Raw genomic sequence first — 576,716 nt, 5'->3', positions numbered from 1 at the left:
CTGCAACCTCACTGATCACAGCAGGATGGTTTGTTGGGGTCTGTTTCAGACTTTTACCTTGCAACACAGAAGTTTCCTTAAGTCCAGTCATGTCCAGAACTGTATTGGACCAACTGGGAAAAAAGTTGTAATTAAAACCAGATTTATCTAGATCACAAAGAAGAAGCACTGAATTGACAAGGTAAGTGTAAAACTGCTTTCAGTAATTTGTGTCTTACTGCCTTCAGTAATTTGTGCATTTATTTATTTCAAACTATGATAGATAACACACGTGGTTGTTGTGGAAGAAGAAAAAGCCTCTCATTTCCCATATTAACTTGACTTGACTTTTACTTTCTTAGATATAAAAGTGGGTTTGTTGACAATACTTAATTAGGAGGAGCTGTTGACTCTCTCAAAGGCAGAGAGATCCTGCAGAGAGACCTCAACAAATTAGAGAGATGGGCAATCACCAGATGTGTGAAATTTAACAAAGACAAGGGCTGGATTCTGCACCTGGGACAGGAAAACCCAGGATACAAAGACAGGTAGGGAATGGGAGCACTGGAAAGCAGTGCGACGGAAAGAGGGTTCTGATGGCAGTGCTGAACAAGTGTCAGCAGGGCCCTTGAGGGCCAAAGGAATAGCATCACAGCTGGGCAAGGGGGGAATTGTCCTGCTCTGCTCTGAGCTGGGGCAGCCTCACCTCGAGTGCTGGGGGCATTTGGGGTGCCAAGGAGGAAAGATATGAAGCGATTAGAGAGTGTCCAAGGGGAAACAAGGATGGTGAAGCTCCTGAGGAGCAGCCATATGAGGAATAGCTGAGGTCACTTGGTCTGTTCACCCTGGAGGAGACTGAGGGGAGACCTCACTGCAGTTACAGCTTCCTTGTGGGGGGAACAGGAGGGGCAGGCACTGATCTCTTATCTCTGGTGACTGTGACAGGACTTCTACTCCCCCCACTCCCCTGTACCACAGACAGCTGGTGCATAACCGAGACATAACCGAGGGGCTGAAAGGCCCAGCGAGAGGTCATCTCTGGCACCAGAAGGGCTCAGGCTTCAGCTGAGAATCAACATCTTAGTCTGAAGAGCAGATGTGGGAACATATAAAGGAAATATTCTCAACTAAGAGACACTGTGTTACAGACTACAAAAGCACACACAATTATCACAAAGGCAGAAGCCTCTACATGTACACCCTGAAGGTGTGAGGAACTTCTCCCTGGCATTTGGTTACTTTCCTGGGAACTGAGGGGAAAGGATTTCGATGTGCTGTACCAACAATTGGAAGGTAACACACATTGAATCCTAAGCTTACACTATTTCTTCACTAGCTGTAACTGAAAAGGATACCTTAACCCACTAGTAGTCCTTTTTTATTTTGTCCTTATTCCTGTGTAGTATATAGTCTGTGTTAAATCTTATGTCTGTTAGTTTTGTGCTTATTAATTAAATAATTCATTCTATAATAGACTGGATCAGCCATTATTAAAGAACTTGGGAAAGAGAGTGGGTACTGAGGTGCTGGCCACCTCAATAAAGTTACTGCCTGCTTCCACAGGCCTGGGCAAAAGGCAAGGACTTATCTAAACCCTCACATCCATTTGTAGCAGTGACCAGGGACAGGACCTGAAAAAATGGCCTGGAGTTGCAGCAGGGGTGGCTTAAGTTGAATATTAGAAAGAGATTCTTCACCCAGAGAGTGGCTGGGCACTGGGACAGCTCCCCAGGGAAGTGGTCACAGCACAGCCTGACAGAGCTCAAGAAGCATTCAATGCTCTCAGGCACATGGTGTGTCCTGTGCAGGACCAGGAGCTGGATTTCGATGATCCTTATGGGTCCCTTCCATAGTCTATGTCTGTGCTGGGAGTTTCAGCATTCAGATGCTTTCATCTACCTACAAATGTAGTAGTGAGAGTGCTTTTGCCATACCAACTGGAGTAGTCATTGTAGCAAGGGTTCCTAAGGGCAAGCTGCAGAATGTTTGTATCTCCTGAGCCAACCCATATTTAATTTGCTGAGAAATTTCTTGATTCACCTGCTGAGCAGAAGAAAAGAAGAAAAAAAAACCCAAAAATTTATAGGAAGCATTTTGTTTTCTTTTCGTGCTTCTTTTCATACCAGAGAGAAAATATGAGATAAATTCTTTTAGAAACTCTGTCTCACAATCAGATTTCATTTCAAGAGTTGAGACCCCAATAGGAAAATATTTGCAACAAATAGACAAGATAAAGCAGTGAAAGACCCTGAAAGCAAAGGAATAAAAAGTGATACGGTATATTTTCTTAGCAGGTGTTAGACAGAGATAAGAGTAGAAGGAATAAAACTGAAATTAAATAGTTCCTGTATCTGTGATGGGAAATGGCCAAGAAATTAGGCAATTTGTAAATCATTTTCAGTCTGTCATATGTGAAATACCACATGGAGGTAATTTCAGTGGCAGGAAGACCAAAATATTAGCCTCACAGTTGTGGAGGCCTGGCTTCATTTCAGACATTAGAGTGTTTCTGCCAGATGTTGAACTGGCCTGAGATCTCTGAAGGGCAGAAGAGTGAAGCTGTCCCTTCACCTGGTCTATCTGCACTGCAGGCAGAGTTACCTCACTGCAGCTGCACTGATTTAGAGCATCTAAGAATCTGGCATTCTGTGGGAATGATTTGTCCTAATTGAAAACTTTTCTGAAAATACCAGTTAAGACTAAGGCAGAAAAAGAGTGACAGGAAAAGAAGGAGCTCTCCTTCCTCTATGAGGAAGGAAAACCATAGTACCTAGACTGTATCTTTACCAAAACAAAAAGAAAAAAAGTGAAAAAAAATGTGTTTTGCACAGCTTGAAAGCTTAAGTGTTTCTTATCTCTGTCAATTGCCCCAGGGATAACTACAAGGGCTCACTGTGCTTCTGCCTGCTAGAATGCATTACAATAGTTAGAGGATGGAGAAGCATCTGAGCTTGAACCTACACTTAATTAGCTGGTCTGGAAGTAAGGGTGTGAAAGAGGAAGCTGCTCCTGAACAAGCAGAGTGAAGTGCCTGAAGCCTGGGTAAGTATCCAATTCTTGCTCTAATTTTTGAAATATTTTCCCCCATGGCTGATTAAAATTAAACAGCTCATTTAGAAAATTCAAACATTCATGTGGTTCCTTATTATGAAGCACTGAATGCAGTTCTGTGCTAGGGAAATCCTACTAGTTTTGTTCCTTCAGGTCAGCTTTATCTGACACTGATTATGTTGAACAATCATTTATCTAAGAAAAGATTTAGTTTAGTTGCTATCTCTCCAATAATGCAGTTACCTCTTATTTTATGTCTTGCAGAAATTATGCAGCTGGATGATGAATATAGCTTATTTAGAACTACAAACATATAGGTTACTGCTAAAATTAATTTCATTTAAAATGCCATTAGTCATCCTCACCTGATTCAAAACCTACTTCAAATTGTACCCTTTACATGGACTCTGTTGAAAACTGGGGAACTCCCTCAAATTTAATAATATTATTTTAACATTTAGGAACAATTGCCTTGTAGGAGACTCCTAGACAACTGAGCTCTTTGGAGCTCTCCAAAGAAATAAGAAGAAATAAGAAACAAGTTCCTTTCCAACTAAAGAATGGATGTATTTGCTGCTCACTAAAAGCCCAGATTTACTGCTTATGAGGCTTCAGGCCATCTTAATGAAATACTAATGCAATTAATGTGATATTCACAGATTTCTATTTTTGTTTGCTCAACTAAGACTCTGTAGATTAGGTAAAAACTTGTAAATTAAACTCTTTATTAAACAACTTATTTTTATGTCAGGTAGTTAGCCAAATAGAGTATTCTCTCTCAGAAATAATTTAAACGCTTTTCACAAAGCCCTTTGGAATGGAACTTCTGTTTGATCACATTCAGCCTTGCTGCAGTTGTAGCTTTAAGCATACATGACTCAGACAAAAAAGAGATTCTAAGTAATTTATGTCTCTTTCCCTACTCAGTGTGTGCTAATCACATTGCCACCCACTTTTTGTGGTAAATGATTTACAGTCCTAGAGAATATAATCACCTGCAGTATCTGAGTCACAGAGAATGTTTTTGAACTCTAAACCTCTGCAGGCATGGAAAGGAACTGAGCACCTCCTGCTCCTCATGAGGTCTGGCAGACTCATAGTTTTGCACATATTCGTGCTCTAATTACATCTCACAGCAGGTGTTTTCTAAATCATTCTTCTCAGGTGAGGCAAACTATTTATACAGGAAAATATTAACCTGAAGGCATTTTCATATTTTCAGAGAACAGGTGGTCCCTCCCACGTGTCCCTCAGTAGCTTTAGCAAAACACAGACCTTATTGAACTTGTCCTTTATAAAAAATGAAGAAGCAAACTCATGATCCTGATGTTAAATCCTCTTGGACTAACCTAACTGCAAATGGAAGATCTGGGATTGTATTTTATATTTTAGCTTACAGATCTACTGAGCCTGTATAATATTACCAGAAGCAGGGACTTGTGCCTCCCATCTGCCCAGCCCAGCTCTCAATGCTCTTAGTTGTCAGATGTAAAGTTCTTTGATTTCAGTGTTTCCTTGTTCTGGGAGAGCATCTTTTGGGGCATGTGAAGAGAACAACAAAACTAGAGCATCTTCTGAAAAGGTCAACCCAGCAGCATGCTTGAAGGATTCTACAAGTTTTATCTTCTGCACCCACCTCTGCAGGGAAGGGATTTTGCTTTTTTTTTAATTTTCTTTCTATTCGTTGGAGCAAAAGTCTCTGTACAGACAAAAATGCTAGTATTCCCCACCCAAACATGAAAGAATTCATCAGTGTGGGGGGTTTTCACTACAAAGGGGTGGCAGCCTGTTCAGTACAATGTCATGGTCACTGTTGTAATGTCCTTTAAATAGTTTAGTCCTTGGTATTTCAAGCTGAAGCTTCACAAGGATAATTTCAACTTATAGATATTCCTTTTTCTTTTCCTTTTAGCAAGACAAAACTCTGACATTCTTCTTAAATTATAGTAAAGATTTTAATATTAATTTTTATGACATTACATGTGCTAGAAGTTTTATGACCCTTTAAGGTCTGAAGCAGATTCTTTGCAGAAAGTACAACCCTAATACAAGGGCAAGATTGAAAATTAAGCTTTTCCCTCAGGTTTCCAACAGTTGTAGCCCCACTTAAGGGTGATTTTCCGAGCACATGGTCAATGTTAGCATACAGCAAATGTGCACCATTTTTTAAGATTGCTGTTTTAACATTACTATGAGCAGTGAAGTGCTTATGGTCATAAGGCAGAAAAAGATGAACTCTGGAGCAACTAAGTTGAATTCTATAAATTTAGTTACTTATTTTTAGAAGATTATATTGAAGCAGAGGAAAGAAGGAATAAGGTGTTAAACAAGTGATGGCACATGGGAGCTAGGGCATTAATGTAAATCTCACCTTCCAGGCAGATCAAGGATTAATTGAAGCCATCAACAATGTCATTTTCTTTCTGGCAGTTCCCTGAGAAGCCCTCTATATCAGGAAGAAAAGATCTGTGGTGTCCCAGTGCCTTCCCAAACCTTGCACTGCTCTCCTTTGGTACTTGGTGAAACCTCCATAAATGGTGAAAACGGAAGCTACTTTTCAATTGTTTTGTTGCATTGCTATGCTGTGTTTCTACCACCCACTCTTTTCATCTACACCCCTACTAGTTATGACATTCTCTCTTAAATCAGTTTTGCTTTGTTTTTTTCCAAAGCTTTCTGCCTATTTTCATTTGTCAAGCTGTAATTTTGAGCAGTTGCATAGGTTTTGTGTAGATTTTGTATGCTTCCACAGGGTTGTAAACAACTACATACAATAACACTGAGCTCAGTTTGTGTTATGATGGCCAACTGAGGGCACAACAAGTGCAGAGAGTGTAGTCAGAATTAAAATATCTTTGTGTTCCTCCAGTTTTAAAACAGCTCCAGAGTGCTCCCTTCCAAGCATTCAGGGCTCATGGAAACAGGAATGTCCAGGCTATGGACCAGACAGTGAGCTGGGATGGGACCACATAATGTCCAGACATGAATGATTTTTAACATGACATGATTCCTTTGAGACATGAGAGACTCCCAAATGGCCCCTGAAACAACTTTTTTATTGGTTCTATGCCATTTTGGGCAATAATGCCGAGGCACTGCCTCCCCAGGGTGCACAGATTGTGTTCAGCAGGGGTCACAGCAAGAGCTAAGTGTCTGCTACCAGGTTAGACTTCCTTGAGCCTCAGAGCTGAGAAGCTCATTTGGAGACCAGATGAGGCAAAAAAAAAAAAAAAAAAAAAAAAAAAAAAAAATTAAAAAAAAAAACAAATCAAGAGAAGTTTTCAGTAAGTGAATTACACTTTTAATATGCTGTTCTCTGCCGGTGGCTCTGTGGATGAAATAATTTTGTACCATAGAGAACTGCTGCCTACCATCATGCCCAGAAGCATGGGTAGAGTTCATTAAAAATGATGTTAAAAGACTGCTGTTAAGAATGCCAAATCAAGCAGTTAAAAGGTAAGAAATGCCAGCAATAAGGTTGTCTCACCAACAGCTTTCCTGAGCACTATATTGTAGCCTTTCAATTTGTTATAATAACTGCCCCACAGCCCTATTTTTTTCATTTGATCAGTACCTCTTTTTCATATCTTGATCTGACTAATTTTGAATTATTTGAAACACTCTCGCTGCTTTAAATGTTGCAGTCCTTAAATTATATATTTCTTGGCTTTTAGTTTTTGTTTCATTACAAAAAGTGAAGCTGTTCCCACAATTCCTCAGCATTTCTAAGTGAATATTATATTTAATACTGACTTTCTGAGCACCTTTTTTACATAATACCTGAATCGTCAGCCTGGTTAAGTGAGCTGAAAAACAGCTGACTACCTCTTCCAATCACAATAAAGAATTGGTCATAATTCATATGCAGAAATAGGAAGATTTAAAATTTCATTCATTTTCTTTTCATACTTTATGAGTACTTGGCTTTTTAACATAATAAAATGTTTTCAACTTAAAAAAAAAAACAACAAAAGTCACCCTCCCCCAAAAGAAAAAAAAGCAAGCCCCACCAGATTGTATTACGGACCATTTTCATGGTATGTCTTCTGCTGGATGAGCACCTTGCCAAATTCTTAGTTCTTTCTTTAGATGCCAAGTACACTTGGGAACAGTTCCACTTTTCCTTATGCACTTATTTCCATATTCTGAATTCCCAAGGCTGCCTGCCCTGCTATCACCTATTGGTTCACCACTAGTGCAACAATCATTCTTTTGAAGGAGGCAGACTCCTACCGAATTTGACACACTTAAAATCTGACTACAACAAAACAGAGTATCCAACAGTCTACTGTGAGCCGATTTATCCCTTGTTGTAACTGTTGCTGTGGCACAGCAGCTAATATAAAAATTCTATAAACTGCAATCTTATGATGTATTATCAGGTACGTGGTAAACATTCAATTTGTTTATGCTTTATTTTTATGGTTTATTGCATTACCCATACCACTTATTTCCTATGGTACATAACTTCTAAGTATCCTATCTGAATCCGAAAAAATGTGCTCAATTTAAAGCACTTCCTAGTTTTGAGAAGAAATTTATTCATAAAACCCTCTTTGTAATCAATCCCACAAAAAAAAAACTTTCACATTTTTATAGGTATTTTATGAAGACAGATGTGTAGCAAAGTTATTAGCAGGTTGTCTTACATCATATCCTTCTAGACGATGTTATAAATTGAAAAATATGATAATGAGGGAAATGCAATAAGGATTAGTTAATGTACTGATGGCTGCATAATTCTCAGGGAAACAGCTTTCACCTACTTTCATAGAAAATGTCCTCATGATGTCCTCACCTGCTTTCCAGTACAGCAAATCGACTGTGCTGGAAACTTGAAACATTGAAATGCAAATGCCTCAAGCACAACTACTTCAGTGATTTCCAAACTATTTATCACTGTTGAATTCTATGCAAGAGGAATTTATCGCCTCCAGGCCTTCAACTGACCAAACAGTGAATAAAATAAAAAAGAAAATCTGCTGAATATGCATTTCTGCACAAGTTTCTTCTTGTGTGTTAATTCTTTGAATAGTGTTCTCTTTAAAAGCCTTGTAGGACACCAGCCATTTGTTGTATCTTCTTCTATTTTTATTTGCTTTACATGTTTGCTAACATTTTTCTCCACCCTTTTATGAGAAAAACAATTTTATATTGCCAACAATGTCCACTCACTTTCTACCTTTTTTTAATATTCCAGGTTGAAATGTTTTTTGCATAATTATAAGGCTTTTAAGAGTCAGCCTCCCAAACTTTATGATTTCTATTAAAATCTTCTCCTGTAAATGTCCTGTTTTACTTCCCCTTAAGTTTGTTATTATTTGTGTCACAACAATGCCTGTAGATCCTAGACAAGACTGGGAACAAGCACATCATATTACTTTCTCTCTAAGCACCTAACAAGAGCCTGGATCTTTTCAAAGTGGTGTAATTGTACTAATAAGAAAGGCAGAAATGGTAAAAAACCCCAGTATTATCAACAATTTTGCTTTATAATTGAAGAATGGAAGATATGGAAGAGGTCTGGATATCTAGGTGCTAAATTATGTATTTAAGCACCTTTAAAAATCAGTCTGTGGAGGAGCTGCAAAATGAAAGGACAACTGTTGAGAATCACTTCATAGCTTTAGCCACAAAATATTTAAAACATGAGAACCAGATCCACTCTCACTTTTTCATGCATGGTGTGGCAGGAGGATCCTTTCTCTTTTCTCTTGCTGTCTGTGGCTGATGTTAGGGCAGACAGCTCAGCTTCCCTCTCTCCATTCTGCCTGCTGTGCAGTGGCTGGAAGAGAGACAGGTTGCACTATTCACCACCTCCTCACCAGCCCCTGCTCAGGAACACAGGCACAAGGCAGTAAAGTTTTCCACCACAGCTTTTGTCACAACTGCAGCTGAAACCTGAAGTACTGTTTTGTTGACACCCACTGCACAGCAAGTACATCTCCTTGTGCTGGCTGCCAGTCACCTTCTTGTGCTCACCCATGTATTTAATTTCTTTCTTCACATGTTCCAAGGCATCTAGTCCCTTGGGAAAGACCTTGGGAAACATACTGTAATTAGCTCCACTGTTTACAGGACAGTTGCATTGTCAGATCCAATCATTGTTGGTTGGAAACACTGATAAACATCAGTATTTATCATTCTCTCCAGTCTCTCAGTTACTATTGTTTGTTTTTCTTGAGTCATATTTGAGTTCTGCTCTGGCTTTCAGTTATGAGTATATATTCTTTGTATGTGCAGTAATACAAATATTTACTGTGAAGTATCATTGATATGATTCAGAAAGTATGCCTTATGAATTCTCAGAGGGAAGGGTTTCAATAATTTAGCATATTCTGCACAATTTTTGAATTCATCAAAAATGAGAGAGTAACCCAGTACATTTTATATGGATATTAAGGCAGAGTGAAGCTGATCCATTCATTACCAAGTCCATGCAAATGTGTTTTGAATACAGACTCAAAATATCTTTGAGTTTGGTAGTTAAAAATTTCTGCAAGTTAATTGGTCTCCAGTTACAGCCATACTGTCATGGTTGCAGCTCCACAGATGACTCCAGGGTCCCCAGTCAGTTGCACATCTTCAGATGATTCCCATTCTGACTAGTTTGGAGTGAACCAGCTGGTTTTCCAAGGAGACAAACACAAAAGCTGTGTGGTAGCTTTTAGTCCAGCTTGATTCCTACAGGCAATACCGTCACAACTGGCTCTGGGTAAATTGATATTTCAGTCTAAATAGGTATGAACCTGCCAAAACTTTTCTAGCTATACCCTCTGTGGATGTGCTCATCTATAAAATGGCTATAACAATTCTTTTTCTGCACAGCATTTCCCATCTTGATTTTGAAAACTATTTCCTGCTGTATCTGTAAATTAATTAGTGTTACGAGACTCTTGTCTTGAGGGCATGGAAATAATTATGTTCACTGGAATTGCTGTAAAACATAACAGTTTATAAATTTTTGTATAACTTTAGTCAAAGGGTTTTGTTTGCCTTTGCCCAGGAAAAAGAATTTTAAGTTTCTTTCCAGAACATTGTTCCACTAGCAGAGGCCTGATGGGCTTACCATTTCAACAGACTGGGAATAGCCCAAAAGAAAAAGGGCATCAGTGGCCATCTATGAACATCTGCCCCAGACTCTGGCAGAGTTGGAGACATCTCCTCCAGAAAAGACTGAAAAGAACATCAAGGAATGAAGATCTAATTAACATCAGAAGCAAAGAAATCCGGATCCAATAGGAGATCAAATACTAAGAACTATGCAACTTGGGAACAATGAACACTGACCCTATTCATTTCGATGTGTTTTAACTGTATAAAGGATCTGAAAATCTAGTAAAAACTATGTGTCATGGAATGATTCCCTCTGCACACCCAGGCTGTGTGTGGATATGATTTTTGTGGTACATCCTGACCAGCTAATAAAGTAATGCCTTGACTCTCTAACAATAAAATGTTGTTGGAGGCGTTTTGTTCTTCCTGTAGTTTTGGTGGCAGAATAATCTTGCAATGATAGCAAAACTGGGGGAGTGGGACAGGTGGAATAATAAATATATTTGGTTATAGGTAAGTAGTGTACAGGAGCTAGTGTTAATGAATGACAAGCATTGCCAGCAGAAAAATAAACAAAAAAAAACTTGCAAACACATACAAAAAAAGTACATTACATATTTAAAAAATGCTTGTACAATCCAGAGGCGAATTCCCAAGTGTTCACTGACATGACCTTGCTGTACAGAAGAGAAAGCAGAGAATTTGTATGGAAAATAGGAGAGACAAAATCTGACTCAATGAAATACTCAGGACAGCTGTTCTCCACAGGAAACAGGGGAGCTTAACTCTTCAGCTCTGTGGCTGTGCAGGAACACCATGCATGTAAACCCAGCTGGGAATAAACAGATTTCCCTGAAGACTGTTGTTTCTCCAAGTAGTCATTTATCTTCCAAGAGCAACTGTGCTGCTGAATCCAAACTCTGGTTTCTGCCTAACTTGGTACACTGAGGCAAAACCCATGAGAGGGTAGTAATGCAGGTTTTTCTTGAAGGGCTCTCCAGAAAAGTTGATTTTATTCATGAATATTGCTTCAAAATTGCAAAGTTTTCAAATTAATTCCATAGTGGATGTAAATATTTATGGTAGGTAGAAAACCATCAGCATTCTCAGGTATCACTTGAATTTCTGGCCTTTGGTTTAGTATGGTTGGGCTTCAGTCTCTGCTGGTTGGTTTAAGACACAGAGATGGTTGTATTTAGGCTCTCCAAAATTAACATATAGAAAACAACCTGTGGACCACACCTTTTTCTTTTTTATGCACGAACAGTGGTTTATGTTTCTGACTCCATGATTTCTGACTAATATTGAACCTAACTCGTCAATGTAAAAAGTTTTCAATCCTTATTTCCTTGATATTTCCTTAATTCTTTGGTATGAATTCCACACTTATTTACACCAAACCAATCCAGCTTCCAGTGAAGATACTGGTGTAACCAAGTCACTTCAAACATGCCAGGTTTCTGATCGACAGAATAATTTACAACAGGAATCTGGTTGTACTAAAATACTGACTCCTGAGTTAATGTAATCCCTTTTGCAGCAGAAGGGGAGTAAGAGTGGGTTACCCCACTCAGCTGTTTCCTCAGCTGTGGAGGAATTGAACAGGAATATTTTCAACTGAGCAGCCCAACAGCTGGTGCAGGGAGATGTTGTGGGTGTTAGTCTCCCAAGACACCTTAGTTTCATCAGGACTCTGACATTCTCCCTACAAGTGCATCCCCTGGGGAAGACTCCGGTCATACAACCCTGCCATGGTCACACTTTCCTAGGGAACTGGAAAGGTCTTATCTGTCTAACATGGTCCATTCTTGTAAATGGCTTCAGTGAATCTATGTTTTTACTATGAAAAATGGTTTGCCAGGAACCCCACATCTTGTCCTAACAAGACTCAGCAGCAAAAATTGATTCCAGAGTAATGATCCCATGTTCAGTGGGCACAAAGTGTGTCTAATGATTTTTTCTAATGTAGGAAAAAGTACATTCTTGAGAAAAATTAGGCTATTGGTCTCTTTCACTCTCTTGACTACCTTTCAAAACAGTGTAATTTGAGAGTTCCCTGCTCTGTGTGTGTGTACAGCATGGTTGAAAGAGTAGGGCACTGAATGGCACTTTGCTGTTTTAAAATGCACTGTTCAATCTGTGGCAAACCAGTATTTCTTTGGTGAATTGTGTAGAGTAAGCAGACTGTTCATGACAGGTCTATGAATAATAATGGTAAATTCATCGTGATGCTTTTGCTCCTGCTGGATTTTATTATGCAAGGCTGTTCCACAGTAACTATTATTGAGCTGCAACTCATAGAGAAGCTCAAAGGTTGCAAGTTCAGTAGAGAAAAACTGTATTCTCATTTTTCTAATTTATTTCTGCATTTACAACAACTCTCAGTTTAACATCTCATACAGACCTAATAGTTTACCCTCTTCCCATGTGAAGGATGAAGATTCAGGAGAAAAATAGGCAGAGTTCTTAAAAGTCTTCCCTTGGACTGTTTTTCCTCTCCTCTTCATTTTCTCTTTCACCAGACTCCACTTTTTCCAGACACTTGTTAACCCAATGATCTTCCAACCTAAACATCTGTATAAGTGTTCCCACTTACCATTTTCTCTGTGGAACCTCATTTGTTTGTCTCCTCATTCTTGCTAGAAGCTTGTGGCAGCCCAGAAGAGCTAATAAAATGTACAGGAGAAGGACAGAGAGACCTAGAACATGTAAGAAGGGAAAGTTAGAATTTCAAATCATGAGTTCTTGATCTCCCAGGAGCTGCTGCTGTGTAGCATTACCCCTTTCCAGAGTGATGACAGGCAAAGGAGAGGTTCATTTCATACCCATCCCCTTTGCTGGTTGGTAGCTACCACAGGTTACCAGGGCTGAAGGGTTAAGGTCAAGGTCATTCAGAATCAGCCCATCCTTTGGGTGCACTGGAAGTACCTCCGGAATCCCTGAATGCTTCAGGGCTCTGAAAATAAATGTGGGAGCTTTCTGTGCAAGAAGGTATTTCAAAGGCAGCTAGTGCAGCAGAGGTGAGGTCATACCGTGGATCAGATGGATATTAATGTCCTTCCCCAGACAAAACTTTGCAGTGTGGTGATTTTCTGCCTTTTCTGAATTTGTTAAGAGTAATCAGCCTTGAAAGTTATGATGCTGTCAGGAATAATTTTTTTCATTTGTCACAAAAGAGCTGTAGTGGTTGTGTAAGCAAAACTTAGAGAAGTCTATGTGGAGAATACATGAGGTATAGACTGGGTTACTGATTCAAAGAGAAATGTGTTCAATACACTCTACCATAAAGGAGAGTAACTCTAGTACTTTTTTTCTTTTCACCACTGTTAGCGCTTTTTGAAGCAACAGTAACCTACTGCTATTTCTTTCGGGAAATCATTACCTGGGAAGCCATTCTGCTTTTGTCCAGTGTGCAAAAGGCAGCAGATGGGGTGCCAGCTAATTGCCATTGCTGTTTTCAGCTGTTTCTTATTCTTGCCTACTTTTTCCTTCTCTGAATTGACTGCAGCTACTGAACTGGAGCACAGGAAAATGCCCATCACAAGTCTCAGCTTGCAGGCTGACCACAGAGGGAAGCCATGTCCCTGGGATCCCAGAAGCTACTCTTTGTACTGCAGCTCTGAAAATGCTCCCACACTGTCCTTATCTCCTGCAAGAATGTTTGGGACGATTATGTCAATGCCATACCATTCCAAATTTCATGAGAGATTACATCTAATTTTCTGTCTACATATGCTAGAAAAGTAGAAGGCAAGAAGTAAAATTGAGAATTATGACAGAAGATTAAAAACTACTTCTTGCTTTTTCCCTATTGTTATCTAGAGAGCTGAATGTATCTGCAGATTAATCTCTTTTTTTTTCTTTTTTTTTTCATTTCTTAGACTAGATCTAATTTTTAAGAGACTGGGGCTGTACTAACACATAATACAGTCATAAGTATAACCTTCAATATATGCAATATCATTATTTAATTTTTTTAACGTTCCATTTTTTTCCCAATGTCTTGTACAGTTATGAGATTGTTATTTTCTTTCAGTTTACCTCTTTTGAACTAAATTTTTGCTCTTCTACTTGTTAAATGCTGTTTTTTCTTAATGCAAACACAAAACAATAAATTATTTCTCTTTGAACAAAGCACTCCTCAGATATATTGGGTCTTTCAGTGTATGTCTCTGAAGTCTTTAATACAAATATGTCTCCAGCTTGGGAAAATCTATGAAAACACATTTCAGGATCTTTGAGCAATTTCCATCCATCCATCCATTTCTTTTCCTTCTGTCTCCAGTGTATCCATACAGATTTCTTGAAGAGGTTAAACTGTAACAAAACTTAAAGCAAATTACAACCACAAAAAACAACTGACCAAAAAAGCAATCCCAAACTCCTGTCATTCATTCAAATAAAAGGGAGTTTTCCTTAGAACAGGGCTGTATGGTATCAGTTAACCTAGGTGGCATATTTCAATACCCATGTGTCACTGCTGGTTTTTGGTAAATTATGCTATAGTTGTCACATTTTTCCTGGCAGCATCTCTCAGCTGCTGTACTTTGGGGAAATAGGTTGCAGCAATGAAAACATGATGCGTCTGGTGCTGTGGCATGCCAAGGGAAATGAGATCATAGTGCAGCTGATTAATTTCTCCATGGGAATTCAGTGGGCACCTTTTGGAAACAAAAATTCATAAAGTGTGGGTAACCACAGGCAAAAACAGTGTGTGAGTGTTGACAAGAGGGAAAGTCACCATGAACTAAATTCTCATTCAAAAAAGGCACTAATGATATTGATGCTGAGGACTGCTCTTTAAATATCCAGTGATTTATTTGCACCCAGCTGTTTGAAGGAAGACTCTTCACTTTGCCTTCCACTGCTGCAAATGCAAGCCAAAATTGTCTGAGAAGCATTTGTCTTGAAAGTCTTTTAGGTACTTCAAAGTAAAATTTGGGTGGCTGTTGAGGTCTGAATCTAGGCTAAAACCTGGCCAGCAGAGCAGAGAGACATCCTTATTTTGTATGATTATCAGTTAAAGTTGTCTGGCCCAAAAGGGTCACAGTAAATTCCTCAGCAGAAGATTCTTTTGGAGACTTTATTCCTCCATGATAATTCTTCATCTGATGAGAGCAGAGGGGATTTAGGAAATTTCTTTGTAGAAGGAAATACAACAAGTGGCATTCTGTGATGCAAGGCCAACCTGTGAGAGATATTAGTAAGACATCCAGCTCAACACTTCTGATGGGGCAAAGGGCACAGAAAAATGGAATCTCTTGTTACAAAGGATGACAAAAACCAGAAACTGATTTGAGCTGCCAAGTCTGTGTCACTATGGTCATTGATCAACTTGTTCATCAGCTGGCAGGGAACAACCCTGAGCAACCCTGAAGAGAAATCATAAGAGACTATCAGAGACATGCTTTTGAGAACTATAGATACTTGAAGAGCATCATTCAGATAAGAAAATTTTGCTGCATCAGTGGCCAAAGTATGGATCTTGGAGTAAAATGCAGGATAGGCCCTTTAAAAGATGGAAGGGGAAAAGATAATATTTAGAGCTTTGCCTAAACATCTGTGGCTGTTTAGGCACAGATTCCCACAGGTCTTGCAGCAAGTTAGCCACGATCATCTAAACACATGGGAACGTGCAAGAGAATGACAAAACCGATCCTGAGTTTGAGAGCTGAAGGGGAACGGTGAAGTTGTCAACAGCAATGAGCAGAGGAGGAAGAGTGGCAGGTTCAAAGTGAGGACTTACCTGTGATCTTTTTTTGCTTCAACTGACAGGGAATCATCCTGAATACATTAAACTGTCAATTCAACTGGTGAATGGAACAGAAACAGACAGGACAGGGAGGTTAAAATGTTCAGCCTGGGAGTTACAGCAGAAAACAAGAGAAAAAGGTATACAATGAGAAAACAGCGTCTATCGTGGCTTTGAGAGAGTCCCATGAAGAAGGGAGAAGGAGCTGCTGTAAAAGATGCTGAAAGAGCAATAAAGAAGGTTGATGGAAAGCCACAAGGGGGGCACTGCCACAAAAGCCAGGCCAGGAAAAAAGTGATCAAGGGTATCAGATTAGACAGGAAGGTCAAAGAGGACACAGAGATTCCCGTGTTAGCCAGAAAGAGGTCATTTGAGACCTTGGTGAATTAGTTTGAATGGGGAGGGCTGGAGCCAGATTGCAATGAGTCAGAGGAAAGGAAATCAATGCAGTGGTCGTAAACAGGCCTTTCAAGTCACTCAGAAGTGAAAGGGAGAAGGGAGTGCTGGGAGAGAAAGAAAAGCTGACCTGTTTACACCGGAACTCCACAAACAAGGTAGTGCTTATTTCTTTCCCTTTCTCAATGTATGAATTACCTTTTTTGTTTGTTTTGTTTTGTTTTCTGATCAATTTTGTTGTTGTTTTTATTTTGAAGATCAGAAAAGTTTCCAGACTCCCTGATTCTAGCACTTGCCCATTAATATATCTCAGGCACCTACCCAAGGAAATGCATATAAATAGCAGTCTGTACGAATTTATGTCCCTTAAATTTATTATTCAATCTTGATTTAAGCATAGAGCTTCATTTGTTTTCATGATTACTACTTGTATGATGTCTGGTACTGGAGTTCACTGGTGCCAAGCTAAAATTAAATTTGGGTTTAAATCCCTGGAACTCCTACAGAAACATGAAGTGAGCAATTGTACTACAGAACACACTGTAGAGAAGTCTGACTTACCATACTGTTTCTCCAAAAATATGTTTAGTCTTTTCAAAGCATTTGCTTGTCCCACCAATCACAGATTTTGCCAACCTGGCAACATTTAAAAGATATGAAAACATCGTGATAGAAATGCAACAGCTCAGGATTTAGTCATCTAATTTTCACTGAAATGAAAAGGTAGTTCACAATGGGAAACATTTGGCAATTACATGGGAATATGGACTTGTGATTTCTGGCATGCCTTTGGGGTCAGTAAGTACCTGTGCCTGGAAGAAAAACAGAGTAGCAGGACTGAGAATTTCCACAACTGGCTGGAAGCAATTCCTTCTGTCTGATTTTAAGATTTTAAGGTTTTCACATGCTACCCTTTGCTCACAGTGTCTCAATTTCTACAGAGCAAACACTTAAAAAACAGAAAAGTTGCTTTGAAATTCAGTGGGATAATAAAAATATGACTGAAGTAATAGATGTGCTGGATAGCAGGCAGCCATGCAGTCATGTCACTGGTGACCCACAGTGCCTTCCCATGTGACCTGTAAAAGATTTTAGTCAGGGTGTTACTTACAGAGATTGATGCTGGATAAGGAGAGAGGTGCAGAGACCTTTCTAGACATGTGCCTTCTCTGTGGGCTTTAGCCTGGGACCCCCAAATCTTCCCATGCCAGATGCAGGCTGCTCCCTAGCTCAGATACATTTTATTTCACAGCTTATCATCTGCTGTCCCACCTGTAAAGTAAATATCCACAAACAAAAGTAACAGAGCACCTAGTGAAGATTACAGCACATCTTTAAAAAGAAAATCACCTTCCTCTCATCCAGAGCAGCAAAGCAGTTTATCTGACTTGATTATTTTTTTCCTTGATATTTAAATCAATAATTTCATCCATGTTAAATGAATACCATCTACAGCAGACTTAATTCCAAGTTTCGAATAAATAATCTTAGAGATTTAGCTCGTTTTTCAAATAGTGAATTACTCTCACTTCAGATTTTGCAAATGTGTTTTTGATTTGCAGACGTGGCTGGAATATTCTGCACAATTACATCTCCAGCTATGCCGTGCTCTGAAGGTGTCCCCAAAGACCATTAATGTGATTGGTTGCTTAGTTCTTACAGAAATCACACCCATGGTTTGATGAATCCTACAATTTAAAAAGTAAGAAAATATTATTTTTAATAAGCTGTGAATAATCTTGATTGCACACATATGCATGGGCGTGCACACACACTCACACACATACACACACAGTTAGGTCATTTACATTTGAATACACAGTATCTGGACTGAAGTTATCTGCTGAATTTCTTGCAGGGAAAGCCTACAGAAAGAGCCAGAGTTTAAACCTCTGAACCAGAACAATGATTCTGGGCTACATTCCCCATGTGACTGGGGAATTACTACCCCAATGGAATGTTGCAGTGGGCAAGGTGAATATGGGAATGCTTCAGCCCAAGAGCACAGCTCTACCAGTGCCCAGCTGGGTGCACCAACCCACTCCACGTGACTGCCACACAAGAGCCAACTCGCCTGGCAGTGTTTCCAGCATCCTTCCAGAAACACAAATGTGTTGGAGAAGTCACTATCACCTCTAACAAGCTCCCTTTGGTCACACATGGCGCTGCACAGGGGTGAACTGGCTGTTAGACCCACACAGAGGAATTGCTGCTCACCATCCCCTTGGGTTGGAGCTGTTTGGTGTCACACTGCTTTCTCAAGGTCCTGTGACATGGCTACATCAGATACAGACATTTGTATGCTGTGGGAATTTCTTCTAGCAAGGATTCACCATGTAGAATATCCCCCTTACCTTCTTTGTCTTTACTATATCCTCAGGAATAAAACCTACCAGCAGTGAGTACATCACATGCAAACACATGAAGATTCCAAGGATTACTTATGAAGTACCCGACAGTCACACCTTGTGCTCAGTATTTCTCTCTGGCATATGTTATAAGCAAAAAGCAGAATTTCTGTCTCAGATAAGTTTTGTTTAGGTGGGGTTTTTCCATATTATCCAAGCCATGCAAAATTTTGCAAATTCACTAAGAGCAATAAATCATTTATCTTGAAAAAGATAAATTATTTATGATCGTTAAGTCCAACCCATACTACAGGTATTGAAAGAAGTCTAATTAATCCTATGTCATCTGAAAAAAAAACTTCATAATTTTTCCAAGCATTCTTATATAGTTCCTACGGGATAGGCACTATTGACCAAATATTCTCCAGGGAGTAAACCCACAGCTGTGTAAGATTTTCACATTACTATACACATCAGAAGGTCACTGGAAATATTGCAAACAGTATCTATTTTTATTTTTGTAATATGCCTTGGATTTCTGACAGCACTGTATAATGCACTCTCAACTTCTGAACTACATCAAGCAGAACAAAGGCCTTTCCACATTTCAGTGCTAAGAGGCTGGAAAGTGTTGACTTTCAATGAAGTCACCTTTTCTTTCAAAGTGAAGAAATACACAAAAAAGGGGCACAGTTGAAATGACTCTGTGCTTTAAAAGGATGGAGAGGGAATCTTTGCAATTCTAATAATTTATATAACAGTAATCACTAAACTACAGAAGTCTTGTCCTCATCCTTCCATTAAAAAAATGAATGATTTGGGCCAATTCTGACAATTTGTTGTCATTCTATAAAGAGTCCAATGGTATGTGTTCCCTTAGCAATTATTCTGCTAAAAGTGTTTTAGGATGCTGCAGCTCTGAGTCATGACCTCAAATTCTTTGTATACACAAAAAGTGCCAGTTGGAGTCAGTGGGATTTGATGAGCAAGTATTGAAGAACACTTTTAATAAGCTTGAGGGCCAAGGAACAACAAGGCAATGTGTCTGGGGGGGAGGCTGTTTTGTTATTGTGAACAGCAGCTGGAGCAGGTTGGATAGGAGAGCGTGCTTGAATCTGCCCTCAATACCGCAAGTTGAATAGCACTAACAACATCTGTTGAATTGCAGATTGGAAATTTTGAATAAATTCAGAAGACAGGAATAAAACAGGAACTTGGTTCCTATAAAAGCAAAATTTTATCCCTTAGTCTAATACAAATGCATACAATCACATGTGATTTTTATTTTATTACTGATAAACACTTACCAGTTATACAGTCAAAATAGTGTTATGCCCAAGAGGAAAACATGCACAACACTTTTAAGGAATGAAAATAAAGCATTCCCAAATAGTAGGCAAACTATTTCAGATTGGCTCCTGTTTGGGTTTTTTTCCATGAAGAACTACACATTGCATTATGTAAGTTAATACAATGCACTTTCATTAAAATGCAAAATAATAATGTGACAAATTAAGGAGCAAACAGAATTGGACACTTAGCCTGAGGAACTGAGCTCAAAAAGTGTTTATCAGTTTTATTCATACATTTCCTGTCCTCTCTAATTTTAGACTAGTCAGAGTTCAATTTGCCTCATTCTGTAGAAGGTTGTGCTAGCAACCTATGGTTTTTGTGGCCAAAGGCTGTGGAAATTGGGTCACCTGAAAAGGCAGAATGGCCACATCTTTTCCAAAGTCATGTCTTTTGACCAGTTTCATATGCTTTAATTGGAAAGCTTGATCTCTGCTAGGTATATCAACAAGACTCATTTGTATCCTTCAAAAATGTCTCAATTAATTTAGCATTAATTAATAATCTTGTATGTTTCTATTTTATATAACTTTCATAAGTCCCATATCCCTAATTACTCTACTAATTAGAGGAAAGCCTCATGCTTGTCATAGTTGCACCTGCCTCTGGAATTTTTGTGGAGAGCAAATTTTAAAAACGTTGTTTTAAGGCATCCCGATTTTCAAACTCCCTCTAAATTGTCTAATGACAATGAGATGACCTAAGGGTTGTGCATATTTTCAAACACTCTATTTGAACTGTGATTTCAGGAATGATCTGAAATCCCATGTTCAGCAGCACCGCACTCTACTTTCCTCTCCCTGTCCTGGTCCCTAAGGTGAGGGGCTGGGGAAGCCCAGACAGGCAGGTGGGACAGAGCTTCTGCACCTCACACCCACTTGAAAAGCACCACCTAGACATGACCCTCTGTAAGGCAGGAATGAGTAAAGGACTGACTGATGAAAAGTGATGGATGCCTGCAGCTCCCCAGCCTTGCAGACAAAAGCTTGTAGATGCAGACTTTTCCAACAGCCGCCTGCAGGCAAACTTGTGTAACTCTGACCTGGACCGAGGAATGCTGCGAGGCAGGCAGGCAAGCCAGGGCTTGTGCAGACACCTCAGCCATGGCCCTGCCCATGCAATGGGATACAAGAGGAAGATGGCATCCCCTGGAGAGGCACAAAACTTCTGAGATATTTTTGTCCGCAGAAGCAGTCAAATAATGGGAAACAGCCATGGGGAGGGTGAGCACTGGCATGACCTCCCAGCTGTGCAGCCACTGTCAGTGAGCTAGTGTGTGAGCATGGCCAGGAAACATGGAAAGTCTAAAGAAATAACAAAGTCCTGCATAAGAGGCCCAGGCTCTCCTGGTCTCACAGAAAATGTAAGGGATGGGATCTCTCTCCCTGCCAAATTTGAAACATGCTTCATTGAATGCAAAGAGGAGTAACATTCATGTTTAGCCAATCAAAGCAAATCACAAGCTCTTTTATCACTGGGGCACCTTCATTCTCTTTCCATTGCTTGTCCTCAGTAGGCTCCAGCAATTTTGGCAAGATCTGGGAGAGGTGCCAAAGCCTTGGGCAGGTCACACTTCTATCATCCACACTTCATATCCATCCCCATGAGGGGACTCTGGGGACACTTCAGGACTTGGTGACAGCTGGAGCCCCCTGGTTGTATGTGGCTACTCCCACTGTGTTATTTCTGCCCATGCTGGCAGGGCCTGGAGTCTCAGGTCTAACAGGGGTGAGCTATGGGAAGAATATGATGAGAACATGGCTTTGGAAATTGGGACAAAGCTAGGAAAACTGCACCTGAAGTGCTGAAAGCATGAATAGAGAAGAAAGAAACCTATAGGGAACCATAGCTGGTAGTTAGGTTGGCCGTTGTAGCAGAGAGATTAATACCTTCCTGTTTTTCATATCTTCAGAAAAAAGTACTGAAGCATGCTGAATAATAGAAATGGGTTAGTATAAGGGAGAGAAATAAAAAAATGTAAATTAATAACTATTTGCATTTGAGTTTTTACCCTAAAGATCTCCCCCTTTCAAGAGAATATGGAATTTCTGTTTTAATTTCTTAATGTGAAGCTCACTGTGAAATACCATTCCTATGCACTGAATTCCAAACTGAGACAGGTGGTTAGAGAGACAGTTACAGACAGCTACATAGATCTGTGTGATCTTCACCTACTATTCTTCCATTGCAGTTTGAGAACCTAACATTTGATAAACTCTTCATCATGTCACACCTAATTAAGAACAAAATATGGTAATCATAGCTGAATGAAAAATTGGTTTCCCACTGGAGGAGGGAAGAAGACAGGAAAGAACAAGACAGATTTAGAAAGCTGTCTCCCTCCAACATCAAGATAAATCCAAGTCCCAGAAAATCAGTTAGAGGCAAAAATCTTTGTAGACTGAGGTTTTATTTTCACGTTAGTTTAAACAAACAAAAAAAAGACATTTCAATTCAAGCTGATTATTTTAATCTAGAAAAATATTAGATTTATCAATTCATTCTTCTTAGGCAAAAATGAAGTGAAATAATCTTTTGACGTCAACTACTATTATATCAATGAATCAACATCTTCAGGAAAAAAAGGCATAGCCAGAAAATTCCTACCTCATCTTGTAGATGCCCTAAAGCTCATCTTTCCCAGACTAAGAGCCACTGATTTTCTGAAACAGAAAATTGAACTGTGCTTTTCTGGAACGTATATTTATCCTGGCATGTATTTACATATTTTTAATGCCAAAAGGAGCATACTTCAGTATGATTAAAAAACCCAGCTCAGGCTTTCCTGTGGAAGGTATCTAAATAGCACGACAATGTGCAAGATCTCCTTTTAGCCTGAGGGTAAAAACTGATGCAGAGATCAGCAGATGGAGTGATAAATATGAAGAATACAACTGTATCTGGCAGGTAATATCACCTTCAGGATCACTTGGCACATCTTATGGTATCCTTTGCTGTAAACTGCTGCAGTTTAAGAGGTTAACAAATTTATACATGCCTCTCAGTCTCATTTCTAGCATGGACCTTTCCAAACGTGTCACATGTACTCATCCTCATTGAAGGTTAACTGCTCAACAACTTTGAGGTGTCAAAACAAGAAGTGTTAGAATTCTGGGAAAGCAAACCTCGTCCACAATACTTTCAACAAAGCAAAAGTAGTTTGTTCATAGCACAAGGAAACTGTCTGATTTTTAGCAGCTTTCCTGGAAACTTTCACCTTTATTCTGTGACCTGGTATTAAATATGTTACATCAATGAAACCCTAATGGAAACAGATTATGGGATGAAAAAACTTAACTAAATCCTACAGAAGCTGCCTCATTTTAATCATGTAACTGAGACTTCAGCAGCCTAAGTATTAGCGCTGTCTGCTGTACCTCTTTCAGTGTTTTAGTTTGCATTGCTCACATACTTCCAGCAGAGAATAAAGACACTGCCTTCTAAATGTTGTTTTCAATTTTCAGTAATTGCACAGTTCTAAAAACAAACCCCCACATTCAGGTATTATGTCTATAAAGCCATCACTTGCTGACGAGTCTAGTTACTTTGATAACAACTTTATGAAATTCACTTCCACAGAAGTATTTTCAATAGTTACCTGGCTAGAAATGACTGAAGTGTTTTTGGAGGTAACTGAATACTTGCTTTTCTCTCATGCTTGTTTAAAGTATTTTGTTGTAATGTATTCCTTTTGTCTGTGTACTCCATAACAAGAGATGCTGTATTCCTCAAACAATAAAGACAATCCTTCAGGTGCTGCCAATTCAGTTATTGCCTTTACAGGTGGGGAAGTAGCTGCTGGGACTTGATTTGTTCCACTAAATTGCTTTTATGTCTTCTAACAGCAGCACACTTAAGGATGCTCTTGCTTTCCTTCTGGTATTTAGTGGAAGCTGTACTTTTTATTAGAGTAATTTGCTAAACCTGTATTTAGCCTTACTTTGTTTACCTTTGCCTTTCCTTTAGAACTATACACTGTCTCTCTTAGTGAAGTCTGACTTCTGACTGGGAAAATGGGACAGAAAGTGAGGAGGGCAGGAGGAGAATCTCTGCCAAACACTGAACATGCTCCTGTGTGGCTGGCAGAGCAGGCATCTTTGCCATGCAGGCAGGAATTGGCAGGGCTGCTCCCTGGGGAATGAGGGACAAAAGCCCTCCACCTCTGGCACCCAGGGGCAGCCAGTTGTGATGGGCAGCAAGGGCAATATCCCAGCTGACTATGGGCACTGCTCACTAGTGAATTAATATTGCTTTTCGGAGGGGAGAGACTAGAGAGGGAATTTGCATCACAGGTTTGTCCTTCTCAGGGCAGATTTCATACAGAGCCTGGCTTGGTAGCCTGCTGAGATCTGAAATTTAGCTCCAAAGCTGTAGTTTTTCCTCCCTAGGCAAATCAAACTTTCCTTAAGGAAACGTAAAAGAGAAGATGAAAAATATTTTCTTTTCTGGGGGATGTTTCCAAAGGGGGGAAAAATGTAGTAACTTTTGTAGCTGGCTTTAAAGTTTGATTTTCAAGCTCTGATTGGTCCATTCATAAATCCTCCCACCAGCCAAATAGAAAGTCATGTAGCTTTACCTAAATATAATTTATTCTTTATTTCACTTATTTTTCAGCCTGTCTTCCTCTTCTACCTCATTCCCTTGGAAATTACTACCCTTCCTCCCATTTATCCTTTCAGCCTCCAGGCTGAATGTAATTTGGTTTCTGTTAGTAATACCCATGCTTTAAAACATGAGGAAAACATGCTTTTCCAAGGAAAGAATACATAGCAAGATGTCACCAGGAAGACTTGAAAAAAGAATGAAATAAGCAAGACAAGCACAGTAAGGCATATTAAAAAAAAAATCAAACCAACAAACAACGAATCCAAATCAGGACACGTAATGCAAATCTATACTGGAAAAAAGGCAAAGTAAAAAAAGTAATTCCAGTACTAGGAGAACTTTAAACATCTTCATTTTTCAAAATGATTCCTTCATTCCTTGTCCCCTCCCCGCTTCTTCTTCAGAGCACAATAAAGGACAAGCATCATTCACCCTTAGTACCACCTTACTAGAGAAGATAGCTCATGAAACCACATTTCTCTGCTTAGGAAGAAGTGGCGATTGATAGTTCATGACCAATTATGCTAATTAGTGCATCATATTCATGCACCTTTCTTAGCCATCCAGCTGGACTTGGGTAGGTTGCAGATAAGACTGATGATTTTGTCCTGGAGAAGAAAGTAAACCCAGTTAATTGCCTTTGGATGTAAATTCCTTTGAGGAAGACACTTTCATTTCTTTCCCCACCTCTAGATGTGTGGCTGATTTTTCCTCTCCTGCCAGAGTAATAGTGGTATATTCTCCTCTTAACCACTCTGCACAGAAATGATTGAGCTATTATAATTAAAATAGATACCGAGTTGTTCAGTAGCACGCTATAGTCACTCCCGTCTGTTAAGGGAGGAACAATACCCACTAACAAGGTGGTAGGCCAGTTTCAACAGGGCATAAAAAGCCAAATGAAGATTAGCTAAGAGGGGAATTTCACCAAACACAGCAAGTGCCATATTTTCTGCCAATAGGACCTTCTGTTTGCAAACAAGGCCAACACAGAGCCAAAAGTTTCATTATGCAGGACTGTAAGACCTGTGGATGCAACCTAATGAATCAGTTCCTGTCCTTTGCCTCTTGTTTCCTTGTCAAGATGATTGGGCAAAATTCCACCTTCAATAGCATGATACCACTATTTATCCACACTCTTTGGTTATGATTGCAGCAGTATTTCCTCAATGCTAAGCACTCTTCAGTTTAATTTAACACAGCTACTTTCCTCACGGTCTCCCCTGAAGAATTCTTGTGCATTGACATAGAAAGTTCAGGTTTGAATCACTACTCTTCAGAAATTGTATTATTTCCTGGGCATCTTACACATCTCAAGGGAGAGATTGAGAAAAGGAAGGCAGGAAGCTAATTTAGTCTTATATAGCACCTTTCAGGCTAAGTGTACTCACCAACACCTGGCAGCAGTGTGAACTGGATGTTCCCAGATGTACTCAGTCAATATGTTAAAGGCATGTGGCTTAGCTTTAGGAGAAGATCCTGAGTAGTCAGAGGCACTTTCCTCTAAACTTGAGAAAGAAAATTTCAACATAAAATGCACCTAAACTTCAGAGATGTCTGGCTCCTTTTCCAGTACCACAACTTGGTACCCACTTGAGGAAAACCTTTTCTGAAAGGCTCACCCATACTGCAATCAGACAATGAAAGGGTGCTGCTCTTGCATTGGGGGCTTCTTAAAAAGTCAAGAACATGTAAGGATGTTTCTGCTGGAATATGTTCAAATGCCACAACTGGTAACCTTGGCCTTAGAGCAGTAGGTGGTGTGCTCTCACACAAGAAATGAATGCAAACTCATACTAACTTACATGATAACGTGCAAAAAAAAAAAAAAAAGCCTTTAAAATGGCACTATATTATGCCTTCCAGCCTTCTCCAGCTAGATTTGGCCAAAGGACTTCTGCCATAACAACCTGGCTGTATATTTGAGTCAATCTAATAAATAATTAAAGGAACCACCTACCTTAATGAACTTCTTAGAAATTTAATATTTTATTATGAGAATTTCTTGTTCAGTTTTCCAAACAGATCATGAGAGACAGGCACTCAAGGACTGGGTTTACCCCCATTCCTTAAAGTGGTCAAAGCCCCACAAGGAGTTGAGGGAGGGAATCAACCATAACGTGAAACAATGAGAGAAAAAAGAAGAGCGTGGGGTTCAGCATTTACACAGCTATTATTCTACTTTGTGACCCGTGGCACACAGGGAAGTGGCAATGGAAAGCTAAATCCCTTATTACCCTTCCGTCTGGCTCTCCCCTGAGGCAAAATCTGCTCCTAGAATGCTTTTTATTTCTCTAATGACCATTTTTTAGTGTGCATAAAGCACCCTCTATTTATATCACTCGAGTTAGTATTTGTAGTAAAAGAAAGCTTAATTGGGACCTCCAATGCAATTAATGCATAGATATAATTCCAGTGAGAAAGGACTATAAGGCAGGACTGACAGGGAGTCCTGTGTGGCTGTGACTGATGAAAGAAGAATGCTACTTGTAATATGCTGACACTGTACAGAATCAGGCTTTGTGTTCCCCAGTCATAAAATGTCTTTTGGGATGAAAGGCAGACATTTTGGGTTAGTTAGCTCCTATTTAATTATGTGGCTTCCAATGTAAAAGGGTTTATTGAAAGTATTCAAAAAGGGAGAAGAATGGAAAGGACTCACGCATATTTTTAGTTTACTCTGAAGTTTTTCATTATGCAAGTACTCAGGCATCTCACCAAGATAAATTCTGAGTGAAAACTAGAACAGCTTTCAAATTTAAACAGTATTAGACAACATTAGGGAGTCCACAACATCACTCAGAAATCTCTGCTGCTTGATTTTTCTTGTACTATCTGGATGAAGTCAGAAGAAACCATTATATGTTATTCAGGATTTAGCCTCCATTTTTTCTTATTGCTTTAAACATAAAGTTTTCCTTTTTGCATTTACCCTCTCTTTTGCTATTGTCGAGGGGTTTTTATTTTGTTTTCTTTTTGTTCGGATTGTTATTTCCTATGTGAGCTTATTTGCCAGTATCCTTAATGAATAGTTTAATTGATTTCAGGCCATTTCTCCAATTTATGTTGACTAAGTTATTTTATTCTCATTCTCCCATGAATTTGCTATCCCTTCCTGCTTTGTGTCATCTGAAAATATTATTTGCGCCCTTTTGTATTTCCTCCTTTATTTTATATACAGCACATGGGATGCCCTGAAGTGAAGAAAAATGGACAATGAGATGCAGACACACTGGGACAGAATTTGTCAGCAAGATATAAAATGAGAAAGCCACAAAATTGGTCTGATTTCTCAAGCATTTCCCTGAAGCCCTGGGTGGGATTTGTTAGGGGTATAACAGGAGAGTCATGGTAACTTCTTGTTTATAACTCATTTTGTTTTTATTATAAGAAGTTACATCCTTGGGAAGAGTTGCATCATCAGAATCTGGATCCAAGCTTCATATTGGGTTGATATCAGATTACACATATATTATGGTAATTTGGCATAATAGAGAAGGACAGATGAAAACAGTGTTAACAATACAATAAACAAAATAATGCACACAGGGCTTCGGTTACCTGGGCATCAGTGAAGAACTGCCTGAAACCATAATAGCAGTACACCTGCCAATTTTAAAATATGTCAGAAAATAAGAAAAAAATCTATAAAAGTTAAAATAAATAGGTTGAACCCTTTTCTCTGGATAACTCTGGTTTTCAGATAAACAGTTGCATGCAGATAAAAGTTACTGTTTTTTAAAATGCCATCAAATTGTCCAGTGATTGCTATGGTTACACATAATCAGTCATAAATACTGAACAGTTAAAAAAAGATTAAAAAGGAAATTTATTCTTTTGTTCTGAGCTCATAACTAACTTAGTAGAATAAAAAACAAGTACCTCAAAGCGTTCTTTTTTCATTAAATACTTCTCTATTGAATCACAGCCTCTTAGGGATTAGTACTGTGGTATTTGGTAGCTGTTGGCTGAGACTTAAGTGCAGTGAGACTTAACACAGTGCAGCCTGGATCTACCACAGTCATCACTCATTTGCTAAGCACAAGTTTAGATGTGTGTTGTTAGATATAAACACATGGGCAGCAAGGGGACATAGCTAATCCAAGGTCAAGGAAACATATATTTACTTGTTTTGTAATTGACTTCCAGCAAGGAAATATTGAATTATATGGATTGTGCTGTCACTGTTGAGCAAGGAAAAGAAGATAATAGGGTGTTGTTCATTCCTTAGGGCTGCTGAAGAAGAGCTTCTCCTACAGGAGCATACTGCTATTTTGTCCAATCTCAAAATTATTCAGCCATTCTCTTTTTAGATATAAGCAGAAGATTGAAACTACAACTATAAAATACTTTGTTTCACTGAATTTCTCTAAAGCCTGGCACTGTTATGGTTGACTGTCGCTAACAAGAGATAAAAGAGCTGGTTAGAGGATGTCTACATAAATCTTTAGGTCAGTCTGTTAATTTCTCTGGTTTGAGTTAATTGCCCAGCTCAAGATTCACCAGATCCAGCTTCAGAATCTTATCTTAATATATTGGGATGGAGCAAGGACAGGACTATTTTACAGTCAGAATTTGCCTTGCTTTTGACATATTTAAAACACTTATGCACAATTTCTGAAAGTTTAAAGAGAAATGCAGCAAAGTTTCGACATAAAATTGCTGGATTCATCATTTCCCATAAAGATGAATGAAGGCTCACTCTGAATGTTTTAAGGCACCGGGAAAGAAAGCACTGAAGTCTGCCACAAAATCTGTCATGATGGGCACTGTAGCAAGAAGAATTTATCTTGCACTGACAATAGCTGTGAATGACAATGGGAATAACAAACAGGGCCAATCAGGCGGCGCAGTGGGGCCCGCAGTCCCAATGGCCCCTCGGATATGGACTAACACTAATCCGATGTTTATGGCTCATGCTCCAGCGCTGTGCACATGACCCAGCTGCTTCCTGCGCAGACACTCCGCAGCAATGACAGCTCCAGCCTCCAAGTGCTCCTGCCTGCTCTGTGGAGTTGTTTGAGGATCACTACAGAACGTGGGTTGAGCTTGGTGGGACGAAGGTGCCCAGCAGCTCATCAGCTCCTCTCCAACACACACCAGCAGCCGTGGCCTGGGAAAGAGTGTAAGAGCAGAGCAAGCATGGTGGTACTTCCCATTGGGGACCACACAGCTCCTTGTCTGCAGTTTCCCTACATTCTGCCTGGGTAGGAAAATTATCTCCACTCTTTTCAGGATTCATATAAATGACAGTCCTCCACTTGTAGATGCAGTCCCGTGAGAATTCCCTTTGGTTTCTTCAGCTTTGAATAGCTTCTGACAACTGATAGGAACTCTTGTGGGCCCAGTTGTTTAAATGACAGCAACCTTTATCAGTTAAATTTTACAAATTAATTTATAAACATATGGCTTTTTAAGAACACGGAGGTTTAAATTCTATGCCCTGTCTCAAGATAAGTCATACTGTGTTTTGGAGGCTAGCATGGACATATGTTTCTGAAGCAGCCATGTAATTCTTGCCTGCCAAACTGGATTTTTCCATCTTTTATAAGCTGTGACAATTCACTTTTATGTAAGGCTCTATGCTGAGTCCATGTGTATTAATAGCTGAATAATATTTTTATAAAAACACAAAGCCCAATCCCCAAGTGCTATCAAAGGCCTGGTTCCCTCAGTATGATGTACAGTTCACTGTACTGGCTGCACAGTAAGCTGCTAGATATTCCAGAATGTACATTGTCACAGACAAACTGATGTATAATTGAGACCAAATCATTCCAGTTTTATGAGCCTAGTTTAGATTGAACTGTTTTTTTAAACTTGACCAGGATACTCTAGGTTTTTCGAGCTTACCTGTGTATTTCGATGGAGCAGAGTGACTCTATTATGGCCTCAAATTTAACGAATTTTGAAAACAAAATTTTTAACAATATTCTGGTTTTTTCCTCAAAGAATCCCCACAGAGAGACTGTGTGATATTTTGAAGAGATTCAATGAGCCAGGCTTTTGTGCTTTTATTCTCTTTCTGTTGTAAGCCTGGACTATGAATTCCAATGTTTTGAAAAGTGTCCTGTGAGATACAATTCTTAGATGGCTGCTTTTTACCAGTAGGAATTCCAAAGATCCTATATAACTTTGAAGACAAAAAAATTAGTTTGATAAATGTACTGCAGTGTTCAAAATCCAATTGATTTTATGCATCATTTCAAATTTTCTGCTGCAGGGTGTACAAATATCATTTCCATAATGAAAAGAAAAGACAGTTGAGTGAGCAGTGTTTCACACAAAGTAACGAAGTCACAAATAAAAAAAACAAGTAAGGAAAGGGGAATAATCTGTAAAACCAAACAGTCTGCATACCTAAACCATCTCATACCATCTTCATCCTGTGAAACAGAAGGGATGCAGAATGGACACGAGAGGATTGACAAGCAATTTAGAAGGCATATATGAATAACTCATCAGGCAAGATTAACAAGAACATTTCAGAAAATGCAAATTTTGAAAACCTATTGTGCTTGTATAGGACCACTGTAATTAAATAAATCAACGTTAAAAAACTAGGTCACAAAAGGTATAACTTAGGGCATACTGAAATTTCTTCCATCTAAAGGGTAGCATTCAAATTCCATTTCAAAGAGTAGCATATTCCTCTAATGCTAAAACATACAGTCAACATGTCTATTTTAATGGGAAAAATCTTAATTATTTAAAATATTTAATTAATTTTTACTCCAGGATCTTTCCTGGAATTACACTTTTTGAAACCTCATTTAAAATGTGTGATTCATGTACAGAAAAATGCTAATAGAAAAGTCACTAAGTTAACTATTATCTGGTCACAAAACCTATGGAAAACATTTTGAGACCAAGAATAAAGATTTAATTTTATTATATCTTCTTAAATTTTTCAGCCAGCTGAACTGTAAAATATTGTGTTTAACTCTGCATAAAAACATGATGAGTTAACACACAATACTGTTGTGGTGTGTTGCAATATCCTGTTTTACCTTCTCCCTTCCCCCTCGCCCCTCACTGAGTGTGCCCTGTCAATCAGGCTAACATACCAGCAAGGCGTCGTGTGATAGGTGTCCCTAGTACCTTGAGACCCTGCCCCTTCACCTGGTTGGTGACTCACCTGTCCCCTCCCCTTCCCCTGTCCTGAGCTTAAAATGTGAATGAGACCATGCGGCTTCATTCTGTTACCAGCAGTGGCCCAGTGCAGACGTATCTGTACTCATGGAATAAACATCTGGCTACCTTCTAGCAGAATCCATTCCCTTTCTCTCCACCATCGCCAGAAGCTCTCTCCTGAGGAGAACGGAGTCCTGTCTGGTGCCCCGCTGCACTTTGCCGCCAGCCAAGGTACCTCTGGGGTTAAACACCACAGTGCTGCCTCTGGCCAAGCAGCGAAGGTCAGAACTGGCCTAGGCACCATCTAACTGGTTATATTGGGATAATTATTCCAATATATTGGCGTCCCTGTGGGTGGCTCGACTCTGCAGCCTGAAAACGGACTCGCAGTACCTCAGAGAAGCTTCTGCCAGCCGTGCATCCAGCTGAAAGGAGCCTGGCTTCAAGACTCCCAGCTAGAGACTTTGGGAATATTCCCAGAAAAAGTTTCGTGGACTGTTCGGTGCCTTTTGGAAAGCCCTGCTTCATTGTGGTGAACAGATTTTCCAGAGGGAGAAAAGGGCAGCCTCTCTTGCACCCAGAGAGAGGTCCTTTTCCGGTGGAGACCTGCCTGCCTGTACCCAGCCTACAGCTTCCATTTCACGTGAGTATCTCTGCTTTCGGTAGAGCAGAAGCTCAAAAACAGACTCTGCCGCGAGTTCTGTTCCTTTTTGCCTTTGCATTTTGGCTGCGCAGCCCCACAGACGAGAATTCATAGCGTTCTAGTGTTAGCTTTCCTGCTGCGTGTTTCACTGTTTTTTAGAATTCGCGCCGGAGCGGGATCGCTCTCTGCCCTTCCCCCCCGGCTCAGCAGCGTGTTCAGACACGTGTTAGGAGATTTTCTTTCTCTTTCTCTTTGCGGGAGAGGGGGGGGCTCTCTTTCCACGTGGCCGGGGGACCTGCGGGGTCGGGCGTGCTCTGCACACGCGGCGGCGGGGGGGGGGGGGGGCGTCCCGGTTTCGGCTGCCACGTGGAGTGGCTGCTCTCTCTGCTCCGCGGGGGTGCTGCATTCCACCGCGGGGGAGGCTTTGTTTCTGCCTCTGTTCGGCAGGGCGTGCCCTGCCGCTGCTGCCCGGGAATTTTAAAGGCAGTATATACAGCTGCATTGTGAAGCTTTTGTCTGCTCGTTATCGCTTTCTATCTGTGGTTTTTTTTAGAAATTGGTAGCTGATTTTAGCTTTGTTTTTGGTCAGGCGGGATTAAGTACTCTGCTTTTTTACATCTATCATGGGTTCCAAACTTAGCATTGTACAAAGGGGAGTGTATTATCATATTGTTAGCATTTTAGTCAAGAGTAATGTGAAATTCTCTAAAGGAAAATTGAAACAGTTTATAAGATGGCTTTTTCTGCAGTTCCCAAATATTTCCCCTGAAGAAATTCACAATATTCAATTCTGGGATAAAGTTGGGAATGAATTGATAACCTTAGGACAATCTGGCAAATCACCCTCAGCTAAATTTGTGTTCTGGAGTTTACAAATTCGAACAGCATTGCTCAAACAAAAGGAAATGGAGAAAAAGCCAAATGTAAAGCCATGTGCCTCTGCTCTCCCTGTTCCTCCCTCTCCCTCTAAAACCCCTAAACCTCTTTCCCCAAAAAAATCCCGAGCACGTGTTAGCTTTTCGGAGAGCAGTGATGTCCAAAATGGCCCCAGTCCCTAGGGGGTGCACAAGATGGTGGGTGCCACGTGGCATCTTCCCAAACCTGGTCTTCTTCTTCCCAAAATCCTCTTAAGCATCCCAAAATTCCTGCCCCATCCCCCTCTCTCCTGTTCCTCGTGACACCTTCCCCCCTCCCCCCGCCTTTCCTGCAGTACCCTCAGCTCCGCTCCTCTACTCCTGCCAGGGGGCGGCTGCTGACGTGATGTCACCAGGTGACCCCGCCCCCTGTTCCCACGGTATCCCCGCCCTCTGCCAGCCCCTTGACCCCGCCCCTTGTTCCCACGGTTGCCCCGCCCCTTGCCGGCTCCCTTTCCCCGCCCCCTCCCCGGGTTCCCACGGTGGGGACACACCCACTGCCTGTCCCCAAACCTGTAGCTGTGATCCCAATGCTTCTGATTCAAGGGATACAAAGCAGGGGACAGCAGACCCAATGCATGGTGCCATGTTGTCACTGGCTCCTGTTACGTTTCAGCCTGCAGCTCAAGCTGGAGCAGCCCCAGCTGCTAATTGGAGTTCTTTTGGACGACAATTGATTAAAGAGATCTGTAAATCTCATAAAGAATATGGTCCACACAGTCCATATTTCCGTGGCCTTTTAAATTCTGAATTAAGTAGGACTATTGTAGTTCCACATGATTTAAAACAACTGTTTTCATGTCTCATGACATCCACGGAATTCAAATTATGGGAATCAGCATTGAAACAACTGCTAAAAGATGCTCTCCCAAGCTTACAGGCTGATCCAAACACAGCAAAAGACAACAATGGTAACCCCATTACTATTGACCACCTCTGTGGTGAGGGTCAATGGTCTTCTCCCTCAGTCCAAGCTGCTGCAATTCCTGCAGAAACACTTGAGAAAGTAAAGGAAGCAGCTGAAAAGGCATTCTTTTCCCTCCAACCTGAGGGGCCTTTTGAGCCCTATAGTAAAATCAACCAACTACCATCAGAGCCTTTTGTGAAATTTGTAGAAAGGCTAACTAGAGCCATTGAAATACAAGTTAAAAAGGAAAATGCAAGGGAAGCAATTTTAGAAGAAATAGCGTTTACAAATGCAAATGAACAGTGTCGAGCGGCAATCCTGAGCCTTCCTATGGAACCTTCCCCTACATTAAAAGATATGCTTCTAGTCTGTAACAGGAAAGTGCCTCTGATGAGTGTTGCTGAAGACACCAGACCAAGGCTGCTGCCAAGACCACCTCAGCGTGTTGCTGTTGCCAGCCCTGCACCTTCTCTTTCAGCACAGCAGTACCCTGGGCAGCAGCGGAGACCGGCAATGGTTGAGCCCACTAAACCATGCCTGCTTTGTAATAAGCTAGGGCACTGGAGTAACCAGTGCCCCCTGAAAAGGGAATTTGATGAATTTAAAAATAGCAGGGGAGGAGAACTGCAAGCCCTCCCTGGGGGTCAACAACAAAAAAACGAAGAATAAAGCGCCAGCCTGCCAGGCGTGCAGACATAAAAGGAGCAGGCCAAGAGAATAAGGGTAGCAAAACAAATCAAGCGCGCGATAATATTAACATTTGTGTAAGTAAAGCAGGTGCTTCAAAGACCAAGTCTGCTAGTCCACTGTTGAAAGTGAAACAAAATAAGCTTTGTTATGATTTAAGTAATTCTGTATTAACCGCATCTTCTGTCAATGAGCCTTACAGGTTGCAGCTGACAGAGTCACTCCACCTGAAGGACACTGACTGGCATATTGTCTCTGTAAATCCTGAACAGAAAGGTACTTGGAACCAAATTCGTTGTAAGTACATCATCACTGGGACAAAAACACACCACAAGAGATCGAAATTGCTCCGGGACTGACAACATCAGATCCTAAGCAATTTGTTCTCAGCCTGCACTGTTTCCACCCACCCCTGTTTCTTCCCAAGGGACAAATTGTTGCTCAAGCTATCCCTGTGCCATCTTTACCTGAAAATGTCGATAAACAAGGGCCCACAGTCGCCCGGGTCCAAGTTATTGGGACAGATAAACCCAAATTGTGGTGCAATGTCAGTGGGAGTGGGGAGTCTAAACGCATTGAGATGCTTGTAGACACAGGTGCAGACTGCACAGTGATTCCAGTACAAGACTGGCCAGCTCACTGGCCTTTACAAAATGTTGCTGGTCACCTTCGAGGTGTAGGAGGTCTGCAATTGGCAAGGCAATCCAAAAGCATTATTCAATTCGAGGGTCCAAACGGACAATTGGCAAATATCCGTCCATTTGTGTTAGATTATTCAGAACCTTTGTTAGGGAGAGATTTAATGGCCCAGTGGGGTGTCACAATTAATATTCCAGACTCTCCACAGCATTTTTGTGCAGCAGTCATTAAACAACAGCGCCCCACCCAAAAACTTAAGTGGAAAACAGACGAACCAGTTGATGTGAAACAGTGGCCACTCAGTAAACAAAAAATAAAAGTGCTTGAGGAACTAGTACAAGAGCAACTAAGAAAGGGCCACATTGTAGAGACCATGTCCCCATGGAACTCTCCGGTGTTTGTCATCCAAAAAGCTGACAAAAAGAGGTGGCGACTTCTCTGTGACCTCCGACAAATTAATAATGTAATTGAAGATATGGGTTCTCCCCAGCCTGGTATGCCATCCCCAACAATGCTTCCTCAAGATTGGAAATTAGCTGTTATTGATATTAAAGATTGTTTTTTCCAAATCCCATTGCACCCTGACGATGCACCGCGTTTGGCATTCTCTGTCCCTTCTATCAATTCAGAAGCTCCTATGAAAAGGTACCATTGGACCGTTCTTCCTCAGGGCCTAAAGGTATCTCCAGCTATCTGCCAGTGGTATGTCTCTTCCCTGCTTTCCCCAGTTCGTGCAGCCGCAGAGAAGGCCATCATCTACCATTATATGGATGATATCCTTGTGTGTGCCCCCAATGATGATTTACTAACACATGCGCTTGACCTAACGATCGATGCATTGATTGTTGCAGGGTTCGAACTCCAGGAACAGAAAATTCAAAAGATGCCACCTTGGAAGTATTTGGGCTTACAAATTGGAAATAGGACCATTGTTCCTCAAAAACTAGAAATCAATCCAAGGATCAAGACCCTTGCGGATGTCCACAAGTTGTGTGGGTCTTTGAATTGGGTAAGACCATGGCTTGGTCTGACTAATGAAGACCTTGCCCCTCTTTTCAATTTACTGAAAGGGGGAGAGGACCCAGGTGCTCCTAGGTCTATTACCCCAGAGGCACGGAAAGCTCTAGAAAAGGTTCAGATTGCAATGTCCACAAGACAGGCCCACCGATGCCGGCCTGACCTGCCATTCAAATTTATCATCCTAGGTAAGTTGCCACACCTCCATGGAATTATTTTCCAGTGGGAGGAAAAACAAACACCTAAGGCAAAGGACACACCAAAAAAGGACCGGGACCAGAGGGACTCTCTCTTGATCATAGAATGGGTTTTCCTCAGTCACAAAAGGTCCAAGAGGCTGACAAAGCCTCAAGAGCTGATAGCAGAACTGATCCGGAAAGCAAGGACCCGGATCAGGGAGTTAGCAGGATGTGATTTTAAGTGCATTCACATTCCAGTTGAGTTAAAATCAGGTCAAAATACTATGAAAATACTGGAACAATTGTTTCAAGAAAATGAAGTGTTGCAGTTTGCTCTGGATTCCTACTCAGGACAATTTTCGGTAGCACGGCCCGCTTGCAAATTGTTTGAACAAGATGTTCAATTTACTTTAAAATTAAGAACTGCTCTAAGTAGGAGACCTTTAAAAAGGGCTCTGACTGTCTTTACAGATGCGTCCGGGAGGTCCCACAAGTCTGTTATGACTTGGAAAGATCCTCAAACCCAGCAGTGGGAGACGGACATTGCTGAGGTGGAAGGTTCACCTCAGGTTGCTGAATTGGCTGCAGTTGTTAGGGCTTTTGAAAGGTTCTCAGAACCATTTAATCTGATTACAGACTCTGCATACGTGGCAGGAGTAGTATCCAGAGCAGATCAAGCAATACTGCAAGATGTATCTAACATTGCACTTTTTGAATTGCTTTCCAAACTGGTAAAGTTAGTCACTCACCGAGAGCAACCCTTTTATGTGATGCATGTCAGGTCACACACTGACTTGCCAGGGTTTATTGCTGAAGGCAACAGAAGGGCAGATGCTCTTGCTGCGCCTGCAGTGATGGCCACTCTCCCAAATGTTTTTGAACAGGCAAAAATCAGCCACCAGCTTTTCCACCAAAATGCACCTGGCCTGGTTTGTCAGTTTAACATCACTCGAGAACAGGCCAAAGAGATGGTGGCCACGTGCCCAAATTGCCAACAACATGCACTCCCTACAGTGAGTACGGGAGCAAACCCAAGGGGACTGAACAGTTGTGAACTGTGGCAAACAGATGTAACACACATACAGTCTTTTGGACGGCAGAAATATGTTCATGTTAGTGTAGATACCTTTTCTGGAGCGGTCTATGCTTCTGCCCACACAGGAGAATCATCTATTGATGCTATTAAGCACCTCTTACCGGCCTTTTATTTCATGGGCATCCCCACAGAGCTAAAAACTGATAATGGGCCTGCTTATAAATCCAAGGAATTCGGGAGCTTCCTGCAGCAATGGGGAGTAGAGCAGAAAACTGGCATCCCCTACTCCCCTACAGGTCAAGCCATTGTAGAAAGAACTCACTGTGATATTAAAAGGGTCCTGGACCAGCAACAACAAGTTCTGAAGGTAGAACCTCCCCACATCCGGTTATCCAGGGCACCATTCACAATCAATTTTCTGAATTGTTCTTTTGACAGCCTGAACCCACCCATCCTACGCCACTTTGGGGGAAGCAGTCACAGGTTGATGAAAGAAAAACTTCCAGTTTTAGTAAAAGACCCTGAGACTTGGAAAATGGTGGGACCTTACAAATTGGTTACTTGGGGACGTGGATACGCCTGTGTGTCCACCCCCTCTGGTTTAAGGTGGGTTCCTTCCAAATGGGTAAAGCCCTCTGTTCCCAAAGTCTCAGAGAAATCTGCAGAAGCACCCCAGGTGGCTCACGCTGCCTGGAGAAGAAAACGCCGCACGCGTTCTCTGGAGGAAATTCCATTTAAGCCTCCTATCTGGAATAGTTTGTAATATATGTTTGTCTCAAGTTTTTGTACCAGTTTAGATCCCACTGTTCGTGTGTAGCCTCGAGACGTCATGAGACCGAGCCTGCTTCTGGTCCTACTCGTGATCATCCCACCTGCAATCTCCTACATAGTACCGCAGCCCAAACCACCTATGGACTACCTTGACAAAGGCTCTCAGACATCAACAGAGAAACTGACAACGAGCTGAATGGACTTTTCAATGGCTGGGGACTCTCGGGCTGGTTGGGATCTATTCTGAAAACTGTAATTTTAGTGCTGTTTATTTTAGTTGTAGTTATTGTAGTTTTTAGCATTGTTTTTGGAGTAATCAGACGCATGGTTCTCAAGTTAATCTCAAACTCATCTCCCCCTCCTGAAGTCTACCATTTGGAAGCCCTCAGTGCTCCAGTGGATGACCTGGAAGCCTCAGTAGAATCATTCTGCACCATAAACACAGCCCTCTTCTTTTTAAACAAAACTAGGGGGAGATGTTGTGGTGTGTTGCAATATCCTGTTTTACCTTCTCCCTTCCCCCTCGCCCCTCGCTGAGTGTGCCCTGTCAATCAGGCTAACATACCAGCAAGGCGTCGTGTGATAGGTGTCCCTAGTACCTTGAGACCCTGCCCCTTCACCTGGTTGGTGACTCACCTGTCCCCTCCCCTTCCCCTGTCCTGAGCTTAAAATGTGAATGAGACCATGCGGCTTCATTCTGTTACCAGCAGTGGCCCAGTGCAGACGTATCTGTACTCATGGAATAAACATCTGGCTACCTTCTAGCAGAATCCATTCCCTTTCTCTCCACCATCGCCAGAAGCTTTCTCCTGAGGAGAACGGAGTCCTGTCTTGTGCCCCGCTGCACTTTGCCGCCAGCCAAGGTACCTCTGGGGTTAAACACCACAGTGCTGCCTCTGGCCAAGCAGCGAAGGTCAGAACTGGCCTAGGCACCATCTAACTGGTTATATTGGGATACATATTCCAATACAATACTATGGAATTCATAATCTTATTGAAAGAGATTTTAATTTAATGCAAGTGTGGGCTATAATTTTCAAATTTGCATTTTTTACTTTTATATATATTCTGTAATGTCAAAATAGCAATCACACACAATGTCCAAATTTGTTTAAAGTGTCAGGATTTGCATTCCTATTGAAATAAAAGGCCTTTCAAAAAAACCAAACTGCATTCCATGCAAATTACTGCAAAAATCAAAACTTCATTTTAAAAGCATCTGAAATTATCATATTATACATGATAATATGTATGATGGAAAACAGGAACTTTTTTTGAGAAACTCATTGGTTCAATGAGTTTGCACTACAGATAAAGAGCTCTGTGTCTATATGTGTACATGGGTGCAGATGTGTGTCTAAGTAGCTTGTAGCTTAAACTTTTACAATAGAAAGGGCTGCATTTTTTAGGAGGTAACAACATCACAAAGAAGGTGAGATGGTTTGTGGGTCTCATTATGGAGAAATAAGGGGAAAGTTACTGAAAAGTATGCATCAATATGTAAAGAGTTAGGTGCCTCTCAGGAAACACACCAAAAAGGGAAGATTCCTTTTAAGGTGGCTAATATCTGTAGTACTTCATTAACAGAACAGGAAAAAAAATTCTCAAAAAAATTATTGAAAAAGGTCTGTTTCTATGTCCTCACTGGAAAAGGGAAAATAATGTAATTACATGAAAACACACCTGTTCCTTGCTGACATGGGACCTCTCATTCAGAACTTATGCAACAGAGGTTCAAGTCAGAGAATCTATTTCTTATTTTCTAAATCTTCTGCTACATACATCTAAAACTGTCTTAGCAGACACAAAATCATGGAGTAACCAGAAATTTTCAAGACTGATTAAAAAACCAAATGCAGCAAAGAAATTTATATTTGGAGTAGATTCATATTCTCTTTTGTGGTGTGACATACAGACAACACAGATGGCTCAATTCCTTTAATTTAGCACTTTAGGTTTTCCATTGCAGTTTCCCCTAGAGTTACTCAGTTAAAATGAGATGTAATTATATTTTGCACTGGGGGCACAGATCACCCTCAATTTAAACTATCTTAAAATGAACATGAAGAAATCATGACTGGTGGAACTGGCTCCAAACTTAGGACCATACTATTCTACCTTGCAAAGCAATGAGTTATTTTATCAATTAATGTTGTGACTTTGGCTACAGGGAGGATACCATCTGCAGTTAGCCTGTCTTGTTCACAAAAAGGATCTGGAGCTGGCTGGCCCACAGACAGCACAGTGGTGCATGGTGGCAGCCACCCTGCTGCATCCCTCTCGATAATGAAAATTTGTTTGGACACTAACAGTGCTATAGGAAAATGATGATGGAATACAAGAATATTAAAACTGTGTGAAGACAGTTTCATTTCCTTAACATTTAATTTTTATATCTCTCCCCCATTAATTTCAAAGAATCTCACCTCTAAATGTTTCAGCTCTCATTTGAGGGGCACAAAACAAAACAAAACAAAGCAAAACAAAGCTCACACTGATATACTTGCCTGGGAGCAGAACACGAAGAAACAAATTCGAGATTAATGTGGGCTGAAAATGTGAATTTTCATGGAAGTGCTGGTACAGCTTTTTCAGTGGCTGCAAGACTGTATGAACTTGCACGTCTCACAGGGAAAATTTGGTTTAATACCACTGTTCTCTTCCCATGTTCTTCAGAATCACACATTTCAGCATAGCCATATGTTACCTAACCACAATAAATCCTCCTCACTCAGGGGTTTATGTGTGCTGGGTACTTTAGGCTCCTCAGTCACTTTGAAAGCCAAGGCGCCCACACCAAAGATTGAAGAAAAGGGAGCTTTAAATTGCCCTGTACAGCCCAGATCTATCATAAAGCTTTCACAGTCTCCAGGCCATTAATTTAGTGTGGACAAGTGGGATATTAATATACTAAACTTTCTCCATTTAACTATAAAATCATTTAGCTGAGTCCTGGTGTCCTAACAAGCTAATAAAAATAAAATGTTTGTAGTCTACCAGTAAAAGACAAGGTCAGTTGTATGTGCCTCCTTTCCAGAATTTTACAGAAGATTCTGATACTAAATAAACTAATTATCCTTCATACATATCCATACAAGCACCTTATGAGGAGTTCAACTATCCAATATCAATTGCATCTGTATTTTGCTCTTTGTCTGTTGATTCAGGTTATTTCAAAGAAAAAATATTTATACAATTGCTGCTGAATATTTGTGCATTATTTCTCCCAAATAGTGTAATCTTACATGATTTGTGGAGACGTTATCAGCAATCAAAACTGTAGGAAAAAAACTCAAACAATAAAGAACATTTTCAGCCTATGAAACACTGCCTGAATATATTTTTTAGTAGAAAAAATGAAAAAACTGTGTTATAAGAACAGGAGGGTGCCTGATAACATTTAAAAGCAGTGGCTTGAGGCACAGTTCAGACTCAGGCAGGAAATCTGCTCATGCCTGATTCCTAGACCTTTGGCAGAAGTGATTCAGTGATAGAAAAACATCAACACTTTAGAAATTTAACTAATCAGTAGCATTATAAACTATCAAGGTCACAACACTAGTGACTGTAGGTTCTGTTAGATTCCCCATAGGTAAGCTGTCCTTTCATCATGGAGACCTTGTTAATCCATTCTGGAACATCTGATACTGGTCAATGTCAGAGATTAGGGAGAACAACCTGGGCCCCTCTGACATGAACCTGTGTCCCAGTGCTGATAGTGGCTCCCTAAAAGATGTCCTGGTATTGCTCTACAGCTGTTGTGGCCCCACAACCATTTTGTGCTGACTGGATCCACACTTAGAAACCTCACCCATGAGCACAAGAGTACTCCAGCTCCTCAATACCACTGCTGATGTGTGAAATATTCACATTCCATACACTGAAGGGCAAAAAGAAAAAAGAATAACAAGAAAGAGGGAAAAAATTGAGGAAACCAGCAAGGTGTCAAACTGCAGAACAACAAAATATTAATAAATTAATCCTCCTTGAATTATTTATTTTTTTCTCCTCCCTCCAGCTCACTAGACCACATCACCACAATAACTACTATGTTGTGTCCTATTCATGCATTTTGATGCAGTGCCCATGTATATTAGTTCTTTCCAAGCCTTCAAAAGCTTTCACCTGTGCTTAACTTTACAGTGAGTGAAGAGTCCTAGTCCCTTCAGTGATACAGGCCCAAGGAAAATCCACCAGGTGGATCACCATTCATATCTTTCATTGTGAAAACACTCTTAACATGAAGTAAGCATGCTTTTTCCTTCCCAATAATGAATAAGTGTAAATGCATTATTATTTTCTTTTATTTTTTTGCTTTTTACAAATGCATTGTGAAGAAAAATTTAGGCTGTGATTTGTTCTTAAAGCAGCCAAAGTGGCTATTTGTTATTCATAATTAAAAAATGATAATTAGATATTTCTGCTTCTGTCTTGGAGGTCTGAATCATAATAACTGGAGGCAAATCTGGTTTTGGATACAAGTAATTTCCACACAGGAATGCTTAGTGGTACAAGGTCTATTTTGTGTTAGCAGTAAAATGAGTGTTTTCTGCCCTATCCATGAGTGCACCTCACAGCATTATCCGCGTCAGCACTCAGCCTGTTTGTTCACAGTAAGCTGCCCTGTGACTAAAGAACTCCTGCAAAAAGAAACTGTAAACATTGGAGAAGCAACTTTGCGGCTCACTGGCAAAATATTTGCTCTCATTAGGTAAGCAGTGCTTTCACACAAGAAGCTGGGAGCAAGGAACAGATTTACCTTCAGGAGAGCCGGCACAATCCACCTAACCGATTCCCGAGCCCCCAAGTGAGGCCAGACATGGTGCTAATTGTGCACATGGACTGGGATGGGCCGCAGTGGGTGACAGGGAACAGAGCCTGGGGAATCACCCCAAACAACCTTTCCTCCTCTTCCCTGACCAGGCACAGCTTCTGGATCTGCTAGATCAACCCCCAGGACTCCTGGCAGAATTTCTATCACTGAAACCATTTTGTTCAAGCTGTAGGACCATAAACACAGTCACAGCCCAGTCAGCTTGTGCAAGCCCTTTAAACATTATTGCTGCATCTTTTTCAGTGGTGCCAGGGCACCTACATGCCTCACCAGCACTCACAGCCTCTCCCCACCTGCCCTTGGCCCAGGACTCTATCTCTCCCCCTCCCAACAATGTCACAGCATGGCCAGCCTTGACTTCCCCACAGCCCTGCCCTGCCCAGCCATGGCCCCACTGAGCCAGACCCACCCAGGGCCCCACATCCCTGATGATTCTAATCCCAGAGAGGATCCTGGTGCTCAGGGCTGGGGCTGCCCCTGGTGCTCCCTGGCTGGGCAGTGGGATAGACACGGGCTCCATCACTGTGGCTGGTCCCAGGTGCCTGCACAACACCATGACAGGAGGGAGAGGACATTAAGGGTGTGAAGGCAGTTGTTTGTTGTTAAGGCCACAGAAAACAGAAAAAGAGTCATCCAGGAGCAGAGCGCAGATTTTGCTGGCATTGTTTCATATTTAGACAAGCTTAAAGGCCAAATCTGACAGAAAAAAAAATAAGGCAGAGGAATAAACCTCAAAGAAATATGAAAGAACTAACATGCACACCAATGAGATCAGAAGCACTGTGAAACACATGCTGATTCCCAGATGAAGGTAGCAAAATGTCATCCAAGTCAGTGACTTCCAGAAGCAAAGGAGGATCTGGAAGTTCTCCTTCCCCTCCAGCTGCCCTTGAACTGCTTCCCTCTGCACTGTTTGGGGGTCTACCCACAGCCATTCACATCTGAATGGACATGTGGTCTGAAATTGTTTAGAACCATGTAACCAAAAGGCAAATTTCACTGCTTCAACTGAAAAGGTATTTCTGTTTCTCTTTTTGTTTTCCCCTCCTCTCTGTGGAATGCAATTTAGTGGGAAAATAACCAAATCTTCTGTCTACATTCTCCCTTAAGAACAGAAAATAGAAGTATTTCTGTTTCTGAGACAGAGAGAATAAAAATAACTCGAAAAATGTGAGATGAAGCTAATGTTCTGTACAGACATGCATGACAAATGACCACAAACTCATCTGAGACTCGACCTGATTTTGAGACAGTTTGTTGGTAACCTGTGGGTGGATAAAAAACAATTGCACTATTTCTTTATAGTTCATACTGAATCTGCAAAAAATACACTGTCATCTTTTGCTTTTCTGAACAGAGCCCATCATTAAGACAGTAGCTCAAAACTTGTATGACAATGGGAAAGACTCCTCACAAATCAATCCTGAAACTAGTTGCTCTCACACTTGAAATGGCAGCTTCTTGCAATGACTAATGCATATCTATAGTCTAAGGACACATATAAAATATGACAGCTGGCCTGTCCTGACATTTAGAAGCAGATGCTTAAACAGCCCACAACAGAGAAACTTCCAGTGCTCAGTGAATCATTAACTTCCTCAGGAAGCCCTATAAGATAAAGACCACTCAGGATCATTTCGTTCTATTACCACAACTTCTGTAAAAGCATTATTAGGAACTCAGTACTCCATTCTTAATACTTCACCCACATCATGCAATTGTCTCTTGTACAAAGCAACGCACAGAAAATTTCCTTCCATCCTATTCCTTTTGCTATTTGCATTATTAACCCTCAAACTATGATATGTCACTGTGATAGCTCACTCTGTAATCATGAAGGGGATGGTGTTTCATTGTAGATGAAACTTCTGAGGTTTTTCTGGCCTATTAAAAACCCTGATATAGCCAAAAAATATGACCCATGCCCACCAGGAGTTGTACCTCATGCTGAACAAAATGTTGACACAGTCCTCTGAGCAAGTTCTCTTCATACAGTGACCTATCCCAAAAGCTGGTTTATATTCACCTCTGTATGTCCACTATATATACACCCCTTAACAGGAAAATATGGTTAATTTTTATTTTCACTTGCCTTCATTTAATTTTCTATATAAGGAAAATAATGAGGGAAAAAGCATTAATAAAATAAATTGGAATTGAAAATACTATAGCAGATCAGGGTATGGCACAGGGAGCAGCCTTATCCTGATTTCAGGAGATACATTATATTGTGAGAGAAAACTGTACATAAGCAAGATAAATTCCCTTTAAAAATTTCATGACACCAACTGAACTGAGATTTGTTCCCTGAGTCACCAGTCTTCAACACTGCAAACTCTTCGGCTGTGAAACACATCTCCCAGAACTTCCTGAACTACTTGAGCAACAGTCTGCCAAAGATCCTCTTGGGTTTCAGTGTTGCCCTGACCTTCAGCCAGGACAGAGCTAGTTTTTTCCTCAGCAGCCATGGTGGGGTGGAGCCTGAAGCCATGTGGGCATGCCTCGGTTGCTGTTCTGTAACCCATACATCATGGCTGCGAGGCAGAAGGGAAGGGTTCTCACTTCTGAGAGAGAAGCAGGCATGGATTGCCATGGGGAAGAAAAATGTGGGCATGGACAGTCCAAGTGCCATGTGGTTCAGTGTCTCTGGGGTCACACGCCGAGGTTCAGCTCAGTGAGCGTTCTGTCTATAGAAGAGGTAAAACACCACCTCTTCTACACCCTGTTGTTCTTAGCATTGTTGCTGTTACTGCTCATTTTATTATTGCTTTGCTGTTTCCAGTAAATTGTTTTAATCTCAATTTGTAATTTCTGCCTTTTGTATCTCCTGCCAGAAGGCGGAGGGGAAACGAGTTTGTGTGTGAAGGCACTGAAGTAGGGAGTGCTGCTCCTAAGATACAACAAGTGTCAGTGTCAAGAACTAGGCCAGAGGAAGGAGGAAAACTTCAAGAGCACTGATAGAAAGGAAAATCAAATCCAGAAAAACCAGAGGGACGTGAAAACAGAGCAGAAGCCAGCAACAGCACCGAGACTTGATATAGCTACTGAAGTAAATAGCTGCAAGGATAGAGTAAGCTAGGAATAAAGACTTCACACTGTTTTGTTTCTTCTATTAAAAAAAAAAAAAACAACATGGCAAATCTTTGAGTACACATACTTTCAAAACATACATTTCTCATTCTTTAAGGAGACTAGTAACAAGCAAAGCTGAACTTCCTTGACTTTCTAAGGCCACCCCCATTTGGGCCGTCTTTCATGAGATAAGCTAAGAAAAGATAAAATGAAAATTAATTAAATCAAATACAGTAACTGAAAAACCCTTTTTACTCTGTCAGATTTCTTTCCCTCACATTGTTGGGCAACACAGAAACACAAGAAAGGTAGAAAGAAGTTTCAGACCTTTCTGTGATCACCTAAACTAAAATTCTGATTTGAGGAAGCAAGACAAGCTGGAATTAGTCTTGGAGCTGAAAACTCCCTATCTGCTTTCACCTATTTACTCTCATGCTTTCAGAGTGTCCATCAATAGAAATGGAGTTAATAAGAAAATGCAATCTTTGCAGACATACTCTGGTGTGGAAACTGGTGTGCTTCTTTTCAGGTGTATCCCGATATCACTATTACAATGTCTTAGTTGTTCACAGTATGGTGCCTTGCTATATATTTTTTCATTAACATCCCCATGATTCCTGTGAAAGAGTCAGGCAAGGGCAGTAAATACTATTAACCACATTTTACAGAGGGGGAATAAAGTCCAAGGGGTAAAATAATTTGTTCTCAGCTGTATACTGAGTTGATGCTAAACCCAGGATTTAGAACTCAGTCTTACAATACCCCAAGATCCCCTCTCCAGCCCCATTTCTTCCTAGGGCCTCTCCTGAAGGTGCAAGAACTGCAGCAACAAGAGGGCATGCAGAATATTTCCCTCCCTCAGCTCCTTGCAACTCAGCTATCTTCTGACATGTAAAAACTACATACACCCTTTGAAGATAACATACCTTCCAAATATGACAGGAATTTGAGCTGTCTAATCACAAAATTTGAAGTTATTGGGTTATTTCTCTTAAACCAATGAAGCATGCTTTGATTAACTATGTTTGAGAATAGATCAAAAATGGCTGGGAGATTTTTGACAGAATTATCCAATTCAATTATGTCAAAGAAAGGGATGAAATTGAATCAATGTCAGATCTAAAGAGAATTACTCTGAATTATACTGAACTGAAAAATGAAGCCTGGAACAAAAATGCAGAACAATGATTCTATAATAGGGTGTTACATGATGAATATTACTGTCTTTTTAAGGATAGTATACACCAACATAGGATAAAGCAATGTACATGTGTTGTAACAATAATTTTATCACTGCAGCCATATAGATTAATGAACTTTACTGTGTGCTATGTGCCTGTCTGTCATTTCAGGAAAAAAAAGAAGAGTCATGAAGACAGAGGGTTGAACATAGGGAGATGGTGGCAAGGGAAGCTGTCGTGTGTTTCTGTAGCTGTCTGTGGGAAAGCTGGAGTCTGAGCTGCAGAAGGCCCCTTGGGGTTCAGGTCAACTTCTCCACAGTCACAAACAAGCACATCATATAACTGAGACTGCAAAAAGCAGGCACAAACATTGTTTCAGGTGCTCTTTTTCAATTCAGATTTCAGTCCTATAATAACTGCTTTTTTTAAAGTACTTTACAGTATTACATGTTAGATCTATGGTGTTTAATAATGCAATCCCATTGATGGCATTGTACTTTTAGCTCGGCCTAAATGATCACTCATCCTCCTTTATTCAGCATTGATATTCTTTTTCCTCTTTCTGTGCAGAATGAGGAATATGACTTAGTATGCAGCTTAGCATATCTTCTGTGCTGTTCAGGTGCTAGCACTGCTCTCATCAACAGAGTACTTGAACTTCTTCCAGAAGTGCCTGCTGCCCTTCTCCTGAGTCACTCAATAGTTGTTAATGTTTAATGGCCAAAGGAACGGGTGAGAGATAAAAGACAGAGAAGCATGCGCAGCAGATTTTGCTCTGCAGAGAAACCTGGTGACTCTGACTGTGTCTCTGGTTTTTTTCTCACAGTGCAACCAGGAAGCCTGCTAAATCCTACTTAATGCAAGTGATGATGACTTAGGATAAAGGAAAATAAAACCGAGAAATCATACCTAATTCCCTAGTGGCCTCTGCTCTCAAATGTATCATCACTTAGGCAATAAACTTTTCATTAAAGAAGGTTAAACTTATATGAGTTCCTTTTCAACACAATGATACAGTGTAGTATTGCAAATTGTAAGCAGATATATTTCATTACATTTTCCCAGCATGGCCAGAATAGCATGCCTTCAGGACTCTCATACTGACTTTCAGGTTGCCCTTGACTGCTAGGAAAACCTTTAAAAATTAAAGGAAAAAAAAAATCATTTGTACATTCTTCAAGCTGAGGAAAGAAATCCTACTTGGTGTGATTTGCTATAATGATAAATTTATCAGAGGCTGTTCATTTTATCTCCTGCAGAACTGCTCTTTGATGGCATTAATCTGCAGTAATGATTACAGGAAAGTAATTCAAAGCTGTTCAGAGGGAAAGGTGACATGGTGCTTTCCATCTCTCTTCTGAATGCTTCCTCAGATTGTTCAATAAATTGCAGATGTAGAAAGAAAAAGGATGGGCCATATGCAGCTGAATATTTTGAGGAATCTAGAAACATGGAGCGATAAGAACAAGACTGCATTTGCAATAAAATATGCGTTGCAGATTCCTCACAGACCTTTAAAAGCAACAGGCACTGAGTCCAAAGTTTTGGGGATTTTCAGAATTATGTGTTTTTCATTAACCGTCAGCAAAGATGAACCACAAATTAACAGTAAATTAATTAATAATATTTCAGATTAAGTGAATTAATGGTGTCTTTCTGCATGGTCTTTTCAAAATGACTGGAGATTCTAAGAATTGTAAGAGACCGCTGGAGCTCATCTAGCTGGACCTTTGAACAAAAGTTCTAGCCTGTCAAGAGCCCAAGCCACATAAGGTTTACCTAGCTGTGTGTGAAAACATCCACTGTGCAGAGCCTGTGGCTTCCCTGCTGACCTGGCTCAAAACAGGGCATTTTTTGAACTGTGATTTTCCTTCTATTCAGACCAAGTCTTCCAAGCTGCAACCTGTGTTCCTTATCTTTTCTTTACTATTTCTTCTTGTTTTACAAAATGAATTCCCAAGTTATTAGAAATCAGTGTGATAGTGCCCCCTGACTCCCAACACCACCTTCTTGAGGATTATTTCTAAATTGTGTGGGGTCATAATGTTACTCATAAGATTATTAAACATTCAATATTGTCACCATTTTATGGCTTACTTCAGGTGTAGTATTCAGAAGGAGACATGATGTCACCACTGTGAGATTTAGGATTCAAGTAAATGTTACACACATGTAAAAATCATTTTGCAAAGCTTTAGCAGAGTCAAAAAGCCAGCTGATATATTACACCACTGTTTGAGAAGAATATATTACACAAGTATTCAAGCATATTTGAAGGTCTGTGCTGAGACACTGCAATGCCCTGTTGCACTCTCACCCCAGCCCATAAAACAGCTCTAGAAGGACCTGCTCACATCCATGCTTTTTCTAGTGCTGAGGGATGCCACAAACCCACAGGCCACAAAAACAATGACCCAGAAAGGCTACAGAGAAACTTACACTCCACCAGGCTTCTATCCACTATATCTGTTCACCCACAGCAATGGTCACACTTCCTCACCTTCTGGTTCTGAGCATCCATGGTAATCTCATGGCCTGAATAGATACTGATCAGCTGCAGTCAGGGCTTTGTCCAGCTCACTGCATGTGCAGCAGTGTGGCAATGGGTTTGTGGTGAAGCCCCTGCCAGAGCCAAGAAGGGCAATGTGTATTCAGCTTGTGATCATTACTCGTGTGCCTCCATCTGTCTCAGGGGCTCCTGCAAAAGGCCAGTCACACCTGAGCAAGAGTTCTCATAGAACAACCAAAACAGAGGCGGCCATGGGAAGGTGTGTGTTTCTCTGCAGAAAAGTGTCATTTTCTGCCAGTGGGTGCTGTATCTGGCCCAACTGGGAGTCTCTCTGCTTGCAGCTGTATCTGTAAGCAGGTTCCAGTGACACTCTTGGATATTTGTGGAATGCCTTACCCTATTACAAAGTGATATAGGGATACCCTTTCAGAGGCTGCTATTGTGATACATGGAAGCTCTGTAAAAATTATTTAGGGTAGGTTGCCTTGGACATCACTCTGTGAAATATTCACTGGATATAGTATCTCCTTGGTTTTGGCATATGGTAGGAGGGTGTGCTACCAGCAATTATCTTGGCTGTCCTGAAATAAGTGCAAGTCAATGTGGCACCTTCCGGTATAGGCAAACATGGACCATCCTTGAAGGATGATTCACAAGCACACATCATCTCTTTTTGGCCATGTGCAAGCAGCGTGATGTTGTAGAATGTGACTGACATTTGTCTGTATGACACACCAAATGAAATAACCACATCCCATTCCTGAAATCATTAGTGGAGTTCAGCTTTGCAAGTAACAACTGCACTTGGTTTTGAATATACTCAGAACATCTTAATACTTAGAGATGCCAAAAATGAGAATATACTGCTTGATTATTTCATTACCAAGTGTTTTCCTTTGTTCCAGGTTATGTAGACTGAAAAGAAAAAAAATTGCAAGGTAGTAGTACTGAACAAACACATTCAAAATAAATCCAAGGGGAGGAATATTTACCTATTTTTATCAATGGTAAAAGTATTCTCTGATATAAACATTAGAGAAGGCAGACTTGAGTAAATGCCAGATGTTTTTGAAAATTGTGTCCTAAAGATTTTCTTTCAGTGCATAAGCAAATCTATCCTTTCAAGAACTGTAACACTTCATATAGGATTACACGGCAGCAAAGACTCAAGGGGGCAAAAAAAGAGAATAATTTTTCTGAATAAAACTCAAAAATCAAAAGGAAAATACATGACATGGTTTAACCCCAGCCAGCAACCAAGAACCACACTCTTTCAGTCCCCCACAAGCAGAACGGGAAAGAGAACTGGAATATTAAAAGTGAGAAAACTCATGAGATGGAATCGTTTGATAGATAAAGCAAAAGCTACACATGCAAGCAATGGGAAACAAGGAATTAATTCACTGCTTCCCATCTGCAGGCAGATGTTCACCCATCTCCAAGACAGCAGGACTCTATTGTGCATAACAGTGACTTGGGAAGACTACCACCATCACTGCAAATGTCTCCACCTTTCTCCTTCTTTCTGTAGCTTTCTACGCTGAGCATGATGTCTTATTGTCTGGGATGTCCATTTGGACAGTTGGGATCAGCTGTCCTGGCTGTGTCCCCTCCCATCTCTTGTGCACCCCCAGCCCACTCACTGCTGGCATGGTGTGAGAAGCAGGAAAGGCCTTGGCTCTGTGTAGGTGCTGCTCAGCAGTAACTAAAACATCCCTGTTATCAACACTGCCTTCAGCACAAATCCAAAACACATCCCTATACCAGATACTGTGATGAAAATTAACTCTAACCCAGCCAAAATCAACACAATACAATAGGCACATGAACTGTTTCCAGTAATGACTAGAAGGAAAAATGTGACGAGTGTGCTCGGAGATCAGAATAATTTAGCAAGGAAGATGCTTTTAAAGACAGTAACAAAAATAAAACTTTATTTCTTGGGATTTTTTCCTAACCTATTTTGAGAATTTACAATACTTGTAAAAAAGTGGGTTTTGCTACACAGCTACATACAAGCATGCCAGAAAACTGCAGAAAGAAGGAAACAGGCATTTGGGGGATGTGTGTGCTCACTGGAGCGAGTGTTTAAATTACAGACCAATTACAATCACACCATCACTGCTTGACAATGCACATTTCTTCACAGAGCTAAAACTATAATAATTTCCAGATTTTCTGAAGCATTTATCTTCAGATCTCAAAGTCACTGATAGCAGCTATTACAGCTCAGCCACAGGCATCCCTGACAGCACATCCCTGTCTGTCTATACTCCCCTGGCAGCTCTGTGCAGTTCTACATGAAGATTCTGCTCATATCCTTGACAATCCCATTCCAAAGCATCAGTGAAGGTTCTTTTCTAGAGAAGCATGAGAAAGCCAGAGAGGAGGCTGTGCACAAGGTGGTAGAGACTTCAGGAATGAAGGAGGCTGGTATATCTGCTTTGACAACAATACTAAATATAGACATAACATTTGATGCTAGTAAATGGGGCAAAAATGGAGTTATGCCTGTTACCTTCTATATTTTCCTCTTATATCTGTTATTTATAACAAAGGACACAAAATTTCCCCAAGAAGTTCTTCCACTGAGCTCAAATGATTTGGATGAACAAAATAAATTATTTTTTTGAGAAGGTATCCTATCTTGATTTAAGGGTTCTGAGTGAATTAGGTAAAATTTTTCACTTAACCATCCCTGTATTAAGCTAAATACGTAAACCTTCCTTAGCATCTAGCTGGGAGACACATCTTCCAAACCAGAAAACTAATTGTAAAGCCTTTTCTGGGTAATATCTATACATGCTCCTATTTACTAGTTTTCCAGAGGGTACAGAGTATATCACTGAGCACAGTGCTCTGATTGCTACAAGAACAGCGCCTTTTCACTCTACTCACAGTCCTGTTTGAGCATGCTCAGGCACCTTTTCTGCTCTGAGACACAATGAATCCGTGTTCGGCTCCCACCCCCTACCCCCTGTTCTTTTCTGAATCATCTTTTCCAAAACACTGCACTGCACCCTATAAGTTATTGATTACAAACAGTAGGGCTCCAGGTTAGCTCCTGTGGTTTACATAGGATTTGGTGCATCACTACAAATGTTCAGCTTGCTTTGTAGAACTGCCTTGTTATCCTCAGGTTCTCTGTTTAGACTGAGTTTTCAATCTCTCTCCCCAAGAACAAATCAGGAAATGTTCATTTGATAGATTTATTTCATATGGCTCTAGTATAAGTGAGTCAAAATTTAGTCTCCTGGAGTGAGGCATCTTCGACCAAGTTACAATACACATATCCATAAATGTATTGTGAGAATTAACTTTATCTCACTAGTTATGGCTCAGGCATTGCTATCTATATTTCAATCACACTTTTTTTTTGTTTACCCTTGTGTAAAAATAGATTTTCTTATCGATATTAATGGCTGCTCTGCTGGACATCCTCACATGACAACAGCTTTTCTTCAATTTACTTTCACAGCTAAAATCAGCACCAAACCAGACATTTATGTGTTTTCCCAGGCCCTCATTAGGCACTCTGAAATTGAGTGGGAAATAAAAGAAATTTTTTTCCTAAAGTGTTTCCATATTTTCTTTGTTATTTAAGAGTGGGCCTTTTTAAAGAATGCAAAAAACCCAAAAGAATAATGACAAGATATTCAGAGAAGCTGATCTTCACAGACAGAAATGTGTCTGGGAGGAGGTGTTAGCTCCCTGGAAGGTGTGGTGTGATCCTGGGGATGGTGCTGTGCAGGGCAGGAGCTGGGCTCCGTGATCCTTTTGGGTGCCTTCCAGCTCAGCTTATTCTGTGACTTGCCAATATGTTATAAATGAAAGAGCAATACTTGTGCTCTGTTAAAAAGCTATTGATTCTGTGGAAAAATATTGGTTCCCTGGAACTTCACCTCCTCTCAGCTATCAACCATATTTATCAGTCTTGAAAATAATTAGGAAGAAAAAATCGAAACCATTTTTCCTGAAAGTGTTTGTAGCTGGGGCATCCAGTAAAAATTAGAGTTGTCAAGGAAAAAGGATATGGACTGAGAATAAAAAAATACTGAATTCCAAAAGGCAGTGAGTGATTTAACAGTCCCACCACCTTAATGCCCCATTTATATGTTCATGAAGTAAGCAAACTGAAAATAAGTACTAATCAGGACATCTTCAACTCTTTTCATTTTGCTTTCAATCCAGAAATTGAAATTCAGAAAGTAGAGAAAATTGAAAATTTCAAATCTGCACAGGAAGTTAAGTAACAACAAGTACATTTATTTTTGCAAGAAAAATAGGGATTTTGTTTCAGCTAAGATAAGTTTGTATCTGGAAAAACAGAAGGCAGAAAGGATGACCTGCAGTGCTTATGCATCACTAGAGCTGGATAAAGAATGTATTGTGGAAAGGTGATTGAGATTTCATAAGCTGCCTTAGCACTAGAAAAAAAAAGGAAATCTTGTCTCTTTTAAAATCTCCAGCATTAAAATTTAAATGGCACTGGAGTAAATTACTCAATATTTTTATATTTTGAAAGAGTATCTGACTTCTGACTTCAACTTTCTCCATACTGCATTGAAGTTAAGAATTAAAAAAATAAAAGGGATAGTAATTTCAAAAAACCTTTTTATTGCTTTGTCATTATTTTCTTCTTTTTTTTTTTAAGATGGTGAATTTATTTTAAGTAAAAGCAATTTACCAAGAATTTAATTTTCTTCAGAATCTGTCAGACCTTGGGTTCCTGACTTTGAAACTTGTCTACCACTTTTTGAAAACTTGCCAAGTAGGAAGGTCACCAACTTTATTTTTTTCCTCTGGATAACTTTTAAAACTTGTATGCATTTTACAAAATTATTCAGAGGTTGGAAAGAGAGGTATAAACCTGATTTACATTGAGTCCCTTATTTACATTAAGAAATGAAAGAAAATACAAAATTTTAAAAAAGAAGAGGGACAGGAAAAATATAACTGCTTTCAATTTTCTACTTTATTGCAAAAGGAAAAGCTGGTGGTTTTGCAGCCTGTGCTTCAGGCTATTTTAACAAGTTTAAAATTATCTATTCATCAGCTCTGGTAATTAGCTTTTGCTTTGCTTTTCTGTGTATTATTACTAGGGATTCATGTACTTTTTTGAGTTATTATATTATCCTTCAGGTCTTCTGCTTCATACAAATGCTGTTCCACTCCAGGTTCAATAATTAAGCTGTACTGTACAGTTGCTGCTGGTCAGATTTCAGACTTTCCAGCCTGTGGATTCATGACAATTACAAGTATCAAAAAACCACATTTGAAGTGCAATTACAAGGATAATTTATGTAATGAGATTAACTTTATATATCATGCTGACAAATAATGGAATGATAAAGGAAGGAAAGGACTCCTTTTGGGGGTCAGAAGGGCAGTCAAGAGTGTGATGTGGCAGTCAAAGGGACAAAATGGAAGAACAGTATGAATGACAAATGACATGAAAGCAAGTGTGAGAGAGGAAGTGCCAAGAAGAAGAAAAGAGAGTATGTAGAGGGGAATACTGCCAAAGAGATGATGAGAGAGAAATGTACAGCGTCATGAATTTACAGGGAAGGACCCAAGGAGTCAAAAGCATAGTTTAGCAGGTAACAGAAGGAATCTTACTGATTAAATGAAATTATTAGCTAAGGAAGCAGAGTCAGCAACAGTGCCTGTTCAAAAGGAAGGGAATCAGTTACCATTTAGGTTAGCTACCTAGAGGAACAGAAAAGCAAACAGCAGTGTATGGATTCAGCAGCTAAGTCATGGATAGAGCCTATCAGTGAAAGAGTTAGCCGAGCTATTTAATCCATCAGGTACAATGGGAAGAGAGATGAGTCAGCAAAAGGACAAAGGAATAGATCAAGCAGCAGATTAGCACTGAGACATAACCCAGCTGGCGAGAATCAGCTGTCACAAGGCAGGGACCTGGAAGCAGCTTCCCAAACATGCTTGGTGGTGGCAGCCAGGCAATCAGAGATGCCTGCAGGGATGCTGATCCCTTGGCTGGGTGCCTGGCTGGTGCTGTGTGGGAACTGAGATGGGCAGTGAGACACAACACAGGCAGTGGGTATTCGCTTGCTCACACAGGACTTCTGCTGGGAGAGGGGAAAGAAAGGACCAGCAGAAGTTCCTCATCAGAGGAACAGCCCTGCATTTGGAGTGTCTTAGCCTACATGTGTACAGCTTGTGATTCCTAAAGTTTGCTTGATTCCTAAAGATGTGCAACAAGTCAGAGTCCCATGCTGGGTGAAAGGGTGACAAATGGGAAACAGATGACTCCTGTTTGCACAACCTTTTATGCTCACTACACAAAGAAGGGGCTGTTCATTTTTCAGCCTCATATCCTGTGATGTTTTATTGAGCAAAATGAAGAGCTATGGTACAAACTACACTTCCTTTTTACCAGCCAATCCTTCCTCCCCATAGGCTTAGCAGAGAGGCCAAGCTCATTGCTCAACTGTTTGTATTAGAGAGTAGATGTACAAATAGACTGAGTCAGGATGCTCTTTGGTATCTGGGGAAGTACAGAGGAGAAACAAAACTGATGTCTACAAAAAAAAGATGAAATAAATGAATATTTTAACTAATTCCATACAGAGCCACACTATATATATATATTTCTACCTTTTACAATGGTATATTCTTAATTTTAAGTTTTAAATAGTAAAAGGATTATTATCATTATTGAGAGGCTTTTCTGAAGACGGTTGTACAGTTTGATGTAGTGGATTACGTGTTGTATCCTTGCTTCTTTGCCTTGGGAAAAAAATGGAGGTTTGAAAGATGGCAGAAAGAAAGCTTTTGTGGATATATTTTTATTGGAAAAGCAGACAGACCTCATGAAGGACAGCTGCAATGTGATGCTATTTCAAAGACTGAGAAACTAGAGGAGAGAGAATGAAAGGAGCTAGCAAGGAAAACGGTACTCTGGGGTTCATTAGGAAGGGCAGTGCCAGCAGCTCAAGGGAGCTGATCCTGCCCCTCTGCCCAGCCCTGCTGAGGCACATCTGCAGTGCTGAGTCCAGTCCTGGCCCCTCAGGACAGGAGAGACATGGAGCCCCTGGAGTGGCTCCAGTGAGGGTAACAAAGATGATTGAGGCTCTGGAGCATCTCTCTAATGAGGAAAGGCTGAGGGAGCTGGGCCTGTTCAGCCTGGAGAGAGGCCCTGAGAGGGGACCTCATCAATGGCTGTGAGCACTGAAGGGAGGTGCCAGGAGGATGGAGCCAGGCTCTGCTCCGTGGTGCCAAGCAATAGCACAGGAGGCAATGGGCAGGAACTGATGCACAGGAAGCTCCACCAGAACATGAGGAAGAACTTTACTGTTTCAGGTGAGCACACACTGGAATAGACTGTCCAGAGAGGCTGTGGGATCTCCAGATATTCCAGAACCATCTGGTCTCAATCCTGTACCATGTGCTCTGGGGTGGCCCTGCTGGAGCAGGGAGGTTGGACCACATGGCCCAGTGTGGTCCCTTCCAACCTGACCCATTCTGAGTGCAACATGGTGAGTTTCTAAGAGTTCCATTCTATGTAAATATGCAAACACATAAAAGGACTCTCCTCTGATTACATTCCTTTTTTCATAAATAATTCTATACTCCTTTTGGACTAAAATATATAACAGTCCAGTCTCCCTGACATTTTAAACATTCATTTTAAAGCCTTGAAAGTCTTTTCTTCATATCTCAAAAAGGGATGAGGCAGAGGGAAGCTTTTCATGTTCTTAGAAATTAATGTCACTTCTTACTTGTTTGCTGTTTGGCCAGACTGAATCTTCAAAGACCTCCCAGACTCAGCTTCTGAGCATTTGTTAATAGAAATGGCAAGTGAAGGATGCTAGTGCTTGTTTTGCATACTTGCATGAGTGCACAAGATCTTCCAGCTTCATACACACAAGTTGCTGTGTGCTCAGAGTTTGCAGGTTTTACAAAAAAATCTTTTGCCTTTTGTGTCTCATGAATTATTTGTGATTGTTTTGATATTCAAAACAAATTAATGAATGGATAAATAGATTAATTTTTCAATGCTTCTACCTGTGAAAATTAATTTATTTTCCTTTGTCAATCCAAAACAATTTTAAACTATCTCTTTTCTTAGAATATTTTTCTACTTGCCTTTACTTTAATTATACATTATAGTCAGTAGTTCCTCAGATTTCAGTAGGGCATGTTTGAAGTGAAGCAGTAGTCTTGGTATGGAAAGCTAATACAAATAAGTTCATTATTTTGAAAACAATAAAGATGAAGTCCACTTCATTTGCTAATGCAAACCTCTCCCTTTTTATTTAAACCTGGAAGGAGACTGGTACTTTTTCATTGCATTGGAAATGTTCTGTTCATTCAAACTGCCTCCAGAGCTACAATTAGCAGTCCAGAGAGACCATTTAGCACTGTTAAGGTGATGTTTTTACTAGGCTTATAACCACATTAAAATTTAGCACATGCCTTCTTTTTTTCTTAATTTTTTTCCTTTTTTAAATAGTTTTTTAAGGTTTCTTTTTTGTTAGGGTTGGGTTTTTTATTTAAATTCTGGAATTTTAGAATTTTTCTATTCTGTCTGCAGTCAGTAGGTACTTTCTCTTCTTTCACAGAATCAAAAAAGACTGCATGAATAACAGTGCCGGGAATCTAACCATTAACAACAAGAGTCTCTGCTCCAACAAGAGTAGTTTCTGAACTAGATGATTTTGATGAGTAATTGATAAATGAAGCACAATGAGATTTAATAAAAAATCACAATAAAATAAACACAAGAGTGGAAAGTATAAAAACTATAAAATTTGAGGTTGGCTGCAATTTGCAGAATTGAGCACAAGTGAAGAGAGTTAAATATTTTAGTCGAGCTATGAGAGAGTAGCAATATTATTCATAAGCATCTCAGGACCATGATTCACACATTCTACAAGAACTAAGTTTTCATTAATTTCCATAAATGATCAGATTTTTATTGAAAAGTAAAGCTTTACAAAGATATGTTGGTAAATGTAGATATATTTTACACTTGATAGCTATATCTATAAATGTTCTCAAAGAATTAAGGAACCTCAATGTCCAGGAAATAAATAAAGATGGAAAACATGCTTCTGCAATTTATTGCAGAAATAAACTACAAAAGGGACACTGTACATTGTTCTTCTTCATGACTGCAATCACATGGAAACTGTATTCCCTTTCTAATGCATTCCTTGGATGTAAATTCTTTGTTTTCAGTATGGTTACATTCTAGTTTGCTTTCATTTGGCTTCAGAAAAGCAAAAGGAAACTAGATTTTTAAATTTATGTTCCACACTTCTACGAGGAAATGTTCTTATCAAAACACAGGAATTTATAGACACTACCTCTGTAAATTTTGAAAGGTGTGTCTATGCATACACACATACTTTAAGAATGTGAACTTTCTGAAACCCTTCTCTCTTTCACTCTCTAAGTCTTAGATCCTGGTGCTTCTCCTGTTTCAGTAAGAAAGGATAATCCAAGAGTCACAGAGTCTGGAGATCTGCAAGACCTCAGCTACATTTCTTCTCCATCTGCAGCTCCCTCATGACTGGGCAAGCTCAGTGGCCCTTCTGGCTTTGCCTATTCTGCCTGACTGTTCCAAGCCTGTTACCAAGCCTAGACTTATAGTATGCAGAGAATGATTGCCATCTGATTCCATGATTCAGAATGCTGAACAATTGCTTTATTAAAACTACATTATATTACATTATAGTATATTATATTAAAGAGATACTAGAAGATACTAAAGAATACTAAAGAAAAACCTGTGACTGTCTGCAGACAGCCAGGACACAGCTTTGACCCAATAGGCCAAATAATATAAACAACCATCGCCAGAATCCATTTAAGAACTCCCTTCAGGTAAACAGTCTTCCTAACACATTCCACGTGTGCAAAACAACAGGCGCAGAGAATGGAGGTAAGAATTGTTTTCTCTTCTTCTCTCTGTGCTTCTCCAGGAAAAACCTTTGAGAGAGAATTATGTCTCTCCCTGTTCAGAGAATGGCAATGCCACATAGATTCATCACCTACCTGTGCTACATGCACAGTCACCTTAGCAGGACATACTATCCCTCACATGCTCTGGGCAGAGAAGGCCATCTTGAAGCTGTCTCTGCCACCCACATACACTTTTGCCATCCAAAGAACAGCGTAAACACATGAAGTACAAGGAAAAGCCAGACTCCTATGAAGAAAAAGATAGGAAAATATAGAAAGCAATAGCTGTGTCTCTACACATGCCTCCTACATGTGGTTATCTGCACTTTGGCCTTCCTCAGTAACGGAGAGGAATCCCTCTTGCAGCCATGTGCGGAGTTCAGGCACTGACTCTCTCTGGGTACCTAAGCTAGATTGTAGCTCTGTCCTGAGTTTTCAAGGTTACCTGCATATAAAAAGAGTGTTGCTCCTTTCAAAATTCAGGCCTCAAAGCTATTACTCATGCTCTTATTCTCCACCAGCATGGAAAAAGTCTCTGAAAACACAAGGGATATTCCCAGTCTAAACAAGAACTGCAGTTCAGTGTGTTTCTAATGGAGGAGCAATCTCTTTGCACAATGGAGAATATGCTGAAGGTAGTCAGAGGACCAGCCATAGTTTCTGGTAAAGCAACTATCTCACCTTATAAGGAGGTTGAATTCAGCTTCCTTTATTTCAGGCTGCTCTCTTTTATCCCCCTTATTTTCATCTCTCCTATTTGTCCACTAATTTTTTCTCAAGGTCTTGACTGCCCTATGGGTTTTGTTGGTTTTTTTTCTTCCTACACCCTGCTTTTATTTTCAGCTGCAGCTGTTATACAGATTGCTGCATTTGCTTTTCAGAGATCAAGTGTAATCTCAAAAGCAATGGGAGACTCAGTAAACTATGTTCATTTTTAAAAAACCAAAAAGCCCCTTCATTGCATATACTTTTACTAACAAGGGTGAGAAATAGTGTGCCATATGTCCCTACAATAGACAAGGCTAAAAATTGAATAATATCACAATCTCAAAAAGGGCCCATAAGTGAAATGAAACACAAAGCCTTGAATGCACTGAGGGGCAGTAGAAATTCTGAATGTGCATATGAAAAATATGAAATGTTGTAAAAGCAAAGCAGTAGGAGGCCTAGCGGGCAAAATGCAAGTGGCAGGATTAATACTGAAATAGGTGCTGGAGTAACTGCAAGAAGACAAGAGCTTAAGGGACACAGACCTAAGTGGTAAATTAATATATACAAATTTGCCTTCTTAAGGGAATGAGAAATCCCTTCCCAATACTGGATGAAAATAAGCCCTTTTGACTCGGTGTTTCGTAAAGATCTTTTTTACCCTTAGAGAAATGCAAACAGAGAAATTTAAACCTAAAACATTGCTCAGCCTTAGAGAATTGAGTTCTGGGTGAATGGATGGATGGATATAGATAATATATTATTCAGAATATTATCAACTTGATTCTTTGCTAAGGAGGAAATAAATACTTTTTGTTGAGGTGGAATGCTGATGTATTTGCTGAAACTGTTTCTGACTTAGAAATAAATCAAGTGAAACAATTTGGCCACAGTAAATATGCTAATAACTGTCTGTACAAACTTGATAGTATTCTTTTATGCTGCCAGTGTTTTAATTTATTAACTTATGTGGCTAAGATGATTGGAAAATGAGTATGTGAAGTAGTTAAACAAGAGGTGTAGAAAACATGCTCAAGAAAGTGGCTCTTCAGATTACTTCCCTCAGGGATATTCCAGATGCTGCAATACCCTGCTTTTGCCAGGCTGTGCAAGAGTAAATAGCAGTTTTAACAACAAAAATATTCCCTGCACTTCTTGATTTCTTTCTAAGAACGCCTATGATTTTCAGTAATACTTAAATTTTCAATATTCCTTAGAGAATATTGGAAGTCTAGCACAAAAAGCAAGCTTTGTCTTTCACCCAGGGCCCCTTCTGGGACAGAGCACATCAGGGCATTTCATCCTTGTCGGTGGAGCTCAAATTTAGCCCAGAGTGACTTTATGTGAACTGGTGCAGACAAAGGGCACCCCTTGTTAATCTGAACTAGCCATGCCCTGGCTAGCCTGACTGCCACGGGCAAGGTAATAAAGGTAATAAAGCTCAGAAACCCTGCCCAGACCTCTCTGTGGCCACTTGGGCTGTTGGCCTTTGTTGGCATTGGCTCCATGAGAGTCACATCCACAGGAGAAGTACCTGAGCTGGTTTCAGGTAAGATGGATTACATTTAATATTTTTCACTTTAGTGAAAAGTCAAGATATAAATACTCACTAGGAAATGATTTGCAAGTACTAAAAAAAAAAGTTATCTAATACATTTTAATTCACCCCTGTTTACAGATGCCAGTTATAATCTGTAATGCTATTTTTTTACTGATACACATGGCAAGAATTATTCATAAATTCTGTTGAAATATGCTAATAGTTTCAAATGATGAGTGCTTTTTAGAATTCTCATATTTGTGTCAATTCATGGGCAGCAGAGAAAAGACTGGCAAAATTTGTTAAATAAATTACTCATTGTGGGTTATTTCCCCTGCTACTTCCAAATGTGAATAAAGAAATAAACAGGTTTTCATTAATAAACTGAAACAAATGAGGGTATCCAAATTAATTATTTCTGCTTGCAAGCATATTTCTGTGGTAAAATATCAACTCATTTAGTAGTAATATGCAAGATAATTTCAATGCTAACAAATCTTTGGAAATCTGTATCCCTGTACACAGCATAAAAATATCTTTAATAAATATCAGTAAGGCCCTAGTTGCTTTTTCACTTCAGATTTGTACAGATTTGTTTGATGACAAGCAATAGGGTAGAAAGTCTGGCTGGGTTGCAGATGGCAAAGCTTGCTTACAGATTTAACTTCAATTTCTTTCCTTCCTTTCCTTTTTTATTCTGTGTGTTGCAATTTCAGTGCTAGCCTTACTTTTAAGAACTGGCAGAATAATTATCAAAAAATATAAATGGCATTTTAGTAGGATATCTTGCTTTTATTGTGAGACAGGATTTCATAAAGAACTAATAAAGCACTTTCCCACTCCCAAAGTCATGTCTTTGATCGTGGCTGTCTACTGCTTCTGATGTATTTTCTCTGGTCTTGGCCTTCAAAATCTATTTGTCTTACTCCATCCACCAAGACGTCATTAAGGTCTTTGAATGTGGTGTCCTGCCTGCAAGTCTTCTTTATCAGTTTCCACCTTCTGTCTTTTCTGTCCATGAGTCTTTTATATGCTGAGATTTCTGGAATTTACTTTAGTAATTTCTTCGTGTTGGAAGACATTCACTTATTGAATTGCTCTTGAATGTGTGCATGTGTTTCCATGAATAACTAAATGCAGTAATCATAGAATGTGTTAGAAGGGCCCTTGAAGATCATCATCTAGTTCCACACTCCTGCCACGGACTGGGGAACCTTCCACTAGACAAGGTTGCTCAAGGACCCATGCAGCAGCACTGAAATTGCAAAGAACAAAATCAGATGGGAAGAGGTCCTCTGACTAGAGGAATAAAGAGTGTTAATGAAAGGGTGGATTGTGCTATTGCTAACAAAGAAAATGGCCATGCTAATACACACCCTTAACGAGTTTGCTGCGCTGCTTGTTTTGTTTCCTTCCCTGTATTTTGATGGGTGTGCTATCACATGGCAAATTTGCATCTACACAAGAAAGAAGCGTTGAGAATATTCAGAAGTGGGCTGAGAGAGGACTTACAAAATGGAAACATATTGTTGATTTTCTTGCTTTGAAAATACTATCAAGATAGACTGTGATGCTGCTTTGCTGGCACTTTTTGTTATTCACAGGTGTAAGATGTAAAGTTGATCGTTCTGAATTCATAGAAGGCTGCCTGCATGACACAGGCTGCAATGTCTTGGCAGTTGTCTCATTATAATTATGTCATCTAAAAACAGATAATTAAAATCTCTATTTGAAAATTATCTTAGAGATCATATAACATCCCCATAAAAGTAACTGAGGGGTAGGCAGCTAAGAAATACAATCATTAACAGGAAACCATATGTAAACATGACCAAAACCAAATAAAACAGACATAACTATAAAAGCACATACAATTAATAATATCCCCTAAATCTGTAATGTTGGAGAATTTCTAAAGTGATTTTTTTAAATCTAATTTAAACTTGTCTAGTTCCAAGGACCTTTCAAGGTCATAAGAAAAGCAGCAAAATGAAATTAATGAAACTCCTATGTGAAATTCAACATTAAAATATAAACTAGAATATGAACTTTGACTTATTTAACTTCTAATTAATGTATTTCTCCATTTCTGTTTCTTTGTGATGCTCCATTACATAACTGCCTTTCAGCATTGTTTGTTCACTCAAAGCTGTACAAACTTTATATTAAGAGAATAGAATCAATTTTCAATACTTCCTACTCTTGCTTGAAAAAGAGCAAATTCCTTGGCCACACTTAAAACTTCCCCCTAGTTCTTCAAAGAGCCTTGCCATTATTGTCTTTCAATGTATAAAACAAACAAACAAACAAACAAAGACATTTTGAATACCAAGCTAAAAGCTAAATGTTTCCTGTATTGTGTGGACCACATCACAGCTGTGAGGGTTTGCTTTTGATTTACTTGGTTGCAGTACTTGTTTTTCTCCTGTTCTTAAATACTTCATTACTATGAGGGCTTAAATAACAAGGGAGTTGCAACCCCATAGCTTTATCTATATAAAGTGATATAAATCAGTAAGATCTTGAGTTTTCTTCTCTTTTTGGAATGGAAATGACTATCCTTTGTTCTTTTCTCTGGACGTTCTCAGCACAACACTACTCTTTGATCACAGCAGGACTAGTTATGCACTGGTTTGTCTCCACAGCCAGAGCAAAACGGGAGGGAATAAGGAGCTTTCCCTGTGGCACATGGGTTGGGTGGATTCATGGCATGGGTGACTGGAAGAACACGAGCACCACACCTAATTGCTCTTCTGGGAAGCCATGGTGGTCAACCAGGGTTAGTCAGAGGCATGATGCATCAGCTTTTGTAACAGCTTCCATGTTGCTGTGCATGCCAAGTAAGAGTACATTCAATTCACACGGTGAAAACACTTCCAAACACGTGGCATGCCCTTGAGGGCATGTTCTAGCTCTATATAATTATTTCTTTATAGCTATGTTATTGACATGCAACTTTCTTTATCCCGATTGGCCACTGTAACTAAGCCCCAATGGTGATTGTGCTCTGAGTTCCAATGTGACCCTAACCCTAACCAGGAACTGCAAAATGTGCCTATAGAAAGAGCCAAAAGAAGATAAAATTAAACCCTTTTCCAAGAGCTTCCGTGAAGTGACTGGGATACAGAGAAGTATCAGAAGATATTGAGAAAGAGGAAGCACTTGCCTACTGCAATGCAGTCTCACGTCTATTGCCCCGAGCTAGCCCTAGGCTAACAACACATCTACACATACAGAAATACTGTGAACCCAAAATCAGCCTTTTCAGAGTGATGCTCAGGCTTATAAGCACAGCCAGTCTGTGGGGCTAGTTTGCCAAGACCCTGTGCTGGGGCTTGACTGCTTCTGCTACTGAGACTGGCCTGCTCAGAATGGGTCTGACTCCATGTCATGGTATAAACTCCCCCTGTAATTCACAGTTAGGTTTGATGAGGACTTAGGTTCCCTGAACACTATCCATTTTATTTCGAGTACCACCAAGACCTCTTGATGCTGACAAGAAAGCAATTAACAATCAGGGCATCTCTGTGCTAGAGGCTTCAGAGGAGTAGAGAAATTAGAAAGGAAGCTGTAAACAGTTTAGCTCAAGCATCAGAAATAGTCTTGTCAAGCACTACAGATCTCAGCACTGGCTCACTTAGAGGTCAGGCACTCTGCAGTCCATAGTGAAAGGCAAACTGGGTTTACACACATGAGCTGTTTGTCTCCCCTGCACTGCTCTGTACCCAGCAATGCTGCCTCTCCACCATGTGAACTGCACACACAAATCACAACCTAGTCTTAAAATCTCTGGCACAACTTCCAATTTTTTCCTTTTAAGAAACTGGGAAGGTAACAGAAGATGTCGAAGTGGATTAAGGAGATTGGGAATACATAACCCTGAACTCAAACCCTACTGTTTCATCCCACACTTAGTGAGACATCCATTGTTCTCAGTATTTTCTTGACATGTAAAATATAATCAGTTTTCTGTGCTGGCTCTTATGCAGTTGTGATAGAATAGGAAACACCAATCTTTGAGAGCATCAGCAGGTTATGTCCTCTTTTTAATCTTATTTTTTCCTTTTGATTGTGTTTTCTTTTTTTTTTTCTTGTACAAACTTGACCTGAAAAAAAAAAACCCAAACTTCCATAACACAGACACTTTACACCATCATCACTTTTAAAAATTTCTGCCTTGAGGAATCCTAGTTTCATTGTCGAGTCAGTGCAGTTTGTCTTTGACTTTTACATACAGACTATGTATGCATTACTTTAGGACTAAATCCACAAAGGAGCCTAAATCGAAGCTGGCTCTTCATTCTGCATATTATATTGAGCTCCTCTTTTTCCTCATGCAATATCTTGATGATTAGCAAACACATTGAGGTCTGGGTCCTCATGACTGCAGGTTGCAGTGTTAGCCTATGGCCTACAGCTCACTCTCAAGCTGCACTATGAAATGGGATCTCCGAGTACCTCTGGCTGCCTCATTCCACTCCTCATGGCAGAGTGAAATTGGTTCAAGGATAGTCTCTGAGTTCCACTCTTCACAGCTTAACTCCACTCTTCACAGCTGAGTTCCACTCTTCACAGCTGGAGAGAGGTCTCCCAGGAAAAGGAAGGCCAGTTCCTTCCTAGTCTGGGAGACACTGGCCCTTCAATAGTGTTTGCCACTCAAGGGATGCTGACACTTAGGGTGCTGCTGAACCAGCTCCAGCAAGGAAAGAGTGCAGAGATGAATGAGACAAAGGGACTACAGTTACTTCCCTAGTGGCTTCCTTCTTCTAGAGATACTGAGAGCTAAACATCAGTCTCATCCCTCCCAGACTATTGCCACAGAAAGGCTGAGCATGAGGAAAATCTAAGAAGTGATCCTGTGACTGCCTTCAGAGTGTGATGGTCATGGTCAATGGCAGCTAATCTTAGCCTGACGAACAGCTGCAATCCTTAAAAAATTCATATGGTTTTCTGCAGAATTGTATGGATTTTCCTTATAATAATTAAAATAATAATTATATTATAGAAACACTTTACAAGATAATCTCCTCTTCAATTTCCTTTTTGTAGTATTTGCTTTTAGTATTTGCTGGGGAATTACCATGCACAACATAGAAAGCAGGTAATTGAATTTCATTTCTATTACCATTTTGACAGCCTGAACTCTTTCCCAGGGTGACAGATTTAATTTCTCACACACGGCTTATATTGTTTTAAAATGGCATAATAAGTGGCATGATATTGTTTCTTGCTGTGGCATCTAAGACATTATTTAGCAGTATATCTGAAGTATTTCTTCTGAATTAATAGCCATTAAAATTTTTTAAGCAGAACCTCAGCAGGGACAGATTGATGCAGCATCACTGGAATCACTTATGCTGTGCTGATTCACACAGGCTCTGGACTTAACCTGTGATACTGCTGTCACTTTTTTTTTCCCTCTCACCAAATTTTAGCATATTTTTCTTATTGATGGTCTGGAACAAGGCATATAAAAAACTCTGTGAATTAATTATAAACCCAGCCCTGCAGCCCAGTGAGCTATGCAAGGGGTAATGTGTCATTGTCAATTTATGCTGAAGACAATGGCAGCAGAAAGTGTTCTGCCTCTCTCCAGCAGTGCCCAGCAACTCATATGATTTAGGCTGCAGCAGCAAGCTTTGTTTGCATTGCTTCCAAGGACATTTACAGCTGATTTCAGAGACACCAATGCTGGAATAAGTCAGAGCACGGAAAAGGGGATAACTCTCATGAATTCCTTTCCAACACAAATTAGAAGGCCAATAAGCGTTGCATAATACGGCTGCTTTCAGTTCAAAATCAAGTAGTTTAATTCATCTCTGAAAAAATAAGCCTGTACTAGAATCCTCAATTGTGGATATAAATACTTGCTTTCTGTACAAGTTAATAGCTTTTCTGCATGCAAGGGTAGAGGAAGTTTAAGAAGGTCATAGTTTCCTACTAGCTATATTAAGAGACGGTGACTTGGAGGTGCCACACATCCCAAAGTGGGTTGCAAAAGTTCATAGGAATCCCTTGATAATGGAATTGCCTTTTGTACTTCCATGATGGTGAATTTTAATTCTCTCTTCCAGAAAGGAAGTTTCTGTCCTATTTGTTATAAAATGGATGGGAAAATACAGGTTAACACAGAGCAGAAGGTCTGATAGGTAATCTTGAAAGGAAGAAGCCACTATAGCAGAAGACAGGCAAAGTCTAAAATAATTATATAGACTTAATAACTAAGTGTTTTCAGCCCTTAATTCTTGCTTTGCATTCTTGGTAACCATTCTACAAAAATCTTTTTGCCTCAGTTCCTGAAAAGAATTTTGTGATAAAGCAATATGCACTTAAAATGAAGCATCTATAATTTTTAACTCTTAAGTTATTTCAGGCACAGCATCTGCAGCACTGGGAACTCTATTTCTATACCCATCACTTCCTCTTGCAGCCTTCACCATACACCTCACAAAGACCCTATAGCAGTGCTCAGTGAAAACAGAAGTTAGGGCCAGCCTGTGATGTTTTGCTGAAGCTGTTGAAATATTTTCTCAATCTGGTAAAGAAGATAATAGGTAAGGTGATTATAGATGGAGAAGCAGCTATGATATACCAAATGAGAGAATAACACTCTGGGTTACTCTATACAATAGTAATAACATCTATTTTCTGTGGTTATCCATGTTGTTGAGAATGTGTGTTATGTGAGAAACTTCCTGTTCCTTCCTCAGTGGACAGAAAGAAAATGATTTAATATTTCACCAGAATTAGTGAAGCAATTTGAAAAATTTTGTATAGTTGGTGTGGAGAAGGTAGGAAACATTTTGGGGAATGCTGGCAGAAATAATGGAAGCAATTACTAAAAGATGTACAGTGTAGAAATATTCTGGAATGTAATTGCAACACTGTCCCTCTGGCATTTTAAAGACTCCTAAAGGTATTGACACACGTGCTGTGTCAATCTACTGAAAGAGAATGAAAATGTGTGTATATTATTAGTTAGCTTCCTTGGGGGGCTCAAATCAATCTCCAGCAGCATCAGTAGGTTAAACAGTGCTATTTCCCTAAAACTAAACTAGTTCTTGCCAGTAACAGATCTCTTCTGCCCTTACAGGTGTTCTACCTTGATTGCAGCAAATTGGACTGGGGGCTAATAAGGTTTTTGAGGTCACACCAGCATATTTATTTTGACCTTAGGTTGCACAAATGTCAAGCATAACCAGCCAATTCCAAAGCAAAAGAACTGCAACAGAACTTCTTGGCCACATTGGCTTGCCTCAGACAGAAGTGCTGCCTAGCTGGCCTCAGTCTACTTCTGCTGAGGTCAGGAGGATTTTAGAGGGCTTTTCTTGCAACTGGCAAAGCATGATATTTATAATTAGTGCCTAGTACTGCTACAGAGGAGTTGGCTAAAAATATTTTGAAAGAGAAGAAAAGGGATGAAACACAGAAATGCAGTATCTATGTGCTTTTGTATTTTCTGGTTTGTAGGACTGTATCTAGCCTAAACTGTTATGAGGTTCCCTGTAGTGAATCCACAGGTTTAGCCAGGGCCCCGTGGAGAATCTGAATATGAGAAATGCTGATACAGCAGCAAAGAAGCTTCCTGACCCCAGGGACATCCGCCCTATAACCTATCCCTATAGCCATGTAAGGCAATATCTTGCTAACCCTACTGTTGGTCGCTTATGGTCCCTCTAACACCTTTGCCATTGGTCAGGATTGGATCCGGGCCAAGGGTATAAAAGTAGCATACTGTACCCCTACTAACTCGGAAGAAGAAGTGCTGAGACCCTTCAAGAACCCCTCCAATAAAGCCATACTCGTGGAACAGCCAGCGTCTTCTCCTTCTCCTCTCTCTACCGTCTGCTGGAGCCTCAAGCTAGGGGCCAGCTACCCAGCAGGCAAAGCTGAAATCACAAGAGCTGGCTAATCACTAAGAGCTGAATACTCCCTGCTTGCTAGGGGCTGACCTGTGGCCTTGGTCTGAGCGAGCTGGCCTCTGGCACTCAGTCCCCTTGGGGGCTAAGCTCTGGAGCTGTAATAGCTTGCCCTAGGATAAGACCAATTAAGGCTCATTAGTTCCCCTCTGAACCATTATTAAGAAGTCCAGCATATAAAAAAGTATGCTTTTCATAAGCCAAATTTCATAAAGTAAATATAAAGTAGACAGATTTACCTTGAAGAGTCTGTAGTCAGGGATCTGAGTACTTACCAAAAATTTATGGCTTCCTTTGTTCAGAGATTTCAAACTTCAGTAACACATCCACAGGAAAGAAGAGGGAAAAATTCAAACACTCAGTGAATCAATAGGAAGTAAGGAAGCAGTGGCTGTGAAATAACTAGCAGTTAAGTGTATTAAACCTTGCAAAAAAGTTGGCAAATTTTTTCTTCTTAGCTTTACCAGTTGAAATTTGAACTGAGCATGGAGCCTCCTGTGGCCTGTTTAACCTCCTGCAATGCTATTTATCTGAGAGACTAAAATGTTCAATTTCTTCTAAAGGAAAATCAGTAGCCCAGAAGACATGCTTCCATGATTCATTAATTGTGGAGGAAATTATACCTGTTTGATAATTAACTGATTTTCTTCTTCTTCTTCTTTTTCTTCTTCTTCTTCTTCTACTACTACTACTACTACTATTATTGTTATTATTATTATTATATTAGTATTATTAGTAGTATTAGTATTAGTATTATTAAATTACCTTTTTTTTTTAAAAAAAAAGATAATTTGAACTTAGAAGTCAAAAATCTAGGAAATCTCAGAATAAAACATTTGGGTTTGTTTTTTTTTCTGTGTGTTTTGTGGTTTTGTTTTTTTTTCCCAAAAGAGAAATGAGGTAAAATCCAAGCAAAATCACAGAGGGTTACAACATCCATGAATCCATGTTTGAATGTAAACTTTTTCCCCAAATGAGAAACCACAGTAGTTATTAGAGTAAATAATGCAGTTACCACGACAGTTAAGGAGTTGTCACCACAGTTAAGAGCAAGTCTGTCTGACCAGTGTGGCTGAGGAAGTTCATGTACACCTTCCAACATGGAAGGCTGCCTCACCTTACACTTAGAATCCTTGCTGCTAAGGATTCTTGCTGCTGGTCCACCTCCTCTGATTAACTGCTTGGAGCATGGATTGCTCCTTCCTTCATCCCTTGCAGATGTCAGTATGCACTGAGGAGAAAAGCATTGTATTCTTCTGAGCAGCAATTGCCTTTTGCTGAACAGATCTTTTCTGCCTTTCAAACTCATAGGACAATAGAGCTATAAAGCACAATCTGGTTCTCTTTGTGGAAGCAATGCAAGATACAGAGGAAAGAATTTACAATAATTTTACACACAGACCTTCTTCACTTCTTTTTTTTTTTCCTTAAATTTGATGCCAAGCTCCTAGGAAATTATGTGCTTATGTTAATGAAACGTTAAGGATTATGAATCAAATTCTCAAATGTCATAAAATACAGAAGTCAGGCTGTAGGCTCAACCTTTACTCTGGCTCTGCCTCTTTCTTAAAATATAGACAGCCTTTATGCTGTTATAAATTATTACTCAGACTACATAGGAGTCAGTATAACAAACTGGAATTCTCTACAAAAGTTTATAAATAGCAAACTCATGACAGAAAATGCTGTGCAGCTGTGCTATATAAGGAAAGGAGCAATTTACTCACAAATGCTTCAGTATGTTCTGCCTTGTGTTTCAGTTTGGCAAGATCATCGCTCTGTCTTGATCATCTCCCTGTTATTATTCATGCAGGGAGATTCTGGATATCATTGGTATTGTGGAGTTCCTGCCCTTCACAGTGATACTGATATTCTTGTGCAAATGAAAGTATTCATATATGAATATAAGTATTCATTTTTCCTGCCAAGACTGCTGGCTACTAAAGATAAGCCCTCCTGGCCTAAAAGGAAAGAATGGGAACACCTTAGAAGCAAAAAAAGAGTCTTTAAAGCCTTCTGCTTCCTGGACAGCCCTTACTGAACAGCTGTCAGCAGCAGCAAGACAGGACTCTGCCCAAGGTTGGACTTGTCCAGGATCCCACTTACAGCCACGATGAACACCAACTCTGATGGCACCTGTCCTCAAGTGTGGGCAAGGAAGACAAGACTGATTGGTATTTTTTGCCCTATGGCCCATTCTTTAGTCACCAATCACCCCACATGCATCTTTTTATTCCCTCTCTGAATCAAGCTCTTTCAGATCATCACAGGAGGTATATGTTAAAGAAACTTCCCTGTCCACCCACCCAGAAGCCAATCTGACAGTCACACACCACCCGAGCTGGCACCAGAGCCCCTTTGCAGCTGCACCACCCTGGGGTCCTTGGTTTCTGCTGCATCTCTCAGTGGCAGTCACCTGGCTGTGACACAGGTCCTTGAGCCCTTTGTTGTGCAAAGAAAGGGTTGGCAGTTCCCCCCCTCTCACCTGGAGTTTCTGTCACCCAGAGCTCCATCTGCAGCTTACACTGCGGCTTGCACCTGCTCTGAATGCATTCCCTTCCCAGTGTTATAAAAGAGGTGTTTCACACTGATAGGTACTGCAGTTTCAGAAAAGGGGACATGTAGGGCTCCATCTCCTGTCAGAACTCCAGCCCAGCATCCGTGCCGTTTGAGCACCACTGTTCCTCAGGCTGGGAAAAGTACCACGATAGCTTTTCATATATGTGCAAAATATCTCTTCCATGAATGTACCAAAAACCACACTGTGCCTTGGTGGGGAACTGGCCTTATTGGCCTGAAACAGTCAGAAAGAAAAAAAGAGATCTACTTAGACGCTTGTAGCAATCAGTTCTGTTTTAAAAATGAAGTTCTTAAGAGATAAAGAGTATTTGAGATGGCTGTTATTTTATTTCCCAGCATGTGAAGGATTATAGTCTAAATGATATCCTGGATATACCACATCTAAATATGAATGCACTATGTTAGAAAGAAGTAAACTGGTCAAGGTTATTACCCTGGATAACATCTACAGAGATTTATAAGGCTCCCAACAGCAATTTTCATCACACAAGTAAGCACAGTATTATTATGTCTGTGATTGAGAACTCTTGAAATTTTGATAGCTTTCATTCAGATTCTTATCTTTGGACACAAAGAGAAATTTTACAATTGTACCACTGCACAGTTGTCCCAGTTTTAAATAAATTTTTTCAACTTTAGTCAAAGATGTAATGCATATTGCTTTACAACAATACCTGCTTCATACAGATTTTTGAGTCGTCTCTGATTTCTCTTTGTGGATTTTTTTTACATACTGTGCATAAGGATGTGTACTCTCATTGAGGATATATTCAAGGTAAAAGCTTGCTGTAAGTTACATGTTTACATTTTGCATCTGTATTGGAAACTAGGAGAGGGAAGGGCATCTCCAGGTGTTGTGAGGAGGTCACAGACCCTGTTCCAGAATGGCTGCATGGTATCCCAATGGACCAGCCAGAGTGAGACCCAGTGAAAAACTGGTAGACTTTGCCCTGCCACATCATACACTGGTGAAAGGAGTGAAAGCCTATGCATTGTGAGATGAAAGGATGCTTTACCACTGAATTGAAGTACCACAAATTACTTCCTGCTCCTACTGTGAGCAGTGAGGACAAACTGTCCTCCAAGGCTCAGTGTTTTGGGTACTTTTCAATGTAGTCTTCATTTTAGACATTACCCATGGCATGATATAGCCTCATGTCAACAGCTCCCTGGCAAACCAAATTTTTTTTTCTTTTTTTTACATAGGCCTGCTGGCATATCATAATCTTATGTTTAAGTTTCCTTCCATCAAATGCTATTCTTTGCATCTTAAATTATTTTGGACATTCTCCTTTCACATTAACTAGAACTAACGTTGACATTGTGATATATTGCAAATGACATCTGTTGGAGCAACTTTTCCCCCCAAGAACTATATTTCCTACCAGCCATAACCTCAGAATTTTTGGGAATCATTATATAATGTTGTTTCCAATCAAAATAAATGTGTTCAGTTTTCCTACATGCAGTGGCATTAAATAAAAGTTACACAGCTCGGTCAGTCCTCTTCCTGCTAAACTTGGTGGCAAAACTCCCACTGACTTCATGGGACCAGGACATAGATCATGGGTGATTAACATTCACAGAAATTATGGGTTAACCTCTAAAAATAGGAAAGGTTTGGCCACATAGGTCTCCTAAGACCTAGAAATTTTAAACATTTCTGTCACTGCTACTTATACTTCACTCTTCATACTTTGTCTCCCTTTCACATGCTCGTATTAATTGCACAGAACTATTTGTGAATACAGTTAAAAAAAATGTATAATTAATGCTTATTTTTAGGGGCAATTTAATCAACAGGAAATAGAAATTTACCAACCCTCCTTTCTTTAGAGAAAGAAACAAATCTTTTGAAGGTTTGCTGCCAAAGTGAAATCCAGAGAGGGTCTTTTGCATGTCTAACCACACGTGCACACAGATTTATAACTCCCTTATTGTCCCCCTAATTCAGAGGTGTCTAAATTCCCTAGTCTCTTCAGCAACATCCTGTATTCTTGTGCCAGAAAAAAAGTGTTTCCAGCTGTATGATATTTGGTGTGCCTTCTTTTCACAAGATTATTGCTGGTTCCGGCCATGCCCCAAACTCTCCCTGGCCAGGTTTGCCATTCCTCACTCTAAGGAATGAGCAATGTGAGAAGTTGCTTTGCACAGAGGAACCCTGCACTAAGGAAATACTTAAATCCTGACCCATGCTGAATGGTGAGGAAATTCTCAGTGCAATTACTCTAAACCCTTTTAAAGAAAGAGACTTCCCTCAGGAGAGTGCCTCCAGGCTAATCCTTCCAGGTGTCCAGAGCAGTTTGTGAAGGACAGCCTTACCAGACACAGGCAGAACATATCAAGGGATTCTATGCTTTAGGACTGCATAAACTACCTCATTTCTGCAGAAATCCCAAGAGACAACTTACCTCCAGAGCATGAGACCCTCCCTACTTTTTCAGGCTTCAAGGAAAGAGCTGGTCATTTGTTGCAGGCCCAAACAAACAGCAAATATCAATATTTCTTGCCTAACTCAGCTGCCCTATTTAGTGTATTGATCTGCCCTCATATCTCCATTCCTATTGCTGTGGAACAAGGGAGGCAAAAAAAAGAAGGTTCACAGCATTTATTTATGTCAGCTCACACCAACACCACTCCTAGGAAGAATTCCTCTTTCTTCTCTTTTCTTTGCAGGACTGCAAAATGCAAGCAGCATTTTAGCTTACTCACTCTAGCTTACATTCTGCTCAATGTTCATGAAAAAAATAAGTGAAGGTAGAAACCTGGAAATGTTACTGGAAAGGGCTCATGGGGCATAAGTTGCCTGTGGTCCCACATGTCCCAGTACCTCCTCCTGCACTGCTGGATGAGGAAGAGCCCACAATTTCTCTCCTTCATAACAGCTGCAGCCTGCCCTGGTTGGTAGCACAGACACAAAAGAAGTGCAATCTCTTAACTCACCATGCAGATCATTTAGAGGAATAATGTCAGGAAAAGCATAAAAACCAGCCAACCAACCCCCAAAACAAACCAAACAAAAAAACCCAAACAGAATTTTTTCTCTTAGATTATTAGTTAATAAGATTACCGTCTTAGAATCTGAATTATTTGTTATAATTGAAAAAACTGTAATTCATATTTTAAAATGTCAAAAATCTCTTTGCTATCCAAACCAATACAGAATGATGCTAATAATTTTCCTGTAGTAGTAGAAGAAATATCTGAGGTAATAAAATGCTTTGGAAGGATGCTTTCCTTACCAAAATTCATAGATTCATGAAGGCTTAGTGGATTCTGGTTTCTTTTTCAACAGATATTTTAAAAAATGGGGAAAAGGTTTACATTCAGGTGTGGCTTTTTTCTCAAAAGCCTAGGAATCTTACACAATACACCAGATAAGAATTCATGTCCTTAAAAAAAAGGCAGTGGCTTTGGAAGTAAATAATGTTACCCATCTGATCAAGAAAAACTCACCACAGAAATTATATTCAGTCATGAAAAGAAAAACTGGAGATAAAAATGAACAATATATTTGTACTGGTTTTGTTCCAAAATTTTTAACAGTCAACACAAGGGACAGACCATAAAATAGATATGAAATAATAACAAAACTCTATGCATTATAATTAAAATAGAATGATAGAGTGGTCTGGCTTGGAAGAGAGATGTGAGGCTGACAGGTGGGTAGTTCACAAAGTCCTCCGTTCTCCCCTTTTTAAAGATGTGTACAATATTTCCTCTTTTCCAGACACCTGGGACTTTGTCTAAATGCCATTTTTAAAATATCATGGCAAGAGGCTTGGCAACTGGGTCAGCCAATTCCCTCAGTACTGTAGGATTCCTCTCCTCAGACCCCACAGATTTATGTACATTCAGGGTCCTCGGGTGGTCATGAACGTGACCTTGCCTTTCAGTGGGAGCGACTTTGCTCTCCCAGTCTCCATCCTGCTGCCCATCCATTTGAGAGGTGTGGGAAGAGAGGCTGCCATTGAAGAGTGAAGGAAAAAAAATTAGGTATGCCAGCCTTCTCCTCTTCCAGTGTTACCAGTTTTCCAGCATTGTTTATGGCGGGGGGGAAGGTGTACACCTTCTTTGACCTTCCCTCTCTGGTTAACTTACCTGTAGGAGCCCTTCCTGTTATTCTTTGTGTCCCTTGCCAGCTTCAGTTCCAGCTTTGCCTTGGCCTCACCCTATCTGTACTCTGCTGCCCTTCATCCCTATACTCTTCCTAGGTCTTCTACTGTCCTGGCTTCAATTGCCTCTGCATTTGCTTCTTTCCCATTAGTTTGACCAGCAGGTCCCTACATATGTTGTAAGAATTCAAAACTCAGAAACAAAGAAAGTGTAGTACTACAGGAAAATAAAAAAAAAAAAAACAAAAAACAAGGCAGAATGAGACAGAACAACCCACAATATTTAAAGGGAATAGTTCTTGTTTTATTTAACTTTATAGCAAAAAAAAATCCCACCCCCAACTTATCTCATTTTTATTTACTCTTCCATAATATCCTAGTATTAGTAGAATATATCAGGACACTTAGAACAGAAATTGTTTGTACTACCATAGTAGCAAAAGACCACTTACTCATGATACCTATGTGACTATAACTGCTTTTAGACATTACATTGGATTTACCTTTGTGGTCTTCTTAATTTTAAATGTCAAGACAAAAAACATAGAGGCTTTTAAAAATGCCAGCTACTGCTACAGGTATAGAGACTTGTCATAAAGTACAAATATGCTAACTAATGGGGGGAGTGGCAGAATTAACTGTTGTGATGCAGCTAATTCTTTAAAATACATTGCTCTCTTGCAATTTAGGATGCAGAAATTCAGTTAGAAAAAAGAGGTGAAGAACCAGCATTTTCCACTTTTCCTAATTATTGAAGCATCTTGAAAGTCAGTGGATTGAAGTAGTTAAAATTGTTGAAAATTTACCATTACTTTTTCTATTATTTTTTAACCATGAAAACAATACTTCTACATTAACTAAGTTTACTTTACTGTTCCTGAATCAGAATATAATGAGAAACAGAGCTCCAAAAGAACTTTTCATTTGATCTCAACGTGGGGTACCCATTCAATCAACATTTTAACAGTATTTGTAAGACTTCAGTCAGTTTCTATGGGCAACAACCAGTTCTTCACTAATTTACTTTATCTTCTAAATTCACCATAAAAATGAAAAAAATAAATTAGAATTCAACATCTTCATATTGCAGTGGGATGTGGTAATTGATATCTCCCACCATGGGAGTTCAGTTTTACTGAGAATTATTTTATAATAAAAAATAATTCTTATCTAAAATGTGTGTAACTGGCATGCCCATTAAACTGTTTCAGAAAAGAAAGAATGCAACATTGATCCTAGATTTTCTACTTTTAGGAAACTTCTTCTCCAAAATTTACTTAGAATCTGCAGTAAGATATTTTCTTGGAGAGCCACAGATTTTGGGAGCTGTAAATAGTCAGTGTGGAAGGTGGTCCACACAGGAATGTGCACAAAACAATTTCACCTTTTGTACTTAAAATTTTTCCTAGCCCTTCCCTCCAGTCTGCATTCATTCAGATGAAACGACCAGAATGAAATCTGACCAGACAGGGAAGTCCCAAAGCCAGCATCAATCTACTAAGCTCTACTGAAGTCAATGAGCTGAGGCGTCCTGGCTGAGCTACAGGGCCCTGATCTCTAAAAGAGAATTTATCTACACATTTGGTACAATAAAACCCAACAAAGCTGTGAAATTTCCATTTCCAAGTTGGATAGGTCTGTGGAGGTTGGTGATGGATGGAAGCTGCCCTGATCTCCATGCCAGCAGCAGAAAGAAGGAAAGAAGGATTCCCTCTGGTGCTGTGGCTGGGCGTTTTCACATGAAAGGCACCATGTGATGCCCTGGGAAGTATTGATCTGGAGTGCAGTGCCACTTTTTTTCCTCTGCTGGAGTGAGGCTTCTGTGTGTGTAAACAAACAAGCTGACACAGGGCCAGGTGTCCTAAGCCTTCCACCAAATACAAACTTTCATGTATTTATTTATTTATGCAGTGTCTGCAGTGCATTTAAAGGTCAGTATGGATTACCTTGACTTCATAGCACCTGAAAAGTTCTGTTAACCACAAGTGCTTAACCTGAATGTCATGGAGTTATTGCAAAAGTTTTAGTTGAATAAAGGTGCCTCTCAAGCCACTTTCCTGTGTCCTCTGTTTAGAGGTGTGTCTTGGGAGTTCTTGTATTCCACATTCCTAACATAAGTTTTACAAGAACAGCTGATGAAAGTGCTCTTGTAATCCTGACTCAAAAAATGATACCATCAATTACAGTCCTTCCTGTATCTGTTTATATTGAGGTTTCTTCAGGTTTTGGGGTTTTATTTTGTTTTGGGGTATTTAGTTTTGGTTTGGTTATGGTGTTTTTTGGGTTTGTTGGTTTGGTTTTTTGGTTTTGGTTTTGGTTTTGGTTTTGGTTTTTTTGCTTATTGCTTGTTTTTCTCACAGATGTGACAAAGGAACAAAAAACTTGATTAAAAAGCCACAACTATTCTCCATTAGTCTGTGTGTTCATTTACACCAGGCTTAATTGGAAAGCATATATGTTTCACATTGTGCCAGCATAAAGGACTACACAGATGCAGGGCAGTACAAAATCTGCCCTAAAACCAGGAATGTTCAGCTCATCAGCAGTTTTTAAAATTTCTTTCCCAGTAAAGCCACTCTTGTATAGCTTGTGACATCAGGACAGCCTCACTGAACTGGTTAGAGTATGGCATAAACAGCTGGATCACTGGAGGTGCAAGGACTGAAAGCATCCTGGAAAGGAAATGGAAGGAATAATTAGTGGTATAATCCACTAAGTGTTTTAAAATCCAAAGGGAGAGGCCCACTGGGAGTCAAAAAATGAAGGTGGCTGCCTTTGTGTGCCTGAGAGATGCAGTGGAGGTGGTGAGCTGAGAAAAGCTTTTTGTTGGGAGGAGGTGGTCAGTGATGGCTGAGTCGGGGCCTTCATGGGGGCAGCTCTGGGTTCATGGTGTTTAGTGTGTATCCCCCACCAACATTCTTCTCTTCATCACACAGGGACATCAGAGGGATCAGGGACAGTGGCTGACAGCCAGACAGCAGTCTGGCTACTGGGGGTTGCTTGCTCCAGGCAAACCAGGACCTGTCTGGGACCACACAGGCAGGTGGCATCACGATCCTTCACCAGTTTGACCTGTTTTGCTCAGATAATTTACTGCTCTACTCCTCACTCCAAGTACAGACTAGTGAAAAAGTCCTTCCTCTTTATGTTCCAATTGAGAGGGTCTCTATTTTTTCAACTCTTTTATAGTGATGATTTCATCCTTTTGCTAATAGCTCTATTCTCAGAGCCCATCTAAAAATTCTCTAAAGAAAATCCCATTCTTTTCCTTCAATGCTTTCCCTTTGACCTATTTTGCTGTTCTCTGCTTTTATAACTATCGCCTTCTTTTTCTTTATTTAGATTGCATACTAGATCACTGCTTCAGCTCATTTTCTTTGACTTTGATATCTTTTGCTCATTCCCATAGTAAATGTCATTTGCAAGAACTGTGATTTTGGAGTCCAGAGTCTCTCTCATAATTTTTCTTCAATGTTCAGTGTTGCAATACTCTTTTTCTTTCTTTTTTCTATTTGCTTTTCATGAAATTAGATGGTTCCTTTTCTCTTATGCTTTCACTGCCCCAAAAATCCCTGATCATGTCTATCCTTTGCTCTACATCACCCTATTTTTTGCATTTGTGCTGAACTAAAACAGGGGATAAGTTCAAAGGTGCCCTTCTCCACTTCAAATCTTTCCTGATGTGCTATACTTTTGACCCCTTTTCACTCAGTTGTGCAGTCCTACTCTATGCTTCTTATTGAACATAATTATTCTTGCTTTTACAAACTTTGCTTTACCCTCTTTCACCCCCATTTTCTCATTTATGCAAAAAATATTACCTTTGTATGAGTTACCAAAATTACAAGTTCTAATACCAATTCTGAACATCTTTATTTTTGCATCACCTCTTAAAATATTTTAATCAAGTAATTATGAGATGAAAAACATTTTCTATTTAAGTATAAATAAAATTCAATTAACAGTGAACATGTGCATGAGGCAGAATAAGTTTGATATAAGGCAAAATGACATTTTGAGATATCCTTTCTATTTATTATGACAAGAGTACTTCAGTCATTCAGGTTCCCAGGATTATGATTTGACAATAGACACTGAGGAAAAGCAGATTTATTCTACTTTGGGATTTTTTTAAGCAAAGCTCTAAAGATTCCCCTGGAATTGTTAGACTTGAGGCTGAATGAAAAGTTAAATGTATTTCACTTGTCCCTCAGCCCCCACAGAAGACACGGACTCTTCATATTTGTCACTGTTTTGTTTAATTTTCTCATATTCTCAGAGAAACTTTTGCCTTGAGCCTGGCAGAAGGGATGGTCATTTCCCAGGCCCAGCCAGTGACACTGTGACCTGAAACTGAGATCCCAAGTATGGAAATTATTCCTCTTAATGCAAAGGCTCTTCTCACTCCAGCCCAAGCAGCAGTTAAACACTTTAAGCATAGCAAAAAACTTCAAAGAGGCAGCCTCACTATGGAGTATCCTGCAGCCTCGTTTTTTGGAAAACCCAGGTAAATACATCATTCCAGATACCTATAATAAATCAGATGGGATCTTCTAAACATCAGCCTAAGCAGCCACTCCCTGGGGTTTTTGCTGAAGCAGAAATGCCTGAACTTAACCTGGCCCCATTCATCCTGCCCTGTTTGTTTTCCCTCCCACCAGCTGAAATCCCACAGGCAAGCCAGGACCAGAGCAGCACAGCACAGCTCTGGGCTTTGGAGCCCCTCTCAGGGTGGGCTTGCACACCAAACCTCAGGGCCAGGGCCTCCAGGCATCTGTGGAGGTGCGCACGGGCTGAAAAAGAGCCTGATGGTGCTCAAGGGTTGTTCTTAGGAATCTAAGCTGGCATGTAGGTACAGGCATCCTGTATGTGGAATATTTCACAAAAATGGCCTGTTTTCCAGGATGCTAAAGGCTACTTGACAAAGCATGACTTAAGTATCCTCAACTTGGCCTGATATACACAACAAGACTCTAAAAGTAAAAACATTCCTGGCATGGTCATCAGCAGTTTTAAATAGGATTTGGAACAATTAACATTTTGTTGTGTTCCCAGAACACAAGCCTGCTGCTTTCTGTTTAATGAGTGCCAATTCTGATACTGTGACTGTTTTTTTCTGAGCAATTGTGAACACCCACCTAAAATATGAGAATGTTGTTGTTTTCAGAAAGCGATGCTTCTGAGGGAAATGAGATTTTATTTTTACCTCTGGTCTAACTTGCTCAAGGGAAAATAAGTGTTGAAAGTGTTTTTGTGCTATAAGTAAAGCTCTGGAAAATTGTCACTGGTACTAAACTTTTCCACCCTGTAAAAGTCTAGATTCTCAACCACAAAGAATAAAACTTGTTTTCAGGACAACAATGCATGCTGAAGATTTTTGTTGCTGGAAATTCTCTGAGGTAAATTCCCCTGAGAATGAGGCACACACTGGAAAGGAGGACTGAAAGAATAATTTTTCTGCATTTACCAAGTAATTTAGTGTTTGCTCAGTGTTTTGAAAAGTCAAGTAGTTATATGGTTGGATTTTGCTAGTCATTGACTTTGGGATTAACTGATTTCTCATATACAGTATTTCTCAGGTTCTTATGACTTACATATAGTCTGTATTGATTTCCTGTATATTTAATCAAAATTTCTCGTATCAAGTATTTTTGCTGTCCGATACTTTCAGCAAGGAGAAGACTCATTGCAAACCTACGTCTCTTAGAATACAGCCCTCCCTTCCAGTGGCAATAGTAATGTTATAAAATAACAGTGGTTAGTCTGTGTCACTGTAAAGCACTTAACCCATTTTTGCCAATCCAGCCTTGGTTTCCATGGAAACAGGAGATAGTAACGCAGAAGACAGAATTTTTTTTTTTTTTTTTTTTTTTTGTGGGTTGCTTTTGTTGAATGTCAGCTGTCTTCAAACTTCACTCACAAAGCTCTCCTTCCTCCACATTTTTTTCCCTTAAACTCATAGATTTTAAGGTTCAGGAAGATTCAGTCATCTGGTTTTCATTTTGTTGCAACCGGTTTCAAAGAAAATTTGTAGCCAGCAAAATTTAACAAGATGATAGACTTGGACATTGGAGTCCTGAGTTAATTCACAAAATTGTCTGAAGTCACTTTCTCAGAGATAAAATGAAGCCTTAGTGGAGCCTATTGCTGCTGTAATTTATCAGCAGAGATAAAAGCTATACCAAGATTACCACTTTTACCATATTGAGATACAAGTGTAGAGATGATTAGAAGGATACTCAGTCAAGTTAGATTTGGGTTCCTATCCCCTTAAGGAGGATGCAGAAACCAAATCTAACTTGACTGTGCATCTGTGTGCATGACTATCTTCTAACATAGAAGGAGAGTTTTTGCCTTTCTGAGAAAATGGAGATACTACTTTCAAGCCATTTGAAATATATGAATATCTGACCTTACTGCATTAAGGACTCTTGAAAGGATATCTTATCAATTAGATTGTCTTGACTTTAACTGAGGTTGAGAAGGCATGTGTTAAAATTTTAGGAATTAAATAGATCAAACTAGCTGTCTCCTGTGCAGACAAACACTTCTAAAGGTCACAAAGGTGAACTAGATACAAAGCATTATTTAGCTCACAGTAACGCTAAAGACAAGTACTATATTCCAAGAATAAAGAAGCTGAGCTTCTTTTCCATGCAAAGCTTCTTCATGAATAAAAATGTAATTTTTTTCATCAATTTTTTTCTTACCAGTAATTTTGTGACAAAAGCTATGGGTGACAAATGAGATACCCAAAATAAGCAATTCACAACATTTTCTGTTCAAAGGATGACTGGTCATATAAATCACTTACAGAATAGGCTGCCATGCTACACAAACAATGAGACAGGTCTCTCTAAAACAGAGGAGACTGATTGCTTCTTGTGGTTTTGTTCTTTTCTAATTTGGAAATTTATAAGAGATAGAACAGAACATGAACAGAGATGAATAGGGAACGTGAAAAAATCCACTTATAACATACTCTTTCCAGGTCCATATTTTTAAAAAGCATTGTGGCCTGTGGGAGCCAAGAAGGCTTGTAGGTTTTTTCATTACCTCTCTTATTGTCTGTGTTGTGTACTATATGGGAATGCTCCCTGTGAACTCGTGTTTCTCTGTGACAGGCATAGCTGATCCTGCCTTGAAAAGCTGATGACTTTGACTTCAGTGAACATCACCTCAGAGCTCAGGTGCTGTGATTTGTCTGTGATTGTTGTAAAGTTGTTTATTTCCATCCCTGAAAATAAAGCAACATAGGGGAAAATAAAGCAACATAGTCAATATAAATATGCATTTTTCAAAATTTTTACTTATTTTCATATTTATGCATACTCCTCCATAAACAGAACATGGTGACACTTTCTCCTTGTTTCACCACTCCTAGAGAAAAGAATCACATTAAAAGTCTGCTCAGGCTCCCAGTGTTCACTGGATGCAGCTGCTCTAGGCACAGCAGCAGAGGCAGCCCAGCACTGCAGCAATGCACAAAACAGCACAGCCTCTCTACAAGTGGCGGTTTTGAAATACCTCAAATTTTTCCTTTGTTATTCTAGGGGAGACATACAGAATGCACAGCTCTGGACTTGCCTTCCCATTCCTCCAAACACAGAGCCTTTGCACTCATCAGAGTCCCTCGAGCCACCCATTGATTTCTGCATTTAGGGAGGGTCATGGTGCTGCCCAGGTGCCAGCAGTGGAGCAAGACCCTCACCACGCCAGGATCAACGCCTGGCTCAGCACAGCCAGACCCCTTTGGCACCACCAGAGATGCCTCAGAGCCCGGGGGTGACCAGGAGCACAACTGTGAGCACTGTGACACTGGCCATTTCTCAGATGTGTGAGAAGCTCACTGGCCTCCACAGCAGGTGCCACTGCCACCAAGGTTTAAGCAGCTGTTGGCATGTAGTTATATTGTTAGCAGCATCACTTTGTCAGGACAGTCATTCTCATTGCTGATGGGATGCTGCTTCTCATACCCCTGTCCCTAACTGCTCTAGTCACTCTTCAACTGTGCATTAGAAGTGAAATAATTGTAGTTTCTGATGAACAAAATTATATTTGTCTCTGAAATTTATTTGTAGAGAGAACAACTATCTGACAAATGCTTGAAGATTTTTTTTTTGTTATGCCATTATATCTCCATGGACTTTTTACTGGGACCACCAATCAACTTCTGAGAGACATATGAGAAACAAAGATACAATTCTTTGCTGCTGTCACCATAGGACCCATTTTAGTTAACAAGGTAACAGGGAAACCTTCCAGGTCTTTTTCCCAATTCTCTCAGCTGTCTAGACCCACAAACTTGATTTTACCAGAGTAAAGACTTCATCAAATATATTTATTTTCTTCCACAACAAATAAGAATAACAGCTGTCTCAGCTAAAATGAGCCCAGAGTTTGACAGGGGTGATATCATAAAGGGAACCACCCTGGTCCATTTCCTTTTTTTCACATTTCTTGATTTACAAGAAGTAGGATGCCTTTAGAAAGTAATACCATGGTATCTTTACAAGAATTATTGTGTAGGGGCATTACAGAATGCAATTTTTGGGAGAGATTCTTATGGTCTCTCCCCCCAAGAAACACAAAAGCAATTTAGAGAAATAAAAGTCTAAAGAGGATTTGAGAAATTACTTCAGCCATTTTTGCACCACGGCAAAGTGGGATTGTATGGAACTACGTGATGGCAGGTAGTAAATATGGCACAATGATGTCCATAACAAAAATTGCTAAAGGGAAGTGAAAATCACATTACAATGCATTTTCAAGTGTTTCAGTGAAAGTTGGTATCTTAATATTATCACAGACTTGATATACTAAAACTTGTACTGTTTGGTGTAGGTTGTGTTTTGATTTAGCTAAATGTTAAAGCCAGGGAAAAATGTAGCTACAGGACTTAGTAACAAATAATATGCAGAATGTAAATTTAAAACAAAGACAGCAATACTGACTGAAAATGTATTATTTGAAGTAATTCATAATTCTATTTGTATATTGTGAGATCTATATATATTTTATGTATTTTTCTGCTGCTACTTAGATTTGAAAGAGAAATTAGGAAAACAACTTAAAATCAAAATTAATGCTAAGATTTAGGTTTTAATGCCACCTTAATATTTAGATTATAATAAATCTAAACATTTCTAATAAATCTGGAAAATAAACTTGTATTTGATTTTTTCTTATTTTGAAACCATAATTTTTTACCTGACAAGTACTCAGTACTCTGATTCCTTTTGTTTATTATTCTTGTTTAAAGTACTTACAACATGAATGGTTATAAATCTCTGATGGCTCAGAGCTTATCCTACAAGGGTTTTAACAGAGGAATTTCAGTACTGTGTGTTATGAGAACAGCCTGCTAAAAACTCATGCCAAGTTATGAACAATCCTTCCCAACAGATATCAACTTTCCATCACAATTCCCTTGTGATTTTCAGAAGTCAGTATGTGCTTTAAATTTTGGCTCTGTGAATCACTTTGTTTTCTGTTCTGGCTTGTGGGATCCATTTTTCATACTCTCCTAACCTTCTTGGGTAAACTGTGTGAAAGATAATTTCGGCTGGCAGTTTTCTAATACTCCACCCAATACATTTTGCAGGACCTGTGCTCTGTCCTTGCTCAATAATCTACCTGAAAATTTTAACAATTAAACTTGCCTCCATGATTTGAATTTAGAAAGGAGTGAATGGGTTTCCAGAAAGTAGGACATCTACCTGCACAGAGAGGACTGAAACACTAGTGCCCTCCAAGGATGCTTAATTGCTAGAAGCAACCCTAATTAGTGGGAGTAAACAGGAAAAAAAGGCAGCAGGATGGACATCTGGTGCAGTTTCCTGATCTCCACCTCTTCAAAATGTAACTTGCAGGCAAAATCTGTAAACGGAGTAGTAAACCTCCTGTGCCCTAATGGATCATGATGTGAAGAACACAACACTTTGATGATTTCCCTCTATGTGTAAACAAACTCCATCTTCTGTTCCTGTGTATGTCCAAACCAAAAAGGCACTTAGCACTTCATAAGCCAGAAAACTTGACCATTAGTTCCCTTACTGCTACAGTAAGTGTGTCTTATGTGCTATGAAATTACTTCTACAGGAGTCAAACTACAATTTATAAAGAAACTGTGTGCACATAGTGACAGCCAGCAATTATCAGAAGAGGAAAAGGAAGGTTGAAGAGTATTTGCCCTCTGAGTGTGATATCAGCCAGCTTGGAGCAAGTGTCAGAAGTGTTGACACATCACAAAGGCATTACTTTCTATCTGAGGTAGAGCAATTCTGATCTCAGTTTTTCTGCTTCCAAGTTCCCTACACTGAAGGTTGTTATGCCTTTATTTTGAAGACTGTATGTCATATTATTTTATTTCTCTCTCTACTTATTACTTAGAGGTTTGTGACCCAATCATCCTTTTAGCCTAAGATAGAATATTTTGTAAGTAATTAGGCACACTTAATCTCCCCCAACTTCTCCTACTTGTGATGCAGCAACAGCAGAAGATCTACAGCTTCTGAACTGCCCTCCCTTCTCACGGAAAATCTGCTGAAGAATACGAAGCAAATTGTAAATGAGAATTACTGTGTTCTGTTCCTGATTTCTGCTCTCTACTTTGTCCTCTTTTATGAATCCCAGGGGAAAAAAAAGCATGATAACACATAAAACAAAGTATTCCTCTTGGGAAAATAATTATAAACAAGTATGATCTTGAGGGTTAGGTTTCTTTCCTTTTGTTCCTTTTTACTTATATAATTTTTTCCCAAATGTTGCTAGGAAACACTAACAACCGGGTACTTAAGGAAAACAAAAGAAGTGGCCAAGCTTGGGGAGGAGGGCATCTGGTCGCACTTCTCTTATTTGTGAGTTTCTCTCCAAGGGGCAGAGGTACCACAAGAATTCGGCTGATAAAAGATGGGGCTGGGGCAGCTGTAGCTCTTTCTGTCTCTCTCTTGGCTTCTGAGGAGGACTGCTTAAGGAAGGGAATTCGCTGCTGCCGCCGCTGGAGCCCAGCCCAGAGCTGCTTCCTCTGCCATGGGGTGAGCCTTTGCTTGTGAGCACAGCCACTGAGCTGGGACCTTATTAACATCCACCTCACTAAAAGAGGGACCTGTCCCCATCTGCTCAGGTTCCCTGGATCCTGAGCTCGCCTCTCCCTGCCCTGCTGGGAGCCAGGCTGTCAGTGTCCCAATCCCCATCGTTTCTTCGGCACTGCTCTGAGCTTTTGCTGCACTGTAGCCCCGCACCTCCTGCCTGCCAAGGCGTCCTGCCATCCCAGCTTGCTGCTTCTGAGAGTCCTGCTGGGCACCAGGATGGGCTGCCCCACGGTTTGTGAAGCAAAGCCTCTCTTCCCTCCCTTTGCTGGCTGGGACAAAGCCACCATCACGATGTGCTCCCCCAGCCTGCGCCACAGCGCCCCCTGCAGCCGCGGAGGAATCACCGCACCCGCACTGCCCGCCGGGAGCCAGCAGCGCCCCTGCTGGCTGTGACCGGGACTGCACAAACAGGGGAAAGGGCTGTAGCTGAGCGGGCTGGGACTGGGCTCCGGGTTCTGTTTATTTTTAATGCTGTAGTTGTCTGTTTGCTTTATCATGCATACTGTTATTCCTGTCCTCATATCTTTGCCTGAGAGCCCCTTAATTTCAAAATTATAATAATCATTTGGAGGGAGGCGGTTGACATTTTCCATTCCTTAGCAGATACTTGTCTTTCAAACCAAGACAGAGCTGCAAAAAATACTGAGGGAAAAATACTGACTTCCTTACAGATACCTGTCTTTCAAACCAAGGCAGATCTGGAAAAAATACTAAGGAAATTATCAGCAGCTTTTAGATGTTTTTTAAATGTTTTGGTTGTACTACTGGAGTTTTCTTAAATCATTCTTCTTTTATTTTTTTTCAGGCCTTCCAGTCTGTAATTTATTAATGGCCCACAATCCAAAGAGCAAAAACAAGCCCAAAAAATAAAACTGAAATGAATATGTATTTCTAACTCATGATAAGAGCATCCTATAATTTTAATTTTTTAATCCTTAAATTAAATGTTTACGACTATTAATGGCTTCCATTAGTAAGTAAAAAATTACTCAAAAAACATCAACTACCTAAAAATTTACATATATTTGTACCTGATTAATTTAATTATCATGTTTTGTTAAAATTGCGCAAGTAATTAAAATATAATTCAAAGGTGAATCCTTCACCTTCACCTTAGGTAGAGCATGTTCTTCATGTTCTATTTACATTTTGCTGGGATCAAAACTCATTATGGCTACATTTGCCTACTGCCTCTGTTTCCACTGCTGTTTCCTTTTCTTTCCTTTATTTTTTTTTTAACATATCATAGTTTGATACATAAACATTCTGAAAGCAAGCTTTGGGCTATTTTGCTATAAATGTTCTATTTCTGATAAGCTTCAATGCTTTGATGTGGTTCCTTTAAACAAAAAAATTCAGAATTATGACTTTTAAAAAAAAATCTAAGAAAATATGGATTGTTAATCAACTTTCAGGAAAGAAGGAAAGCAGGAAAGAAGGAAGATGAAAACCTTAGAATTTCACCTTCAGGAAGGACCTTTTTTTCTTTTTGCTTTCAGAATATTTGATTTTTAGAAAAAAAAAATTGATATGTGTTTTATATTTCTACTTCTTGTTTAGACAGACGTCTGTTCATTGGTTTTCTTTCCAAAAAAATCACCTTCCATGCCATGAAAACATATGTAATATCAAGCATGTACTTGAAACTCCCTAAACAAGAGGCTCATTAATAGAGTTTTATAATTTAATAATTAGGTCCTGTAATTAGGCCATCTGTCACAAGAAGATGAAAAGCTATGTGAAAAGAGTCATTCATTTGTGAATTGGGAAATACTTTTTAGTCTTTTTACTGTGTGTGTCCTTATTATTTCCAAAGAATTTTTTCCTCTGGTACCTGCCACTTCCACTCAGAGGAGATATGTACCAGAAAGGCAGATGCTGTTAGAGAAATACTACAGAATGTTCTCATTTCACATTGTTTCTTGAAACAAAAATCTTCATTCTGAATCATAGAATCATATAGGTTGGAAAAGACCATTAAGGTCATTGACTCCAACTCTAAATGGACAGAGGCAGTTATTTCACTGAGAAATCAGTGACAGTCAGGTGCTCAACTACTAATTAAAGATACAAGACATGAGTCTGTTGTCCCAAATATGGGGGAAAAAAAAGAAGACAAATATTTTAACATTTTGCATTATGGACAGACTGTTAAAAAAGAGGATCAATCCTCTAGTAACTTTGTCTCCTGGCTGTGGGCTTTTAGTTACTGACCATATTAAAGTTTTGTACAAACTCCTCAATGTTTCCTTAGTCCAGGTCTGTAGATATCAGAGGGATGAAGAATTTGCTGCTTAAGTGGGAAAATGTCCCATGTTATTTTGGCAAAGAGAGAAGTGTTTCAGAGCGCAGCTGCTGGCTGGGGTACATTGCTTTTATGGACATCAGAGCTGTGACAAACATGTTCCTGTGCTGGAGGAAGCTTTAATGTTTAGGGACTAGTAGTCAAAAACCTAGAGAAAAAGATTTTCCTGAAATTTTCAGCCATGTCTGAACTTATTGTCATTCCCAAATTATCCACCTAATTTTTTGTCTTGGACTGAAGTTCTCAACTTCTCTGCCCAGGCTGTATTAAATCTTCCTGCAGTTTACACCTTGTAAAAATTATTGAGGATATAATTATTGACTTGAGGGAAATAAACATGGAGGGTGGTAACCAATCAGACATGAAACAAAGTATTTCAAGCAACAATTCACACAAGCTTTGTATTGCAAGAGCTGAGTGAAAAGCTTCCATACTTATGGCTCCTGCTCAGCACCCTGGTGCCATTTGCTGGGGTTCCTTCTACCTAACCAGTATCAGCAGATAACGCCCTAAAGATGGTGTAACAGACCATGCACAATCCATGATAAGGAGTAGTAGAACTTAGGATTTTAAATGCAAAGACCACTGACCTCCACAGTTTGATTGAAGGAAACAGGTTTCTCAGCTGGTAGCAGCTCTGAAGAACTGACATGAAGAGCTACTGGAAGGAACCTGGTGTGTCTACAATCATTTCTATAGGTTCTACAAGACTCAAGTATCATGCATCAGTTCTTCTGTTTATGCAGATCACCCACAGAGGACTGATGGCACTTCCATTGGTTGGACTGTCCAAAAAATTTAGACTTCAGTGTAAACACTGACATGGATTTTGATAACAAAACTGGCAGTTGTCATATTTGTCATACTAAATCGCCCAATACTAAGCCAATTGAAACAATAATAATCAGTATATCCTCTGCAGCAGGAGGTCTCTAGAAAAGTGCTTCTTGATAGTCATTTTCCAGCAAAACATTCGGCAATGAGATGACCTCTACAGCTTTCTGGAGCTACTAAAAAAAATAGAGTTTAAAAGACAGAAGCTGCTCCTGGAACAAAGTAAAAATGTGGCTATGTGTTCATAGGCCAAACAAATGTCTCTCTATAAACAGTACTTTGGGAAAGGCTTGGGAAAGGCAATTCAGGATTATGTAGCTTCACTGTACATTGCAAAGTATTTCAAGCAGGCCAGGGAGCTGGCTGGAAAAGAAGATGGGAATTTGGCAAGCACCATACAGGCTATCTGGAGCCAGGAGTATTTATCATGGTCACATAATTGAAGACCTAAAAAGTATCTACATGCAAATGGAATATTAAATAACAAATCAATCCCTAAAAAAGCAGTTTCCAGGAATTTTGAGAATTGTAGATGTATTGGTATTGCAGTTTTTCTTATCATTACTTGTAACAAAATAATCTTCAATCATAAGCAAAAAAATTGGGATTTTACTGAGGTTTTTTGTCGTTAATTTCAGATACCATACCTATTTTCTAAAAGAGTGTAAGAAATTTTTTACAGGAGGAAAAGGTATTAACTGTCAAAGAATTGAGGCATATATATGAACCCGCCATATGTAAAGCACTTCACTTGCTGTTGTGGTGGCCACAGTCTTGTGTGCTGGTTTCCAATACATAGATTTTTGTGGCTGACAGGTGAAGATCTAAACTGCACATTCAATTAACAACATGTGCTGGAGCAACAAGAAATGACATTACCTTAATCTCAGTTAACCCTGTCTCTTTTCCACAATCAGTACTGTTGAAAAAAGGTTAGTCCAGCTAATGGTTCTTATACTACTGTCAGCTTCCTAGGTTTGATTTAGATTTAAAATTGATAGATTTTCCATCTCTGAGCAGTTACTAAGAAAATCTGGGAAACAGAATCCTGGCAGCTTACACAAACACACACACACAAACACACACACACACACTCTAAAAAAAAAAAAAAAAGCATATAGAAAGAACCAAAAATATCCTTGCAATTGCATCTATTTCTTTTTATACCAAACTTTATGACATTTCAGATCTTGGTTAATGTGTATTTTGGGCTTTTGAAAAGTTGAAGTTTAAAACAAGATTGTTGCTGCTTCCCAAAAGGGTTACTTAGGAAGAGGCATCAGTAATGGCTGGTACCCTGTGAGGTTGCATGAGAAGAGTCTTGAAGCTTGGGATAGCAAGGAACAGAAAACACTATGGCTTGTAGTGATTCGTGGAGGTTGTTACAGACTCTGAAGACAGGGAAGTTACGAAAGTTTCAAAGGTATAAATAAATTCAAGGGAAAAAAAGGAAATAGTTCCAAACCATAGTAACTGCAGGCAAAGCCTGAAATCATTGCTTTATCAACAAACTTGCTGCTGCTACTTCTCACTCAGCATCCCTTTTTGTTGTATATTTGTTCTGACACAGTCCATGCTCAGAGTTTGCATCTTTCTTTTCCTTCCTGTCCTCGAAAAAGATAGAAGAAAGGAATGCCTAATGGCATTAATGAGATCATATAAGCCATTTATTATGCCATAAAACACTGAAAGCATCTTTGAACATTTATGATTTCTTTTTATTTGAAGATATTTTATTAGAACATCAGCAATGGGCCTGGTGGTTTTAATGTCTTTGTTATTTACCACTGATTTGGTAATGAGGTTTTTGTCTGTTTGAGTTTGGATAGGTTTTTTGATTTCTTTTCTTAATTTTTTCAGATGACCTAGAGGAGTAAGGACAAGAAACTCCTGATACAAGATAAATTACTCTGAAGCTATGATAGAAAAATTGTTTGGAAAAAAATAGAACCCATAACAAAGAACTTAAATCTGTGTAGCTATCCTATTCACTCTCTATGTTTCCTAAATTTGGTACTGAGGATAAATTACAGGGATGAATGTGAATTTTCTTATATTCTTTGCCTCGTGAATGTTCCATAAACCAATTTCTACAGAAGAAGTTGATTTATCCACCTTCTCATCATGTATTCAGCAAGTTACTTAAGCACATGCTTATGTATCTTTAATCACATTGTTTTGATGGATTTGGTTACTATATTCCAGCAGCTTCTAAAAAAATTCAAGTACTTGAGTGTTTTGTTGAATGAGGTGGTAAAAACATGCAATACAGGCTACAAATATGCAACATAAGCAGGAAGATTGCCAAGAAAGAGTTAACAGTTATCCTAAGTCCTAGATGTATAGCACCATGGGGAGGACAAAACTTGACATCTTGGGATTTAACACAGCCACAAGTCAGCCCTGAATGCTGCGATGGAACTTGAGTTTTCTATGAGCATACTGCTGATCCCGTGGTCATCTGTAATCGACCAACAACAAATACACCTTAAGCCTACTAATTGTCTAGGGATATCTTACATGGCCTGTGTCTCAGAATAATTGAAAGCATTGCAAAATTCTTTTCAGTTCAGAATGCATGGTGTTACAAAATAACGTAGTGATTATACAGTCATTAATTTCCTTCAGCTATTTCTTCCACTTTAGCAAATCTTAACTATCCTGCCTCTCCCCAAAGCATCATGCATTCCTCACTTGAAGTCAGATAGAGAAACCATTTTATAGGATAGCATGAAATTACTTAATTTGGGTTTATTACACAATTTAGTTTTAAATCCTGAAACACGCAGGTGCACTCACAATTTTATTTCCTTTAAGTCTATTCATTTTAAGAGAAACATCTTATTTTTATCTGTTCTCTTCATACTCCTGCTAATAGATAAATTAGCTATATCTCTCCACAGAATCAACTAGAGGGTTTGTCTTTGCATGTGCAGTTGTTCAAGAAAGGGAAAACACATTTTTGCAAAGAGAGGGTTCTGTTGGTTCTTTATAGATTTTTTTTTTCATATTCTTAAAATGGCATTGCTCTACTGAGTCTCCTAAGCTCCAGTGCTATACATCAATAGCATGCTAGGGCAGAGACAGACTGACAGCCATCCTGCCTCTCCCTGCCAAAACTTGAATAGATGGCTGTCTACAGACAGCCCCACTTCAAGATAAAATTATTGCATCCAGGGCAACACAAGAGGAATTTGCAAGTCTGGTTCTGGGACCGTAAGTCATAGAGCATCAACATCTTGTGTGCAATAAATAACAGCTCAGTAGAATGTGCTGTGATCTGACTCTGCTTTCTGGACCTTACAACAGGGCTATCAAGGAGGTGCTAAAGATGTCAGCACTGTGAGCCCTGAGTCTGCTGCACCAGTAAACCACAGCAATGGGAGGGATGCAGGTTCAACACCTAGAATATTTATCTGTGTTTCCCAAGCTCTGTGATTCACTGCATCATATCACAACACTTTTTGCTTTTGCATTTAGTTAGAGGACAATGATGATTTTCTTAGTGATTGCTGCTAGAAGCAGTGCACCCAGTAAATCAGCCATGTAAAAAGTGGGTGAAGTTTTGAGTCTATACAGGCACATATTATGGAATCTAAATTTTATTACAGACAAGTAAAAACAGCCATATCGTCCAGATTTACAATCACAAATTTTCTTTGTGTAATTAAAACACAATTTTCTAATTACAAGAGTAGAAAATCTGGCATATGAGCTTTTCTCCAAACACATTAACAATATAGTAACAACTGTGGTACATACTGACAGGCAGAATTTGATTACTGGAATCAGCTATTTTACCCAAAGTCTGTCTCCCTGGAACTTTATTTCAAGAATGAAGCATCATTTCACAAGTGGTATAATTTTATGGTGCAATAAACATTGGAATTGTAAATACAATTTCTGGAAAAAGCTCTTTTTAATGTTGCTTGAAACATTTACTTTTTCATACATAACTTTTTCCCAAAAATCTCATTTAAAACAAAAGTCAGTAAACTCAGCCCTTGTATGGTTATATCACTCCACTTTCTCTATGAGTAAAAATCAGGAATAAAGAAGCAAAAAAATAGCAGTGCTGTGAGAGAATATTAAGGCCTACCATTTATACATTTCAAGACCTATGAAATTTTCAAGTTTATCAGAGTTATTTTCTGTAGTAATTTAGAATAGATTTTACTAGTCCCTCAAATCTGGATCTTCAGTCAAACTGTGTTTTAATAGTGCCAATATTTCACTGAGAGTATCAGTCACTGCTCAGTAAACGATGATTACTTAAATGCCTTTGCTTTTGGATACACTTAGTTAACTTACATCATGCAGATACACCAAATCAGAGTGTGCTCCATGGTACTTTGAAAATTGTCAACATAACAGAGCTGTAATTCTAGGTAAGACTCTGGATGATACTATAATATAAACACTAAAACAGAAATTACTGTGAAAATTGAGTAGCTGTAGGAACTTAGTGTTTTCTTGCTGATTGCTTGAATTAAAAACTCCTTGACTCTAGCTGAAGACTTGACTTTCATTTTCATGCTTCTACTGGCTTTCTGTTCAAGGACTTATGGAGAGAAAATATGTCCCAGAAATCAATGTCAGCGTTTCAGTCAGTGCCTCAAAGGTGGCCTCCTGCAGCTGGGAATAAATAATGTGACCAAGATATGGAAACAGAGCAGCTTTTGCCAGCTAGGGCCACAACACCTACATATTTCCTGCACAGCTTAAGCTTCACCAGTATGTAAAGCTTTGAGCTGCCTAACCCAGCTACTTATGACCTCTTCAATTGGCCCAGCCTCCGTATGACAAGAGCCAAGTGGAGAGCAGTGGTCATGCAGAGGATATCTCCCACTTCCTGCTTTCCATGAACAAAATTCCCCACCACCTCCCTCCAGCACTTTATTCTGTGCTCAGTTTTGGAAGGTGATGGCAGCTCTTCCACCAGATAGATTTAAAAAGTGTCAGATCAATTCACTAGGTATGAAGGATTTCTGAGACACCAGCGATAAATGCGACATCTGCAATGATTCTCTGCTCAGGCAAGGTAGAAAGTGCCTGAACTTGTAGTGGAGAAGTGTCATGATTCATTTTTCTTCTTTAAAATTGACAGGGAAAAAAATAAAGTGATATAGGAAATGGCTGATACCTCAAACAGGTGGAGTACGCTACAGAAGAATTTACACTAGGCTGGTCCCAGCTACACAGAAACATGTTCATTCTAGATTCTGAAAAATGAATAGAAGCTCCCAGTAACAGCCAGACAAAAGTTTAACATGAAAGTGTGACCAAAAGCCTAACGAGATTAGAAAATAAAAATATTTTAAAGTCTACACAAAACAAATTGTGTCTACGCAAAACAAATTGTGTGTGGAATTGCTGAATGCAAACACAAAATAGACATTCAGGGAGAATGTACATGGACTTGATGCTAATGAGCAAGGTAAAATGCAGAGGCTTAATGTCCTGAGGTACATACATCACCTCTACACCTGCTATTGTCTTCTTTTTTCTGCCACTATTGAACTGTGATTGAAAATCAAGTTATGTCTTTGCAGTCTCAGAGACAGTCAAGACCAATTTTGTGATTTCAAGCTCCTTTACAATTACAGTCATCCAGTCCCTAATTTCAGAGATACATGAAAACTACTGAAACAGACAAGGTGTTCCTGCCTGTTCTACCAAGGGCAGATGATCAAGTCATAACGATGCACTTCAATTCCAGTGCTTAATGGCTATTCTGTAGAAAGCTCAAGGGAAGAGATTGCAAGATTAGAGAGAAGAGACAAAGGCAAATTCTGAAGCCTTTCACTGCGTTCTAGCTGGTGCATGTTTCAGTTTGAATAGATAGTGTTCAGTTCTGTGGTGCTTGGATGACTGTGAGCAGTCATGGTGCAATGCTGACAGCACAAACTGCACTGAGCTTCACTCAGCCAACACTAAAGGCTTAATCTTAGTTTTCGCTGTATGTCTGCTCAGACTCACCTTTGTGCTGGGTCTCTAACTGCAGACCCAGACATCTTTATTCTGCCATCAACCAAATCAGAAATCTCAGTTAAAAATCTTCTTGGACCTCAGGCTCTGAGATAAACATCCAGATCCAAACCCGGTCCATTGCAGTGGTTTTAATTTTGGCTTGGGATTGGATTTTGTTGCAGAAGATTAAAGTGCAAAATACTTCTCAGAAGAAGATTCAGGGAAAGCTTATGCTCCATCCTAATTTTATGGACATAAAAGTTCACCCCATTCAAAGTCAGCAACATCTGTCACAAAACAGACTAATACATTTTCTGACTTGGACAAACTTCCCAAAGGAAGTTTGGTGCCATAAAGTGTACATCCCCTGCCCCAATGGGCTGTGTAGCCCTAAGATTTGTACCCCACACTCCCCAGAGTTTTTTGAAGCGCAATGGTGCCATGCTTCAGCCAGAGAGCTGACTGGGAATACACCAAAGCCCTTCAGGTTCATAATGGGGACTAGAACTTGGCCCCCTGCACCACAAAGCAATATCCCATCCATCCAGCTGTCACTTCTCCAAGATGGGTCTTGCCTGATTTCGCCTTGTTGGAATTCATCTGTGGTTGAAACTCTTCTGTGGACAGGTACAACATGGCCCTCCTTTCTTTACCACCAGTGGCCCACCACCTTTGCAGTAGACTTAAACCTTTATTTGCCCTTTTCCTGTTCCTTTCTGCAGAACAGTGTAATCTTTTCAAAGGGAAATAGTCACCTTCCCCTTTCTGCCCAGGCATCTGGACTACTCCCCTTGAGGCAATAATCTCTTTCGGCTTTTGTGGGTCTTTGCTCCAAACTAGAACCATAACATGAATCAGCATGAGAGGTGAAAGCCCAGCAGGGCCGTGCAGCAGTGCTATCCCCAGCACTATCATTTTATTGCTGTTATCCCCTGTGCCACACAGACACTCTCTCAGAGGGCCTCCTGATGCTAAAGGGATGCCAACTAACAAAGGGAGTTTGTTAGGGAGCCTCTAACAAAGCTTTAAATATTAGCTAGCAATGGTGATATCAGTATCTTGGCACAGCAATCAGGAAAATGACTTCTCACAAATTCAGGTAGCTGATAAGAGAAGGGGTTTGAGATTCTCTGTGGTGCCTAAATACGGTGGTGAAAGTAGCAATTAGTTGCCCATTTGTGGCCTGAGGTCTTAGAGCACTGATTCAATCAAAGCATTTATTCTTGCAGCCTAAATTTACACAAACCCAGCACAGTGCCCTCCCCAAGCCAGATTCATCATGTGCTTAAATTTGGGTACGTGTTGTCTGTATGTTTCTAGAATTGAGATCGAGAGAAATAGCTGGAGAGGACAAAAGTGCTCAGAAGCAAGTACAAAGCCATTATTAACACTGAAAAAGAAAAACCTGCATAGAGAAAGAAAAAAAACCCACCCTTAGGGCATGTTAAAAAAAAGTGACTGGACAATAGTTTGGATAATAAATACAGAAAGTTCACTTCTTTTAATGATTAATGGAGCAGACTGATGTCTTCTTGCTGGTTTTGCTCAAGCCCAATTTCTCAGCTCAATCACCACTATATTGCGTTATAAGAATCCCAGGGGAGAGCATTTTTGTCATTTAGCAACATTTCAGCCTTTGCACATATAAGGTGTTACAGTTTCTGGTAAATCTGCTATTTTTATTTCTGTTTTGATCTAATTATGGGTTATTGGTTGACTAGGTACACAGTAAATTTGGGATTATTATTTTTCCTGCCAATGTTAGTTTTTTCAGAAACATCCCCACCCAGAGAAAAAGAAAATCCCCAAGGCAGTAAATACTGGACAGTGAGAAAATAAATTTTTGGGAGGTTTTGGGTAGGAAAAAGCAGACCTGATCCAGAGTGCACTATTCATTATCCAAACCCTCTTGCAGCCCTTTATCAGTCTTTTAAGCCTGCACCAAGCAGTGGATGTTTGATAGCTGGTTATAAAAATTCTTACTTTTCCAGATTAGCTGTAAACCACTTCTAATATATTCCTTCTGTTTGCTCATACAGCCAGTTTTCATTATTGCCACTGCAGAAAGAAATTAGTTTATCTGTGAGTACAGACATAGTCATTTGCAGAGATGGCAAACCAGAAAATAATTGCTTACCAATGCTCTTTCTTTTGTTTGCTCTCTTTCATAGAATTCCTTCTAGATTTATAGATGTGATCATGAGTCACTGTTAAAACTGCATTACAAAAATTGAGTATTGCCTCTCCTATATAATCACAGTTAGTCCCCACTGATCACTGGGTAGTTCATGGGTGTTGGATTGTTTTTTCTAAAATTTACTCTTTTCTCTTACTCATTCACAAGACCTTACTGCTCTAGCAGACAGCCCAGTGATGGATATCAGTGTTGGAAATGTGCAGCTTAGCTTTTCTCATCTTTTTTACAGGATTTTTTTCCTATTACCTTCTCCAATAAGGACAACTGCTGCAACGTAATTAAGACTCCTGCTAATCAGTTTGTTCGTCCAAGCTATCTGCTAACATCATATATAGACATGATAAACAGGCAATTACCATGGAGAACATTTTCTAAACAAAGCTGTAATTAATAATAAATGAAACTGGGTTCCCAACTACTTAAATACAGTAGTTATTAATTATCGTGTGGCCCCAAGCTATTTGTGTAGAGTGTATAATTTAAAATTCAGCATGATCTCAACTGTACTCCCTGAAGCCTTCAGAGCTATCTTCTGCATTACTTTAAATTCCAATATGTTGGCTATGAAAGTTTCTGCTGTTTTCTGTCCCTGCTCTCTGCATTATAAGGTCAAGAAATGCAATCCTGTGTTTATGTGGAAGAAATTACAACTTTTAAGCAAGAGTATGTCAAAAATGCCAGAGTATAGCACGCAACTGAATTAGACCTGGTTTTGTCACCTGTCATGCACAATCAGCCTCCAGCTGTGCAATAAGCAATTTGGAGGTAGCAAGCATTGTCCTGCATGTTTTTGACTTAAAATTATTAACAGTCCTGTTTTCATCACCACGCAGCTTTACCAACCAGTTTTCAAAATCCTACATAATTTAAACTTTTTTCACACAGTATAACTTCAGAGAATTATATATTTTATTTAATGTAAAACCAGGTATCTTTCCCACTAGAGGTGACAGCATCATCACAGCTCCATGGGCCATGCAGTGCCTTCAAGGTTTATGTGCTCACCCTGAGAGGGGGATGAAATACTGGGTTGCTGGCAATACTACCCACAGTGCATTTTTAAACAGTGCAGTCCGGAGCTCCAAGATTATCACTTGCTTCCACACCTTGATTTCTCACCATGTTTCTTTCAAATGGTTCCAGGAAGTCATAAGTATTCTTCTGGAGGCTTACCAAATTTAGAACTCAGACTACTGACAGGGTTGTGTGTTTTCAGTGACAAAGACCAGACATTTTCAGAACAGGCCTGCTCATATTTGCCTGGTGACATAAGACAGTCTATAACTCTGGTGTAGAAGGGAAAACCACAGCATCCACACAGGCCAGACCCACTGGCTTTACTCACCACTTTCTGCAAGAAAAGATCTCTCTCCATCTCTCACTTTCCTGGGCTACAGAACTCCTACTGCAGTTCCCAGCAAGTTATGTTATTTTTTAAACAGCACTTATTTTAGTTTTACATGTTCTGACTGCTCCATAAGAGAAAACACCCAGTGGGTGATCTATTCTACCTCCACCTAACTCTGATTTCTCTGTCTTTAGCAACTTAGTCCTATCAACTGGTCTTGCCTCCCTATTTCACACCTATGTCTCACTTCTCTGTCCCACTGAAAGCATTGAATCTCAATACTGAGTCAGTTAAAAAAATGGTCAGTGAAAAAAGTAATTACCTAATTTATTTTTTTAGAAGACTTGGATTCTCCACAAATGCCTAATTAAGTAATTTTAAAAGATACTGTCTCTATGGCATGTGGCATCACTGTATTATCTGGTATCCCATAATGTTTCCCAGGTAATTTTCTTTCAAGGCGATTAATTCATGAAGATGAACCAAGTAAGCATGGTAGTTGCCATAAACTTTATAAAAACTTCTCTCTGTGGCAGACTCCTGCCATTCCCCTTGCCAATTGTACAGGGGAACTAAAGGCAATTTTCAGTCCAAAGAAAATACAGGTAAGTTCAATTTTAGTCCTTGGAAAGGTATGTACTTAACTAAAAACATAACACAATCTTCAGCCTCTGTGTTACACCACAATTGGCAGACTTGAAATTATCTGGAATGTATTGGAGACAACAGTGACCAGATGGTTGTTGCAAGCATAGTCTGAGGCTGTAACTGGATGCTGGTAACTGGACAGGAGGTTTATTGCCTGCCTTATTTTGTGGGGGTATTGTGGGCTTAAGCTATATGTTGTGAGGGACTTTCCCAAGTAACAATAAACAAAGAACAAACAAATTAATGAAGGGAAAAAATAATTAAACCCCAATATTTTTGCATATTTTTATTAACTTTGACCTTTTCCAAAACTTTAATTGTAAATAACATGTAGAGGAATGAGGCGAAGGGTTTGCAAATTCCAAAATTGTAATAATGATCTCCTGTCACATCCAGAAGTCTCTGATGGGCAGAGTATTCCTGAGTCAGGAGACTCATCCTCCAAACCCCAGAAGTCTGAGGTGGAGAAGAAAATCATGATGTCTCTGCTCCCCACAGGTTCCCCTAATGTCTGATTCTCTGCCCCCACCTTGTGCTGTGTGGGGGTCAGAGCCAGTACCAGATGGCTGAGTTAAATCCCCATGCTGTGTTTTCAGGAAGGAAGGCACTGATTGCATGAGGGGGTGCCATTAAACATGAGTGACAACAACAGTACTAGTGGGAACTCGAGGTGAGGTGACACTGAACAAGGCAGCAGGTGCTTTTCCAAAAGGAGGTACACAAAGCATTGAGAAAATATTCTGGCAGTTTAAATACAAAGAGTGAACAATATCTCAGATAGTCCTGTACAGTCCAAACTCCCAAGAGAATGGAGAATTTGGGAAATATGGAATCATGCAGATGGAAAATCCATTTTATTGTGATCAGGTATACCCATCATCATGTTTCACCTGTGGCCAAGGTTTCAAGTAATACAATACATTATTAACAGATGCTGCCAGAATTTTTGGAAGCTGGGTGAAGCGGGTGGCTCCTGGACGTCTACTGGTAGTGGTGTCTAAGTTCTTCTAAGACAGTACAAGCTGACATACAGAGTTAGAGAGATCTCTCCCTTGATAAAAGGTGAAAAGTGGCTTGGACATTCAGAGCATTGTGTGCAGTCAAACTGCACAGGAGCTGCTACTCCAAACAAGGTGCACGCTCCCTCTGGATGAATAGGCTGCATATCCTGCACACTGAAGCTTTACCATTCAGCACATGGAGTAAGTGCTTTTCCCTCTCCTCCAGAACAGCTCTGTCCAAAAAAGCTATTTCTACCTTTGTGTGCACATGTGAGAAAAACTGAAGGGGCAGCCTGTGTATCTAATCTCACTTTTATGTCTTTTGAGTAGCCTCTAGGTCAGAAATATTGATTTGTGAATTGGAGAGAATGTAGAATTAACTCTGCCTGTAGCCAACTCTGTTTATCAGCGGCACATTTTTTTCTGTAGGTATGTGTAAAAAAGAATAATTTATTGGTCCTTTAAAAGAAACTTAAAATAGAAGGCCTTTCTTAAACCTCTTGAAATATCACTCAACTCTAAACTTGAGTACTTCTGCAAATATTAGCTTTAAGTATGAAATGTCTATTTTGTATGAAAAGCTTTCTGGTCACATAATTCTTATACATATTTTCCAAGCAGCTAAAATTCTTTACCACCAGTTCAATATTCTCAGGGACAAAAGTACTCAATACTTAGTTATATCAGCTGGATCATGTATTTATCATGTATGTGATTTATCATATATGTTTCTGGAAATACCGCTGTGATGCAATACCTCTGTTTTTACAATTTCACTTCCTCAAAATTTCTAATTATTTGTTTTGCTTGTATTTTTTAAGTCTTGTTCCTCATAACTAGAAAGGAAAGTTCCTCGTAACTCATGGAAGGAAAAACATTTTCCTCTGTTTACACAGGCTGAAAACAGCTTGTGTAATTCAGATGTGCAAAGACAAATCCAAACAAACCCTGTGATACAATTGCTTTCTCATAACCAGTATTATAAAATAATTCTTTTTAATCCCTTTTTTTAATGTCAAAAAAAGTTATTAGCATTTCTAGACTTTGTCCAAAATTAGCCTTTAATTTCTTTGAAAGATTTGCAAGAGAAGAACGCTCGTCCCATTAAAATCAATCAAAGTTTGCTGTGTGACAGCAGGACATTGGAGCCACCACTAGATTAATGCTATGTGGATATCAGATCCCAATCACAGACCAGAAATAGAGGAAGATTTCTATAGTAATTCACAAAAAATTAATTATTTTTGTACCTATTGTAATTGGGTTATGTTAATAGTTTGGGGTTTTTTTTGTTAATCTTGCATAAAAATAAAATAAAGGGAAAATATGCATTTTAAAATCATCCTGGTTTTTACTAATCTCTTTTATGATAAAGTAAAAAATACGGAACATGAAAATTGTAGACAGTTCAAATATTACTCTGGAAAGATCTCAAAGGATGATACGCACATCGTTATTTTGGAATGGGAGTTTTCTTAGTTTGAAACACTTTTGCTAAGTTCTGAGCTTGAAATTTATGGTTTCTGACCCACTGGATCTCACCTTCTCTCAAGATAGATTTTTGGGATGAATGGGCAGTAACATTCTTTTATTCATCTTTCATCTCATAAAAACAAAGTGCTATGCCAATGCCACTGTTCTATTTCCAGGACGTGTTGTCTCAGCAGGAGGCTACCTGTGAGATATGATCTTAAAATACCTTGGTTATTCAATTTTTCTAAATATTTTATCCTTCACATCAGTAACACAGACAGGTTTTTCTCTGTCACAGGCAATGGCAGCAGTCCAAGATGCTCTGAACAGCACAGACTGAGAAAGGGCAAACAGTTCAGTCCTCAACAGACATCTTTTATTTTTTTCACCTGTAAATCAAATGTTTATCCTTATGAATTACAAGACACAAAGTTTTCTAGGCCAACAATCAGTCCTCAGTGGGTCCAAAGATCTTGTTCCATATGAAAAAATCATGCAGAAAAGTTGAAAGAATTTGTTAATCACATTGAAGGAGCATGAAACTCATATCCATAACCCACTGTATATTGACCCTACTCTTCATTAGTAACTGGACAATATGATTTGGCTCAATAATACCAGACATTACTAAAAGTTTAGTGTTGCCTAAACTTTTTCAATATGCTGTTTTGGTGCTCAGCTTTTTTTAATGAGACCACTGCGAAAGTCAAATATTTTTGTCTGAAAGTTCTCTGAAGAGAGATACAGGATTTGTTTTCTTACAACTTCTGTATTGATCACCAGATATTCCTTGGTAAGAGATCTTAAAAAACATTAGTATATCAGAACTATAGGGAAGAGAAGTTAGGATTTTATGTTATTCCTAAAAATTGAGCTAATTAATTAAATTGCAGTAAATTCCATGTAGTAAACTGGTCTTCCACCCAGCAGTGATAAATGCCATATGGGGTTATCATTCCAGTGGTATTATGTGATATGAGAATTTTTCTCCTTGATTAGGTTGCTGTAATATCACAGAGAAATAAATCAAGCAAATAATTTAGATGTAGCTCTTCTTAGGTGCCAATATCATGTTCCATTTCTAATTCCCAATGGACCCCACTTGTCACAGGGTAACTTCATCTGTAAGTGCTTATATAAAGATTTTTAATAAATATACTGGAATGTTATTAAATTTGTCAAAATTTAGGGAGAATTTTATCAGCAGGAAAACTCATTGGGGTTTCACTTCTGCTCCAGTGTTGACGCTTGTAAGAGATTAGCTCTTCCATTAGCAAAGCCAAATGCTTAGCAGAATTCAAGAAAAGAGTTGAACTGACACTTGGCAGAGATTCTTGACATATGCGTTAATAATAGATGAATGTTTATTTTCAATTTTTCACAGTAGCATAGGATCACAGGTTCACACTTCGTCTGGGGTTGGAAGGGGCCCCTGGAGGTCATCTGATCCAAACCCCTGCTCAGTCAGGGTCATTTAGAGCAGGCTGCCCAAGACCACAACCACACAACTTTTAAATCACAGAAACACAGAATCATTAGGTTGGAATCAAGATCTCCAAGGAGGGAATAGCCACCACCTCTGTGGGCAGCCTGTACCATTGTTTTGGTGAAAAAAAAAAAAATCTGTCACAGTGGAAAGGTGTTTCCTGATGTCCTGATGTCCCTATGTTTCAGTCTGTGTCATTGCCTCTTGTAAGTGAGCACCACTGAACACAGCCTGGCTTTGTCTTCTTCACGGCTTGCTTCAGATATTTGCATACACGGATGAGTTACCCTCTTAGCCTTCCCATCTCCAGGCTGAGGAGTCCCAACTCTCTTGAACTTTCATTACAGGAGAGGTGTCTCAGTCTGTTACATATCTTAGTGGCCCTTTGGTTCTCTCACTATCTCTATTGTTCTGGACACAGTAAACGGTGATCTGTTCAGGAATAACTCCACTGAGCGTAACCTCAGGGCATTGCACTTTTGATTGAGGCACTGAATATGGGTATTAATGAAAGGTAGCATAAACAGCCCTTCTTCTCACATTACTAACAAATGAATGTCCTTTAGTGGAGTAGACTAGGAGAGGATTTTAGTTCAGGCAATCACCCAAATCGAGTTTTGAACAGATTTTGTACTGGGACAGGAATGGACAGAAGCTATTACAGCCTGGTAGCATCAGAGTTATCTGAAGGCAGGTCCCTGTTATAGAGTTTTCCCCTGAGCACAATCCAATTCATTCAGCTCTGTACAGGGAAGGCCTAAAGTTTCACCTTTACTGATGTCACAAAGAGGCTTTTGCTCTAAACCTTCTTTGCTCTGAACGTTTTATCTGTTGCTTCTGCACTAACTCTTACTATTGATCTGAGTTTACACAGAAGTAGGATAAAGTCCTTCTGTAACTTTCAAATAACTTATTCCAGTTGTTCAATAACAGCTGAACCCTTTCCAAGAGAGGAATGCACAGCAGTTTAGGAAATATGACGCACATATGACATAAATATGAAACCTACTATCACTTTTGTAAGAAATCATGGACTAGGATTTAAAAATAACTATGTGAATTTTGGCATCAACAAATAATTTTCAGAGAAGTCTGCAGTCAAGGTGAATGTCCAGTAATTTCAGCAGCATAAAAATGGTATTATTTCCTTGGCAAGGCTTTTTAGTATCTTCCAGATGCTTTTTATCTCATCTGTCTTTCAAAGACAACAGATATTTAAACCTAGCATTATCACATCAGGACCTAACTATATAATACTCATGTCTTTTTTCCAAAATACACACTCGTCTCACTCATATGAGTGAGCAGCCTGGCTCAGTTTTTTCCTACTGAACCAGCTCTGCATTGGGTAAATAAACAAGAAAATAACCAGCCCACCACGGGAGCAGAGTGTGGGAGCTGGCACTGTGCACCCTGGCACTGTGCATCCTGGCACTGCGCCTGAACTCCCCAGCTCAGGTCCTGCTCAGCCCCTCCCTGGCCTCATGAATTACTACTGCATGCAGCTAGGAAGAGCTGTGAGGGCAAGGAATAAGGGAAACCTGCACTGCAGCAGCCAGAGCCTTGGTATGCAGGCACAGTACCAAGATGTGAGTTCAGGCTCCTTAGGCAGGAGAGGGACCTGATCTGGTGTGTCCTGAATTGCAGGGGACTGTTGTGTCCCTTAGGATTTGTGTCAGCCCAAAGCAACTCACCCTTTCAGGAGAAAAGGAAAAAAGAAAAAAAAAAAGGAAAAAGGAGAGGCCTGTGCTGTTTGTGAAGCTCCCAAATGAACAGACAGCCCATTTAAAGTGAGGAAGTACTTACAACACTGTTGGCTTTGAAAGATTAGGATGCTACTTCATACTGGGAACAGGAAAAAACCCAGATCTTTCAAGCAGATAGAAAAAAATATAACTGTAAAGCAAGTGAGGGTAGGAAGATAAATTTCATAATTAATATTCACCACCTACATAGTTTTTTGGGGTTTCTTTAAAGACAATATCAATGTCATAGTTTGTTCCAACCCTTACACCAGGATCAGAAGTGCCACACACACTTGGAAATGGCTTGTAATGTGAAATCCAGCTTCTACAGCGTTTGTAGAAGTAGATATGTATTAACTACTCAAAAACTCCACCGAAAAGGTGAAAAAGAAACTTTAAGAATCTTCCATATATGCATAAAAACTGTTATTAATTTGGTGAGTTTTCAGAATGTAGCTTTTAGTAGCAGACATCATCATTACTAAAGTACAGTTAAATCAAAATTGCTGCATTATGGTGTTGCCCATAATTGAGTTACACAGCAATTGCCTTAAGGGTTCAAGCACTACAGTCAACAAATTTGCAAGATAGTCTTGCATGAAATAAAGAGGGCGGCAGGGGGATAGCATTAAAATTTTCTTCATAGTTACCTGAAACTCTAAACTTCTTGACTGAAGTGCTTTGGCTACTAAACAATTTCATGACATAGGAGTGTATATGAACATGCTTTGACAACTTTAATGCTCTGCCTAGAAAACAAAGATACTTGCTGCACACACATATATAAACATATGTAGATAATTTTCATAACATTTACATGAAGTTTAAGAGACAAAAAATATCACAATGCAGTGTGCTATCAGTCTGTCCTCATCTTCTGTTCCACACACGTGGTAAAGACACCTGCAGCTGTGAATACAGGTGACTAAAGCAAGTTTGTGTGGTTGTAGACCCTGTTGAAGTCTAGGTATATGATGAATATTACATTAAGGTGTTCAACAATAGGGAGTTCACAATATGTACTGTTAGGTGCGGTAACAATAAGGTTTCTTTAAATGGGTTAAGAATTGTCTGGTAGATCCAGAGAACTGGCTGGAGGATGGCTCTGAAGTTGTTACTGCCAAGAATCAATACTTTGTCCCACAGATATCAGACTTTGAAAATACTGTTGTTTCTTGCATGCCACTGACAGGTCACCTTTGAAAGAAAAACCCAACTGCTATTCAGCAACATCACAGCTGATATGTGGGAAGGTTACATGAAGAAGTCTGCCAAAGAGTTGGCTTTTCCCATTGCCCTTTTGCCTATGATCTCAGCTTCTCTTAACACAACCAGCTAAGCAGGGCAATATTTTAAGAATTGCTCTGTCTCTGGCAGACAACACTGCAGAAAACAGGTACCTCAATGAGATGGGACCACCTTTGGCCCTTCAATTATATTCTGGTATTACCTGTCTTGTCTGTCAGAATCCTTTTTTGTTTCTATGGTTGCATTTTTTTCCTGTTAATGAGCAACATACTTTAGTCCAGCACAGATTGGCTGCAACGAACAACAAAGTAAGAAGGTGAAATTTTAGCATCTGTGGAATACTTACTGGCTAAGCAGATCCAGCAGTTCTTTCTCTCTTACCGCTAGCTTTATAATTGTTTGATTCATCTGTATTTTGGCAAGGCCAAATAATTCACAATGTTATAGGAGTTATCAGGATGGAGAGATTACTCTTGGCATTTTAGGACATAGAAAGCATAGAAACTTATTGGACATCTAAAGTAGCTGGATTTCCCTGGTAAAATAATCACTGGTGGTATAATTATGACATTCAGATGTTCATCTTTATGTCTCAAGCTTAACAGCCCAGTGAATGGATGGAGCTGGTTATGGTTTGCAGAGTTAATGTTTCAGATTTTCTGTAGGTTTGTCAACAGAGTATTGAATTGCAAGTGCTTAGATCACAATTTCAAGGTGAACTTCCACCAAAATGACTGAAGAGAATATCTGTGAAATACCCTGGTATAGTTCCCTCTTCCCAAATGCATTGGCTGAGATAACTTGCCATTGCATCTGCTACTCCTCACTATACTCTTGTTTACACAAGTATTTAAATGCAAGGCAAATACTTTAAAGAAATGGTTCCTTTTATTTTGCCTTATGCCTGGTGAAAAAAAGACCCATGCTGCAGCTAAGAATATGTAATTGACAAACAATATTCTCATTTCTGATTTAAACTTTCAGTAATGTTATATAATTACACAGTCCCACAGCATATGGATTGGCAATATTCTCCCATATATTTACTTTACAGATGTACAGTGATCTTGGAAAGAGAAGATGGGGGATGAGACATTATACAATGCAGTCACACAGAACCCCCTAAGACTGTGAAATTATTGCTGTTGCTTTCCAGCATGTTGGAGCAATTGGTGCTAATGCTTATTTTTTGTCCTCTTAGCCAAAATGTCACTAGCCACAATTGCTCCTGACAAAATTAATCACATTTTGCCATATGTTTCCTAATGATCTGCAGATGACAGTTTTATAGCAGCTGTTGTAGACAAAAAGTATAAAAAATAAACAAAGAATGCATCACCATTAAATGCTGAAAGGTTCCTGTAATTACAGATCTCCATCAGAGTGCAAAGCCCAGAGTATGTTGACAGCAAGACCTTTCCAATGTATGGATAAAAATTATTTGTTGTGACGTTGAAAGAAGGCATGCAGGTCAGTAATTCTGCAGTAGTTTCCTTAAGGAAAGGAATATCAGTTATATAAACTCATTTATCCTAGCACTCCATAGGAAAATATCCTCTCATACCAGTCAGAGGCTATCCTTACATATCAGTCAGAAATGACTGGTGACACTATAATATTAGCATAAAATTTGAATCTTACTACCTTGACTCTGAATCACCTACACAAAGTTCACGCTGTTGTAACATTTTTTTATTTCTGATAAGTTTCTTGCAAATTGTGAAGATTAATCATGTGTAACTCAAGTTATCAATTTTCCATGAAAACACTCATGAATTTAATTGCTGATAATTGCATTTCAAAGTGAAAATTTTCCCATCAAATTGTTTACCTTAAACCTTGTTTTCAACTTTGATAGTCATAGTTTCTTCTAATTGAAGATCACCTTATGTTTTGAAATCCATTCCAGCATAAGATGAAATATAAGGGAAATGCCTGCATTGGCAAGGAAGCCCTTTAATTTAAAATAATGGCCCTTTAATTTAAAAATAATAACCCCTTAATTTAAAAATAACCCTTTAATTTAAACTTTAAAATAAAGAAACAGAAAAATAAAATTTCATTTTCTGGGGGAAAAAAGTGAATAAACAAAATAAGGTAAGATATGAAAAGGTATTTTAAGAACAATTCTTTTCAGTTTTGGAATTATCTGATCTTTAAGGTCCCTTCCAAGCAATCTAAACAATCACCAAACAATCTAAACTGAAATTTCAGTATATTCTCCAGAACACATTATGTAAGTTAATAGTACTTGTTCAACAAATTCTGAACTTTGACAGTGAAAATTTAAGCTTTACTAGGTTGGCAAACCAGATGAAGGTGTGTAGAAAAAAAATAATTATAAAAATTAATACAAAAATCTAAAGGTTATGATACCTCCTACCTCTACTTAGAGTTTCTGCATGCTCTCTTTCACTCTGAAACTCACAACTACTAGATATGACAAAGATTTGCTAAAAAATATTAAAATATATGTTCTTTTCTGTCATATGTAACCTCTTTTTTGAGTTCATGTTACTTTGTCCTGAAAGAAAGAATTTATAAGTTTTTATAGCATTGAGCAGTTTTTGTCCTCACTAGAGGCATCTAAGAGAAATGCAGGGCCCAACGTACAGCATCTTTGGCCTCAGCACGGACTGCATTTTTGGCCTCTGCAATTTTTCAGGCACAGCTGAAGCTACTTGAACATCTAACTATTTGATTTACAGATGCAATCAGATACCTGCATATGCAAGTGATTGTAACTGCAGGTGTTAGATTGGGAACTGTCATTTGAAATTCTGCCTCAAAATTTACAAAATAATTATTGTGGAAATTATTTATATAGATTCATCAAATGAGTAAGCTTTGATACTTTGTATTCTCCCCATGCCAGAAACCTCAAACTTTTAGACATGTTTAAATCCTTAGGTAGCGTTTCTGTTGGTCTCTGCTCTCATTATCTTCCCTGCTCCATTTTTTTTTGTATCTAGTGTGAAGAGAGTCACTTGCCCTGGGAAAAAGGCAACATTTACTCTATGTATCTGTGCACCTGGTTCATAGCTGAAGGATGGATGGGTCATTTCCTTTTACATACAGAACCTGGGAACAAAATTTGACGATTATGTAAAAACGGTGTGAGCCCTCTGATTCAGGCTTCATCTGCATCAATGAAATTACTCTCACTGACACTGAGGATTTATGTAAGACTTTAACAACGGAGCATGATGGCCAAAATCTGGCTCCCCATATTATTACTCTGTCTAATAAACAATCTCAAAATCAAAGCCAGTGTTTTCCCCTTCTGTCCTTTCAGCTGTCCTTTGCCTCCACTGGTAGGAAGATGATCAATACATGTGAAACAGAAAGATAATGGAAGACTTTGCTCTTCAAATGTTTTGCATGGGAGAAAGTGACATTACCAGGTCACACAGCAATTCTGTCCCACAGAGAGCTATCATAAAGTGTAATCTCACCTTACCCATATTTGTAAATATGTACATAAATAAATTAATGTACTAACAGTTTATAAATTCCTAAAAGACAAAAAGCAAATAATTTGTAATGATACTCTCTGAAATCTTATAGGAACAATAGAAATCTTCACCTGCTGTCCCTGGGCTCTGTCTTAACATTTTTGTGTTTTCCAGACTGCAGAAGGGCCATTAGGGTGACACATTGTTCAGGTAAGAACTGTATTGATGGTCACTATATTTACTCTTGCTGCACAAGACTGAGCATTCCACTGTGCCTGAGGAAAACTCTGTGGCCTGTAGAGGAAAAAATCCTACAACACTGAAGACTGCCTCTACCAAATGCTGTACATTTTAATAGTGTAAATTATTCCAAAAATTCAACCATGACAACAGTTTTAGTTTTTCATTTAATTATCTCTGGAAATAATTTTGTTCTTTTCCTTTTACATTAATTTTTTCTCCCTTCTTTAAGATAATAGATAATATCACCTTCTTCTGCTAAAGGGGTGTGGCTCTTTTGGTTTAGCCTGGCAGTTTTCCAGAATCATTAAAGATATTTTTCAGTCTTAAATATTGGTTATGACACAGTTGTGTGTCTACTCTGTCTAGATTAAAGTTAGGATTATATGTCATATGTTTTCCTTTCACTACTCCCTTACAGGGTGCATGTTGGAAAAATAGGAATTACAAAAGCTATTCTTACTTGCCTGGACTCCTGTGAGGGCAAAGCAAAGTTTTCCCCAAGCAATACTGAAAACAGCCAAAAATGTAAATAATGAAAAAAAAATTTAAAACCCCACCATTAGATTTGCCCAAGCAAAACTTCAAATTAATTAATCATGTTATCTGGAGAAGGGTAATAGGAATTAAAATCATCATCTAAATAGAAGGAGCATCTCTGGGTGGTACCAGTGCTAGGGGAACTTTAGCAGACTGTATGAACAAGGAGAGGAACAGACAAGAAAGATTTTGTTTGCTCAGGGCTTCAGAGCATCTGCCAATCTCTGCTGAGAAAAAACTTCTGCAAAGTGAAATGGCAGCCCCACACAAGGCAAAGCTCTGAGCACGCATGAGGTAACATTTAATAGCCATGGGCTGTAGCATGTCCCGATGCTCATTCCTGAATCATACCACAGGTCATCAACAGGATAATTAGAAAGATTTCTACTGACATCAGCAGGCCTTGGGCCAGGCTCCAAGCAAGGTGTGTGTGTATGACTGGTGATGGCACACAGACAAGGACTTTGCATCAAGCTAGAGATGTTATCTGGGAGGTAAATGCAGAATCTGATTCCACAGTGAAATCTGAATACATATTTCTGCTTCTCAATATCATAAGATAACCATAATTACAAAGGAAATTAGAATAGAATGACAAATGTGGCTGGGGGTTAGTAGTCATTAACATATAGATATATGCTTGGATATTGCTGTGGGGGAGAGTGATGCCAAATGAGACATTAAAAGGGCACAAATGCCAAAATTGTCTAACAACATTTTTCTTAATGATACAAAGAAAAGTTAGAGGGGGTGAAAAACACCACCCCTACATAAACTTTAGGGTGGAAATTTAATGCTTTTTGGAAGTAGAAATTCCTTACTGAAAACTTTCACTTAGCCTGTGTTTCCAGCTATAATCCCTATAAATTAGCTTGGAGAAATTGCATTGTTCTCTATAGTTATGGAAAATTCTGGAATGCAGCAAAACAAACTATGAGAACCCCCTAGAAATTAATTAGTGCCTTTCATCCTTCTTCAGAACCTGTCATGCTCTATTGGAAAGGATCATGATCCCCATGCCACCAACCACACACTTGTTGACTGCAATGTGATTTTCAGTCAATCCAATCTTCCCACTGTGTGCAGTCCTTGGTACTTCCTATGGTGGCATCCAGAGGTTTTGGAGTCTCTAATACTCTACACAATTAAATTTTGTAATTGGGTAAGAAAGAAAGAAAGCCTTTTTTGAAGGTCTTGTTGGTCATCATGACTTTGGGAACTCTTATCCCTCACTAAGGCTTAAAAAGCAAGATAAAGCACATCAGAGACAAAACAATGCTGTGGAAACTTCCTTCTTTTATTTTAACATATAACATTTTTTTTAATATTACCAAACACCTTTGATTGTCAACCCTTAAACAACACAACACACCATCTTTCCCTCTGCAGGGCATGCTCTTCCTTTTCCCTCAGGAATCAGCAAAACTGCTACCAGAGCCGCAAAAAATCAACACAATTCTCTCCGCATCTACTGCTGCATGATAGAGGCAAGCCCTTGATTATTTCTGTCTTTTGGAAACACAATGAGTACACCCCAGCCTATGAAATGGCTGCAATGAGCAACAAAAAGAAGGGCAAAAACCTTTAAAGATGTGTTGTGTTTTAACAGGCTGTGACACAGCCTTGGCATGTGCCAAGGGGGAAGGCAGTGGGAGCTGCCTGGGAAGCATGTAATGTTTACCTTCCTGACACAGAAACATTTTTCCTGGGCCTGTCATCACTTCTCTTGAATAATTGCCTGGAGGAAAGTAAATGGTTTATACTGCTTCTGTGAGAACAAACCAGTCTGCCTGCCAGCATCACTGGGGCAAGGCTGTCCCACTCTCCAGACACAGGGCTGGGTCTCAACTTGCTCAATAAACTTTGAAGCAAAATACAGAGTGGGTAAGATGTAAGATATATGATGTAAGAGACAGTAGCTGGAGTTAGGGAAAGGAAGGAAGGAGGAAAGGAGGTAGATGAGACACCTCTATGAAAAATTTTTCCTGGAAGAAAGTGTCTTCATAAGGTCTAGAAAATAACTACTCCTTTGTGAATATGGGAAAGCACAGGGAGGATGTTTCAGATGTCTGAACTGCCATGTGAAGGACATAAACCACCCCTCAAATTGTCCTAGTCAGGACAGACAGACAGTATGATGCCTGCAAGTGGGCATCTGCACTCCACTGTGTTGTCACTGTTACTGGAACTTGTGCACACATTTAAGGACTGACACAGCATAATGTTGTCAGGGCTGACCACATTTTCCATTCCAGAGGGAAAGGTGTGGCTAAGCACTGGGCTTCTTTTGAGACCAAGCATCAAACCTACCCCACTGTTAAAAGTACTGTAATATAACATCCTTCTTTCAATCTGATGGGGAGACAATTTATTTGGTAGTATGACAGATGCAGTCCCATCTTTCTCCACCAGATCCATTTCAAATCAGATCTGAAGAAACACTTCAAAATATAAAATGAAGATGAAAAAGGACCTAGGCTCTTCAGCCAGGTGTCTAGATGCTTTTCTTTTGTTCATAGTGTTTTGCAGAGAATTCAGGAAAAAAGGAAAAGAAGGTAGGATTTTTTGATGGGGAAATGTATGTGTTTCAGCTTGGAATGGCCACAGAGAATTCCTCTCTGCTTTTCAGTGAGTGACTGATTTGTCTGTAACAGGACAGGACGATTAGATGTAAGAAGCAAATGCTTGTTACGTAGTGTAAAAGCATTGTTTGAATTCCTTTTCTTTTACAACATTTTTCACCAGGAATGTATCCTTTGCATTACAGAGCAGGATAGGAACTAGCCACACTTGAGAACTACTAGAGAAGTGGTTCCTCAGTGTAAGAAAAAATGTGTGGCTATTTATTTCAAACTGAATTTAAAGAGCACCTTTTTTCAGACCAATACATGGCTGTCAGTGAAACTTACTTACGGGTCCAGAGAAGATTTTCTTTTGTCACTTATTTTATGCCTGGATCTGAGAGTTTTGATGGCACCTAAAAAAAAATAGAAAAGGAAATTGGAAAAAAATGCAGGATAGAGAAAATAGTAGAGGTAGTTATGCATTTGGTAGAGGTACAGAGAAAGATAATGGTCCCTTTGCTACCAAAAGAAAATGGGTAGGCAAGGTTAAAAGGCATTGGAAGCAACACTGATTGCAATGTAATTTCTGGAAATGAAAATGGTTATGATTTTTATTGGCCTGTAGAAGAGCTACATGGTAATAGTACTGCAGCTGGTGAATCTCAAAAGGCAGCTGAGGAATAAAAGCATGAGGTGCTGCCAAATCACCTCCTTGGCAGCCATGAGACCATCAGTTCCAGTGGGGATGCTTTTCAGACTTCCATACAGGATGCTTTGCTTGTCCCTTCAGCCCATCAGCTCTGGAAAAGGTGGTAGGCACCAAAGCATTCATTTTAGGTTTTTACCCTGTAAACAGTAATGAGGATATTTTGCTCCCTTTTCCCCTCTACTTCCCTTAGCCATTCATGGTGCCTGGCTGCGATGGAATCAGAAACAGCCAGGAATGCAGTGGCTCGTGCCCCTGGCAGTGAGGATGGTGCTCAGGGGGACAGTGCCCCATCTCTCACCAAACATCAGCTCTGGTGTGATCTGCTGGGAGCAAAGCTCCTCTTTCCTCAGTGCCTGCTGTCCTCTCTGCTGTTTCCCGCTGGTGTGTGCAGACAGATCCCTTCTACAGGCAGTGGCTCTCTTCCTCTCCATCTGTTTGCACACTGAGAAACAGGAAGAGAGCCTGATTTCAGTCTAATCTGACTTTAAAGCTTTCCATCACTTAAGATAACCTACTGAAGTGTCCTTTCCACTAAAACTGGCATCATGGGTAAAGCATGGAATTCCGTAGATTTTATCCCAGCTCATACCATTGCTATATAAGCTTGGACACAAAGGGATAGTAGGAGAGAGAAAACATTGAATATTTTCATGGTTTAGTTCACTGTTTTAACTTACTGTGAAATAAAAGACCTTTTTGTTTTAGAGATGTTTGTTCTTTGTAAAAGGCATGAAAATAGCTGATGGTAACTACTGTTAGGGAAAGATTTTCTGTTGGGAAAACAGAGGCTCTGCAAATCAATATATCTCCAGGGAAAGAACAATTTTTATGCAATTTAACAATCACAATAATATAAATTAAATACTTTATGTTTACATTAATTTCTGCTTCCAGTTAGACCAACACTCTGCCTGATAGCACTTGCAACCAGAAAATACTCTTCCTTATTCTCCCCAATGAGCCAAGATTTTTGTTTGATCTGCAGCTCCCTCATGCACCAGAGTTTTGCAATGATGATGATTTGCTCTGACGAATTCCCAGAGTTTCAACTGAACTCAGAAATGGGAATGTAAGGGAAGGAAAACCAAGAACTACATTACAAATAGGCATTAAAGAAGCTAAGGCATGGTGATAACAAATTCAAGCTGAGCTAGATGAGCTGATATTGCCAGTTCCCTTCGATTTTCAGTAATTTAATTCTGAAAAAGCTCTTACATTTTTGACTGCTTGCTCTGAATCAGGTTTGGATTTAAGTTTGTATACTTATATTTCGCTCAGACATATTTGACTGCTAAGAACCAACAAAAGAGTGAGAGGGACAATAATTTCTGTAAATGGTATGGCAAGTAGCGCAAGGAGCACAGCATGACAAAGCACTGATCAAGCACAGAAGGATCAAAAATTAAAGGGAAAACATGGAAGGACAAAACTTGGTTGATTTCAGCAGAAGTTTGCATTGATTGTCTTTGCAACTGTGTTGTGCACCACTGTCCCGCCTGATGTTGCCATGGAAGAGGGAAAGCTTCTCACACTCATATTTTTGACGCCAGCACAGTGGGATTTCCGGAAAGAATAGAGACAGCTACTGAAATCCTTTTTCACCCGCTCCTAAAGTGGCCCTTCTTAAGGGCTCACAATGGACAAGGAAGGGGACTTGGGGTGAAAAGTCACCATCCCTTTAAGGAGCTGTGATGACACCCCTTTCTGGCAGAAAAGGGACAACAAGCCATGTCTGTGAAGGTGACTGGTATATAGTGACCATCTGGTGACCTCCATGGGTCTGCACCATCTAGGTGAGCTAGCCCCTGGGGGCTGAGGCTGCCAGGGTGACGTACAGGCTTTCTGTGGTTCTCTGGCAAGGAAATTACTGCTAAGTGGGGAAACCTGGGGGTGTGGAGGGTGGTGTCCTCCTTTTTTCGTGTTACAATATAGTCACTCTGTCATATATAATCTCTCTGCCTTAATGAGTAATTCATCCCAACCCATGCTCTCTACTAAATATATTTCTCTAATATCTTGCTTGTTTAAACTCTACTTTAATGATGGTTTCTTCCTCTGTTTTAATTAGAAAGTGTGATAAAGCTATTCAGTGAAGCAGAGAACAAGGTCCTATCAAATGAAAACTTGCAAAGGCTGCTTTATGACAGAGACAGTTTGAGAAGTGATAAAATAATAATGCAAGTTCTTTCTTTTTTGACAGGCCAGATTTACTAGTACACCCCAGACACAACACTCCTCAACAGCAACACAAAACAGCTGTAAACCTGGATTAACCAGGCTGTTAAATTGAGTTTACAGCTGCTCTGCATCATCAGAATGACCCAAAGCAAGCAGCACATACCAGTAGATATGGGCCTAATTGTACACTAATGAACAATGAAGTAGTTTAGGATAGAGTATTCACTTTGGCAGAATGAAAAAGAAATCTTCATATAGAGCAGATATGTTAGAATTTATCCTGGCTTTGCTCAAAGGGAAAATTCATCCTCTTTTATTCTGAATGGATTATAATTAAGAAAAGCATCAGAGACAAATTATTCAAGGTTGGAAATTTAAAAGAGCTTTAAGAATACATCCACTCATTCCAGATATATTAATGCCTGCTTAGGCTGGAGTTACAACAATTGGAATTTATAGTTTAATTATAAAATGATGGACAAAAAAACCTGCTTAGGTAAGCATGTGTTTCCATTAGGGAAGAAAAATCATTACAGAAAACAAGATTAAAAGTTAATGTTGCAAATCTCATTGTCTGTATAACTTCATTAATGCTGGATAACTACTGTATAATTAGCATGGTGTTCATTGTAGAAATCTGTTAAAAAAGTTGAAATTAAGTCCACCTGCTTAGTCTGTAGTTACCTTAAAAAAACCCCAAAGATCAGAGTGTTTTTCAGTGCTTTAAGACACTGGTTTTTCTCTTATGGCCTTAAGGCATTCACTTTGCTGGGAAACCAACAGTCTTCAACATATTTGACAAACACAGAAAGCATAAAAACTCCAGATCCCTGGTTCTCATTCATATATGCAATGAATCATACTTAAATTGCAGGGAAAAGCTGGGACAGGGCAACTCAGAAACAGAGTAGCTCATTTTCCTCTTCTCCCTCACAAGCCTTCACCAGCAGTAGTGCAAGATGTGCTCTGGAGGCCTGGGCCCTCTGTAGTGAAGTGAAGTGAGGACTCCTGCCTCATACATCCCTCCAGGTCACTCCAGAAGCCAAGAGGGACCCGGCCTTTCAACTTGAATTACCTTGGGGGCTCTGCCTTCCAAAACCAGTTGCAAAAACAAAGTTTTCATTTAAGCAGAACTGAAGCCTATTGCCCAGGCTGGGGACAGTCTGGCTGTGGGTACATTCAAGCAGCCAGGGCCAGGCTGAGGTAAGCACAGCTTTGTGTGCTGAGTTTTAGCCCACACCCACACAGACACCCAAGGCTGTGCCTGCTGGGCAGGAGCCCATGTCCCAGCTCCCAGCTGGATGGTGGCCAGCTTAGGCCAAGGGTTGTGCTCACCATGAGTACATGGCCTCCCCTTCACAGCTGAGCAGCATCCAGCTGGCCCAGAGCACGAGCACAGAGAGATGATGCTCACCTGCTAAACACCGCGTAAAATATGCCAGTAAAATATTACAGTCACTTTGAAAACACAGTATCCCAAGAGGGATGAAATATATAGCAGTTTAAAGAAAAAGCCAGGAAAATCTGATCTTCAGGTTGTAAGATATTTAACCTTTTTCATTCTCGAGTGTTGAGCATCCCACACACTCTCAGTGACAATAATAGCAGTAACAATAATAAGAGAAAATCAAAACCTGAAACAAAAGGCAAAGCTGAACTCAAAATACTGAGATATTCTGAAAATTATGCACCTACAAGGCACAATTTAAGAAATCATACTTAAGTGGAAATGGAAAAAGGGAGGAAAACCTCAAAAAAAAAAAAAAGGAAAAACTATGCAGAAGAGTCTTTTGTTGCTGAAACTACAAAAGCAAATGGTGAACCAGATTGTGGCATGTCATTAGAAGGAAATGTGTCTTCCCAATGAAAACGGCTTTTATGCAACTCAAAAATACAATTTTCATGCTGTATTTAATGGAGATCTCACTTCTTAGGGGAAAAACATGCACAAAAAATACATTTCCAGAACCAATGTAAAGCCTTTTGGTAAAGTAACTACTTCAAACACACAAAGAGCTTGTGGACACGTTCATAACAGAAAATATTCAGACAATATTACAACAATAATCGAATATGGTTGTTTAATAGATGCACAGTACTACTGTTTCCCTTTTTTACACTGCCCAAGAGATACTTTATTATAATAAATCCAGCCAAGTCCAAATGGGAAGATACTGCTAACATACATGTGCAATTCTCTGACTGTAATCCCACAGGAAGTATATTGCTACATGTCCTTCCCAAATCAGTCTCTCGGTTAGCATAAAAATTTTTCACCACCTTGATCTCAAAAGAATGAGCCCAGATTATACACAAGGAGGATTTGGACCCTTATTTATTGTGGATATCTGTCTTTTTTAGTGCTTCATTTTTATCTGCATGGATGAACAGATTAACTGGGTATCTCTGTCTGGGAGGATAAATATACTTGTATGTGATATCTAGGAGGAAGGGTGGATGTTTTTCTGGATGCCTGCTCCAGAGACTAAATTGTTTTATGGAGGAGTCTTCTGGCTCTCATTTAGGGGACAGTTAACTTTTGGGTCGTATTGAAGGTGTTTTGGGAAGAGTTTGGCTTCTGGAAGTAAGATCTTGACATAACAGACAGGGAACGGAAGGGAAAAAAAACCAATAAGAAATAGATTAAATAGATTACAGAGTGCTAGTTCACTCCCAAATTAGGGCTAGGTATCTGGGGTTTCTAGGCAGGGGCAGCCACAATTTGAGCTGCCCACAAAAGGCCATGGCTGAGCTCTCCTTCACTGCTCACTGGGGTGAAAGGGTGACCCGAGCCTGATGTGCACTGGATGCTTGATGACTCCATCCCCAGCCACCCAGGGCATTGAAGAAAGTCAAGCACATGTCACTCTGAGTTTATCCCTGCATATGCTTTGATGGAAAAAATGTGTCCTAGGGGATAGGGGATGCTCATCCCCTGCTACAACAGCACACACTTATGTGTTTATGTCAGTGCATTGGTACCAGATGGGGCTCTCACTCCAACCATTCTCCACTTCATCCATATTCTTAAAGAATATTCAGCATTGGGTAAGGCACTGAAATATTTCAGGATCTGTGTCTCTGTTGGGGTCAAGATGGCTCCAGGTGAACCTTGCACGCACCCATCACATGTGAATGTAAATATTTACACTCATCTCTGAAATGTCTGAAAGTGGCCCTTTACAGCCGCAGATCACTGGACAACACATCTGATCTGTTATAACCATATTTCATGTGTTATAACTAACACAAAAATAATGCTGATGTCCTGCCTGTCTGTACAAAAAGAGCTAGGAAGATGCAAAATAGAAACTGAATTAGAATCCTCTATGAGGAGTGCTAGTGATCAGCCAAATAGGGACTCATTACAGGCAAACCAGAAGGCTCACATGTGACCCCAGAAATACACCAGACCTAGTGGGAAAAAATGTCCTATCGAGAACATATCCTTTCTCAAGAAGAAAAAAAAAAATCAATACCACAGTTTTAATTGAAAGCACTGATAGAAAATCTACTGTGAGAAGAAACAAATAAATATACAGCACAAAAGCCAAAGGTTGGACAAGGTAGATTACTGGTCTTCCCCTTTCCAAACTAGATTGCTTTCTACATTCCTTTAAATACGAAGCTGCAAAGTATGCAAGGTGATTTTGCCAAAATGCAGCTTTGAAAAAAGATCTCTGCTGGACACAGTTGAGTGTGTTGGGTTTGTTCACACCAATGCTATGTCTGATTTTCAGTATAACCTCGTGAAATGGTTTGTAAAATGGAAAAATAATAACAAACATTATTTTCTTATGTAAAGGAAGAATGCATTTCTTACAATATTTTGCTACAATCATTCTTGGTTAAAGATCACCTTTTGTTAAAACATTACATAGGAAGAAACTTAGGAAGAGTTTTGAGGGTTTTTGTTATTTTCATTTTAAGTTTGGATAAATGACTTTCTTTAAAAACAAGTTTTTCTGTTAGTTCAACTTCTATGGAAAAACACAGCTGTCAATCTAATCTAGTTTTTGATATAAACAAGCAAGCATCTTAACTGCACTTGCACTGAAGAGATTTCTGTCATAAATGAAACATTGTACATGTTTCAGATACAACCGTCCTCAAAAATCCCTGCATTATGAACTTTAATGCATGTCCTGAAAGTTAGGTACACTTAGGAAGGAAAGGCTTCCTGAACTGCTATGACAATATGCTAAACACCACATAACAAGACCTAAATGATTGGCATTGGGTTTTGTTGCAGAGGTAACATTAACACTCTTAATTAATAAGAATTTTTTTTTATTTTTATAAAAGAATTATTTTTAAATAATTGTTTTTATAAAGAATGATTTATTAATAGAAATAATGGAATATATATATATAAATATATATATAATTATATCCCATTATAAATATAACCCATGAAGTCTGATGTATCATATTTGTAAAAATAAAGATTTGAGACCATTACCGTTACAACCAAATGAGTTCTGAAAAAGCAATGCATCCATGTTTTCTGTATATTCTCTATAAATATGCATCTGTGTTTAGACAGGCAGATAGATATAGATATATAGATATATAGATATATAGATATATATGTGCCTACAGACATCTCTACACTAAAAAAAGGAAAGGAATCTACCAAAATAGTGAGAAATATATCTGAAAAAACAAATAGCCAGAACATATTTTTCCCACTTTTACTACCTGGAGAGCATTGGAGAAACTGGGTTTCTTGTCAGGTTTCTGCTCTGATTTGCATCCAGAGCACAGGATGGACACCTCTCTCCTCTTCCTCCACCAGGTGCTGGCAGAGATTGCACATCCCCTGTCACCAGGTCCCTTATGCTGAGGAACCATAGCAGGGTGACAGCAATCCTCTCTATATTTATCATGTCTTGGGCACATCTGTGGAGACAGAGAGCAGTGTTGAAAGCCACAAAAATAGGCCATGCTGTATAAAAGAGCTTTTTTGGTGTATATGCTTATAAACTTCAGCTTGAATATCAGTCTCACAGCCACAAAACTCTCTGTGTCAGGCCCTTCTAGGGTTAGAAGTGAATCCTGAGTGTCTTTGATACTATCCCCTTCCCCTCATAGGAAATATCTTATTCCTTTTCTTGAGACCTATAGATTATGCAACCCTTACATAAATGGAATTTGACAGTTTTCCAGGACTCTTGCTTGGTCTTCTGACACTAGGACTACTACGTCTTTAAGGAGAAATGTAGGTGTTTCTTCAGGAAAGGAAATAAATGTGTGGAAGGTTAGAATGCGACAAAGAGGGAAGAAGACATCCGTTTGAACCTGCTCAAAAGTTTGGGTGTTGAATGAAGTTTCTGGAGAAGACAGTAGCAGGCAGATAAACTTCTTGAATCCACTATATTAACATTTCTAATTGAAAAGGTCCCACCTACTTGACTTCCTAGCGACAGATGAAATCACATAGCACATATATTAGAAATGTATGTAGAAATGTGTATCAATCAAAAACAAGTGGAAATTTTCCACCCTTTTGTCTTTCTCTTTTACAGCAAGAGACAACAGAGAAATGAGGCAATCGATCATAGCTTGTACGCTCAGCATCCTAAGGCTTGCAGGATGCTCTGTAATTTGTGATTTGACCTCTTGGTACCTTTCTCTTGCTGAGGTTCTCACAGAAAAAAAATTATGTGCCAATGAAGAGTGACACAAGATTTATCTTGTTTGACTGGCTAGGTCACAACAACAGTTTGGGTTATACTATAGCCATGTGTGATGGCTGGGAAAGATATAGTGAGGCTCTGTGGAATTGCTTCCTACAAGCATCACCAGGAAAGCCACAAAACACGCCTAAGTCTATCAGATGGAGGATCAGGTGATTCATAATACAGCAACAAGCACAACAACATCAATATCTTGGATTAAAGGAAGCAAAAACCAATCTGAATTAACAGTGGGTAGCACCCTGCACTGCAAGTGTGTCCACAGCACTGTTCCAGTACATACTACAAGACTCATGCCATAATTTCCATGCCACTGCTACTTGGCTGCCAGAAAAGGAATGGTCACATTCGGCAACCAGGACAGACTGGCCTTGGGTCTGGCTAGTCCTCAGATCCTCAGTGGGTGTGCTGAGATCCCTGGCTGGTGCTGGTTTGGCCTGCAAAGTGCTGCAGTGTCCTCTGGGAGATGAACCAAGGCACTCACTGCTGGCCTAGGATCAAGAGCTGGGAATATATGTTTGTGCACCTGTTCATTCAGCATCCTCTGCACCTGCATCTCCTACTAGCTCATTACTGGTGCTTAATCAACCCTTTGTTGTCCTGGACAGCATAGGCCAGCAATCCCTTGTGTACCAACCTCTTGCCAGGGTAACTTAGACACATTCTATAGACCTGGTAGTTCTCTGATAACAATAACCTTCATGTTGTTGTGTAAGCCTGAGACGTAGATTGCAGGAGATATTTGCTTACACACTAGGAAGGCAGCAGTGGGACTCACAGAGGGATAACGTGCTCTTCTTATCTGGCACCTTTGCTCTTCCTGGCAGCCAGGTCATATATTTATTTGCTGGGTACAACTGTATATAATGAATGCTGCCACATCTAGCAGCTGATGCACTGCCCTCACGCACACAGACACTCACCTCACTCACTGCTCTGCTATTTACTTCTGATTTATGGTCCGCTGGCAATCCACATGGAATGGGATTGAAAACGTTGCACTGAGTGAATTAATTATATACCACTAGATTTATAGGCCACCTACTGTATTTAAAAATAATTGAACTGTGAAATTATTAAGTTAATTGACAATTTCTGTAAGTTGAGGGTTAGGTAATTACAAATGGCAATTATGGAAGAACAAAAGTATATTAAGCAGCACTGGCAAGAATAACAAATTTCTGGCACTTCAGAGGTCTCTTTTTAACTTCAGTATGTATGAGCTCTCATCAAACCAATGAATCCAAACAAGGTATTAATCTTCAAGAAAGAAGAATTAAAATAGCATCAAATGTATTAGAAAAATATATTAATTTCTGAGAAAGCAGGCTAATAATGAAATCAAACTAAATAAAATATTGGGGAAATAGGCGAAAGTGGGAAATTGCAAATACTAAAGAAAATTGAAAATGTTAAAAAAAACACTTGTGTTAAAATAGTTGTATGACAAATTAAAAATATGGAGACATACATGGAGAAATACTGCATCATTTTTAGAAAGAGGTTTTAATAGTACAGGATGTGGCAAATAAGATCATTTGTACCATTACATTGGCCTGTAATGAAATCCATGATTCTGTAAGAATCTGTAAGAAACTGTAAGAAGAAAAATTACAATAGCATTTTAAGCAGAAAAAAACAATTAGAAAAGCTCAGATGATCTTAAACTGTAACGAAGGACTGAGTACTGGAGTCACAAATATACTCTGCTAAAAAAGTGAATACAGAGACAATATTGCCACAGACCTAAGTGTTTTCTTCTCCTTTGTATTTCACCACATAAAACTGGTGACATTTCTGACTCTCTGACACATTTACTCTGCAGTGAAAGATATGGAAGAAGTCTCCTAAATGTCACCTCAAAAACCCCGAGGTAATTACACTTCCTTGAGGAGACAAAACCTTGGTGAGACTCATTGGTGAGACCCTCTAACATTTCAGAGGCACAGAAAAGGGAATATAAGGAAAAATCTTACCAGGACATCCTTTAGACAAAGTGTTTGTATTCAATAATGTCAACAACAGGCTTCCCATCTGCTTCAGGAGGAAGAAGAGATTAATAAAAGAAACTTTTACCAAGACAGAGTTAACCCCCAGCTCCCGCTCCTGTTGCTGTGGAGAGGCAGACTGCAACAGGGTCCATGTGGTTCTCCAGCCTCTTGTCCCAGTGCTGGTGGTGGTATCTCAGGGACATGGCAAGGTCACAGCTGTCCTTCTGACCCTGCTCTCCCACCTCTGTCTCCCAATGTCCATTCATCACTTGGCCCAGTGCTGATGGCCCCACCTCCTGATAAATCTCCTCATCTTATGCCAGTATTAAGTTGTTTTAACAGCATCTCTTGCCACTTGACAGTATCACAAAAACCTTGTTGACCAGCTTGAAAACAGAGCTAGTCAAAACTCAGAGTTTTCTATTCATATAATACTTTGCAAAAAAAAAAAAAAAAAACAAACTGAAGTGAATTACAGAAATAATACCAGTGTAGTATAGATTTCCATTTCAAATTATCTCAAGTTTCATTCATCACTTCCAAAAAATTTCTGGTTTCTTTTCATGTTTACATTGATTTTTATACAGTTTTGCAACATCAATAGTGGGTGCACACTGCATGGCATATGATAGATAACCTCTTATGTTTATTTTACAGTCAAATTATCAAAAGGCTTTTCTATAATGATATCATAATATCATGATATAATGATATAATATATATAACAATGATTTACCATCTTCCTTTCAGGCTCAAAATATCTTCTGCCTGAGATGTATTGACAGCTTGTGTGATAATCAAAGCTTTTTCCCCAAGAAAAACATTTTCAAGGATAGTTTCTTAATAGCCTGTTAAAACCTCATTTATCCTGTCAAGTAATTATTCACAGAGCTAGCACCATGAAGTCAATGTGACAAGGGGAGAAATGATGTTCACATCTGGGCCACATCTCCCTAGTAATTTGGAAAAGCCTGATATGTGGAGCTCCTTCTTTGCTTACCAGGTTCAGCAGGAGCAGAAGGTCTTCAGCAGCATTAAAGGCACTCATGTCTCCCAGGATCAGCCCTCCCAGCTCAAGGAGGAGTCAGGTATCTATTGATGTACCTGAAACAGGTTCTTTAACACTTCCTTATAACAAAATCCTAAAAGTACCGTAGAGTGTGAAAAACCCTGTCACAAAGAGTAAACCATATAGCATAGTGTAAATTGACTAGTTACGGGGGAAAAAAACCCACACCTAACAAGAGAACACTCAGAAAAATGGGTAGCTACCCTAACTTCAGAAACCTACTGTGCAGCCTGTGAATTGTCTGTACAGTTCCTTGGCATGGTGTTATTAAAAACAAAAAAAAAAAACAGGAGAAATTGTCTCATAACCATTTGCACAGTTTTTATAGTATCATTAGAATATACCTTTGGAGCAGAAATCTCACTGAAAGTACACAGCATTATTTTCTGATAATTTTTCTATTATTTTCATCTGCTGTGCATTTTTTACCATATATTATGCGTGTTTGCTTTCTCCACTGGTGCATAACAATGGTATTGGCTGATCTGTACAGTACAACCAGCAGCCCGTGCAAAATTTCATAGAAGCACTTTTTGGTGTGCATTGAAGGACGAATGGAGGCATCACAGATGTTTGAATGTGATTTATCTTCATTGTATCTCTTAAAGAAACTCAAACACCCTTTCTGTCTAGCATGATAATTTGTTTAGTGTAATGTGCATTTGGTAATGATAACAAGGGAGACATGTTTGACCTAAGGTACTGCACACTGCGCTCAAAAGAACTGACTCTTTAAAGTGTGCTTGTATAAACTGAGAATTTAAACTCTCAGTCCATGTGAACAGCTTCTCTAATACTGTGTTTGTATTAGAGGAAAACTTTTAGGACATCCCTAGGAAACTAATCCCCAAGAGGCCTGAAATTCAGAGGAGGCTAATATGTCTGTACCTTTGATCCACTCTCCACACAGCAAAGCCAGACAGGATTATGTCAAAGCCTTTAACAAAAATACTTGGGGAATTTTAAACCCAGAAGTATCTGCAATGCTAGAATCCAGGATCCTTTTCATTAGGTCGTCTTATGTAATATTTCTGACTTATACACATGCAAATCAGTTTGCAGGGATGAAAAGAGTAAATGCCACTAAAAGCCTCTGTGCAGTCTACATGCTCTGCCATGTAGCAGACACTGCTGAAGTATGTCAAAGGGTTAATTTAATGAAAAGCAACGTTTTCACTGCCTTACCTTTGTCTGTCTCCCTAAAATTACTAAATATATTGTAAGTTTAAAATTTTAACCATTGATTTGTTCAAATACTGCTTACCTTCATTTTTCAAGGCAAGAGAACTTATGTATAAAACAAGCCTTGAAAAATCTGTCTGAATTAAGTTCTTTTGCAAAAATTTGATTCACTCACACAGCACTACAATAAAATGCATAATTGCTGTTTATTGACAGCCAGCTCAGCATCTGCACAATAGTATCAAAGTCATACTTATGGAACATCAGGATACTTCACCAGAGCAACTCACCCCTGGTAAGATTAGAAACACTGCAAATTTCCAGAGCTATGTCTTGACTAGCAGCAACACAAGAAAGTTAGAGAAAAAAAATCTTGTCTTTTCAGTGAGAGAGACCACTATGTCATTTAATTGCATTTGAAAAGGTTTTAAAGGACAAGTTTTTTTCTGAGTAGGTGATGACAGTACTGCAGAATTTCTCAAGATGACTGTGGTAAATGCAGCAGCAAAGGCAAAGACTGCTTAATAGACAAGGAAGCTCAGCACCTATTATTACTATTCTTCCAAGAAGTAGGATTTCCTTAAATCAATTTCATATTTCAAGGGGTTTTAGTCAGCATTCAAAAAAATTGTATTTAGAACTTAACAGATCAAAATCTACAGACACAGCCCTGGAGATTCCGGTTAATGTAATGGAAATTGGCTGTGAATATCTAAAGAAATATGTTTGAAGATCTCGCTGTCACTATAGAAATGAAAAGTCAAGCCTACTTTGCACTTCAGCTTCATGTCATAATTATTTTTTCTTGTCCAACTTTAAGTTCCTATGATCTGTCTTTTCTGTAGGCATCAGAAATTTTTTTTTAAAAAGTCATCCCTCAAGATGGATATTTCAGGTTCTCAGAAAAACCCTCCATAGCTCCCGGAAACCATGTCATTCAGGTGGCCAAGGGAGCCAACATGATGTCCATTTCACATTTTGCTAGTGACATTCTGCTATAAGACCAGTCTCATTTGGAGCCAGCCCTAAGTGATTCTGCTTCTCTGTGCAGGTCAATGGATAACTAAATGCCTGTGAAATAGTACCATGGCAGAAAGGTAATACTCCTATATTTCCTTTAATGACAGTTTTTGTTTTTCACTGCCACTATACCCCATTAATCCCACTCTGAGAGCTGAAAAACGAGGTTCCATATATCCAGGTAATGGGTTGCATGTTTTCAAGGTCTCCTCCATATCCAAGTCTTCCTAACTCTTGAAGAACCATTACCAAAGTTCCTGCATTCTTTCTCATCTCACACAATGTTATAAAGCACTTTATACCTCAATGAATTCCTAATAAGTGTTGCTCTCCACCTTCCTGTGGCAGCCCTGAGGTCTGCTGAGCAACAGGACACAAAGTCATCTTTCTCTACACTTGCAAACTCAAAAACAGGGAAAAACACATGCACATTAGATCTTGCTCTTGTTGGAGTACAATGTAGCATTTATTCTACTGAGGTTATAGTAGACAAACATGTTTCTTCTCAGAAGGAAACAATTTCATTCTCACCACACAGCTCAGGGCCTTTTTTCTGTCTCACTGCCCATCCAACTCAGGACTGAGCACAGACTTTGAGCCAATGTTGGCCAGGGTGGATGACCTGGATGATTTGTTCTGCTCAAACTCCCTTGCAGTCTCTGTTGGGGGACCTTATTTTTAATGGCACTGCAGCCCAGCCCTACTCGGCCTTGAAGCTTCCCACAATTCCTGGGGAGCTTGAAGGAGTCCTGGGGCAATGATGCTAGAAAGCCCTTCCATCCACAGCTGATCCTTCACTTCATAAATGCCTGCAAAGTAATCTCAGAGTCTGGTGGAACAGGGGTTTGCAGCAGTCTGGACACAGATGTGGCATCCAGTGTAATGTGGGATTTGTCAGAGGCATCTTACTCTTAGATGGAACACCAGCAACTTTTCCTTCATCAGAATGGCTGCATGCTCTCTCTTGCAGTCTGCCCTGAAGTTATTCAAGGTTTTTACTTCCCCCTCATCTTGTATTTTATGTGGCTAGGAGATTTTTGGTAGCAAGTGTTTGGCCCTCATTTCTACAAGCATGCCATTCATGTTTACCTCAGAAAGCCATGCCTGGACTTGTTTAGAAGAGTAAGTAACAAATCAGATAAAACCTGTGTGACAGGGCAAAAGAGAGTAAATCACTTTAAGAGTGTAAATCAGCCTCCTGCTGCTTGTCCTTGTGGAGGTTAGAGACAAAGTGACAAGCAAAGAGGACAGAGATTAAGGAATAGAGTAGCTAAGCTGTCTTGTAAGGAGTTTATAATCTTTTGGTAATTAATCACCAATAGTGGGGTTTGATCTGCAAACACCTAAAAAAACTGCTATTCCTTTTTGCCCAAATGGAGCAAAACACAGAAGTGTATTGGAGCTGTGAAAATGGACAAGGATCTGGAAATATCCCAACATACTAGCTAGGATCATTCAGATTAAAGTTTTTACACAGATAGGTTTTAGCTTTGAATAATAGAAGATGGGAAACCTGGAGTTTCTTCTGCTCTCTTTTTTCGTTTACTTTTTTGTTTAATTATACCTATTAAAATATTATTGGACACAAGATTACTCAGCATCCATTAATGTACTTTCCTGGCATAGAAATTTGCAGAAGAAAAGTAATGCATTGTGAACAAGAAAGCACTATTTTTAGGCTCTCAAGTTGGGCAGGTTACGCAGGCATCTCCCAGCCAGGAGTAAAACCTTGCCCTTGATCCTGGCCCATGGCACAATCATTTTACACTGCTCCATCAACCTAAAACAGACTTAAAACTTAATTCATCCAGCTTCAAAGAAGCATTGCAGGCATTGCAGTGTTGCCATTTCAGGTTCCATGGGGCAAGACCCCCAGCTAATGGGAGTGTGTACAGACTCCCAGCAGGAGTCTCCAGCACACACCACCTGCTCCAGGCATGGGCTGTGCCAGTGCTCTCCAGCAGAGCCCTGGGCACGCTGGTTATCAGAAAACCAGGTACCCATGCCCTTTTTGGTCACCACTGAGGACTGGGCCCCATCATTCTCATTCTGAGTGAATTACAGGCCAGAGCAGAATGTTCTGCTCAGGGTTGCTCCTGACAGCCCTGCATATGCAGTGTGTGGTAGTCGTTGTCACACACATGTGATACACTTAGCCCTTTATAACAATAACCCACCCAACTGACCCATTCCCTACATTATTTAAGTTAGTTTCCTAAGCAAATTGTAATTTACTCCAACATTCATCAGCTTTCTAGGATTTCCAGATGTGGCCATTGCTAAAACCCACCAAAGCCACCACTTCTCCATGAAACATTTGTGTCCCCTGCTGGAAGGACCAGCAAAGCTCCATCTGTGGGGAGTGAAGGCTGCTGCTGCAGGGAAAGGACAGCAGCACACAGACAGGAAGCGAGAAGAGGGAGGATTCTTGAGCTTTGTCCACAATCATAAGACTGTACATCAGGCTTTCCCTGGAAATGTTCTAAGGGAGTTCAAGATGCAGGGTTTTGCCAGTCAAAATCAGCTTCACCTCCTGCACGTGGGTGCTCAGCTTAGCTGGTCTCCTGAAAAAGATATGATGCTCTTTCAAAACAAGCAAATTGCTTTTTAAGATCATAAAATACCTGGAGTGTTTTCTTTCTTAGCAACTTTGGTCCTGCGCCAGCCGGACCAGGGTGTCTGTGCTAAATGCAGCTCTGTGAGCCCTGGATTTCTGTATCTCTTGCTTTTCCTGTGTGTATCAAACCCCGCAGTTGCCTTGCCTACTGTGGCATTGTAGGCACACATCCATTCATGCTGCATGCTAGACAAAGAGAAGAAGGGAAGTGCTCCTTCCAAGCAGGAAGACTGTGTTGTTACAGGATCCCAGGGACAAGGTTTCATGTCAGTTAAGGACACTCCATTGCTTAATGAGCAAAACAGGGATTGTTGATAGGCCACTAAATAGAGTTAAAGGGACAATTTGCTGTAGGCCAATTAATGGTAGACATTATTCCATCTAATCAATTTTCAAGGAGGAGCTGTGGCTGGGGAAATATAAGAGTCTTTAAGTTTCTCACTTTGCAGCTAGGAATTGATTTTTAAAAAAGCAAAAATCTGAGAATAACCAGGAAACACATTACCAAGATTCAAAGCAATGGTTTTAAAACCAGCCAATCAGAAGAAGACAGATTTGACATCATGAAGACAAATTATCTGCTAAGCAAAATTAGGTTGAAGTACTATGACCAAGAAAGCAAATCCAGCCTTGCAGGCAACAAAATGACTGCTTTAAAAATAATTCAAAACTCAAGTTAAATTAAGGTATTATGAAAATAATGTGGAAAGTCTTAACATATGACTGTCAAATCTGGACAACTCTATAAGGAAGGCAGAAGTTCTGGAATTTCATTTTGATATGAACTAATAAAAAAAGGGGAAAACATGTGAACTTGTGGTGCTTTACAGCCACCAAAAATAATGTTTAACTCCTTTACAGATGCAAAAAAATCTTTTTCACTGGTTTTCCCTCTTCAAAATTCACTCTCAGTGTATCCTGAAAGTCTCAATTTCTACTTGAATAACAGTAGTGATGAAACTGAAGAAGAGAAATTTTATTGCGATAGGAAATGCACATTCCAAAATTCTTTGTTTTGGTTTTGTGGTAGGGATTTATTTTGGTTGGTTGATTGGGATTTTTTTTAATATTTGGGAAACTATAAGTTTTGCTACAAAATGTTCTTTCAACACTTTAAAAACATAAGTGCTGCACATGTCACAACTAAGTCATCCCCTGCCCTGAAAACATGGAAGATCAGACTTGACATTTCTGGCATTTCTAGAGTAACAGGTAGAACACAAACATGCTTTAAGTATATGTTTTCCTCCATGCAACATAAATGAGTGAAGAAAGGCACTATCACCCTTTCCCTGAAGACTGCACACAACATCTAACTAATAAAGCTGTAACATATTGCTCTGCACAGTCTTTCAGGCAGTTGAGCTTCACCCCTGAAGCTCAAAAGCACATGAGGGTGTTGACATGTGGGTCTTAGCCTGGATTGTCAGGCACAGCAGGGTCCCTGCTGATGCTGTGCTTCAGACCTCAGGATGTGAGAGGTGTTGGCTCTGCTCGGCACCCCAGCAGGAGAAGGCCCTGGTTTCTGAAACCTCAGAGAAATCCTCTCTGTCTCCCTGATCATTTGTATGGTGCTCACTGGCACATCCTCTGAGCCCTCAGTCATTTACCTCAGAGTAATTTAGCTCTTCCACTGAGCTCTGAGTAATTAAATAACACTTTCCTTTCTTTTCTGATTCCCCCGTGCGTCTCAAAACTTCAGTGCATCTTCCATAACACATTAAGGAAGATATCTTGGCTTCCCTACTCTCTCTGTCACACAGGAACACACATACCCACTTGGGAGATAAATACAGATAGATTTTATTTATCACTGCCTGCATTCTTCCCCAGAGCTCTTCTTCTTCTTCTCCTCCTTCTCCTCCTCCTCCTCCTTCTTCTTCTTCTTCTTCTTCTTCTTTTTCTTCTTCTTCTCCTCCTCCTTCTCCTCCTCCTCCTCCTCCTCCTTCTCCTCCTCCTCCTTCCACATCCGTACTCCAGGGTCTCCAGGGGTCTCACCCTGATCATTCCACATCACCGTGAGAGATGCCTTCACATTTATGATATTCCGCCTCCAGCTAATAGGCACATCATTCCCCAGGGTAATCTTGGCACCAACTAGAGCCACACAAGCCTATTTGTGTGTTGCAGACAAATTGTTCTTGGACACCTACTTAACAACACATCTAGCAACAAGGCACTACCCTGCCAATATATTGCTAAATTTCCTAGGGTTTGCCTTGTCATTGTGAAACTGCCTTTTTTCTTCTTTTCTTTCTTTCCTATAATCCCAAATATCTGAAGTGTTCAAAGCAGCTGAGCCTAGACAATGGTCTTTCTTGGATTTTCCAATTTTATCTCCATCCCTTCTCCAGGCTCAAGCATTAGGACTCAAGGAGTGATATGTTATAAATCCAGACAACTTTAACAGACTATCTGAGAGCTGATAAAATTAATTTTATTTTCCTGAAAAACATGATGAGACTAGAAATAACAGGTTAAAGAAAATGAAAAGCAGGGCATGCAGTTTTCAATCAAAGGAGTTTTCTTTGTAATATATGGGCAAAAATAACTAATGTGTATCAGGAATCTGAGCAAATAGATTATATCATATCATTTTTATAACTTGCAAATATGAAGTAAATAGGGTTTTCCAGTGCAAAGATAAAGTAAAATCACATTAGAGATTACTGAAGGATTTGTTGTGGTTCACTTTTTTTTACAAGAGCAATTTGGAACATGTGGGTGAATGTGACCTGATGGAGAATTTTCCTTTGCTGTCCTATAGCAGTCTGCACAGCAACATGAGGTACCTTCCAAACCAACCATCATAAACAAGCAAAGACTTTATAGTCTCTGAGGACTCAGAAATATAAAAACTCAATAGGACCTGCAGTGCTTGTGTGGAGCACAGACACTCTCATTCCCTGCTCTGGTCACTTACACAGCCTGCATATTCCTTTCCCATAAAGACTGTTAAAGTTTTCCTTGAGGAGGACCACTTAATGCCTGGGCTGTGCCAGTGACTGCAAAACAGAAACATTCCCTTCACCAGTTCCTGCGTTACAAAACAATTTGGAAATCTAAAAGTGAGGGGAGTAAGATTGTGCTTGTTCCCAAAAACACATGCACAAAAACCTCCCATCCAAACAAGAGCACGTGCAGAAATCCCTGCCTCACCCAAAATGCCAGAAGGAGATGCTACCTTGCCCTGATGTTAGCATGTGCTTTAGAAATGCAGCCAAGTCCTGAAGAATAGGAAACCCATGGAGAAAAATAACATATAATCACTGGATTAATGGCTACCATGTAACTCATATGTGCAAGGACATAGAAAAAATACAATTTTGTCACTCAGACTGGGATGCTGCTACCTAATGCTCATGTTTTCATAGAACTTCCTCAACTAGGAAAAACTTGTTACCTGACAAAATACATTTTCCTTCCCTAGAACAGATACATACAGAAGGTGTCAAACATTCTGTATAAAATTATACCGAATAAGAAGTTTCAGCACCCTTACCAGGAAAAATGAGACTTTTCCAAAATGCACTAAGGGGGAAAATCCCACTTTAAACCAGTTAAAGTTAAGAAATTACAGTTTTTCTACGGAAAACACAGAACTGTCATGACAGCATATTTTCTTTCCATCATTTTTTCATTCTTTTATTTTTTAATGGAGAGGTGTTATGTTTAGTTTTGGGATGGTTTTTCCATATAATTTGTTTGTTACTCTAGGGCTAATATAACAGTTTGGCATTATGAGCTTTTCTCGGCAGCAAATAATCTTATACGCTGCTAAAGCATTTTCTTAACATTGAGCACATATCAATATTTCCTTTTCTTGTTCATGCCAAAAACCATGACTTTGTGGTAAATGTGATTGTAATTGCAAATATATATCTATTCAAATGTTACCTGGCTGCGTCAGAGCTGATCTCATTATTGGATAATGTTTTACTAATTGATAAGGTAATGCTGTAGTAATTATCAAGCCACAGCTTAGAAAAATGAAGATACATAATATGGAAATATATTGAGACATTACTCTCATCCTTTGACATAGAAATCAAAAATGATAGCTATTATTATGGCTATGTACTAACATTTTTAGTAAGTTTATCTTATATCAAATGAAATGTGATAAAAAAGAAAGACACAAAGCTAAACTTTAACATTGAAAATGGCCTGATCAAGATAAAATTTCATCACTGGTTCATCAGTTCTGTAGTTTCAGCTCTTGAGACCTAAAACCCCCATCTCTGACTGTACTGTTTCAGATGGCTGTGAAAGCTGCTATTTCACACTCTAGAGGCTGGATTTCCCTGACTGAGATCAGTTTAACTGCATGCATTTTGTAGCATTATCTGTAAATACAAAATACACTGTAATGGCATACTCACATAAAATTATTTTTACTTTACCTGTGGCCCATCTAACACCAAGAACCTTCAAGCAACTCTTAGGAGGAGAGTGTAGCAAAGCAAAGACAAAGGTAATATTGTGATCTGGGCCAGCATTACAAAAGAGAGGTATGCAGATTTAGAGCTTGTTACAGCCTCATCTTGATTCCAGCTATAAATCCAGTTGAAATCTTTGCGCTGACTTTAATATCTGCTTAGTATTTAATTTTTTAATGAAACTCCATTTAAGCATATTTTTGTTTATATATATATAAACAAAATGCATGCATATACACACATTAATATTTATGCTTTCATACATTTATGTATATGTATATGTATATGTATATGTATATGTATATGTATATATATATATATATATATATGCATGCAGTAGAGGAATTAAAAGACAAATTTATAAATGCACTTTACAAAATAAAATTGTATTATAAACTGCAGGAAGATAATAAATAAGCCTGCCTTTTTCCTACTTGAATTCTATCAGAAAAGCACTCCACTTGTACTTCTTTTTAGATATATATGTATATGTTCAGTGCTTACAGCATGCTGTTTTCATTACAGATTGCCAGTGTGCTGGGAATTAAGGCCATGTTACACACAGACAGATGTTATTTTATAGAGTGTCATTCAGTGTAATAGTACCAGATTTTAGCACTTAGCCTGCCTCCAATTACCCATTAACAGTTTGTGTAATTGGGGAGCAGGAAAATACCTACTCTCCATTGGAAAAATTATTTCAGGATATCTGCTTCCCAAACTTTGGGAAGTCTTTCCTGTGAGCAGTAACCATTGTTTAAAACAAAATGCTTTAATCAAGAAAGAAGTGATTGAAAAGCATTTGAGTATTTCTGCTGGGCAAAGCTCCCCTTCCCACTTTCATTTCAAACCCATAATGAAGCAGAATGCTTGCCTAAAATCCTGTGCAAATGTTTCAGCTAGAAGGAAGCAATCTGATACAGAATATTCTGATGGTGCAGTTTGCTGCTTGTTTGCATTCATTTCTGGTTTCTTAGTGGGTTAAGGAAAATTTGTGTATGTAGATGAGTTTTATTCTATTGTAAAACACCCACACATCTGGAAAGCCCTTGCATTCAGCACATCCTTTGTCAGTGATGCTAAAGCAAGCATCTGCTATGTGCCTCTTCAACAGCACGCAGAATGTTATTGACTATCAGGCCATGATATGTGGTTATTGTTCTCTTGACACAGTTTTTGGACCCCAGTTTGTGATGGTACGTATAGAGATGGATGGTGTTTTCTGAGAAGTTTTAACAGATCCATAAGCAAGTTTACAAGAAAAAGCTGTATGTGTTGTGCTGTAATGGCTCATCCAATACAACTGGGAAAAGTCTAATGATGCCAAGCTTGATAGCCCAGTTTCTGACAAAGAAAAGTCCAGGCTCCCCAAATACACCTTCAACAACAGACCCTTATTTTAAGACCACATTCAGGTGCTGAAGCCATGAATATCTTCCAGAGGAGTGCTTTTCCAGTGGGTCTGAACTGAAAGCAGATCTGCCCATTTATTCCTGTTTGTTGAAATGCCCACCCCAGGACCTGGACCCAGGGATTACCTCTAGGACAGCCCAGTGCCCCAGGATCAGTTTCCTCCTGGCAGCAACCACCTGCACCACAACTGGACTCTAAACTCCCACTTACGGCTTGTGAGCAACGACTTTGTTGGGAATGGTCTTCTTCCACAGGTGGAATAGTTGTGTGTGCATGCATGTGCATATACTTGTAATCAACTCTGAACCCCTTGAGAAGAAAGACATTTGCTGGGGAATAAGTTTATTTTTCCTTTTTGGATACTCCTACAGTCTCTAAATTTTGGAAAAGTGACAAAAGTCAGTGCACAACAGGATCATCCTTCTTCATTAGACATTTTTTGGTTTTTTCCTAACTTGCTCATGTTTTTCCCTTTGTGGAGCATTTTTTTGGCACTGAAAAAACAGAATTATCGAAGTATGAGCACAGACAAATCCTGTCAAGGGTTGTACTCACCAGCTATTAGTTGAGAGTAACAATGGCATTGTGTGAAGAGTATGAGCCATGTTGGAGAGGCCCACCAGGTATCTAGCTATGCTCCACAGCATTCTTCAAGATTGAGAATCTCCTCTGAGGAGTTAAGTCCCCAGAGCAACAGGGGGAAAGGCTGAGGAAGGGCTGGTACACCAGAGGGAATAACTTGAGACACAGAGCCATAGGCAATATGAGGAGTGGATTGAGTGATCAGTGCAGCCCCTGGCATGGGCAATACCAAGGACAAAGATGGGTGTAATTATGGAAGGATCAGTTTTAAGGGAACATTGGTTTTTTTACATAACATGTCCTAATTGATTCCCAGAATAAAATAATATGACTTGCTTCAGTTAACAGCATCCAGATATCTCTGGCAATGACAGACTGCTGTCCCTACCTTTGGTTCACATGTGTTCAGTTGCCACATTCAGTGTTCCTCTCTGACATTGAATATATCCACAAACACTGGAAGGCAGCATTTGCACCCTCCTCTCCCCAGCATCTTCTCCATCTACACCACTTGACTGCTGATCCTCTCTGTATTTGATGGCTCTGGGAGGTCAATTAGGGCATCACTGATGATTTTAAGGATTTGGTGGTTTTTATGAAGGTTGAGGGCCATTGGTTGTTTCTGTATGTGGATATGGGGATGATGAGGATGGATAAGGAGTTAGCTTGGGTTAGACAGCTGTACAGCAGAACTGAGTGTACATCTGATGCTCTCTGACATAGACACCAGAGTTTCCTAAATGATAGGGAATCCTTTAGGAAAAAAAAAGAAAGAAAAAAAAACAACAAAATCATACTGGATAAAATGCACAGAGGTAAGTATTCCTATTTTTACCCTGTTTTTCCTGCTTTCCCTTCTCTGGGTTGTAAGTCAAAAGGGCAAGGTTTTATAGACCCTTGCAGTTACATTTTGAGGATCTGAGTACAGAGCCCAGGTCAGAGCAGCCTTGTGATAGTTCTAGCTGCTATGAGGAAGCCTGTTCATTCCCCCTTCAACAACAGCTAAGTGGCTGAGAGAAAGCGTGAACCTGAAGCTATAAAAAGAGCTGCACAAAACAAACAGAATCAAACACACAAGAAACACAATTTATCTAGCCAACCAGACAGTTTATGTTACAGATTCACTTATCTCAGATGCTTTTTTAAGAGAGTATTCAAAGAAAACATCTTTGTTGCAATAATATGCAGATCCATGATGTAATGTGTCAAGTTTCAATACACTCCAATAAAACATCTCTAATCTTCATCACTCAATTGTGGTCAAAAATCTCCTGATTCAGCCTTTGAGACATGTTGACATTTCTAGTGGTAACTTGACACAAGAATATTGAGTACTTTGAATTGTGATAAACATCATGTTGCATGTGTTGGGTTTTTCGACTATTTTTAGTGTCAGCCAAGCTTGTGGATAAATGTACCAAATAGCCTTGCAAGAATATGATTCAACTTTACTCATAGGCCTGGACATTTTTGACACACATTTCTCTAGTTTTTGATTTAGCTTCGTAAAATACCATAATTTCTCTCAGGAATAACCATCCTTCTTTTGGAACAAGTATTCTTGTTTTCATCAAGCTATTTTGTACAACAGCTCCTAAATCATGAGTCTCTCCAGGCCATTGCCAAATCAAGACAGCACATCAAATTCTAGTCCCAAGTACACTGGTATTAATTTGGATACTAGACACAAAGGATATGCTCCTGATTTGTGCCTGTGAAAGGCAGAGAAGTCTCTGTGATTCTCTGAAGAGGAATAACAGAAAAGTACTGCTGCATCAATGGGAAAAAATGGGTTTCCTATGAAAGAACAATTGTTTTGCCCTATCAGAAGTTTTGTCTGCAGGATGTACCAGATAAAATGACATTAAAAGTATTTTAAACCTAAATAAAACAAACAGAGGAATAACCCAGCATTTTTCTCCCTTTTGTCTTGTCCTGAAAGCCCTGGTTCATCACTGTGTTCCTCTCCCTGACTTTGGTGACCATCAAGGTGGTCAGAAGGCAGCACACACTCACTGGCAGGCTCTCCTGCCCTACTCTTTCTGAGCACACTCTTCAGGACTTGTAGCTCCCAAAAGGGCATGGGAAATGTGCACATCTTGGCATTCATTTATGCCCAGATGACTGCCAAAATGCAGTGGAATCTGATTTGCTAAATACTCTGTACCTCTGTCATGTCTTGGAAGTAAATTGTAAGGGTCCTTTGCAAATCTAATCTGCTTGTCCCACTTTTTAGGTTCTCACCAAAAGCAAAGTAACTATCTTTTTCTTCTTTGCCTCTTTTTTAAGACTCTCAAACAATTTGATTCACACATTAGGCTCATCTTTTTTGTGGATAATTTCTATTTTTATCAGTCTATTTCCTTTTTTTTTTTTTTCTGGAAACGGGCACTGCTGATTGCCAATTTAGACCTGTTGATTAAACATCTTAGGTCCTTAAAGTATTTATCATATTATGGCAATTCAAATTTCATTACCCACCTTCTTTTTGACAGTATATTATAATTTATTAAGCACCACAGGTTGACATTTATCTAACAGAGATATAGGTTAGCAGTTGTTTGGCAATACTCTTCTATGCTAGAATTTGTTCAGAGCACACATCCCTTCAATCTTCAGTTTATCTATTGCAAAGCCATTTTTTTGACACTGGAATCCCATCTTCCCTGAGCAATGGCAGGAAGGATTTAATAAATAAGGTAATTGTGACAATCACATATTTCCCTCCAGCCTCATATTTCAAAGATCTCAGCCTCATGCAAGCAGCAGAGTTCTCCATGGACTCACCCTGCAATAAGACACACACTGCACCTTTAATTCCAGTTAGATCATGTCCAGTAATTCAGTTTCAGTTTATGTTAGTACTCTGGGGCATGAAGCAGTGTGTCCAGGGAAGAGCTGTATGCCTTGCTCATCTCTCAATCCAAGGGAAGAGCACGATAAAACTCAGGCAGAAAGATGATAGTAGTTTACATTATCCAGGGTTAAAACAGCCCAGAATGATTAGCTATGTCCTCAGATAGAAAAAGGCATAGGATAAGTTTTCTGATAAAGAGCATTTTCTTCCCCTTACTAAAACCAGTATCTGAAAGTTTGGTTTCTCCTAAGGTAATAGAATAGTGTATAAAAGTATGACACACATGAAAAAGAGCACAGCACAGCAGGCTGGACACTGAGTTCTGTACAGCTCACCAGCAGGGTGTTGGGCTCTTTTTTTCTTTCATTTGTTCCCAAGCTGTATTTCAGATCAGTTGTGATGGATATAATACAGAAGTACCTTATGAGGAGCTGCTGAGGTCCTTTGGTTTGCTCAGCCTGAAGGGGATGAGACTGAGGGGAAACCTCATTGTGCTCTTCAGCATTGTCACAAGGGAAAGCAGAGGGGCAGACACTGATCTCTTCACTCTCATAACCAGCAACAAAGTTTGAGAAAGCAGCATGAAGCTGAGTCACAGTAGGTTTAGTTTGGATAGCAGGAAAAAGTTCTTCACACAGAGGGTGGTTGGGCACTGGAACAGGCTCCCCAGAGATGTGGTTGCAGCACCAAACAACATTGCAGCATATGGACAGCATTGTCAGGCACATGATAGGATTTTTGGAATGTCCTGTGCAGGACCAGGAATTGGACTCCATGATCCCTGTGGGTTCTATCTAAATCAGGATATACTGTTTCACTGCTGTACTGTGCTATGCTATGATTCAATACTATAATCCTGATGGATCCCTACCAACTCAGCTTATTTTATTCTATAAATTTGGTGGGGAGTTGATTTTATCATATAGAATTTGGTACAGGAGGTATAATTGCTCAGTTTATCCTGATGATTCAAACAACTCACAGAGAAACTGTAATTTTGTAAGTGATTTAATAAGTTTTTATTATAGAAAAGATATTAACAAAGGAAAAATTAACAGAGAGAATCAGGAAAAACTTCCAGATGGCAAGATGTATTAGTTGGTGAATAACTTCCCGAGGGATGAGGTGGAAGTTGCATTGTCTGGAAATTTAAAAATAGACTTTGACAAATATAAGCAAACCTACCATAAGCAACAATCTTGCAACAACAAGAGGAACTGCTCAGTCTTCTTCTCTAACATTTGTTCTTATTTACAGTTACTCCCCTTGTTCACAGACTCTCTGTGTGTACTCAAGGGGCTCCAAAAAATCCAGAACAGTGGCACTCCCCTTCATCACCAGATTAGGCATTCCCAGTGTTAAATCCACAACTAGCAACAGCTTAGGTGCCAAAATACTACAGCTGGAACTAAAACTATCATAACCTGTACACTTCAGCAAAGAAGGTATCTAGAATATTCTCTCTCTTTAGCCCTAAATTACATTGGAAAAAACCAAAGGCTGTATAAAAATTTTTTAGTGCAAGTATATGAACCATTGAAAGCAGCTGTCAATGAGGGTGAGGTGAGGAAACAACAATTAGCAAAAACAGAGATGTACTGTGTGTCCTATAAGGAAAAAAGGTGGTGCAAAAATATGAAGCAGTATATTTGCTTGCTTTTCATGAGTACAAAAGCATCTTGGCTCTCAAATACTGATAAAAATTGCAAGAAAAAGTGAATGGATAAGATTGTCAAACATCTTATACATACTAAAAAACAGAACACAGAACACAGTTTAGTGCTGCACATACTGTTAATATTAAATGTTTCATTTGCAATTGACCTAAAGCATGATATCTTAGACAATGATTTCTTCAATGTTAATACAGATGATACAAAAATCAAGATCAATTTTTAAAATTTCACCTAATTGGAAAGAAAAAATAAGCTAATATACTTATGGACTGACTCCCATTCAGACAAAAGAATTTGCTATATTTTTGATGCTGTAGGACCTATGAATGAATATATTTTTGAGGTATTTTAATATTACCTAACTTAATTTTTAAAAACAATAAAGACATCTAAAAGCTTGACTTTCAAATACCCCTAAATTCATCCAAACAAAGAGTTTGTGGTAGTACAGGTTCTTTCCTACAGAGGTGTCATCACTTGGATCCTTTGCATGGATTTTGCTGACAGTCTGAACAAAAATATGGAGTAACTACTTCTTAATGAGCTGGCTGGTCATTCATTTAGTGAATTGTAGTCCTTGCTGTATGAATTGGCAGTGGAAAACTGAGCTAGACAGTCATTCTAATGCAAGAGGAGAAAACTGGCCTTCACACAACATGCTTGGCTTCCAAACTAGGCTGCCTAAGCACTCCCAGAGCACCTAGGCAGTATACTAGATGAAAATTAGGCTGTTGCTAAACATACAGTGTTTAAGAAAATCAAACCAGAAATTATTTTTCTATGAACCATTTAAAATTTAAAAATGGAAAAACAGCATATGTCCACTGCTTTTTAATGCCAATTTCCAGAACTCCTATTTCCCACATTATGTCAGTGAGGTAACTGAGGCTGATCCTCTCCTGTACCTGAGAAAGAGAGAGAGGAAGAGCTGCATTAGCTGGCTCTTTTTTGCTGAATTTTTGAGTCAAACCTATCACAGCCAGAGTTAGAACCATGTTCAGCTTCTCTTGATGTCCTGCAGCCTTTAACAGAGCTTGCACAAATGCAGGGCTTCTTGGACACCTCCTCTGAGTTTGGCCTTTGAGTAGAAGCCTCCCCCTTAGGAAGACCTCTCTCCTAGCCAGCTGTGACCTCTTTGACATTAGATGTTTCAGCCTATTCTGCTCCAAGCACTATTCTGCTGCATGTTGAGCATTGCATTTGAGTTCAGATGAAGCATTTCACTTTGTTCTGCACCTTCACCCAAACCATGAGGTGTCTCCTACAGAAGGACCATCTTCAACAGCGCACATTGGTTACCAGGTCAAACATATTGGATTTAAATCACAGAATCATTTATGGCATAAGCTGGGGGTACTTCAGACACCTCCTCCCTCCTTGCAGAATGCACCAAATGGGACAGGCTGCAACTCTGAAAGAGCAGTTCCACAGCTAAGGCACTGGGTGGCTTGGTGAAAGCAAGCCCTCGTTTAAAAACCATTCATTGAAGGAAGCCAGCCTGCCTCTTCTTCCAGCAGAAACCAGATGTGCTGGCCAGCTAGGCATGCACAAAGCTTATCATCCTGCTCAGGGTGTTCCCATAGGATTCTTGTTTGGGATTGGGGATGGAAGAGAAAATGTATTATTCTAGAGAATTGCCGCAGTCTGCTTATGGGAACAAGTCTGGTGCAACTGAATTTTCATTTATTTCTTACTGTTCATGCATGGACAACTTGGAGCAACAGATTGTTATTTACATCTGCTGAAGTGCCATGAAGAGAGACAATTTTTCAGGGCCACAGTCAGTTCATATCCCACATAGCAATGAGCAGCTAAAGCTGAACATTAAATGTCATAACCTCTGTGGAAACCTCAATGAAGTAAAAAATCAATATGCCTCAGTGCTCAGCAGAAAAATTATCATGCAAAGGGAGCACCTTGTATGTTTTCCTGAATAACACTGAACAATTCCAGAAGGCTGCCGGGGTGACTAAGGGTGATCTATCAGAAATCTTTGTACACAGAAGATGGTGAATTGCACCACATTTCCTAGTCTATCTGACCCTTCTCACTGCTTTATGCAGCAAAGAAGAAATTGCTGCCCCTATGAATTGTGTGTGAATTTACTTGCTCCTTTCATACCAGCTGAAGTAGAGAGCAGGCAGTTTCACAAGGATTCAAGCTGTTAATGGCTAAAATTCTGGCAAACATTAAAGTTTCCTTAGGACTAAGCCATGTTCTTGCTGAAGTTAACACAGCCAGTTCTCACCCTTCCTGCCAGGGTCGGCAGGAAGGGCAGCTGGGATAAGCATCATGTGAAACTCTGGTTGGGAGCTGGGACACCTGGGGAGCCTATTTGGCTCTGGCCTCTGTGTGTGTAAGGAAAGGAGAGCTGGAAGAGTCTGTATTTTATGGATGTTCTCATTCACCTCTCCCACAGTCACAGGGTGAGCAGTGCTTATAGGCTTGTATGCACTAAAAGTGGAGTTTTTCAGTTTTCCTCTCACAGAAAAAATATCTGTAACTCACCTACTATTAAAGAGCATCTGAGTCTGCAGCTCCTCTGCTCTTCCATCTATAATTAACTATGGATGTAACTGCTATTGTCAATAGGTTTCTATTTGGGAGACTACTTTTGATTTAAGTGCGCACAAGAAACTTCTTCCATTGAAAAGAGTGGAGTGTTTGTTAACCAAAAAGCGTGCAGCCATTAGAAAAAGACTTAAAAATTTACATGAAAATTTAAAACACTGCACATTTCCATTACCTTTCATATATTTATTAATTCCAACTTCAGCTGCTTCACATTACCCACCCCCTAAAAAATGCCAAGCTTGGTAAGACTTATTTCATTTCTAGAAATTATATCTCCTCAAGCAGATATTTTTTTGCTTTCCCCTTTAAAATTCTTCTTCACCATATCTAGGTTTTATTTCTTTTGTGCTCCTACTCAAATTCCCTGGAGGCTATGAACCTCCAGGTGAACCTCACCAAACTGGTTTGCTCTTCTCTCAGAAGGGGAGATGAACAGTTTTTAAGAGGTTTTCTAGATTTTCTGCCTGAAAAGAAGTAACTTCAAATTTGCAGAGTTCTTTAAATAGTTAGATATGCAACATTCATGGAAACATATGTGGATGTTGCTGGGCATAGGCAAGACAGGCAGCATCCTAAGACAGAAGACTGTCAGCAATAGGAAAATGTATGGAAACAAAGCACCTCACAGCCTCTCACTCGTTTTGCCTTGGACTGGGAAGAGAATTGCAAGGGTAATAGTGAGAAAATTCATGGGCTTGATAAAGACAGTTGAATAGGTAGAGCAAAACATGCACACTCAAGCAAACAAAACAAGGAATTCACTCACTACTTCCCGTGGGCAGGCAGGTGTTCAGCCATCCCCAGGGAACCCAGGCTTTGTCATGGGAAATGGTTACTCGGGAAGGAAAATGCCGTCACTCTGAATATCCCTGCCTCCCTCCTTCTTCCCACAGCTTTATGTACTGAGCATGACATCATTGTATGGGGTATCCCTCGGGTCAGTTGGGGTCAGCTGTCCTGGCTGTGTCCCCTCCCAACTTCTTGTGCATCACCAGCTCATTCACTGGCGGCGTGGGGTGAGGAGCAGGAAAGGCCTTGGCTCTGTGCAAAGAGTGTGCAGCAATAACCAAAACATCCCTGCATTATTGACACTGTCTTCAGCAGAAATGTAAAACACAGCCCCTTACCAGCTACTCTGAAGAAATTTAACTCCACCATAGCCAAAATCAGCACAAAAAGGACTCCACTGCTCTCACCACGTGTCTGTGATCTGACGGTTTATTGCAGGGGAGCAGAAAAACAGAATAGCTGCAGACACTTTCAAGGGAGAAGTTTTGTGTTTGGGATGGCAAACTCTCCTGAGACACTGGGTATATGTCCCCTCCAGAAGCACCAGCTGCTGCCTTCACTTCACTCCCACCTTTGAAAAGGGAGATTCAGTCACTTACCCATCCCACACCACATGAAGTTCAGACATGGCCAGCCCCCATCTCCTCATCCTTCGGGCAGGAAAATTCAGTTCTGTGTCTCTTGAACAATGAACACACACAGTGATTGGCATTGGTCAGGCCTGCAGCAATAGAAAATTTGTAAATGACTCTTCCAGATAAGCACAGAGGATTTTCCTCACACCAGTTAGTCCTCAAGACATACCACTTGCTTCCAGATAACCTCAGGCTTGAACATGAGTTATTTTTCTCTGAGAGCTACTTGGAATATGGGCGTGCACTAATCTTCTAAGAGGAATCCTTAGTAATCAGAGAAAATGCTATTGTTTGTTTTGTTTTAAGTAATGAATGAAAACTCAGTTTTGCTAGACCTGTAGCCAAATGCCTAGACATGAGCATGCATTTCAAAACCCCACTAACATATTAGGGAATCACAGCCTATGTTTGTTTGAGTCTGCATATTTAAAGAGAACTTATAAACATTTAACTCACAAATTTTTGAGAGAAACCTTGTCAAGGGCATATGAAATAGAAGCACTGGTCTGATGGTGCTCAAGAATCACTGGCATCAGGCCTAACTCATTATTTTATGAAGGATCTGGCAGTCAATCAATGGGAAATTATCTGTGCTGTATTGACATAAATCATAATTGGTTTCCCTTGAATGCCATGCCAAATCCTTAACAGAATGAGTTACTGTATGCTTTATACAAGTTTTCTTTCTTTATCAGTTCAGTTGAAATCCATCTTTGAATGCAGTGGCAACCCCGGCAGAGCAATCCCTTGGGAACACAAGGACTGCCATACCTAACCCAGCATCCTGCATCTAACAACAGATAGTATCTGATATATCAGAAGCCAGGGAAGTGAGAAAGAAAATGCATCTGTTCAGTCGTGCATTGGGATTATAGGAAGCAGGGTTTTAAGAGGCTTTAGTGTTTCTTCTCTAAATGGGAAATGTGGCTGCATCTCTTTCTTCCCTAGCTGCAACTTGGTATTTGCATATATGTACCCATCGATATAATATTACATTCACATCCTCAAATTTTGCTCAAACCATGATTTCATGCTGAGAATGACTTTTTTTTTTACAACCTGGAGGATGAGCATGGCAAAGCAGCACTTTTATTTGCCCTCTGGTTCTCAGCTGACAGTTTCTTCTGCAGGTACAAGAGTTACTACAGGTCATGGTATCAGCCTGGCCTTCCAGCGCTGCTTGTCTCACTGTGCCCAGCTGATCAAGTGTCTGAAGAGACCTAGCACAAAAGGAAGGCAGCTTTGCCTTGAAGACTTGACACCTTGCTTGCAGTGATCTTAGCAGCAGAGTTTCCTCCAAGACCACTGCTAGCACAAGGGCTGCCAGACTCTCTTTGAAGTCTGTGGCATCTCTGATGATAACCAAATGAGGCTAACACCAGCCTTTCTTTCTCTGTGGCCTTGTTTCCTCCTGTTAGAGAAGACTGGAGAAGGATTGTGCTGAGGGTTAATCTCTGGAGCCCTGCTAACTCCCTGTTCTGGGACAGAAAGAAGGGGAAAATGAGAGAAAAAGAAGGAGAAAGGATGGGTATGGCAGGGTTTCGCATTCACAAATTTCTGGTGAATGGGGATTTTTCCATCATGTTACAGTCAATTAACCAAATTCCATCAAGCCAACTGGCCTCTGCCTGCCTCTGTAAAGCAGTCCCAGGGCCTGGAGCAGACCTTGCCTTGCACAGCTGCTGCTGAAAGGGTCATCTGAGCTGCTGCGGTCACATCAAAGGAAGAGCAGCTTCAGTGGGTTCATGGAAAGTGAGAGCAAACATAGAATAATGAAATACTAACACTGCAGTAAATCTCTCCTCCTGATTGCTCTTTTTCCCCCCCTGGTTGTTGTTCCTGTATTCATTATACATATTTTCCCATCACAGACCGGCAACTATTGTACTTTTAAATTCTCGGTGAGTTAATAACCCTTAAACCAGACAAACTGGCATTTAGAAACTTCTTGTCTTTTTTTCCTGTATTTTTTTTTTTTACTTTTCCTTTTTTTTTTTTTTTTCATCAAACTGTTCAAAGTTGAAAAACACATTCCAGGATGTACTTGCACCAGCCAAAATAAGCATACTTTGTATCTGTTCAGGCATGAGGCATACATCTTAGATGCACTTGTATTAACTCACTAACCAACACAGACCCAGGACTTAAAATGGCCTGTAATTTCTTGGCACCTGAACTGTGTACTTACAGTAATATCATAGGCTGACAGTTTGTTGATTAAAAGCAAGCCAAGTAAAGCACATGCAGATGTCAGTGCTTGATTTAAATGATTATTCACATACTCTCCTAGGTTAGATAGGAAAAAAACCCACATTTCTTTCTGCAGCATAACAAGGTAATGCATAACCTTAACAGGACTTTTTTTCCCCTCTTAGTAAAATTGTTCTTACTATAGGTCTGTATAATACCTACATCAAGTTTTAAGTGATCTTTTGAATATCTTTCTCCAGTATTCATTCCCTGGAGCTATTCTCAGCTTTAGAAAGACAGTCTTGTTTTAAAAGAAAATAAACAAACAAACAGAATTGGTTTTAGATTGCAGTAAGTTAAAAATTAAATAGATTATTTTTTCTTTTGTAGACCTCCAGAAAATCTTCAGGTCATATAAATGCATACTTTGTCATAATAAGACACAGTTGCCTTGAGCAAGTTAGCAAGCCTTCTGATCCAACAGCATTTCATACAACAAAACCAGAAATTTGAAAATATATTAATCATGTCAAGGTATGATAAGAATCACTTATTCTGCAATCAGATAAGATATAAGATAATAGAAAAAGGTACAGAAATACAGAAAAATATTGTATTTCATACCAAAAATGCTGAGATCTTTTCCCCATGAAGGGGAAGGTGAACCTAAAATGCAGAAAAAACCCAAAACATTTAACTTTCCTAGGTAGGTATGAAATTATGTCAGCATAGAAGACATCAAAACTGTCTCAGAAAAATTCCTAGGCACAAGGTGGGAGTGCAAAGAGCTATGAAGAGAAGAAAATGGATAAAGATGATAAAATCATGATGCATTATTGCAGAGTAAGCCTAGGGAAAAAAGCTATGTGAGCAGGTGAGTGAGTGATGTGTTGTGATGATATATGCTCGAAAGAACCGTCAGTAGTAGTTATCTCTCTCTTCCCGATATGCAATCAAACCAGGTCTTCATTCCAAGATGCTAAAACATTCCCAGGAAATATCTGATATAATAACAATGGAAGAGGTATTGTAAGCAGCAGCAGGAAGTGATACAATACAAAAACATACTTTCAGCACCATTGCCAAAACTTCCATTTTATATCAAAAGGTTAATAACATTTTCATCGGTTTTTAAATGGCAACATAGAGACATCCTCAGAATAATTTCATGCACAGCTGACTTTGTCAAGAGGGTCTCAGAAGAATGTCTGAGGAGAAAAGTGATCTGTCTCACTCCAAAGAAAAACAGCATCTTGGGACAAAAGCTTGATAGCTGGGAACAAGTGAGAGAAGTAAGTGTAAGCAGTGCTGACTTGGATGAGGGACAAGAGTAACAGAGCAGAGGAAAACAACATCATAGGAAGAACAGAAAAGGCAGAGAACAGACTGCCTTTCTGAACATCTCAGATGCCTGTGTATTAATACAAAAAGAATGAGAAGCTCCCTGGCAGAGCTGGATGTCCTCAAACAGGAACAAAATTATGAGTCAACGAGACTCATAGGACCTGGTGGGAATACTCACATGGCTGGAATACTTACCAGCTTATTCAGTCAGGGAAAGGCAGGGAAGAGGTACTGCTGAGTGGCAGAATGTGAAAAGATCTGTAGAGAAACATCTTGATAATAATGAGGGAAAAAGCAAAGATGTTATCCTGGCAAATGTCAGCCATCAAACCAAGGGGATCAAGTGGAAGACACTTCTGTGAGAAATTAGCAGAAAGCCCCCAAGGTACAGGGCTTCACAGCAAGAAGCTTGAAAGCTCTAAATATCTCTTGGGAAAGAGGAGAGCAGGCTCTCCAGAAACTTCCCCAAAAGGAATTTTGATCTTTTTTTTGATGCAGAAAACTGTGCAAGCAACCAGAAGGGAAGTAGGTCTGAATCTCAGTGTAGTCTGTAGGGAAAAGTTATTTGAAAATGTCAGAGTGGAAGGGAAAATAGGAGGAAAGCTGAGGTGAGGAAATGAGAGTTAAAGAGCCTCCACAAGTGAAAAAAAGCAAAGACAAGACATTGGACTGCAAAGAGGAACTTGAAGACTTATAATAAATAAGATCCCATGGGAAACGGGGAAAGGTAGTGCAGAATTGTTGACCCCAAAGAGATAATAAAAGCAAAATTGTGGAATATTCTCATCAGCTGGGGAGGAAATGGGTAGGAAATGTATGAGGAATGCAGTTTGATAAACCATGAGGATGTCTGAGAGAAGAAAGAGGTATACCAGAAATGGAAATAAAGTTTAACTACTCAGAATTATTTCCTACAGTCAGAGAGATCCGTGTGTGAAACGAGATATGACTCAAAACAAGTCATAGGGATGACAAAACAATCCAGGAGTCTGAAACAGCAGGTTAAACAGAGAGAAAGAGAGAGAGAAAGAGATAGAAAGTTCTGAAAAAAAGGGCAGAGGAAGCTAAATGGCTGAAATGCTTGGTATATTCCTTTGATTAAGGAATGTATGATTAAAATCCACATGAAAAGAAAAGCTATCTCACATAAAGAACAACAGTCTAGGTTACTTAAGGGAGAGACAAGCTACTGAGCACTTTAGTTTGGGGTCTGTTTTTCTATTTTTTCCAAATTGCTTGGCCTAGTAGAATTCACCTTAGCTGCTGAAATTTGGTGAGGAAGTATCAGACTCGTTAGTGATTGCCTTCATAAGGGTTTTGTCTGGAAAACTGAAAAAGATCAAACAAGCCACCTGTTTCAAAAGCTGTAGACAAGAGAGTGGAGACTTCAGTTAACATCAGCTCCCAAAAAATGCCAGAAAATTAGACAAACTATTAGTAAAAAATAAGGCTCCAAAGAAGCAAGTAGGAGGCCAGGTTGGTCTGTCAAGCACATATCAATCTGGACCTGTACAATTTCCCTCTTTGACAGGGAACAGGCTTTGTGGACAGAGGAAAACATGTCAAAAGTATTCATTTCTCAAGGTTCTTGACATTGTCTCAACTAATACAGCAAAGGAACTAGAGAAACTTGGTCCAGGTGAAACTATTAAAATATGGAGAGGAAAGGTTCTCAGATGTGAAGAGGAAGGTTTATAGTCAAAAAGGAAGGCAGTTCAATCAGAATTTCACCACAGATATATCCTGAGCTCACACTAGTCTTTATTAATGGCCTGGAAACAGTGCAGAATGTATGGTTGCTATATCTTCATATGACACAATAAATTAGAAAATAGGTAAGAATTCAAAAAGATCTTAGCAAACTGAAAAATGTTCTGTAGAAATATTCACTTGGCATCAAATCTTCAGGAAAGGAAATCTGAAACCTGTAGACAGTCAAAGGTTGAATGTAAGTTACCAATCTCATATTGTTGCAAAAAGTGAAAAACATTGTGCTGGAACATGCAAACAGAAATATTTTGTATGAGACACACAGAAAGCTTCTTCCACACAATTTTCTAAAATTATTTGTCCCAAGAAGGTATTCGTTAAGTAATACTAATTCAGTGCCATTAAAGCATATCTAAATCCTCTTTACAAGGAATAATGATACATCAAATTAATTATTCCTGTACTGAATACTGATGTGAATTCATGCTGGCAAGAATACAGAGATGCTATCAAAGTCTGTAACATGAATACTGTCTATCTCTGTCATGCACAGATTTAGCATTTGGAAGGATACACAAAACTCAGACATCAATTGATCACCAGGAGAAGGCAGCAAGATTAAAATCAATTAACAGTAAAGCAAAGGCAGCTCCTCTCTATCATCTTCTTTCCCTTCATTTTGTTACTGCTTCCTTTTACAAAGGCAATGACAACAAATTTATTGCAATTTGGATCTATATTTATAGTAATATTTTGATCATCATGCACTGTCACATTTTAAACCACAGCAGAACAGAATTTCTGGTTCTAATTTCTTGCTTTTCCTTTTTTGAAGATGAAAGCAAGAAGAATTTTGTAGAAATGTAGAGAAAATCCCTTATCACTGTATTATTAACTGGAAGCCTGTATTTTTTTTCTCCAGCCAGGCTGTGTTGGCTTCCAGGTCACCCAGCTGCCAGCTTGTAACAATGAGAAATAAATCACCTAGCTGCCTCGTTATGGTTTTCCCAGCAATGTTAGAGTCTTCTCTGCTGCATTTCAAAAACAGGAACAAGCATAAAGGTCCCCCAAAAAATCCACAGTCTTGGATGGGTTTTTTGAAGGATTCATACTCTTTGTTGGCATAAGAGACCTTGTTCAAACCTCCAGCTCTGGCAAACACCTTATAGACCCACGGGTCACACAAAGATGATTGGAACATCTTCTCCAGCCTCTGTACTGGATGTTTCTACATTAATGAGGGCTCAGCTCCTCAATATAAATGTTAAAATAATGAGATCCCATACAACAAAAACTCATAAAGACAATTATAGGTTTTTATTTTAAAGGACAAGGAAGAGAGAATAGAGGTGCCTTTGAGACAATGCCCATATACAGCTATCTCCAATTAAGCAAGGCCATAGCTAAGAGTGGTTGACAGTAGGCTGCCATCACTAATCACATGCAGTTGGCATGGTAACACCTTCTTATCTTTTTTCCTATAGAACTGCATCATTCCCCAATACTATGTAGCACGGCAATTCTGGGTTACTGATGAGAACATAGGAATTATTATATAATCTTTAAAAGCATTTGCTGAATTTATTTTAATAAACTGACCCATAGCTCTGCATATATGCAATAAGAAAAAATGTGTTGTTTTTAAGGTTACCCACTACATATTGTTATCTACAATATAGAGCTCGCTAAATCTTTTAAACATTTAGAGAAAACGAAATCCGGCAGAAATATGTTGTAAACAATGTCTATCCATATACTCAATTAATAACTCTTTATAAATATGTCATAGATAATTTTAAAAGGCCTTTTGAGACATCAAATTATTTTGTTGCGAATAATGAAATATTGGTTTGCAATAAGTATGGTTTTTAAATAAGTAATATTAATATTGGTTTTTAAATAAGTATGTGACTGATGAGCTGAATTCAAATCCTTGAAATCAGCTTACCTCACTTTTATGTCAAAATGTTTTCTAAAGCAGATAAATCTACCTTCCAACCCCTGTATTTTACTCACTCAAAATGTTCTCATTTTTAATGTTGCTTATATACGCAACAAAACTCCCTCTTTATGTTTTCATCTGTTCTGTGACAAATGGAAGCCTTCATTTTCATCAACATCCTGAAGAAGGTAAAACTACTATAAGACCACTTGGAATAAAATAATAACATCCCAGTCATCTCACAAACTAAAATAAGCTGTTATTTAAACCATCTCATGTTAGCTACAGCTGCTAAAGTAAATGTGTCAGTTTAGATATTGTATACATTGAACCCGTTTCAACAGTTTCTACTTCTCCCTCCTTCCCTTCCTATTTCTTTAGTTCTCCCCAGTTTCTCAGTGTAATTCCTAATGGCATTCCTTTGGTTGTTCCTATGGCCAGACTGAGTTAAACCTATATGGTTGTTTTAGGCATCCTCTCAGATAACACATTTTGATACCCTTTTAACAATCTGAAATCTGTATTTTTTTCACTTTTATAATGCTGAGATTTGTGATAAGGACAATATATCTCTTGAACATTTAAAAATACTGCTATATTCCCAGCTTCAAGACCCAATTTAATGGGTCCTTTTAGGCTTATTGTATACCACCCCATAGAGTTTTAGGGAGCTACCAATGCAGATCAATCACTTCCTTGGAAATTTTGCATCAAATATGTCATAATTATAAGGTCCAAGAAAGTGAAGCAAGGGATTATAAATGATCACTGAAGCAATGAGATTGTTCAGCCAAATTTATTCAGCTATTTATGTAGAATAAATACCACAGCTGTTTGCTACTGGTAAGAGCTTGACTGATAGGGGAGAAGTGCCTTGGAGGATATATCCTATATCCAGGATGGACAGAGGATAGCTAAAAGCCAATAGGCAGCTGTTGGAAAGGTACAAAGAGGCTGAAGTAATCAGGGAGAGAGGGAATGGGAGGTAGGACAGCTGTGGAAGGCAACAGCAGCTGAAGTCCCTGAAGGTGTGGAGGAACCAGATCTTGAAGCTAAGAAGTAGCTGAGATGGTAGCAGCAGAGTGATGGAGTGCTGTGATGCGACCTCCAAGTTCAAGAAAACTTGTTCCTTCAGAAATGTCCAGCAAAGCAACTTCTAATGAGACTGTCACATATCACTTCTAATGAGATCTGTAACATGCCATGTGAGTTCTCCAAACACAGATATCAATGTACTAGAGACCATGGGCTTCCTTGAGTGCAAAGTCTTTTGCTAGTGTAAACCCTAATAAATGCTACTTGTAACTTCATTATGGACACAAAAGCTTACATCATTCACTCAGTAGAGCCTATGAAAATTTTTTTTAAATTATCTTTAATGCTTCAGAAACACATCCAAGTGGAACTCTCATGGTAGCTCCTAGCCAGGGCAAGGAGGAAATTACCACTATTAAGCATCCAACTAATGTCCAATTCCAGATAGAGCCATCAGTCCTCAGAATTTGTGTATAAACCTCATGGAAGACTGTCCAAAAAAGGGTGTCACTGCAGACTCCAGATGTCTGAGGATGTTTTCTGGGGCTGGGATTGCTGCTGCAGGCAGTGGAGACCAGGACTGGCATCTGGCAGCCAGGATATACTTTGACTGGATGAAGTACACAACATAATAAGGTACCTGTTGGCTGAGTCTAAGTCAAACTGCATTTTTTTCCATTTTTACTTGGTTCCAGTCTTTCTTATCCTTAAATATTTTAGAGATATCCTTAAAGATTTTAAGACTCTGATTTAAGTGTGTCTGGCACTTGTGGAAAAGGGTGAACCAGAACAAAACTGTCCCACAGCAAGTGCTCAGGCTGTAGGGTGTCATTTAAAGCAATTAAAGCTGCATGTTTGGGCAGCCCTGAGAAGGGCCAGAGAAATAAGGGGGCAGAGCAAGGAAAAACAGCACCTGGGGATGGTTTCATAGCAGCAAAGCAGCACTGCACAGGCTGCCAGAGCCATACCTGTAGCCAGGGTGGACAAACCATTCCTCCCACAAGGAGCAGCAGACTGAGATCATTGCCGCTGTTGAGACTGACGCACTGGGAAGGTGTTCCCAAAACTGTGTTTCACACAGGTGGACATGCTTAGAATCCAAGATTTGAGGGACAGAGTTTGCAGCAACAAGGCAGAAGTCAGTTCCAGCTGACTTACGGCAAAGGAGATCCTGGCACAGAAACTGAGATGTCTGGGCCTCTGCTTGGAGACCAGCAGAGGGGAGGGAGGTAGGGAAGAGGTGGGAGGCTACATGTTCCCTCGAGGCAGGAAAGTGCAAGTGTTTTGGGTAAAAGATCAGGAACTCTGTTTCTCCTGAAGGCTGTAAAATTGAGTTTGCTAATATGATATGCTGGGGCAGAAAAAATACAGGTAATTTACTTAGAAGCTTCCCTATGGTTGATAACATTATAGATTACTATGTAAACATAATGAAAGCCCAAGGTGGACTGAGTTTTCATGGAAAATGGTCCACACAGGGCACCACAAGGTATTTGTGCCAATAATTCTGGTGACTGCATAGGTAGAGACATAAACGACTTTATGCTTTTCACCTATCCCAGAGACATGCAGTTTCAATAGTTCATGAGGACATTCAAATATATGAGTTATGAATAAATTTATTTCAACCAGTATATACACAGAATCAAAATTCATATCTATCTACAGTACATATAATTCTTCCTGCATCCCACTTTCAAATTGATATGAAATTGAACATCACTAGCCTTGGCTGGATTTCTCTTTCTACAGTTGAGATAAACTATTTCCAGTATTATCATTTCACCTATCTTCTGCCTCCTCCATTGCACAGCTGAGACCTGGTCTAGGATTTACCATTCAAAAGCCCAAACATTTGTGCTAAGGGTCACCACTGCTACTCCAGGATGAGCTTATAGTATGAATCAAAGGTTGCTTCATACTCATGTCAGTTGAAAAATGTGAACTTGCTCCTTGGAGCAAGCCAGCAATGTCTAAAAGAACCAGAATCAACAGCATCTCTGCACAGTCTCTATCTAAAAACTGTTTTAATGTTTTCCATGCTGGAGAGCTGATCAGATAAGAAAACATAACTAAAGAAAACTATTTAATTTAAAAATCCATCTCTTCCTGCCAAAAAATACTTGCTGCGCAGCCTTGAGCTCATAAGAGTACAACCTGTATTGTCTACAGGCAAACACAAAAGCCATCTTGTAAACATTCCCTACTACCTAGTATTTTTATTTTTTTTTTGCATTTTACTACATTTTTTTTATGGGCAGAGACCACTAACCTTATCTTAGAATACCCAAAGCGGAATGAAACGTGTCTTATCTAGACATTTTTAAAAGGTCATTAAGTATTTATACATTTTGCCTGGCTTCCCAAGTAGAAGAAAGTCATTTTGTGGAGCTGCTGGTCCAGCCAGTAGCAAAAGAAAATGTCACTGCATCTTTGTTTTTCCTGCCTCAGTGGTAGCAAATAAAACTTGTTTTAACATCCTGTGTTTGTTTCAGTGCAGAAGCTTTGACAAAATTACTTCTTACTCATGGAAGAGGTTCCCAGGAAGTCTGTCCAACCCCTTTATGGGAGGCACTGGGTGAATGCCCAGGACTCCAGCTTCATTTTGGAGCTCTGCAGTAGGCTGGGATGATGGGAGTTGGTCATTCTGGTTGTGTCCATCTGGTCAAGATGCCAGCAGCTGCCCACTGACTCTGTGTGGCTTCCTAAATGCAGGCTCAAAGAGCACTTACATGGAATTATTTTGGCCTTGTGTTCTGTAATGTTTCAGATCTCCATCAGCACCAGACCTTCCCCAAGTCCATCTTCTCCTTCTCTTGCCTGTTCTTAAGTTTGGGCTGGAGTACTGGGACCATCTCCTGTAGTACCTGGGCATCCCAGAAAACACAGGGGAGTACTGGCCCTCTTTGAAGAGTCAAACCCAAATGTTGCTGATTTTTTTTTTCCTTTCAGTTTTTCTTCTATGCTATCCTTTCTTTGCCATTGTGTCATGGGTTTGGTTTTTTTTTTCCCTTATGTCACCTTTGCTCTGTGTGGAAAGATGTTAAAAGCCTAGAGCAGAAATGTAAGAGCTGACTTTCAGCCATTTGAGGTTCTGGCCATGAATAGCCAGGAACTGCTGACAACACATCCACAGGTCAGGGGGATAAATACTTTTTGGTTTCTCAGAGGTCCCTTTTTCAGAGGTCTCTTTGGTCCCTGCTCAAGCTCTTGTAGAAAGTATAATGGATGGGAAAGGAAAAAACAAAACAGTTGTTCTCATCAGTCACTGATACATCAGGGAACTCCTCTTGAGACTTCTACAACTGAACACATTAATAGTTGATGTAGCTAAAGTTAGTTGAAAATTGCTTAAGTCAAAGCAACAGATGAAGTTTGGTACAAGAATTAGAAGCCAATGATCCAGAAGTTTCAAATTTGAGTGTGAATTTCTGCTGTTCATGTATTTCAGGAGAATTATCTCTGATGTCAAAAGGCCCAGCTGTAGAGCTGAAGAATGAAAGGCTGTCTCCACAACACAGCCCCTCTGTCATTTTTCTGTGTTTAGGCACACAGCAGGCTGTGCCTTAGCAAGGTCTCTAATCTGTGCTGAAAAGGAACCAGCAATATGACTGATGTTCAGTTCCAGTACCACATTTTTCCATCTGCCAGCTTGTTTTGAACTCTTTTAGAGTAATAAGCAAGATTAATACTAAGATTATTACTGGTAATAATCTATAAATATTGGTGAAGTGATAACATTTTCCACTTGGTGGCAGATATTCCTTTTAAAAATAAGCACAAAGCTCAAAGACACATTTAATGCCATTTTTTAGTGAGGAAAAACTCTGTGGTTTCTGAAGAGCACAGAACCTGTGGATGCAGGGCTGAGCTGCAGAGATGTGGGGCAAGGACTTGCCCCCAGAGCCAGGTATGTGGCAGGCAGTCCTGCATGGACACATTTCCTCATGTGCTTCTGAAACCACCCTTCCCCACAAGTGTCCTCAAAGGTAGGCAGGAGGATATTGGCTTCACCATTCCAGGAGTCCATGGCAGCCCATGAAACTCACAGGCCTTGGAGGGTGTCAAAACATGAAGGTTTTGGGTGTGTCAGCACAAGTTCAGCTTCCTGTAGGCTGTGTAATTGAGAAGAGATGCTTCTTCTGCTCCTGCTTTCTCCCACTTACTTGCAGGCAGGTTGCTGCTAAGAGAGGCAATTTTCCCCTATTCTTTTATGCAGTGCTGTGCAGAGCACCCATAAGGACATTAAATGCAAGGACATTTCTAGTTTAGGGCACCTGGAATAGAAGCTGCTGGGAGCTGGAGAGAGGTCTAGGGAAGTACTGGCCCTTGCTTCATGGTTGTCTTCGAGGCATCCACTGTCATTCCTCCAGGACACAAGGCACTGGACTAGCTTAAATGTTACCCTGTCCCAGGACAACCAACTTTTTTCCTTTCTCTCCTAAGATCCCACCACGATGGGAAGGCAGAGGACAAATTTTACCCTGACAGCTAACAATGAACATCTCAGAATCACATGAACACCATCTACCTGCAGGTAGGACCTGTGCATTCAATCAGATTGCTGACTAGAAACAAGGTCATTATACTAGCTGGCAAGCATTTAATCAATTAAGTTCTTGAATGTCAATGCATTTTTGCATGAAAACTTTTTTTAAAAAGTATCACAAAATATTTAGGGTCTCACTCTTCTTTCAATATTCAGCATGATCCTGAAAATACAGCCTTTTGTTTCCTGGTGGAAGTCAATGCTTATCTTCAAAACAAGGCCAGTGCCAACTCAGTGTTCTGAGAATACTTCTCTATTGCTGTTCTGAGAATGCTTCTTGAAGTAATACTATGTCAGCTGGGGAAAAAAAGCAAACATTGCAATGAGACCTCTCTCTCGAGCAGAAGGGCGTGGTGGAAAACAGCTCTGTTGCATAGTGCTGTGGACTGTCATGTCCTTTCTGCAGCGGGACCTCTCATTTTCAAGGCAATGCCTTCATCTAACATAGCTGCATGCTCTTTCAAGAAAGAAAAGGTATCTTGAGGCCATGGCATGCCCTTCTGTAGCTGAGATTTATTTTGAACTGTGTTTAACAAGAACACATAGCAATGCATCCTCCCTCAGCACAAAACAACACTCTCAAAGTTCCCTTCTCTCAGCACTGAATAGGAAGCTGAGTGCTTCTGTCTAATTATTCTGACCTTTCCACTCTCAGGATTTGACTAAGACTATTCAAGGAGCAGAGAAAGAGGCTCTGTTTTTGCCTGAGTAATGTGTTGCTTGGTGGGATCACAGTCATCTGACACTGTACTGTCTCTCTTCAGCATTCACTTCCTCTTGAGCCTCTTATTTGATACCAAAAAAAAAAAAAAAAAACCAAACATAAAAACAACAACAAAACAGCTGAAGAATATAAACCATTCCCATCAATCTAGCATCTCTCCTGTGTAAGTGTGGCTCTTTGCCATTGAATTTTAATGCCAGTGAATCCCATCCAGAAAGGGCATGGGGCACTGCTTAGTGATGCTAATGAAACCTCCCTCCCTCTCTATTACAGCTGTATCTGCTTCAATAACTGATGGTGGAAGGAAGGTGGCTTTCTCTCAGTGAGAGGGTCATATGTGACATGGACAAGCAATAGGTGCCACGGGATCTGTTGGGAGGACCAGGTGCCAGAAATTTCCTAGCTCTGCCTCAAAACCAAAATTACATTTATTTCCACTTTCCAGATAGTTGGCATGATGCTGCCTTTGTGCTAAATCAACCACATCATGTCTCTACACAGGAAATTTTGTGAGGGCTTGCAGTTAGAGCCTCACATTTTCTATCTCATTATTTTGTCTCTTGCTTATCCTGACCTTCTCACAGGGCTTATTTCCCCCTTCCTGTTCACTTTTCCATGTCCCTCTTTTCTGCTTATGACAGTGAAAAGGTACAAGAGTGGCTATCTAGGTTTACTTTTCTTCTTACTAATTACTTTTGCACTCCCAGAGGAAAAGCTTTAAAGGTAGGTACCATACTAATTGAACATGAAATTTCACTCAGAATTTTCCCCCTCCATTCTTTTGGTATCTTGTATTGTGTGGGACTAGGCTGGTTATTATCATATAGAAAAACAGTTACAAGTGAAAAATTACCAACATCAGAAATGTGGAAAATGACAACTAAGTAATTAGAACAGTTTAGCCCACTTATCTGGTTTTTATTATTTATCTGTTGACATTTTTGTACAGCATTGGAAAATTCCCTTTTCCAGCCAGGTGGACTAGTGAATACCCATGCCATCTGCTTAAATGTCTAATTTGCAGTATGCCATCTATATGACCTTCAGTTTTCAAATCATTTTATAACTCATCAATCTGTGCATCTGGCACAATATCCGCTCTGTACCTGATAACTGATTAGCACATTTTAACCTCACTCATTGCAAACAACAAATATTTTCTATTCTCATCACAGCTTTCTTCCTTCCCATGCCTTTGCAGGACAACATAATGAATTTGTCAGGATCAAAGTCATTTTCATCTGACTTTTTCAAGAATCCATTTGCTCTCAGCACTCAGATTTTTTTATATACTTTGGCTGGTTTTACCTGTCCTGCAGACTCTGTGAAAAAAATACCAATTCTGCATTTTCAAACTGGAAAAACTGTGCAACTCAGCACAGAAACTGAGACTACAAAGAGCATGTAAGACAAAATGCTGTAGACTGAGAGCATTATTCATGCAGGTGCTCACAACATGGCATTCTTCGTAAAAATAGTATCTGGTGCTGTCGTCACTGGAAGTGTCCAGAAGAATGAACAGAATCAAACAGCTTGCTACGTGCTCTGGATGGGGTTAAGTGAATGTCTGCCCCTTAAAGCATTTTCTGAAAAGTTTATATGTCATGTCCTTCAGCTGCCTGGCCATCAGTGATTTTTCAAATGCATTCACTGCTTCCTTCCTTGCTCCCAGCCAGCCAGATGCTGCTGATGCAGCAGTACCAGGAATGTGACTTATGTTAGAAGGGAAAATGCTCACCCAGCACATGTTCAACATGTGTTGCAGGGAACACACAAGCCCAAACAGATAGCAAGAGCCAAAATATGCCTCCTACTTCTGATCACTGTCAGAATGAAACACAGAAGCTCTCAGGAAAGCTTTTGTGATGAAGGAAATAGATCCTCAGGGCAATGCAGGGCAGTTAGATGGGAAAGGTTTGCATCAAGCAACACAATGGAGCAGAAATGGAGAGAAATGAAGTTTGCTGTCTTCTGTGAGGGGAGTAAGGAAATTGTTCATATCTTATGGCCTAAGCTAGGACACTAGGAGAAGGAGTTAATACTCCCTTTGTTTAAACTGGAAAGTATGGCTCATATTTCCAGTGGTCCTGTTAGGTTTTGGCATTAAACAGATCAAGACAGTCAGTGTGAATGTGTCTTAGAGAAGCCAAAATGATTATTGGTGGGTCAAACATAGGCATGCTTCCCTCATCAAAAGAAGGAGGACCCTGAAGACCATTTCCCTGAAAACCAAGATGACAGCTGGTAATTGGCATCAGAGCATTTCTTCTGTCACTACTGATGCCTTGCTTAAGCCTTGCTAAGTCTGCTAGGACTAAAGTAAACATGTTCTAGTCTCAGCTAAATGTTGGCAAACAGGACTTGACACTGTGAGTGGAACTGGCCAGGAATTTTCTGGCTAGTTCCTTTATAGGAAAATATGAATTTTTACAAACTGACACTTTAGTCCAAAGAACATTTCTAAGTTAAGAGACAGAGAGAGGTGTTTGCCCCCACAGTGATATGAGGACAGCAAGCAGGATATCTTATCCTTGCTTTATCTTACTCAGATCACAGTTATGGTCTGGGTCTGCTTGTTGAGAGCCTGATCCACGACTGCAGACACAGGGATCAGTCTGACATCAGCATCTCATGGGCTTCCACTTGATACTTCTACTGTGCAATGCTGATGACAACAGCTGATGTAAGAAGAGAGACAGATTTTCTATAAATCAAGGCAGGTACCCTGGATGAAAGAAAAGAGCTGAGATTTTTCCCTCCAACCTGCTGGAATTACACCTATCACTAATTCATGCTCAAAGTGTGACTTTCTAGAAGAAAATATCCCATTTCATCCAGTCGTAAGAAAGAAGGGATGCTGAAATCTGAGCAGAGCTTGAGCACAGCCCTCACCACATGTGACTCACTGTCAGTGCCAGCCAGCTGAAACCCACCACGGGTAACCTCACTCATCCCTTCTGCATTTTTCTGGTGTAACTCCCACCTTTTATGAAATATCCTCTCTGTTCTCTTAAGCCTTGAAGATTTTAGCAACCTGCTGTCATCTATGAAACCAAGATCAAAGGCAACAAAAATGCCTGTCTAATCTTGAATGTAATCCTCCTTACATGCATTTGTCCCTGAGCTGTGGGTCGGTGCCAGCAGCCTTTCTATCCCCATCTTTGAGCTCAGGGATTAAGACTGGGGTCACTCACACTGTTGCCACCATGGATCTGACTATTTTCCTGCTGTCCAGTTTAGCAACTATTCATGGTGTGTTGTACATAAAGGCATGAGCAGAGTTTGTGAGCAGTCCCACAGCACATGACAAAGCTATGAGAAACTGGCCTGGCATCACACTTGTCATATCTCTTTTCAAAATGAGAGTTCCTGTCATTAAACAGCCACTGACCCCTTGGCAGCAGAACCAGACAGGTGGGACACTGCAAACAATCTCCCCTATAAATGCCAACACACTGTCCTTATCTGACACTGTACAGCTCCAGGTGATAAAATTGGTTTGAAAAAAGTGGAAACTGGGAAGCCTGCATTGCCAGACCTGTAGGAAGCTGGAAAGATAAATAAATGCATCACTTTATTCTTTATTCTTCCAGATGGATCTTCTTTTAGCTTTCATTCATGCTGTATTTCTCACATCTGCGTGAATTTGTTAGCAGTGAGACAGCACATCCAGCACAGGCCACAGATCTTCCCTCTTGTGCATCCTTTCAAAGCCTGGCTTGGCTCTCCCCTCCTTGACAGAGGATTTAACATCACCCTTTTAATATTCCCAAGACTTTCTTGGGCTTAAGTATTCCAAATATTATGTTGTTCTAATTATTCCAGTAAGACTGCAAAATCTCAAGTGTTTTCATTCCCCTAAAAGCTGGCAAGGGATGTGTAAGTTCTCTGTGTTTTTGTTTCACTTACTACACAATTTGTTTTCTCATTCTCTCCCACTTGCCAGTGCAAAACCAAAATCTGCAAACTTCTCTCTGAACCAGCCCGTGCCAAATTTTCCAGGAAGTAAGCTGTAGTATCAAGTCCCTCAACACAAGGAGCAGTTGTTCCCACTGCAAACATCTGCACTGACAACAGCACAAGGAAAGATGATTAAAAGCTATGCAGCTCCTATATTCTTTGCATCTATGTGGCTGTAACCTATTTAGTAAGCAAATTTCAAAATTTCAGCTGTGATTTTTAATTTCATCTATGACCGCCTTTGTTGCATATAGGAATTATTTTTTCCACTGTCTTAAATAAATAATTTACCATTTTTAAGATTACATTGAATTTAACACATTGATGCTACCTAGCTACAGTGTGTTTAGGATAATAATTCTAAATTTAAATAATAATCTTTTTTTAAGCTTTTAAAGGGAAAGAGTTGACTAGCTTTAAAGTGTGTATCTCTTAGGTAAGTAACATTAGTCATTGTTCATTGTGAGAAACATAGCCACATATTTACTGTAATGCAGATTTCTCTTGATTAATTATGAAAAACAACACCAGTTTTCCTTCCCTGGAGTTAAGAGAAAGACTCCTATTTAAAAGAAGAACTCTTGAGAAAACAAATTTCATTTCAAAGGTTATTAGCAAAAAGAAGCCTTTGTTTTAATCTTAATGGAATCATTCTCTTAGGATGACACAAATATCCATAAAGCACCATGATTTCATTTGGGTTTTAAAAAAACAAAAACAACTTTATTTTCCCTTGACACAAAACAAGATTAGCTGGGGTGGTTTTTTCCTGCATTGGGTAATACAATAATGGCTAGGTTGTTTGTCTCTGGCCATCGCACGAGCATGCAGACAGCGGGGATGAAGGCATTAAGGATTTCCTCTGCGGAGCTGCTGAAGAGCAGGAGGAGCGCAGCCGTCTCCTCCTCCCACGGCTCCCGGAGCTGCTCCAGCATCCCAGAGCCTGCCGGGCACAGCTGGCTGCCAGAGCCATGCCCAGGGAAGCTGGGCTGGGCTCTCCGTTCTCCCGACCCGCCAGCAGAGCCCATCTGCTCGCAGCACTCGGGAAATGAAGCTGCTGCCGCTGCTGCTTCCTCTGCTGAGCAGGGCGCGGATTGTCCTGCGGTCTGCAGCTGTGGGGGAGGCTGTCCTTCCTCCAGCCAAGGGCTCTGTTTACATCAGTGCAGCTGTGAGGTCCCCCAAATGCAGCCCAGCTGTTAAAAGCCAAAATGAGCTCCAAACAGTGTGAACCAAACTGTCCTCCTACATCTGCGCCTCCAATCCCACCCAACAAAATGTCCACTAGTGACAAAGCAGAATGGGGCTGTAAGATGCAGAGCGCACACCATAACATTACTGCAGTGGTTGGTGGATGTATCCTACTGTGCTTCCATGGAAAAGGAGCTATCCCAGCCCCTGGCAAGGCCCTGGAGAGGACCCCTCCTTCACAGAGCAAATTGCAAAATATTTGCCTGATTTTTACCAACTCTCATTTGGGAAAAATCTCTAAAAATAATTAGGCCGAGATAAGTAACTGAGCTTACTTAATTTCTTTACAAATCCTTTCTGTTAATAATAATTTTAAAAAATTTAAAAAGATAGGGAAAAGTAATAGGGGTTTCTTCAAACAAGCACGTTGAGGTCTTTAGACTTGAAAATGTGTTCATTAATCAGGTGGCAAGCCCTTGGAAAATACTGAAAAGGTCCAAGTGCTGAAAAAATACTCTGTCCCCTGCTAATAAATTATCTATAAAAGCAAGGGGCCTAACTGAAAAACATTGCAAACCTGGAGAGGATCAAAATTTGCTCATACCCTGTAGCATTAATCTAGAATCTGGCTGTACCTAGTAAAAATCTCCCCTTACTACATATTGCCCTATGAGAGATGATTGTGATTCGTAAGTTCAGGGGGATTTTTTTTTCTTTGAAAGCATCTATAGTGAAAAAAAGACACCATAAAAAAATCTGTTAGAGCACAGAAAGAAAGAGATAAATGTGTTTGTAGCAGATATCTGCCAGAAATTCTGCTCCAGTTATCATAACCTCAATGTGTTCTCAAATTAAACTACTAAGAAAGTCCAACAAGCAAAGCAAGGTTTGTTTTCTTCACGGTTCATTGTGAGCTTAGGTACTTTCTACTTCCTCAAGGCAGAGCCAGCGTCACATTTGAAAAACATGTCATGCCCCAGATTTATTTGCATTCACAAGAGCATTTTGTAGTACAGTTTGATAAACAGTTTTTAAATAGAAAATGTTACTGATAAAAAACAAGAGGGAGGGTATTTTTTAAGACAAAGGTTTTCTTTGGGAACAACTGAAAGGAGGGCATGTAGAAAGCCTTGTACATCCTGAAGCCCTCCTGGAAGTAAGTAGCACTCTAAACAAAGGCATTATCAAAGAGTCCTGAGCACCTCAGGAAATTAGCTGTGCTATCTTAACCACATTTGTATTCAAATCCGTATTAACACAGGCATCAGATCCGTACCACACTTTCATGATTTTGAGGCTATAGCACAGACATGTGACAATCATTTGCATTGTATGCTTTGGAAAATAGTGCTCAATATAATAAATCTGTTTTCAGAATGTACAAGAAAGAAAAGTTTCCTTTCTGAGTAAAGAAAGCATTTTCTTTATTTAGAAATAAATTTCAGGAAATGCGGAGCTTCTGTCAAGATGTTGGAAAATAATTTTGATAAAGCATTTGCATAATATTAGAAAATATAAATAGTACAGTAATTTTAATTTCATAATAATAATAAAAGTATTTGCTTTTAATAGGGACTTTCTCCCTTCAAAAGGGCATTTTTTTACCAGTGAACAGCTGATGTTTTGATCAGCAGGAATAAGAGGAAAAATCATTGTGAGCAAATGTTTTTAAATGGACAACTAGCTAAATATGCAAATAATCTGTGCAACATTCATTTCCTATTATTTCCTGAGGAAAAAAATACAGAACTGTTCCATCGGATTCTTCAACAAGTCCTGAAGGGTTGTTGAAAAATGACCCTTCTATGCCTACATCTGCTTAATTAATGCAAGTGAATGTGTCAAATATCCATCCTGGTAATGGATTAAGAAATTATCTACAAGCAGCTTTGGAAAGCTGTAGGCAAACAGAATTTCTCAGTAGCACTATGCAGAACATCCTGCCCTACATCAAGGCGGAGCTGAAAAAGTTGAGGTGAAGTGAATGGGCTACAAAAATATGTACAGCTTTAAATTTTCTTGTAGCAGACCAAAGCAGCATTACCATAATAGTTACATCTATCACGTATCCTGTCACATAATTTCTGGCTCTCCCACTCCAGGTTTGCCAATCTTGAATGCATATTTCTCTCTTTTTTGCTGGTGTATCTGTTAAGCTTCAGGCAAATTTCCCTCACTGATCCCTTTGCACACGCTCCCTAAATCAAGCCAGAAAGATGCTTCTTATCTCCTTCTTCAAATTCCTCCTCATGACATACATATTCTGGGATGCTGACAGGGAATGAAAACCCATAGCAGCTGGGGTGAGCAAAAAACACCTAGGAGCCACTTTGAAAAATGCCTTTTTTGAAACAATGTTAGTTGACAAAGACATGTATGATTATATTGCCCATGCCTAAATTGCTTCCTCCACTTAATTGTTGTATCCTGGCCTCTTTTGATGGCTTCTCTGTTTGTTGATATGAACATCATAATTTTTACAGATAAGGACAGCAGAAGGCGAAGGAAACATGGCAGATGGGCTTTGATAAGAACATTGACCTAGAGCAAATTAAACACTATCATCGAAGGAAGTCACTCTTTCACAGTTACAGAGAGATGGTATAGGACATTTTTCTGCTAAATATTTAGCCAGCAGACATGCAGTTTTAAAACAGCTAAAAGCCTTTTCAGAATTGAAGTCTGGTTACACAGAGAAGAAAATTTAAAAAAATAAAAATTTACTTTATGAAGCAATTACTATCAGCATTTGCCATATGAGGAGCTTCCATTGTGTGTGTTAAACTTACAAAAGAGTTGGGAAGATCAATGCATCTGGTTCTGTTGCATTGTCACCTCTTGGGAATAGGAAGAGACAGTAACTGATGTGCAGACATGTCTGGTGCCCAGACTCTGAGATGGCCTTGCAAGGAAACCAGCTGAGCCATGCAAGATACCTAGTCTTGAAGGGATAGGTCAACAGCTGAAGGCCACAGCTCCTTACTTAGCACTCCTCTGGGCACAGCATTCCTCTGGGCACAGCACTCCTCTGGCCATATACTCCTGTGGCACAGCATTCCCTGGCACAGCATCCTCTGGGCACAGCATTCCTCTGGGCACAGCACTCCTCTGGGCACAACACTCCTCTGGGCACAACACTCCTCTGGGCACAGCACTCCTCTGGGCACAGCACCCTTGGGCCATAGCACTCCTCTGGGCACAGCATTCCTCTGGGCACAGCACTCCTCTGGGCACAACACTCCTCTGGGCACAGCACTCCTCTGAGGAGCTTCCTTGCTCCTCAAGGACCCTGGTCAGTAATGTGGCCCCAGCACTGCACAGGGCCTTTTCAGCTCAAGATATTCTGGCATTTCTAACAAATTCGTAGCTGTGTAGGGCCTTTGGTGTGAGCCTTCCTCTTTTTTTACAAGACTAGAGGACAGACTGAAATAGCTGGCCAGAGCTCTGACCTGTTTCTAAGGGCTTATCCAAGTCTTTGCTGTACTGCACTCATCTGTCTCCTCTCTATCATCTTTCCTTCTCTCTAATCTAAGCAATCACAGATTCAAAAGACTGAAATATGGACTTTGACCATAACAGCCAGAGGGTCTTCAGACATGAATTGAATAGCAGGATACTCTCTGTGGAGCAGAGTGCCAGTGAGCAGGAGCTGAAGCAGCCTTCAGAAGGAAATGGGACAGATTGTTTCTCTGCTAGTTTCACTGCCTGGGAAAGTGCTGCTTTCTCCTTTGTGTTTTCAAGAGGTGTTGAAAGAGAGGAGCAGATCTTAATTAGCATGGTTGTTTCTCCCAGCCATTAGGGACTGCCTCTGGGATTTTGACTAGGAGAATCCTGCAATTTTCCAGGGAGAAGAAATTGCTGTAAGTAGCCTAATTTGAAAACTGAGTTAGGAGAGCACCACAGCACGCTGCAAATGGGATAAGAAAGTTCTTCCTGGATGTGAGAAGACCACATTATTCTTCCTGCCCACAGGCTGCCTCACCCTCCCCTGTCCAGTAAAAGAATGCAAACAAGAGGAACAGAAGAAGTCTATGCCTGGGTATGAAAACTTGAAACACAGGGCATCAGAAAACTGCCACAATCAGGAAGAAAACATTCCAACCAACTGAGGAAGGGGAGAAGAAGCAACACTCCATACAAGACCCAGAGGTTTTCTTTCAGGAAAATTACCTAAAATTATTGTTCCCTCGCTTGGTTCCAAAAGAGACAGTTTTGGTGTGTAAGCCTTGACAAAGGATTCATACCAAAAGGAGGCAAGAAAGAGTGTTTTGGACACATCTGTTGTACCTTTTACTAATTAGCTTTTTGTGCTCCCCTGATGAACATCATGGCTTCTATGCAGTTTCTTCTTAGATATACAACTGTATAATTGATCATAAATGTCAATAGTGCCACTTCACTGTACAAACACACAATAGGAGGCTACAAAGCCTGACACCTGAACTTTAATTCAATTCCCAGTCTAATATTTAGGCATCATGTTATCTGTACACATTCTGGATCTCACTCCTTGATCTTGCACATGTTCTGTTCTTCACTTCCCCAGAAAATCACTAGCCTTATCAATATTTAAATATTGGATTAGTCTGGTGTGAACTGCTCTTTGCCAGGTTTTGTTGAATTCTGCCCTCTGTTCCATTCACCTCTACTTTTCATTATCATTTCTTTCAAAATCCTTTCCTCCTCTACTGAATGCTCCTTACGTTTTGTTTATGGAAGGCTACTAAATGAGCCATTAGCCTGAAAAACTAGCTATTTACCTGTGGTGCCATAATTTTATACTCACAACACTGGGTAAGCTACACCTTAAATGTACGTAGTTAAAATACAAGAAATTCAGCACTGCTACTTCCTTTCTTTCTGCTGAGGGAGACTAAAAGATTGGCTTTTACTGGCAAATTTCAAATCCTGTATTTGTTTTTTGGTGCTGCAGAGAAATCATGGGATATGCTGAGAGAGCAGAAGGAACTCCAGGATTGCCCTCCAAGGGCCTCCTGTGCCAAATTCTTTGTTTTTACCCATGGTGTGTGCCCAGTCTTTGTATTGCATCCTCTCTCTCAGCTTTGGCTCCATCACCCTTCACTCAGCCCTTGGCCCCCAATTTATTTCCAGAAACCAGAGCCCTACAGTGAGAGCCTCAGCCTCACCTGGGGCTGGGGAGTGCACAGCTCCATCTCTCACTCTCCACCTCCTTCCAGGACCGGGGGTTTCTGCTGCTGCTGCAAACAGAAGCACAGAGCAGCTCCCCAGGAGGCTCCTCCTTGATGCTCCATGGTGGGGGAAAGGGTCTGAGATTGAACGTTCCAAGGCTGAGTTCCCAGTTGCTCAACTAAGACATCCCTGAGAGCTCAGGGACACATGCTCTGCTCCCTTCATGTCTAAAGGAGCAGATGTGCTATTTCAGGGATATTTCAGAAATATGGAAAAAATTCCTACTGCCAGCTGATTTTTTTCTCTCTCTTCTAATGCCTTCTGCTGCCACTCCTGATTCCTAGGAGCCATTTTCCTTCTCTTTCTGGATAAAAAAATACTTTTGAATTTGAGCTACTCTTAGTCAACTTGAACCTCTGTCCTGTATTGAATATATTCCACCTCTGCTACTTTTTTCAAGACCATCACTTAAAGGCTAAATAATTTTCTCAATATATTTTAACTTATTTTTTAGAAGTTTTATTTCACCCTAATATTTGGTGGTTTTCACTTTTTCATGTGCTTTCTCATCTGTAGGAACTGACTTCTTTCCTGATATGTCTCTGTAATAATTTCTGTTTGCTGAATATGCTTATTCCTACCATCATTCATAGGCAGCTGTTGTCTCAAATGGCTTTGGAAATATTTTCTTATAATTTTCTCGCTCTGCTTGTTTGGCAAATTCTTTCTAGATTTTTTGATTTTGATTAGAGGAGAGTTCAAGCCTGTAATCAAACCCCTGAACTCTTCAGTCCACTTGACTTTAGTAGCCACTTCATTCAACTTCACAAACTTTGCCTCCCTGAAATGACTCTATTTATTTTAAAATTAATCTTAACTTCTGCTCATACAATACAAGGTAATTTTCTACAATCAACCCCATTAGAAGGTCCTTAAGCCTACACAAAATCTAGACTGAAATAAGTAAGTGCAAATTCTCTTTGCCCTTTTGTAATTGTGACAGAGAAAAATAACAGTAAGGACTCTGCACTTTTATTATCAAAATGAAGTCATAAGATCTATAAATACAGTTTTCATTTATACTGAGACTTAAATTTGAACATTTCAGAAGGAAAACTTTTGTTTTGCTAATGAACTGAAATAAAATATTCTGGAGGTGAAAATCTTGGCTTTATGGGAAAAAACAAGGAATGGAGTCTAGTAATGTTAGAACTTTGCCCAGGAGTTGTGGAAGCCCTATCAAGTGTGGGAGCTCTCAGCCCACTTTTAGAGAAGCTGGCTGAGCATCACATCCAAAGTGTCAGGAAAAACAGGCTGATAAAAGGCATCTGGGAGCAGACTCATTATTTTTCACTTTTGCATGTACTCTGTGTATTTTTGCAAAAGTTCTAGGCAATTGTTAGGAGTGCAATGTGCTGAGAAAACGTTGACCTAAAAGTGAAATGTGAAGCCTAAAATACAGGCCCAAACTAAATCATAGGTGTTATATTCATGTGCACTGGGGCTTAGATGTTATCCTCACATGAGAGGATACGTTTTTTTCTTTTAGCTTAGTCTGCTTTTGCTTTATTAGTCTTGTAACTAAAGATGGATAAAAAATTCTACTAAGAATTCATTTGAATTTTCCTTCCACAGGCATAGACTACCCTAATTTGTAGCTTCATGATACTCAATATTCAAGAGGCATTCAGGTGCCTAGGCTGCACTCTAAATGTCCTTTCAAGTCTTGGAAATTCTGTGCAACTGTTTACTCCACAAAATATTCCAGGCATTCACTATCTTGTTTTGCACAAGAGTTTCCATAATTTACCCAGAAAAGTGTTATAGCATGCCACAAGCAACAGACAGAAAAATCCCAATAGCAGATAGGCACAAGGCCACCTTCCCTCTAAGACATCTGTGTACTTGGGAGATGGTGAAAATGGGTGTGAGGCAGGAGTGCAGGGGGCCACTGTCCGAGCTGGCAGAGGTAATTTCAAGATAGCTGAAATACCCTTACAACAGGTTCCAGTCCAGCCCTGGTGAGTGGGATGTCACAAGAGAAGATGTTGGACCCTGTCTCTGTGGCAGCACAGAGCAGACAGCAAGGCAAACCATCCCACCACAGGCAGCTACCTGGGTACCAGTCACACGGCTCCTTCCAGGTGTTGATGGTGTCCTTGCACCAGACTTTCAAAACTCAGGAGCATTGAGTGGCATTGAAAAGTATTAAGTTCCCATTTTCCAGTGAGGTTCTTTCTGCAATGCCAAATTGTTTTTAACAATGTTATTATCGTTAGGCATTTCAGAATCTGTGTGCAATTACAAGACAAATTTAAAAACTCGAGTTGAAGTCATGATTTGCTTAGGTTGTTGTGCAATTTTCCTCAGAATAAATTAGCCCAGTGTGGGAATTATGTGAGAAATACCTACAAATCCGAATTACTTGTCCCAACGAACAAGTTCTTAATATGTGTTTTATTTGAAGCACTCCTACTATGTTTTTATTTCATTTCCTCAGTTCCTCAAAGAGATGAGCACAGGGTCTGAGACACCTGAAGAAGCAGATTTGTACCCAGCTCAGGAGGTTTTCACATCCCAAAGGTTCCTTTTCACCAATCCACTCCATACCATGAAGCCTGTTCTTTCCTACCTGTCTTCCATCTGAAAACAAATATACATGAGAGAGGAAACATGAGCAGGAGGAGCAAATCAGGGTGGACCACATATTGTAATGAAACATACACCTTTTCTTCTTCTCTAGTATTTACTAGAGAATAGATATCAGGTTTCTGACTGACCAAACCAACTGCAGAAGGCTTTGTAGACAAATGAGGTTTTAAAAAGCCTTTTAGATCCAGGTTTCTCATGATCCCTCCTGGCAAAGAATTAATCAGTTCAACATGTGAGGGGGTGTTTTGGTCACTGTTGAGTTGATGTCTGAATTGCATGCAGACAAAACAGCCTGTTTGTTTTTCTTTCAAAGAACAAGCTTTGTTGTTTCGTGAAGGACTACAATTCATATTTCTTCCTGAAAGGAAAAAAAAAAATCTGTGTTTATATTTTTCTTCTGTGAACTTATTATTTTTTTACTTGGGTGGTAAGCTAACATTGTACTTAATGAAAAGTGATCTTTCTAAAACCTGCCTTCAAAAACATAGTAGCTTAAGCCAACTATCAATGCTGTCAATACTTATGTTTTACGATTTCATGGTTGTCGTGTAAGAATTCAGATAAGTAAAACAAGAATGACTAATTGCTGTGGCAAAATGTTACAGACATTTACAAATAATCAGTCATTGTAATGAATTACACCCGTGTACTACAGCTAATTATTAGTGCTTGCTTAACTTTGGGGGGAAGGAGGTGGTAGTTATTTGATTACTGATTATAATTTTCCAGTTACAGCTGACAGCCAAATATTTTTCTTTCATTCCCAAATAACAGCTATTAAGCTAAAATGTGTCTGGGCAAATCTCCTATGTCTTTGCACAGTTCTGCAACAGGAGCCCAGCACAGGGTAAAAGCCAAGGCTCAGGCTGGGACACTGTTCCTTCTCACCATACAAATGCATGTTTTCCTGAACACATTTCTCTTTCTCCCCTCTCTTATACCACTTGCAGCATTCACTCTTATATTATGAGGTGGTTTCTCCTAGGAATGAAACTCAGGGAGAAAGAGTGAATGTCTTTCAGTCAGTGGCAGTCAAGAAGTTTCACAATAAGACTGTGCAGAAGCTGTTTGTGGCCACTGCCTGTAACACAGAGAGTACAGGTGTTGGCAACACCTCTGTCAAGGGCTGCTTAGAGCAATGGACCAAAGACAGAGGTGTGGGCTCCGCAGGGAGAACTATTGTTGTGTTAAGGAGAATTTTAGAGAGGCAGATCTTTAAAACACCCTTTAATTTTGCATCAAAAGTGATGTCAAGAGAGACTGCAAATCTCTTGCCTCCTCATATGTTGATTAAGAGGTTAACTTCCAAATAAACCTCCAGGTAAATGCAGCATGGCACTACTCTTTCTTTTTCAATTTTTAACAAATACCTTGCTGCACTATCAGAGCCCTCAGTTATTTTTTGTTCTTAACATCCTGTCCAAACAAACCCAGTGCCATTTTGTTCATATGTATGCACCACATTGCTTTGCCACTTCAGCTTTTCATCCTTACCTTTAATTCTTGTTGTCAGACTCCAGCTTCATTATCTTTTGATTGACCATTATTTCACCTCTGTCACACACAATGTTACTTTTTATTTAAAGCAACCCTGTCTTGAAGGCATTTAGAGGAAACACAGCTTCCACTTCCAGTGATGCACTGGTGAAGTTCATATACTCCTTTCAGTCCTCACAGGTATAAATTTTCATCAGACTTTTTGTCTTCTGAGTGTGTGGAAACCCCTTTGTCATTTTATTAATTAGCTGAACAATACATGAGGCATAACTGTTCTTGTACTTATTCTTTGGCACCCTGTGTCACTCCAGACCTTCACTGGGCAGCTGAAAAGACCTCAAACACAGCCACTGTATCCACCATTGTATGGACGTATAGATAATCCTCAGCTGTACCACTGAGGACTCCAACAAATCAATACTTACTCGAGTCAGTAAAATCAGGACCTTATTCTGACTTTTTGTGCAAAACTTTTACTCTTCCATTTCAAAAAATAATAATTAAAAGTACTGTCCACAGACTCCCACACACTTTGTGGAACTCATTATGAACCTAAGTAGTGCTTTAACTTAATGCAGTGAAAAGCAAAGTCCCACAACAGAGGGCAGATCCTTGGGATGCTCTTTGGCCGCCGTGCTGGGTCAGTGGCTCTGGCAGAAAAGTGAGGCCAGCAGCCAGGGGACAGCTTTCATCTCCCTAACAAGAAATGTTGGGGCCTTTACATCTGAATGCTTAGTGAACACTCCCCTATCCACTTCAGAGACAAATGAGGCATGAACAGGAAATATTTGCTCAGTTTTGGAGTGTGATTTAATTACAATTAGAACCAATGTCAGTTATGTAGATTTCTGAGTTATTAAATTCCTTCAGTAGATAAGCAGACTCCCTTGCCTAGCTCTTTGACACTCTTTTCGTGATTTTAATGTCTCTATTAAATTACAGGACCATTTTCCACCTAAGAGAGGTTCAGTCATGAGCTTAAGAACAATTTCTTGGATTAAAAAAACCAAAGTTTAATTTAATGGTGGTATTATCAATCAAATGATTAGCTGCCCTCTCTAGCTTTACCTTGAGTACCAGATCCTGGAAACTAGAATTGTAATAATATTAAATAGAAAGCCCAAGAACAATCTGAGTGCTAAGGAAATGTGGCAAACTTTGAACAGAGCCAGAAGGAAAGGAAGATAAAAAGTGTGAATTAATCTTAGCCAGAGAGAAACTTGGACACTCTAAAAATACTGCCTGCTGTCTCTTCCCATATACCTTCAGCAGTAGGCAGCTACCAACACATCAGTCTGTGTCTATGAATGCATGTAAAGACAGCTGATAGCCCAAGGCATCTGAAATAGCTGCCACCAAACACAGAAGTAGTCCAGAGGATTCAGTAGGGACCCTGGCAATAACAGATAACAGCGAAGGGGAGGGGAAAGGCTGCAATTCACCTGTATTTTCACTCATTTCATACCATTTTTCTCACGATGATGACTGTAATCCCCCAACTATTAACCCTTCAGGCCATGCAGATGCAGGCACTGAAAACTGACTGCAGCAGCTGCAACTCATCTTTACTCTTCAGCAAGTACTTCTAGGCTAAAAGACAGCTTTTAGCAGACCGATACTGAAATCTGTGTGGCATTTGAAAGTGCTTAAGTATTAATGGGTGTGTGGGGCTGAAAAGGAGCCAGGTGGGCTTCCCGAGGGGCCTCCTACAAAACACTGGCAGCCAGTTTCTCGCTAAAAGCCATCTTCTGCTGAGCAATGCATCTGAGTGAAATTAAACTCTCAGGACACACCATCTGTAATGCTCAAAGAACCAAGAAAGCATTAGGAAAACATGCAGAAAATGAACACATCATCTAATTTGCCTCAACTGGATCTCCTTCTGCAGCTGAGCAACAGGAGCATACGGCACCCACCTTCTCATCCAGAGCCACCTCACACACTGGCAGAGGCCCTGTGCAAAACCTGGGCACGTGGAGCTTTGGTGGATTCCATAGTTTCTGTAAGGTATCTGTCCATGTTGGTGTTCCTGTCAATCAAGAGAAGACCCACCAGGCAAAAGGCTAGGAGTTTTTGTGGCACTTTGGGCCAAAGGAGAGCCACTAATCAGGGCTTGACTCCACCTAAGGGGAGGCTGATCCCACTAAAGGCAGCCCTCTGTCAAAAGGATGGAGGTTTTCTTCCAGTTCTGAGTTTTCTCCACAGTTTATGCTGTAGCCTGGCCATCTACGAAGCATCAGATTGTAATTGGCTGTCAGTCTCCTCATCTGAAAGGAAGGTGTGAAAGAGGATTTTGAAAGAAACACGCAATGAAATTTCTCTTATTTATGGCTTTTTCCTATTAAAAGTCAAGGGGTTTTGCAACTATTTAGCGAATTGATTTTTTTCCTACCTTCTTATCCCTTCACATTTTAATCTGCTCAATGGAAATGCTGAGAGGGAGCCGAAGGCCTGTGGGGAAAGTGGGTAAAATCAGAAACACATTCAACATAAGACTCTGTGAGAAATCCTAAGGATTATTTTTTTCCCTGGGAGAAAATATTTCTTTAAAGTCATCCCTAGTTTTACATGGAAAGGGGGCTTGGTTATGTCAGGTTGGCCCAGAAATTTTACTTTCATCAAAGCTTAGACTGAGCTAAGCTCTTTAACATTTCTCTTCTCCCTGATCTTTTCCCTAAAGGAAGACCAGGTTGCTAGTACATTTTAACTTTGCCAAATGGATTTTCATACAATTTTCACCAAACTTCCTCCTTTCTACAAGTTCAGTTACCGCCATGCTGCAGGGTTTCTGTATAAGAAAAAAATTCAAAACCTCACAAATGACATTTTTGTGCCAGCCTTGCTATCAAACTGAGCCTTTTATGACCAATAAGTCAAAATTTCAAGTAGAGTATAAAAACTAACATGTTTAGCTTCTGTTAAATAATTACAATAAAATAACAAATACATCATATTGAATTATCTCCATATCATATAAAAATGAGAAAAGGTTGCCTCATCAAGTTAGGTGTTAAACACTTAAGGATGTACTGTTCTTTGGAAATATGATAAACAAAAGAAATCATGTTTTCAAAGTGCAAAATAACCATTGGCTAATATTATTATCAGTGCATCACAGAACAGTTTGGCAGGAATTCATTGCTTTTGTTTACAGAGGTTTCCTTGTTGCTAATGGAAGGAATTTGATTTTTTTCCTAAAAGATAACCAGTTTTCCATGAAGCACAAGATACTGAAAACTCCATTACAACCCAGAAGGTGATGGTGGCTTCTTGCATACTGTAAGGGGTGGGATGTGCATTTTCCAATGTCTCCATGTGCAATTGCAATGTTCATGTCTCCATGAATACTGTTAAGTTACACATCAAGCTTCTCATCAACCTCAGCCTCCCCTTCACAGCACAACAGTAGAATCCTTTTTACCCAATATGGGCAAGTTCCTAAATCCCTACTGCTCGCTGCTGGACTGCAGTTCCACTGGCTGTGACCTGGAGAAAGTGATGCTATTCAGCAAGAATGTGGTAGGATGTGGCCCTCAGAATCCTCAAGGCTGGGAAATATTTAGGAAAAATTTCTTCTGAGGTTCTCACCTTGATGTTCCTCATCATGTTTCTCCTGGTGCCTCTCACTCTTAACATGAAAAGGAAGGGAAGAGCTGTTCATGTGATGGTTTGGATAAAAAGCAATTTAAAAAATTGAAGAGGAAAAGGAAAATGCAGGAGAAAAAGAGACTGTACATTGAGAATTGTACAATTGTATAAAGGTAGCTGGTGGTAAAACCTAAAGCCTCTGTGCAGTTGAGATATCATTTAGGAAATTATATTTTTACTCCACAGACCAGAAATGTCAGCCTTTGGTCTTACTGAAATACCTTACTTTGGGGTATTTGTGATTTTTCCTCATCCTTCTGAGTTTCTCTAGGGAAAAGAAGGCGATGTAGCAACCGATAATCAGCATAAACAAGCTCTAGACTTTAGTGAATTTTCCTGCATAAACAGCAGGATATCTCTCATAGAAAGAGGCCTTCTTTTCCTGGATGTCTAAAGGCGAATATGCATGTATGATTTATTTGTAGTACAGTAACACAAAGAGGCTCCAGCTGAGATAACAACATTGCTTTTTTCCAGGTGCTCTTTACACAGAAAAACAGAAATCCTTGTGTCTGAAAGTTTACAATCTATCTGCAGGGAAAAAAGGAGGTATTTATTGCCCCTTCTCTTGCACAGATGGCATTAAGACACTAAGAAATAAAATAATTACTCCAGAAATCACCAGAGGAGTCCAGAATCTAGATTTTCTTGGGTAGAGTGTCCTAAATTTTCCTTGCCTCCTGCTCTGGCCTGTTGGGTTTGATCTGACCCGGTGACAAACGTGGCCCTGCAGAGGGTGCATAGAGCAGGCACAGAGCCAGGGGCAAACCCAAACTCATGGACACTCCAGATCACCCCACAACCCTCCCACTGCAATGTCTCCTACTCAAGGGGAGCCAGGGCTGTAGGAAACAGGACAAGAGGCCCCTTGAAATGACCCGTGTCTGCAAACAGGAAGACTTCTTCCTTGCTCCCAAATCAGAGATTTCCTTCTACTCCAAAACATAAAGTTCCAGGCCTTGTGGGATCCTTTTATTACCACTATTAGTTTTACTTTGGATGATCTCATCATTCATGTAAAATTCAACTCCTACATGAGAAATATATACAAATGGAGGGGTCAAAGAAACTCACAGGAATTAACCCTCTCTGATCTCCTTTGGGAAACTGAAAACTTTTTTATTCAAGTCCTGTTTTTCAGAACAATACTTTTCTGTATTTATTGAATCTTCTGAGAATTTTCTCCTAGCTTTGAGAAATTTAGCCAAACCTCCTTCCCATTCCCTATGGATATCGTGGCTTTTCTTTTGGTCACCTGTACAACACATTTTTGTTAAACTAGTATTGACTGCCACAAAACCCTCAACATTTATTAAACTACTATTAAAATTTTATCTCGTAGAGTGCTTATTTATGGGAAAGAGATAGAATACTTGAGCTCTTTCATGCCCTCAGTAGACAGCAAAGTTGAATTACCTCTGACTCTACCCAGCAGAGCTGAAAGGCATCAGCAAGATTAAACATTTACCTCAAAAGGTCGCATCCATGCACACAAAAATGGGTTTATCAACATCTTGCCTCTTTTCCCCTCTTCTTAAATACACATATTATCTTTGCTAATAGCCAGCTTTATAACAAATTTTTATAATTTTCTAGAAGAAATATACAGTTGGACAAGCAAATTCATTCAAATATTCTGCCAAAATCCTGGGAAAGTATTTATCCCTTGTTGACTACAGGAACCTCTTGCAGTTTTACTTCTGCCTTTAGCATCCATTGCCAGATGTATTCCTGCTATCAGTCTTGTCTTTATCTCCTTATGCAGCCTCATTTCATCTACTGAAAAGAAGTTGCAGTATTTATTTGAGTTATGAGTAATACCTGCCTATTCTGAATTGGCATCCACTTCACCTTCTCTTTCACTATTTTCTTTAAAAATATGCAGCTGAAGAACTTCATGCCTTTTTTTGAGTGTTCTTTCTGAGTTATGAGTCAGCTTGACTTAGCAATTCTCACCTCAGCACTACAATTTTTCACTTATAACACACAGCTCTCTTCACCCACCACAAAATTTTTCTTTCTTAGAGGCTCTCTTTCTGACTGCACAGGCTCAGTATCAATAAGGTAGTTATTTATCTGTTTACATCCAGTGCTTCTTTTCAAAAATCTTTCTGTGTCACTTCTGATACAAACTCTTAATGCTATAAACAGCTTTGTGAACCTCCTCTGCACTGAGGCTTTATGTTCTCCAGTCCGGTCTCATGAAAATTATCTGCCACATTTAATCAAACTTAAGCTTTTCAATTTATTAGTCTTAGCTGTCCTATTTGTGTCTCAAATGGGATTAGTTCGTGTTCACTTGGTTCCACGGTTATTTTCTATAATGTCATTTATTCTACAACTTCACTTGCTGCTTATCTAAATCAAGTCTAATAAAATACTGCCTCTTGTAGCTTCAGTGTTTATTTAGTGAAGAGCAGTTAGTTATTATACCTTTGAATATCTGAGCACAATTAGTAGTATTTTTTCTCCTATCTATTAATTTACACATTAAGGCCATCGAAAATTATATTTTCTGTGCTCAGATAAGACTTTAGGGTCTACAAAGAACTGACAATACCTTGCCAGTATTTTCTTTTCTTTTTTTGCAAGGCATCTCAAAATTTACAGGTACCTAATTTCTTTTTTAGCCATGCTTATTTCATTTTTCCAAGAAACACACAGTGAGGTATCTATATATCAGACAGGTTACCTGTTGCAAAGTGGTTGACTAGGGATTTTGTTTAAAAATTGTTGCTTTGTGGAATTCTTTTCTTTGCTCAGAGGTGCACAATGACATATTTGATTTTCTCCTTAGCCAGATTAAAACCAGATAAAAAGATTTCTGCTCATGCCTTCAAAAATATGCATTTGGGTCGAAGCCAAAAAAAGAAAGTAGGATCTGCACAGATGAATCATTCTTAATAATTTATTAATTTAAGAAAAGAGGGTTTATAGCTGAAATCTTTTCATATTTTGAACATTTGGTGATAAGGCTCCATATAAGATAACTATAAACTATACATAAGGTTGCTGAATTAATTATTGTAGGAGAATGCAAATTCAATTTAAATCAGTGATAATCCAAAAGAAGTTCACATTTTGGGAAGTAATTTTTTTAAATGGAATTTCAACACTTTATTTTTCAGATACCATTTTACAGTAAGACTTACTTCATAAATTTCATATTCCAATAGAAATTTTTTTTTCACAGGAAAGCCATAGAACATTTACATTTGCATTTAAGTTGAAAATGTGGCTGTCACTGATCAGGGACTAAATGCATAAATCTTTCTTTTAATTAGTAAAGTAAAACAAAGGAACCCTTATTTCGATTGTAGGTGTGCTACTTGGAAAGCTGCAGCTGACTGATATCTCACTACTCTCCTCAATCGGAAACTGAACTTTTTCACAATAACACACAATTGAACCTACTTTCCCTGAAACTCATAAGCAATGCAAGCGTATAATCTAGGTCTCAGTATAATAGTTGTGCTGTTTATTTTAACCTCCAGAGAGTTTTGTTCAATCCTGCCTCTTGGGTGCCTTTCTTAAAACCCCGGAAAAGAAAAGAAAATCTGACTTTCTGTGTTCCAAAAGCACTTAACGTTACATCATGTGTCTTTATAATTAACTTTTTTTATAAAGATGGGATTTTTTCCAAAGGCCTGTTTTCTCTCACTGTTTAAGAGAGTGGCACCCAACTGGGAAGTCACACTGAATGGTCATAGGGTCTTTCAGCTCTCCCATTAAGACCTGCCTATTTGAGTGTTTTATAATGTGGCTGTTTTTATTCACATCAGGCTGAATCTTGGCAAGTGTGTCCCCAGCTTAGGAGTAAATTGTTTGTATGGAGCTGAATTGATCTAGCTGTTGCTCAGGGAGAACGATGCCAAAAACCACAGCTCCTGAGGTCAACTTCCACCTCACAGGCAAGCCAGAGGCTAGCTAGGCATTAAGCAAAGTTTGGTTTGGGACACCTATGCACTCGATCCCTCCCATTTCTGTCCTGTCATCCCAGTCACTTCTGTCTTTACACTTTCTGCAGGAGTCTAAGTGAAAGCCTTTTCTTTCCTTATCTGACTATTTGGAGAATATCTATGTTATTCTAAACCAAATTTTTTTGATTTTTCCAGGAACAAGATGGACTCCAAGGATTATCTGCAAGGTTCTTCTGGATGTTAGATTCAAGACTGGATTCACAAGAAGTGCTGATGGAGGTGTGGAACATCCAGGCATGGATGGTCCTTGACAGGCCACAGAGCTCATCCCCAGGAAAGCTTTCCTCTGCCTCCAGGCCGGTACTTGGGCATCAGGGAAAGGAGCATCCCAGTCTCAAAAACTCCCCAGAGGTCTCCTGTGACAGGCTGCAAACCACAGTCCTCAGGGTAATATCACTTCTCTGCTCTCAGGTAGCCTAGATTATATTTCTAAAATTAATGCATTTTAATTTCAACAGTTCTTCTAAATTATTATTTGATGCCTCTCAAAGTGGGAATTATACTGTCTTCTCTTAAGAACATACTGATTGCACTCTAAATACATTGCATTCTATTACAAAGAAAAAGAAAGAAATCATCTGCTGCTGCAGTACTTCTCACTGTTGCTTTTAGCAATATAAACAGCACATACAGGTCTTAGGGTGGTTCCTTGCAGGATTTTTCCTTTTTAATTATGAGGCCCACTTTAATTTAACTGAAACAGAGATTATTTTCTCAGTACTAAGTAAAAGCTAAGGTGTTACTTAATCCTACTAGCCAACTCATCTTTTTATTGTCTGTAGTTTATCATGGAAATTTCAGATGCTCTCTTGTGTCCCATTAGACATGTCTAAAAATGGAATCAGGCTCAGTAGTGCACATTTAACACTAAATTGTGTAGAACAGCTAAGCTGGTATGTTGTTCTGTGTTCAATTATGTTGTTCTTTTGATGCCTGAATTATAAGTAATTTGACAATTTTAGTTTCCCAGTTCAACACTGTTAATGAACAGATAACATTTGCATATTCCCCATGTAAGGGAGTATGTGAAGCTTAAACTCTGCTGTCAAATGGCATGTAAAATCAATTGGTTTTTTAATGCAATGTCTTACAATTACTTTCTCTACTTCAATGTTTTTAACCATCATTTGGAAATCTTTCAATTACATGGCACTCAATCCTCAACAAAGTAAATGAAATCCTATATAATTTTATGCCACTTCTGTCTGCACAAATATTTTTTTTATTTGAAGAAGTGGTATAAGAAAAAAACTATTGTATTTTTCTTCTTATTTTCCTTTTTGATGCAAACTTTAAAAAATGCTTTTGATCAGTGGTGCTCTTGGCTGAGAAACTAACTTTTCCGTGTTTGCTCAGTGCAGGTTTTCTATTACCAAATAGAGGTAAATTTGGTATAATTTAGTTTCAAATGTTACAGTTCAGACTGTAACTATCTACAACATCCTGAAGAGTTCAATAACCACAAAGAACAAATACCAGCTGGGTCATCTTTATCATAGACATGACACTCTAAAATTAATGTAAAATTAGAAGTCTGTACACTATTTTTTTGTTAAATTTAGTTTTAAATTACCAAAGCATTTAAGCTCTTGCAGCTCATTATGGAAAGTGTTCTGCAGAAGGGTAGATGTCAATAATAGAATGTATCTTCTGGAGGCTTTAATCTTCCTCCACTTTATTCACCTTGTCCCAGCCAATAACTATTTCAGGGCTGCCCTCAGACATGGCTCTCCTTTTGCCTGACCTATTTGCAGGCTAGACACAAAAAAGATGAGATACTCTGGGATGCAGACACACACCCAGCATCTGCTGCCAAGGCAACAGGAACAGGATTATGTTTCAGATAAAGAAGGGATGACGTTTCGGTCCTGCCAACACCCACCGTTTCCTTCAGGAGAGGCCAATTTTGCCGGAAGATCTAGAAGTCACCTAGGATAAACACTTTGCACTTGCCTTACCTTGAGTTTGTCTGACTGAGACAAGTACAAAGCGTGACTTGCAGCAATACTATTTAGAAACTGGAATCTGGGCTCTTCTTTTCACATACATATATATCATGAAGACATTTCTTGTGCCTTCTTCTTGCACCATGGCCTGAGAAGACATAATCTGTTCCTCAGAGTAGGTGTCTTCTACATAAGACTGGCACACATCTTTGGCCACTTGTGATATTACTTCATTTCAGCACTTTGATCAGGTTTGAGCACTTAGGCAGGTGTTATGTTGAAAGGCAATAGTCTGAATAGAGGCGGCTACTCACAGCCTGTCAATGAAGGTTTTCTGCATGTAAAATTAGAAAAGGAAAAAAAATCTCTAGCTGTGGAGAAACATAAGAAAAAAAAATGGACAAGTTATTAGCTAAATTATTTTCTTATCTGTCTTTTAAATTTAAGTAAATGAAATGGGCTGAAACATTTTATATCACAGCAAACAACTCTGCTGTGTGATGCTGGGCATGGAAAACTCCTGCCTTTACCTTCCTGCAGGACTACACATTCCAGCAGGGTAGTAGCTGGGAACATTCTTGGGAACACCAGAGCACAGGAAAGAATCTGTTAATTGTCTTTTGGAAGCCTTTTTATGAACACAGGAAGGGAGTGCCGTGTCCATTTAGAGAGAAATGTATGCTTTTGGAGCACAACACTCTCTGTGAGAAGTCATTGGAGTCTGGCAGTGCAGAAAGCTTTATGCAGCCAGCTCACACAGTGTCAGGCACTGGCGCTTTTCAGCCTCTCAGATGTCCTCACAGTTCATCAGAAGACAAGTAGAAAATCCTCTCTGTGTGCCTCTCTAAATGTAGATTAAGTATTGTTGAGGCGTGTTGCTGAAAGACCTCAAACCTTCTGAGCTAAAACGGCTGCAGAGCACAAGGGGAGCAGTTGCACACAGGCCCCACTACCCGAGAGAGGAGCCCTGCCTTAAATTGTGTCAGAGGAGGTTACTATTGGGTATTTATGAATATTTCTTCATGGAAAGGGTTGTTAAACACTGGAGCAGGCTACCCAGGGAAGTGGTTGACTCACCATCCCTGGAGACATTTAAAAGACGTGTAGATGTGGCACTTGGGGACATGGTTTTGTGGCGGACTTGGCAGTGCTGGGTTTGTGGTGAGCCTTGATGATCTAAAAGACTTTTTCCAACCAAAATGACTCCATGATTCTAAGATGCTCTCCTCATAACTTTCTGCCATCTCCAGTGTGCCTAAAGAAGGTATAAATTTTTATGTTATGGCCTTAGAAACCACAATGACTGAATACACACGTGGCGTATTATGGGACAGGCTACACACTGTCACCACAGGGGATCAAATCTCTGATGGTGAACCAGATTTAGATTGTCTCACACTCCTTAAAACCAGTGATATAAACCATAACAACATTCACCATAAATCTTACTTGCATATTTAGAGATATCAGGCAAAAATGCTGCTTACTATGATTATGATGATTATTATTATTATTAGGCAAACTTCTAGTTTGATTTACAAAATCAGAATTTTTTTCCTTAATTTTTATTTAACTCGTTAAATAACAGTAGTTGATGCACCACAGAGGAAGCATTTGATTATCTGTTTCAGTAAACCACAATGGAACATATGAAAAGTTGTAGCGGTTTAGGAAAGACTGAGGCAATGCTATAGGAAATATTTATAAAAGTAAAGTAAGTTTGAAAAATTATTTGCAAAATGAAAGTTACAGTTACTTGAGATAAAAAGATTTTACTGATCTTCTGTCCCTGAAGAGTGTTTCAAAAAAAGAATATACAAATATACATTTTACCTAACTGTAGTCACTGTAAGGTGATTTTAGAAAGTTTGGGTCTTTTAAATGAAGCTATAGTTCTGGGCAATTTTTAAAAGACTGAAGCAGTAATTTCTGGTACTACATGCTTACCTTGTTGTATTTTAAATCAACAGAACTATTCAAACATTCTGACTAAATGTATTAAGTTTGGGAAGATAATTGGCTTTACTGGAAATACAATTATGTATCTGCATATTCAGGTATTTTATGTCCACTGGCAGTTATTTTTCAGCCATGGTGTTTTCATTTTACCTAAGCACTTATTTGGAAGTTTCATTTAGGATAGCAAATAATAAAGGTTAGTGTTAACATTCTTGGCTTTAATGTGAAGGAAATCCTCCTGAAATATATCTTGCTGTACCTTGAATCTTCAGGATTTATGTATCCCCATGCCCAACTTTATATCATCTAAACAGCAAGTGGCTATTGCACTCCACCCTTTCAAAAGCTTTCCAAAAGCTCTCAGCAAGTGAGAGGGTTTTTCCAATATCTTTACTTTCTTCTTGTATCCAACAAAAGCATTTTAATATTACAGCAGACAAAGCTTCTCTTGTGAACTGGCCTCACTTCCGCAAAACATTAAGCACATGATTAACTTTCAATGCACTTTTTAAATTTAAGCTCAGAATGTATCCCCATATGACAAATATAGCTGATATATCACATATGTGAAAGTAACTGCACACCAAAGTGCTTTACCAAATATGAATGGCTATCCTGTGTGCTGAAAGATAAGTATGTGCTTAACTGGTTGGACATTTCTAAATATCAGTGGAGTTTTGTTCCCTGTTTTTTTTTATTTCTAAACAAATCCCACTAACAAACCATAAAGAGGCTTTAAAAATGAGAGTTCTGAGGGCTTTATGAAAGGTTTCTGTTCATTAAATTCTTGGGATCATGATTTTACAAATACATGTTAGTTCTTATTTTGGAAGGTTTTATACTACTTAAATGAATTACTTGTATGAAGTACATTACTTTATGTTGTACTATCTTAGGCTTAACTGAGGTAAATTACAACCTTTTCTTTTCCTTTATTTTTTATATGGAAAGTGTAATTTAATTTTCTCTCTCTCTTTTTTTTTTTTTTTTTTGCTCTTTCTTTGATTCACTTAAAGTATTATTGTATTGTAGCGCTTTTACTTGTGTGTGTGTCAAATTTACCCTTAAAATGAGGCAAATAATGAAAAGTCCCCTACAACCTCATGAGGTTTTGGTTAACTAAAGCTAACTGTTCCACAGGGAGTAGATGCAAAAACTTACACTCCAACTTTTTTGCAAGTCCAGGTAGCAATTGAATATGCTAGAGATTATGTACCCAAGCTCTATAATTATTGTCTACCCTTATGTTTCCAAAAGTTTCTGGCAATTGTGTGCTCCATGGCAAAATAGTTCTGCTATTTTGTACAACAAGTACAGCTAGGGCACCATTTCAATGGTGGCAGTGTTATTATTATTATTTCTTTTCCTCTCATACCATTACAGTACCAGCTATATGCTCTCTTCCTAGCCCAAAACAAAGTGTCCCTTCCTAAACAGGTATAGAGATAATGCAATATACAAGCAGATCCTTTTCCTCCTTCCTCAAATCCCATTTCTTTACAAAAAAAATTAGAACTTGAATGGCATGCAAATAAAAAACTCTGGCTAGAGTTTTCATGAAATTTATTAAGGGATTGCCTGGGAAGTTGTTTTTTCTTTTTTTGTTTTGTTTATGAGAGTATTCAAAACATCTGTATATGCATATAAGGGCATGCAAAACCAAGCAATAAACATTTGAAACTAGGAGTGATGAAAAACCTACCAAAAACTTAGGGGTTTTCAGTTTAATTTTGTTTACATTGTTGATCTATAAAAACTAAGATCTCATAGTACTAGTAGTTGTAGAAAGTTTACACAGGTGTGTTTTCAGAAAGAGTAGATCATATGCAAATATCAAAACTTACTCAAAATCTCTTCCCAGTTAACTGTGAGCTTTGCCTGTTGCAAGAAATGCAGTCAGTCACATCACCTAAAATATTTTCTCATATCCAGAAGAATTTCCCATAAACCAGATTTATTTTCATTACAGTACATTGAGTCGTTACATCACAGTACAATAGAGATCATTTTGTATGAAGAATTTGTACCTATTGCTGCAATAATCAAAATTATTGATACATTTTCACTATCATCTGAATTCCTTCAAGTCAGAGCTGGTTTCTGGTGCCACCAAACCAAAAATAATAGAAAGAAACACAGTTGAAAAAATCTGTTGCAAAGCTATAGTTTTGTACCTGCATTTCCTTAACCACTTTTATCCACATAAGAGGAATTCCCCACGCCTCAGTTCTATGCATACAGTGCCTTTCAGAAGCATCTGATTGGTTTTTTGGCTTCGAGGTTCACCCTGAGTATTCCACCAATCGCATTGCTCAGTCCTTGCCTTGAAGTAAGACATACACAAGAGTTTCTGACCCCTTTTACGCCATGAAACATTTTTGCCGTTGGTGGCTAAAACCATCCCCACTATCTCCCACATTCTCACTGAAGAACCTTCCTTGCTCTCTATACAGCAGTCTTTATGAGAAGCCCTTTCCTGAGCACTGGTTTCATGTTTCAAAATAGGAGGAACCTTCTGACCTTTTCCAGAAGCTCCCAGGCACCAGAGGAGCCATAAGTCACCCAAATCTGGCAGTAAACCTGCCTGCATGTCCACTCTTTCTGCTCTCTCTCCGGTGCTTTCATATTTCATTCTGTCTCTTGGTGGTCACAAATGTATATACTTACCTAATAGCAAAGTGTCTCGTGTGCTCTTGATAAAGAGCCTGGGGTCCCACCCGGAAGGTTTCACTGGCACAGGCACAGAGATGTTAAACAACCACAGACAAGCTATAGGTAAAGGCTTCTGGAGGTCACAGGGCTGTGTGATCCCAGATGTGATTATCTTTAACGTGGCAGTGAGCCACACAAAGCAGACACTGCTTTAGTCTGGCCTACAGCCTGCAATAACCTGGTGATAAAGCAGGCAGGTATGCAGCCCTGCTCCTGACAGCTTTGGTCCTGCCCACAAGCATCACCCAGAGAGTGCAGAGAGGGAATGACAAGGGAAGTCAGAAGAAGGTGACGAATCCCTGGCACTGTTAAGAGCCAGTTAAAATGTTTTCATTTCCATTTGTGATTGATGAGGCTAAGGAAAGGGTCAATGTAAGGATCACTGTTTTCCTTCATTCTCTGAAGAGGCACAAGATAAATTGCAACCAAGCTGCATTTTCTTCCTGTACTTTACAGCAGTAGTTAATGATCCTTGTAAACAATACATTTAATAACATTATTTGGAGCAACAGTGTGCACCTGTGTTAATTTACGGGTTTTGCAAAAGCAGGGCCAAGGGCTGGCTGCTGGAAAAGTGGGAATGAAATCCAGCCACATCTCTCCTGGATAAGCTCCTTTCTCACCAGTCTCACCTGGCAGCAGCAGAGCTCTACATGCAGCTGAGCATTTCCAAGGGTTTGCAAACATTTAATTTCTAAGTAAAATCTACTTTTCATAATTATTTGATTCATTCTCAATTTTACCTGATATATTGGTCATAAATGAACCACCTAACATTTTTTAAAGCGCATTTCAGATACACCCCCTAGCAAATAACACTGTCAAAAGTCTTGCTGGCTCACCCACGGTCCACTGCTTCTATTACAATGAAATCAATGAAAAAGGCACAGCAGTGTCTTGAGAGATCCTTTATAAGCTGCACAATAAAGGGAAAGGTTTTGATAGGATGTGCCATTAAAGACTGTGGACTGAAAGCAACATATGTGGCAGATGGGTGTGACTGTACACAGAATACACAGCAGTTTCCTATTTCCAGTGACCAGAGTCCTGGCATATTAACATGGAACATGTTAAATAAATGTCAGAGCATCTAATCTCCTAATTTAACCAGAGTAAATGATTGCTATTTACTGCAATAGCGTGACAGTGACAAAATAAAACAGGACATAAACTCAGGTAGGTAGGCACAAAGATGGACTGCAAATTCTCTCTTTATAAAGTAAAGTACAGGTATTTTTAATATTCCTCAAATATATAAATTTAGGCTCAGGTGTTTATCACACACACACACACACACACACACACCAGCTCCATGCACCTCACTGAGAAAGGTCAATGCAGCCTGACCCAAACGGTGCAATGGGTTCTCCCACTAGGAAGCAACTGTTGGGATCAGTGGAATGGCCACAATAATCAAGCTCAGGCACTTACAACTGAAACCTGTAAGTATTAAGAAAAATATTTCAATGTACAATGAAGCGAGGGAAAGATTTTCAAAGGAAATCTGTATCTGCAGCTCCCTAAGCAAGCCATCTCTTTTGCTGAATAGCTCAAGCAGTTTTCACTCTGCTTGGATAACCTGCAATTACTTGATTAATCAGCTATCCTGTTCATTGAATCTGGATACCTGATTAGGAAAACGAACTTCCATCCAATGAATTAGATAACAAGCCAGGTTAAAAGAAACTACCAAATTTCAGACTCACTGCATGCAATTTATGAATTTCCACAAACCAGAGAAGGTTGTTTAAAACCATTTGGCAAACAAATATAATTAACAGTTTTGGGGAAAGTCACTGACACTCCATGAGAGTCCAAGAACAGCAGACAGAACTGACAATTATTTTGTCCAAATATAGAGGTCTTCAGCTCTGTATTTTGGTGACTACTGAGCTTTGAATGGAAGTAAAAATTCCAGATGGGATCTTCTAAAAGAAGCGCCCACCAAGAACACAGTGTGTCTCAAAGCCTGGCAACAGTCCATTGCCCTCCTACCTTTTCAAAAACTTCCTTTTTTTGGCCAATAAAACAAAACCATGTAACTCTCTCAACCATATAAATAGATCCCATGTTCAGCTTGGTTTGTAATCCTTCAAGTAGATCTGTCTTTAACTCCTACCCTTCAGAGAAAGCTAGATGGATGCAGTAGACTATGTAGGTAAGATTTAAGTTGGATTTAATTAAGGAAACTCTTAAATAACCAAGATCCGTTCCCTTCCAATGTAAACACGAACTACGTCCTCTCGTACAATAGTGCTCGCAGCAGGAACTTCCTGTGGATGTTTTGTTAGCATTGTCATGTGTCTGTGAGCTGCCTCTGACAGTACAGGTTGCTGACACGTGGCAGGATCTCTTTGCTATAGGCAGAGTGCCCTGTGGCAGTCCCTGCCCAGAGCAGCAGATTGTGGAGACTCCCAAGGGAGCAGAGCAGGTGTGCCCTGCTGGACTGGACTGTCCCACCTCAGCGGGTTCACGGCTCTCTCAGGACAGAAAGGAGTGTTATATCACACAAAAGTGTCACGTTTCTCCTTGTGCATGTAAAGGAAAGACTGGAACAGGACAGCTCTAGAGGAAACAGATATCCTCATTCTTCAGTATTGACCAAAACTGTCAGGTTAGGATCTAGTTTTTCTGACAAAACAAGAGAGGATTATCAATGTTTACATCTCAGTCTATAGCTTCACATAGGTTTTATTCATTTTTCTACGATGAGGGAACAAGCTCTCCATTTATAACTAAACTGCTCCTCACTTTCAGGAACAGACTTCCTGAAATTTATAAAGATCACTAACAAAAGCTCTCACTTCTTCATTCCCACAGAATATTTAAAAGATATTCACAGGAAAACAGCCTTTCAATAGTTTGGAGCATTAACTTACTGCAACAACTAACTTAAAATGCAAAGTCCTAGAAACCAGAGCTACATAAAGGCTACTGGATGGTCTCTAGACCTCCCAGGAGCCTTGACACATAAGATTATACTAATTTGTAAGACAGGCGTCATTTATGAGAAGACACAGCCATAATACGGACAAGCAAACTGGGCAAAAACAACCATGGCACATTTCTGGGGATCTGCACTGCCAGAGGGCTGGTGGGTGAGCTGCAGCATTTTTGACTCCCCTTCCTCCTCATCCTGCCCATAAATCCTTGTGTCCTCAGCTCCGACAGATGCTTTGAAAAAGCTTCACTTCAGGTAGACAAGAAGTCATAGATGAAGGATATCTCTTCTTCCCTCTATTTTTGGAGCAATGTGGGATAACAGAAAAGAGCATGAACTTCCAATGAATACATCCTCATGGGAGGTTCTATAACAGATTTATATAAATACATATCTCCCAACCAATCTGGTCTTTGAGAGGAAATTTTTCCATACCCTCTGAAACACAGTAAGTACATATATGTGTGTATATACACTCACACAGCTGCACTATTAGATCACATTTAGAGCATAATATACAGTCCCAGACTGGCAGGGAAATTTTTCATCCATCAACAACAAACTCTGGAATTCTATCAGCACTATATTTAAAATAAATCCTGTTTGAAGTCAGGTGCATGTTGCTGCCACACAACAGAGGATCCAGGGCTGACTCAGCTGCCAAGAGTGAAAGACTACTGCTTGTGGGTATAAAGGAGGAGGTTGATTAAAAATATTTGGATGTATGCAAGAAGGGCTAAATTCAGGGAAACACCTAAATCAATAGGCATCAGCTTTCAGCCTCTCTTGAGGAAGGCCAGAAATTACTTTCACCTGTAGGAAAGTAAATTCTGATGAACACTTGCAATATAATGATAAAACTTCAATTCACGTAAATGGAAGTACCTGACTATAAAAAGTAATTGATTACATACTATAAAAGAGAAAAGGCAATTACAGGCACAGAATACAGGAAAATTCTATTATATACAGGATGAAAATTGCTGTACTGTAAATAAGATAAACTCTCATTTATGTATTTATCCAGAGAAGCTCTGGTCTGTTACGGCTACCTCTGAAAGTCATTGTGCCCTGTGAAGCTGTTGAGTAAGTAAAATGGAATTTACTTCCCAGTGAACCAGAGAATATAATTTTATCACTATAAATGCTTTATTTTTTCCTTAGTTATAGTATTATTTTTTCAAATTAAAAACCTGATCCTGAAAACATTATCTCTCCTGCCCTCAAGCAAATCTACTGATGTTTAAAAATTTCTAATTTGTGCTTGCTCTTAAACAGTCCAAGATATGAGGACTTTGATCTGAACATGAGGATTCACCAAACAATTTGAGAAAAACAATTTTTAATCTTTGGGTGATTATCAAAAAATTGAATTTGGACTCCACATTTTTGAAGAGTCATTGGAAATTGCAATTGATACTATGCACGATTTCTCCCTCCTTGAAACCTTTGAACTGGCAGAGAGCAAAGTAGAGACCAGTGAATTACAGTCTGTCCTCCTGACCTTTAGGTTAAGCCAAGTCTGCTTTGCAGTACCATCAGTGAAGCAGCCACAATTTTATTGCCCTCCTTCCAAAAGGCTGATGAGCACTAAAGCTACACAATGCTATTGTGTTCAAAGGGCAAACCTGAACACATTATACTGGCTTCAAATACACATCCTTACTGCTCATATCAGACCTGAGCCAATGCCCACTGAAGTCACTTGGGATGGTATTACCCTCTTTTAACCTTGCACAGTTAAAGCAAACATAGCTACACTTCAGCCAAATCTGTGCCTTTATAGTCAATGGAAGAAAATAGGTACTTTAGGGTGTGTTTCATCTGACCAGTTTTTGACTTCTACACGAGGATGGAATAAATTTCTCTCCTGGAGCTATTTTTCCATTGATTATAAAGTGATCACAGCATGACTCAGATGACTTTATTAACATCTAAAGTTAGGTAAAAGGGAACTGGAACCTCTGGCTCACAAAGGTATTTGGTTTTGGTTTTTTGACTTCCTACAAAGTAGCGCCAAGGTGCAAGGGCAAATCAGGACACGAAAATTCTTAGTCTCTACGGCTGCATCTGTGATGAGGAAGACTTCAGAATATCCTGGAGAAGGAAAAGAGTCTCCAGTTCCTTTCTGAGAAACCCTGTGTACCTTAGTGTGCATCTTCAGGGTTACACAGGTCTCTGGAAATGAACAGAGGAGTGTTTATTTACATGAATTCAAATGTATTAAATGCAAGCTCTGAGTTGCCCTGCTCTAGGTGAGAAAACACAGTTGACCTCATTTTACACAGAAGGCACCGTATACAGTCTCATGCAAGCCCCACACACAAGCTCCTCACCCAGCACCTGTCACAGTGTTTTGGGAAATCTCAAGCAATTGCAGAGTTGTGCCCCAACCCCGTGCCAGGGGGTGTCCAGCTTGTCCCTACATGTGGGCATTCCTGTGTTTTCAGTGCTGCCCAACGGTGCTGTCTGGCAGACTGGACGGATGGGCAGCCGCCAGGATGAGCGTGGCCAGCACAGGGCAAAGAAGGGTACACAGCAATAGCTCAGGGGCATGACCGTTTCATGAACCTCATCCAAAGACTGCGAGTGTATAAAAGCCGCTCTGGTGTAAACTTGCAAAGTGTCTGTTCTGTATAAACAGCTTTCACCGCCCCTGCGTTTTCTACTTGCAACATTTCAGATGCAGTTCTAAGTTGTCATCAGTGTATCAAATATAATTTGAAGTCTGGGCACTGAAAGAGGCAGGTAAAACCTATTCTTTTTTATTCTAACTCTGCTTCTGCTTAAAGTAACCGAAAAACCATATTAAATTATTTGAGAAGAGAGATAATAATCTTCTGCTTTGTTCTGTGAATTGCCAGGAGACACTAAATACAAACTTAACACTGTAACGTGAGGGACCCTTTCTCTTCCTTAATATTTTAAGAGTTAATTTGGTTTATACTAATTATTTGATTTAATATATTAATTATTGAAATTTACATGTTATGAGAGAACGATTATATGCCAGAAGTTTTGCCTGAGTAAAAAGCACAAGTCTGTAGCTTCTGTAAATGAAAAGTTGGCTTGTTTTTTCACAGACATATGTAACATTCTGAATGCAACAAAAACAGTTTTAGAAAAAGGAAATAACATGAAAAGGAAAAGAAAGAGATTGAATTTCCAGTGATGTACTTTCAGGCATTTGCATTAATACTTAATGCTTCCAGCTCTGCTCTCTCAAGAATCCATAAACAAGATAACTGGCTCCTTTATGAAAGAATAACATGGGTCTAAAAGATTATATAATGAGATGCAGCTTCTTTTGCAAAAATTACTGAAACTGGAATAGCTAACATAGTACCTGCCCTTAAGAAATGCACATATTTAAATGCATTAATTATAATGTGTTGACTGTATTATCTAAGAAATTGATTTATTTTTATTCCTTCTGAAGATGCTAATCAGGTCCTGTGGCAAATTTGTTTGAGTGTACAATTCCCAAGCTTTTATGCTTTAATTTAAAATAAATTCTGAGGCGCAAATTTCACTCTGGTTTTTTTTCCTTTCTTCTTGTTACTATATTTCCTCCTGTGCTCCCCGGTCCATTCTGCAGATGAACTTCCCAGTCTTTTAAGTCCTGTTCAGAGATTTTGGACACAAAATCTTCTCTAAGGAAACACAATGACAAACCTTAGATTAATTGCTTTTATGATGGTAACATGGTCAATTTATTACTCAAGTACACTGGTGAACAGATTTGAATTTTAACACTGATAATATGAATATATTTTCTTTTTATACTTGGGAAAGCCATCTCTTGACCTAAAGCTTTACACAGCTCTGCACAGCATTGAGAGGTCAACTCTGAACCCCAAGACCAGGTTTGTGTGAACATAAAGGCTTTGTTGCTGCATGTGTTTGCAATTGGTCTCGGTATTTTTTAACTGTAAAAAATACAAATGAAAACATAATCTCTGATTATTTTAGTCATTGTCATGTCTGATTATTTAGTCATTTAATCATTTAGATTGGACTGATCTACCTAAGATTTATCATTCTTTATTTCTGACCCAGTGCATGGTAATGGCCTTCCAGTCACACCTGACACATGTATACAGATCAGAAGGAATTCTAGTATCTGAACCACTAAGGCACAGATTGGTGCTGTAAAATGGGAAACAAACTAATTCATTTAGCCTCTAACACTTATCGAAGCTATATTGTGATTTGGCTTCATTTCATTTCCTGGCAATTGCCTTAGATTTATTCTGAACTCTGCACAAAATTTCAGAATCTAAAATCAAGCAGAAATAACATAACAATCCAATGCTTAATAATGTTCATTTTCATTGTGTTAATTACTTGAAAAGTATTATCTAAGTTCATTCAGTAACTTCTGCAGCTTTCCATTCTCCCAAGGAATGGTCCTGAGAAGATAAATGTACCCTCAATCCCATGGAGAAGACAGAGGAAGAGTGGGGTGGCTGGACTACAGGATTGAGCAATATTCTTACATGAATAATACTGGACAAACAGGCAGACTGGGACTTGTAACTCCATGCTTCAATGTTGGAGACCCTGCTAATGGGAAGGGACTTTGGGAGATTTGCCACAGAAAGGGAAATTTGCTTCTGTCTTTTCCCCACTCCCTGACATTTTGTTTAACTCCTTTTTCTTCTTTCCCAGGGTGAAACATGTCAGTTCAAAAATCTGGCTGAGTTGAGCACATGAGAGAACTGGTTAATAATAATTTTGCACCCTTCCCATATTCATACAGGTCCGTGTTTTGACGTCTTGACTTGAACAGGAGCCTCAGTCTCAGGTTTCCATTTACAGCCCTGAAGCAGGTACTTACTTTCAGGTGCAATTGTGAGGAGAATGCTTCTTCAGATGGATTTAGTTCCTGATAAAATCCTGTTACATGCGTCTAAAATAAAGAAGAGCCAGGCTGGGCCTCCTTTCCTTTCTGTCTATTTTTTTTCCTTCTGTTTTTTTAATTGTTAAGTGAAATGTGACTTTTGGTCAAGACAGACTAAGCCCTCCTAAAAGAAGAAAAGTTGGCTCGGTCCCAGCACTGGCATAAGGCAGCATCTTGGGCTTACCCTGGGCTTACCCTGTACCTTGGGTACCCTGTACCTTGTACCTCTTTCTGCAGAGCAGCATGGCCAAAATGGGATTGAAGTCAATGGAATTATTCCAGCTCCAGAGCCCCATGGGTAGCAATAATCCAGCTTTCCTCCGCATTTAATGTGGCCCTAGCAGACCACCCTGAGCAGCAGTGTGCACAGACAGGACTTTCTGTGGAAGCTCTCCACTAGCAGCGCCTGCTCTCCCTCCAGCCACAGCAGCACCAGCCTCTGATTCTGGGGTTGGTTTTGTTTACTGTATGGAAAAGAGAAGGAAAAAAAACAAAAAAGGGCAAAACTTTTCTCAGTGAATCACACTAAGCATGCATAGCTGAGGGAAAGGATGGGAGATGGCTGATGATTGTCAATTAAATTCAAGGTGCTCACTACTCAACAAAAGCACTGTAGGAATCCCAAAGGTGACTCTGTGGTATTTCAGAGTCGTTCTTCTGCTGTTGTTGCACTTGGGGTTTTTTTCTCAAATCCTGAACTGACATTTTTCTTCTAGAAATGAAAAAGAATTCCTGAGCTAATGTGTTATTGAAGCACTGCAAAACAATACATTCCCTTTACTTTCAGGGCACATTTTCTGTTCAAAATAAAACAGTAACAAAAATAAAATTACTTTTATGCTATTCAGAAGAGGACTTTGTTAGGCAGCCAAGAATTTTCCCTCATTATTTCAGGCTGTCATTGAGCCTTACTTTCATAATAATAATATTTTTATTACTTTGCATTAATAGGAAACACGAGCCAACACTGTCCAGATATAGCTGAGACGAGTGATCACATCTCCCAGGACTGCACACATAGCTCACAGCACTGGGAACACCCTTGTCTTCCTCAGCACAGAGCACACCACTAGCACTGCAAAGAAATCCCACCACCAGCCCCTGGCACAGCTCAGCAGGAGAGTCCTCAGGGAAGCACACAGGAGCTCCATCCCAGAAAAAAATCAAGGGGATATTCAAAGGGAGCCTCAGGAAAAGGGAGCAGATTTAAGAATTTGAGGTATCCAGGAGATGTCACACATGCCAACAATCCCTTGAGAGACTTTGGGCATACCTGTAGTGATTTCCTTGCTGAACCTCCTATGTCTTTAGCATATCCTGTTCATTTAGAACCCTCTGTGCTCAGCTTTCACAGCTCTATTTCCTTCTCTATCTCATCACCTGTTACAAAGTCCCCATCTGTAGCTGGGTGTGCATGCCTGCTCCAAAGATTTACCGCTCTTCCACTTTAAACCCACCCCGTTTTGGTCTGGCCATTATTTCAGCACCTGCTTACAGGAATATAACTGATGCCATTGGCTCTTCTAATGAGTTGAAGGATCTGGCAGAAGTTTCCTATTTTTTCTTCCCTTGGTCAGTCTATCAGATAAGAAGTTCATGACACTTTCCTGTCTCAGATCTCTATTTTTGAAGTACTACAGAACAAAGCATTCCTCAAGTTATTTCAGGAAGTTTCTGTGAGCTAAGAGCAGATTTTCTGCGTTTTCTTTTTTATTATATCTAAACTAGGGATATACACACTCTGTGAATGTTTCCTTCTTTTAAGGAAATACAGGGTGGAGGGGGGAGTTTCTCTGATCTGACAACACCATGCTACATGCTTAATGACTGTGCTCATATTCCTTCCACCCACACCACTGTGTTTATTGTCACCCACCCCACCCCCTGCACTCAACTCTATCAGACTCTACAGAAAGCAGTCCTTCATTTCTCTCAACAAGACAAAAATTCCTACAAATGCTTGGCCCAGGTTTTAAACTAGTTACAAACAGAGCCGGAACCAATTATCACAATATCCATTAAATGATCATTTTAGCAGAAGAAAATCAGGAGAAATCATGCTTTCTCTAGAAAACAAAATAGCCTATCCATCTGCAATCTCTTTTGCAAAGCATGCCTACATCACCATTAGCTAAAGGAAGTTACTACCTCACCATAGCCTCTATCTCTTCTCCAATAAAAATGTAAATTAAAGGTGTTTGAAAGCAGTTATGAGCCAATGTGTGTAAGGTCTCTGATTTCTAATCTTTGGTATGCAGAGAGCACTTTATACTCTTTGTCGCCTTGTAACATTATCCTGCTCTCTGAACACCCAGGCTGAAGGTTGCATTTCTCATGTACCTGGTCAGGCTTCCACAAGATGAGTCACTGTCCCTATAACTACTCACTGGTACACCATCCAGCAGTTCTCTCCATCTCACCCATTAAAATTAATTAAGCTGAATCAAATATTTTCCTTAAAAGAGATTATAAAAAATGTCAATTGTCCCAGTAAAAGTGGGGACAACTGAGCTACTTGAAACAACAATTAAGTTTTGATATGGTTAATATCTTGTGGTTGCCCGATTTCCAGGCCTCTTTCATGCGTAAATACTTCATATAGAAAGAGCCAACAAATTGTTGGGATGTTTTCACAGTAAGTATGAGATTCTGAGCTGACACAGATGTCCTGCTAACTAGCCAGAATATGTGAGTGCCCTGACTACTGTAGTGCTATGCCAGTGAAAGAATCTGCCTCTACATCTAGTGCTGTGAGGATAACTTGAGACCAAAATCTATTCCCAACTGAAAGAACAAGTTGTGCTCAACCCAGAAATTACAAACAGCTATTCCTTCAGTTTAGGCAATCCATAGGAAATAAGCACTTTGCCTTCTGGCTGAGTCCTGTTTGCTCAATACTCTGCTGTCTACCCAAATGGCATAAATAGATATTCCAGTACCATCTGATACATTTTCTGGGTTACATGCAAAGATGTAGCTTTATCAGCAATCTGATTTGTAGGTACAAAAACTGTCTCCACAAAGGCTTCTATTAAATACCATCAAGCACAAAGAGATTTGTCACAAGCACCTCAACATCCTACAGATTTTATGAACCAAATCAGTGGACCTAAAATCTGTTTAGTCCTGGTTAGTATTCTCTTTCTTGAGTTTTGCCAGAATATGTGCAAAAGGATAAAATGTAAGAGAATAGTGCAGAAGGTAGTCTCATACCTGAGGAGTTGCAGCTGTAGTAATCACCCAAGATTAGGAACAGACCTGCCCTTAATAGGCCACAGCTGTGTCCAGTAAGATGAGTGCTAGAAAAGTGTGGGTTAGCTGAGTGAGGAGAGAACTGGAGTTTGTTGACTGTGCTGTGAAGAAGTAGGAGTTAGTGCTGTGAGGAGCTGCACATGAGAACTCATAGAGAAGGTATGGGAGCTTTGCAATAATACAACAACAAATATGTCCATTTCCACACAAAGCCCAAAAACTCAGATTCTTATGCTCATCCTTTCCCCCAAACAATTAGAGAGAAAGAAAGCGTCCTCCTTGTGTTACTTCTTCTGCAGCCTGTGGGCAAGCTAAGACAACAACCCTTGACTACCACTTGTTTCAGATAAGTACTTTGATGTGAACTTCATGGCAATTTCAGAATTTACAGTAACCTGACACACAGATTATTAATTATAATTTCCAGTTTATAATGCCTAGGGTTCTTTGTCCATTAACTGGCTTAAAAAGCTCAGATATTAGGAACTTCCATAATAGCCAGATTATTCTGTAACTATCACCACGGGGAAAATAAACTCTTCATTGTATCACTACCATATATTTCTCAAATGAATACACTCACTGAACATGTGATGTACACAATGTTTTTTCTGTTTATCAGTCAAAGACAGCACAAGTCTTAGGGGTTTTTTTTGAAAACTCTGGTTTTAACCATATATTTAAGCTTTCTTCAAAGTTATGTTGAGATTACATCTTACATTTAGTAAATAAGAAAATCCCACTCCATTTCCATCTTATCCTTATATTCTTTGCCATGCCTTGTGGCTGGAGCCCACCTCACTGTGTGCGCAGTGTGCATGTGCTCTGATTCCTGCTCCCCCATCTTGCACCACTCAGCACAAAGAAAGGAGGGACTGGAGGGATGTCCACTTATCAGTTATTGTCAGGAGCTGGCAGTGACAGCAGGCAAGCTAACATCCCAGAAAGCTTTTAAACAACTGAACTGCAAGAGAACAAAGGAATCAAAATAACATAAGGTTGCAGACAGTGGAAGAGCAAGGACTGGAATTAAAACTGTATGGCCACTTTATTGGCACAAAGATAAATGTTGTAGGAGTGCCATGTGTTCGTATGCATAGAAATAAATAATTGATAAATTGGAATTGTTCAGTGTTCAAAGTTTTACAAAGTAAAAAGTCAAATAGTATGTATTGAAAGTATTTTGTATTTTCTGTCTGTGTATTTCTTCGTCACTGTCTATTAGGATTTTTTTCAGGCATATACACTGGCTTACAAATTATTCTAACTTCTATTAAAAATGTTATCATGAAACATTCACTCTCAGCAGTGCTTTAAAAAAATATGCAAATATATCCGTCTTCACTCTCCTGAATATTGAGCAACTAGTTGGCTAATCTTCCACTTCCTTAAAGTAAACTGAATGATACCTTTTAAAGAGAATTAAATTAAGTTTTTTGCTGAGAATTGAGGTGTTCAATAGTGGCAGAGCTAGGTATAGATGTCTTTCAAATAGTGTGAGAAGGAAGATACTACTCCCATAGTATTTCAGCAGTATGCTATTATTTAAAAAAATCCCTTGTACAGTTTTAAGCAGATTTAAGGTTCCTTAAAGGTAGGGAAGTCACCACCAAGCAACTAAGAATCATGCAGCAAATCTCTGTCCATGCCTTAGGGCACTAACTAAGATATTTGTCTTTGTGGCAGCAGAATGTGAGGACAATGGAAGAGCTGAGCAGTCCCCTCCAGTCCCTGCAGGGGACTGTTTCCCTGCAGGGAGGTGCAAGACACTGCCTGAGGGCCTTTTTGCAACTTCAGACTTGTTTCCACCACTGTGTTGTGTCAGAGATGGGAAGCAGTAAACCATCAACCCCACCCCTGGAGTAGGTCATCATGTTTATAACCTCCATATGTGCACATACTGACCCACCTCAATTCCTACTTTTGCTCTTCTGCAGTGCCATGTGTCTTTGCCAGATAACATGAAAGAAAATACAACTGCATACACATTTTTCTTCAAAGAAGTCCAAACCTGTCTTCAACCCCTGACTCACCTTAACTCACACAAGCCACGGGGTGGTTCCTTGCTTGGGGTGAGCTTTTGGGATCCCAGAGCTCAGCAAGGGGGAAACCCTATACACAAGCCCTGGGGGATCATTTCATGTACTGGTGTCTTGATAGCAGCAGATAGAGATGTTCCCACCATCATCTCATCCTGGATTTATCAGTAGCTGGATATGCACAGCGTTTTGCAGTCCCATCTGGCCAACTTTAGCCAGAGGTTTCAACTTGTTCTGCTTAGCTGAGGGGCACCACACACTGCAGCAAGGTGCTGCAGGAGAAGAAAGAGAATGAGGAGGAGGCAGCAGAAGGTTGGCAGGACAGACCCAGCTCTTCAAGTGGCTCTGTGTTCAGCCAAGGGGAGCCCCCTGCACTTGGGGTGCAAACTCAGTTGCCTTTGGGACTTCAGGACTACCTGGACAATGCAGCCATCCTTCAGAGGAGCCCGCCTCCAGGAGCTGAGCAACTGCAGGGCATGATTTATCCCTCCATGATCAGGGATAAAGCAGCACATCTTGCAGTCATTCCATTGTTTTGCCTGTTAAGGATTTGTCTTAAATCCTTACACAGTGTCAGCCATGTAAAACTTCCCTGCAGCGACTCCTGTTAAATTTTCATTGTTATGTTGGGAGGGACAACTAAACTCCAAATTGATTTTGAAGCATTTCATTTAGCTGAGAGTGGCTTACTGCAGTCCTAATGTATTAACTTCATATGCTGAGCTTCATGTCAGAATGACAAGATAAACTGTTACAGAAAAACATTTTTCAGTAATTCATAAACAAAAATCCCAGCAATGGTCCAGCTGAGAAATCTTTTTCTGGTAAAAAAAGTGTGATGCATCTTAAATAAGTGTTGGCCATCGATGCAATCTGTAGATAAACAAAAAAATCTGAGTATTTCATTATTTGCACTTGTCTATTCTTGGTATTAACATAACATAGAGTAAACGAGAACAGACAGACAATTTGTTTTATACATAAACAATATTTGAAAATATAGATGCATTACCAGCAATTCATAGCTTATTATTCTAAAAGGATTTTGTAAATCGCTCTCTTTAATATACTACCACAATTTTTATAAATTGCTGTATTAGCACAATTTATGGAGATTGTGTCATGCAGATTGTTAGTAAATTGAGTCTGTTTTTCTCATTTATTTCCATTTTCCTTTGCAAGGGCACAATTCAGCAGAAATACAAGGATCAGATTCTTCTCTCTATTACACCAGACAGTGTCTGAGTTATTACAGTGGTCTCATTTTAATAAAGTGAAACCTAGATCCTGATTTTCCATGTTCTACATTCCATGAAAGAAAAAGAAATTCTTCAAAATGTTCCTGCAGCTGAGATGAAATTAGTACACCCATTACTAACAGGATGCTCAAGTATTTCTTTTTTCTGTCTAATACTACAGTATTAGGCTAGACAGTAAATTCTAATTTCATCTAAAACAAAGCAGTTAAATTGCCCATAGAATTATTATCATTTAACCACGTTTTAAGGGAATTATCAGTGCTGGGGTGTCACCGTGATATTTTCTGAAAAATCCTCTTTGCCCAGGATTCTTCTCCTGCAGAGCTGAAAAGCCTCAGAGAGAAATGAAAACAATAATTATCTGATTGCTTCTCCCTGTTTTGCTGCTTTAGAATGTGGCTTGGACATTTTTTACCAACAGGTGCATGTTTGATTGGTTTCATGAGAATTGTTTTTACTCAATGACCAATCACCATCAGCCGTGTCGAACTCTGAGGAGCCAGTCACAGTTTTTGTTATCACTCTTGTTAAGCCTTCTGTCTGTGTCCTTTCTCTTTCTTTAGTATAGTTTTAGTAGAGCATTCTTTAGTATAATATAATATCAAAAAAAAAAATAAATCAGCCTTCTGAGAACATGGAGTCAGATTCTCATCTCTCACCTTTTCCTGGGGACCTCAAAAACACCCCACTAGGGGGGAGGGAAAGCAGATGTAAGAAATTAGCAAAATATATAGAAAAGAGAAAGACAAATAACAAAAATGTTGAAATTATCTTCACTTTAGGCTGACTTCCAATGACACTAGTAGCATTTCCCCTTGCACACAAACCTGAATGAAGCTCCTTTATTGAGACTTTTTCCTCTATCATAAACAATATGGGCCACCTTTCTGAAGACACGTAGTCCAGTGGCTACAGCATCACATTGCAAACAACTTAATCCCAAATATATGGAAAATGTGGGGCTGGATCTTGAGAGCTTTCAAAGAACAAAATGAATCCCATGAGGTTTTCAATAAGTTTTGTGCAAAATCTTCAGTATTTCCATTCTAGGAACAATATCCTGTGATCTCCCAAGAAACACCGCAAATTACTTTAATGCTTAGAGGACCTAAGGAGTAAGGATCATGGATAAACTGAAAGAATATGAAGGGGAGCCAGTCACCCCAAAGAGGAGGGGGATGATTCTACCCTTCCAATCCCCAAAGGCTCACAAAGGCAGCAACAGGCCTGACAGCAGAGGGAAATAAATTCCTCATCCCTTCCCTCCATAAGAATCATTTCATGAAGGAGAGGCACAGGAAGCCAATCTTGTCAGGAGAGGTTAATCGAGGTGCGGAGTTGGAGACACTGGGGAGTGGGGTGTTACACAAGGAGACAGCCCAGAAATGCTTCCAAAAGTACCCTGTCCTGCCAGCAGCAGGACAGAGGGAAGTGAGAAGCACCTGAGAGGTCAGAGGGGAGACAACAGAGACAGGCACAAAAAGTGGAATGGGACAGACCAGGTAAGGTATAGAGGAAATGCATCTGATTTTTGGACAGGGATGAGACAATATACACTGGAGGTACATTTTAGGACAACTAATGAGCAGAGCAGGACCAGGTAGGGCAGAAAAGTGAGACTGCTGCAAGGTGTGATTTTTCATCAAACCAAGGGATTTTAGCATGTTTTCACCATCCTGAGTGCTAAGAGGCATAGAAATGACCCTCAAGGCTCTGGGGTAGGAGCATTCTTTGTGATGTAGAGTTTCTGCAATTTTGCTCACCCACACCTCCTGCTTTTTGCCCCTCTTGCTGCTCTAGAGACAGAAGTTGCTTCTTAAAAAGTGATTGTGTATTACTTAATATTGAGCTCAAACTCAATATTGGTCTTACTTTAATGAGCATAATAATATAACTTATGTTCTTTCATCTGATGGAAAGCACTGGTAAGATAACTCGGGCCCTGTGTTGGAGAAATTTACTCTTATTGTTATAGGAGCAATTTGTAGATAATTTTTTCAATAATATTGATAAAGGTTTAGACAAAAAAAGTAAATGCATCCTGATCAAAATACAAACATATTTTTAAAAGGAAAAAAAATTGAATAAAAAGCTCAATACTTGAAATGGAAACTGACTTTTTTAATGTTTTATATTAATTTTTCCTTTAAATAGACATTTTTAAATTAGTTTTATAGTTTCATAACTTTAATAAAAATTTCCAGAGAAATATATAAATGTAAATGTTATAAGAAACCATGTACCAAGGGTCCTTCAAGAGCAGTCATGTTGCTGTAATACAAGCATGAACTGAAGTCACATAACCTCCTGGTATATAGCCCCTGAGAAAAGTAACAAAAGTTTCCTTATTTTCCTCTCATCTTCCAACCTGAGCCAAGAATAATCAGATCACCAGTGGGTCATCAGATAGCACTCTCCTTGTCCACTTTCCCCCCCCCTCTAATTTTCTTTTTAGACAGATTTACTACCACAGACAAGAATGACATTAATAGAATCATCACAAATACAGTAATAGAGTGGTTTGGGTTGGAGAGGACATTAATGATCAGAAATTTTTAATCTCCTTGCCATGGGCAGGGACACCTTCCACTAGACCAAGTTGCCCAAAGCCCCATCCAACCTGGCCTTGAACACTTCCAGGGATGGGGCACCCACAGCTTCCCTGGACAACCTGTTCCAGTGCCTCACCACCCTCATGGTAAAGAATTTCTTCCTTACACCTAATCTAAACCTTCCTTTTTTCAGTTTGAAGTCATTCCCTTTTGTCCTGTAACTACATGGCCTTGTAAAATGCCCCCCTCTGACTTTCTTGTAGCTCCCTTCTTCAGGTACTGAAAGGCTGCTATAAGGATACCACCATCATAATTGTGTAAATGAATGTGCAGCAGACTGCAGGTCTCCACAACCATCTGTGCTTTATACAAATATCACATATATTCACATACTTGCAGGTGTCTAATAATGAGCAAGCAAGGAGGTGTTTGAAGGAGCAGGAGAGGGTGCATTTCAGGGAAGCCTTTGCCCTAATTCAAATCACTGTTATGTTTTCAGGGTGTGTGACTCATCTGATGAGCTTTTTCTTCCCTTCTCCACATAGGGAGAACAGTGAACAAGAAATAAATGACAGAGTTTTAACACATACTACTAGAGAGAAATAATTAGCAATTCTGAAGATTTAAGAAAGGAAAGTGCAACACTCAGCTTGCACTTGCAGGCATTTTTTAAATTCTCTTGTTAAAATAAAAAACAGGATAAGGACTCTTGATCACAGCTTTTACTTGACTTTCATTGCCATTGATGTGACAATAATTTAAAATCTTCTCAGTCCCCAAATTCTTCAAATACCATGAATAGATTGTTTTACACAGACACCAAGAAATGACTGCAAATTTCATAGAATATACATTCCACCCAGAACACTGAAAAAAAAAGTGATTCGGTAATGGATATAGCAGGAAAGATTTTGAAGCATCATTAGTGACTAGGATGCAAGTCTCTATGCTGACTTCAAATACATGTGCATGAAGTGAGAACCTGCCCTATTACTGAACAGTGAAGGATGTAAGGAACCAGCAGAAGTTCTCCCACTAAAAATCTGACTGCATAGCCACACCTGGTAGGAATCAATCCTCTCTTCACAGGGTCTGAACTTTAGCTACTCAACTTTACCTGTTAAAAACATACTTAGAAAGAAAGAACACTAAACTGTACCTAAGGTGAAGGATGAAAGAATAAAATATGTAATTCTAAGAAAAGAGGCATCTAGGAGAGACCAATCCAGGCAATTCAAAGACAAAAAATGAGCAGGCACAGCACAGAGACAGTCATTACAGCAGGAAAGGGGTGAAGGCAAGTCTGGAGAGATAAGGATGCAGTAGAGGGTTAAGCAAAAGTAAATTAACCAGAGAGTAGTTGAAAACTACAAAGGAGGTCACAGATAATAGGTAGGAAGTCCCAAGACCTGCTTTTAGGGAAGATTAAACTCAGGTGGAATTGAATTTCTTTACAGCCTGGGTGATGGAGCTGTTCACTCAGATGGCTGCGCAATAGGGTTAAGAAACCCTGGTATTTGCTCAGGGTCAGCTCCAGCTGAGACAGAACTCTCTTGGAACATATTTTTCCCATCCCTTCTCTCATGTATTTACCTTAGGAGCACATTTAAAGGAGGAGGGGAGTTTGTCTGCTCCAGGCTTTTGCTACAGCAGGGAGTTCTATGCAGTTCAGATATGTCTGCATGTCAGGAGTTCTTTATGCTCTGGTGAATTTGGAAATTTTATAAGAGCACACTTCACATTTCATCCCTACAGAGGGTACATTATAAGGGAACCCTGCTTTTGCAAGTAGTTTAAACTAAGAATTCTGTGTTTTTCTCACTGTTTTTCTCATTTTTGGATTCTTTTTCCCTCTTCATTGTAGCAAAGTCTGTCCCGTTTTTGCAAAAATAATACAGTAATATGACAGGAAATGTTCCTATTTTGAAAAGGGGCATGGATATTAGAAGGTAAAAAATAAGTTCAGTAAATACTCCAGAAAAACAGAAAAAATAATGAAGAGACAGGGTGAGGCAAGTACAATCATTTTCTTTCTGTGTGTGGTTTTTACACATCCTATTTTTGCTCATTTTCAAAGCAATCTTTGTAACCACCAAACCATAGAGTAGAGCCCTCTTATGACGTCTGTAACAACTTTTTATACTCATGCTAATCTAAGTCAACCTCATTTCCAATTTCTGTACAAATGTTTCTTGGGCTTGGGTAAGTGAGAAGACAAGGATTCAGCCAGCGGGTCTCTCACTAGTCTTCCTCACTGTCCTAGCACAGGGAGGGTTTGTAGCTGTGCTCCTCATACTGTTCCTGTCAGCAACACACAACTCACCTCCGCTCCTTTTACCCAGATTTGCTTCCTGAGTGCCCTGAGCAAGATGGCCTCAGATTTGGCTGAATCCAGCTTTCCTGTGGTCTCCGTTTTGCTGCTTTTTTCTCCTTCCTACACAGGAGTCAGAAGCTCTACGCTTTCCTCCCTTCCTAACAATCACAGCCTGCTGGTTAGGATTTAATTAACCCCAGATCCTCTCCTCTGCTGTCTGTAACTTCTGAAGAAAAATCATCAACTCTTCTCGGTTGTCTCCACCTAATCTGTTGCTTCATTGTATTCCTGGATGGTTTCATAATTAAAACCTGTCTTCCTCATTAGTTTCAGCAGGATCACCCCATTGGGTGATTCTGCAAAAATTAATCCTGCTCATTTGGGGGTCACTGGAGAAGTCTTGACCTGCTTTTGCCATTGATGACTTCTCATCTCATTGATCCACTCTTCAATACAATTCCACTAACATTTGTACTGTCAGAACCAAGGGGATGCTAAATGGCATAATAAATCTGAGAAGAAAGAAAATGTCTCTGCCCCACAGGAAAAGGTTTAAAGCAAATTATAGTTCTGATAACTGCAGGACTTTCAACTTTGTATTTATCTATAGGTAGCTTTTGTCAGAATGGAAAGAACTGGAAGAAAACAGCAGTAAACCAATATAAGCTATTTGCATAATGGACTTACTACTTGCAAATACTGATGAAAAAGGTTCTCCTTGGCTAAGTTAGAGGGCAAAGGCAATTTTCCTTGCTTTAACATCAGCACTTTCTGTTCCCTAGTCAGGCTGCCATTGTCTGGTCTCTCTACTTCTCATAGCCTAAGTTTACTTACTTTTTAATGACCAGAAAATTTTGGTTATAGCTCATTATCAAGGTGAATTCTCCCACAATTAGTTTTTCTAGACATCCAAACACAGAAAAGATGGAAGTAAAACTTTGCATTTTATTTCTCCACCTTCAAAAGATTGACTAAGAAAAGAATGCAATCCTCCACTGTGTTTCTGCAAACACACAAAAGCATCCATCATCTAATGAGAACACCCATCCCATTTAGATGCCTGAGCCTGAAGTGATGAGTTACAAAAGAGGGACCTGTATCTGTACATAAATGCCAAATATTGGTGGAAGACATGCTGGGACATGTGGGCTAACAAGATTTTGCAGAAGTTTTTCAACATTTATATAAGCCTTCCAGATTCCATAAAATCCACATGGGGTTATGCTAACTTACTGAGGTACCATAAATGATTAATGAATGGCATGGCATCCCATCAGAAGACAGGGAAGACAGGAAATGTGGAAGGTAGGAATAGTTTTGTTATATTAGATATGAACTCTGCCTGTTCTGTTTGCCATTTCTCCACTCTCGGGCGGGACAACCCTCAAAAAAGGAGGCAGTGGCCCCTAACAAGGTGTTTTCTTCACGAAAAACTGTCAAAGCCACTACTGGACCAGAGAACATTTTGTCATCTTTGAAGCTGCAAGTAGAAGTCCATTTTGTATAATTTCAAGATCGCTTTTCAACACTATGGCTTTATGTGTTTTCTATGTCTGAACAGGGCTCAGGCCAAAGGCAAAGCTGTCATGGTCAAGCACCACCTGAGTCAGAACTTCAAGCTGTCTGACAGATTTTCTGTGTCATGCAATAGCTCTGTGCTCCCAACTGCAAATTATACATAATAATGAAAATCTCTGTTGCTTGCAGAGACTTTCCACAAGCCAGAAGTGTCCAAAATATTGATAAAGACAGTCCTTGTGAGCAAGGCCAAGAATAGCAATGTCAGTCTGGACAACAAGGCACACACCTGTGCTGCAAACCAAAAAAAATAATCAAAAAAGAAGCTTCACTGGTCACAAAGGGATAAAGGCATTTCCTTCCTGTTTGTAGAAAGTTTTCAGATATGGAGCTTTAAAATGCTGGACAAGAAAAAAATCCTTTCTGATTTACATCTCCTGAAATAGATTTAATTAGTTGTGGAGTATTACAAAATGCCTAGGAAGTAGCCACTTGCTGATGTATTCAGCTGGGAGTAATTTGAGGAACTGTTCTTCAGCCCTGTAGACATGCGAGATGAAAAAATAGACAGATCATTAGCCAACAATGAAATTAAAAAGAAAAATACAGTGACTGGAAAAAGCAATTATCGCCTCCATTAAATTTTATCCAATTCACTATCAAGGGTGGCTGGACAAAGGGACAGAAAGTGGTGTCCCGACACTTCCTTGGTGAGCTGCTGCATTCAGGACAAGAGGAGATGAAATGTAGCCCCCTGCACAGAGGGTTAGGTAGGATTTTGGCATATCAAATCACTCACTCCCAGGATCACAAAATGCTCACAGGGAAAATGAAGCTAGCACTGATGAATAATTCAGAGACAGGACCTGAATTTGGAGTCACTACACAGACCTGAAGTGAGTAGCTGTTTTGCCTACAGAAGAGCCATTGGGATTTCTAAATAAAGTCATATTTTTCATAATGGGTATGAAGCAGGCAGGAAAAGTCCTCTTCTGCTCCCCGTGGGCAATCCTCTTGCAGGGCAGACCCCCTGCTTCTGCAGATTCTTAGTAATTGCATGACTGGGTGAGGGGTCACAATGTCTTTGTGGATGCCACTGGACCAGGTATCCATGGCAAGGTCTGTCGGAACCTTCTCTCAGTTCCAGGTGGTGATTCCTGTGCCTGTCTGCACCCTAGGGACTTCCTTTCCTAAGCCATGGCACAGTCATTCTCCCCTATTAAGGTAACAGACTTATTAGGGCTACAGCTACTCTGCACAGAACAAGCTATTAAATTAACAAGAACCAGTAAATTTCTAGCTTATTCTCTCTCAGTTGTATGCAGGAATATTAGTAGATCATCATTCTCCAAGAATGCTGTCAAATTAGGATCTCCAAACTAAGAGGATAAAGTTTATTTTGACCACTTGTAATGTCTGTGATTAAATATGTATATTTCTTATTTCTATTTTTCAGGCTTGCTCTGGAGAATAGGTCATATTTAATGTCCACCATATGGGAAACAACCCACCAAACGAAACAGTACTTGGGATAATTTCATGGGTATTCAGAAGAACACAAAATTAATTATAATTTTCCTTCTGGTTCTCAAAAAGTACCTAGACAGAAGGGAGACTTTATGAGATGCTAATTTTCTTTCCCAAAATACCGTAGGAATAATTTTCTTCATGTATTTTGCTATTTCAGATTCTTGTCCTGATCAGAAATGAAAAAATTCAAAGGATGAAGAAACGTGAAAGGTTAACAAAACATATTTGAACCTCAAAAATGTTACATTTGCAGTTTTGGAGAAATTTAAATGTCATTTCATGCAAACAGATTTTCCCACAGCTCTCCTTAATTCTTAGAGAATATGATAACAAGGATACAGTCAAGAGATAAAACCAAGATTAATGAGACATAAGTGAGGCACTTAATAGTTGAATCTGGGGGATGATATGCACAGGAAAATGATGAAATGGTCATGAAGCATGATTCAAGAGTGAACTTCGCAAAAAAAATATGTTTCATCGGAAATATATTTGCGTTTTAAGAGGAAAGAACTCAATAACCCAGCAGGGCATTTCCGTTTCTAATTATTTGCTACTGTGATTCAGTGACTGGATTCTGGGTTTTGTGAAAATGCTTCTGTATGCCGCATGAAAGAGATCAAAAGTCATCCATTTTTATGCTAATGTAAAGGAGTTCAATCCCAATACGAGATCTGCCTTCACAGGCCCTTATAGAAATACAGCACCCAATTAAAAGCAGCCCTATAGCCTTCCATTGACATGAAGCTTTACAGCAGCATGAACATTTGCAGTGTACGACACCATCTTAGTCGATTCTTTTTAGGTAATTCATTACTCAGGTGACAATTTCTCAGCATTGCTCACTGATAAACACAACCTGTATTTTCACATTTCTTCTCATCCAGGATCCTGGACCAGGAGCACAGAGCTAGGAAGTACCTACACTACAAAATATAAGAAAGAGGATAAATTATTTTGGAGTATTTTTGACAACCAGTTTAAAACTCTGAAAGATCCTAAATGTTCCTTTTGCAAAATATGGGCTATTTGTCCCATTTGTCCTAACATTTTCCTTGGAGAATAATATATTCTTTAAATGCCGCGATTTTTTTTCTTTAATGACAATGCTGAAGATTGTCTTCTCCCATTTTTGTCATGCTAAACCACCAATCATAATTTTTAAACCATTTCTCTCAAAGGAAAGACATTTTATTCACACTGATAGCACTCTGATATAAGGAGGGGAGCTGATAATAAGAAAAATGGGAAATTATCAAGATACCAATATTTTCCAAAGATATTCCTGAGAACAGATGAGTTTAGGTTTTATGTTAGCCTTAAAGTTGCGTTAATATAAAGTTTCTTAGTTCCAATGTAAAAAACAATTTATGAGAAATACAGTCTCTGCACCACAAGGTGCCACATATCCAGGGCAATTTTGGAAGGTGACTTTTCTCTACTTTCTGTGTGTATGATTCTTACTCTATGAATTGTAGGTTTGAGGGTTTTTTATTCAGGAAGATTAATCTGTTGAAGATTAATTAATAAGCTTCAAGCAGCCTGCTTTTGCCCTACTCATCTGTCATGTTAAGGACTTGACCCAATCTGACAGCATGAATCAGAAACTGATGGCAGGGCCTCTCATTGCACCTTGTAAAAGAAACACATATACAGGTACCCCAAAATTAGTTTCCTTCCTGAAAGCCAAAACTTTCTGGGACAGAAGGACAGAAGTACAGTCCAAACCACAAGACTTTGGAAGGAAATTTGAGACAGGACAGGTAGCAATAAAAGAGACAGACGAAAGTGAAGTTTTTCCTTCCTCTAGGTTTTACTGACATAGTAAAGTTTTATTAGAAGTAGGATCCATGACATTGTTAAAAGGATTCAAAACCTGGCTGCCTTTCTATGCTTGGCTTTAACACCATGACTAGGGAAGAAGGAGGATGGCAGCACTGGACACTGGCTGCCATATGGAGTTCAAGTTCTTGGGACAGAGGACTGTGGCTTTTCATGTATGTCATTCATGCTACAGTTCATTAGAAAAGAATTTGACATTTGAATAAATACAAGAATGAATTTAGGAAAGGCAAAAAATTGTAGTATCAGAACAAAACAGACCTCCATTTAGGTAGCTCCTAAACTCCATGCTATGCTGCAGGGCATGCAAGTGGCCATCCCCACCACTGGCTCTTGCCCAGGGAATGGGAGGACATCCAGCCTTGGAGCCATGGCAGCCACGGGTCAGCAGACAGCCCTACTCATCCTCTCCATCCTGCCTCTAGGAGCTGGGGAACAGGCTGAGCCCCTTCTGGCATCCCACACAGGGACCAGCCTGTAAGATGACTGTAGATGTGACATCCCTTCCAAGACTTCCTGGGAAGACCAGCAGGGAAAGGTTTAATAAACCCCACAGCACTGACCAGATTTGGAGAACACATATTTTACTAAGAAAACATGGAGCAATGATCCTTGCTAAGAATGCAAATACAGTGCAAGACATTATATATTAAATGTTTGAGTCTCAAAAGGATACCCAGAGGAGTGTCACAGCTGTTAAACAGCCCTATGCCAAGTGCTCAGCACAAGAGTGCTCTGACACTGCACTTCTCAGAAGCCACCTGGATGAAAGGCATCACCTGGGCATGCCTGGTGCTACTAAAGGCTTTATGGTAAAAATGAACCCATCAGGATGCCTTCTTTGTTCTGACTCACTTCCAAATTGGGTTATTCAACTATGACCTAAGACATCAGCTGGATGATGTATTTATCCCTTCCCTCGACAGACTGGTACAGCATGTGACTACACACCATTAAACAGCTGCTGGCTTTCCAGCAAAGCTGGCCATCATTCAGCCATGGATAAAATAATTATGTACAGCACTTCACTGTGTCTGGCCATCCTGAGACAGCTGTTCAAGCAGTAAAGAAACAGATTTCAGGGAATTTGCCCCCGCCCCCATTTCTAGGTGTTGCATGACCATGACCAGCACTCTCCAGCACAAAGGATTGTGTGGTAAGGCCTCTTTTTAACTCACAGATGGGTGTGTGCAATAAGGCCCAAAATTAATTTCCCATAGTGGGGAATTTGGTGTGGTTTTATAATGCCACTTTTTTAAATAAGGCATCCAACTCTCTAGTGCTGTTGTAGGAAATCGTAATAGATACTTAATGATTTTCTCCATTTTATTGTTTAGGCTTGAAGTATAATAATGTTACTGTTCTACATGTGATCTCCAGATAAAACCTTTTCTATTTATTATTTTCTGATTGCCTCTTGGACATTATGTACTTTTGCTTCAAACTCTTTCTCATTTGTAAACTGCAGTTGACAACAATTTATGAAGAACCATTTGAACCAAGAAGCATTTTTAATGAGTATATTTTGCAAAGGGCAGCAGCACCACGAATAACACTAATTAATAGCTGTATTTGATCTGGGGAGGAGGAAAAAGGCCAATAGAAATTCCAATATTGATTTGCCCGATGATCTGCCTATTGCAGAATAATAACCCTATGTGTTCTCCACAGTGTTCAATTTTCATTTCTTGTTGTAGCATATGCAAGTACAACAACTGAGCAGAAGTAAGAATTGGGAAATTCTCTTTCTGACAGCATACAGTAAGTAATATGTTTATTTTGGCACTTGATCAGAGGCAACTTTAGTTTTAATGCTGCTAAAAACCCCTTGATTGGAGAGACACATTTTCATTTCTTGCCTATTTGTTCAATATCTACAAACTGATAAAGCAAAATAATTAGACTGGCCAGTTTAATTCCTAAAGAAGAAAATAAGAAAATATTGTTTAGTTCTTTAAAGCTTTCCCAGTTGTGTTCCTTGTTTCCTGCATTTGTCAAAAGCTTACTTTCTCTCCCTGTTTCTTCAAGACCTTACTTAATGACTCAGTAAATATGATCCTCATTACTAAATGAGAATGCATGAAGAGTAGAGGAGGGCAGCTTTCACAGTGAAGGGCAAACAAGCCCTGCCCAACGGTCTGTACTTCCCTCACTGCCACACAGAGCCTGTCATCCTGCAGCTAACTCCTGGTTTGTTCAGCATCAGCCCAGGCTCCTCCAATGCTGATACTGAATGCACTGAATCCCCAGCCCTTGAGCAACCCTTCTAGCACAGCCCACCAAATTTGCTGCTCTAACTGTAAGACTCATTTGGTCTTTTGTCTTCACACCTGAGTTGCCCCTCTGAGGTTTCTGAGACTATCTCATACTCCCCCTGCTCCCTTCTTGCACTTCACATGAAACAGCCCCCTGTGTGAAAGAATGTGACAAAAATTAAAATAGACTTCTTTAACAATACTGTAGATCTGTAACACAACGTAACAAAGAACACAAAGATTACAGAAATTATTCTAAATTATGTCAAATAAAAGTTTAATAATATAGAACCTAGATGTGGAGAAATAGTTGTAGCCATTAGAATGTTTCCAGGGCTGCAGTAAGTGCCTCCATCTGCCACCACCCTGAGGGACTACTGTCACACTGAGAAGTAACATAAATACAACACTTTATCCCATTGTGATTTTCTGGAGGCTATTTTTTATATGTAGGACACCTGGTAAGCACGAATGACAGGGAGATTCCTTCAGGCCTCAGGGCAGAGTGATCCAGCAGTGATCTGGCAGGAGTGCCAGACATCCTGCACTCTGGTCAGTGCTTCCTCCTTCTAACGAGCTCCTTGTGGAGAGCTCAAGGGCTCTGCAGACACCAGGACTGGCTCTGGATTACAACATTAAGGAAGGAAAGAAGAGAAAGAGAAAAAGAGAAAGAGAAAGAGAAAGAGAAAGAGAAAGAGAAAGAGAAAGAGAAAGAGAAAGAGAAAGAGAAAGAGAAGAAAACATTTCAAATGGCAGGGACAGAGCAGCTGCAGAGAGAAAGAGTGAGAAGTGAGGATTTGGTTTGCCACAGGACCACAAACTATTTCATTGATATAGCCTTGCTCCAGGTTTTTTCTATAGGGATACTTCCTGACCAATAGAAGGGAATGCCTAACGAACTGCTTACCAGCATTCTCTGCTTTGGAAACCAAATTAATAGTGTTTCTCAGGTATGCATATTTTAATACCAGTATGTGTTTGGATTTCTTCCAGGTTTGACATTCACTGTGAATGTCCAGGATTTATATTCTGGAATTTCCTTTGTAAAGCAATCTGAGATTTACAGATAGTCAAATACACCTCTACTAGAGCAGGCACTGTTGTTGTAACAACATGGTCCTCAAATGCAGAAATTTCATACGTGAGCCCATGATGGACCAGAATTTCTGACGGGACTTATAAAAGCCATTAATTCTTAGTTACCTCAAGGGCCAGAACTCATTCAGCATACTGACAATAAACACAGTGCAGCCTGATGAAATTTCTTCTAGTGGCCAAAGCCTAAAAGGCATCCCAGAAAGTTCTCTCTGATGAACCCATGGTCAAGGGCAGTGGCACCCCCAGACTCAGCTGCCAGCTCACCAAGGCACAGACATTACCTGAGCTGCTCCATTCAGAGTGTGCTTCTGTGGAAGATATGCAATATATTCTTTGCTCTCCATGTGATTAGCTTCCAAGAATATTAGAGGTGTTTTGCTGAATGTTAACCTTCAGTTATTAAAGCCAGTGATGCTGCCTGCTCTGTGCATGACGCCACCACCACACCGTATAGATGATCTCATCTTTCAGGGACTTTGCACATCCATCCCACTGGGTCCCTGCAGCAAATCAGAATGAAGGGGAGGCTCACTGGCTGGCTCTTCCCTTAGTGTCTGTCCCCTGGACATTTCAGTGTGTATTGAAAGAGCAAAATTGGGCAACCGGGCTCCAGCTGGCTCTGCATAATTGTAAACAGGTATTATGGAGGCAGAGGAAGACACACATTTAGCCAGAGCCACACAGAAATGCAGTATTTCTTTTTAAATATGCATAGACAATTTAAAGAGAAAAATACCATGATTGCTTCAGGACTGCCTTTGGCTCTGATTAGAAACAGCTGAGCAAAGCCAAATGCTCAGCTGTTTCTGCAAAGAGATTAACACCTGTTGAAGATGGAATAAAAATATGTGACAGAGTTAAAGAGCAAATATCAAAAGATCATTATAAAACTAACAGAAACATTGCATCCCCACCCTGTCACACTACATCATTCCTGGGAGGGAAAAAAGCACTTAACACATCTATAGCACATAAGCAACATGTGCATGTATTTTCAGCTCTTCATCCACAGCTGGGAGAATGGCTTCTCGACCCGTTATCCAAAGAAAATTTACAGATGGTATCAGGTTGTCATGAAATAACACCTACCCAGGCATGCCATGTAGGCTTGAGGCAGACAGCTGTATTACAGCCTATGTTGTTATAGCTCTTGCTAGAGTCCCATCTGGGGCAGGAGGAGCATTCTTAGTGTTTGTTCTACAGGGCAACCCTTGAGGTACAGACTGGGGAACAAGAAGTTGAAGAGCAACTCCATGGAAAGGGACCTGGGAGTCCTGGTTACTGGCAAGTTGAACCTGAGTCAGCAGTGCTCTGGCACCCAGGAGGGCCAACCCTGTCCTGGGGGCATCAGGCACAGCATCACCAGCCAGGCAAGGGAGGGGATTGTCCTGCTCTGCTCTGAGCTGGGGCAGCCTCACCTCAAGTGCTGGAGCAGTTTTGGGGGACACAACATAAGAAAGACATGAAGTAATTAGAGCACATCCAGAGATGGTGAAGGGGAAGCTGTATGAGGAGCACCAAGCACTTGGCTTGCTCAGCTTGGAGAAGAGGAAACTAAGGGGAAGCCTCACTGCACTTCCCTCATGAGGGGAAGGGCAGGCACTGATCTCTTCTCTGTGGTGGCCAGTGCCAGGACCCAAGGGAATGGCCTGAAGCTGTGTCATGGGAGGTTTACTGTAGGGGAATAGAACATAGAATGTAATCTTACCCCCTAAAGAGTTGCAGCTGAGCCAATTACTAAGGATTAGGAGCAGGCCTGATTTTAACAGGCCGCAGTTGTGGCCAATAAGAAGAGTGTTATAAAAGAGTGGGTTGGTTGGTTGAGGGCTCTGGAGTCAGTTGACTACTGTGAGGATAAGGAAGAGTCAGTGCCTAGAGCAGCTGCCTACAAGAAACATCATGGAGGTACAAAACTCTAGCAATATGGAACCCTTGCAATGTAATGACAATAGGACTTTTGCGGTATAATGGCAACAGTTTAGGATCTTTACCCAGAGGGTAGCTGGACACTGGAACCGGCTCCCCAGGGTGTGATCACAGCACCGAGCCTGACAGAGTTTGGACAATGCTGTCAGGCACGTGGTCTGACTCTTGGGGTGTCCTGTGCAGGCCCAGGAGCTGGACTCAATGATCCTTGTGTGTCCCTTCCAGCTCAGGATGTTCTGTGATTCTGTGTGTGATTTTCCACATTTCTATTCCCATGTGCTGCAGGCACCTGTTGTACCTCCCTTTCTTCAGGCTGAAGGCAGCCTCCTTCCTCAGGGACCAGGGCTTCCCCTTGACCCCACAATGCCAGCCTTGCCCCAAATAGTACCAGAAAAGAAGGCCTGGCACTACTGGAGCTCCCCCACCACTCTCAAGGGCAGCAGAAAAGTGCCAGGTCCTGAGTGCTGCTCAGCAATCTCACTGCATTTCTCTAAGGCTGATGCTGAAACTGAAATAAGTGACCTCACATTTTGACCCCAAATCAGAGTTTCTTTCGTGATGAAGGCCAGCTGCAGGACACTCCAGATCACAGAGTGCTCCCCAGTTCATCAGTGTGGAACTGTGCAAAGTAGGGGCTATCAGGCTCACCCAGGGTGTGGGGTTGCCCCCCTTTCCAGGAAGGGAAGCACTCCAGACAACGCTGAAGGTTTCACTCGCAGGCTCACTGAGAAGATGCCTCAGGAGTGCCCTGTGGTGCAGACACACACCAACATGCACCACACTGCAGCTGTGGGCATGGTTCACCTGTGCCCTGAGGTGAGGAGCCCACAGCTGTGACCTCTGGGATGGTGGTGGTGGGGACACAGCCTGGGGCTGCACCCTCTGGGCACTGATTAAACCTTCTCAGCCTCAGGCATGTAAATTTTCACTTACTCCCTTCAAGAGTTAACCCTGCAATTGTACCTGAGCCACATTTGGGTGTGTTCCAAAGCTGCCCATGGTGATGGAGAAGATGAGCCCTTGCCACACAGGCTTCCCACTGGCATCTTCCCTCCCACTGCTAGAGATTGCTGCCACCTCTAGTCACGTAAAACCTGGCTGAGGCACAGGCTGCTACTCCTGGCTTTCCTCTCCCTGCAAACAGACAAACTGCAGCTTGCTTCTCTCCTGCACATATGTCATCCTTCAGGCTGGAAAAGCTGCTGAAATGGCTGTGTCCAGTGCATGTCCCTGCGCAGGTTCCCCACTCCCAGTGGAGGCAATGGCTCAAAGATTTACACCAGCCAAAAGTTTTGAGGCATGTCTCCTGAAAGCAAATTTATTTTTATTCCAGAAGGTATTAATAATAGAAAAGCCTGGGTTCTGTTGGTTGATCTCTTTTTTTTTTTTTTTCTCTGGTCATTTATTGCAGCTCCATTTATTTCTTCCTCTGATTTCAATTTCTGTTCTTGTTTAATTTTGATTCTAGTTTCCTAAAATATTATGCACATAATTTAAGTAGCAGTATTCAGAAAAAAAACCTGGAAGTCACCTGTTTAACCCAGAAGTTATGAAAGGATGCAAAATGCAGACATCACAGAGAATGAGAAAAAAATACTGACATTTTTATTCTATTTTCTTTCTGTGTTGTATTCCCCATATTATTTTTTTTTAAATGTAGATATAGGAAGAGTTCTGAAAATATACTTTGAAAGGATAAAGAAACTGAAAGACTGTCCAAAAGATGACAGACTGCAAAGATTTACAGAGAGAAATGAAAAAGATTATATGCAATAGGCATATCTAATAATGGATTTTTAGAGAAAGTAATTCAACACATCTTTTTTCTGTGCAAAAAAGGAAAGATGCTACCCCTTTGGACTAGAATTTCTTTCAAGGCTTGGTGAAAGTCTATTTATTAATTTAAATTGTCAAATTTTCACTAAGTCATTGGATAGGTTTAAAAGGAATTCAGAATAAATATCCATACATTATTCTTAGTGAATTGTTAAAGAATTGATTGCTTTATACTGCTCACCTTGAAAGATCTTGCTTATACTTCTGGAACATCTGATATTCTCAGCTTCATTGTTAGTAGCTGGACTAGGCTGACCAAGAATGGAAATATTGGGTTTTCTTTAATTGTACACACTTCTCCAGGTCCAAGTGAGAAGAGTAAAACCACCTATTTATTCTTAAATGCAGTAGTTCGTTACTTGGAGTACTTGGTTTAAAAAACTATAACATTTTGCATGTCAAATACTGCAAACTAAAAAAGTAGAAAAAAAGAGGCTACTGAAACTGAGACAAGGTTAATAAATCTTTTTAATGCTTGAATAGCTAACAAGGAAGGGCATGCAAGGACAGACTTAGTGATATAATCATTACCAAAAAAGGATTTTGTGTCACCTACTACAGAAGCGTAGAATTTAAAACATTTGAAAATATTGCCTGAACACGAATTTCCTTCGGCCAAAATACCATATTTCTGGTAATTGCTTCATGCATTATCTACAATCACAAATTATTTCACTCTGCCATTCACATGAAAATAATCCAAGGACTGCTGATGCAAGTTCAAACCTATTTTTTCTCTGGGCTGTCACTTTCAGGTGAATGTTGTAGAACAGCGTTTTTCACTGCCAGGTTCCCTCAGCCATATGGGTCTGAGGCTACAGAGCACAGAATCAGAAAAGAAATGGTAGAACCTTCTGTTACAGATTTTAATGGCTCCTTTACTTCTACAGTTAGCACTGTTTATAAATGAAGGTAATTATTTACCTCTCACATCCCAGTTTTAAGGGTCCCTCATTTTAGGAATCATCAGATCTCATTGCTAGAAGAGGCAGTCCTGGAGTTTTCCTCGCTGAAACCAAAAGTTACTGTATCAGACAGAAATTGCCACCTACATTGATATAATAGTGTTCTCCCTAAAACGAGTCTTCAGAGCATCGTTTCTGTACAAAACTTGCACAAAGTAATCAAAATGAAACTTCTGTTAATTGCCTGAGCCATCCGAAGTTCCCCAGTAATTTGACAAGAAGCAATTAGCTGCATATTTTCCAGAGGGACACTTGGCGAGGGAAAACAAGGCACGGCGAATGAGGTATCCTGCGGAAAGGCGAGATTGCGATGACTTGCATTTTCTTGGATTTATGGATATAACCCTACAAATGTAGTCTGAGATTTTGTTACATGCTTGTGACAAAAGCCTGTGTGTCCCATAATGGAGGATGTCTTTAGATGCCTGTTTGAAGCACTGCTGGGCAGGCAGCCATGGCAGCAAGCTGCCCAAGCTCTGCAGCTGCCCAGGGAGCCAAAGGCTCGGCAAGACCTTGCCTCTGGGCTACCACAGCTACATTATCATCTGTTTCAAGCCGGGTTGGGAGTGTCCACATGAACATCAGGAGCAGTTTTGGCAAGAGAGCACACGTGGCTGCACGGCTCCATATTTTCTCTTTAAAAACACACTTGAGTTATAAAGGCTGAAGCTGAAAAACATTGATCCTTTCTGACCGGGCATGAAAGACAGCACACGACAGAAGTTATTGAATCCACATGTGAAATGGAAGAAATTGAGCCCATTTCTTTGTGAGCTGGCTTGGTTATTAGAGAAGTAGTCCACCAGGTAGAGCACAGAACAGACAGGGCTGGAGACTGTATAGTAACCTGCCAGCCCATGTCCATGATGCAGAGAGAGGGGCTCAGGTAGAACGACCTTCCCACAGAAGGCTGGGGGTGCTCGTTACAAAGCCAGCAATAGCTGACATCTCTTTTGAGAACAGCCCAGTGAAAATCCAGGATTTTTTCCCCATGCACTCAGGTAACAAGGTAAGCATCTTGGCAAGGGAAATCACATTTTTCTGAAAAATAGTTATGATCTCATTGCCAAGAGTTGGAGTTTTTCTTTGATTTTGTCTTCTTTTTTTCCTCATTTGTTCAAAGCAGAAATCAAATGGACAGGTTTGATAATTATAGGCAGTGTGCTCTGGCAAGCTCACTATCTCTTTTCAAGTAGTGGCAGCTGAATATAGTAGGCAATTCCCAACCTCCTGCCCCAGAGTGGGTAATCTCTGTCTTCCTTTGCTGTGTATTTCCTCAACTGCCAAGTACTAAACAAACATAGAAGGAATGCTGTCAGGTCACATTGAGACCTGAAAATTTAGAATTTCTGCCTACCCACATGAACAAGACTGCAGACAACAAAACCTTTACTTTTACCTCTATATTTAAAAAAAATAGTTAAAATGTAAGGTAGAAACCTCCAAATTTCAGTATTGCAGAGGTTCATCTCTGCACATGTTCACTGGTGCAATTGAATAAATTGCCAAAGAGAATTTAGGTCTCTCACTGTAACTAGAAGCAAGGGAATTGGGGGAGAGGGGGGAAGAATACAAAAAGGAAAAGTAAATTACATTTTTTTAAATCCCTCCATATTTCAACCTGGGGAGTTTGATTTAATGTGGTAGGTGTTCTTGGAAGTGAGCATTCCAGATTTCATGTGCTTTTTGAGCTTTAATTAAATAATTTGAAAAAGAATACCATATGTGCACAGACTTCTCAAGGGATAAGCATGTAAATTTCTACGTTGATATTTGCAGACTGTTGAACTCATACCAGCATGGAAGAAGGCTTAGGGATTTTTCATTTCTTCCAAATAACTGCCTGAACAGCTAGGAAACTAAGGGGGCATCTAGTAATCTTTGTCACATTCTCCAAGGTTCAAGCTCCCCAACAAAGAAGCTACTGCATTACTGAGAAATTTTGCCAGAAAGAAAATACACCTTTATGAGTGTTTTTGTTCTCCCACAGTAATAATAAAAACCCATTAAAGCACACATAATGCAGCAGTCAGTACCTATTCTAGCTGTGCAGTAAAAAGCAAAAGGAGCCCGGAAGAACAAAGGGAAGGTGTGAATAAGTGCTAGCACAGGCACCAGGTGGGGCGGCAAGTCTGTACCGTGACTGAGTGACTCACTCACCCGGCTTGTTTTTATGTACATCAGCCACAGGACAAACTCCACTGTTATGTGCAGCTTTGATAAAACGTAATTAGCTGGTGATTTAGCAACCGTGGAAAAAAAATAGGACAGTAATCATGGCAGGGCAAAAGCATGAAACACCACAAAAAGGAGCTGAATTAGTCCCTGCAGCCAGCAATTTTTCGAACTCTTTGGGTAGTTTGTCAGACTGTAACAATAGAAGTGATTTTGGTAGGAGCAGTTGATAAAGTGGCAATGCTGCTGATTGACATCCCTCTTCCAAACTAAAGAAATGCTTGTGAATCTGCAGTATAGAACTCTCTTAAGAAAATATTTTAAAACCTCAATAACTCCTGCAAGTATTGTTTCTCTGATCAGAAGGATGAGGTGAGCAACACCTACACAAATGGACATACAAGGAGGCAGGAGACAACCAGACCTGAGGTTTAATTCTGAGAGAAACTCCCAACTCTCTCATCAAAAAGAAAGTTCATCTCTATGCCTTCTGCTGAATAAAAATACAAGTATTGAAAGCAACAAAAATCAGTCCCAGACCTCATTGCAGCCAGTGTGGAACAAGCCACCAGCATTAACTGATGTAAATATCTGCTGAAATCCTGCTATTAAAAAGACAGGAAATATTTTCTGTTAGGAAGAAAGCACTGGAATTAGCCTTTGCATTCATTAGAGGTACATATTACAGGGATTCTGCATTTATTAAAATATGGAACATAATTGCAGATTTAGGAAAAGGCTCTGAGGGCCTGCAATGTGATTCCATTTTTTAGTTTGTGATCTCTGTGATCACAAACTGGGAAGAGAGCTTTCACCCAGTCACTTTAACATCCATCTCAGCTGCCTCTGCCATAGTGGAAATTCATTCCAAAAAAACTAACCTGAAAGCTCCAATTTAACTTGCTGCTCTGTATTTATGCTTAATATGTTCCCTTATAGAAAACTGGTTTTGAACAAGCATTTTACACACTTTAAACACAGAATTTTATGCAATTTCCTTTGCAAAATATTATGCAGGAGAAATGACAGCATCATGTTTGTAACCTTAAGACTCAATATGGGTACTATTTTGTGTTTTGTTTTGGGTTTTTTTTTCAGCTAAGCTCTACAAAGCAAGAGACTAACTCAAGTTTTATTAAAATATAAAAATGGTGTTCTGGAGTTGGAGGCAATCCTAACTTCCAATTATCTCAGATGTTGTCTCAGAATCTTGTCCTTTTTCCCTCAAAATAATTCCAGATTGTGGGATCTCTAAGTTGGAGATGGTCTTATATTTAAAATTTTGTAACATGCCAGTTCATTCTAACTTTAATTCAATAGTAAACTCAGCTTAAGAACTTCAGTGTGGAAGTTAAATTTTGATAAAACTTATCATAATCAAAAGATCTGTCAAGGTGGGCTTCTCTTTTCCTGGCTCACTTTAATCTTGAGTTTTCACTTAAAGAAATAAAGAAAACCTCACACTTTCCTAACTCTGAATGAACTTCATTAAAATGAACTGACCCAAAGTTTATTCTCCTTCAGCTACTCTTGCTTGGGCATAAATTCTCTTTACACTCCTTCAGTCACCCTTCTCTCTCATGTTCTGCACAGTTTTGAAAAAAAATACACACATATACATATATCCACTGGGCGAAAAAAAATGAAGTTAAAATCTAAACATTAATTTTACTATTAATAAAATGGGAAATACACAATGCCTTAAACCTCAAATATTAAATCAGTTGTTCTTATGAGATAAATTGTCATTATCACCCCAGCTGCACAGACAAGAGCCATGGTTCAATGGTGTAACAACTTGCTCAAAGGGAGAAGCAAGTGTGTGTGCACTCACACTGGCTAGTAGGGGGAGAATTTGAGCTGCACAATTTCTTCCACAGTGCTGACAGACTGTTGTCATCCATACCAAATAGAAATGGGAAAAAAATCATAACTTTATATTTAAAAATTGGGCACACATGATGTCAAATCAGGAGGTTTTGGGAGGAACCTGAAACTGCCCTTTTGGTCATGTGTTGGTCCTTTGGCATTTTAACATCTAGCAGTGACTCGGGCAATAAAAATCAAGAGTATCAAGAATGATAAGAATTCAGAAATGGTACTGTGAAAATATGAGATTAAAATACAGTTTTTAAAAAATAGTTTATATGCAGATTGCATATAAAATGTAAGATTTTATGGTAAATTTCATATTGACAAATATTGTTGTATAAAGCATATGAAGACAAAGATTCCTGCTGAGAAGCTGTCTGGCTAAGACATAAAGCAAGAACTTCTAAAATATAGCTGAGGCGATGAGACACCCATTACATTTTCATCTCTTAATTTTGCTGACAAGCAGTATTGGCACCACTTATTGCTGAGTTGTTTTGGAGTTTATTTATCCCAAACAGCTGCTTTTAAAAAGCTCTTTTGAATGTTGAGAGCACTCCATAGAATAATGACATGATGCAATCTTGAAACCTCTGCCTCACCAAAGATAACGGCAGTTCCCACAAAAGCAGTCAGCTGTGCTCCTGCTATTTAGTGATATGTATCCATATGATGCATTTGAGTCTATTAAGGTATCCATTTCTGTGGATTTCAAAGCACAAAATTCTCATGATTTAAAAAAGTTTTTTTCAAATGATACTTGATGTGTAAGGGTGCATTTGAGCCCTCTTATACCAAATTGCAAAGCTCATCCTTGGAAGAAAGTACTACAAATGTGATTGATGGAAAACACAATCTGAAAATTCAAACATGCTTTGACTTCAGGAGAGAAAGCTGTACTGCTGGAAAATGACTGAAATTTAGGGTCTTCTAAAAACTCTGGCTATTTGGAATTATGACACCAGCCAGCAGCATCTGCATTTCACAAGTCTTTTCCTAAAGCAAAAGTCTTTTCCCTGATTTCAAATAGGGTTGTGACTTCTTCCATTTCCCTCTTCAACTGTAGTTCTCACCACCGTTCTGCAAGTGTGAAGGAGTAAGAGAGTTCAAGGTGCAGTTACACTCCTTTGTCTTAGTCATCTACTTTTTCTTTATTTTGTTTGGTAGAAGACACCCAGAGTTTTTTTATATTCTTCAGTTTCCTAGTGCTAAAATGTAGCTTTATATTTCCAGATGTGCACAAATTTCTCTGAAAAAGAGAAGAGGTGGGAAGGAAAGTTCTGGAAGCTTAAAAGTTATATATAACATTGCATAAAATTGCTCTTTAATGTATTTTCTGGGGCTTCTGTTTGATCCTGAAAGACCTGAAATTGTCATCTGCAATTTCTGGTAAATAACTTTTGACAAACTTCTGCTTCTCAGGAGTGTCCTTTTCTGAGACTGTGCTACATATGATGGCACTTGGGAGGTGGGGGTAGGATTTACTCATTACTGAGGACCAGGATATGAAGAAGGAAGCTAGATAATTGGCTCTGAAATGGTGGTTTCACCATAAAATAACCCAGCTCAGTGCTACATTTCTGTCTGGCTCTGGGAAAATGTGCTTTTTGAAATTCCTGGCTAAAGAGACGCTGCTTTCATAGATCGTCGGAGTTCATAAACATTGCGCATTTTCATCAAGTTGGCAATTTGGTTTCATTCTGATCCGGTGCCACAGTCAATTTGTTGACTTGATTTTGATTTGATGTCTGTAATGCTCCACTTTTACTTTCGTGGAATATTAATGCTAGATTGGCTTTGATTTCATGGTTCTATTTTACTTCAAGTTTTTTAACAAAATATATTGAACTGATCCTTCAAATGGGATTTTCAAAAGTGCCTAATCTGCACAATTTTTTCAGTATGCAGCATCACTGCAGAGTCTTTGAAGACACGGGTAAGTATGAGCTAGCCAACCAACTAGGTCTCAGTGCAGCAAGGAGTTTACTTAGTACAGCTGTAAGCATAAAAAAGCATTATCCAATGCAGTAGGTATTGGGGGGTGAGGGGAAAAGCTCTGTTTCATTTGTCTTTTTTTTTCTTTTTTTTTTTTTTTTGAAGAGTAATCTTTTTCAACAATGTGTAAGAACAGAACTTCCATGCTTGTATACCATGAGCCACCGAGGATGCTTCTGGACAGAGAAAAAGGGTGTTGGCACACCCAGACATGGCTGTCTGAAATGTCCAGCTAGAGCCCATGTGCCACCACACTGCAAGAGCAGACAGAAGGCTGCACTCGCATTCACCACTCGCAAGAAGCTATTTCTTCCACCTGTCATAGACCAGACTGCTAAGTTATATGCCTAACACTGGGCAGAGCAAACACCCCACAGAGCATGCAGAAACGCAACTGCAATTTCTGCATTCAGCCGAGGGGTTTCTGGTGGGAGGCAGGGATGGCTGAATTGTGAGGAAAACCCCTCATTGAATGTTTTGTGCCATTTCTTTGCTCCACAGTCCAGGGCACTGGTCACATAGAGTATCCTCACCATGCTGGTGGTGACTGAGTTGACAGCAGGACTGCAATTCCCAAAATCTTCACCTTGTGCTTGAACTGAGAGGCAGCCTTGTCTACACTTCTGCACTGCATTTGCAAGCTCCCCACAGCTAAGGCTTAATTCACACCCTCTCAACACCCCCATGCACTCTGTCTTGACTTGGTATTTTAAAAGATTGAGAAATGTAAATGTTCATGACCTTAAAACTGTATCATCTTTTCAGTTCAGTTGCTCTTTGTCTTTCTTCAGGCTCTATAGAGATAGGTTTTTACTGTATTATTGTGCTGAAAAGCTAAGTTAGGGCTGCCACAGGTCACCTTCTTATCAGTTAATTTTAATCTGGACTTGTCACTCAACATCCTCAGCTCAGACCAAGCACCCACTTCTCTGAGTAACAATTGCAGAACCATAGAAACACAGAATCGGCAAGGATGGAAGGGACCATAGTGGGTCATCTGGACCAACCTCGTTCCTCAAGCAGGGTCATACTAGAGCGTGTGGCATGGGATTGTGTCCAGATGGTGCTTGAATATCTCCAGTGTAGGAGATTCGACAACTTCTCTGGGTAGTCTGCCTGTGTCACCTGCACAGTAAAGTTCTCCTCATGTTCAGGTGGAGCTTCCTGTGCATCAGTTCCTGCCCATTGCCTCCTGTGCTACTGCTTGGCACCACGGAGCAGAGCCTGGCTCCATCCTCCTGGCACCTCCCTTCAGATGCTCACAGCCATTGATGAGGTCCCCTCTCAGGGCCTCTCTCCAGGCTGAACAGACCCAGCTCCCTCAGCCTTTCCTCATTAGAGAGATGCTCCAGAGCCTCAATCATCTTTGTTACCCTCACTGGAGCCACTCCAGGGGCTCCATGTCTCTCCTGTCCTGAGGAGCCAGGACTGGACTCAGCGCTGCAGATGTGCCTCACCAGGGCTGGGCAGAGGGGCAGGATCAGCTCTCTTGAGCTGGTGACATTCTTATGCTGGCATATTGTCTCTATAAATCAACCACATAGTCTCTGTGGGAAAGCAAATTCACCTGGTAAACAGAAATCACAGGGGTTAACTGATGGGGTTCATTGTAAGAAACATTTTCCCATCTACTTTGCAAATTTGAATTTGGTATGTTCAGCTTCACTTTCCTCACAACCGCATGTCCCCCTGCCTTTCTCTCAACATTTATCTCCACTGAATTCCCAGGCCTTTTTGTCCACTCCCTTCCCAGGATGCCTCCCCTCCCTCTCCAAGAGAATACTCTTTCCCAAGTATTTGCCGTATGCATGGCCCCATCAGTCAGTGCTGCACCTCTCATAAGTTTGTATTTTTCAGCTTCCACAGCCAAATGATTAGGTGAGAATCTTGGCTTATGGTTTTAAGTAAGTTTCCTAGACCTCATAGTAGCAAAGAGAAACTTAAAAACATGACTCAAGTGCACCCTAAAGGCTAAGAAACCTGAAGGTAATAAACCACACCCTTAACTTATTTTATTTTTAAAATCTCAGTTTTAAGTTTTTAACCAACCTCAAGCCTTTCTCAGGCTTTTCTTGTGATTTGTGAACATCTGGGATTGGCAGTGCTATAATCTGAGCAAGCAGGTTGGAAAACATATTCCTACAATCCAGCTGCTCCCTAGGGTCCACTTCCCACTGGTCCCACCAGGCTGCATCTCCTGGAATGACCTTCCTCTGAGATGCACCAGGGACTCCCCAGGGCCACATAAGGAACCACTGCATTGCCTGAGCTTCTGCTTCCCTATTGCTATCTTTGGAAAAGTTAATGACCACGTTGGTTTTTTGAACTACCCAGGGAGAGTAGTGTTCTTCAGGCAAGCACAGATATCTGGAAGAAGGAAAAAGAGGTGTGATCAAATCCATGTGTTTTCTGTTCCCAGAGGAGTATATATTCAGCCTTCACCAGCAATATCCTCCTCCCTTGCTTTTCTTCTGCAAAAGAATGATTCCAGGCACTCCTTCAGCTTGGTAAACATGCATAACCAGAGGTTGTATTTTTCCAAGTAATAAGCTTTTGTTTTTTTGTTGCAATTTCCAAACATAGCAGCCCCAGAATAAAGGTTTCTATAAGATTTGCCCATCAAAGATTATTGATTTCCTGCCTAACAAACATGGCATTTCACTGCAGCTGCTTACTCTGTTTTTCCTCTGTATCTTATTCTGCTTTCAGATCCCCCTGTCATGCTAGGCAGAAGAGCCTGCCTCCATTATTTAATCTCTAGCCTCAGTAAGTGCTTACATTTTAAAGTTAAATTGATTTTTCCCTCTGTTCTGTGACCACTGTCACTCGGTCTTCTGGCCACACCAGTCCACCCACAACAGCCAACAGAATTTGCAAAGTACAAAGTATACAATTTGTAAGAAGCCTGAAGAATGCTGAATTTTAATGAAACAAGGCCAATGCAATAAAAAGCAGTGAAATTCAGTGCCACTGCCACCAACGTCACTGTTAGACTGCTGCAATGAGAACTGCAGGGATTACTAAGTGTGTCTTCCTTCTTAATAGCTCAGTTGATGGTTTCAGTAGTGATGCACAAGTTGCTGCCACGTGCTAGATAAAAATAACTAAATACAGTATGTTCACAACAGTGCTGATCAATGTGGGTTATGACAAAGAGTCTTTTAAAAGGAAAACTCATTTCCCATCTTTGGTCTACTACAGGTTGGCTGAAAAAGGAAAATAACTTTTTTTTTTTTCATTTGTGAGCTGTCTTACTGGTCATGATCCATTACTGGAGGGCAATAGTAAATAATTGATTTATTATTAATTATTAGTATAAATATACTTGAAAAACCAAATCCCTGCTATTTCAAGATAGGGATTGGAGCTTAAAGTCATTAAGTCTGTGGCTTTTGTTGTTGTTGGGTGAATAAACAAATTACTGGAACACCTGAGGAGGCTCCATTGACAAAAACCCAGACTGGATGGAGTCACAGAAGATAGAAGATGATTTGGGGCATCTTGTCTTAAAAAAATCTAATTTCTTGATGCTCAGACAGAAAGGCTGTGTTGAACAAAATCAGACACAAAAGCATATCAGAGAATTTGCAGGTCCTCTCCCTACCAAGGAAATGTCTAAAGTGTGCCACACACAAAGCACAGTAAGTAATTAATGAAAGCGTTGATTATGCTACTGACCTTGAGAAAAATATGCTGTCACTGAAAAGAAACAAACCCTGGTGAAAATTAGCTGTCCCTTCCTTCTTCATATGAGCTACAGTGACCTCCTCCTTAACTCTGTGCTTCACCAGATATAAGTGGGGATATCAGGAAATCACCTTATTACTGTGGGTTGTCAGCCGCTGAGAAAGGCTTTAGAAGTAGCTACATGAAGGCATTAAAAGCTCCTTGAAATGGAAGCAGACAGCTGAGGGAGGGATGGGCTGGGAAGGAAAGTAAAGAGAGAAATGAGACTGCAGTCTGCTCCGGTTGCTGCTTGATCTGTGAAAATTGCAGAGCCTTTTCTTAATATATGCTTCTAGGCTAGGATTGAGACACTCAATAAAAATATACCTGGAGCTAACAGACAATTAGCTTTTATTGCTACTGCTTTTTGTATGTCAGAACTTCTTGGATTAACTGCTTTGCTTTTATTTCAGTATTTGAACAAATGGTGCTATTACAAGCTTCTCCTCAGAACCAGTGAGGTGGTTTGTTTTGGTAGGTAAGAGTACATTATACCCCACAGACTATCCTCTAAGCCCTAAAAAGAATAAAATCCTTTGTACTGTGCTAGATATTACATTAAGCAGAAACTGAAAATTTTAGAAGCAAAACACCTCTTGCAAAACATGACTTCTGCAAGTGGCGTTGTTTAACTTCATGAGAAGTTGGGTTTCCCACAGAGTGAGCTTCCAACTAATTGAAATCAGTCCAAAAAATGCACACTGGGAGTTCTTACAAACTTCAGAGGAATGCAAACCAGCAGATGCCACTTTGCTGGTGAACTTGCAGCCTAAAGTGCATGTTAAGATAAACAAGCTCCTCTTCTGCTGATCTTCACCCCCTGCCCCAGTGCAGCACTCTCACCTGGTGAAGAAGCACAGCAGCATCATTTTCCTGCTGACTGGCACCCAACGCTGCTGTCCTGCAGGGATGCAAGGGACCAAAGGGAAATGATTCTCTAGAGGGCACTGCCAGCTTTCCCAAAGTCTGAAGAGTGGCAACATTTTCTCTTTTTTAACTTGCAACTCTTATTCTTGCAATGCCAAGACAGAGAGGAAGATGTGAGCTCTCTCTTGCTTAATCTGAAATGCAATAGACATTTTTGCTCTCTCAAACTCCCTGGTAGCTATGCTCCTTTTTTTTGTTCAGAAGGCTGCCTTAGAGGAAAGCCAGGTAGTGCCTACATTTACTTGCCAAGGCTGTGATATTGGCTAGATCAAGGCCAAAACTGTGCCCACATTTTCCCCTGGTAGAAGCTGATTCACTGAGAGCTCTGTTATGTGCTCTCTGCTGTGCCACATATCATGAAGTAAAGCCAACAGCCTGGCAAGGGATCAGTCTTGAACAGAGAGATGATAAAAATCACTGGGGAACTGAAATGACTCACTGGCTTTGCACTCAGCTCCACACCTACAGCTTTGTGGGTATTACATTAAAAATAAATTAAAGCACTTTGTATTATCTGCTTTATAAGGTAATATTAGTGACAGCTACCAGGGCGCTGTGCTTCTGTAAAACTCACACTTTACAAATATTAAATTACATAATTATTTATAAACACAGCAGTTTTATAAAACAATAGAGATATGGTAAATGCAATTAAACCCATGCACTTAAGTCCAAAAATAGATAAATAGTGAATGAAGATGTCATCCCGTCATGAAAAATAACTGACAGATTAATACATTTTTCCACTCATTTCAATATATTTATCATAAACCTTCCCTAAGCATTTCTAATCATGACATGTTTGGATAGGATCCCTTTCTGTTTTTCTATTGAGCTTTAGCAAGTGCTTGCTTTCCCAGAAGAATAATAATGCTGGACCAGACCAGTGGTCCACTGGGTGAAATTCATAACCACAGTTCTCATGCAGGTGCATGATGAACTTGGTCTTCAACTTTAATATCCTTGTGATTAAAGGATAACCACAAATTAAAACACGTGCATTCATAACACTAACATTGTCAGCAGGATATTTTCTTCCACTTACTTCTCTAGAATAAAATATCACTCATAACTGTGACTGGGAGTTGGTTTTAATTTGTTGAATTGGTTTATCCTAGGGTTTGGGGTTTGGTTTTGTTTAGGTTTTTTTTTTCTTTTAAGATTTCTAACATATTTGTTTTTACTTTGACCTCCACTTAAAATAGCAATAACACTTTGTTCTTCCTTTCTCCAGAGTAGCTGAAGCTATTTTTTTTCCAATTATTCTTTCCATGTTCTTTACCTTGCATTACTCAGGGATATTTTTCAGCTCTCACTCTACCGTGCTTTAGCTGGCTTTTGTTCCTCCAAGTCCCTCAGACATCTCTCATCCAAGCTAACCTTGATCATTTTTCCTACTGCATATTTTTCATCTCAGTGTTCACCTACTTTTCAAGAAAAATATACATGTAAACACATGTATGCAGAGAGGGAGCCAGAGGCACTTTAGTATTAACCTTTGCCCTTACTAAGATTTAACCATTTAATCCCACTTTAGTGAGGTTTTCTTGTTTTTCAGTCAGGATGGTGTAGCACTTCAGCTCTTCTTCCATGAAAACCTATTATCCTGTCATATCTCTAATGAGAGATGAAGAATTTTCTGAAAGAAAAATCCAACTTAAATGCCATCCTGTTCTTTACTAGATTTCTGATAACTTATTCAAGATGTTGTTTTTTTAATACAGAAGTTATGATATATCATATGAAACACAATATGGATTAAAAATATCTGAATATTATTTCAGTATCTCTATGTGTCAGCACCCTGCTCTTATAACATCCTTTACTTTTGTTCCATATAAAGAATAGGTTACAGAAAAATATATCTGCTATTAACTGACATGGTGAAGATTGAGACAAATCTTTCACCATACTGCAGTACTCATTCTCCTCAGATACAGCTCAGCAGACTTACAGGTTTTCATGCAGGTTTTCTGATTTCACTTTATTGAAGACTTAAGCTTTATTTGGTCTTCTTTATCTCTGGTTATTTGTGTTTCCTAGGTTTCCACATTTCTGAATTCTCATCTTTTCATCCTCTATTTCATTGTGTCTATAATTTTTGAAGAACTCCAGATTGCTTAGGAAAAACCACTTGAGCCTTGCCACTGCCTCTGGGGTTCACTCTTAGTATCTTGCTTTTTGTTGTACTTATTTCTGTCAAGAAATGATGCCAGGTAGTTTTCACATTGGTTTCCAATAATTTTCATATTTTAAAGTACCCTTATTTGTAGGAGTTTTTTTACCAGATTTCTTATTACTCAAAATACTTTTCTTTAAAGCTAAATGTTAGTGTGATAATTAATTTCTATTAACTTATTTATTTGGAACACTCATCAGAGCTTTTTAATGCAAGTGTCTAAATTTAGGTTGAAAATAATTTGATTTTTCCAAAGTTCTGAGCTCTCTGAAACCAAGTGAAACTGCTCAGCATTTTAGAGAAAGCTTGCCTGGTCTGTACATGCTTTAGGGCCAGCTCATAAGCAAAACTTTATGAGCAGAAATCTGGGGACACTGTGTGCTAAAGATAACAGAGCAATTTAAATCTCTTCCTCAGGAAATATTATTAATTATCAACATTTTTGCAGCACTGCCATCAACAGAACATACCCAAAGCCCACAGAAATGATTTAGTGACCTTAGCCTTTCTTTCCTACATGCCTGTACAGATTGATGTGCTTTCCACAGAAGCACTTGACTTCAGTTAATGAAGATATCATTCAATAAAGGGAAATACTTGAACAAAGATTCTGGTTTTGTCATTTTGCTATTTTTCCAGAATCTCCCATAAACAAGACTGTTGCAAGAGAAGCATTTGCGAAGCAATTGTAAAAGGCATCCTTCTTCCACACCAAGTTAGTCTGGAGCCCTCCCTGGCTTTCTTCTTCAGCTTTATTGTCAGTAGCTATGCCAAAAAATCATAAGGCATATGAAAATAAAAAGGTCAAAGTGGAGCACTATTTTGGGATTTGTTTTTAAAATAACCAATGTCAAATAAAAATTTTTAAGTAGATTAAATATTCAGTTCAATAGGAATCTCTGAACTGATTTCTGAGTCACTTCAAACTAGCTGCCATTTTTCTACAAGTTTCACAAGCCACTAGACTTCTTGACACTTAAAAAAACTTTCAGTTGTTTAAGAAATTCCAGAGCAAGCCATAGAAAAATATCTTAAGAAGCTGCTTCACTATTTCACATGACTTAATCCAAGTCATTCTTCTAAAGTCCCTTCCCTTAATAAATCACTTGGTTAATTACAGCTCCGCCGTCAAAGATAAGTGCTGTCATGCATAGGTACTAAAGCTGTAGTTTCCCTCTGTTATTCCAAGTAACAGATTAGATAGCAATCTAATGTGAGCTATTTCAAACATAGGAAAAAGAGTATTCATTTTAATTCAGCAATAGCACGTTCATGTTCATCATTATTATTACCAGTTTGATGGCCTTCTTCCCCAAGAGGCTCTTATCTTCTTGAGACAATTATCTTCTGCTGCTAAAGAGATTAAATATCTGGTGAGATGTCACATTTGAAAACTATAGCAAAAGTAGTTTATTTGTTTTTTTAATAGTTGTTCCAATGCCAGAAAGTGTTTCCTTACAAAACCATAAAAATGTTTCAGGTAGACTTTGGTACTGAATACAGAGATGGGAGCAAGTTCTCAGGGAGGGTAAATATTATGTCCTCACCAAATCATAAGTGATTTATTCCCTCTGATGTAGCCCTGCTAAATAAACATTTCTTGGTTCCTCAGTTACTGCCTGAAGTAGCAAATGATGGCTACTGCAGAAGCAGACCTCCCTCAAAACACTGAGTAATGTGACAAGTGGAATTACGTGGATTGACTGACTCTGGAGATAACACAAAATGGAAATTCCTACCAGAGAAGTGCTTGAAGACCAGTTGTCAATAATTTCCTCAGTCATTAAAAGAGGAGTGCATTCAGTGCTGGCAAAACTTTTGAGAAGAGATATAAATCTCTTCTCAAAAGATGTCACCCAGGCTCTTCTCTGAAGACCCCATCTGAGTTCGACAGGCATATCACTTACTTTCTTGAGCTTCTTGAGCCTATTTATAACCCCATCTTGCTGTGTATCAAACCACAACAGGATCTTCACCTACAGCCCAAGGTGAATATCCACAATAATCTGAACAGGAAGTAGAATCTCCTTCAAAAAGAAAACCCAAACCCACAGTGAGTGACTTGCTAAAAGCAGATGTGGCATGTTTCACAGGTGACATGTCACATAGGTTTTTTGCCCTGCAGTCCCTAACAGACTTGCTGGTTTGTCAATACTTTTCCAGCAGCAGACTTAATGCAAAGCAGATCATTTCATCTTAATTCTAATAAGAATTAGGAGACCTAGATATTGAAAATGTGAGATTTGGCATCACAAGTCACCTGGGAATAACCAGTATTATAAAGATGCCTCACATTTGTAATTTCAAAAATAAAATTCCCACCAGCTGGGAAGTTAAAATACAAGACAAAAGAGGTGAGGGTAGACAAGAACTAAAAATATTTTCCTTCTTTGTTTTTATTCTGTTTGCATCATATGTAGCCAATCATATTCTCTTAGGTCAAACTGTCCGAGGTACACAAATTGCTGAGCAGCACAGTGTCACCCTTGCAAAGAGTAAGCTTCCCTGTTCACATTTAGTGAATATGCTCTTCAGATTCTAGTGAGTTTAAATAAAACTGTATCCATACATCAAAATGGTTTGGGTTTATTCATCAGGAATTTTGCAAATGTGGCTTGCCCATCACTTTGTGTCTTCCATATGTGTCTTCTGCTTTATGGAAAATTAAGGTAAAATAGGAATTTCCTGTGGCAAAAGTAGGAGTACTTATGGCCAGTGCAGGCTCCTCTGGTACAGGGGTGGGTACCGGATGAAGCACTTTGCGAGGCAGAGTGAAGCCGCAGGAGCTGTCCCACTCCCATGGCCACTCCAGCGGGCTGGGCCATGCCAAGGGCGGGTGCCATGTTGGGGCGCCGTTCCCGCGGGCGGGAGGCGCTGCGGGCAGTGGGCGCTAGAGGGCACTCCGGGATCAGGGAGCGCAGCGCTCCGCAATGCCCGGGGCACGGACGGGCTGGGCGCCCATCGCTGCCGCCCGCCGGGACACACGGCCGGGCCTGAAGGCAACCTCCTGCTCAGAATAAAGGGAACGGGGTGTTCTGCTGCCAGTGAGGAGCTGAGCAGGTGGCACTGCAGAGAGAAACAATAGTCACCCCAGGGATGAAGCACAGAGCTTGGGAAGAAGCAGTGTGGCTCTTCCCAAAGGAATGGTCAGTGTCGCACTTCCCTGTCACTGTGCTGAGTTTCTCTCTTCGTGATGTAGTAAGTATTTCTTTGGCTTTGTCTTCAAAACTCTGGTCTTAAAGAAGCTCAGGTTGCGACTACTCACGTCTTGCAGGAAAAGCCATGCCGTGGTGAATGAACATCTCCACCTCCTCCCCAGCAAGGCAGGGAGAACAGCACATTTCCAGAGGTCTGCTTTACCTCAGATGCTGATGAGAAAGCCCTTTAAGAAGTGTACAGCTACTGGGCTAAAATATGAAGGAGGAGAGAGGGCTACTCGACCAGACAGTCACTTTCCAGAAGGAAGGAAACCCCCACTGAGGCTCCAAAGACAGGCCATGGCTAAAACGTGAGAGGAGCCCGTTCCTAGTAAGCTGCACTGTTCCAAGGAAGCTCCCCTTTTTGTGATGGGAGACTTAAACTGACCTTAAACCATCTCCAGCTGTGCTTTAGGAGGTTTAGCCTTAGTCTCAATGATGTTAATTCTAAAATATTCCCTTCATGACTAATTCATATTTTTCCTTGATATTTAATCTAATTTGCTGTAGGCAAATCCCTTTAGTTTTTGGCCTGTTGACAAATGAAAATGACTAGTCCCTCTAGGCCTGCTCATTCTCTCTGTGAATCTATGGACACTTATTATCTCTCTCATGTATTTTTTGTTTCTCCAACAGCTCTTAAAGCATTAAAACATCTGCTACTCTTCTCCTTCCTAGTTAAGAGAGAAGATTCCAGGTGTTCAGAGATGACTGAAGGAGACACTATCAGCAAGTTTTTGGTAAATGCTACATTCCTCATACATCTATCTGGATGCAATTCTTTTGTGTCTAAGTGCATTTAAGTGCCACCTATAATTTTTTACTGAAATACTTCCTCCTTGCTCTTCTGGGTAATATATCAGGGGTCCTTCTTCACTGCTTCTGTTGGCTTTAGTTTAACAGCTATTACATACTTCATTAATATTTTAGGTAACACATAATAGAAACCTAATGCTTAATATGACCCTTTCAAGTGGTAGTAGGTTTGGTTTTGATCCTGAACTACAATATTCCACAGATCCACTACAGAGAGTTTCTCAGTGATTGATAAGTGGCAATTTGCTCAACAAAAACTGGCATGCTATAGCATGCTATAGTTTCTGTTGCTTAAGAAGACAATATCTCTTTGGCATCCTAAAGCAAGTTTTGTACTCTTTCCTTTTATTTAGAAAATACTCTGAAAATTCAGACTGCAGAAAAGATAGCTCAGTAGTTTTTGCAGCAATTGGGATGACAGTCCAAATTCCAGCCCAAGTTTTCATAGGCAGCCTTGGGGACCTATTTTACCCAACCTGCATCTCTCAATTTCACTTCTATAAACTGAAGATAATGTTCCTTTCCCACCTGGGAATTGCACTGATACTAGTGAGATATTTGGATGCTGTAAAAGAAGACCTAGGCAAAGCTTGTGCACAGTCAAATTATAAAAGTCCTAAAAGATAAACAAAATAAATCAGACTTAATATTCTTTGCCTTTTGTTTTCCTACCTTCAACACTAGAATTTCCCTGGACTCACTGTTATTCCCTTGTGTTGCCTTCATAACTGAAGCCTTGAGCTAGCCACATCACTTAAACTCAGGCAAAGATTTTCCATGAGCTGTCTCATTGTGGTAGCTGGTTTAGGCACCTCCAGCAGTGGCTGGAGCCAACTAAAGAGTTCCTTGGGACGTGGATTTCTTTTTGGTTCGGAGTAGCACGCACTAAGCAACATATAATCAAATGCAACAAAGCTTTTAACCTGTTTTGGCTGCATTTTAAAGAAGAAATCATTTGGACACTAAAATGGAGAATGAGAAACTTCATCTCAACAGGCTGTTTTTTGTAATAAAAGCCATTCTGCCTCTCAGAAGGAGAAAAGGAGAGGCATTCCCACCTGCTGCATATGGTGGCTGCCTGTGTCCTCTAAGGCAATGATCATCCCACAGGCCAAATTCTTCCAACCTTGGTCTGGCAGGCACCCCCTGCATGAAAGTGCCCAGTGCTGTAGCATATCTTTAAATGAAAAATTGTTAATTTAAGAATGCTACAGGGAAATACACAAAGCCATCAGAGAAAAAGGAAATCATACAAACTGAGCTTAATTTCTTAGCCCTTTTCATGCAGAATTACTTAAACACATGACTCCAAGGTTTTCCAGATAACTGTGGAGCACTCAAGCAGTATAAGGCAAGTTCAGAAAGTAATGGACACACTGCTGATGCCCTGCACAGTGCCAGTGAGTGTGCACAGGGAATGTAAGGGCCTTCCTTTGAATATGTGTACACTGTGAATGTACAGGTCTGCCAGGTAGAATATCTGCAAAATTGTGCTCATGTATGGGCTGTATCACAGGGCTGGAAACCCCAGGTAAAATAAGCAGTTCCTTAGAGTCTTCCAGATTTTTCATGGGAGAAGAAATAATATTCAAGAGAAAATGTGCATATACCAACCCCAGTTATCAAATATTTTATTTTGATTTCTTCAACCCCTTGGGCAGCAACCCTCTCTAAGTTACTACACTGAACTGGATGGAATTACTCACATATTGGCATGTAAATAGGTCTCTGCAGAATTCTGAGCCTGCTTTATGATTAAACTTTACTGCCAATGGCAATAAAGATGTAATTAGCATTATTGTAATAATGGCATCATCTTTTGTCTTGTTCTTTCCCAGTCAGGAATTAGAAAAAGGAAATAAAATGGTGTCAGTCTTCATGAGAAGAGTGCTGGACCTGCAGAGTTATACAGAGCACTGCAAGCGTCTTGCTAGTGCAAACAAGAGCAACTCACCATAAAATTAGGGGAACAAACACTATCCACTCAACAGCATAGAACACAATGTTGTTCTTTATTATATTATTTAAAAGGGGCAGATTTACTCGGTCATAAATTAATAATTCAGAAGGTGTAAGAAGGCACAGCCAATTAGCTGCAGTAATTTGCATTTTTATGCTCCTTCATTAGTTTCCTAAGGTTCTTCTCTCCTATTAAAGCAATGCAAATGCCATCTTCCAAAAGGTGAATAGCCAACCTGGTTTTTGTTTGCATGGTAATGAAGCCTTTTCAATTATTGAAAGACCAAACAATTTAATAATTTTTAAGACAATTTTTTATTGCTATAATATCTCTTCCTTGTGTTTTTTTTTTTCAAGAAACATGCTTTTTAAATGTAATTTATTTTAACCTGAAGCAGGGAGTCTATCAAGTGGCTGATCTTCTGAGGTTCCTAAAATCATGCCTAGCTTTAATCACTTAAGTAAATCTGTCAAAGCAAGGTATTAAAATCCTTTCTTAATTTAGAGGCTGACAAATAACTCCGTGTATGATGCCTTTGTTTGCAGCAGAGAGTCTCATTATCCTCTATGCAGGAATGAATTGAGAAGGGTTTAATACATGATTTTGACTCTTAGGTGAACTTCCCTTTCTTATGCCCATGCCCCAAATATCTGCTGGCACAAGTACCTCCAAAAGCTTCCTGCAGCCTGCCCCAGGGATTTCCCTTTTGGTCATTACTATCTATGGGCACAGTCTTGCTAAAGCTGACGTGCTTAGCTTCTGAGAAATACTCCTGAGGCCAGCAAGGTTAAAGTCTTCCTGCAGTCATAACTGAAGTCCTGGTCACAGAGTGCTGCAGGGCAGCTGAGCTTGCTTGCTCTCTGCCTTCCCATGCAGGGCACCAGCAAATCCCACTGGCTTCCCAGAGAGCTGCTCCTAACCTGCAGCTGGCCTGACACGTACTTATTTTTCCATTTTTACTCTGGTATTTTCCTTTCCAAATGCTTTCCATGTGAGGCCATTTGACTTTATTTTTATAATTATTTTATTTTTAATACGGCCCCTCATTCCAGATGTAGATAGTACATACACACACTCAAACACACGTAAAAGTGAAGTATTGCTGAGGCTGCACCTTTATAGAAAAGTATCTGAGGCAGAGGGTAACCCAGGAGAACTGTACAGATATTTCAGAGGGCCAGTGGGTACTAACCTCAAAAAAGAAAAAAAACCTGAGGGGGGGGGGGGGCGAGGGGGGAATTAAAACCTGGAGAATGAAACAAAGATGTGTTATATTTTCTGAGGGAACCTCTGAAGGTGTTCACGTTCGGTTCAGGTTACCATGAATGGTATCAGTTGGCTGAAGAAGACAGGAGACCTGCCCCAGCCCTTATCCATTTACATCAGCAGAATTTGTGTCTTTTGGGATGTTGGTCTTTCTCGGGGTAACCTGCAGCAGTGCTTTCTCCCAAGGAACAAGGCACCACACCCCAGCCCACTGAAATCCACTCCATCCTGTTCCCTAGTCGCTTCGGCCTTTCTTCATTTTAGCAGAGGTGCTGTTCACAAACTGTACAGACCATCTTGGAAATTTTTTGCCAGCAAAGAACATACAAGAAGACACAGTTTTTTTCATTTTACTGATAGTGCAGACAGCATGCCTGTGACACAGACAAAATGACCGACCATACAAGAAGCAGGGTGTGTTGGTGTGTTTTAATAGGCTTTCTTCCTTTTTTTGTTAACTTCTCAGTGAAGGCCACATGTGAATGCCAAGCTCTGAATCACTTCAGGCAGGAAGGGCAGGGTGGCAGAGGCTGAATCAGCTCCAATACTCAAAGGCCAGTGGCATTATGCCGGTGGGTATAATGAGGTAAAACTGGTGCCAGCAGGTGCAACAAGAAAGAAACAAAATGGCTTGAGGTAATATGTAAAGTAGAACCGGCCAAAAATAAAACAATCAAAACTTTGCAAACTATACAAATAAAGGAATCTGAAAGTATAGAGAAGATTTTCTAACATCACAGTAGTGGCAGCAGTCTCTATCCATGCCCTTACTCCAGCCCCTGTGTCACCTCCTCCCCTTGTCCCCAAGCCCAGCCCTAGCTCATGTCCTGCATGACCCCATGCAAGGGCACAAGGGTGGCCCATGGGAGGCTGGGGCTCTGGGCTCTATTCCCACAGCAGGACAGAGCCTTCTGACTTGCAGAATTAACCTCTAGAGCTGCAATGCTTTGTGCTTTCCTCTTCCTACATGGACAGAAAAGGGGGTCTCTGCACATGGTTATTTGGGGACAAAATACCAAATCTCATGATCTAGGTGTATTTCTGTTCTTTGTGTCAATCAGAAAAATCAGTCCTTTATCTCCTAATGGAGAACTCCAAGATTTCATATCTTATATGTCTGTTATAAAGCTCATAAATTATTTGCAAAGTACATTTTTTTTAAAACATCACTAGACCTTATTGCAGATCATATCAACAGAATAACATGATCATTTCAATTTTTACTGAAATATGTTAATATCAGGAGGGTTCTGTTGATTATTTAATGTGACTTCTTATATCATACATCTACAGGACTCCCCTAAATAAATTTCTGTATCAAGACCAATAGTGCAGCTAAGCCAGAATAGAAATTGATTGTGGTTTCAAATTTTCTCTTCAGACAAAACCCACTGCAGGCCACAGTAAGTTTTTCCAGTGGTCAGTTCCCTTCTCTGAGGTAAATTACTTCGAGGCTAAATCTTTCTAATTCCAGGCAATGGACTTGCTAGTCTTTTCCAGAAAAATTATAGATGCCTTTGTACCATTTTTCTATTCTTTAGTAAGTCGAGACTTTGAACTGTAGTCCCTCATTTTCAGCATATTTTCCAGTCCTTTAAGCTCAACCAGAGTTACTATCTAACCCTTCTTTCTAAAGAAAACCAAATAAATAATAATGATTAAAAAAAAAATTAGAAAGGAGACCAAAATCCTTTTCCACAGGGCAGGACGAGCAGTGATGGAGCACGGGGGCAGGCTGCTGGACCCAGCTGTGGCACTTGGGAGCAGCTGTGCAGTGCCTCCCTTCCTCCTCCAGCAGAGGCACAAAGCCCCTGTAGTCCCTTGCCAAGGGCTACAGTCTGTGTAGCACTTTCCCTTTTCCCTCACAGTAAATCTTCACCTGAATAATGCAAGCTCTCTGCTTTTATTCATATTCTCCTCATTATAGTCCAATGATCATTTTAGCACTTTGGCCGTGGCGCGCCGCAGGAGCTCCACGTGTATCTGATTATCCATTATAAAATCAAATCCCTTTCAGTCCCTATTTCCCAGCATGGAGTCTTTTCCATCCTACAAGCGTGGCTCACACTGTTCCTCACTGCACAGGCTTCCAAAAAAATAACTTTTTCCATTTTTTAAAGAAAGTCAGATTGCTTTATCATTCACCAGCTTGATTTATCACTTAATCCTCCACTAGTTTTAGTGGTATAAGAAAACTTCATGAAGAAGATGTCATGTTTTCTTGTCTCATTAGGAAAGATAAGGTGTGAAGGAAATGAACTTCATGAGGACCAAATCCTCACCATGATGGCTCTTTATTTGCGGTTATACTTAAATATACTTATATTTTTAATAAAATTCATAGGTGTTAGGTTGATTTTCTATTCCTTCATTTTCTTAACAAAATGTCTTCTGGCGTGAGGGAGAGCATGTCCTTTAAAAACTTTATTACATCAACAATACTACCCTTATTGAGAAGAACTTGTAATCTTGTCAAAAGATGGGATCAAATTAGTCTGATGAAAATTATTTTTGTGAAACTAATGTTGATGGACATTAATTGTGTTTAAGCAATCTCATCTTGATAGGCCCTTAATTTCCCGAATTGGTCCTGTTATAATTTTTAAATATTGGTACACTTTAAATTTTTCCCAACTTGAAAATTCCCATGTTTCAACCCTGTAATCACCAAAATAAAATGCCTATGAGGGTTTTTTTCTAGTTCTTTTAAATCTATCTGGTGAAAGTTAATTAGACATGCAGATTTCAAAATGTCCAAATAAAACAATCTGCTGTGTAACTGGTTAGAATTAAAAGGACTGCATCACCACGTTGTGTGACTCTACCATCTGGCTTTCCCCAAATTCAGACTCCAAGTGATTGAGATTCTGCTTTTCATGGATTCTTGTCAGTTCTGCTATTATCACACAATCATGGAGCTGGGAACTCCTTTCTCTGCCTTTCCATTCTAACCAGAGATATTTGTCTTTAACATTTGGCTTCACTATCTACTTCCTAAAATACAAGAGACTTGTTACAATGATTGCTACAGCTTTTTTTTCCATGTTTCACTATGATTTAGAGATGTTTTTCATTTCACTTTGACCCATACTGTTCTCTCCTTAAGTCACTGCAACAACATCATTCTGAAATGTGCAATTTGGGCATCTAGTAAAATGTTATTCAACAATGGACAATTATCTTTTTCATGTTTCTGTTTACATTTTCTCCGGTTGATTGTCTCAATATTACTTTCAGCTTTATGAAATTGTCCTTTTCAACCCCCTGAGACTATGAATTCTTGGCAGAACTCACAATAAAAATGTAATCAAGATAAAATCAGTTTCATCTATTTTTTCAGTTCTGTGATTAACTCTTCACTTCATAAGGTCTTGAATAGAGTTCTGCCCCATTAGAAATAATTTTTGTTTATATAGGAAATTGTTATATATAAAATTTTAAAAATTCAAAGTCTGCCTTAAAATCAGCAACATATATCACATCTTTGGAACAGATGCCAACCCATAAAAATATTTGTTCTTGCTACATATTATAGCTTAATGGTTGCACAGCCAATTTTCTTATTCTCTAGTGTGTTTGTGCATTTCTAGCAGACCAAAGCCAGCAAATTCTCTTGTGCTTTGATCCTACAGAATCCTTCTTGTTTTCTATCCATGGCCTGTAATTTGAACTTGAGTGAGGCCATTTTAAAATGAAATCTCTCTCACACTGTTGCATTTGTCATTCAATTTTCTCAATACTTTTACAGCCAATAATTCTAACATTATCAACATGGGAATCTTCCTATTTGTTTTCAGAACATCTAGCTTTATGCTAATTATTGAGAAATTTCCACTGTGTATATGGCACATAATAAATGAAATGCTGTATATTTTAGAATCAAATGAGTTAAAATCAAATTAATCTATGTCATTACATATTTTTAAATTTTACTGTTAGAGTTATATTTGCCATAGACAATGTCAGGTAACTGAAATGAATCAAGTGTGAAATTCCAGGAAAAGCAGATATTCCCTATTTTTTCCTCTACATTTCATTTTCTTACAATCCTTCTACAGGTTATAATGAGTATGAAGTATGACTGAGTCTAGACAAATGTGTTGAGGCCTTCTATTAGCAAATTTCTTGGTACAGCTGTCATTATTTTTTTAAGTTGCTATGGAGACTTACAAGTTTGAGGCATCACTGTTTCAATGATTTTCCATAGCAATGCTGCTTTGGCTCCAGTAAATACCCCAAAACAACTATGAATGTCCTCCAAGACAATTTATGTCCTGTTGAACATATTAAAATATCTACACAATTGCCTAGAATATGGCAGTAGCAATAGGATGTGGAAAAATAACTGACCTACTTGCTAAACCTATTGTTAGGTAGAATGAATTTCATAATTGAGATTTCAGTAAAATAATAGTTTAAAATACATAGCTGGGAGAAAATAGGAAAGGCAGAGTATTTTGTCAATTTTTTTTTTCCCAATATTTTGGACTTTAAACCTTAAGGCCAGATCACCCCTGGTAAACTTCTGAGAAGAAGTTAAGATATTAAACTTTTTCAGGTATATTTTTTCCTCTTTATGCTTAAACAGAAGTATCTATTTTCCTTTACCTTTTTAGCTAATTGCTGCTCTTTGGAATTGTGGAAGTAATAAATTTTAAGAACTGTGTAGCTCAATGGCAATAGTGTCAAATGACAAAAAATCCTAAACTACCTTTATATGGACAAAGCATGTAGCTATTATATGGATGAATGAAGACCTCTCTCTGTAGACATGTAAAATACTCGGAACCTGATATGTCTTTCACCAGCTGTGCAGAGACATAAGCAGTCAGAAGTAACCAGTTTTTCACCAGTGGAAGTCATAGGAAATATAAGAAGTCACTTCAGTCTGGAAGTGAGGAAGACCTCACCTCTCAGAAGTGATGGTCAGAGCCAAAATACACTGAAAAGTTTACTTCCCACCATTTATTTTCACTGACGCTTCTCAGCCTTTTTTAGCAGCCTCCATCCTTTGCATGATGAACCCAATACAACCTTCTAGAGACAAAAAAGGAGAGTAGTTCAAGAGAGACCCAAAAGCAAAATCAATCAAAGCAATTTTTGCCATTGCAGTGATACTTCAGACCACTGGTGAGTAATTCAAATAACCGATTCATTAAACAAAAAGGCCACAGAAAAGTTACTTTTGTTGAGAAAGGGATCAAGGTTCGCCCTCAACCATTCAGCCCCATGATTTCCACACTCCTGGTGAGCAGCTGCAGAGGAGATGCCCTCACACAGACATGCAGCCCTTGAGTGGGGTTCCAAAGGAGCAAGAGCAGCCCTGTCCCCTCTCATTTCGCATCATCACCAACATCCACACACCTGCCTGCCTTCCTGCAGCTCTCATGTGACTCAAGGCTACAGCTATATTTTCTTTCTTAGTTGCTTTTCTTTTTTAATTAGTTTTCTGAGTCTATTAATAAAAAAAAAGTAATAATGGCAATAAAGAAAAAGTAACACTAACAACAAAAGCCCCTTCTGTGTTTCTCTTAATAATTTTATTTCACTGTTTAGAAGGAGAAACAGGAGATACCTTCAGTTTTTTTAATGTGTTCTGTTTTTTTATTTTCCTAGCATTTCACATTGAGAGTTAATTTTGTTTGCCGTTATTTTGCTTGAATTGCTAATAAATTTTCCATTAACATACCCCTTTGTAGGCACATGCAGACCACAGGATGCTCATTTGAGAACTTCTTTACAATAAAGTTGCTGCATGGTGTATATAACTTTGAGTTTTCACCTCATATCTTTTTATTGAAAAAAAAAAAGAGGATTTTTCTTCAAACAGCTTGGAGTCTCTGCATGCTAGAGATACTGGCTTATGGCAAGCCTGCTCTGGGTTGCAAGCCTCTGCCTGGGTTTTGAACTAGTAACTAACCAACTGAGTGGCCAAACTGGTTCTGGGGACACAGATGTGGAAGTTAATTAAATTCTGTGACAGGGAAGCAGAGCAGCACTTTCCTTTATAGCCATGTGGAAAAGTCTTATCAGTGTATGACATATGGCTTAATTTTTTCAGGAAACAAGCTACAAGCTTACATGGAATACCTCTGTTGCAGTGCAAGGCAGCAAAGATGCAAGATTGCAGCCCCTGGCGTAAGTGGGCACCTTACAGAGTATGTACAGGAGCAGCACACATTGTCATTTCCTTAGTACACAGGATGGTGACACCATAGAGCAGAACATGCAGCAAGTAAGTCAGTGTGCTTTGATACTATAGATCTTTTTGGTGTGGAGAATGAAAACAGCCTGTATTTTAAGGTTAAGGATGGACTTGTTCCCCCAGTCATCTTAGTTGTTTACACATGGACATCAAAATGACCAAACTGTGTCAGACCGCATATTTATTATTATTATTATCTACTAGCCTAAAATGGTCTCTTTAAATTCATCAAATAACCCTCTAAAGCTGTGATAATATGGCAAAATTTAGTAATAATTTATTTTGAATAAAAATAGTCTGTTATACATGACAATAATAGCGCAGTTAAAGTCTGAAGTGTCTATCCATTCAAACACTATTAAGACGTGAAGAGTGGGCTTTTGCTATTTTTTCAGCCTCTCAAAAGAAAAGAAAAACCAACACAATTACAATATGTAAAATGGTAATTATAAGAATTGAAAATAGTTCTACATTTCTGATGGATTTCTTCCTAGCCCAGGATAATAAAAGCCTTGTAGTTAAAAAGTGGATTGCATTTGCAGCAGAGAAAAAGTGTTCTTGTCACCACGAAAATCTCTTAGGAGAAATATCCCAGAAATGGACATATGAACACTTATTTCTGTCCAGCAGCTAAAACTTGTACTTTGCAAGGAAATTTTTAATAACTGGTGTGACTCTGAATTCACACAAGCAAGTCAGAAGCATCTGGGAAAAACACTCTCATACAGAACTGATCTGAGGCTATGAACTGTCACAGACTAATTGCACCCATGTGATTGATCCCTATAGGCACAGATGGACTCTCCCCTCCCAGACACTGATACGTGTCCCCAAAGGAAACAGGCATAAATTGAATGAGATTAATCAGCCTGTGTCACAGAAAGCTCCATGAGACTTCCATGCAAAGGGAAACGCGCCTTTAATCCATCTGAGCCAAGTATGATTAAGAAGCATGAAGAAATGGCTGAAACTCTGGGGTAATGGTATTTGAGTGAAGGTATCACTCTGCTTTCACACCCTGACTTTTGACTATTTAACTGCGTAATTTTCTGTTTGCATAGTACCTTTCAGGAGAGCGTGTACTGACACTGGCTATCAGCAAGGAATACAGCTAGGACCAGCGAACAAAAAAATTTTACCTGGCTGCTATGGTTCATTTTGACTCCATCTACAAAGTATGTGGGACCAGATTTCATTACAGTTATCTCAGGAGACACCCGAGAGCCCCCGGGCTTGGAAATGATGTTTGAGCTCTGCCCAGGATAAGGGTACCTGTGGGCATTCTGCCTTCTCCCAGCTGACCTCCACCAGAACAAAGCCCACTGCTGACTAACAGCCAAAATGAGATATCAATCACAACAAATTGTGCAGATCCTCAATCCTACCCTTTCTTAAAGGGGGAAAAAAAATGAACAAAATTAACATGAAATTACTAAAACTCCACTGAGATGAACAGAATAGTTGCAAGCTCAATAAAATTGTTCAGAAAGTGGCTCGGGACTTTTTTGCCATCTGACATCTTCATATTAAAAGAATGACATCTTCATTTATGCCAATCTTTTGTTCAGTTTTGATTTTTCATACAGAAAATCACCTACAGAGAAATCAGTATAAATGGAAAAAAAAAAGGGGGGTTGCCAAAACCCACCTAGGCTTCTTTTTCAAAATAGGTTTGATATTATTTTTAACTAAACCAGGACAATCTTTTACAATATCTACAATATCTGTCAAAAGAAACTGTAACCGAACTCTCCTCTCTTCAGAATCTGTACAGAAGAACTAAATTTGTTCTGTAATGGTTAGACTTCTAACCATTAGATTCTAGATTCTAAATTCTACATTATCTTCACAGGAAAAAAGATGTTGAAATACAGACTTCTTTAAACTAAAAGGTGTTGGAAAATTCAGATAGGCATCTAATGACATGCTGAATGACATCCAGATACACAATTCTAAGGACAGGAGTAAGATCCTTTTACTCTGTATTTCAGGAGCAGCTAGCACTTCATACTGCACCTGACACAGGGGATCCTGCATTCTCTGAGTATTTCAGCTCCCTGTGGTGATGCCATGCACTTTGCAGCATTTATTATTGAGGAGCAAATGGGGAGCCAGAGGCTGCATCTTTTGCAGAGTGAGGGGTGAAACCAATCCATCCATTTGTCCCTTGAACCGAGCAGCCACAGCACCTCAGGACAGGCTCTGTCAAAACGTGGCTGTGAAGTAATTCCTGAAGCTGCAGCTCAGTGTTAGTTCTTTTTCTCAAGCAGATGATCCTTTGACTACAAAAACCTATGGTTTCTGCCAGCTAACGTAGGAAATCCTTTCCTTTAAGTCAGTGGTGTCTGTGCAGTGAAATTGAAAGTCTGGATGCGAACACAGCTGATGACTCACTTGGGAAGCTGCTACAGCCGCACATAGCAGCACTTGTAATACCAGCCACCTTCTTTCTTTTTGGAAAAAAATCCCAACATTTCACATGCAAAAAAGAAAGTAGATTCTCCTTAATTTATGTTACTGAGTTCTATATTCACCGTTGTCTTTTTTTCCTGTATAGTGAGCTTTATTACTTTAAACTCTGAAGGTGAAAGAGTAAAAAGTCATTCCCACACTCGTGCTATGAATACCTATTAGATTAAGTGCAAATATAATTCTTACAGTGGATGTGCATTTGGTTTGTATTAATTATACCTCTCTACATCTGCCACCCAGTTAGCTCCCAATATAGCCACACAGCTCCAGCAGCTATACACAACCAAAAGGAGAAAATAAATCATCACTCTAATGAGAGTCCAGACCTCCATTAAAGAATTTGCTAGAAAAAATATGAAAATAATTCAATCTGGAACAACTCTGGAATAAAAGAGAATATTTCAGTATGTATTGAAACATGACCTAAAAATGCCAGTAAAGCACTCTTCTTTTTTCTATTATTTGAACTGTGAGAAGTCTCTGTACTCTCTAGAGTAAAAGTACGTTTTCACTCATGGTAAAATCACAGCATGTGGATTTTTCATTGTACTATATTTTATCTTGCTGAACCTCAGATTTTTAAATTGTCAGTTTCATTTATAAAACATCAGAATCTACTAAAAAAGTGTTCAAAATATCAACAATTTTCCTTTAAGTATGTGACCTCAAGAGCACTAATTAATCAATGTCAATCTTTCTGACCAAGATCTTATCTCTTGAGAGAGTGTGTGTGTTCTAAGATATAAGTACAGGCTGTTTCTAATCAGCTTGGCTTGAGGATAATATAGAGATGGAGGAAAATGGAGGAGCTTTCTGTGTATGAAAGACAAAAACTGATAATATGCATCATAAATCCACATTTTTCTGTATTTGTGAGCTATCGGCTTGTTCTGAGATTCTGACTTTACACTGATTGCAAATAAGCACACAACTGCAGAAGCTCCAGCTTTCCAATTGCTATTGTAAGGAAGTCAATTGTCCTACATATGTAGGGCAGCCCTGGATGGGAGTGAGATATTTGCATCCCTACTTGTGACTTTCTGAACATTGCATGATGAATGACGATTCGGGGAATCACTCACAGCTGTTTGCTTGCTTGCTTTTGAAAAGAGAAGGCATGTTTGACACTGTTATGTTATCTCTGCAACATAGCTGCAAAGCAATTCCAAGAAGCAAGATAAATTAACTTTTAAGAGATAGTACATTCTTCTGTGTGATACACAGAAGACAAGTCACATTTCAGCTTTAAATAAGCTTATGAAACCCATCTTTTAGTTATGATAAGTAAGATTTTTAACTGCAGAAACACAACAAATTAGGAGGAGGCTACAATCACTTCTTAAGTGTTTAAAAAATTGCAAGTATGAGTTTGGCTTTTGGTTGCTTTGTCACATGTGTCACATGTGTGATGTGTCATTTCTGGTCATGCAAAGTAGGTATGAAATACTGCAACCTAACCCTGAACTCAAGAAAAGAAACCATTAGACAAAGTATAATGTGGCTGTACAGTAAACCAAATAATCACATCAAAAAATATCACAGGGTTCATTCTTGCTAAAGTAAGTGCTATTGGCTCAACAGTAATTTCAAATTACTGATATGGCATAAACTTGATAACACTGAAAAAATCCCCCAGTGTTCTGTACAGGATATCCAACTGATTTTGTGTTTTCCGTCATTTGTTTAAACAGAGTGGCTTACTTTTGCCCAGATAAGCAACAGTTTCAGGTGTACAAACAGCAACACAACTGAAAGGAGCCTTATTTGCCAAGGGGTAGCAGCCAGTACGCATTGGACTAAGTCAATATATCCTTTCCAAGTTACCTTCTTATTCAAAAGAGTTTTGGTTACATCCTGAGATTATCACAAGGGAAAGAGGGATAGATTCCAAAGTATTTCAGAACCTGAGTTTAAGGAACACAATCAACATATACATTGTTTGATGTTCATACAATAAAAACTTGGAGTGCATGACAGAAACTCACTCTCCAAAAAATCAACAAGAGATCTTCAACTATAATGCCAAGAATGTAAAATTCACGCTTTGCTTATGTGTAGTTACAGTGAATGTTTTAGTGAACAAAAGCAACTGCCCAGAAGCCAGCTGTGTGCATGTTTTTTATCCCTAAAACAGCTGCTGCATTTGACTATGCCACTAAGAGAGAAAGAGTCTCCTCCTCCCCCACTGGCCACTATATTAAGTAGTTTGCTGTAATTGCAGCACAGCACTTGGCAGTGGCAGGCATGGTAACAGCATTAATAAAAGTAGGAGCTGTTTTCACAGTTGCACGTCTCACAGTCTCTCTCGTGTGTGAAACCACGTTCGGTGTAGACAAACGGGATATCTACAGCACGGACGACTGTGCGTTGTAACAGAACAAATGCGCTCAGCAAAAGGGGTGAGCATAGGCAGTATAGAAGTTAAGTAATTAGGCAGTAAGAAAATATGCAAGTATGAGGATTACTGAAATCACTACTTATGTATTTCGTGTTTCAGACCTTAGTGTTGCACTAATAAAAAATAATAACTTTGAGAGACTGTTTTAATTTAAACACGCATGCCTTAGTGCATGACAAATAATGTGTCTGTATGCATGTTTAGATAGATTTTTCCTTACACCTTCATCTGTAGGGAAGGAATGAGTCAGAGTAACCAGCATATAGCTCTATCTGTACCTGTCTATTCCCAAAATATCACAACAAATATTTCAGGGTCTTTTCAACTGACAGAAGTAAAGGTCAGGGTCATAGCAAAGGGCAGTTTGTGGAGGAGGAGATTAGCATTTCTCTAAGTGATTTCTTCTTCCATCTACTTTTTTATATCCTCTGTAAACAGTCCTCTAATTTCAAACACATTTTTTGAATTCTGCAGAGAAGTCAGTTCTAAAAAGGTATCATCAAAAAAACCCTGTTTTTCTTGGCTCATTCATCAGCTATCCTGTCTTTTCTAGTATAGATATGGGTGGGAGAAAGCATATGTGTGTGTGTATATTCTGTATATAAACAAATATCGGTGTAGCCTCAATTTAGCATTCTGTACTCACACATTACTTATGCAAAGGTATTGATTGGAGAGCTTTGTTACTAGGATTTTTTTAGCTTCTGTTTCATTGAAAAATAATTATTTAATAGATTGATTAGATTAGCATTTTTCTGTTTTATCTGACTGGTAGGCTAATGCCAAAAGAAAGTTCCAGGTGCTCAGCTCCTTTACAAAACAGATCTTAATTCTGCATATCCAAACACAGGGCAGCTCTCCAGCATCCCACACGCACAATGAATTCTCCTCTTTTAAGCATTTTTAAACTGTGTGCTAGGTCATCTCTGAATTCATACAGATCGCATCCCCTTTTCATTTATTTTTAAAGATTGCCTTTAGATCAGACCTTGGTAAATGGCTCTGTGGAAGGGTGACCCCTCCACTGCCACCCTCTGCCTTATCACTATCCAGCAATAACCATCTGCTTCTAAAATAAAATTAAATGCAGTGTTTCCTAAGGCTGTGACATAGAGTGCTGATTTCATTTGTGTTTTGGCAAGCAGTTTTCCAGGTTTCAGACAAAATTCCTCGGTAAATAGTTTTCTTTCTCTCTCTCAATGTGTGGCCAAAAAGCCTTAAAAAATTTGATTCTTAATAGCCTTTCAGTTCAGGTCTTCACCTACCATTTTGCAAAATGAAGACAGACAGGGAAAACAGAACCAGTGATCTGACAGCAACTCATAGGCTTCTCAGACAGGTATAATTTATTCCCATTCAAGCTGCTGCCACCAGCTGCATTCAGCCCCATCCTTGCCTGGCTTTGTGCATGTAGGCACAGCTGCTGACAGACACTGAATAAGAGACTGGAGGAGCCAGGGATGCTGAGGAAGAGAAGACTCCAGAAGGACCAGACCCGGCCCAGCACTGGCCATCAGCACTCTTGAAACAGCCATAATCCACCCACCCTGCTGGCACACCAAATGGTGGGGCTGCTCCCCAAACTCCTCCCTGACAGCACCTGTGCCTTTTCCTTGCCCCAGGAATGTGGACTGCGCCCTGCCTGCTCATGTTCCTGAGGGCTCTTGGGGAATATTTCATTCAGGCCTCCCCCAGTTTTTAGCCCTGCACTGTCTTCAACAATTGATCAGTGCTAAGCCCACAGAAAGCTCCAAACAGAGCAGTTAAGGCACAGCCCAAGGGTGTAAGAAGATTTTTCTCCGCAGCTTGGACTGCACATGGGACAAAATGCGTAAACATACTGAAACACCTAGCCTAGAGAAAAAAGGAACAGACTATATCAGTTTAAAATTAAGACATGAAGAGTAGCTTGGAAATTTTCTCCTGAATTCAGGCAAAAAGGTAAGAATTCAGGACTTTCTCTCCCCATGTGGTTTTTGGAGAGAACAAGGAGGGCAACTATAAAGAGGTAGAAGTCAGTTCTGGAAATGAATTTCTGCATTGTTTGGCCGACTTTCAAAGGATCTGATCATTTTAATACTGTATGTATTAAACTGTTCTGTTAATGATGTGTTAAGGCAGTCATGGATTTACTAGAGGTTCTAGGCAGATCAAGGTTACATCTTCCCCACTGGGCATACAAAATCTTGGACAGACATCATTTAGCTATCATTTCAATCAAGGAAAACATAGTAAGTCCTTTCTAAAGCTGAATGAATTATTAACATCAATTGTCCTTTTGTTGCACATAATTTCTGCTAGAAGGATGATTCCAGGAGTGTTTCACTGCAAATTTTTCATAGCTTTTTCATCTCTGGTTGCCTTGGTGCATGGCCCTATACTTATACTATTTTCTACGGCCTGGAGAAACAGCCAAAGGCATTTTGAATCATTTCACATTCAGAAGGAGTGGCCTTTGTGGATGTAGTTTTAGCCCACTGGAGAAATGAAGGCTGAAACCTACTTGTTAGCCACAAATTTTGCTGTTCCACTGAAAGAGGATGGGTTTGAGCTGTTGAGCCTGCAACATCACCATTAATAATTTACTGAAGACAGCAATCCTGTACCACCCATCAAACAATTTAGGCAAAAAAAAAGCCCAGTAAATTTTCTGCAGAGGTGAAAGGACACATCACAGGCTATCAGTGGTCTCCTCCAGATGTTGTTAGAAAGTCACATGGATACACAGAATAAAAAGGCAAAATGGATTCTGCTTTTTGGTCAAGTTCTTAAGAACTAAGATCGTTAGTTTAATTCTATGTTCAACCATAAAATCAGCCTATGCTAGCAATTAGATAAGCAAGATCTTTTACTATTTACCTTGAAATATTAAGAAACGCATTCCTAGCATGAGGAAAATCCTATACAGAGAGCAGGACACCAGCACATATGGAGAGGCAGGTTTCTCATGTGCATAGTTGCACACTGGCATTTGGAAGAACTGTGCCCTTGTCTCAGCTGTATCACTGCTTTGCTGGGTAACCATGAAGTCATTCCCTTGTCTTCTACCACAGCTTCCACCTCAGAAAAGTATGAATAATACTTTCAGGCTTCTTTGGAAAAAATTTTGAAATCTATGGGTGGAGAGCATTGTGTAAGAGCAGGGTATTACAGGTAATTTATGTCTTGTTCAGCAGTGTACATACTGGTCTAAGGTCCCCTACAGCAGCGATCACAATAAACACTACATCCTTGGCAGTTAAAGCACTTCTCTTGGATTCACTGCCCAAAGTCTTGTTCCAATTCCCCAGTCTCCAGCAGCTTAAAGGCAGAAGATCCATCCCAAGTTCTGGCCCATTCTAGAGCTGGGCCTTTCTTCATAAGTCCTGTGTACCCCAGTGCCCAACCTACACTGGCTTGGGTGCTTCCTTTCTAATTCCCACACTCCATTATGTGACATAATGTCTCACAAGATCCATTCCTTGTTGTGTCACCTGGGCAGTGATTCCCACTGGACTACTTGCACTGCAGCAGCCAGAGTAAAAACCTCTTCCTCACTCTCTCTGTTGAGGGCTGGCACAGTTTAGTAAAAAAAAAAAAAAAAAAAAAAAAAAAAAAATAAATAGCAAAGCAGCAATGTATTTTCTTGTCTGGAGGCACAGCATTTGATAAGGATGTGCATGACTATGAGCTGCTGACAGCAAATTGGATGAATGCTGGTTTGCACAGATCTCCAAGCAAGCACTCACTCTGTCAAACTTTGTTCCCCACCCCATGAGAAAAGCTTTTCAAAATAAAGAGCACTCCCCAATCCAGTAAAGTTCACAAGCATCACTGAATTAAAGGGTTTAATTAATTAAACAGGATGGTTTGCATATCTGACCATTTTTATGTGAATTTTAGTGGAGGGGTGGGCACCAGCCACCCCAAAGACAATGGCTTCATTAACAATGTTAGAAATTTGCAATGTTAGGATGAAGCTAATCTGGTTTATCTGAAAAAATAATTTCAATAATGCACAGGATAAAGCTTTGAAATTGTCATAGAAAATACTCTGGGGGGCTCAAAACCTATGTAATAATTAGTCACAGTTTCATTAGGTTTTTCCCTAAAGTTTGGTCTCCCTTTTAAACTACTACCCTTCATACGACACAGCTTAGTCACTAACAATTGAAAATTAATTATAGGTCTGATCTAAAAAAATTAAATCTTCCATCCTGTCTTTATTAACTCCCAAGGCAATTTCTTTCACTTCTTTTCACCTTAATCTGTTTTCAGCCCTACATCACCACTACCTTCAGAACTGTCATTTTACTAACACAGCAATTATATTATTTTGATTCATAACACAACATCACAACAGAATCATTCTTGGTGGTAGGTCTGTGCTGCCCTCCTCCCTAATTTTTTTTAAATCAAAACAATCCTTTACCATAGCAACTTTTCTTGGCTGACTCCTCAATCCAATAACTTGTGAGCAGCAAAAACCTGACAACACTGATCAGACCACACTGTCTCTGTGCCAAATTGAAAGGCCACTCCTCTTTGGAACAGTGAATGCAATCCCAAAGTTATGGGATGAAGCTGTTGCAGGTCTCCCAGAAAGCTTGTATTCTTCAGAAAGTTACTGAACATTAAAAGTGGGCTGTGCCAAAACTTTCAGAATTTAGAAGTAACTCAAGGGAGCAACTCCTCCCTAAGCCTTTTAATTTATGATAGGAAAGGAAGAGCTATCAAAGTTTACAAACTTTTCATAAACCGGTAAAGGAAAAAAGTGTTTAACTAAAGAAAGTATCAGACAAGGAACAAAAGGTGCCAGAAGTCATGCTGAACCAACTTCCTCCAACAATACTTTTGTTACTGTTAGCTTGACAATAGATTTTTAAGTACATGTGAAAGGAAGAGCCTCTCATTTAATAACAGTTGTTATTTCACCTATCTAACCATAACTTTCACAATACACCTTATGTAAAAATATCACAATATTATATTTTCCTCCTAAAGTTTTCTACATAAATTTTCTTGTGACTTAAAGCTATATATACAAGAAATATAAAAATAATTTCAATATTCACACTTACGTTTTCATACTGCTAAACCTTATCAAAGCTAAAATGCAAGGAAAGGGGCTTTGATTGTTATTGAAAGATTTGAAAATTATTGAGAATTATTAATTGTATCTATAGTATCATAATTAGAAATAGCACTGAGAGTCTCAGTAAGTCATCCCATACTTCCAAATCAGCACACTTAAAATAGCTTTAAATTATTTTATTCTGAAAAGCTTGTATTTTCCAATTAATTTTTGGTCAGAAATGTCATCATTAGTCCCTGATTGCAAACTAACAACTTGAAAAAAGATTTTACCTGCCATTAGTAAAGAAATATTCAAGAATGCAACATTTCAATGTAACCAAAAATCTGTGGAGATTATTAAAAGCGAGTAATTTTGAAAAGGAAGTAGCTACTATGTAAGCATAATAAACAATAATAGCACATAAATACAGAATCCTATAAATTGTATGGCTGTAAAAAGTGGTAGGGGTTTTTTTGCTGGTAGGATTTAGTGATGCCACACATTTCCTATTTTTCCTGAAAATTACCAAGGTTTTGTAATTCCTTGAGGTTCAGCTTCTAGTCTTGTTGCCAGACATCTGCATGCACAAAACAAGTGCCGCAGCAGTGGTACAGATATAGTCACAGGATATGGAGCAGTCATGCTCCTTTTTAGAGCAACCTACTCTTACTGCTCAGGTCTACACCTGAAGTATTTGTTCTCTCCAAAGCCATAAAAACAACAGCTGATTCACCTCCACTTCTGAAATAAGCCTTTCTGTCTATGCTCTTTTTTATAACGTACCATCTCTCCTTTGTCCTTTCCCTTACTAAGTCCCAGACTTTGCTCTTTCTACCTCTTCATTACCTCAGCTGGAAACTTCAGTTGTTCCAAGAACAACTGTCAGTCTCTTCATGATGTATCTTCCCAATGCCTCCAGATACAGCTGATACTGACTGTGTCCCTGGTCCAGTATAGTTTCTCTTTTCACCTTTACTTTCACTACTCAGACCCCCCACCATCATGTACGAGAAAGTGCTTCTGCAGGGCTTGTCCAAAAATTCTCCAGGTCTCACTCTTCAACTTAATTTTCCTACCATAAACATAATCTCTATTAGTTTGATTTTTTCCTCCTGTGTAGCCCATGAATCCACCTCTGCCACCCCATTTGTATTGCTTATGTAGGGCTGCTTATCCACTCTTCTTTGGCAACCTGCATTCTCTCCTGTTCCTAAAATAGAAGAGATTTCTCCTCTCTTCTGTCCCAGGGAAAACTGCTCATTGCAAATAGCTTAACCAAACCAGAATCAGTGTTTTGTTAATGACATCATTAACTGGCAATCATGACCAATATCAAGAACAAAACAAATAAACCATAATATTACATACCATGAAGTGCTCATAAATACCCACAAGTTTCTAAATCGCCTTCTACAAGTAATCCCAAGAAGGACTATTGGCCTGTACACACAACAAAGTGCACATTAATGCACACACACATACAGTGGAGTGTGGATCACAAGCTCTCCTCTCCTGGGAGTCCAGATACTTGCAGACCCCTCCAGAGGGAGATGTGGATGCTGCCACATGTCCACTTCATGAGGAACCATGCTGCACCCTACAATCCATGATGCACCACCTGCACCTGGTGAAAAAGCATCCCAGAACATTGCACACGTACGCCCTGAGTTGCTGCACCCCACACCATCAGGCCTTCAGCTGGATGCAGGCTAAAAAGCAAGTTATTGCAAGCTCTGTTTAAACTTTCACAACAGTATGGACCTTATTTTGACTATTTTTTATTCAGCATCGATAATGCAAAAATTATTACAACAGACTGATGCTTAGGCTATCAGGTCATGGATGCCTCCTCTGCAGCCTACAGAAGTCACCTTTTTCCTCAATTCAGTTTTGCATTTTGTACCCTTCTTCCCATAAAATGTGACAGCTGCACGGACAATGGCAACAGCCAATTTGGATAACTGCAAAAAGAGAAACAGGCTTCAATCTAAAACCCCAAAACTCTGTAAAGACCCAAATCCGTCAAATCTGAAACTTGTTAGAAGAATATAGTGCTTGTCACCCTTTTTTTGAACTGTTCCAAAATGTGAATGCTGATTCATTTCAAACTGTTTTAGACATTCCAAGGTTGTTTGGAGTTGTTTTTCTCAGAATGACAATAGAGTATTTTGGAAGGAAGCCTGATATATTTTTCACAGGCTGAGAAATTAATAAACTAATTTAGTGAGAGCTTGCTTTTTTTTTGGTTTTTTTGCAAACCTTATTGTGTTTGCATTCTCTATCCCTTTCTTAGTTGTGTATATTTCTTGTTTCAAACAACGAGTAACATAAAGTCATTTGAACTCTGTGTCATGGAAGTGGTTACATTTTATCAGTGCTCTTCAATCAATCCCCAATTTTATCTTAGTTCAGGCCTCTTCTCTGACCTGAGATATTCTGCATCCTCACACATGAGTACCTTTCATAAAAATCAAAGACTTTTACTTCAGAAACCAAAAAAAAAAAAGCATCTATATTTTCCCTTTTCTTGTCTGACATTTTTGTCTGAGAAAAAAATATCACCTTAAATCCTAACTAAGACAGAATTTTATAAAAAATAAGATATGCCTTTTTGCAATCAAAACTTGCTTGGTAAACAGCAATTGATTCCCAACTTTAATAACAGAAGAATCTTTAAACCACTAATACTGTTACCAGAAGATTATTTGTGAATCTATTAAAAAGACCTAAAATTAGGTTGATACAGAAAACATAAAAGTAATTAGCTATATAATATTCACAGGGACTTAGTTGCAGCATCTCCTGTCTGAAATATTTGCATTATGTTTCTGTACCTTGCTGATTCACAGTTTAATTTCAAGCTCCAGAAGAAAGCTTATCTTCTGTCCTGTATCTTATTTCCTATATGTGATGTCCTAAATTGCACTTGAAGCCTTGCTTCAGAATTTTTCTAAAGAAAGTTACTTCATTTGTTTTGGCACTTTCTCTTTGCAATTTTTCCAGTTGTCTTCTTGCTTTCATTAATATTTTTTAAAACATGATTCAAAAGGATTCCATCACGCATTGCAGATGACAAATAGAGATCATATCCTATCAGATGAGCATTTCTGCTGACAGAGAGAAAATATGAATGATCCTGATTTCTTTGAAAATTTGGCTGCATCAGACCTAAAAAAATCAAAATTCATTAGCTCTCCCCACAACAAATGCATGTGAAAGATGGTGCTGTTGAATTAACTATGTTTCTTTCTCTGGCCTATTGTGTGCTATCTTTTCTAGCACATCTACTTAGAGCTCAGTAGTTCAGATTTAACTCAGTGCCAGTGTTCCTTTGTTGTGTTGCATGGCACTGCTACATGGAAAGGACAAGATTTTTCCCCCGCTATTATTCTCATGGTCACAATTATAACTTCCTTTATATTGAAATTACCATTTCTCCAGATGCCTTTGAGCCATTCTTCAGTCAGGGTACCCCACTGCAGTAGGGCAGACAGGCCAGTCACTGCCCCAGCAAGAGTTCACAGACCTGCAGTATTTGTGCACACACAGAAGACCCCTGCACTGCCAGCTTCTGGCTGCTGAAAAGGGATATCCTGGGAACCCTCAACTTTCTGAGAAGCAGCATTGTTTACCTGAACATGATCGCTAGGAGTCAAAGAAAGGGTGAAAAATAACAAGCTGCAAACCTGATCAGAATGTGTGAACCTAAGATTCAAGAGAAGTCCTTTCTTCAGAGTTTTAGTCTTTCTTTTCTCACAGTACAGTTCCTAGGACCCTTCTCCCTCCTTAGTTTCAGCCCATACAAGAGACATGCAAACATTACATTTCTCAGCAGCAGACCCTGGCTCATTCTTCTATTGACTCCTATCAATGCCCACTACTACCTCTTACATATTCACAGGAAATCCTCTGTTTTCCTCTATTTATGCTCCCTGTTGTCCCACTGAGCCATGACAATTACACTTAGACCAAGAAAGGCCTCTAAGATAATCTCCCAGACATGATGTCTGATCTAGTATCTGATCTCCTAGTCTCATTGAATGGGAAGATTTTACTCACCATCTATTCAATGTCATGTTCACTGTTCCAACTGCTACAAACATTTGAAAGAAAGAAAATCTGGCAAAGTTCTTTCAAAATTCCTCTCATAAAACAACTTCCCTTCACTTGATAGATTGAGAAGAGATGCTTCACACAGTCAATATTATGTTTGTGGACTCTGTTTATAGTCTTATTTCAGTGCAAAGCAAAACAGATGAGAACATAATTAAATAGAGAGTTGAAAAGCACCACAGATTACTATAAAATGATAAGAACTAAACAATTCAGCTTCTGTAATAGTAAACATGTCTATCCCATTAAAGTTCTTAGAAAGAATTAACACAATGATAGATACAATTAGTTTGCTCTTTGCAAGGATTTTTGAAAACCAAATCTCCTACAAGTGGCTCTTAAGAATATGTAGAAATCATTTGAGAGTGCATCTACAGCAGAGCTTTAATTCAAATCTTCCCCACTTTTTGTGGTTTGGGTTACAGTGTGGAGCTGTCTCAGAATGCACAAGAAGGTTTTTTTCCAGAAAGATCTAAATCAGAAGATGCAGGCATAAACCAGACCTGTGACACTTCAAATGCTACTGTGTACTTACACTCCAGACTGTATCAGAAGAATCTAGCTGAGAAGAATCTATCAGAACAATCTAAGTGCGTACAAACTCCCAAAATGCATGAGGCACGTACATGACAGACTCCCAATTGCTTTGGTCTACAGAATTGCACATCCTGCAAAGTTCTGCTGTCTGATGCAGACCTGTCTGATGCAGACTCACACTCATCCTGTGAAAGTTAATGTATCAAAACTTGTTTATCCCAAGACAGGATGTCCCTTTGAGGCAGTAAAAATCTGCCTCATGTGACTAATCATCTCTCTTTTGGGTGGTAAGAGTAAATCCCTCAAAGCAACTTACTATACAGGGAGAACTGACTTGTCTTGGGGAAGGTACAGCATGGAAACTGGTTGTGGGAAAAGACTAAGGTGGCTCAGCACACCAGTGGAGTGAAAGGACTTAAAAGGCAGCTAACGGGCACTGGGGCAGATGGTGGGGCTGGAAGAATTTGGAGAGACCCTGGAGTCTGAGGGTAAAAGTGAGATGGAGCAATGGACCTTTTTTGAGGTGTCTGTAAAACAGGAATTTAGCAATGCTTGTCTTATGGCAAACTCTCACCCCTTTTTCAGCCACAGAATAGAGGAGGAGGAGGAAGAGGAGGAGGGGAAGGAGGCAGGAATTTGCTGTTTATGCAGCAAGCTCTCCCCTTACAAACAGTCCTTGTGCCCTTTGGCATGGGCAAAGCTGTTGGCTCTGCTGAGCAGCAAGCTGGCCCTGTCTGTCTTGAATGAGACACCCAAAGAACTAAGGTCTTCTCTGGTGCACCAGCTTACAAGCTGCCTGGCCAGCCGTCCTGACTGAGACAAGCTCCAACTGTGCCTGCTGTGACTCCCCTCTGCCTCCAGCCATATCCTCAACAGCCTGGAGCTCTAACGTTTTGATGAGGCTAATTGCAAGCGTCAGAGGTGACAAGTGTCCTGAGATAGTTCACTGCAATCAGATCGTATCTAGCAGCTAGTCTAAATGAGAGAGGCTGAGAAAAAAGTATGCAAGGTCAACAAGCACAGCAAGTGCCCCTGATACCAAGAATTTCCAAAAGTTCTCTAATTTTTATCCTTGCATTTCTTATACTTAAAATACACTTCTCTTCAGTCATTCTCAGAAAAAAAAAAAAATGTTCTCAAGACTATAGTCTTATCTTGCACATTTCCCTGGTATTTTCTGCTCTTTGGGTGTCACCTGGCAATGCACCCTGACCAGCAATCTAAAAAGAGAATTCCAGGTAGTGTTTACACTGGCCCTTTCCTGCAGCTCTCTTTTTCCCCTCTGGTACAGCTTCTCTGTGTGCAGCATCAAATTGCCATGATGTTTTTCTACTGCCATATTGTATTGCAGCCATATGAACTATCTGCATTTAGGCCCGTTTCAATATTCCTTCAGAAGTCAATATTAACAATAGTAATCATCACACTTTTCAATAATAATTCTCTATAAAAGATTTCACTAACTGCCTACACGTGCTTTGGATTTCAGCCTCGTGACTCTGTGATTATTCACAGAAAATATTTTACATCCACTCAGTATACTGTCTCACTGCTTAGAGAGGGAGACAGCAGTTGAAACAGGTCTGTGAAAAACAAGAGAATTTGTTTTGATGAGACTAACCAAGAAGCTTGGCTGAATGTCCTACATCAGAATCTTTGGCACATCTCCTCTACTTTGAGGTCCTGTGACATCAGTTATTTTTTGTTTACTGAATATCTTGATAAACCAAGGTTTATTTCCTGCAGTAGTTATTTCAGTAGGGTTGCTTCAGTGGAAACAAAGGTAGAATTTGTACTTAGTGTGCTGTGTTAGGTTCCCTCATGCTCTTTCTCTCTCTTGCTTCCTCTCTATTTTTAATGTCTCCTCTTGCTGCCTGTTCACTGAAGAAGCATAGCCAATTGCAAGGTAGCTTGCTTGCTTGCATTTGAAAAAGCAAACCTGGCTGCTCTCCAAGATTTCTTATTTTTACTTACCTTGAACATTGCTTTAAACAGGAACCACATGTATTTACTGGTAGGCAACCCAATAATTTCATTCTCCACAGGAATTTTGGGATGCATACATTAATAGTATAAGCATGGGGGAAAAAAGTTATTCTGAATGAGAAACCTAGTGTTTACAAAAGTAGTGTTTGATACTTCAGGGTGGAATTTGGTTTCATTCCCCAGCATGTTAAATCATAACTAGGCATGTGTGATTTAATATAGCAGAGAGATTTCCTGATTTGTTTTTAATTGCCAGTATACACAGACTGCATTTTCAGCATGAGTTATTTTTATTTGAGATGAAAGAAAATGGGAACAATAACAAAGTCTTCATGAGAAAATACTTTTCTGCAGCACATCATATTGACTCTGCCTTGCAAAATGTGACTTTCAAGACGTCAAGATGCCCAGAAAAGGAAAGTATCTGCCTAAGGTCCCAGATTAAGAAAGGATTTAAGCACAGCTCTAAATTAAATATGACTTAAATAGAGGCATTTTTTAAACACATAACTCAAAGTCTTATAAATTATACATATATAGTATATATATTTATTAATTACTGTTGATTGTAATGGATTCACTAATAACAGAGCCACGTGTAACATATACCCAACATGGTTCCCATGACATGTTGAAAGCTAAATTTTATTCTGTATATGCCCTATGGCTAAAGGTAGCTTGTTAGGAAGGGAATTGGCATTTGTTCATTCTCAGCCCTTCATCTGTATTAAAAGACTCACATCCTACTGTAACATTTTCATTTGCAACCCCTTCAGGCCAATAAAAAGCATAATCATTTTTCTACCCAGTAACTGCATGGACATCAGCTTTAATTTCAGCACACTTTTCTCTTCCTAAACCTTTTTGTCTTATAACAGCTGGTCAATATATTTCTTCATTATGCCCCTTTTTCCAAAAACAGCCATGCCATGCTCCCAGTAATATACCTTCTTGACAACACCTTCATCCTAATTGTTTCATCCTTTGTAATTTTATGTACATCCTACTGATGGATGCAGGATGTCTGGGAGGCATACATTATAGATTCTATTTCCTCCACCATATTTATCCAGTTCCTGTGCAAAATACCTGCTATCTGCAACATATTATAAAGTCTAGAAAGCCTTTGGATAAAGTTGCCAGTATGCTGGACTTTGATAGAGTTTGTATTTGCAAATAAAATTCTGCTTAATTTTCCCCAGAGCTTTTTCAAATGTATGTACAAAAGCCTTGTTTATCCATTTGATCCTGGAGATAAGCAGCCGTTCTAACATACTTTAGTGAATGTGTCTGAAATTGTTTCAAAACAGTTGTGGACTGTTATCAAACAATTTCTTCAGATAATCCAGAAACAATCAATAAACTCCATGAGTTTTTGATATTCTGGCCAGTCAACACAAAGCTATGTGCTCGGACGAGCACCAGCTATAGCTACCTATATGACTGATTTTTAATTAATCTCTGTGAAATCTAGATAATATCCATCTCATTTATGTGTCCTGTGACAAAGTGAAGGATTAATCCACAGCACTTTATTAAAGTTACAAACTGCATTCCAAGGAAGCAGTGTATCTTCTGAGGCTGCTCTTTCAAAAGCCTACTTATTCAAAGTAATTCTGCATACTAACCCATGGCACTCTTTCAGTGCCCTCTCCTTCATGCTTTAGGAGTGCTTGAACTCTTCCAGTTCTGGACATAAGAACTCTGGCATATTTGTTAAAAGAAATATTACGCTGCTAGCAGGTTGGGCATGTTAACCCTGCATAGAACCCGCTAGCTATTGTCATCTTTCTCAATGACCTTTTTCCTTGCTTATGACAAATCAGAGATGATTTTTAAATTAAGGCAAACAAGAAAAATAAAATTTCCATAAAAGTGCTAAAGACTGTCTCTTTTGACTAATGGGTCAAATACTCTCACTAGTCATATCCCCAGCAGAGAGAGAAGTAATCTTATACAATTAAGAAAAAGGTAACAAATTAATATAGGCCAAAATTACACTACAATAGCTCTTTAGGACATAATTAACCTGTCTGATTTTCCAAATCAGAGTCATTATTAAGATGTTCTTAATCACCTCTTTTAGTAAGTGAAGAAAAATTATGTTAAGACCAAATGAACTGGAGATTATCTAAACTTTAAACCATTTTAGAAATATGCTATAGATAATTATCATTTAAATTTTACAATACCTAAAACCCCCCACCCTCTTCCTACCTTCAAGCTAGCCACCATTAGTGTAATTGGCTGATTTTCTAAATACATCCTTCCTAGGAGGAATGTTAAGGTAGATGATCTGAAGGAGTGGAGTATGAATGGCTCTCCAAATAATTTCAAGGGAGGATCTCCATAACCATAGAGCAGCACAGAGCAGCACAGAGCAGCAGAAGTCGATGACTTCTCTACCAGAGACTGACAAATGCAAACTCTGTGGGGAGAGAAGGTGGCTGTGCAGGGAACTCTCAAGGACCCATGAAAGTAAGGACAAAAAGCCTGGGGAGCTAGAGGAAGTACTGAGTTCAGGCAGGAAGCTGAGGTGGTCCTTTGAACCTTGACTGTTACTGAGCCATCAGAGTTCAGGCTGAAAGAGTTCTGTGCATCCTTTGCAGGCCTGATGAGAGTGTTGTGCTGTCTTCCTCTCCTGTGACAAGTTACATCTCCTCCTCTTTGCTGTGTATAAAGAAAATGTTGAGGAACCGTGTAAAAATCTCAGAGCAATTATTTTGATTCTTGTGTTCATGATAGCGAAAAGGGCCGTGAATGCTCTCATGGGTTCTGCAATCTGTCTCCTGCTCCATCTCTGGAGTCTGCCTGCCTATACCTAAAGACAGCTACATTTTGGTGCAGTGGTGTCTCTTTGGTCAAACTATTGGGAAAGAGCTGTGAGAGGCCTCCATGGGGCCTCCATTCTTTGCCTTGTGAGATGCCTTCAGGCTTAGGCCCTTGCTTCTAGCTGTTGCTTTAGAGGTGTCTGCTTTATGAATATTTGTGCCTAGATCCCATAATTATCTTCTCAAAACTGAAGACAGATAAAATACCCTGCTTTTAAGACAAATCTCAAGGTGCAGTAGCTAGATTAAGGAGAACACTCAGACTGAGGACTCATCTCCACATGAATGGAGAATTTCTTGACCTCTAGCTAGTGGTTAACCCAAATACCTCCAAATGAAACTCAAAGCATTTCTGTCAGTAGAGAAAGGTGTGGCAATACATAAGGCCAGACACCATACCTCTTGGAGTCATGAGGGAGAAAAGAGACCATAAAAACAAGAAATTCTCAGGGCTCCTTTCTGGATTTGTTTTATTCAAATTATCCACAACATAAGTCGATATACATTTTTGTTTGTTGGCAGGGTGTTAGATGTGTGGTAGACAAAAACATAATACCTGTTTGTGTAATAACCCACTCAGAACTGAGTAGCTACCTCTCAACATGCACACTCACCTCACCCCCATTTTTCCACCTCTTTGATCCCTGAAAATATTTACTTTATACTGAAAGCCAAAACCTCCTTCTACCCAACTAAACTAACAGCTGCACAAACTTCTGAGAAACAGCTCTGAAGTCTTTTTCTACCAAAAAATAAATAAAAAGCCCAACTTGATCTGTTTGGTAAGAATTATTCTCTATAAACTTGTCTCTGTTTATGAATCTGTTCCCTTCTGGAAATATAGGCTGCATCTCCTTGTTTGGTTGTAAAGGGCTTCTGTGTGATGAATCATTTCCATATATGAGATGTATCGAAAATTGGCTTAACACTTTGGATCAGCAGCTACAAGTTTAGGTCTGACTGGGTGCTTCTCAACATTTTATACTTTGGCCTGTGTTGTTTATGTTTTGAACTACTACAGAGACAAAGAAGATAAAAAGGAAAAAAGCAATCACTTCAGTATGTTCAATGGCATATTTAAGTTAGCAAACTTATTCCAAATAACTAAGAGTAAAATGAGGGTGTTCAGTGCATTCTGAGCATGTGTCCATGTCCACTGAAGTCTCTTAGGCCTGGGTGCCTGAAAACAAGGCTGTGCTATCTCAATTAACCAAAAAAAAAAAAGAAAAAGAAAAAGAAATCCCTGAAATGGCTGAGAGACTGACTAAAAGCCTCTAGATTTTGCAGGAGACAAAAAGGAAAAGAAAACCAAGATGTATCAGGAAACATGGAGAACTGGAACAAGGGATGGTAATTTTTGGTGGTTACAACAGAATTCCCACTCTCAATTTACACTTTGAATTTAATAACATAAATATAAAGCATTCATGCAGTTTCATCTGCTATGTACACCATGTGGCTGTGCTGTCAATTTTGTCTACGGAAGGGATTAGACTGGGACGCCTCCACATGCAGCAGTGATCTCTCACTCACAAAAAGCAGCATGCAGCTTACTATCAATAGTCAAGCAAACCATGTTTTACCCTTATTTATCACAGCATGGTTCAGCCAGGAATTGGAGGTTTCAACAAAAATGAATAATTTTACCAGTAAGCAATACAAACTTGAGATGCCCTTCACCGGTCCCAAAATATCTTGTTTTCCTGGATCACATCCATAGCCTGTATGTCAATGGTAGCTGTAGTCTAGCTGAAGTGACTCAGAATCAAAGCATGAAGTGGGGGATTTAACACAGGAATTTACACTGAACCTACGATTACTTCATTTTCACATAAACTTGCGGCATTCTGGGCGTAGCTCGGGGCCAGCTCTGATCGCGTTCGCACCGCGCTCCCTTAAGACACCCCGGGGGACACCAGTTTTAAAACCAGGGCATTACCCCGTGCTTCGAGACCCTTTGCTACGAGGAGCCCGGTAAAAAATCCAGCGGAGCTGGTGGAAAAACCCCGAAGTTGCTGGCGGGCCGTGCAGGCGGGGCTCGGCTTCCCAACCCAGCTAAACAAACGGCTGATAAGGCGGCGCGGGCGGCGGCGCGGAGCTCGCTCGGAGCGGGGCCGCGTCTGTCCCAAGGTCAGCTATTTAGGGACAATAACAGGAACACGCGGCGGCGGCGGCGACAGCGGCAGCTGCCCCGCCCCGCCCAGCCTGCCCGCCGGGCCCGCTCCGCCACCTGGCGGCACCGGCCCGGGCCCCAAGCCGAGCCCGGAGCCGGAGGAGGACGAGCTCCCATGTCGCAGCCGGGCCTGCCCAGCGCCTGCTGCAGCCTGAGGGCAGCGCCCGCCCAGGCCTCCCTGCCCTCAGGGTCCCCGCAGCCCGGCGTCTCCACGGCTCTCCTGACAGGCGCATGTCTTCTTTCTTGTGAAGAAATGGTGGGTTTAGATGGATTCTCATAGGCACAGTAGTTGGCTTCAAAGAAGATGGACAGTCCAGTAAAATACCTTGATGCTGCATGCTCTTTACTGGAGTACGTGTGTTGTGCTAAATGTTGGGGGTTGGTGATCCCCCCTACAGCCCATGCACACCGTGCCCTTCCTCCCGTGTGGGGTGTTCTTGAACTGCCTGCTATGTCCCATGAGTTACATGTGCTACGGCCCCTGTCCCATGAGTTATATGTGCTTCCCTGGCCTGTGACTGTAAATTACAGGGGCTTGCCATGTTATACCAACTGTTTGTGCGGCAGAGGAAGCCCCTCCATGGTACTGAGCGAAAATGTGCTCAAACTCAAATGTGAGTAATTCTTCGTAACAAGAAAAACTTTGCATTTCCTGGTGAACAGGATAAGCAGAGTGTTCAAACATACTTGTTTCAAAGAACTCTGCTTAATCTTCTGAATAAATAGTTTCAGAGAATAACAGCAGTAACAATCTATTCATTTTAGTATTAAAAAAGCAAGAATGTATTTTAAACTAACTATTTTTTTCTGTCCCAGGAAATGGCCTGCCTACCTCCTTTTTTAAATACTATTTTTATTCTCCTGGTGGCCTGGATTCAGGATGGAGTTAATATTTTTCTCCATGACGCAGTAGGCAGAACATGCTGAAACTTTATGAACCCAGAAGCATATTCTCTGTGATAAACAAAAACAAACTAAAAAAAAACTTATTTCAAGAACTCTGCATCTCATATGGCTTTTACCATCTGGCATGAAGTCCTGGCACACTGTAAATCCTTGCAAGTGGTATCTCCTTTACAGACCCTAATACATAAAACCCATATGCCAGTGGCTTGTAGAGGCCACCCCCTCAAGTTGCAGTCATCATATTGTAGCTGTGTGAGATCTTCTATGAAGCCAAAGCTTTTATGGTATTTCAGAAGGTAAAAAAAATCCATCCCCTCCAAACTGTAACAGTGTGGACACTGACAGTGAGGCAACTTTCAGTCATGATGTCTTTCTTTGGAAATGTCACCAATCACACTCAACACAGAGAGCTGCGAGTTAAGCAAAGGCAAAGCCGGAGAGGGGGGTTGGATGTTGAGTGCTCTAAAGATAATTCCAGGGTTATCTCTGGAAAAAATTAAAACAACTCGCATTGAGACATTTAGTAATACAAGATACCGAGGTTACATTTGATGAATACCAACCCTAATATACTCTGTGTAAATCTGAGCTCCATGACTTTTGGCAAGGATATTTGCCAGCAGCTCAAAAGTCCTGGCACAGGGTATCCACATGCCCATAAATTTCTGCAGGCACAAATACATCTGTTAAATCATTCCTTCATGCTTCCCTTCAATATATAAAATCCTAAGTACTGAGCACTTCATCACCAAGCTGTCATAGGCCATCCCTGACCTCCCCAGCACAAAGGGACCAGAGGCCTGAGGGAGCTCAGGGTGGTTTCCCTGGAGCAGTATGTCTTCATCTGCAGCAAGAATCTTAATGTGAAAGGATACTGAAAAGCAGAAGGCCCTTAAAAAGTCAGATTACTCTGAATGAGGGCTGTCCTCATGGATTACTACTAGATTTTGATGCCAGAAGGCATAATCAGGTCTAACCCTATGAATAATACACGTGTGGTAATGGATCCAGCTCATCTCCTCTCTATACTCAGGATCTTTTTGATCTGCTAAAATGAGGCTAATGAAAATAAGGAATATCTATGTCTTACCGAGACCTTGCTTGCTTTCGGTGAAGAGCTGTCATCATTTCTTACCTGAACTAGGCAACCACTAGAACTGTAGTAGGCAAAACACAAATTATTTAATCATTTACTTGATACACAGAGACATTTTTCTCAAATGTTGAGGTCACACAGCAGCTCTTTCTGATGGCATCACTGATGAAGGAACATCCTGTTAGATTGCTACTCCTGCTTCTGGATTATCCTAGGAGGTGGGTGTTGAACAACAGGGCATCAGCCTGTATGCACACAGAGGGATACACATCTTAAGGAACATGTTTAGGGTGAGATATAATAAGAAAACAAGAATCCAGTCTGGAAAACCAGTGTTTCTTTATTCATACATACCCTTAAAATCTGCGATTAGTTGCTTTTTTGTTTTTAGATAATTAGAAAATTTGACCTCTTCTTTGAGTAAATATAGAATGTTATTAGAATTCCTACCATAATAATACCAGCAGCAACTTCCATAGGCATTCATGTCCCTTTTCTTTGACTAAAATAAAAGCTGTACCAAGAGAAGTGAAAAAAAGCCACTTCTTTGTGTGCTATCCATTGACTTTTATCCCAAAGAGCATTCCTCATCATTTGCAATTTTTGAGTACAGAAACTCTACCAATGTTTTTGTGTTATTATAATATTTTAATTGAAAGAGAGAAAAAAATTTGAATAGATAAAGCAATTTTTTATTTGATAAAACATTAACATTTGTCGTGGTTGCAAATGTAATGCTAGAGTAGTAAAAAAAGTCAGAGTTTGGTTATGGTATGTTATTTTTATATGCTCAAATAAATAATTGTTAATCTATTATAATAACTGATTTTTTTTTTTTTACCATAGCAGCCGCCTCTGTCATAGCTGAGATTTCTCAGTAAATACTGTACCATAGGAAAAAGCAGGAAAAAATAACCCATTCCCCAAAACCTTTAAATTTAAGGGTGCGTACAGCAAGTCCCTTGTAGTGCAGGGGTTAAAGCAGGGAAGTTCAAGAAACAGTAAAGCCAGTTCAATCAATATGATGGATTGACAGCCTTTGACAGAATCTGGCTGCTTTCAAGAGGTTTGCAGAAAATGTCGCCCAGGAGACTATAAAGGAAATGTTTACAGGCAGATGACATGCTAACTTTGCACAGGTTACAGACACACCCCATGGCCTTCTCACTATGTGAAAAGCAAACTCGAAAAGGCGTGTCCAAAATGTTAACAGGTGGATGATAGATGCTAGAATCTTAATGTGACAGGAAGCGGAGGCAAGATTTTAAACCTGATCTAAAGAGATGAGTGGGAAAAATGATACGGGAGGACGCCTGAGTGGGAAGAGCAGGACACTGCTCTGTATGGTTGAAGAACAGGGAGGTCACATGTTGATGCACAGTAGCAGATGAGTCTGTCAAAGACAAGATAGAGAAAACCAGCCTTTGCAGCAGAATTGTCAATGAATTGCCCTCCTTTTGTCAGCCTTAGAGGGAAAAAAAGAAGTAAATATTAGTAAATGTTAAAAACAAGAATAGTTTTGAGATGTGGCAGGTGTCTCACAGGGTAAAAACAAGTGGCATATTCAGAGATGCTATAATGGAAACATTTGAGGGTTTAAGCACGGCTCTACAGCACATTTGTAGAGAAGCCTGAGTGATATCAGAGGCATGTGTGATGTTGAAGTGGGGCTACTTATTGTCTAAGAAAGACATTCCGGATAAGGATGGAGAATTACCTCTGAGCCTGAATATGGGAAGGTGGTAAGAGCTTTTGTTGAGAGCATCTTTTGCTATTAAGCATTGAACTATGAGTTCTGATATTAATAGGAACTATGAGTTCTGATATTAATATATGTATCAGTATAAGTCTTGACAGTAATATCTATCACTGATATAAAGAGCAGCACCATGGTAAAGTGAGTGATTGGAAACAGGAACTATAGCTGAGGAAGTGAGAGAAGGTAAATATGATTCTGGAACCTGTGTTCAACAGATGTAGCAGAAACTATAGTCCAAAATGTTCTCTATGTCCCCCTGTCATTAAACAAGCAAGAAAAGTGAATAAAAGCCTCAGTCAGAGTTGGCTGAGAAATTTCATATCAGCATTTTTTATTGAAGTGAGGAAACAAAAGCCAGTTCATATAATATTTTTAGACATCTTGTTGAAGATCACTTTCATGATAAATTGAAGCTGACCTAAAACCAGCCTGATACCAAGATGAATGGCCTAGCTTTCACCACATTTCTGCTGCTTCTTTTCTATTACCAAGGTAAATCAATTTAAAGTTAACCCTGGAAAAATATCATGAGTTTTAAGCAACATTAGTGTATTGACCTGATCTCTCTGAGACTGAACCAGTCACTGTAGCTGCTGCAAAGGAGTGGGCAGAAATGATCAGTTCTGGGTGGGATGGAGAGGGAAAAGACAGGACTGCTCTTTTCCAGGGCAAAGTATTAGATCAACTTCAAAACAGCAATGTCAAAGTCAAAGCTGGTGTCAAATTTAGATGCTCTGAATGATGATTAGGACTACCCAGGCTTTGTACATTTCTCTTCTCTTCTCTTCTCTTCTCTTCTCTTCTCTTCTCTTCTCTTCTCTTCTCTTCTCTTCTCTTCTCTTCTCTTCTCTTCTCTTCTCTTCTCTTCTCTTCTCTTCTCTTCTCTTCTCTTCTCTTCTCTTCCCTCTTTAACAGCTTTACAATAAAGGAGAACAGATATGCTATATAAAAGACCAAAGAAAAAAGACATGTTCCATAAATAACATTTTTTTTCATGGAAGTTTTATTTTCCATCAATTTTCTTCTACATTTTTCATTCATTTCAGTCCTTACATTCCACAGAAGTGCATACTTATATTACAATAATTACAAAAGTTTGATTGTTGGGGATTCAAAGGCTGTAGCAAATTTTCACTTTTGACTACTTTGTCTATCCTTACTGTATTTGCAGATTTAGCAAAATACAGTATCTTAGTCTGAACGATTTAATTTGCTTTCTGGTTTTTTTAAGTATCATAAATTATTTAGGATGTTGTTCATATCTTCTGTATTCTGGCTTTTGTTTCATCATTGGTGATTTTACCCATAAATAGCTTTGAGCTTGTGCCTAGTACAGTGATCAGGCAAAAAAACAAGAGAGAAAAACAAATGAACAATAACAAAAAAAAATGTATCAGGATATTGTTGCAAAAACTCAACAATTATTCAATCACCCATGTTATGAATAAATAAATAAATAAATAAATACAGCCACAGCACATATTTTCTGGGAATATTTAGCAATTAAATTTGGGACATTTGTGTTTGCTGAACTTAAAAACTGCAGGCTTGAGCTCATAGTAGACTTTAGACCATTCATTATTTTAGTAATACCTGCTTGCATGCTCATCCTATCAAGTAACATGAATAATGTGTGACTTACTCTGCTTACTCAATTAAGCATACTGGTTCATATTTTAAATGTCTAATAATTATACTTGAGTGAATTATAATTGAATTTTAAAATGCTTTGAATGCATTCTCATTGTGAATAACTTGGGGAGGGCACTCTTATTTGTTTTGGATAAATCTAAAGGAAAAAAATACATTGCCTTTTGAATTCAATGTTTATGTCTATCAAAATGACACGGAGCTGACTTCAGTTATATCCATAGATGCCAGTGAAGAACAGCATTTTCCTTTTAAACATGTTTTATCAGCTTTGATTTGCTGTCTAGTCTTAATTCTTTCCCTCTTATTTTTCCTTCTCTTTTACTGCTATATATCTATTTTTAAATATTGGGATCTGAGTTATGCAGCCCAGAGTTTGCACTATGATTTTATATTAACATAAAATATTTTTTTTAGCTTTCATATCAATATGTCTTAACCCTATGGAGGTTTTGTGAGAACCATGATGTCATAAACATTTATCTAAATTTAATAATAGGAAACCAAGTGGGAAAAAACTTAAGAAAAGTAAACAAAGGTTTCTATTGTAGTAATTGCCATGAAAAGTTTGCAACATATCTATTCTTAATGAAACAATGTGCTGCACAATGTTCTAATGACACAGGCGTACACAATATCTTTCCTATTTTAAGAATCCATGCAACATCTAAAAAAAGGTGCTCAGAAATCAAATAAATAGATTATGTAACTCCGAAGTATGCAATTAGAAGATAAAAAGTGCTGAAACAATTCAAACTTACAACAAAATTTATTAAAACAATTCATGTATTCAGATGGTACAAGCAACTTTGTTATGAATTCTGAGCAGAATGAGAACTAATAAAGAGCGAAACCAAAAAAGCAGGATTGTTTTTGTCATGTGCTGAAGCCAGGCACAGATGCATCTGTGGCTTTGTGTTGGCTGTTGTGTTTAGTGGTTCTGGTGGTACAAGAGACACTGTTAGACATCCGCTTGTAACTTCTGCCCTGTTCTATTTGGGAACTCAGCATATTTCAGAATATCTTGTATCCCATTGTCAGAGGCCCATATTAATTCTTACAGGCCTCCAGTTCAGGCAAGTAAACTTTAAGCATGTGCCTAATCACTTTCCTGAATCAAAACCTAGAAAATCAACTTTTTTAGTGCCATTTTTAAATTGATTTTGTTTGCAGAGCATTTTTTTATCATATTAGTAGAATCAATCCACCTTGATGCCCTTATCCTTTTTAATAATTGACATTCTCATTTGGCATTTTCACAATCCTACATTAAGCATGAAGATTCCTATTGGAGGTGTAAAATAGCCCTTCCGAAAGACATGGGAAGGGAAACACCCCAACACTATGTTTGCTGAAGCTATGCTGATTCTGCTTTGACATTCACCAAAGACAATGAGATACAGTTACCTACTGATTTCTTATCACTTTTGTTATTCCTGAGGTTGAAGCACTTTTTCCTCCTATAAATCTTCATGTGCATATTTACATGAAATCAATAGCTTAAAAAACCCCAAAATCCAAACCTAAGTCTTTTTATTTTCAAAGGACATTTATTTTTATGTACTGCTCATGATGCAATTCTTTGGGCTTTTGTGTGCAGGGCCAGCTGCTGGACTTCAATGACCCTTGTGTGTCCCATCCAGCTCAGAATATTCTGTGGTTCTGTACTACTTGACCCACTCAATTAGACTAAGATGTTCTATCCATCAATAAAATTAATTTTATTGCGTAGAAATTATGATAAATGCTAGGATATAGAAAAGCTATCCCATGATATGGGGGGTTGTTTAATCAGTGTCTGTATTACTTGAAAAGAATAGGAATTCACCTAAAGTATTCTGATAAAATCATCCCACTGGTCTCTGAGATTCTGATCACTTCATTATTCTCAATCCTTCAAAATGTAAGAAAAATTACATCCTTTGAAAAATACATAAGGAGTATGCTTTTCTTTTGACAGAAATTCTTGCCTGTCAAACTTTGTAAAAAGCAACAAATCATCATGCACCATCAAGGCATCTGTTGCTAAATTTGGCTCTTTTCTATTTACTCAAATGTGAGGAATATTTCTAGAGGCCTACATTTTATAGAATTGACATGCCAAAAGTTCACTGACCACACTGTCTTCATAAAAGCTTTGTTTGCTAGTTAGTTGTTTCTGAGTGCACTTATTCAAAAGGATTTTGAAGCTGCTGATGTGTTGCATTTGGTTCTTTTGAAATGCTGAAAACAGTGTCTTATTATGTTTAGATTTTAGCTTACCTTTGTAACCAGTTCTATTTGTTTAATTTACTGGTGCTCTTTTAAGGTGGACAGCAGAAAAAAACCTTCTCTTTTCAAATTACTTGAATTACTTGAAATTGCTCCTTCAATCAAATGTCATTACATTGAATTAGTAAATAAATAACTTTTTTATTGAAACTAAAATTACAGCTGTCAGGTAAATGTACCCAGATGAAACTTTAGAGTTCAGGGCTTGGCCAAGATTTCCCTGCCCAGCCTAAACAGGACTCTCCATCTTCTTGCACCTAAGTTTACCCACTGTAAAATGGAAAAAAAGTAGCTCATCTCTTAGTCCCCATCTTTTGCATTACTGTGATTTTATGCAATGAGAATCATGAACTTTAATTCATTATACAATAAGAACCCTAATTTGTAAACAAATTTAACACATTTGTGGTTTTAAGAATGAGAGTAGTCCCACTGAGATGCTCTCTGTGTGGCCTGTCTTTACAGGGTCCTGAGGAGTAGTCACAAATGATGAAGACTGCTGTGGTATATTTGCAGTTAGATGCCATTACTGTGGTATATTTGCAGTTAGATGCCATTAAATTGCCTTCTTGATTCCATTTTTAAGAAAGACTTAGAGACAGCTCCTGACTTAGCCTGTATGATAATGACCAAGATAGAGTGAAAGGAAACTACATTTCCCTTTGTATCATGACATTCTGAATCCAGGCTGAAGGTTAGATCTAGCCTCCCTTTTTTTTGACACTGAAAATTATACATGTTTATCTCTTAAGTATCAGGTGTACTTTTCTTCAGCTGTCAGTTAGATTTAATTCCGTTTTTAAAGGATTTGGCAGTTTGGGACTGTTAAAAACAGTTTAAAACAGTTTGCAAGGGATATTGTTGCCCTTGGCTGAGTTTTGCATTTTAGCTGTATCCCTATTTAAAACCTCTGTATTTTCCATGTCGCATGAATTGTCAAGTGTCGTCTTTCAGAAGAATGGACAGCAGCCTTCACTACAAGCATACAGAATATGCCTATGTTCCCAAGGTGCTGTTTATGTATTTTATAGATTGGCTTAGTATTTACTTAAATGCACATAAAAAAAGATAATATCTTTATGCTTCAACAGTGAAAAATAATCTATAAAAGCATCACAAAAATGAAAGTCAAAATGACAGAATATTCTTTGTATATGCACATCAGCAACAAAATGTAGAAACCATGTAAATTAAATCTTCCCAGATCTAAAACTTCCAAGTAAACACCAACTTGGGATATTCAGCATTTCTCATTGTAAAGTAACATGCCTTCTAGGAGAACAATAAATTTAAGCAATTTTAGTTTGGACAGAAAATTAACTCTAATTTGCAGATATCTTCTCAGAGAAACCTCTAACAGTAATGTCTATTCTTAGCAACAGAGGAAATTCTGAGTACCTCTGTGACTTGTGTTATCTGATACCTAATGTTTCTGAGCAGTTTTGCGGGGGGGTGGGGGGGCAGCAGGGTGAAGTCCTGCATGAAGACACCACAGGCATGTAAGTATTTGCTCCACCTGTGATAGAGTAAGTTCCTTTTAGAAGAGATGTGTCTAAAGTAAAAAGTGTGTATTTCTTTAATTGAGATAAACTAGCCCGAACAATAAATTTGAAATCATGAATTTCTGCTTGGAAAATGTGCACTATCTGCATTTGTATCTTGTTTAAATAAGAACTGACATTCTTACATTGATTGTGAAGCCCTTAAAATGAAAAAGAGTCATACCTTATTCTGATAAAATACATGTGTTTACATGAGTATATTATATATATGTAAAAAAAATTATATAAAATATATATATATACGTGTGTATATATGTACATATATATACACACATATTTCCAAGAAAGGAGTAATTAAAAATTGGCTCAAAATATTTCTCCAATCTCTTACTTTCTAATATGTTATACCCTTAGTAAAGGGAAGCTTTGCAATGTTTTAATATTTAAACTGATATCTGTCAGCATTGAGTGTGAAGTTAACACCAGTTATGAACACAACCTCCCTGCTGGGCAGCCATTAGAAAGTTGTTCTTTCCGATTCCTATGTAAATATCTAGGTTAGATTCCTAATAAAAATTCTGTGAACTTTAGCTGAAACAAAAATAACAGAACTATTTGAGGTTTGTTACAGTCACTTCTATATCCAGCTGACCTTGTCCCAATTTTAGCTTTGTTTCCCTTTTCTGTGTGGCTTCTGGGAAACCGCCTTAAAAATAAAATCTACTCAGAGGATGAAATGCTGAACTTCTTACTCTGATAAAACTTCTATCTAGCTCTGCCTTGCAAACAGTTGCCTTTGCACTCCTCATTTTTTTCAGTATCAGTTCTAAAGTTCCACTGCGAAGGCAATGATAACTTAAAACAAATTAGGATATATTGAACACAGTCAATTTGTGCCAAATGAAGATTCATAATACTGGAAAAAAATTACCACCAGTTCAAGCATACAGGAATCTTAATAGTAAATAATGGCTGTACATTGAACATTAAGAATTTATTTACATTTTTAAGTTGCAGAAAAAGTAGTAAAGTAACTTTACCTGAGAAGCAGATATTAAGTTCAGCAAAATATTTTCCTTTTAGACCATATGTTGAGGACTAGACTATGCTTTTAAAAAGTGAATACAGAGCACTTTTCCCAGGTTTTCATCCTGAGATCCAAGGGGAAGAAAGAGATAGAATGTGTTGCTTCCCTCCTCCAAAGGAGAAGCTAAGACTGTCCAGTTTTTAGCTTTGCACTGGGCTGCAAAGCAAGATCAACACAGGACTGCCTTTTTGCCCCTTCATGTCCCATAGTGGGAGCATGATCTACTTTGGTTACCTACCTGGCAACACTGAGAAAAATATTGGGGGGGTTATATTCCTCTTTTCCTTTGTTTCTTGCTCTTTCTCTTTTTCTACTATTATTATCTTGACCTCTTCTATAAAGTACTTTAAAATATTTCATGAAAATTCTACAATCCTTATATTTATTTTTAATTTAAACAATAGGAGACAAATGCAGGGTCACTGGTAATTGTTAGGGCAATTTTCCTTTAAATAGTAAAGACTGTCAGTCTTTTCAATGATGATCAAGTATGTACCAGCGAAGTTTAAATTCCTGTCCCTGTTTGTCAAATATGCAAAAAATTTGTATTCTGTTCTGCTAAGCTAAAATAATCTTAAAACTTAAACCTCAAAGGTCTCATAAATCAGAGTTTTCCCAGGGATGTAATATACACTTATTGTGAAATACAGTAATAAAAAAATCAGGAAGCCTAATTTGTACCCACCATTGCACTTGTGGGCGTTTTGTAAGCCGAAGACAAGACTTCTAACTAAGAATTTACACATAAACTCTTCTGACCTCGTAAGCTGTCACAATAGACAACACAAACATTCATGTGTGCAGGCCTGGCCTCTATAAGTTTTGCAGTGCTCCATTAAAATGCTTGCTTGCTAAGCCTCAAATGCTGCTGCTCAGAATACTGTCAGTGGCTAGGGATAGATCTTTCACAGCCACACAAGGCCACGGCACATGAAGCCCTCCCCAGTGCAGACCTGAGCTGCTCTGTCCTCCACAGTGGCAGAGGTAGACTGTAGAGGCTCACTGGCTGCCCTTTCCTTCCCAAGTCAGCTTCATTATATGGTACAAAAGATGGAAAAAAAATTGCTGAGGATTGCATAAGGCGTCTTTGAAAGGTATACTGGGTAATCCTTTCTCTGTATCCTGTTGTTTTTACCAGAATCACACAGGGAAGTATAGCTTTTGCATCCTCCCCACTTTACCCAGAGTAGTAAATTCCAAAGTCTAATAGAAATAGTCAAAGGATTAAGACAAGAAGGACTTGTGGGCCAGTATGTTGTCCTCATCTGATGTTATTTTCTTCTAGTAATACAGCTGTTGATGTTGTGTGGGACTATCAACAAAAGCTGGACCAGATGTTTTATCTACTGGAGTAAATGATAATACTCACCCATAAGGGGAGCAGGCACCCAAGAACTTGTGAAACAGGTGCTACAAAACACATAGCTATATTTGGAAGAGATTTTTTGGATACCACCTACATGGAAAAGCATGGGGTATTGATTTCAAACTTTTTGAACATTCATCTTGTGAAAAAACCCCCACAAAAAATATTTTCGGAGGAAGTCTGCAACAGGATGGATATACAGTCCCAAAAATAAGGCAACAGTTTCATAAGATGATACACTACTAAATGAACAATAAACCACCTATTCAGGATATAACATTCTCCATGTTACATTTTATGACCCAAAAAACATTTGCAAGAAAAATACTGACACACACAGAGTTTTGAAAAATGACTCTCTTGAGCATCCAGTGGGATACAAATCATTTCCCTGGAGCACCATGAGTTCTCACATTTTTAAAGAACAACAATGGATTAACCTTTTAATGCATGTCACAGGTAAATTATGGTCTGTTAACTGAATACTTTTTAAAGCGATGCACTTGATTTCAAATAAAAATTGTCTTAAAATTTCCTACACTGAAGTAGGAAAATTATAAAATGTAATGAATTAAAGAACTTTGATTTGACCTACTTGAACATATGCACTGTAACAGTCTTGTTCTGCAGTACACAAAAGCTCCTGGCAAAGTAAAGCTTTTGCAGATCTCACTTTGGTAAAACTAAGTAAAAGAGAAAATGTTTTTCTTCTCTCTGTCTCTTTTGCTTCATTCACCATCTATCTCAAACTCTAAATGGCAGAGAGGAATATGGTGTAAATTAGGCATATAAATTAGCCAAATGAAGGTTACACAACATGTTATGTGCACAAAATTAATGACACCCACTTGAAGTGTTTAGTCAGGAAGAGCAAATGAGAAGTTTTGAGACCTTTATCAGTATGAGACCTTTATCAGTATATCTTTAAAAAACTCTACTGAAGATATAGAAATTATATCCTCAAAGGTTTATAATTTAGACAATTCTGTCTGGATGTTCCTTAGATTGGCATGTTCACTTGTGGCAATGGTAGAGTTCTAATAAATAGTGATTTTTTGAGAAGAGGAGATGACTGAACATTTGCAGAGACACTTCTTTACCTTTCGTTCATTATTTTTCTTCTGAATTAAGTTAAAAAATAACTGCTTGGAACAAATAGTAAATGTGAATCCTCTGTTCCACCCACCTGGACGGCCCATTTCAATGTCCAGTCACTGCTTCTGTGAAGGACTTCTCCCTAATACCCAACCTAAACTTCCTCTGGCACAGGTTAAGACTGTGTCCTCTTGTCCTGTCGCTGGTTGGCTGGGAGAAGAGACCAACCCCCACCTGGCTACACCCTCCTTTCATGGAGTTGTAGAGAGGGATGAGATCTCCCCTGAGCCCACTGATTGAACACCCCCAGCTCCCTCAGCTGCTCCTTATAGAACCTGTGTTCCAGATCATTGCCCAGCTCCATTGCCCTTCTCTGGACATACTTCTGCATGTCAACATCCTTCCTAAAGTGAGGGGTCAGAACTGGACACAGGACTCTGGTTATGGCCTAGCCAGTGCTGAGTGCAGGGGAAGAACTGCTTCCCTGCTCCTGCTGGCTGTGCTATTGCTGGTACTGGCCAGGATGCCATTGGCCTTCCTGGCCACCTGAGCACACTGCTAGCTCATGTCCATCCTGCTGTCAATCAGTACCCTCAGGTCCCTCTCTGCCTGGCTGCTGTCCAGCCACTCTGTCCCCAACCAATTGTGTTTGTTTGGGGAAAAACTGCAAGACCTGGCACTTAGTATTGTTAAACCTCATATTGTTGGATTCAACCTATTTATCCTGTCTGTCCAGGTCCCTCTACAGAGCCCTCCTACCCTCCAGCAGATCAACACTTGCACCCAACTTGGTGTCATCTGCAAACTTGCTAATGGTGAGCTCAATCCCCTCATCTAGATCATCATTAACGATATTAAACAGGACTGGGCCCAGTCCTTGGGGTACACAACTAGTGACCAGACACCAGCTGGATGCAGCACCAGTCCCCACCACTCTCTGGGCCCAGCCATCAGCCAGTTCTTAACCCAGCAAAGAGTGCACCTGTCCAAGCTATGGGCTGCCAGTTGTCCAGGTAGACAACATCCACAGCCTTTCCTGCATCTACCAGGTGGGTCACCTGATCATAAAAGGAGATCAGGATGGTCAAGCATGGCCTGCCCCTCCTAAACTCATGCTGGTCTGACCTCCAGCCACCCTGTAAGTGCCGTGTAATGGCACTCAAGATGATCTGTTCCATAACCTTGCCAGGCACCAAGGTCAGGCTGACAGGCCTGTAGTTTCCCAGATCCTCCTTTCAGCCCTTCTTATGGATGCGCATCACACTGGGCAGCTTCCAGTCATCTGGGGCCTCTACAGTGATTCAGGACAGATGATAAATGATGGAGAGTGGCTTGGTGAACTCATCTGCCAGTTCCCTCATCACCCTGGGATGGATCTCAACTGATCCCATAAACTTGTGAGCATCCAAGTGGCTCAAAAGATCACTAGTTGCATCATCCTGGATTACAGGGGTCTATTCTGTTCCCAAAATTGTGCTGATGGACACCAGCCCTTTAGACATTTATCGATAACATGGGTTTTCCTGTTCCTTTGATCATCCATCCTTGCTACTAAAGGAAGTGAGCAGAATGCCACCTGCGCTCCTGTCCCGTCAACCAATCAACCCAAGCCTTGAAGCCTGTTTTAATTATCCTGGTACTTTTCTTATCAACCTCATCACTGCCAATGTGGACAACCAGCAGAGGGTAATAATCAGAGGGCTGAATTAGTTGAGGGAGCCTCCTGGAAATATCCCATATCTGGGCCCCAGGGAGGCAGCATAAAAGTATCTACTCCATATTGAGGAAATGTGTTGGAATTAAGGCTTTTACATTTATGGAATGTTATAATATATTCTCAATTATTGATTATTAATCAGTTAATTTAAAGATCAACTTCCTCCAAGAAAAACTAAAGCAAGGTCAATTCCAGTGGTCAGTACACATCCTATTACTTCTGCAGCAGACTTTTTGAAAATGGAGACTAGAAAGATGGAAAGAATGAGGAAGAATGAAGAAAAGACTATAAGGTCTGACACTACGAATTCTTCATTTCCCTCTTCTAGCTGGTTTAAGGACTCTTTCCTCATTCTTAAGAGTGCATTCCCCAGAAATTAAGTAAAATCATTCCCTATTTTGCTTACCAAAGGGCAGAGGGAACCAAGCCAAGGTCTGTTCCCATCCTGTTCTGGCTTATAAAGAAAGTCTTCATTCTTGGTGGAGTCAACTGCTCCCAAAGGCATGTAGCAGTACCATAAATATTTCAAATACCAACTGTATGCTGGGAAGCTCCGGGAGGCATTGGGGTCTCAGTGGAACAAGATGCCTCCCCTGGGAAGTCACGAGGTTGTGTAATGCTGAGCTGTGCTTACGGGGATAACCAGGCTTCCTGTGTTGCTTATTAAAACTTAAATTACTTCTTGTTCCTTTTAAGTCTACATTTGTGGTTTCTTATTAACCATTCCTTTAGCATATTATCAAAGTCTGACAATACAAAGTCCAGTGTGTGCATTCCTTTACTTTTAGTCCTGTTTCCCCAGGAATATGGCTTGCAGCTATAGCATTTGTAAGCTTTCATGTTGCCTATCTGCCAGCCCCTGGAAAATCTGTTAGGTACTTCTGCCCAAATTCAACAGGGAGCTGAAAGACTCTTCTGTATACATTTCCTACAAGTCTCATGAAAATAACTGGCCGCAAAGGTCGAGGGGATACAGACATTGCTGTCCTGGCAGCAAAGGCTGCAGTATGAGTGCAATCATGGTTAGGCATAGGAGAATCCGCATGGAAATTCACCCTCAGAAAAAAAATCATGTAAAAATAAAGCTTCATTAATTCCACTGTTTATGGAACTACTTGATTTAGGTAATGTAACTACATTGGAAAATCAGATGACAGGAATATCTTTGTTGATTTATGGATGATTAACAATTTTGTATACTAATGTATTTGCCTGATCCCACTCCCATCAACATCAAAGGGATCTTTCCACCAAGTTGAGGTAATTGGACTAGGCCCATGCATAAACATTTATAATACTAACATTAAAACATAATTATTTTGTAAAAGGCTCAAAAGCAGAAACAAAAGAAACATTTTAATCCAGTTTTAAATGCTGTGGTAGATTTCATTTATACAAAACAACAGCATAAAAGAAAACCACAAATTCATATTCATAAAGTCATAAATGAGTGTACCATAAGTGCAAGTAATGTTCACTTCCTTCACTATTCCTGCAATTTTATTATATTTTGGAAATGAAACTTTCCATTATTCAGTAACACTCAACTTACAGAGGAGGTTTTCATTGAAGTGCAAGATGGCCAAAGTTATTCTGCTGGATGGAAAATTAATGTATATGAGGTATGGGATTCCATGACTCCTTTTTAAAAACATCTATATAAATTAACATGAGAATATTCAGAAGGCTTGGCTTTCACAGATTCATGGAAGTCTTACAGAGGCTTTGGTAAATGCCTCCATTGAGGAAATATTTCATATCCTCCAGTAGCCTGCTATTCCACCCAAGAGAGTATTCCTATTCTTTTGAACCTAAGTTAAAGCTCAGCTAAGAAGCCATTAACTGTCCACATTAATCCTGTATTGGAAAATCTTTCAGGGGGGATGGAAATTTCATGGCAAGGTCTTAGCAGATTTTCCACTGTATTGTTCTTGTAGGGAGAAAGAGGGGTTGTATTCTCACAGAATGATCAGTGGGCCCAGTCCAAGGGCCCCTCACAGGATTCATCAGGGTCTAGGAGCAGCAATCACACATAAAACTCCCATGTCTTCTGATGGCAGTTTTGATCTATTTCTCCCAAAAATTGTATTATCAAGTTCTCCCTCTCTTGTTGCTAAATGGCATATATAAAATTACATATATTAAAAAATATAAAGAAAGAAAATTAGGTGGTTTTGCCTAAAGTGTGACCATTTGAAGTGTCTATTCTTAGAGAAAGTTCTCAACCGGTTGCTGATTCTATTTGAGACCAAATTAGTTGCGAGAAAAGGCTTCAGGTGGGAAGGTGTGAAAAAGTTATGGCAGCAGTATTTAATTTAAAATATGTATAAGCAGACTCCTAGTTTACTCTTCTTTAATTCTGGGTAAAGTTCTTTCTGTAAGATCACCATGTCCTTCAAAGAGCTAAAGAGGACAGCATGACATTCAGAGCTTAGGAAACTGCATTACAGCTTGGTTTACCCAATATATGTGAGGAAAAGAGAAGACTGCTGTAAAGGAGGCCTGACTGGCACAAGAGAATAGAGTACTGAAATGGGATCAAATTATTACCAAAACAGCAAGAAATCAGACTTCATTGAATAAATTATCATGTCTATGAGTAACTTGAAACAATTATATCAAGCAAGATTATCTGAATGATCATTTTTTTCTTAAGAAGGCAGAAATAGAAATGAAGTGTTATGAATTCCTGATTTATTCTGGGTGGCAATAATTCTGTAAGTATTCCAATGGAAATGGTTTTCCCTGGATAGTAGGAGTGTAATGCAGTACAGTTTTTTATTTGTAGAGTTCCCTTTTCTGTTTTAACGTTTCTGTAATATTTTGTTAAAGTCTTGTTTACTATCATCCAGAGTGTTTTTAGACTTCTTGTAGTGGCTTTGCTGCAAAGGAACTGACATTATATGTTAATAACATTTTGGGAGGATGTCACTAAAGCATACAGAAAATGGTCACTAGTTTGGTTCAAATTTGCCAAGCAATATTAGCAGAATAATTTTTAAAATATCAAAAAGTAGTAATTGACATATCTACGTAATGGATTGTTTCAACATAATTTTGTTTATGTATGTGACAGAAAAGGCAAAGAAAAGAAGGGCTACATCATTCAGATGAGAAAGCAAGATGCATGCTGCTCTCCAGCTTCTTGAGAAGTTCTGAACTAGTGGTACTCAAGCGTGGCACTAACTCCTCACTGTTTCCTAGTACGCTGTGACTGAGGCTTTCTCCATGCTGTAACTGGTACTGTCCATCATGAGAGGCCTATCAGAAAAAGACATATAGAGAAAATATAGTGGTTGGTGGCTGGAAAAGACATGAAACATCTGGGCTCAGTGCTGTGCTTTCATACAAAGTGGAAGCATCCCCTCCTAAAGAGAATGAGGATCTGCCCAGAGCCATGCTCTTCAAGAAGGAGGATAATACAGATTTTAGTCCTCTCAGGTAGAGAAAAGATCTCCTTAACACTTCCCCCCTTCCTGGGCTGATATGAGGAAAAGCCCTGACACTAATAACATTAGTATTTATTATAAATACTAATTTCTAATAAATTAGAAATCTAAGTGTCCATCTCCCTGACTTTTATCAGTGTGTACCTAAAAACCAAGATACTTTAGTGTCCTAAATGGTAAACTAATGACTAAAAGCTAACAAAATATTTCAGCATTGGACAATCAAAAATAGGATTTTCCCAATGTGGATTAATTGGGTTCCATTCAATTTTACAGATTTTCATGTTGACAACGAGAAATAAAAATGCTCAAATGGCTTTATTGTCTGTGTAATTGCTTTGACAGCTGAATAAAAAATTGCCACAAACCAAAGCCCAAAAATAAACAGAAGAAAACCACCAAAAAGCCACTTCAGAGTCTCTGCCCCCCAAGCAAGGTTCTTTGTGTAATGCAGCAGAAATGAGTGTCACCCTTCAAAGACAAATTCTTTCAGATTGTGTTGAATAATTCATTTTCTGTTTTCTGACTGAATTTCATAACGGTTGGCTTGTCAAGGATCCATGTGATCATGTAGAGCAACTTGGATACATGTAAAGATGTTCAGCTTTCTCATCTGCCTTGCTGGGATATAAAAATTGTCACATTGTCCTTACATTTCCAGCTAATTTTTGCTGATGGAGGTTAATGGTCACTGAGACATAGTATTATCATTGTTGCCATACCTTCTGTACTGGAAAAGATGTTACTACATTTTGCTGTTGTTTGCTTTTGTATAAAAAGAAGAGACTTGAGCTAAAAAACGTCATCTGTTGAGCACATATGCTTCTATTTCCAAGAATCTGGATAATTTAATTATATTATCTGTTACAAAATGTTCTTCATACAAAAAGTGGTATTTGAACAAATTATTTTAATTAATACTGAATTTTAATGCATGTCATAAAATACCATTTTTTCCCAGACAGAATATGCTCTTGTTGACTAATATGATATGGATAAATTATTGTAGAATTTAGCTATTAACCACCAATTCTGCCAAATGTCAACATTCGCTCTCTACCTATTTTTTGTGGCATGTATTTTGTGCCAGAGAATGTTGGATATAGGAACTTCAGCCTCTCTTGTGAGCTACTGTTCTTCTCTCACTTACTACTACATCCTTTGCCCAATGCCTCAATTTATTTACTAAGGTTACACTTTTAGACACTACTTTAAATAATTCCAGAAATCTTTGGGGTAAATTATACATAACATAACAGAGTTAATTCAAATAATAAATTAGCTCTGTTAAATACACAAAACACAGAAATCTTTTTATGAGTTTTATCAATTCCATTTCAATTTCACAGGACTGTGTGACTAGAGATAGCTGCAGTTCTGTGAAATCTGTAGAAAATGTGTGCTTTTAAACTTGCCTATCACAAATCTCTTTATAACAGTTAACATTTATGACAAAAAAATAAGAGAAAGAAAAAGAGGAGGAGAGGAGAGGAGAGGAGAGGAGAGGAGAGGAGAGGAGAGGAGAAGAGAGAGAGGAGAGGAGGAGGAGAGAGAGGAGAGGAGAGGAGAGGAGAGGAGAGGAGAGGAGAGGAGAGGAGAGGAGAGAAGGAGAGGAGAGGAGAGGAGAGGAGAGGAGAAGAGAGAGAGAGAAGGAGAGAGAGAGAGAAGGAGAGGAGAGGAGAGAGAGAGAGAGAGAGGAGAGAGAAGAGAAGAGAGAGAAGGAAGAGAAGAGAAGAGAGAGAAGAAGAAGAGAAGAGAAGAGAAGAAGAAAGAGAAGAGAAGAGAAGAGAAGAGAAGAGAAGAGAGAAGAGAAGAGAAGAAAGAGAAGAGAAGGAAGAGAAGGAGAAAAGAAGAGAAGAGAAGAGAAGAAAGAGAAGAGAAGAGAAGAATTGAAGCAGATAGCAAAGAGAGACAAGGAAGATAAAGAAATCAAGGAGGGAGAAGGCTAGAAGAAAGAAGAGCAGAAGAGAAGAATTAAGGTAAAGAGCTTTTTACCCATGCAAATGTACCTGTATCTCAGAGAAATTTTGTTTGCATTTAGTAAGGCTTTCCTTAGGCCTTAGGAATTTCTTAGCGGAATTCCAGCTAAAGATGGATTTGGAAGTGTTGTCTCCAAAGGTCCCAGTACCTGACAGATGAGATTAGGGACCAGTGGTGCCCCAAAGTGTGAAGGTGGCTGTACTACCCAAACAGGAAAAAATTGCCAGGTACCAGCTTCCCTGTCACATCTTGCTCAAATGATGCAAATGTCCAGCCCTTCTCTTCCACCACCGCCACTCCCTTCCTTCACCAGCCCTGGCTCTAATTGCATTTAAAGCAACACAGAGGTTAAACTAACATGCAATTCTGACAGAAAATCACCATTCTAGAAGTTCAGCATTAGTTAGTGGCCTATAGAAATTACCTTTTTCTTATATTAGCTTGAGATTATATTCATTTGTAATTGCTGATATTAAAGTTTATGTATTTGGAATATTTTAATGGTACAGTTTTAACCCTCATATATCCTGAAGGAAGACCTACAAATATATGAAGACATAGAAACAGCCCTTTGACTAACATTAACATTGGCCACTTCAGTGTTATTTTTAAAGATACTGATGATTTTATTGTGTTTCTAACAATAGTAATAAAGAGAAAGGAAGTGTTCTGCACACATTGTAGCTGTGAAATAAGCAGAAAAATACACCTAAATGGAGTCCTAGGACTACCAAAGAACCATTTCTCTGCCCCTCTTCACCAAACATATTGACAGTTTCTGATTTCCTTTAGGTATTATCCAGCAGTAAAGGTCATCAATAACCTGTCCCACCTGACAGAAACTGCCAGCACATGGTAGAACTTGAGCTTTCATCTCACTCATCTGAAATACATGTCACAATAGGTGACAGGCATTGTCTGCAGTGTCCCCAAATTGTTGAAAAGGCTCATTTCATAGCCCTAGTGCAGCTTGGTATTGATTCCAATGAATGAAAGCTGTGAAGAATGAAACAGGAAAGTAACTGAGAAAACAGGCAGAAATAAAATAGTATTTTGGAATTAATGGGAAGCTTTGCAAAAGACAGAGCACCTGATTGCTCTGATTTGAACTCCAAACAGTAATTTCAGATAATATGGTTGCAATGTAATCTAATATTTCCACATTGAATAGTGAACACTATTCCTCAATTAATATTTTCCCCAGCAGAAGGTTTAAATAGAAAGACACACTTTGGCATTTAAAGCAATATAATCTAAAGGACAACTGTCAAGTTTAACCTTTTACATGTCACGACTGTGAAATGGTTGAGACTATTGATAGACAAATGTATAACAGGGGAAAACAACTTAAAAAAATTAACCTGTAATACCTTACAATATAAGAAACATTATAAATAACTAATGGCTTGTTCATATCTGAGAATTTCAAATGTTCTTATAATGTTCTATGTGTTGACGTTTCCTGGGTAAGTAGTCTTGTTTCCTATTTATTCTACATATGCTATCAATATTGTCATGGTTACAGTCCAGCTAAATTATTAATACATATGTACAAAAATTATGAGAGTAGTTAGATTTAGAATGAAAGTAAGCATTCCAGATTTGTACATTCCTTCTCTGCCTACCAAAAACAAAAAAAGAAAGGGGAAATCAGAATTGTAGTTTAATAAAGTTACATGTATTTCACATAAGTAATTATTAGGCAGAACTTCATGAAGTTAATTAGAGCATTTTTACCAGCTTCCCTAGGTGTTCTGTTCTTTAGTTACATGCATACAGTTCTTGTTAGAATGTTAGTCTCAATGGATTTCAGGAGTGAGATAAATTAAGATTTTTCTACTAAAAATGTGTTCATCAGTTATAGTTAAACCAAACTCTTTTTGTCTCTCTCAGGCTTTAAATCTCACTTACTAAAAATTGCATTTTAGTAGCAAAAAGACAAAGAATTGAATATAAAATAAGATGTCTGTCTGAATTATTCAGGGTGATCTGGAAAAGTTAATTGATACATAGAGAATAATGAATGTCCAAGGAGTATTCCTTGTGATAATTTTCACTTTTCTTTGCCTATTTTGTAATTTTTTTTAAAATCCTTTTCTTACAACAAATGTAAAATATCAAAGGTATTATGGAATAATTAGTAATATAAATACCCAGGTGGACTTGAAATACTGCATACTGCATAATTGCAGGTTTTTTAAGCTTCAACTCAAGAATTTAAAATACTTTATCTTTTCATATTTTTAAAGTTGTGTCTCAGAATTGTTATATTGAGAATGAATACCCACAGAAGTTTAAGAATTAGAAGAGCCCATTTGCATAGTTTGTTTGTGTTAATTCCAAAAGGTTCTCTGTAAAGCATGATCTAAACCTAATTGCATCACTTAAGCTGAATCAAGGACCACGCTTTCTTGTATAAATGAAAACAAACAAACAATCAAAAAAACCAAGACAAAACTAAGCAAAGAAACAAAATCCCCACCAAAGTCTCTCTGTAATTTGAGAGATAAGAAAAAGTTATTAAAAAAATAATGTGTTGGCACCTTGACCTTCTGAAAGTAATATTGGATGACCAAGGAAAGAAAGGTGATTCAAGATGCTTTTGCCCTGCCTTGATGCTGGATATATAGACAGAATTGTGTAGAGAGGACATGGACATTTTACATCCCACTGCCAGCTGTTCTGAGTCTATTTCATGTAAGTCAAGGGAACTGCAGATTGTTGTCCTCTTCATGATTGCCTGCTCAAGTTCCTGAGACAGTATCCATGGTTTTATCCTCATAAAATCTACTACAAAGACTAGTATGTCAATAGGACTGGAACACCACTCTAGTCTCAGTATGAGCACAAGATCCAGCTGAAGGCTGAGAAAACATTTCCAAAATGCACATCAGTACAGTAACAGTGCTACACTTCCCCAAGGTGGACTGTAGCTGAGACAGAGGGTGAAAAAGCTGTATACAGCCTGTACAATAGTCACAAGTGTGACCTGCTTGCTGCTTGCAAATCTAGTAATGAAAAACCGCCCACAGAACCAAATCAGCAGGGCAATAAAGAATACCTTTTTACTCCTACTCTGCATGGCTGTTAAGAGTTAAGCAGACAGAGCATTACAGCAAATCTTTCTCCTTACTACTAAGCATGAAAACTCAAACAGCTTCACTGCCATAAGGTAACAGGACCCCTGTAGCAGTGTTTCTGGTAGAATTCAATGATGAGCTTGTGAGAGTTGATTACCTTTTTTTTTCAAACTTCTAACCTAAACTCTTTGTATCTTTCTTTCTGAAGAAAAAAAAAAGATTTTTTTAATAATAGAAAAGTGAAGAGAGAGGGAAAAAAAACAGATAGGCACTGAAGAGAATATATTAATTATATTAAACCTTGCAAAATGTTCATAACTAAACTCACTATCATGCTAAAATCTACCTACATGCTCTAGAACCTAGTTACTGTGGGGGCAGGTTATAAAAGGCTGTAATCAGCTCTGGGGGCTAGATCAACTAACTAGGAAAGGAGATGGGAATGTTTGCTTTAACATAATCCCAAAAATAAGGCATTTCCTTATGGGGGATCTCTCCTTAATGGGAGTCTGCTTCAGCTCAAAAGCAATGATGACCTGGACATTGAGAGAAGAACCCTTCTGATTTAAAAGGGATGGCATTGACATGGCTGTTGACATTAATCCCATATATATTAAGAGGGAAGGACTGGGAGAATTATACTGATAATATCTTGTGGTTTTATTTTTTTATCATTAAGAAGTGACAGAATTTTAATGTCTAAGAAACTGCTAATTTATTGCAAGTTCCTACCAATGATAGGATGCTATTCCCCATAACTACATCCAAACCATCTATCCCCCTGGTTTGAGAAAAATTTTCTTGTCTGCCTGTTCTCTATGAGTCTGAACTAATCAAACCATCCTCCTTCTCATCTTTCTTATTGCTGAGACTTTTCTTCTCCTCAGGGCTGTTTCTTCTCACCATCATTTTTCATGTGAGATGGTAATTTGTGAGGCAGGAATGTTTTGAGAAGCAGGAGATGCTGTGTTCACTTCCTGACTGCATCACTGCCTCTGTTACCAGCAAGTCATCTTACCTTCCTGCTTGTTTCCTTAACTCCCATCCAAGTGTCTGAAGTTAAGACTCCAGGGTCACACTTGAACAGGTACGTGCTGTTCAAAGCACTGGGTACACAGCTACTTTCATTTGCTTCTTGCAGCCAAGCCTGACCAGGAAATCTACTGAACTTGTCTTCCTGCAGACTGAAAGAGAAGGTATATGAACTTGCATGATGCTGAGTATCTCCTAATGTCAGATGGGTGTATTAACATTTTCTGAAGCCTACAACAAAATCCAGATTTGCAACATCTCTCAGGGTACTTAGCAGTTTACAATATGAATCACCATATTTCTAATTATGTACAGGAAAAAAAACTCCAGGGATTAGCAAATAGATATTGCTAATATACTGAAATCAGCCATGGAAGGCCAATTCCTATCATGACATGAATAAGAAAATATTAACAGAAAAAAATCCCAGTTATGAGGGCCTAAATAAGGCCTAAATATCCTTGGAAAAAACCACTTGTCTGTGGGGGTTTGCCCTAAGATGTTACAAAAACAAATATAGACTTATGTTATGTTATGAATGCTGACCTATACTACCTTATTCTCTCACTGTAAGTATACCCCAGCAACTGTAGACACATGGACTTTGCAAATGGTATCTAAACTGTACATGGTTCTATCCAAGATATTAAAAAGCTGAGCAGATAGACTGTCTGCTAACTATCCATCAAGAGAAATAAAAAAGCTCAAACAATTTATAGAAATACACATTTACTCAGGGAAAATATCTCTGTTTTGCTATCATAAGCAACATTATCTTCCTAGGGTTAATGGATGAACTAGCAAAATCTGATTCCCTCAACATGCTTGATAGATACCAGAAAACAAACTTCTTAATTTGGCATACATGAAGTTGCTATAATCAGAAGAGCTTTTCACGTTGTCCTAAACATTTTTGCTAACCCACATCCACGTCGTCATCCACAGAAACTGAGAAGGTGATTATAAACATGAAGGGAATTGAGTCAGTAGGGATAGGTGGCTTTTATGGCCAGTTATATTTATCAGAATTAAAGTCTAGAAAGAGCTAGGAAAAATACTGGAAATTTGGTGTGATTTCTTGGAATAAAAGTTTCTATGCAGCATCAAAAATAGGTTAATTTGATAAGTAGGTAATAGGGCACTATTTGAGATTGTTGTAACAACCTCTGGCATTTGTGAGTTCCAGCCAGAATACACAATGGTGCAAAAGTTATAGAAACATTGTCAGGAAACTCACAGGGAGTTATGCAGCCCTCTTGCCATAAAGCAGGATCAGCTATAATTGCCTCTCAACCAGCTGCTGATGGCTTGTCTGGGTTATGGACTGCTCGTATTGTAAGTCCAGAGACTCCTGAAGGGCTCCACATGAGCCAGCTCATATCCATGAGAGGGAGAGTTGTGTTGGCAGGACACCAACACGCTGGTGTGCTTCACACCCACCAGGTCCCCCCCCTGCAGTCACCACTGTCACCAGATCTCTCTTTTCCCCATTTCATTCTCATGGGGGGATCCCATAGACCTTCTTGCATTCATCCTATACTTCCTGGGGTTTGAGGTAGGGCTGGGTTTCAGGTGTTTTGTTTCTCTCCCTTTTCAGCATTTGATTGAGCTGAAAACCAGAGGACAAGCCATTTTGCCCCTATTGCAATCAGTCATTTGAAGTTTCAAGCTCAGACAAGTTTTGATGAGTTTGAACTGAAGTGGAAAGTATTACAGCTGGGCCCTCACTTTCCAAGGCAACAGCTACCCATCAGCTTTGTCTGTACCCACCAGCCTCAGAGCTCCTGCTTTTCCTTCAAGAGCTCAAAACTGTGTTCAGAATAGGAAGTACTTTGACTAGAATGCTGTGAACTTTCTATGGACCTACTAAGCTAGGGCATTAGCTATGACAAACCCTAGTTCATATCCAGTGTATCCCTGATCCTATTTGATTTCTTCTATTTTATACTGCAGTTATTGAAACACAGCAGATTGCAGTGAAATAAACACAGTATTTTCAGATTTATATTCTAACATTTTAAATCTTATCAGTATGCAGCACTATGAAGAGGATTGTGGATGCTGATCTAATCCACCTACTTTTCTGGTGGCCAGATTTTCTGTAATAAAAATGCAAATAATCCCTAGAATGACATACCAGTTTAAAATACTTCTACTTTTCTTCTGTAAACTGACAGCAAATTGTCTTTCCTTGCTAAGTATGCTTATTTGTTACGAATATTTTCTTCATGCTAAAGAAGCTAAATCCAACGTGACCTTGAGTGTGATCAGTTTAAATACAACACTGCATTTCTAGATATAGTAGTTATTTCTTCCAATATGCTTCTGGTACACATCCTTAAATAGATATTGACTCCCTAGTTCCTTAACTTTGTAATTTTAAAGTTATATATTCTAGCTTGTTAAGGTCTGAAAAAATCCTTGGGTTGAATTCACAGTTTCAGTGACTTAAGTGAAATGTGAAGATCTACAAATGTAAATGGCCAATCCCATTCATTTATAGCTTATTTATTTACAATTTGTATTAATTTATGGCTTCTAAATTTGAGAAAAAATATTCACAAGTAAATTAGTCATGATTTTAAAATTGCTTATGCAGTTGCTCTGAGGCCATTAAAAGAAAGCAGATACTTTTACTTCTATGTTCCACATGAGGAATCAAAGATGTATTAAGAAAAAGCTGCATACCTGCTTGTTAGGTATTCCAGACTAAATTTTGAACTACTGAGCTGTCCCAAGCTAAGGATTCAACTGGGAGGAAAAACTTGCAGGGCTAAAAAGTAGCACAGAGACTTACTGATGGGATATGAAATGGTTCAAAACAATTCATACACAGATTGTTTGTATTAAAATGAACTCTTCTATTCACTTTCTCAATTTCCCACCGTTTTCCATTTAGAGGTTTTGAAACACCTTGCAGCTACTAATGTAATAAGCCCATGATATTTCTGTGAAGATAAGAGAAATTAGTCTCATGAGGTTTAGTCTGATTCAGCACTGCTTGTATTAGTGGCAGGTTTCATCTTGATCTTTTTCTTTTCTGGTAGTAGAGATTGCTCATGTGAATAACCTGTTTACGAAAGAGTTTATGTCAAGAGACTGCTACAAAGGAGACATAAATGATCTTAACGAACTAAATAATGAAAAGAGAAAGAAATTTAATGTGCAACAAAGACACAATGAGGTACAGAATAGAAACAAAACATTTGTGTAGGAAAGAAATACAACTTTGGTATTAAAAACACCAATGTTCCCAAATTCAGAAATATATAGGGAGTTGCCAGCATGTATCAGCGCAATGGAAACAGCCTTTTGAATTGAAATGAGGGTATTTTGATATTTTATTTACTGTTGTGGGGGCGGGGGGGGAGGAGATGTTTTTATTTTTGGTAGTATAAATGTCTTCAACCATGTAATAAAATGAAATAATTTCAGTTATCACTATTGTGAATTTCAGACTCACAGGAAATATACACTGAACATGTATTTTTCACGTAGGGAGATTTACCAGAAGGAAGAGCAGTGAGTACAGAACTGAGGAATCCATGAAGGGGATGGTAGTTTTCTCACATCCCTGTGTGGATTCACAAAAGCTCCACATTCCATGATGACCAAGAAAGCCATAGAGCTCCACTCAATTACTGCTGCAATTTCATCCATCCTAGATGTGGCTTCAATATAACACTAACAATTCAGGAGAACAAGCTCAGGAAATTTCAGCTGCTACAGCCTGTATATCAGAATGCTTTTCTTCCTCCCACAGTTGTATTCAGCAGTATTTACTAACCTGTTTCTAGGGGAAATAAGGAGCTGGGTTTCACTTCAGTAGCTGAATCCACTTACTCCTAAGCTATTTGGATCAGTAGAACCCTTAATAAATCAAGAAGCAGGTAGGAGCAGGGATAAGTGAATTTCCCATCTTCCAGATGGATCCACTGCTTCTAGCTGGGGAAAAGCAGGGATATATTCACTTTCCCTGTAAAGCCATCAGGTATCAGATTTGCAGATTTCCAAGGAGTACCTTATTGTCCCTGTGGACTCTTCTCAGGCTTGGGGCAAGAGAATTCTCTACCTTTCCTGTTGAATCTGTGCCATTGTGCAATGAAGTATTTTGGTTCCTGGGGCCAGAATATGGAAACAAAAGTATAAGCATGAACAATTTGTGACTTGGATCTAAAGGGCAAGACCTAAGGAGACAAGAAGCCTGAATTTTGGTCCTTGTTCCATACATATCTCTGTATTTTCCTCTCTTACATGCAGCTATCACAGGATAAACAGTGCATGAATCAGGGTATTAATCCTGTTCACAGCTGAAGCCTCTCTCACTTGGCAGTCAGCTTAAAAGTTTGCTCTCTTTTTCTCAGGGCCCTACAACATTCTTATCTAAGCTGTCCATAGCTTTCCTCTTCATCTGTTTTTGTACTGCTTCTAGAGCTTCTTTGTTCATTCCCACACAAGCAAACAGGCACAGTAGGTCCAGTGAATTCTTTGTGTGTTGAATATACTGTACATCAGTACAGTACATGACGGGTAGGTCTGGCATGTCTGGGAAATATTGAACTGCCTGAGCATGCAATCCAACATGTCTGGGATTTCCATGCTGGCTACGAACATAAGTCCTGGAAAAATGCCTACGTATTTTTCATAGACCAGTTCATTTTTTCACATGAGGGGATTAATACATTGTAATCAGTTCACTTTTCATCTTTTGATAAACTAAGCCTATTAAATTCAAGCCTCTGACCACGTATTGTATGGAGCAGCATCCTCCCTGGCACTAAAATCACTGTTGTGATTCCTTTCTGCACAATCTCAGGTTTGTGAACAGTGTTTTAAAAATAAAGTCGCAGGAACTGTATGCCTCATTCAAAAAGCAATCTCAGCAATGCTATACATGGAAGGCAAAACCCCTTCATGCGCCTCGTCAGTAAAATACATGACCAAAAGGCAGCGTTTCCAGGCTGTAGGAAACAGTAGGTTTTTACAAACTACTCTCATCCAAATCACAGCAGCTTTTTTGGTGGAATTTTCTGGTGAATCAAAAGTACTCTGACCCCTGCAGGTGCTTCCGCAAACTGACATGAGAGGGCTGAGGATGAGGGGAGGAAGAATTTGCCTTTTTGAGGAAACGGCACAAAACTTACTTGGTGCCTCACTTCACCAGGGACTATCGTTCATTGGCATAACATTCAGAGTTTGAGGCCTTGTCTAATATGACCTTCAGGGTGTTTTCCTGACCTACTGCTTTCCAGAATGCAGAAACATACAATGTTTTTGGTTGTTCTCAAACGTACACACTGGCTTTGTTTATACCAAAACACACTGCATTTAGCAAGACCAGCTTGTAATTTGCTTTCTAAATCTCTTCAAAAATATATCACAGTATTTCTTCAGATACTCTTGTCCAGTAAATCGCTGTTTATCCATTCATTGTTGAGATATGTCAGCTGAACGGCCCTAATCCATTTAATGCATGCTGTATCAAGTGTTTTATTTGTTTGGGGCTTCACTACGAAATAGACCAACGTCTTGCAAACTATTGAGACTAATAAAAACATTGTAGCTCTTGAAAAATATCTCCTACAATTTAGTTTAAGTTCTGAATGGATCACCATACAATCTGATATTCTGCTATAATAAAACCATTATTATTTTTTAAACTAGACAAATCTGGAAAACACTTTCCTTTAGACAAAATGGAAATGCTTTATTTTTCGACATCATGTTACATGGTTGCACTGTTTCCATTGCCCATGGGCCTGTTCTAGCAATAGGGAATCTTTGCTATTGTAGTTATTTAGGCTGGAGTCAACAAGAGTGAATTACAGAGCTTTTAAAACTCACCTATAAGGTATGCTAGTGCTGACAGAGCTTTACTCTATAGTGTTGTCTATTCGTGGCGGCAACTCTGTATTGCCAGTTGGAGCTTTGCTCTTCCATAGCAACTCCTCGGCTGACAGGAGAACTGGTTGTGCCAAAGTGAACATGTGTGTGGGACTAGAGGAACTGTAGGAACCATGTCTTGGCCTCTCTGTAAAAGTCTCTATTAAGGTTCCAGACCCTCTTTCCCTAACTGCTGGCACCGATACACGCAGTCCAAGCTTTCTCAGGCTCAGCACGCTGCAACTGGCAAAATCCACTTGCGGAGCCAATGGTTTCATACTCTAAATGATCTCAGTTCCGGGCATTCCTGACTGCAGGACCCATCGTTCCCAAAGCTGCCATCGCACCTTGAGCTGGGCAGGACACGGCAGTGGCAGGTCCCGCTCTGAAATTGTACCGAGGGGCTGCCCCGGGCGGCCAGCTACCTCCTGTTTCCTGCCGTCGCTGCCGCCCGCAGACAAGGCAGCATTTTGACCTCCGGTAACACCGTTCCTCTTGGTTTCCCTCCCGCCGCCCCCTCGCCCCGGTTCGGGGCAGGCACCCTCCGCCGGAGCGAGCGCCGCGCCGAGCGCTGCCGCCTGCCGGCCTCGCAGGGCCAGCGCCGCCGCCACAGCGCCGCCGCACCTCCCGCCGCCGCTCCGGGCCGTCCTTGGCCCGCGCAGCCCCAGCGGACCGGGCGGCGGCAGGGCCGCGGCTGCCCGGCCGGCTCTGGGCGGTGACGGCAGCGTTCGGTGGGGAAGAGCGGCGGTAGCCGCGGGCGCCTTTGCCCGTGTGCCGGCGAAGAGCACCAGGCGGCCCGGGGTCGGCTTTCGGTGCCGAAGTCGGCGAGCGAGCGGCGGCACCGCCGCTTGTTTATGAGCGGGCAGAGGGGCGGACCGGGATAGCGCTGAGCCGCCGCCGGAGCGGGACAGCCCCTCCCGCCCCCGCCGAGCGGGTCCGCCACTGCTCCCCGCACCCGCGGGGCACCTGGGCGCGCCCGGAGCCCGGCTGCGGGAACGGAACGGGGCGGGGCGGGGAGCGACCGGCTCTCCCCTGCCGTGGCTCTAGGGCTGAGAGGGCGCGGAGCCGCTCCCCGTCCCGGATCCCCGCGCCCCTCGAGGGAGCAGGCAGAGGAAGAGGAGGAGGCTCTCGCCGCCAGGGCCGGGGACGGCGAGGCCCCGTTTACGGCTCCCCGCACCATCGCTCTGCCGGGGCTGCGCCCTTTGCGGGGCCCTCTCCCTCCCCGCCCCCGGTGTCCCCCGGGCCGCCGCCAGCCCGTCCCCGCGGTCTGGCGCCGCCGCCCCGCTCCGCTCCGCGCCCAGAGCCCCGGGAGGGGGAGGGGAGGTGCAGGGGGAGGCGGAGGCGGCGGCCGCTGTGGGGCCCAGGCTGCTCCTCGCCTCCGCTGCGCCTCTTCCAGCCCCAGGATCTGGGGCTGGGGGGGCGCGGGAGGGAAAGGGGCGGGCCAGCCCCGGCGGTGCCCAATGAGAGAGGCGCGGACGGGCACTCGGGGCGGTGCGGCGGCGGTGATCGCCCAATGGGGGCAGGGCAGAGGGCGCACTTGGAGCGGGGCGAGAGTGAGGCAGGAGGCGAGTCGGGGCTCGGGACGCGAGGGGGACACAGCTAGCCGCCGTCGCGCGCAGCCGCTCGCACGCACGGCGCCGCCGCCGAACCGGGAGCCGCCGGGCGAGGGACGGGCGGGCTGAGGGACGCCGCTTCCCGGAGGGGGCAGCGGGCGGAGCCGCCACCCGGAGGAGAAGTTTGGCTTGAGCCGCCGCCGCCGAGAGAGGAAACTTTCCTCGGGGGGCCGGAGGCGGGGGCGGCGGGAAGGAGCCGCGGCACGCTCGGGTCCGCCGCCCGGCGAGGGGGCTTCCGAGAGGCTCCCCCCGGCCCAGGCCGGGCTGCGGCGGCTGGGATGTACCTGGCAGCGGTCTCGGCGGGGAGGAGACGCCCGGGCGGAGACGGCGGCTGGCACCTGGCGGCCGCGGGGTGGCTGTTCCTGCTGGCCCTGCTGCTGGGCGAGTCGGGGACGCGTGCTCTCGTCTGCTTACCCTGCGACGAATCCAAATGCGAAGAACCGAAGAGCTGCCCCGGCAGCATCGTGCTGGGGATCTGCGGCTGCTGTTTCATGTGCGCTCGGCAGCGCAACGAGAGCTGCGGGGGTGTCTATGGGCTGCACGGAGCTTGCGACCGGGGCTTGCGCTGTGTCATCCGACCGCCGCTCAATGGAGACTCCATCACCGAGTACGAAGTGGGCGTCTGCGAAGGTGAGAGGCGGCGGGACACCCCCATCCCTCCATCCGTGCCCCGGGGTCGGGGCGCCCCATGGGCGGCGGGAAAGGAAGGAGGGCGCACCTAAGAGGTCTTGGGCGCCGGTGCGCCTTCCTTGCCTTCCCTTCCCTTGCAGCCCGCCCGCCTGTCCCATCTGCGAGCCTGTCTTCCAACCTTCCCTGCTTAAAAAACCTCACAGACTCCTACTTAGAAGTTTTGCCCTTAATTTTCTTACCCTAAACTTTAGGGTTCTATTGATTCTCCGTAGCGTAGTGTCACTGGGTTGCTGATAGCGTGTATCAGCTGCTGATGCCCAGCTAAAATTCCATGATAAAGGACTCGGGAAGAGTTTGGCAGATGGAGATCGGCGGAGGTCAGTCGTGCACACATGATGCCTATTCCGGATTCCCTCCTGTGTAAAGAAACAAGGAAGACTGATCATCTGTTGTAAAGTTTTGTTTCCTGTTCCTGTCACTTAATATCTCTCTGCCTGTCCTACTCGGCATATAATGATAAGTATATGCCTTTTTTTTCCCTGCTGGAGCATCATGGGCGGTAAATACCCATGGTAGAACTCCTCTCAAAGTCTCTCCAGCTTGCTACCGTCTTGTGAGGTGATAAAGTGGTATGAAATGCAAAAGGAATTCATCCCCCTTCAGTTTTTTATCTATCAGAATTCTTAAGATTTATTTTTTTTAATGTGTTATAAATTAATGAAAGCCCAGAGACAAATTTTTAGTCTCTCTTTCTCTCGTGCCTCCAATTGCCTTTTCCCCCAAGTTGAGGGAAAACATGGCGCTGTAAAGAGATTACAAATAAGCAGTAGTTTCGGATATGTATAAATGTATATGTGATTCGGAGTGGGAGCTTCGACAATTCTGGAAAAGGAGACGGAGGCGGTCTCCTCTCGGCGGGTAGAGGGCAGTAGAAAGTCCAGAGAGCTGGTGAGGCAGCATCTGTCCAAAAAACTTGCATTTAAAATTATGCACTATTTTAAGAAAGCTAAACCCGGTCATTTTTAGTGGGCAGCTGACTTTTGTCCTGGCGCTCATTATTAGTTTAAAACTCCATTTGCCTCCATAACAAATAAATTGCAAACCACAGCAGAGCAGGGCAGTGTGTCCCGCCTGTGCTACAACCAGTGCTGTCAGCCTCAGGAGCTGACGCTTGGGTAGGATGCGCTTTAGAATAAAAGCTCGATTGCTAAAACAATTTTAAATGGCCCTGAACTATTTTGACGACCTTGGTTGAGACTATGTTGCTGAATATGTACATTGGTGTGGTGTCTTATTTTTAACATGTATTGGAAAAGTTTTTGTAAATAGAAAAGTACAAGTAAAGGTACTTGGGAAACTTACCTGGTTTTGCAGGAGTTCCTCTTGTTGTGTGTTTTTGAGTAAAAGCTGGGCTAAAATAGCTTCCCCCCCTTCTTGATGGTTAAAGGAACTAAGAGCCTACAGTCATTAAAAGCCTTAATGCTCCGATTTCCTTACTGTATCACAGTATGGACATCTCTGGCAGTTTAGGAGTATTTCATTCCTTTGAAGTGATGCAATCTGTACGTTGCTGTAGTTCAGCTCATAACACGTCCCATCTACTGTTGAAAATAGTATGAAGCATTTGTTGGCAAGATTGTGTTTCAATTAGTGTTGTGGTTAGAAACTGGTTCCAGCTGTCCCTATAGGAATAGTCCTAGGGGAGGGGGATAACGATCTATTAACTATAACTAAGGGAGATAACTTTCCTATTTAATTTTCTTATTCTTACTTATCTATTTAATTTTCATTCTCATAAATGAAAAGGAACCAAGCTGAACTGTCAGCCTAATAAATAATCCTGGAATGCCTGTTAGTGAATTGCCAGGAAACTACCTCATTCTGAGGAACAGAGGTAGTGTGTTGTTCTTCATGGTGCATGTTTTGCACGTGAGGTGGCAGCAAGGATAAAAGTGTACTGATTGTGCTGCCTCTGATTGCTAATATGAGATTGAATAGCTCTGGTTTTTTGATTGTGATGACCTAAACAGTCGTTCAGTTTACAGGCACACATGCAACAGGCTAGGCTGGTGATGCCTGATGTGAGTAGTATTAAGTCATGCCTTTATCCATTAACGGAATAAAGGATGCGCTTTTTTTGTTGTCATACACATTGGGAGTGCAAACCCTTTCCTTCCCCAGTACAGGGAGGAGGAAATGGAAGTGTTTTACAGAACTGTGTGAATAGAAATTCATGTTTTTGTGCTCTTTCCTGTCCCTAGTCCTTTCTTTCATTGCAATTTTTTACACTGAAATGACCCCTACTGGCTACAGTTATAAGCATGTTTTTTTGTATCGTTTTTGAAGCTTCAGCCCTGTCTTGTTTCAGACTATCAGCCTATGCTAGGCTGCAGAATACTGAGAGCTGGAATAGCAACAGGTAGAAATACTTGTCTGCTAACTTGTTTCTAGCATTTAACGCACTTGACATAAATGAGTTCTGTAACACCTGACAGAGAAGTCTCTGTGGCATCTGTTCCTGGTAGCTTCTCTTTCTGAAATTACAAACAGACTATTCTTTGTTAAAGCACTGTTTATAAATGAAATCTGTTGCTGATCCTGGGGGTTTTTTTCCTTTATCATTCTAAAAGCTGAAGGAAGTTCTTGTTCATCTCACCACCTCAACAATTCACATATCTAAGTAGTTCTAATGCTCCATTTGTGTTGTTATCCTGAAGTGGGTAAATGCCTTTCCTGAATGTAGTTGAATTCTTAGTAAGTAATAATTCTGAGTAGTAAGTAATAATTCTGAGGTCCAAGTGGTGGTAGCTACACCTCCTAAATGGCATTCTTGAGAGACTTTGCACACATCCAGCCTCTGTTGACTTCACAGCATCCTTTGCAGGGATTTTCTGGATTGGTTCTATGAGGTGTTGAGAGCCTACACCCCCTTTCAAAGACTCTTAAGCTTGAGAAATTTTAAATGCAAAGCAGGAACTGTCCTTACTCTCTACCTTTAAAGGTAGCCATGGGCCCACAACTGAATTAGACTGAAGTTCTCCCAAAACACTTTAGCTTTGGCTTCTGCAGCTGGGAGGGCTCTGGCTTTCCAGGGGATCGGAGAGCCTTGAAAAAGCTCTGCCAAAGAAGTTAGGTTACTTTGTGAAGGCATTTCTTGAGATTACCCTCTTTAGTCTGTTTCCCTGCTTCTCCAGTTTCTGGTGCTGTTAGATGAAGAGGCCTAGATTGCTTTGCTGAGCTCATCCAAGTCTTGACAATAGCAAATAAGGTAACACTGAAAATGACTGGAAATTATTTTTAACTGTGTAACAGAAACATAAGGGTTTTTTTGATACATTTGAAATGCATGCTTAACAAAACTGCTAGTCTGAAGGTGTTCTTAGTTTCTCTTTAGATTATACTTCCTTATGAATTAGCCTCTAAGTAGACATTGAAAGAAGGTATCACTGTGCCACTAGTTTACCAATATTTGTTACATTGTTTGGTTTTGGTTTGTTGGTTTGGTTTTAATTCCGTTTGAGTATGTTTTTTGTTTTAGTTGTTAATTGGGTCCTTTTTTTTTTTTTTTTTTTTGGTGGGGGGTAGTACAGTTATTGCTGTGTTCTTTTTGCTTACTGCCTAGCATATAATTTCTGAACTGAAGTTCCCTTGGGACCAGGAGCACGTTGCTGTTGCAAATTTTAGGCAAGTATTGGGAAGTATGTGTGTTAATCTCCTAGGAGGATGGCAGAAGCTTTCCTTACTGTGGCTAGTCCCAGTCTCATTTACTGAACTGCATCTTCTGGGGAGTTTGGAGCATTACAATCTGTCTGACTCCTTGCTGGGGCAAGTTGGGAGACCTTGGATGTGTCCATTGTCTTCTCCCCACCCATAAGTCTGCCTAGTTTTCGTCCCTGAGGACACAGTGTATGGCATGCAAGTGAAGGTTAGTGAAACTGGAACTGATGAGAAGAGTTTAAACCATGTAAGCCTAGCTTTTTTATTTTCAAAATTTGGAAGAGGAAAGCTGGGCTTGTTTTTTCTTGTTTTGTTCAGGCATTGGTTTACATGTGTGCTAATGCAGTTCTCCCTGCTTTACTGAAGTAAGAACAGCTTGCCTGCAGACTTGATAGTATTTGTTATCACTAGTAACTTGGGTAGCTAGTACCCTTTGGAGAGCCTTGTTTTCAGTGCTGTGCTCTATAATGGGTCAGTGGACACAAAGCCCTCCCCTTGGTGCTCTGTCTCCAGACAGGCTGCTGTACTACATGCTTGGCTTCTTGCTTGTGATGCAGCCCAGACCCCTGAAGACTCAGGCAGTATTTTGCTTTCTGTACAAGTTACTGAAGTTCAAGTAATCTGGAAGTTGCATGTGTGTAACCCAGTTGTTTACATCTGTTTGCACTGGAACAGTGCTGCACAAATATCTTAACTTTTTTTTGATTGGGTTTTTTCTTTGTTATGTAGTGAATGGCTGGGGAAATGTCCAAGTGGTTCTGATGTCCATGTGTGTGCAGAGAACTTCTTTCAGTAACATCAAGTGTTAGAACTGATGATCTAGTTGAGGATTACATCAATATTGGTGTGCCAATGGCTGTTGTTGTGAAAACACTCAAAGTACTTTGTTCAAAGGCTGACAGCAATCCAGACTATCAGGGAGACAAACAGAAAAATATTTATGTTGTCGAAAAAGAAAATTATCAGAAAAATTGCTAAAGTTGTGAAACTGGAATGAGAAGTAGTTCTTTAATGAATATTCAGGTTCTCATATGCTAGTCTTGATCAAATTTAACAATCCCCTTCCCCTACTCCTCCTCCCTGCCACCCCCAAAAACACTGACTAGGAGGATGCTGACTTCTTACACACAGACTGGATAATTTGTAAGCTATTTCTGCTCTGTATTCCATCAATGCTGAAATCTCAACATCAGTAAGAACATGTAACTCTGAGTGTGGTATGGAATTTGAATTGGATCAGGTGCTTATTTGACTTGGAAATGGTTTCCTCTCTGTTTCTGGGCATCATGTTTCAATTTTAGAAATGACTTGTTTCCAGTATTTCAGTAAAAGTTAAATGGAAACATCTAACAGATATGATGCAGGAATTAGTAGGACTTTGCTATTGTGGATCAGCACAGCAATTTTAAAACTGGAAGTCTTGCTGTGGATTACTAAGATTTTTAACTCTAGTAAGAGGAATATTCTCTTTTTATTTATTTTTAGTTTTTAAAACTTTGTATGAGCATCCTTTGCTTATGTGAATTTTTCTACACAGAAATGGATTATTTTACCAGATTCCCTAAAACCATGGTTTTTATAAAGATATTTTTTCCTTTTTTTTTTTTTTAAACTACCTTTGAATTTGCCCCTAGGCATCTTTGCTGGTTTAAGCACCCTCTAGCTAATTCAAAGATTCTTGCATAATTTAACATCTTGCCTGGTACTTAGTCAACCAAAATGTCATTTCACTGACAGGCATATTATGCAATAATTAACCCATTAATATGGTTCAAAAATGCTGTCCTCTTCCCTTCCTTACTTTGTGCCCCCCTTAAGGATTCTTCATCTCAATAAGTTTATAGGACCTTGCAGACAGAACCAAATGTTTCTGTTTTAATGGATTAAATACTTTGTAGAGGTGACCTATTAAGTATCTCTTGTGACTTATAAACTGCTTTTCATTTGAGAATGCATTTAATCCACAGGGAATGTAAACTTGGAAATCACGAACTCAGGGTTTTGCCTGAGACTTTGAGTGACACTGGTTGTGTCTGACTATACTGGAATTTGGAAAATGACTGATACTGACCCAGAAAGCTTATGTGTGTGGAGAAACTTACCAATGTAAACTAACATGGGAAAATAATTTAGCACAGATTAAATTCCACATAAGTGTACAGATTAAAAATAGTCCCTGGGGGGCTCTTGTCTAAACAGACTAGTTTGGCCTTGTTTTGGGGAAATAAGCCCTTCCTAATGTTTTGAGAAGAATGGAAGCAGTTGACACCTTACCCAGAGGCAATATTCAGTCCCCAGCAGCTTTCACTGGATATACTGGGTACCTAACTTGAGAATCTGCATGATCATGACCCTTGTGGCTCATGATCATGCAAGTCCTTTTTAGGACTGAATAAGAAAACAAACTGGGGATAGAGGGATTGTGGACAGGAGGAAAAACAGTGACTGGCTCATAGGCATGCACCAATTCCCATGTTCTTACTCATTTCCTAGACTTTAAGCCTTATATAGCCACTGTTAAGCTTCTGTTGTTGGTTGGTGTTTGTTTGTTTGAATGGACTTAGGTTTGGTTTTTTTGTTTGGGTGTTTTTTTTTTTTTTTTTGTGAAAAATCTAGCAAATGTAATGTTTCTGAATCCAAGAGAGCCCATTCTGTTGGGTCATTTATCCTTGAAATGAATTAAATTTCACTGTTTTGCTACAGGCTGTGTTGTATTCTCCTCAAGATTTTTTCAGAAAGGCTGGATGTGTGTGTGGAGGTATTTTTTCCCCTCACTGATGGGTGGTTGATAAAAAGCTGGGGTCATGCTGATAATGGTGTTACATGCACTGATGTAACCTGTGCTGCTTTCACAATAGAAATGCCGAACTTGATATCTATCTCTAAGTTAGGAAATGAAAAGAAGCCCTGAGGGTAATTCTAAATCCAGGCTTGAGTTTTCCCTTCAGTCTTCTGTGACTAAGAGATGGGATGGAATTCCTCTGAAACATGTTGTAATGATGGTGTTCAGTGGTGCTGCATTAATGACTGGGGGGGAAAGTGGCAAAATATTTAGGATATCAGATTTCTTACAACAGGGTGAACTGTTCTTGGTATAGGTTGCTTTACTCACGGCCCTGTTCCAGAATTTGTCTTTGACAAAACTTTTCCTACTCCTGTCAGCTTTGCCTGTGCCTAGCAAAGTTGCCAGCCAGCTACTTGTTTGCAGTGAAGCTGATGTGTGCTGCTGTACATGCAGGCCTCTGAAGCATGTGGGTGCAGAGTGCAGCTTGGAAAAAAAAAATTGGAATTTTAGACTGCTTTGGAAAATGGTTATGAGGCTTTGGCCCTTTTCTGAGACTTTAGCAATTATTTTTGCAATGAGTTTTCTAGAGCTAGAGGAAAAATCTGCTATGACAGCTGAAACACCGCTGTCCATGCTCGTTCTAATCAGGGGAGTACTGGCAGAGGCTTTTTCTGACCAATTAAATCCTGGGACACAGTGCAGTATTTTCAGTTAGCTTTTTATGAACAGGACATGTTTCTGGTCATCAGTTTAAGATAATTTGCTTATAAGTATTATTTTCAGGTGTATAAATGCAGAACTCATTTATTATTTCAGACCATATTTGGGGAAGAAGGCTTTTGGAAGTATATTTTATTTTTGCTATGGGGAACTCTGAGTGAAAGTCATAAAAAAACAAAAGGCAAAACACATTCCTCCCCATTCTTCCTTCCTTCCATTCCCCCTTCCTCGCCCCCCCACACAAATAGAAATGTGGAAGTGGGGTACCTGGAGAAGCACAATATCCCAGACAGTGTGGGGGAAACTTCAAAACTTGCAGTAGTTGTCCATGTCACATGCTTCACTTAACATTTCCACTTATCTCCTTGCCTTCCTCAAGACTTCTGTAGAGTTTCTGATAATTCACTGGAAAGTGGATCTGTTGAAATACTTTCTGCATTCCTTAGTATGAAATAACTGTCTTCAGACACAAGAAGAGCTGCTGCAATGGAAATCTTTCTCACTACATTTGGGATTTGATCACCTGAGATACATGCTGAGATAAAGCAGGCAGTCAGGTTGGAGACAAGCATTACGTGCATGTGTTCCTGAGCTATGTAAATGTTGTGGTACAGTTCTGCTTTCTAGCTTTGGCTAGAAACTTTCTCAGGAAACTGCAAAACCCTTTTGTATTGCTGTACATTCCACATGAAGATTTGATCTTGGAAAATGAACCATTCCAAGATGTGGGAAAAAATGCTTTCTCACAAAGCTCTCAGCTGTGTCTTGCCATAAAAGATTCTGCCGGCTCTAGTCCCTGATTCATGACTTCAGTGGAGGAATAAGTTGCAAGAGAGGAAAGGATTGAAGCCAGTGTATGATCTCAAACTCACTTCAAGGCTAATCTTTCCTTTGCTGCTTTTCAAGGTCTGGGACTGGGTTTCAAGCATTCTTTAGTGGTAATTAGTCATTTCTATTGTTCAGCTCCTCCAAAACATGAATTTCCTTTCCATCATTCTTTTTTCCTGTTCAAAGAGAAGCGAGAGTCTACTGGCAAGAAGCATTTCCTTTTTTTATTTTAGCAAGTTAGAATCTTTTCAGAGTCTCATACCATCTTAATGAATACCACTGATTGGAAAATGCTCTTCTGTACAGCAGTGTGCTGGAGTGGTGGTGCTCAGACCTTGGGGGGAGTTTCATGGAGGAGTTTCTGAAAGGCTCCCCCCTCTGCCTCCCACTTCCCCGAGGGCAGTACCAGTCTTAATAAGGATTGCTTCTCTCTTGTCTTCAAATGCAGATTTAAAAGGTTGCTAGAGTCTGTAACATGTGGCTTGGACAGTTTCACTTCCAGTCATCAATGTATTTTATGGTATCTTTTCAGCATCCTAAGAGCTACCTGGGATGCTCAAAAAAAAGGTGGAAGTAGCAGAGCAACATGCTGCAGTTAAATGTAAATTATGGGAGTTGACTCAATCCACTCCAGATAAATTACAGTTCAAAGGGTAGGGTGGTAAACGTGAGATTATTATGGGCCAAATGCTTCTGCATTTGTTTTCTACAGTGGTACTTCAGTGATCATTTCAGTGTGTTTCTTGCTGTTTTGAGAGGATGCATTATGTAAACTGTGAAGGTGAACAGTATAGCATTCTCCAAACTATAGCTGATAGTCATTAAATGGCCAGAAAGAAGGAGAGGGGTTGGGGCACGAAACACAAGTTTCTGTGGCAGGCAGAAGGAATTGAGAATTTGAAGGAATGGAGAGCAAAACTTAAAGCAATGGAGAAGCAGGCTCTGAAAAGGTCTTTTCTTATACTTTTAGTTTGCACCTGTTTTGAGATGATCCTTTGGGTAGTAATAAATAACAAATGTAACCATAGTGAGGTAGTGTGTGCCTTGAAAGTAAGGCTTAAAGTTAGTTTCTCAGCAGCATGCTTTGCTAAAAACACAGGCAGCTCTTCAGGCAAATAGGATGAATGCTTCAGTTGTGACCACTATGCCTTGCATGGTGCTGTGTTGTGAGTGCTGGTATGTAGGATATAGTATGGAAGAAGTGATGGAATGCTGCTTACCAGAGACATATTTCTCAGACTGTTTCCCAGACTAGACCTGTTTAAGGATCTCTTGTTCAACTTCTTAATGCCTTAATCCTCTTCCCTTCTTTAGGTGCGTGCTATGACAGGACTTGGGAATTCAGCAACCCAGAGCAGTATGTGCATTTTTAGCAAGCTGAAACATTTGCTTTGCATAAAGCAAGTGATTATATGAATGATAGAAGAGAAAAGGAAAAAAATTTGGGATTAATGTGAAGTCTCCCTTCCTGTGGCTTCCTTTTGGTATGAAAGCACAGTTGGACGAATTTAAAAGGTACTATGTCCAAGACTTAACTTTGATCTGAGTAAATGCAGAACTACTTTATTATCTGAAACTTTATTATCTGGAACTTGCCTGAATGAGTTGGAAAGAGTGGGGAATTGCATGTAGATAGAAATTATTTGAAAGAGAAATGACTTTGAAGCTGTAGTTATGAGCCTGCTGGGAGCATTTGAACTCCTTGAGGCTTGTGTGCAAAATGTACTTGAGTGACTGTATAACAAGACTCCAGTGACAACTCAGGATGGCTAAAAAGTGCAGCCCTTTGATTTTTTGCCCTTACCTGATCATGCCAGCACAATGAGGTGGTGAAAATCTCAGCTAAATAAAGATCAGTTTGGATGAAAACTAATAGTTTACTTGGGCTTTTTTTCCAGTTGCATTGCTTCTAAAAACTCTGGAGTGTTAAGTACACACTTGATTTTTGTGTTTTTAGGTGTCCTAGAAGTAGCTGGGGGTAGGATGTACGTAGCAAGGTTTGAGGCATAGATTCTTATATTTGGGGGTTTTGGCCCTGCTTGCAGAGAAATAATGCTTTCACAAATTAGTACATTTCAGTTTTTGTTCACATCATCGAGATTTGAGTGGTTGGCATTAAAAATCAGTCTTCTGGAAAGGAAGCCATAGAGGTCAAGCAGAGCGTGCAGGAAAAGGTATACAGCCTGGAATACTTTGTGAACTGTCTCAGGTCCCAAATCACTGGTGTGTACAAGTTGTATTTTTAGAATAGTCTCCAGGACATGATGATCTTTTTGAATAATGAGGCTAGGTTATATGTTTTGCACAAGATATCATTCCCTTATCAGTTAAAATATTGCTGACCTCTAAAGGTGTGAGCATGCCGTACTGGACCACTGTTTATTTGCATCAAGGAGAGCACTAGATGTCTTTGCATCAAGTATCCAAAGCTTGGAATTGAAGTGATAGGCTAGGTTCATCCCTTTAGCTCATGTGAATACTTTCATGTGGTTGTACCTTCCATTCCAAAGAATTTTGTTCTGCCTATATTTATGTGACTTCTGAGAGTTTATTCTAAGTGGTAAACAATTATTCATCTAACAGGACTTTGAAATTCTGTTCATAAAAGGACTAAATCAGCTAGGAAAAGGAGTCAGTCTTGTCTGCATGAAAAATTATGGTAGACTTGGCACTGATTTACTGAACCTAAATAAGCTCTTGCTACATGTTTGCTACTTCATTGATGGAAATCTTGTTTCTAAATAAAGTTGTGTGAAAAGCAGGCTGGTAGAAGATGTACGGGCTAAGACTGAATTTGCATTCTTCCTGTCTGAATGTTACTCTTTTCTATTATCACCCAGTAATGAAAAATAAATACCTTGTTTGAAGATTCAACATGTTAGAAGTATAGCCTGAACAAGTATTACTGAGGGATTTCTCTTCTCATTAAGACTTTAATGTCTACTGAGCTAATTTTTGAGGTGTGTGGCAGTGGAGACTTCAGGTGCACCTACTACTGGGCCATGTGCTTCCTGTGTACCACCTTTTCTGAAAACTTGAGGGCTGGCAGATGTGGTAGCAAGCAGTAACCTGTCCTGGACATCAGTGTGTGCAGTGCCACACTGTGCAGTGCGCGTGCATTGAGGCATTTGCCACTGGCAGCGCATGAGTCTGCTCTCTGTGCCAGCTGGGTCCCACCTTACATGGGGTGGGCAGCTCTCATGTGACAGGATCCTGCTGATGTGTCTGCCTGGAGAAGATCTAGTGCTGAAATACCACAAGGCAAAGCAGCAGAAATGCTCTAAAGTGGTTTGCTAGCAAAGCAGCAGAGCGCTGCCATCTGTGTGTCCTTGCAGCCTGCACTGCGCTGGCCTGGGGGTGCAGGGCTGAGAGCGCACGCGCTGCCTCTGGGCTCCTCTCCTGCACCCAGGAGTGCCGAAGGAATGCTCTTGTCACAAACAGGGAGCACCACAAACTCGTTAAGGCTGTAGGGCTGCTGTGGATGAAGCAGTGGTCCTTGCTGTTACAGTTTCAAACATCAAGTCTTGGACCATAGGTGTAGCTTTTGTTCTTGTCCTTACATGGATTAATGCTGTGACTTGTAAAATACAAATTGTCCTGGCTGTATTCCGGCTTCTCAAAAACAGGATGTATTATTGTTCTCCATATTCTCAGGGTTTTTTGTTGGTTTTTTTTTTTTTTTGCCTTCTGTGTGCATGGCCTCATCACAATGAGAGTGTCCCAAGCATTACAGGAGAGGCATCTTCCTTTGAAAGAATTTTAATCGTTTCTCTTCAGGAACTTCTGTGCTTCCTTTGACTTTCATTGATACAGCTGCTGTATTGGATGATAGGTTAACCTAAGAAAAAGATTACTTCCTGGGGTTACTGACTACTCTTCCCTTGCTATTTTTATGGAGAAGAGCCATGAGGTTCCCATGGAAATTCCCATCTTCAAATCTAAAATGGACTTTGTTGTTTATCAGTGTTTTTGTCAGCAGGGTACTTTGCCAGCTCATAATAGAAGGCAAGGATTTTGTTGTACAGGGAGAAATATACTGGTGAGAATCTGATGTGGCACTTCCTGTAGATCATGTACAGTACTGAACTAGTAAACAGCTCTTTCTAAATACTTTTTTTTCCTCCCAAAACAGGAAAAACTTCAGGTTAGCGGATATTCTGCATATTTCTGTGAGTGGAAAGAATTTACTTGCCAACCTCAGCATGTGTGTGCATATACTGTTTGCTGGTAGTTTTTAGGCTTCTGTTGAGCATCAGACTACTGAATGACAGTTTTGTATTGGCTGTGGCCTCTCATACTGGATATGGAGAACAGCCTCTGATAACCCCAACAACAAGAGGAAACCCACCATGCATAACTGGAAGATATTTTAACTTTTTTGAAGTGCTTTTTGGCAGGATCTGTATTGGAAACTTGCTTGTTGATAGTAAATGAAATTGGAATGAGCTATTTAGAATGTACAATGTGAGTGCTGCTGTTGAATGTAAGGATATAAAGATTAAAAATATCTATTTTTTCCTTTTGTCATTAGTAGAAATCAGTGGACTCTGTGCAACTGTTTTGTAGCACCTAATTTTTCCAAGCTTGTCTGTCTATAAAACACCTGGCATTCTGTAGCAAAGAATACCTAATGTCTAGTTTAGTTTCTTCAGTCTTGCTTAAATAAGTATGTGACAGGACAAGGGGGAATGGTTTAAAACTGAAAGAGAATAGGCTTAGATTTGATTTTAGGAAGAAATTCTGTACTGTGGGGGTGGTGATGCACTGGAACAGGTTGCCCAGAGAAGTTGTGGATGCCCTGGAAGTGTTCAAGGCCAGACTGAATGGAGTTTTGACCACTGAGGTCTAAGTGGAAGGTGTCCCTATCCATGCAGGGTGGTTGGAACTGGATGGTTTTGAAGGTCTCTTCAAAACCACGTTCTATTTTTCTATCTTGATTAATCTTTTGACTCATTGGGATGTTGCTATATGTGTACTTGACCTAAGAAAACTGAGATATTGTAGGACTGGTAATCTTTTGGAATTCTGTATTGACTGGATTTGTATTTCTTTCTGGAGGAAAAAAAAAAATCTTGTTGCATGTGGCCTCCCGAAAGGAAGATGGGCAGTTGTGCCTGATCAATTCTCCAGGAATATATATGATAATTGAGGACTGCTGGAAAACTCAATTTTGGTAATATAATGGAATCAGAGGTCTGGCATCTTGCAGCTTTTCTGTAATAAAAAGTTATCTCCATGGAGTGAATTCTGTGTTATGCATTTTTTAATCATCTTTTAAAATGCTCACTTTCTGACTCAATTTTGACTTCTGTAACAGCTGCAGATTCTGTACAATGCTCTCACTTCCATTATATTTATAACTTCAGCTATGTGCAAAAGTTATTTCTGTTAGAATAGCACTCATTTGTACTACAGCTATGCTTGTTCCTGAGATGACATAGTTTTTCATACAGATGGAAGTAAACAATGCCAGTAGCTTTAGTAACATGGGCAGTAGAACAGCTGTGAGATATGGTGTTTGGGGTATTTGGCAAATCCCACTTTTGGATTAGTCTGTTATTTTTTTAAATCTGTTATCTTCTGTTTAGCACTGTGTTGAACTTGAAGTGAATCCCACCCAACTCCAAAGCAGCTGAAAATTACCTACTGCAGCTGAAATCCAATATGAGCAAGTTTGTTTCTTTCTTTCTTTTAGATGAAAACTGGGATGATGATCAGCTTCTTGGATTTGAACCGTGCAATGAAAACCTTATAACAGGTTGTAACATAATCAACGGGAAGTGCGAGTGTGACACCATTCGGACCTGTAATAATCCATTTGAGTTTCCAAGCCGGGATACTTGTCTGTCAGCCTTGAAAAGGATTGAAGGTAAGCCCCTGTTTTCAGTATTTCAGAGTTAGTAACTTTTTCTGTGCAGTGGGTTAAAAACTAGAGTGTAATGTGTGTTTAAGGATGACTTGTGTAGTTTCAGATCCCTCTGGTCTTCTACATGTCAAAAAACAGGTCTGTGTTTTAGAGGAAGATAGTACTTCATAAGCTTATTATTCTAAATGCTTAAATTTAAGATGGGGAAAAAACATGCTTTGTCTGCTATGATGTTTGCAGATTTTAAGGCTAAACAGTTCTGTTTGTAGTTTGTGGTAGCTACATTTGCTTACCTTCACTTGCAAAGCCGTGTGGAATACCCTTTAGATGTGTTGATGTGACTGAATCATGAATAAACACATTAAACACAAACATGGATTGTAAGAGTAAAGGCATAGTACAGGAGTAGTTACTGATTATACTTATATGTTTTATTATGTGAATGTGTGAATTGCTATTTTCTTTAAGTTTACATAATGTTACATCACCTTACTGTTCGAATTTTACAGTTCCTATGTTCCTCTGATTGGATTTGTATTAGGCCCCATATGTTTATGCTTGTGCATACATCCCTATTTGTTTTGCTTTTTTCCTTTTTGTTGTTTATGGTCAAACTGGAAATGAGTTGGCTCAAATATATTCAGCTGGAATTAAATTTACAGGGTGTATTTCTGGATTGTTCTGAACAGCAATTAAATGAGTGATCTTGAACCATTTTTTATGATGCTGTAATTGCTGTTTATTCTCGAAAGTGTTCAAGAACATGCAGAAGTTGATTAGTGGTGCAGACCTGCTTAATTAGACTACTTTGGAAGAAGTTAATGTATTTTAAGGCTACTGACCATATTTAAGTTAGGGGGATCTTATACTTAAGGAACTGTGATGTGATGTCATCTGTTGTACTTCATTTGTGTTAAGAAAATTGGTTTTGTGCTACATACTTTAGATAAGGAGATGTTGTGAGAAACTGAAGAAATATACTCAGGATTGTTGGTCGTGGTGTTGCTTACTAAAGGCATACAAGTGCTTAGTCTGGGATTTTTGTGGGTTTTTTTCCTTATGTAACTCTAGGAAGAGCAGAGGCAGAACCTTTGGTCTGTTGGTGTGATCGTGGGCAATAGCATGTATGGATTCTTCAGTCTTACCCTTCTCTTCACTTGTGAATGTGTAACTAAGTCTGTAGTATTTCAGCAGGACTCTGCTGGCATGGCAGCTCATCGTGTACTCGCTGTGAAAATCTGTTGTGGGTTGGGATTGTCTTTTTGTACTTTGCAGCCTTAGAAGAAATGGACCTAGCTTGTGGAATGGCACAGCTGAAGCAGGTTGATTCTGAGTCACTTGCTTTCAGCCATCTTTTTTCAGCTAAATTTTCATTTAAAAAAACCAGCATTTCATAAGTACACGAGGTAACAATATTCTACACGTAAACTGACTGGTAGCTGTGGTGCAGTTATTTTTTTCAGAGGTGTAATTTTCTTCTTTTTCCCCTCTGTTTTATTTCTTGGTGGAGTTGGGAAGGTGTTCTTCCAAAGCCTCAGACTGTGGGGCACCAGTAGAAGTGTTTAGGGCCTGTTGACTTTTTAATTTTTCACAGTTGGAAAGGATGGCTGATGCAAGTGTTGAAGCAACAGCGGTACCTTTAAATAACAGAAGTCTGGCAGTTACAACTTGAGTGTTAAAACAGTCCAGCTTTTACTCCTAAGAATGTGAATTTGCATTTGCATCCTCAGACTATCAAACTGTACCACTGAGGGATGTTGGAAGGTAAATCCCTTTGTATTTCCTAATAGACAGGCAGAAGTCATAATGTCATTTTGATTTCTGCATTTTACAGATATTGTCTGTGAAATTTTCCTACTGGATTTTACCCTGTAAATGTTTATTCCCTCTTTCTCTGGCTAGGATTGGTAATTGAATGCTAACTGCTAATGGAGGTTGTTTCTTTAAACGCATTAGTTCTTGTTTTGGTAATTAAAACCGAAGTAATGCTTCATCCTGTACCTAAGCTAACGGAAAAGAAGAATAACTTTTTTCCACTGGTGCTTGCCACGTCCCTGTTTGCTAAGCAAGCCAAGTCTCTTAGGTAAAATGGAATAGACACTTTGGTGTGTCTGAGCCAGTATTTGCTGCTTGACTATTTCAGGTTTTCAGATTTTAATAGTCTGAAAATAGAATTCAGCCACTAGGAAAGTCCACCTGAAACATGGCTTAGGTAGCACACAAACCAGAGGGGTCTATGAGCATGTTAAAATAGAGAAATCTTTCAGTTTTTATAAGGCAAGCTAAACCTAAAGTGTAGTGTCATGTAAAAAGGGATGATTCATAAGATCTGTTAAATATGTCAAATTAAGATTTTCCTGAAATCCAAAGTACTGATGTGTACTTCACTCTTTTGGCTTGTCTGTTAAAGATAATAGCAGGAAGATTTGAAACTAGTAATTTAAACCTTTAAATACTCTAATAGAATCTGTTGCCATGGAAAGTGGGACTAAGGGAGGGTAGTCTAACTTCTATCTCCTCACCACACTTTACATGGATAATTAAATACACAGTGTGATTAAAAAGACAAGTTGAATACCTGAGTGATGGATACACCATAATAAGAGTTTCTGAAGAAAACTGCCCAGCTTGCTGCAAGCCCGCAGATAAGGGATCTGTTGCATAGATACAACCTGACAAGTAACAAACAGTGGACTTAAATCCGGAATCCCGTTTCCATATGGGAATGTGCTAAGGGATTGAGGCTTTTGCATGTACTTCATTTTCTTGTGCCTTTTTCTGCTAGTCCCTTCCCTTTCAAGAGCCTTTTCAGTCATCTTCCTTCTTTATCTAGTTTGTCTTATACTTCAGCTTTTCAGCTTGTGTGTGGTCTTCCCCTCCAGGCTTGATGTCAATTCTAGCTTTCTTACTCTGCTAACCCAAAGTTTTCTCATGTTAGCTTTGTGTAGGATTTTTCTTTTCCTATTGGCTTGGGTTCTGCCTGCCTCCCTGGGCTCCTCATATTTCATTCCAGCTTTACCTCTCTCTATCCCTTTCTTTTCCTACCTATTTAATTCTGTTTGTATCCCAGTTCACTTAAAACAACTTCTGTCCCTCCTTCCCAAAATGAGGTCACCTGGGCTCTAATGTCACGTTGTTCAGATGTCATTGACAGGCCCTGAAGTCATGTTCTTTATTTTGTCTCCCTGAGAGTTGCCCTACCCTGTACTGGGAAAGCCTCTAATGAGAAGAAATTAATCTCTACTCAATTGTTCTTCCCAATGTCTACTGGGAAGAAAGTATGGCAAGGGTAAAGTGCAGTCTCAAGTAATGCAAGTACTCAAGGCAGTCGTCTCCATCCCTTGCCCTTGTTTTCCTGGAAAACGGTAGGATTAGATACATTTGAAAGGATTGGTTTGGTCACAGAACTTGGTAGCCAAATTCTGTCTAATTTTCATGTAGAAATGCTAGAAATGTTTAAAGAGTTCTTACTTTCATAGATTATATAGCATAAAGCACATTTATGCTTAGAGGCCTCCCAACTCCATCACCAGGCTTGAAGTGCCTGTTTCTCCACATGGACTATCAGTGATTTTTCATAGAGAAGGTTTGTATAGAGGTCATGAACCATCCTACTATGAGGAAATGCACACATTTGGACCTAGAAAGAAACTGTCTGGAAAAGCTATTGCATGGCTGGTAATAATAATAGATTACTGTGTCAGGGTGTTTGGATTTGGTTTCATTTTTGTTATTGTTGTTTAAAATGCTTTTGGTTATTGTCCTGATGAGTGCCTGTTCTGATATGGTTCAGGAAATCCTGTGTTCTTGAGCTTGGAAAGATTGTTTCTATTCAGGAGCCTGCTAATGATGACAGCTTGGTTGAACCTGGACTGCTGGAGTGGACTGTGAAAAATATGGCCAGGGTGGAAAGTAGCAAGATGCCTTCTGTCTGAGTCGCAGTTAATGGACAGGAGACTTAATAAACTGTATCTGTGCATTCTTGCAGTCAAAATTTGCAAAGAATTAGCTGCAGCCAGCACAAAAGATTCAGTTCTTCAGACTTGGTGTGAGATGCTGGAGATGGGGGATGAGGAATTAAGAGAAATCAAGATAAATTTGTAGGGCAGTAAGAGGAAGTAGCATGGCAAACTTGTAATGTAGTGCCTGTTCAGTTAGCTGAAAATCTAGGTTCAATGGCTGTATGCCAGTTCTGGGGTCTTCTGCTTTCTCTCCCTCTCTGCCTGACTGACACCAGTTCAGATAGCCCTATAGAGCTTTAAATGACAGGAACCTAAGGATGCTCTTGAGCCTGCTCCTCCTCTACTAGAGCGGGCCTGAATCTGTGCACTTATGAGCTGCTGCTTCAGAGGCATCATCAGGCTCACTTCTTAATAGAAGTTCCCTGCTGGAATAGCCATCTCCTCTTTCCTCTGGGAAGTAGGGAGAGAGCTGGGGGTCAGTGCATCCAGTCTTTCACTAGGTGGGCTGTACATTAGGCTGTGTTTTTTTCAACTCATTAATAAAAACTTCAATCTGCAGGCTCTTTCAAAGAGTTTGCTTTGATGATACCACGTTGTGATGTGACACAGAAAAACATGTTTTCCAGAGTGAGCATAAGTGCTATCAGTCACAGCAATGATAGTAGTTTTGCCTCATAGCTTCAGTGTACACTTGAGCTGTAAGAAGAGAAACCAGTCAACTTCATCATTTCTACTGTATCCAAACCATAAGCAGTTTCCATGTCGACAATAAACTCAGGCTTTATTCAGAACAAATGTGAAGGATAAAATTTGTGCCTTTCATAGTGGAAGATGTGATTAATGCTTTAGGTTAATGAACTTCTTTCACTTCTATCTCTGTCCCATGTAAAATGTGCTGCTGATACTAAATTATTGAAACTGCTGTTTCAATAATTTAGTTTAAGTAACAGTTTTAGAATTGTTATTTAAATAACAGTTTAAGAATTGTTTCTTGGTTACCTGGCTTGCACCTTTCCAAGCTATTCACTGCTGTCCTTCATAGGTGAAAGGCAAATGCCTTTTAAGTTGCTGGTGTCTATTAAGCTGGCTTATTGCAACACACTCCTTGCATTCCATTATTTTTTACATGTAACTGAATAACTTTATCCTGACAAATGTTGAAATACCTGTTAGACCAGTCCTGGAATAACAAATATGAGAAGGTAATTTTATTCTGAATGCTTGTTTGGTTGTTGTTAAGTTTGATTTTGTGTAAAACTTCACCTGTGTGGTCTTAATGGCTTTACTGAAAAAATAGAAGGGAATAGATCCAGCTTTATGCTGTATTATCAAGCAAAGAGTAGAGCGAAATACTTTCAGATGTGCTTAATCTGATATATTTTCCACTCCCCTTGCAAAACAATTAACGTATGTTTTTGCTCAAATAACTGAACTTTGGAGGTTGGCATGTATTTGCAGTAAGGAATGCGGTTGTGGCAGAGATCCAGATTTTATCCTTGAACATGCTTGTGAGAGCCAAGTAGGTGCATTTGAAGGCAAAATTTCACATGAACACAGAGAAAACCAGCAGTGTAGCTTTTGGGCTTTTTTACTGAATGCATAGAGATAGAAGGGAAAAACACATTTGATATGGAAATAATACTAATACAAATACTAATACAAACTTCAATATACAAAGCAATTTTCCAGAACAAAAAAGGAAGAGATCTTGATCATTAACTCAATAAGAGGGTTCTGTGACACATCTGGCAGTGCAGTTGCTTTCACAGCATGACAGTGCAGCCTCACATTTGCAGGACTTGTCACTTTTTCCTGACTCTAGTTCCTCAGAGAACTGTTCCCTGATCAAGGAAGTATGATCTTTTTAGCCAATATATTGACTATTTTGGCATGTCCTGTATTTAAGGCAAGGTATCACACAGACAAAATCTATGCCATGAGATTTCAAGCTAACCAGAGGAAAATCTTGTACAAGTTTCAGAAAGATATCAAAAGGGAAACCTGACTTTCATATTTCTGTATGATGTGGCTGGATACCTAATTTTAGGCTTAATTAGATTATGAATAATGCAGTTTGTATTAACAGGGAAGAAGCTGCATTGCAGGAACTGTTAGGATGTTAGGAGAAAAGATTGAATATAGAACACAAGCAGCTGGTTAAAAAACCCTGAAGTGTTACTATTGCAAAAATTGTTTGCAGTTATTTCGTTATAATTCAAATATTTTCTCTTTTTCCTCCTTGCCATTTCATGTAACTGTGTAGTGTTTTTGCAGTGCAGTAACTGAGCTTATTGCCTTGCTCTGCTGCACTTGCTCATGTGAGATGCTGTACAGATGCCATGCCTGCTTTTCTACATCTGTATCCTCAGGCATGTAGTGCATATGGAGAGCATACTGGATCTTCCATTTGTGACACTTCAGTTTCCTTCAAACTTGGCAGGTTTTGAGATTGCTGAGGACAGAAGTGTAACCTTGTACTGTACTGGCCCTGGGATAGGACTGAGTGACAAATGCCTCCTACAAAGCCAGCAGTCAGATGTAATGGTCAAAGCAGGCTTGTTCCCAGAGACAAAGGAGCATTCTTCTTGCTTTTTTCTGCTTCAAATGCTTACCTGCATTCACCTGAAACTGAATACAAGATAACTGATCATACCTGGATCTTCTATGAGACTAGGAAAAAACAGGGCAGGGATCTTGCAGCTGGTCGGATCTCGCGCTGGATAAATTCTGTGCCTCCCAAAAGCTCTTTTCCATGTTGGCAACTAGGCTGTGCTTGAAGTATGTCCACTTTAACTGTAGTGGCAAGCTACAGGTTTAAATGAATGCTTGACCTTACTTCTGTTCAAGTGGAGGAAGAGTGTGAAAATAGAGCAGGTGACTTTCAGCAGAATGCTTCCAGATGCAGTGTTGATTTTAAGGATCGAAAGTTAGCTACATGTGACAGAAGAAACCTGAGCAAAGATCTCAAATTGAATGGTTTGTAAACATTAGGTTAATGTTGTGTAGTAACAGGAAGCCATATTCCTGTGGCTGGGTCACAGGTCTTGTTTTGACAGGGCAAGTCTTGTTTGGATATATGTGACATTGATGCTGACAGAGATAACTGAGTGTTGAATGAATGCATGCAGTGATAGTGGTATCAGGGACATACTGGTCAATATGACAATTTTAGTACAGTGGCTATGTCTCTATAAATAATAAGAAACAGTTTATTGTAAATCAACCTTTTTTTTCTGTTGGATCACTTCCAGTAACTTCACAGTTGTCTCTTTAAATGAATGATATACCAATATTTTGTGATTCTGAACAGTTGTATGGTATGAGACAAACTATTTTAGCACTTTGTCTCCGAATTTAGGCCTTGAAGTTGCTGTGGTGGTGTTTTCTAAATAAAACAAACATTATACCACTTCCATATCATCAGACTGATTTTTCTATTTAATAGAATGAAGCATCACCAGCAAAGTGTTTGTGTCCAAGATGTATGTATGGAGACTTGAATTGAAGCAAGATCCTTTGTACCAGTTGGCTTTTAGGGAAACTTTGGTTTTAAATGTGAAGCCTGACCTTGAGATTGTTTGGATTTTCTTTTGAGAAAGCCATTCAAAGACTTTCTTAGCTCTAATGATGATAAAAAAGAGATTTACCCATTCCTGAATTCCTGCATATGTTCTCTTCCCTGTTGTTTTAGATTCCCTCAAGTGTTCTATATTCAAAGTATTTTTAAATTATAGCTGTTCATGGAAACTTCCTTTTTCATTCAACAAGTAACTTACATAACATCTGATTCTAGACAAACTATGTAAGTTCTGCCTTTCTGTCCAGAAGAGGTAAATATTTCAATAACTCTTGGCTTCAGTAAGGAACAGAAAAAATTGTACTTTTGTATGTTTTAGACATGTAAAAATTGTTGTCATAGTGACAAACCACTCTACATAATTTAAGGTGCTAGAATTTAAATGGCTTGTCAGATATACATGCCAAAATTGCAGCTTCTATAAATGACTGCACTAATAATGTTAAATGTTGAACATTTTTGGCACTAGCATATAACTTTAGAAGGATAAAGAAAATACTCTTTTGATTTAAGACAAATATAAAAAGACCCCAAGCCCCAAACTGAAGACTTAAATCTGCTTTTGACCCCTGGTTAGGAGGTGCAGTCATACACAGCAGCAGAGGAAATGCTTTACATTCTCATCATGTGAGCTGGGGCTTCCAATCCTTTTGGCACACTTATATGAATATGTCTGAGGTCTTTCTTTGCAGTTGTCATGTCAGGCTTCTTGCAGACATAAATAGGGAACAGTGTAATACCAAAAGCAATATGTTTCATCTTTCTGCTTTGGATCTTTCTATAGTTTGTATTTATTGCTTTATAGGAGTTTTGAATAAAAGTTGCTAAATTCTTGTTCATGTTTAGAAGTCAGGATAGAATAATAGTATCAAGGTTTTATAACTTGAGAAACAGTATATATTAAAAGTTAATCTGGATGCTTCTGAAGAAAACGACTTCAAACATCCAGAACGGTTTAACAAACTTGCGACTGATGTACCATACTACAATGATGGGTAGAAAACAAGATGTAAAGTGTGTTAAACAAAATGTTCTAATTACTGTGCCACTGTATTTTGTGGGCAGTGTGGTATTCTTTACCTGGGTAGATCACATGTGACAGAAAACTAAAATAGCAGTCTTGATGCTGTTACTTTTCAGTAGTCTTGCACTTCATACTGCCATCTCAGTTGCAGAGTTAAGGTGTATACTTCAGTCTGTGACATCATGCTGGGCATCTGGTCCTTACCATGGTGCATGCCACTGCTCTCTGCTGCCAGCCTGCAGTAACTGGATATCTTCTGCTGGGGCTTTGGATGTCCTTCGATGTAGGGATACTGGGTGGAAAAACAAACACCTTGAGCCTGGAGCTCATCTGCTAGAGCTGAAGAGCTGTTGGGAGTTAAATGCTGTCAGTCTCCTTGAACTGGATCTCTCCCTGAACAAGATGCTGGCAGCTGCCAAGTCATGAGTAAGAACAGATTAAGGCAGGACTCCTCATCCCAGCTTTACTAGAAACTGGAAACTCCGAGCGAGCCAAGCAAGATCAAAGTGCAGTGTGTGTGTTTGGAGGTGGGGAGGAGGGGAAAATGAAAAGAGAAAAGAAATACCCATCTTTTTTTCCCTGACATCTCATCCTAGTATTGGAGATTTAAATTGCCTAATGGATCAGCATGCTAATGTTGTTTGTTGTGTGACCTTAGGTGCGTTAAGCAAGAAGCTGAGTATTCCAAGACAGTGGATATCTGGGAGAGCATACAGGTAACCAAGTGGGTTGCCAGATGGGACTCAGATCCTGGCTCAAGGGCTGTACCTGGGTAGCAGGGACATTGCAAAGAAACGTGTGATCTGACTGGTTCGCTGATAGGTCTGAATCTCTTACAAAACATGATATACATTACACCTAATGAATGAGCCTGAGGCTCAGTAGAAAACGAGGAGAAGAGGAAAAGGTTGTCATTTTCAACATGTAAAGTCTACTGTTTTAGAACTTTTCATTGCTGCATGAAGTTATTATAACTTTAGCAAGATTGTCTTCTAGGCATGTGTTTGCTTAGTCTTTTTCCAAAACTCTGCAGGGTGTGACTGAGATTCCTAAACCAGGTCTGTAGGAGCTAGCATCATATAAAGGAATGTTATCCATTGGTACTGCCTAAAAATGATTTACTCTCTCCTTTGCCATTGTCTGAGCTGGACAATGCTCAGACATTCATGCTCAGACATGCTTCATTCTATTACAAGGACTCTGGCTAACCTAGTTAACAATCCTTTATGTGGATTGTCCTGTATAGGGAACTGTGCCTTACTACTGTGTTCTGCAGGTTCCTTACACTGCAGAAGAGTTTCGACAGATCTGTTCAGTATTGATGTGAAGTGAGATTAAGTGAAACTTGAAAACTGAGTTAAAGCTGTAGCTTCTCAATAACACGTCCTTAACTTCTTTTTAATGACACTCTAACATTCCATTACTGTGAATAGCTGTCCTACCTGCAGACCAGAGCATGAGTGCTCATTGTAAGAAAGTTCCACACTTTCTGTAAGCCACCACTAGTTTGGTTCAGGAGGCTGCAGATAGAAGTGTTTGTGTCTGACATTGAGTTTACTGAGTCCTGCATTTGTGAAGCATTGATTGCCAGTGTTCTCATTCCAATAATCTTTCTTCTTAATCCTGGGGACTATTGCTGTAAAAACTACTAGTTTATTGAGAAGGGAAAGAGTGCTTTCCCTTCTAGCAGAAGTCTAGTCTGTCTTTAAGAATGTAGTCCAAAAAACTCATCACTATGTGATCAAACATGGTTTCACATCAAGTCATTCATGCACCTCTTTCCATCACCATGGTAGTTCTTACTTTCATGATAGTTTATATAACTGAAATTCAAATCTGTAGAATATGGAGCAAGAAATAAAACTTACTGATATCTTATTTTCTCATAAAAGCCCAGTGGAAATCTGTGAATCATTGCCTGGTCTTCAGGATTAGCTCACCTGTGAACCCCTTGTGGAAGAACTTCCCTTTTTTTGTTTTTGTTTTTTTTTTTTTTCCTCCTCTCTTTTCTTCCCACCTCTTAAGGGCAAAATTTTCATAGGCTACATACAGTTAAGGAGCTTACTGAGGAGTACAAGGATTGCTATGGAGTTGGAAGAAAAACTAGAGAAGGCAAAAGAAACTTGTCAAAAGGATAAGACAGCTGTATCATGTTTGTGATTTTGCTTATGCTTTAGGGCTTGGGGTTTTCGTCCTTTTTGTTTTGTAGCATGGTGGTTTGTTTTCTTTTGCTTAGTGAGGGTCTTTGTTGTTCCTTGGGGTTTGTTAGTTTGGTTTTCGGGACTGAAGCTAATATACCTCAGGCTATCTGTTATTTACTAAGGTGCGTGTTGTGGATACAGACCAGAAGACCTCATGGTGTTCCAGGCTTACAAAAGCTGGCAAGTAATAGCTGAAACCTAAAGTAACTGTAAGGTATAGCCTAATAAGAATATGGCATCACTTTTTAAATTTCTTTGTCAGTTTTCCCACAGAAGAAGCATAACTGTCTTAAATTAAAAGAATTTATTACCTGGCTACATCTGTGTGAAGTGTGTTCTCTGAATGTGCCTTTGATAAGGTTTCTTTTCTTAAATAAAAAACTGGCAAGCTACTCTGTGCCTTGTAGTCCGGTGGTTTTGACCCATCCTGACTAAGTTGAATGAATTGATACTTCCTTTCTCATCCGTGTTTTGTGTAAACAAAGACTGACCTAGTTTAGGCATTAAAATGCTTCTGGCTTTGAATCCCAAGTGGAAAAGGGGGCTTTTGAGTTTATGGCCTGGTAAAAAGGGGATTTCTGCTGCCTCTTGCCTTAAGGAGTTCATGTCTCTATGCTCCTTTGTGTCCCTTCTCCCTGTTGCCTTGACATGATATGCTGTGTGTCCATGCTGTGACCTGGGGAGAGAAATCCCTGAAGCTATTGGGGCCAACAAAGATTTTTTTATTGACAAATTGTGATTCAGATGGTGTTGTGAAGAAATGAGGTTTTTATCATTCTGCTGCTTTGCCTCTCAGTTTCTGCTTTTCCCTGTTTCCTGCTCATGATTTCTTTTGAGATTTATTAGATTTGAACAATTTCAACGAATGGGTAAGAACTTCAAAGATATTACTATTCTGCAAGTACTGAATATGGGCAGGTGACTGTGAGACTATACAGCAGGAAATCCACTTCAGTATGAGGCAGCAGAGAATCTGGCAGCTGGAGAACTGATGAAGAGAAGTATACTATTACTATTTGAACAACTAGAAAAGCTTCAATTGAAACTCATCATCTTGTGTGCTACAGAATGCACTTCTGAAACGAAGCCACAGGGAACCAGGCTTAGTAATTTTAGTGCTAGTGAAGCTATGTGCTCTCTATTATGTCCTCTGCTGTCAAATGCTTCCAGTAAAAAAAAAAAGTAATAATAATATGGTAGATACAGTCATTTGAGGCTCTAGATGCCACTAGGTGGCAGAACCCCTGCATCTATTATGTGAATTTCTTTCTGTGCCTTCATCTCAATATATTGAAAATATTTTTCAGCTATTGTGTAATGAGACTAGACGTCAGTAGTGATGTTTACATGCTATCCTAATTGAGCTTATATTGGCTGCTGTTGTGGGAAACACGGAGGGCTTGCAACACACTCTTACCTTACTTGTTGAGACTGCCTCCCCCTTCTGAAAAGCCTGCTACTCAAAAAGCAGTTGCACTTAGATGTCAACACAACCCTTTCTGGTTTTTTTGATTCTGTTGTTAATAGATGAGATACAAGCTGATGACAGTGTCATTTAAGAGGAATTGTAAGGAATACAGAGGCTTTGTAAAGAATACAGTGGCAGGAACATGGAGATGCTAAATGGCTTAACCTGTGGTAGTGACTTTTGAGTGTTGGAAGCTCAGTGTTTTGGAGTGACTCATTTCTGTTGGTGAGACTCTTGTAGCTGGGTAGTTATCAGCTGGGAAACAAATGTATCTTGAAGAATACCAGTTAATGATTCTTTTCAAGTAGTTCCTCTTCTCTTAGTGCTAGTCTTTGATTGCAATGTGCTTGTCATCCTTTTATTGTGGGAGATAATTTTAGCTTTGTTTTATAGCTGTCTTGACTTACAGAGCAGCTGGGATTGGGGCTGAAACCAGTCCAGGAACAGGGCCATTGCCTACCTCTATTTATTAGTAGAGGGCTATGTAGCTGTGGGTGTTGGGGACAGGATAAATTCTGCAATTATGCATGTTTACATGTATTAACTGCGATACAGCCCTCATCTTGCATTAGGGGATGCAGTGCTACTAAGGCAAGAGAAAGCCATATCCTCATGATCTACTCATAAGTAAGCCATCTCTTTTAATGAAGATATCTGCGAGTGCATGCTTAGTAATGATAAATACTGATTGATGAATCTAAAAGCAGTATGGGTCTGTTTCTTTTGGTGATGGATTTCAGGAACATGACGTAGATATTTCAATTTGGAGTATTAAAACTGAAGTGTCAGATTTCAAAGCAATTTGATTACAGATTTCAAAAAGTATTAGAATCAGCATTTAATCTCTAATCAATCTGTTAATTAGAATTAACACTGTGTAATATCTACTTAGCATTTTGTATACAGCTGATCCTGTGTTACATGAGGGAAGTTTTAGTCAGATGTTTCTGACCACCTATAAAGAAATATGAAGGGATAACAGCTTACTCCATTTTTTGGGTAAATATTGGCTAGTTTATAACTTTATTTTGCTCTTCTGGAATAATCACATGAAAGAGAATCACCTTCTGAATGTAGTGTCTTGGAGGAATTGTACAAGTCTCTTATTTCTCAGTGAGTTCAAATAGAAGTTTGCATGCAAATGGCCTTTTCCCACCTTAGTTTTCTTTCAGTGCTCCAGTCAGCTGTGCAAGTCGTCTTCACCTTTTTAGTACATCCTGCTTCTGACTATCTCTTCTCCAGCTACCCTGCATCAAATCATTCCTTGCTTCTGGTGATCTTCCTGGGCATGCAAACACCTCATGAATACTTAATTCCTTCCTTCATTCTCTGTGGATCTGCTCTGAGCAGCTGAATAAGAAATGCAAGTGCTGTTGCAGCCACTGTCCAGCTCTGCAGTACCACTTTGGGAATGTGGTAGGGATGTTTGTGAACTTGTGGTCTTGGTGCTGTTAGATGTAACTCTAGTTCCAATCTGGACAAGGTGGGTTTGGGTGGGTCTTTTTTGTTTAAGGAGGAGATTTTGGGCTGTCAGATTGCAGGCAGCGTGGCCTTTTTTGAAAAGCTCTTTATTTGCACACATTTCTGAAGCTCATTTTTCCTTACAGCTCCTTTTAAAATTACTAGTGTTTATTTTTTCTTGAAACGTGTATGGAAGTGTTGAACGATGTACTATGAGGGGAAGAAATTCAGCCAAAAAAAAGAAAAGTGTTTAGAAAGGTGCTACTTTGGCTCTCAGTCTCTTTATCATAGAAAGGTAAATTGAAATAACAGCACCAAATAGCAAAAAGTCATCTGTTTTTAATTTTAAAATATTTTTAAAAACACACTATGCTGATAGAAATGCCTGAAGCATCTTGGGTTTTGAGAATTAGGTGTATAGTTTCTTTTGTATCCTGCTAATGTCATCAGCTCTGTATAATTTCTACCTACAAACCAATACCATGGAGATCATTCAACGGGCTTTATTTGTGGTGTAACAACCAGGGGTATTTATGCATAATATGCCTTCCAAGTTATGCTCAAGTTATTATTTTCCTACATCATATAGTTGGAAAGATGGCATTTCTTCAAAGTTTAAGGTTGGTTGTTATAAATTACATTAAGTTTTGTTTTTCCTACTTTTAAGTAGAACTTTAAAACTTTTGCATATGAAGCAATCTTCCTTTCAGAAAGGAAGTTTGACTGTGTGTTTTCCTGTGACATGTTGAAAATGGCTGATTGTCGCAACTTGAGAGCTCCAACACACAATATCTGTGTAATGCCTGGTGGATCTTGCTACTGTCATTTGAGACTGTGTAAATGTAGCATACTGATCTGATGATGACAGCGAGTCTCTACTGAGCAGAGGAGCAGTGATGTCTGGAGGAAACATCCCAATTTTGTTGACTGTTTGGAAGTTGTGGTGATTCCTGATGAAGCTATTGCAGTGAGGTAGGGAGAAAATAAACTCCTTAAGCAGTTTTGGCAGACCAAAGATGCTGAAGAGTTCAGTGTTGGTGAAGGGGGTGATTGAAAGGAAACGTAGCAGGCATATGGAAACACTGAAAATACTATTCCAAAGACAGCTGTGGAGCATGCATTAAGAACAGCACTATTAGAGACAAGAGTGTATATCTGTCCTGTTGATGAGACAATGGACATGATTTTCTGAAGATATTGAAGAGATGTTCCCCTTTGTGGTAGAGGTCCCCTGCATGGGGTCTTGATGGGATTTTGTTTAGAGAGAGAGAAGAACTGGAAATGGACCATCAGAGAAACTGTCTTGTGTAACTCATCAGCCTTGGCTTATGGTAGACCTTATTTTGAAATATGTGTGAAACACTGTTTGATATCTGCCTATGAGATTGGGTGACACTCTTGATAAGAGGCTTGACTTTAAAACACTGTTTTGTCCTGATGTATGAGGTCATACTGAGGCTGTATGAGTGCAGTGAGCTTTATTTAGAAATTCCTGAAATGATAATGGTGATCCTTTTAGACTTCCTGAAACAAGATGCAGAGAAGACTGGCAGTGCTTGTTTGAATGTCCAGATTGTGACTATGGTTTGAATGAATTTTCTGCTGACTTCTGCGTGAAGAAATATAATTTTATCCTTGCAGTTCATTTTTTGTTTTATGGTAGATACAATTGCTGGCTGGGATTGCAAATGTTTTAATTCTCCAGTGTAGCTTGATGTGGGATATCGTTTTTCTGCTGATTTGTGAGAGTGTCTGGGGAGTGATGCATTGCTCTGGTGTGTCTTGTGCCCCTTAGGGACCTCAGCGACCTTGGGCTGTTGGTTTCAGAGGGCTTCTATGACTCTGCCTGGCCAAGAAGCTAGGCAGTAAGGTTCTCTGGAGATGTCACACTGTGTTAAGTGAATTAGATTTGGACTGTGCAGCCAGTGGTTCTTACCAGCTCCAGCATGATCCTTTTTAGCACGTGGATTAAGTCTATCAGCTCTGCAGTCCCTGGCTTCCATCAGTGTTGAGCCTGTGGATTCATTTGCACTGGGAAAGGTAAGTCCCTTAAAAGGGAATTTTCTTTGGAATAAAACCACCCCATCAAACCCAGCATCACTTTCAGGTAGTTTTTGAAGAGGCAATTGTAAGAGTTAGTGCCGTGTGTTTAGCCCTTTATTACTAATGCTGCGCATGCCAAATGACCATAACTTGGAGCATAGTTCTTGTGTTTCTCAGTGTAACTTTTTGAGTCTGTCAAAGTTCTGCTGGATCCAAGGGGATCACAGAGTGCTCAAGAGCAGTTCTGTGGCTCTTCCTTGTGTGGTCCTGTTTGGACAGGGTGGGACACAAATTACAGACTGCAGTTGCTGGCACTGAGCATCTGCAGAAGCTACTGAAGGATGTGCTCACTCATCTCACTCTGCAGTAGTGGGGCTGCTGCTGATCCAAAGAACTATGCAAGAACAAATGCACTGAGCAGGAGCCATGCCTTCCAAATGTTTTGAGGCATTCTTCTTGTGTGTGCGAAGGTGCTGACCTCTTTTCCAGAAGATTATGGTAGAATTACCATCTTTCAAGTGCAATGAGTGGTTATTGCCTTCACTGCCCTGTTAAGACTTAGCAAAAGGAATGTTAAGCGTGCAAATGTTTGATCTGTGGAAAACATTAGTATCTCTCAGGTACAGTCAGGTCATACAACTTTCTCTCTCTTGTTTAGAAGTTCATTAATGGATTGTGGTTTTTAATGTCCAAAAATAATGATGTGGTTGAGACTTCCACTGTCTGTGGCATAAGAGGATATCTAGATATTTACAATTCTTACTGTTCCACAGTGAGCATTGTGCAGCAGTGGAAGGAGCAATGACCATTGTCTGAGTCAATTCACCTGCCACCACCACATGTCTTGACCACATAGGAATTCAAATGCGTTTCAGTTTTTTATTTTTAATCTATAGAACTATAAATAGCAGTTAAACAGACAGAAAAGCAGTAAGAAAACAGTAGTAGAACAAGAATTTAAAAACTGGAGAAGCTTAAGTTAAAAATTTTCCTGACTTGCTTTTTAGACGATAATGAGAAATTTTCAGTTTCTGATCCATTTGAAGCATCTATGCAGAGGATACTGAAATTGTCTTGCCGTATTTCCATCCTTTTTGCTTGGAAAACAGGTGCTGAATCATACATGAGCATTCACTGAAATATAGTACTGGGGCACTGTAGTTTTCACCACTGAAACTTCTGATGTAGCAAATAGGAGTTGTTGTAATCCCTGTTACATCGTAGGTAGCTTGACCTGGAAACTTCCTCTTGTTAAATAAGCAAACATGGTGGTAACTGACTCGCTCCTACTTTTCTGGCTTATTTTGCTCTTACAGTTTTCTAACTGTAGTCACTTTCCTTTTTAGATGCTAACATTTGTGTTGACTTTTTCTCACCTAGTTGAGGGAGCTTTATATTCTTGCATTTCGCTTAATTTACTTCTAGGATTAACATTTTAGGGAGAAGTTTATTGTTTCTGATAATAAAATCCTTTCTCTTCTAGTCAAGACATCTGCTTTGTTCTGTGCTGTTGTGCTGTATTCCCCAGAAACTATGAAATGTTCCCATTTCAATATTATGCTAAAATTGCTCCTTGCTAATTGCATGTGAAAGTACAGGATAAGCTTTTATCACTGTTTCTATGTTTTCATAGTCAAGGGAGAAAAAATCTGAAGTTTGTTTTAGTAATGAAAGTTTTAAAAATTATATGTAACTAAAAGAAAAACCCCAAAACAATAAAAAAATTCTGAAAGATCAAAAAAAAATCCCAATATTTAGACAAGGTAGGAGAAGTGACAACCACTGTCTTTTTCTTTCACTGCCTTCCCTATAAAGAGGAGGTAGAATCTAAACTGCCTTAATTTTCAGTCTTTTGCTCTTGCATAGTCATGTTTAGATTCTCTAGTATTGTGCAGCCTGCCTGTGTGCCAGTTAGACTTAAAAAAAAAAAGTCAACTTCTTTATTTTCCCCAAGTTGCAGGTTATATAAGAAGCGGGTTACTTTTCCTAGGTCAGCAGACATATAACAAATACCATGAAAGCCAAGTGCTTGGAGAGCTTCCTAACAATTAAGTGTGGTGGAAATGTCTTTAGTTGCAGTCTTTAGCTCAGACAAAACCTCATTCTCATGCTTTGACAGCATGCTTGTCCTTTTAGCATGAAGATGAGTAACATGAATGGCAGTACTCAATATTGACCCCTTGCTTGTTGTTTTTAATTCTTGTGTGAAGCATTTCTTCAATAAGATTTCTTTTTGGATGTTGGAAATAACTTTATTCATAATTGTGACAGACTGCAGAGTCCTTTAGCTTTTCTAGTCACTTTTGGAAGATAAAATATTTGATGTGAATATTAAATAAATCTCAATTTTTCTCTCTTTGGTAGTTCCCCTCTTCCTTTCTTCCCCACTTTGTGAACAAACCTTTACCAGCTGTAGTCTTCACCTTTAGTATTTCCATCACTGTTGGAATTCTTTTTACTCTGATGTGTTTATACAGATATAATAATTTTCTGTAATTCCACATTTATAACATTCCTATTACAATGTGCTCCCATTAGTTCTTAGTTCCCACTATTGATGCTGTTTTATTTAATATTGGGAGTTTTCTAATTGTTTCCTGTTATAACACAGCAATTATTTTATTTCCTGAAAAGAATCCTGTTTGCCTTATGTATTTGTGTATATAATGTGTGTGATTTCAGATTATCTGTTCTTATATTCTTGTCAACTGATATATTGCTGTCTGAATTCTCAAATGTTAATTTTAAGAGGTATCTTTTAAATAGTATCTAAAATCTCAGTTAAAAAAATAAAAGGACTGTTTGTCCCTGTAAGATTTGAAAAGCAACACCGAAGTATTTTTGGAGTAACAGACTATTGTACTCAGCCTCATTCCTGTCTCTGCATTGCCTGCCTGTTGCCTTTTACTTTCAAAGCTGCTGGTACAGGTAAACACTTCAAAGATTGAGGAAGAGGATTCACTTGAGCTCCCCTCAAAGCACTTTAGAGAGGAAGTACAACTGACTCATCAATGAAATTGTCTATACAGCAAATGCTGGTAAGTGTACTAAATGAGCTGGAAAAACATTGTCTATGATCTTTTAATTTTAGCAGTCCTGTAATAGGACTACTGTTTAGATGAAAATGTATGTTTGCTTTTCAAGTTGAATGATGCTAAGTTAATAATTCTGTCTTTAATACATCTCTCATCTTGGATCTAGAGTTGTCCATTTCTTTCAGACAATACAAGTTACTGTCTCTAGTCCGCTGCCTGTCTTGACTGGCTTTTTTCCTTAGGCTGTATTCTCCTGTTTCTTTCACAGGAAGAGAATCCATGGAAGCATGTATGACAATGCCTTACATCTGCACTTAAGTCTTGCTGGTTATTTGCTAACTATGTTGAGTGTTTGTTACACTCAAACCATTTTGAATCCTCCTGTAATCAGATTTATTTTGTCTCTCTAAGATATGGGGGGATACAAGATCTGATAATAGGTAGGTGAATGTTATCTGATTAAATTGTAATTGCTCTTGTCCACATGCTTAGCTTACTGCAAATGCAAACTCAAATTTATAGACTTAGTTGGAATTTGCAGTTGGGACAGAGTGAGCACTGTGTCATTTCTTGTAACCAATTAGCTGATAAGTGCTGTCATTGTAAGATAAGGCAATGTTGACGTGATTTATATAGCATAATTTGTGTTCATGATGTCACTGGAAGTGTAAATTTAAAATTTGACCATTATTATCAATTCTTAATTTCTATTCTCATTGTGTATGCTTTATGCACTACTGCTGCTCTACATTAAACTTTTGTTTTGTAAGCCCAAGAGAACCGTTCAGTAACAGAACAGATTTTTGTTACTTATTTTAGAGAAACTTTCATTGTGGCAATTTTCTGGAAAAATTTACACAGGCATTTTCAGGTGCTTTGGGTTTTGTTAGCCCTACCCTCCTTACCCCTCCCCCACCAAAGTTCCGAATACACTTTTTAATTAGTTAATTCTGGTAACTCCAGACACCTTCAGGTGCATAGTTCAGAGTAGCTTCAGCTGTTAGATGTTTGCCATTGACTGAAAAATTTTGTGGAAGTTATGCTTAGACCACTGTTGATTTTATCCCAGTGAGACCTAGAACTTTTGTGCACTTTTATTTTTTTTCTTTTTTGGGGGGAGCTGCATGTAGCAGGATTTCCATCAGTATAGGCTGGAATCCTTGTTTCCCTTCATTGTTTTCAAACATGGTTCTTAATGGCTTGAGAGACTGTATTTTAAGCAAATCTCTGCTTGTTTATCTTACAAATTTTGCTTGCATTAGCAAAAGCAAAAATACTTTCTGAAATACTAGTTGCCCCCTCTGCTGCACAGCTGTTGAAAATATTAAATAGCATTTTGCTTTTCTGGTGCTGTCATTCCTGGTAAAGCTTGTCCATGTTAGAATTACTGATGTAGTTAATAGTGAACCTTGAGAAGCAAACAGGCTTTCTGTGTCAATCTTTGTATTAAACATTCATAGAAACATCTGTTAACCCCAGTAAGGACTGAAGTAAATGCCATGCTGTCTCAAGGTAGTCTTTTGGAGCTTAAGGCTCTAAGGAGCTTCCATCACTCCAAGTTAATTTTAGCTATAAGACAGAAAAATTCAAGGGACAGAAAACTTAAGGCCATCTATTGGAATACTGAGAGACAGATGCTGATTCACAAAAGTTCACTTATGACCTGCTTTTTTCCTGAAATGCCCGTCTTCGAGATGTGAAGTGATACCAGGCAAGCGTCACTGTGTGTATGTGGATTTTGTTAACCTGCAAAGGGACTGGAAGTTTAAATGGACTAGAGTAAGAAATACAAGGATGCCTTTTGATGGGAACTTTGACTAAAGACAGACAGTGGAGTGACCAAAAATTGGGTGATTCAGACATAAAAACAGAAGGGAGAAAGTAAATAGATTATTAAGTTGACAGCTTAAGGTCTGAGTGAGTATCAAAGAGAAAGACTGAGATCTGATGGTAGCTGGTGTGGTGCACAGGAAGGTCTAGGAATGGAAGTAACAAAAGAAGTGTTAATAATGTAACTGAAACACATAACTGAGTGTGTGTAAGTTATGTGCAGTTTTGAGAAGAGGAAAAGGGAGAAGGTGAAGAAGGCAGTAACTAAATAAAAGCCTAGCTCTGTGGCTAGGTGAGGATAAGACAGTCTTGAGAAGGCTGCAAGATGCTTGAGCTGCTTGAAAGTGGTTGAGAAGAACACCTGTCACTGCGAGTGGAAGAGTGTCACTCGTAAGCAAAATTGTCTCACTAGATGATGAATCACTGACAGGGAAAAGTACAGAAGATACAACTGAGCAAAGGGAAGAGTATTAGTTCTCTGGGGCAGAAAGGTCAGCTGTGGATTTGGAATTTAAGGACTCTTTGCTTTTGATTTTGACAGAAACATGACATCTAACAGAAGTGATACTGCCATCCTTGAAAGTCATTGTAGTGTTAAATACCTGTTGGAGGGCTTTTGGCAGCCTGGTGGTTTACAAATATGTTCAGAGAGCATTTGATGAGATAGATACTGAATAGTGGCAAGGTACAGTCTGTCAGGATAAAGAACTGCACTATTGCCCACTTAAAAGCTTGTTTTTCTAGGTCAGTGGATCTGTGTGAAGAAATGTTCCTTTTGTTATTGTAATTAATTTTTATATTGATGGGCAGTGTGTGAGTGGGAGTAGCACTTAAAGCAGTGTTAGAAGCATTGGTTAGGTGTTTGAAGGTGTTTTGAGCACTTCTTTGTAGAGTATATACTGGGTCAAGATTTTTGATTGCATAGTGTGGGTTAAATCTTCAGTGCCCTGGAGAATGTTTTTTTGTTTGTTTTTAAACCAGCTGGTCTTCATGCTTAAAGAGACATGTTTTATTAAGCTTTAAAGTTTTGGAGGTACTCAGCTTCTGACTTCAAACTGGGAATCTTTAGCTCCTCTTCAGTTATCCTAGCTAATTCCATGTGCAAAGGTTCTTCATTTTCATAGGAGTTGTGTGTGTGTGTGTTGGAATGGCAGGAAGGTTGGGTACATTTCTGTGTTCCTTCTGGTCTTACACAAGCTTAATGCTTGTTTTGTTCCCCATTTAATATAACTCCTAACTTTCCTTTGCCATGGTTTTTCTGCTTGTATTTTGCTGGTAAATGTTTTACCATAATTCTGATTGAGTGGTTTTTTTAAAGCGCTGTCTGAAAAATACGGAAGCCCAAATGTAAACATCCGTCTCTCTTTCTGGAGAAATGAAACTATGACCTTTTCATAGAATTGACCAAATGGTTTGGGTTGGAAAGGACCTTAAAGATCATCTAATTCCAACCCCCTGCTCTGAACAGGAACACCTTCCACCATCCAACCTGGCACTGAATAATTCCAGGGATGTACCACTTCCCTGAGCAACCTGTTCAAATGCCTCACCACTCTCACTTTAGTGTTTCTTATATCTAATCTAAACCTACTCTCAATTTAAAGCAATTCCCTCTTGTCCTGTCACTACATTCCCTTCTAATTTGTCCCTCTCCATGTTTCTTGTAGACACTCTTCAGGTAGGCTGCACTTAAGTCGCCCTAAAGCCTTCTCTTTTCCCGACTGAACAAACCAAATTCTCACAGCCTTTCCTTATAGTAGAGGTGTTCCATCCCTTTTGTATCCCTACTCTGGACTCAATCCAACAGGTCTAAGTCCTTTCTGTGCTGGCACCCCAGAGCTGTATGCAGGTTCCAGGTGGGCTTTCACCAGAGCAGAGCAGAGGGACAGAATGCCCTCCCTCCCTGCTGCCCACGCTGCTTTGATGCAGCCCAGGCCACGTTTGGCTCTCTGGGTCACGTCCAGCCTCTCACCCAGCAGCACCCCCAGTTCTGGGCAGGGCTGCTTTCCTTCTGTTCATCCCCAGCCTGTGCTGACACCAGGGGTGCCCCAACCCAGGGGCAGCACCTTGCACTTGTTGAACCACATGAAGATGCTGTGGGCCTGCTTTTCCAGCTGACATTTTGAGCTATCCCTGTGAGTATCCCTCCAGGAATACTCCTTGACAGTCTGTAAAGAAGAGATTCCTTCAACTCTTTCCTTCAACTCCTTGGTGTTAGGGTGTTGTTTGAGCCATGCTTACCTTGAGTGGAGTGAGCTTGACAGGTATCTCAGGCCAATAATTCTAACAGTTGTAACTTTGTTGATGTCTTGTCTTTATTTCCTACACAGGATGTTTTCTGTGGTTTAATTTATTTTATCAGATAATGACAATTTTTCTCATTTACTATTGTTTCTCGTTTCACTTCTCCTTCCTAGGTAGCTGTAGTTCCTGGATGCTTGCAACTACATATAATATGATGGACAGAGTTAAAAAATAAAAAGCTATTTTTGAGGCTTTTGAGTTAGAGAGTGTTTTCTGTAAGAGACAGTAAAATGTGACAGTCCTTGAAAACTTTATATCATTTGTGGAATCAGTGTGTTATTTTTGATTCTCAGCTCCTAAAAGATGGAATTTCAAGAACTTTATGTGGAGAAACTTTCTTGTGAAGAAAGTGAACATCAGAGGAAGGTGAACCTCAAATAGAAAGATGATCTCATTCTTGTTTTCTCTCATCATCTTATGTATCATCACATCAACCTCTTGTCTGTAGTGAAGCTTTTTATACCTCTAAGTTCCACAAAGATTGAGTTTCAAATGTGATAATACCAGTAACTCTGGCAACTGAGATGCCTGTCACTTTTACTTTAAAATAAAAGCCACCTTTTTTGATAAAACAGTTGTAATAGTTGTAAAAAGCATGTTAGAAGCATGAAACTTTATGACAACTTTGTCATGTGTCCTCATTTTAGACAGGTAAATTGTCTTAAATTAGCTCACACAGTTCCTAAAAACAGTGTTTTGCACTAGTCAATACATTTTATATTCCTCCTCTTCAAAGACTTCTGAGAATTGATAATTTTCCCCCCTCATTACAAAGATTAGATCAATTTTTGCAGGTACTTTACTAAATTCCAACAAAAGGAATAGGTAAGTATAACATGCCTGTCCAGGCCCTTTTTAAAAAGCTGTGTGTATACCATGCAATCAAAGAACTTACTGATACACTTGTACAGACAGAATAGTTTAATATAGGAGTGATGTATAGGGGATATATGTGAGATAATCTTTGTGAGATCATTCTCTAGAGATTGCATTGGTAGAGAAACACAAGTCCTTTCACATCCTTTATCTTCAAAGGGCAGTAGCCAATGCAGCTAAATACCACAGACAGTTGAAGTTTTGTTGGCTAACAGCTCATGTTCTTGCCATAGCAAAACCAGTAAGTGTCTGTTACAGCAGTAAGTTCTATTCCTGTTCTACTTGCTACACTCCATTAAACTAACACAGTTCCCCTAGCGTTTAGATTGCACAGGTTTGTATGCATCAAGTGTGCATTATAGCAGTCTTTCTTTTCTCTCTGATTTCGTCTGCAGAGTTGCCTATGTAAGAAATATGTGGCAGGGGAGAAAGAGATATCAACAAGCCAATGCCTCTCTCTAGCCTCCTATTGCATCAAGCAGTTACTTTCCATTTTTCTTCTTCATTATGGGTTGGTGAGGAGGTTTTTCTGGATTTTCACATGCAGTTTAGGTATCCATGATATGGAGGTGTGACTGAGATAGAAGTGCACAGGCTGGTACTTCCCTGATGACCTTGATTGACAATTCTTTTGCTTCCTGGTAGGTGGGAGCCGTAACTCTTAGTATAAGGACTCTGTTGTAGGCTGGAGGAAGAGGAAGACTGCAATAAAGAGGATTACTGGTAAGTAACAATTATCTCCCTCCCATTAAAGTCCTCCCAGTTTATGGCAATTGTTTTGGAAAAAAAAAAGTTTGATTCTGGATGAAAAAGGCCCATTCCTGAGGCTTACCAGAAAATGTTCTATATTACCTAGTGGCATATCTTAAACACTCAGAATGTCAGAGTAGCTACAAATAGTTGTTTCAAGCTTTGAGGGTGCAAAGGGCAGTCTCAATATGAAAGGCTTCAGAGTAGCAGTTATTTCCATGTGTTTCTGGATTAAAAGTGCTCAAATACAATGTTAGGAAGTGTATTAATTTTTGTTGCAGGTGAAGAGCATGGTTTCCATGCAAAAGGAATATAGGCATTTTAAAGCTATATCTGCTGTTTATCCGTACAGCATTTTGATGTTGTAGGCAAACATATGTTCATTAATTGAATTGCCTCTGATATGTGTTTGGAATGATGTATTTCATTCTAGTACTCTTAAAATCTTTAATACCTCTGGGTGATGGTAAAATAGGCTTGAGGATGGACTACTTGGTGTTTAGATATAGGTATCAGTAAATGCCAATAAAATAGCACATGTATTTGTAACCAGTGGAAGAGAAGGGTGAAAAAATGACAACTACCTGTCTTTGACAGCTACTTTCCATCTGTACTTGAGCCAAATGATTGGTGCCACTTAAAATCAGTATGTGTTGCCATTAGGGTAGCCTTGAAAAGCAGGTCACTTCCCAATGCATTGAAAAGGATTGTGTTGAAAATGATTCTGAACTTCTTGATGCTGTGTGATGAAAATTACTAGTTTTATGTACAGCATCAACATTGCAGTTTTTTTGGTGTTGATTTTCAGTGTAAAGTGCATATGAGCATGATTACTGTGACAGAGCTGGCACTAAAAATTACTGGAGAGGTTTCAAGAACTGTCTTGATTGCCCTTGGCTACCTGATAAGTTTCACAAGGCATTGATAGCACATGGTAAAATGTTGATCACATTAAACAGGGAAAGTTACAGTGCTTTACAGGTAAATTTTGCAGTATTTTTGCAGGTGTAATCACAAAAACAAGTTGTGGAATGCTTGTTCATTGAGTGATGGTTCCCATCCTTCTGAGTGAGCAATCAGTTGGTTTAAATTTGTGTTTTCAGAACATAAGTCTCCAGAAGGCCTTGAGAAGAGTTGGTAGGGTAGTTATGCTGACAAAGAAATCTGCTTAGCCAAGTAATTTTTTTACATTATTTGCTGGAATCTGCATGGTGATCAAAAGCAAGCTATGGGCAAAGCAGGAGGACGGATGGATTACAAATGAGTATCATATGAGTTTGCCTTAGGGTCTTGAGTATGCAAGGATAAATGGTTCCTTTCTACAGGATAGAATAAAGCATTGTTATGAATTAAAATTGCTGTTCCTTGCATCTTTCAACAGTACTTTAACAAGAATGGGAAACATTCGAGGATGAGATATACTTGGTTTGGTACTAGGCTTTTTGTTAAATATGTAAATATAAATTAATCTTGTAGTCTTTGCAAATGTCAAACTTTTACTTCACCTTCAACTACATAGAAGCATTGCCTTCAAAGAGATTTACTTAAAAATCAGTTGATGATTCATAATTTAATACTTCCCTTGGTTTTATTGTCATCAACTTTGCAAGAGTTATTTTTGGCAATATTACCGTGCTGTCATAGGTTTCCACCCTTCATGCCTTGAAAGCATATTAGTGCCTTAAAACCATATTAATGCTAGATCTGACTTTCTTAACTTCAGCTCTGTATGTATGTAGTCTGGTAGCTCAGCAAGTATAGGAACACAGAATACATGAAATTTTCTGGAAGTGTGGCAGGGTTCCTCCTAAGCCCTGTGAAATAGAGCTATTCTTTCTGCTTCAATTTCTTAATCTGAGATACTGCTACGTATCTTTGTGAGCTTAAAAAATTAGTGTGTGCTCATGTATTTAAGTGTCTCTAATAACCAAGGCAGTTGAGGCTAAAGGGCCAGGCTTACTGGGCTCTGAAGATAAGTGGAGTTATCCCACAGTTGATTTTAATGCAATGCTAGTGAGGTTATTGGAGCTGAAAAAAAATAGTGAATTAGTACTGAGAACTTACTGGCATCTTCTTTGAGCTATTAAAAGTCAAATGTATTTAACTTGTATCCACTTTTAGATGTCTTGAAGGAGAAAGAACCACTTTGGCTACACATTTCAAATAAAGAGTGTGCTAAAGGCTGGCACATATGTCTTTAGCCCTTAGTTTGGTGAAAGTTACACAGTGACCCTTTCACAAGCAGTTTGTCTCTTGCACTGATGCTACTGGGAGAATGTCCATGAGTAGTTCTAGCTGTAAACAGCATTGATTTCTACTTTGATATATCTAGTTGGTACTCATGCCATCTTACTGCTTCTCATTGGGAGCAAACGGTTTTATAGTTAGCTGCAAGAAAAAGCTAACAGATTCAATGCAAGATGGGTCCTTTTTTTATTTTCTCTCTTTTCTTAGAAAACATGAAAAGTCTGCTTAATTGCTTTCTTCCCTCTTCCTACTCCTCTGAGTTTTTCAGAAAATAGTAGTGGTAATATTCTTGCAGGTTTCTGTGCAACTTTTATTTCCCATTCTATCTTTTCCCTTACGATTTGGAAAAGTGGCATTTCCCTACTCTGGCAACACCTGATTTTCCTCCTCAAAGGCATTATATGGATATAGTGAATAGCTTCTAGTTATGTGTGAAATTTCCCATATGGAGATGATCAAAAGACATTAACTACAAAATAGTGTATGATGTGATATGAAAGTGCCATAGTTACTGGTACTCCAGTGCATGCACAGGGAACCATTAGCAATCTGACTAATAATTGATAGCTTTTAGATGATTATAGCTAATGGTGGTTGTTATAAATTATGCATGGACCTCAAAGTAAAAAATACTCTAAGGCCAGAAATTGTTTCAGATATATATCCTACTTAGAGTAAGGGAGAAAAGACGACTGGTTAGTTAGGAAAAATTTGAAGTTTTGCAGAAAGCAGTAGAAAATAGTTGATGACTGATATGGAATGAGAAGTACTGCAAAGTGACTTAAAAATGGAAAAAAAAAAAAACCACAATAAAACCCAACCCTGAAGTCTTAAGTGATGACGCATGCAGCCAACTTCCTAAGAAACAAGAAATGCCCACTGTAACCCACTACATTGGGCTGAAATGATGTTTGTTCAAGAAAAATCTCACACATAACGCAGAAGATTGTTTAGTGCTAAGAAGTAAATGTAGCTGAAGTAACATTTTGAAAGTGTTATGTTTGCAGGCTGCTTTCCAGGCAGACAGATGTGGTGTTTGACCACACTTCTGTGAAGCATTTTTTCCCTGTGTTGAACTGGAGTGGCACTTGCTGCAAATTGTGACTCTGTTGTGCCCATTCTCCCAGTGGGCATCTCTGAAGAGTTGTGTGCTGCTTTCCTTGTAGCTCCAGTCAGGCACGTGGAGCCAGCAGTTAGAGCAGCACTGCCAGTGAGGGGTCACCTGCTGCCACCAGGGCTGTAGCCACCATGCTTTGAGGCTGGTAGTCTGCTGTGTTATTCATTGGGTTGCTGCTCTTCTTTCCTTAATCTTCTTTTTTGCTGTCATTGTAGCCTTCAGAAGTCCCTGTGGTCCCCCACTACCAATTTCAAATACAGCTTTGGTTTTCTTGATGTCATCCTAGTGTATCTGAGCAATTGTCTCTGAGTAGCCTAAGTTCACATACACTTTATTTTGAGCTTATATCAATTACTCAGGAAGTGCCTGGGAAAGGTTGAGTTTGCTTAGACTGTTGGTTATTGCATACTGGATATGTGAACTGGTCTACACTAGAGGCTGAGAAAAACTTTAGCCTTTTTTACAGGGACAGCAAATTTTAATAAATATTTGCAACAGTGGAGTTAGCTATCTTTCAGGTACACAAGAAGAGGGGAAGAGGCTTTTCTAAAACTCAGTATTAAAATTTCAGTGAAAAGCATTATTGTAGTCTGTCTGTGTTCCCAAGATGTTATGATACGTTTTCTTCCTTGATGACATTGTATGGAGAAAAATATTCATGGTTGAAATACATTTAAGAGCTTTAGAAAAGCGTAATTTGATAAATTTTATCAGTAATACAAACAAAAGGCCAGATGATGAGCATTTGGGAGTTACTTGCTTAGTACCAGTCCTAATTGAATTGGTTTTGGCATTGACAAGGAACTGGTCTTATTCCAGCATATGTGAAAGTCTATGAAAGAAAATGACAGCTATTGTCTAGAAGTTTAACTATCTTTTCATGCTTTCCTAGTAAATTCAAGCATTCAGAAAGCTTTATTAACTGTTTTGAGCAGAGGATGTGCTATACATGGTGAAGGCAAGCAAGAGAGACATGTTGTGCCTGGGTGTGTGACTAATAAACACTGCAGGGCAGAGCAGTACTTCCTACAGTCAATTGCTCAGCAAAAGGTTCAGATTAAAGCATTTTTTGAGACTTCTTGTGTGTAGACTTGAGGGAAGAACTCTGTGCTTTGTAGCTCTTCTTCCCTTTGATTTTTTGCATTGACTTGGTAATCTGTAGTCTCCTCATTGTTTTCATTGGCTATTATTTACTGCAACAATTCTTCATACCTGCTTTATTAAGTAGGTGGTAGGAGCTGTATAGGTGGTTCATGAGTCATATATTCTTAAGCAAGCTAGGAAAGAAGGGTGGCAAAAAGTGAGTTTGTTTTTATAATGTTGACAGTTATTCATTTTGCTCTTCAGGAATACTGAGTAATTAACACTTGCTTAACACACTGATTAATATAATGAAGCAGGACTTCAAGTGCACTAGAAGCTGAAATAGAGGTGTTGGACAGCAGCATAAGTATAATGAAGGGCAGTGCTAAATGCTAGAATGTTGGATGCTGCAGTACCGGTACATTGGGATACTGTGCCATTACAAGAGTAGATTTTTGTATTGCAATCAGTTCTGGAAGTGGCAGGATATATATTAATGCTTGCACATGATTATGAGTTGTGCAAGAAGTAAAGTATATTATATATGTCCTGAGAAACCAGGAGTTTCTGACCCTGCTGCTTATATTTTGGAGGGAGGCAAAAGAGAAAGAAATCGTTGAGGAAGGGGAGACTAAAAACTGATTATTTAGTGAACAATGTAATGACTGAAAGCCCATTGGGATACAGTTGAAAGGGCATACTGTAATTAGATCGTTTGACCTGGAATAAAAGATCTTCCCTGAAGCACTGCTGAAAGTCATCTTTTATCTTCCTTCCTTCACTAGTTTTTCCTCTTTCCAAATATGTATACATGGCTTCTATTCATATTGAGAATTCAGAAATAGGCATTTTAGCTCTGGTAAATCGTAATTGTTATTTCATGTAGCTCCTACTTTTTATAATCAGTCTCTTCTGGCAATCTCTGCACAGAGAAGTAAATGCATTTTTTTGCAGTCTCAGAGCTCCCTGTTTTTAAAGCAAGTATGTTTCAATGTGTGTATCAGTCATATTTTTAGGATGTGAAAGAACAGTTTATGCCATTTAAAACTTTCTGACTTGGACTGTAACATAGATCTAGCAGTAGCTTACAGGAAAATAGTGTTCTGGAAACTGCATCATTCAAGGAAATTTGGCACTTTAATTTTACTACATCCTTAACATTTAGTTTTTCATGCAGTCGCATTACTCAATAATTATAAATTCCTACTTCTGTGGTTTCTTAAGAAGAGGTCTTAAGCTTTTAATTGATAGTTAATCATCTTAAAATCATACTCCAATTCTTAGTTTCTAAATTTTTGGAAGAATGTTTATGAATGGAAGGAGAAATATTTTCAGCACCAAGTGGAACATTTTTGAGAGGACAAGCCAAGACACAATGGAGAAAATTCTTAGTACTCATTTTAAGGATTCTCCTGTTAAGTTGCTAATCATGTCAGGCTTCACCTTGTGCTGCAGTACAAATGTAGAGAACATAGTGCTGCCAGTAACAGATTTAACTGTGAAATAGTAGAAATTAATGAAACCCAGGCACCTATTTCTTGGATATTACTCTAGAAGAAGGGGAAGTTTTATATTTGGAGTAGTAGTTCTGGTAAGGTTATTAATTATGCCTCATCTCCTACATAGTTTTAGTTGGTAGAATTCAGCATACTTTCAGGTTACTGTGTTTTCCAACACCAGATTCTTGTATCTTAAGCCAGAAGATACCATCCAATCTGACCTCCGGCTTAGAATGACAACTCTAATTTTAGCCAGTGAAACTTAATTGAAGAGACTAAAAGCAGGATTACTCATATGCAATAACCAGTGAAAATACTCAGATACAGTACATACCATAAACCATAGAACTCATTCTTTCCCAGAAATCCTATAAATTGAAATTCAGACCTTCCTTACTGTAAGTCGAAAACGGGCATTCAGGCTAGTTGTTTTCAGATTATACAATAAAAACAAGGATGCTGGATAAAAAATTGCATGTTTGTAACATCAAAATTTAAGCTCTAAATAATTTTAACATTTTGGAAAGAGAAGCAAAGATCCTTTTTATACTTACTGTAATAGAGTTTTTGGTTTGGATGCTTTAAGGTAGAACTGTCCTGTACAGTAAGCCTCCCAAAATGCTAAATCTTCACTTTAAAAATAGATTATGTAAGAGCACAAAATATGAAGTCAAACTTCACACCACAAGAACTCATGTCTGCATGATGAAATATTAACATCAATAGTTTAGAATCAGTTCTATTCTGTCTTGCAGAGTTTTGCTTTCCAACCAGGCAGTTTTCACAGGCTTTCTGATTTGTGGTAAGCCTTCCCAAATCCCTGCCGAGACCTTGAGAAGGTCCTGCTGTCTTTTCCACATCTGTGACTGGTTTGTTCACCTGTTGTGCCTTCTCAGGGATCTCCTGTGTGCTGGGGTGCTGGGCTTGCTGTGTCTCTGCCTGTCTGCTGTCTCATCCTGAGACTGTGGCAGCTTCCCCTGGCTGGGTATGGCTACCTGCCTCCAGGGAAAGGGGAACTTTCTGTTTTTCATAAGATCTCGCCTGAAAGAGTTCAACACACTGGACACAGCAAACATGCAGTCTTCTTCATGGTTCTTTACCAAATGCTGAGTGTTTGTTTAACTGACAAATAACACGCTCAGCACTGAGTACTACAAGTGTAGTGAGCTCAGTGAGCAGAGCACTGCTGGGGATACCCCTGCACATTCTGGGATACCTGACTTCATATAGGAAGAGTATAGCTGTCTTAATGAGCACTTGACAGGTTAATCTGCTGTCTGTTCTTTCTGATGTGACAGTATGGGAGCCTGGCAGAATTCCCCAGCAACTGCAGTCTGCCTTGGGTTGCTGCAGTGGCCCTGCAGCACTGCAGCTTATGGTTCACTACAGGGTAGTTGCCTTGTGGTGAACCATAGGAAGCCTGGCCTTGAGACTGTTGCCAGCTGCTGTTTCCAATGCTGGTACAGCTCCAGAGGCAGGAGAAAGGCAGGGTTCTACAAATAGTAAGGCCAAGGAAATAACATAAATCTAAAAATCCGTTATCTAAATAAACCGCATCTTTTTCCATTGCAATTTTTCACCAAGGCTTTGTAGTAATAACCTGTTCCCAAGTGTTCTGTTTCTGAAGAACATTTTACTTCCACCAAGAATTAGCACCTTCAGCCAAAGCTTGAATTTTCCCTGTGATTATTAAATATGAGATGAATTCCCTACCAGTGTCTCCTCTGCTGAAGACTTCAGTTCTTTTTTTGAAGCATAGTCAACCGTTCTGTTCTCCTGCCCTGTCATCCATCATGTTTCAAAGTGCATGCTTACCAGCTGGTTTGCATTGAAAGCTTAATTTTATTGAAATTTGGCTGATGTGACTCGACAGGAACCTTGAATTACAGAAGATAACAATTTTAATATTACACCATCAACATAGTCTTGTGCTGTAGTCATATGCTCATTAATAGTTGTTTCACTTTATTTTACCTACAGTATGTATTAAAAACCAATATTTATTTGTTGTTTTGAGTTGTTGTGATCAAACATAGCAGTTAAATATCTTGATCAATGTGGCTAGCAAGAAAGACAGCCTGCAATTGATGGTGTGTTTTGAGGTGGTGTGCTTTTTTGATTTTTAAAAGGGCATTGCCATAATGCAAGCCTGGATGTGCATCTCAAACTGCATTAAGGGTTATACAGATTAAAAACAGGCATCTTTTTCTGTTCAACTTATATAGGAAGTAAGTGCAGGATGCCAACAAATGTGAAACTGCAAAGAATCAGTGGAAATCTGGTTAGCATGAAGGCTAGCATTGGAAATGTAGCAGTGACATGATTTGTATTTGGTATCTTAGCAAGAGCTTAATAAGGATTTAGAGATAATGACACTGTGGGACAGTCTAGCAATCTGAGGGTGGCAGCTGCATTTTTTGTGAGAGTGACCATTTGTCCTTCAGCCTGTCTATTTAATTATCTTTCCGTTTTCTGTTTTTTCTTAGGTTATGGTTAAAGTAAGACAGAAGTAATAGATCTGAATAATTATTCTAATTGAATATTCATTACTTGAATATTAAGCAGGTCATTTTAAATACAGGTCATTTGAATTATAGATTGCTTTTGCATGGCAGTAAGCTAAACCTTTCCTTAGGTATTGGTGTTAGATGTGCATTCTGCTTGTTTTCGTTTTGACTTGCTCTTAGTGCATAGCTCTTGTTTTTTTGATCAGTTCAAGAACCTTACTAATAGTAACTAGCTTGTGATCTTAGGAGAAGATTCCTAGACATGTTTGTAACATTTTTAGAATTGGAAGAGTTCATTCTAACTTCTTCAGTGTGTTCAGTGTATAAAGAGAAGTGTTATGGCGATTTTTATTACAATTCTGTAACAGGAGAAAAGATCCCATTGAATGGGGTACATACATGGATTTTAAAGATGAAGGTGCAAAAGATCTAGAACCTGCAAGCTAAAACTTAAGAAAAAAATTCATTAATGTTAAGGCTGGTTAAGCATTAAATTAGTATTTTTCCTATCACTTGCAGTTTTAAAGTCAAACTCGGGGCAACTTTCTAGAAAGATTCATTGGCTTAATTGGAGAAATCAGCTGCTTTTTTGTTTGTTTTGATTGGATGGTATGTGAGTGTTACAGAAGTCAATTTATATAATACCAATTCTTCCACTTGGTATTGAAATAGTTTGGGGATCCATATGTATGAATGATTACAGAATTTATTTGAATGGAGTGTAAAGCAAGGGAGTGCTGGTCTACATTAGTAAAGACAGTCATCTAGACAGTCAGCATGGATTCACCGTGGTGAAGCCATGCTTGACCAACTCAATTACCTTCCATAATGATAAGACTGGCTTGGTAGATGAGAGGAGAACAGTGGACAGTTGCCTGCCTTGGCTTTAATAATGCTTTTTGCACTGCTTCCAATAAGATCCTTGTAGAGAAGCTGATGAAATATGGGCTGGCTGGGCAGACAGTGAGGTAAAAACTGGTTAAATGGCCAGGTCCACAGAATGGTGGTCATTAGTTCAAAGCCTAGCTGGAGTCTGGTAGCTAGTGGTGTACCTAGGAGTGAGTACTGGAACCAGTCCTGTTGAACATCTTCATTAATGATTTGGATGATGGGGCAGATTTGTTGGTGATACAGAACTGGGTGGACTGGCTAGTAAACCAGAGGGTCATGCTGCCACCCATAAGGACCCTAACAGCCTGGAGAAATGGGCTGGCAGGATCAACAAGGCGGAGTGCCAAGTCCTGCATCTGAAGAGCAAAAACCCCAGACAGCACCAGCATATGCTCGGGTGTCCAGCTGGAAAGCAGCTTGGCAGAAAAGGCTCTGGCTGTCTGGGTGAGTATGGGCCAGCTCTGAGCCCTTGCAGCAAAGACTGGTGGTACCTTGGGGCTGCATTAGAGTGTTGCCATCAGGCGAAGGGAGGAGATCCTTTCCCATTACTCAGGCCTGATGAGGCTATACCTGGAGTACTGTGTCCAGCTCTGGGCTTCCCAAGAGAGCTGTGGCCGTAGCAGAGTATCCATCCAAGAGGACAAAGATGATTAGAAACTAGAGTGTGTCTCTCATGATGAAAGGCTTGAGAAAGCTGGGTCTGTTCTGTTGGTAGAAGAGGAGGCTCGGGAGTGGTCTCCACAATAATTGCCTGAAGGGATGGCATACAGTATACAGAGCCAGGCTCTTTCCATTGACAGCACCAGAGGCAATGGTCACACACTGAAACACAGGAGATTGCCTCTCAACATCAGGAAACACTTTTTCATTTTGAGAGTGACCAAGTGCTGGCGAAGGTTAAACCAACAACGCCTTTATCCTTAGAGATACACGGAAGCCATCTAGATGTGATCTTGGGCAGCTTGCTCAGGATGGCCCTGCTTGAATAGATTTGGACCTTGTGTATGTCTGTCTTCCTGATTTAAATAAAATAATACAACTGACTTTGTTCTATGGAAGAAAAAAAAAAAAGAATTTATTAAAAATAAAAAGACTGCTTGCAAGGGCTTTTATGCTGTCATCCACACAACTGTGAACTTCAACATAGGTCTTCAAGGAACAGGATTAATGATATATTTTTTGTTTTGGCTGAAAAAAATGCAGGGAAAATTTTCTAGGGTAGGCATGTAAGACAGGAAGGCACTGGCTGTATCATACTGTTCTTTCCTTTGAACAAGGAGACTAATCATTGTTGTCAGTCCGACTTTTGAAATAAAGCCTTAAGGATTTTTCTTCTGTGAAACAATTGTAGAGCAGTAGAAATAACATCAAATTCAGAAATTGTTATAATCATGAGCTAAATATTGTAATATATTCTTCTGTATTCTTAACCTGCTTCCATCTCAGTATCATCCAACTGCAAGTGTTCTATTATGTAAAAATATTAAAGCTGCATTCTGCAGTAAATTATTGCTTTAATGGTTGTATTACAATGCCAAAATATTGCAAGAAAATGACCATTTCCCAAATAGCTTTCATGTATTTTTTGAAAGGTTATTACTGTCTCTTGCCCTAAAACCTTAGGTGAGAAACATTTAATTATTATTCTTTAGAGTGTGACTTGATTTTCATACTATTGCCATTCAGATTTGGAAGAAAATTGACTCTTGGTAGTGTGTCTCACCTCATACACAACATCCAGATTTTAATCTAATAGTTCAATTGAGATATTCTTTTCATGTTTCAGAACTGTGGAAGAAGTAACCATGAAGTCATGAGAAATCCAGCCTTTAAAGCAAAATGTTTGAAAATATAGATCAACATTTTATCTGCATGTGTCTTTTGGGGATGGAAAAAGTCCAACAAATGTTGATATCCAAAATTAATTTTTCCAAGAAAATTGGTTGCAAGTAAATATGGAGTAACAGCAAAAGCTTTTTTGTTGTTCTGGTTTTGGGGTTTTGTACCTCTCTCCCTGCTGTTTTTCATGAGTTGTCCTACTTTGCCTCAGCAATCTTTTGGTGTTTTTCTGGTTCACCAAAAGTGTTACGAAGTTTCGCATTTTAACAGGGTCAAAATTCTGTCTTGTACAGTAGACTAAACCTTAATTTTCTGTTATTATAGTGATAGCTGCTTTAAATTCAAAAAGATGAAAGATACTGTAGTTTTTTAGACTGTACTCTACTTCCCCTTAAGTGCTTAATGATTTAATTCATGGAGCTAATTTAAAGTTAAGAAAGTATTGTAAAACTACAGTATTTCTTTTTTTCAAAATGCTTTTCATATCATGCTGACTTGTTCCAGTGAGAGAACTTCAGCAGGACAAAAATGTTTTGTGAAAAGTGCCTTAGACACCTTGTTTCTGAACTTTCTTCGTTAAAGTTTCATTGAGGAAGGTGTGAAAATCAAGTTGTACTCACTTGCTTTTTTTATTTGCTGCTTGCAGTATAACCTTAAAAGATGTTCTGAAATTATCATCTGCCACTAATCTGTATTACACTATTTGGAGGTTACCAAAACCTCACTTAATGAGGGCACTTGAACTTGCTTCTATGCCTGAAGTAAAATGCCTTCCAAAAGCATCCCTGTAGAAGAGTCATAAAGAGTTTAAAGCTGTCCCTTTGACTAGTAGTTGCAGCAGTTTAAATTGCCAGATGACTAATGGTGAGCCTTCCAGCATGGAGTTTCTGTCCTCTGCTGGCTGAACAGCTCCTCTCAGCCCACTTCCAGTTGTCTGTCCAGATCAGCCCTTTCTGACCCCTCCTGCGGTGTCTCTGCTACACTGCAGCTCTTACCTTCTCCCATACTCTTCTGTACATGGCACAAGCAGAGTTCATAAATAAAAAACAAAACATTTTCTCACTACTTCTAGATTACTTAAAACAGTCTCTTTCATAGCAGACTTATGCTGTCTAGCAGCACTGCAGCATCTCTTTTAGCCTTGGTATGGTTATTAGCATATAAACATAAGTTTAGTGCACCGATTACTCATAATACTAAAAATATGAGCAACTGATTAAACTGTTCCTTTCTAGAGTGCTTTGTTCTTGCATCATTATCTATTTTACCATGTCTCTATTTGAAGAAAAGCCCAGAAAACCTACACATACATACATAGTGGTACATCTGTTCGTCGGAAGAGTTGAAGATTTTACTGGGCTGTTTGGATTAGGATAGTTTCTGGTAGGTGCAATTGTGATACATTCTGCACATTTTTTAGTGCGTCAAAAGTGCGGATATGTTGCATTGTGGTTAACAGGGAAAGTGGGGAGGATGATCCAGGTCACCAAAGGTCTGAAATGCCTTTGCAGATATCCAGACTTGTCCATAGCATTATGTCAGGATGGGGAAATTGGGTTCATAGGTCAGATACTTCAGCTGGATGCCTCAAGCTGAGCATGTGTAGGTGACACAACCTCCTTGTCATTGTTAGAAAGGCTCGTGCTGTGTTTTACATTTTTCTGCCTCTTTTTGCATCTTCCATGGCACCTGCACTAGGCAAAGAAAGATGCATGATGTGTAATTAACAACTAAACATGTGGTGACTGCCAACTATTCTTAAAGCCAAAAGAGTATTGAACTAAACAAAAAAACAAAACTGACAGCAAACAAACAAACAAAAAAATCCTTCAAACCCCCCACTCACCCCATCCCTGCAAAAAAAACCAACCCAAACCCAACAACAAGAAAAAGAAAGCACTTTTTCTACTTTTCTGTCTCTCAGGTTACTAGATAATGGCAATAATCAGATACTTTATTCTTCCTTATCCTTAACTTTTAAAAGTGTATTTTCCTGTATTTCAAACTCCATCCTTATTTGACTGGAATTGCCAACCAATTTAAAACCTCTCAGGTAGAGGTGCTAGCAGATTGCATAAGCTTGAGAAATTCAAATAAAAAAGGATTAAGTTGCTTTTAGCGCTGGCAAGAAATGCCAGTATTGCTTCTCTTCTCACATTTCCTTGAAGAAATCCAAGTTGACATTGCTGAAATGTGATGGTTTTTTCTCCTTAATAGAAAATACTGGTGCTGAAATACAATGAGTTCCAGGTTAAAGGGCTATGTTTGCCAGTTAGAGGCAACTGAAATACAATTTCAATGGGAAATGATAAAAAAGTGTTAGTTACAATTTCTAATGATGAAATGTAATCTAAACCACAGACTTTTAATGCTACCTTATTTTGTTGTTTTGTGGGTTTTTTCCCCCCCTCTACATAGCTTTTCAACATAATGTGCTTTTTATTTTAAAAATTTGAGCAATATCTGTGGCACGTGTGGTTTGGTTTCAAAGAAAACCAGACGTGTGGATCTGAGATGTGTTTCAAATCAAGAGTTGAATGGCAGTGTGTTGAATGGGCTGCAGACCTAATGGCTGGGTGGCAAGCAATATAAACAAGCTATTTTAAGGCTTTTTTTTAATAGAATAGGGCAATGCTGCTTTAAAAAAACCAAACTATATTAAAAATCTTTTATCTTGACATTTCCAAAAAGTGAACAGTTTCCATTTGTAAAAGAAAGTAATTGGAGTGGACTATCCAGACCTGAAGAAAAGGTTGAGAGTCTGTAATAGGCAAGTGTGTAAGGTACTGCATTGGTCTCTTGAGAACATGAAGCACATATTTATCACTGTTCCCAGTGTTATACTGGGGCAAACCTCTGCAGATGAAAGTGAAGGATTAATGCAGCAAGTAGGCAAAATAAGAGGAAATTAGCAAAAACCAAGTAAATTGGGGAAAAATATTTTTTCACAGGGGTCTGTGCTAAATCAAAATAAACTTGATAAATTGCAGTGAAGAAAATCTAGCTTTTGCTCAGAAGTAATATATATTTTTATATATATATATAAAAAGTAAAATTACTCAGACTATTGCTCAGGCTGCTTCAGGGTAGGAGAGACAGATGAACTTTTGGCTCTGGAAAGGTTGACATGAGCTTTTTGAAGTAAAGGCTGAATCCAAGGTGCTTGTTGCACCTGACAATTTGTTTCATGTTCACCTTTCCAGGTGACAATATGAGCAGATCTCAAATGGAGTATACCCAGGCACTTGAGAAACGCTCCAGCCAGAGTGCTGTGAGCCCAGCTGCTTGCACATGTACCAGGGCTCCTGCCTGTCAGGGGAAATTCACTTCCAGAGGGGCAGTTGTTTTTCTGGAATAGGTGAGACATTGTACAGTTATAAATGCCTTCACTCGGCCTCCTGTTTCTCTTGTATTTTACAATTGCCTGTTTGTTGGATATGAGAGATAATTAAGTAATTTAAAAGATTAATTGGTTTCATAACTGAATTTGCATTCCAGGGATTCTGGAATTGCAGGAAGCTATTCATGCAAAAAATGCCTTTGTGTTAGTTCTAAATAGCTCTATAAATGTGAGACCTCATTGGTTTTATGACTGTAGCCTTTAAACAAATAACTCATCTGTCTTCAACATGTTTAATTATTTTAAACATTTAGGGTGAGATTGATTGTCAAAGGTGATTAAGATTTTTTTATCTAATATTTTTTCAATACAGGATTTGCAATTTAATTAAGATGTTGCTAGCCAGCTATCTTTTACATGGAAGAAAATATTCTCTTTGTACACTTGTTTAATTAACAGCCTTCAATGGATCTATTACTATAGCTACTTACATTGTAGCGCAGACAAAAAAAGATTAGTAGTTGAGTTCGTAATTTTTTGTGTTTAAACCAAATGCTATAAACAAACTCATAAGTTCCTTGTCATAGAGCTTATATGGGCAATTTCATCAGTTTTTTAATTAATATTGATAGATCTCAAGGCCCAGACTGGGATACTATTCTGTAATGAGTGTCACTTTGTGGTACAGTGTAATCCTCTATAATTTTCTTCTGATGTAATAAGAATTTTGAAATTGGGGAGGGGAAATATTCATATTAAAAAATACTACTTGTATTTCCCTTAAGTCCCAGCTCTTTTCAGATAGAGCATGTGTGCTTTTTTTTTGGTTTTGCCCTAGATGACAGTAAGTCATTACAAAGGCATCATTGCTTTTCTGTAGATTGACTTGTGTGTGGAAATATTAGTACATGGAATACTGATTTAATTTACTGGATGCAGGTTTCTCATAGTTTCTTCTAATTAGCTTGTGTCTCTTGTTCCTGAAGTTAGTTTGTATGTAAACTGAATTTCTCATATAGTTCTTTATAGTCAGGATGTTTCCAGGAATTTCTTTGGGATAAAATCTTCCATTTTATTAAAAACACACTAGACAGAAGTTGCTAAGCTTGAGATATGTGATTTGATTTCCTTTCAAGTTTCATATATATTTCCACAGAATTTAGAATTCAGTGAGTATTACCTATCTCATCTTCCTTAAATTCAGTTTGACATTCTGTTCCATTTTGTTTGTAGGTGCTCTCCCCACTTTCCTGGTTGCACAGTGGGACTTTTCCCGCTGCTGCTGGTGCCCAGATGGTCTCCTTGCAGGAGGAGCGGCCTCAGCCGTGCTGTGGGTGAGTAGAGGCCATTGGGATGGAGGCCTGGACAGCAGTGCCTCTTCTCCTACTTGCCCCTGTTCTCTTCTTGCCAGGCAGCCTGTGAACTCCTCTCAAACTCTATCTATTTGGCCTGCAGCATTGGAATTTCCCTCCAGTTTACAGGCATGGTGGAGGAGGTCTTTTGACAAAAGTTTTTATCTGGAGAAAAACTCTTGATAGCCTCCCAGTGATGTGGCAGCTCCTGGTTAGTCTGTTAGCTGCAGTGAGCAAGAACCATCCATTCCCATGGGCCTCTCAGTGTCTGTGGTTCCTGCCATCAGAAATCTTGGTCACAAAGCTAAAAGACCACCAAGTGTTGCAGGTCATGGGTTGAACATATTCTGGTGCTTCCTCTGTTTCTTCTTCTTCTTCATCTGATTTGTCACTGAGGAAATCTGGAGTCCTGCTTTGTTAGTAGGAATTGGTGGAGATGTGCAGGACTGCTAGTTAGTTCCCATGGGTGTGGGAAAAACCAACGAAACTTCCTATTTTTTTAGTTTGGGTTTTTTACAGTGGGGCTCCTTTAACCTGTATGTTTTTGGAGGTGCCTAGCTAAAATAAAATCATAGGTTGAAAATAATATATTCAGTTCTGCTTCTTCTTAAAGACCAATTTCTTATCTTTTGTCTGAAGTAGTTCAACAAGATACTTGATCACTGATCATGAAGTTTTTCATGTTGGTTGGAAGTGGTGCTTTGAAATGGTGCTTGATTCAACAACTTAGACAAGCTTTTTCAAATGATCAAGGTTTTGCTTTCCTTAAGTGGTGGGATTTAGTCACCTTCATGCTGAGCATTACTCTGTTAGCTACTAGCTCCATTTAGGATTTGCATAATGCTGTCTTTAAAATAAACCAGTGTAGTTCAAAAGCTATATAGGAGCTGTTAGTACTAAATGAGCATCTGAAAGGTTCATATATTCAAGATTTACTGACAATAATCTGTTAAAGCATTTAGTAAATGGGTGCTTAAGTTTGTGGACCAGCACTAGATAATAGTTTGTGATGACTGCAAGACTACCTAAATGAGTCTAAAGGCAGTGGTAAAAGGACAATTGCCATTCCTTAGCATTTTCCATTACTTAAAATAAGAATTTCACATCTACAAAAAATGTGTAAGCAAGCAAAGTAGAATAAGAGGAGACTTCTGAAGTACATATACTTTGAGGTGGAGAAGGCTTTCATGACATCTGCATAAGTATTTTTGTACTTTATACAAAGATTATTTCATCTTTTTTTAACACAAGATCATTAATTAGAACCTCTGTTCATTTGCCTAATTAAATAGTACTCAAATTTAGGCACTCAACATTTGAATTGACTACTCTGTTATAGAATTCCATGTTATGTACAAGGGTGTGGTCAATTAAAGTAGACTCAGTGAATTCTTATTCAGTAAGAAATGTTAAATTCAGATTAAAAACTAAAGTATTGTTTAGCAAATGTGATTAACTTTACTCATGTTCATTTGGAGCTTTTCTCATTTCAAGTTGTAGTTGATATGAAAACTTTGAAGAACTTTTGTCTTCAGTTTCTTGAAACTTTTTATGGCTGATGTTTCTTCAATGCTGTCTTGATCTTGATTGTACATTACTTGTTATCCTTCATTTTTTCTCTTTTTCCTTTATTTTCTTAGGAAAAATCCTTCCAGGAAAATAATTTCAGTTAACATGTACTGTTTGAACTGTTTTCAAACTGTTGTCAACAGTCCAGTGTTAAGTAGTGTGTTGCTGCTGTTGTATTAATATTAGAAAGTACAGGAGGTTAAAACAAATCAATTACTGATAGCATTTAGGGTGGTAAATCATAACAGATACTATTTGGTGATGCTTGTGTCTTGTTTTTTTAATGATTTCTGCAGATAGCTGTAGTACTGTTTTATGTGTTAAGTGATGAGTGGTGGTCGTGTTATAGTAAGAGTGGCTAAGTGGTGACTTGCATTTTTGGGCTTGTTTTTACATGTCTTGATCAAAAAAGTCACTTAATACTAATTAGAGACTAAGCATTATCAGTATGCAAATTACTATTGTATCATAATTTTTATCAGTCTTTTTGCTTGATATTACTACTGATTCTGGCTAATTGAATTATATTTTAGGTAGATGTAAGACTTGGGGAGGGGTGGGATACTCTTGTGTGTTAAAGCTGACATGGTGAATAGACAAATACCACATCCACATAGTGAATGTAGATATTTGGTGTCTGTGAAAGGAATCGTCTCTGTGTTGTCTGATGTGAAGATTTTTAGAATTCCATTACACAATTATGTCCCTTTGCTCTGTGTGGAAAGATCTTTGCAGTATAAAGCTACATACTACACATTTGTCAGAAATGTATCTTGAAAACATTTTTCACTATTAGAATGAAGCTGAAGGTGGTATGAAAATTGCCTTTTATGTATATATTTTTAACCCCACCATAAAAAGCTGACTAGAGAGAGAAATGGTAGGTGTGTGCTTGTGTTTATCTGCAGTGTTTGACTTCTTAGAGAGCCACAGGAGTGATTTCTGCTGCAGAGAAACTGATAGTGGGCAGGTGGCCAAAGCTGCCTTGGCTTGCTGAGACGCCGCTGAGGAGCAGGATGCTGAGCGAGTCCAGCTCGGGATTGTTGTGGGATAGAAGTGAGCAAGCAGCTGTGCCAGCTTTCCCTCTGCTCCGTGCGAAGCCGTGGTGGCAGCTGCCTGCAGCAGCGGTGTGGGCGGTCAGCCGCCTTCCCTGGCACTGCCTTCAGGTAGAGATGTGAGCCGTGGCGTTAATCCTCTTCTGTTTACTCTGCCTCGCACCCAGGGAGAATTTTCACGTTTATTGCGTCACTGGATAAAAGCCATTTACACAGTGTGATACTCCTCCTCAACTTTATCACCTCATCCACTCCTTTAAACTTCTCCCAAACTAGGCTTTTGCACATCTGATGATAAATGTTCTTGGTAGTACAGGACCTTTTTTTGATATTGATTTAACCTCAAGACAGAATTAAATCAGTCTCTTCAGCTGCCCAGTTAAACTGTCGGATATTCTCATCAGTTCTGCATATTTTTTATCACTATCATCATTAAAAATCACAGTAGAAGTTAATTTGAATGTTTCTTCTTGTATGTGTGCTTTTATGGACAAGCTGGATGAGTTCATTGCTTGTTTGGTTCTGGCAGCAGCATTTAATGCAGAAAGCTTTAAATGGAGCAGGCGTGCGAAATGCAGCTGAGGGTTGCTTGTGGGGCGAAGGAGGCTGTGACCTGCTTGCAGGTTTGTTTTGATGTGTTCTCCATTCACGGCTTCCAGTGTGCTACTGAGCACCACACTCTGTGCCAGGCAGATCAAAACATTGCCTTTTTCTCCATAGCTGCATCTTTTATTTCTTAGCTTCCTGTGGCTTCTGTGGTGCTGTTGGTCCTGTCAGGAGGCCAAGCCAGGGAAGCTTGCACAAGGAATGCCTGCGGTCAGTGCCAGTGATGCTCTCTATGCCGCTTTTCCTGGTTGAAGGATTATTCTGAGTCTTTGTGTTCTGCATTTGTGCCGTTCCTCATGATCTATCAAACATAATTAACTCTTCCCAAATTTGTAGTATCCCCAAGTAACCCTTCTGTCTCCAGACAAAACCAGTGTTTCTTGTTCAATTACTTTTAGCCACTTCAGTGATGCTGCCCGAGGGAGGCATTCTTGGTGTTCTCTGTAGGTTCAGTGCAACAGCAAACACCTTTTCTTATGACCACAGTAGAGTTCTTTTAATTGATCTTGATATGTGTTTCTTTCTCATCCGCATCTGTGGTGATGCAGAGAAATTAGAATATGACTGAAGAAATTTGAATACTCAGGAAATATATTTTTCAAAGAGACATTAGCATGTTTTTTCTGAAGGTACGGGTCTGCTAGCTCTTTCTTTTTCCCAGTGATTTTTATGCTTCTGATCTACTGTTAACAATAATAGGACAAAAATCCACTTGTACATTTCCTAGCTGTTATCAGTAGCAGAAGATATATGAGTATTATTATAGCAAATTCAATGATGATTTTAATGAGTGGGTTTCCCATAATGTCATGATGTTCTGGGTTATTTTTTGTTCATATGCACACATGTGTGTGTGTTCATATATATGAACACAAACTAAACCTACAGACCCATCTGACTAAAATTCCATAATGTGATGCAGCGCTGTTACATAACCTTTCTAAAGTGGCCCATTGCTTCTGTACCATTTCAAAGAACAACTGCATGTACTACCAATGTTGTGCACAGTTCAGCATGGTCAGAAATACCTGGGGTAAACCAGTATGCTGGTGAAAAAAATACACTGGTAATGGTAATGGAATAGAGGTGGTGTCTGTTTTACAGATATGCCCCAAAGATTAACAGTCTTAAATTAGTAATATAGCAATTGCTTTTTTGTTGTTGGTATTGTAATCAATGATAGTTAGCTTAATTTATTGCACAGTACTAACAAGGCAGACTTCTTTATATGTAATGAAGCTGCTATATGGTGATGCTGAAGGGATTATATATCCAGGATTAAATACATTTATGTTATAAGCCATGGGCATTTCCAGTTCTCTGAACCTCTGTTTGTGTAAACAGAGTGATAGTTTTACTGATGAACATTTGTCTCTGTACAAGATTTAATAATTTCTCTGTTTTCTTCCATCCCTGTAGTATAGAGTAAAATATTAAACATTGTTTGTATGTAACATTTGTTCGCAATTTGAATTAGTAAATTTTTTCCAGGTGACTTTGTATGTTGCATTTACATTTGTGCATATATTTTCTTTTGCTATTTATGTATGAAGAGATGTTACTGGCCATGCATATGAATAATTTTGAAGCTTGGTTTTTTATAATTAATCAGAAAATTATTGGCAAAAATGTTTAAAGAGTAAGATACCACACACAAAAAATAATTTTAGGACAAATGAAACTCTAAAGTAAACTTAAAAAAATTAATTTGAATAAGCTTCCAATGTAGCAATTTTTTTCTTCTGTACTGTTTTGATTTGCTATTCTTAGTGGAGAAAAATAAGGACTATCTTGTTTGGAATTTTTGTTACAAAAATTTCAATTTGACTTGGTATTAAGATGATGACTTCTGGTATGAGCTTGTAAACTTAGTTTAAGTTGGTTGATTTGATTGTTCCCATATCCATAGAAACTCTAGCACTGTGTCCATGGGATGTTTATAGCCTCTGTTGCTGGATGCAACAAAGAAATAGCATACACATGGTGTAACATCCAGCCGTTTATTTTAGGTCTGTGTACTCTTTCTGCTGTTTGCTTGTTTATTATTCCAGAAGGTATTTCCATACTTTTTTCTTCTCTAATAAAAACTTCGTTTATACTATCTGATATTAGGGAACAGCTCTTCTTAGTTATCATTCTTATCTATGGCATTTTTACTTTTTCGAAGAAATTGCTGTGCTTTGTACTTCATTGGATTAAAGATTTTGCTTCTGCATTCAAACATGTGCGTAGTTGCTTCCATTATATCATGCCTGGTAACTAAACCCATAATGTAATGGGGAGGGTGCACTTAGTCTTAAATAGTCTCTTTACTTTTCAGAGCTACAAATTAACTTTCTTGAAATCTGATGCAATTATGTCAAAAGCTTCCTTTTAAATTTTATGCTTCTAACGATCTCATTTATGAGCAGTGCTTCTCTATGCACTCTCTTCTTACTACATTTTTTCTTGTATTTACAATAATGAGTCTTTTACTTGGGCAGATTTGGGCAGGAACCAACAAGAAACTACTTTTAAAAAAAAGGTGAAGAGGAGTCCCAGCAGAAAGCAAATGACACAATTCTTGGTGTTTGTTGCCAGCTAGGAGTGTAAACTTACAATGTTTTACTTGTTAGGGTGTGACTGCATGTGTTTACTCCTCTGCCATATGATCTCTAGGGCCTAGCTCGTGATGTAATGTTCTTACAATTAACTTACTTCTACTTTTTAAGAGCACAGTGTTTATTCCATGGCTACCTCAGCCATGGAATACCTCAGGTGCAGTACGTAACCTTAACAACCTAGTTTTGTTTATAATAGTTATGGATTTTTTTCTGTCAATAAAAAGTTCGTCAGGATTTAATTTCACATCATTTTGTGCTGTTCTATGAAAATGTCTTTGTATGAAAACTGAGTTGACTTTCACTGTTACATTGCTGATGCTCTGAGAGTAAATGTATGGTTGTGGGCTTGCCTGGTTTTTCTTGAAGTTTGTTGCTGAACCACTGTGGCAATTATAAAGTACTTATTAAAAGTGTAACATTTTTAACACACTTGCCTCAGAAAGCATGATCCATATGTGTAAGCACAATGAAAAACTTTGCTAGCATAATACCAATGAAGTCAACAGAACCAGCAGCAACTGAAGTTGTCTAAATTGTGGTGGGTTAGGCCATTGGGGCACTGTTGTGGTTGTTTTTGGTAGAGCTGTGCTGTGTGTGACAAACATGCGGGTACACTGGTGCTTAGTTCTCTGTGTATTAGCGAGTAGATCAGGACCTTGTTTGTGAAACATGCACCTGCATGTTTCAGGTGCAAATTTAGCATCACTCAGTTACATTGTCTCCAAAAGCTATTTCAACAATTATTGGGTTCTGTCTGTCTGTTCTATATCAAACCTTCCTTGAAGCTAAGGATGAGTTCTAGTTTTTGTGCTTCAGCATGTATACCTTTAAACATAGGTAAATGTACCAGTTAAAAGTCTTAAGAGGGTGGATGAAGTGTGCTTCCTTCTACTGTTTTGTTTCTTTATGTGCATGGTATGCTGAGGGGCAAAAAGGCCATCACACCTGCCATGATCATTGCTGTACTCTTCTCCTGCATCCTTAATAGCTTTTCCTGTGTGAGAGAGGGAGCAAATTAGACTAGTGTTGAGATAATTTAGCAATTCAGATATTTTTGTTGCTGAACTTTAAACATGTAGTGCTTTCTACTACAGCTGCTTCTGGACAATTTAAAACCAAAGTAAAAACAACAAAGTGCAATCCCCAGTTTAGGTGGTTTTGGTTTTTTTTATCTTTAAGGGTTTTGTATTAAGTACATTTTAATGTTCATGATTAAAAAAAACAAACTCTGGTGAACTCTGTACCTCAGATTTAACTTTGACATTGATGACTTTTGTACTTGGCGATAACCAGTAGGGAATCTGAATTCATTAAATGCTTTTACCAGCTGTCTCTTTAGTTTCTGATATGACATTATCTGTCAAAATAGACATTGTTTATAGTTGGCCAGGGTATAAACCATTCAAAAAATATTTGCAAAAGTTCAGTAGAGATTTAAGAAAAAGCTTTTCCATCAGTGGGCTTTTATACATGAGAAGGTAAGGAAAGATTTCATGCAGTCTTTTAACTGTATTGTCAGGTGTAAGGATTGAAAGCAAGGACAGACTTTTGGGCTCTTTCTTCTCCCCTCAAACTTGGACAGTGCATTGGAAGGAGATTGTTTGAATTAAATGGAATAGGGATGGGATCTGAAGGAGGGAGGGAGGAGTATAGAAAAGGGAGAGAACTAGGCAGTTAAACAGGAACTGAATGAATGATGAGGGAGACAGGTGGAATTTAAAAAGGTAGAACTATAACAGTTGGGGTAGTGGAAAGAACTGATGTTGGAAAAGAGGTGGAGAAGGAAGATATGCAAAAGTTTGTGGTTTTGTACTTCCACTCTCTGCAGTTCAAGCTTGGAATAATTCACAGATTTATTGCATTTACGATTTACTTACCAAGTTAGTTAGGTCTTGAGTCACTATAATGTTGGTCCAGATAGAAATTCATGACTCCACTGCCTTACAAAGTATTATCATTAGAAAATATTTGCAAACATTGTAAATCTGTGGTGAATCTAACAAATATTCTTCTTATTCGTGAATTAATACAACTCCAAAGGATACATATTGGTATTCTTTTCTAGAAAAAAAAATGCAACTTCCTAAAAGAAGTGTTGTCTCACAAATCCTTGAATACATTTGGTGCATGTGGAGTTACATTCAAAAGGATCTGTAAATGCATCTTGTATTTTATATGTTTTTAATAGTCTTCCAGTTGCTGTCATGGAGTAAAATGTTTCTGCATTTAATTATTTACCAGGCAACAGTAGTGGGGCTTGGAAATGCATAAACTAACGTGGATAGAGTTAGTCTGGAAACTGAGTTGTTAGGGAAAACATTCTGCTGAAAGAAAATATGGTATTTAACTAAGTTCTAATTCTCTTTGAAATGTCAGAATAATCAGAAAGGGTTAATCTCTTAAAGAGCTGTACTTAAGGGTGGTTAAAGCTGTGTGAATTCTGGTGTGCAAGGTAGGATGCTATCTTGCAAGTTGACTTCTGATGTTACCTTGTGCTACCTTAGAAAGGGAAAGAATTGCTTTTCTCCATAGGAGTTTGTATGGGACTGTGTTATGGATTTGTGATGAAATAGTTTTGATAACACACTGGTGTTTTAGGAACTGCTAAACAGCAATTTGGAGTTGGGGCCTTTTCTGCTTCTCGTGCTGCCCCAGCACCCAGTTGTCTGGGGGTGCACAGGAGATGGGAGGGGACACAGCTGGGACAGCTGACCCCAACTTCCCAAAGAAATGTTCCACACCATACCACATCATGCTCAGCAGCAAAGCATGGGAGGAAGGGGAGAGGTTTGCCAGCACTGCCTCTTCTCTGGGACTGGCTGGTTGGCTGCTGATGAGCAGTTGTGGGATTTTTGCATCATTTGTGGTGGTTTGGTTTTGTTTTTCTTTGAGGAGTTTTGTTTTTCTTTTTATACTACTCCTTTTTCCTTATTAAGCTGTCTTTATCTCAACCCATGAGTTTTTTGCGCTTTTGCACTTCCAATTCTCTTCCCATCCCAGTGGTGGGTGGGCAGTGAGCCAGCAGCTGTGTGGTACTGGAACTGCCTACTGGGATTGAGCCATGACATAAACCTTCACAAATGAACTGAAGTTATCAAAATGAAGTCTTGAAAAGTTTGGCTGATTGTCTGCTGAATGTTTTGAGTTAATATGAAGTAGTAGTCTAGATGCTTACATGCTTTCAAGATCTGCTAGTGCATGTTGTATAGATTCCTTTATACCTGCTTTAAGGGTTTGCTTACTTATTTGGAGACTTCACCATATTTACATTAGGTTTGACATTTTGCTTCTCTATTTCACTTTGACTTCTTATTCTGGAATCTAAAGTATTACAGGAACTACTTGTTTGATACTACTGCTCATGAAGTTGAATCACTGTAGTGAAGTTGAGACTGCAGTGAGCCTGCTACAGTTGAAATTTTTCTACTCCACACATATATATTGAAAGATGACGTTTGGGTGTTGTTTAATATGCATATTGTTTGGTTTTAAATATACAAGATTGTAGTGTCCTGTTGCTATGTCCTCAGTATGTTTTCTTTTAAAGTCCAAGCAGTATTTATTTTCTGTTTAAAAATAAAATTTTAACTTTACAGGAGAGAAAAAAAATGTTCCAGTATTCTTGTTCCTCAGTGATGCATTCACCATTCAGTCTTGTTTAATCTGTGTAAAAAAAACCAAATATATTAATTAATACACTAGCTATGTTGTATTAAATATTCTAATGTTTAAGTACATTATATATAAAGAAAATCAGTACTTGAAATCTCTGAAAGATCCAGAGGTATTACAAACTTACCAAAATAATTTGCATTTTGCACCACTGTAAAATAGATCATTATTTTTACCTAACTGTAACACGATAGTGTTATTGAAGCACAGAAGTTATGTAGCTATAGCATCTGAGCCTTGTTAGCATAACAAATGTCACCCACTTACTGTTGGCCACTGTACAACTTTATTTTCAGATGATTACTGCAGTGCTATGTTTTGTAATAATAGCTGCATCCACAATTGGAGCATCTGTATGACTGGTATTACGGGGCAAACACAGAGCTGTGGCTATGGGCACAAATGCAAGTGTATTTGTTTTATTCCAGTGTTTGTCACAACCAAGTCTTTTTTGAAGGCAAAAGCTTTGTAGTGGAATTGAAAATTATTTATTTTTGAAAATCTCACACTCTTAATTTTTAGTTCTTAGAAGAAGAGAAAATGTTAACTGCAGGCTAGTCAGTTGTGTCATTAAACAGAGTGTAGGTGTAAATAATATGTATCTGTCTAGTTATTCTGTGGTCATTTTGATTTACTACAGCATGTGTGGTAAACCTCAAATGCAATCAAAAGTTTGTGATATCCGAACTGTGGTTGTTAGTGAAGGTGGGAGTGTTTAGATGGAAGAATGTAGCCTGCTCTATGGAAGTTTGGTGTGTTGGGACTGGCCTCCTCCTTGACCTGTGTACACACGGCTGTGGTCCTTTCAGACCCCTGTGGGCAGGAGTGGGCGTCAGAAGAGGGGCTGCAGTGAGGGAAGATGCAGGGCATGCTGACTCCTAGGCTGTGCCACCCTCCAGGGTGTTGGGCTTTTTGCTTGGAAACAAATGAGCTTCTAGGATAGCTTACATTTCTGTTTAATAGTTAGGGACAAATTAGTCTTGGAGTTGAGGGGAAGAGTGCTATTGTTTCTCCTCAGCTGTTACTCAGTCCAGCTCACACCCTGCACACCATCCTCGAGTACTAGAAATAGCAATGCTGAGATGAGAGGGAAGGTTGTCATATCTCACTGTAATGCTTCTGGCACTATCCCCTTATGCCAAATCAAGTCAGTAAATTATTGAAGAGCATATGTGAACTCTAGGAGGAAGCTTATTGGTACACTAGTGTCTATATGGCTCTCTCAACTAATGTGTTAAGCTAAGTTCAGAGTTAATATTTAGATCAAGGGCAGAAAAGAGTATCTGATCTGACTCTGTGGAGATTATATTGCATACCAAAACTGTGAAGGGTAGATGACAAAATACTAGGCAGGATTGTTTCCTTCGTAGCCCAAACAAGCTGAAGTTCCTAATAAAAATAATAAATACTTCTCTACAAACCGAGCAGGAAACGTAGTGAAGTACTATGAAAATTCCCCCTTCTTTATTCAGGATTTGTCTACTACTGGTAAAGTTAAATTCAGGTCACAGTTTCAGAGATGCGGAGTGCCTAAACTCGCCACTGCAGTAGCAATTTTTGGACAATATTAATTTCTATTTTTTGCAGTGCATAAGCCTGTGCTACTTCTGAATGCTTGAACAGCTTCAGGAGACATAACTGAGATAGATGGAGGATAAAAACTGAATGCAAGGTTAAAAATACAGGTCTTTGAACTTTCTTTTATCACATTTGTTGACCATAAACTTCTAGCTCCAAAGTAAAATAATTAAAGGTTTTGAAGTTTCTGTTTGTTGCCAATGATGGGATGGAAAACCTACCCTAAAGCACTTTACTATGCTAAATAGTATACTATTTTACTATACTAAAATGCCCCACTGGGGCAATGTGTTACTAGTTGTAGAGGTTTTGTCCTCGTGAAAAGCTGATCGGGACAGGAGTGGGCCTGTGGCTGATCGGGCAGGAGCGGCAATGTGTGGCGCCAGGGGCGGGCGGTGTGGTGCGGTGTGCATGGGCAGCCCGCAGTGTGCCCCGGCGGTGTGCATGCATGCCAGCCCGCAGTGTACCCTGGACGTGTGCATGCATGGCGAGCCCGCAGTGTGCCCTGGAGGTGTGCATGCATGGCCAGCCCGCAGTGTGCCCCGGCGGTGTGCATGCATGGCCAGCCCGCGGTGTGCCCTGGCGGTGTGCATGGCCAGCCCGCAGTGTGCCCCGGAGGTGTGCATGCATGCCAGCCCGCAGTGTGCCCTGGCGGTGTGCATGCATGGCCAGCCCGCAGTGTGCCCTGGCGGTGTGCAGGCATGGCCAGCCCGCAGTGTGCCCCGGCGGTGTGCATGCATGCCAGCCCGCAGTGTGCCCCGGCGGTGTGCATGCATGGCCAGCCCGCAGTGTGCCCTGGCGGCGGCGGCCGCCAACTGCAGCCCGGGCTGCGGTCCCAGCGCTTCCAGCCCGCGCACCTTCCCCCTGCGATGCTGCACAGCCTCGGCATCCCTCCGGCCACAGCCGTGCCTCGGCAGGAGGAGGGGAACACCGTCTACAGCCAGGAGATATTTTGTTGTGTCTAAAAAAAAGGAAGAGGAAGACGGGACTTTGATGCTGTCTTCAACGGCCTCGTATTTGGCTGCAGAGAAGATGTAGGTAGGCGCTGCACCAAGGTGCACAGTGGAAGGATGAGAAGCTGCAACAAAAAGATGCCGAATACGTGATGGGAACTTCTCATACCGTGATCCCAAGTATGAGAAGTTCCCACCATGTATTCGGCATCCCAACTTCTCATACTGTGATCCACTTCCCAAGAGGAAGTGGAATTGCCATCCTCAGGGTTGTCTGAACTCACCTGTGTCTGAGCTGTTGACTAGCATAGGCTTTGCTCAGAGTAGTGGGGGGGGGACCAGCTGACTTTATGATGTCCAGCTGGACTGGAATTACTCTGCAGCTGGCAGACTTCAAAATGATAGATCCTCATCAAAAGTAGTAGAAGGTCTCAGACTTGCCTTGAAAGTTATGAAAGTACTTGCCATGGGGAAAACTCTCAGAATTTGACTTAGTGACACCATTCTTGGGGGCAGTTCTGGACTACTGATTACCTGAAAGGGTTTGTTTTTCTGCGTATGATGTCAGTTGGAACAGATAATTTCTGTGAGATGTAAATATATCACAAGGTGATACCTATGAGGCATTCATATATTACATAACCTGATTGGTTTAGCTGCTGTCTTCATTTCCTATATCTTTATTCCTAGGATGCATTTGAGATAGGTTGCAAATTTATTCCATAGAACTCACCCTGCTGGGACAGAGGTTGGCTCTTCTGCCTTTTCTTAGAAACAGCTCCCTTCTGAAAAAATATGTTTGGGAGTGATAGACCAAAACATGTTTTCTTCCATTCTTGTTGTGTTCAGAATAGCCTGATTCTAGCAAACTCTCTAACTGCGTATGGGTCTATAGCTTTGGGACGTAATGGTTAATTTAAAGAAGAGGAATGGAGGCATCATGCTGTGGTTTAGACTGAATTTTGCCTACTGAGAACTGAGTGAACTGAAGTTTCTTTGCAAAACATCAATTCACAACTACTTGCCAGTGACTGAATAGTGAATATGCATCTGTATGACCTTTTCAACTGCATCTAGTCAAGGATGACTACTTCAATGCAATTTTTCTATGGAAGAAAAACTTGTCCATTTTTTTCTTCAATACTCACAATTTTTAGCTGCTGTAAAGCATGTTCGGGTACATACTAAAAGTCGGGATTTTGTTTGGTTTGAGTGAAGTAGGGTTTTTTTGTAGCACCTAAGAATCTTAACTGAAAAAAGAATTGTGTGTTACACAAAGCAGGGTATCACATGCAGAACAAGTTCCCTTGTGCTTATGAAGAAGCTGTGTTGCTAAAAATGATGGTAAACTGGGGAGTGAAGCAATCAAAATAGCTTGTCTGAATTAACTGAAACCACAAGTAGAAACTCAATCCAGTTAAATATGGTCCTGAAATTTGGTCCTAAGTTCTTCTGGATTTTCTGAGTATCCTATCTGTATATGATATGTTTCTCTTAGATTCGATACTTCATTGTTATATAAGCATCTCTATTCCTTTGGTCGTGTTTTTGTTGATTTTCTTCTCTTTTTATGATGCATTTTTTAAAATTTGGTTTTGGGTGATTTTTTTTTTTTTGCTGTTGGGTTTTTTTGGGGTTTTTTGGGTTTTTTTTTTGTTTTTTGTTTTGTTGGGTTGTAGAGAATGGCTTTGTGGGGTTTTGTTGTCTGGGGCTTGTTTGTTTTTAAATCTGTGCTCTTAGTTACCACATTGTAATGCACAGAACAAGAGACAGAATGAATCCACACAAGTACATATAAGTCCTTTCTAAGTCAAGCAGCTAAGGCAATTTATGCTAACTGAATATTTGCTCTCAAATCTTGCCACATAAATAATTCATTTCAGAAGACAGTCTTTCTACGTTTCTTAAATGGTGCATTTACAGGTTATTTAAGGTTATACTCTCCACTCTTATGTGATCTAATTGTTGCTTCTTTTTGTGGCATAATAGAAGTTGTAGCGAAACTTGACATTTACTCAGCTTAATTTTTATTTTTAAAATTTTTTTTCTGAAATAGTTGGTGCTTAAATTTTTTTAATATCTTAAAATATACGGCATAATTCAAGAAAATGTTGTGAAATGGGGGAAGACCAGTTTATTAAAGGTGATAATTAAAATCCTGCTTTATAGGACATTAGTAGTGTGAGGTTAAGTGCAAGAGATTTATTCAACTTAACTTTGTTTCCTTTTAAGCATTTATAGATTATCGTGCATGGGAAGGGTGTGCATGTATAAGAAATCTGCAATAAAATTTCTAACTTTCTTATATTGTGTTTCAATTATTCTTTTTATGCTGGTGAGATTCTGAAGGCATATTTCACAAGGCATGCAGATGACAGAACTGAATTTTTGCATCCTGTTTTGCTATTATTGATGTATCAGTATCACTTAATCTTGTCTTTCCTGCTTGGTTATATTACAGAGACTTGGGATAAATGTTAGTAAGTCTTGATCCAGGTTTCCATGAAAGCAAGTACTTACTCTGCGTTGAGAAAGTGCATTCATTGCATAGGTTGGAGGAAAGATTAGAGCAGAATTGTTTGATTGACAGCAGTAAAACTTAGTGTCATGTTTTGCACCTTATTCTTTTTGTTGAAAAAAAGTTAATTTTGAGTTGTGCTAATGAAAAGTCTCCTTTAAAACTCACCTCATTAATATTGCCTTTGTTAGCCATTAGCACCTATAAATGCTTTAACTAAAGTCCCAATTTTTTCATTTTTTCTCATTTACTTCTGTGGTTGCTGCTTTAATTGTGAGGACTTGTGCTGTTCACTAAAATGTAGTGTGGAGATATCTTAAGTGACATGCAAGATACTTCATCTTGTAATACTAGATTTTATTCTCTCTGCTTTCTTCTTCCAGCCAAGTAGGGGAAAACAGTGAAATCTCTGCTTTGAGATGTGTGAGCATCAGTGGTTGTGGTATTTGATAAGGCTTTTTGGTGGCTTTTGCTTTCTGCTGTTACCTTGTTGAATGTCAGCAGGCTTTCCTGCTTAGCACTGCTCAGGCTTTGCTCACTTCTGCAATGCTTGGCCTATAGGAAGAAATAAATTGTCAGCCTTGAGATTTTTTGAATGTATTGTGTGAGTTTATAGGATCAGTACAGTATCATGGTTGTAAGGATCATTGCATCTTTTGAGGAAAAAAAATTCTTAGTGTTTGCTAGTAACCTCAACTTTTTTCTTCTAGTTTCATTAGTCTGTTTCAAGCACACCAAACTTTCATTTTGTTCTCAACTAAAATTCTGGTCTTGCTGCTCACATTGCTTACCAGGGTGTGTTTGTGAGGTAGAATCCACTGTCATTGTAGCATGAGAGTGTACAGAGCCAGTCTCTTCCTTGGGGCACTCACTAGATATTGTTTAAAATTCCATTTGCTGTCTTCCCTCTCCTAGAGTTTTTCCAGGCTTGACAAGGAGTCTGTCCTCACCAAATTCAACATTGGTGCCTCTTGATGTTTCAAAGATGCTAATAACTTTTGTGGATAATGTGCCACCTTCATACTTGACCAATTTATTAATGCCTTGTTTCTGGTCACAGAACCACATACTCTGTAATGTGTGCTGCATTATATATAGAATTAATGTACACTGATGTCTCCTGTGCCATGCACTGCCCTGAGTTTGGTCTAAAAATGGAATGGCTTTGGTGGTGACTGAATCCCAAACTTGTGCAAGGGGTGCCATCATGGGGATCTTGTTGGAAATAATGCTTGTTTGCTTCACTTGGGAAGTGCAACTGTATCTGCATTTCCTGGCAGTAGCTTTTTTTACATTGCATAATGTTCCACAATGGTATGTAACCTGTATTTTAGTGCTTGTAATTTTAATCTGCATTCAAGGTTTAGCCAAACTGCCCCAAGAGATTATACTAATCTAAAGCTCCTACATCTGAATTTCCTAGTTTGTTCTTTTTCAGTTGTGTCATGGAAGTTGTTGTGCAAAATGCCACAAATATGCTTTTCCTTAGTGTTTAAGAGAAGGTAATATTTTGTATTAAGGTAGATTTTTACACAAAATGAGTGTGTTGCTGTGTATTGTACTGATGGAGATGTACAGTAGGAGAGACAGGCTGGAAAAGATGTGAAATAAGTAGCATTTGAGGTTTGCTTTAAAGAGGACGTAAACAATAAGTGGATAACTTAAGAGGAAAGGTCAATAAAGAAGAAAGAGTAAGAAAAGTGGAGGGCAAAGAATCAGAAAAAATGTCTGAGCCAGGATGATTTGTGATACTTTTTGGTAGCTATAATTAAAAAAAAAAAATAAATTAAACAATACACTTGGGAAAAAGCAGATTATCATGCTTGCAGACCTCGAGATCATTCCCCTTTAAGCTGCCCTTGGAAGCAAACTTTGCAGGTGGTTAATACACAACTGTATGCTTCAAATGAGATCAGAAACTGAATCTAATTAAAGAACATTGCAGCCAACAGCGTTCTGAAACGGAGAGATTATTTTTATATATTTGGCATAGGATTGTTGGTCTTTTTCCAGACTTGCTGTCTTTTGTTTGTAGTACAAGGTGTTGGCTTTCATCCAGTTTGAAACAGAGGGGTCCAAGTTTAATGGCTACTGAAGTCAGCAAAATACTTGTACTAGTGTTAACAGAAGCTCAGTACTGTGTAAACGCTGACTTTCTGCTTTTTTGTAGTTTTGACATTTAATTCCCTCTGTGGGATATTGCTGCTTTAAGGTAGAATAAGGGATGCTGCAAGAGAGTGGTGATACCTAGTAGCATTTAATAGCAGACTTGAAGCTGTATTTAATTGGTATTGTCAAATATTTTATTTATGTATCTGCATAGTCCTGTGCAGTGACAATCTGAGGAATAAAAGACTGTGGATATTGCATGACTCTCCGTTTTTCTTAAAAGTTATCTGACTTCTTACATTTTATGCAGCAGCACTGCAGAGCAGAGCAAACTTCTCACACATCACAATGCATGATGTGATTCCTTGTGGTCTTACTGCGTGTGAGGGCTGGTTATGAATCCATGTGCATGTGAATTGTACATGTGCCACCCCCTCCACCCCTGAGATGTGTAGGTATTTCTGGTTAGGATACTATGTAGTTTGAAAGCAGGATGAGTAAGATGATTCTCAAATTTCCAGGTGTCTGTTTATTTTTCCAATCAACTCTCAAAAACCTTTGGTCAAGCAGTTGGGTAGCTGTCTTCTCAAGCTTAAGCTTCCTTAGAATAAAATTAAAATTTCTTGTGCTTCTTTTGTCTTGTTTCTTTTTTTCCCAATAGATATTTTGGTTTTACTTTTTTATTTGTGCGAATGACAATTGTAAAAATGCAAGAGCACATTCAAACTAGCACTGAAAATATGTATTGCAAGCAGGAGCTTGGAATTTAGCAGAATTGCTTGCGTGATTTTTAGATGCTTTATTTAATTTTATTTTGCCTAGTGCAAATATTCTCTGGAGTCAAGAAAGCACAGTTTCTATTATAATTATTTAGTCCATATTTTACATGGTATATGAGAAGTTGCCTTCAGTGTAAAAACCCAAGAACAGAGTGCTTTAACTTCTTTTACATTGGAGTCTTGTGATAAGCTGCTTATTTCTGCATTTTGCATTTTAAGTGTCAAATATGGCAGTTTATTAGAAGACTTTTCCTTTAGAGAAAAGATAATATTTTATGTGGAATATCCACCATTTCTGTTTTCAGTGAAATGCTTCTTACTAGACTTTTGTTAAGTGTCATTCCTCAGAAAAAAATAGATCTGGTAAGAACCAATATTTACTTGTTCTGGAGGACTGAGCTGTTTAAATTCTTTCAGGTTGACAATTTCTCTTCTCTTTGGAAATGTTGTAAAAAGTTTGTAGAATCCCTTCACTGCAAGGCATCAAGAATTTCTGCATCAGAATTCTTTCTGTCAGTATAGATTTCCCCTAAAATTATAATGGCCCCTTTTTGCTTTGCTGTCATATTTCTTTTTATAGATAGAGTTGTTTTCTGTTGTCCTAAGCAATGCATGGACATGTTATTCAATAATGATGCAGGTTTGGTAAGTGATGAGTAACAAAGGAACAGTTAGTTGGCATTAAAACTCATTCTGGGGAGACAACCTTAACAGAAATGTTAAGGTAAAAGAAATAAAGGGGAAAAGCAAGAATTTTTAAAAGAGCTCTTGTTTAATGGAAAATCTGGTACAATCAAAATGTGTTTAAATTTTAAATTAGAGAGATTATTTTGAAGGGTTTAGGAAGAAGCTAACCCAGACAAGTCAAGAGAGATGGACCATAGCAGCTGGAGTGTGAAAATGTCTTGAAACACTGAAGTGTTTGCCTTCTCCATTGAAAGTGTTCACTTTGCCTAAAAGAAGGAAACTGTGCTTCTTTTTGTAGTTTCTGACTACTGTGGTGTCTTAGGTTAGTAAAGAGAAGACCAAAATATTGAACAGAATTTATTTCCCTAACATCATTCATCTTGACTGTTTTTGCAAAAGAATTTTAGAAACACATGGTTAAGCCACCTCTAATAAAAGTACAGAGATTAAGTATCTTACCTCTGGTAAGAGACAGAGGTTCTTTGAACATAATAACTGGGAAAACTAGTTTGCATACTGGAGTTTACTTGCCAGAAGTGTCTTAAAGCATTTAGGCCATTCTTTTACTGTGCATGGGCTTGGGGTTGTGGGTTTTGGTGGGGCTTTTTAACATTAACAATTATCAGCAAGAACTAAAAGAAATCACATACCTTAGATTTATTTGTATTAACAAAGCAAAGCATTAAGGGCAGACAGGAGTTGATTCAATTTTGCTCACAACAAAAATTGCATTTCTTTGAAAATCAAACCCCTCATTTCTAAGTTAATGTTTACAAGTCTGTTGCTTTTGTTAATCAGCTCTAGAAAACTGATTGCCCTCCCTGCTGTTCAGTCTCAGTTGCTAGCTTCATACATATGTGAATTCTTATTATTTGTAAACTCATGTATGTATTTTCATTGTAATTTGCATTTATTGCAAATGCAAGTGCTTTCTAAGTCCTTGTTCTGCTTATGCTTTTAGACTTTTAAGTATCAAATTACTATTTGCTTCTTACTCAGTCTGGGCGTGATTGTGTGGTAGAATAAGTTGTTGGTGCTCCTTCCATCCTGCTGCCTCCAGAGGTTTGTCCATTGGAAGGTATATAGTGTGTCCTCAAATTCAAATCCGTTTCTCCTTGTCACATCAAACTGTGCCTTACAGTGCTTCTCCTTCAGTGAATATTTGTGATTATTTCTCCAGATATCAGCTAGGTTCATATTGTTTTCTTAACCTGTGTTAAGCAGAATTGTTCCAGATAGTTGTGCTTTATTATTACTTTGGTGCTCATTCAACATTACCTTTGGTTTTGCAGCTAAATATACTCTTGCAATAAGTAATACTTTCTGCTTTACTTATATCTGCTACTGATGTACATTTCTGTAAGTCATCAAATTTTATGCAGTTTATACTGATTATACATCTAGTATTTCGATTTTTGGTTTATTCCCAGAATTATTTGGCATTCTTCAAAGTCCGAACTCCCTAGGTGAGATCACCTCATTACTGTTTACATACTCTTTCTTTGAAAATTCCAGTTGATTTGCCAATATAAAGATTGAACACTAGTAGGAGTAGTACCATTCATCAAGCATAATAGGCTTTCTTATATAAAGAAATTACAATGTATGATGTTAATCCAGGCGAGACAATATTGAATACATTTTAAAATAATATTTTTCAATAGAGGCAACACAACTGTAAATCTGACTACAGCTATCTGCTCATTTCTCCAACTAATTTCTGATGGATTCTCACTGCTGAAGTTTAAAGGTGCTTTATTTCTATTGAAAGCAGTGCAGTTAGCAGTAGAAATGGATCCTGTCCCAGGCATGGCACAGCTTCCTGTGCTCTGTGCAGTGGGCTGGGCTCAGTCCTTCGTGTACAGTTCTGTCAGGTAACGTTATCCATTATTAATTTGGATTGACTTGTTGGTGTCAAGCTAATAGGTATTTGTTGAAAGCAGGTTTAGAGTGAAATGGAGGAAAAGTAAAATTACTTTGGAGTTTTCAAGACATGATTTTTTCTAAGCATAACAGAGGAATGCTGTGATCTGGGAGGTCGAACCCAAATGCAACTACTGCGACCAACACTATTGGTTTTATAGAACTGGCGCTTCCATTTAGATGCAGGTGTTTGACAGATACTCAGTGAATCTGTTAAGTCTTTCTTTGGAAGACATCAGTTGGGGGTCAGGATTGTTTGTGATTCTGGTGTGGTGTTTCCTGGGGTCTGTTCGTTTTGAATTAGCACCATTCTTTTTAAAATTTCCAGTACAGGAAAAGAAACTAGTTCAGGAAATGGAATTACAAAATTGAAATAGCTTTGCTGTCTACCCAAAGGGGGTTATTGTCTTCCTTGGCTGTAGCTGTTTCAAGTGATATAACCCTTTTTCTGGTTATTTGGTCCTCAAAATGGAAAATCTTTGGCAAATCTGTAGTGAATACTGTGTTGCAAATATATTTATCAATGAATGGATGTTTTTTAAAACTGGTATCTGTGACTGTCTTTTTGTGTGTGACTTTTTTAACCCAGGTTAGTTCCAGGCTGTTATATTATGAGAAGATTAGGCTATAATGTGGGTGAGACAGGTTGTCCCACTGTGTAATACATAAAATGTGGAGCACCAGAATGCTGGGAAGTGTAGCAAGACTCATTTAGAAAATAGAACAGATTTTAAATAAAGTTCAGTTTTAGGTAAAAGGTCAGGCTCTTGTTCACTTTTTTATTTGTAGCAGTTCATCCGTATACATACTGTGCATATTGTATGTGTAAGTTAATCTCATTTTTTAATCTACTATAACTGCCCTTTTGATTCTTGAAAATCCTTTGGGTGATTTTGCATTCCAGTATCGATCCCTGTCTGTCTGACTGCTTCAGCTGGGTAATCATTTTTCTTGTTTATCCCTAATCCTTCTAATATTTCCTTCCTGCCACTGTATTACAGTACAGTATGCCTATTGTTTGGAATAGTCATCTCAATGATGACTGTAAGACCGTACAATAAAAGTGACTGTGTTTTAGCCTGGATTTCACAAAAATAGTTTACAGTGAAACAAAAATGCAAGGCTGAACACATGCCTTCAAAATACGTGTGCCAACTGTAGTGCATTGCTTTGTTTAATTATGCAAAATGTTCATCTTTATAAACCATATCCTAGTCTGAACTGCTCAGAAAAATGAAATATGAAGCCTACTATTTCAAAGTGCTTCTTATTCTGTGTTCTTTGTATGGACCTAACAGAAAAAAAAAATTATTCCCTCCATCCCTGTGTATGTCTATGTGCATATGTATTAAAAATTTGACTTTAAAGAATCAACTCTAGAACCATTTAAATATCTCAATGGAAACATTTGGACATGAGAAATACCAATTTCTCTTCAGCCATCTCTTTCAATGAAACATTCTGCCCTTGTTTCTATGGTGACTGAGTAACAGCATCACATGAAGCTCTGACAAAATGATAAAAAATCCTTCCTGAAATGATTTCCTGAGAAGCATGGAACTGTTCCGTTTCACCTGAAGAATGAGAAGATTCTCCCATCCCTGTCAGTGATTTTCTTCTGTTTCTCCCACACCAGATTATACCCTAACATCCTTTCACTGTTCTAACCAATGTTTTAACTGCTCTGCTTTTTTCATTAAGTAAAAACTTGGCATGTTCTTTCTCTGCGTGTCAAAGCAGAGCATGCAAACATAATGAAGGAAAAGAATTTGATACAGAGGTGAAAGCAAAGTGTTTAATTTTTCTTAAGGAACTATTTTTATTTCCATGCTGCTTTGGTATTAGCAAAGATGAGGAGGGGTGCAGGGTGGTTTGGCTTGGTTGGTTCTTGTTACAACTGATCTACTTTAACAAAAGAAATGGAAAATGCCTGAGATCTAGTCTTCCTATATTCAGTGACTGTATTAAGAAAAACATATCTAACTAGTACCCAGACTGAGTATTGCATAAACCTTTCAAGAAGGTAAAGAAGCTGCCTTCTCTCAAAGAAAGTGTTGGTTGCAACATAAGTGCTTCAGTAACTTGCTATCTTACCTCCACTTCCCCCTACTAACTTTTTACAGTCATGGGAAGTATAATTTTAAAAATACATTGTAGTTTTTGACATGGAAAAGCTTTGTGACAAAGTTCTGGGTTTATGGCTGTGGCTTTATCATAGACACTTTCTAGAGTTAATGGAAAGAAAAAATCCATATCTTGGTTTCTTGTTATTATTATATTCTTTGAAGGTTGTTCTCCTCCTCCCCATGCACTTTATAACAAGTATACTGTGGTTGCAATGAAAACTCAGTGTGAATGTTACGCCTCAGCTTCTGAGATGCTCAACTTCCCTGTGCACTTCTGAGATGAAAGTGAGAAATTTTTTTGAGACATCCTAACTTTTAAATGAATGATCCCTGTTTTAATAATAAAGCACACTGTGCATTGTACTTTATTTCACTATTATTTTTCAGTTATACATTGTAACTTAGGTTATACTAATAATTTTAGGGTGTACTCTCTCATGTGCTCAATAACAGCAAGTTCTTCTTGCAGGCTATTAACAAAGTAAAAGTAAGCCTGAACCTTCAGACCTACAGAAAGTAAATTTTGTCTTGAAATGAAAAACTTCTGCCAGTAGTAATTTATATCTAGAAATAACCCTGTCACTGGTAAACTGAAGAACTGTATTTGAAATGATCTCTAGAGCTGCCTTTTAGAGTAGTTACTAAGTTTGTTTCCAAGGCTAGAAGTCTTATCTGGAGTTCATCAAAATGTTGGTTTTCCTGTGTAGATTGTGTTCAGTTTATTAAGAATTTCTAGCTACATTTCTGAATTTCTTAAGAAAATTGTCTGTCTAAGAATAGATAGTTTGCAAAAGCTTGATTGATCCAGACTCTTCCTTTATCTCTGTAGAGATTCTTTGTTGGCTCAGGCTGCTGAGATATCAGGGATACCAGAACACTTAGGTGGTGTTTGATGAAAGGCTATAAAGAGAATGTGTCCCACAGAGAAACCTCATCAGAAAACCAACCAATATTTTCTGTTCTTTGTGTTGCTATTTGAAATGCTGCTTTTTTTGAACAAAAAGGCAGCACTTGCAGCCAACTATGTTTTTCTTAGTGAGTTGTAGGTTATCAGTTCAAACTTTTATCAGAATGCATCCCTGAAAAGTGATTGTTCTCTTTATTATGGTTGGGATATCTTTTTAAAGAATTTACTGAAATGAGATTGAATTTTATGCTATAGCAATTTTACTGTCTCCACAGGCAGTTAGGTTGTATGAAATTCTCCTTGCAAAGGAATTTGCACTTTGTGTGAGAACAATGTGACATGAGTATCTTGTGTAATCTGTTTAAGATGCCCTATTATTCAGGAATATGTATATATTTGCTGTATTATTTTGTTTCATAGTAAGTCATATATATAGTCCCATGTATAGTTCTTCCTTTCCTCAAAAGCCTAATTTTTTAGGTTCACCACAATGCTTTGAAAAATGAAGTTCTCCTATTTCTGGACACACATAATATTTATTTGTTTATATTCTATTTATTATCAAAATGGAGTTTAAGTCCTGATGCAGTGTTTGACTGTGAAGATGTTGGTCAGGATGAACCTGATTTGTGTAATAGGCAGTTGCTTAAAACATCCAGGGGACAGGTTGGTGCTTTGTGGTGTATGTCTGTTTGGCAGAGAGGCAGTAGGCTCTTGTGAATCTCCTTTGGTCTGCTGAGAAGCTGCTTTGAAACAGTCTGTCTGGTATGTAAAAGGGATAAAGTAGCAGAAATAGCACTGCTGAGTGATTTCACAGGGTTTTCTTGTGGAATACAGCTCGGCCTTATCCTGCTACCTGTCTTTTGAGGCTGTTGGTGTATTTTTAATTATTTTGTTCTTGCATGGGTTTTTTAATGTTCCTTTTGTAAGGGGTTGAAATGTTGGTTAATAAAGGAAAAAAGACCTATTAAACAGCTCTTGTTTGATGAAATCTTAAATAGCTGTATATATTGGAATTAAATCAGGAATTCTGCTAAAGCAGTGACATTTATGGCTGTATTAATGTTTATAATTGATTTTGAGAACAGATTAAATTTGAATTCCTTCCTCGACAAAGTAATGAAAAGGTAGAACTACTTTAGTGTAATGGATCTCTATGTATAGAAAAGATTTTGTCATTTGCTGAGATAACAAGAAGTAAAAGCTTGAAACTTTTCTGAATGATTGCTTAGAAATAATGTCTTTTATGCAAACTTGGTGTCAAAATGAGGAGCCCACATCAGCTTTTACTGAAATGCAGTAAAACTGAACTCCCATCTTCTTCCATTGCAGTGAATTCTGGACTTGGAGAGCAGTTACAGTAGCATGATGCTAGCTGATTAAAGCTTTGACTAACACGTAGTAATGCTACACCTGGAGCTGCTGCTTTTTCATGTTTTAGATAAAGATGATGTCCAAGGAAACACTTAATATACTGCTCATCACAAATTGTTTTAGTCAGTAGCTGCTTTCCATAAAGAAAAACAGCATCTAAATCAAGAAACAAATTGTGACATAGTCTGTAAAAATTTTCTTGACCTTCTTTTGACTATGCTGGAGGACTAGAGTTTGGGAAGCTGAAAGATAATTGTCTGTTGGTTGATTCAGCTTGGGTGAATATGTTTGACTTTCCTGTTGCTTGGTGGCATTTGTGTATTGGGAGAGGAATGTTTCAACATGTACATAGTTTGAGATGTAATTTGGAAGCACAATATTTACATGAGTATTAATAGGAAGTTATTAGTAGGGTTTTGTCTGTTTATTTTTTAGGACTCTGAAGTACAAAAGTAATAGTGATGCTGGATTAAGAAGAAAACCTTTGGTTTATAAATATCTACTAGTGTTATATTACCTGGTATTAAAACATAAACATGCCTTTTTTGAGGTGGTGGTTAGGTTTAAATAATTTTCTCTGAAAATGGTGCTGGCTTTATGTAAGAGTCCTGTCATAGTCTGTAACCTTCAACTCCATTAGGCACAATACTCTAACATGGAACAGACTATCAAAAATAACTGCAAAACACTGAGTGAATATTTCATACAAAAGTACTTGTCATGGTTCTCTATTTTAAATTTCTCTCTCCTATTGCCTGTGATGCTTCTTACATATTGATAGTGACACATGCTTGTTTTCATATCATTGCTGGGTGATCTTACAAACTCCAGCAGCAGGCTTTGCATTGGTCTTCAAAAATGATAAATCTAGAGTCCTGAATAGTTTGGATTCAAACTTGGATTGCAGTTTGATGTGCATTTCTGACACACCTTGCCTTTTGGAGAGTCAGCCAAATTGGTCAAAAATAGTTTTTATTGTATTTGATAAATTGTTTTGCTCAAATTTTATTTGCATTGAATTATATGAGCAGTCCTTAAGGACTTATATAGGTACATGTATGTGTGTAAATGCAGTCAAGTGAAAAAGAGCAGGTCAACTTTTTAAAATACTTATAATCCAAAGTTTTCATGGGAGAGATTGCATGAGGATGGGATTATCTATTAGTCATGGAAATTAGAAGATTACTAGATGCATAATGCTAGGGCACATAAAGTAATGAACAGTGGGAATTTAAGGGTCATCGTGAGTACAAGTATCGAGAGCCTACCATGAGTATGTACTTTAAGGGCTGCTACTGCAACAGTTCTATCACTTCTCTGTGCATGTTGAGGAAACATGCAGTGGAAAATGAAAATAATTTTAAAAGCTTGAGTGTCAAGCCTTTTATTACGTGTATAAACTAAAGACTATCAATATAATACAGAGACTAGTGTGTTATGTATTATTTATACAGCTCTCTGCAGTGAGCCTCTCTAACCACTAATGTTCTGTCTGAACAATGTGTTTAATAAAGCAGATAAGAACCTAAACATAAGGGTAGGTTTGAAAAAAAAAACCCCAAAACATTGGTTTTAAAAATGTTATTTAAAGTTCTAGACAAAATACATATCTAGTCAAGGCTGTTTTAAAGATAGATGGAAATAGTAGGATTTTTGTAAGAGAAGAGCTATAATGCTATCTAGTAGCACATTTAGGTTAGTAATCTTTGATGGTAAGAAAAAACATAAAGTACTTGTACATGAAGGAATCATAGAATATCCTGAGTTAGAAGGGATGCATAAGGACCATCAACAAACCTCATCATCGCCGTAGTCAAACCTCTTATCACTTAGTATCCAGGCTGCTGAAGTATGTAGGAACGCCACTTCTAATGTGAACATTGGGAGTGGGTACAGGAAAAATCCTCTTCTGCCAAAGAATTCAAATTTGTTAGCTGTTGAACTTTTAACTTGTTTTTCAAATATGTGAGAGCTCGGTTCAGGTTAATAAATCAAGCGTTTAAATCAGTCCATAATGGAAGGTCTTAGGAAACTGAAGGAATAAGTGTGAACATCAGGGCTGACACAATATGACAAGTTGTTTCTTAACATCCTGGCCAAATATAAGTTCACAGCTCTTCTTGAGACTGTGTGGGTTCAGCCATCACTCACATCGCACAAATTAGAAATTTTGTAAAATATTTCATAAGACACCTAGTATCTTGCAAATAACTATAGTTTTTAAAGGATATTTGGTGATTGTTGCTAATCAGTTCAGCAGCAGCCATTTTCTTTTCTTTTTTATTGTTTTGGGAGCAGGGAGAACAGAGGGAGCTTTTATCTGAGTTTATCTTCACAACTTCAGTGTTTTAGTGACACATATGGCATGATGATTTTTCTCTCCCTTTCAGAAGAGAAACCTGATTGCTCCAAGGCTCGCTGTGAGGTCCAGTTTTCTCCTCGATGTCCAGAAGATTCCATCTTGATTGAAGGCTATGCACCTCCTGGTGAATGCTGCCCACTCCCAAGCCGTTGTGTGTGTAATCCTGCAGGCTGCTTGAGGAAGGTTTGCCAGCCTGGCTATTTGAATATATTGGTTTCTAAGGCATCAGGAAAGCCAGGGGAGTGCTGTGATCTCTATGAATGCAAGCCAGGTAAAAGTAGAGACAATTTATTTTCCCATTTTTCAATTTTTTTCTGTCTGACAAGCAAAATAATCCACATAACTGCGTCCAGTAAAGCCTGTAGAACTTCTAAATTTTTCTGATTATTCTTGAAAGTGAATTATTATATGTAGGCAATAACCATTAAAATAACACAGAGTAAATATATTATGGTAAATTTTACTTTCTTTTTTCTTTATACATTAATTTAAACTGAGTAGAAGAGAAAAGTAACCTAGTGAGAACATTGCATTTCTGTGAATGCTACTAGTGCAAGTGACATGCTTTATATATTGATTAGATTATACATAGGTTTTTCATAGTAGGAATGCATTGTGTATGAACAGGGAATTAGGATTTCTGTTTCAAGATCTCTCTAGATTATCAAGTGTTGGCCCTTAAAAACTGCGGAGCAAAAGGATTATGCAGGCATACTAAAAAACAGTTCAACATTTTCAGTATTTACTCATCTTCCATTTCATGAGAACACAAATCACCCTTTCTTGTGATTTATTATTCCAAGTGAAGTGGAAGATGTAATTCACTCTTTGATCTGGGCTTTGGTAAAATAAATAGTCAAAACAGAGAACTGAAAGCAAGCATATAAAATGGTGTAATCCAAAACATTATATGCAAACAGTGCTATATTTCAAGTGTGCTTAAACCGTGCCTTTCCTATGTTTGTTTAACATTTTCTTAAGTCTTCCACAAAAGAAGATTGTACAGTCTTTGTATCATCTAGTGCTTCTCTTTGTGGTTTTTTCCCTAATATTCAGTGCAAATCTGTGTGGAAATTGAAACAAACTTTTTTGTATCCTGTCCTGAGTAGTTGGTGAACATATAATTTTTTGCCCTGGAACATTTTGACAACCATGTGCTTCTTTCATCTAGAATTAGCTGTAAATTCTTGTGATATGGTCTTTCTTGACTCCTCCCTAGTTATATTTCCTTTCTATAAGTTTTTTTCAGTTAATTGGCACTTTAACATGTGGTGTCCAAAAGCAGACTAAGATTTTGGGAGACTCTTCATCAGCATTAAATACTTTAGAATAACTGCCTTCCATTTCTCATGCAAAACTTTAAATAAGACTGTTTACTGTTTTACAAGAGGTATTTCTAGTTGGTGAACTGCTGTGATTCCGGGATCTTTCTGTAGTATGAGTGCTACTGAACTACTCATATGTTTTAATTCCTCCTATGTACTTCAATTATGCCTTTACTGAATTTTGTCGTGCTGACTTTGGATTATTTATCACTTTCAGAAGAAATTTTAGCTCTGATGATGCCCTCCCAAATGCTATTTGAATTCCCATCTTGTAGTTGGCAAATAAGTCTGTCCAGACTTGCCCATGGAAATTTCTTCTTGAAAGCTGTTTTCAGCTTGCTAGTTTTACAGAATCTTCAAACTGAATACAATTCTCTATCACAATTATGAATTTATGTAACTCTGTATTGTTTTCTGAAGAGGTTTGGGTTTTTTTTTTTGCTGTAGGGAGTTGTAAGAGGTGAAGGTACATGGGACTGGAAAAATAAAGTTGTGTGTTAGGAGGGTAGAAGAGCAGAGGCTTTGAAGAGATTGGGGAAGGAAACAAACTAACAGGATTTAAGGGAAACTTAGAGCTTTGTGAAAGGGGCTTAGAAATTGAGAGACCTGGTAATAAACCCTGCATCTTCGGAGTTTGACTTGGTATCCTGAAGAAGAGTTAGAGAGGAACTGAACTATATGAGTTGTTACTGAAATGCCGTATTGCTAGAAAAATATGGGTAATGAACAAAGTAAGGCCAGGGAGGTTGGTGTTCATGGAGAGACTCCTGTGGGGCTGCTGTCATCAGTTTTACTGAATGTGTCAGCAACTCTATGGAGTTAACATGTTGAACAGGGAAAAATATGTTTCCATTATTTGCCACAGACCTAAAGACTTTAGTTCTGTGGGTAATGCTTCCAGAACACTCTTCCTGCACTTCCATGTCTGTATAACCAGCGTCAATAAGGGTTTTGCACCAGCAAGGGCTTTCTGGTGGAAATAAAGCTGGGAGGACTACTTCCTATGACAGCAGTGCTGCTGTATGCCAAGATAAAGGTCTTGTGCAATTAAAGCATAAATTATGTTTATTTCTGTTCTTTAAAAAAATATCACTGCTCTCTAGTTAACTCTGGCATTTGAGTTGGGAACCTTCTGCTGAGAACTGCGTATGTGCAAGTGCTGTGATTGGCAATGGAGTTAGTGAAAGGAAAATAAAGTGTTTCCTCAACAGTAAATATTAGAATAAAAATGAAATTATTCATTTTGAGATCCACTTCCTCTTCTGCCCCTTTTACTTTAGGAATACAATTGAAGACATTGGTGTTCAGTTAAAATGAATACTGAAGAAACTTGGTAGCTTAGTCATACATGTCTATTAACCTCCAGCTTTAAATGTTCTTACCTGTTGCTTCACCAAGTATCTCATCACAGTTGTAGCACCTACTGTATGAGAACAAGTATGTCTTGCTCATTGTTTTACTGTGGTTGCAAAGCTCAGAGATGAGGTAACCCTGGTTTGGTTCCATAAGACAGTTATTTTATTCCTAAAAGATGTGTGTAACTGTTCATTCACAAGTAGGGAATTTAGTCAATGTGCATTGAATTTAGTTTTAAGCTGGGGATTACATTTTGCAAAACATGTTTTGAATCTTTTTTTCTTAAAGATAGTTTGAATGAGAAATTTCAAATGGAACTGCATAATGTGTTAACAGCAAAAATAAAAATAATCCAAAACAAGATTTGTGGGAGTGTATGTGCTATGAATATGAACTATGAACAAGGACGTTTTTAAAATCATGTTTATTTTTTTAAACATGATTGAGTTAAAATCTAAATTAAAACGTATTTTGCTGAAGTGTTGACAGGAACCCTAGCTGTCACTTCTGAATAAAACAAGGTAAATAGTTTACTTTGGCAGTTGTCCGACAGATGTTTGCTGTACCTTTTTTGCCAACTTTTGTTGTTGCATATGGTGTAATGGAGAGTGTCATCTTTTAGTTTCTGACATTTTCGGGAAAGCTCTGGGAAATGCCTGTCATGATAGACATAACCTGTGTTGAAAAGACTACTCATCTGTCATTTTTTCAGAAGTCTTTTTGGCAGAGCTTTCATTCACTCATCTCCAGCATGGCCTGAAAATTACTCTTTTTTTCCTCTACCAAATACTGGTTTAAACACAATTGTAAAGAAAATGTTATTGTTTGCCTTACTTCTTTGGGGAATTCTGTGCAGTCAGGGTTGATGGAAAGTCCGCGACCAGCAGCATAATTTAGTAGGTAGTGTGTAATGACGCACAGGGAAGGAGCTTGTGCTCCACCCTGATCCAGCTTCAGCACTGAAAATCAGATCTGGAGCTTATACAACCTTGCACTAAGGACAAGGGTCAGCAAAATCAAGCTTTTATACAGAGCCCAGAGAAACAGAATTCAATAATGTTTTTCTTTTGTCCTCTGTTACTTACAGAATAGTACTTACATTCTTTTATTGCATGATTTGTTAAAAGCTTATGTTGACAGAACTTGAGATAGGAGTGGGAAAGGATTGGAAAAAAAGAGTGAGGAAGAATTATAGAAACATTTCTAATGAAGCTGGAGAAATGGCTTTTAAGTTGGCAATTAAGGTGAGGGAGGGGAAAAAACTCAGCAGATGTGGAGATCCATGTTGGGAAATACCTGGGATAGGGCATTTAAATACCGCTGCATTGAAGGTCCAGGAATGCTGTGGTTGTATGTAATATGTTCTGAGTTTCATGGACAGTAAAAGGGGTAAAGCTTTGTCATGGGGAGATACTTTCTTTCTACTTCTCCCGTGGCAGACAGTGTGACTGCCATTATCATGTGTAGTTGTGTTGTGTTGCACTGTTCATGAGTTGAAATGCATCTGAACTGAAAGCAGAGGATGTCATGTGGTGCTTCCATGCTGTAAAAGCAGACTGTGTATCCTTGTACTGAAACCTCAGAAATTTGCAACTTTTGAAGCCTTAGCCTGTGCTGAGCCACTGTTTCATCAGAAATGCAAATACTGACTTGCTCCTTTACCATTAATGCATAGGTATTTATTTAGATCTTGCCCTAAACTGTACATTGTATTAGTTGAAGAGCCAGCCATTTTATTAGTTGAAATATGTCAGGGTGGAACATAACACACTTATTATACTTTGATAACTTACTCTACTAGAAAGTTTTATTCACCTGGTTTCAGTAGCAGTTTCAAAATCTTGGTTTTGTACCTACAAAGGAGGTAGCACATGACTGCAGATATGTCTGCAACCATGGCAGGGTTTCTGCCACATTCTTGTAGAAAAGTGGTAACTCTCAGGTGCTTCTATATACAAATTCAGTGAATGTGAAAATTCTTGAAGACTTGTAAGCAAAGGTTGATTGGGTGATAGGAAACTGGAACTCATGTTTATGAGTTCTTGAAGACACAGATTTGTCAAACTGTATTTAAAGCTTAAAGTTTCTATGAGAGACAAAAAAAGAGTTTAGATTAAGATATATAATAACAGCTTTTATTATATATAACAATAAACTGTTCATGAAATGTATTATTGGAGGATGTGAAAAGAAAACTAAACAGTCAGTGGCAAATGTTTGCAGTCCTATTTTTCAGGACAGTAGTGCAGCTAATCTGGGAGATACCTTTTAAAGAAATTAAGAATCCAATTACGGGCTGTTCTGTAAATTCAGAATATTTTCAGTTTATCTATAAGTTTCTATCAATACTTTTCCCACTTTGAGAAACCTGTTTAAATCTAAAAGTAAGTAGAAACTTTTTTTATTTTTTCAGCTATTTTTCATTTCTTATCTGTCTTCATCTCTCTCCTGTGAGGCAGCTGTGAGAGAGATGGGCCTGTTCCACCTGGAGAAGGCTCAGGGAAGGTCTCATCAATACACCTGAAGGGGGTGTAAAAACAGAGCCAGGTTCTTTTCAGTGGTGCCCAGTCATAGGACCAGAGAGGCAAGAGGCACAAATAGAAACACAGGAGGTCCACTTTGAACATCAGGAAGCACTTTTTCACAATGAGGGTGGCTGGGCACCAACACAGTTTTCCCAGAGAGACCATGGATTCTCCATCCTTGGAGATATTGAAGAGCCACCTGGGCATAATCCTGGGTAGCCAGATCTATAGGGCCTGGCTTGGGAGCCTCTAAGGGATCCTGTCCTACCTTGGCTGCTTTATGATTAATCTAATAATGTAATGATTAAGAGAAAAAATTTGAGTAGTCTTAACCTGTTTATAATGTTTTTGAAGTTTGTACTTGATTAAGAAAGACAGACTGGGCTGCTTTTCAGTGTTAATGAGCCGTGTATTATCACACTGTAACCACTGCAGTGGGGATAGAAAAAGCAGATGTAATTCTGAGACTGATGTCTTATGATGACAGAGTCAGTTATTGCTATGTACCACTGAGGATCAAGCTTGGAAAATGTAGCATCAGAAGAGGAAAAATAGCCCTTTGAAGGTTATGAGCTCTTGCAAAAAATGTGGATAGCATTGTCAAGCTGCTTTAGTAGTTCTGTAAGCTGCTGTGATAGTGTCAATATTGCAATGAATTTAATCAGTAATCAGGGATATTGTGCTGCATAATTTGCAGTCTGATAATATTCTGTTCATCCTTCATGGTCAATCAGAAAGTAACTCATTTCTTGGAGAGGGAACCATGTTTTATTCTGCACTTTCTAAGTATAATTATGAAAAGGCATAGGAGATACATGTTACCTGAGCTGGTAATGTTTGTTACATGGAAGACTTAGGACCAAATAAGAACAAGATGTGTTTTAGCTTTCCTGAGTATGACTTACAACATTAAATATATATTTATCCTGGTTTGGGTTTTTTTTTTTCTTTTGGATTTCTAGACATTTGTTGCTTTCTAAAAACTGTCAGTCAGTCTTTCTTGTTAAGTAGAATTCTTCATCTCACTAATTAAGAAAGATTTGTTAACTTGCATTTCATTTTTGCCATATATAAATATACAAACAAGACAACCGATTAAAATAGCCTTTAAAAATGTACATTAAACATGCACAGATATATCTGTAGTGTATCTCTCTTTTTTTCCTATAACCCAAGTATTTTGCTGTTTAAACAGACTTTAATTAGTTAAAAATTGAACAATGAACTGTTTACTGTTTTAAAAGCTGTAGGGAATATATATTCTTCCATAACTAGGGTACTTCTATTAAATAATATTCACGTTTTTAATGATTGTGTAAGGTTGCCTAACTTGTGTAAATTTTTTTATTAACTATTATCAGTTCAGTTGCTTCCTAATAATTTTAAAAAGTGAATCTTAAAGAGAAAAGGAGGCTTTTTGTAATGCTACCTAGCAAGCACACATTCATTGGATCATTTTTGTGACTTAAAAGGCTGATGCATAAGTGGTTACTTATGAGGAAGTAATTTGCAGAAAGCTTCTAAAGCATGAGTAAAAGAAATGTTCTTCTTCCCTTCCTCCATAGTGTTCAGTGTGGATTGCAGCACAGTCGAGTGCCCTCCTGTTCAGCAAGTTGTTTGTCCCCTGGATAGCTATGAAACCCAAGTCAGGCTGACGGCCGATGGCTGCTGCACCCTGCCCACAAGGTTGGTGTCTCAATGGCTCAGTCGTTTTTAACTTGCTCTCGACAATTCAAGCACTGTAAATACAGGATAATAACGTGTACTTCTGTGACAATAAATGCTGATACTGATTATGAATATAACCTACGTGAAGTAGATTATATCAGTCTGGTGGAAATCCAGAATTCTGAATTTTCAAAGCAGAGAAAATGTCTTCACGGGACAGATGCATGAAGTTGGTTTCTGCTAAAATTATTGGAGGAGTTCATGTCTCTAGATTGACTTTCAGTTGACTTCTGCAAAATAAATTGAATTCACTTTTGAAGGTGTTTGATGGTAAGGAGTTAAGTGATGGAGATGACAGAGGACATGCTAGAAAAAATCTCATCTAGTTAAAGGAGAAGCAAAAGTCCAGTTTTTTGCATGACCACTTTAAAAAGTGAAAGATGGAACACTCTGGAACTGCAGGGGGAACAGAAATTTCAAGTACTTACTTACATTTTAACTTCTGTTGTTGTTCAAGCAGGTGTAACTTACTGCGATTAAAAAAAATAAGACAGTTTTAAAGTTGGTTTTGTTGCACAATTATGCAACACTATTTGAGCTGATGTTTTTACAACAAATTTCCAAAAACCCAATTCATGCATATGCCAAATAAATACATATTCAAGCAAAAATTAACACAAATGAAAAGATTTTACACCAAAAAGAAAATTTTTCTTGTAGATGTCACTGGTTGGCTTACTTAGTGGAAGGTCATTGCAGTCATAGAATATTGTTATATTCTCAGCCCCTTGTGTAAAGTAGTAAAAAACTTGCAAAGAATTCAGAAAGTCAAGGATGGCGTAATCAAGGTTGTTCTCTTTTGGGTACCCTTTGGGTGCACATTTACTGTGGCATCTTCTCAGTATCCTCCCTTTGTTCTGTGACATATTTTCGGTAAAATTCCTAGGAACTGCGATGATGTATTAGTTCAGAGCTGACCTGGCTAGTTGGGACTGTGCAGGAGTCTGCAGATTTTATGCAGTCATCATACTGCCATTGTTGCAAATACAACTCAGCATGTTCAAGATAACTAGAATAAAATGCTGCTAACGACTGTATTCAGAAAGATAGATTATAAAGTCAAAGAAGCAGTCACAGATTAATATTTCATCAATTTAGAGTTTAGATTAACATTTAATAACATTGATACATTAGAAAGATTAATGGTACAGGTTTACTTCTGGATTTGTTTCAGCTTGTTGGATTAAAAAGTGATATATAACCTGAATTATTTTTGTTTCACAAAAGTAAAATTGTGTTCTATTTTTATGCAGTCTAATATAACTTGTGGTTTGCAAGTGCTTGGATGAAGAAAATGAAAAATATCCACTTCATTCTTTGTCAGTGATAATTTCAATGTTCCTTCTATCAGGAAATACAGAGTACCAAGAAAATAAATCTTCATTTACTTCAGAAAAATCACCAGTTTGAAATATCTTCTATTTCTAGGACACATGTGTGAACTGATCTTAAATAGAATACCTAGAGCGAGGACATTCTTGAAAGAATCTTTTTAATTTGTTGAGAATGTTTAAAAATAAAGTTGGTTTGCTGAGCGCCAACGGGTGACTGAAGTGTCCTTGTCAGTGATGAAAGCAGTGTTCCCTTCTCCTGTGCACAAAGTCCCAACTGTACAAGCAGGCTTACAGAGTGTGAATTACTAGATAATTGTGGATTCCTGAAACCTGTTTGAAATCAGTCGTTGCACATTCCTGGGATCAGAGTTTAACAAGAGGTCAGAGCTAGGATAGAGGAGTACTTAGCTCCTGGAGCCTTAGGATCTGAAGGGGGTTTTGTGTTAATACCTCTGCCCTCCTTGATGTGTAAAACTGCAAAATACCTCTACAATTAGCATAACCTAGTATGTCTGCTGGCACGTAAAAACAACTGTAGATGTCTTGTACTCCTCCATTATTTTTTAATTTCATGGCTCAGTCTATGTTGATGTATATTGTTATAAAGTGGGTTCCTATTTGGATTGCCTTAAATCAGCCAAAGCAATAATCCATTTTTTAATGGAGTAGGTGAGAAAGAAAGACGAAGAACTGAACTGAATCTGGCAGCAGATTTACATGTTGTGTGCCTGCTAGAAATATATTTAGTTATTTTGATTTTCATATACTACTGTGCTTCTTAAAGAAGACAGTGCCATAGTCATCATTTATGTGCTGTAAGTAAAGATTTTATTTGAAGGGAGGAATGAAGGAACACAGACATGGGGGTAATAAAAAAGAAATAATAACAAAGTGCAGTTACATGGAACATGAGAATTGAGCCAGTTGACTTCAAGTTCAGTGTTTCCTCAGATTTTAGGAGACACCCTTTATATTTGAAGGGTCTCTGTGAGACTTGCATGCTAAAATTACGGGGAAAGAAGTGCCAATTTATGGATGAATGAGTCTATGGTAGGAAAACAGGATGGTTTTCCTTAATTTCAAAATTTCCTAATAAAATATTATGAATTATGAAATACCAACATTGCCTTTTCTGAGATTCAGTTCAGAATCACCTAACTGCATATCACATCTCTTTTTCATTGTTAGAATTAAGTTCAGAAGAAGTGGCACTGTATTTTTTTGGTGTACATTTATTAAAAGCAGAGACATTGTTCTTTAAGGTTATGGACTTGAGACAGTCATTTAGACTTAATGAAATTGGTTTTTTAAGACTATAAACTCTTGGAAGAAATTATGATTGTCTGTTTCATTTACTGCCACTGAAATAAAAGCGTCATACAAACAGAACCAGAAAGCAATTAGAGCAGAATGCCATGGTTAGGGACAGGTGGCATGTTACTGGGCTGGTTAGCAAGGAGTTGATAATTTCACATACAGTAGGAGTAGATTGACTTTCTGCTGCACCTCTTGTTCTTGGCCTGTTCCTTGTACATAATATGCTGGGAAAATGGAGGTCCTTAAATCTGATGATAAATTGGCATTTCTTTTGTGAGCAGACTCTTGAATGCATACTCATAACAATGAAAACTCCTTGAGCAATGCCAGGGGAAAAGTGGGGATAGTAAACATCTTGTAAACATAAATTCTTGTTCTTGCATTCAGAGGTTACGTTTAGTGTCACAGTGATTTCTAATGCAGTGCTTCAAACAGAACAAAACATACTGATTTGGCATCAACATCAAAATACCAGTTGCTTCAGCTTTCATCAGACTGTTATGAGACACTTATCTTAAATTTCCAGCAATTATGTTAGGAAAGCTAAATGTTTGGAAAACAGGAAAACAGCTATTATGTTAGGAAAGCTTAGAACAGTTTGTCTCTGGTCTTAGTAAAGATGCTTGCTTCTCCAAGGAGGTTGTTGAACAAAAAATGTATTAGAGCTCTTACAGAAAACATTACTACATTTTAAAAACTATTTTTTTTTAATGTAGCATTGTGGTCTTCTATTAGAAAGTTGAATGTGTCAATATCAGCTTTACAGAATCTGTTCTCTTTGAGTGTTCCCAGTTTTTCCTGTTGTAAATGAAGTTTCTTCAAATCTACAGATTCCTTTGGGAATTTAATTTTAAGTGTAAAAATCTTTATCAAAATCTGTTTTATTTTTTTATCTGTGAAAAATGGAACAGGACAATGATTATAAACTGCTTATATTTTTATTGCCCACATAGTTTTGTGCATGTTTTATAAGATTTTTACAACATAGTATATGGCCTGTTTGGATAGCTTTGAACCTAATATTTTTTATTATCTTTTTTTTCTTTGTAGTTGTTAGAATAATTTGGAAGTTTAGTCTTTATTAGGTCTCTGCTTCTTGCTACTGTTTCATACTCCTGCTTCTGTGCTATCATCTGTTACAGATTTCGTAATTTCAAAATTCATTCAGTGCTCTGTTCTCAGAGATATTTCACACACACACACTCCTCCCCCTGCCCTCAGCTATTCTTGGTCAGTGTTTTAATAAAACCAGATAACCAAGAAAACTCAGAGAGAACAGTGAGATGTTAGCACTGTGCCAATATTAAAAAGAACAAAACCTAAGTAATTAAATGTGGTTGTCTTGTTATCAGTTCTGAGAAAAATAGGGGGAAAACTGATAGAGGGTTAAATTAAGGATTAAAGGACATAATTATAGCTAGAAGCAACCGATGTTGCTGCAATCTGATTTGGTCTTCTGAAGATACTAAGCTTGCCTTAAAAACTTGACCATCAGAGTGCCTTCCTTTTCAATTTCTGTCTTCCATGGTCACTGGTCATTTTTTTAAATTGGTTTCTAGCTTAAAACAAACAAATGAAAAACAGCTAGGATTTATTGATATTGTCTCACAGGGTTTACTTTATGAAATGGGAATGTATCCTCTTCCCCAAACTATTTACCATTGAAGGACATTTCCCACACCTTCCTCAGATTTTGGGAGTGACTCAGTCTCAGTGAGTCAGCATCATTGTCCTTTAGCTCCTGAGAGGAACTCTTGCAGCATATGCATGCTGGCTTGAATATCTTGCTGATAATGTAGGATATAGTAGTATTCTTCTGAGAGGAGAGAAACTTCCAGGATTAGTATGTTCACTAAATCCCAGTAGTAAGTTTCACATGCTTCTTAAAAAAATTCATACCATAATCCTTAATATATTGTAGATTTGAAAAAGTTCAGAAATAATTGATCTATGTTTATCTATCAAAATTTCCAGTACTTTTTTTCTACCTGAGTCCTAGCTTTAAAGCAAGCAGTTTCAAGAATGATATGGTGAGATGAGGAGAAGATAAAGCAATTGTAAGTTAAGCATAGCAGGAGCAGGTAAATTTCATATGCCAAAAAAGTGATTAAAAGCTTTTTACAGATGCAGTCTTGCAAGATTGGAGCCCAAAAGGCTTGGGTTTGATGGATGAGGAAATGAAGACTCTTTGAATTGGCCCATTTCACTATCACTTAGTTACAGATAGCTGAATGGCATTACAAATGCAACCCTCTCAGTTGGCTCAAGTAGCATGAAAGGAGTAGGATTATATTTGTATTGTTTAGAAGAAAACCTCTGAAAAAATTCTTAAATGAATTAGTCATAGAATCCCTTTTTCCTTGTTTAATAATTGTTCCCCTGTCATTTTTCCCTTCTGTGTGGCTAAAATGTCTCAGTCTGGTGCTGCTCTGAATGGCAGTGCCACCATTTGGCCTGCAGTATGGTAAAGAAGTAAAGCGTGCTTGGTCAGCAAACCCAAGTAACTAAGTCTCTGGATGATCAAATCTTGTTTTACGTTTTCATCATCTACTCAGCCCCATTGGAGGGTCAGAGGGGCAATTAATAAGTGCATTAAAGATTTAGTAGAAAACAGCCCTGTTCTTAACCCAAATTTTTAAATATTTTCATTTTTATACACTCATGACAATGAGTAATACCTTGATTTAGTAGGAAATAATTTTTTAGATAAGGTTTAATTTAAGCTATATCTGGATAGAAATGGAATATGGAACTTGGAACAGATCTAGACTAGAATTTTCTATCATATTTAATTGCCTTTCAATTTATAGCATTGTAGGAAGTTAGAGTAAATCTACAAAAATCTACTTCACTTCAAGAATCTTCTTAAGAGAATGCTCTTTTTTATCTGTCCAGTACTAAAATATTTTTAACATGAGTGTGCATCATTTATCAGTTCTAAAGGCATTAAGACTAAATAGCAATCTAGCTTTAAAATTTGTGTATACCATTGCTGAATTTGTTTTGATTCCAAAGGAAGAAATGACCTATTTTATTACTTTAGTCTTTTGTTTCTAATAAAAACTTATGTTGCCTTGGGCATAATAGAGATATCACTTGAGAAATTCACCATTAGCAGTTTCACTTGTACTTTTCAGAGAACCTAGAGATGTGTTAAAAGACATGCTGTCTTTTCATGTAAGTGAATTGAATCAAGGGTCCTGTGGCAGGTGATTATGCAAAAATCACATCTCTTTAGAGAGCATTTAAATTTAAGTAGGATTAGTGTAGTGATAGGGCAAGGGATAATGGTTTTAAACTGAAATAGGGTAGATTCAAGTTAGTTATTAGGAAGAAATTTTTCACTATCAGGGTGGTAAAACACTGGAACAAGTTTCCCAGAGAACAAGTAGATGCCTCGTCCCGGGAAGTGTTCAAGGCCATCTGGCTTTGACCAACCTGGTCTAGTTGAAGTTCTCCCCACACATGGCCGCTGTTCTATGATTCCATGATCTTTTATCCTCCTAGATGACTTTGTCCCATGAGAAATTGCTCTTACTGTACTTTATCTGCTTTTATGGCACTTGGACATGTTATTGTATCATATATTGTGTCCACAACCTGTCACAGCATTTGCCAGTGTTGTGTATTTCATGTTACAACAGTGTCTAGGCAACCTAGTGCCTGCGACACAAAAATCAGTACAGTTCTTTTCTTCTCATTCTGTGGCAGCCATCAGAATCATAACTGGGAAATTTACTGTTGCAAGTCCCCTTTTAAGCTATTATCAAATATATTTCCATTGTATTTGAGAGCACCCATACGCAGGTAGTTGTTAAAACAGAATAATGTTTTTATTCTGACAGAACCTGTAGAGGTGGCCTCTGAGTCCCTGATTAACTTTGCGGCTATCCCATTTAGTAGAAAGGCTATTGTGCACCTGTTCTGTTCATTCCTCTTAGCTTTTTGGTTGTTTCAGATCTTCTCTATGTCGTTCCTTGTGAGTCTCACATTTGTCTAGATTTTCTTAGGTCTTCCTGTCTTTGGAAGACCTTCATTTCATGAAAATGTTTTGGTGTTCCATACAGCATTCACCACTTGGATCCCTTCAGCTTTCTTCAGAGGACAGTCATGATTTTCCAGCAAGTGTAACTTTTTCCTCATTTTCCCCTGTACTAGTAACCTCTCTTAAGCAACTTTTGCTGATACAGAGATCTCCCTTGTATTTGAGCTAGAATTTCCCTCATTCTCCTCCACCCATCTCATCCTTAAGAATTGGTATCCAAGAGAAAGTGGTTGTGGATCCTAGTTTTTGCTAGAGGAAGGTTCATCTGGAACTGGTAAGACCAATCATGGATCCAAGACCTGTATCTTCCTGAGACTTCTGTTCAGGGATTGGCTCCTGAGTAACCTGGGCATCTGGATCAAAGGTCTGTTTCAAGGACTCTGCAGAAGCTTTTTTATGCCTTCAGTTCTGTCATCATCTTCTCAGAAACTCTGGTTTCTAATCCTGGCCAACTTGCTCTGGTTGTTTCTCCCACACTTCAGCTCCAGCAGGCCACTTTGCCATCTCAAGTGTGTCTGTGGCAGTGCAATGCTTGGTGTTGAGTTGGAGACTCTGCTCCTTATTGAAGAGGCAGGTTTATATTAAAGGAAAGCTTTACACTGTTGACAGCTGAACCCATCCCATGTTCCATTCAGGCAGTAGGCTTTTGTTTAATCATTGATGAATAGAACACTGTAATCTTTTGGAAGATTCATAATATCTGAAAAGAGGTGTTTAGGCATTTTTATTCTAGTCTTTAAAATCCTCAGAAGTTAGGAAATGGTGAATATTTTTCCCAGGAAAACCATTTTGCTTCATTCAGCTCTGCTGAGATATTCAGTCCTGCTTTTACAGACTTCACTTTACGGAATATCCACAAAATGCAAGGATAACAGGGATGTTGTGTAACCTTTCTAGGTGACCCATGTTTCGTGTCTGTCTTCTCCTGATGTCTTCCAGGAGAGGTAATGAATTGCTGAACTCAGAGTTCAAGCATTCCCCTTCTTCCCTACTACAGCTGCCTCAGGAATTCCCATGTGTTCTCAGTGTGATGGTAGTTATTGCTGCCTTGGCGTTGAGCCTCACCGTGTGGGTTGTTTTGGCCAGCAACCATATTTTCCTGAAGTACAGAAATGAGGAAAAGATGATATGTTGGTTGGTTGGTTGTTTCTTTAAAGCCATCTCAATATAAAACTTGAACAGAAGCTCTTGAAACAACAAGGCATTTCTGGAGCCCGATGACTGACTCCTGAGTGTCAGAGACCTCAGACAAGGAGAGGAAACATGAGAATGTTTGCAGAAGAAATGGCCTGTAAATCTTTTGCAGAAGAAACTATAAGACATTGTAAATACAGAAGTCCCTGCTTGCATCTTTTAAAAGATCAGCGTTTTGTGCCTGTATTATCTGTTAAAAATACACCTCTGTGGTCTTCCACCAGCTTCTAGGAAATGTTGAATTGGAAAACCTGAAAGGCAATGATACTTAAGGAAGAAGCACATTTCCCAAGAGCAAAAAAAAAAAAAAAATTTATGCTGGGGGAGGAAGTATCAGTGATAGCTATGCAAGCAGTTTCCTTTTTATGGAAAAATATCTGTAGTACTCTAATTTGACTATGTGCTGAGTTAATGGTTATTTACGCCTCCACTGTGAAACTTGGAAAGAAATTTTAAACCAGATAAATTAAAGTGACTCCTAATTGTATCTACTTTTAGGTGGTGTTTTATGCTTGAAATTAGAATGAGGTTGTAGTGTCTGTAGAATTTGGTTTGTTTCCATTCTTTATAAGCAAGTTGGTGTTTGAACTCTTTCAGCTTATAATAAGCTGGTAGATGTGTCTCTCTGTTTCAATTTTTGTTTGCACTTGTTGGCCTAACAATTAGTGTGTACCTTGATCACACGGAGTATTGTTTTTCCTCTTTCTCCTGAGACTTCCTGCTGTGTTTTCTGTCATTTATTCTACTTAATCAGCCATTAGCTTGTTTGGAAATTGAATAAGTGATTTAGTTGAGACTAATTTCTGACTTGAACAGGCAAATTTCTGTTTGTATCACAGGGATCAATAATGTCTGACTGTTGTCTTCAGTCTCGCAAGTGCACAGATGTCTAGGGAGGCCCATGTACATAATAATGTAATGGAGTTATAATTTGGATGCTTGCATTTTAAAAGTGAAGTAGATATGAGAATTCCCCAGCAGTTTCCAATGGCACTTGGAGCAGATGATAATATCAACATTACAGAGGTTGTATGAAAAGTGTGAAGTTGTGTTTCCTTTAGAAAATAGTGGGACATGTCATGTCAGAATTCAGCAGCCACAAATTCTCCTTCTTTCTTCCTTCTCAAATGATTGAATAACTAAGAAGTGGAACTGAATGTTGTGGATCATTTTAAAATGAAAAGTGGTTTCGTGCTGCTGTTCTTTGAAATGTCATTGGTGAATTTCAGTCTGGTTTCTACAAAGCATTGCAGTTCTTGCATGTATGGTTTCTACTACATGGAAAGGGTCTCATTAATTGAGTAGAGTTGTTTGGTCTCAAAACCACTTAGATTTTAGAGCAAATTTTGGTCTTCATTTTTATTCAAGGTCAGGTTGAATGGGGCTCTGAGCAACGTGATGTAGTTGAAGATGTCCCTGATCATTGCCAGGGTGGGACTCGACTAGACAACCTTTAAAGGTTCCTTTCTAACACAAACTTTTTTTTTTACCTTCCCTAAACTTGTACAGAATTGCCTTCAGGGATTTGAGAAAGGTATTTAATAGCATGAATGGCATGGAAAAACTAAGCATGAAATAATTATTAGGGGTTGGGTTTTTTTTCTTGCAAAAAGGAGAAAGTGGTCATGAAATTAAATAGTCAAATAAGTTAGACAGTAATGAATTTTGGAGAGGTTTCTGGGATTTTTTCCTTTTTGTTGGTTTTCAGGTGTTTTTTTGTTTGCTTATGGCAAAGCCATCTCTGATGGCTTAGTTGTAGAGAGATATGTCATTCAGGAGTAAGAAAGTTTGGAGTTAACAGGAATATGGAAGTTTATGAATTATTTATAAAACTATCATCTGTAAGTGATTTTTGACCAGAAGTCCTCAGGAATTGTGTTTTATTTGTAAGAGGATGAGATATTTATAATTCCTCATTAAACAGTAGTTGAATAACACAAGAAATAGCTTTTCATAGTATCATAAAACTGAAATCTTAAGTAGTACCTTATTTTTAGATTTGAAGGGTGAAGCTGATAAACTTAAAAAAAGAGTAGCTGAGGTACACAGTGGTAAAAACCATAGATTCCCTCAACAGAAAAAAGCACCTGCTGCTATGGCAAAATGTGAGAAAAATACAGGGTTGAACTAGTTTGTGTTGTATTTTATTTCCTCTGCTGATGAATTCAATACATATATTTGTGTACTTGAAAAAATCAGGGCATTTGAAAAGTAAGTGTGTTTGGTCACTGGTTGTATGCCTGCTGCATCTCTGGCATCACGCTTTTGTGTCTATCCTCTTCTTCTGTCTCGGCCCTCAGGGAAACAGAGGAGTTGATTTATATTGGTCAAAGGATGAAAGGAAGTTTTTCAGTCAGATGAACTCTTTAGATCCTGATCCGCTTTGGAATCTACTTGATGTGAATGCTGATTTTTATGACAACTTCCCTTGCTTAGCATCTGTTTGCTATCTCCTAATGCTAATAATATGCAAAAGATGCACAAAAAATGTTCCCTTTCATGGTATCTTTAATTAAAAGCTAGATAGTTGACTTTTGTACTATTTAAAAGCCCCCTGTGTGTAGAGCTTACTATACTCATGGAAAAAGTCACTGTTTTGTTGGGTGTCTCTAACAATATCTGGATTTTTAAAAGGAATTCTTGCTTGGGAGCACACTAACTTTGATTTCTCAATAAGTAAACCCCCTGAAAAATTAAAATAGGAAGAACTTCCATATGAGTCTGTTTATATAGCAGTGATGTAAAACTTCTGAGCATTAGCAAACAGTCTCATAGTAAGTGTTATATTCAGCTTCCACAATTTGTCATCTCTATTTAGATTTATTATTGATCTTTGAAATAAAACACTGAAAGATTTCCATGAAAATATAATATTTTCATTACTGATTTTCTGAATACTATCTTTATAACCAAAAATTCATTAAATAGTGATACTGAATTTGTGAACAAAAACTCTCCAGTCTGTCTGACTTAGGAAAATTCTAGTTGAAATTCATGTATGGTGGTGTCCCAATGGCTTTGGCTTTGCCTGCAGTGCAGGCTGTGGCTTTGTCCTGTCTGCTTAACTCACCTTGTGGATTCAGGTGTGAATAACATGGAAATAATTCTTCAATTATTTCATGAGATTGCTATGTCAGTATTTAATTTTGCTGCATCATCATTACTTATATCATGTTATATCATGTGCTTGATGGTAGCCAGAGTCTTGCAGTTAAACTTTCCTTTGCCACTGTCAAGCTTTGATAATGCTCTTCTGAAAATTCCTAATTTCACTGTATCCTTAAGTGCTTATATCATTAACACATCTGTGCAAGCTTTATCTACTAATAGAAGTGTTAATAATGTTAATGTAAATTGCACTAGATTGCTGCAAGGGGGCAAAGAAAAAGGTCTGTGATAAAATCTCCACAGGAATGTGATGTATGTTTCAGGAATGCTTTTCTCTAGTCTCAATGCTTTAGACTTTAATTTTGTTTTGATCCTCAAAATAAATATGCCTCTTGTCAATACACCCCTGCTTCAACCCTCCCATTCACTGATACTAAATCTTTTTTTCCAGGGTGCCTGTTCTTATTTTCATAGACATTATGCCTTGTGCCTGGAGAACTCTTTTGATCCTACCATCAAAACAGCTTTTCTGAGGCTAAGCAAGCCCTTCTCTCTTTAAATCTGTTTAATAACAGAAGTAAATGAACCAAGATAATTGGATTTGAAGTAAAAGTTGTCATTTACAAGTATTCAATTTGAATTTTTTTTTTATCTTCTACCTTTTCCTTTTTGCACTTTTGGGGACATAAAGAAAAGAGTTATTAAAAAAACCCCAAACAACAAAAATCAAACCAAAACAACCCCACCACCAACACACCTCAAACATAAACTAAACTAAACTTACTTATCTTCTGAAGAAATTTAAAAACTGATTTTAAAAATCAGGCCATTTGTATTACTGAAAGAGTCACCTTCCTCAATCTATAAAGCATTGGTTGATGTACATCATCTCATTTCTGCTTCTTTACATACTGAAGTTTGCCTTGCTCAGTTTTTGAAATTTATAGGATTACTGTTGTTGGGTGGGTTTTTCTTGAGGTGGTGATTTTTTGGTGTTGGGTTGGGGTGTTTTGGTTTTTTTGTTTGTTTTTTTAGCCTGAAGAACTGGAGATAATTCTGTTTATCAGTCAGGTTGATTTTATATTTGCAAAATTTTAGTATAGCAAACCTCTTCCTCAGGATTCCTGGTTCCTTCCAGGCCATGCCACCACCCTTTCAGGTGCCATAAAGACTCTTGCTTTGCTGTTTGACTCTTCTTATGTCTTTCTGGGTCCTCTTGTAAGGTAATGTTGTACCCTGGTACAGGACTGTTCTTCCTTGTTAAAAGGACATGTTCTTGGCTTGACTTGAGTGCTGTTATGGTAATAACATGCCAAGAGGCTTGTTTCCTTGCAGCCTTTGCTAATAAGGCGTGTCAGGGGCACATACTGGGTGCCAGCCTCCTGGTACCTCAGGTACTGCCCTCCCTTTAGTGCTGGAGCTCTCGGGTGGCACGATGCCATCTGAAGTTGCAGTGCTGTCACTGCAGGCCCTGTGCAGGGAGAAGGTGCCCCACAGGGCTGGCTTCTCTCGGGGCAGTTTTCCTTGTAGCAACTTCTGCTGGGAATGCTTTCCTTGGGGATGCTGCAGTTGTAGGGGCAGCAGCTCAGGACCAGCCTGGTGCCTTACTGAGCAGTCTGAACAGCTGAATTTTAGAGAAATCAGCCTGAGAGGGACCATGGCCACTGTCAACAGGCTTAACTCAAACTGACCTGCTCAACTTCCTCAAACCTGATGTTCCATTACCAAGGGTAAGATATACACAGGTGGATAGCTGCCTGTGGCAGAGCACAGACCTGGGCTGCTCCATCCATCCTTCCACTCCAAAAGGCACTTCACAAAAATCTAGTTCTATAAAGCTCATCTTGCTCTCTTGCTGAGAATGGGATCGCTAATTCCAGATTTCCAGATGTTGTTTTGGCAGCATGACAGCCATGCTCAGCTACCAGAGTTCCTTGGGTTTCTTTCTGACAGACTTCTGTCTCCAAAACAATGTTTTCCATGCTAATAGCCTGGACAATGGTCAAAGGTTTTCCTAGCAGAGCTGGCTGAAAAGAATGAAGACTATTTAAAGTCCCATCTGAGATAATTTTCTACTTTGACATTCTCTTATGCATGGATTATGTTTTAACCAAACGGGAGGTCAATTTATAAAATTTTGGAGTGTTGAGGTTTTGTTTGCTTGCACTGTGCATATGTGAAACTTTCATTACTCTAAATCAGAGGGAGTCTTTTCTGGAGAAAAAAATGTTGGCTCCCACCAATCTTTTAAATATCTCTTTCATCCCTTTTTATGGAAGATTGTCCGATCTTAAGTTATTTCAAGTGGTGATTCATAGTTTGTTGTGGTTTAGTTTTGTGTTTTGGTTCTTATTTGGGTTTTTTTTGAGCTTGAGTTGACTGGGAAAAATGAGCGGGAAAGTACAAGTTATTAATCTAATCATTTAATATCGCAGTTCTATGAGTTAGAAGGAATATGAGACAAAAACAAAGATGATACTTCTGAGAAAGCTTGTTGTGAAGGCAGTAGAACTAAGAGTGGTGATTTCAGCTCATGAAACTTGGAAAATCAAGATCCACAACTATTATCTGAATGTGTTCTATTTTCTCTAAATTTTCAGGAAGTTTGATTTACCTATTTTCCCAGAGGAAAATGAGAATCCTCATCAGGATGTTTAGTACAGGGCTATTGAAGTGAAACTTCAATTTTTTTGGGGCTTTTAATACCAGTTACAGATTGTGCCTGCACTTTTTTCTGTCATATATGTTTTAAAAGATTTTTTTTCTCTCTTTCATTTGTAACATGTAGGTAGCTATTTCTGGGTTTCATTCTTCTCAGAAAGCAAAAACATCTTTCAAAACAGTCTGCTATGTGGAATGTCCTGATTTTGCATGGGAGGTACCCACAACCCATGCAAAACCAGGACATTGGGTTAAGGTACAAATTCCATTAACCTGACAGTGCTAATTTTTCTTTTTCATTGATTACTAGAGGTCATATTTTTTCTTCCCCCCACCCCCCATCATCTTCCCGTACTATTGGGACAGCAAAAGTGAGAGATATTAGTAATTCTGTAAAATTATTTACAGTCATCTTAAAGGGAAACTGCTGTCACAAATCCTTTGGATTTTTTGATCACATGAGTAGAAGCCAGAATGCATTTTTTTCCTTCTACATCTCTGATGGCAAACAACACATGGTAAAGAAAATAATTAGGTTCCCTCTGTCTTTGTATTTACAAATAAGTTGAGAAGAAAATATCACAAGCAAAGATGTGATAAATAAAACTTTGATTTTTGTACTCTTACTTTTTTGCTTACTCCATTGTCCTTTACTCTCATGGGAAGCATAGTATTAAAAAAACAAACAAAAAGCCAACAAAACAAAAAAAAAAAAAGCCAACAAAACAAAAAAAAAAACAAGCAAAGCAAACCAACAAAAAGAAAAAGAACACCAAACCTTCAAATGCCTGCTTTAAAGCTGTTGCTATACCGTAGCATATATGTGCACATAAAGTTATCTTGATGTATTTAGCATTACGTGTGAAATTGACTGTACCTCTTTACAGTAACATGTTTCTGTAATGCAGTATTTTAAAAATCCTTTTCAAATAATTTAATAAAGGTTCTGTGAGATTCCTTGACTTCACTTGTATTTCTTGCAAATTTCATTTTGAGTAGTACCTTACACTGGAGGAGATAACAATTTTATCTAACACTGATGAGGTTAAAGGGAGAGATATTAAAAACCTCTCTGTTGCGAGGTGGTTCTTCCTCATTCATTGGATGCTGATCTGAGATGAAATTGCTGTTGGGCAGTTAAGGAGACATGCATGGCACAGAACCACCAAACTTCTTGCTTTTTCAGCATAAAGAATAAGAAATGCAGTAAGGGCTGATGCCGCTTCTTGTTGTTTAATGTGGGGGTTACTTAAAATATTGGGATACTTGGGATACTTAAAATATTTGAAATGTTTATTAACAAGTAGAGTTTTTAGTTCTTTAACTCATAATTGCTGGATCTTCTATTTCTTAAGCAGGAATCTTAAGCATAATTATATAAGCCGGAATCATTGCTGCTTATCCCTAAAATGTGCTCGTTGTTCAGGGCAAGAACTCTGTTAAATGTCAACTTATCAAAATTCTTAAGTGTTTGACTTTTAAACTGTTATGTTAATCATAAAGCAAAGAATCTGGAAGCAAACATGACTATTGTTTCTCTACATTTTATATCTCCCAGTTCATTAGGCTGTTTTCTTAAACAAGCAAATAAATACTACTTACATGGAGAAAGCAGTCCTTTTAGAATGATCCAAAACTAACCACAGTGTTTAATATACCTAGCTTCCCACATTATTTGGCGTCACATGTAATTGGTTTCACCTTCTGCAAACTGCACCACCATCAACACCAAAGGAGAACTTCCAATTATTTTCCTTCAGCTTAGATTTAGTGATTCCAGTCTTCCTTTCTCTTTAATTTTTCCCAAGATTACACTGGATATAATTTGGTTTCTTAATGAGAGAACACCCTTCTGATGAGTGAATGCAATTTCTGTTATTAGCATTTCATCAATTTTGGTTATTCAAGACAGAATTGGAGGAGAAGCCTTATTTTGCAAGTCTGGAGAACACAGTTATTACAGTTTCAAAGTTTTACACAGAGCAGAAGACTACCATTAGTGTTGCACACTGCCACCTTTTTGTTTGCTTGACAGCCAACAGAGTTTGGATAGTTAAAAAGAACCCCTCAAGTTGATAAAATATCTTGGTTGTTGAGTTAATAAAAGAGAATCCTAAGACATGAACATGGCAAAGGCTCTACCTTGTGCTCTGACTTTGTTTTTCTCTTGCTTATTCCTTCACCTTGTACGTGGCTTCCTTTATTTACAGGTGTTTCCTTGCTGTTCTTTGGTTTCAGATGCGAGTGTCTCACTGGTCTCTGTGGCTTCCCCATGTGCGAGGCGGGCTCTGTGCCCCAGATCGTCTCGCGCGGAGACGGGACGCCTGGCAAGTGCTGCGATGTCTTTGAATGTGTCAATGGTATGTGAAACTCGCCCTAGCACCTCAGCAGGAGGGAGTTTTGTCTCTCTGGGGGATGCTGGGCATTTGCTTATTTCTTATTATGTTGTCAAGGTCTAAGAGAATTAATGTTCTTCAATTTCATTCAGTAAGAAGGAAGTGGAAGTTTAGGTGAAGATACTGATGTGGGAAACTGTAATTTTGAAGTTGTCACACTGCTTTCGTTTCTCAAGCACTTTTCTCTCTGACTCAGGGAATTATACTTTTAGCAAGTGCATGTCTTTAATATAGTCTTTTGCCAGTAGCAAACACTAGAGGCCTTCTAGAAGTGAAATTTTGTTAACATCACAGCTGCTTGTGGCAGCACTCCTAAGTGAAGGCATGCTGTTTAGACTATGGGGTTTGCTTTGAGAATCAAATTCATAGTAATTTTTAACACACTTGTACAATTTTAGAAATTATAAGACAGTGTAGGAATATATTTGTTTCAAAGCAATTCTTTGCTTCCCAATCTAAATGTCAAGAAAATAGTTAAAAACCTTAAATTTTTCATGTGAGTGACTCTTATCTGAGGACTGTTCTGTATATAGAGCTGTATATATATGCTGTGTATATATGTATATATGTGTATATATATGTATGTATATGCTGCGTATGTGGTGAATTGTGAAGAAATGGTATTTTATTATTGGTAAGGGAGAAAATACTCTTGAAGGATTGCATAATGATTTCTGACCATTAAAGATTACAAGCTGTTGCAGTATTTATTAATTAGCATTTATCCGGCAATATTTGATCTTGTTTAGTGTTATGTGTATCAAATGTTTGAAACAGTCATTGTTTTACAATTGTTATTGAAAAAGGAGAGAGAGAGAGATTTCTCCAGGAGAAGGGCTGTGTTATTTACACATAGCAATATTTTAAATACACAAATGCTGATTGAAAAATAATAGTACATATAATGGGACATTATATATAAAAATTAAGTTTTTCCATAGGAATAAAAGAATTTCTGTCATGAAGAGTCACAGATTCCTTAGCCTTTAGAGTAATTCTTTCACTGTTTGGGTAAGATTATATAAATGCAACTTATCTACTTTTTGTTTACGTACACTAAAGTAATACTCATCTTTCTTTGTTTCATATTTGTTTCATTCTGCTAAAGTATCATTTCTGAATCTGATTTACCTGTGTGAGACACCTCAATGCAATGTTTAATTCAGGATTTACTATAATAGTTTGAGCAAGAAATAGAGAGCCAATTTCCAATAGGCTGTCTCAAAGGTAAAAACCACCGTGCTAATTGCTTCTCTTCAGCCTGAATGTTATTTTTAAATACTGCTGACTAAAATGTTGCAATCTATATAGTGTAGCAGGTGTGAGATGGAGCTGTTTAAGTTTCCCACTTTTTTTGGTGACATATTCATGTCCTCTTTCCAAGTAGAAGTCAGATTAATTTTTCATTGGTAACAGTGAATTTGGACTGTCTTTAGCACTTTTGCCCTGGGCATCACTGCCTTATTGTGCCCTGTAGCTCACTCCACAGATCCAAGCTGCTTTTGGATCAACATTCCTTTTTACCTCTCAGGCTTTTCTATACTTTATTAGCCTATGAATACAGAGTAATTTGGAAGAAGAATAGACGTTTTTGAAGGGGAGGTGGTGCTACAGAGGGAAGCATAAAGGGCGGCTTGGAAAAAAATTAAGATTTTTCATGTTTGTCTTATATATGTCCTTAAAAATAATTTTTAATATATTCCCGGTCAGTATCAAAATTATCTTCAATAAGTTCCTCTTTAAAAAAAGAAAATAATCCTGAGAAAACTGGTCAGAAAAGTGAAATACTTTTTTTAGAAAATCACATTTGTCGTTATGTTACTTAGTGCTACCATCAAATTTTAGAAACTAATGTTGTATGACATGATTTTAAAGTGCTCCAAGCAAACCTCCAGGTGCAGTTATTAATGATGCTCCATTTTAGAAAGAAGAAATAGTTAGTTATAAACCTGAAAATGATCAATATTTTTAATAACAATCTGTGAGCAATTGTGAAACTGCTCATGAGTGTGGGACATTTGTATTTTGTGGCGTATCATTGGTAGAGAAGACAGAATAGTCATAGAACATAATTTGCATTGCTTTATAATTCAGGGGTTTTTCAAATGCATTTTAGCATGTTTTGGGTTTTTTTTCAGGGACAACTACTACAAATAAGCCCTCTGCAACCTCTAAATTCCTAGAAAACTAATTCTAACAAGAACTTCTAGATTCATGTTTAATGCTATGACAAACTGGTACATGTGTGTGTTTGTGTGCAATAAATCCCTACCATTACTTTTGTCAGTTTAAGATGAAGAGGAGGGGGGAAGGTTCTCAGTGAAACTGATAGTTGAATTCAATATTCAGTTCTGGTTTTTTGCAGTATTTTGAAATACTAACAAGTGCAGAGGAGATACAATTGATATCAGTAACAGATGGAGAAAATATCTTACAGTGATAGGCTTAGATCAATTTCTTTGCTTCATTTAAAAAAATGCCTTAAAAGCAAGAAGATTCAAATCTGTAAGATCTGGGACAAGCTGTTCTCAGTAGTGAGGGTGGCTAGCTGTTGGCACAAACTCCTGGGAGGATGCTGAATTCCTTATCTTCATCCTTTCCAATTAGGATTAGATGCCTTTTTAAAGCATGTGTTTTAATCAAATGCAATTTAATGAGTTTATAGATGGTAAGTGGGGAAGTTGTATAATCAGCATTACCAACAAGTTTCATTAGTTTCTTCTGTGTTTGAAAACCTCTGAAAACAAGCAAGAGGATGGAATAAAAAAGAAATGTGCATACTCACATTAGTATAGTTTTCCTGCTATTGTAATATCTATTGAATTAAATAATAAAAGAATTAAATCATTCCTTTGGCAGGAGGGGGGGGAGGGATCAGTCAGGAAGAATACTGACCATCATTACCTTAAAATAAGGGTATCCATTACAAATTACTGTATTGTAGACTGCACAAAAGTCCAATTTTTATATTTAGGTAACCCTAATTATGGTCAGAGTGTTAAAACAGGCTGGACTTCTGCAATATTTATTGCAATTTTGTGCTAATGTGATAGATGCAGAACTGCATGTTCACGGTATGGGTAGGCTGGCTTTACTGTGTGGGAAGGAGATCTACATAGTTGTAGAATAACAGTGGCTAATGTTGAGGGGATAGTTAATAATGGATGCAAAATACATGTCATGGAGAGACTCTACAGTATGTTCTCTTTGTTGTTTGTCAGCAGTTTGGGGACAGATCAGTTATTTTGCATGTGTTTTTCCTGGATTTAATGTAAAACTGATGTAGAAGATCTACAATATATGTATAGATTTTGTGTGGTTACCTTTGTTCCTGATACACACTGTCTCAGACTAGCTTTTGGTTGGTCTTTCTAAGAAAAGCATATTAATCTGTGGCAAAATAAGCTTCTGCAGTAATTACTTCTTTTGCAGATTGTAATGGCGGTGTTATTTGATCATAAATACAGCATTAAGTCAACACTCTGGTCTTTATTTTCCTGCTTCAGATTTGTATTGGGTGTGTCCGTATATTTTACATCATATGCAATCTGCTGCTTCTCATAGTTTATTCTGTAATTATATAGACATTATAAATCACCAAAATAACATTTATTCCTGCTTGGAAAATGATCCTTTCATTTAATTGGAGCTTTTTGTTAAGTAACTATTGTCTGTAACTGTCCAATCTTTGCATAGGTCAAACTTTTTTGGGGGTTTTTTAATACCAAAAAAAATTTATAAAGTCCTGAGAACAACTTTCTTATTGGTGAGAAGAAAAAAAACCTACATTGCAGATAGATTACAATAGTTCTGTGTGATATTTTAAACATCATGAATGTATTGCAGATATCAGAGTATTTCACATAAAACTGTTACACAACTAGAGACATAAAGTTGTGCTTTTTAGAGCACTGCTATATTTAAAAGTTTTCACTATTACAGTTAATGCTTGCTGTCATTAGAATGTGATTCTCGTTCCAAAGGTCAGTCAATTGAAAAGGTCAATTTTAAGGCATGCATTGATTCCTTCATTTTGAAGGGAAGCATCTTTGTAAGGAAAATCATTCTGTGTTGTTAAATGGTGATAGGAAGGAATCCAGAGTTCTCTTTTGACACGATCATGTTCCTTTGTCATGATTTATCTAGGGTGAGTATTTGAGCCATCCCTGAGCATACCCTGCCTGGTCCTTGGATATCAAAATGACAGCTCAGACAACAATGATGGCTGAAACATGTTATTTCTATGCTCCTTTTTCCTTGTCAGGAGAAAGGTCTTTAATGTTTAATTTTTAACTCAAACCTTGCAACTCTATGGAACTATTGGCAGTGATTTAAAATGCAGTAGTGATAGGATTTTGTCAGTCATCTGTGCTTAGATGGCTTCCTGGCTGTTTCTCCTAATCTTATACTTTTGATGACCATCAGTGCAAGCCCTACTTCGTGCAAGTAACACAATTCTAGCCTGAAGCAGACAGAAGTATGAATTTCTAAATTTAAATCTCTGGCTGCCATAAAATAGTATCACTAGAGGTATAACTGAATGCCAGCTGAATACATCACTGCTTATTGCATATGGGAATCAGAGATTTGCACAGTGCTGTTCAGTAGTAAAGTTTTCAGGGAAGAGAAGATTACATCCATAGTCAAATGTACTCATTTCAGAGAAGTGTGAAGTCGATATAAAGGAAATAAGGCAACATGGGAACTCTATAGCAAATAATTTCATCTTACTGTATGAAACTAAACAAAGAGGTTTTGTCTGTTCTGTGGTTCTACTGCCCTGTTTCAGGGAAAGTGTGTCAGTTATTGCTTTGTTTAAAGACAGACTATGCCGTGAAGTTTCCCCACTTGCACTTGCCTGAAAACTGCTTTTCATCTAGAGAATACTAGATAGTATGTGATACTTATTTGGGGAGAATTGAGTGAGAGATTCCCAAGATATGTAGTCTTCCAAAAAATCCTGTGTTTTACAGAAGCTAGTTTCTTCTGATCCATACAAAATATATTATTTACCAGGACTTCTGTCTGCTAATCCTGGTGTTCTGCTTTTACTCATGGGGAGCTTGTAAGGAAAGAAAATTGATTCTGCATTCAATTACAAGCATCAACAAGTGAGTCTAAAGAGATTAAAAGCTGCATGTGCAGCAAGAGTTCAAGCGCTTGGAAACAAGAGTGAGTATCCAAACTTGCCTGTTCTCTAATTAGGTATTGATGCATAGATGTCTTGAATATAAGTTGCACTTAAAGCACATACTGACTGTGAGCTGGGCCTTAGAAATTTGAGAGAGCAATTACCAGGCATCCTGCAGCTGCTGCCTTCTGTCAGTCAGAGCTTTCACTTCTCAGTAAGTTTCCTTGAAAACAACTGCTACTTCAAAAAATATTGTTGATTGGTTTGTGAAATACGATGCATTAGGTGTGTGAGTGGTCCTCATCAATGTGTCAGCATGGTTCAAGGTCAAGGGGACCACGCTGCTTTCTGCCATGGCTGTGTGTGAGCTGTGATTTTAGAGCCCAGCTCTGCCAAGGATGGCTGTGGAGTCCCAATCCATTTTCCCTGGGAGCTGAAGTGTGGACTTTCATTGCCCTATCCATTGACAGTGGGACTACTGGATGGATGATGGATGCATGAAAATAACTGGCATTGATCCTGGGAAGATCAAATCACACCTTCCCCAGGACTTATGACTTTGACCATTTCTATTCTGCTGGTTTAGGCTGTACTGATAATTCCATGGTGGTACAGAAGTGATCTCCTACATAAGACCACTTCTCCTACATAGGTAAGACCACTTGATGTGACTCATAATCAGTGTTTTATAACTGTTTCTGTGAATGTTTTTTTCTCATTTGACAAGATAAACTGACTAAAGTTTATCTTCTCAAATGAGAGACTAAATGAGGCATTTCTTTTTACTCTGTGCCTTCTGGCTATTTTCACACTTGCATCTCTATACAGTGGTACTGCATTAGAGGAGAGATTAAAAATCCTCTTTTATCGCACTTCTTGTCACCTGTTGGTGCACTTGCTCCTCATAGCAATTGCATTATTAATCTCATGGTGCAGAAAAGGATAAAGGTAATTCTATTATTTCTAAAAGGAAATAACAATGGTCTGTTTCTAAAGAGAACATCCATGAGTACTGAAAGGAATTGAGGGGGAATATAGGGTCAGCAAGGAAAATATTCACCTTTGAAGGAGGAATGAAGTCCAAGTGAAGTACCTCAGAAACACCATCTACCATTTTATTGCATTAATTTTGGCAGTCTTTATTGCACTTTCATTAAACTTTCTTTGTGTGTGCTCTAAAGAAATAAGGATTTGAGCAAGGTAATAGTCTGTCTTGGAGCAGATAACTAAACAGTCCTAATACTAATTGAACAGTACTGCATATTTCTCTTTGGCCATCCAAAACCACAGATTTTTGTGGTGGACTTCAAATAGGCAGCTGCTTAAAAAATTAAATGCAAAATGCATCTTGTGAGATGAAAAAGATAACAAATTGTTTGGTACGTAGTAAGGTTAACATTAAAGGAGGACAATCTGATATCAAAAAGGTAGAGAGCTTTAGTTGTTGTGGGCTGAGGTTTGGTTTTGAGGTTTATTGTTTTTAGTTCAGTCAGAACATCTGAAAGGTATTTGAAAATCATGGCCAATCACAGCTGGATGAGAATTTGGTCTAGTATAATGAAAAAGTAGGTGAGTCTGCCAAACCAAGTCAAATGTTTTAGATCCTCTGAACCTGTATTATACTTGCCCTAGTCAAACTGGGGAGAGTATGTGAAACAGTGCAAGTCATTACCAGTTACATTTAAAACAAGAGGGAAAGGGAAAACACAGAAAACTGAAGGCCAGGCAACCCAAAATTCCTGGTAAAAAGTAGTCTGTAGATAAATAGATAAAAGAGACAGGGTAGGGATTGTCAGGACCACAGCTGGATGTGAAACCAGACTCAAAATCCTTGAGTGGTTCACTAGGAGCAGGAGGGTTTTTCAGTGGGAAGTAGAGTCTGGGTTTTTAAAACAAATTTATTTTTTAAAATAAAAAGGAGAAAGTCTATTTCATTTATTTATTGTTGGTTAATGAAACACAAGATGCTGTATAGATTCTGTGAAATGATATGGCATATACAAAAAATATTAGATGTCAAATGGTGCAGTTCTGGGTTTAAAGTAAAAAAAAATAATAAAAAAATTAAGTATATACTTCTAGTGTTTACTTTGGTGAAATAGTAATGGTTTTTTGCCAAAGTGAATTGTCTTGGTAGACTAATATCTTCAATAATGTTCTGGCTCAAATACTGCTGGAGTTTTAAACTTGGATGAAGTTGCCAATACTTTAAAGGACAAGGTTAGAATTCAGTATTTTTCTCAAAGCATGGAAGATATGGCTAGGCCTGTTAGAATGCCAGACCACAGCCATGTGTTACAGGTTTGGAGATATTTTTTTTTTCCTCCCCCTGCAATTTTTAAGTTCTCTCATGTATGAGAGGCTTCTCACAAGTGTCCTGGCAATGCCTGATGGGCTGTGCCAGTGCCTGATAGTGGTGCTGTTCCAGATGTCTGTGCCCCATTGACATGCCTATGGCTAACCTGATCACAACATGTATTTTCTCCTGTGGTGGATTGACAATCCCAGAGACCACTGGGATTTAAACACATTCCTCTGTTATGAAGAACATGTATTGCTTCCAAGGATTGTTTGGCAATTTCATCAAGGAAATCTGTCACTGTTTTAGAGCATAGCCACCACCCTCTGTGGGCCCAGCTCCTCCTTTGTTGTCCTGGCATTTACCAGTAGCAGCACTGCAGGATGTTAAAAAGCAGCACTTAATTTTCTAGAAGGAGTTAAGAGAAAGAAGAGGGATAGCCTTGTAGAAAATCACAGAACCAATCAAACGCTAAAACACATGACCTGATGGGGAATATTAAAACTGAAAGAAAGGCATACATTTTATTTGTAAGAGAGAATGTAGGCAGGGGCACCCTGAGGTGTCCTGAGGATGACTCCTCTTAGCAAGAAATTTGTATACTGGAGGATAGAAAAAAAAAATGTAGAACATGAGACCTCAAAGATGAGAAATGTAATGAAGCTTAGGGGACGCTTCCTTTCCATTTGTTTGTTGCTTCTGTCTAACCTGAATTACCCCTTCCATGATTTTTGTTGCATTACAGTCGATCAAACTGTGGAGTTGTTTAATAGGTACATTGCATTTCCTCCATTACTGGTGGTTTTAAAGAAAATATTAAGACAGGGATGTATCAGGGAGAGCTGAATTTGTGTTTTTTCAGCATCCCAAGTATCTTTTAATTTCTTTTACAGACTGTAGTTGCCACAAAATAGTATTTCATTCCTTAAAGCTGAGAAAATATTTTTAAGTAATTGTATAAATAAATGCATTCATTTACAAATAATAGTTTCAGTTTTAATTCTGGTTTCTCTGTTGCTGGATGACTTTTTTAGAATATGCACCACCAAAGGACTTTCAGAACAGTTCTGTAATTGTGTTAATAGGGAATATGCTGCAATATAATATACTGCAGTAGTAAGGACTATGCTGCTTAGGAAAAACAAGCAGCACAACCTGAAGGATAAGAATCCAAATAGTTTTTTCTACCTAGCTTGTTTTTATATGCTGGCAGGGCAGCAACAGCATACAGTTGCCTTATAACATTATAATGGACCAATTCCTATGACACATAACCTTATCTTTTTTAAACTCTATCAGCTCAGCTTTGGAAAAATGGAAATCTTTTCTGTATTTTGTTTACACAGACACAGGATTCAAATTTTTCTGTTTCCTTCCCTTTCATTTAATAGAAAGTTCACAGCACTTACCCAAGTTCTTTCCAGGGCTCTGGTACAAATACTTCTTTATGCTGAAGGAACATTTGAAGTCCTGGAATCATGAACCTTTTAATCCTTGGAACAACAGAAAATTGTTTTGAATCTTGCTTCCCGTTTGGTAGAGCTGGAATTTCTGATACTACAGAAGAAAATGCCCAAACTTGCCGACAGAGGCTGATGCCCTGAGGCATCTCATGTGCTTGGTGTGACCGTGTGCAGAGCTGCTGCCTTGCAAGGGATGGTTTGCCAGACTTGCATGTGTTTCTGAGCTGTTCCAGGACTTGCATTAAAGAAAACCATAAGTATTAGGAAACTACATAAATCTCATTAACAGAATTTTTACTTTTGAGTAGTTCAGCCCATAGAACTAATATGTATTTCATTATATTTACATGTAGGAGGTAAAGTACCATTGAAAACTAATTTAATAAAACAGATTGTGTCCCTTTGCAGTTCAGATTGGTGATAAAGGTTTGAGAAATGATCACTGTTTATGTAGTGTGAGGCTGTGGGGTTTAGTGCCACCTTTTTGGGCTCTCACTCCCAGAACAAAAAGACTGTGGCCATGCAGAGCTAAATTTGTGTTAGAACTATTTTTCTTTTAACTCTGTGATAGGAACTTTAATGGCAAATCAAGTCAATTGTAGTCATGCTTGACTTTATATAGAAGCAGAGCTGTCATTTGTTTTTCCACTGCCAGAAAAAACCCTGCATTTTTCTGGAGAACATCCCCTCTGTCCTGGCTTCTTTCTCAGATGGGCAGCTGTGTGTCAGTGCTTGGGCTGGATCAATCTAGTATTACTGGGTTATCTGAGAGCTAGCAGACATTGAATTCATGCTCACTAAGCCATGGCCTGTGTCTCATGCCCATTGCTTTGTTGTGGTAGTCTGCATCACAAACAGGATTTGGAGTCTCAGATATATTTAACTGCTTTGTGCTATGAGGTTTTGGCAGTTTGAATTCCTTTGTGACACACTGAAGCTTGAGGAGTCCTACCTTCTGTTTTCTCTTTTTTGGCAGAACAATGAAATAATGAATTAAGGAAAAGATGCATTTATTTAATGTTACCTTTATGTTCTTTTATCCCCTGGTGCCTGTCATACTTACATCAATAAGGCAATAAAATTGGCACTTAAAAAAAACACAACAAGAAAAAAATGGGAACTGGAAGATCTTTAAGCATATTGTGGTGGAAGAAACACATTATTATAATTTCACTGTGTGTTGCTCACTTAGGCTTCCACCTGGAGTATCTAAAGCTAGAGTTCTTCATTTTAGTGCTTGTTTTGCCTTGACTCAGTCTCAAGACTGGAGTCTTACAGATGGTTCTAACAAAAGTAATCCTTGTCTTGTAGCTGGATGCATGGGCTTAGGTCTATAGTTAGTCTGGATATATACACTTGCCATAAGGGAGGATGTTAAAAATACACACAGTGAAATTCTACAGTGGTTTGCATTGTAGGAATAAAACATGCTGTTTCCCTACAGGATTTGCAGTTACTTGCATAGTCTTGTTTGGGCATTTAAAAATAACAATAATTAATGGGAGATTATGTTTCTACTTCTGATGAGGCAGGAATTCATCTCTACTCTTCAGGTGTGGGGGAATCAGTAAAAATCTGGAAAGCTGCAGTCAAAACAGTGAAGCCAGAAGCAAATGTATTAAAGGCCTTTTGAGTTGTGTTGGCACTTTTCCTTTTTGAGAAGGTTTTTAAACTAACAGCTTGAGCTGCATAAACTTGAAATATTTCTCAAGTGTTTGTTTATGTGAATTGCTTTCTAATGAGGTCATAGCTGTTTTCCTGGACACAGTGGTATTTCCTCCTCTTGCTTTTATTTTTTATGCTGCTTTCTACATTATGCCTTGAAGACAGAACAGGCATGTAAAAATCAAACATTGCTCTGGATACTTCCAAGTTTCAACTCTAATGCTTTACAATAATTTCAAATAACTCAAGGCTGGAGCACAATATATGTTGAAAGAAGTCCTTGAAATGCTTTAGAGTTTTAAAGAAAAACTGTGTCATTGTCAAGAAAAACTCGGTTTTTAGCTCCCAGAAGTTCAGGGAATTGTGGTGGATTGAAAGGAATCTGAAAATGCTGATTTTTCATTTAAATATATTTCATCTCCCATGTGAGATTGATCACTAGGCAAAAGAAAAATCACCTGACCATAAAGTGGTCACAGTTTTCAACTCTAGGTGGCTAGGCATTACATATATAAGTAAATAGTCTTTACCATCTGTTCTACAGAAATCAGAAACATGGACAATTGTCCCTTCTTGTCTTTGCTGTTTGCTTCAAATGCAATGAAACATGGTGGGTTTACCTACAGTATTTGATGTTATTGCTGAAATAAATAGCTTCCTGTTTGCAGAACCTTTGTTTTTTCAGACTGCTAGATTTACAGCTTCTGAAAGGAACAGACTGGTGGACTAAATACTGCTGTACTTTGGGTGGCTGCTTTCACAAATTTTGGGCTAGTGTCATAGGAGGCCAAAGTTTTATTCTGAAGTGGAGAGGAGGGAGGGGGCTTAAGTAATTGAGTAATATAATGATGATAGTGTGAAGTCATGATTTCCTAATGACTAATGTGGAGTACTATAGTTGAACATAATTTTGGAGTGTTTTTCCTACAGTGTCTTGAGTCACAATGATTCAGCCCTAAGCCATGGAGCTGCACAGTGTTGTGGAAGTGGGGGGATCAGTTGGCTGGTTGAACTGAGTGGGCTTTGAAAATGAAATGAAATGGGCAAAATGAAAGAAAAATCAACTGTGTCTTTTGTGTCTGTTTTGGTTAACAGCAACATAAACTATATCCTGTTTGACAGTATCTGTAAACTAGGTGATGGAGGAGGGTTCATAAATGTGGGGTAACAGCGAGGACAAAACCTCTATGAAGATCTTGTGATATATACATGCTGTGTAGATCTTCTTATAATCTGGAACCAAATGTCTTTGGTATAAAATAATAATGATGAGAAAAAGCTGATTAAATCTGCAGACTGTTTCATTGGTTTAATTAGCGTCTTTCTTTCCTTTTTTTGAATGTTAACAAAGTAAACGAACAATGTTCTTCCCAAAACACTTCAAATTTTTGAGAAACTCTTAGTTTCCCACAAAGCTTGGCTTTAATTCTATGTCAAGGTTCTGCTGTAGACAGAGGCATACAAGAACTACCAATCTTATGGTTTTGAAATGCTAAAGTGATCATGTAACTATTCATGTAACATATTATTACAATTGAGTTTAAATTTTTTTTGAGGAGTTTGGTTGTGAGCTGGCTATTACAGCTCCAGGTTGCTTGAAAAAATAAGTGTTCAGTTCTGCTTAACAGATCATGCAGTCACAAAATGTTTGGGTTTTGGTTGGTTGGTTTTTTAAACTATCAATTGGACAACTTTATTGCAATTTATCCACCTGAGTACCAAGTGCTACAGAGAGGAAGATTACACTTAAGAAACATCAGAAACTGACTTCTTAAAACAGAAGGGCATATTTTTTCATGTGCTAAAATTTGAAGTAGCTTCAGGTTCATTGAGGATGAAAAATATTTAGCACCTACGAAGAGGTACCAGCATTGCAGCCTTTTTCCAGGATTTAATTTTTCTTAATTGAGATTTATAATTGTAGACAGATGCTCTGAGGGTCATTTCATTTTCTTCCATTGTTGAACAGAAAATAAAATATACCATGTTTTAAAAATGAAATTGTATTTGAGTTTACAAAATGAAAGAAAAATCAACTGTCTCTTTTATATCTGTTTTTGTCAGTAGCGCCATAAGCTTAACTATTTCCTGTTTAACAATCTCTGTAAAACACTTTTTTTCTTCTTCTTCTTTCAGAAGTGAAGCCAACTTGCATATTTAACAGCATGGAGTATTATGATGGAGACATGTTTCGGATGGATGCTTGTCGATTTTGTCGGTGCCAGGGGGGAGTCTCCATTTGTTTCTCTGCCCAGTGTGGTGAGCTACACTGCGACAGGTACTATGTGCCAGAAGGAGAGTGCTGCCCAGTCTGTGAAGGTACAGTCTCTTGTTAATCCTCTCTGCTTTTAATTCTGCTGCTTTTTTTCTGTTTGCCTGCTCAATGGAAATGAGCAATGAGCTCACTGAGCTTTTGTTCTTCTGGAGTTTGCTGATTCCTCCATAACTCAGTTTATTTCTACATTTGTGCCTGAATGTGCTGTCATGTTCTTTGCAGTGCTTCTCTGACCTTGACACTACTTCTTAGACATGGTGAAGTGTGCAGTGCTTTTTGGGGGGCCTTCTTGACAAATGACATAAAAAGCTGGTTTTAATTTCAGTACAGACATTTAGACAGGTATCTCCAGAGATGCAGTTGTGACCCTGAGACAAATTTTGATTGCTTTGCAACCTCCTTATTCTGTTCAGCTAGAGTGATGCACACAACTTCTTTCCTTTACAATTACAGCAAAGCAATAGGGCAGCAATCCGATGTCAATGTTTTTCTCATCCTCCTTTGCTCTGCTGAGAGCCTTGCTAGGCCTGCAGTACTCCTAAAAAAGGCTCTGTGGGAGCCTATCCCATTGACCCTCTTGCTTGTTCTAGAAAGTATTGGAGTAGTCTTCTGCCAGAATACAACCAGAATTCCAGCAGAGGAAGATAGGGGTGGTATTGGGCACTTGGATCTTGCCTCAGTGAAGATCAGGTTATGGCCGCCAGGTAGGCAAAAGGCCTGTGAAACACTTTTAGTCCCTTAGTTTAAATGTGGACTTAGGAATATCTTCTCAATAAGTGAAATCACCTGTGAAATGACCTCTCCTCAGAGAAAAGGAGTCTAGCAATTACTGTGAATTTCAAACACTTCGCAGTCTCCTTAACATCATTATTCCTGTAGTTCTTTGCAGGAGCAAATAAGCCAGAAGATCCGATATAGTCATGCTTTACTCCAAGCAGAGAATTGGAATGTAAAGCACCTCATAAAAATACATCTCATAGAGGCAGCTGTAAGAGCTGGGCCTTCTCACTTAGCACAGAATCTGGTGAAAAATGGCTTGTTTTGTTACAAGCTACCGAAAGCTTCAGAGATTTAAACCCAAAATCTGGATAATAAAATATCACATGGGAAAGTTTGGAAGTAATTTTTAAAGAGTATTTGTAATTTTTTAATGTTTTGGTGTATATTTTGCATATTTTAGTGTCAGTTTGTATCAGGTTAACACTTGGTGTTCACATGTAGAGAAACTGAAATGCAAATGTAGATTTAAGTATGCCATTCATTGCTGACTATACTTGAAGGCAGGATCCTAGATTTTTGGTCTTTCCTGGTGCAATTGTACCTACATTTACAAGAGCCTTCATGCTCTAAGAAAAAAAAAAAAAAAAAATCTGTGCTATACTGTCATTTAATGACAGATTGAAAAAGTCTAGAGAAGTTGTGTCTGGTGTGGTGAACCCCCCCAAGTAAGTGCAGATCCACTCCTGAACAAACTGCTTTATGAGCTGCTGACTTCATAGAATATGTAAAATCTCTTGGGTTCATTTCCTGTAATTACTATTTTTTCTCATATGTGAATATTCCAAGATTTGCATTATGAAATCATTGTAACTATATATATAGATATAAAAATGTATAAATATATCTATATATCTGCTCTATCTGTCCTCTCTGTCATACTCAGATATAGGTGCTGATTTTCCACATTGGACTTGCAGACCTAGATATGTCCTTTATCCTCTTTGATGATGTAAATATTCAGCTACCTTATTATTTATCAATAAACTGTTCTGTCATATCATCATACCACAATAAAATTTGATTTCTGCGTTCTTGCAGCGTTTCAGTTAGACTAGCAAAAAAACCTGATAACATTTCATTTAAGGTTGATGAGTTGGTGTGTATTAGTCTGCAATGGAAATTTCTTCTTTAAGACAGGTCCTTAGTAAGACTAAAATGGGTAATGTTATGCAATTATTGTGTAGTCTTTTTTTTTTTATTTCTAGTAATGACTGTGGCTCAATACCAAGTTACAGGGTCCTTCATCAAATCACTTGGTGCTATTTGGCTTGCTTCTTTCTGTTGTGTATTGTTCTGATAAGGGTTATGGCACTAAATGAAGGAAGTCTGACTCCTGAATTCTGAACAATTGGACAGTAAGATACAAAAAGATAGTAAGATTGGTGGTTTTTACTAGAAATCCCTCTTGATTTAGTGCATTCTTTTAAGTGAGCCTAGACAGCTGGTTCCATTAACATATTATAATTATCCTGGTTCCTTTAAACACTCAAAAAAAAAAAAGAAAAAAAAAAAATGGCTCTGGTCTCTTTTTAAATAACTTGGGTTAAGTTGACACTTAAATTAACAAGGTCATGTATTTTAAATGGGCAGAACATATCAGCCCACTCATTCATGATTTTCTAGTTGTTGAAGAAGTGGCATTTTCTACCTGCTCTTCTTCTGTTGAGTATTTAATGGCTTGTTGTCAAGGTGATTAGTTGCTTCCTGCAAATATTTACTTGATTCTAGAAATATCAAAAAAAAACCTTTTTTTTCCCAAGAATTCTAAAATGGGAAGTACTAAATTTGGTGTGAATTGTGTAGTACAGGCAAAAGCCCTTCTTGGCTTAACTCCAGTAGGAGTTCTTTCTCAAAGTTCAATAGGCTATATCAGCATTAGCAGATGTATTTTATAGCTTTAAATGCTACTGACCTTTTAAGGGTACCAGGAACTTTGTGCTTTGAGCTGCATAGAAGACTATTGCAAGTAGCACAGGTCTTGTATGCCTTTTCTGTGTTTTTTCTGTATTCCTCTGTCAATCAGAATCCTGTACATAAGTACAATGGTAAAATTCACTTCATTTCTTTGTGTATGCTTTGATTTTTGACAAGGTCAAAAACCTGTGTCTTGGTTTCTACAGATGCAAGATGATTCTACAACATCAAAGGTGCAAAGTTAAAAATTTAGGTAGCGTTTTAATTTTTAAATGCCTTATTTTCACAACAACCTGGTTTGGGGCTTAATCATAATTTTACTAAAATTCTAAATATCAGTACAGCTCAGGATGGGGATGACGTTGTGTGCCATTTCACTCCAAATGTTTGGAGTGTCATAAAGTAGCTTTGAATAAGACAACAGCTACTGGCACTGCCACAGGTTTTATCTACATTCAATATGCATTCCTTCCTTCCAAAGGGGACTGATAAAACTCCAAAGAAATAATCCAAGTTTCATTCAAGCCTTTTTTTCCTTCAGATAGGCCATCTTATTTCTCCCAAGTCCTTCCATATTAACACTCCAGGAAATTTAACTTATAATGAATCACTTGTGCTTATTTGATGTCTGCTAAAAAAGATGTTTTCAGGTATATTTATTGTTTTTAATATATTAAATTTGCTTCACTATGTAATTTGTAGTGTTGCTTGCTTTGCAAACCTGACCTACTTACTGTGCACCCTCAGATACTTCATTTCTGAGCCTGACAGTTACCTTTTCTTAGCCACCATGATAATCTGTATACATTCACATAATGTATTTATCTTTTTAACTATTAATATCAGTGCAACTTACCACATCTCTGGAGTGCTATTATTTCTGAAGACTAAAAGCTGCTTTTATTTCCAGAAATGGGGTAGCATATACAGACTTTTATGGAACTTAAGGAGAAATCTCACACAAAGTATGCTTCCTAAAATTCTGTTATTTAAATATCCAGATCTTAATTTGCCTGCTAGCAGGTAAGTGGGACTTGTGGCTTTCAAGGGGCAAGAACTTTAATTGAAATGAAATTGGAAACTGACTCTGTTCAAAAACGTAGTATATCTCCAACACTAGGATGAGGTGCAGCTTAAAGCAACAAATGTACCAGAGGCCTCATCTTTGTTCATAGTGCAAAAGAGTGTTGCAGTGCTGGCATGAGTCATTCCAGTGGGTCACTTAGAAATGTTGGTACAAAAAAAAAATCAACGGATCCAAGAACCATTTTGTCCTGAAGAACAAAAGAAAAAACCTAAAACATTAATTAAAACGCACTCTCTCTTGCAACTGCTCTCGTTTCAGACCCGCTTTACCCAGTCAGTAACCCTGCTGGCTGCTATGCCAACGGGCAGATCCAGGCTCATGGGGACCGCTGGCGGGAGGACGACTGCACGTTCTGCCAGTGCATCAACGGGGACCCGCACTGCGTGGCCACCGCCTGCGGGCAGAGCTGCCTCAACCCTGTCAAGGTGCCCGGGGAGTGCTGCCCCGTCTGTGAAGGTAGGAGTGCTGTTCCCCCTCCCTTGGATTTGGTCTGCCATGGGTGCTGCTTTCCTGGCAATTCTTGGTTCGCTTTAAAATTTCGGAGGATTGAAGAAACTGGTGTGGCATTGGCTGGTTACTGAATAATTACAGAGGGCAGAAAACATCAGCGTGGTTTGACTACGCCTGTATGTTGGCAATCCCTGGCACTCTTTTGGCAAAAAGAGGTGGTTAAGATCAGCATTATTTACTAATTTTTCTCTTAGCTTTGCTTAAGCCTTATTAATAAATCTGGGAGAAGTTAGAAGGTCAAAATGTTTGTTACTATAGGTATTACTGTTAATTGGATTATTCATGTTTTCTTCTTCATCACTGTTGTTTAGTTGCAACTAAAAATCTCTTTGTAAAACATAGTTGGATATTGGACATAATTATTTCAGTGAAACTTACAAAAAGGGATATTACTTGAGAGATAGATTAACTCTTCAACTTTGTTCATTTGTTTGTGGAAATACATGTATGTGGTATAACTGACTGAGATTTAACCTAACTGTAAGGTAAAGTGCTTGCCCAGCCTGACAATGAAGACTTGCAAACTGAGACATTAAAAAAATACTTTGAATTGCTTATGTAAATATGCATTTAGAACTGCATTTTATGAAGTAACTGTTCATCAGGAAAAACACCAGATAAATTTAGAAATGGTTCTTCTAGAGCTATCTTCACAGTACACAAACACTTTTGGGTGCCGAGTGAGTTGGCACTTACAAGTTTTTCTCATTCCATCTCTGATTAAAAAAAAAAAGAATTTTTTATATCTACATGTGTCTCGGGGCCCTTCTTGTTTGCAGTATCCATCCAAGTAAGCTCACTGTGATACTTAGTTTTTAGGAAAAATCTGAGGAGCATAAGGATCTCTTGCAGGTGCTCTTTAACTCCAGAATTCACATCACTAAGTATGAAGAAGGTGTTTGATGCAATGTGTAAAAGCTGCAGTGAATTGTACAGAATTGCGCTATTTGCACTGAATTACTGTCACTGTGAGGAAGCAGGTTATCTGCTGTTAATCCCCAGTGACCACCTCAGGATGGGTATCACAGAGCCCGTGCTGTCACCCCTCATTAGCCAGGTGTCCGAGCCAGCTTGGGAAGGCATACAGAGAGAAAGAGAGGCTGATGGAATTATTCTCAACATGTTAATACACTGAGAGGATTCTTTTCTTCTAATGAGGGAAGGATAGGCAAATGTGTCTATTTTCCTATTTTCCTCTTCTAGACTGGAGAAAATGGATGAGAGATAATTCAATTAAATGCATATATATATATATAAGCTAATTATGAAGAACCGTGGGAAGCAAACACAGGATCAAGCATAGGCTTGCATCCTTCATTGCTAAAGGGTGCAACATAAACGAGCTGGTGCTTCATTAACACACCACAGTAATGCCTCTGCAGTGCTCTCAGGACACAATTTAGGTCCTCTGGACTAGGCTGCAAAATTCTATGCAATAACATGTTTATACTTTTAGAAGATGATGTAGCTACAACTGTTTAAGTCCATAAAAGTTGTTTTGGTGCTTGGGTGAGTGACATATGGAGTACAATCATACTTATGGTACAAATGGATGAAAACTGACACAATAGAATTGTGGAATCAATATTTAAATGAGGTCCTTGTGTCATCTAAATTATGTCTTATTAAAAAATAATCTGCCTTCCTATTTGTTTGTCATGTTAGCCTTTATATGATGTATGCTTAATTGTAGTCATCTAGTTTTCCAGTCATCTGGAAGGCAGTGATACTGAATGGTATTTGAGGAACTTTCTAATTGTTAAGCTTAAAAGCATCACTTTTGTCTTGGTGTTTTTTGTTGGGTTTTTTTTTTTTCAAAAGGTAATGAAATTATCTAAGTTGTGAAACCTACAATTAGTAGAAGTGCTTCTAGTTCGTGCTAGATCAAAGTTTCAGCATACTTAGGTACCAGTGGTCAGAGAACATCTGAAAACACTTGAATTCTTATTTTTTTCCTTCCCTTCCCTCTCCCACAGCGAACAAATACAACCAAAACAAATTATTATGATCTATTATTGCAAATTATTTAATTCCAGGAATCGGGATATGGTATTATTTCAAGGATCAAAAAAATGCTGAACTGTTAAAACACAGTAGTGAGTTCAGATGCTAGAACCCAAGATTTAAAAAATTAAGTTTGCAAGAATCTCCTCTGAAAGACTTGGTGAGAAGTCTTATTCAGAATTTGAGACTTATTAACTTATTTTGCAATGATGACAAATTAAAAAAATCTAGGAGAAATGAACCATCAAGGGTACCAGCAAATCTCTTGGAGTCATGTTTTGGGGCATTAAACACGTCCAAGGCCATTATGCCTTGTGATGAACAGCCTGAATAAATGTATTTAGACACGTGAGAGCAAGGTGTTACCTGATTTGGAGTATGAGCCCTGTGTATCTTTCTGAATCTGTTAACATTTTTCTTTGAAAGCACACATTAAGAAAATCCCAGAACATTAGGAAAAAATAACAATGTTGGATGTTCACTGTCTGCCTTTAACATTAAGAATGTGGATCTTAAAATTATTTTTTTAAAAAAAGGTATTGTTTGAGCTGATGGCAGCAGGGAGTTGTGTGTGAGCTGTAGATTTCTGGCCCACCTCCAAGGTCAGATAGCTTCATGTGTCTTAAGCCTTAAATCTGAGATTAGTAGTGTTTCTACTTGGAGTTTAATGTGTGGGGTAGGAAACAAGTACTGTCTGCTTTCATTACAATACAGCTGTTGCTTGCTAACCCAGTAGGCAAGGACCTTTAGATTTCTGTTCTCTGGTTTTCTCCTTGTTCTAAGGCTGAATTGGAGAAGGATGCATGCCCTGGGAAGACAGTTAAAAACTTTTACTTCCTTCACTCAACTGATTTTTCCCAAATTTTAGTTTGATCATTTTAATGACAACCTTGTCCCATCAAAAATGCATTTTGTTTCTTCCATCATCCAGCCACCTGACATCTCTATTCTCTTAAACAGGTAAGCTGCATGGAGCAATGCTCCTTCCCATTTTAAATCAGCTTCTCACTCTTTTTCCTGAGCATTGTTTCTGTTGATGAAGTTCTGCTGCTGATGCTCATTGTGCTGTCCATGACCTGCAGGGGTGGTGGGAACAGGTCCTGGCTGGGAAGCTGGCTGAGAAATCAATCCCTTGATTGTAATGATTCTAATGAAAAAGATGTGCAGTACATTTTAATGGAGCTGCAAGCAATGAAGTAAATTCCAGGCTCATTTTTTCCTAAAGAGGAATTAAAATGGATTGTCAGCCATTTGATTGTTTTCTGCATACCATTTCATTGCACTTGCATATCCACAGCTTAACCTGAATTTTGCAGTGCGCTGTATGAGCAGAAGTGTTGCCTGTCTGTGCTCTCCAGTTTGGTTTCTCCATCTTTCTGCTTATCTAATTTCCAACTGTTAAGGAAAGAGAAGCAGAATTCTTATCTAGTGTGGGCAAAGGTCTGGCATCGGTGATATTATGTAAGTGCCATATTTTCAACTATGTAAGTTAGTAAAGCAGAAAAAGCAGTGTGCTTCAGTGATATCTTCTATAAATTGCCAAAAATAATGTAAACTTTGCAGCTGATTTTGAAATTGTAGTTTACTAAGGATTGTAAAGGTAAAAATACCTCATTTTGCACTCCTCTTTTGAATGAACAACTTCCAGTTCTCATTCACATCTCAGCCTATCAGTACTCTCAACAAGAGTGTATACCCTAGAGAAATAACATCATTTTTGCAGATTAGTTTAAATTTACTTCTTTTCAAAAGTTTACGTAATTGCATCATGAATATACTTTGCTTTTTAACTCCTACTTGTATACTACATTTCTTGATTCAGCTGTAGCTCTTACTTTCTGCATTAATTTTTCACTTTTTTTGTGGAGACTAATGCAGAATGTAGGAAATAATTACTTGATGTTAGAATCTTAACTATCCATCAGATCTAAAGCAGAAAGAAGAATGGGACCTGCTGAAAACCCCCTACTATCTTAGTTTAGTGGCTGATAGACCAGTTCAGGCCCATATTTCTATTTAGAAATAAGTACTAGGTAAAGAATAAGACACTTTAAAAGCTTATCACTATTTTTAAGCATGCATTTATTTCTCATTGGACTTCTGTTTACATTTGAAAGAGAACCCACTTCCAGCAGCCAGCTTCAATTGTGTGAGCTTACTTTAGGCATGTCAGATATAAGCTCTTTAATATGCAAAAAAAAGCACTTAGTCAAAGATATTTCTGTCGTATATTTTGGTTTGAGTGTTGAGGGATACAGGGATTTGTGAGACAAATTTAGGATTTGATGAGAAAATTCTAATCAAAACTGCTTGTGGATCTGGCCTGGCTGTGGCTCATCCAGAGTAAAAGGTAATTAGTGTCAGTCACTCCTGACTCTTCCTCTCTGTCTTTGATCTAAATGTTGCTGTACCTGCACTTCTGCCAATTCAGTTATTTCTTGGCTGGTTTATAATCAGTTTCAATGAAGGACATATTTGTTCCTCTAGATAAGTTTACATTCCAGCAGCTTCATAAAGATAAATTTTTTCTTGGATTAACTTAAAAAAAATTTGCTGCCAGAGATCGCATATAACATACTAAAAATTCCATGTACAAAGATTCTTGAAATATGAGCACAGTATGTCAGCACACAAATGTATTCAGCCTTTGAATACAGTAAATTCAGAACAAACTAGAACATTCCCAGTCCCTCATGAAGAAAATCCTGATGTTCTTGCTACCACAGTGAGAAAACCAGGCTGTGAGGATTGTAGAGACTAAAGTTACATAAAATCAGCCGTTGACACTTGTCTAAATTAGAGACCAAGATGGAGCAATTGTGATATTTCAGTTACTGTACAGAACTGATTTGTATCTGTTCTCCTTTTTAATTCTCCCTAACATGCTGCTGTATGTGTATCCATGGTGTATATCCTGTATGTGCTATGCAATACACGTCCCTATGTTGATTGGATGCCCAGAATGGTTTGCCATGTATAATTTTCTGAATGCTTGCCTTGGGTTTGCTGGACCTGGGGAAGATGGTAACAGTCGCTCCCCTCACTTCAGTCTTGCTGCTGCTGGAAAAGGAGGCTGAGTGAGGTGCTTGAAATGCTTTACACTGGAGCTCCCTGGGGAGATTGATCAGGAGGAAGAGACAGGAGCATGGGAGAGTTAGGCGCATGAAGGAGAGGGGTATTTATGGATGTGGTGTCCCAATTCCATGGTTTGTGTATGGATTTAATTTTCAAATCTGTGGGCAGCCTCTCTTGAGTTGCACTGTAGCTGGTATCCACTAGTATCTTTACCAGCTCTGTTTGATGTTTTTACTAGCTCAGATCAAAGCTAAATTTATTTTATCTATAGACAACAAAGCTAAAAAGAGCAGTCAGTGTCTTAGAAGGCAGAGTATGAATTCATATGTTTTAAAGCAGAGAATGGACAGAAAGATGCTCACCAAATTCAACAAGAGAAAATACAGCATGCTATGCTGTGAGGAACCAGATTAATTTTGATTTTTGTCTCAACATTTTTTGACCAGAGTTATATGGGGGAAGGGCTGCACATGTGCCACTTGTAGGAGGCAGCTAGGAGAAGATGGAGGAAAGCCCTGTCTCTAGGGAGACTTTGCCTGACAGCCTTTTTATGTCTCACATGGAATAGGCAGTCAGTAGGAGACCACCAAGGACACTGTGTCCTCCAGAGAGGTTCTCCAATTGGGCGGCAAAAGGTCTCCAGGAATGCACGGCAGTCAAACACTGAGCTCGGCCAGTGGTCTCCTGCCAGCAAGCAGATCTTGGGAGGAACTGGGGGCTATAGAAGTGTGTCACAAGCTGCTGGCATCTTCTTGCCCTCACTTTTTGCCCCCACTCTTTTTGCTTGCTCACACTGGCTTGCTCTCCCTCTTGCTGGCTGGTCACCTGTTGACCACCTCCTTTTCATTACCAATAAACAGTTCTCAGATATAATATTTGCCTCGCTTGGCTTAATTCTGTCTTAGATCATCTGTTTTAAAAGAACTTCCCGCAGTTTCCCTTTAGTGGAACGTGACATGCTTGGAGGATATTCTTCATGAGTCCTGAAGCAGAGTGATTGTTAAATAGAAGCTTTCCAGGAGAGGTTTTGTGCTTAGGGGAAAGAACATGTTGAACATGGATTATCAGGGCCTTGAGAAGGCAAATACCATACTGAAATTAAGATCAAGAGGAGAATTCACAAGACCTGAAGTAATCTTTTTTGTTCTCTTTCCAGTGGGTGGGTTTGCCCCTGGATGACATAGTACGTATTCTTTTCCATACATTGCTTCTCTGATAAGGGTGGAAGCTGGAAAGCATTGAAGAGCTATGAGCACAGTCCAAAATTTGTAGAAGACAGACTGAATAAATTGGATTGGTTCAGCTTAAAATAAAACTATGAATTCAGAATGTGAGCATAGCAGTCCTCAAGTGACTAAAAGGTTGTTGCAAAGAAAAAGATAAGACAAAAAAAGAATGGAATTAGATTACAGAAGAGAAAGATGGGATTTAGAGGAAGGCAGAAAGTTGTTGAGGAAAACAAAATTCCCTCTGTGGCATGTTGTGACTAAGATTGTCTTTTTGATGTGTTCGGGGCATGGCAGTTGTGTTTTCAGCCTTAGTGAAAAGAGATTTGCTCAGGAAATTGCTTGCATAACTGAAAGCAGTAATGGTATTTCACGTGTAGTGTTCAGTGTTCATGCAAGTGATGGCTGTAGCTTACCAATACAGAGCCCGACACATACCTGGGGTCCTGGGGGGCGAGGGTGTTTGGGGTCTTTTTAACTACACTTCAAAGTCATCAAAACCCTTTTGGCAAGACATCTTGATACAACATATCCACTTGAATCAGTTCTTTCCAGTTACCTGACACACTAAAGCCCATGGTCTTAATAATAAAATCCCAATGTATGAGGCAAGGGACTGGGTACTTTGAGGTGGCTGTTTCCATAGGGAGAGAGGCACAAAGCCTTTGCACAGAAAAGGCATGAAATTGGAGACAAAGGCATATTGAGACGTGATAGTGTGGAGGGGAAGACTTTCCTTTATCCTTGGCCTATCCCCAAACTTAAGCTCTTCAGTTTACACAGCTTTTCAGGGCATGCACCTCCTTTCTCTGGTGACAGCTGGGAAAAGAAGGCCCATTCCCTTCTGTGGATCCAGCACAAACAGTTAGTTAGTTTTCAGCTCCTGATGGATGCTTCTATATAGCTTCTATAGCTCCTGTAATGATATTGGCCCTCTGGGATTTGACTTTGTTTATTTAATCTATTGTCTGTTTATCTGTTTAGTTTGTTTTCTCTTTAAATATCTCTTCATTAAGAGCCAAGGCTTAGGCAATCATACTGGCCTTCTGTGCTTTCCCCATGGTTTTAGAGCCAATGGCTTATTTTTGCAGCACAAGGAAGGGATCACATTTCTTCAGATTAAAACAGACAGCTAGGTAGAGGGGAGAAAGGGGCTTTTCAAGCGCCATAAGGGACTGCAAAATTTTTATATATGCTCACACTTCTTTTGGCTCAGGCCAGCCCTTCATGGGGACTGGTCAGGGTTCCTGTTCCATTGCAGCTAACCAGATCCATTGGCAGTCAGCTAAATTGGCAGTTAGTACTGCTGCTTACTGCTTCCTTCTTGCTGGGCCAACAACTTTGCTTTCTAAGTAACATTACTGTGGTTTAAATAGCAATTCCATTTTTAACAAATTTTACAAAAAAGAGAGAATATACCATATGAATATATAATAGCATGGGAATAATACTAAAGAAGCTACAGTGATAGAAAAAACTGTTACCTTTGGGCCATCTGCAGACAGACATCTGCAAATTGGAATAATAGCTGTGTTCACAGGAAGTAAATATTGGTTAGGAAAGTATGATTTTATTTTCTTTTTAACAAGATAATAAATACAAGCATTCAGCACTGGCATTGGTGCCAAAAATGGCCTTTAGGGAGGTCTGTGGTTGCTTCTATTCCCTTGGATCTCTCAGAGGCTCAGGCTATTCACAGAGAAAGCTGATACACAGTAATTGGTTATCTCACAGCATGTCCTTCTGCAAGAGAGCCCTCAGGTACAAGTGGCTGGGTGCCAGCATAAGCTGTGAATGAGAAATTAAGTGTTAAACAAAATCCCCTCAGAGGATTTTCATGAATAAGACCCACAGTACTTTGCTGTCATTATGGCTGACACTTTATCTTCACAAAAAGAAATTAACATTTTCATCAATAAAGGAATCCAAACTCTAGCTGAGATGTAATTCAGTTCAGTTCCTTTAGCGTGTCTAGCACTTCATTAAGTAAAAACAGGCAGCAGAGTCCAGTGAAAAGAAATTTGATTCATTCAGGATGAAGTCAGTGGTAGAGAGCAGTGTTCACTGACACGGGGTGTGGGCCCAGAGTCCTCCTTAGAGCATGAAATGTAAGTAATTGTTCAGCAGCAGTGCTGGAGCTCCCAACCAGCCCTTTCATCAAAGTCAATTAGGGGATGCAAACGCCACGCTGCAGAGAATTGGGCTTCTCTTTGCCAGATCATGATTTAGTACAGTGGTTCTAGAGAAGGCAGCTGAGCCTGTGGAACCACTGGATGATGAAACCAAACTGGCCAGGGCAAGCCAGTGAAATTCAGGAAGACTTTACGAGTATGGAATAATGTTTTCATGGTTTTCAGTGATTCATTGTTGAATTCAGTGAAGACTGCTGAAAGGATAAATAACCAGAGAATCCTAATTAATATGTGTCAGAGGATGTCTCACTTATGGAGAACCTCATGGATCCTCCTCATTTTTTTTCAGCACCAATGGTTTTCATAGATTTGCCTCGGATGTATGCTAATTTAGTGTTTATCTTCACCTATTAAAAATAAGTGAATGGCCTTCTTAATGTATTTTAACAGTTCTTGATAGACTTAATTGATTCTGCTTCAACAATGTGGTTGTTTCTGTGTCATTCCACTGAAAATTGTCAAGAAAAGTTCTTATCAACATTAAAATTCATTTGGCATGCCTGTTAAACCAAAAACTTCTAGAATTGATTATTACAGACAAAAGGTTTTAACTTCACATTTTGAGAGTAGAAAGTATGTATTTTGATTGCATCACTGCAGAAAAAGACATGTATGTATACCCCCAGCTTCTTTACTCTGCAGCAATAAATAGTCTTTGATTATAATAGTTACTTTCAAAGAAAAAGATACATATTTAGTACTTGCAGGTTGGCAGCATGAATAACATTTGAGACAAAAGGCTGCCAAACTGAACTATGTGTTTAGAGGTATCAATGAATGTATTTTCAGAGTTACTTATGACATTAGAAAATTGTATCACCTAAGTCCTTGCATACATTTATAAATTGTTATGTGATGCTGAATTGTTGAACCCTGATAGCCGACACAGCTTAAATCTGGGAAAAAATTTCCTGTGAGGCATTAGGTATTTCAAACCCAGGAAGGAAATTCTTTAGCGCAGGACTCAGGACTGATATTTTTCATGTAATGAATTGGAGGGGCGGGGAGGGCTGGAATGCGAACTATGAGGATGGAAAACATTTAGTCACTCTTGGAATGATATGAATGTTTTTACAGGAAGCTTAAGTAAACACACATGCTGCTGCTTAGTAGGCTGCAGTTAACTTTTTTGGACAGTAGACAAAATTTAAACAAGTATGCAGACTTGAATGAAAGGCTGTTGAGCAGCACACCCTTCAGGCCCAGTTTTGAGCCAGTTATCACTTAAAACAGTAGGTAAAAAGTTAGACTACAGTTTATTTGGTTTTTTTTTTTATTTTAATGGTAAATGCTTGAATGCACTGATTTTTAATTTCTTTGAGTCATTTGATACTGGTTTCATAGGAACAAAACATCTTACTTCTTTTAAAGGTGCTGTCTGTGTTATGAATTACTACAGAAGAGGGAGCTATTTCACTTTCCCCAAACATGGGCATGTTCTTTATTATTCATGCTGGAGATCTTTCTCCTTATTTAAAACATGATTTTTGGATTTTTCTCCCAGAAGAGGTTTTCATTTTATGAAAACAAAAGAGATGTTGGTCATCCTAGAATCCTATTCTGTTGCACTTACTCAAAAGAAATGTTGTGCAGCGGAAGAAGCTTACTTCCCTACTTACAACCAACTTTGTAAAATCATGGAGTAGCTATTTCCCTCACATGATATAACAGAAAGCATGAAACAAAACCTTTCTGCAGTTAAAATATTGCATTCCAAATGAAACAAAGAAAAGAGATTGTTTTTCATGTAATATTAATAATAAAAATACCTTGCCGAGAGGTAAAGCCTGCATAATGTATTAACTTAAAGGAGAACAGAAAAATGAGACTGATTAAAGCTGGTTGTGGCTGTTACTAAATAATTCTTAACAGAGAATTGCTCTTACAAACACTTGGAAGAAATTTTGCTTCCTGAATAAAAAAGCTAGTTTTTAAGTCATGAAGTAGATTCAGAGAGATAGTGTTAGGCAAACATGTACTTATTTTGCAAAAAGCAGGTAATCAGTACTTGGCAAAAGCATACAGAAATCATCAGAAATTGAAATATTTGTCTTCTGATTTCAGTTCCTTGATTAGGATTCATCAAGGATATTGCTGCTTTAACTGGTAGTGTCCTGAGTTTCTATGAAAGTGAAATTCATGGAGTCATGCTAGTTGGAAAGGACCAACTAGCATGACTCCATGAGATTTTTCTAGTTCTATGTCCTTCTTAAAGCAGATCCTGTGACAGAAGGATGTCAAGGCCTTGTCCCAGTTAAATTTTGAGTATTTTGAAGGATGGAGATCACACAAGTCTCCATGACCATGTCATAGTCTGATGATCCATGTGGTTTAAAAGAAAGATCAAAACAGCTTTTATCAAGCTGTCATTTCCCATTTCATGTTTGTGTTTGTTGCCTCTCATCCTAGCTCGGAGCCACCTCCAAGATTAGCCAGGCCTTGTCATCGTTGTACCCTGGGGTTAAGGAGTGGCAGAGAGCAGTGGGACGCCCCCTGACCCTCCTTCCCCAGGCTGAGCACGCCCTGCTTTGTCTCTCAGCCTGTGCTCATGTGCCACCTCTCCAGCCCTGGCCAGCTCAGTGGCCCTGTCATGCACTTGCTCAGGCCTGTCCGTGTTTCTCCTCTACCGAGAGCCCAAAGGTGCCCGCTGCTCCAGCTGTAGGCTTCCAGGTGCTGAATGGAGGGAAACCATCACCTCCTTGTACCTGCAGGCTCTGCTTCTGCCAGTGCAGGTCCCTCTTGTCCTTCACACAAACCAAAACTGAACTCCTGGTTCTCTCATAATACATTTGGCTTTGCAGAAGGGTAGTTAAATCTCTCTTTGCTTTCTGATACAAACTCTATGGCTACAGTTCAGATTTTGAACTAAGAATATGATAGGAAGATAGTATCATTTTTCATTCTGGGTCCACACTTAAGTATGCTATTTAGTTAGTTAGTTGTCTTTTGTATAATTTATATAATTGCATTTTTTTAACAGTAGAAGTTAACAAGATTGCAATACATTTTAAATTGTTCCTGTTTTTTTTCTTTATTTTTATTTGTTTTCTAAGGTTTTAGCAGTCAATGGTATATTTCAGTTTTCATTATCTTCCTTGTTTTAAAAATAATTTATCAAATTGTGTATATAATAAATTGTGTAATCAAAGTGTGTATATTATAAATTGTGTAATCCTGAGAAACAAATTTTCCCTGCTTCCACTGAAACATGGGTGCACCAATTTCTCTCCATATCTGAATACTTGAGGAGTATCTTAGTACCTCAGTATAGCAAATTTAGGGCTCAGTACTAGACCAAATTGACCATCCTTTGTTCTTGTGCATGTATTTATAGTAGTTCACATTGTTAACAGAAGAAAATATCTGTTCTTTGTACTGCAAGCTGTGTCACAGCACTCAGGAGAAGTGGGAGGTCTCAGAAATCAAAGAAAGAGGGATGTAGGGATTGTTTTTGCTCATATTACAGAAGTATTCTACATGGAAAAATGCAGTGAAAATACTATTCTATCTTGATACCACAATCTTTTTTTTTTTTTTTGACAACCAGTTTTTGTGTTGGTATGGTTAATATAGGTCCTTAAGGACAAAGTTAGCTCCAGACATTACTTGAATGCCACCCTTTTTTTATCATAAATGCAGTTTGATTTCAAGCTGGAATGAGGAGCTTCAGGGTTTGATCACATATTGTAGTATTTTTCAGTGGAGTAGTTAGACTGAAGGTCCACCAACAGCTGAAATATCTGTTGTAGATTTTAAACTTTTTTTTAAATAAATGGTGTTGTAAATACTTAATTCTAATATTTTTATCAACCTCACAGCAAGCAAATTAATAATCTGCACCAGATTATTAAAATTCTCAGCAGAGAAAGTATCAGAGAGGATATATGGGATCATGGTGTTCTAATAGGAATCTGCCTTTAAATATAAGCGCTTGGCATCAGCAAAATCTGTGCTCCATTAAATAATCCATTGTTTTCATCCAGACTCTCTTCAAACCCCCTCTCTTTCTTTCCTTCTCTCTTTCTTTCTATGGTATATTGCATTGTTGGTAAAGCACACAGGCAGAAACAGCACCCGTTTTTCCCACCCATTGTCTGTGCATTTGTGCATTGGATCTTTCTTCAGCCCTTTCTACCCAGAGCAGCAGTGAAAGCCCAGTTCAGATCGTGTGGTGGTACATGCTTTTTCAAGCTTAGCTACTGCTTGCCTATTCAAATAGCCAGAAGTCTGGTAGAGCAGATCTGGCTTTATTTGTTGAGTCTTGTCTAGTGAAGTGAAAAGGCCTGATTTTTTTTTTTTTCCTGGCTGCATTTTTGCACATGTGGGGGTAGGGAATGAAATTATTTCTTTTGTCCTCTGTTTGCAGCTCATTGAGAAGCAGGCATGCATATAAAATTACTGTATCTCAGGGCTTACCTTTAGGGAGAGAAGGGAAAAAGAAACAGATTTGTAAGCTTGATTGGAAACACTGAGGATGCTGAAAGCTGGCCCAAAAGTGGAAGGCAACAGAATAATAAAATACAATGAAGAGAGGACGAACAAAAACTTTTCAAATTAATATAACAACAGTTTAATTTAATCCTTTATAAGAAATACCATATTATTTCATGTATCAAAGACACAAAAATTGTGTCTGTGTGTCTAAGACAAAGAAGCATCAAAATACAGATGTTGCATTGCGGAAAGTCACCAAAATAGATAGATAGATAGATAGATAGATAGATAGACAGATAGATAGACAGACAGACAGATAGATAGATGGAAAGAGAGAAAGAAGGAAAGAAAGAAAGAAAGAGAAAGAATAAATGAATGAATTATGGATGGTTTCCTTAGATATTAAGCTACACCTGCAATTACAGGGAAGTTATTTTGAGGAGTAGACTTTAATGATAGGAAGTGAAACACAGTCCTCTTTCTCTCTAGCTTTAGTTTACACCCAAGTGGATCAATGAATACTAACTAACCTGCATCTCAACTTTCAGTAAGGCTTTTTTGCTTTTTTTATCGACATGTTTTACCTCGCATCTGCAGTCAGATGGTAAAGCTGCAGTCTCCTTCAGTTCCCTGGCTGGTGTCAGTGAACTTTTCTCTGGGCAGCAGTAATGATTCATATGATTTGTACTGGTTTTAGCTACCTGTGAGTACAAGATTCCTGTGCCCTCTTTGTCATTTGAAGTGTAAGGTTTGTGGGGGCTGACCAGTGACCTGACTGGAGCTTCAGGGTAGCTCTTGCATTCTGGCCTTCTGCATGTTTAGGATATTTTGGGTAGAGAATGGAGCAGTGCTAAAAATCAGTTTGGTTGCAGAACTAGTTTATATACTCAGAGGCCTAAAATAATCAGGATTAATTAATGGAATTTATCATGTTATTGGTGTATATTGATATATAGCAATATGCACATGATTCCTAAACTAAAGGCTTGATGAAGTTGCAAATGTTAAGTATTAGACATGAATGTGATTTAGTCAGATACTTTATTAAATTAATTTGAAAAGAACTACAAAGCCTTCATTTAGACTAAAAGAGCTTTCGCTTGAAAATCTATGGATTTTGAAACAGTTTGCTCATTATGACTGTTCTTCTACACTACACATGCAAACTCAGAGCTGTGAAATGAAGAATTGATGGAAACCAATCCTTTGATCTCCAAGCTTGTTATTTATATTAAATCCCTACCAAAAAAAAAAAGAAAAAAAAAAGAAAAAAGAAAAAAATAAGAAGATAATTGAGGGATCTAGAGAGACATGTTGCCAATGTTGCCATTATGTAACTTCCAGTTTGTGCATGAACAAAGTTGTTGGCACTGTTCTATATATTTTAAAATGTATTGCTACTTTTCTAATAGAAATTATACAAGCAAGAGAATTTGAGTGTTACTCAGCAAGTGCATAATCTGAACCATGACCTCTGAGATAAGTTTGAAGTTATCTAACTTAATTGTAGTGTCTTTAATGCAGTTTTTTCATTCCAAACTCTAGTTAGCCGACCTAATTTTAAAAGGATTAAAAACGTTCATTGCCTGCATAAACTGTTGTGCTGGGAAGAGCAAGTCTGGAGAGAAGCTATGAAAGCTGAAAATTGTGAAAGACAATGAAAGCATAAAAGTTTATTCTTGTAATAGGATAATTTTCAGTTGACTGGAAGGCATGGGTGCAAAAGCTGTGTGCTGGAATGTAGCCAGTATGCACAGGAATCAGTATTTTGTTTAAGAGTGCATACTTCTAGCAAGTTAATCTGCATTGAATAATATTTTACCCTTACTCTGAAAGTAAAGACTAGCTGCCTATAGGTAAAAGTGGCAACATCTGTGGTCTGAGGATGAAAGCTGGCAATACCGGGCCACCTCCACTCCATATAATTTTTCCATATTTTCACAATTTATCACTTTAGGTATGGAAGGCTTTTTAAATTTAATTTTGTATAAATCTTCATTTTTTGAGATAGAGAAGAAGCGTACACTTAAACACTTGAAGCACTGAAATGGAAGCTCACAGTTCTTTAAATCATGCCAATTTTTGTTTCCTGAATATTTTGTATAACGTTAATAATGCTTATAACTGTGAACTCATTGGTTCTTCAGTACCTGAGTTCTATGAAAAGCACAAGAAAGACAAAATTAGTCTCAGAGAGCAAAAAGTTGTTCAAGAAAAGATAGGTATTGCTTTCCTCCTGAATCCTGCTTTATGATGGTCATTTTGAGGTTTCTTGTTATCTTCGTAAGTGTCTGGAGTTTGGTTTATTCTAACAACTTTCTATACTACAGCATGTTATTATTTCTGTCTACCCTATGTATCAAAACAAATTTCATGCTCCAGCATATTTAAATGGTGTCAATATTATACTGTGGATAAATAACTTACAGTCAACAATGATCTCCTCAACCTCAGAAAGCATAATCTGGCACTGCAAAGTATACTGTAAAAAGTAATGTTTTCGATAAATAACCATGATAAATGCTCTCCAGAGGTCTTTCACATGCAGTGCATCTTACATTCCCTTTTGGTATTCAGAGTCTCTTCTGCTGTAAATTTCAGCAGAGGTGATGTTATTCACATGGAGAACGATTTGACTTCTGAGTTACATGTTTGATGTGCAGCTTGGTAGTATCAATCAATTCAGCTTCAGAGAAACTCTGCTCAGTTTCTAAAGCAAAAAAATCTGCATGAAATTTTGATTAAACACTTCTGGAGAAATGTGGGCAAAATAAATATTTTGCATTTAGTTTGAAACTGCATGAGCAGGAAAGTGATTTCATTGTGAACAAAAAACAAAAAGCGGTAATCCTTTTCTGTTTAGATACTTCAAAAATTTTCTGCAGCTTCATGCTGGTTTTGTTGACTGTACATTTGAAACAAAGTCCATTTATCGATTTTTTTCTGAATTACCCAGAATATAATCAGAAACAAAAGTAATTAAAATTACTCACTTTACTGTTTTGTTGTGTATGGATTTTTGTGAACTCAATTAAAATATTCAAGAATCTCAAATTTATGTGGTTTTTTTCTTATCCGCAGAGCCAACGTATATCACAATAGGTCCGCCCACCTGTGAGGCTTTGGTGAACTGCACTTTGACAGAAAAAGACTGTATCTATAGCTTCAAACTGGACCAAAATGGTTGTCGCATTTGTCAGTGCAAAACTAGTGAGTATGCAGAAATGTGGTAGCTTCTACCTTTTATACCAAATTGTATGTGAAAATGGTAGTAGGTTGGTTTTTTTCCATTCATAATGTTGGTTATATGTTGTGTCGGTACGTGTGTGCTTTATAGTTGTTCATCTCTAAAGAATTGGTTCCTGATTTCTGATGTTGCTTTCTTGCTTAAAATGTGTTTTGAGGAAAATGTACAGTGCTTGACTTTTGAGGTAAAAAATTAACAGCTGGCTAGAAAAGGTAGTAATTTGGGACCTAATATTCATATAGACTTTGAGAAGTCTTATGAGAATTCCTCATTTCATTTTCCTCTGTTTACAGAATTTTAAGAGAATCTAGGTTTCTGCAATTCAAAAAATCCTATTGTCAAACAGCCTATTTTCAACTTAGGTTTTTTTGTCAAAATTTAGATTTTGAGGATAAACGTTTGAAAATTATATGCTTGCGAGTGGGTGTTTTGTATATATGCAAGTGTATCCATATTTATGTTTATTTCTATAACATATTCCTATAATTATTTATATGCATATGTAATATTTTAGTTAGCATTTTTGCAGGCTTTAACATCTATTTCTTCCCAAAGGAAAAACACTGTGTCTTGTGAGAACTTTGTGTGTATCAAGAAAAACGTTTTGTCTCTATGTGTTTCCTTGAGACTTCAGTGTTTACAGGTGAAATATAAATCAGTATCCAGGTTGGCTTTTGGAATTGGCCAACAAAGGACCCCTGTGGAGTATTAGTCTCAGCTGCAGGATGCATCACTGTGGCTGCCAACCCAAACTAGGAGCTCTTTGTAATGTTATTGTAGTTTTTCAGCTTTCTTGCAGCCTCTAAGGCTTCCACAACCAAAGTATTAGTCTGTTTCTCTTCTTTTAGTTTGTCCTTTCATTCTCAGCCACTTTGTAAGCCAATATGACTATTGTAGAGGTCCCAGGTAGAAATGGTCAAAATAAAACTCTTAAGCAGTACAAACGAAAAAGTTTTAGGAATGGATTGGTGTTGGAGAGGACATCCTAACAAAAATAAATATATGGCAAGCCATAACAATATAATGGCAAATAAGAAATAATACCTTTGGAAGGGTATTCATGGAAGGATGACTTTCCTTAGGTTACATCCAAGCTATCGCATACTTGCCTTACTTCATTCTTCCTAAGGAAAACATTAGAAACATTAAGGTCTGCTTTTAATGTTGTAATTTGATTTTCCTTCTCCTTCTGTTATTATTAAATTAATTGGGGAGTTTAACCCAAACAAGAAGATGGACATTCATGACAAGTTTCATCATCTGTGCCTGTGTGTGCAGTCCTTCCTCCAGTTTGGCGCGCTGGAGACACACCACCACTCCAAAGGATGATTTCTTCTGTCCTAGGTCACCAGACTGCATATGGACACAAACCACATCTCAGGATGTTCTTGATTAGAGTACTTCTGATTAAATAGTGCAAAAGAACCTATCAGGGGAATTTTTCTCTTGCTAGACTTGCTTGAAATTTTCTTCATTTTACCGTAGCAAATTGTCTGAAGCAAAGTTAATAGTATCATTTATCATCTCTTTTTTTCAGTTAAATAATGTGACTAGTAGATTGCTTAAAAATCTCAGTCATTTAGAAAGAGGAAACCTTTATTTTCTAAGGAAGGGAAGAAAAATAACAGCTTGGAAATCTTCATCATTTGGTAGTTATGAATCAAAATGAGAGAAATTGAATTTTTCTGTCAAGTAATGTCAGTTGCTTGCAAGGCCCTCCTCTGGACAAAAGAGGGTGTGAGAAATGAGAAGAGAGGAGTCTTAGGTCAGATATGCTGAAAATGTACTGTGCTAGCTCTCTGTGTTTTGAGATCCTGTGTACTTTATTGTCCAAACCCATTCAGCTGCATCTTGGTTCTCTTAAGGACATCAGAACATGTCTTTTCTTTAGCTCGTGTAGACTCATGTGGAGTTTTGGGAACGTCATTGTCCTTATACTGCATCCATTTGCTTTTTGCTGGTCTAAGCTGCTCAACGGACTCAAATTTAACTGCCTCAGGAAGGAAGCCCCCATGCCCACACTAACATTTGAAGTCATCATATCCTAATTCTATTAATCTATTTCCAATAAAGTTTAATTCTTTGTTAATTTATCTTTAGATAGCTCTGCTGAAGGTTTGGTATACTTCAGTTATTTCAGCCAAAATAAAAGCAAAATGGTAAAGTGGAAGAACATAGTGAGGGTGTAATTTGTTCTTATTACCTGCATTTGCATTCATGTTACCAGAAATAAGTACAACAGGTTTATTTGGAGTGATTATATAAGTACAGTATAATGAAATTTGTTTGGTGCTTCATTGTAATTTAGTTTTAAGCCTAACCCACCTCATTCAAGCCAGCTACAGAATGAGAACGAAGAGAAGCAAATCAAAACATTTCTAGAATATTATTTTAATAGAAGTAGTTTACTTTGTCTTTTATCCTTCTTTTCATTTCTGCAGTGAATGCAAAAACATGCTGTAGCAACACGCAGTGAAAACATACATGCTGTAAAGTAAAATAAAACAGTTTTTAAAAGTAGCAGAGCCAGATCATAGTTGTAAGAGAAGGGAGGAAAAAAAATCACTGAGCAGAGCATAGACTTATATGGGAAGAAAGTTCAGGAAGTACACATGGAACCACAAATGATGAGGGAGAAAGAATGATCATATTGACCAGAAGCACCTAGAAGCCAAAGCAGCACTACATAGCAATAAAAGGTAAAAACTAAAATCCAGAACCTAGGAGGAACTGCTGCAGAATACCAAGAATAAAAGTAAAACAAGTAGGACAAACAGGAAAGGCATTACCAAAAAAAAAAAGAAAAAAAATGTAGTGTGCAGCAATTGCTCTTGTGCTTGCAGTGTCTGGGCCTTTACATTCATTGGGAGAACTGGGGTGGAATGAAGTCTTTAGGAAGACAAATCCATTCGGAGGAGCCCTTGTGGAAGACCAGTGGTCGTCTGTTTGAGAGGCAGGACTCCTCTTGCCCCAGTGAAGACTAATGGCAGGATTAATAATGCTTGCTGATTGAAGGAATGTAGGATTTAAATCTGATTGGTAGTTGTGCTGCACACAAAGTCATTCTTCAGCAACCATCTGCACTGCGGGCCTTGTCTGTTCCCTGGATTAGTTTCATGGAAAAAAAACCCTTTAAAATCTCTCCTGTGACTAAGACTAGTATTTTACTCCAACTGAATTGAACATGTAGAGTATCTTCAGGACATAACTGTGAGCATGTATGAGTTTAATTTTTTTTTAGCATTTCTAATCTTACTGAAATTGAATTAGAGTGTCGCTGTTAATTTTAAAAATTGTTTGCATAATTTAGAAGGCTTATCTTTGTGGTTCCAAGATGCAACTGTCATCCAGTTTCATTAATTATAGACTCCTTATGGAGAGATGCAACTGGAGAAGGCTGAGATGAGTCATTATAATGCATCACTTTTCACTTTGTGTCATGGTCTCTTTTGTCTGTCAAAGCAAGTCATGCAATCACTATTCAAAAAAAAGAAATCTTTGTATATTATGTGTTTGCACAGTCCCCTCAACATGAAACCACCTTCTCCCCAAAACACATCCTATGGATACACACAGAAATAACTTTGGAAGTCTTGGTACCTTTTCCTTTAATGAGAACAGCACTTTTTCTACCATGGAGTTAAAAGGAGACATTATCATTCAGTCTATACTAGCGCACACCAGAACCATGGTCCTCAATATTCTGGCAAGTCACACCATCTCCCTTTGTAGCTGATGAAGCAGAGTGAAATTCCAGCATGGACTTTGGGCTTGGCAATGTGGGTCTTTATTTAGTTGCATAGGTATTCAAAAGCAGGATTGATAGGTTTGAGAAAACTTAGGTAGGTTCATGTACAGGCGGTCTGTAAATAGCAACAGTTAAGGCTCTGAAGAAGCATAGGGACTGATGACGGGAAAATGCCTAAGAAAACTTTGTAGGGACTGCAGCAAGAGAACACATCTCAATTCCTCATTTTGTGTGTTAGTTCTTCAATAGAGTTCCAACCTTTCAATCTTATAGCCAAAATTTGAATATTTCATTCCTGTATTTCTGTATGTTGTCCATACTGAGAGATGTGTGTTCTCAACACTTAAATTCTCTCAGTGTTAATTTTTCCTATTTAAATAAACTTATTTTGTGTTCATTTCTATGTCAAACTAAGGTCAGATAGTAATTGCATATTAATAATACAAAATGTACTTCAGACAATGCAAAATTCCTGGAAATAGTAGAGTCAAATATTAATTGGGTAACACTTTTCTGTTTTAGTAGCAATTGTCTTCCAGTGTTACTTTCATTTCACAACAAATTCCATGGAAAATAAAAGTTATAAAATAAAAATCCAGGTAATCTTTCTTAGTGCTAAGGAGAGCACATATTAGATTTTTGAGTACTTCTGTAAGAGAGAAAAAGGATGTCTTATCTTTCTGCAGTGATGTAAAAGGGAATAGCTGTTACAGGCAAGACTTCAGTTAAGGAAATACAACCCCAGAAAAATTAAGATGAAGCACGTTTCCTAAAAATTTAAGGCTCAGATCAGGAAAAAAAAGTACATGTTCTTGTAGAACAAAAGTCATAACTCTAAGCACACGTGCAAGATAGTGGAAGTGCTCCCTGAAGACAATGGAATCATGATGAACAACTCATGCCAAATAAATATTATCTATATTGTCACTAGAATGAGTCTTTGGCAGGATTTCTGAAGATTACAATATACTGGAGTTAGTGCTTACAATATATCTAGTGCAACAGAAGCAGATAAGAATTTCACCTGGCTTGCCTTGTGAAAAAAAGAAAGAAAATCAGCGTGCTTGAAGCTTGATCATTATACAGCAATTCCACCTTTGAGATGGCACTGCTACAATTTCATTTTCATGAATTCATGTGTTGTATGCGAATCCTAGATTTGTTTAGAGCACATATCCAAGTGGTTAATTTGCCTCAATGGACTCACAAGATGATTTATTTAAACAGGGTTTTCTAGCATCACAGCGCCCAGTCCCTTCATTTTTTTTCCAGCTTTTGTGAATCATGATTTAAGTCTAACAAAAGGAGGGAGGGTTAGTGTGGATCTGTGGAGGCAATATATTCAGAGAATTCCAGTTACTGTTAAGTAACCTAGTTTTCTCCTTCATAAATTTGCCTCCCCAGATCCCCACCCCCGAAGATTAAGCAGCTGTAGCAATCCACACCGAGAGGACGGCTGAGGAGTGCTTAATTGTAAAGGTACTGTGAAACAGTTCTCCTGGTATGATCTGTCCTCAGCAGCAAGAAAATAATACTGGTGAAGGTATGTAGCTAGCTTTGTGTAGCCATGCTACAAATTTGTAAAAATGGACACCAGCCTAAGCCAAGATGAAATACTGACATAATTCTTGTCATGTATCTATTAATATTCTCCAGCAGTTGTTTTTTTCATCTGTGAACTACAGGACTGAAACTAAAAGTATTTCAACAAAGAATGCATTTTCAAAACTCTGTAGAGTAAGATGATTTTCAGTCCTTATGATACAAATATCAGTGTGTCCATATGTAAAATAATATTTTGGAAAAACATAAATATCCCAGTTTAAGAACCTAGAGCTTTTTAAATACCATATATATGCTAGAAAAAAGAATTATTTTTTTTAAAGAGCTGGAATTACAATCAATCTATTAGAAATTCAAGCAGAAGACCCTTTTTAGAGTTAACATGCAATTCATGGAATTGAATTCTATTTACTTTTTAGAGGTTTTTTTGGACAGTATTTTATAACACTCCAAATATTCATAGGTTCATGTGAGGTAGGGATGTGAGCACTCTGAAATCAGGAATAAATCATGCATACAGTGGTTTGAGTTTAGGACAAAGACCTGTGATTCCTGTTGTACTACATTGCCCCTGAGATGCCATACCTGAGTAGGTGGGGTTGTGTTGTATCTGAAATATTCCACTGCTAAGTTAATTCTACCAAATGCAGGCATTGCTAACATATCATGAGACAGGATGTTTTTGTTGTCCTGTTTGCATGGTGGCACCTCTTCTGTAGTGGGATACATCAGTGTGTCAGCTGCTCTTAGATGCTGATTTTTGAACATGCTTTTCTTTCCTTCAGCAGCCAATTTTACTCAGTTTTACAGATATTGGACAACCTTTTAAAACTAGAGTTGATGTTTGTGTTGAGAATAAGATACTTACTGGAAAGAGTCTTAAAACACCAGATAGTTTGTGTGCAGAATGCTTGCCATATCTTGGTAATCATCAGTTCTCAAGGCTTTTTTTCTACAGTGTTGTCCCATCCTCCATATCGCAAAGATATTCCTCTTAAACTGTGTAATGCTCTTCTGAAACTCTCAGTATCTGTTTTATTATAGTCTGCATGTGTGAAAGGGTTTGTAAGGGTGTAGAGAAGATGGGAAAAGAAATCATTACATTTAGAAGGAGTTTGTGGACAGTGGTGATTAGGCTTAAATACCTCACCAATGGGGTTTTTTTGGAAGATAATTCATCTTCAGCTGTTCTTTCTGCTTGAATTTGTCCAACAGCATCACATTGAATTGATCCAAATGAATCCAATAATTTGAAATTCCCATATGCAGGTTGGCATATAATGTGCTTAATTGTATCAAACTACAGAACAAAGTATTTGCTAGTACTGCAGTCTTTAGAGGACTCAAAGTCTGTAAGCAATAGCTTTTGCCAGTGTGGTGAGGACTAGTGAAGACTGTGAACTACCAGCTGGACCTGTTGGTAACTGGCTTTGCTGCTGCTTTTGCAGTCGTGGTTGCATGTGGCAGAGAAAACTGCGTGATCTTGTGGTGTGGGTGGGATTCACTGCTATAAGTACTCAGTGCTTGTTAGTCCTCAAGTATTAGTTCTAAGCAGAAGTTCTATTAAACAACAGCATTGGTTCAGGACAAACAACCTTTCCATGTTTAGTGTTTTAGCCTTCTACTGTACTTGATTCTCTCAGCATTTTATGTGATATTTCAGCTAATGTCACATTCAAAAGCTAAGTATTTGTTGTAAAAATACAGTTTTTTGACCCTGAGGCATTGAGGAACACTTTCATCTTTTCTTAAAGTCATAGCTCATCAGTATCATTCTGGAATCATCCAATATCCTCCATCTGAACTCTGAGCTTGTCATGCAAATTGTTTTCTGGTTCATGTTTTATAAGAAAAATTAATGAACATGTTTCTACTCACCATGTGAAACTCTACTCTCAATCCAGATATTTTCCTAAGCAACACAATGACAGATGTTTTCCCTTAAATTATTTTCCTGTTCATCATTTTGTTTCTGTTTTAGTCTTCTACTTCCTATCTAACTATCAATTTAGTTCCCTGTGTGATGTCACTGTAACTAATCAGTCAAAAAATCCAAAAAAATAGCTTATACTTTGTGTTTAAAAGCTTAATCCCATTCTGTTAGAGTTGCAGTGACCTGCAAGTCCATAATGCAGTTCTGTCAAACTCAGAATGGTAGTTTTCTTCTGCATTAGCTTTTAAAATGTTTGCTATATCCTCATTGCAGCCTGTCTGATTGCCCTGGTACACTTTTGAAGCAATTATTAGATCAGGTAGGACTGGATATTTTCTCTGCAAATACATTCACGATTTGGGATTCAGTTTCCTCATGAAATTTATCTAAGCAGAGGTGCAAAACATCCTCAAACAAATACTCTCCTAACATTTTGTCATAATAGATTCCTCAGTTCATTGCAGTTGACTTTCATGAACTAGTGAACTAGTTCTCCTTGTTTCTTAGTGTCACTTGAAATGCAAAACCTTAGCAAAAATTCTAGTTTTACTTATCTTTTCATAATGAATTAGTCATTCTTTTAGTAGTGATAAATTTAAAGCAATAGCTAAGGCTATAGAAAATTTTTAGGATGACAGTTGTATACATATGAATATTTAGGTTTGCAATCTTTTTCTCTTCTTTCTTTCTCTGATAACTATGCTTTGCTTTGTGACATTGGTGATTCACTTAATTTTCTGGAAAAAATACCTGGCTTAAAATGCTGGACTGTGCTTTTCATCAGGCCTGTGCAGTGGACATAAACTCTGTACCAGATGGTACTTCATTTAGAGACTGCCTGCTGTTGTCATGTTTTTTTAATAGGAGACATTTAGAAAATTAGATGTAAATTCAGAAAGCAGACCAGAATTCACAGCCTTAGTTTCATGACACTACATTTCTTCATAGAGATTTTTTTTCAAAACTATTTAAAATCTATTTCCACAGTTTGTACTGTCATACTATCAGAAATTTAAGTGCAATAACATGTTAATTTCAGTAAAGAGCATCTTAGCAGAATTTATTTTCAGCATCTTATTTGAAAGACTGTGAGCAGAGGTCTGTGGAGATTATTCTGATCACCTCATACATAACATTGGCATAACACTAGAAAGTTTATACATTAACAGTTGTCTGCACTGACTTCAGCAAAGATTCCCTTTACGCTTGACATAGTCAGACTTTTGATGATTTCTCATGTGCTGTTTGTCTGTTCCTGGGAGGCAATGGTGATTATTAGTACCCACCTCAAGGCTCTGAACTGTTTTTCTTTCTCGGCCACTTACAAAGTGAAAATTCTTTTGAGGATAACTCACTATGTAAAGGATTAAGCAAGGAGGATATTGCTTCGAGACTGGATCTCCTAGTTAGTATGTCAGCTGACTATTTGAGTTTTAAGTATATTTAACATCCTAAGCTACTTGGGATGAGACACTCGGGATGTCTTCCTGCTTTGTAGCACTGCCCTTAGACACCCTGAGCCTTTTAATAAAGTATATTAACTTTACATGTAACAAACTTCTTTTTTGTGTATGAAAAGCAGTTTCACTAGCCAAATCAGAGCAGAATAGAAGACTGAAAACAAAGTATTTGGCTGTGGGACTCTGAGTCATTGTTCTTTTGCCATCTTCTATAACTTCATGGTCAAACTTGGATGCTATATTTTGATAGCTCTCCTTAACAGATAATCTGGATACAAATAAGATAAAGAAATGTGCCAAGTAAAAAAAAAGTTCTTCTTTTTTTTTTTTTTTAGATTTTTTAAACTTGCTGTTTCCAACTTTTCATTTTACTTTTTTAAGATACCTATTTATTTCTCCCATGCCTTTGCATGTGTACCTTTTTTCTTCACCTGTCTTCATGATCCTACTGTTCATAGACATCCATGTAAACGTTTCATTTCCCTGACAAAGTATGCTTCAGAAAAGGAATGGTTCTGCTCACTTCAACCTGTGCATTTCCAGGTTATTCTCTGCTTAGATTAGGTCTGAGCATCTGCAGGAGATGGTCATAACTTACATCATATCAAAAGTCATAACTGGACTTAATTCTTTTTAGAGGTATCCTTCCATCCTATCCCATCCTATCCCATCCTATCGTTCTCCATACATTCTTTATAAAGTTCAAGCCTAGCTTTAAAAATTATGACTACCCTTTGAAGTCTTGCATAATGAAAAATTTAGTTAATTTTATTATCACTGTGTGTTGCTAGGGAATAATCCTGTACAAACATCCCAGTATAAAAGCTCATAAATGAAAGACAAATTCTCATTATTTTAACTTGCTTCAAAAAGTCTTTGTATTACACATAACTCACTCTTTACCAGAGAATAATATCAAAGTTTCCTCTGCATTATGATGTTTTAAAATCAGCATTAGTGGCTGCATATTAAAAAGATTAGTATTCTTTGTAGATCAGCCTGACTTAATCCTCCAGAAATGTGTAGAACTTCATGTAGATCTTTGTGTATGTGTTTCTCTCTAAAGCAAGAACCTAAAACAAGGGCTACAGTTGCTGTGCAAAGGTTAGATCTGCCCAAGAGTAAAAGCTTAAATCTTGTGGTATTGATTCTCTGCTTCCAGACACAATCTCTAGAGGTTATGAAAGGATCTGGCATTTTTTTTCTGTATTCTGAATGGCAAAAGCAACCCCAAACTTGCACACCCTTTTTGCTTCAGACACCAAATTTGCATAAAAGGGGAGAGGTGAGAGCCATGACCCTGATTGTATTCATCCTATTTAAACTGAGCTCTGTTGTTTGGAATAAGGAGACTCTTATGATGTATTGCACTGGCATACCCAAATTCCACCTCGGAAATAGGCAGTGGATTTGCTGGTTTTTCCTGAGGTTTTGGTCTCATTCTGACACAGTAAGGAACAAATGCCTTCTTTACCAAGTGAGCATTAACTTGGTGGAATAGATAAGGAAACACTTGACTTAGCCACATCTGGTTAAGTCAATATTTTGGAATCTTAAATACAACATTACAAAAACAGAAGGAGAAGCATTTAAGTAAAGCAAGATTCCTTCTGTAGTTTTCCTTCAGTAAATTGCCATTTTAGAGAATAAGTCAGTATTAATAATTGATCTCCTCTTTAAAAAAACCATGTCCCCAAATGTTCATCCCCTGAAGGAAAGCGGTCTTCGGGTCTCAAATGAGGAGCACATCTGGAAGAATAATCTTCAGCTGACCTCTGTCCAGCCAATACTCCATAGTGGTGTGGAAGTTCCAGCTAGAGATCAACCATCCTTTAAATATCACTCTTGAAGTCAGGCCATCATATTCTTCTATTGAAGAATCTTAATTATATTTCTTAATTATATTCCCTCTTTTTCTATTTTGATCTCACTTTGGCTATTGTAATAATGGGCATTTCTTTCCCTTGTGTCTGCATCCTTAGTGTAAAAAACCCCATAATTCTCTGTTTCCTCTCCCTCTGCAATTAATAAAAGAACATTGTATCTCACAATATGTTAAGAGAGGTCTTTCTGGCATTTCTTCTTTCAAGAAAAGCAAAAAGAAACTTATCAATCTCAAAATAGTAAATTGCAGTGAGGGATATAATGACCTTTATTTATCTCTGTACTAGAAAAATTGAGATGCCAACAATTCAACATCTTCCTTATGCCACCACAAAGGCGGAAAACTTGGTATTGGATTTCAAGAAACAGATCTTTTAGTCTAGCATCTCTAAACTTCAATCACATCTTAGGGTATTGCAGTTATATTTTTAAAAAGCAGATCTTAATCAAGTTGACAGCAAACAGCATAAAAAATAAAAGTTTTTAATATATCCACCCTTTCAGTACTTATTTTAAATAAGTAGAAGATAAATAAAGATTATCTATATTGAATAAAAGCCTACTAAACCCACATAATGTGTGGCTATTATATGTTATTTTAGATGTGTTATTAAAAGCCAATGGAGAGACGGATGTTGGACTCCTTTGGTTGTGCATCTGTTCATAAAACCACGTTAGTTTGTGGTACTAGGTGGTACTCCCCAAGCTGCTGACAGGAGCTGAAGAATCCTGTAGTGTCTGCTCACACAGTTTGGGTTGTTACTGGAGAATTCTGTCAAATATTTTAAAAACAGGAGAGTCTGAAGGTAAGGCCTGGCAGTATTAAGAAAGTGACAAAGTGAAAGGGAGCAGAAGGTGTAGTGTGCTGAGGGCGTGTTTGTATTAGCAGTGTTCATGTTGTGATGAGCTGTGTGATGTGTCCTTGCAGGGGAGGAGCTGTGCACCGGCCTCATTTCGGGCTGTTCCTTGGATTGCTCCTTCGGCTTCCAGACTGACGCCCACAACTGTGAGATCTGTCAGTGCCGGCCGCGGCCCAAGAAGTGCAAACCCATTGTATGTGACAAGTACTGTCCCTTTGGATACTTGTACGTATTCTCATCCCGAAAGCACGCTTCATGCAACCCCCGTCTGCGGGAAATACGCAAAAGTCCAGGCGTATCCACTTGGCTTTGCTTGGGGCACAGCAGGGGGAAGTAGGAAAATAGAAATGGCGTTACGGATGTGGGAGTGCAGTGTTCTTCAAAATGGATTTTGATCAACCATTTAGAAACAGAAGCTCAAAAAACAGCAGATTATAAAAGGAAAGTAGTGTTAAATTTTGTTGAAGGATTTGACAAACAAGATAAGAAAGCTACTTACAAGTAATATTTCTTACATGTAGCATTTTGAAATTCTTTTGGCATGTTTTGAGGAACTTCTATTTTATAGCCCATTTATTTTATTCAAATTATTATCTAATATTTCGAGTTTCTTTTAATCTTGATATGACAGCAGACTAGTTTTAGTAAGACACTTTTGGTAATTGCAGGATTTGTGATGAATAGTACTATATCTTATCTACATTTTTGTAAATGCATTCAAAATCTGTATTTGTGGTAGACTTCTTTTTCCATAAAAGTAAATATTTGAGGTTGTGAAACAGGTGATGAAAACAGAGGTTTTTGTCACAGAAGTTTCTTAGTAATTAGTTTTGGTGGTATCTCTATATATTTTACCAGTAAATTGAATTTTGTATGGGTTCATTCCATGTTACTGCCTGCTTCTCACAATAGTTTAATTTCCACCTCATGACAGCAGATCTTCGGATAACATTCAGTTTTAGAGTTCTTTTTGGCCCTTGTTCATAAATGTTGCTGGCTTTTTAATAGCCATTTTTACTGTGGTGTGTCTTCTTAGTACACTGAATAGTAAATGAGAGAGGAAAGCAAAGGATTTTAAATTAAGGAGTCAATAAAATTATCATCAGGCATGTTGACTTCAGAACTGGCTGAGACTTACTGTCAGTTTTGCAAGTGAGAGAAAGTAGAACCAGAGGGAAGTTACAGAAAAGGAATCCTGTAAAGAGCAGTAATTTTATTCTTTATGTATCATGAGTTTAATACATTGACCTACAGAGAATAATTACAATTCATGTATGTGATTGTTTTTACTTAGATGAGCTGAACCACACTCTTTTTCTTCTTTTTTTTTTTTTTGTTCAAGTGTATGCTAAACAGTTTTATTAGAAAATCTATGTGAATTATATAGCACAAGCACTTCAAAAATGACAGCACATTTTAATGGGCATTGTATGGTAGTTGTAAGATTAAGATGTTTAAAAACGAGTTGATTTCAAGCTGATGCCAGTGTTTTCAGGAACTCTGTCTTTGGGATGATTTTTCCCATACATTTTTGTGCACCTGAAAAATATATGAACTTTAAACCATTTCACATTATTTGGAGAATAGTTTTCAATTTAAATTATGGGCTTACACACATAATATAATTTTATTATGCACAATGGCTGATATTTTTAAATAATTAATGTTTAATAAAGTCTTCAGATGATTTTTTAGAAATTGGAAATGAGCACTCTAATCTTGTCATTCTCTACAAAATACATGAAAAATTACACTGAATGAAATTAATAGCACTTGAAGATATCTTCATATGGAACTATTGGTAATATAAAGGGCTAAAGTTGTGTCAAGGACTGTTTTAGGATCATTTCACTTCGAGTTTTACCTTGGTGTGAAAATTATTTAGATTTGTGGTTGTATAGCATATTTGTTCAGTTTACTGCTACTGTGCCAAATTCTTTTTAAAAGCGCCATGTATTTGACTTCCAGGTGTGTTGTGCTCATTAAAAACATGGGGTGTAATGGAGGACAAATCTCTATTTTAATGTAAACATTTAGTCACAAATAGGACACAAAAGAAGGAAATATTAAAAGACAAGTATATTAGAGAGTGAGCAGTTGGGGATTAATCATCATATTTATGACCATTTTTTAAGACTGTTAAAAGTTAGTAATTGGAAATATTGAGTTGGTGCATCTTTAAAGAAACAAAAACTTTTTCATAATTGTCTGAAAAAATCTGCTAGATAAAGCTCACTGTTTAAAAGCTCTACACAGTAATGGAAAGAAGCATTCCTTTTGATGGGATAGGAATACATAAAGTCTTCATTCTCCACTCCACTGTATTGCAATTCGTTATTCTCAGCCTTTTAACTAAAAATTAGATAAAGTTTTCTACAGCTTGAAGCCAGGCTTTCTAGAGATTTACATCATTTATTTCCCCTCTGTCCTGCTAGATCATTTTCTATAACTTCCCATGTCTGTTCTTTGTTTTGTACATCTGTGCCAAAAGTTTGAATAGTGTTATCTGCCTTTGTGAAAAAAGACAAGGAAACATTGAGCATAGGATCCACTGAATGGAGGGAGGGTATGCCAGGGATGGAGCCCATAAAGCTTGTACAGCCCATAAAACCACTGAATCTAAGGGTGACAATTAACAATAACTTTCTTTGCTCATCAGTCATTTTTAGGGGGGATGCTCTTGCTTTAAAGATGTAGATATTTAAAGTGACTTGCTGACCTTTTACAACTCATTTTGCTCATCTAGGAAGAACAAGCATGGCTGTGAAATCTGTCGGTGTAAGAAGTGCCCCAACCTGCCTTGTGGTAAAATCTGTCCATTGGGCTTCCAGCAGAACAGTCATGGCTGTGTTATCTGCAAGTGCAGAGGTAAGTGCCCCTGCATTACCACCTCTAACTACAACTTGTTTGCAAAGCAGGTGGAAACCAGGGTGGAAGAAAAGCAACACTGCACAGGATATTTACAAATTGAAATACGGTAACTGGGGGGGAACCAGTTCAACATTGCTCAAAGAAATGTATTGTTTTGTGGTGTTTGTTATTATCTATTCATCTGGGCTTCAACAGAAAGCTTCAGCTCTGCTTTTATCTCCCACTGCAAAGTCACAAAAAGTTTGTTATCATTAATAAAAAGTGGATTAGGCTCTTAATAAGCAACTACTACAAATGAGGAAGTTCAGGGCATTTTTTTCAGTAGTGATGTTCATCTTGCCTTTTTCACCATTGCCTTTTCTTTACAAAGAAGTGTTGGATTTGATAAATATCCAGTATATCACATAAAATTGCAGTGCTGTTTCTTGGATGCTTTTCAGGCAATCTTAATGAACAATGAGTAGAGAGAACAGCTGCCCGGGACAAAGGACTTGGTGTTCTTAAGCTAAAAATTTCACACATGCCACATCCCCAACCTATAACCACCAAGTTTAAGATGGATCTTGAGATCAGATGTTCATTTGCTGTCTGCCATATACTTGTGCTGCTTTCAGCATCTCTCTTCCTTACAATATTTTCAGGTTATGTTCTCTATTAATCTGGGTATCAACTTCCTTCATTGCTTATCTCCATGTGTTGCGTTTCATAACTTTTTGGTTTTGCTCAGTTTCTCTCTCATCCTAACTGCTTTTTCATGCTTATTTTCTTTGACTCTTACTTGTGTGGTTTGATTTCTAGCTGTAGTCAAGTAAGTTTTGTTACTTTCCCATTGCTTTGTCCAATGACCCTATTCTCAACTTCTCGCTATTTCTTCTGCATTAAAAAAAAAAAAAAAAAAAAAAAAAAAAAACAAAACAAAAAAAAAAACCAAAATGTAAAAGAGTAAGCTATGGGAACAAAGCACTGGTAGAAAATATATGAGTTCTTGAAGTCACTCTCCTGTAGTTGAAGGCAAACATGCAATTATTTGAATCAAAAATATCCAACACTATCTTTTTTCTATATAATATTTTACAATGCAGACAGTTTAAGAAACTTTCAGACTTCTAGCAAAATAAAAGTTGAATGTTATGAACATATTTTGCAGATGTGAGAAGCAGAGATTTCATTGACATAAGCTACATTATATGGCTTTTACTATAAATTGAAGTTTTAAAAATTAAGTAAGAAAGGGTAACTGCTGAATGGTGTCCCATTGCGATAATTCTTATTACTCGGTTTGTCATTTGTCTCACAATCAAAACACTTTTCCTGATTGTCATAATACTGTGACTAAATACACACAAAGTGTTCCCTTAGATGTACCGTAATTGCCCCCCAGACTATAAACTTTGGTCACTAATTATGTGTATGCACACTTTTAAGTGCTCTCCTTAACAAGTATGGATTTTAAAATGTGCACAATTATTTAGGGAAATTAACTTGATCCATCTCTAAGTAGTATTTACTGTTGTCATGATCATAAAGATACCAAGCCATGCACATAGCACTTCAACATCACTTCATTTGCAGTTTTGTCGAAGAATGATTAGAACAATTACCAGTATGTTCTGGGGAAAATGTGAGTCCTTGTTAAAATTTTGACCCAGAATCCTTAACTAAGAGGAAGGGTTGGGTAAATCCCCTGCCTGTGAATTAGCTCCACTTTCTAAATTGCTTCTGCCAGAAATAGTTTGTGCTAGGATTAATAGAACCATAGAAGTACAAGCTGGAGTAGTATCTGACAAACTGAGAGCCCACTTCTTTACTCATGCATAAAATAGGGTGTATCTGGATAATCCTTGACAGATGTTTGTCTAAGATTTAATTTATTAAGAATCTCCACTTTCAAAAGACACAAAAAACCACAACAAAACAGAAAGAGAAAAAACCCAAACATTTCTAAAATAGTGTTGTCCTGTGGTTAGAAACATATGACATTTTTAAATGAATTTTCTAAAATTAGTGTCTCATCTTATACACATTGAACTGGTTACTTGTTTTCCTGAGCTTAGCAACATATGGAGCAACTAAGCACCATTCCCTTTAGAATTCTTGCAATATTTAAGGGGTTACAAATGGAGACTTGTAAACATTTTTTGGGTGGGAAATGGGTTTCTAAGTCAAACAAACCCAGTTACTGCAGTTTCTCATCACTTTGTTCAAAACTTTGATACTGTGCTTTAGCCATAGAAAATCTTCAGACTAGTAGAAGTAGTAGTGCTGTATTTAAATTTACAGTGCTCCTGTACTTGTGTCTTATATTGACCTTGCCTCTCCTGCAGTGCTGTCACATTGCACTTTCTTTCCTTTTGAACTACTGTATCTCAGATTATTTCAAAGATACCTCTAGTTAGCTAATTACTCCCATTTTGCATTTACACATTGGATTTTTTCAAATATTAGCTTTTGTACTGATTGTTTTCACTTTCCAATTTTTAATTACAATCTCAGTTTGTGAACCTAATTTTGAGTTCCTGCTTATGTATGTTAGTCCAAATTATGGAGTGTACTTTTTAGGAAAAAATCTGATTGCTTCAGAAACCCTTTTCCCTTGCTAAATAAGCAAAGTCTTACTATGTAGGACTTCTGAGTGTCAATAATCATTTTAATATAGAACAATATTCCAGCAATAATAATTCAAATCATAATTTAAATACTTTAATGCTAAATTATGAAAGTAGAGTAACTGAATTTAAGTTTTTTCATAGTATTTCTGTTCATGCACCAGGATGAAGTCTGTTCTAAGAAGTATTTTATCCTTATGCAGCATTTTTGTTTAGTTCACAAAATGGTGTACTAATGTAACTTCTGTGCATTGGCTTTCTATTCTGATAATGTGCCTCAAACTAACTTTGTACCATCTGCTTGTGAAATCATCTTTGATAGATCTGCCACAGCTGAAGTGCTGACCTACATACTAGTGTGCAAAAAACAAAAAAAAAACCACCAAAAAACACCCCAACCAACCAAAAAACCAACAAGCAAAAAAGCTGAGCGCTTCCTAAAATTACATGTAAACATTACTGCTTCTCATACATTATCCTTTTTTAAAAGGAAATGAAATTAAGAGCTTAGTACAAATAACGTTATATGTATGTCAGCAGAACATGGTTGGCATACCACTGAAAACAAGTCAGTTCACTGACAAACTGCTCCTGCATCCTTCATCATAGTAGTGATGTGGATGAGGGAGTGTTTGGCTCTAAATTCACTCTGCTGATTAACAAAGAATATATTGAGGCTGAATCCTGCAGCACTTAAATACCCCTTAAGATACAAATGAAACTTTATCCTCCCTGGACCAACTGCTTGTGTGTTCTGACTGAATGAAAGTAATACCACAGTCTAAGCTACTGTATTCTCATCTCAGTAAAAGCTAAAAGAAGTGAGGGATGAAATTCTCATAATTCTCTTGCAAATATCTCATTTATTGTAGTAATATAAACAAATAATTTCTCACAGGAAGTACTTTATGGCATATTTCCAGTATCTACCATTACCCTGTTAGCACCTGATTGCAATTTTTTATCATTTGCAAGACTATCCATAGCTCATTTAAATGTTTTTATATTCTACTTGCTCTCAGATTCATTATAGATAATCTAATGTGCTATGATATTTAAATATGTCATTTTAAATATGCTTCATACTATGTGCTATTTCCCTCCCTATTCTTTTTCTTTGGCATTTCTCCTTTTTCTTACATTATTTAGACACTACTACATTTCTGGTTGATTAAAAAAGTATAGGTTCATCAGAAGAAAGTGATTATATTTTCCAAGGAAATACTACAGGACATCCTATTGCCCCTTTCAGTGTACCTTTTAATTGTTTCCTGTGTGTTCTTTTAAGTGTAAATGATAGGACTGTTATTTACTTGGTCTAATTTGTGCTTTAAAAATAAATGCAATCCAGTCACAAAGTTGGTGTTTCTTCCTAACCAACAGATGCTTATCAGGACACCTCATTTTTCTTTGGTTTTTGCAGAGGCAACAGCTTCCCTTATGCCTCCTGTTAAAACGGGCTCCTGCCTGTCCATGGATGGGCGGCGGCACGAGAACGAGGAGAGCTGGCACGACGGCTGCCGGGAATGTTACTGCCACAACGGGCGGGAAATGTGCGCCTTGATCACCTGCCCCGTGCCCAGCTGCGCCAACCCCACCATACACCCAGGGCAGTGCTGTCCATCGTGTCCAGGTAACACGTGGCTTCTTCCTCATGCTTTGTAATCAAGTTTCATTTCACTTGTGCTCTGTTTCTTAATACATTAAAATAATCTCACGCATACTTCAGTCGTAGGCAGAGATGAAGGTTTCTATGCCCTAATGTAACGTGATGAGTTGCTGTCATTAAGTTCTCAGCTGTGGAAAATGCGAACTTACATATTTAAAGCATATGCAAGTTGTGGGTCCTAACATGTTAATCTTTGACACATTGGAATCTTTAAACTAGTAAGAGCAAGTGAAAGTTTCTAGTTTGTAACCAAAAATAGCAAGTATTGTAATAAGCCATTACATTTTCATTTTTGATTTTGAAGGGGAGTTTTATTAAAATGTGTGTTTTACAACCCCTCAGAGATGTGCACAAACAGATTTCTTAAGTAACTGAACATTATGATTCTGTGTTCTGAGGAAGGCTCCTATGCCACCAGCAGTAGATTATTATTTCCATACTTTCAGTGGAAAGGCCAAGTACAGTTTATGTTGCATTCCAATATCATTTTAGTAAGATGAGAAACATCTATGAAAAAGTATGGGTACAATGTAAGATTAATGCCCTCTGTTTTCAGAATTATTCCTACAGTATTTTATGTGCTAAATAGATTAATTTGTAATAGAGTAATATTGTCTATGACTTTATTGGAACTCATGGTACAAGTAAGAGCAATGAGGCTCATGAAGCTTCTATAAATAGAGAGCAGCAAGACAGTATTGGCAGGATATAAGCAATTATGAACTTTTTCTAATACTTTGTAAAGAACAGGAAATCCTAGGGGCAAAATAAACAGATCCTCTTTCTGAAAGTGAGAGAGAACAGTGCATCCTCCCAGTGACCTAAGATAACCAATCTCTTTAGATTGCTCAGACAAATGGTGATCTCCAAGCCAGTTCACACCTTGTGGTAACTGGAAAAATCAGCCAGTCCCCAGAAAGATGGAAGATTCCAAAGGGTCTCTCTCTTTCAGCCTTTTCACAATGATTTGTGTAGTATTGCAGGGGCTGATGTAATTCATATGGATGGGGACAGGTTAACATCAGTCTTGTCTTATAAAAACAAACAAGATTCAAAATTTAAAATATATGGTGTTTGTTCCAATTCCAGCAGTTCTCTTGTTAGGTCCCCAAGAGTCATCCTTGACTTCATTCTAATGTCAGCATGTTGATTTACTGAACATGTGCAGAATACCTCAGGGCATTCAAATAAGAGTAATGGGAATTTTGGTTTTTCAGGTGGCCAGCAGCTAGTTACTTTGTGTATGGAGAGGAAGTTTGGGTAAATTCATTCACAAGCCTAATGTTCAGTTTGTGGAAGAAAGGTCAAAATAAAGTTAGCAGAACCTATTATCTCACACTATACGTTTCTTGTGGATGAGATCAACGTTTGATTCTGAGCACCAGCAATGTTGGTCTCTTTTAGAAAAGCAGTTGCTTAGCCAGCAGTGTCCATTCCTTTAGGAGAGAGGGTCTGCATAGGTTTCTGTGTCTGACATCAATCCTGCTTTCAAGCCACTGGTCACCTAGCTTCTGTTCAAGTAAAGTCATACTTCGTGTAAACTCTTACAATGCAGACACAGCATTTTAAAGATGGCATATATAAGTGTAGGAATTACTATGGTCAAATTAGTCTCAGTGTGGGGGGTTTTCCCCACTGAGGTCTTATATTTGTTAGAAATGTAATTCTGATTTTATTTTGAACATATTGATTCCCCTCTGATGATGTTTAATATATATCATGGCTTTAAGTAGATTGGAATGCAGTTTGGAATTGTGAGACTGAGAGCATGTCATTCATATGTATCTGCCATAAGGATGTTTAAGTAATTAGCAGTCCTGATGTCCTGGGTTTGGAATTGCACTCTTAACTCATCCACAGGGAAGTGGCAGCTCTCATAGATCATTTTGTAAACTGAAAAAAAAATGCAGTTACATTCTATTCCACATTTACTTAGTTTTCAGCAGAGCAAGATATTGAATGCTAAAACGTCCCTTATAATCATGTTTCTATATATTAAGAGGTTTATATGGATCATCACAATGCTTGTAAAAATCTTAAGGTTTCCTGTAAGGTTTAAAAGCCATTGGTTGCTACTGTTCCACAGAACCATGCTATGTAGAAAGTGTGTATTTGTTTGACCAATTGTTTCTTGAGGTAATGTAGTTGCACACTTGTGGCACTTCAGTTGCAGTGATGCATCATTATCAGTGCTGCTGAGGGAGCAGTAGGCAACATAAAGCAGTGCTATCTAGTTGTGCTTTTTTGATCAGGAACAGTAATGAGCTGTAGCAAGACAGGCCTGTGACTTTGCAGAAAGTTAAATGCAAAGGAGATGACTCAGAAAATTTCCAGAAGATCTTAGTATTGCCTTTGCTATGGTGAGTTAAGATGCCATTGCATAACTTGTAATATATTGTTCCAGCTGAAATAAAAATCTAACAGTGACAAGGCAGCAGACTAACAATCTTATTTCAGGTAAATGCTGCTGAATCATGTATGTGGTTCATAAATATAAGCAATTGGAAAAGCATGGCATAAGCAAACTGGTGAAAGATAAAATAATTCCCTGAAAGAAAAGCACAGGACTTTGTGAATAGACTAAGATCAGTCACACTCAGCTTCCTTGAGTTCTACCAATCATTCTCCAGAAATGAAAACACAATTGAGTGGCGTTTCCTCTACGTGGCAGTGTGATAGAGCAAAGGGCACAAACGCCACTCTCCAGACAGGAACAGCAGTGCTAGAAACATGGAGAGAAGCCACAAGCACTTTGTGAGCCTTCACCTGCCTAAATGCCTAGAGGAGCTGCTGTACACTTAATTTTTCTCTCTTAACCAGGATATTTGGGTTAGTATGATGTTCACATTAGGCACCATTATAATGAAGTGAAGAGTGAGAGGCACCTTCAGAAAGTGGTTTAGAGGTGTAGCACAATTAGCAAGAAGTCACTTTTATCTTCTCCTCCATTCACAGCATAGGAAACCTGAGGAGGTTCAGTTCTTAACAGAGGCACCTAACTTAACTGTCTGTTATTAAATGGGTTGAATTCAGGCTGAAGGACATCAATAATAAGACTGAAGCTTCACTTTCAAAGCCTGTAGCTTTCAAACTCATGGCTTCCACAGCTGAAAAAACAGGGTGCGAGGCATCTTGGTATCTATGCCTAATGCATGGGAAAAGCTGGTGGACTCGCTCCAGGTCCAAAACAACCAGCATGGTAGGCTATTACTGCCCTTATTGCCCCTAGTGGGGGATAGGCTTCAAAGGATTTTAAGCAGGCTGAGGATGGTGGCATAACTTTTTCTTGATGGTAAATGCTTAAGTACTCAAGGTACCCGATAGGTTTCTTTATTCATCTTTTAAATCACCAAGAGGTGAAGAGTTCCCCCTTTTTTTTTATACCCCAGAGGCTGGAGGATGCTCATGCTGAAAAAGGGAAACAGTTTCAGTTCCTTCCTTAACTTGAAAGAGGTCAGATTTATTCTCTAAATGGCCAGGGTGAATCTTTTAGCCAGGGCTGCAGAGGTGATGTAAATAATTCTTTGAAAAGAAAGTAAGGTTCATTTGTTGAGATACAATTACTGGAAGGATAAGGCTACACATTGTGGCACTTCTTTATATCCAGATGGGGTTTTTTTTTCAAATTTGGCAGGTACTTTTTTTTTAAATGTGACAGTGATGAAGCACTTCCACCGATGTTAAGTGCTTATACATTTTTAGGGGGCTGGGGGGTGGAATTCTGTGTTTTGCTTTTTCTTTTCTGGGGGATTGGGGTTTTGAGGGGGGGTTGTTTGGTTGTTTTTTTAAATGTAGCATCTAATGATGCAGATGATATAAACACATATCTTTTGGGAAACTTAACCTTTACCCAGACTTCCTAAATCCCAGAGGAGAAGCTTACTTATCCATCCTTTCAGGAATTGTATCTGAAGTTAATATTTAGCAGTTAAGAAACTGTCTGATCATGAGAATTTTTCAGAAAATGATAATTGTCTCTTGGAATTCCCAAATCACAAGTTAGTTTATTTTTTTCTGAAATGCCAAGAATGCTTATCTCTGATTTATATTAACTAATCTTTATTCAGACTGATTCTCAAATTGTTTCCTGCTTATATATTTCCCATTTTTCATGAGATGCAGGTGCCATAAAGTCAAAAGAGCTTCATTAAGAATAATGTATATATGTATTTTCAATAATAACAGAAATTCTTCACCTTGTGTACGGTTGTTAATTATAAGATTCACAGTTGATTTTGCCTCTCTTCCAATTCTGTTTTTCCCAGATGAAATAATAGTGCAAAAGCCAGAGCTCACCAGTCCATCAATCTGCCACGCTCCTGGTGGGGAATACTTTGTAGAAGGAGAGACCTGGAACATTGATTCTTGCACACAGTGCACGTGCCACAGTGGCCGTGTCCTGTGCGAGACCGAAGTCTGCCCACCCCTGCTCTGCCAAAGCCCCACCCGCACCCAGGACTCCTGCTGCCCACAGTGCCCAGGTACGTGCTGGCATCCAGCTGTCCTCAGAGCCCTTCCCTGATCTGAGGATGTCTGATGTTTCAGTGTGAGAGTGCCTCAGTGTGTGCTCAGTGGTGGTTGTTGTGGTGCCTTTGTTCTCCTGCAGTTTGCAGTGACAGCCTGCAGTTCTCTAATTCAAGTGCAAAACTTGACTGTGTGCAAGAGAGATCCTATGTGTAAAGGGAGCTGTGGCCCTGAACTTGGAAAATCTTGAAAGCAATCTAATAACGTAGGGGTTGTGTAAGAACCAGAATCCTTGGAATGTTTATGAAATATGCACTCCTTTGTGGAGACATGCAGGATTAGAGAAACTTTGAAAGCAATCAAAGTGTTAGGTAGATACAGGCTTGTTTCTTTTTCTTTCTACACAGCTTGGTTTCTATGAGCCTTTTCATTACTGTCTTGCCTCTTTGGGATTTGGTCTTAAAAACTGGTCTCCGTTTGCTTTTACCTTCACATGGTGTCATTCTGATAGTGATTTGAAGGCAGCTGAGTAGTATCAAAGCATTCCAGCCTGGCAGGCATGCCAGATTCCTCCTAGACTGCCTCACAGTGTCAAGAAGATAACGGGATTTGCTTTCCCCCAAGGAAAGATATTCAATTATAAATGAACATAAATTCCTATTTTACATAGCAAATGGGGAAGTTTATTGCAATGGAAATTTAGTACAAACCTGTGAATTGGATGTAAACTCACAAAAAAATATGCCTTTATTCAAATCAAAATTTTAAAATTTACTTTAGGAAAAAATAGAAGTTGATTTTTGCCATTAGGTTTTGCTACAAGGTATTTGTTTGGGTTTGGGTGTGGGGCTTTTTCCTGACAAAATATTTTGTAATTATTTATGTAAACAAGGTAGCCAGTTCTCCTGACTTATATTTTTTCATTATTAATAGTGAACATTTCCTTACTTCAAAATACTGTTTCAGAGGAGCTGATCTTTCCTCACAGGCTATATAATAAGCTTAGTCTCATAACTTAATGCAGGTAGATTGAAAATCTCATCTCAGTGCTCTTATGAATCCTTTCTTCTCTTTTTCTTAGTCCTGTTTCTTGATCTGTAATGTCTGTTGTCACAGACATCTTTTCACTAAAAATCCTTTCTTAGGATTTTTTCCCTTCTGAGGAGCTGAGGCCTCAGAAACAAAATGTAAACAATGGTTATCTGCTGCTGTGGAATGCAACAGGTGGATCCATGATTGGTCTCCTGTGGATGTTTGGATTCGGTGACCAGTGACAGCAGAGCTGGCTCTCGCTCTCTGAGCCAGCTGCCTTTGTTATCATCCCTTTCTATTCTTAGCTTAGCCTTCTGAGGAAACCTTTTCCTTCTATTTCTTTCTAGTCTAGTTATAATGTAATATATATATATATCATAAAGTAATAAATCAAGCCTTCTAAACATGGAGTCAACATTCTCATCTCTTGCCTCATCCAAGAACCCCTGTGACCACTGTCACAGTCTGTTAAGGTACAGCTTCATTGCAGGAACATGTCTCCTCCATGGATGGGCATGAGAATTAAAGCAAACCATTGGCATCAGGCTGAAGCACGATCAAGTTCCATTTGTTTCTCAACAGCTTATAATTAGCTCATCTAAGGCCACTAGTGAAGGTGACAGCAGCATAATAGCTTTTCACTTTGCATCATTCAAAAACTTGGGCTGACATGGTAGAAGATGGGATTCAGGTTTTAGATTTAAAATTTAATCTCTCTTGTTTCAGATGAATTCCTATACACCATGCAATTTACAGCAGAATCACTTTCTGAGGGGTTGCTTCTGATGGTGATTGTTTTTCTCCTTGCTCTGCTTTTTCCAAGCTTTTTTTCTTTTTTATTTCTTGTTTTACTTGTTTTAGTTTCTTTTTTGAGTAAACTCAATAAAGGTCTAAACAAGCATTATGCTAGAGCATATCATGAGGTCTTCATCCCATATAAGAGCTAAAGAGGCATAAGGCTCTGTCCTTCCAGTTCTTCTGAAGTAGTGAAGCAATGAGTAACAATTCCATTATGTTCAAGACTGAACCTTCTGGTAAGGAGCTCTGAGAGAAGTTACCCACTGCAAGTTAAATTACCTAATCTCTTTATATTTACAGATGAGACTCTTCAGCCCTCTCCATCAAGCAATGAGAGCATGCCCAGTTACTGCAAAAACGATGATGGAGATATTTTTCTGACAGCTGAGTCCTGGAAGCCCAATGTCTGCACTAGCTGCATTTGCATGGATGGGGTGATTAGATGCTACTCTGAGTCTTGCCCACCAGTGTCCTGTGAGAGACCTGTTTTGAGAAAGGGACAATGTTGTCCTTACTGTATTGGTGAGTGAATTAAAATAGTTGTGAACTTGCTGTTCCCTTCTTGGGAATAAGACAGAAGTTTTATTTCCAAACTGAGATGCTTTCCCTGAGATGCAGTCTATGCCACCAGTCAGACTGGAGAGTGAAGTCTGCATGGGGAGCTTTGAGGATCATGATTTGGAGTTTTTAGGTAGAAGAGCATAGAGATATACATCTAATTTGCCTACAAACTCCAGAGGCCATCCTCCTGTAATCTTGGTAAGACACCTTATTGGATAAAGACATTACAAAAAAATTATTTTATTTAAAGGAAGATCTGTCAGGTAGCACAGATGTTATGTCAAGATTTATGTGATTATAATAATATGAGGAAAACATTAATTATGACTGCAGAAGATGAGCTGGAGCATTCTGAAATTTCACAGAATGGAGAACTCTTAATAAGGCATCTAAATTAAAATACAGGAAAAATGGAATTTCATTAATGATAGTACCTTTGAGATAAAAACAGGGAAAATATATATTTTTTAAAATACTGAAAATGCATAAAGACTGGTGTTGAATTTCGAGGTGAAGTAAATGGTGGTTGCTGTAGACAAGGAAAATTTCCAGGCATTTTTAAAGTAGCAAAATTGGAGATCTCTTTTCCATTGTGCATTGAATAGGAGTATTTATGTACAGATGACTTCTTTTGTGAGTTCATAGTAAGTACAAAGGCTGTAGAATGGAAGCTGCTGATAGAGAAAAATCATATATTGTACTCACTGAATTTAATATTTGTAGCATTGTTGGAAGGCATTCAAAGGTTACTTCAGTTGCAAAAGCAGTAGGGAGAGATACAGTAAAAAAGAACAGCAAGAAGGAGTATAAGGAAATTGATGGGTTTAAATATTTAATTGAACATGTGAGTCAACTTGCCTATCTATAAACAAAACAGTCCATCAGAAAGATGGTAGAAAGATTGTGAAGTGTGTTCAGACATCGATACAACTCTTGAAATCTCTATATCCTTTCAGATAAAATAGCTTTAATAGGTGATATAGTTTTATATGATGTACAAGGAATTCGATGGAAGAATGCCAGGCAGCGTTACAAAGTATCCATGCTTCAGTTGCATTTGGAATTCTACTTAGATATTGAGGACATTTTGAGGCAAAAGTGCAATGTTAATCCTATTACTATTTCTTCTCATGATTTGCATACAAAATGAGGAGAATTTAAAGTTTCTTTGACAACTGTCTTTCTGCAGATTTTTCTTCCAGTGAGTTTGAACCATAAAATAATTTTAACCCAGAAAACATTTTAACATTAAAAAATATATAGAGTGTTTGAAAGTTGGGCAACCAAACCAGTAAAGTCAGAACACGAAGAATACTGCACTGAAGAATTCTGTGGGTGAGGAGGGGATGCACCAGGGGTACTTGTGCAATATGAGCTACAAAAATGAAACCTTTAAAGCCCTACGTCTTCCATGTCAAGTTTGCAAATATATACACAGAGCATGTAGACATAGCTTTAGTTAATTTACTTTGAATCCTGTATAGTTGTATAATATTGCAAATACTTAAATGTGTGAGCTATGAAAACTTCATGGTTTTTTTAGTAGCAACTACTCAGCAAAGCAAAATGCAGTAGCCAGATTTTAATTAATACTCAGATATAAAGATTTTCAGTGATGCTACATTTTATTAAACCATGTTGTCCTGTGTAGTCACATGTTTTGTGGTTTAAATAACAGAAATTCATGGAAACTTTTTTTATGGCTTCCATGAATTATATATACTCTTGCATGCAAGACAGGTCATGTGCTTAATTTTCCATCTTTCTGGTTCTTACTCATTTACTCTTCATTTTTGAGAACTGTGAAGCACATCTTTGTACAGATTCTTTCTAAATATTTTTATGCAATACTTGATAAAATGTGTAGATCATAGAATCATTTAGGTTGGAAGAGACCTCTAAGATCAGTGAGTCCAGCTGTTAACCCTGCACTGCAAAGTCCACCACTAGATCATGTCCTCAGATGCTGTGTCTATATGTCTTTTAAATACCCCAAGGGATAGGGATTCAGTCACTTCCTTGGGCATAGGCAAACTCTGTGGAAGCAGTGAGGAAACAGACCTGCTTCATTTCTTGGAATTTCAAAAATTATGCAGGATTTTAGCACTGCATTATTTATTCTGCTTCTTTCTGGATCCAGTTTGTATAGACTCAACTTCAAAATTTTAGTCATGGATGCTTTGTTGTTTGAATCTTCATCCTGTGTGTTCAACATTTGTCTTTCTCGAGCAAAGAAAGATTAATTTGGAAAGATAACCTTTTAGTTTACAGAGGATAAAGGGATATCTATTTGATTAGAGACAAGATTAGTCTTCTGCAGATAACAGAGCAATGACTGTCCAGTCATTTTCCAGATGAGGCTGATTTTCTGGTGGAGCTAGAAGAAATTTGAGAGAAGTGGGTAGAGCTAGACACTGAACTGTGTTTTTGTATGTGGGTTTCTTACTGCAAGCTTGTCTTGTTTCCACTGTTCTTGAGCACCTGTAGTGGCCTTCATCTTCATCCTTGTATATACTTTCATAGAGATGGACACCAAAACAGGAAACACTCACAGGGATAGTACTTTAAAATTTCCTCTTGAGGTTCAAAGGTACAGCACCATAATTGTGATTTTACCTTTGCTCATTCTTCTAAAAAATATTTGCTGAATAAAATTGTGATGTGTTCTTCACAAATTTGGAAAAGCTTGAGCAAGTTAAAGGACTTTTCCAGACAAACTAGCTGCAGAATTGAAGAAGGTGTCCTAAGTGAAGCAAGGTAACATTTTGGGTGCTAATCTGAGCAGGCCAGAAGTGCTAAGGTTAGGTCTGCATGGGTAACGAGCAGCAGAGGGGTGCTCAGGCAGTGTGCCTTGTCCTGTGCCCACACACACCCTCCTGACACAGGGTTCTGCTGGCTCTATGTCCCAAATGCACATCAGCTAGGGAACAACCTAATGCCCTTCCTGCAGCTGGCTGCCATCTTTTCCTCCCACTCTTCCTTTCCCATGCCCACACCACATTCACTTACAAAATCTACTTGGAGAGGTTGAGATCCATACTAAAAGCCATGCAAGCCATGAGATACCAAGGACCTAGGGAAGCATTTGTGCTTTTCAGATAATTCCACTAATTTTTCTCAATAGTACTTCTTGCTGGTCCTCTTTTGTATTTGAATTTACTCTCTCAGATCTGTTGGACTGGTCTGCTGACTGCTAGCCTTGTTATTCCAGATTATGTCTCTATTATGTTGTCACTAATTAAAACCTTTGCTCATGGCCAAAGTATATAATAAGGCTGACACAGGGTAAATATGTCTAACTGGGATACTTGGAGATGTAATCTATATGAATGTTAAACCAGTATTTATCTGAAAGTTTAAAAAGTTTCATTCTATTATCTCGTTCATATGTTTAATGTGCAAGCTCATGTCATCAGCAGGTTTCACAACAATTTTTGCCTCTAAGAAACAAAGGCAGGAGGAAGCTAAGATAAAAATTAAGCACCACTTGGCTTTTGGAGTTTCTGCTGTGTTGTTTTTTTCGCTATCCTTAAAGTTCTTTGGCTCCAAAAAACATCCTAGGCTAAGCAATTCATTACTTCCTTCTCAGTGAAATAGGTTTACTGTAGACCACCTAAAAGGCTTGCACAGGATGCAACATTAAAAAGTGGTGTATTGAATGCCTAGGCAGAAAGATCACATAGATTTCCAATTTATATCATATTAACCATTAAAAAATGTACTGAGTTTTGTTACTGCTCTTTTCCGTGGTTTTCCATTGATGCAGTTGTAGGGAATTATCAGATCCCCTTCAAATATGTTTTATCATTACAGTCTAAGCACTTCTAGTTATTTCACCTGAGAATCTCTCCAATCCTTGGCATCTTGCCTAATCTGCTTTTTTAAGTATTCTAGACAGAGTTCATAATTCTTGAGCTTTGGTAGTTAGAGTTTGGGGTTATTTTAGCTTAATAGGATTGACTAGGAAACAAGGAGGAAGATGAGTAGTTGGTAGCCTCAAAGAGTCAGAGAGAATGATTTTTTCTTAATTTTCTCAGCACTTTTGATATCATCTTTTCATGTCTCAATCATCCATCCTCTAGCCTCTTGCATTAAGAAAATGAGGAGAAGCAGCCCAGGCTAATTATGTACTTCATAAAGAAGCAGAAATAACATCTTTTTCACAAAGATTTTCTGGACGATGAAGAGAGGATCTTTTCGTTACAGCTGGGATTTCCTTGTGGCAATTATTTCACTTTTGTGTGTAGGAATGAAATCTGATTTGTGTGTAATTGGCTGTTAGTGCGGGCTCACAGCACAGTTTTCCTTCCACAGAAGATGCTGTTGCAAAGAAAGTGGTGTGCCACTTCAGTGGAGAAACGTACGCGGACGAGGAGCGCTGGGACATCGACAGCTGCACGCACTGCTACTGCCTGCAGGGCCAGACTCTGTGCTCCACAGTCAGCTGCCCACCTCTGCCTTGTGCTGAGCCCATCAACGTGGAGGGAAGCTGCTGCCCCATGTGTCCAGGTAATGTGATGTGACAGCCCAGTTTATTGTCATGCTGCTTTCCTAGGGCCCATAATAAGGTTTTGTAATTGGGTTTTGAATGTCAGTCCATGTTTGAACAGCATCACAAAGGCAGCAGCCTTTTAGACTTCAGGAAAATTAATATTCTTAACAGATAGGCACATTGTGCAAAAACATAGTTTGAATTTCACTTATTCTGAGAACTGTGAACTGAAAAATTGCTTGCTTGCCCCTGTTTTGTCCTTTCACAAGGCTATGGAAATATGTTAATGAAGTGGGAAAATTAATATCCTTACATCTCTGCAGATTATGTTATAGTGATTAACATTTCTGTCTTTTCTGAGAGCGTTGGTTACTTTTCAAATATCACATTGCTTTGTTTTTCACTTTAACTTGGCTTAAAAGAAATGTGACATTTTCTTAGCTATGGGCACAAGGGGCATAAGAATTGCAAGTGATTTTTAATGTGAGTCCTAATATACTTCTGCAGAAGTTTGCTCACCTTATTCAGTCAGCTGATAACTCCTTCTGACAGCACAGCTGGGGAGATTCAGCATTACCCCTTCTTGGAATTCCCCTCTGAGGATTACAAAAAAAAGCAAGGCAAAGAAACCAGTAGGGACTGTTTACATATCAGCTGGGAAGATATAGCCTTCCCTTCATTTTTGGGGGGGGGATTTTGTTGAGTATCACAGAGGATACTCTGTGGAGTATCTGGACGAGCAAGCCTGTAGTTAAGCATGTATTCTGGGATGGTATTTTCAGAAGCAAGTTTGTCCACACCAGTCCTTTGTCCCATTCACATTATGGTAATGATAATGGCAACAGGTATGTATCCTGTGTACAACATGGAATAAGTTTTCAAACAAAATCCCAGGCTAATGATGAAAATTATGAAAATTGTGAAACAAATCAAAGAATTTAAAGGACAAAGCACTGCATATGGGCAAATATATTTCCACAATTATAGCAGCACTAAGAAGAAGTTAAGCAGCCTGCAACTTGTGAAAGACATTTTTCTCATTTCACAGAGATGTATGTACCTGAACCCACTAACATACCTATTGAGAAGACAAATCATCGAGGAGATGTTGAACTAGAAGTACCAAACTGGCCGACTCCAAGTGAAAATGATATAATCCACATTCACAGAGGTCAGATCTGATACAAACCACGATAACTTTAGGACTGTGTTTATTCCCCATGTTTTAATGAATCTACTTTTCCTATTCAAGTAGCAGTTGTACCTGAGAATATTCTTCAGCACATAATTCAGTGCAGTACATGCATTTTGCTTTGAGTAAAGATGAGTCAGTCGATTAAATTATATTTGTACAGTTTGGTCTCATTATCACTCCATGTTCTGCATAGAAGAAACATTTGCGTTAGTATGATGGAGTTCTATAAAATTAGGAATACAACAAAATGATGAATCAGAAGTGATTCTTGGGTGTCTTTTCTGATTCAAAAACTAGAAAGCAGGCCATTGGAGTTGATAGACCTTCATTTGATCCATTTGACATTCTCAGGAATAGATAAACAAAGGTGGAAAAACATGTATCACAGCCCAATTTATATCATAGCCATGATGTCAGACCTGAGACAAAAAAACACCTCAGGTATAGTGACACACAGCCAATGAGGGTGTCTAAGGATGTAAATACATCTTCTGTTTAAAACTGCACTGTAATATTATTCCAGCATAGAGGAAACACTGTGCCACAGTTTTTGTTAACCTTTTCTAACTGAAGGACAACCTAAATTATGTAATTTTTTTAAACCTGAGGATTTCTTTTTAATCTGAGGATGTCCTCATAGCATTCTATTCTTTGGAGAAAGAATGTACGAAATGTAACTGCTTTACAGAGTTCTAAGCTTTTATAACTCCAGCATTTTAATTTCTCAGGCATTACTAGCTGGCTTGTAACTATCCTGCCTGGGGGTTATAAACACCCACTACAAACTGTGAGGGAATTTTGTATATGTCATTGAAAGTTACCATTCTTTGCAATTACATATAAAACTTGCTACAGTCTAGTAGACTGCCAGCAGTCTGTTTTCACAGGCTGAGTGCTGCAGGTATTGTAAAATGCTCTCAACAGATGAGAGAGTGAACACATCGTACTTGTCCTACCAGTACAAAGTAAAAGTAAACCTTTTAAAAGTCAAAAAGAAAAAAATTTATTTCATCCTAAGATTTCCAAGCTCTCCTCAGCCTGGAAACACAGAGTCTGATTTTTTTACAAGTGGGAATTTGGTTGTGATCAGATAAGATCATGCAAACACAGATGAGTTAAGAGGTTGCTGTCAGACTTGGTAGTTACTGTGCTTTAGATTTCTTTCTATCTCCTCTCTTTTGATGGCCTTTTCCTGACTAACATAGTCCCTCTACAAGATACAAGCTGTTCTAATTTATGTAAATAAGGTGACATTGCAGGAGAGAAGGTCCAATTCTTATGAGTGACAAGAAGTACAACTGAGACATTTTTAATTACATTCTTCCTTGTGGCCAAGGCCCGTTTCTAATCACGACCAAATGCTCCCAATTGCCCTGCAGACATGAACCATCTCCAGGGGGAATACCGGAGTGGCAGCGGGCCCCGCCCCAGTGAAGATGCATCCGTCAGCTCGGTTGCCTTGGTGACGATCCCAATCACGATAGCGCTGTTACTGATCATCGTGCTCCTGCTTATCAACCAGAAGAAGCAGTGGATTCCAGTGTCCTGCTACAAAGCTCCAACAAAGGTGCTGTGTCTATTTCCAGGCTATCCTAAATAAGCCTTTCTTGGTCTTATCTAATGCAAGCTGTTACAGCTCCAGAGCTCAGTCCCCAAGGAGACTGGGTGCTCGAAGCTAGCTCGCTCTCAGACCAAGGCCGCGGGTCAGCCCCTAGCAAGCAGGGAAAGTTCAGCTCTTAGTGATTAGGCAGCTCTTGTGATTTCAGCTTTGCTTGCTAGGTAGCTTTTCCCTTGGCCTAAGGCTCCAGCAGACGGTAGAGAGAGGAGAAGCAGAAGACACTGGCTGTTCCACGAGTATGGCTTTACTGGAGGGTCTGTGAAGGCTCTCAGCTCTTCTTCTTCCGAGTTAGTAGGGGTACAGTATGCTACTTTTATAGCCTTGGCCCGGATCCAATCCTGACCAATGGCAAAGGTGTTAGAGTGACCATAAGTGACCAATAGTAGGGTTAACACAATATTGCCTTACATGGCTATAGGGATAAGGTACCGGCGGATGTCCCTGGAGACAGGAAACTTCTTTGCCGCTGTGTCAGCATTCTATTCTCCAAGGGGCCCTGGCTAAACCTGAGGGGTTTACTACACTATCCCATTTTTACGAATCTGGGAACAAAACATTGTGGAAAATGTTAAGCAATAAAGAGGCCTGTTAAAAGTCTGGGAAAAAAGGTGCTGCACATCTGGGGCAAGCAGGTTAAGCCTTTGTGTGGTGCTGAATTAACAGAGAACAAACAGTTACACCAGCCCAGTTAGGATATGAGAATACCAGAACTCCATTCAGAAGATGAAAAATGGTGACTCTGAAGGGAGTGTTGGTCTGTTACTATGTCTAACATAGGCCAACTTTAACAAAAGTCCAAACCCTTTCATTGCCAGTTTGATTTTGTTTTGTGCTTAGGGATGTCAGGAGCCAGGACATCCCTCAGGCTGTCCTGAGCAGCCAAGACCCTGCCAGAGGTCTCAGAGACCCTTGCACAGAGCCCAAAATACCTGTGGTTTTGATTATGACCCATGGAGGAAGTTACCAACCTTAGATGAAGATCTTGCAAGCCATGACAAATTAAGTAGCATGATAGTGAATTTATCACAAGGTAAAAAAGTAGATTTTGGGGTGTTTAGAATGGGGATTCAGGGGGGCAAGATGGAGGGATCTGGGCATATCCTGCCTTTTTCTCTTGGCCTCCATCTTCTGCTGTGATGTTGGCACTTACAGATTGGTTTAGGGTAGAAGCTCACAGTCTAACATAGGTGATAGGTATTGGGAAGTAATTGTAAACATTGTATATGTAGTTTTTAGTATAAAGACTAAAAAAGGGCAGGCAGAATGCCTCAGACTGTCATGCTGAGTGGACCTTGGCAGGACAGGAGAAAGAATTTTATAGATAAGATACAATAAACAACCTTGAGACCGAGAAATTAAGAGCCCTGACTCCTTCTTCAAGCACCGGGCTGGGAAAAGAGACTTTTGAACTCTTCTCGGGGTCACTCTCACAAGTTAGAGATCCCAACATATTGACTTGACCTAAACAGACTTTAAAAGTTATGTGTGAAATAGAGAAACTGTATGATTTACTCAGTATTTCCTTTCTGTTTTAACAGCCTTCTTGCCTAAACAATCAACTGGTATATGTGGACTGCGAGAAAGGTACCAGGGTCCAGGTGGACAGTTCTCAGAGGATGCTAAGAATTGCAGACCCAGATTCAAGATACAGTGGATTTTACAGCATGCAGAAACAGAACAACCTACAGGCAGATAATTTCTATCAAACAGTTTGAAGAATTGCACCCTTGCCAAGGATTTAAGAAAGAGAGAGAGCGAGAGAAGGAGAGACAGTCTGCTATTAAAATAAAACTAGAATTGTGCAGTTGCTTAGTGGATTGTATTGGATTTGTGACTACATGTACAGCTCTAAGACCTTTCTGGGATGAGCTCTGACTCCTGCAATGTGCCAGAAAAAGCATTCCCACTTTTCCTTGAGATAACTGACCAAGTGTTTTCTTAGAACCAAAGTTTTGAAACTTGTTAAGATGTATTTGCTTGTAACATAGCTATAGAGGTTTTTTGGGAGGGGGAATCAGGGGCTAGGGGTAGGCAATGAAGAAAAAGGAAGCTTTAGAGAAGAAAAGCTGGTCATGCTTGGCTGGAGACGAAAATATACTGCTGAGCAGCAGGATAGTGGTTTATCTTGTTGCTCTGAAATTGCATCTGTTGCAGCAAAAGCCTAACCCCAGGTGAAAAAAATATGAAAAGGTCTGATTATTTTTTTTCCAGCTGTTGCTACAGTAATATACTCCTAGAACAGAATTTGTCACATCACAGGTGTGGTGTAGCTGCAAATATTTTTCTATATGATGAGAAGCTGCAGTAGTTAATGAAATAGCAAGGAAAAGATTATAGCAGAAAATAAAGGGTGGGTTTATTAAGGATGTATAAAATTATACCTTGTGCTGCTTTTTGGTTTTATTTTTTGTTTTATTTTTTTGTTTTCTTCAAAGCTGATTGGCTAGATTAGCCAGACTTCAGCAGAGTTAGCAAATGACTGAGGCCTAAGTAATTCCTGATATGAGCACTGGATCTTTTGACAGCAGTATTGAAAGGAGGAAGGAAGGAAAGAAGGATGGAAGGAAAAGTCAAGAACACCATGCAGTTCCAGGGGCTTTTGTTTGTTTGTTTTGTCTGTTGTGGTTTTGTTTTGTTATTTTATATCAATCTCTGGTTGTTCATACAGGAGAAGGAAAAATATTTTTGTTGGACAAAGCTCTTGCGTACAAGAGAGTAAAAAAGAGACTGTTTTAAGGTTGTTTTTTTCCTGTTGATGTTCTTATTTACTGGTATGCAGATTTAGAAACTACTTCCATGCTAGGAAGCTGCTTAATTTTAATTGTATATTACTCAAGCACCTTTTTTGAAGCTCAGAAAAAAAAAAGGAGATCATGCTTCTTTAAACTTTAGCATTATAGGAATATTTATGTAAATATAATTATGCTAAAAACAACAAAAAGTATTTGTATGTTTGTGTATATATATGTATATACAAATGCATGTAGGTATACATATGTATATATACGTGCATGTGTATATACACTATACATATATATACTGTATATATAAAATACTATGTATACAGTATATATTTTTTCTATTTTTTTTCTTGTTGAATGTATTTTTATCGGAGAGAGATTTTACCCAGAGCAGAAACAGATAACAGGCATTCCATATCAATGCTTAATTGCTTGTGAGTTTAGGAAAGACAAGAAAAGAGCATCTCATTCTACCTACAGTTTGATTTGATTTGATTTGAACGTGTTTGTGTGTGTGTGTGTGTGTGTGTGCACTCTTGTGTTGGCGTGCGTTCAGTTCGTGCACGATTATAGCAGTAAGCGTTGCTCTTGCTACTTGCTACATTTCAGGGTGTTTCTTATTTTTCTTTTCCTGCTTAGCCTTAAAAAGGCTTTTTAATGAATGCATTGGCTAGAGACACTGATGACAATATACATGCAGCACTAATCAACTCCATAAAATAACACAATCAGCTCCTGGATTTTGGTTGGTTTTTTTTTTGTTTTTTTTTTTTTTTCTTTTTTTTCTTTTTGTTTGCAAACAATTGTTTGAAACAACTACTGGAATATTGTCCGCATTAAGCTGGAAGTTTGTTGTAGCTTGCCTCATTTATAACTCTGACTGTATAATACAATGTTAACTTTCCAAACAGGTCTTGGCACTTTTATACTAACTACCCATTTGTGCATTGCCTTTTTTCTTTTACAAATGCTTGTCATAAGAGACACAGATACCCAGTATGCTTAATGTGAAAAGAAAATGTATTTTTTGTAAAGGAACTCTCAAGTATTGTTGTAAATACTTGGTCAGAGATTGCTGAACTTTAAAACTGAAAAAAAAAACTAATTTATTATTATAATGACCTAATTTATTAATCTGAAGATTAACAATTTTTTTTTGTTTTAGAATATCAAAAAGGTGTTCTAGCTGTTTGCATCAAAGAAAAAAATAGGTGTATCATTAAGGGTCAACATTTTTTCTGCTTATATAACTTCAGTTTCCAACCATCAATAAGAAAAAATGTAGTCTCCCCAGTGTTTTGTACTCAACCTGATAATGAAACAGAGATGTTTCTGTCCAATAACTACAGAGATTTTGTCAAGACAAAACATCCATTCCTTGCATAAGAGTAAGCAGTCTTTATCCAGAAATTGTAAATGCTTGCTTTTGTTTTACAATCAAGGCCATATTCTGAAAATATTAGCAGGATATAGGACATGGTGTAAAATGTTTTTATTATTATTATTTTATTATTATTATTTTAAAGATATGATTTATCCTATGTGCTGTATCCATTACACTCTTTTACTTTGGTTCCTGTTGTGCTCTTGTAAGAGAAATGCAGATATAATTTTCTGAAAAATAGATGCATATGTGGCACTCGGAGTGCACTGCGGTTCAGCAGATTGCTTGTTTACTTTTTTAACTGTAAGGCGGTTTCTTGTAATTTGGCTCTTGGCAGCACAATAAAAAATTTTAAACCTACGGATGCTTGTCTTCTTAAATGTTTGTATTTATCACCTCTGGGCACTCGTCCTTGAGACACTGGTAGTTTGATATTATGGTGAGTAGGAGTTCGTATTGTTGTCATGCTGACCTGAGATCAGAACAGTTCAGAAAGTACTGTGGGTAAAGAAGAGTTTGCATGCACAGAACGTTCTGCATATTACACTGAAAAATTTTCCCATTAGAAGCTTTGTGGAATTCCAAGTAGTTCCAGCGTACAGTAAAGATGAATCAAATGCAAAGTTAGGCCTTTACCCTGCCATGGAGTTCATGGGGTCTGGTCTTACCTGACAGAAAGGCAGGATTCTAATGTGAGGATTAACCATACAGAATTCTAATGTGAGGTCCTACAAAAAGTGTATGGGATCAGAATTTGCACTTCACGGACTTCCTGAGCTGCAGATCAACTACTCATCTATTGGGCTATAATGTTTTTTTTTCTTCTACTAATTTGTAAGTTAATTAACTTGATGTCCAAGTTCTGGTATGTAAGATCCTGAGGCAAAGTAGTTTTCAGCTTAACTACTTGCCTGCTTTCTTTGAACCTATTCTTCTAATGGTTTAATTAAAATATCCCTGACACTGCATTCAAAGCAGCAGTAGATTACTATTTATATGTCACCCATTGATTTAGAGACCTGTATCTTGTTTCCATTTTTTCTCAAGAATCCTGAGATACAATTCTTCAGGAGTAGTTCCATGCTTTATGGCTGACCTTGCCAGTCCTTGCACTTCCATGTACATCCTTTCAGGTGAAGGGTAAGGGGACTGAAAACGTCCACATTGTTCACACGTGGTACTCCCTGGATGCAGCATGGTGTTTACTGTTTAGATTGCTCCTGACTGCTGAGTCAGTGTTCTTGCAGAGAAGAGGCTGCAATAATACAAAAATGGCCAGTAATTATTGCAAAGCCCATAATTGACTTTAACTAGGATAGATCTGTATTTATGTGCATTCCTTTATATTTCCATACGCTGAATTTCTTCTCCTTTGCAAGTTCCATGATACAGCATTATTGCTCCCTCCCAAGACTAAGAAAGACATGTCTTCTAGAAGAGCATCTTCAAACTCTGCAAGCATTTTGGGTTTTCATCAGAATGAAACAGAGAACATCATGTATAAAACAATGAAAACATCAATGTATAAAACAAGTGATGCATCCACATTTTAACACTCTTAAGTAGTCCTGGCCTCCTCTGCCTTACAATGTCTGAAAGGTTCATATTTGGAATGCCTATATACACCAGGGTTTATCAGTCTGTCATAATCCAGAGTAGGATAGGATGCAAATCCTTTTGATGACCTCAGTGGCACTTCAATGCTTAAACAGGAAGGCATTTTCCACTTGCAGTGTTACCAAACATCAAGTACGAAGTACAGAAAGAAAATTAAAAGAAACTCAAACTGAATCAGGAAATTAAGCTGAGAAAACTGCTTGTACGTAGTTTAGGATATCAAAAATTCATGGCTCCTCAAAAAAAAACAATACAATCTAAAAAAAGCCCATCCTAAGCTATTGCACATAAGGGCACAATACAAAGCTAGCAAAGGATGGACATGGGAGTCACAGTGCTGGTAAGAAGTAGATTTTCTTAGAAAAGCTTAGATTCTTGTGTACTGGGAGACTAAATGGAGGCATCAATGACAGTAAAAAAACAAGTTACAACAAAACTACTGCAAATACTCCTACTACGGCAGGAGTATTTGCAGCATACTGGAACTGGGTGATCTTTAAAGGTCCCTTCGAACTCAAACCATTCCACGCCTGCCCCTCCTGCCCGAAAAGCCGCCCCTACTCGGTGCGGAGCTGCGAGTCAGTACGGACACCGCAGAGTGCGGCTCCGCGGGCGCTCCCTCAGCCCGGCCCTGCCCGGCCCCGGCTCTGCGATCACTCCCTCAGCCCAGCCCGGCCCGGCCCGGCTCGGCTCTGCGATCGCCGCCTCAGCCGGGCCCCGCCCGCCGCCCGCCTCCGGGAGCGCGCACCGCCGGGAGCGCGCAGCGCCGCGTCCCCAGCTATGGCGGCGGCGGCGACCTCTCAGCGAGACCCGGGCGATTGGCAGGACTTCTCGGGATTCCAGCCCTCCGCGGGGAGCGGCCCCGAGCCTGCCTGCGACAAGGGCGGCTGGAGCGGCGGGGATCTCGGGGCGAAGCTGTCCCTCTGCTTCGAGCCCCCGCAGGCCCGGGCTGGCGGCGGCGAGAGCCGCGTTCCGCTGCGGCCGCTCACGGAGCAGAGCGCGCTGCAGGACGACGAGTGAGTGCGGGCCGGGGGCGCGGAGAGGGAGCGGAGGGGAGGCCCGGCCCGGCCCGGCTTGAGGGCACAGCGCGGGCCGCCAGCCCTGCCCTGCGAGAGCGCTGCCTCTGGGCCTTGCGGAGCCCAGCAGGGCTTGTGGGCTGCGGGAGCGGAGCCTTTCCCCGCCCCGGGGCTGCAGCTGGGAGCGCCGGGCCTCGGCGAGGGGGCGCGTTCGGCCGGCGCGGCGCGGGTTTGACGGGAGCCCTCCGGCTTTATCCCCCTGAGTGCCAGGGAAGCGTGCGAGCATCCCAGAGCCTCTTACCCCGCCGAGCTGGCGAGAAGTACTTGTTCTGAAGTGCAGTGACCGTGGTTAGTATTTGTTTAGCTTCTTGCAAAGTGTCCGCTGTCTCACTGCTTGAATTTCAACATGGAAAGTGCAGAAAGCAGGTGAAGAACAAAATTGCAGCTGCAACTGCGAAAATTGTTCGGAGTTTTTTCCGCGGAGGAATAGAGCCTTTCTGGGCCATGCTGCTGTACAGTTTTTAACATTATTTTACGAATGCTTCTGTTACTTATTTTATAGTGAATGTAGTCAGCTTACCTTCATTAAAAATACTGCTGTCTTCCTTTAAGGTAACTCAGCTGTCTCTCTGTTCTTCCAAGATAAGAATAAAATAAAGCCTGTTAGCAAAATACTAGATCAGTGGTGTAAACAGTGGGGTGAGTTCAGTGAACCATGAATCACGCTGGGCAGTGACGAGGCTCTGTCTGCCCCTCTGTGTCTGCCTCGGCCTTTCCTCCAGCCTCCTGCGAGCCTTAGCTAGGCAACCATCGCAAACATCCACCCACAGCACAGCGCCTGGAGCGGGGCTCGCCTGGGGACTGGAGGAAGCAGCGTGCTCACGGGGCTGCTGTGGCTGCAGACTGAGCTGCGGCTTCACCAGCCTCCCTCTGCCTTTGCAAGCCTCCGGGACAGGCAGAGAGGATACACACTCTAGAAACAGTAAAGACTGACCAAGGACAAGAGTGGTGGGCTGAGCTCTCCTAGAAAAAAAAAATTGATTCTTCCAAAATTTTAGTCTGATCTGTACGTTTTCATTATTCTGTGATAAATGGAAAGAAAAAAAAGAAAAGGTTTGGCTCAGAACTTAGAATTTGGTACTCAGCCTCTGCTAAACATTAGGAATGTAATTTATAGCTCAGCTCAAATTTCATTGACGGAAAGGCTCATCCACCCCCAGAAAGGATTTTGAGTGTAGTTACATAATTAGTATAGAAGCTGTGTCTTCATTTATTGGTTTCTTTCACTGCTGTGCATACATTGTTGCTTAAAACGGGAAGTAACTTACATTTATCAAAAAAACATTTTCTCATAGCTTTAAAACACTAAAAATATTTTCAGTAATTTGCAGATGAATATTTAGGGAGGAAAATACTGAAAGAGGTATACGCTTATTAGGAATATGGTTATTGCTGATTCAGTTGCTGCTTGTTTTGAGGTCTGCATTTTTGTTCTTTTATTCTTTTCTTCAGGATTTGGAATGCCTTGACTGATAATTATGGTAATGTGATGCCAGTTGACTGGAAATCTTCCCACACCAGAGCTTTGCACTTGCCAACACTGAATCTTTCAGAAAAAGGGGTAAGTTCTGATCAGCAGAAGTACCCTCTTTGGATCTTCAGTACTCAGCAGGGAAGTAACACTGTTTGCATTTGTATAAAAGAATGTTGTTTTTAAGTGGCTGAAAATATTTGTAGTACTTGCCATTATACATGAGAGCTTTTCAAAAATCAAAGAACCATTGATGTATGTTTGTATCACCCTGGGCTGGAATAATTCAGGGTTAGTTTTAGATGACTCCTCATTAGAGCCAGAGCATGACAGAAGAAAATGTAAAATGAGAAAGTGTTTCACATAAAATCTTTCTGCTGTATGATTCATGTTGAACACTGGCCTGGGTAAGGGAAGAAAAGAAGCAGGAGTACTCTGATTTAGTAAGTCCAGTGAGGACTTCCCAAAGTTCATCTAATTCCACAGTCAGATGGCTTCTTTAACAAGAAAGGTGGCCCAGGAGACTCTGAAGTGCAAGAGCTTGTTTTGTTTTCCTTATTTAAGAGTTAGAATAGTTCTCTGGGGCGGGAACAAGGAATTAAGAGCTTCAGAGAGGTTTATAGAAAGGGTTGTCCTCTGATGCTCTTCAAAGTGGATTAAAACACTTCGTGAGGAAAAGCTGGGAGGAATTCCCATCTCACAGGTTTTCTGAGGAAACTAGTGGCTTATCTTTTAAACATAGTGAAGTTCAGTTATGTGGTAAAAATATCTGAAAATTGAGTAATGCTTTGGCTTCTGCCAAAGATAATTGATTATCATTAGATAATCAACAGATGCTTTTTACTGTGACAGGAGCAAAGATTGTTCTGCTGAAGAAGATACTTTGGGGTTCAGTAGAGGAAGGTGCAAATTTGGAACTCATTTTCTTGATTTGAATATCATGGTTATCCCTTGAATTTAACTTGTGTTTCTTCTAATTTTTATTGAGTCCTTGTTCAGATTTATAAATGGTTTTAGAGTAATTAAAGTCTTACAGTTTAACTAAAAATACAACCCTGCCATGCTGTGACCTTGTGTCAGGGGAAAATAGACTGGAAGACTAATGGATTTCTTGATAAGGAACTAAGTATAGAACATAAGAAAATGTTTAGTATAGTTTTTATAAGTTACTTGCAGGAAGTTATGAAGAAAGTACATCAAAAAGTGTAAAGTGGTGTTGCTGGATTAGAAAGAATCTCGGGTATGCTGCCAGTAGAGAGAAAACCAATTCATGGTTTAAACGTATCTGAAGTTTTTTCAGCTTTCACTCCACATGGAATGCCTTCTGATGTGCAAAGGCTGTGGGGAGTGTTTGACATACTTTTCTTCTGCTGCTTTGTGTTCAGCAGCATTGCTGGATATGTGACAGCACATATGGACCAGCTAGTATCTTATCTTCCTTACAATGAAAGCTAACAGCTAAGCAACACTTCCCTGATGCGTTTGAAACTAATAACATGCTACCAAAATTGTGCAGAAAGCATTTCTCCTCCTGTTTTAGCAGGGAAAGATATCAGGTCAATAAGGCTGATTCACCTGATCTTGGTTCTTTCACATGACAATCTATGCACACTTTTATACAGACAGCAAAAGAAGTAGCTGGGTGGAAGTTTTGCGCACAGTGGTGTGAGGAATGGGATTGTGCAGTTCCTTGTTTGTTTTGTTTTCACTAGATTGCTTTTCAATGGCTCATTCCCTGCTAGCAGGAGGACAGCAGGTATGGAGTGTGGCTGGGTGGAAAGCCAGGTGTTCCTTTTAGTGCAGGTTACAGCTGATGCCATCTTTGGTGGTTTATTAGTCTGTATTATCAAAGTGTTTTTGAAGGTCTCTCAAAATGTTTCTGGAGATGTCAGGAGTGAAAGCAGATCTCCTTCTAGATAAACTGTTATGCTTGCTTACTGGCCCATCATTGTTGTCATGTCCTTTGTGCATGGAAAAATACTTGAGGACAGCAGACATTTAAAAATGCCAGATTGGAGTGTATCTGTGTAGGAGGTGAAGAGAGAGTCATAGTGGAGCCTTGTCACTGCACAGTTACTGGAATTCAGATTGTGGAAAAAAGTGGACATTTGACCTCATTCTGAAGGCTGAAGAACTGCAAATTGTCTCTTTGTCCCTGCAGGTGAGCTATCTGGGAATAGCAGTTGCAGATTCAAAATGAATCTGAGAACTATTCTGAAGAAACTGAGAAAATTGGAGGAATTACAAGAAAATTTGAAAACTGATATTGTGAGACCAAGGACTTTTTACAGCTTGTCATGATGCTTGTAAATTAGCCCAAAGATGAGTTAAAGCAGTTGAGCTCAAATGGCAGATGTTGGGCATTGCAGCTTTGAGGGGCTTTTCTAGGCAGGAATGTAGCAATAGACAAAGTACAGAAACAATTTTGTAAATAAACCAGGATATGTCACTGTGTGAGAGTAAAATATGCCTGACTTATTAAGGAGGGGACCTATGTCCCTTAGTGTATGTATATCTTTGGTTTGAAAGGATGAGTGTCATTTGGTGGTGTATATATGGGAAGTGTTACTTCTCTTTCTTTCTGAAAAGACCCTGAGATATTCAATGACACATTTTTTTAAAATAATCTGGGGTGATACCAGCGTTCTGATACCACCATTCAGTATCAACTCTTCTCAGCTTTTTTCCATGTCTTTTATTATGTGATGAAGTGGAACCATAGAAGCCTTTAAAGAGGTTTGTGTAACATTAGACATAATTGGCAAGTTTTCCACCCCCCACAGACATTTCTCAATCTTCAATTAAGATTTAATTATTTCCTTGACAGCCTCCCATGTAGATGTCTGCATGTCAGTGTGTGTATGGTCTTTGTATATGGATATAATTTATCAACATTAAAGATTGACAGCTATTTTAGCTTTGTCCAGTTGCAGTTTTGATTTCATTTTCCAGGCTATTTGACAGAAAGAACTATTGATTCCATTATTATGGGCCAAGATTCAGTTTCATTCTTAAAATTCAGTGATAATTACCCATTTGTTTTTGTACATGTTTGCATGCATTTTATACCCTCACATTAGGGGTGTGTATATATATTTATATAAATGCACCTTTTCATGCTTTTTAGGTAAATGACAACTTGAACCTTGACTTGTCAGATGATGAAGAGCTGAGAGAACAGTTGGATATGCATTCTATCATTGTTTCCTGCATCAATGAAGAGCCACTCTTCACAGCAGAGCAGGTAAAGAGATCAGCAAAGAGAGTCTTGTTGGTGTAGAATGTTTATTATTATTATTATTATTTGTTGTTGTTCTTGCTCTTCACTGTAGCTAAGCTTGTTGGTTGTTCTTTGTTTCGGGTTTTAATAATGAGGGAGAGAGCATTACATCATTCAGATATGAAAAGTGTTTCAGTACTTCAGGTGAGGGTGATAGTCCAGGGTCTTTGAAATCTTTGTGTATTTCTTACCATGAATTAGTCAGGAATGCTACTAAATTAAATGTATGTGTAAAAAGCAAAAATATTTTAGAGTCTTAGTAGTATGGTGGAGTTTTTAGTTTTCCAGCATAACTGTGTGGCAGTTCATAGTTTCACAGGGCTTTGCTGTTAGAGAGAATTCTTTGAAGTTTTGACCTAACATGAGGGCAGATCAGTATCTCTACTATTAAGATTTCAAATTACTTGGTATCTAAAGTCTTCAAATCCATGGATTTACTTCAGTTATCTTGAAAATTACTCTTCTGAGTAAGGTCTATTAAGATCCTGTTTCAGTAAGCAAACAAATAATCTGTTTTGTTGTTGCTTAAATGGTTAGGCAATGGTTAAGCTGTGAACTGTGATGAACACGGTTATTAATAGTACAGGAGACAGGACTGCTTGAACTGCCTGGGCTCTTTTTTACTGTGGGTTAGATCTCAGCACTGACTACGGCCTTTAAACATCTAGAAGTTGCTATGTTATTTATTCAGATGTCTAGTTAATGATTTAGCCTGTAGAAATGGAATCATTTATGTGATGTAAAGTAAGCTATCTGTGCACAGAATTTCTGTTGTCATACTTTTTGTGTGGCTCAGGTCTTACGCCTGGGGATGCAAATCAACTTTCGGTTATGGTGGATCGTGAGAAGTTCAAAAAACTTCTCACAAGCACAGTAGATTTTCAGGCTGTTTAGAGGGCTTTTTGGTTTTTCAGAGAATTTTTTGTGACTTTTTCTTTGTTGTTTTTGTTTGTTTTCATTTTGTTGGTTTTTGGTTGGAGGAGGGAGGGGCGTTTGTTTTACACAGAGAGGTGTGGTGAAATAAGGAGTGCAGGAGGTAATTGATTTTTGTTGTTGTGTCTTCCTTCAACTGAATATTCAAGAAAGATACTCCAGCTTACTCTTTAATTTAGTTCTCTTAAGCAGAATCATGGGTACCTTCATATAGAAATGACCCCATAGTTTCAAATGCTATCACCAATTTACTGTTACAAGGTGTGATTATTCTCAGAGCAAGGATGGGGAGGAAATGTCAGCATAATTTTATTGATCCTCTTCCATCTGGTCTTGGTGGTTGTTTCATCCAGCTTTGCTTCAAATTGCAAGCTCTTCATGTAGAAGGGTTTCTATAAAGATTTTCATTTCCAAAGGTGATTGAAGAAATAGAGGAAATGATGCAGGAATCACCTGATCCAGAAGATGATGAAACCCCCACCCAATCAGATCGGCTCTCTATACTTTCCCAGGAAATTCAGACCCTCAAGAGATCCAGTACAAACAACAGCTATGAAGAGAGTAAGTGGTATTTATTTAGCATTTTTGCTCTTATGCTTAATGAAAATATTTTAAAGGGTAAGTTTGCCATGTGTTTGATTCTTAGCAAGTCCATCTTATGAAATATCTGCATTCAAAAAATATTTTCAAAATGTTCTGAAATAATAGCATAGATTTAGTGCATAGAAGACTTACCTTTGTCAGCTTTCTGAGTAAGAACAAAAATAAGACTATACAGAATTTAAATTTAAAGCAAATATTCTGAAGGTTGGTACATTGAAATGAGATTCCTTCATTGGTAAAGTGATAAGTTAGCCATTTTTTATTAAACTTAATTATTTTCTATAAAGTGAGAAACTGTCTTGATGCCAGTACACTGTTTTAAGATCAGCTAAAGCTCTTGGATGCTATTCAGTAAATAAAACTTACTATACCTTTGGTACAGTTTCAGTCATTGCAACATATCTTGGTAGACAGTAACACAAAAGTAAGGCAACCATTTCTTTTTTGCCCCATAAGGACCATGCATATTTTTTGGTCCTCCCTTTCCATTCCACTTCAGAAAGCTTAAGAGTGAAAAATATCCTTTGTATCTTTCACTCAAATTAAATCATGTGTGCTTCCCTATACAAAAAGCAAAGCAGAAATTAGATTAATAATTAAATTGTAGTAGGCTGAATTGCATGTAAAAAAACCTGTGACTAATCAGTTTTGTGATGGAAAATTTTGTGTAATCTTTACATTTGTCAACATGAATTCTAGAAGGTAGTAGGGACACAAAGAATATTTGATAGATGATTTTTCTGCTTTGGTCTTTCTTTAAAAGTTTGGTGCTCTCTTTCCTATAGTCTGGGTTAACAATACAAGCTCTGTAGAAGATTCAGAAAACTGGCCGACCTCTTGTGGCATGACTTAGAGTTTCTGCTACATTTCAGATTTATAGAAGAGATTCCAACCATGAAAATGGTCTCTTAACTGTCTCAACACATAAATTTCAGGAATGTGAAAGCAAAATGTATTGTGTTCAGCAGGGCTTCCTGGTTTTCTGACAGTTCCATATGTCTTAAGCTTTGGAGCTAATCAAGCTTGCTCAGTATTTCATATCATGTCAATTTTGCTTTGCCTCAGGAGTCCATCTTGTCTGTTGCATCTTTACAGTTTAAAGGTCAGTCTCGACCAAATAGTGCCTTGAGTTATTTTGGCAGATAATTTAACTTTGCTTCAGCAGTTTCTCAGAATCTGCTTTCATGTCTTTCAGGTCACTATTTTATTAAAAACTCTTGCTACCTATTTTTAGTGTGTGAAGGTGCTTCAGAATTGGTCTGCATCTCTCTGAATTTTTTACAGGTTTTTCCAAGGAACTCTGGTTTTCATAGGATAGACCAGAGATTTTCATTCATTTAGGATTGAGAGGAGGAAATCACTTTTATTTACTTTTTTCTTGGATAGGAAAAGTCATACATTAAGGCAGTCCAAAAATCAAGCTTGGTTTTAGAGCAATTGGATTTTTAGACTGTGAAGTAGATTTTTAAGTGTTGGCCCTCTCTCAGTACTGTTACAGTGTTTGAACAGAGTTTGAGGCCTAAGCTACCTGCTACCTGGAAAAACTGTGGCTCCTTGACACAGAATTGTCTTAACAGATTTCATTGCCTTCTCTTCAGTTGAGTAAGTGACAAGGAGCTTTCTCCAATCAGTTTTCCCTGCTGTAATTTAAGAGAAAAAATTCACATTTCACTTACTACCTTTGATGCTTCTAAGAGCTACACTTTTTTTGTAGTTTGTGGCCTTATTTGTATTTTTCAACACTTGCCTGTAGGTGCTTTCCCTTACAAGTATTCCTGTAGACAAGATATTTACTAGACTAATTCAATGAAATTAAATAATTGCAAGCATCTATGCAGTGTCCTTAAACAGATTGTATCTGTCAGTGTAATCAGGACTAGCTGTTTCTCAAGTGCCAAATAAGATTATGTTCTTTGACACAGCAGCTGCTGGGACTTGCCAGCTTCCTAGGCGTGTCAGATCTAAACTGGAACAGAAAGCAGGCCTCAAAGATCTGCTTGCTTTTAACCCAAGCAAGCCTCAGAACATCTGCTTGGTCATAATTGCACTATATGTAGTGCATCACCCAATAGTTCAGAAAATACGGAGCCCTTTTCCTTTGAACAGTGAGTGCAGAGCAAACTAGTAGTTAATAGTTGTGTCAGAAGTTTAGCACTTACTTCAGCTTTGAGCATAAACTACCAACACATTCTTCATATTTGCAGATTATCCCAGATTTCTCAGAATTAAGAAAATTTAGCCGTCTTATTTGTTGCTAATCTTGTCACCTCTGGGATGTGTTTATTCCTTTAGGAATATTGTTTTATTCTCTGTGGTTTTAAAACTGAATTTTTTTGTTTGAGAAATTTCAGAGTATATTTTCTTGTAGCTCCCACAAGTTTCCTCATGCTTAAAGTCTTGACATATTACTTTCTATATAAACTGTTTGTAGGAGTCAAAAGATTGTCTGTTGCTGAATTAAATGAACTGCTGGAGGAAATTGAGACTGCTATTAAGGATTATTCTGAGGAACTGGTGCAGCAGCTGGCTCTACGAGATGAGCTGGAGTTTGAGAAGGAAGTGAAAAACAGCTTCATATCTGTCCTCATTGAAGTACAAAACAAACAGCGAGAACACAAAGAAACAGCAAAGAAGAAAAAGAAGCTGAAAAATGGTAGCCCTCAGAATGGCAAACAAGAAAGAGGTCATATGCCTGGAACAGTAAGAAAATTTTTATAAGTCTTCATACATTTAATTTTTTTTTGTTGGTTTTTTTTCCAATAAGGGAAGTAGATTATATTAAGATACCTGGTACTCCTGCTTCCATACCTTCATTCACAAACAAGGCTTAAGCTTTTTGTGTTGAGAATTTTTTTTTCACAGGGCCATATATTTTACTCCTCTCATATTCAGAAAATATTTTTTAACTGTTTGCAAATCAGCCTGGGAGTAGCACACCTTTCTTGCAAAAAATACTGTCTTTGGATGTACTTCTCTGCGTTCTGTTGTCAGTAGGCAAATTCATTAATGTGTTTGGTTTCACTGTGTGAATTTTAGTATGTGTTAGTCTTGCAGGAAATTCACTACTGTTCTTGCAGTAGTTGCACAGATATTTATTGATCATGCTGGTTCTAGGTAGGAAAAAAGTGCATGTCTTACCCTGGATCTCCTACCTGTGGCAGAGTTACTGCATTCAGCAGGAGACAGGAAGGAGGCCAAAGCGTAGTGCATGTGTACAGGGAGGAGATAATTTGTTTTATTCTTTACAGAACATGGCAACAAAAGGAAAAATGTCTTTCAAGTAGAGTTGGATGAGAGAAGTCAAAGAACAAAAGAAATCAGGTTATTAGCTTGTCAATGCAATTTTTTCTTTCCTATCTGTCTAGTATAATTTTAAATTACTTAAGTGGGATATTAATGTTTGAATTTCTTAGGGATTCTTATGGGATGCAAAAAATGTGCTTTTGTATCTTGGCTAAGTCCCAGAAAGTATGCTTCAGTTCAACATGAGAGGGTTTTTGGGGTTTGCTTTTCAAATATAAGGAATAAACATTTATAATGAAATATTAATACTTCAGAATTTATTTCTAAACTTACAAGCATAAGATGCCTGTAATATACCCCAAATAGGGTTCTGATCTCATCTGTCAAATGAGAGATGTTTGTGTGTGTAGCTAAGTTTTAGTGGAACTTAAGAAAGTATATGTCTGGAAAACCATACAAAATTGTCATCCCTTTACAAGAGCACTGTGAATAGTTCCTGTTTCCTTCCCAGTCATGGAAAACCAAAAAGGGATATTCTACCTAGAAAGAAAAATAATTACTTTGTTTTGGAACTTGAGTCAAGTGATTCACAAACTGTTCTAGTTGGTTTAAAGATTAGAAACTTGAATGATGCTTTCAGGTATAACTTACATGGTCCCAGGATAAGACATTTTGGTATTTGGTCACTTCAAGATCCAGATGTGTCAGATTGCTTTCTAAGGGGGGTTGAACAGACTGGCTCACAGGTGAGACTGTAGCTGCATATGTGTGATTCCTTTGAAAATAGATTTCACTGTCATCAAGGACAGATTTGAGAGCCCTCTCCCAGAAAGAGGTGCAAGGTTCCAGGTTCCTTTCTTCAACAGTCTTTTTTTTTCTTTTTTTTTTTTATACCTTTGGGCTGTGAATGCGCACACAGAGAGTATTTTCTTGCAGCTTTGCAAAGACTGAGTTTCTATTAATAAATAATGTATTTGGTTAACTGTAATGAAATCTCATTTAAATACAAAGATTGGAAGTTGAGTTAAATTGTCATGCTCTTAAGAAAATGAATTTTCCTGTAGATACTGTAACTGAATATTTAAAAAAACGGGTGTTTTGAGTTTTTTGTCCTTGATACCATCCTTGGGTAAATCAGTTTCTTAAACTTTTGAACTTCTATCTCTTTCACAAGGGAAAACAGGGGAGCAGTTAAAAATAGTCAGGGCTTGAAGATACCAGTTCCTTCAGCTACAATATCTTAAAAGAGTTAAGGTGGCTTTGGCAAAATTTATGACTTTACTGACCTTGTGTGCTTTAGAAGGTAAAATAATACTGTATTCCAGCACATTTTATTCCTCTCACATAAATAAATACTTTCAGATAAACATGCTGAGGTGTGCTCATCATACTGCCCTGTGTCAGCAGCTTGGCTGTTTCTTCTTTTTATGTTCATGTCCCTTGCTGACTTTATATCACATGCTAAACATCAATACTGTTTTGATTTTGATTTTCTTTTACTTCTCCAGCAAGTTAAAAGGATTACAAAGTTCAAGGAAAAATATGTAGTTGGATTATGTACTGCTTTTTCTTGACTTGGATTCCATGATTCCATGCAATGGAGCTTGAAATCAATATGGGTTTATTATTATCTAATTGTGTATATTTTATGATGTGACAGAAAATAGGAAATACTAATTGTTGCTTCTATTGTGGAAAAGGAAGCATGAAAGCATAAAAAGTTTTAAAGAGGTAGAGCTGAAAATGACTACCTCTGAACAGTGTTTCTGGTACATGCTTAAAATCTGAAAAATTGGTGTCAGTAGTGTCTCTAAACATACACTGTTCAAACACAGATGTTAGAGGGGATTTTACAGTGAGCTGAACTTTGAAAAATGCTATTTTTTTACATTTTGAAATTAAACAGCCATAAAAGGCAAGTTATCTGAATTATCAGGTCTGCAGTATGAAGATTTTGTTTGACTAAATTTTGGTGTAGAAATACTGCTTAACTGCCATTATAAGGTTTGCTTTTCAATTAAAAAAATTAGGTAGGTGATTGAAGAAATAGAAGTGTGCTGGAATACACCTTCAAGCTTGTCCTTGCCATTTGTCTTTCAGAGTCTTGATAAATGCTGATTAATAGTCTTCTGAACTTTTCTCTGTCCCTTTTTTTTTTTTTGTCTTTCTGCTGTGTTTTCACTACTTTTAGCGCTTCAGCATGGAAGGGATCTCAAATGTCATACAGAATGGCTTCCGCCACACGTTTGGAAACTCGAGTGGAGAGAAACAGGTGCTGGGCTATCTTCTCCCTTTTTCTCATTCTTTGCTTGCACTTTTGGGAGGAGCTGAGATCTTGAAAATTGACAGTAGCTGAAGATAAATGCTGAGACAGGAAAAAACAGGATAAAATGCTGGAATCTCTGCTTTCCTACCTCAGGTTTCTGATCAGCCTACAGTCTCTTTCTCTCCTCAGCAGCTCAAGAGATTCAAGACTTGATACCCTGATGCACTGAGCTAATAACCTGTATTTCTTACCCCAGACTAAAAGTCTGTTTTAGCATAATGCATGCTTTAATTGCATGTCTATAAAAATCTAATAACCAGTCAAAGAATGTGTATAAGGTTAGATGTAGTGTTTCAGCCTTCAGCATTAGCAACTTGCATAATGGAGAAAGGTTTTGTTTTCTTTTTTCTTCAGATGTTCAGAGCTGATGCATCTAAAACCAGAGTAACACCTGGAAAATGTATAGACTGTACTCTTTTGCCTTTGAAAACTGCATGATTTTAAAAGTAGCAAAATATGGGCGCTGCAGATTACCAATATAAAATACAGGCATAGGCAAGTTTGTATCTTTTAGTTGGTTATTTAAATACTGAAATGTAGAGCAGAGACAGCTTCAGTGGGCATTATATAGATGTTGTGTGTACTTTGGAAGCAAGATTCTTATGCCTTATTTCAAAGTAATAACCTGCCTGCTGTTTCAGATCTGTAGTATATATTTTATTAACTGCATTCTGAATTTTTGTGAACTGCTAATGTTTATGCTGTTTAGTCTTTTGGCACACTACAAAATATTGGCATTTCACATTTTTTAATGTGTACCCACTATTTTAGTTTATGCAGTTTTGTCAGAGGAGTCCATTAGAGTTATTTTTTTCCCTGGTGAGAAGTCCATTGAGGCAATAAATTGACTGGTACTTTAGAAGTCAAGGCTGATTAGGCTTTTGTCTAGAAGATGAGTGTTGTATCCTGCAGAGGAGTTTAGAAGGTACAACAGCTCCTCTCAAGTCATTCTGTAATCATGACACTAGAAATCAAAGGCTTGCCTGCTTTCTCAGGCAAAATATATGTATGAGATTTTTTGAATACATTGATCCAGTTATTTGTTTGTCCTCAGCTTTGGGGATCTTAAACACGTGCACAGAGCTTACCTAACAAGACTTTTTATCACTCTCTGTTATCACACTACTAGTAAAGCTGTACCTGTGTGCTGTTTTGGTTTTTGGGGCTTTTTTCCTTGGCTATCTTAACCATAAATTACAGCTGTTTATACCCATATCTTTAGATATTTTAAATATCATATATTTTCATAAAGTGAGCTTATCTAGCTATGCCACCCCATCATACTTTTGGTTAAAAGACTTTCACTGCCTCCTATATAGATGTAAGTAGCATAATCGTTTGTTAAAATGACTGAATAACTCTTCCAGTCATTTTTTGAGTTAATTTTCTAATGTTGTCCTTCATGTTGATCACACTTTTCTCCTGATTTATCTTTTTCTATATCCATATGGATATAGAAAACCTCTTTTGGGGTTTTATATTCCCTTTCCTGTATCTTAAAGCAAGTCATGGAATATGACTTTAAAATAGGAATTTAAAATTAAATGTAGAGTAGAATGTAGAAAAGATACCAGCTCTGTTATGATTAATGCCTTGAAATCCATTTTTCTATGGCATTTGTTTTTGTTTGGGAGGGTTTTGTTTGATTAGGATTTTTTGTCTCATAGTGGGTACTTCCCTTTTTAAAATCTTAGTCCCATTTTCTGTGCATGTTTGAGACATAAGTAAAAATTACTTAAGAGATTTTCACCATATAAAGAGAAACTTCCAGTGGGAACTCCCTGTTCCTATCTGGTAATGTAGTCAAAAAAAAGACATTGAAATGTTGGTAGCTCTTTCTGGGATTGTATTTCCAGAGGAAAATTCAAGACAGTCATCTTCATTTTGATTTTCAGGCATATCAAACACTTTTCATTGGTGATGAAAAATTGCAGTGGGAATTGCTGCTTTATCATGTCATCAAATCTGCTTCAAAAATTTAGAGGTCACAGCAGATTTAACACTTGGTCATGTCAGTAAGCTACACTTCAGTCACTCCTTCATTCTTTTCATAATATGTTATCTTCACACAGCAATTCAGGAAATGAGTTTTTATCGTGCTTTTATAGAGACTGATTGTTACAGCCACAAACTTGATGAGTAGAAGGAAAGTATTTCTGGAAACTAAGAAATTCCTTTTTCTGTTTTTAATTGCTACTGTTAGAGATGAAAAATGGAATGTAAAGTTTACAGGAGAAGAGAAGCAGGTTTAGTTGATACTTGGTACTAAACAGGGTTAGTTGATATTTGGTACAGTGAAACAGGGTTAGTTTATATTTTCTACAGTGAAATATCCTAGTGTTTTGTTGTGCAGGTAAAGGGTAGAATGCCACATAGTTCTGAAGGCTGGAAAAGACAGCCAGAAATCTGATTTCTGTGTTAGTAGATCCACTTTCATCTCTGCCATTGGCAGATTCGGCAGCCTTATATTTAGCTATAGATTCTGGTAATTTTATTAAGAGCACAGTTCTTTGGTGGTGCTAGGTTACATCTCCTGGAAAAGAAATTGAAAATTGATTGTTTCCTGAGGAGCATTGCATACTCTTCTCTGCTGTGCTGAGTGAACATGAAAAAATGCCAAAAGGAAAGGGAGGGAGAAGAGCTCCCTGTGTTTGCAGAAGGCCGTGGGGAGGTGTCAGCACCGCCTGTGCAGTGGCTTCAGTGCTGCTGAGCCGAGTCTGCTTGGCTTTTGGGCAGCTGTTGTGCTGGGGTGTGAGGTGTGTGATCTGTGTGATCCTGCTGCAGACGTGGCAGTGTTGTAGCTGTGTGTGACATCCCTCAGCCTCCCCCTGCCAGTGCAGCTCCTTGTACCTTGCTTGTCACATGTCCTCTGCTCCTTGCCTGGAGAATTACACAGATGTCAAGCTGAACGAGACATTGAGGGTTAACTTTGCCTAATGCCTTCTAGCTGTAAAACTAGAATAAAGTTCCTCTTTAATTCTTAAAAATTGACTTGAGGGAACTTTCAGGAAGCTTTTCCATTGGGGAAAATTCCAGCTATTTTAGTACTTTTGTAATTCTGACCTCTTTAAGGAGAATATACATTCATATAGGCTGCAAAGTAAGGTGTTGCCTAAAATGCATGCAATATAAGACCCAACAGGGTTACATCAAGAATTTGAAAATTAATCCTAGTTGCACTGCAGGTATGAAAATCTTGAAAGATTTAAGAAATTTTGTTGTGTTTTGTTTTAAGCAGACAAAAATTAAAGATTTCAGTAAATAAAATTAAAAAGGAGTTGGTTTGAAACTATCTATGATAGTCAGCTATGAAAACTGATAATTTAAATCAAATTCTGTATTCTGGGATATTGTGTTCCATTAGGCTTGCCGTGTTCTTTTTGGTTGGAAGTGTGTAACAGCAGAAGGTGAAAGCCATCTGTTTCCATTTTCACCTAACTGTGGGACAGCATCATTTTCTTTGCAGGGAAGACAGTTAGCTGCATGACTTCTAGTAGCCGCATAATTTGGGAAAAAAAATCAAACAAACTTGGTTTCTGTGATAAAAGCTCTGAGATGGAAAGGTAGAATCTTAATCTGTTCTGAAATATGATTATTTGTAGCTAGCATTTTCAATTGCTACAATTTTTACAAAATAAAATGCAAACAACAAAGCTGCATGAAAGGACTGTCAAGTAACTCTGTTTTTCATTTGACAGTACTTGACAACCGTCATTCCTTATGAGAAGAAAAATGGACCCCCATCTGTTGAAGACCTTCAAACATTAACCAAAAGTGAGCATATGAAATTCCCCTGATCCTTTCCTCATTGTATATGCACTTGTGGCTGCTCAAAGCCAGTGAATCCATCCAGTTCTCTCTTCCCTCTTACTCTTGGGCATGTATGTAAAGATGAATGATTTTAACCATGGATTTTGGCCAGCTTGTTTCCTGAGCCTTCATGTTAGGTTTGTTTCCTAGCTGCTGTCTGAAACCCTGAAGGCCAGAAACCTGCATGTATCAGGAAGTAAATGTTCCCATGTTTTGATGTTGGCTGCATATCATGAAATCTGGTCATACAGTGCCTGATACATCCCTGTTTGTTTACATTTGCTGTGCTTTACTGAGGTTATTGTAATGACTTCAGTAAAATGGAGTGGATGTCAAGATACTTAGGACTAGTTCCATAATGATTGCATTGATTGCCTTTAAAATAGCCTGCTTCTCTCTGTGGTCTTGGCTGGGGGGTTTTGTTGTCAATAAATTTCAATAATTAGGAATTCCAAACCAAACACAGTTTTTACAATGCTTTGAATTCCCTGCTCTTCACATCTTTTTTAGGCCAGATCCTCAAAATTATTACGAGTTCTAACTCCTCTAGTTGTTTGATTTTATTGGGCTTTTTTTAAAATTCTAATTTGCAAGAAATCAAGGCTGTATTTTAAAAAAATACTTCTTATGGTGTTCTAATACAACAAAGCATCTTTAGAAGTCAGTAACATTTCCTTCATTGGATGCTTGTAGGAAAAGTTTGAAAATAGGTGGTAGAGTGCATCAATGCATTTGATCGGGTTTCAGTGGAGACTCTCACTGTGTCTTTAAGGTGATTTTCAGCAGCAGTTCTGTGATTCCACAGGTGGCTCAGGGGTGGTAAAAGGCTCATTGGTTGTTTTCTGCAAAGAGAAAATTCATATTATATAAATTCCAGAGTAAATGAAATGTTTAAGTAGGAATTAAAGTTCCCTTTATTTTTCTACAGTAGACAGCCTTAGGTGTTAATTCATACTTACTTTGTGACAAAGGATTTCTCTTTTTGTGTTTATTCTTGCCATGAAATTTTATCCTCTTGCCATATTTAAATTTCACTTGACACTATTAAGCACGTATTAAAGCCTCTTGAAAATATTTTCTGTTGTTTGATGGTTTATTAAAAAAATGTCTTGCACAATTGCATTGTAAAGAGTACTAACAATATTGATTTCTGTGGGCTGGTTGGAACTTGATCCTGTGAGTCAGTTGCAGGTTTGTGACTCACTGTCTCTGCTGTTGTTCAGGCAGGCAGTAAAGCAGGTGTTTAGGGTTGTTCAGTTGGTTTTTCTTTCAAAGCTCTGTATTACTCCATAGTTATGAACACTAATGTCTTCCTTCAGTGTAAAAATGGAAATAAAACACTTGTTATCATTTGAGTTTAGAGTCTCATATGAGGAATTTGGAGTTTATTAAATACTGCTTTTCAGTAGAATTTTGTATTTTTGCTTCTTTCAGGTGTGTCTGGAGCACTTTATAAAATATAGTCATTGTTTTTCTTTATGTAGTCACGGACAAGTTTATGGTTGTCCATTCCTTCTTCAGAAATAGGCAAGATGGACATGATCTACTCATGTATGTCACAAAATGGCATTTTTGCATTATTGTAAGTTAATGTTGAATTAAGTCATGTAGTTGAGATTTTTCGAACCTACAGCAGATAACATTCCCCATTTCAGGGAGGGGAGAAAAGCACCACTAATATTTCCATAGAATCATTCACAGCATTTTCCATTAATTGAGGTAGTGATCAAAGATATTAAGTAATGGAGCATGCTTTTCTGTCCTGAGATTTCCAGCTCAGCAATAGTTGTTAGCATACTTTAGTTTTTGGATGTCACGACTTCCTTCTGGTGAGAATCTTTTATAGGGAAGATGTTGTTGTTATGACTGATGGCATTTTACTGTAATATTAACCACATGGAATGGGACTCTTGCATTCAGAAACTTTGGAGCTCAGTGAGCATCACACAAGTGAGATGTGGAGAGGATGTGATGTCTCATTGTATCTTCTCATCATTGTCTCATTGTATCTTCTCATCTTTCACTTAAAAGATTTCTTACATTTCATAGTGGTATCTCTATGAGTAGTTGGAACTGCTCCAAGGTATTTGTTTTATATGTTGTGTTTCATTTATGACTAAATATCTGACTTGTTTTTTCTTTAGTTCTGCATGCCATGAAAGAGGATAGCGAGAAAGTGCCAAGCTTGTTAACAGATTATATTTTAAAGGGTGAGTATGCTTCTCAGCAGGGATTTTATTTGATTCTGAATTAACTTGATTGACTTCAAATGTGTATTTGAAAATAGAGATCCTACAGCATTCATGAATTATGTTGTCTTTCAGTCAAACACAGCTCTCATTTATGTTCTGTTTTGTCCAAGCACTCTGAGGTACAGTTTATACATAAAATATGTTTATTTTGTTTTTGTTAGTAAAATATAGCAAACTGCTGAATGACATCAGGAACAAAGGAGTCTGGCTTATGGATTGAAATGGGTATAGTTAAAATCTTCCATTGTACAGTTTTTTCAGCAATTGGAACTCAGACTACCCATGGTAGTAAAGCATTTGCTATGCAAAGTGCTTACAAATTCATTTCAAGTGTTACCTTCTGATCAATAGTGAAAAGTATTTATTTTACTTATTATACCTTCTTTAGATATTGTTTTATAAGTTTTTGTATGAGTCATTTATTTTCCAGTCTTACACATTGGCCATGTTTAAAGAATGTCAGACATTAAAAAATACTGTTTGCTTTAGCTTTAAAGAAATTGTTCCAGGTAGTTTCCAAGTTGTTAAATTATTTTAAAGTGTTTTTCATCTGACTTCATTTTTGCCTAGATCTTGCTAATGCTTATGTTCTTACTTAATTCTTGGCATATGATACAATTTCCTTAAGTAATTAAACTTTAGCAAATGCATCAAACTCCCAAGGTCTGAGCAAATACCTGTACAGAAGGATTATGGGTGCCATTTTATTTGCCACCAAAATGTGTATAATACTCAGCTTTTCATATGCTGCGGAAGCTTTTCTCTTCTTTTGGTATCATGTGTTCCAAGTCTCATCTTTTTTTCAAACATACTGTCTTTTGACTTCACTCACCCCATATGATTTTTAAAGGTTTTTGTATTTCTTACACAAATTTACAGTCACTCTCATAATCTCATCTCACAGATATCTGAAAGGACTTTCAGGTTTGAGTTATGGGTGACATATAGTGTGCTTCAGAATGTAGTGTCACTTCAGAAAATCTGAAAAAAGACATTCAATATTCTGGAAGCTCCAGCAGACTTCCTGTTGAAAGAGATCCATTTCTAAGTGTTGTGTAGGGTTGAAGAACTGCCACATAAAATAAGAATGCAGAGATCCTTTCAATTGATTCCTTTGATTTTTCCACTGTTTACTTACTCTGCAAAAATTCTTCCTAAATTAGACAGATGTGTTTGCATGTGAACCATGTAGGATCATGGTCAAGGTTTTTTTTAGTCTTGATGGCACTAAACTGTAGTTCTGTGAAGCAGAATCTTTGACCCAAGAGGATGAACTGTTGTCAGTAATTAAAACTTTTTGCTCTTCATAATACATCTGGTAGTAAGTGACTGGATTTAACAGTGCTTTTCACACTGTCTGCTCTTATTTTTAGATGTAGCTACCCAGAGGAACTTTCAGATTACAGGGATATTGAGGAGAAACTGGCAGCTTAGAGAAATGGAGAAATCTTTTTTAATAGCAAAGAAGGCATATAAAAGTGCATTACCTGAACATATGAGAGGATGAGCTAGGAAGCTTGAACTGAAGTTCCTTCCTGCCTCTTATGATGTGCTCATTACTTGAAAATCACCAAGGATGTTCTACTAGTGAGATGCAACAATTGCAAAAACATCATGCATTGAAGTGTCTTGGATCAAACATGTCGTCCATCATATGCAAACATTATTACCTTTAAATTGTGAAACACAAATTGTGGGAACATGAAGAGTAATCACATCACTCACAGTGAAAGGAAAAGTCATTTTCCCTCCAGCTACCATTTCCTTAGTGAACAGAACCAAGCCTTTCTTCATCCTGTGTGGATTTGTGTGTTCAGTGGCAGATAGTTGTGAGTGCAGAGCTAGTGAGCATAGAATTTTACTCTTCCTTTCAGTATAGCCTTAACTAAGCTTTATATGCTATGTTGACATGATGTTAAATATTTATAACTCGGCTAATGGTGTTACCTTGTACTGTAGATTTATTGGCACAGGCCAAGTCTTCCAGTTGTTTCTGAAGTTGTAACCTGCTGCTCTTTTTCTGCCACTTAAACTTCTGAACTGAAACTCCCACAAGGCTTTAATGGCACAAAATACTCCCAGCCACCAGTCTATTCTCTGCACATTATTTTTAAAGCTTGTTAAGAGGAGATAAGTTGAATTCTTTACAACCACTTAGATCAACTTTCAGCTGAGCTTTAATACCTGAAATTCTAACCTATTTTTTAAATTCCAAAATAAAAAGAGTGACCTACTTTTTGAGGATTTTCCTCTTTTCACTGTAAAGATTAAAAGTGTCTTGGCAAGGTAAAAATTTTTAAGAAGATCTAGGGTTTAAATTTGTTTCCCGAAAGAAGTCGTGGACCCAGTGGTATAGTCCATATGGTGTAGTGGTAATTGTATTCATTTTACACTGAATGGATTTTATTAATTTTTCTTAAGCTTTAATCAAGAAATGAAATTTTGAAATGTGTGAATTACATCACCAAAGGTACTTGGTTCTGATAAAATCTGTTAAGTACGTGTTCCTTTGAGGATCATTTTTTCCAGCCTTGCAACAAAAAAAGCAGACAGTAAATTACCTGTGACATTAGGATATGTGTAGCTTTATGGGAAATCCAGTTTGGCATATGACTGCACAGAGGTTAAAACTTTTTTCAAACTTTATATTCTGTTTTACAGAGCAGAAAAAATAAATCATACAAACATGCTCTTAATTATTTTTTTAAAGCAGCACATGCTCTTAATTATTTTTTTAAAGCAGCACTGTCTTGCTATTCTGGGGTATGTAAAAAATTAGGATAGCAGTCTTATGTGGGTGTTATAGCTGTCCACAGAATTATTAACAGACTTGCCCAGATACTAGTGGTCACTGTTGACAAGTTACTTAAATTGTTCAGAAGCAAAAGCTGAAGAAAAAAATGTCAGGAAAAATTACTGCCAAAGTATTGTCAGTACAATATAAAGGAACAAATAGAAGAATGCTGTAAACATGGAAAGGTGAATGGAACCATAAAATTGAGCATAATTGTTGATGTAACATAAAATCTTACCACATGACTGGTGTTCTGAGGATAGTGAAATAAGTTTATATTTTCTCTGAATTCCAGTGTGTTTTGTAGAATTCACAAATTCTGCGTAATCTTGAATAACATGAACTAAACACCCAATAATTCTGAAATTTGGATTGTGTAGGAAGACACAGACCCTCTCTGTGTGTGCTAATACTCACTATCTGCATTTTATAATGATTGGGTGAGGTTGTTTGGACAACAGCTGGAACTTGAAGGACAGTTCTGCAGGTCTGCTACTGACTTTCTGTGTTACCATGAAAATTATTTTTTTCCATAACCAGCTAATCCTTCTGAAGTGCTGGAAGTGGAAATCTTCAAAACGTGGTGTGTGCAAATCCAGTGTAATAAAGAAATTAAAAAGCACAACTCAGGTCATTTTCTGTTAGGGGATAAAACTATCTTTACATGCATTTCTCAGTAGGATTATTAGTTTTGAAATTATTTCTGGTGCTTGCTTTCTTTAAAGCATCTTCTTTCCCCAATTTCTGCTGCCCCCTTGTGTCCCCCAAAATGTTAAAAATATCATCATTTTCCTTGTCATGCTTAAGTCCCTCTTTCCAGGGGTCATTTAGCTCTCCCCTGGATCTTTTCTGTAAGGAGTATCTCCTCAAAGGTAAGTATCCCAAAGCCAGACTAAGTTCATACCCTGTGAAGAGTCTGGTACAGTGTAGCAGCTTATCTTCTCTTGTTCATGTTTCTCTTATTGCAGCCAAATTACTTTCAAGGGGCTATTTTTCCTTTTGTGAGGTTCTGTTTGATTTTACTTCTCAGTGAACATTTTTATCCTGAACCTAAAGATAATGAAAGGGAATTAGTGATTTGCTTTGCAAGTGAACTCTAGTTCTTCTCCCACTAGCGTGTGATTCATATTATATTTTATAGATTTAGAATTAAAATAGCTGGTAACATGAAATTGATCAGCATTTGCAATTGTGCTTATTTTTTTTCTGAATGTATTTTAATATACCAGTATTGTTATTATATTTTATCACTAGGAGTCATGAAGGAGAAACTGGGATTTTAAAAAGGGTAGGGGAATGAATTTACTGACAGGGAAAGAAATACCAAACCAAGATTGAAATTCCTTATCTTAGAAAGCACACTTCTGGACTGAAGCTGGCAGCTTAGTAAGGTCACAGTATTTAAATGCTGTTTTTTCTCATCTTTCTATTGGCCTTTTTTGATAGTTGAACTAATAGAGTGTGATTTGAAAACTCTGTGCTTATGTCCATTGAAAGACCTAAATAGGCTTAGTGTTTTGTGCACAAGTTAAGCTGTAAAGCAGGTGGAGATATTTGTGTCATACCTTGTAGCTGCATTGGGTGTAGGTGTTGCAACAGTAGTAAGTACCATATCCTTTGATGAAAGTGTGTTGGTATGGACAGTGCTCATTGAGTTTTTACTTTCTTTTTAAAGCTTTCAGTCTTTCTTCTTGTGCGTGTGATATAATGACTTTCTGCATAATGATTAATTTGCCAAGTGCAATAATGCAAGTATTATTTTATATATATTATAAAAATTAATATTTATATTATTAGTATTATGTATATTCTATATAGTGTAGTTGCATCTGTAATCTTTGCAGTATGCAAGTTTAGGTTGCTTTCTGAAGAAATTGCCTCTGTGCAGTTGCTTGCCTCTTCAGTGTCACAAGTAGCAACTGCCAATTTCAACCCTGCAAGACAGAAGCAGGTGTTGTGGGAGTAACAGAAATACTGTAAGGAACAGCATCTAGGTAGGAGAGGGACTGGAACTGCTGTTTGCATTGAGCTGGTGGCTGTTGTCTTGAAAAGCCAACATCTCCTCGAGTCTGATGTTTTCACCTGCTTGAATGCCCATACAGGGGCTCCTGCTTCTTTGGGGCATGAGAACATGGAGAGGGCCTGCTGGGATGGACTTCACAGCAGGTTTAAAGTAGAAGCTCAGGACAGCATTGTGGGAAGGGGAATTATCTTGTTTTCTTGCTACATGGGTAGTGAAGAATATCTGACAAAATCTGCTGGAAGCAAGAGTTCCTTAATTTGTACTTCCAGAACAAATCAGTGATACATATGAAATGTCAACCAGTGTATACACAGAATGAAGTATTAGGGTAGGTTGTCTGGTATCACATCTAGACATGTCACTTCAAGAGTACTACTTTTAAACCTCCAGTTTTTACAAAATGTGAAGATTTAGCTTTGTGTACATGGATAATACTTACATAACTATTATATAAAATATATAAGTATGTACTTACAGCTGGAATTATTTCCTTTGAAATCAGATGTGTTATTACAGTAAACTTTATAAGATGTATTTACTGCTAAGCTCCATGTTCTTTTCCAATAGTCCTCAAACATTAATTGTGACAAAAATAGAGTGCTAAAAATAATATCTTATGCATTAGTAGTTAGTAAAATGCATGAATTGTCTAGTATTGTTTTCTTCTTTTTTCTGAATGTAGATGTCGTGAAAGCAGGAAAATTGCCCGTCTTTCTCCTTGCTATTTCATTCCTGATCTTTCAAGTAAAAACTTATCATTTCTTTTGTTTTAATTAAGCAAGAATTTGCACCTTGTTCTATTTTTAAATTATGCAAGTATTTCAGATAATGAGAACATTTATTTTCTTGCCTTTGAAGTTTTTGTTTTAATCGTTACACCTGACTTCTTTATTTGCTTTTGTGTTGTGCTAGCATTGGTTTGAAAGCTGGATTGCTCTGAGGTTTGTGTCTTCCATTGAAACAGGAATGAGAAACACGTGAAGGACATGTCTTATCTTGCCACTCTGTGATTCTAGTACCCGCACCAGAATTAGAAAGTAGAGTTAGTATCTCAAATTGTCCGTGCATATTTTTAAAATATAACTGCATGCGTCACCTGTTATTTAATGTTCTGTTTTCTGATATAACACTTTAAAAAGCACTATTTAAGACATGACCTTTAGTTAACTCATTTCTGGATAATGCTAGTTAAAGATAGTGGGTTGTGTCACTTCATTACCTTTTGAGAGAGGCTGAAAATTTAATTGCCAGTTTCAGTTGATTACTAGATTTGACCGTGCTACTAATAGGGTAGAATCCAACACTTAAATATTTTAGTATATACATTACATTTTTATGCAGATCAACTTCACTGATATTTATCGATGTGTATTTGTGGTTTTTTTGCAGTTCTGTGTCCCACATGAAGAGGGCTGCCTTTCAGAATTAGCCATGCTCCTTTCTGTGATGAGAAGCTTTCCTTGGATATAACTCATAGTATTTTTTTCATTTGGCACTATACCTGAAGCAGTATTCATTTACCTCCTCCATGTGTGTGGATTTTCTGATCCTACAATAAGTCATCTGGGCATGACAACTCATCCAGTTTAATTTAATAGTGCAATGAACTGGAGCAGGGAACAAACGTTGTACAGTTTTACTCGCATTGTTCTGACTTTTTAAAGTCTATTTTTTCATTGTATAGCATGTCGTAAATCCTCCTGCACATTTTGTTGTTGGAAGGAAAGGTAAACTTTGAATAGTGTAAATAAAATAAGCTTCATTTTAAGGAATCCATATTTAAAAGCATCCTTAATTCCTAAACAAAGATGAAAAAATGATGTTAGTCAGACTTGGAATTTAAGATTCAAGTGAGTTCTCCAGGACACTCCAGAAAGGTGATTGTGAAAGTCAGCAATCAACACTGCTTTGAATACAACAGATTTGTTCATAGATGAACAAATCCAGATTTCTTGGTTTGACATAAGTAATTGTGTGTTACTTGTTCTTGGTATTAACACAAACATCTGACTAATGTAATATTTCATGTTTGGTTTTATTTTAATTAATAATGTTCATGTGGCTTAGATATTCTCCCATATTGCTGCTATAATTTTACTGGTTTTAAAAGGTGTTTTATCTTAATGAAAATGCTTCAATATATAAACATTTTAAAAGGCAGTATCTTTTTAAAAATACATGTACAGTTTGAAAAACTTGCACCTGGCTTACAAGTTAGTATTATGTTGAGATGCTTGTTGTTATGTATCTCTGAATTTTACTACAAATATCTCTTGTAAATTGTATGCACTGTCTCCTCTGTGATGATGTACCTGCATTCAAACAGATGAGAATGTATTTTATAAATCCTGTAAAAGAAATGTGTCCCATATTCTCAACTTTATATACTTGTCACAAGTAATTTTGCCAGCCTAAAAGATGAGATTGAAATGTAAGGAGTGCTAATTTAAAAAACAAAACCCAAAAAACCTGCTTTTTTCTAGGTTGAATTTCTATTGATTCTTCATCCAGATGTATATACTGAATATCTGAAGGCATTGGAATATGCTGTTCTAAAGAGATAAATGTATTTTCTTCAGTTTTTTTCCATCTAAATTCTTAAGGGGTTTTGTTAGTTAAAGAGAAATTTTATCCTGAGTACCTTGCATCATCTTTAATGTTCAGCTTTATTATCTTCACCAAATACTGTTTTGATCAGTAAAACAACATGGTTTGAAGATAGTTCTCATAATGTTTTTCAGGTTTTTTTTTTCTCAACGCCTCAATGTTTTTGTCTTTTGTGCCTTTATCAGCTTAAAATTCTTTTTCTCCTCCCTCTCCCCCACTTGACCACCAATGTATACTTGCCAGCCTGCTCAGGAATAAATAGATCCTCTCCATAAGTGTGGCATATGTGAAGAAGTTTTTTTGTTGCTTTATTTTAATTCATTTGTGGTTTCTCTAAAAAGAAAGCAGCCATTTATTTCTGTAGCTGGTGTGTTATAAATTCATTATGGCATGCTTTTTGTGTAGAAATTCTTGATGTTGACTGTTGATGCCTGGAAATGGGCAAAAGGGATGACTCTGCTTTATTTTAAAAATAGTGCACATGTGAAACCCACCATGTCTCTGTGTGAGATTATTCAGAGGTGCTTCAATCTCCTGGTGAGGCTTGAAGTGACAAGATGGAACAAAATAAAACAACAGCAATTAAGAGAAGAGTAAAAAATTGTAAAAAAAAAAACCAACAAATAAACTTCTGTCACAGTTAATGTTACTTGTAACAAATCTTCGATGACTTAAAGTCACAAACTACTAAAAGTAATGAAACTGGAAATAAAGACCAGAAACAGCTTTAGTGAGCTAAGCATCTGCTTGGGAATTTCATGCCTCTCATCAGACTAAACTAAGGTTTCATTATGAAAAGTACTTGTTTACCTTGTATGCATTAAACAACAACTGCCAAATGTGGCAAGTATTGTATGTATACCTATATATGTACATAAACAGATCTCAAAACATTTGAATAAAAAGAACCATGCTAATCTGCTTTTCTGCTGAGTTCTATGTACTTTGTATTTTCTATTATGCATCCTTTTTTTCCAAAATCCATTATTGAATCTCGCATTCTTGCAGGGAGATGGATTTCATTCTTCTTTTTAGTTTTAGCATGTGACTTGTGTAAATGGCCACCCAAAACCAGCTGACAGATACCTTAGCAAAGAGTTTGTGAAAATCCACTGTTTTTGATACAAAGAGTCCTGGAAGTGAAGTTGCCCTCAAATCATTGAATTTTAAGGTACTTAATTTATTTGTATCACTTTCTTAATTTGCTTGTTTTTATCTTACCCTTTTCTGTATTTTAGGTATTTTGTTTGAAGTTTATTCACCTCATGAATAGAGTTTAAATTTTGAGTCGGGGTCTGTCTGGACAGGATGTCAGAGGTAGTCAAGAGTCTTAAAATAATATGGTTTTGGTGAAGTGAAGAAGCTTGAAAACATCAATTCTCTTCTGGTGATAGATAATGATGTAGCTGGACTCTCAGCTGGTGTAGGGAATTGGTGATAAAGAGCATCTGCTGTTGACTGTGCAAGGTAATTGTAGCCTTTTACTTGGAGTATTATGGTAGCTGTTGACATCATTGTTGCTTCCAGAGTGGATTACCTTGGGATTCTTTTTGTGTGCTTGTCCTTGGAAACCATAGCCAGACCAGAAATGGCACCCTGTGTGCTTGCAGAGCACCTTTCTCAGCAGCTGCCTCCTCATTTCCACAGGGACAGTTTATGGTCTGGATTTCAGCTTGTGAAGCTGTAGATGGTGCAGAGCCTGTGCAGCAGGAAGCCTGCTTCTCCTACTCTGGCAGCTGCAGTCTCACTGGCAAAGCTTTCCAGTAGAGTGCTCCTGGTTCTGATGGATCCAAACCAGAACCTACTGACTCCTCATGCCATTCTGCAGTGTCTCTTCCTTTTGGGCAATGGTGGAATTATTATTGGAGTCAGATACTAATCCTTATTTTTAAAACTCATGAACACCCCAAGTTATCCTTGAATATCAAGGTGCTCCAAAAACCACTTGGACTGTCATACAGTAAAATAGGAAATTGCAGAACAAAATGGATCTTGAGTCACATTGTGTGAATTTAGTGTTCTGGTTTTCTTGTGGGGCCAGCAGTGTTTATTTTAACCCTGAACAGAAGCACTCTGTGATACAGGCAATCTACCTGTTGTAATGTAAAGACAATACAATTTATTTTCAAGGTGTCTACAATTTTGCAGGTAGCAGTGTGGTTGGAGCATTTTATAGGGGCCATCTAATGATGGAGAATTGCTAGTTACCTTCTTTACAAATTTTCTTACCTGAGGAACCAGAAGGAATGTGTTAAAGTGGTTTGTCCTGGTGAAATGAACTGCTGAAATGAAATGTCTTGTTCCCTTGCTAACATTCTTTTGACCAGGACCTACCTCAGGAATTTTGGCTGTTTTGTTTGAATGTCTTGATCAGCAATGGCTCGCTGGATTGGCTGATCACAATTCAGCCCTAACAATAATTCATAAAGAAACACTGAACAAGGAGATCTAGTTCCTGAATTTTGTTGCTGCATTTTTTCCTCCTTTTTTTCCTTTATGGTGTATAAACTTGGATACCGAGGTCATCATCCTAGAGCTGAGGATGGTGTCCACACAGTTCTGGAATGTCTCCAGTCAGGGAGACTCCTCAATCTCTCTGAGCAATGTCTTCCAGTGCTGAATCACCCACATAGTACAGTTCTTCCTCATGTTCAGGTGCAGCTTCCTGTGCATCAGTTCCTGCCCATTGCCTCCTGTGCTATTGCTTGGCACCACGGAGCAGAGCCTGGCTCCATCCTCCTGGCACCTCCCTTCAGTGCTCACAGCCATTGATGAGGTCCCCTCTCAGGGCCTCTCTCCAGGCTGAACAGGCCCAGCTCCCTCAGCCTTTCCTCATTAGAGAGATGCTCCAGAGCCTCAATCATCTTTGTTACCCTCACTGGAGCCACTCCAGGGCTCCATGTCTCTCCTGTCCTGAGGAGCCAGGACTGGACTCAGCACTGCAGATGTGCCTCAGCAGGGCTGGGCAGAGGGGCAGGATCAGCTCCCTTGACCTGCTGGCACTGCCCTTCCTAATGCACCCCAGGATTCCATTGGCCTTCTTGGCCACAAGGGCTCACTGCTGGCTCATGGAAGGCTTGTTGTCCACCAGGACCCCCAGGTCCTTTTCCACAGAGCTGCTTTCCAGCAGGACAGTCCCCAGCCTGTACTGGTGCAGGGGACTCTTCCTCCCCCAGTGCAGAACCCTGCACTTCCCTCAGTTGACTATCTCACAAGGTTCCTCCCTGTCCATCTCTCCAGCCTGTTGAAGTCCTTCCCAAGGCCTGTGCAGCCCTCTGGGGCATTGGCCACTCCTCCCAGCTTTGTGTCATCAGTGAACCTGCTGAGGAGGCATCTGCCCCTTCATCCAGGTCATTGATGAACTTGTGAAACACTACTGGGCTCAGTATTGTCAATGTGCAAGTTCTCATGTTCCCAGACGCCTGGGTCTCAAAGCCATGTTATACAAAACTTTCTTCCCCCAAAGACTAGAACTGAGGACAAGATGTAGGAAGCAGAATCTCAGAAAGTAACAGTAAACTGGTTCATTTACACCACACACCTCCCTAAACACACCCCTTAGACTCTGTTAGGAACGGTGCTATTTGTATTGTGATTGGATACAATCTCAGCAGAGGGCTCACCTTATTTTGGGTTGGACTCGATGATCTTTAAGGTCTCTTCTAACCTAGTCATTCTGTGAATTCTGTGAATTATTCCAGCTGTTTTATGGCTTTTCCAACTGGCACAGTTGCCATCAGAAACCAGGATATCCTTTTATTTGTGTCCATTCTGGAACTAGCAGTCTGGAATGGTTAGGGTTAGAATTAGGCTAGGATTAACATCCTTTCTGGAGTTAGACTACTGAATGGTGCAATACCTCTCCAAGTAAAAGGTGACATGAGCCCATTCCCACCTGGTCCTTATTTTCTGCTTCAGAGAGTAATTTGTGGCAGAATCTCTGTAATGGCTCATGGCTTTCTAAGATCTGATTATTGCAGGTTACAGACAACTGGCTTTCCTTCTGTGGTGTTTAAGAATGATATCGTATAGTTCTTTCTAAAACGACACCCTGAAAGTACTGTTTTCTTTGAGGCAAGTGTCAGTCTGAAATGCATGTGCCTGCCACAGGATGGCAGCAATCTGTCACCACTGAAGCATCGCTCAGTTCGAGTGTTGCATCTCAAGATGTAGCCCAAAGATAAGCTATTCACACGCGATCGCTTTGTGAAGGTGGTATGACAAGCACGGGAAGGCCTTTGTGTACACTCACTCATTATTAATTTAAGCCATGGTTTACGGCGTTTGTTACAATGGGATAATTTGCCTAGCTACAAAAGCTGGCCCTAGGGATGAGGTCTGATATGATGAGCTACTCTCTCATAAAGCAGTTGGTATGGGGGTTCATTCTGTGGAGGGCTAAATACTGAGGGTAAGGTAAGTAATCTCTTTTTAATGCTCCCCAGTGAGTACGTATTTCCTACCAATATCTGAGGGTTTTTCACCTTTAGGCCTATGTTTCCTCTTCCTAAGGCCATCTGAACTATAGACCGCTACAGTGTGATGCCCATCTGCAATATACCTTCAGTTTCCCTGGAATTCAGGGCCTCTTTGAAGACATTCAGTGCCTGGAGCCAGAAATTACTATTTTCATTGTAGGTATAGCTACTTACACTGAGTTTGCTGTCATCTGTTCTGAAACAATTTTTTTTTTTTAATTTTTATGAATTTTTATATCCATGCATCTGTAAGTCACTTGTAGCGGTCCTTGGTTGGTTCTGTCATCAGTGACTTGGCCCAGCACTGACTGGTAAAAGCAAAAGCTGAAGGGGCTTTATAGCTGTTACCATGCAAAGGATCTTGTGAAATTATATTATTCTTCAAAGCCCTTCCTTTGTGAAAGCTGAGCCTTTCTGCTGGAGAATACAGTTTTAAACATCAAAAAAGTGGAGGGGCAAAATAGGATTTGTAGCCAGCAAGCTCTCTGCCCTGGCAGACAGTAAATCATGCTGCCTCCAGCCAGGAATACACATCTCCCTGTCCAGCACCCTGCAGTCTCTCTCACCCCTAAGCCCAATAATGACTACAAACCTAATGAGCCATCCTAATGGTGCTTCTGCAGAGGTGTCTCAGCAGCTCGCACAACCAGAGCTACCCTATGCCTAGGGAGCACTGCAGACTGGAAACTCCTCCAGCAGGGCATAAAGCCAGGGATGACCCAGTCTGCATGGTGGCTGATGTGAAATGGGGTGTGAGGAAGGCAAGTGAGAGGGAGAAAGCCCTGGACTTCAGGGGAGCAGACTTGGGCTCCTTCAGGTGGCTTGAGATGGGGTGCTCAGCTTCACCATGACAGAGGTAGCAAAGTAAAAGTGTAAGCTGAAGGCAAATCTTAGCTTCACAACAAGCAACAAAAGGATGCTATAAATGTCTTGCTAATAATATTCTCATATGACTCAGCATGGAGAGCCCAGTACCAGAGAAGGCATGGGACTTTCTCAAAGCTGTTAATAGCACTCTGACAGGTAGGCTTTGCTGGCTGCTTCTGCTAGTCCACATAGCAATGCATCAATTGCTGTTCTAGATGACAAAAAAAAAAAAAAAAAAAAAAAAACAACAAAAAAACTTATTTTTGTCCATTCTTTTCCTTGCACAGATGATGGAAAGTGCCCTGAGAGTCTTTGCCCAGCTGTTTGATGCCATGTCCCTTTTCAGTCGGAAAAGTCATTTTCAGGTATTTGAAGGAATATATCCTGAGACAGTATGATACTAGCATGACACATTTTTATATCACCAGTGCCAATAACTCAAGGCTGTGCCAGGAAAAGTGCTGAGAGAAGAAAGATTTGTGCTCCTCTTCACTGCAGAACCCCTTTTCCCATGGTGTGGGAGACATACTCCTTCCAGTGTTGGCTGCATGTAATGGGGGTAAATTGGGGCACATCCAAATCTAAAGTGACAGAAATCTACTCTTTGGTGATGGGTGTGAATGTGCTTAGAGTCAAAAAACAAAACATGTGGAAAGCCCTGAGGGAGGTAGGAAAGGTACAGCTGAGATTTACCATCATTGAAAGTGTCAGGCCAGAGGTGGGATCAAGGATCTATTTAACAAAGCATACCTCCTCATCCCTGAGATTCTAGCAGGTGAGGAGAGGGAACAATTGAGCTATTGGCAAGATCTGTATGACCTCATGTGGCACACAGATTATGTTATAGATTTAAAGATTTAGGAGAATAATTGTGAATTAGGTGTGTTCTGTCAGAGCTCTCCACTTGCTGTTCTGCAGTGGCAATGCAGGCTCCAGAGCTCTGTGGGGGATGGCATCAAGAAGCATCTGAAAGGTGATTTCCTTCTGCTGCTCACACAGGTCTGCAGGTTTTTGTTCTTGACTAACAGCCGATTGCAGTGTTGGTATTCATCCATTCTCAGTCTCTTGTTGCCATCTGTCTTCATTTCCATGGACAGCCATCTTGTCTGCCATGCTGTGAATTACTTCCCTGGGTGTTTTGCTGTAGAGAAACAAGGAACCTCATAGAGAGGTCACAACCTTCCGTCTATGACAAGTTGCTATTGTTTTTTGGGTTTGCCTCTGTCACTTGGAATTACACAAACATCTTTTAGTCTGACTTTTTCTTGCTCCAAGGGGAAGTGAACATTCAGTAGTAGTTCTGCCACAATATGGATGGTTCTACCAACTCCTCTTTCCAGTTAGGATGTTAGAGAATCAGTTCTTGTAACATTTTGAAGGAAACTTCCAGTAGCCTTGAGCTTTACAATTCTCCTTCTCAAGAGGTACCATGTAATTGAAAGCATTATGAGAAAACAAATATCTCTGACCTAGTATCAGAAAAGAACCTTAAAACTTCCCACAGGTGCAAGCAAGGCTCAGATCGCTTGGCTGAATTGTGGCCAAGCCTTGAGACTAACAGGGATTTTTGGGTTTGCCTGGGCAAATAAGATGTCCTTTGTGAAAAGCCTTGGCACCCTAACGGTACAAAATGACATTCAGATTTTATCCTTTATTTTTCCAGTTTGCATTGGTAAAGTGACCTGAGAACTGAGAGTGCTTTGAAAGCTCACTTCTCGTGTGTCTGTGAACAGTGACGGTCTCTGTTTTCCCTCAGCAGATACAGCCTTGGCTGACCTGCTCAAAGGATTATGAGCAAAAGTGGGCAATGTGGTGAAGTGCCCAACTCCTTGGCCATGTCAAGCTACAGTTTGGATGTAACTCCTCACCTTTTCTGACCTTGCTTGGTAGCATATGCTTTTGCCCAAGTAAGCAGCTCATTTATTTATACACCAGGCAAACAGTCCTGTAAAACTGATGCTGCTTCTTTTGAAGTGCTGAAGAACTTTGCCATTCATTTACAAGATCAAAGAGATTGTAATTTTCAGGCAAGCCACTCTGAAATCCCTACTGGAGTTGTCTGTTCCTGTTTCTTCTCTAAGAAGTCATCTGCTTCCTTCCTTTCCCTTAATTGATCTCAGAGCAGAGTCCCTGCAAAGAGCATTGATGTTTTAAAACTTTTCAGTGTTTTCTCTTCTGTAGGTTCTCTTGTGCTGAACCTATTCCACTTCTAGAAATGCTGCATTCATTCACATCAAAAAGCTCTTTGTAGCTCCATATGGTTTTCCAGAGGAAGTACTGGTCAACCTTTTTGGTCAACCTTTTAAAGTTGCAGTGTTTATACAATTTTGTTACAGAGATCAAATTAGAAATGCGAAATACTTGGAAATGTAACAAAAAGCAAAATAATTTTTTTGTCTTTACATGCATCTTGCAGCAATATTTCCCACAAGGAACGCAGACATTTATAGCCTGTCTGTGTACCCCCATGGCACCTTAAAGACTGCTGAGGTGATGCTATCTGTCTTCTCTAAGATCTTTGATTCCAGCCTCGTGGTGAAGACTGACAAATAACCACCATTGCCCTTTTTAAATGTTCTTTTAAGAGAAGAGGCTAGGAAAGCTTATTAGTAATTCTCACTTGGCATTATTGTTGGCTGAGAAAGCTTTACCTGAAATCTCTTATAATCCTTACAGCTGAAACTACTTCTCTGTTGCAGGTGTGGGGACTGGCACATTGCTTCAAAATTGCAGGGTGGAGCGGGCTGATAGAGTGATGGCACACCTGGGTTTTTTCTTTAGGAAATGCTACTGGAAAGCAGTCAGCTTCAAATAAACCCAGTGAATTGAAAGAATACATTCTGATTTTGTACAGGTCCTGGGTTTTGGATGGGAAAGAAAATAAATGAGTACTTCAGCTCCATTAAATCCTTATAGAAGAGACTGTAAAGGTAATCAATCAGCCTTTCTCTACACAAAAGCCCAGGAAGAGAGAGTGGGGTGGGCAGCGGTGACAAGGGGAGAGATGGCTGAAGACAGACAGATGGCAACAGACACAAGCATCTGCCTGTGCTCACGTCATTCCATCACCCCCATTCTTTGGCAAATGTGTGACTGCATGTTGGAACTCTGATGGCTGAAAACCTTGATCTTTCTGAATTTAAGGGTGCCAACCCTCAACTAAACACCTTGTTTGACCTGAGACCTTGGAAAAAGCTTCAAAAATTGAGTGATTGCACAGAAATAGTGTGTGAGTAGTTTGGATGGTATTGTGCGATCTCACAGGGTGAAAAAACTTAGATTTGGGATTTCAGTATATGGTGATACATGGGAGCCAAGATGGAGAATTTTGGGTGTGGGTTAGATGTCTTTTTTGCACCTTCTTCTTCATGAATCTGGGTGGTTTTATCTAATTGGGTGAAAGACGTCCACATTGTGGGTTTTGGGTGATTGTAATTGGGTTAGAAGCATAAATAATATAGATTATTGGATAATTGGGACTTAAATATCCTTGAACAGACACCATTTTAGCTCACTTTCTCAACTTGTTTGAGAGAGCTCACATCTCATGAGTTTGTAATAAATAAGGATAAAAACCTTCAGAGTGAGACTTCAAAACCAATATCTCCTGAATTTTATTCCCCCTGACCTTGGAGCAGGAAAGAGCTTGTCATTCCAACAACTGCATGCAGGCTTTATCCACCTTCAAGGTACAACCTGGGGCTCTTGCACGGGGAGTTCAAGAGGCATGAGCTGTTCCTGGCAGGTGCTGGGGCTGAAGCACAGCTGGGGCTGGTGCTCAGGTGTTAGAAAGTCAGGGGAGCAGCAGTGCTGCCTCTCCTGCTCTGCTCCTGAGGTGCGCTGCTTTGGAATCACCAACTGATTGTGTTTCATCTATAAGGTAACCTATAATGTATTTATCATGTTTTCAGTACATTCTTAGGGAAGCCAAAGCCCTGAAAATTGACAGAGCTTTCTGGCATTACAAAATATACAGAGCTTGTGACATTTTTCACTTTCTTTCACCAGTGTTGTTGCAAATGAGCATGAGTCTTGTCATTAGTAAATAAAAGCTTAATGGAGTCAAAGTTTCTTCTGTAAAATCCCACTGCTTGTACGGATGTGCAGCTCTTTCCTCTAATAGAGTGAGTATGTACAATTTGGTTATAAAATATTATCTATACACAGTTTATTGGCAGTAATCTTTCTGCTATAAAATACCAAATTAAATTCTGAGCCAGAATGGAGTCCCTTCACACAACACTTGTATTCTGTGGCACAATGATGCTTCTGTTAAAACTGTTTGTGTGAGGAAATAATGTTTGTGATAAAACTTGTGGGGTTTACTATATGCCCCAAATACCTAGGATTTATGCAGGATTCCTTTGGCAGTCACACAAAAGAGCCAGTAGTTACATAGTGGCAATCCAAACCTCAGTTTGCTTTTGTAGAAATTGCACTCCTGACTTCTTTCCCAAATTTGGAAGAAAAACTGAAGTGATTTGTCCAAGAATAATGGTCCCACTAACTTTCCAGAGTGTGGATGTTAGACTTAGAGTCATATGTCCTTTTCAACAAGGAAACAAGGGACCTTTACCATTGTGTAAGTATAAATACAATGTTTGGGTCTTTTTCATATATTTTTGATGTATTGAAAAGTACTAGGCGAAAATAAACTAAATTATATAAAGGGAAGGAAGTTTCTGCTTTCCTCTTTCTTGGGAGCTCAGACATAAAGACTTGTGAGTACTGGTATTTTAATGTATGGATCAAAGCCCAGTATAAGAGAAGAAATAAAAGGGTAATATTTAATGTTGAGCAACAACATAGGAAGTAAGGAAAAGTGTCTTGTTGTCCATAAAACTTTATAGTCTTAAATTGACTGTGTATTGTTATATAGCTTGGAAGTGATTCTCTAAACACTTGCACTGTTTTCAAGGGACCTCCTAATGGGTTAGATGCTTTCCAAGCTGTAATCTTTGTGTGAATGGCATTCTCAGTCTTCTGGAAATGTTCATTATCCCTGTGAGTCTGGGAGATGTGCAAGAGCATGCACTAGGTATCAGAAGAAAAATATTTTTCCTTTTCAGGATTCTGGGAGGATGCATTATTTCTGATTTTCAGCAGAAACTTACAGGATCTCCATAAAGAGAAGAAACCAGCATGTCTAGGACTCCTCTGATGCAGCAGTTTCTTAGACTAGTCATTGTTATGAGCCACACCCGTTACCTGCTCCCACACCTGCAGGAAAGCTAATATTAAACATTTCATAGGAGTCTACAGGATGTCATTTGTAATAACAACTGGCACCTGGAAACACTGAAGAGGATTCAGCTGACAGAAGGATAACACCAGGTTAAGATTATTTATATTTTCAGTGATTTCCTCCTCCTGTTGTGTATGCTCTTAATCCAGGATTAAATTCTAATTGTGGCTAAATCCTTGGAAAGGTCATCACTTTGAATGGAAGTTCTAGGAAGGCAATATACCTGGGGTTTGAATGAGAAATTTCAGTGTGTGAACTTTACTACCCTGTAAATTCTGGATGTTTAGTGCAAGGCAAACACAAATAATAGCAATGAAGACAGGAACCTCACAGGCTCTGTTCTTGGACATGATGGGAAAGGCAGTGCAATGAAAGCACAGTGTCCCAGGTTTTGCTCTATTTGATGCTGCCTGCACAGTCTCATATGAACATGTTAAGATAAAAGTCTGTGTTGTCTTTCTAGCTTGGATGTTGGAGCTGAGCATGCTCAGTGTTGTCAAAAGCAATCAAAAAGCATCATCCAAAAGGAAACCTACACTTTTTCAAAGTGGTCAGAATCAAGCTGTGCATAATTTGAGACAGCGCAAGAAGAGATGGAGTTAAGCAGGACGCTTGTTTTTTTCTATAATTTTTTGTGATGAGCAAAACTTTAATGAAGCCAATGCAGCCCTGTCCAGCCACTGCCTGATCTGTGTAACCAGTAGGCACACAAATACATTATTGCTGTTGCTAGTGATATACCACAGGCTGTGCACTCACACTGCAGTATTAAGGCATGTCAGGCTTGCTTTGCCTCAAATTGCCTTAGCCTGCCTGCAACTTCATTGTAGCTGGCTTAGCTGTGACAGCAGTTTATTTTAAATAGCAGGTGACTATTTCCTGATTTGATCATGGGATATAACCACAATTTTTGTACAGACAAGAATAGTGAGTAATAATTTTGTGTTAAGAGAAATATTTATTCCATCATCTTAATATTGCAGTGTAAAAGAAAAAAGGCCTGGCCTGGCAATTGAGGGCTTTCTGTGGCAACCCAAGACGCAAGGCAGAGGAGTGCAGACATGAAGAGGATAAGAGAAGAGGGCATGGGAGTGGCAGTTAAGAACTATGGATAGCTCAGCAGCAAAAAATTAGATGTAAACCTTTGGCATGGGTAAAACTGGTTTATAGGTAGCACAGGAAACAGAAAAGAGGTATACAACATGTGTAAAATACTTTTTACGCAGGTCATTCAGACATAACGTGGAATTGCAGACGAATTAAAAAGAACAAGCTGTAAAGTAAGAAAGAAAATGTACCAAAAGTCCCGAGCAGACTTTAGAAAGAGAAGGAAGAAACCAGCAATTTCAGCATCATGCTGCTTGGGCACTGCTATCGTGTTCCTTTCAGAAAAAAAAAATGGAAAAATGATGCTCCCTGTCACCATTTCCTCATTTCCTCCCCTGACTGAAGGCAACTGCCTGAAGACTCGAGAGAAAGAGTGGAAAGGTAAGTATAACACCAGGGAGAAAGATAGGTGCTAGAAGGTATGCATTGTATTGAATAGTTATTGAGACTTTTCCCCATGTTTGTGTTCTTTATTTATTTTCTTTTGTCATAAATGAAATACATTTGAAAGGCTTTATGCTTCTCTTTTTCTTTCCCCGTCTAGTTCCTTAATTTGCTGAATTTGCAATAGCTTGCTTAGTTCCCAGAATGCAACTTTAAGTTTCTCCTGCTGACTAAAGTCCTGCTGATACATGAAATGCTGGAGGTTTTGTTCTGTCTTTTCTGCAGAGTGATTTCTTCACATGAGTCAGACACAGATCATTCAGAGCATGTGCTCCTGTAAGTGTATTCCAGAGCTTGGTAAGCAGAAAAACCCTGATATATTCTGCCTTTTTGAACCAACACCTAGGAAATTAAGGAACAGTTTTCATGTCTAAAAACATGTACCATTTTTAAATTGCAGGCATATGATGCAAGCCCATATTTGGGGAAAATTGATGCTCTCACTGGGCTCCCCTCTGAACTGGAGTGGTGAAGCACTGCTGCAACACAGAGAGTAAAAGCCCCCCAGTGACAGAGCACCAGCCAGCTGCTCTTTTGAAGTGGATTTGTTTAAACCTGCTACTCTAATGAGCTCACCAAGGATGACTGGAAGGCTTTTAATGCCAAAAAAGCCAAGTTTTACTGTAGCAGGAGCTACAGTAACATTCTTTTAATAAAAAAAAAAATCAGTGCAACTTATTAGAAATAAGAGAGATCAAATCTTGTATTTCTTTGTGCCACAGAGAGGCTCCTGCCTTTTAGCCACTCATCAGCGGTTGCCAAGAGTGGCCCCATCTCTTATTAGGAAACTGTTGCCTCAGAAGCAGGACTTCCACACTTCACTTGAAACCTCTCACAAACTGATTCATCTGCCCAAAAAAGTTTTAATTTCCTTTACCATCACCTAACCTACTTAGTGTAAGTTCAGCTCAGAGGAGAGAGTTTAAATAATACAAAGCTTCAGCCACCTAATTTGCATAAAGTATTTTTCATTCTCTTCAATATTTCAACATGAAAGTAGCATATATCTTAAGGAGCAAGGTAGCCTGTCTTTGTATTAGCATCAATCTAAAGAGTGTTCCTTGAGAAATAGTTCATTTCAAACTGTATATTGCAGTAATAAGCACTGACCAAGCATTTTTTTCTCTCAGGTAGTTTTCAATATCTGTCACAAGCTATAGAACACAACCCTCCAGAGAAAAATTAGCATTCAGGATTGATGAGAACAAGAATAATGTATGAAACTTAATAGGCTAGAGTCCATAGAAATCATGGCAGAAGTATGGATTTTACAATGTATTCATTATGTGATGTAACCATTTTCTTAAGTTTGGCAAATAACCCAACGAAGGCCAAAAAAAAAAAAAAAGTGGTTTAGACATTTAACTAGAGAATGCATAGAGTGCAATTGTTTTCATGCTAAAATGTCACAGCAAGAGCTGACATCCAGGATTAAACTGGCATGTTTTGAAATGTAAGTGGTCAAGCATGTTTCACATTATGATCATTCTTCAGTTTAAATATTTCAGATGTGGTTTTGTTCTACAAAATTGGACATTGGCAACAAAAGAGCAGATTCAGATTTGGTTCTTACAGGTAAGCAATTCCAAATCGCTTTGCAGCAGGCACAGTCATTCCCATTTGTCCATCAACAAGTTTTAAGCATTACTTACCTGATCTCAAGATTTTTTTCCTTTTCATTTAATGTGTGTTAGAAAAAAATCTGTGCAAATACGTTCAACAGCTGTATTTTATTGGAACCAGGGAAAACCTACATGATCTGAATTTGGAAAGATCTTCTGTCACTCATATAAAATGTGGTTTTTGGCTACCTTGATGAAATCCATAGGCATAACTCATCATTGTGAGACTATTCATTGCAAGACTAAGTGATGTCTTGTTGGATAGTCACAGTCTTTTCCTTTTGTAGTGAATATTCTAATTAAAAATGTGAAGTAAAAATGTAAATGATTTATCCAAAAGAATCTGCATAGACATGTTCCAACTAATGTACCATTGGATTTGCCTTGAAATCCCTCAATTATATTTCTGTAAAATTTCAGAAAATTTTATGCCTTACAGAGGCAAAAGTGTATTTTCATTCCACACAACCAATTTTCTATCTGCTTATGGTTATTTTAACCCATCCTTATGAAGTTTTCCTTTTGTCTCCTCCTTCTATGGTCCTTTTCTTTAACCCATGTAGAACAGGTATTGTGAAAAAATAGTCTGTGAGAATTTACACCAGCTTTCTGACATAATCACTCCTTTGGCGACTGCCCAAATCTCTCAGGGCAGTGCTCCTCAGGGAAAACAGGTGCTTCTCGGGAACATTCATCATATGTTTTCTGTCACACACAAATTTTAATTTTTAGGATTTTTCTGTATTGGAAACAGTATAGTGGATTGCAACGTAACCGGACTAGTATGTCAGGCCAGTCTGTGCTGCTGTGGTATTTGCCTTTTTGTGCCGGTATATCTGGCACTTTGAAAGCACTTAGGCAAATAGGGAGGATTCAAAGGCTGTTGCACATTTTAGCAGCCCAAGGAGAAGGTACTGCTGGCTTATATCTGCTCTAAATTGGCTTTGCCTGCTGCCTCAGAGACACTGGTTGGTTTGGTACTTTTGTAAAATGGGCTGTATCGCCCTTTTGTGTCCTAATCCGGTCATTGCATCACTGCCTTTAGTCAGGTGTCCTGAGACATCAGTGGTTCCGGGGGTTTCTCGCTCGTTCACCCTGCAGCAGCAGCTGCCCCGCGCCCTCAGGTGCAGCCCCGAGCGCTGATTCCGGGGCGGCCGCGGGATGCGCCTGGCAGGGGCCGGGCGGGGCCGGCTCTGCGCTCTCTCCGGAGGTCTGTGGAGCACAGATCCCGGCAGGACTGAGATGCTGTGTGGCTGCTCCCAGCCAGGCTCGCTGCTGTGCCCCCAGAGCTGTGGGCCCTTTTCCCGGCCTGGCCGGGGCCTGGAGCCGCCGTAGCTCAGGTGGGTGCGGGGCCCGGCTGTCCCTGAGGGCACAGGGCCCCGGGCGGCACAGCTGAGCCTGTGGCAGCAGGGCAGGGAGGGAGGCGCCGCTGTGTCCCGAGGCGCGTTCGCTTTGTCTGTGTCCCTTGTGCGGACCCAGCCTGCAGGAAAGGGGAGCTTCAGGTTCCTTCTAGGGCGGGAGTAGCTACGACTCTTAAGAGATGAAGGCACAGTTACTGACTGGGCATATTAAGTCGCGCCTCCTCGCGGCCCCCTTTGGAATCCCTTTGCGGTAACGAAGTCGGCTTTTGTCCAAGTGTGACAGGCGAAAATCGCCCTCCCTATGGCTTGGCCTCGCCGCCCAGCGGTAGTCTCACGGTCTTGCTGAAACAACATTATTGGCACGGTTATTTCGCTGTTGCCCAGGGCCTTGTCCACGGGCTTGAGTTGGACACAGCTGGCAGTTTGGGAGGGACACAGCTGCTGACTTTTACTGTCTTTGGACTGTGACTTGTTGGTATTTTTCCAGTTATTGCAATGGTGCAATCAATGGCTTTGTGATTTATATCGACAGCCACCCAGACTGACCCCTTGGATTTGAGGGTCAGAGGTGCCAAAGTTTCATCTTTCCCCTCTGTGCCCAGGGAAGAGGGTTTCAATCTGGTACATTTGGAGTTTGTAAACTCTGTGTTTGCTCGTGTGGTTGGAGTCATCTGGGAGTTGTTTTGGAGACTGTGGCAGAGCTCCCTGAGCCGTATGAGACCTTGCCGTTTGGGCTGGCTCGGGATGATTTCAGTGTGTAGCCAGAGGCAGTGAAGAGCCTAAAACACCTGAGGCACTTTCCAGGACTAGTAAGGGCAGAACACCGGTCAGGACTCTTCTTGTGTCCATCCCTGACAAAAATCCATCTTGTCCATGCTCTGCCACCCCGTTTACTCGGATGCTGGGGTTGATGCACCATCTTAAGAGGACCCATGGGCAGAAAAGGGCCCATCTTTAAGTGCTCTAAATGTGGTAAATCAAATCTCACGTACCACAGTATTGTTTGTCACGTCTCACAATGCAAAGGGCAGGTGCGTGTGGTTCCAAGGGGCGAGTGGATCTGTGAGGGGGGCCAGCGAGGTTTTTCTGCCAAGATTGGCCTGGGCCAACACAAGAGGTTAATGCATTGTCTTGTGAGGAATATGGAATGGATTGTTGCCTGCCATCCCAAGGAGTCATCAGCAAGGGGAGCCCACAAGAAGGTGTGGACTGAGGAGGAAGAGGCTCTTCTGGTGGGGAGGTTTGCTGGTAGCAGAAATATTCAAGTCCATTTTTTTATGTGCCTTCTCACAGTCACAGCTGTGTCAAACAGGGTCTATACTATTTGTCTGTACTGCCATGGCATTTTAGTTTTCTTGTCCTGTTATAGAGCTGCTCGTAGCATATGCTGCTCTAATCCTTTCAAAGCACTTTGTGAAGATAGTGAAGGCACTTGGGGATAATCTCTGTGAAGCCACTAAATTGGTCACCACTAAAGCAGTGAGAGACATGAAACGAGGCTCCTGTAATCTGCAGAGGGAGCCTTTCTCTCCTTTGGAAGCACGGACACCTGCAGACCCACCAAACAAACCACAGCAGTTTGCAAAGCCTCTGTTCTTCACTGGAGGGTGCCACCAGAAGGAAGAAGGAGAAAACTGCAAGCCGATCAAGGTATTAATCACTCCCAGTGTGTGAAGACTGGGGTGAGGGGAAAAAAATCAGAAAGGATGCTTAACCACTTTGCTACTCCAGATGAATTAATTTAGATTCATGTTTTTTAGTTATGACTACAACCTGATAGTTGACATATGGCCTCTCTTAACAACGATTGATAATACCTCAGAAAAGACTAAAAATATTCTCAGCTGACTCAAATCCCATGCACTTCAACAAAACAAGATTTCCATTTTCAACTGTATGGGCAAAATCCCACATCATACATGGAGCTTACTCCAAGTTTGGAGGGTCCTTAGCAGTCTAAAAATATGATCCAAAGTACTTACAATTTTTTTCAAAAAATATGATCCAAAGTACTTACAATTTTTTTCAACCTGTACTGGAAATTACCTTCCCTTCTTTTTAAGTTAACAACTATCCTGCTGGTAAAGTAAGTTAATTATTTTTTCTGCTATGTTAAAGTCACATTTGAAGGTGGTGACACCTCCCTGTTTGGTTTTTTTTTTTTCACTGTGCCATTTTTTAATTTGTATGAGATTTTTCCTGAATTTCATTTGAACTAAAATTCCACTCATCTTCAATGAAGAAAAAAAGATGAAAGTACGGTTATGTAAGCAACATATCAGTATGGTGTGGGTGTGCCTGTGAGCCTGTAGGTTATGTGGTGTCACTTTATTTTAGAGGAAGTTGTCTCTTTTGTCAGATACCCACTCTTCATTAGAGATTTTTGCACATAGCAGTAATGAGGATTCAAGGAAGTCTTCTGTCTTTTGCTGGCCACAGGTTCACAGGCTGTATTAATAGATAGGATTAGTGAAGAAGAATAGGTCAGAAGGCTGCAAAGCTCCTGTCCCTTGAGATTTCCTTCTTTAGATCATTAGTCTTATTGAGAGCTCCCTTGAATACAGCGAGCAGAAACTGAGGAAAAGGCTGGAACCATTTTATTCACCAGGACATTCTGGGGAAGGGTGATTTCTGCATCAGAAGCTCCACTGAAAATGTCTGTCCATTTCTCTGCACAGGCACCCTGGAGGAACAACAACATCAGTTTTCTGACCAGAGAGGCAGCTGTAACAGAGCAAGGAGAGACTATCATAGGTTTCTACCTGTTGGCTTTAGGTAGGTATTTGGTTTCGGTGTGAAAGGAAACTCTTAAATAGATGTTGTTATCAAATTCAAAGTAATTCATTTGGATATCCCTAAAGGAACAAGAAGGTAGAAACTGTCACTTTTTTTTTTCAGCAATTGAAAGATCAGAGAAGTACATTTTGCTTTTGTTGAAAAGAGGTTTATAATCAATGCAGAAATCTTGAGGAAAAATATATAGTCTGGCCTGTAAACTTTCAACTAATGTTCATTAAGCTTAATATGTGGGAAGATAGTAGAAGAAGTACCTTGTCAGCAGTACATAATAATTCCATGTTTTCTTGTGTTTTAGTAGCACTGAATAAATGATTCCCTGATTTTCACTTATGGCTATTGAGAGTCAGTAGGTATCCTACAATTATCTTCTGGAGAAACACAAAATACCTTTTGTGATTCTTAACTTTGATTGTTTGTATTGTTCTTGCTTTAAATGCTGGATGCATATAGAAATGGACTTCTTCAAATAGGATCTAAGAAAGATCTAAGTACTAGAACCTTATCCTCTGTTAGCAGTCACAATACCAAGTATTTTTTTTGGTTCTGCTGGAGAACAAATATTGTAAGTGTATAACAGAGTTTTGAAGATGGTACTCAGTATAAATGCACTCTGATACCACTGTAATTTTGGGTTGTTTGTTTAAATATTATCTATTTTGGGCAGGCTTATTGCCAAACACAAGGAAAATTTATGAAATTTCAAAGAGTGCAAGCATGGTAGGTAATAAAAATTTTCAACTATAGGACCTCACAGAAAAATAGAAGAAAATTTAACTTTTATTTAATCTGTTCTTCTAAACAGCATGTACAGAAATGTCTCTGTTTTTAAATTATTTGCCTGATTTTTTTATTCTTAACTTATTACATATTTCAATTCACCTATTAGGCCTCTGCTTACATTTGATAAAGGCTTGTGGAAGTTAAAATGTCAAATGCTAAGTATTTTAATATGTTTACATGAAACTTTCTTATTTTTATCTCTAGAAATTAAGGAAAGTTGTGCTTAAAACAAAAACAGAGATTTTAATAGAAATATATATGGCTTCTATCTTAGGAGAGGGATAGTAAGATAAATCAGAGGTGTTCCAATTTATCCCCACTCTGTTCACATCTGGGTATCCCCTCGTGAATGGCTGGGAAATGTCTGCACTATCAGCTAAACAATTAAGCAGTTGCACTTAGGACTAGAAAGAACATCTTAGGTCAGCAAGGCCAGTCCCCTACAGAGGCAATGTATAATCTCATTTACACAGCCATTATGTTCCCTCATATAACAGGCTAGGGGTTTTTTTGGTGTTGTTATCACACTTCCAATTGAAAGCACATTCCTGATTTTGTTTCTCTGTTGGATAGGAGCTTTCACCTAAATTCTTAGCTAAAGTGATCACAACAACTTTATGCAATTTTTGGTCATTCCTTTTAATTGAAATAAATTTTTGCTTGCAAATGACACCCTATGGCCAATCTATATTCCTGAAGGAGCAATCATACCTTGAAGCCTACCTCTGTATTCCTATATTAAGAAATTGAGGGAATTTTCTTTTGTTGGTTGGTTGACTGGGGAGCAGGGGTAATTATATTTATTTATCTCCTCTCATAAGATCTTTTCCCCTGTCATCCCAGCAGCTTTATAGCAAGGGCTGAATCCAGCATCCAAGCAGGGTCTTGCCATCACTATTCACATTCATATTTACACTCTATCAACTCTACTGATCCCTCCCAGTATTGCTTCTGCATCACACTGGTAGTTCAGACTTCTTCCATAAATCAACCAGCAGAGATGTTCTCCTATGCTGCTTCCTGGTAGTGATCTCACATCTTCTAGCAAATATCTGCCTGGGCCTTTAGGCTATGGAGATTTGATTTCTTCAGATCCTTCAGCCAAGCCTGCAAGTGCTTGCATGTCATAGCTGCTGTTCTTGAAACTTAACTCAAGATTCAAAACTTGAGTTCCTTTTCTCACAGAGTATGTACAACCAGCAGAAGCACTACTCCAAGTTAAGTGTAGTGTAGATCTGGTGAAAATTGATGGATGTAGGTATACCTTTTGGAAATTATAACTTTTGAAAAAAATCTGTTAGGTATACATGAATCTGGAAAGCCCTAATTTCTTTTCTCCTCAAAGGTCTACTGTCACAGTTCTACAAGCAGCAGCCACAGCAGTTTATAGTTATTAGTTTTACATACACCAATAACTCATTCTATCCAGGGAGCTGTGATGTGGCAGAGCAAGTGCTTTGTCATACAGACACCCTCTTGCCCTTCTGGCAGCAGAGAAAAAAGGCCAGTCCATGTGCTAGCTTCCTGTACCTCTGGTGCTTTAGGGCTCTGGCAAGACAGTCTATTGGCAGGAATCTATTCTGGATTAGATTCCGTACACAAACCCCAAAAGTTGTTCATATTTGATACTCTTGGGTTTTTGATGCCTTGGAAAACGGCTTCAGAGATAACACATCTGCAGTTACTAAGTGTTTTCTTCTCTTTCAAGTTTAAGTATGGCAGTGCAGCTTGTTGCAAATTATGATACACTTTTCCAAAACCAAGGAGATGTATGTGATTGGTGTTAGCATTTATCCAGAAGATGGAGTTCTTCTGAATCTCTTCACCTTCTCAGGATAAAGTCCTAAAAGCCTTACTGTATTTGGCCAAGTCTTCCCAGAGTCACTCATCTTGGCAGAGCTCATGAATATCCAAGAGCCATGGTCTCACACCTTTTGCTGAGATAAGACCTCTGTGTGTCCCCTTCTGGAAAGTCTCACAAGTGACAGGTAGCACAGCTGTCATTTGTGACAGACAGGGCACTGATGTGTGCATTGTATGTGATACAGCAGCCAGGCAGTTTTGGATCCAGGTGAGGCTCCTCAGCATCCTGAGGCATGGAAGCCTGAGTGCAGTGGGTCACACACTGACACCAAGAGCAAACCAGCAGAGGGAGTATGTGGGGCATCTTGTAAATGCTGATGGACACTGAGACCACTGCACTGCTTCTTGACACCTGAGCCACTGTTCCATCATTCTCCTTGTTAATGCTGTGGCCAGGGGATCAGCAAAGTGTGGGGAAGGTGCAATGCCCTCTCGACAGCAGTGACCCACTGTTAGAGGGACTATCTGCAAGTGACAGCAACTGCTGTGCTACCCTGTGCTAGGTCACCTGGGGCAGCATCCTCCTTCTGAAGGCAGCAGTCTGCTCCCATCCTTCCCTTCAATGAGCTCAGAGCTGTCTCCAGCAGACAGGTGAAAGCTTGTCCTGCTGCTGGGATTACATCTGACCCCTTTTTGCCTATGCCATAAGTGGTGCAGTACTGTGGAAAATCCTTGTACAGTTTAAATTATGAGGTACAATTTAAAAGCACTGCCCACTGCTGCTGGCTTCTAGACAAGGGGAAAAAATATAAAGCTTTTTTTGCTTCAAAATTATTTACTGGAATTCTTAAGTTGGGTGTTTTTCTGCATTTATGCATAATTTGTTCCCTGTTTGCTTTCCCTCATTTCACTCTTAACTGGGCCAGTTAGAGTAAATACGAGGCATAAAAGGAAATTTTATGTCAATAGGAGAGAGTATTAATTAGAGGGCAAATTCCGACTTTTTGTGAATGCTTCCATCAGAAAGGCATGCTGAGTGCATTACCAATCCCATCTGAACAGACCACAAGATCCAAACATGCTTTAAAACACTTCTGAATGGTAATAGTAAACTGTTACTTGACAAGTGACAGAATGAGTGTTATTTTGGGATTTTGTTTGACAGATAAATCTGAGAAGGTGGGAAAGGAAACAAGCTATTCACAGAACATTCATCCCCAAAATGATTGCATTTATTGAACAAATAATCTGTCCATGCTTTGTCAAGTCTAAAACAAGATGACTCTTTTCCTTCCTGCCAGAACTGGCAATATGCCCTGGACAGGATATTGTGTGTGTATAATTGGCAGCAAAGACTGAAAACAGAGTAGGGTCACTTCACAGTTGCAATAGTTAATGACAGCTTTGCAAATTCTCTGGGTTTTATCACTGTTTTAATTAAAGTTTTCTGGGCAGAAAATCTTTTGCAGCAAGCCTCTTCTGACTGGCATTTATGCTTGTGTGTGTGTAGTTGTGTGACTGATTTCATTCATGCCTGCTCTGCATTGATACTCAATCCAATCTCTGTCCTAGAGGAAGGTTATTTGCTGAGGAAAGAGCTTAGTTTGTCTTGTGACACTGAGCCTCACCTTTTGCTCTCACTTCTTGAGTTCTTCCACTTAAGGCTTCATTTATATTTTAAACTGTGATGGCTGAGTTGTAACACCCATTCTTCTATTTCAGTCTTGCCAGGTTTTACAAGTAAAGGCCATGCAACAATGTCTAATAAGAGCAAGTCTAAGTAGAAAGCATAATAACCTATTTTGGCTGGGCACAGGTGAACCAATCTATTGGAAATGTGGATGACCAGCTCAGAGCTATCAATTCACATGTGCCAAATTTAGTTCTTCAGAAACAATGTTAACAATGAAACTGCATTCAGCCTCAGGCCCTTATTGCTTGTTCATGACCATCTCAGGTACATGAGGAAAAAATAGGGCATGTCTGAATGCACAGGATAGAGTGATTTGACAGAAATAGTTTTAAAATTACAATGTACTTTTCAATATTCTTAGAGTTAAACAAACTCAATGTTCTCAGTTGCTTTCAGCACAAAGATTTTCAGTCTCCTTAGTCACGCCTTCTGGCTACTTTTCTGCATGGGCTGGTGGGCATCACGCTGACTCAGGAGTTTGTGAATAGCTGAAGGGCTGCCAAGCAAGCTGACTTTCACCAGCTTGCTTGGCAGCTCTTCTGTTCGTCCCCAAGAAACCATGGATAACAGCACCAGATTCCCTTGTGGAGTGCTTTTGACATCTGTGGATTAAAGTGCTCTGTTAGAGAGTGCTATTCCAGGAGGATTACTACTGAATTAAATAGGGGCAATACAACATTTTTAATGCTGCTGTCCATCCTATTCCTCCTACCTCACAATGTTTGCAAAACTACGGAAGTATTTGCATATTATCTGTGTATTTTGCCATGTCAGAAGAACTAGCATCTCTCTGATGAGCAACTCAAGTCAGACTTGCATATCCTTCCTATCCATTACATTATGGGAGAGATGTGGTGATCCCTCTCTGAACCTTATGCTGGGTGGCAATGCTCAGTTTCTGCCTAGCTGCTGGGTTTTTTTCTTCTCTCTCACCACATTTTGACCTCAGTTGAAATCTCTTTTTTCACCAGGATTGCCTTAGTATGCTGGGTTTGGATTTTGGGGTTGGTTTGGGGTTTTTTGGGGTTGGTTTGGGTTTTTTTCTGGGTTTTTTCTTATGAGTGAACGTTAGTGACAGCTTGTAAAAGATGGAACAAGTTCTCTCAGTTGTTTATTTTTCTATCTTTTGTTTTACTGAGATGGCACCTGGTAACAGGGAGGCACTTCAAAATTCAGAGGTTTCTTTCTGGACTCTTGATCTACCTCTAACATCCCCTGAGGCACACTCCCCCTGAAATGCAGCTGAGGAGATCTCTGCCCTCAGTGAGAGTGTCAGTGCTATTGCTCTTCTTGCCTTGAATTTTCAACCTTCTTCCCTGTTATGCTGTCAGGGCTTGGGGGAGGAAGGGAGAAGGGTTGTTTGGTTTGAGCTGTTCTTTTGGTTGGGGTGATTTTCTGTTTTGGGATGGTCTGTTTCAGGTTTTTAAAGTCAGTCAGTCAATATAGGCAACACTCCAGACTGGCACATGTATCTGATGGCACAGAGATGCAGTGTCCCATACTCACTACTCTAGCTGACAGCACTTTTATGTGACCACCGATTTTGTTATTGCATGGTTTACAGAGAATTTATTTTCTTCTGTTTCTTTTGGTTTTTTTGTTTTGTTTTTTGTTTGTTTGTTTGTTTGTTTTGGCTTTTTTTTTTTGTTTTATTCCAAATTAATATGGTCTACTACCCAGACAGACCATTTTAGGGACTGGATATGCCAGTGCAGGTTCTCCACTGCTTTGCTTGAAAGGACTGTGCCTACCTGCAGAAATCATACTCACTCTGTAACTTTATCTCCCTCGATGCATCCTTCATCTTCAGCCTCAGTTTGTAAATGTAGTTCCCAGAAATTATGCCAAGTACTGTGTCTCTCTCACCTCTCATTGCTCTAAAATGTGCAGTGTTGTTCGGTGTGATGTTTTGCTCAAGTTCTTCCTTAAGACACTTTAACTCAAAACTCCCTTACCCTCCAGGCTAGGGGGAATTTGCTCTGTATATTCCCAGCAAGGGCAGGTGTCTGACACTGGGAGGGTATCCCTCCTATCCATTACAATGCACGGGCAAAATTTTGTTATTTACAAAGGAGGTGCCATTTTATTTTGTCTGCCATTTTAGCACTATGTCTTCATATGGACAGGGAAAAATATTTCATATTTACTGCCTTGATACATATCTAACCTTGCAGAGAGTAGAACCAACATACACAGACAACACAACTCCCATATTTGCGTTTCAGGCTATCCTTATTTAGTCCCAAAGCCTTCCTCCCCCAGTGCCCTGCTCTGTCTATTTATAATACCTAGATTCAAACAAAAGTCACAAAATCCCTGAGTTAAAAGTGCATGCAGTTGTTCAAAAGAAGACTTGATTAAGAAACATTGTCACCTAGTGGCCAGAACAAGATATATTTATTATTGCTGGTCTTGTAACAGGATATACATAGAATGTGTGTGTGTGTGTGTGTGTGTGTATCTCAGTGTATCATCTCACCAGTGATTATTTCTGGTAATACCATAGGCTGACATTTCAGCTCTTCCCAGTTCAAATACTTTTCACATGTTCATTCAACTAAAAAAGATAGAGCAGCAGAAGCTTGGCAATGCTGCAAAGAGAAACTATTGAAAGTAAATTGCTCAGCAGAAGAAGCAGTTCATAGAGCCTTACAGAGACTCCCATCAACCACCTCCCTCCCACCCCAAAGTGCCCAGAACTCCTCACCGGGAAGTATCTGCCCAGTCTCTTTCTTTACAGAACATGTGCCTTGCTCTTTGTCATTTCAGCTCCTGACAATCCCACATGGCCTGGAGAGGGGGAGGCAATTTTCTCCCCTCCCTTCCTATCCCCAGCAGCCTGGTAGTGAAGTGCTGGATTCTTGACATTGAGGCGGTGCTTCCGGAAGGAAGGCAGCTGCCCCCTTGCTACAACATTAAACCTATCAGCCATCTTTCATAGCAGAGACTCCTTTCCTTTTTATCTTTGGATATCCAGAGGTGCTGTGCAGAGCCACCATGTCACACCCCTCTTTATTGTGTTTGTTCATCTCTTGCTGGATCAAGATACAGCAGCCTTTCTGGGATATCTGCTGTTTGTACCTGGGCAGAGGGCTGTGGGTCAGCTCTTCTCTCCCTTTCCTGGGAATATTGTAACTTGGCATAAGCCACCAGGTGTTGCGTGCCTCATCCTGTCGTGGGCAGCAGACACTCAAAAGAGGTCGTGTCTTGCTCTGCCTTGCCAAGGTGAAGCAAGGCCACCAATGTCAGAAATGGCAGAGCTGGTTTGTGGGATAGAAGCTGGAGCCAGCTGGGAGCCAGGTGCTGCCGGACCTGCTGCTCAGCCGTCCACCCCCTTAACTGGCTAAGCCACATTTTCAACACTGAACCGGACACTTATCTATATAATTCCTGTTAAAAGTCATTCATCTATACACACCTATGTAATTTCAAAAAGTGGGATGCGAGCCACCAGGGCCTTGCACTGATGGGCAGAGCAATAGCTGTAGACATTTGGAAACTCTAGGTCCCTCCAGCAGAGTGTCTGATTTTCAACAGGTTTACAGTTATCTCCCTTGTGTTTTGCTCATATACTTAGACACATAATAGTCTGGCATCTCTGTTCCTGGAGAGAAAGAGAGAATGCAACTTTCTGTAAAATTAAATAAAAGAGACTTTGAAGTTCTATTCCAAATATTCTCTTCATATAGATTATCATGTGTATTACTGAAAAATACTCCCATCTGGGACAGACTTTGCTGCAAGGAGATCCTAGATTGTTCTAAGAGAAGAAATCTAGTTGTATTAGCTGCACTTTTCTAAGGAGAACTGGTAAAGCAGCCCTCTGGCTACGTGTGTGAACTTTCTGTATCCATTATTGTATACGAGGAACTTAAACAGCTGCAGATTTTGGCAGATTGTTTCTAGTCTCTGCTCCACTCTACCAATCTTTGTTCCTTCTTATTTTCCCAGAAGTAACACTTACGAGTTTCATCTATCCACTTAAGGAAAAAACTGTCAGGGAAAAAATCCACTTTAGACCCTTAAACGGCACATCTTCAGTAGGTGCAGCAGCAGCTCTTTGTTCTGTTTTATTGCTGCACTCAATTACTTGCTCTTTCTTCTGAAATGCACCCAGATGCTCAAAAAGGTATCGTGCATAGTTGTCTAATGGATAATCTGGTTTCATATACTTCCAGTGGAACAAAAGGGAATTTTAGAAGATATGTCATGCGTTTACACTCAACAGCTCCTTTCTTTATTTGCTTTTTTGATTTCATCTAATCATAGAATGGACTGAGTTGGAAGGGACCTTAAAAATCATAAAGTTCCATGGATTTTTTTTTTTCCAGGTTGGTTGTCTTGGTTTGGAAACAGCATTGTGATTTTTGTCCTGTATAAGCAAAGACATCTCCTGCAGCCCACCGACTACCTCACATTTAACCTGGCAGTGTCAGATGCCAGTATCTCCGTGTTTGGTTATTCACGGGGCATCATTGAAATCTTCAATGTCTTCAGAGATGATGGATTCATTATCACGTCAATATGGACTTGCCAGGTAAGACTGGATAACACTTACTTAACCTGACAAAATTAATCTGACAAAAGGAGTCTAGCTATTTCTGTGGGTGTGCTATATATAAATAATCAGACAGCACCCAAATGAAAGGAGGTAGTCACTAACCTTTCAAAAGTACTGTGTTCTCTTTTGTTACACCTATAAATCTGTGCATTTGACTGATGTTTCACCAATTTTCAGTGGGGTATTTTTTTGGTGGTTTTTACTTCATGTTAGAGCTCACACTCATGTTGGAAAAATTAAGACATAGGCTGTGCTTGTCTTCAGGTCACCTGAAGCCAGCCTGGTTGTTGCTTTAAGACAAATGTTCAAGTGCCAATGTCGACTCCTGCTTGACAAGGCCTGTAGAGCCAGGCCTCCACACAGCATTTGGGCATAACCATACATTTTAGCATGCAAGGTTTTGCACTAAATCAGTTGTAACTCTTCAATCACATTTCTAAACTCTTGCTTGATTCATTGCCTGTGGTAGAATGAGTGATTTAACTTTATGGCACAGTCGAGATCTTGGAGGCAGCTTTTTGTTGGAGTACTCAGAAAAAGTTATTACTGTTAATTCCGAAACATACCTGTGTGGGCAGAATATAAATGCACCCCATGGACAGATAAGCACAAAGCTGGCTCCCTGGTGCTTTCAGCAACATCTGTGAGAAAGATTATACTCCGTTTCATCAGGGAATCAAAACTCTGAAAATGACAGGATAGCCTACGGCAAGGTGTAAGAAAGATCATGATGAAGGAAAAGAGAGAGAAAAATAATCCTCTTTTCTTGGAGGCTTGGTTTTTTGATTTTTTTTAAGGAGGAAGTTAAGCCATTGTACCATATAGATGAAAGAACATTTACAGGTCATGTCTCCTCCATTTCAATAGAAAGGTTCTGTTTATGCAGAGAGGAAGACTTCCTGTAGGAGACTGATTAACCTAGGAGCTGTAGCTTGATCTAAAATATTATTATTTTATTGTTTAAAATACATCTCTATAGTCATTAGGCAGAAAACAATTTATCAAAATTAATTATTTCCTCAGCTAAATAGCCTTCTTTCTCTAATTAAATGACCTACAGTTGCAGTCTAAGATCTGTTGAGCAGAAACTCTGAATTTTTTTCATTAATGGAAAAACTTTGAAGTTATAAGATAAATAAACATATACATGAAAACTGTAAGATTCGCACCCATATTCAGAATTAAATAGATGCATATTTTCCCTGTCTTTCAAGGAGGGTTGGAGCGATGACTGAGAAAGGAAAGGCAAAATCTGCATCTCCAGGTTCAGTTCTAGCTTTGTTGCAGATTTCCTGTGTAAGACAGGGTAAGCCATTCAGTGTGAAATCCTGACTCCAGGTCATTGGCGTAACTTAATGCTTACAACTCACAAGGCTGAGAGAAGTAACATTGAATTACCTTTCTGCATTCCTACTCCAAGCTCTTTCAGAGCCCTGTCTGTACTGTGGCTCCTTTTTTGGGATGTAGAAAACACAGAGGAATTGGCAAGGCATGGCACACACTCTGTCTCTCATCTTGGTTTGCATGGGAACTTCTGTCAGGAGCCTTACAGATTCTTTCAGGATGCTTTTGCCTGGGAATCCCTCTTTGGCTGACTTGGAACTACTAAGTCTTGTTATGATGATCTGACTTTTTTTTTTTTAAGATTTTAAAATATTAAGCTAGAGGGGTGCTTGAACTTTGTGAGATGGATGTGTGCTTAATCTTACTGTACTTGAACTTTTTCAAGGGGAGAAACGGTCCATAACATTTATAGAGTACCCAGATATTTTGCTGGTCAGTCTGTGTTAAGTAATTTGGTTTGTATCTTCTTGTTTTAATCAGTATTCATTTGCAAAGTTTGGATATCAAGCAAAGTTTTAAGGTTTTGGAGATCTAAGGACTTTGAGCAGGACACCAAAAATGCATTGGCTTTTCTTAACATACTGATTTGCAAAGCATTAAATTTTCTGCTTTGGTAGTCCTCTGTAGGCTCTAGAGATTAACATGAACCTTTCCAAAAATGAATTTATACTGTTATTAATACTAATTAAAATGAATGGTAATCTGGAAAAGTCAATTTGTACTTTAAATTAAGTTTGGATTTGTTGTGGCTTGTTGAGTGGTCAAGCTGGTTATGGATTATTGAGAGAACATCATGCAGAATTTCTGTTTCAATCAAGATTTTATGCTGTCTTGGGGAACCTCAAAAACATGTGTAAACCCTGACATCCATCTTCTTGATTAAAAAGCTTGACAAAACAAAAGCCAATGATGAAAAAATAGGTTATGGAAATAAAGCAGCTGGATTCTAGTAAGAATATTGTGCAGAAATAGCAGGAAGCCTTTGTGCATAAAAAAGAGATGTGAAATCATCCACGTGTGCATGGGCAGCCAGCACAAAGGTAACTCTGAAGATGTTTAATGTTGAACAGCAATAGTGTTTGGATTGCTGTAGTCTGAGTTTGCAGTTTTATTAGAAGGGGTCTCACGGGTAGAACATGAGGAATGAGGAGCTTTGTGCCATGAAGGTAAAGCCCATGCATTCTGTCACGACCAGCTGAAGATGGTGTCTCTGGCTCTCCTCATGCACTCAGGCCCCTCTGCAAGTAGCTGGGGTGGCACTTTGCATGCATGAGCACGGCTCTTTCCTTAGCATGGCCTGTGTGTTTTCCCTTACTTGGTTTGTTTGGCCGAGTCCAGAGGATAGCCTTATTTGGTTTTCTGTCATTGTCTGGTTCACTACATATTTGCTCCTATTGATCAGTTTCTGCTGTCAGGAACACTTAGGAAAATTTTATTTTCCCAAGCTAGCCTGTCATTTCTGTTTATGAAGAAATTTCATGAGCTCACCTCACTTAATCCACATAACTATTTTGTTTTCCTCTGACTCGGGTCTCCTGTGCCCTCAGGTAACATTTTTCAACATTAAGGTTCACCATCCTGGGCTGCTGTGGTTGAAGGGAGTGGGGGAAAGACAGACAAAGAGTTCTTCTCTCAAAGCAGCCTGGTCTTTGAAAACTCTCTGTAACAAAAGATGTATCTCCAGCTACCAGGACAATCTCACTGCATACCTGCTGAAAGGGACAGAGAGGAGTTCTCCTGTTCTCCTCCTCTGTATGGAAGAAACAACACTTTTCTTTCTCATGCCAAACATTATTTTTGGAGTCTGACAGGACTCTGCTGTCAGGAATGAAGTTACATGGTACATCTGTGTCCAAATGCTGCCTCTGCTGAATGCTTGGTACAAATACAGTTTTACAGTGGTGGGTTTTGGAATCTGCTTTCACTTTTATACCTCTGCTCTACCACTGTCTCATTCCTGAACTGGACAGAGGAAGGACAGTCAGTCTCTGGCACATCCATTTTTTAGCCTCTCCCAGTATGATCAATAAGTAAACTGGTTCATATGGTGAATTTCAGGTCAAGGAATGCAACCCAGTGACCAAGAGCCATCTGTTCCTCTATTGACCATATTCCTAGTGAAAAGCTATCTCAGAATATATTTTTGTCCTTCACATATTTTTTTGTTTGTATGTTCTGCTGAACCAGAAGTTGCAGTGAAACCTGTAAATAACATTGTGTGCAAATGTTCATGTAGGAAGTAGAGAAATACTCATTCTCAACAGGCAAACATGGCTTCTTCTGAACTTTATTTATCAAGTGATAGAAAGTTTTTCTTGTATTTTTTAATCATGTGGCAAATACACAAAAGATGCAGATTTCGAGAGGCCTCTAAATGCAGGGAAAGGATTGTAACCTATCTAAGCTCCATAGATACATTGCAGACATGTCTGAAAACAAGAATGGACTATGGAGTGCCTTAGAATTTGAAATCCTTCATAATCCTGGTACTGCAGTTTAAATTTGTTTCCAGTAGTTCACTTTTCTAATTTTTTTAAATGATTTTTTGATAATGCAGTTTGGTTATTTAAACATTAATTTTTCAAACACTTAAAGGTTTTACTATGAGGATCAAGAAAAATGACTGTTCTTACCACGTGCTCACCCTGTTGGCATAGGCTTCTTTTAAAACACATTTCTTATTTCTGACTTTCTTACATGTAAGCTGTGTCTGGGCTGTGCAGCCCAGAGCACAGGATGGATATCTCCAGGTCATGGACATACCCCCTGTCCCTGACATGCTGACTGACGCTGTTACCACAGATGCACTCACCTCACTGTCAGCCTAGGTATTTCCAGTCCATCTGGCCAGCCAGATGGTGCCAGAGCACCCAAGCAGATCTGTCTCTGCACAGAAACATCCTCTGGAGCAGCCATTTTTGAAAAAGCTCCATTTGAGGTATTCGTGAGCGCCAGGGTAGCTTGTGTGACAGGATCCAGCTCCCACTGACTCTGTCCCTGCAGCCTGCCCTCATCATCACAAGGGCCAGCCTTCAAGGACCTGCCTTCAGCCTCACAAAGCTGCTTCTTGTGGAGCAGAATAATAAGACACTGAGGGGAGCAGAAGAGAGATAAATGGCTGTTTCATCCTCTGACTGGGTTTACTACAAAGCAGGGAGGAAATCTGGGTTTGAATCCTGCAGTTCTTCCGTGCTTCACACAGCACTGAACTCCTGTCTGGCATACCCTGGACAGGAGCACATGGAAATGTGGTGGTCAGCAGCAAGCCCCACACTGCACACAGCTATTGCTCTACTCTGTAAGCCCTAATGTACTCATGCACAGTTTGCCTGACAGCACCAGATCTGTGGAGTATGGGCATCCCAAAATGGCATGGTGTGGCCAGGAAGTCAAAATTATCTGGAAACACCAGACTTAGTGTGTATGCATTGAGGAGTAAGTGGCCCACAGATGTCAGAGATTTCTTGCACTTCAGCAGATTTTCCAGATTGTGGTGGTGTAGCTGATCAAGTTGCCATCTGAAATCCCAGATAAATAGGGATGTGTCAGAAAAGCTAAATTAGATGTGCAAAATCCCTGATTTAACAATGCTGCTGTTGGATAAGGAGGGTTCCCTTCCCTCCAATGGATGTCTGACACTAATGTAGGGAGCCTCTTTTAGTCTTTAGCCCCAGTATTTGTTTGCTTTAGCAATTGCTTATAATGAATAGTCCTGGTTCTGTGATCCAAAGTGAATCCAACTCTCCCACACTGCGGGGGTAAAGGGGGAATGGGTCAGCAATCCCTCTGCTCTTTACAGTGACACTGATAATTTTTGAAAGGTCTTGTACAGTTCAGGGAAGGAAATGGCTGTGAATACTAAGGAATCACAATCTTTTGTGTTGAAAAGTAAAATATGAAAAATCAAGCAGAGGGTGAAACATGTCCATCCCCTTGTTCTGTTGGCTTCCTTCGGAGCCTTATTTGCTCCCCAGCTTTGCCACCTCCAACCTAGGAACAGAGCTCAGAGCCACAACCCTCCTCTCACCAAGACAAATGACCAAGCCTGCAAAGCTGAGCACATTGGCCCTTGCCCCTTTTTGGGGATTCAACTTCCAGCCACTTCCTCTTGCTAGCACCTTAAAAACTTTTGGGTGTTTTTTCTGGGTGTTATTAAATATCTGTTTTGGGTGTTATTAAATATCTAGGGCTCTCTCATGACACTCCAATAAATAATGTCCACCTTTTGTAAAAATTAGAACTGAATATCTGAAACACCAAAAAAAAATTTGCAACAGTAGGAAATGCTGAGAAAAGTATGATGAAAACACATGGGCTGTTTTCAGAAGTTTTGAAGGGAAGGGCTTTTAATCTTGAATAAGTTCTTTTGTGTTTTATTGGTAGCATTTCCTTCCTCCGAACGTACATTTATCTCTTTTCCTATATATAGGTTGTAAAATATTGCTAAATCTTGTCTGAGGAGGAAACAAAGAATTAATACTTTCCTCTTTTAACAAAATCTTCTGTAAATTGTCTGATAAATCAAAAACTCTGAAGGCATTTATGTTCTTATAAACAGTAAATTTGGAGCACACTGATTTCTGTCCATTTAATATAACTCATCAAACCAACCAATTGTTTATGTAGCTAGACCATTGACTCTCTTGACTCTGTTAGTGATTTTGTGTGTTTTATAAATACCAAGAAAGTATTACTTTGTGTGGAGTGGTACTCCCTCACATTCTGAGGAGATGAGAGACCAGTGGTAGGTCTACAAACCATGCGAAATCCAGTAACAAAAGCAATGGGAAGGGCCAAAATTAAACCTCACAGGTTTTACTGCCTTCCCAGTACAGCGAAGATTGCTGGGGAGATTACTGAGGACAGTCAGTCACTACTGCCAAAGGTCTGTATGCATTTGTCAGGCTTGTTCCAGCCTAACCCCTCATTCACATTGCTCCATCATCCATTAATTTTTTTCCTTCACTTTTTCTGCAACAAATTTATATCTCAATTATGAACACTGGAATGTGTCCTCATTCTTGTTTCCTTGCTTACCTGAGATTTGGATACTGAAATATAAAGTTGCAGATTCTTCCCTATTTCTTTCTGATCTGCCTTCATATAATCTAAAGAGTGTATACATTGCAGTCAAAGAGGTAAAGGCAACTCATGTAGACATCTGTGAGCTGAATTTTAATGAGAAAAATACTTCATCTGCAGGCAAGGGGGAAAAGACTGCCTTTGCACAAACAGAATCATTAGCAACATAGAAGATCATTTCAGTGTAACTAATGTGACTTCAGGGAAGTTCCGCCAGTTTTCATTAGTCATGAGTTTTCCTTCATTTTCCTCTAAATGAGTATTTCTGCAGTCAATTGCAACTAATTAGGTAAGTTATATATTTGGTAGTGAAGATTTATGAATGCCCAAACTATCTGTTTCCTTCTTTAACAAGTCTGACGTAGCCCCTGCTGTGACACCCAAGCACTGTGTCAAACCCCACACTGCTGCCTGGATTGGGCATTCATTGCCTGAGTGATCCTACAGAACCAGGAACTTACAAAGCCTAAACTTTGATTTCTGTACTTGCTTTTCCTCCCAGAGGGCTTTGAAATACCCTTTTTTAAAATCTCTATGTAGAAAATAGTAGCCTTCCACATATTCTGTGCTGATGTGGAAGATATTAAATGTTTTCTTTCAAAAAATGCTGTCCACTGCTCCTTCATCGTTCATGATCTTCTCACCATAGGGCTGAACAAATAATATTCTTCTGACTCCTCTCTGTGTGCCACATCCTCTCACTGGCTTTTAAGCAAAATTTCATCTGAAATTAAAATATCACTCTGATAGAATTTGTAAATACTTTTGTAGTTCTGTCTCACATGTACTCATCTTCTCCATCACAAAAATTTATTCCATTAAGTGAGTACACTGATAGTACTTAGGAAGCAAATCAGGCTTGCTAGGCAGACCTAGATCTTGTGCTGAGTGAATCAATGACAAGATGATTGCTGCTTGCAATGGGCTGTGTATGACAGGACATCCAGGACTTCCACACCACTGTCCCTGCAGAAAGGGATGATGTTGCATCTTGTGGGTTTCCAGATCACTCTTTAAGGCCAAGAATAAACTATTTTTTTTTACTTCCTTCCATGCTCTCCCTGGTCTACTAGGACTCCTTGAAAACGCTTGTGACTCTCCTGTTATTTTGGTACAGGATCCATAGGGGACAAGAATATTAACCTAAGAGGAGATCTGCTAGTAGTCATGCAGCTTTTTCAGGTTTTCAGGAAAATAACATGTTCCTGTCTTGGTCACTTAATGCTGAGCTGGTACCACCACTAACCTGCCCTACCTTTTGCCCAGGACCTTCCTGAGCAGAAGAAAAAGTTCAATTCTAGGCATTCAGCCAAGAGTCAGAGATGTCCTTGTATAAACCTGAGGGTGGCTACGTAAGCAGATTCCTCCTTCTTGGGAAGCAGCACAGAGGATTGTACTTTGGGGAATGTGTAGGGTCACTTGTAGTCTCTGGGCTGTCCTGGCAAAGTCCATGAACTTTGGTACCTCTGATTCCCTTGAGGTGTGTAAACTTCAAGAAACATTTAACATGATATTCTGAAACGGAAAACACTTTGGAAAAAAAAGAAAGTGATTTTAATATGATGTGCATGGATTTCAGTTATCTACAGTCCACAAAGCTAAGCCTTGTCTTCTATGGTAATGTAAAGATGAGACAGGTGACTCTTCTTTTATCTGTGTATTTATTTGTTTGTATTAATGTTGATGCTGACAATAAACAAGTAGACTCTGAATTAACATCACTACAGTGGACAGGAGTTTTGGCTGAGGCCCACTGAAAAGAATTTTACAGTGTAGCACACACGTCCCCAAAGGGCAATGCTAGATTTTCCTATCTAGTGCTTCTTAATTTCCCTTTACGCTAATTCACAGAAAGACAATGGCAATTCAGCATTTAACCTGAAGATGGGAATCTTTCCATTGTGTCTGGATCATCTGGTGTTATGAACTACATGCTCCCCATTTATTCTTCACAGGGGGATGTGAGAGGCATAAATCTGCTATGATTCCACAGCAGATTCTATCCAGAGCTAGAAGCAGGTGTGTTTCCAAGCATTTGGAGATGGAATATTTGAAGTAGGATTATTATCTGGTGGAGCTGTGTGAGGAAATTCCACAAGCAGTTTCTATCTGTTCATTAAATGCAATGCCTTCAAGGGTATCCCCACCAGTGGTGGCATTGTTGCATTCATAGATGTGCTCCTTGATAGGGGCAGGAGTAGGAATTGTGGCCGGAGAAGCTGCAACTACAGTAGTTAAAGGTCAGCCCAAAGTGAGTATACCTTGAACCTTAATTGATTAACCTGGTAGATGAAACTGGCTTCCCCAGGTTCACTAAAGCTGAAATGTAACCTGCATATAGTAATAGTGGCACTGAACATACATTAACTATATAGTATAGTTAGCATAAATACATATCTGGACACATAATAGTATAGTCTAAATACTGCATTCATATTTTTCTATCTTTAGAATATATGCCAGCCACAGAAAGATTTAATCACTTTGTGAGTGCAAAATACTGAATGTCTGATGCTCTCACTTAATGGTTTAAACTCTCTAATCCTGTAGCATATCAATTCTCATTGTTTACTTATACATAGAGGTGTCAGTGCCCTCCAATGACTTGGGCTGATGCCATCACCTCTAAGCATAGCTATCCTTGAAGCCTACTGAGACATTTTGAAGGGCAGGATGCAAACATACCAGAACAATGTCTCGTGAGCAAAAGTTGTGGGAACTGTAGTAAATGGTAAGTCGCTTTCACCTCCTGTATTGTAGAAAATCTCAAAGAAACTGAGTGCTTTAGGAACACTATGCATTGTGCATTTTAAGTAGTCTTTTGTGAAGACTAATTTTGATTATTGAACTCAGTAGTCCTTCTAGAACATCTGTGACTAAAGAGTTAGTGTAGTCCAGTAGACACATCATAGTATATTTGAGAGATGGGAGAATTACTTTGTCATCAGACTCAAGTGGAATATTTTTGCATTTACTTCAAACTTTAAGAAATTGTTAAATTTAAAATTAAGTTTTTAATTTAAAAATATCTATTCCAAGGTATCTACAATTGCTTTTACAAATGTGTTTCTTGAAGATTGATTTAAGTGCTTTTTCATTTCTTGATGTTGAATGAGGTTTATTGCCTTTACCTAATTACTCAAAATAATCTGATTTTTATTTAAAAAATAGTAATTCTGAGAGAGCTTATTGTGGCAACTTTAAGTATATGCTGTGGGCAAATAATCCCTGTTTGAAGTTTATGCTTTTCTTTACATATTCGTTATCTCATTTTCAATAGAAGAAAAATACAGGATGCCATGGTTCTGAAGGGAAACAAATGGATTTTGGGAAATTGCAACAGATTTGTCAGTTGGCCAGAGGAGGGAGTGAGGCAGCCTTTGTGGCTGGTGAGATTAATGTTTTGTTCCAAACTGAAAAGTAATAGCTAGTTTGGCAATCTGCTTTTGTGCAATTAAACCTTGATTAATCCAATATTATGAACAATAGGTTATATTTTACTGTGCTTTAAATGAAGACAACCCTTATGAATCAGTAGGGATTCATAAGAATTAAAGGTAGCAAAAGTGAGGCACACCCAAGCTCACAGCTAAAAATTTCATAGTGCACTGGGGATTCCTAACTCTCTCTGTGTTGAAGCAAATGAATTTGCATGCAGTAGGAGCTCTATGTATTGTGGGTTGTAAATAGTGCTCCAAGAGCATTAGTGAGATTTAAAGTCAGGCACAAGTGCAAAGCAGAAAAAAACCACAATTTTTTCCTCAGTTGTGTCTTAGCTTCCAGGCAGCATAAAGATAATGAGCACCTTCCATGCATATCTATATAGCCAAGGGAGTAATGCTGGTAGGGCACTGAGAGAAAGCTTTTAAAATTGCTAATCTATTTCTGCTTCTTAATGGGTAAAAGGGAAAGCTGGTGTATTAAAATTACCGTGCAATCAACTTTGTGTTTATGTCAGAATTCATTACTTCATGTTAACACTGCTGCTATTTGATCATAATTAATAATAGGAAGGAAAAAATTGCATTAAACAGAAATGGAAGAAGTATTATGACTATGGAAGGAAGGAGCTGGCTGGGGGGTAGAATAAAAGGAAAACCAGAACTGTGTAAGGGGAAGAGCATCAATCTTCTTCCAAAGTAATGAAATGTTATTTTCTATTCTAGTATTTCCTTGGCTGTCATTCCATATATGTTTAAAGATGCAGAAAACTGAAATTATCACATATTTTTGTAACATGCAGCTATTAATCTCTGTCTATAGAAATTGGGACTATGTTAAAGCAGCTTTTCTGTTGTCATCTACTTGGGTGCCTAGCAGTTGCCTTGCTACCTACAGTCAGTGCTGTCTGTTCAAGAGCAGAAAAAGTAGCAGAGATCTTTCTTCCAAATCTAGTAGGTGTAAGCTTGAAGTAAATTGGCTATATCTAGAGGAAGATCCCTTGTTTTCTTCTGAGGACATATGTCTAAGTGACAATGATATAAAAGGGTTGCAACTGGGAAATGGTTTATGCATAGTAGGGCTCAAAAGCCACTTGCTGCCAATAAAAGTTTGGGACAAGAGTGGTCTGAGCATCATGCTCCCAAAGCAGCCTGTTGGATGGTCTCTCGTGGTTAAATGTTCCAGATGCTGTGGCTGCTGTATGGGCTGTTCTGCAGTTTGAGAGCCACCATTTACCTCCTTTATTCATTTCATCCAGATCTCCCTTTGCTTCATAATGTTTCCCACTGTCACTTGTCCCAAGCCACCAAGCCTGTGGCCAGCATGGAAGCAGTGACAGCTGCCCTGGGAGGCTGCTGCTGCCACTTAGCCACTTACAAGCCATTTGGCCCTGGTAACATCTCTGGTGGTAGCCCCCACACCTGCAGGTCAGATGAAATGCTGATATGAAATAGTATGCAAACAAGATCTGGTACTGACAATGGCTCAATCCTATGAACTATGTTGATTTACATAAAACCACATTTTTTTAGCAAGGCACCACTCCAAAGAAAACATTTAGGCTTTTCTTTCTTATGATGACAGCATCTTAAAGGCCAAGAGTGTATTTTTAGACCCACCTTCCTCCCTTGTAGATGTGCTCAAATGCTGTTTGAACTGACCACTTGATATAATTGTCTCTCTTTGGTCTGACATCAGGGAAGGAGGGTAGGAGAAAAATGGCCACATCTGCCAGTGATAAAACAAACAGATCTATTTCAGAAAAACTCCCCTGCTTTTAACATAGGCCTATGATACACAGTGAGAAGCCTTCTACTCTTTTAGTATTCAATCTCATAGCTCTTTAGGCTTAATTTCAAAGTGTTCATTTGCATTCTTGTTGAAATACTCTTTCCTTTCTAATCTAATAACTAGTGCAATTCCTTAAGATTATAGTCATTGTGTTTTCGGCATCTATGAAGCATTGTTAGAGCAAATGGAGAAGTGGCAGCTGTTTGCACCAGTAAGGATAATGAAATGCGGAGCACATTTACATATCCAGGTATTTCACCAACATCCACAGCACACAGCAGGCCAAATTCAGTCAAATGCAGCTTCTAGCAAGTAGCTGAAACATCCAAAAAAGTCTGTTTTAAACATGGTTGCATTCCTACACCAAGCATGAGCTGACTCTAATCAGAACACAGGTGAGTGTAGATTGTTGTAGTAGCAAGCCTTGAGTGTGTTTAAAATGTGGTGGGTCTGTAAAAGATGGCAAAAAGAAGTATTTAGTGTCAATATGAGGACACTGGTAGTAAGGAAAAGCACCAGTGAAAGAAGAGATGAAGTTGTCCCTTTTCTAACACTTCACCAAATTTATACAATCTGCCAGGGTCTTAGATTTAAGCCTGGATTAAAGCCCCAGATTCAGTGCTGGGATAAATGGAATTCCACAGGAGTTGTGGCCATTCATACAAAGACAGAGTTTGTTCCATAGAATAATGATGTGCCTTTCGGCCAAAACTTCCAGTATTTTAATGCCAAGTTACTGTCCAGAGACGCTTAATATTCTTGCTTCACTAGGTGTAAAACTGGCACCTCCAAGAGCTCCTCTGCTCTGGACAGTTTAATATATTGTTGCAAGATTCCAAAAAACTAAGGGACTGGCTGTCAGCATTTTGCCTGGATCATTTCCCAGCCACAGAGTGCTCCCTAGCAGATGGCTGCATCTGTGTCTGCTATAGCTGACAGAACTTCCTGGTTATAAAGCTCACAGAGCTGTGGCCACCCCAGGACATGGCTGAGGCACTGATGTCAGCAGGAGCCACAGAGTGCCCAGCTCTGCCTGCGTCACAGCCAGGGGATGAGGATCAGAGCTTCAGAAATAGCAGGCACCCAGCAACACCAGTCATTGAGACTCAATGTACTGCATCTATTTAGGTTTTGGAGTCTATTAAAAAAAAGAAAAAAAATTTTTTTCACTCAGCCCAGCCGTTCACCTCCTAGTTCTTCCGTATTTGGCCTAAATTTCTTAGGATCGGTTTGCATGTTTGTTCTGTACAAGCAGGGCAGCTGCATCCAGGGCATTTTTGCATGTTCAGGGCTTTTCTTCTTTCCAGTTCAAAGTTTTTCTCCTTCATTTAACAAGTCATTTAAGGGAAGATGTAAGGGTGTGCTTGCTTGCTTATTGTATGTACATGACAGAGCACTTATATAATTTTTGAACATTTACTTGCTCACTGATCCTATAGAAGATAACTGCACCTGACATTTTGCATTTCCCTGATAGTTGAGTTTCTGGAAAAACTTTCAAGTTCATTAACATGAAAATGACAGGAGAAATTCCTGTGGTTCTTTTCCCCCTCAACTCTCGGCAGTAACAGAACATCCTGTACTGCTTTGTTTTTCAGGTTGATGGCTTCCTGACACTTCTCTTTGGCCTGGCTAGCATTAATACCCTTACAGTGATCAGTGTGACACGCTATATCAAGGGCTGCCATCCTGAGAGAGGTAAGGAATAAAGGCAAGTCCAGTTCTGCCTTCACTGGACCTGGTGCAAATCTGTACTTCTCTCAGTCACTATTATCAGTCAGGCAGGCTATACTAAATATAAATTAAACACATTGAAAAACAGAACATAATACAGTCATTTACATTACAAACATGTTCTCATAGAAACCTTCAGGGTTAACTCCAGTAAGAGCCAAGTTATTACAAGTGTGCTTGGGTCATCATGGGTAAATTCATCCTTGTGCCAAAGATACCCCAGGTACTGCTGACCTTCTCTACTCCTCAAAATGTGACTCAAATGATAAGTTATACAAGCTCCTAAGTTATACATCCTGGTCTCGATCTCACTTAAAAATATTCACTCTTCTATGAGATGAAGTTTGAGAAGTTTCTGGTCAGGGATCAGATCAATTTTCATGCCTTTGTTGCAAGTTGCCTGCAACATCTTTCGGGCAGGAGCCTATCAATGTCTGCAGGGAAAGCATTTGCAAGTACATGGGCTGCATCAGATGAGTTTTTCTCTTTACTAGCACAAGCAGCATTTGCTGTGATAAGAACTTCTGCAGGGTGGTAATTTTTTTCCACAGAAAGTTCTTCTGCAGTTGGGTGCAATGATAAACTTGTTGAAGCTAACTTTCAGCATGAACTGCTGCTGGAGCTGATAGTTTTGCTGTGATGTAATCCTACATCTTCTATTCATTGCCTGTTAAGAAGTCATATTCAAAACCCACAGTTCTCTTTCGTGAAGCTCTACCACATATCCATCTGATGGTGTGCATAATTTATGTATGAATCTCAATTTGAGCAAGTACTCAGTATAATGTCAGTACTCAGAAATGTTGAGGAACAAACATTGGTGGATGCATAAATATTTCCCACATAAATGAAAAAATAACCACAGTGTATGGCAACAGCAGGACAGATTGAATCATTTGTATCAAATGGTGAATACAGGCTGGACTAGTTTCTCCTTTTTGACAAGGAAAAACCTTGATGTCAGTAAGAAAATCTCCTGAATTTAGATTTATCTTGGTAATTTCTATGTAAAATACAACTGCATCCTTCATTTTACAAAATTACAAAGCATTAGTCTAACACAAAATTCACCAGTTCCAGAGCTCTCAACAAACTCATTGTCTCCTGCTTAAAAAACATTCATTTCCGCTCTTCAGTGTGAACACAAGACTGACAGATGCTTTCAAAATCAAGCTTTTCTTATGAATATACATTTTTCTACCTTAATTTTTTAAATAGCTGTTTTACTTATTAGCTGGTGGTATAGGAGTGCATTTGGATTTCAGAGATATGTTTGCCTTTGCAAGTACTATTTTCTGACCCAGGCATGCCATTGCAGGTCACTGCATCAGCAACAGCAGCATGTCGGTGGCGCTGGTTCTCATTTGGGTGGCCGCTTTCTTCTGGTCTGCAGCTCCATTGCTTGGCTGGGGCAGTTATACAGGTAACAGGTATCTCTCAGTTGTACTTACCTGGCACCTCTCCACTTAACAAAGATAATCTTACCTTTCTTCCTTGCTGTTTGTGATAAACCATACCAATTATCAGTGGAACTGAGGAAATCATTCATTGTGCATGACGTAGGTGCAGAGCGTTGCTTGCTTTGGTATCAGCTATAAAGAGATTTTTTTTTAAGATATCACAGGAAAGACTTGGACCAAGTGCATATTGCCTATGGAAAAAGAGAGGCCAGAAATACTTGGCATGGTTAAGGAGTGAGATAAAGAAAACTATCAAAAGACATCTTTCAAAAACTGTCAAGTTTAGGAAACTAGCAAAGAACACAAGTTCCAGCAAGTTAAACTTGAAACTATAATAAGACAAGCCAGAAAGATTTGGCAAAACAATTTGTTGAAAATATGAAAATTTATGTAGCAAAGGAACTTGAAGTGTTGGAAAGTTTGTGAGTGCAAGAAAGAATTAGGGTGCAAGATAAGGCCATATCAAAAAAGGAGGGTGAGGGAAAAAAGGAAAAAATTTGTGTAGTGAACACTGTAGAAATTCAGTGCCTAAGGCATGTGACAGACCAGAAAATTTCTTCAAGGGGGAAAGATGGAGAAATTGCCTCAATTTAAGCCTGTAAGAATTTGACAAACCAAATATCTAGGAACAAATGGTAATGATACAGAAGTCCCAACAACTGAAATCATGTGACTGACATTGTCCAGCAGTTACCCGTCTGGATTCTGTAGGCCTCTGCATTCTTTGAGAAGTCATGAAATTTGTGGAGACTTACTGAAGCAGCTATGTGTATATATTCTCTTATTTACTAAATATGTAAGCTTTGAGATATCTCTGGACCCTTGAAGTATGGGTGTGAGGAAAGCAGCCATCCTATGGTTGGTTAAATGTTCTATCCTTCACAAAACAAAATACTGCCAAGATATTTGCCTCAATGGACCTTTGGTTTGAGACTAATTCACACTGTTTATTAGACTGTGTGAATTCTATGTCATATTTTTGCATTCTGGACTGTCATAAACTTGGTTGGTTTTGACTGGTAATTTTCTATGTATCTTCTGGTGACCTATGTTCTTTTTACATTAATCCATCAGCTCTTCATTTATAGGGGTACTTCTGATGTCTGGTTTTGGCCTTAAACTGGAGCCAGGGACTTTTTGGGCAACACTACTTTGTCAGGACATTCAAGTGCCTCCATGGACTCTGTTTGAATTCAATTCCTTGGCAGTGGTTTTCAAGACTGCTTCTAGGAGTGCTTTGCCCTACTGAGACTCTCAGCAATTCTGGGTTCCTGGGCTGTCTCTGAACACACCTCCAGTGAGGGCACCCACAGAGATGTGGGAGCCCAGCAGCAGCAAGTCCAGCTGCAGGCACCAGCAGAGCACAGCACGTTACAGCTGGCTACCTCAGCCTTTCATTACTACACAATATCCTCAGGGGCCCCCAGGACCCCACCAGTTTTTGGGAAAGCCACTTGTTTTTGTCCCTGTGGAGGGGAAAAACATAGCTCTGAATTCTGACTTGTGGAAAATCTGCCGGATTTTCTTCTCCTGTCATCTGAAGGAGGTTTCATTTTTCAGGCAAAAGTTTTCAAAAGCAGAAACCCAGAATTAAGCCAGATTTTATGGCTATATCTTTGAATCTTGAGGTCTACTGACGGAAAAGACGAAGGAGAGAAAAATCTATTTCTATTACAGAACACATTCAGACTGCAACATCTAGAGATTTTGGTGATAAAAATACTGAGCTCTTTTTGATGAGAATCATGAAAGAGATTTTAGCCTTTTGCTCATTTAATTCCTCCTGTTCAAATCTCCTATTACCTGTGAGGAATTAAGGGAATTCTTTTTCTTCAAAATTACCAGTGGATATTAAGGAGATATCTGCTGCTAAACCATGTAGTCTTCACCTGTATTGTATCTCCAGGACCTGTTAATACTTGACTTTCCTATTTTTGATTCATGCTTTATTTATTTGTAATTCTATTTGCTGCCACAGCTTTTTCCACTTAAAAAGAAAAATTCGCAATTCACAATCTATAGAAAAACCTCTACGGTTATAGAACTCAAGTTTTCTATGAGGTCATCTTTGCAAACACATCAGGAGACCTAAAGAAGTCAACTGTAATTCATAAAAGTGTTTGAGCCAGAGACTACACATTATTCCCACTACCTTTTCCATAAGCCCCTGCTCAGCTCTTGTCTCACTAGTGGTAGACCCTGCAATCTGCCTGACTTCCTTTTAAAAACCTGCATCTCTGTGTTGCAGGACTGTGTGCTTCCCATTTACTGAAAGGTCTCATATCTTTCTAAATATTAATATGTTTTATCTTCTCATAATCTTTATCATTAGCTGTATCAATTTAGTCTCATGGCTCTCACTGCAGAGAGAACTTCCATTACCTCAAGAAGCCTCAATTTTTTTTATTTCCTGCTTAGTTATGTAAGTAGTGACTTTTTACATTTGGCATACTGTCAATGAATTTCTTGTTATGCTGTAACAGAGCTCATCTTAGGAAGTTACTATGTAGAGTATTATGACAAATAAGAGTACATATCACTCAAGGATATAAATTATTTTTTTAAATAAAGTGTCAGTTTCCTATCCTGAAACAACAGTTTGTGCATTATGGATTTACTCTGGCAGTTACAAACTCTACAGAATGATAATACACATTAAAATTTGTTACAGTCTAAATGGTCTTGAAAAATTGTTTATGTAGGAAGTAATGTCATGTCTCATTAAATCAGAAAGATCCATTCTGTAGTGCTTGACAGAAGAAAAATACAGCATTTTAACTAATAAATTATTGCTCAAAAGCAGATCAATATTCTAAAAATGCTAACCAACTTATTCTTGCTTTCCAGATCGCATGTATGGCACATGTGAGATAGACTGGGCAAAAGCCAACTTCTCCACAATCTACAAGTCCTACATTGTCTCCATTTTTATCTGCTGCTTTTTCCTGCCTGTCTCAGTCATGGTCTTCTCGTATGTGTCCATCATCAACACGGTCAAACTAAGCCATGCATTGACAGGACTGGGTGATCCCACAGACAGACAGAGGAGAATAGAGCGGGATGTCACCAGGGTGAGTTTGGGTTTCATACCGGGTGGGATTCATGTCAATGAAACCTGTCTTTCCAAAAATTGATCTCAGCTAGAACAGAAGAGAATAAAACCAATCAATTGTATTTCATTTCTTTATAACTCTAGTGACAGAGTCTGAAGTCAGTGAAGGATATGCAGTTTGTTTAAAATTTCTACTGCATCAGCTGGTTAATATTGGTGCTACATCACATTTGAAAAATAATCTAAATATAATTGGAGCTCGTTTTACAGCACAAACCCCAAAAATATGGTTTGGCATATGCTCTTTTCTTTCAGAAGTTACACTACTGCTGAGCATACTCAGAATTTAGAGTGCAGTTTAGAGTGCAGATTTCAGTTTACTCCCTGTTTAGTTAAGTCTACCTGAAACCCTCTGTATTCATATAAACATATGAGAATGCAGCTATTTTCACTCTGTTAGATGAGGCATTTCTTAACCACACCACCATGACAAAATTCAATACGTAGCTCCTAGGTCTTCCTGGCTTCGTCAAAGCAAACTACTTCTTTGTTCATATTCTCCTATAAGCCAGAACTTCAGGGCAATCCAGACCTTTCCCTTCCAGCAAGTGTTCAAGTTATTATTCTCAGTGTTTTTCTCCCCTGATGTAGTCTTCCAAAATAGATTTAACATTATTCTTCTTCTGTCTTTTAGGTCTCTATTGTCATTTGCACAGCCTTCATTATTGCCTGGTCACCATATGCTGTCATCTCTATATGGTCTGCCTATGGTCACCCTGTGCCCAACCTCACCAGCATCCTTGCCAGTTTGTTTGCTAAGTCTGCCAGCTTCTACAACCCCATTATCTACTTTGGAATGAGCTCCAAATTTCGAAGGGACATTTTCATCTTGTTCCATTGTGCCAAGGAAGCCAAGGACCCTGTGAAGCTCAAACGTTTCAAAAACCTCAAACCAAAGCAGCCACAGCCTTCTCAGAAAGAAGAGAAGTATGCACCAGAAATGCACCCTGCACCAAGCCCTGATTCTGGGGTGGGAAGCCCAACCAACACCCCACCTCCAGCAAACAGGGAAGTGTATTTTGGTATTTTTGATACACCATCCAATAACCCCAATATTGAATGTGATAGATTGTAAGTTTTGTGGCTGTTTAATGCACACACACTTTGTGTTCAGGAAGACCCTCTACAGAGCAGCGCTTGAGTAATTTACTAATTCCCATCCCATCTGTTTCTTGCTATACCACTGATGACTATACAACTCAAGCAAATCAGATGGTAAAGAGATATTTTCCTTCTATGTAGGTACAAAATGCTCCAAAAAGATCATTAAAATGTGGGCAGCACACTCAGTGCCAGAAACACTTAATTTCACATGCATGCAGGAAAAGAAAGACTGACTTCAGGAGAGCAGGCATTAGCTAGCAAAATTAACTAATAATTTCCTATGCAAATGTTATCAATCCTGGACTACAGTTCCAAGAATGTCTTTTGCTCTTTAACAGTCACAGACATAGGTGATTGTTTTAGCTCTGTGGTACTTCACAGCCATGGCTGTAGGAGAAGACTGGCCCTGCTGAGATTGCTGTGGAGCTGCTACAGCTCCAAAGGCTGCAAGGTGGTGGAAAAAGCCTTCTACCCCCTGCAGGTGTGCCCATTATAGGGCTCCCAGACCTCACAGGCATCTCATGGGAGTGTGTCTGGTCATAGGAACAGAGAATACTTTGTATTGGAAGGAACCTTATACATTTCCTCATTCCAACCCCCGTGCCATGGGCAGGTACACCTTCCACTAGACCAGGTCGCTCAGAGCCCCTTCCAGCCTGGCCTTGAATGCTTCCATGGATGGAGCACCCACAGTTCCCTGGCCAACCTGTTGCAGTGTGAAGAATTTTAGTGAAGAATTTCTTCCTAATATCTAATCTAAACCTACAGTCTTCCTGTTTAAAGTCTTTCCCCCTTGTCCTATCACTTGTAAAAGTCCCTCTCCATCTTTCTTGTAGGCTTCCGTTTCGTTCTGGAAGGCTGTTGTGAGGTTTCCCCAAAGCCTTCTCCAGAGTAACGAGCTCCAGCTCTCTGCCTGTCTTCATAGGCCATCCTCTGGTGGCCTGTGCCTGACTCTGTGTGTGTCTATGCAAGGACTAGGAGTTGTAATACATTGAAAATACTAGTCTGGTATTTTCTGTAAGTCTGGCTTCACATTTTCCTCATTGGTTTGCAGAATTATTCCCATCCCCACTGACCTTCCTGGTGAGCAGGGCCTGGCTGTGGCATTCTGATTCAGGAAAGCTAATTTGATTTTACTGATCCGTCTCCAAACTGATTGTTTTTCTACCTTCCTCTGAAGGTGGACCAAGATATGTACAGGTTATGAAACCTGACTTAGGTTTTAAGAGTACTGATGAGGGGTAGCATCAGAGCTATTTACAAAATAGAATTCAACACTCCACTTTTATTCTAAAGAAAATTTTTTTACCTACCTATGGATAAAAAGTGACTTTTTTTAAACCCAACTAAGTAGCAATTAATGATAATGATTTAAACAGCTATACTGTAGGCCTAAATCAGTTGCCAGACTACCAGATGTTACAATATCCATCCAGTTATATCACCAAGTTTATTTTACAGAATTAAAATGAGAGAGTATGTTTTCATAATTGCCCATCTTGTAAATTAACTGCATACTCAAAGACTTCTTTTAAAATGTCTCTATGTTAGCCATGGAAATTGTGGGTTCATTTAGTGCCATTTGCAACTTAAACAGGGAAAAAATAAAAATAAAAAACCAGCAACACTTTTTGCTAACCTCTGCTCTTTATGAACTTCTGAAATCTTGCTGTCTGGGTGTGCTGAAATGTAGTTGTTTTGCAAAAATATGCTCTTCCAGATGTGTTTCTTGGGAAAGTTACTAAGAGAGCCCAATTCCATTCCCTCCATTACTCTATTTGTTTTGAGAAAATTATCTGTGTTTTGAAGTTAAAAACAAATAAACAATATAAGCAACACTGGGGAACTGTTCTTTCTTTCATGGCCACAGATTTGAACTACAAGAGTATTCATTTTCATGGAAAAATTTGAGATATGGATGCTATTTCATTTCCATAAATAATTAAAAGCAAATAAGTAAATATTTTGCTTCCAGATAGAAGCGCATGCTGTAACTGCAGAAATAGATGAAGTTATTTAGTGCAAAGTCCTGTACCAGCTGGATAAAGCCAGGCTGGGCTAACCAAAGCTAGCACACTGTTTTGAAAGCTTCTAAGTGTAGCACAAAATCCACTTTAGTAACCATGATGGACTGAGACTCCTCACTGCTGACAGTGCTTGGGTTTTGCTCCACAGAGAGGCAGCAGTGCCATGCAGCCCTGTTGCATTCCCAGAGACACCCACAGCCACAGGTGTGCCAGGCACTTGCCCAGAGGCTCTCTGTGGCTGTAGGTGCCAGCCTGGCTTGTAATCTGTGTTTCTGCTAATTTACAGATACCTAGAGAAAATTGCAAAAATGCTGTTGATCAGGATTCAGACTCGGACATAGAAGGAGGAGGAAGGCAGAGCATGAGACCATTTCCACGACTGTTCCCAAACTCCAGCTGAAATCTCTAATAGTTAATACACCATTGAGCACATATGGTGAGGTTAGACTGGGAGAAGAGGAGGGAATACAAAAAAAAGCCAGAATAGGAGCAGAGGAAAAATATGAAAGGGAAGAAACCAGATCAGCAGGGGAGCAAGAGGCCAGGAGTCAAAGGATGTGTACCCGCTGAAAGACAAATAGAACCAGCACAGAAACAGCACAGAAAGAGCACAGAAAAAGCCTTTACTGGACTGCCCAAGACATCTCTCCTACAAGGCCAAAAGCTCCAGTCCTTTGTGGATATATGGCGATACCACAGGATTGCACAGCTGTAGATCAGAGCAGCCCATTTCACAGGGTGTCTTTGCAGACTCCAGCCTGTGCTCCAGGTTCAGCAACAGCAGGAGCACATTTGTCAAGTTAATCAGGTAAAAAAGCTTCCAGCCCTACAGCATCAGTGCTCTGTAGCTGCACCCACAACACCAGCAAGTCCATTGCACTGGAGTGCATGTAAGGGAATGCACATCAGCATTTTAAGTGTGGGGATCAACACAAATCCATTTGTAAAACGCTTTTCCTGTGTCCTGGATTTCCTCCCCTTGTCTCTGGTCCCTCATGTGCCCAAACAAGGCTGTCCCCTGTTGCCCGAATGATAAAGGACACAAAACTCGGATAAGTTTTGTGCGGCGCTTTATTGAAGGGCCCGGGGGCCTGCGGACTAGCGTCCCCAAAAACAGAACCCCAAAATTCACACATGGGTGTTTTCCTTTTATACACAAGCAATTCATAACAAAGTCTCCAAGAAACAGTGGCCCTTCGCCAAACTACGGACCCTTGTAATACATTCCCTAGTTCACGAACAAAATCATAAATCTTCTACCTGTCCTATTGTATGCTATCCCCAAACCGGTTAGTCTTCTTACTCTCCTACCCTGGCTTAATGTTTATTAGGTTTCTAAAGCTACTTGCCAGGGTTACACAAAACTCAATCACATAATATCAACGGCTACAAAATTATTTTTACAAACCAATTCACACAAAACTCATAACTAAACTATAATAAAACATTTTGCTAAATTTCATTTCTTTTCCAACATTTCCCCCCTTTTGAGCATCCTTCAGTCCTGCTGCAAGGATGCTCAACCAACGGTATTGACAGTAACATCTTCATAGCAAGGTGGGGGATGTTCTTCGTTCTGCTGCCCACGGGTCATCACCTTCAGCAACCGGATAGATCGCTTCTTTTCCTTTTCAATCACACCTAAAAGACATCTATATACAATCCATATAGTCACTAAAAATACCAAAAGCATTAGTACATACTGTATAACGGAAGTAATCTAGCCAGACAGGTGAAGCTCCAAAGAATCAAATACTGCTCTTATCTAATTATGCTGTGCTTCTCTTTCAATTTCCTTGGTTTTTGTTTCCACTTCTGCCAATTGGGAAATATCTTTCTCCACTTCAAGTGTAACATTTGGAATGTGTACACAGCAATGATCTATTCTCCTACTCAGGTAACCACAAACTCCATGTTCTTTTAACAGTAGCAAATCTAATGCCATTCTGTTTTGTAAGGTCATTCTTGATGTAGCTTGCAATTGCAAATTTAGGTCTTTAAATCCCTTCTTAGTAGCTGCTGCCAATCTTTCTGTCTGTCCTAACAAGTTGTTGAGCATTTCTCTATTTCGATATGTTGCTATCGGAGGGAATAATGACTCTAATATCTACCCAAATTGTACTCCTGTGCCAGGTTCATGCCACTGCTCTTCTAGGGATTCTTCTCTCTTTTTAAGTCTTTTCTTTTGAATCAATCTATTCTGTTTCTAGTATGGACACAATGTGGGAACCCTTAGGGTAATTTGTGTTACTGATTTATTTAAAGATAAATGTGTGGTCTACTGTCTGTGTCTCAACACTTAGACTAGATTTCTAGGACTATGCACTGTAGTATATCTGCAATCTATAGGTCTATCCATGGAGTCTCTGCTAACTGTGTGATTATACTTTTTACACTCACATCTTCATTTTAATGCCATTTTCACCGGTACCAATCTAATTTGGTCTTCCTGTGTATCACATGTAAAAACTTCAGTACAATTCTAATCTTCTTTCTGCGGTCTGAATTCTCGGGAAGATGTAGACGTGATGATGGCCCTATAATGTGACTGATTCTTTACTCCTGACCATTGGATGCACTATTGTACTTCTCTAAGGTAACTATAGTGTTCTAAAACACTGGGTCCTCACAATGTCTTTTAACTTTTCTAGGTATCAAAATTCTGTGTGATATTCTGACAACTCATCTCATTTCGTTGGGATTTTGTTCTTATTCGTACTGTATTGCATGGCTCATCTACTGGGGTTGCAATCAAACACCTCCTGGTATTTTGAATCTAACTAAAATGATTTGGTTTCATTTCACATTCCTCTTTAGTCATAGCCCGAATGGTCATGCACAAATCTCTCTATACCTCTACTTGTTTAGGAACTGACTGGCAGGACCATGAAACATTCTTGAATGATTCAGGCATTTTGGTTACCGGTATTATTCCCCAGGGAATTGGTTCACCTGCAGCCTGTGGTAATGGCAGACAAGCTGTTATTTTAGTCACGTTCTGCATGATCTTAAAATCTCTAATTAATCTTACTACTAGGTTTTCCTGCTCAGCATTTCGTTCTATTGTATCATTAGCTTCTCGTCTTCTCTTTTCACTGTGTCCCTGTGAGGATGACATCATTCTGTCATGCCTCTACCATGCATTCCTTATTCTAGGATTAGTGACATTCAACCACCTACAACCTTTGCCTCTCTTCTCCCACCAGCTCGTCTCGTCTTCTGCTCTGTCTCAGGTCAGTTCTCTATTTTGCTTCCTCCCAGCACGATCTCTTGTCCATGGCAAAACACTCATACTCACTCTTTTGTAATCAAAACTATCTCGTATTTTGACCAAACATGTATATTCTCCCGTATCGTTTGTGGTTACCTTAGTAAGATTCAGTACCGTGTTTCTTTGTTGTTTATCCTGATCTCAACTGACTTCTGTCTTGCCTCGGCTTCTTTCAGCCCCCCGTTGCCATATTGCAATAACTTCACTGGCCTCAACTTTCTGGCTGTGAAACATAACACAAGTTAATTGAACATCCATCCCTTCCATGGCTGTAACCTTTGTTCCTTTAACCTGTACTAAAATAGACCCTTGAACGGGTACCAGTCTCATGATTACTAGCAGCAATATAATTAAGAAGGCGGCTTTGCACGGAAGATCATCCGGGTTGGAGACGCTATCTGGGTTTCTCATTGGAACGGTGCCTTCTTTACCCTGGTGTAATGGATCCAAGCGTCTATCTCCTGGACTTTCACTGCTGTGTAGGTCGTCATCATTACTTGGTGGGGTCTGTTCTATGATTCTCGTAGCGGATCTGTAATCTACTTCTTGATGTACACTTGGTCTCCAGGCTGGATGTCGTGGACAGAGTTCTCCAGCGTGAGCGGTTTATTCCACTGTAACGTATTTCTTAAAGAATTCAAGATTTTATTAAGTGACATAACATATTCTGCAATTGCCTGATCTCTACTCACATGTACCTTTTCTTTTAATACAGTTGCATGATATGGCTTGCCATATAGTATCTCATATGGACTTACGCCTACTTTTTCTCTCGGTTTAATTCGAATCCTGAGTAGGGCCAAAGGCAAAGCTTGAGGCCAGTGCAGTTTAGCTTCCTGGCAAATCTTTTTGATTTGTCCTTTCAGAGTTTGATTCATTCTTTCTACCTGCCCACTAGACTGAGGTCTCCAGGGAGTATGCAAATTCTAGGTTATGTCTAACATCCGTGCTAATTCCTGCACTACCCCGGCTATAAAATGTGGACCCTTATCTGACGACAATCTTAAGGGTACTCTAAATCTTGGTATTATTTCTTTTAACAAGGTTTTTACCACCTCCTTAGCCTGATTAGTTCTACACGGAAAAGCTTCTGGCCACCCTGAAAACGTACATACGTACACTAACAAGTATCTGTATCTCTGTGCCCTAGGCAATTCAGAAAAATCAACTTGCTAATAATCTCCTGGTTGTGGCCTAATTTGCAACTTTCTCATTTGTATTTGTCTCTTAACTACTGGATTATTTTTCAAACATACTGGACACATTGCATTAATTCTTTTTGCCATTGTTAACATCTGATTAGAGATTATCTCATTCTTTAAAAATTTTACCAATGCTTCTGTTCTCCAATGGCATTTATTATGTTCTGATTCCAAAATAAATTTCATTATGCGAGTCGGTACTACTATTTGTCCCATCGGCGTAACATACTACTTGAGCTGATTCTTCTGTGCCTCTAGCAAGTTTATTAGTTTTCTATCTTCTATTGAATATTTGGGCTCTTGATTCAGGTATGGGGTAGCCGGATTTGTTCTTACCGGTACTAATGCCATTTGAGTCTATACTTCCCGTGCCACTTGCCGTGCTGTAACATCAGCAAATCGATTTCCTCTGTAAACTTCTCTTTCTGCATTCTGATGTCTTCTAACATGTATTACTGCAACTGCTTTGGGACTATGTACTGCATCCAGTAGCTGTAGCACTTCTTCTCGGTGCTTGATATTGGTTCTCTGTGAATTCAAAAGCCCCCTTTCTTTCTATAACGCCCCATGCACATGAACCACACCAAAGGCATATTTAGAATCTGTCCAGATATTAACTCTTTTGTCCTTGCTCAAGTACAGAGCTCTGGTGAGTCTAATTACTTCTGCCTTCTGGGCTGAAGTTCCAGGTAACAAAGCTTTTGCTTCTATTACCTGATCTGATGTTACCACTGCATACTCAGCATAGCGAGTCCTATTCTCAACAAAACTGGATCCATCAGTGTATAGTTCTCATTCAGGGTCTTCTAATGGTTCATCTTTTAGGTCGGGTCTGCTGGCATACACTTGTTCAATTACTTCTACGCAATCGTGCACCAGTCTTCCAGCCTCTTGGTCACTGCATAAAAACTCTGCTGGATTAACATGGTTAGTAGTCTTTATTTCAATATCATCTTGTTCTCTCAGGATAGCCTGGTATTGCAACATTCGACTTGATGATAGCCAGTGACTCCCCTTTTGCTCCAAAACAGCCATGACCATATGGGGAACAAACACTTTCATTTTTGCCCTCAAAGTCAATTTCTGGGCCTCTTGAATAAGGATTATTGTTGCTGCTACAGCTCGTAAACACGAGGGCCACCCGGAACTTACTAAATCTAGTTGTTTAGAGAAGTATCTTACTGGCCTCTTCCATGATCTCACCTTCTGGGTGAGGACTTCCAATGCCAGTTTTTGCCTCTCATTTACATACAACTGGAATTCCTTGGTCAGGTCAGGGAGTCCTAGGGCTGGGGCCTCCTTTAGTGCCTGCTTCAATTTTTGGAAGGCCTTCTTTTGTTGTGTCATCTATTCCAACCGATGATGCTTCAAGGCCTCATACACTGGCTTGGCTAGGAGACCGAAATTCATGATCTACAGTCAACACCATCCCACCATTCCTAGAAAAGATCTCAATTCCTGATGGTTACGAGGCAAAGGAATAGCACATATTGCCTCTATTCGGTTAACTCCCAAACGTCTCTGCCCTTGTGTGATCTCACAACCGAGATAAATAACACTATTTTTGATCAATTGAGCTTTTTCCTTAGAGACCTTATACCCTGCTTGGCCAAGCATATTAAGTAGTTTAATTGTTAATTCCACACACATGTCTCTTTCTTTAGTGGCCAGAAAAATGTCGTCCATGTACTGCAGGACTGCATACAAGGATGGAGATATTGTTACCTGGGTTATCTTCTATTCTTCCAGCTCCTTGGCCAGTTGATTTCCAAAAATAGTGGGGCTGAGTTTAAACCCTTGTGGCAGTCTGGTCCACGTAAGCTGCCTCTTTCTCCTAGAATCAGGACTCTCCCACTCGAAGGCAAAATATTTCCTACTCTCTACTGCCAGTGGGATGCAGAAGAAAGCATCTTTAAGATCAATCACAGAGAACCATTTAAACTCTTCCGATACAGATGTTAACAATGTATAAGGATTAGCAACAACTGGATGTATGTTCTTTACTATTTCATTAATCGCTCTCAAGTCCTGTACCAAACGATATTTACCATTAGGCTTTTTCACTGGAAAAATTGGAGTATTATACTCCTATTCACATTCCTGTAATATTCCTTGAACCAAAAATTGTTTAATTAACGGGGCTACTCCTCTCTTTGCCTCAAGCTTCAAGGGGTATTGCTTTACCTTCACTGGTCGGGCCCCTTCTTTAAGTTCTACTTTTACTGGCTGGGCAGCTTTAGATTTCCTGGGGACTCCCGACTCCCACACCCAGGGTACTACAGCCTGCTCAATTTCTTCTGGAATAGGAGAGGCATCTACTTCTTTAATCACAAAAATGCTTGCTATTTGTTCCTCAGGTATCTCCAATTTCACCCTTCCCCCTTCAAATATTATTTTCACATTAAGTCGGGACAATAGGTCTCTGCCAAGAAGGGGTGTGGGGCAATTTGGCATATACAAAAATTGATGATCCAATTCTTTCCCCCCGAACCTAAGATTTAAAGGTTGTAAAAATGGTTGTTCCTCTAGCTTCCCTGTTGCCCCCACCACCTGTACAGTTGTGTCACTCAAAGGTCCTAATAATCTATTAAGTACAGAATATGTAGCTCCAGTGTCTACCATAAATTCCTGACCCTTCTCATCTATCTCTAAAACTACCCTCAGGTCTTTGTCTAGTCAGCTTTGATTCTGATAATTTCCCAAAACTAGTGCTTGAGCTGCCTCTGTTGGTCCTCCCGTAAATCTTCCCACATGAGTATTCCCAACTAACCCCATATTCTCCCCTCTAACCGGGCATTCATTTTTCCAGTGCCCCAATTGTCGGCAAAATGCACACTGGTTTGGATCTAACCTCCCCGTGTTAGGTGCAAACTCAAATTCTCTCTGACCTCTCATCATCTCCCTCTGTCCGCGATTAGCTCTTCTTCGACCTCGTCTCCTAATGAATTTTCCTCCTGCCCCTGTCTGTTGCATTACAGCCAAAATACTAGCTTGTTGTCTTTTTGCAGTTTCTTTTTCCCTGTTGTTGTATACTTTCCATGCTACTTCTAACATTTTATCCAAATTCCGAGTATCTTCCCCTTCCAGCTTTTGTAACTTTTTCCTAATATCTTCTTGTGATTGCTCTAAAAACAATAATGCCAATTGAAGTTTCTCTGATTGATCTTCTACATCTAAATTAGTAAACTTCCGAGCTGTGTCTTTTAACCGTTCCAAAAAGGCAGACGGAGACTCATTCTTGTCTTGCTTGACTGATTACAGCTTAGACCAATTCATAGTCTTAGGTATTCTTGTTCTAATTCCTTCCACCAACAATTCTTGATATCGTTTTACAGCCCTTATTCTTCCCGTAGAGTTTGGATCCTACCTGGGTTCCTCACTTGGCACCAATTCATCAACTGTTTCATTTAGTTGTCGCAACCTAATCTCCTCACGAGCCTTTTCTCTCATAGCTTTAATAACCATCTTCTTTTCTGTAGAATCCATTATAGTATCCAATAATACCTGTAAATCATTCCAGTCCAGATTCTGAGTTTTTATCACTATTTTAACCACCCTTGCTACTCTTTCGGGGTCCTCTCGGTAACTTCTAGCTGATTGTTTCCATATTACCAAGTCTCCTGGAGAGAAAGGCACCTTTATGAGTATCTTTTCTCCCTGTGGTCCCACAGCTTCTCTTAACGGCGCAATTAACTGTGGCCCCTTCTGCCCCTTCCTTCCTTGGCGAGTCCGCTCTGCTAACGGAGTCCTTTTAATACTTTCACTCTTTTCAGTATCACTGTCACTCTCACTAGATGCCCTTTTTATAGTTATGTCAGCAGGAGGAGCAAAAGGTACATTAGGAACAACCGGACCCCTCAGAGGTGCTACACAATAGGACAAATCTTCTTCAATCGGGGGATACAAATCACGCTCCTTTCTTTCTCTACATCCAACACACCCGCTCTCATCATTCATCTGTAAAACCAAAATACCACACTCCTTTTGCCATTCTTCTTTCTGATATAAAACGAAAAACAAATCTAAATATGCTATTTCATCCCATTTCTCATTCCTCCTTAAAAAGTGCATCAAAGATTCCATTATCCCCAATTCCAGTGTACCATTCACTGGCCATCCCACTTCCCCAATCTCATATTCAGGCCACCAACGGTTACAATAATCTATCATTTTGCTCTTATCTAACTCTTGAGAAAAGCCTTCACCTTTCCACCTTTTCAATATACAACCTAATGGCGTATTTCCAGGTATTTTTCCATTGGCCTGCACCAAAGTTTTAAAAGTTTTAAAAGACATCATATTACAGCCTTTAATTTTTCTTTTTTTTTTTTTTTTTTTTTTCTATTCCAACTTTAATCCCAATAAACCAATATACCTTTTCGCCATCCTTCCCCAAGAAAAAAAACAATAGGAGGCGAATTCCGGACCTGCGTACCCTAGACGTCTTATGGCCGGAGCCTAGGCTTTTTCCATTAACCACCAAACCAAATCCAATTATCACCTTTTTCCAATATAAAGCGCCTTCGGGCTTACCTTCTGCAGTCGTCCGACAGGCGCGGGGGGTCGGGCACGACCCGATGACTCCTCCGAGAAGTGCTCGGCACCGGCTTGGAGTGGATCGAGACGCGAACCGCCCCAGCAACCCTCGGAGTCCTGCCGCGGTCGCCAGAGAACTGTTGCCCGAATGATAAAAGGACACAAAACTCGGATAAGTTTTGTGCGGCGCTTTATTGAAGGGTCCGGGGGCCTGCGGACTAGCGTCCCCAAAAACAGAACCCCGAAATTCACACATGGGTGTTTTCCTTTTATATACATGCAATTCATAACAAAGTCTCCAAGAAACAGTGGCCCTTCGCCAAACTACGGACCCTTGTAATACATTCCCTAGTTCACGAACAAAATCATAAATCTTCTACCTGTCCTATTGTATGCTATCCCCAAACCGGTTAGTCTTCTTACTCTCCTACCCTGGCTTAATGTTTATTAGGTTTCTAAAGCTACTTGCCAGGGTTACACAAAACTCAATCACATAATATCAACGGCTACAAAATTATTTTTACAAACCAATTCACACAAAACTCATAACTAAACTATAATAAAACATTTTGCTAAATTTCATTTCTTTTCCAACACCCTGCTGCTGCTGCATCCATAGCCTGTTGAGCCAATGCTGTCACTCAGAAAGGAGCAAAGAGCTTGGTGATGCAGGACAGGAAGCAAGGAGTAAGTATGGAAAGGGTGTGGGGTTTCATGACTTAGCAAGAATGAAGTACAAACAACATAGAGAGTTACAGAGTCAAATCACTTTTCCCTATAACTTTGCTGCTCCTCACAGCCTCAGATTTTCTTTTACAGCTGGTGATTTGTAGCAGCAGAGATGTGAGAAGGCTGTTGTCCTGACTGATATTCTGGTGGCAAGGAGGCTTCTCTGGAAAAGTGCAGGTTTGAATGCTCTCCATCTGAGATGGTCTTACAAGGGAGGTCCTATTTCAATGTGGTTTGTATTGAATGGCTTAGTGCCAGCCTGTACAAGTGAGATCTCATGTCTATTGCTAGTGTCCAAATGGTCTCTTGTCATGAGGTAGGAGAACAATATTTAGATCTCTCTCCCTTTGGCATAGAAATTCTGGCCTGTAGGCTCCTTCTGTCTCTCTTGATCAGCCCTGGATTCTACTGTGAGATTTTGTAATTGTTGGGGTTGTTTTCATGTATGGCACACCAAAACAACAGCACCATCTGGCAGAAGGTAGCAGGCCAACCAATTCTACCGTTTTTGAAGGATGCTGTCAGCATTTTCTGGCCTGTTCCAGCAGGATCCAAGTTAGAGATCTTATCCTAGATGCAAGGAACCCACCCAAAATCTCCTTGCTAGCTGTTCATTATCCACTTCTGTAATCACAGCCTTTTTGACATTGCTAAAACACCCTGGAAAAATGATTTGCATAATGAAGTCACCTTGAAAAATGCTTGAAGCCCTTAAGTCACCCTTTAAATTATGCCTTTAGCTACTCTACATATTAATTTCCAACCATTTTCCAACTGTTTTGATTAGCTATTGATTAGTACACTCAGCAGGTGAGTTCCTAATGGCCACATAATTCATGTGCATCAAAATCTCATCAGCTCTTACTTGATTATTTCTTATTATCAATATTATTCATAATTATCAACATATCAGTGTTATACCAAAATCACTGCAGTTATTAATCATGAAATGCAGTTATTAATACTCACATGTACAACCTGGCCTTGCAAGTGGATTACCAACATCCCTGTCACTGACACAACCCTTTCACTGGGACTACAGAGTTCAAACAATTAAGTTAATTCAGGATTACTTCTATTCAATTTCCACATTTAAAAATAGCCCCTTCTGGACTGGGGAGAGGAAAAAAAATTTATGATAATCCCGTGTTTATTTATGCCAAGAAAACCTCTTGGGCCCACATTTCCCCTGCTAGCATTTTTGCCAAGCTGAAAACACTTCAGGATGTTGGCACATTGAAATACATAAGAGCATTTCTTAATAGCTTTGACATTCCTAATGCAAACATGAATAACTTGAGTGTGTAGTTGGAGAGAGTGGGATAGCCTGCTCCAGTCCAGTCCCTGTTCTCAGTGCTGTTATGCATTTTTATCTAATGACTCACGTAAAAGTATCTCTTGTAGCAGAGACCAGAAAACAAGAAACCCTTCATCCCCCCTTAAGGCAGTGATTTTATTACAGTGTGAACTACTCAGGCTTGCATCCCCTTGCTGGCTCTCTCTTCACCCCATAAGTTCTTCATTCTTGGCTGGATAGACTGACACAATAAGAGAGATCCAGAGTGTACCCATCCAAGCATGGCCTATGGTTTAGCACTTTCCTCAGAAGAGACAGAGACAAAACCCCTTCCTGAGTACAGGGTTCAATAAGAACAATGTTCTACTGCTACCCTGGTGAATAGTTTCACCTCAGGCAACAACAGAAAGGGTTGGTAACATAGCCTTGGCTCAGTTTTGAAAACAGCCTGGCAAACCAGGTTTTCTTGCAATGCTGTGTTTGTCCCTCTGCCTACCTCTCAAATTGATGAGTGCATGGAGTCCGAACCTTCTCAGTAAATCAACAAATGCAGAGGATTTTTGCAAGCACTTCAGGAACTCTGCAGACCAGTGAAGGTGCCTGCACGGTAAATTGGCTCTATGTTTTGTTTTGGTCTGAAGTGCCTAATACCCATCTGCAGCAAAGACTCCCTAATCCTTTCCTGCACTGATGATGAAGGAATATGAAAAGCTGCAATCTTGTGCAGTTGGGGAAAAAACCTCTAAAGTCCTCATGACCAGCATATATTCCTGCTTCCTAGGACATGGCAACCAGGTGATTCCAGATGAAGCAGGCTAAAACTGAAAACATGGTCTTCTCCAGAAGAATGGAGTAAGGGTACTAGTGGATACAAATATCCACAGAACCTGCAAGAAGCTTTGTGCCTGGAAAACTCTTAAAGAGCTTCATATACCCAGACTCAGGTTAAAAGAGGTAAGTGAATTGCATTGGCTGCAGGAGAGAGCAGAAGCTTGTCATCTGAACCCAGGATTTTCTTTATAGTTATGAGTACCCACATATGTATTTAGCACATATTTCTTAAAGGACTTTCTTTTCTGGGTTGGATTATTTCTGTATCATCATAAAAAGGAAGCAAGACTGAAAATGTCTTGGTGTACAGGAGAAGCATAAATGTAAGAATAAATATAAGGTAAAAGAATGTGCAATAGTACTAGAGTAGGAACACAGATAAATAAGAAAATTACTAAATGGAATGTAATAAGCCCATTGCTAATAGAGAAAACAGGGCCACACTGAATAAAAATAAAATAAAAATAAAAAAGAACTACCAGCTGTCTGTGCCAATAATCATCTTCTTTGATGCTCAGTGAATGAGACAAAAGCCCTCTGGGTATAACAAACATACAGCATTTAATTATATAATAGGATGTAACCTAGTAAAAGGAGAGTGGAAGGACTTAAAAAACACTGCAATAAATGCTCTCCCTGGCTGATATTTGACAGCCTTCTGTAGCCTTTGACAGTGTACACCAGCCAGCCTGGCTGCTGGAAAGAACCACTGCTAGAGCAAAGCTGGGATGGTCCTGGAGGGTGCATGTGTGGCCAGAGGCTCCTCTGCTGGGTCCAGCACAAGGTCACTGTGAGCTGCCCGAGCACAAGGCACCTCTGCGTGTCACATCTGCCACAGTGTTTGCAAATAGAGTGTGAAGTCAAGAATAATGTCTGGCAGCACAAGTGAGAGCATGAGCATCTCTTTGTGATGTGACCTGGCAAAGCCTGCTCATGTGCCAAAGACAAATTTCTGATGGATTCATATCATATTAATGTTCATACAGTGAACTGGGAGAACTCAGGACATATTTTGCACCACTGGTAAACTGCTGTGGGAAATGAACAACACTAACTTATCAGAGAACAAGCTAGCAAGTCATGAAATAGCATGAAGCCTGTACAAGGACTTAAAGAGAATAGAAAATGGGCTTTAACCATGTTACCTGACAATCCAGCCCTCAGCTTCCTTAGCTGAAAGGCAGTTAAGTACATCAGCATTATAGTGTGTCCTATCCAAAAAAGTCATCCCAAGCAAATGATCTTCTAAAGAATTTGAAAATTTTTCTTAGCTACAGAGATGAAACCCATATCTGCCCACAATTTGGAGCAGCTATTGCCAGACCATTCCACATCATTGGAGTCATCCACTTTGGAAAGTAGATACATGTTATTCTTTGAAAGATGGTACACATTCTTCACAAGGATGTCTTAGGTATTTTGACTTCTGAGCTTTTACAAGAGGTGAAGCACATAGACACAGGAAGTCTGGGAAAATGTGACTCCTGGTGGGCTGTGGGGAAAGACCTGGCTAGCACCAGGATAACTAGACAGGTTATGCTGATAGAGGAGCCAAAAAGCTTGACATCAGACATTAGAGCAGATAAGAGGAAGACTCTATCAACTCCGGGGCTGCAGCACACTTGAGTCTTTCTCAGGTTAGTTTAAACCTTCAGTTTGCTTATACCCCACTCACTGGCTCTCTGTAATGGTTTATGGTGTCCACTCACCTCTCTGTTGATTCACCATGACCTGAGGAGAAGCAGCATGGCAGTTCCCCATTTCCAGTCTAACAGAAATTCCATGTTTCAAGCTTCATGTTTTCAACTTGTTTTATTGGCACATCCCATAATAACCCATTATCAGCAGGTGCTTTGGCAACAGATGGGGAGGAGCACAGCCAACAATCAGAAAGTTAGCAGGGGTGAATACACCACCAAAACACTTCCTAATAAGGGCAATTTTTGCTAAATACTTTTTCTCACCCAACCTGCTATGAAAATGGAGTGTCACCGTTGAATAGCAAAACATGGGGAGTTACCGCAAGGTTAACTCTCACATGGTCTTGTACAAAGAGCCCTTTCAGCATTTACCATGCTAGCAAGAAGAATCTAGTATATGAATCAAAAAAAACCATTACTGAGAGTAATCTCCCTGCACTCCTGCAAAGACACCATGGATTTTGGGGTCTTCTCCCCTTGACAAGTGTATGCAATAGAAATGAAGCCAACCACACCAGTGCTATTGCCACAATCTATTCCTAGAATTCTATTTCTGTCCTTATAAAATTATAGTCTCCAAATAAGACCCACTCAGTGAATCTGCTCAATAACCTAAAGACTTTTCCCTAATGCTTCCATCTGCAAAATCTGCTATAGAGCTTCACCCAGCAAGTTCAGTTGTAGTTCAGTGGGCACAGTCAGGTCTAAGGATGCTAAACATATGGTCTCCCAAATGTAGATCCCAAAGGTTTTCGTGAAGATGACATGCCTCATCTGCTTCTAATTCTGAAGAATTGGATTGCTTTCTGAGAATGTAACCAAAGAACTACTGCCATAAAAAAAAAACTTTTTCTTGGTTTTTTAATATAGTAAGCAAAGTAAAAACTAGCTATTATATGGGCAGTTGCAGTCATTAAAGATGTTTAAATTATTTTCTCTGCCTAATCACAACAGTAGGTTTACCTCATCTCTTGGTGTCCCAGACTTACAGCATCTCACTGACCTACCTAACCTTCAAAGTACAGAAGTGTCCTGCCACCCTTACCTACAAATAACCATAGGAAGCCCCCATTTTGAACTGAGCATTTTCATTTGTTAAGTTAACGTCAACACAGCAAAGACATCTTTTACAGACACCCCACAGGAAAACCAGCTCATTCCTGTTGGTCCATAAATCCCTGTATTAGCACAGGTTACAAGCAGAGGATGAATGACCAGACCAGGGGGCAAGGGGACATGCTTCCCATTGCTGGCTGCCATTCAGGTATCCTTCCATGCCACCAGGGTAAAGCCAGCAAGGATTAAGTACTCTCAGCAGGGCCAGGAAACTGGCCTGGTCTCTGTAGCTGGCCTCCCCCTTCAGCACTGCTCTTTGATTCACTCACAATTATTTCAGGCTTTGTTAACCAGACGTGGTCAATTTGACTTCCTCATCAAAAAGCTTAAAAAACAAATAATCCAATTAATGGAAGAAGCAGAGTGTAAAAGTGTTTTGAAAGGGTTGGAAAAGCCAAGAGGAGCAGCTGGCACATGCCCGGTGGGACATTTCCCTCCAAACAAGGGCGCACAGAAACCCCTTTATAGCACAGCGGGGACAGCAGTGTGGCTTCCTCTTTGAACCTCACAGTCCTCAGCACTGTGACACATCACTGGGGCTCAAAACCAACACAACAAAGCCCTGTATGCCATGCAGACATGCAGACACACAGACCTGCAGCTAAATTAACTCCAGAGGGGAAATGCTAACAATTGTCAGTGCTGCCCACTTCCAGTCCTACGATGACATCTCAGCAAGGGCTTATGTAAAACCTCTCTCTAGTTCATCAACCCAGCCTTCAGTAGGCAGCAAAAAAGAAATGTCAGAAGTTATTTAAGAGTATATCTTTAGCCCTGAAATGAGTGCTTGTGCTTTAGCTGAGGTGGGAGAGGGGAGTGGGAAGAGCAAGATTGAGAAGTGTTCATGGTTATTCATATGGCAACCATGGAGAATATGTGTAGGGCTATTCATTTGAAATGTTGCCTTTGATAATGGCATTCAACTGCAGAAATCTCTAAATATCACTTAGAGAGAGAGAACTCCTCTGCTTGCCTGGAAGAATGAAAATTCAGGGCTTTGGTTCAAATTTCTTGTACCAGTTCTCCAATCCTCAGCCTCACTGTGTAAAATCTTGTGATAAAAAAGCTGTGTGACTACAACAAACCCCACCATGGACACATTTTTTCAGGAAGAGCCACCACAAATATTAACCCTTGCAAATCCATGATGAAATTACTCCCAGCCGCAAGTAACAACTCAACATTGGTGTTTATGGCCACAGCAATATCAGGACACAACCAGGCCTGTAAGATTTGTCATTGATGGACTGAGGAAAAAGCTGTTGGTCTTGTCCATTTGCTCCTGACCAAGCAGCCAGGATGATGCCAGCAGCCACCCTTCAGCTTCTCCCCACAGTACTGAAGGAGAAATAGAGGGCATCAGAAAGTTTAGCCTTGGAAATGTGAAACAAACTGAACAGGGAATTTACTCAGAAGTAGCTAGGCAGAGTTGTTTGGCAAAATGCATCACCTACAGTAACACTAATTCCTTTCCCCATTCCTGCCTGTGAAAAGAAACAAATGAAACAACAGACTTTAGAAAACCCCAATTACTTTCCACAAATTAACACTATTTATTTATTACATACAAATCAGGACTTGTTTCAATTTTCTTACTCATTCTTGTAGCTTGACCTTTTTCTAGATGATAAAATGTATTCACTCATTGGAGAAAAAAAAAATTGAAAAGAATGCTGTAAAGCATTAATTTTCTGAAGACCAAAGAAATTTACTTTAGAGCAGCAGAATCTTTAAATGCAATTTCCAAAAAGATTAGTGTCTGCTTAGCTGGACTAGAATAGCTGGATGGAAACAATTATAGTTGCAGGTTCTTTACTGGCTTTCTCATGCACTGCCACAAAGGAGACAAAGTGAGCCTCTGATGGTCTCCTGTCAGGCAACTCCTGTAAGTAGTGACTCAGGGTATATATAGATAAGCTATCCTAATCCCCAGCAGTGACTACAGGATGGCAGAAAGCCCGTGAGAAGGACATGTGAAAGGGGAGCTCACCAAACACAGCAGGAGATGTACACAGAACCACCACACCAGAGGCCTCAGGAGCCTCCATTTACAGCTCACCTGGGCTGGCAGCTGCAGCCTCCCTGCTCCAGCAAACTGGAGCAAGCAGCCAGGGCAGTCAGGGAGCTGTAACAGAGGCCAGCATGTAATATTTCACGTTGCAGCTGGCACAGCTTGGTTTCTTACCATATTATCTCACTCAGGAGGGAACACACTGTTTTAGGCATCTCTGCAGGCCTGAAACCTCCTTCTCTTATACTGGTGTGAATCAGGATTGTCTCCTCTGTGCCCCCTGCAAGTGCATTGCACAAACACAACATGCCAGAGGTTTCTCTCTGATCATAAATGTCTTTCACTTTATGGTAAGGGACTTACAAAAAACAACTCTAGCACTGAACAGCCCAGGATAAACTTAGGATAAACTCTCAGACTTGGTTCTGTAAGCTCTGCACTCCTCACCATGCAGAGTTCAAAGCAGCTTTGGGATGCTCTGCTTTGGTGAGCTGTCAGTGGAGACACAAAATAGTTGAACCAGGATCTGGACACACCAAGGTATGGCTGTGGCTGTAACTCACTAAAATTAACACAACAGAGGCCTCAGTCAGCCTTCACCTTACTTTTCCCTGGCCTTCTGCCTGGGGCTCACAACCCCTACTGGGATGCAACAAAAACAACCATTAGATTTTGCAAACAAAAGCCCAAGCACTGATCCCAGCACACATCAGGGTGTTGCAGGGCTGAGGACGAAGCAGCAGGAAATCTTTCCCTCTTGCCTGGTCCTGAGCTGCTTGGTCCCCAGCACATGCATTTTCACAGCATGTGTCTTCAGCATCCTGAATGACAAGGTGGCCTTGTCATAGCCCTTCTAATACCAGGTGACCTGCCTGGTGGATGAGGGGAGGGCTGTGGATGCAGTCTCTCCAGACTTCAGTAAAGTGTTTGACACTGTCTCCCACAGCATCCCCCTAGAAAAACTGGCTGCTCATGTCTTGGACAGGTGGACTCTTTGATGGCTAAAATACTGTCTGGATGGCCAGGCCCAAAGATTTGTGGTCAATGGAGTCAAATGCACTTGGCAGCCAGTCATTGGTGGTGCTTCCCAGGCTCATTTTGGGGCCAGTCCCATTTAACATCTGCATGGGGATTGGGTGCACCTTCAGTAAATATCGAGATGACTCTAAGGTGGCTGGGAATGTTGATCTGCTTGAGGGTAGGAAGACGTTGCAGAGATGTGGACAGACTTGATCAGTGGGCTGAGCACAACAGCAGGAGGTTCAGTGAGGTTCAGTGAGGTTAAGTGCTGGGTCTGCACTTTGGTCACAACAATCCCCAAGGCACTGCAGCCTGGGGGAAGAATGGCTTCAGGACTGCTCTGTAGAAAGGAACTTGGGGGTGCTGGTTGACATGAGCCAGCATGTGCCCAGGTGGCCAAGAAGGCCAGTGGCATCCTGGCACGTTTCAAGAGCAGTGAGGCCAGCAGGACTGGGAAAGTGGTCATTGCCCTGTACTCAGCGTTGGTGAGGCCGCACTGTGTTCAGTTCTGGGCCCTTCACTTTATAAAGGATGTTGAGGTGCTGGAGATGTCCTGCAAAGAGAAAGAAGGCTTGTAAAGGGACTAGAAAACATGTCTTATGAGGAACAGCTGAGAGAGCTGGGTTTGTTTGGCCTTGAGAAGGCTCAGGTGGAGTCTCATCACTCTCTACAACCACCTGGAAGGAGACTGTATTGAGCTGGGGGCCATTTTCTTCTACCATGCCTGCAGTGAGAGGACCAGAGGGAATGGCCCTAAACTGATACAGTGGACATCCAGGTTTGATATTAGAAACAAATATTTTCATTTTTAGGGTGATAAGGTATTGGAATAGGTGGCCCAGGGAAGAGGTAGAGTCACCATGCCTGGAGGTGTTCTAGAGGTCTGGGTGGTGGTAGTTTAAGGATCACAGTGGTAGTGTCAGGTGGACAGCTGGACTTGCTGATCTTAAAGGTCTCTTTCAATACTGAATCTTCTCTGATTCTGTGATTCTATTAATGTCTGTGGGATCATGAGCATCCCTCATGTTTTTCTTTTTTCTTTTTCTTTTTTTTCTGAATTAAAAATAGCCAATTATCATAGAATCATAGAACAGTTTGGGTTAGAAGGGACATTTAAGGGTCATCTACTCTAACCCTCCTACAATAAGAAGGGATATTTTTAGGTCCATCAGGTTGCTTAGAGCCCCATCCAGCCTTACCTTGAATGTTTCCAGGGATGGGGCATCCACCACCTCTCTGGGCAACGTGTTCTGATGTTTTACCACCCTCATTATAAAAAAACTTATTCATTTTATTAAATTTCAATCAAGCTTTCCTCAGTTTAAAACCTCTACCCTCTGACCTATTGCAACAAGCCCTGCTAAAATGTCTGTCCCTGTCTTACTTGTAGTACTGAAAGTACTGAAAATACCTTCTCAGATTTGGTTCTGTAAGCTCTGCACTTCTCAGCTTTCTTTTCTATAAAAGCTGTTTGCCTTTTTTTTTCTTCTGATTCTTTTAAAGAACACACATGGGATTTAAGTTTCTCTCTCCCAAAACTATTTTTCACTTTCTTTCATTGTTTGCCCTTCTTTGAAAAGAGCATTGAAAACCTAAGGTAGAAAATGTCAATTATTGAAATACTTGGAAAGCATTTACAGTACTTTTCACAGTATAAAAAACTCTGAGGAGTTAGCAAGCAGAAAATGTAGAGACTTTCCTCTTACAATTCTTTAGGAGATTTAATGCTGGCAATTATAAGAATGCAAATGATGTTTCCAGCTGAACTGTGCTTGTGACTAAGCAATTTATTAGAAGTAATTTACTTGATTTGGGGATCAAAACACAGAGCTCACCTTATGATAAATGGTTGTGTCACTGGAGGTAAGGACTGGAGAATAGAGCTTATTCAGACAGATTTATTCTTCTAATAAGATTTGAAGAGTTTTTCCCTTTCTTTTACATGTAACAAAAGAGCAGCATTTCTTCTCAAGGCTTGGTTTCAGAGAAGGATTTAAAATTTCATTAGAAATTTGTGTGGCACTCAAGAGAAAGATCACTCTCTTCGCTACTCTGTTTCTACATTACTGAGTTTATAGTTAATTAAATTGCTACTGTGTTGAGTCATGTTTATGCAGACTGCCTGTCTTCTGCTTTTTGAGTGGAAATTGATAATGAAAAGTAGCTGGCTTATAAAAAGCATAGATATAAACTACTGCACTGCAGAAACATGTGTCTACATCTTCTGTCCCTCAGGGAACACCTCATCCCTCTCCATGGCTGGAAATGTATTGCTCTGTAGGGCTGGAAAATTGATGCCTGGGGAAAATGGTGGAAATGAGCAGCCAAAAAGGGCACATTCCCCAACCCTGACCCCTTTGCACACACAGAGCAATAAACCTTGGTCACAAATATCCTGAGGGGGAGGAAGGGAGGTGAGTTTCTTGCCTGCAGCCCTGCCTGTTCTGCTGCCCTGGGCAGAAAAAAGCCTTTCCAATGTCAGGCTGGTTCTCACACAGCAGGATCACTTTTTGAATAGTTTTAGTGACTGAGAGCAGTCTGGAGCTTCAAGTTTTGTTCACAGCAATGAACAGCTTGGTGGTGACCAGTTAAAGAAACACAGGAAACACTCTCTCTCATCCTGCTGGAAATGAAAGGAAGACAGGGGCAGGACAGGGATGTCAAGAAGGAAAAGTGCTGGAGTTTTTGCCAGTCTGTTGGGATCTATGTGCCCAGGGATGCCCTTGCATCACTCTATATCCTCCTTGTACCTAGAACAAGTGCACCCCCAGCACCTTCCTCCTGCCCCATCCCTCCAGTAGGATCCCAGCTTTCCATTCCTATTTCCCCCCCTCTGCCAGCACCAGGACCCTACAGTCTCACTCCTTTCCTTCCCAATTCTATTAAACCATGCTGAAATATGGGACATTCTACCTCCAAATGCATCCCATCTTCCAGTGATGCTGTTGCTGGGACCTAGATCCACACAAAAAGAGATTCATTTGGGTGCAACACCATCCAGGAGTTAAGGGAACCTGTGTCTTCCCACTTAGATACTTAGATCCCTCATTACCACACAGGCACAAGGCCACTTCACTGGGAGAGAACAGTGTTAAGCCTTACACAGTGAGCCTGTGCACAGAGTCACATGCAGAAGGGCTTTTCATGAACTCTGGCAAATACCAGTACAGAAAATACATTAATCCACCCAATAAACACCCTGGCAGTTCTGGCCCTGCTGCATGTTTGGACACTTCTGCTTGCCAGGGAGGCACTCTAATTTCTGCAATGTTGCCTTCACAAACAACCTGCATTTTGAGCAGTCTTCAGTGCCAGGAGCCAAAGCTGGAGGAGACAAGGATAAGGGCACCACAGAGGAGATGCATTCAGTTGCTGGGAGGCAGCCATGAGCTCTCTGCTGTGAAGTGGCTTTTACTGGCATCACCTATTTACTCTGACACCTGATGAGCATAAACAGAAAACGCATCGGGGAAAATAGTCAGGAAAACAGACAGAAGACTGTTACTGGGTTTACATTTTCCAGTCTTGATTTGCAATGAATAATTGAGTTTTAGTGCCCAGGTAAGTGGCACTGGGATCCAGAGTGAGACCTGCTATTCTTGGCAAACAGAATTAACAGTGGCAGTGATAGCACGTGGCTTGCACTGGAAGAGGGCAGACAGGGAAAGTATGCTGAAAAAGTCATTTGTATTTTGAGGGCTCTGGTCCTCAGCTGTAAATATCAACACTGAATCCATCAGTGCTGAGGCTTTTGATTAAAATGAACACTCTCCTGAACACATTATTTTACTCCTCATAAAAGAAGTCTTATGGTGATGAATCAGGTTTTATAGTCAAGCAATGAAATATATCCCACTTAACCTGGGAAGACTCAGTCCCTACCTACACTGGATTCCAGATGAACAAAATCCATATGCTGCACTGTGTTGCACTTCAAGTGCAAGTGCATCCTCCACCTGTTTTCTTTTTTCCTGTAGAGATACATCTTGAAATAATTAAAGGAAAGCAATATCTGAGCATTGCTTCTTTCTGCTACAGTCCAAGAACTATATGCAAATACACCAGACTTGCTGGTCCTAACTGGTATTGTCTGCATCTCCACAGTAAACACAGTACATGTTAATATGCTCTCAGAGTGTACAAATATTGAACAGAAAGTGGTAACTTCTGAGTTTGTTCAAATGCCTTCCAAGACTAAGTTCACCTTTTTTTTTAATGTCTTCTGATAACTGTAGAGGCTGGCAAGGTTGAAAGTGATCACCTGGACCTTTAAAAAAATCCAACAATTAAATTCCATGACAGTTAAAATGGTCACTGTTCAACTGGAAAGACTCAAGCTCTTCACATATCAATCACAGAAAAAGGGTCCCTTTCCCATTCTCCACAACAAATCTTCATCCTTGAAGCCTGTGAGCCTGCCCAGTTGGGATAGGGATAGCAGGCTCCCAGGAACCCATTGCTCTGCCATACACTGCAGAAGACCCAGGGTAAGGGGCTTATCAGATCTCTCTTGACCATTGCCCTGGCAAACCTAAAAGGGCTGATTTGTCATCTTTGGTCACTTTTTTCAGTCTGAGGCACACAAAGACTGGAGGACTTGGGACTGACTGACAGAGCCCAGCTTTTCCACAGTCTCAGGAAACATGGCCTTTGCCATTTTCTCTGAGAAACACAGTGTGGTTTTCATATTTACACACTGTAAGTTTGGTACACATCCATTTAGCCAAGCATGCCAACATTATGCATTCATTTGGCCCATGAGGTCTCCTCATTCATAAAAAAGTGAAAACAGAGCCCTGGCTACCCAATTGCTCTAATTATTTAAAGATGTTTCTGATGCTGGCAAGGGCTACAGCACACATAATTTTGCCTCCCTACCTTTCTCAAAAACTAGACAAACACATCAATGTACTTTATATAAGCCTTACAGGACATTGGTTGTTTTATTTACCTCAGGCCCATTTCAATATAAGTGCTTTAAGCAGCTAAAGCCAAACAATGTTAACCCCCTAGTTGCCTTGCCATCCCAATTACACTTATAACTTCCCACTCTGTTCTCTCTGACTTTTTTTTTTCAGGGATAAATGGTTTTTAAGAAGAATTTGCCTTAAGTGTAATAATGCATAAGTTAAGATTTTGTTTAATGGAGTTTGAGTGGAAAAACTGCAGAATTTGAACTCCACTTGTTAGGAGTTAACTCTAACATGTGCAACCATGCTCTTTGAACAGAGCCAGCACTGCCAGGCTGTGCGTGACATCTTGGGGTGTTGTAAGATTCTGCTCTCTGATTCCTCTGGTAGTATTTGGTTGAAAAGGCTCGAGGGTAATTGCTTGAGAGCAGAAAACTTTTTCCTTTCCGTTTAAACACCTGGATGGGATTAGATGTGACACAGCTACATATTGTCCTGCAGAAATCATTTAATTTGTCTGTTTTCTGTCCTTGTATGCAGAGTCAGGACTGCCTTACTAAGCCCACACTGATCAGCTGAGCAGGTACATTCAGCACTTTCTGTGTAATGATCACAAGCCAGTTAGTTCAGTCTTGAGTCTCATATATTTCCTATTCATAACCTGGAGAGCAAATGATTCCATGGTTTTAGTGAGCGGCCTCAGCCTTGTGCCAGATGAGCAGTGTTCACCTTGGGTCTCACAAGTAGGACAAAGATCTGGTATGTGAGAAACTCTCTACCTTCCAGTGTGAAAAAATTCCCAGACAAAGGTTGGATTTCTCTAAAAATTGTGTGGGCATATCTTGTTTTATAACATACCTGAAGAGTATTTTCTTTGCCTATGCCTACAGGAGCAGAGCCAAAATTCCTCCCGAGTGCTGGGGAGAGGAACAGAATGGGTTGGACTGGGGCACACACCTGCTCCACAGGACCTATATGCCTGTCAGCCCTTTGCACAGACCTCTTGGAAGCAATTTATGGCCTTTGAAATCACCATCCTCTGCTCTCACTTAGATTTTGACCTACTCTGTGAACCTACTACACAGTAAAACCTTTCTCTCTTCCTCTTTCCACAAAAGTTTGACCTATTCATGTGAATCACTACAGAAAGGCCAGCTATGATCAAAAGATAATGGACCAAATCAGTAATGAACTCGGACTGAATTTAGACATGTAAGCACAAGAAGTGCAAAACTACAGCTTTTTCTGATGGTTCCCTCACAGTAGCCTCTTCTCAGATCAGGGACCATACCAGCTGGTGAGCATCAAACCCAGAACATGTGAGTTAATTGCATTTCAAAATAGGGGAGGTTTTCCCAATTTCATTTACCTGTGAATGAGTGCATGCAGAAAGAGGGAAGCATGAGGAATCCTACATTTTTGTGTTGGTTTAAATATGTAAGTCCACTAGTTATGTTATTTAAAAATGCTTTGTTAAAAACTGTTGAAATCAGATTTTAATGAGGATTAGATTAAGTCCAGTGAGCTTCCCTTCAGTGAAGTCAGATTTTCAGCTGCCACCACCTAGTTCTTACCCAAAGCAGTGGGTAATAAACACTGTGTGCCTTGAAAATTCTGCATGACAGATGATCTCAAAATGCAGATTTATTTAAAGGTCTGTGACTAAGGTCTATCAGCAAGTGTCTAGTTTTCCAGGTTGCTGCTACCTCTATTTGAAAATACCAAACTTCCTTACTGAGTCTTGGCCAGTTATCTCCTCTGTCAGAGCTAACATTGCCTACATATATCTTATCTCTCTTTCTTCTATCTTCTAGAGTGAAGGTAATATCTGAACAGGTCACTACATTTTCTTGAAAAACTAAAGGACCTTTTCAACTCTCTTTGACTCTCTGGTCATATTCACTGGCTGCTTCAAGGGACAAATAAGAGGTCTGCATTATTTTGCTTTCAGGCTTTGTTTCAATGGATCATGATAAATCCTGCTTTAACTAACATGCACATGAAAATAGAGCACAGTAAAACTTTGAAATTACTACCAGAAATACTACTAAGAGTTGGCAGAAAACTAACTGAGGTGGAGGCCTCAGACTAGAAGCAATGGTGGAACACATGAACACGTACAGATAGTGAGCACTTGTCCGTCCCCTAGACAATCATGTTCAATACCTTTTGTCTTCAAATTAGTGGCTTCCTGACTGCACAGCCATCTCTTTTACAAACAAATCTTTCCTTGTGGCAAATCCCAGTACCAAAGCAGAGCCATTCAACGTGGTTTACCTCTTGTTTCTGCTCTTAGTGTTGTCAGCTCCTGGGTGGCTGGAAATTGCCTCTGTCAGAAAAGAGCGCAGGCGATGGCACTCAGAAATGTTGTGATAAAAAGAGACAGTCAGTGCCCTCCTCGATCTTTTGTTTTGATACTCCTCAGTTCTCCATTACAATCGATAATGAGAGGCTGAATACCCTGAATAACAACAAACCAGATAGTTTTCTTTTTCTGCCTACTCAGTGTTTCTGTTTCACAGTTCCTGGGATGCTCATTTCCAGGATGCCAGGTTAGTTCTCAGGCAGCAGTGCAGAAATGTGCCACCCAACTGGCAGCATTCTTGATCCTGAGCCAGGAGTGGAGCCAGCAAGGCTGGGAGAGCAAGGTGGGTGCAGAGTGGACAGGGCTGCATCATCGCTGTTCTTCTGGAAGCAACAAAGCTGTGTTCTCACACCGCTGCATTTGAGCAAAGTCCTGCCAGGACCACGCTGGCTCTTTGCCCGTGGTATAATTTACCCACAAATAAGATAATTCATCCATGGAAAATGAAAAGTGGATCTATCAGCTGTTTCTTTTGTAAAACTGCCACTCTGCAGCACCAACAAAAAAGCATGACCTTGGTCATGCCCTGTTGCTCTTGCTTTGACGCCTTGTCGACAGCGTTCCACATGCCAACAGCTACAACCCTCAGTGAGCTGACACGGGCAGCAGGAGCTGAACCTCAGCAGGACTTTTTGCCTGTACCATCATCCCACTCATCTGCTGTGTCTGGCTTCTC

General features: G+C 39.1%; 3 protein-coding genes and 1 long non-coding RNA gene across 8 annotated transcripts; all 4 read left to right on the top strand.

Annotated features, from left to right (window-relative positions):
• Positions 1-300,145: 300,145 nt before the first annotated feature.
• On the top strand, positions 300,146-475,522 carry CRIM1 (cysteine rich transmembrane BMP regulator 1). Its single transcript, XM_064708779.1, has 17 exons — positions 300,146-300,849; positions 314,595-314,768; positions 382,021-382,263; positions 388,764-388,884; positions 404,824-404,945; positions 417,676-417,858; positions 421,854-422,051; positions 438,118-438,246; positions 449,800-449,956; positions 452,478-452,599; positions 456,632-456,841; positions 461,143-461,358; positions 463,472-463,693; positions 468,047-468,241; positions 469,273-469,395; positions 470,799-470,986; positions 472,576-475,522. Exons 1-17 carry the CDS (start codon positions 300,498-300,500, stop codon positions 472,750-472,752), a joined length of 3,132 nt encoding a protein of 1,043 aa, XP_064564849.1. The 5' UTR covers positions 300,146-300,497; the 3' UTR covers positions 472,753-475,522.
• Positions 475,523-477,524: 2,002 nt separating this feature from the next.
• On the top strand, positions 477,525-504,119 carry FEZ2 (fasciculation and elongation protein zeta 2). The gene is made up of 9 exons (XM_064708778.1): positions 477,525-477,795; positions 479,308-479,416; positions 482,454-482,570; positions 483,956-484,100; positions 486,574-486,842; positions 489,577-489,657; positions 493,410-493,485; positions 495,666-495,731; positions 501,980-504,119. The coding sequence occupies exons 1-9, from the start codon at positions 477,560-477,562 to the stop codon at positions 501,994-501,996; spliced, it is 1,116 nt and encodes a 371-aa protein (XP_064564848.1). The 5' UTR covers positions 477,525-477,559; the 3' UTR covers positions 501,997-504,119.
• A 7,213-nt stretch (positions 504,120-511,332) lies between these two features.
• LOC135444950 (uncharacterized) lies at positions 511,333-517,072 on the top strand. Of its 4 annotated transcripts, none has more exons than XR_010439375.1 (7): positions 511,333-511,472; positions 511,687-511,771; positions 512,551-512,666; positions 513,612-513,876; positions 515,014-515,275; positions 515,564-515,614; positions 515,739-517,072. It is a non-coding gene; the product is annotated as an uncharacterized LOC135444950 (long non-coding RNA). The 4 variants fall into 4 exon arrangements; XR_010439372.1 differs by having other exon boundaries at positions 515,564-515,635; XR_010439373.1 differs by lacking the exon at positions 512,551-512,666 and adding an exon at positions 512,181-512,422 and having other exon boundaries at positions 515,564-515,635.
• Positions 517,073-519,707: 2,635 nt separating this feature from the next.
• LOC135444949 (opsin-5-like) lies at positions 519,708-549,643 on the top strand. Of its 2 annotated transcripts, XM_064707007.1 has the most exons (7): positions 519,708-519,971; positions 521,000-521,096; positions 529,728-529,933; positions 543,214-543,313; positions 544,668-544,772; positions 547,657-547,880; positions 548,556-549,643. In XM_064707007.1, the coding sequence occupies exons 1-7, from the start codon at positions 519,810-519,812 to the stop codon at positions 548,994-548,996; spliced, it is 1,335 nt and encodes a 444-aa protein (XP_064563077.1). In that variant the 5' UTR covers positions 519,708-519,809; the 3' UTR covers positions 548,997-549,643. The 2 variants fall into 2 exon arrangements, with proteins under 2 accessions (XP_064563077.1, XP_064563078.1); XM_064707008.1 differs by lacking the exon at positions 519,708-519,971 and having other exon boundaries at positions 520,976-521,096.
• The last annotated feature ends 27,073 nt before the right edge of the window (positions 549,644-576,716 follow it).

The sequence above is a fragment of the Zonotrichia leucophrys genome, chromosome 3 (assembly GCF_028769735.1).
Source record: "Zonotrichia leucophrys gambelii isolate GWCS_2022_RI chromosome 3, RI_Zleu_2.0, whole genome shotgun sequence".
NCBI classification, from domain to species: Eukaryota; Metazoa; Chordata; class Aves; order Passeriformes; family Passerellidae; genus Zonotrichia; species Zonotrichia leucophrys.
This window is presented reverse-complemented; position numbering and strand designations above follow the sequence as displayed.

Excerpts from the sequence above, each read along its gene's own strand:
- LOC135444949 (XM_064707007.1), top strand. The coding sequence starts at position 519,810 with ATGAAACGAGGCTCCTGTAATCTGCAGAGGGAGCCTTTCTCTCCTTTG. Across the intron at positions 521,097-529,727 it reads TTTCTACCTGTTGGCTTTAG|GTTGGTTGTCTTGGTTTGGA; the intron begins GTAGGTATTTGG and ends TTTTTTTTCCAG. Across the intron at positions 529,934-543,213 it reads CGTCAATATGGACTTGCCAG|GTTGATGGCTTCCTGACACT; the intron begins GTAAGACTGGAT and ends TTTGTTTTTCAG.
- FEZ2 (XM_064708778.1), top strand. The coding sequence starts at position 477,560 with ATGGCGGCGGCGGCGACCTCTCAGCGAGACCCGGGCGATTGGCAGGAC. Across the intron at positions 484,101-486,573 it reads AAACAACAGCTATGAAGAGA|GAGTCAAAAGATTGTCTGTT; the intron begins GTAAGTGGTATT and ends AACTGTTTGTAG. Across the intron at positions 486,843-489,576 it reads GAGGTCATATGCCTGGAACA|CGCTTCAGCATGGAAGGGAT; the intron begins GTAAGAAAATTT and ends CACTACTTTTAG.
- CRIM1 (XM_064708779.1), top strand. The coding sequence starts at position 300,498 with ATGTACCTGGCAGCGGTCTCGGCGGGGAGGAGACGCCCGGGCGGAGAC. Across the intron at positions 449,957-452,477 it reads TACTGTCCCTTTGGATACTT|GAAGAACAAGCATGGCTGTG; the intron begins GTACGTATTCTC and ends TTGCTCATCTAG. Across the intron at positions 456,842-461,142 it reads GTGCTGTCCATCGTGTCCAG|ATGAAATAATAGTGCAAAAG; the intron begins GTAACACGTGGC and ends TGTTTTTCCCAG.